The sequence below is a fragment of the Mauremys mutica genome, chromosome 8 (genome assembly GCF_020497125.1).
Source record: "Mauremys mutica isolate MM-2020 ecotype Southern chromosome 8, ASM2049712v1, whole genome shotgun sequence".
NCBI classification, from domain to species: Eukaryota; Metazoa; Chordata; order Testudines; family Geoemydidae; genus Mauremys; species Mauremys mutica.
The window spans coordinates 29886406-30455548 of NC_059079.1; the positions used below are offsets into that span (position 1 = coordinate 29886406).

General features: G+C 44.8%; 6 protein-coding genes and 1 long non-coding RNA gene across 13 annotated transcripts; 6 read left to right on the top strand and 1 right to left on the bottom strand.

Annotated features, from left to right (window-relative positions):
* Positions 1–3233: 3233 nt before the first annotated feature.
* Positions 3234–57798, top strand: LOC123376059 (calcium-activated chloride channel regulator 1-like). Its single transcript, XM_045027713.1, has 14 exons — positions 3234–3539; positions 5552–5692; positions 6154–6304; positions 7932–8049; positions 10769–10949; positions 15178–15405; positions 24065–24289; positions 25193–25370; positions 27850–27956; positions 32041–32271; positions 32845–33115; positions 34358–34522; positions 53590–53826; positions 55815–57798. The coding sequence occupies exons 1-14, from the start codon at positions 3390–3392 to the stop codon at positions 56228–56230; spliced, it is 2799 nt and encodes a 932-aa protein (XP_044883648.1). The 5' UTR covers positions 3234–3389; the 3' UTR covers positions 56231–57798.
* Positions 57799–152660: 94862 nt separating this feature from the next.
* Positions 152661–193551, top strand: LOC123376057 (calcium-activated chloride channel regulator 1-like). The gene is made up of 14 exons (XM_045027710.1): positions 152661–152972; positions 155042–155182; positions 155621–155771; positions 157600–157717; positions 160886–161063; positions 165246–165473; positions 170448–170672; positions 171584–171761; positions 178326–178432; positions 182629–182859; positions 183420–183690; positions 183958–184122; positions 188134–188370; positions 192692–193551. Exons 1-14 carry the CDS (start codon positions 152823–152825, stop codon positions 193228–193230), a joined length of 2919 nt encoding a protein of 972 aa, XP_044883645.1. The 5' UTR covers positions 152661–152822; the 3' UTR covers positions 193231–193551.
* A 20388-nt stretch (positions 193552–213939) lies between these two features.
* LOC123376061 lies at positions 213940–403078 on the bottom strand. Of its 3 annotated transcripts, none has more exons than XR_006581669.1 (5): positions 403015–403078; positions 392457–392535; positions 391065–391164; positions 266093–266168; positions 213940–214004 (listed from the first exon to the last, which is right to left on the bottom strand). It is a non-coding gene; the product is annotated as an uncharacterized LOC123376061 (long non-coding RNA). The 3 variants fall into 3 exon arrangements; XR_006581667.1 differs by lacking the exon at positions 213940–214004 and adding an exon at positions 254422–254729; XR_006581668.1 differs by lacking the exons at positions 213940–214004; positions 266093–266168 and adding an exon at positions 378741–379082.
* Positions 263802–301275, top strand: LOC123376055 (calcium-activated chloride channel regulator 1-like). Its single transcript, XM_045027709.1, has 14 exons — positions 263802–263955; positions 266066–266206; positions 266670–266820; positions 268465–268582; positions 271358–271535; positions 275835–276062; positions 280721–280945; positions 281842–282019; positions 283977–284083; positions 288261–288491; positions 289052–289322; positions 289590–289754; positions 294768–295004; positions 299177–301275. Exons 1-14 carry the CDS (start codon positions 263806–263808, stop codon positions 299716–299718), a joined length of 2922 nt encoding a protein of 973 aa, XP_044883644.1. The 5' UTR covers positions 263802–263805; the 3' UTR covers positions 299719–301275.
* LOC123376058 (calcium-activated chloride channel regulator 1-like) lies at positions 385439–418528 on the top strand. Of its 2 annotated transcripts, XM_045027711.1 has the most exons (14): positions 385439–385588; positions 387632–387772; positions 388239–388389; positions 390013–390130; positions 392467–392644; positions 396788–397015; positions 400866–401090; positions 402007–402184; positions 404139–404245; positions 408687–408917; positions 410662–410932; positions 411200–411364; positions 415076–415312; positions 417313–418528. In XM_045027711.1, exons 1-14 carry the CDS (start codon positions 385439–385441, stop codon positions 417735–417737), a joined length of 2805 nt encoding a protein of 934 aa, XP_044883646.1. In that variant the 3' UTR covers positions 417738–418528. The 2 variants fall into 2 exon arrangements, with proteins under 2 accessions (XP_044883646.1, XP_044883647.1); XM_045027712.1 differs by lacking the exon at positions 400866–401090 and having other exon boundaries at positions 417313–418527.
* A 27338-nt stretch (positions 418529–445866) lies between these two features.
* Positions 445867–480428, top strand: LOC123376060 (calcium-activated chloride channel regulator 1-like). Its single transcript, XM_045027715.1, has 14 exons — positions 445867–446018; positions 447574–447714; positions 448162–448312; positions 449969–450086; positions 452940–453117; positions 456861–457088; positions 459605–459829; positions 460769–460946; positions 461362–461468; positions 465482–465712; positions 466301–466571; positions 467515–467679; positions 472740–472976; positions 478782–480428. The coding sequence occupies exons 1-14, from the start codon at positions 445869–445871 to the stop codon at positions 479204–479206; spliced, it is 2805 nt and encodes a 934-aa protein (XP_044883650.1). The 5' UTR covers positions 445867–445868; the 3' UTR covers positions 479207–480428.
* Positions 480429–490402: 9974 nt separating this feature from the next.
* On the top strand, positions 490403–531078 carry SH3GLB1 (SH3 domain containing GRB2 like, endophilin B1). 4 transcript variants are annotated; one of them, XM_045027717.1, is made up of 10 exons: positions 490407–490755; positions 497952–498093; positions 504535–504663; positions 507566–507699; positions 508117–508209; positions 513434–513457; positions 521614–521703; positions 522251–522351; positions 526868–527099; positions 530599–531078. In XM_045027717.1, exons 1-10 carry the CDS (start codon positions 490684–490686, stop codon positions 530704–530706), a joined length of 1125 nt encoding a protein of 374 aa, XP_044883652.1. In that variant the 5' UTR covers positions 490407–490683; the 3' UTR covers positions 530707–531078. The 4 variants fall into 4 exon arrangements, with proteins under 4 accessions (XP_044883655.1, XP_044883652.1, XP_044883654.1 ...); XM_045027718.1 differs by lacking the exon at positions 490407–490755 and adding an exon at positions 491216–491234; XM_045027720.1 differs by lacking the exon at positions 497952–498093 and having other exon boundaries at positions 490403–490755.
* The last annotated feature ends 38065 nt before the right edge of the window (positions 531079–569143 follow it).

A 569143-nucleotide genomic window follows, 5' to 3' on the forward strand; every position in this document is an offset into this window, starting at 1 on the left:
TCATTTTAGTTCATCAAGGAGAGCTTGAAGAAGTCCAAAACCTGCAATGTCCTCTACTTCTAAAAATGTGATAAATGATTCCTTAACTGTAATCTGTGCTGAATCACTAATGTCGACAAATCTCACTACTAATGACATCTGTTCTTGATGACTTATGTCTGGAGTGCAATCTAGAATTATGGCAAAATATTTTGCCAAAGTAATCAATAAAACAATTTTGTCTTTCACTTTATCACTCTTTAGCATGATCAGTTCATTTTGAATTTTTGGTCCCAAATAGTGGTCATGTATTTCATTTTCAGTTACTCTTCGGAGATGAACAGGAGTACTTGTGGCACCTTAAAGACTAACAAATTTATTTTAGCATGAGCTTTCGTGAGCTACACCTCACTGTCAAAGTTTCTCAGTATTTTTGGGCTGGAATAATTTCTCAACACTTCCTCTAAAAGCAAGATTGTTTGTTGATAGATATTCAACAATAGATAATAGACGTTCAAGAACACGACACCAATGCTGATTCTCTGACTCCAGCAATCTTTGATTCTGGACATCAAGAGTTGTCTGATTTTTTAACCTTACACTCCGCTCACAACATTTGTGCATATTTTCAATGTGGTGTTGTGCCTTTTCATGTTGCGGGAATGTGTGATTAAGATTTTTCCAATCATTAATACCCATGGTTGCTATCTTAAAATTGCAGCTATTGGAAATCTTGCATGGGAAAGAAAATACAGCATCTTGCATTTAGAGTACACAAGCCACCATCTGTTGACAATTTGACCGTTAGAAAGTCTTTTGTAGTAATTGTTTTCTGTGAATTTCCTACCTCTAATGTCTTTAGGATATTCAAGACCTTTTATTCTCACAGGGCCTTTCTGAAGTATAATGGCACGTAATTCATTGTTTAAAGATTGCGGCTGTGCCAATGTCATCTATATCCCATGCTAGTAGTTTCAACTGTTGTAATTTCTTGTTTTGTGTCTGCATCTGTTTCAAATGATTGTTCTGTGTGCTGTTGCATTTCTTGAGCTTCGTCTGCATAAAAATTTTCTTTGGCAGTTACTTGATGATCTTGATCAACTTTGTTGTTTTCATGATATGTAAACTTAAGTATAGAACCCTTCTGTGTTTGTATAGCTAATCCTATTTCATCTTTCTGTTTTCTTTTTTGTGACCCAGAAAGTTGTTTTTGATAGGACATAACTTATAAGGGTGTTTTTTTTAAGAAATAACTGTTAAAATTATTGTCAGATTATCAGAAATATTATTTAAAATAACTAATATAGAATAGCCGTGAGCCTGTGACCTTGAGCTAGTGTGAAGAGACCTCACAAGGCGCTCCACCCTGATTGAGAAACAGAGTTGGAAACCCATGTCATTTTTACAAAACCACTTTTTAGTTTTAAATGTATAGTGGGCATCAGTCTTAATGTTAGTTACAACTCTATATCAACCTTTTACTGCAAATAGGTCAATGGTATTATCCTGTTTAATAAGCTGGGTTTCCAAGCAGTGGGAAAACATAACCCTAGTTTTATTCCTAGGTAAAGCACAAAGTGACCAAAATGAAGTCAGCACAGAATCATCTCAACTAGCATAGAAATGTTAAAGAAATCCTATTGTGCCTTATCTTTGTTTGGAAAGACATTAGCAATAGCAGCACATTTTGGGCACTCCCAGAAATACATGATAAGTCACTGCCTCTAAAGTTCCATCAAAAAACTGACATTTTCACAGCGCTAGCATGATCTGCTGCACAGATTCTTCACAAGGAAGTGTCCCTGGCCTTTTTAACTCATATTAACCATGTATTTACTTTATGGAAGTTGGACAAAACATTGTGAAAACGTAAGACATTGGCTGCCCAACCTCTGGGCCAGCAAATGTTATACTGACTCCCTGGGAAAAAAAGCAAAAGAATCTTAGTACAACATATGGTCACGCTATACTAGGGGTTGGCAACCTTTCAGAAGTGGTGTGCTGAGTCTGCATTTATTCACTCTAATTTAGGGTTTCACATGCCAGTAATACATTTTAACATTTTTGGAGATCTCTTTCTATAAGTCTATAATATATAACTAAACTATTGTTGTATGTAAAATAAATGAGGTTTTTAAAATGTTTAAGAAGCTTCATTTAAAATTAAATTAAAAAGCAGAGCCCCCTGGCCAGGACCCGGGCAGTGTGAGTGTCTTTGAAAATCAGCTCAAGTTCTGCCGTTGGCAAGCATGCCATAGGTTGCCTACCCCTGCTCTATACACTAGTAAGGAGATGAGCATATTACAGTTGTTGGAGGGCTCTATTTAGCAGTAACAGGGCTATAGGAAAGCCAGTCAACATTTTTTGTTCCTCTATTGAAAACTGGCCCACTCCCTGCCCCAAACCAAACTTGTCACAAATAATTGTCAACAACTTAATTTTCTGTTTTTGGCTAAGATATTGATTTTTTTTTAAAAAAAATATTGAAATTGGATTCAGGATTGTTAGCAAGGATTTTTGGCACATAAAGTTGTTAAATATCAATCTAAGTGACAACACACAGTACTGCTTTCATGCTTGGCTCACCCCCAGCCTGCTGGTCCAACAGCTGCAGTAGAGGAGGAGCTAGATGGAAAGCTGCAGGACCCCAAAATCCACCTCCTGGGGTGAGAAGTGGCAACAGCAGCAGCAAATTCTCAGGTCCAATCACACGCTACTGGGTACCACCACCAGCACCACGGACCATGGTGAGGTTAGCACAGCATCTGATCTCAGGGACAGGGCACCCACAGAGCCACAGCAGCTCATCCTGCCCTGCACATCTCCCTCCAGATGAGATGAATCGCTACCATCCCGGGAAAAAGACGCCCTCCCCAGCTAGGGTGACCAGATGTCCTGATTTTATAGGGCCAGTCCCAATATTTGTGGCTTTGTCTTAAATAGGCACCAATTACCCCGCACCTAGGGTGACCAGACAGCAAGTGTGAATAATCAGGATGGGGGCAGGGGGCAATAGGAGCCAATATAAGAAAAAGACCCAAAAATTGGGACTGGCCCTATAAAATCAGGACATCTGGTCACCCTGCCCCAATCCCCTGTCCTGATTTTTCACACATGCTATCTGGTCACCCTATCCCCAGCCCAGCCAGCAGTGTGTGAACATTCCAATCCAGCCCCTGTTGCTTTGACTGGCTGTCCAGGAAGTGAGTCACTTTCAGTTTCACTTCCTCAGCATGCAGCCAGCAAGCCCTCCCAAGCAGCTTTACCCAACCAACCCCTGCTGGAGGGGAGGGTGTAGAGAGGAGTGCTCCCTATGGCTAAGGACGGCCCTGCTTCTGTGTAAATAAGCAATTGTATAAATAGCACAGCTGTGCCATCATTATTATAACAAAATTGTGGGGAACGGGACAATGAGGGTGTTCAAGAGCTTGGTTCTTTTATTTCTGCTACCTGTGGTGAGAGGTTCTATGGTACAGCTGAAAAATGGTGGCTATGAGGATATTGTTATTGCAATTAAGCCTGAGTTACCAGAAGATCACAATATCATTAGAAACATACAGGTAAGAACATTTGTATATTTGTCATTCAGTGATATTCAGACTTCCAAGTTATCTCTACCTCTAGATTAGCAGTAATCTTAAAAGACCAGTTCCAGCCCCCATTAACGTCAAGGGTTGTGATTTTTATTTTATTTTCATGGGAACTAGATCAATTCTATGGTTACTAAATTTGTTCTTAGCTTGAATTTTTACTCAAGTGCTGCTGTTAATGAAATGAGTGTACTCATCTCTTGAAGTTTAACAGGGAATATTATGGCTCAGCATCAGGCTGATTCTATGTATCACCTCCTTCTTAATTACTTCTTTCCAAACCATGAGTACCTTAGACTAGAGAATATCCAGAACATGGATATTAATTGCCAATTACTGCACCTCCATTACAATGTTTGCCATTTGTTTTATCCCTTCTTCTCCCGGTCCTTGCACATATTCACTGTGTTCTTATGTAGGAGCAGGATTTTATAATTGTACTATGAGAATTAATGTATGATTTGATTTCATCCTGCCAGCCACCCTTTTTGAATAGCAGAAAGGAATGACCCTCTGGGACATTGGTAGAAATGCATCTGGCAGACTGCCTTTTCTTGCTCAACATAAAAACTGTTGTATACCTTTGAAGGTCTCTGTAAAAGATTGTTTGTGTGAATGAGGAATGTATGCATGAGGAAAAGATAAGGTATGAAGGCCATTGTTATAGCCAGATGGTCAAGGAAGAAGGAGGGAAGAGATTTAATGACACCAGAGAACCATCAATGCACATCCATAATGAAGGAAGGGCATATTGACGACTCTGAGGTGGAGGCTAGCGCTCCTAAGGACAATTGATTAAATCAATACCGGGACAGGATGACCCTCTTGGAGGTGTATTGGAATGTTTACATCAAAAGATGCTGCTGATTAAGGAGTAACAGGTCATAAACTGACACAGCAAAATCCATAGACTTCAACAGAGAACAAGGACTATAAGAACAGGGTGCTTTGCCAGGGGACTTTGGGTTCATCTTGCCACACTCCAAGAGTATCAGATCCCGACTGACAGAGCCCGGCTCCCCTCTGTGACCAAGCTGGCTGGCCACTACATTGATCCAGACTCTGGACTGGTAACTATGAACATCAACTGGCAGGACTGGGTGCATGGTGTGTGTGTGTGTTGAAAAGCATATGCTAACTGCTGTATTCTCAACAAATGCGGCGTTTTTGCCTTCTCCCCTTTAAAGATCCCATCTGCTTCTTATAACTATAACATTTTAAAAGCCTTGGTGTATGTATACATATATATACAGTGATATTTCTGTTTTTAGTTATTCTTTAAGTTCTCAAAGTCACCATGTAGATCTTTGCTCCATGATTTGGTCATTGAGCATTTGCTGTAAAGAGAACAATAAACTGAGGTGGGCATAGCCATTAACTAGTGGCCCCAAACTACTCAGGAGAGGTGGGGAAGGAGCAAGGAGGAGGGGAACAGGAAAATAGTGTCAAAGTAGTGCCCACTGTAGAGGCAGGAAGAAACTAGAACCTAATAGAAGGATCCCAGGGAGAAGAAAAAGGAAATCATGGGTTATTACTTACTATTTATCATTTTATTTGATTCATCAAGCACCACAGTACTCTTTACAGATTAAGCAAAAGGACTGGTCCAGGACCGAACCATTCTTCACCTCAGGCTCATGTAACTTTTTTGAGGAAATTTCATATTTGGAAGGATCTCTTTCAGGTTTTATTTTAAGGGATAGATTGTGGTTTTTATCATAAGCCCTGAGAAAGGGACAGTGTATGTTTGCACTGTCCTAGGAGCACTCCAGAGTCTCTCAGAGTTACAATTTGGTCTCTCCTTGCTCCATGTGGGAAATAATCTGTCCCAGCCTTTCCCTTGGCCAAGGTTGGTTTCTTTCTAGGTCTTCACATACTGAGTGTTACTTTATGTATTTTTCTTTCCTGGCAAGGCTAAACTACTCATGGCCTCTACCATTCAATTTTTAATTCATAAAACTTTTCTTTTCTTTCCCTACCAGGACATGGTCAAAGAGGCTTCTACTTACTTGTTCAATGCTACAAAACAGAGATTTTTTTTCAAGGCTGTAAAAATTATAATTCCTCGGCACTGGTGCACAAACGCTGAGTGTTTAAGTGTAAAAACAGAGTCATATGATAAGGTAAGACTTAGAGTGCACATTACAAACCAAAAGTATTTGTTGTGTTCATACACTTATGACATAGGGTCTTTCTACAGGGTGGAGTAATGCGCACTGTGAAGGGATGATTTCTAAAACACATTAAATGTTGCTCATTAATTGATCCTTGTAGACCCTGCTGCTGTGTACTAAATGTTCCCTGATGCACTTTAACGTGGTGCTGCACTTTAGAAACCCCCCACCCAGTATTGCGTGTTGCCCCACCAGGTAGACAAGCCCTACGTTTTTCTAACGAGGGAATATAAATTGCTCTTTTTAGAATTTGTATTGCCCCCTAGTGCCCAGTCCTGCAGTCCTTACCCAGGGAAACAATCAATGTGAGTGTTCAGTGAGTAAAAGCTGCAGGATGAGCCCATTCAACAGAATCATCTGCCACCCTCCATTTCCTGCTGCTCTTTAAACAAGGGCTATTTTATTTTCAGGCAGATGTTATTGTGGCTAATCCTTACTTGAAGTACGTAGATGATCCCTACACGCTGCAATATGGAGGATGTGAGGAAAAGGGACGATACATTCACTTCACTCCCAACTTCCTGTTAAATGATAGTTTGCATAACATCTATGGATCACGAGGTAGCACCATCTGTTGGACCTTAATTTTCTTCTTTTGTGGTTATAAATATGCAATGGGCAAGATGTTCCAAAGTTACTAGTAATTTGAGATGCCTCAGTTTTTGGTTGCCCAGCCAGCAAAACTTTAAAAGAACCTGTTTTTTCACACAGTGTGGAACATCAGGCTCCCTGGATGAGTCTTAAGTTGAACACTAAGAAATGGAGGCACCTAAAATTACCAGTCTCTTGAAAATTCTGGTTAATAATTTTACAGTAAATGAAGGTTGTTTTTCCTCATACATCATTGCTTTGACTTGGAAATAATCTATATCCTAACATTACAGTGCAGTAAACTAATTTGAGAGTTGAGGTGGCTGTAACCTGGTGAACAGAGGATTCTAGAATAGACCAAACTCTCATGAGCTGATCCTGCTCTGAGGACACGAAGGTTTTTCTTGGAACTTCTGAAAGTCACATTTGCCCAACTACACTTTTGTAAGTGTACATTCACAAGGAATGAACAATATTCCCATTTTGATTTCATCAGCATATTTTTTGACTGCATGGGCATTGCCGATGCAAGGCCATTATTAAGCAAACAAAAAAGCCCCAATAGAGACCTTTCAGTTTTGTGCAGTGTAACCTGCTGTCATTAACAATGACTTTCTCCTACGCCCATTTAACCAATATAGTGTCCAATTTATTTATCTCTGTACCATACACAGGTTAGAATCAATCATTTATGTGTTTCTTTTATAATAGAGCTAGGTCAAAACCAGTCTCTCAAATCTGAATCCTGGTAAATGTGCAAGGTTATTTGGATTCAAATCCAAGACGAATCTGCATTAGCTTGGATCGAAAATGTAGAGATTTTTTGGCCTAAAATGGTAGAAATCTCACAAGAACAGTCTCTCATCAGATTTCTGGCAGTTTGGGATAAAAATCTCCTTAGAATAATTCATTGGATTCTAGTTAAGTCAAATACAAACCCAAATTCTAGCCGGGTGAAGCATTGAACTCAAATCTTGAATTCTTCCTTAAACTTAATCTGATCTGAGCTCTGCTTCCATGGCCCATCTTTAGTTGAAAGCTTTAGTTAGACAACATTATATACAGTCTCCATGTCAATGGCTTTACCAACACCTGCAAGAAAGGGGGTAGATTGTCTTGGTGAGATAGTTTGGTTTTCTGCAAAAGTATTCTGGTTGTCTAACCTTTTACACTTTATCCGCCTTCAACTATCTACGTAATCCTTAGTTTTACCCTGAACTGAAGTTAAACTAACTTCTCTATGATTTTCTAATATACACTTATTTCTTTGTGTTATATAAGAGCCAAGAATGATGATTTTAAAAGACATGGGTAACATGAGAAACCTTGCTTGATACCTGGAATAGTCAGAAGCTACTGTATGGAAACGGATCTTTACTTTAGGTCTGTTAATGTTCTGGGAGGGTTAATCTGAACACAGTGATCTATTTGGGTTTCAAGCCAGATTCCACAGTGAGTCTTCTGTGGGCACATGGGTAAGTACAAGCAGAGACGGTTGTAGAATTGGGCCTAAATTTGTTTAAATTATGTATGGAAATATAAAGTAAACTTTCAAGTGTTATATTTAGAATTCACATATGCTCCTGCTTTTCCACAGCTAAAGTTTTTGTCCATGAATGGGCCCATCTTCGTTGGGGAGTATTTGATGAATACAATAATGATGCACCTTTCTATTTGTCGGTAAACTCTGGAAAAGAAACTGTTGAAGCAACTAGGTACCAATGTTTTAAATTTTGTCTTCAGCTGATGAAATTTTAAATCTCTCAATGATACTTTTCAAATACTGGTTATCTGTGTTTAGTCTGTACTTTGAGCCCCACACAAAGAGTTTTGGCAAGTTGTTGTTCATAGGATTAAAAAAAAAGCTTATACAATAATGTTTAACAATATTGCTGTCTACAGATCAGTCTCATTGAATCTTCACTATCATTTTGTAATGTGTCACATTTTTACCACTAAATGAGTTTTTAATTTAGATGCTCTTACAGATTTTAGTTCCTATTCTCTACATTCTGATTTACCCTGGCTTTATCAACTAGCAGTTAGCATCTAGTAAATAAGAATGTTTTCTCAAGTTCCTCAGGGGTGGGGGAGAGATCGTGGAATTTCCAAAACATTCTTACTAGTTCATGTTTAGTGTTACTGAAATATTAAAAAGGGACATGGTCAAAGTACACATCTCATTATTGCCCTGTTTTAGCGCTATTGCTATCTTATGATAATGTTCTCTAGATTCTGCATATTTAAGTGCGTTTTTTTTAAATGTTCAACTCTGTCAATGAGAAACAAAAAACAGAGTGAGACTGGATCTCAGTGGGTTTGAAATGAGATACAGAACTTTTCATCTCTCAGGCACTGATCTGAACTGGAACCAGTTTGGTCATGCCTAAAACTCATTACCATCTGCCAGTCACTTGTTAACCACTGTGAAATGAATTGGTGTTTTCAGTCCAATTCCTAATGGACAAGTATCAATATCACCAAACTTCTGTACTGCAATTGGCACTCTAATTGGCAGTCACCACTGAAGGAAACTGTGACAGGGCTCCCTGCTCTGCCCTTTCAAACACCGCAAACCGGCTGGACACGTTCCAGGTTTATAAGCATGAGTGTGTTATTTATTAGGTCCCCTCCACCAGTTCCTCAGTACAGCCTTGGGCAGCAACGTACGAGTGTACATAAACTTCCCCATAGCCCACCCTCTGGGGTGGCAGAGGGAAAGATCTCCTCATGGTGAGCCCCTGTATCTCCTGGCAGCCTCCCTCTTGCACTTCCTTCCTGCCTCTTAACTGCTCCCAGCTGATGGGTTGATTGCTCTCATTAGCACATCAGCCCTGTGTCTAATTAAGCCATTGAGCACCCGTCTCCCAGTTAAGTCCACTCCAGGGGGAATAGCTAGTACCTTGGTGATCAGAGTGTTGGCTGAGCTCTAGCCCTACAACTCTGTCCCAGAGACAGTGATTGAATGGGCATGGAGAAGCTAGTACCAGTTCACCTCAGGAGAGGGTCCTTCATGTCTGGATTGAGGCATATTGATGGAGTAGTGGAGGCACTTGCCTTGTTATTCTTCACATAGATGATGTTTCACACACAACCTATAAATAATTTCTTGAGGATGCCTCTGGAGAGAAAAAAAAAAAGACTACCAGTATATTATTATTGTGACCACTTGTAAATTAGATTGTAAAGTCTTTGGAGCAGAGATGGTGTCTAATATGGGCGGCAGGTATCAAAGGCAGGGGAAACTAAGCTTACCCGAACTGCCTGCGTGGCCCCACCCACACTCCTCCCCTAGATTCCCTCCTGCTTCTGGCCACGCTCTGCTCTGGCTTTTCCTTCTCGTGTGGCCGAGGCCTAAGGCCAGTGGCGCCAGAACCAGGAGGGACCCGGGGGCCATAACCCTCCCACTTTTTGAAAGTGGATGGGCCTAGCCAGATCCCACCCCTTTCCCTCCTCAAGTCCCACCCCCTGGGAAGACCAGCATGAAGTCCAGCTGGGGAGCCCGGGCAGCTGTGGGGAGGCATGGCAGACCCTCCACCTGCCTAGGGTGCGGGTAGGGAATGGGGGGGCCAAGAGCAGCCCCCAAACCATGTTCCCACTGTCCAGCTGCCCAGAGCAAGAGGAAGGTCTGTGACTCCGCACCAGCTCCCTACAGCTGCCCGCACAGCCCTCCCCAACCCGGCTCCAGCCACGGGGGAGGAGGCGTGAGGGACCCAGAGTTGCAGCCTGGCCATGATAAGATAAGCCACGGACCCTCCACCTGCCCACAGCTGCCCACCCGTCCCTTATAATGGCCAGGCCATGGCTCTGAGGCCCCGCACCCTGGCCGGAGCTGGGTCAGGGAGAGCTACACGGGCAGCTGTGGGGAGCCTGGGTCCCTCCACCTGCCCTGGGTGGGGGGCCTGTGACACGAGCAGGGGCTGCGTCTGCCTCCACCTTGGGTGGGAGCCTCCGGACCTCCCACTCTTGGGAGGGCTCCAGGGTCCTTGCCCCAGGCTGGGGCTAGTGGGGGCCGGCCTGCAGCCAGGGACTCCGGGCGGCTTGAGCCGGTGCTCGTGCCACCCACCCGGCGATCCAGTGGGGGTGGGACATGCTGCCCGCCCACTGTGGTGGGGGCCACGCTCAGCTGCCTGCCCGCTCAACTGCCTGCTGCTCTGGGGCTGGGGGCTGGGAGCTGGAAGCTGGGCTGTGCTGCCTGCCAACTCGGTGCTCCAGGAATGGGGGGAGGCCTCTGGGCTCCAGCCAGAAGTGATGTGGCAGCCGGGGATCTAGCCTCCCCAAGTCCATGGTTCACCCACTGCCCATGGTGTCTAACTAATGCCAATTGTGTTTGGAGGTTTTGGGCCTACCACAATTCAAATAATAAATAACAGATTATTATTTGATTATATGTGGCTTGTTAGATAAGCCTCTTCCTATCTCACCTTCCTTCAGATGTTCGGCTGATGTCACGGGTAAATATATATTCCAAAGCTGCACAGGAAACAGCTGCACGACGCCAAGAGAATGTGAATATGATCAACAGACAAAGCTGTATGAAGCTGGATGTAAATTTGTACCAGAAAAAACACAAAATGCCCCAGGATCTATAATGCACATGCAAAGCCTCCCTTCTGTAAGTATTGTTACTTCTTTTTGATGCAATTAGGTATTCGGGGTCTTGTGGGTTGTTTCCATTAGGAGAAACTGATATGGAGTAAAGTATTTCTTTGATGCAATCTTGTTAGTTTACAAAGAATCTACACAAAGTTCTGTTACTCTGAAAACAGTAGGAATCAAACAATAGGAGGTATTTTCGTTGTTCACAGTTCCAAGCCTCTTTCAAGCCATCACTCTGTCCAAAAAACTTCCTCTCTGCTTTCCGAGCAACATTTCCAGTCCCTCCTCCCCATGCCCAACATTTGCTGAAGTTCAGTGAGGTGGTTCCACTCGCTTTCATTTACCTTCTCATTGCCAAGCCTATTTGCCCCATCACCCACCCACCTACAAAGGATATTACTTAGGGCACTGCTTTGCCCTGCAGCTCCCCACTACTGAGAGAAAAAGTCTACATTTCAGTGAGCAACCCAGTCCTATGCCACAGACACAGAAGGAGAAGGTCTGGAGAGAGCGATATCACCATGAGTTGGGGATTGATGTCCTTCATGGCATGGAGTCATCGTAGGGGTGTATGATCCACGACCAGGGTGAATTAATTGCCAAGAAGGTAATGCTGGAGTGCCTCCATGGCCCATTTCACAGTTAAGTCCTCTTTTTCTATAATGGAGTAGGCCTCTCTTGGGAACAATTTGTAACTCAGAATGGGATTTTCCTCACCATCAACCACTTGGGAGAAGACAGCCCCCATCCAGCTTCAGAAGCAGCAGTGTGTAGGAGGAATTTCTTGGTGAAGTCCAGGCTGTATAAAATGGGCTCCCTACAGAGGTGAGCCTTTTGTGGCTGAAAGACGTTCTCACAGGTTTCCATCCAATGGATCTTTCTCAAGCTGCTGTTCTTGAGCAGATTGTTGGGAAAGGCCACAGTAGATGAGAACCCTGCTACAAACTGGTAGTAGTATCCTGCCAGCCACTGCCCATGACCTGCTGTGGACACAGATCATGGGAAGTCCCACCTTCATGGGTCTGACAGATGGCACCCCCATGACTCCTGATTGGCTCCCCACCCTATATAAATCTAAGGGGCATTCCAGGAATGTCCAGGGAACAGCATGAAGTCTCTGTAGCTGCCATGACTTCTTCCTGCCCCAATCTCAGCTTGATTGGGACTTCACCTTCTGACTTGGACCCCAAAATGTGACTTGGACTCTCACTCTTTTACTCACTCTGCCTTGGAACCTGACTCTGCACTCCTCAGCTGCTCTCTACCTCCGATATTGAACCTGGCCCTTGCTGCTGCTAACACCACCAGCAAGAGGTTCACATGAGCTACAGCTAAGCCTTCCCCAGCCTATTGTGGCTTTAAAAGATTGACATTCTGACAGGGCAATGTCCTGCTCCTGTCTTCTCCTGTCTTCAGAGACTCAGCGACCTTAATTGTCAACCACCCCAGTGCAATTTATTTGCATTTGCTCTTCCCACCCCCTTACCGATCCAGGCACCATAATTATCTACAGTTTCAGTTTCTCCTCAGTTCTCTGAGGAAAGGGGAGGGAAGGGATCTCTCTACTCAGAGATCCTTCCTGGTTTTGGCTCTGCTAGCCTGCCATTCTCTCCCCTGCACTGCCTTCCTGTGCCTTTTTCTATCTCCTGTGTCAATAGGCTAATTTGCTCATTAGTCCTCCCCTAGCCCATTCTAATCCACTAATTAGGCCCTGTCAGGTCCACCCTGGGGGAGAATTAATTGGTGTTTAAGTGTACAAAGCACGGGCTCAGCTGTTGGTTCCCCTGGGCCCTCGAAGACTTTTGGGAGATGGATTGTGGCTCCCACTTCTTCTATGCCCAGGAGAAAAAGAAGGGGGCTAAGAAGCATGTCACCTGCCTTTTGGAGGATGGCACCTCTTCATGGATCCGGTGGAGATGCATGTGAGGGCCAAGACCTTCTATTCCAGACACTTCTCCCTGGTCGAACCCACACCGATGCCTGCAGGGTGCCCTGGGACAGAGTCCTGATGGTAAGCGCAGGTGACCAGGACCAAATGGAGCTGCCTCTCACTCTGACCAACTTCTCAGAAGCCCTCCATCAGATGCCCACTAATAAATCTCTGGGCATGGCCAGGCTGACCATGGAGTTGTCCCAGAACACATGGTAGGTCCTCAGTCCAGACCTTGCCATCATCGGGGCTGAGTCCTTAGGAAGTGGGGTGCCTCTCCTGTTATGCAGGCAAGCTGAACTCACCTTGCTACCAAAGAAGGGGGACCTCCATGACCTTCGGAATTGGCGTCCCATCTCACTCCTCAGCATGGACTACAAGGCCCCATCTTCATGAATCTGACTGGTAGCAGGGCCAAGGCCAGGTCCGTGTCCACCAGACCCATGGAGGAAGCCTGGCCATTGTGGGAGGCTGCAGTCAGGTCACGCTCTGTTGCACCAGCCTTTGTCGCTGTTGCTGCTGAGCAGCTAAGTTTCAAATCGGTTGCTGCTGCTGAGTGGCCAGTTGCTGTAGGAGCCACTGTTGCTGCTGGTGTTGGTGGGTGCTCCGCTCCACCATTGATTTCACTAGTTGCTCCACGTGCATATTGCTGGGGAGCATCTTCTGAGAGTGTTGATTTTTAAAAAAAAATGTCCTGACCTCTTCCCTTCCCCTAGTGCTAGATCTGTGCCTGCATTCTCCCCCAAGTTTGTTCTGCATGGGTTGCCTCTGTAGTGCCTCCTTGTGGCCCTTCAGGGTATGATTCATCTAGCTACAAGTCTCTGATGATATGTTGCTATTTCTACGAGGTCCAAAGTAGCATTGCTTTTTCCCTCTGGCCAAGGCTCACTTGAGTCCTACCCCTTCCAAAGGAATCAGGAACAAAACAACAAAAAACACAACTCAAAACAGAGTTGTCCAATGAAACTTATGTAGGACCCAGCCTTTGTATTCAAGGCTTGTCTCCAAACAGTTCTTGCTTCGGCTGATCCCGCAGGAGCTGGTTGTCCCTTCTAGCAGTAGCTTGTCAGGCCAGCAAGCTGGCTCAGACTCTGATCTGCAACCAGGCTTCTCTCTGGAGAAGCAGAGTTCTGCTCTTCTTCCCGGGCAGCCCTGAGTTTAGTTTCCTTTAGCTCCTCTCTCCGTGCCTGACATTTGCTGTTGCTGTAGTGGGATGGGGCCAACTGAGTCCATAGGTTCTCATTAACCCTTTCATTGCCAGTGTGGGTCCTATCTGTCCCATCACAGGTGTACGGAAATACCCTGACATTGTGGAAACTTTTGCTCCTGTTTGGGTCAGATAACAAAGTTACCCAGCTGGGGCATTTTCTGTTACAACATTGAGAAGGTTTATTCCTTTGTGAAAGTCTAATCCTGTGATGTGCTAAACTCCCACTAAAATGTATGGATATTGAATGTGCTCAGCAACCTGCTAGAGGCGCTCTCTGCACCTTACCTCTGAAGCTTTGAAAATATTCTATGGGCTAAATTCTGCCCTGCTGGGAGTAGCAAGGGGGGGACAGACACAGCGAGCTATTTATCCTCTTTAAAAGGATTCCTGCCAGCCAGGAAGATCAGAGGGTTTTTGTTTTGAAAACATTTTTCCCTTGCTGCATGATTTTTCCCTTGCAGAGTGTGTTGTGTCCCAGGTGTGTTAGAGCCTTATGTATCAATTCACTGAGATCCATATTAACTACATAACTGTGAACTTTGCTGATGATGTCTGCATTGCCAGGCTATCCTTACAACACTGATTAAATACAGGTATGTCTACACTGCACACAGAGGTATGACAGAAGTTCAGGCACGCATATTGGTGCTAGCTTTAATCTAGCTAGTGAGGCTAAAAATAGCAGTGAAGACATGGTGCAATGGACAGTGGTGCAGGCTAGCAATGTGGAGTATATATCCAGGGTTTGGGGTGGGTTTTTACAGCCCAGGCTGCCACATCTTTACTTCTCTCTATAGACAAACTAGCTGGGTTAAAGATAGCATGTGTACGCCCACCTGAGTTCCAGTCATACCTCTGATTGCAGTTTGGACATACCTGTGTAACCCCTGAAACTGATTCTTTGGGAACACTCTTCTTTGATGACTTCTTCGAAGGTCCAGGACATAGAAGGATTTTATTCTCTATAGCCTTTAGAGCAGGCAAAGAATTTCTGTATTTGTGGTTGTCATGAGCAATGGAAAAATAGTAGACTGTGATTTGCTACTAAATGTGTTCACTTGCTTTTCAGTAATCATTCTTCTCTTCCAATTGGCTTTTTTTTAGGTGGTTGAGTTCTGTGATCAAAGTACTCATAATGAAAAGGCTACAAATATGCAGAACAAAATGTGCAACTACAAAAGCACCTGGGAAGTAATTATGAACTCTCCTGACTTCAGTAACACCTCTCCAATAAATAGCACAAGTCCTCCATTTGAGACCTCCTTCTCATTGCTGCAGACCAAAGACAGAGTAGTCTGTCTAGTACTTGATGTTTCTTTGAGCATGACTGTGGTAAGAATAAACATACAAGTTTTTTTTTTTTAGCAGAACTGTTTAGAAACAGTTAGGCAGTTATAAAACAATGTGGTGTATATATATTACAGTATTTTCTCTAGCCGATATTTCCGTAATCATCCTTTATTCTTTCATTAAAAATTGAGGCCACTATTTCTCCCATTATACATATTTAGGGATTGCTAAAAGGAAACTCAAATTCCTAAAAATGATATGCCTGACTTGGTCTCTTTTTTCATTACAAAATATAACTTGTGCTCCTCTTTTTAGTTTCAGATCCAGAATGTCAGAACCACTATACTTCCCCAAAACAGAAAATATATCATAGATGCAAGTTTCATGATGTTTTTCATGTGACTCTCAAATTATTTTAAAAATAAATATGTCACTAGGTAAAGCAAAATAAAAATGAAATGCTTTTTCTCATAATCATTCATCCTAATGAATCAAGAATTTGCATTGTCATAAAATGATGCTGGATTAACCAGGGTGAGGCTTTTTTTAAATTTAAGTTTAGCACAATTCTCATCTTGCAGAGGCTGCTACAGGTGATATGAGCCTGAAAGAGACTCTCAATCTGTTTAGGGCCTCAAATTTATCATTCTTAAAGTAAATCCAATATAACCTCCCTGAATAAGGTGTGTTCATATGTATAAATATTACATAGAAGTGAGAGTTAATGTGATAAGTTTGCCACAGTTTTGCAATTTATCCTGTACCTTTTCAAGCTTCACCTGCCTTCTGCCCATAAATCCATCTCCCCAGGTTTTATTCTTACATTCCAAACCATTACCCAGCTTCCAAGAGCTATTTTTTATATGAACCTCTGTTGCATTCTTTCTCTAATATACAGAATTTCCTCATCCCTAATTTATTTGTTTCAAACATCCAATCTGAGCTAGTGACAACGTCTGTTCTCAAATATGTTACAACTTTCAAGTTTGATATCTCACAGACCTTCAGGGCTAGAAATAGGACCTGCCCACAGGTCTATCTCTGGGAAGAGAAGATCCTCAGCTTCCCTGTGGGAGGCACAACATCCTTTTGTGCCCTGGAGAGGCCCCAGATATCTCGCTTTAAAATTGTGGCATCTTTATGTCTGGAAAAAAACATGTAATTTTTAGACATCTTTATGAGCCCTCTATGGGTTGAATAATGATAAGAAAGGCAGCTGGCTTTACAGGTGGGGGATAAAAAGTAGTCCCAATATAAAAAATATTAAAATCTCTCTAAAACATTCCAAGAATGCTTTTTTCTATCATACCGAATATAGTCACTCAAAATTTCATCATCAAGGAATAACTTTAGAATCCCCAGTTCATGCTATATCACACTATCATGTGCTCCATATATATTATTATATAGTATAAATGAGAGTTTTACTATTGCTTTCTTTAAAACACATATTTTAGGTCTTCAGTTCAACAATCAACACAACTCCACTGAGGAGTCAAATGATGAAGTTTTGATAAAAAAACTTAAGCTTATGGTATGGAATTTGTAAAGGATGGTGTATCGTATCCATTTTTTTTCTCAGAAAGATAATTTATGGAGCTTAAACAGGTTGTGAGTGTGAGTGTCTCTTAAAATATCTGACACAAACTCACAATAATGAATTCAGTGAAAACGTACAGGAAGATGCTAAAAATGGTATATGATGTATTTCTGTGGCCTACAGGTTACTATATAATGTTTTATATGCTTTCAGTTTTGTAATTCAGTATTTTTCAATATCAAATCATAACTTCATTTTCTTTGTGACAAAGAAAGATAAGGATCTCAAATAAGTGGTTCATTATGTGATGAGCTAAAGTTGAGCAGAATGGAATTGAGTGCTCTTGAAAGTAAAGTACTAAACACTGTCTGAAAGCAGGTACAGGGCAGTTATACCCTGTGTAAGCTTCCCCTATACTGCTCTGCCAACACCATTTATTCCTGCCATGCCACACCATACAAGTCCATTCCTGGGACTGGTCAACAAAGATTGACAATTTTCCCAAATTATCTAGTGAAGTTTTGATGTGATAAATGTTTGTCATGCATGACACATGCTATGAAATCACCCAACTAGGGACTGAGACTGGCACAGGATGTAACTGCACCAACCTAGAGATAATACTTCAAATTCTAGATCACAAGTAAAAATGAATGTGGTGTTCTCTAATAATTATCCATCCCCATCTCACAAGCAAATGTTTTGAGACATCTGGCATTCCTTCTTCTGGAGAGATTTCAGATGGGAAAAGCTTATGTAGACTAGTACTATGAGCATTTTACTGTCATTAGCATCAAATTCAACCCAAAGCTATTGAGAGGCAAACAAGTACTAGATTTAAAGAGCTAAAAGATATAAATCAGCCCATCCCTTAATCTTAATACAGGAGAGAAAGAGAATAGTTAACTAGATCAAGAACAATGACAGCTAGTTTTATAGAGAAAGGAAAGCTTCCAAGGGTCAATTTTCTCAGCTGGTTTTCAGCAATCTGTTCAAATATTTACATTTAAAATAAACTCTTTGACTCTAATTACCAACTTTTCAAAGTGTCAGGAACCTGTGAAATAGAGGGGCTATCCTAAAGCATAGGTAGGTTGGATACTGTTCCTGAGGCTGCAGCCATTTTACCTAAACAAATTATGTGAAAGAGAAAACCTTATTTTTTGAGGAATATCACCACATTATTAGAATGCTGTTTGGCTGACACTGTTATATATCTACTGGATGTTTCAATATGCAGATACCCTTCCATGATAGCAGAACAAAGTACACATCTCCACTGGTCTGGAAAGAATATGCCTGGTATATGATATGTAAGGTAGTTTGGGTTACCCAGTGTGACAAAGTTCCTCCTCTGCCTTGGTGGGTCCTGTGCTTATTGGCAGATTTGCTCACCTCACAGATTCACCATGTGGGTCAGGAAATAGCCCAGAGACCTTTCCCTCTGGTAGAAGCCACAGTCCAGGTCAATTCCTCCTGTATCTGATCAGGAGTTGGGAGGTTTGGGGGCAACCCAGGCCCACCCTCTACTCTGGGTTCTAGCCCAGGGCCCTGTGGACTGCAGCTGTCTAGAGTGCCTCCTGGTTCAGCTGTGTGACAGCTACAACTCCCTGGGCTACTTCCCCATGGCCTCCTCCCAACACCTTCTTTATCCTCACCACAGGACCTTTCTCCCAGTGTCTGATAATGCTTGTACTCCTCAATCTTCCAGCAATATGTCTTCTCACTCTCAGCTCCTCATGCCTCTTGCTCCCAAACTGAAGTGAGGTACCTTTTAAACGCAGGCGCCCTGATTAGCTAGCCTGTCCTAATTGATTCTAGCAGTTTCTTAATTGGCTCCAGGTGTCTTAATTATCTTGCCTGTCTTAATTGGTTCTAGCAGGTTCCTGATTACTCTAGTGCAGCCCCTGCTCTGGTCACTCAGGGAACAGAAAACTCTTTCTCCAGTGGCCAGAAGACCTCCCTTCTGCTACTCTGCTGTAGAGGGTAGGAGGGAGAGGGCTGCTGCTGCTGCTGCTGCTGCTGCTAGTGCTCCGGCTGCTCCCCTGGCTGGGCTAGACACCACCCCCCCCCACCTCCTTTCTCTGCTACCTGCTTGCTGGCTGGCTAGTAGATTTCCCCCCCACCACCCAGTTGCTGCTGTTACTCCACCTACAGCCCCTTGTGGGGGGGGGGGCTGCTGGCCTGCTCCCCGGAGGAGGGGAGTGAGGGACCCCAGCTCCAGCCCTTGCTGCTGAGGGCTCCACCACCGCCATCTTCTGAGCGGGGTCCCTCCTGCCTGGCCACCAGACCACCGCCTGGAGCTGCTGGAGCTACTGTGTCTGTTACTGGGGAGCTGCTGGAGCCCCGAGGAGGAGGAGGAGGAGAAGGAGAGGACCGCCTGCTGCTGGAGGACCGCGTGGAGACTCTGAAGACCACCGTGGAGGGGGCACTAAAGGACTGAGTATTTTTTGGACTGTGCTCTTGTGGTGGGGGTTTGGACTGTGTCTGTTTGGGACGCCGGGGGTGTGGCGCGGAGCCTGCCCCCGGTCCATCCGTGTCCCCCTTTGCCCCCACCACCATCGTTGCCCCCTCCACCACCCCCGCTGGCTGTTTTCCTTCTGCTTCGGCATCCTGCATCTGGGACTGAGCTGCTCACCTGGCTTGCCACGCCCACTTCCACCATTTGGGCCTGCAACAGCAGCTGCCACCACTGACTTTTTGCACAAGTGCCCGGCCGCAGCGGACGTCTTCCGGGAGATCGTCGAACGCCACTCCCTGGTGGACGTCTGGCGCGACCACCACCCGGACCACGTCTCGACTTTCACCTTCGTCCGGGTGGAGGCCCATCGGTCGCGCCACTCCCGGCTGGACCGCATTTATCTGTCACGTTTCCACCTTTCACGAGCCCACTCCTCCAGCGTTCGGCCGGCCCCCTTTTCTGATCACCACCTTGCCACCGTAACGGCCTCTCTCTGCGCGGAGAGGCCGGGGCCGGCCTACTGGCATTTTAATAATAGTTTGCTGGAGGACGTGGGCTTCGTGGCGTCCTTCCGGGAGTTCTGGCTGGCCTGGCGAGGGCAGAGACGCGCCTTTCCCTCGGCGCGGCGATGGTGGGACCTGGGGAAGGTGCGCGCCCGGCTCTTCTGCCGCGACTACACCCGGGGCGCCAGCCGACGGAGGGATGCGGCGATAGAGCAGTTGGAACGGGAGGTTTTGAAGCTGGAGAGGCGTCTGGCCACCAGCCCCGAGGATCCATCCCTCTGCGGAGCGTGCCGGGAGAAGCGGGAGGAGCTCCGGGCCCTTGAGGATCATCGAGCCCGGGGTGCCTTTGTTCGATCCCGCATCCGCCTCCTTCGGGAGATGGATCGCGGCTCCTGCTTCTTCTACGCCCTGGAGAAAAGGAGGGGGGCCAAAAAGCACGTCACCTGCCTCCTGGCGGAGGACGGCACCCCCCTCACGGATCCGGCGGAGATCTGCGGAAGGGCCAGGGCCTTCTACGCGGCTCTTTTCTCCCCGGATCCGACCGATCCTAACGCTTGCAAAGTGCTCTGGGACGGACTCCCGACGGTCAGCGCGGGCGACCGGGACCGGCTAGAGCTGCCTCTCACTCTGGCCGAGTTCTCGGAAGCCCTCCGTCGCATGCCCACCGATAAATCTCCGGGCATGGACGGGCTGACCGTGGAGTTCTACCGCGTGTTCTGGGACGTCCTCGGCCCAGACCTAGTCACCGTCTGGGCCGAGTCTTTGCGGAGCGGGGTCCTCCCTCTTTCGTGCAGGCGAGCCGTGCTCGCCTTATTGCCGAAGAGGGGGGACCTCCGCGATTTACGGAATTGGCGTCCCATCTCGCTCCTCAGCACGGACTACAAAATCGTTGCGAAGGCCATTTCGATTCGGCTAGGGTCCGTGCTGGCGGACATGGTCCACCCGGACCAGACCTACACCATCCCGGGCCGCACGATCTTTGATAACTTGTATCTGGTCTGGGACCTTCTGGAGTTAGGGTGTAGGGATGGTCTGTCGTTCGCCCTCCTGTCCCTGGATCAGGAGAAGGCGTTCGACAGGGTGGATCACGGGTATCTCCTGGGCACTCTGCAAGCATTAGGCTTCGGACCCCAGTTTGTGGGTTTTCTCCAGGTGCTGTACGCTTCCGCGGAGTGTCTGGTCAGGCTCAACTGGACCCTGACCGAGCCGGTCAGCTTCGGGCGAGGAGTACGGCAGGGGTGTCCCCTCTCGGGTCAGCTGTACGCTCTGGCGATCGAGCCCTTCCTCTGTCTCCTCCGTCGGAGGTTGACGGGGTTGGTGCTCCGGGAGCCGGAGCTGCGGCTGGTCCTGTCGGCGTACGCCGACGATGTGCTCCTCGTGGTCCAGGACCCGGGCGACTTGGCGCGGGTGGAGGCTTGCCAGGCCATTTATTCGGCGGCCTCCTCCGCCCGGGTCAACTGGGTCAAGAGCTCTGGCCTGGTGGTAGGGGACGGGTGGCAGGCAAGCTCCCTCCCACGGACTACAAAATCATTGCGAAGGCCATCTCGATGCGGCTAGGGTCCGTGCTGGCGGACGTGGTCCACCCAGACCAGACCTACACCGTCCCGGGCCGCACCTTCTTTGATAATCTGTATCTGGTCCGGGACCTTCTGGAATTAGGGTGTAGGGATGGTCTGTCGTTCGCCCTCTTGTCCCTGGATCAGGAGAAGGCATTCGACAGGGTGGACCACGGGTATCTCCTGGGCACTCTGCAAGCGTTTGGCTTCGGACCCTAGTTTGTGGGTTTTCTCCAGGTGCTGTACGCTTCCACGGAGTGTCTGGTCAGGCTCAACTGGGCCCTGACCGAGCCAGTCAGCTTCGGGCGAGGAGTACGGCAGGGGTGTCCCCTCTCGGGTCAGCTGTACGCTCTGGCGATTGAGCCCTTCCTCTGTCTCCTCCGTCGGAGGCTGACGGGGTTGGTGCTCCGAGAGCCGGAGCTGCGGCTGGTCCTGTCAGCGTACGCCGACGATGTGCTCCTCGTGGTCCAGGACCCGGGCGACTTGGCGCGGGTGGAGGCTTGCCAGGCCATTTATTCGGCGGCCTCCTCCGCCCGGGTCAACTGGGTCAAGAGCTCTGGCCTGGTGGTAGGGGACGGGTGGCAGGCAAGCTCCCTCCCACCCGCGCTTCAGGCCATCCGGTGGAGCGCGGGTCCGCTGCTCTATCTTGGCATTTACCTTTCTGCCACGCATCCGTCTCCGCCGGAGAACTGGCATGGTTTAGAGGGCGGGGTGAGGGCGCGGCTCCAGAAATGGACAGGACTACTCCGGTGCCTCTCTCTCCGAGGGAGGGCGCTGGTGCTGAATCAACTAGTCCTGTCCATGCTCTGGTACCGGCTCAACACCCTGGTCCCGGGCCCGGATTTCCTGGCCAACCTCCGGACGGCGGTTCTGGAGTTCTTCTGGCCAGGAACGCACTGGGTCTCTGCAGGGGTCCTCCACCTGCCCCTGGAGGAGGGGGGGCAGGGCCTGAAGTGCCTGCGCACTCAGGTCCACGTCTTCTGCCTCCAGGCCCTGCAGAGGCTCCTGTATGGTGTGGGTAGTCCGGCGTGGAGCGTATTGGCACACGCCTTCCTCCGCCGCTTCCGAGGGCTCCGATACGACCAGCACCTCTTTTATCTCCATCCGAGAGGTCTTCCGCGAGACCTCTCCGGGCTGCCGGTCTTCTACCAAGACCTCCTCCGGACCTGGAAGCTCTTTTCAATGACCAGGTCCATGGCGGCCACCGTGGGGGTTGATCTCCTCGCGGAGCCCCTGCTACACAACCCCCAGCTCCGTGTGCAGGTGGCGGAGTCCCCCGCGGTGTGCCAGAGGCTGGTCTTGGCAGGGGTCACCAGGGTCGGAGACCTCCTGGACTACGACCGGGGAGACTGGCTGGATCCCCTGACGCTCGCTCAGCGCATGGGGCTCTCCAGCCCTCGTACTCCCCGGCGCATACTTCAGGAGGTGAAGGCCGCTTTACTGCCCGCTGCTCGGGCCTACCTCGACCGGGTCCTGCGAGAGGGCACGCCCCGCCCACCTTCCACCCTGGGCCCCATGGACCTTTTTATCGGGCCCTTACCCCGTGGACCCAATCGACCCCCTCGCCCTTTCACTGCGAGCCGGCTTCCCGATCTGCAGCCGGTTCTGTTTCAGACCGCACCAAGAAAACATATGTACACGCTCGTGCTCCACACTCTTCACTACCTCACCCTCGCGTCCCGCCCCGATACAAAATGGCGGGACCTCCTGCCACCTCTCAAGGGTGAGGAGCCCCGGTGGGCCAGCCTGTATTCTGCCCTGGTCCCGAGGCCCGCCGGGGATGTCAGCTGGCGGCTCCTTCACGGGGCCGTGAGCACGGGCGTGTACTTGGCGCGGTTTACCCTTGTCCCCGACACCTGCCCCTTTTGCGGCATGAAGGAGACCCTGGCGCATGTTTATTTAGAGTGCACCAGGTTGCAGCCCCTGTTCCGGCTCCTCTTGGCTCTCCTCTTGCGTTTTTGGTTGCACTTTTCCCCTCACCTGTTCATCTATGCACTCCCCATCCGTGGCCCCACAAAGTCGCGGGATCTCCTTGTCAACCTCCTCTTGGCCCTGGACAAACTAGCCATCTACAAAACCAGGGAGAGGAGGTTGGCTGATGGGATTTCCTGTGACTGTGGGGCCTATTTCCGCTCCTCTGTCCGTTCACGCATCCGGGCAGAGTTCCTCTGGGCAGCGTCCACTGGCTCCCTTGACGCCTTCGAGGAGCAGTGGGTGTTGTCCGGGGTTCTCTGCTCGGTGTCCCCATCAGGTTCCCTTCATTTAGTCCTCTGACCTCACTCCTGGTCCTGTTTTTTTCATTTGTTGTCCCCCGTAATTAGTTGGTATCCCAGACCTGTGGATCCTCCCCTTAGGCTGGGGGGAGTCCTTTAGCAGTGGGTGGGCTTCGCCCGCCCACTTCCTGGATGCCAAATAGGACCAGACTCCTGTATCCCACTGGTCTGGGTCTGTCACACCAGATATTGGGTAGTTGTCTAATTTTCCATATTTTCCCCCAAAATCTCTCATCTACTGTATGACAGGTACATTCCCATTTATCAGTACAAACTGAACAACATTAGTAATTGCTGTATTCTTGCTTTTTGCTATCTCTCTTGAAAAGCCTTGATAGTTCTAAGTACGTCCCTTTCTTCACCTGCAGTATGACCGCATTCAACATCTCTACCAAGCTGCAGAGATATTCCTGCTACAGATTATCGAAAAGGGTTCCTGGGTTGGAATTGTCACATTCAATTCTACAGCACAAATTATATGTCATCTACGACAAATAGTCAGTGAGGATGTACGCCAGAATCTTACCAAATACCTGCCTACAACACCTGAGGGAGCAACTAACATCTGCGAAGGAGTGCGCAAAGGATTTGAGGTGAAGGAGAACTTGGGGGGAATGTATCTTGGAATGCAGTGATAATGAAATGGAACTAGGAGGAGAATAGTGAGTAGGAGTAGGAAGGTGATATCGCCTCTATGTACAGCAGTACTGAGATCACTACTGGAATACTGTCTCTGGTTCTGGTGGCCACGTTTCAAAGAGGATGTTAGAGAAACTGGAAGGGGTTCAGAATAGAGCTACAAGAACAATTAAACGTTTGGAAAATTTGTTTTATAGTGAGAGACTTAGGAAGCTCAATCAAGTAAGTTCAATAGGAGCAGGTTCAGGGCCTAAGAAATTAACAAGGCCCTGCTTTGTTTTTACTAGCAACAAAATTAAGATTGCTTTGAAAAAATCTTACAAGAATGCTTTGCTGGAATCTCAAGGCATTGTGCAGAGGATCTAAATCATATAACTTCTCAAATTGAAAATCCAAATTTTGTTTATTTTAACATTGGTTTAAGCATGGTTTTATTCTGAAAAGGGGTTATGTAAAATGGCACCTTCATACTACATGATTTCTCAAGTCACTTTCCAGAATGGACATGGACAGGCTTCCACATGCCCTGTGCAAATGCTGTCATTGGCAGCAGGACCTGGAGTGGGGGCCGGCAGACACCCATTACTACTACTTGGAATGCTGTAAGGAGTGTGCTAGACACCTCTCCCCTGAACATCCTGCCCTGTACAGGCAGTGTAAATTAGACACTTTCAATTCAACTCTTGCCACATGACACAGCCTCCTACACCAGCACAATTCACACGTGTAAGGAAAAGATTTTGCTTTACACTTGCACTTTAAGAATTTCTCTTGATGTAGACACTGCCTGTGATAGAGCAGCTAACATTTACAATAAAGTCCTATTGCTAATACCTGAAATTTTCTTCTCAATTCAGGTGATTAAACAAAAATACTCTGATCTCGATGGTTCTGAAATTGTACTGCTGACAGATGGAGAGGATAGGGGTATGAACAGTTGCCTTACAGAGGTGAAAAACAGTGGATCGACCATTCACACCATTGCCTTGGGGTCAAGTGCTGCTCCAGAACTAGAACAATTTTCAAATATGACAGGTGAGTAACTTTCTAAACTAACTCAGCTTTTGACTTGCATACTTGAAGCATGAAATGTAAAACTAGAGTGGCTTACAGCTTGCAATATGAAAAGAAAGTAAACTTAGCCACCTAATTCCAGTCCTATTTACAGAATGCTTTTTTCACCTAAATAAACACAATAATATTGGGAGCAATTGTTTATCTTTATCTGTTCTTGCTTTAAAAAAACTGTATCCTGATAACACCCTGCTTAATAGTGAGGTTTGATAATTATATTACTGGGGGATGTTCCTCTAAACAAAAAGATAAGCTCGGTGTTTAAATGATTTAACATTTTATTTCTGATGTTTACACAGCAGTGATATGCAAACCTATTAATGTCCTAAATAGTTAAACAATGGCCAACTCACAAACAGTCACAGCTGGGGGGCTCTAGCTGAGGAGTCAGCAACCACAGTCAGCTCTGCTTTGAGTTGGAGCTGCACTGTTACTTTTAACTTCAGCCATTTTAAGGAAAGCCAGGTGGGTTCTGGGTGATGCTGCAGCACAGGACAACTACCAGGGGAATTCCATGCAGGGCCGGCTCCAGGCACCAGCCGAACAAGCTGGTGCCTGGGGCGGCAGATTCCAAGGGGCAGCATCCCGCCAAATCCTTTTTTTTTTTTTTTTTTTTTTTGCGCTTCCTTCCTCCGCCCTTGCAGGATTTTTTCTTTTGGTTTGCTGCTCCTGCCGCCCTGTAGGGGGCGGCAGCACAGAGGAGGGGAGCTGCTGGGAGCAGTGCCAGCTCTGCAGCAAGCCCAGCAAGCAGACCGCGTCCCTCCCTGCCTGCCCACCGGAGCGGCGCGGAGCCCTCCCGGCAGGCGGCACGGCAGGAGGGGCCGCATGGCGAGCGCCCCGCTTAAGGCAGCCCTGGTCACCCCCCTTCTCTCTCTCTCTCTCCCTCGCCCCCCCCTCAGCTGGGGTGCCCATTCCGCTGCCGGGGTCTGCAGGGCTGGGAGTCCCCACACTCCCGCCGCCCCGCAGGTATTTTTTTTGTTTTGTTTTTTCTTCCCTTCGCCGCTCCGGCTGGCCGGGCAGTTTGTTTCGCACCCACCCGCCCTTTGCTGCTCTGGCCGGCAGGTTTGTTTCACTCCCCCGCCCCACGCTTGCTGCTCCGGCCGGCAGGTTTGTTTCACACACCCCCCTGGCCCCTTTGCTGCTCAGGCCGGCAGGTTTGTTTCACACCCCTTCATTGCTCTGGCTGGCAGGTTTGTTTCACGCCCCCCCCCCCCCGCTTTGCTGCTCCGGCTGGCAGGTTTGTTTCAGGTCCTCCCCCCTTTCATTGCTCTGGCCAGTAGGTTTGTTTCACGCTCCCCCCTCCTTCATTGCTCCGACCGGCCAGCAGGTTGGTTTCCTGCGCCACCCTCCCCCGCCATTGCTGTTCAGGCTGGCTGGCAGGTTTGCTCCCCCACGCCCCTTCGCTGCTCCGGCCGAGCGGCAGGTTTGTCCCCCCCCCCCCTCCGCCCTTTGCTGCTCCGGCCCCCGCGCAGGTTTTTTTTTTTTTTTGCTTGGGGCGGCAAAAAAGCCAGAGCCTGCCCTGATTCCATGTGTTGATTTACAATGTAGCTTTACTCTGAATAGTGACTATGAATAAATTGCACCTTCTTAGTCAACAGAGATGCTCCTTTTGTGTATTCAGAGTCACGTCTGCTTGCTTCAGGGGCTTAAATAAGATCGTACTGCTTTTTACTCTTGTTAACACTGTACAGCCAACATGGCTGTGAGAGAACAAGCTGAATTCTGTTCTGGTTTGTGTACTATAACAGAATAGTTCACTAAGTTCTGATCACAGAATCTTTAGTGTTAAGTGACTGATTTGTGAGCCAGAAAGAACCCAGCTGATCTTTCAGAGCCCAGTCTCAGCGGGCAGGACTCACTGTTTGAAATAAATGGCCAGATTTCCAAAGACACTGAGCACCAGAAGTTCCCATTGGCATTATGGGGGCTCAGCACATATGAAAGAGGCCCAACATTATATTTGTAAACTAAGTAGATTTGATCTGAGTCACCGAGAAGCAATAATCTTGGAATTCCACCATGTCATTTTTACAGAGGTCTTTTTCAGAGTGGAATTGCACTTTATAGGTCCATGGCTCAGAGTCCAGACTTACCAAGAACAGCCAATGAGTGAGCATTGTACTTGATGAAGTGCTACAGATGACAATTCTTAGTCAGACCGAGTTAAGTGGAGTTAAAATGTGAACAGATGGGATCATTTCCCAGGTCAGACTTGCTTTCTGCAGGAACTTTCTGGGTGTTTGTATTAATTGATTCTCCACCACCCAGCAGTTCCTCCCTGCACTGCCCCATGAATAAAGGATAATAAATTAAATTTTGTTCCTTTATCAGGTTAACACTGTGCTCTATAGCAACAGCCAAACTAGCATACAGCAAATAACAAAAATCTACTGTTTTACAGTAAATGCCTATTCTGATTATTTTACCAATCACATTTCAGGAGGCTTAAAGTTTTATGCCACAGATAAACTTGATTCCAATGCCCTAATTGATGCATTCTGTGGAATTTCATCCAGAAGTGGAAATATTTGTGAACAGTCTATTCAGGTCTGAGTTTCAAATTTTGTTTGTTTTTTCACATTAATAATCAGTTACTGGTCAATTAAGAGTAATTGTAGTAGTCTGTAATCTTAATTATTGCACTGCCAGTGACTCATCTTAAAATATAAACTGATATTTGGAAATGGCAGTGGGATTTGTGTGTGTGTGTGTGTGTGTGTGTGTGTGCTCTGTTATTAACAATAAAATGAAACAGATAATGAAACAAAGAAAATTAAAATTTCTCACAATAAGCTATGCAAAGGGACTTATATAGCTAGAGGTAGGCAGAAATACCATAGTATGTGTGGTCACTCCTGTGTAGAATGCTGTAAATAAGTGATCTTGTTACTATATTAACATTATCAATAATGAGGAATCTATCTCAACTGCTTCTCTTCTACACAATAGGTAACTCTTTCATTCCCAGCTTTCCTGACACTTCTCATGATCTATTTCAACTCAGCGATGATTTCTTCAAATAACTGAGGCTAGTAGTACTGATTTATCTCCTCCTCCTATTTCTACAACAGCTCTTGGGTTGTGCTATCTATAACTTAACAACTCATCCCTCACTTTGTTAAATCTCTGCTATGGACCCACTTTTGCACTTTATCTGAATCATGCACAGCAACTAATATAGGTTTGGTAATGGACTACTTAGCTTCTCTGCAATTGTATAGTGGTCTTGACAAGAACTTAAGAATGGCTATACTGGGTCAGACCAATGGTCCATCTAGCTCAGTAACCTGTCTTCCAACAGTGGCGGGTGCCAGATGCTTCAGAGGGAATGAATAGAACTGGGCAATTTATCGACTGATTCATTGCCTGTCCTCCAGTCCCAGCTTCTGGCAGTCAGAGGGTTTGGGTTTTTTTGAGATGGGGCTACCAGAACTTCACACAGTGTTCAAGGTGTGGGCATATCATGGATTTATATAGCAGCATTATGATATTTACTTTCTTATTATCTATCCCTTTCCTAGTGATTCCTAACATTCATTTCACTTTTTTGACTGCTGCTGCACATTGAGTGGATGTTTTCGGAGAACTATTCACAATGATTCCAAGATCTTGAGTGGTAACAGCTAATTTAGACCCCATCATTTTGTATGTATAGTTGGGGTTTTCTTTTACAATGTGCATTACTTTGCATTTATCAGCACTGAATTTCATCTGCCATTTTGTTGCTCAATCACTCAATTTTGTGAGATCCCTTTGTAACTCTTTGCAGTCAGCTTTGTATCATCTGTAAACTTTGCCACCTCCCTGTTTTGCCCCCTTTTCCAGATCACTTATGAATAAGTTGAACAGCACTAGTCTAGTACAGATCCCTGGGGAATCCTGCTATTTACCTCTCTCCATTATGAAAACTCACTATTTATTCCTACCCTTTGTTTCCTGTCTTTTAACCAATTTCTGATCCAGGAGAGGAGCTTCCTTCTTATCCCATCACTGCTTACTTTGCTTAGGAGCCTTTAGTGAGGGACCTTGTCTAAGGCTTTCTGAAAGACCTCATACAGTATGGGCACTGGATCACTCTTGTCCACATTTGTTGACCTCCTAAAAGAATATTAATACAGTAGATTGGTGAGATGTGATTCCCCTTTACAGAAGCCATATTGACTCTTGCCCAACATATCACATTCATCTATTAGTCCGATAATTCTGATCTTTACTAGTTTCAACCAATTTGCCTGGTACTGGAGTTAGGCTTACTGCCCTGTAATTGCCAGCATCGCCTCTGGAGCTTTTAAAAAAACTTAGCATTACATTAGCTATCCACCAGTCATATGGTACAGAGGCTGATTTAAGCAATAGGTTACATACCACAGTTAGTAGTTCTGCAATTTCATATTTGAGTTCCTTAAGAACTCTTGGGTAAACACCATCTGGTCCCGGTGACTTATTACTGTTCAGTTTATCTATTTGTTCCAAAAACTCCTACACTGGCACCTCAGTCTGCGATAGTTCCTCAAATTTGTCACCTAAAAAGAATGGCTCAGGTGTGGGAAACTCCCTCACATCCTCTGCAGTGAAGATTGATGCAAATAATTCATTTATCTTCTCCACAAAGGTCTTGTTTTCCTTGAGTGCTCCTTTAGCACTTTGATCGTCCAATGGCTTCATTGATTGTTTGGCAGGCTTCCCGCCTCTGATGTACTCAAACAAAACAGCAAGAAGACCAAACAGAGCCATCATGACTAAACAGCAGAGGAAACAAATGTGGTTAGAAACAAAAAGACATGTTCTAAAAATTGGAAGTCAAATCCTAGTGAGGAAAATAGAACACAGCATACTCTTGCAAATCAAGTGCAGAAGTATAATTAGAGCAGCAAAGAATCCTGTGGAACCTTATAGACTAACAGACGTCTGTTAGTCTATAAGGTGCCACAGGATTCTTTGCTGCTTTAACAGATCCAGACTAACATGGCTACCCCTCTGATACTAAGTATAATTAGGAAAGCAAAAAAAGAGTGTGAAGAGCACCTAGCAAGAGAGACAAAAACTAACAGCATTTTTTTTATTTGAGGTATACACATCTTTTGAGCCTCTGTCTTAGTGTTTTTTAAGTTTGCATGCAATTTGAAGGCATTTCACTCCTCTGACTGTTCCTTTTAATTTCCATTTAACCTCCTCATTTTTGTTTAGTTCCCATTTTCAAAATTAAATGTTCCTGTGGTGGGTATCTTTGGTATTTTCCCCACTACAAGAATGTTAAATTTAATTACAGTGTTGGTGCTATTGCCAGGCGGTTCAGCTATAGTCACCTCTTCGACCAGATCCTGCGAACCACATAGGACTAATTAAAGGCATGTGTCTCCCTTTGTGGGTTCCTGGACTAGCTGCTACATAAAGAAATCATTAATGATATCTAGAAATTTTATATTTGCATCCCATCCTGAGGTGACACATTCACAGTCAATATGGGGATAGCTGAAATCCCCCATTATTATTAGGTTTCCTGTTTTTGTAGCTCCACTATTACATCTATACAGGAGAAAGAAAACAAAATGTTTCTTTATTTTCTGGGCTATTAACAGCTGCTATTAAAAGACAATTGATCTCACTTTCTAAGCACTTATATCAATCTCATCACTAGAGTACCATCTGAACACCTGACTCTCAAATGTCCATCCAGATGCTCTTTGAAATAATGTTTCAGTATCTAGTTTCCCGTTTTTATTCTAAACAGAAAGTACTTTTCTAATTGTAGTTTTTCTAATCCATAAAACAGAAGTGAGCAAATCTACTTGCAGCCTGGTAGTTCAATGGGCCACTATAAAACTCCTATTGGTAGCTTATCTGTACATTCTGGTGGCTCACATGTGCAACACCAATGTTGGTAAAGGAAATCTTGTTCCTCTTCTCTCTCATTGTGCTGTCCTTCTGGAAACAGGCTGAGAGCTGGGGAGGAAATGTAGCACTAATCTCCTGCACAGACGGCATTTGATAGCTAGGTGGATAGACCACAAAGAGCAGTGGAAGGAGACCATTGGTTACTATATTTTCACATTCGTAAGCAATTGTACTCTGCAAATGGGCATTACAGGAAATTTGTCAGGGCTTCATCATTCCACTCCCTGCAATGGCTAGTCCACATGGCCCTCGCCCTCCTGCTAGTTCCCCAGGTGTGGAGGCACAGTGCCTCCTTTGCACAACCCTGAGCTCTGCACAGAACAGCAGAGACCTGCTCAGGGTGGTGCCAGCATTAATCCTCCTCTGTCCCCTCTTCCAGCAGTGGGCCAGTTGTCCACCAGCCAGTCAAGGTGCCTTCTGAAGAAACATGGATTTGTTCTCCCCTTTAAGACAAAAATGAACCACTCTGAAATTACTAAGTATCAGAGGGGTAGCCATGTTAGTCTGGATCTGTAAAAGCAGCAAAGAGTCCTGTGGCACCTTATAGACTAACAGACGTATTGGAGCATGAGCTTTTGTGGGTGAATACCCACTTCGTCAGATGCATGATCATGTTCCAATACGTCTGTTAGTCTATAAGGTGCCACAGGACTCTTTGCTGTTTTTTCTGAAATGACTGGTATTTTAAGTGTTTATCTGCTAACTAGCCATAAATCATATTTTATTTGTCTAATAGCTTGAAAGTACAGCTCGGAGTGTCGCAGTCAAGCAGTGGATGAATGGTACAGTGATTGTAGATTTCACTGTGGGAAAAGACACCTTCTTTGTAGTTACATGGGATCGAAGCACATCTCCACCAGACATTTTACTGCGGGACCCAAAAGGAAAAGAATATAGAACGTCAAACTTCACAGTTAGTAATCTAAACCTCCGAACCGTTCGACTGAGAATAGCAGGCACTGCAGAGGTAAAGACTAAACTTTGTTTTATTATCCAGACATGTTAACATTTCATAGACTAAAATGCACCATCTCTTTTTAGAAATTATAAACACATATTCCTAATGAACGAATTTTATCCTTGGTGTAACTCTACTGACTAGCAATGGAAGTTGGTTGTCTAACTGTCATTTGTGCTGTTCCTAATTTTTTATTATGCTCTTCACACATCCCAAGTATACAGACTGCCAGACAAAACACTGAATTCAGGGGAAGTTAAGGGTGAGAGTACGTATCTATAATATACGGGTTCCAGTCCTTCCAAGAATGTGATATTTCTCAAACATCCACTACTAAAACTGAGCAAATTCAGACATAAGGTTAAATTTAAAAGAAACCAAACATTTGAGAGCACAAAGAATCATAAGTAAGGTACCCAAATTACCTCAGCTCTGGTCCTCTAGCAATACCCTAACTGCCATTTGTGCCTTGGAAAATCTCCCCTGAACTAAGGTGATAATTAACTAAGGGAAACACAAAGCTGCCCTTAGACTAATGAAGTCTTATATTATATTTTTATAGTCCATATATTTGACTTGCAGGTGGGGAATTGGTTATATATGATTCAAAATAACCACACAGAATCTCAAGTCATATCAATGATAGTAACCTCTCGACCAGCATCTTTGACTGACCCACCAGTGATTGTGAAAGCCCACGTGAATAAGGATACAAACAACTTCCCTAATCCAATGGTGATTTATGCAGAAGTTAGTCAAGGATTTTTGCCTGTTCTTTGTGCAACCGTGATGGCCACTGTTGAACAAGATACTGGATCTGCAGTGGAGCTCAAACTCCTTGATGATGGTTCCGGTAATCTGATAATTACTTTCCTTACATTTTTGTCTACCCATTTTGTGATATGTATTTTAGAATGTCTCTGCACTCTGCTTCCAAACTTATCACTAAGGGTTCAGTCATGCCTATGCCATGAGCACAGAACAAGAGGCAGCAAGTGGAGGGAGATGGTAACTCTGGTCTCCTCCACTGCTTCAGGATGAGAGTAAACTGCACTGGGTCTAAATTGGTGCAGCATGTATGCCCTGACATGCTGGTGCACTTACACTGTTGGGTGTATTAGGAAGGAGGAGAGAGAAAAACTGTGCCCAAGAAGAAGGGAGTGTCATGGTTGTACAAAGCCTTCTCCCTCTCCTGTGCTCTTACCTCTGATGCAAATAGCCAGCACAGGGAGAGAAAGGGGTCCATTGCCTTGTAGGTCTGATTCAACCATATTCATTGTTTGAACTTATGTATATTTTACATGGTGGTCTGCCCTGCAGAGGGGATGCAGGTGGCAGAACAGGAGAGCAAGAGTCTGTTTCTATAGTTTGTCACATGCTATATAGGCAGTATAGCTAGGTTAAAAATATCTCCTTCAAAAGTATGAACTACATAGATTATTATTTTCCTTTTCCAATCTACTGTGCCTACAGAGGTGATGTGATTCAAATGCACAGTTCTATTGTTCTCCAACTTCTCCATTATCTGAACCATGTCACGCAAACTGTAGACTCTCTCCTCCCCACATTCCAGCATTGCTTCAGTCTCAAAGTAGTTTAATCTGCAGACCACCAAGAAGGGCTCCACAGATCAGACCACTATGGAGAACTACTAAGAAGCAGTTGAGAACTACTGGCCTATTGGTTACTATTGGAAACAACAGTAAATACACAGTAACATGTTTTAATGCTACATTGATATCTCCAGTTAAATATGTAAAGAGCTCATGTCACCACAATGGGACCGATCCTGTTTTCACCTAAGTCTGTATCAAAGTCTGTATCAAAGCTCTTATTGATTTCAATAGAAGAAGGAGTAGGTGCTTCTTCTTGCATCCGAAGAAGTGAGTATTCACCCACGAAAGCTCATGCTGCAAAACGTCTGTTAGTCTATAAGGTGCCACAGGATTCTTTGCTGCTTTTACAGATCCAGACTAACACGGTTACCCCTCTGATACTAGGTGCTATGTGTTTATGAACTGAACTGCAAAAAAATGCCCTTGCTTAACAAAGGTACTTTGTCTGGATAGTTAATTATTACTATTTGTATGTCTAGGGGCTGATATTATGAAGAATGATGGAATCTATTCAAAGTACTTTACATCTTTCAAGGGAAACGGTAGATACAACTTAAAAGTGCATATCCAGGGGAGAAATCAGACTGTCAGACTTGGCTGCAGGCAGAGCCGAGCCTTGTATGTTCCAGGCTACATAGAAAATGGTAAGAACATTAATGAAGTAGAAAATTTTCTCTCTCTCTCTCTCTCTCTCTCTCTCTCCCTCTCTCTCTGCGTGTGTAAAAATATAGGTGAACGGGAGATCATTTAGCTTCACAAAAAGCTTTTTAACCTTAACATTTGTTACATGTATCTTTCCCACTATCGTTTATACTTTTAGAAAACAGTAGCTTGAACCACAGTATTTTTGCTATATATGAGCGCTGGGTATAGTACCACATTTTTTATATATTATATAGTATAATAATTAAGTGCTCTTTGGAACACGTGGGAGTTGCCAGAGATCCTGGCAGGGCCAGTGCAACCACTAGGCAGACTAGGCAGCCGCCTAGGGTGCCAAGATTTGGGGGCACTGCCGCCAATCAAGACACTGGCTGCAGATTGCAGACTGTAGGGAGGGAAGATGTATATAATCATAGAATATCAGGGTTGGAAGGGACCTCAGGAGGTTCTAGTTCAACCCCCTGCTCAAAGTAGGACCAATTCCTAACTAAATCATCCCAGCCAGGGCTTTGTCAAGCCTGACCTTAAAAACCTCTAAGGAAGGAGATTCCACCATCTCCCTAGGTAACCCATTGCAGGGCTTCATCACTCTCTGAGTGAAAAAGATTTTCCTAATATCCAACCTAAACCTCCCCCACTGCAACTTGAGACCATTACTCCTTGTTCTGTCATCGGGTACCACTGAGAACAGTCTAGATCCCATCCTCTTTGGAACCCCCTTTCAGATAGTTGAAAGCAGCTATCAAATCCCCCCTCATTCTTCTCTTCTGCAGACTAAACAATCCCAGTTCCCTCAGCCTCTCCTCTTAAGTTATGTGCTCCAGCCCCCTAATCATTTTTGTTGCCCTCCACTGGACTCTTTCCAATTTTTCCACATCCTTCTTGTAGTGTAGGGCCCAAAACTGGACACAATACTCCAGATGAGGCCTCACCAATGTCGAATAGAGGGGAATGATCACATCTCTCGATCTGCTGGCAATGCCCCTACTTATACAGCCCAAAATGGCATTAGCCTTCTTGGCAACAAGGGCACACTGTTGATTCATATCCAGCTTCTCGTCCACTGTAACCCCTAGGTCCTTTTCTGCAGAACTGCTTCCTAGCCATTCGGTCCCTAGTCTATAACAGTGAATGGGATTCTTCCGTCCTAAGTGCAGGACTCTGCACTTGTCCTTGTTGAACCTCATCAGGTTTCTTTTGGCCCAGTCCTCTAATTTGTCTAGGTCCCTCTGTATCCTATCCCTACCCTCCAGCATATCTACCACTCCTCCCAATTTAGTGTCATCTGCAAACTTGCTGAGAGTGCAGTCCATGCCATCCTCCAGATCATTAATGAAGATATTGAACAAAACCAGACCCAGGACCGACCTTTGGGGCACTCCACTTGAAACCGGCTGCCAACTAGACATGGAGCCGTTGATCACTACCCGTTGAGCCCGACAATCTAGCCAGCTTTCTATCCACCTTATAGTCCAATCATCCAGCCCATACTTCTTTAACTTGCTGGCAAGAATACTGTGGGAGACCATATCAAAAGCTTTGCTAAAGTCAAGGAATAACACATCCACAGCTTTCTCCTCATCCACAGACCCAGTTATCTCCTCATACAAGGCAATTAGGTTAGTCAGGCATGACTTGCCCTTGGTGAATCCATGCTGACTGTTCCTGATCACTTTCCTCTCCTCTAAGTGCTTCAGAATTGATTCCTTGAGGACCTGCTCCATGATTTTTCCAGGGACTGAGGTGAGGCTGACTGGCCTGTAGTTTCCTGGATCCTCCTTCTTCCCTTTTTTAAAGATGGGCACTACAGTAGCCTTTTTCCAGTCATCCGGGATCTCCCCTGTTCACCATGAGTTTTCAAAGATAATGGCCAATGGCTATGCAATCACATCCACCAACTCCTTTAGCACCCTCGGATGCAGCGCATCCGGCCCCATGGACTTGTGCTTGTCCAGTTTTTCTAAATAGTCCCGAACCACTTCTTTCTGCACAGAGGGCTGGTCACCTTCTCCCCATACTGTGCTGCCCAGTGCAGCAGTCTGGGAGCTGACCTTGTTTGTGAAGACAGAGGCAAAAAAATAATTGAGTACATTAGCTTTTTCCACATCCTCTATCACTAGGTTGCCTCCCTCATTCAGTAAGGGGCCCCCACACTTTCCTTGACTTTCTTCTTGTTGCTAACATACCTGACATACCTGAAGAAACCCTTCTTGTTACTCTTAACATCTCTTGCTAGCTGCAACTCCAAGTGTGATTTGGCCTTCCTGATTTCACTCCTGCATGCCTGAGCAATATTTTTATACTCCTCTCTGGTCATTTGTCCAATCTTCTTCTTGTAAGCTTCTTTTTTCCATTTAAGATCAGCAAGGATTTCACTGTTAAGCCAAGCTGGTCACCTGCCATATTTACTATTCTTCCTACACATCCGGATGTTTTTTTCCTGCAACCTCAATAAAGATTCTTTAAAATACAGCCAGCTCTCCTGGACTCCTTTTCCCCTCATGTTATTTTCCCAGGGTATCCTGCCCATCAACTCCCTGAGGGAGTCAGTCTGCTTTTCTGAAGTCCAGGGTCTGTATTCTGCTGCTCTCCTTTCTTCCTTGTGTCAGGATTCTGAACTCAACCATCTCATGGTCACTGCCTCCCAGGTTCCCATCCACTTTTGCTTTTCCTACTAATTCTTCCCTGTTTGTGAGCAGCAGGTCAAGAAGAGCTCTGCCCCTAGTTGGTTCCTCCAGCACTTGGACCAGGAAATTGTCCCCTACACTTTCCAAAAACTTCCTGGATTGTCTGTGCACCACTGTATTGCTCTCCCAGCAGATATCAGGGTAAAGTCTCCCATGAGAACCAGGGCCTGCGATGTAGCAACTTCTGCTAGTTGCCGGAAGAAAGCCTCGTCCACCTCATCCCCCTTGTCTGGTGGTCTATAGCAGACTCCCACCACAACACCACTCTTGTTGCTCACACTTCTAAATTTAATCCAGAGACGCTCAGGTTTTTCTGCAGTTTCATACCGGAGCTCTGAGCAGTTATACTGCTCTCTTACATACAGTGCAACTCCCCCACCTTTTCTGCCCTGCCTGTCCTTCCTGAACAGTTTATATCCATTCATGACAGTACTCCAGTCATGTGAGTTATCCCACCAAGTCTCTGTTATTCCAATCACATCATAGTTCCTTGACTGTGCCAGGACTTCCAGTTCTCCCTGCTTGTTTCCCAGGCTTCTTGCATTTGTGTATAGGCACTTAAGATAACTCGCTGATTGTCCCGCTTTCTCAGTCTGAGACAGGAGTCCTCCCCTCTTGCACTCTCCTGCTCCTGCTTCCTCCCGGTATCCCATTTCCCCACTTACCTCAGGGCTTTAGTCTCCTGATAAGACCCACACTCCCAATGAATTACTCTCCTGCCTTTAGAAAGTCAGAGAAGTCCTTTGATTTGATTGCTGTGTTGATAGGTACATTTAAACAGTAATAGCTCCTTTTTCTTGTAGATTGCACAGCAGCCATAAGGAGAGTGGAGCAGCTTGCGATGGGAAGTGTAGGACCCCTGCTGGGGCTGAGCTATGCTGTCAGTGCAGTGCAGGCCAGGGTCGGCTTGCATGGCATGCTCGGAGAGCGGGCTGCAGGATTTGCAGGCAGAGGCTCTGCTGCTCCCTGGGGAGAGAAGGGAGGGACGCCGCGGCTGGCAGCTCTGCGGGCTCTCTTGCGTGGAAGGGCAGCTAAGCCGCTTTAACCCACCTTCCTGCACCCCAGCTTTCTACCCTCCCAACCCTGCTTTGGTGTGATGGCAGCGCACTCTCTGCCTCACAGTCCTGCCTGCCCCACACCCCCGTGCCGGAGCGAGAGCCTGGCATTCAACTTCCCAGCCCGGGTGCAGGACGGACTCGTGAAGGCAAAGCAAGCAACACGCTCCCATTGCCCTGTTGCAATTGCACTTGGCCCGCTGCTGCATGCCAGGGACTGGAGAGGAGAGTGCCCAGTACCTTTTAGGTATGTTTCTTTGTGCAGCATCAGCCCTTTCCTTGCCAGCTTCTGCGAGCAGGGCCTGCCTCTGGCTCACAGCTTAGCTTTGCTTTATGTTAGCAAAGTCTTCACCATTACCTTAGTTCAGGCCTTGGGCCTTATACCGGGCCTCTGATACCACGAGTTTATGTTTCAGGGCCTCATTTTACCACACGGGTCAGTGAGAGATTGGGTTTGGCTGGGGAGTGGAAAGGAAGCAAACCAGGTTGGGTCAGTGACGGTGATGGTTCGAGTTTGGCCAGGAATTGGGTTTGATAGGGAAGGGAAGCAGACTGGGTTCGGTCAGTGTGGGATTGGGTTTGGCTGGGGAGTGGAAGGGAAGCAGACCGGGTTGAGTCAGTGGGGTACCGGGTTAGGTGGGGAAGGGAAGCAGACTGGGTTTGGTCAGTGAGGGTTCGGGTTTGGCTGGGGAGTGCAAGGGGAGCAGAACAGTTTCAGTCACTGGGAGGATCGGGTTTGGCTCAGGAGGGGAAGAGAAGGAGACCAGATTCAGTCAGTGATGGTTTGAGTTTGGCTGGGAGGAGAAGGAAGGAGACTGGGTTCGGGTCAGTGAGGGATCAGGTTAGGTGGAGAAGGGAAGCAGACCGGGTTCGGTCAGTGAGGGATTGGGTTTGGCTGGGGCGTGCAAGGGGAGCAGACCGGGTTTGGCTGTGGAGGGGGGGAGAGGGTTTGGCCAGGGAGCGGCAGGCAGGGTAGGATTCAATTTTCAAGCTGAACGTGTATTATAATGAACAATGCCATATTAAGCAGTATTCATTTTTGAACATTTATAATAAGCGATGCTCCAGAGGGAGGGGAGGGGTGGGCAGAAGGTGGAAGTTTCACCTAGGGCGCAAAATATCCTTACACCGGCCATGGATTCTGGAACTGAAAATCATATTAAAAAACAGCTGAAGTTAGAAATTTTAAATTTTTATGTTTCATTGAGACTTAAAAATGAGATTTCAGGGGATCAGTTTCAAAGTTATGAAATTTTAAAGTTATCCATTTAATGCCTCTACATGAGAATTTTTCTGTTCTTCTGTTGGGTTTTCTGGACACATTGTTCAGGACTCTTTCCATTAGCCGGCATCTGTGAGTTAAAGATTCTCAGTTCCAGAAACCACAGGTATGGATACTGCTGTTGCCGGCACAGAGGCCCGAGGCGACAGCAACAGTGGTTCGTTGCCCGGAGTGCCTCGCTCCAATAGACACACCAGGGTGGAGAAGCAAAATAAAAGTTTATTTGAGATCTCAAAGCGATGCTTGGAGACACAGACACGTCTCAAATCAAGCACACTCCATACAAGCAGCTCTTCCTTTTTATACATGATTTTAGCTAAGCATGTCTATTACCCCCACTGCCCAGCTCCCCCTCCTCCCCTTCCCCCCTCCCTCTCTTTCCCTCCCTTCTAGTTCCCATATAGCAGATACATTATAAAGTAGCAATTACTCTAAACAGGTTAAATCATACTTGGCAGAAAATACATCATCTCGTTAGTGCCTACTTTTGAACCTTTATCTTGTCTCACTGTTTGAATTATTACTCTACCTCCTAAACCAGGTGCAAGCAGGGGCCCCCCTTATCTCCCGGTGGTACCAGGGTTGAACTAGCTGTTATACATTCCATTCTTCCCATCTGGCCTGTGGGGTTAATTACAGTTTAAACATGGCAGCGGTTTGGGCAAGCAAGCTTACTTTTGTTCACTCAGGCCTGATGCAGGGATGCTTTGTTAGCACTGTCGTTTTCCATCCTTCTGTTAATACTAGGCCATGCCTGGTGCCACCAACAATTCCCTCCTTTGAGAATACTCAACAAACCTTTGGCTGAGTGTTCTCATATACTGTGGACAAGATGTAGTTGAGTTCCATGGAGCTGGGGCTGTCACTGAGGGGGTACATAGGGATCTTCGGGGCACGGGGGGTACAAAGTTTACGGAGGAGCAGTTTAAAACAAGCAAGCAGGAGGAGGGTGACCAGGCACAGTACCACACCTGTGAGGAGGAGATGCACAAGGCCACTTCCCAGTCCTCCTAGGTTGGGCAACCAGCTCCAAAGGGAATCAAAAATTGTGGGTTCCCTTTCCTGGGCCTTCCACTGCTCGAAAGCCTGTTCGGCTGACAGGATGTGTTTGTTAATGTCCTGTGCGTTTTCTGGGACATAAGTACAACATTCGTTCCCAATAAGGGCACATACCCCGCCTTGAGAGGCTAAAACATAATCTAGGGCCTGTCTGTTTTGCAGGGCCAGCAGCCGGAGCTGATAAAGCTCGGAGTTAAGGCTTTTCTCTATGGCCAGGGTGTCATTGGCAAACTTGGTGAGAAACATAGAGAGCTGACGGTAAAGTTTAGCCAGCCGTCCCACCCCATAAGATGGAAGGAGGATCATGCCAAGTCTGTCTCCCTCGCCAATGGGTTCTGGGATGTCAGACAATGACCTGCGCTGCCTGGGGCGGCCAGGGGCAGCTTAGGGAGCACTCAAAGGGGAGGGGCAAGATATCCTACATAACAGCTTCCATACCACCGATTTGGGAGCCACTTATAGGCAGAGGTACCACAAACATAAAAGGAGTGGCCATTTCCTACCAACCCATTATTCCCACTTCTCCATTGTCTTGCTTTGGCACCACTGAGAGTTCCAAACCGGGCGGTGGAGTTGGATTTGCCATTAACATAGACTGGGAGAGAATCATTATCGTCAGGGGAGAAATAATACTGACAGGTGCTATTTCCAGCGGACCAAGTGTGATTGTCGGACTGGAACTGTCGATAGCACAATAACCCGGGGTCCACTGACCGTAGCCTAATAGGGGTGGGAATATGTGTCGAGTTGGCCTGCGGTTCCCAGGGGTCATCCCTCAATGCATACTGGGATTCAATAGTACAGTTTTGTGACAAGAGGGTACCTGAGGTGTTCTTTCCCCTACTGAACCATCCCCAACAGAGATCTGACCAATTTTGGGGAACCACCCTCCAGGGCAACCCAGCTGCGTGGTGCGGGATTTGGGAGCATATCCAGCAGTTAGAGTAATTAAACTCTTGGGCAAAGCAAATCTTCAGGTTCTCATATGTATTTGACTCTAATTTGTTAGGGATTCCCCTCCATCCCGCATGTGCCTGGGGAGAAACGGGAGTCAACGAGAGGAGTGTTCCCATAGCAAAGAGTAACATTGTGGCAAACCCTAGCCCTGGATCCATACTGGGCAAGTGATCCTAAGACCTAACAATTACAATTCCCCAAATACTCACAAAATTATTACTACTAATAACAAGCAGATTAAAAACAAAAGGGACCAGGCCCACAGGCTATGCTGGCCCTGTGAAAATAAACACAGCCAACGCTCAGAGTGTTCACGGGGAGTGCGCTGTGACTGTCCAAAGGGGCCACAGGGCATTCCCAGCAGGCCTTACTGTCGCCTGAATAACAGTTTAAGTCCCAGATCGTCGTTGGCAGTCTTCTCCGCAGGTTGGACGGTCCACCGTTCAGGAGCTGGCACTGCTTTCAGACGGGAGTAGTGGATCCAGTTCTTGTATCCCTCGACCTTTGCTGCTGTGTGGGTGATCAGCAGGACGGTGTGAGGTCCCTTCCACTTCTCTTGGAGAGGCTCGTCCTTCCAGGTACGAACGAGAACGGAGTCACCAGGCTGCAGGGAGTGGACAGGGGCATCCAGCGGGAGAGGCTGCAAATCTTTGGTATACCGGTGGAGAGAACAGAGAACAGCAGACAGAGAGCACATGTACTGAGATAAGAAACCGCAGCCTACCTCCCACTCCCCTAACAGAACCGGTGTACCATTCATAGGCCATGCCCTCCCAAACATAATCTCAAAGGGACTAAGCCCTAACCTGCCCTTTGGGAGAGCACGAACTCGGAGCAAGACAAGGGGTAAGGCATCAGGCCACCGAAGAGAAGCCTCTTGGCAGACCTTTGAGAGATGCCGCTTGAGTGTCTGATTAGTACGTTCCACTACTCCACTGGCCTGTGGTCGCCATGGAGTGTGGAGCTTCCAGGTGATCTGTAGAACATCCAAAATCCCCTGAATGACTTGCGATGTGAAGTGTGTTCCGTTGTCAGATTCCATCCACTGGGGGAGTCCAAAGCGAGGAATGATCTCCTTGACAAACTTGAGAGCTACCGTTCTGGCAGTGTTGTTACGGCATGGGAAGGCTTCAGGCCATCCGCTGAATCGATCCACCATGACGAGGAGATATCTGAATCCTTGGGTCCGGGGGAATTCAGTGAAGTCTACTTGCCACACCAATCCTGGCCCTGGGGTAGGTTCCAGAGTGGCTGGTGGCACTGACACTCCTGGTCGAGGGTTGTTCTTTTGACAGATTAAACACTCAGCCTGTACCTGAGAAGCCAGGGGTCTCAATCCAGAGGTTAGAAAATACTTATTCATAAGATGAGTGAGAGCCTCCCTTCCAGCGTGAGTGGTCTGATGTAGTTTTTGTAGTACTGGCCGTATTAGGCTTTTAGGTAGGAGGATTTTTCCTTCTGTGGAGTGGAGTCATCCCTCCTTTTCCTGGAGCCCAAGGGAGTCGGCCAGATTCCTTTCTTCACGAGAGTACTGAGGGGCTGGGAGCTCACCCACTGATGGGATGAGGGCATGCACATGGGCCTCCTCAGCTTCCAATGGTTCCAGGGTGGCAGCCCGCTTGGCTTCCCTGTCGGCCCTGGCGTTGCCCTTGGCTACGTCCTGGTCTTCTCTTTGATGGGCTTTGCAGTGCACCACTGCTACCTCTGAGGGGAGCTGTACCGCTTCCAGAAGCCGGAGAATCTGGGTCCCATGCTTGACCGGGGACCCTTGAGCTGTAAGCATTCCTCTTTGCTTCCAGAGACCTGCATGAGCATGTAGCACTCCAAAGGCATATCTGGAATCAGTAAAAATGTTAACTCTTTTTCCTTTTGACAGTTCGAATGCACGGGTTAAAGCTACCAATTCAGCCAGCTGGGCTGATGTTCCGGCAGGCAAACCCTCCGCTTCCACAGTTTCGTGGAGAGTTACAACAGCATAGCCCGCCCTCCTTTGCCCGTCTGTAACAAAGCTGCTGCCGTCAGTGTACCACTCATACTCTGCATTGGGGAGTGGCTGATCTTTTAAGTCTTGCGGCTGGAGTACTGGGCATCTATGATTTCTAAACAGTCATGTTCCTGCTCCTCTGTTTCTGGCAACATAGTGGCTGGGTTGAGGGAGGGGCAGGTCTGCAGGGTAACTTCAGGATTTTCTAGGAGTTTAGCCTGGTACCGAGCTACCCGAGCCTGCGTGAGCCAGAGACCACCCTTAGTGTCCAGCAGGGCTTGAACCATGTGAGGGGTATACACCTGCACAGTCCCCCCCAAAGTCAGTTTCTCCGCTTCACCAAGTACCAGGGCAGTTGCTGCGACCGCTCGCAAGCATGCTGGCCAACCCCTGGCAACTTGATCCAGCTGTTTAGAGAAATATGCCACAGGACGTTTCCAAGTGCCTAATAATTGAGTAAGCACTCCCAGGGCGACTCCTTTTCTTTCATGCACATACAGTTGGAACGGCTTAGAGAGGTCTGGCAGACCGAGTGCCAGGGCTTCCATTAGCTTTCTCTTTAACACTTTAAATGCCTTGTCAGCTTCTGAGGACCAGTGAAAGGGGTCGTGATCCATTCCCTTAACACATTCATACAAGGGCTTAGCCCACAGTCCGAACTCTGGGATACATATTCTGCAAAAGCCTGCCATGCCTAGAAAAGCCCTGAGCCATTTACGATTGCTTGGGACAGGAATTTGACAGATAGCGTCCTTCCTTTCGTTTGAGAGCTGTCTTTCCCCCTGTCTTATGTGAAATCCTAAGTACTGTACTTCTGAGAGGGCAATCTGAGCTTTGCTCCGAGCTACCCGGTATCCTCGGAGCCCAACAAAGTTCAGGAGGTTCACAGTGGCGTGGAGGCAAGAGGTTAATCCCACAGCCGCTATTAACAGTCGTCCACATACTGCAAGAGGAGGATCCCGTCCGGAGTATTCCACTCCTCCAGGTCTTTGGCCAGAGCCTGGCCGAAAAGGGTGGGGGAGTTCTTAAACCCCTGAGCTAAAACAGTCCAGCAAAGCTGCTTTTTAACCCTTTTATCGTCTTCCCACTCGAAGGAGAAAATCTCCTGAGATTGTGTGTCAACAGGAATTGTGAAGAAAGCATCTTTCAGGTCTAGGACTGAAAAGTGGGCGTACTGCCCCCCCACACATGCCAACAGTGTATATGGGTTTGGAACAAGGGGGTGCAGAGTCTTAACCCGTTCATTGACTGCCCTCAGGTCCTGGACCAGCCGATAGGTACCATTGGGCTTTCGAACAGGCAGGATGGGGGTGTTCCAGGCTGACTGGCATTCTCGCAGTACCCCGTACTTCAGAAACTGATTTATAGTTTCCTGCAGCCCTTCTCTGGCCTCCCTCTTTATCGGATACTGCTTGATCCGCACCGGACCTTTTCCTGGCAGGAGCTGAACCTTAATGGGGGTGTGATGTGCTGCCTTTCCTGGGACCCCCGATGCCCATACTAGAGGAAAAACCTGGTCCTCCCACTGGCTCCACTCTGGGGCTTGCATGGCTGAGGGCTCAACTGTAAGGGTCATTATCCAGACATTCTCTGGGGGCAGGGTGAGAGTGATTTCATCTTGGGTGAAGTGCAGGGTGGCACCTAAGCGACAAAGCAGATCCCGTCCCAGTAGAGGCGCTGGGCAGTCGGGGAGGTAAACCAGCTTGTGGGAGAGAGTTCTGTCTCCCAAAGCACATTCTGCTGGGGCATACACTGGACACTTGATTCCTTTTCCTGTAGCACCGACCACAGTGAGGGAATCTGCCACGGGCAGCTGGAGGGGTTGATTTACGGCGGTTCAAGCTGCTTCAGAGTCTATTAAAAAGTCTATTTCCGAATTTCCCACCCGCATTTTTACTCGGGGTTCCGGGGGCAGGATAGTCCGTCTCCCCTGACACCCCTAGTCTCGATTCTCTGCTGCCATCATAGGGGTATCTTCCCTCTCGGGGCACTCATTTTTCCAGTGTCCCTCCTTCCGACATATGGCACACTGATTGCGACCCAAACGCCTTTCCTGTGAGCCAGGGCGCCCACGTCCACGGCCTCTCATTCCCCGGCCCCTTCCACCACCTTCCTGAAACTTCCTCTTGTCACTGGCCTATACTGCTGCAACCATCATCTTCACCTGCCTCTTTTCCTTCTCTCCCTCCCTGAGGCTGTAAACCTTGTTTGCAGTTTCCAAAATCTGTGCCACAGACATGCCCATTAAATCCTCCTTTTTCTGCAATTTCTTTTTAATGTCAGGGGCAGCACGGCTGGTAAAGATACCTTTTATAATCGCCTCAGTTGCTGCATTATCAGGGTCTGCATTAGTGTTCTGCCGAATGGTATCCCGGATGCGCTGCAGAAAAGCGACCGGACTTTCCTTAGGCTCCTGTATGAGCTCATAAGGCTTGGCCCAATTGTTATGGCGAACAGCTGAGCGTCGGAGTCCGAGCAAGAGCAGCTCCTTGTACACAGTGAGGCGGGTCTGACCATTAGGATCATTAGGATTCCACCTAGGATCTGCTAGGGGGACCATATTGGCAGGAGTGGCAACATTAGCCGGATCCCGATCATGCCTTATTTGTGCTTCTTCCCTTGCCTTAGCTATAACCTGATTCCTCTCCACTTCAGATAACAGGGTCCTCATAAGGATATTACAGTCATCCCAGTCAGGCTTGTGGCTGGCAAAACATCCCTCAAAAACCGAAATGAACTTGCTGGGGTTCGTGGAGAATTCCCCTGCCTGTGCCTTAAAGGCTGCTAGGTCCACTGGGTTAAAAGGCACATGTGAGTAAACTAGCATAGTAGTGGCCCGGCGCCCCTCCGCTCCCGGGCGAGCCACCACAGTCTCAGTAATCAATGGATAAAGTCCCACTGAAGGAGCAATCTCTGGAACCTGAGGCACCTGGTCTTTATACGGTGGGGGTGTAGGAGCCGAAGGGGACACCGACTCTGCCATTACAACCGGGGAGGGGTTCGGGGAACTAACAACAGTGACTGCCGAGCCTGTCGGAGTCAAATTACACTCTTGCAACAGATAGGACCTATCTCTCAACAACATAAACAACTGTGCATACATATGTTCATTCCACTTATTCATTCGCTGACAAAACAAAGCTAATTGAAGGATCGTGTTGTAATTAAGTGATCCCTCTGGTGGCCACCTCTCCTGGCCCTCTAGCTGATACTGAGGCCAGTCAACTGTACAGAATCTTTTCAGTTTACTTTTAGTCAATGGATCTTTTTCAAACACTTTCCAATTCATCAGAATGCATTCTAAGGGTGTACACCGTACCCTGCCTGTACTCTGTCCCTGCCCCATACCTATGGGAAGACACTGGGCGTCCCCAGGTCTTAACAGGCAAACAAAAGGTTAACAGCACTGGACTGTTCCTACCTTATCCACGAGACCGGTTCCCCACCGTCGCCCGCAGCTGCTTCTCCACTATCTGAGCGCGTTGCACCGTAGTGCCCTCCGGGGTCGACCACACCGCGTCTCCGCCGAGGCCCCCGATGAAGTCACCGGTGCGCGCTGGGCGTCGGTCGTCGCCGCAATCCGTCGACCTCCAGGAGGGGTCCGGGCAAGGCTAGATTTTAGCCTCGAGCCCACCCAGGGACGCCAAAACTGTTGCCGGCACAGAGGCCCGAGGCGACAGCAACAGTGGTTCATTGCCCGGAGTGCCTCGCTCCAATAGACACACCAGGGTGGAGAAGCAAAATAAAAGTTTATTTGAGATCTCAAAGCGATGCTTGGAGACACAGACACATCTCAAATCAAGCACACTCCATACAAGCAGCTCTTCCTTTTTATACATGATTTTAGCTAAGCATGTCTATTACCCCCACTGCCCAGCTCCCCCCCTCCCCTTCCCCCCCCTCTCTTTCCCTCCCTTCTAGTTCCCATATAGCAGATACATTATAAAGTAGCAATTACTCTAAACAGGTTAAATCATACTTGGCAGAAAATACATCATCTCGTTAGTGCCTACTTTTGAACCTTTATCTTGTCTCACTGTTTGAATTATTACTCTACCTCCTAAACCAGGTGCAAGCAGGGGCCCCCCTTATCTCCCGGTGGTACCAGGGTTGAACTAGCTGTTATACATTCCATTCTTCCCATCTGGCCTGTGGGGTTAATTAAAATTTAAACATGGCAGCGGTTTGGGCAAGCAAGCTTACTTTTGTTCACTCAGGCCTGATGCAGGGATGCTTTGTTAGCACTGTCGTTTTCCATCCTTCTGTTAATACTAGGCCATGCCCGGTGCCACCAACACTGCTATTAAAATCTTACTGCTTCAGCCTTCTCAATCAGTGGAGCTTCAGTTAATGATACTTTTACAATGAGTCTGTTACGAGTGTGTTGTGACTTAGTATATTTTTTCATCTTTCCATTATTTTTGCATTTCTCTTTTGATCTAAAGGTCCAAAGAAATCAAGTGCAATGAAAACAGTTAATTCATCATTAAAATATAGTTTTATTCTGAAAAGTGACTTTATAAAAATAGTATTGTCAAATTCTACACTTGTTTTCTCAAACACTCCGGAACAAATTTGCTCTAGTTACAGGTTAGCAACACGGCTGTTCTAACTCCCAGCCCTTCAGCCTTAGCCTAGGATCTGAAAATCAATTGTGTTCTTTCTGGCTTGTGCATTGTCACCAGGGTCTGCAGGCCAAATGTCATGCTCAGTATAACTATGTAACCCTCTGGCCTTCAGTGGGATTGCACAAATGTAACTGGGGGTGTAATTTGAAGGCACTAATTACTGAGCTTGCTCTGCAAATGGAACTTGGTTAACAACAGTTTGTTTTTGGGGAAAAAAATAACTTACCTTTTGCCATTTAAGCCAGCAGATCTGACTCTGGGTAGACAGAGTGACAGCTCTACTAAGTAAGAACCACACTCTAAGCTTGCAATACTAGGCACCCAAACCCCTCAGGAAGTACAAACAGTTAAGATTTGTACCTCAGTGTTCACTTGACTACATCACACAATGTAGTATTTCCTATTCCTGTTTTCCTTGTTAAATATACACCTTAACGTTATTTTACCAGTACCCTCTCACCCCCCCAACTCCCCCTCCCAGCAAATTGTGCAATATGATGGTAAATATATATATTATTACTCCTAGGGGAATTTTGCACCAAAAAATTGAAAATTCTGCACACAATATTTTAAAATTTGCAAAACTATACATATTTTATTTGTCAAAATAATACAATATAATCACACCAGTTTCAATCACTTTTGGTCATTTATTTCAAAATACCTGTCAGCAAATATGTCTGTAACAATACAGACAACAAAAAAGATTTTCTGTTTCAAAACAGAAAGCCTTTGACAAGGTCCCTCACCAAAGGCTCTTACGTAAATTAAGCTGTCATGGGATAAAAGGAAAGGTCCTTTCATGGATTGAGAACTGGTTAAAGGACAGGGAACAAAGGGTAGGAATTAATGGTAAATTCTCAGAATGGAGAGGGGTAACTAGTGGTGTTCCCCAAGGGTCAGTCCTAGGACCAATCCTATTCAATTTATTCATAAATGATCTGGAGAAAGGGGTAAACAGTGAGGTGGCAAAGTTTGCAGATGACACTAAACTACTCAAGATAGTTAAGACCAAAGCAGATTGTGAAGAACTTCAAAAAGATCTCACAAAACTAAGTGATTGGGCAACAAAATGGCAAATGAAATTTAATGTGGATAAATGTAAAGTAATGCACATTGGAAAAAATAAACCCAACTATACATACAACATGATGGGGGCGAATTTAGCTACAACGAGTCAGGAAAAAGATCTTGGAGTTATCGTGGATAGTTCTCTGAAGATGTCCATGCAGTGTGCAGAGGCGGTCAAAAAAGCAAACAGGATGTTAGGAATAATTAAAAAGGGGATAGAGAATAAGACTGAGAATATATTATTGCCCTTATATAAATCCATGGTACGCCCACATCTCGAATACTGTGTACAGATGTGGTCTCCTCACCTCAAAAAAGATATTCTAGCACTAGAAAAGATTCAGAAAAGAGCAACTAAAATGATTAGGGGTTTAGAGAGGGTCCCATATGAGGAAAGATTAAAGAGGCTAGGACTCTTCAGTTTGGAAAAGAGGAGACTAAGGGGGGACATGATAGAGGTATATAAAATCATGAGTGATGTTGAGAAAGTGGATAAGGAAAAGTTATTTACTTATTCCCACAATACAAGAACTAGGGGTCACCAAATGAAATTAATAGGCAGCAGGTTTAAAACAAATAAAAGGAAGTTCTTCTTCACGCAGCGCACAGTCAACTTGTGGAACTCCTTACCTGAGGAGGTTGTGAAGGCTAGGACTATAACAATGTTTAAAAGGGGACTGGATAAATTCATGGTGGCTAAGTCCATAAATGGCTATTAGCCAGGATGGGTAAGAATGGTGTCCCTAGCCTCTGTTCGTCAGAGGATGGAGATGGATGGCAGGAGAGAGATCACTTGATCATTGCCTGTTAGGTTCACTCCCTCAGGGGCACCTGGCATTGGCCACTGTCGGTAGACAGATACTGGGCTAGATGGACCTTTGGTCTGACCCGGTACGGCCGTTCTTATGTTCTTATTCAGGAAATGTTTTTGGACAAGTAGATTCCTTACTAGGCATATCAATACAGAACTCTGAGTAAAAATTAATTTAAACTACAATAAAGAACTGTATTTCCCGCAGCCCTCAGAAGCAGTGCAAAGGCTTGGGGGAGTCAGGGATAATGGATAATCACACTTCGAGTTGCAACTAGCCAGAGATGTTAGGAGTAACAAGAAGGGTTTCTTTAGGTATGTTAGCAACAGGAAGAAAGTCAAGGAAAGTGTGGGCCCCTTGCTGAATGAGGGAGGGAACCTAGTGACAGAGGATGTGGAGAAAGCTAGTGTACTCAATGCTTTTTTTTTTTGCCTCTGTCTTCACAGACAAGGTCAGCTCCCAGACAGCTGCACTCTGCAGCACGGTATGGGGAGGAGGTGACCAGCTCTCTGTGGAGAAAGAAGTAGTTCGGGGCTATTTAGGAAAGCTGGACGAGCACAAGTCCATGGGGCCGGATGCGCTGCATCCGAGGGTGCTAAAGGAGTTGGCCGATGAGATTGCAGAGCCATTGGCCATTATCTTTGAAAAATCATGGCGATCGGGGGAGGTCCCGGATGACTGGAAAAAAGCTAATGTAGTGCCCATCTTTAAAAAAGGGAAGAAGGAAGATCCAGGGAACTACAGGCCAGTCAGTCTCACCTCAGTCCCTGGAAAAATCATGGAACAGGTCCTCAAGGAATCAATCCTGAACCACTTAAAGGAGGGGAAAGTGATCAGGAACAGTCAGCATGGATTCACCAAGGGCAAGTCATGCCTGACTAACCTAATTGCCTTCTATGACGAGATAACCGGCTCTGTGGATGAGGGGAAAGCAGTGGATGTACTATTTCTGGATTTTAGCAAAGCTTTTGATACAGTCTCCCACAGTATTCTTGCCAGCAAGTTAAAGAAGTCTGGGCTGGATGAATGGACGGTAAGGTGGATAGAAAACTGGCTAGATGGTCGGGTTCAACGGGTAGTGATCAATGGTTCCATGTCTAGATGGCAGCCGGTATCAAGTGGAGTGCCCCAAGGGTCGGTGCTGGGGCCGGTTTTGTTCAATATCTTCATTAACGATCTGGAGGATGGTGTGGACTGCACCCTTAGCAAGTTTGCAGATGACACTAAACTGGGAGGAGTGGTTGATACGCTGGAGGGTAGGGATAGGATACAGAGGGACCTAGACAAATTAGAGGATTGGGCCAAAAGAAATATGATGAGGTTCAACAAGGACAAGTGCAGAGTCCTGCACTTAGGACGGAAGAATCCCATGCACTGCTACAGACTAGGGACCGAATGGCTGGGTAGCAGTTCTGCAGAAAAGGACCCAGGGGTTACGGTGGATGAAAAGCTGAATATGAGTCAACAGTGTCCCCTTGTTGCCAAGAAGGCTAATGGCATTTTGGGTTGTATAAGTAGGGGCATTTCCAGCAGATCAAGGGATGTGATCATCCCCCTCTACTCAGCACTGGTGAGGCCTCATTTGGAGTACTGTGTCCAGTTTTGGGCCCCACACTACAAGAAGGATGTGGATAAATTGGAGGGAGTCCAGCGGAGGGCAACAAAAATGATTAGGGGGCTGGAGCACATGACTTATGAGGAGAGGCTGAGGGAACTGGGATTGTTTAGCCTGCAGAAGAGAAGAATGAGGGGGGATTTGATAGCTGCTTTCAACTACCTGAAAGGGGGTTCCAAAGAGGATGGATCTAGACTGTTCTCAGTGGTAGAAGATGACAGAACAAGGAGTAATGGTCTCAAGTTGCAGAGGGGGAGGTTTAGGTTGGATATTAGGAAAAACTTTTTCACTAGTAGGGTGGTGAAGAACTGGAATGGGTTACCTAGGGAGGTAGTGGAATCTCCTTCCTTAGAGGTTTTTAAGGTCAGGCTTGACAAAGCCCTGGCTGGGATGATTTAGTTGGGTTTGGTCCTGCTATGAGCAGGGGGTTGGACTAGATGACCTCCTGAGGTCCCTTCCAACCCTGAGATTCTATGATTCTATGATTCTATGAGGAGCTGAGAGACAGGGAAGTAAATTGCTGGGAAGGAGCCTGGGTGTGAACCTGGAGGGTTGTTGGATATGGGTGGGAAAAGTATGGAACAAGGTTTTTATGGGGGTGGGGGGTGGGATTTATGGAGCTTCCCCCATGCAGACCCTGGCTGACCCCAGCCTCTCCTATGCAGTCAGGCACACCCTGTCCATGTGTTCCTCCACCCCCACTCAGACACCTACTCCCCCATCCCCATGTGGCCCTGCACCCCCTCTCCCTGTCCCTATGTGGCTCTGTGCCCCCACCCAGCCACTCCCCTGTCCTTATATGTCCCTGTACACCCTCCCCCAACCCTATGTGTCTGTGCCCCCACCCAGCCACCCCCTGTCCCTATGTAGCTCTGCACCCCCTCCCCCATCACCATGTGGCCCTGCACCTCCTTCCCCCCTCCCTCCTGTGGCCCTGTGGCTCCGCTCCCATTCAGCCCCTGCCCCAGTCTGTCCTCCCCCACTAGCCATTATAAGCCCCTGACTGACACCCACGACACATCCCCCAGGCTGGCTGTCTCCCCATAGCCCCCATCTCCTGACCTGGCTTGACAGGTGCTGTGAAGAAGGCAGGCTCTCTCTTCTGTAGCTGGCTGTGAGCGGCTGCCTTGCTCTGTCGCCACAGCGCCCTCTGGTGGGCAAAAGGCAGAACTGCAGCAACATTGCAGCAGAAGCTTTTTCTGCATAAAAAAATAAAAATCTGCGGGGCTCATTAATTATGCATGCATGCAGTCATGCAGAACTCCCACAGGAGTGTGTGTATATATATATAATGGTGGTAGAATACTTAGGTTTTGGAATTTCTTGACTTTTGAGTGACTGATTTCTCAACCTTAATTTTAGATTAATGTTAGCTTTTGCATTTCATATGCTCCTTCTTGCACACGTGTGTGTGCACACACAGAAACAATTTTCTGTATTCCTAGAAAATTAGACTATACTGAATGAAAAAAGTCTACATAAAAACGTGTCCAAGTTAAACCCAGAAACGTAAGGAAATTCCTACAAGGTTGTAATTCTGCTGCTGCCTGCAATGCCTAACAAGAGATGGGTGCAAGCTACCTTATCACAACCATGTCCCACTGACACCTGCTTAAAACCTTAAATACCCTAACGGGTAATAGGCACTGTTGCTACTTTCAACTGCACTTGAAATCTGGTTTGCTTTTGGGGTCTGCCTTAGTTTTGTGCAAGGATGCAGGATCCTGAAGTTCACTTTGTTTTTTAGCCTTGCTGATTTTTGCACTAAACTTGAATAAGCCAAAGAAAAAAAGTAGATTAAAGAGAGAGGGAATGCTAGATAAAAAGAAAGTGTGTTATGATTTGGAGTTTTGTAATGTTCAAATAGCATGAGCAATTTTTTTTCTTTTTGGGGGCAGGTGAAATCAAAATGAATGCACCGAGACCTGAACCTAGTGATGAGGAAATTCAAACAAAGCTGGGAAGTTTCAACAGAGTTGCATCAGGAGGTTCTTTTGTAGTGAAGAATGTTCCGTCAGGAGGATTTACTGATGTGTTCCCACCCTGTAAAATTACTGACCTTGAGGCTCAGTTTGAAGAAGAGAAAATTCACTTGTCATGGACAGCTCCCGGGAATGACTTGGATGAGGGACAAGGTAAGTTGGAAGTTTTGTTTTAGTCAGCTGGAAGTGATGCAGTATTGTCAGTTATCTGAAATTACATACGATGAGCCAGCCAAGGAGAGGCAAGGAAAAAAGCTCTGTCTGTTCCATCTGCAAAAAATATGACCATCACTGTGGCTTGACCTTCTCTAGATTTTTTCTGTAAAATTTCCTAGTGTAGATCAAGACTTAGTGTAACCAATGAATTCCCTGTTCGATAGGATATTCACATTAGTCCCACTTAATGCTTTAAAAATGTTTAAAGAAACATGGAACACTCCCAAACATAGGCACCAACTCCCTGGGTGCTCCAAGACTCAAGCACCCCTGGAAAAAATAGGGGGAGCTCAGCACCCACTAGTCACTTCAGCAGGGTCCTGAGGCTGGCTGCAGATCAGCTGTTCGTCAGGGCCCCAAGGCTAGCCACCGATCAGCTGTTTGGTGGCCAGGAGTAGGGGGAGGGGGTGGTGGGAAGAGAAGGGGATGGGGCAGGGGACAGTGGGAAAAGGAAGGGGAAGAAGTGGGAATTTGGAGGAGAGGGCAGAGTGGGGGTGGCAAGAGATGGGGCGAGGGTGGGATCTCAGGGGAAGAGGCGGATTGAGGGTGGGACCTCGGGTAGGAGCGGTAGTGGAGAAACACAAAAGTCAGTGCCTGGTACAACAGAAAATGCAAAGCTTGCATACCAACCAGCCTTAAGCTAGTTTACAAAAGCAAACAAATTAAAGCAAACACACACTCACCAGTGACTCTTCCAAGGCTTAGCCCCTGTCTTCACTGCAACTGTAAATAAGTCAGGGGACCCAGTTACAACATGGGCAGTCCAAGTCTTTAGTCCATTTATGGGGACACAGTTAGGCCTTGTTCATAATGTATATTTTAAGTATGTTGTAACCAGACTATGTTACAGTGCGCACATCAGCACGAGCCAGAGTGGTTAAGAGAGACAGTCTGCAGTCACACAGAGAGCAGCTTCAGATTAAAATCTTTACATACCCCTACAGCTCTTGCCAGCCAGCTCACCAGGGAACAAAGCAACGACTCCATTAAATCCCCAAAACACTGGCCTAGGTTCTTCTGTGTGGCTACTTACAAAACAGCCTCACAGCTAGAGTAGCCAGCAATGGAAGAATAACTTCAGTTAGGAAGATCTTCTGATCACTCTTATGCTACCCCTTACCCCCATTTCTGAAGGAATAGAAAAGATGAGGAGGAGCAGGAAGTAGATCTCAAATCAAGCAAAGAACTAGAAAACCCATGAGCAGAACAGAACCATACAGCCTTGAAATGACAACTGTGGACAGTGGGAAGCCAGGCACATTTGCAGCAAGATCCCTGACACACTAATTATGCTGGCAAATGGAGCAGGCATTTTGCTGTCTCTCAGCCTATGCTTTAGAACCTGCTCACATTAAGAGAGGGGATGCTGACCAGGATGCAGGGATCTCTCCCTGCACTGTTTGATCTTATACTTGACCTGGATACTCACCAGAGACAAATGAAAGAAATCCTATTTTCATTTCTCATCCAAAAGTTGTTTCTATTTTAGTACTACAGAGACTTGTGTGAAGTGTGGGGGAGGGAGGCATAGAGGGGGGCAGTTTAATGGCAGTTATTTGCACTGCCATGTGGAAGACTCATCTGCCCAGCAGGAGCTAAGAGTGCTGGTAATATAATGTGGTTAGTGCTCATGAAGGGAGGGAATGCCCCACATCAGTTAACAGCAGACTATTGACCCAAATAAATGTGGAACTGATAAGTTCTAACAGGAATCCTGTCCAGAGCTCTACAGAGAACAGATGTTAGTCAATTAAGCAGGCCCACCAATAATGAGGGTGGGTAAAATGGTAGGGATGGTAATGGAGTAACATTGGAGTTCTTATATAAAGATACAAAACTGTTCTACAAATCCTGTACTGGGCTTGTATTTACAGATAGTATAATAGGCATACTAACACACTCTTATTTGTATTCCTCTTTTTCAGCTGACAGATACATAATAAAAATGAGTGAAAGTCTTCTGGACCTAAGAAACACCTTTGAGGATGCTACTTCAGTGAATACCTCTAGTCTGGTACCTAAACCTGCTGGCACCAAAGAATCATTTCAGTTTAAACGAGAAAATGTCACAATAGAAAATGGCATCATAATCTACTTTGCAATACGTGCCGTTGATAATGCCTCCCTGACCTCAGAGGTGTCTAATGTAGTCCAGGCAGCTCTCTTTGTTCCTCCAAAGGAATCCTTGCCTGATTCGCATCCTACTGATGTTATCAATGATGGTGTCAATGTTTCAATAATAGTAATTGGGGCTGTAATACCTGTATTAATAGCTGTAAGTATAACTATCTGTACTTTATATAAGAAAAATAGAAAGGGAGGCTTTGAGCTCAGACTGTAATAAAACTAATTGTAAGATGAAAGCTCAGTACGTATTTATCCTAATTTGTTCTATTTGTGATTTTCAAAATACATAAGGAAAGAAATTTGTAATAGATTTGAAAGTTAAGAGCATTGACTTTAAAATAGAGGTGGATTTATATGTACTTTGATCTGCTTTCAATGAATGTATAGTATGTTAGAGTACATGTATGTAGACTGAACAGTGAATTTAAAAGTATATACTGAGTAAACTAAGACACATCTGTATAATATGTAGCATATAAATGACAATCTAATTGTATACTTTAATTCTAATCTTGCTAGAGTTCTGCAACATTAGGTATTCTGTGCTTTATTTTTTTAAAAAAATCTTTCTAATTTGTTTTCCAGTTGCTTAGCAGTCAGGGACGGGAGATAGAATAAGAAATTAGATCTGTAATCTTTGGTTTTCATACATTCCTTTCAGTTATATTCAATGAGTAGAAAACATAAATGTATACAGCTGTTGGTTCTGAGCCTGCAACTGCTTAGGTACAGGCATAACTCACTCTCATCCTATGACTAGTTCAGGTTTTAAATATTCACAGGATCAGGGCCATATGTTATCCACAAATGAGCATATGGAAAACACTTTTTACCTGACATAATCATCAAACACATATGCAACATTCCAACTCTAAATGACAGAACAAAAGCAAAATAGTAGAAGAGAAAACACTAAATTCCTAGGTAGCAGAAATGCCACCTACCACAGCATGTGACAGAAGCAAAGGCATGTAGCACCCAGGAGGAAAAGCTATTCAGCAAGTGACTTTTCATTGGTTTTTCCCATGTCCTGCAAGCCCAACTTGCAACATCATGATCTGTGATGTGACGCTCCGGAAATGGGAAAGGATCACCCATTCTTTGGATAATGAAAACATCCATCGTTACATTAGATGGGATCAAATTATTTTATAAGGTATATAAACCCTCATGCTTCAGGTCTTCAGCTAATCACTAGCAGGGGCTAGGGAGGAACTTTTCCATGTGCAAATTATTCCATAACTGTCCATTATGGGATTTCTTGCTGCTTCCACTGACATATACTTAGAAATATTGGCCAGCATGGATACGCCTACACTCAGATTTTTTACAACTGTAATTAACTGACAGTTAGCTCAAGGTAGTTACCACATTTGGACTATGCCTGGACCAAACATTGGGGAATGTCCATGTTAGCTTTTACAAACATATTAAGTGAAAATCACTAGTGAAGACAAGCCCTTTCGGAGATGGGTATCTGGGTTCATGTGGACCATGGATCTGATTGGGTAATGCAATTCCTATGTTTCTCAGATGGTTTTTTTATGGCATGAAGTGAAAGTAAGAAATTGAATTGAACTCTTAGTTGCTCTTCCAAATGTAAAGGCAATATAAGTCCCCGTTTTTGTTTTGGCTGGTGCATGTTGGTGGTTTTCTTCACTTCTCTTGGGGATAGGTGAATGGGACAGAAGAGAGTGATTAGTAGAATATCTGTGTAATAAACAGAAGGCTTGGATGCTTTATGCACATGTGTTATGCATAATGACAATAAAACAAAACAGACCATGGGAATTGGGGATTGTGTTTTACTTTTTTTTATTTAATTAATCTCTAGTCTTGGTGAGAAATATTCTAAGACTAGGGGATTTCTCACCTGATGATCTGCCCAATCCTATATACCTGAGCTGTTTCCTGTTAGAAAAATTGAGCTGGGAGTCTAGGAGCATTTGACTTAGAGATGACAGTTTGATTATCATCTGGAGATCTGTGTTTGGGGCTGGTCCTTCATTCCTGACATGGACAAAGCTAGGAGCACTGTAAAGAGACAATGCCCTCAACCTAGGGAGGAAGCACCTTGTAGCACTTTGCAACAATCTCACTGGCTGATTTGAGAACAACCCTGATAATCTCTGGAGGGAGCCAGAACCACTCCTCGATGTCTGGAAGAATAGTCATCACATTCTGTAGAAAAGCTGGAAAGACCCTTTTCGGGGAGGAATAAAGAGAAAAATTACAACCACAAAGCAACATTGACAGGTATCAACCCCTTCAAGTGCCCCGAGTTTTACCTGCATTCCACCTGTTCAGGAGCCCTTCATTTTGCCTGCTCATCCTACCTCTAAACTGGAGGGTACTACCAGCTCCTCATTCTCAGAAGTATTTACATTTCTACTCCACAGAAGTTGTATGGGCAGGAAGTACATCACAGAGTCAGAGTAATCCGTTGTGAGATTGTTCCTGGAAATATTTCCTCGAGTAGCATAAAAATGTAGCAGTCCCCACATGTATTGTGTCCATGGAGCAAGATAGAGCATAACTATGGTTCCACAGACATCCCTGTCCTGGTTCTCCGTTTAATAGAGTTGTTGTCTGTCAGCTTAATGCTTTGGTTACACTGACATCTAGTGGAGTGTCAAAATACACACACACACACACAAAATTTTCAGTTATGTTTCCAAAATCTCACATTTACCCAACAGACCAAAACTGCTCCTTCAAGGATGCACTGATCTCTCATATAAATACTTATTTAGTGGGACAGTTAAAAATGATAGAGCCGAGTTTTCATCCATCAGTTGTGATTGGCTCTTCTTCTTCTTCTTCTTCTTTATATTACACAAGTACCTAGATCGGGGTGGACAAACTTTTTGGCCTGAGGGCCACATCGGGTTTCCGAAATTGTATGGAGGGCCACTTAGGGGAGGCTGTGCCTCCCTATACAGCCAGGTGTGGCCCGACCCCTATCTGACCCCCCCCGTTTCTCACCCCCGACGGCCTCCCCGGGACTCCTACCTCATCCAACCCCCCCCTTCCCTATCCCAACACACCCCCAAGACCCCTGCCTCATCCACACTCCTGTCCCCCTACCCCCGACTGCCCCACCACCACCACAGCCAACCCCCCCTCCTTCCTGACTGCCCTCCCGGGACCCCTGCCCCATCCAACCACCCCTCCCTGACCGCCCCTGAAACCCCTGCCCCAACTGCCCCCCCACCATCCCATCCACCACCACCACCACCCCTCCTTTCTGACTGCCCTCCCAGAACCCTGCCCCCACCAGTGGCTGGCAGCACTACAGCCGCGCCACCCAGAACACCAGGAGATTCAACTGTGCTGCCCGGCTGGAGCCAGCCACGCCACCACACAGCACAGAGCACTGGGTCAGGCCACAGCTCTGCAGCTGCACTGCCTGGCAAGAGTTTGCAGCCCCGCCGCCCAGAGCATTGCACCAGTGGCAGAGCGAGCTGAGGCTGCAGGGGAGGGGGAACAGCAGGGGAGGGGCTGGGGGCCAGCCTCCCAGGCCAGCAGCTCAGGGACCAGCCAGGAGGGGCCCATGGGCCATAGTTTGCCCACCTCTGACTTACAGGACCCAACTACAACTGGGGCTTCATTGCTTTGGCTGCTTTTCCCACACAGTGTAAATGACAATCTTGCCCCAAAGAGCTCACAGCCTATGTAATGCAGTGAATCACGTCACCTCCAACACATCTGTAAAGGAGGCAGCCATAATTTGGTGCTTATGCTTCCTGAGTGCAAGAGGAGAGATTGTTAACAGTGGGCCTGATCCACTGACTTCAATGAGCTTTGATTCAGACTCATGCTGGCAGTGCTGTGTGTTCCAAAGGAAATGTGGAGTGAGACCATGACTACCCACCACTACTTACTGCCACACAAGGGTTAGCAGTGATTAGCTACAAGGGCAGCACGGGGTGGAGTGAAAGCTACACATTTTGTATAGTAGACAGTGCTACTAAACATGGGCTCCACACACCCTTGTAATAATAATAAGTTAATACCTAGATTTTATACGATTCTTTTAATCGGTAGCTCTCAAAGTACTTTACAAGGGAAGTCAGTATCAGTATCCCCATTTTACAGATTGGGAAACTGAGGAACAGAGAGATGAAGTGATTTCCCCCGTTACCCAGGGTTCTTTCAACCCAAAGCTCTTGGTAACTTTTACTCTGCAAGGAGGTGTCAAGAAATAAATCAGGGTTCTCCGATCGATAGATGGCTGGCACAAACAGGACAACACAAGAGTGCTTTCACTTAAAGCTAACCTTTACTTAGTCTCAAGCACTTACACACGTCTGCAACAGGTTAGTAAAACATTCCCAACCCCTGATAATGACCAAAGCTGAGTGTGTCTCTCGAGTGGCACAGTGGCAGCCCATCTGCCGGTGGGGAACACAAGATGCATCCAGAGGGAGAGACCAGTCCTGAAGAGTCCCCCCATCTCAAGCTTTTTCCCCTTATTTATACATTAGTAATAGAATGACATGTCCCTTAAAGAAATCTTGTTAAGTAAGCAGTTGCAATGATCCAGCAAGAGGTTCCTTCTGATTATTGATTAACCAGGTGTGGGTTTTTCCCAGAGTTTGCAGCCTTGAGACTCCAATAGACATTCCTGGGGCATATCCTACTCCTTTAAAATGCATGTATCAGCAATTTCAACACAATTCTTATCAGGAAGGACGTGGGGTCAAGCTGCCCTTTCTGTGTCAGCCAAAACTCCCTCCCCTCCTGCCTTGGTCAAGCTGAGATTGCTGAAAGGCCAATTTACAGCCACCTTTAACAATAAGCCATAGTGGTTTCAAGCACTTTACTGGTTTGCCAAAGTCTCCTTGTACAGGCCCAGTAGGCCAGTGGCAGAACCAGGAATAGAACGCAGGTCTCCTGAGGCCCCAGGCCAATGCTCTAACCATTAGAACACACACCAAGTATTATGCACAAACCTTACACCTAAATGCATGTCCTTTGGTGCACTACTGGCACTTGACCCCTATGCACACATGTTTATCAGTGCTCCACTGGCTGTCAAACACCCAAATGTAGCCCTTCAAGTAAGTAACATTTTCAGTCTGCAACCATGACACTAGGGCTGCCAACCCTTCAGGATTGTCCTGGAGTCTCCAGGACTTTACGATTAATCTTTAGTTAAATGTTATGTCATGTGATGAAACTTCCAGGAATACATCCAACCAAAATTGGCAACTCTACATGACCCTGGTCCTTTAAATGCAAGTCTGATATTGAGCCAGCAAGGGTTAGACAACAAGCAGGCTAAGTAACTCAAAATCAACCTTTAAGGACATATTGAGGAAGTATTGAAGTGGTAAACAGGGCCATTCCTTGTAGATGGTTATCAAACCCATGTTAAATGGACTAGATTTCTGTACTGTTAGAGAATTAGAGGTAAATACTAATTGTATTTGTCTGTGTTTATCTGTATCTTATTAGATGTTAACAATGTAACCAGATTAGCATATGGTTGCTAATTCCCTTGCATGTCTTAATTACAATATATTATGTGTGCAGATGGTTCAGTTAACCTTAAGATCAAAGATATAAGATATTGCAGGAAATAATATTACTTACATTGTCTTAGTCTTAAATCATCTGTTCCATGATGGAATGCCTCGATAGTTTGAATGGTTAATTGCCTTATGTTAACTAATACTACTAGTTTACCTATGTATACATAGGAAATAGGAGGTTTACTTCAAAGCAACAATGTATATTACCTAGTCTTCAACCAAGGAATGCCTGCTGTATTATCAGCTGTCAAGAGGCTGTTGTAGCCTGCCAGAGATCTATAAAAGAACTCTAGGGTCTGATCTGCTTGAACTTTGTCAGGGGAAGTTTAAGTCTCCAGCTCCAGTCTGGATTACCCTGCTATTTTTCAAGGAAGAATTTAAACAGACTCTGCACATGGATTGCCTGTTTGGACTATAACCTAACAAACTGATTCTGGAAGGATTTTATACAACTCAGCAGTTCACCATCTCTGCTATGACCTAAGAACTTTATTTATACATATGTGTATATATAATGATCTTTAATCACAATACTCTCTCTCTCTTAGATAGTTAATAGGAATTGGCTGTAAGTGTGTATTTACGTAAGATCAGAAATATACATTGACTTGGTGGGTAATGTGTCCAATATTTTAGGATTGATAGAACTTTATATATATAATCCTCACCATATTTGACTTGGCTGTTTGGGTGGGATCCCAGGACTGGATTGCTTAAGGGAAATTGTATTTTGGGGCTTCTTGGTAACCAGTAAGATATTGCTGTCTTGATGAATCTAAGTATTAGAATAAACTACCAGTTTGGGGGATTGTCCACCCCATTCTTTGCAGTTTGCCCTCATTGAGCATTCTCAGTGTGGCCCCTCTAGCAACCATGGTCACAGCAAGTAAATCTGTTTCTAGAAGTGTCAGATTTTTAATCTAGTCCTTTATGTTTTTCAGACAAACTTTAAACAAATGTCATTACTTTAATTTTGTAAAAGTCTCAGAAGGTTCCCCCTAATACTGTCCAGTTATGCTGGGAATCATTTTACTTTATACTAATATGCATAATAATCTTATGTCATTTATTCTTGTCTGAATCTTTGTATTGCATATGAGCCTGAGCCGGTAATGAGCTCTATGCAGGTGGAACCCAGGCTCATTCAGAGCACCATTGATTTCAACAGGGCTTCATACATGTGCAGAGGTCCACTTACATGGAGATCATTGCAGAATCAAGGCCTATACTAATATATTAAGTTAAGATGGAGTTTGATTTTGCGTGTATCAACTGATCTCTTCTCTTTACTGTTTCATGGATCAGTTTTCATCTGCATGCTGTATTATAATATAATAGAAATGTGAGATGGAAAAGACCTATTAGATCATTGCCATCATCATCACTATTGTGCCCCAGACACACAGGTATAGTCCTGCCCCAGAGTGCTTACAGCCTAAATTTGACATGCCAGCAAGTGACTGTCATAGAAGGACAAAAAAGGAAGATGGAGAGTGGAAGGACAGAAGTTATAATAACAACAACGCGTGTTCATCCAGTCCATGCCTGCAAAGTCAAGATTGCTGCTACAGTACATCTCTCTATCCTGTAAGGATAAGGCCTTTTCCTGCAGCCATATTGTAAGGTCTGAGGCCTTTGTCTGCAGCCATCTTAGGAAAGCAGAACGTCACATCCTCACATTCCATGTAAATTACATTAAAACAATGTAATATCAGGCTGTTAAGAAGGCGATCCTGTCCTTACAGTACCCACCATCACCGGATAAAGATATAAATCTTAAGCTGTTTAAAGAAAACTCTGTCTGCTAGCATTCTGTCTGACAAGAAATCACTTATCAACAGTTATGACTGTAAAATCTGTACTTCTATTGTTTTGCCTTTATGGTCCCCACTTCTCTGTTGTTTATCTGTGTGGTCTCTGTCTGGTTCTTTGATTGTTTCTGTCTGTTGCATAACTAATTTTGCTAGGTGTAAATCAATGAAGGTGGTGGGGTATGATTGGTTAAATAATAGTTTTACAATATGTTAGGATTGGTTAGAAAATTGATTGGTAAAATTTAGTAAAATGATTGGTTAAGGTATAGCTGAGCAGGACTCAAGTTTCACCATATAAACTGGAGTCCAAAAGGAAGTTCTTGGGAACCAACTCCAGGACACAGCCCCAAGATCAGAGCTGCCAGACCTCAACACCCTGCCAATCACACTGTGCAGAGCAGAAGCAGAAGTCCCCCAGATGACCTGATCCTGACTGGCCATCAAGAAAAGTCCATCTGCCTTATTGGGAGTGGTGAGCATTGTATGCTTAGCTTGTGCATTCGGTTTTGGTGATTGTTAAAATAGAGGTTAAGTAGGATATTACTATGTACGAGTTTTTCACTGGTAAAAGACTCCACAAATGCGCAGAGCGTAAGGTTATGCCCTGAGCCCATGGAAGGGTAAGGGTGGGTGCCTAAATTAATAGGGTTATGCTTTGAGCCCACACAAGGGTAAAGATGGTTGCCCTAGAGCATAAGGTTATGCCATGAGCCCTAGGAATGGGGTAAAGGTGGATGCCCATAGAGTGTGCAAGTAAAAGACAATTTTGTGTGGGTAACAATCCCGCCACACAGCTCTCATGTTCCTCTTCCCTCTACCAGTAGAACTCCTATTGGAGAACAGTAGCTGGAACACTTGCAACTACAGTGGGGGCCAGTAGAAATGTATGCTGTGAGAAGTAACATTAAGTCCTACTCAGATATCCATGGTGTAACATTCTATACTTCAGGGGAGCACCCTATAACCCCCATATTCCTCATTTATATATAGTTGTGATCTGGCATATAAAGCATGCCATGTAATGTATCAGGGGAAAGGTCATGATCTACTGAAAGTCATTGTTCTATCTAAATATGTATATCATTAGTGCATATGAAGTTATGAGATTGTGTTTTATGGTTGTGAGTAAAACATGCTGTAAGCTGGGGAATCAGGCAGATATTAGCTCCCCAGAGACAACAACAAGGAAAGTAACCAACATCCGGGAGGGTGTCAAACAACCATCAACAGCCATTGTCCAGCAAGGGAGTTACAATTCAATGACTCACCTGCATAAGGCCACACCAAGGGAATTTCTCAACCTTGACTGGGGACTTAACAATACCCCCCCAGACATGCCTGGACTTGTGTTCTCCAAGCACATGGACTAAGGGTATAAAACAGAACACAGTGACCCCATGCTTGGCCTTTTCTCCTCCCCCCACCTATGCTGCGATCAATGAGGACATTCAGAAGACTGAAGACTCCAACAGAGGAGACTGGCCCAAGTTTCAAGGTTGAAACCTGTGTACTATGAACTGCAATATTCAGTGGGCTGAAAAAAACTGCTTAATTTCTATATTGCCCAGTCTAATAGGGTTGAGAGTTTAGAGTGGTGCTTATACTTTATTTGATTTTTGGTAACCACTCTGACATTTTGCCTATCACTTATAATCACTTAAAATCTATCTTTTGTAGTCAATAAACTTGTTTTACTGTTTATCTTTAGCAGTGAGTTTGCCTGAAGTGTTTGGTAAATCTGCTCAGGTTAACAAAGGCTGGTGTATATCCACTTTCCATTGATGAAGTGGTGAACCAATTAACAAATTTGCACTGCTTGTCTTGAGCAGTGCAAGATGGTGTATTCCTGAGGTACAAGGCTGGGAGCTGTGGGGATTCAGCTGGTGCCTTTCTCTGTGTGATTTATGAGTGGCTCGGGGAGCATTCATGCGATCCAGCTGGGTGTGGGGCTCCACATGCGGTTGTGCTGAGTGATAACAGCGCCTGGAGGGGTTTGCTGCTTGTCTCTAGCAAAGCATTGTGAGAGACAGCTCAGGCTGGAGAGATAAGGGGGCACAGCGGTACCACAGTCCCAGGCCACACCCTGGGGATCCCATCACACATGGTTTCTGGATGGAAGCACATTGTAGGGATCAGCTGCTGCCTATCTCTGTCCTCTCCTGTCCCCAAATTTCCAAGGAGCCTTAACTGCACAAAGCTCATAGAATGGAGAATGGGAAGGGGGGAGTATGTAATGGAGCTGGCCCTACATCTTTTATCACCTCTCACCTTGTTACCCCCAGGTTAGAGCCCCATCTCTTCATTTTGACAGAAGGGAAAATATAGCCCCGTGCATTTTTATATATCTACAGAAACAAATGACTTGACCTGCATGACTAATAACTTTGATCATTAAAAAACAAAGAATTTTAAATGTCTGTTTTATTTTTTATTTCTGCTCATGCTGCTTGTTCAGTTTTTGTATTTCTCTCAGTGATGACAGTGAAAATAAATTAGTCCATTTTTTACCAAATTTACCTTCAGATTTTCATGCACAGCAATTCTCAAACCCTGGTCCATGGTCAACTTCTATTCTGCAGAATGTTGGATGGCAGATTGTGAACGTCTAGCTGGTCACAAGGGGCAGGCTCTTCCTCTCATCTCCAGCTGCTAAACTACCCTTAAAAAATACTAATACTTTCTCAATATGGCTTTTTCATGTAAGCAATTGTGCCACAGGGATGTTATGTGATCATGGACGGGGAGAGGAGGCACAAATGGCAGGAGCTGTGGTCCACACTATTAAGAACGTGAGAACCCCTGCACTAGTACAATGTTGGGGTTACAAACGCTGCAGAAAGTTTTGTTTTTTAAATCGGTTTCCATTGAAATTAAACTGAATCTAACGGTCTTAGCTGTTGAAAAAGCCTTAAGTCTCCCAGTGTCCTGCTCTTCAGGTCATGCCCCCACTTCTAACACACATCAGAAGAAGGGCTGCTTATATTTATAAACATTTAAATTATGAAATACTTATAGTACAAATGTTTCTTTTTATGTGCCAGATTCAACATGCACTGAGTTTAAGGGAAGGACTCTGGACACACTCCCATAGATTTTAATGGATGGTGACCTATACACTTAAAAACAACGCTTTCTATATCTTTACATCCCTCATGCTCCTCCCAAAACTAAAAGGCACCTCTCCTGACCAAGGCCAACAAAACAATTTTTGAGTTTATCAGCCAAGCCATTTTGCATGTGGACAAAAAAGTTTTGAAAAGTGAGTGTAAAGGAAGGTTTCAAAATACCATAGCTTTAAAACTCTTTGTTTTTTTTTTATCAAACTTCCCAGAAAAACTCTATTCTGGGATGAGACAAGGAATGCAAAATTTTAGGAAGATCAGTTTCTTCTTGGTTAAATGCAGGGAGTGGGGAGAAGGAGGACTTGAATACTGTGCTGATAACATGGGACTAGCTTTAATCTGTACTGATTTCCACTCATAGATCTCAGTTACTTTCAACCCCCATTCTTCTGAGCATTTAAAGCCGCTCAGTCTTTCAAATAGGGTTGCCATGTGTCCGGTTTTCAACCAGAATGTCCAACTGAAAGGGGAAGCTGAAAGACACTAAAAGTCTGGTTACCTGCAGTAACTGGCCTGCGCCACAGGGTGGGAGTGTGTGAAGAACAGTCGCTGCTGCTGGAGCCTGGAGGAGCAGCCCTGCTTAGCACCTGCCGCTCTTCCCATCCCCCAGCCTGATGGACAGAACTGGCTGGCTCCCAGAGTCATCAAAGTAGGTACTGGCAGGGATGCTGGAACAATTTGTATAGTGGGGGTGCTGAGAGCCATTGAACCAAACTGTAAACCCTGGATATGATGGAAATCACTTCAAGCCAGGGGTGCTGCAACACCTTCCTGCACCCCTGGTTCCAGCATCTATGGGTACCAGTGCCATCCGGGGGAGGGGGAGTAACCTGTCTGCCTCCCCCTACCCCATTGTGCCCTGATTTCCCCACCCCAGGCCCTCGTTCCAGGGATGGGCCTCCCCCCCCGCCCTGCTGTGCCCTAATTTCCCCACCCCCTCGCTCCAGGGACTGACCCCTGCCATACCCTGCTGTACTCTGACGGGGCAGGCGGGCAGGCTCCTCCCAGCCCAGTTCTGCAGGCGGCAGGTGAGTCCCTGGGGATGGGGGAGCAAGTACTGGGGTGGGGGGGAAGGATGGATAGGTGGGGCAGGGGCAGGACCTCAGAGGAAGAGGCAGGGCCTTGGGGGAAGGGGTGGGTCGGGGTGTTCAGGTTTCAGGGATTAGAAAGATGGCAACCCTACTTTTAAACACTGGCTCTTACTTAAAATTAGCTATTAAATCCATATGTAGAGACATAAGTGGCCTGATCTGTGGAGGCAATGAGCAACCAGAACTCCCATTTGATCAATGGCAGCTATAGGGACTCAACCCCTGAAAGTAGGACCACTTTTATCTAGGTGCTCAAGTTTGAGAACTTTGGCCTCACTGACTTTCAGAAAGTCTCAGGGTGACAGCACTAGGTACAGAACCCTGCTCCTCTCACTCTCACTATACTATAGTCTCTACAGGAACTTGCTGTCTCCTCTGAGGTTTGAAAAACAATGACACGTTATATTACAAAAAATAGTTGCAAAATGGAGATAAATCAACAGTAGAAAAAGGGTTTGAAAGCAGCGTTCAATCAGCCAAGATACATATATTTGCTAAAGTGAAAGGTGATGGTAAAATGCCCTCAAGCAGAGCACGTGCATACATACTCAGCAGCTTTCAGGCTCTGTCTTTATCAAGAACTATTTTGCACAATGGCAACTTTGCTGAAAGTTTGGGGGGGAGGGTTGGGTTTTTTTCTCCACCCCTTCCTAGAATCCCACTGTAGAAGAATGTAAACAAGACTGAGTTGATTGTTTTGGTTACTTCCTCTTCCTGGAATTTGCTGCCTATCCTAGTACCCTAGAATCTCCCTGTCCATTGGCAAAACAGTTTTACTAAGTTTAGCCAGTAATTACTGCTGCTGTGGTGTGGCTTACGTGAAACATATTTACCAAATTATTCTCCAGCTAAAAATAACAATTTGTTATTTATGCAACATGTCACATCCTATAATGGTCAACACCAAACTAATCTATATGAGCAAATCTCATATTTGTTTCCCCAGCATTTATAAATTGTCAGAAGGTGTGGGGGGGAAGAGATTTTAATAGTGAGAAATGATTTAAATGGGAGAGTAATTTGAGCTTCTAATTTTTTGGTTTGTTGTTAGTGAGTTATATTTAGATTATATTAATGCCTGCACTTTAGTTATATTTGGATATTAATGTATTTTAAGTTACATTGAAGACACCTAGAGCGTATGGAGATTTATAGGTATGTAAATAAATAAATTACACTATGTATACACATGGGGCTGTTCTCTGTAGTCTTTTTCTTGGCCTTTCCCAATCTACCTTGTCATGAATTATCCTGACACTACTCTCTTGGAAGACAGACAACTGGATTTGACCAATATAAAACAGTGGATTTTGCAAAGTGAGGAGTTAATTGCTCCCATTCAGAGAGGATATGCTTCTGTGGAGCTCAAAAGCTTGTCTCTTTCATCAACAGAAGTTGATCCAATAAACAATATTAACTCACCTACTTTGCCTCTCACCTCAGCTATAGCACATTTTAGCGCACCGCAAGCCAAATGAATGCGTGAAATCTGGATGATCTCCAAGAGGTGATGCAGATGAAACTGAAACAAAGTCCACCGTGACCCTCCAAACAACCAGATTCTCCCATCAGATTTGCGTATAACCACTTGCAACTATTGTAGGGACCAGTAGAATCTTATCCTGTGAAAAGAATCATTAATTCCTACTCAGATATCCATGGTTTCGGGATGGAAGCACGCTGTGGGGAACTGCTGCTGCCTGGCTCTGTCCTCTCCCATCCTCAAATATCCACAGAGCTCTAACTGCACAAAGCTATACAATGGAGCATGGGAAGGGGGAGTATGTAATGGAGCTGGCCTACACCTTTTAGGGCCTCTTACCTTGTTATCACCAGGTCAGAGCCACATCTGTTCATTTTGGCAGAGAGGAGAATATAGCCCTGTGCATTTTTATATATCTACAGAAACAAATGGCCTGACCTGTGTGACTAATAGCTTTGATCATTATAACACAATTTTAAAGATCCGTTTTTATTTTCCACTGCTCAAGCTGCTTGTTTAGTTTTTGTATTTCTCTCAGTGGAGATAATGAAAACAGTCTAGTCACTTTTTAATTTCATGCACAGCAATTCTCAAACTCTGGTCCCTTGACCACTGCAATTCTGCAGAGTGCCGGCTGGCAGTCTGTGAATGGGCGGCTGGTCACGGGGATGGCTCTTCCTCTCATCTCCAGCTGTTATACTACATTAAAAGAAAATACTACTACTGTACACAACTACTTTCTTAGTGTGACTCTTTCATGTAAGCAATTGCTGTAGTTGCCACCGGGATGTTATGTGATCATGAATGGGGAGAGGAGGCACAAATGGCAGGAGCTGTGGTCCACACGATAAAGAATGTGAGAACCACTGCGCTAGTGCAATGCTGGGGTTACAAATGCTGCAGAAAGTTTTGTTTTTTAAATCAGTTTCCATTGAAATTAAGCTGAATTTAATGGTTTTAGCTTTTGTAAGAGCCTTGAGTCTCTTGGTCTCCTGCTCTTCAGGTCATGCCCCCACTTCTCACACAATCAGGAGCTGGAGTCAGAAGAAGGGCCGCTTATGTTTAAAAACAATTAAGTTATAAAATAAACTATTATTGAATGAATGTTGCTTTTTATGTGCCAGATCCAACATGCACTGACATTAATGGAAGGAATCTAGAAGCACTCCCGTTGACTTTAATGGGTATTGGATGGTAACCTGTTCACTTAAAAACAACTCTACATATCTTTACTTCCATCATGTGCCTCCCAAAACTAAAGGCACCTCTCCTCAGCAAGGCACACAAAAGAAATCCAAGCCATTTTGGATGTGGAAAAGAATGTTGGTCGTTTTCAAAATACCATAGCTTTAAAAAGCTTTGACTGATTTTTTTTTTAATCAAACTTCCCAGAAAAACTCTGTCCGGGAATGAGCAAAGAAACGCAAAATTTCAGGGAGATCAGTTACTTCCCAGAGAAGTTAGGTGTTGGGGCAGGATGAGGTAACTTGAATACTGAGCTGATAACGAGGGGCTAGCTTCAATCTACAGCGATTGCTATCCAGAGATCTCAGTTACTTTCAACCCCCATTTTAACTGAGTGTTTAAAGATCAGTCTTTCAAACACTGGTACACAAAATTAGCTATTAAATCCAGAGGTAGAGATATAAGTGGTCTGGTCTGTGGAGGCAATGAGCAACCACAACTCCCATTTGATCAATGGCAGCTATAGGGACTCAACCCCTGAAAGTAGGACCACTTTTATCTAGGTGCTCAAGTTTGAGAACTTTGGCCTCATTGACTTTCAGAAAGTCTCAGGGTGACAGCACTAGGTACAGAACCCTGATCCTCTCACTCTCCGTACACTATAGTCTCTACAGGAGCATGCTGCCTCCTCTGAGGTTTGAAAGACAATCGTGAACTAATGACACATTATGTTACTAAAAATACTTTCAGCAAACTGGAGCTAAATCAGCTGTTGAAAAAGAATTTGAAAGCAGCGTTCAAATAGCAAAGATGTAAACTTGCTAAAATTAAAGGTAAAAAATGGTAAATTGCAATCAAGCAGAGCAAGTACTTACATAGACAGTAGCATTCAGGTCCTGTCTTGATCAATAACTGTTTTGTACAATAGCAACATCGTAAAAAAAAAAGTTTTTTGTTCATTTGTTTTCCCCTCCCCTTCCTAGAATCACACTATAGAAAGGATATAAATGTAAGCAGATACAGAATGAGCTCTACCCTGACATCTGGTGGCAAGCTGTGGAAAAGGACTTCAGGGGCCGATCTCGTTTGCATGGGCACACCCACCTCACCTAGCATGATGGGACTGCTTGCCCAAATGGTCACATTGGCTGCTGTGGGATCCCCAGTCTCTTTGCTATTGGGGCAAGAGTAATAAAGTGTTGTTATCCTGGTTATGTGAATCAAGGACAGTAGAACTCTACTTGGCATTGTATGACAGAGGGACTTGCCCTCAACTGAGTAGCACTTGCTAGGCAGGGGACATGGGTTCCAAAGCCCAGTGAAATGAGGGAAGGGGAATTATGGCTGAAATATACCTAGAGTAAGAAGGGGAAGAAAGGGCTATACATTATTATGAAGACAAATATCTTATTATGTATTTTGTTCTTTTTAGGAATCAGATTTTATTTTTAAGGGGAAAATGGAAGGTCTCATGTGGGGCAAAATATGCTTTTAGGACTGACAGATATCTAGTAATTCTATTTTTTTCTGATAGATTGAAAGGACTGATTGAGAGCTATAACCAGTTCCAGTGCAGCTAATAATTAACAAGGATTCCCATAAATATTTTTCACTGCAACCCTATTACTGGGTGTATATGTGTTTAGAGGAAGGAAGTGTGTGGGAATTAGGAATCTATTTTTTCTCATAACCAGTCAAGAAGGAGAAACTACAAATTGGCTAACATACTTTGATTACCTGTGCTTTAATGGAAGTGGGTATACTTAGTTAATGAAAAATGTGTTAGGTATAACTGATAGCGTAGCACAGGAGTTTTTTGAAGCGTTGGTTGTGGATGAAGATTTAAATGGGAGTAATCTGGGAAATTTCTTGAAAAATATCAATTGTGTGGTGCATTCCAAGGCAAAATGTATGTTCTTTGTGAGGCCCAGGGAAAAGTTATCTCTGAAAGTGATTGGTTACCCGTATACAAAAAGGGAGTAAAGCCATCATGTATAGAATTATCATCCCACCCAGCCACCCCCTTCAGTTTTTGGCAGAATTTTAATAAAGGCCTCTCAGGAGCTCTCTCCAGTTGCACAACCGTGCCTGCCTGTTGAAAGCGTAGCACTTGCATCATTGCCTTTTAACTGAGCATTGTGGTTTGACTCTGTGGCCTTTTTCTTAAGGTGGTCTGACTTTGGCTCACTTGGCTTTAATGATATAGTTGTATGATCATCCATGCTGGGAAGCAATAGGCCCAGGAAATAAAAATCCCTTAACTCTCCCGTGCTGAGAAATCAGCTGCTCCCTCAGTCAGTATCCCGCAGGGTGATAAGCAAGCGTTCTAGTTTCCGATTTCATTCTCTTAGGCCTGGTTTACACTAGGACTTTAATTCGAATTTAGCAGCGTTAATTCGAATTAACCGTGCACCCGTCCACACCAGGAAGCCATTTAATTCGACCTAGAGGGCTCTTTAGTTCGAATTTGGTACTCCACCCCGACGAGGGGAGTAGCGCTAAATTCGACATGGCTATCTCGAATTAGGCTAGGTGTGGATGCAAATCGAACTTACTAGCTCCGGGAGCTATCCCACACTGCACCACTCTGTTGACGCTCTGGACAGCAGTCTGAGCTTGGATGCTCTGACCAGCCACACAGGAAAAGTCCCGGGAAAATTTGAATTCCTTTTCCTGTCTGGACAGTTAGAATCTCATTTCGTGGTTGGACATCGGGGCGAGCTTAGCAGCACCGGCAGCGATGAAGAGCTCTCCAGCAGAGGAGTTCATGTAATCTCTGAATAGAAAGAGGGACCCAGCATACACTGACCGGGAACTCTTGGATCTGATCGGTGTGTGGGGCGAGGAGTCTGTGCTTTCGGAGCTGCGCTCCAAAAAACGGAATGCAAAGACCTATGAGAAGGTCTCCAAAGCCATGAGAGACAGAGGATACAGGCGGGATGCAACGCAGCGCCGCATGAAAATCAAGGACCCCAGACAAGGCTACCAAAAAATCAAAGCGGCAAACGGACGCTACGGAGCCTGCCACCACTGCCCCACCAGTGACCGTGGACTCTGACGATGGGACAGTGTCGACGGACAGTTCCTCGGCGATGTTCGCCGACGGGGAAGATGAGGAAGCGTTTGTGGAGGACGAGGCAGGCGACAGCGCTTACAACGCTGGTTTCCCCGACAGCCAGGATGTCTTCATCACCGTCACGGAGATCCCCCACCAACCGTCCCCGGCCGTTAACCCGGACCCTGAATCAGGGGAAGGAGCAGTCGGTAAGTGCTTTAACCATGTAAACTTTTATTCTTAATATAACAGGAATCTGAAGTATGTGAAAAGGAGGTCTCTCTATATATGGGGATAGAACAGAAATCCTCCTGGGAGATCTCCACGAAGCTCTCCTGGAGGTAATCGAAAAGCCTCCACAGGAGGTTCCTGGGGAGAGCTGCCTTATTGGGTGCTCCGTGGTAGCACACTTTTCCGCGCCAGGCTTTCATGAGGTACTCAGGGAGCATTGCCTCCCCGAGCACGGCTGCATAGGGCCCTGGTTTGTGCTGGCTTTCACGCAGCATGCGCTCTCTATCTCCTTCAGTGACCATCCTCAGGGTGATCTCGCTCGGAGACTCCTGCATCTAATTAGGGGAAGTACTGTAATGTTACGCCTGGTCTAAAGTATTTTTCAAAAAACTCCGGACAGACGGCATAGCACAGACTCAGCACGCTGCTGCGTGACGAGCGTAACGGAAAGCCAAAGAATCAAATGGACACTCATGGAGGGAGGGGGGACTGAGGACGCAAAGTATCCCACAGTTCCTGCTGTCTCCGAAAAGCATTTGCATTCTTGGCTGAGCTCCAAATGCTTCTAGGGTAAAACACAGTGTCCGCGGTGGGTCAGGGCATAGCTCGGCAATTTACGCACCCCCCCCCGAAGTGAAAGGGAAAACAATCCTCTGTTGACGCTTTTACATGTCACCGTATCTTTACTGAATGCTGAAGATAGACGGGATGCTGCAGCACTGAACACCGACATTCTCACTCCCCCCCCGCCATGGGTGGCTGATGGTGCAATATGACTGATATCCATCGTCATCATCAGCCTATTGGCACATGGGGCAGTGCAAAAGGACTGGTAACCATGCGTACTAGCATCCGTCAGGTCGATCAAGGGCGCCTGGCCCTAATTTTTCCTGGTAGATGGTACAGTATGGCTGATAACCATCGTCGTCATAGCAACAGGGGGCTGAGCTTCATCAGCCCCCACCCTTCATGTGTAAAGAAAAGATTCAATTGCCCCTGGACTAGCAGAGGGATGCTGGGCTCCTCTCCTCCACACTCCTTAATGTCCTATCTGGACTATCATAGCAACTGGAGGCTGCTTTCCACTCATTTCTCACTAACAAGTCACTGTGTCTTATTCCTGCATTCTTTATTACTTCATCACACAAGTGGGGGGACAATGCTATGGTAGCCCAGGAAGGCTGGGGAAGAATGCAATGAACAGGTGGGGTTGTTGCAGGAGCACCCCCTGTGAATAGCATACAGCTCATAATCTATGCAGGATCTGACACAGAGCAGCTGTGCTCTCTGGTTCTCTGATACACTGGTTCTCTAGTACACTTGCCCATATTCTAGGCAGGACTGATTCTATTTTTAGATACCAAAAAGGAGGGATTGACTCTGGGAGTCATTCCCAATTTTGGCTTTTGCGCCCCTGGCTAAGAGCAGCCAGGGGCACTTATGACGGCAGCAAATGGTGCAGTGCAAAAGGACTGGTAGCCATGCCCATCTTATTACCAATTTATGGTATGGTAGATGGTACAGTATGGCTGGTAACCATCTCTGCTGTCATGCAAAAGCAAGAGCATGCTGCTGTGTAGCGCTGCTGGACCGCCTCTGTCAGCGGCATCTAGTACACATACAGTGACAGGCACAAAAGGCAAAACAGGCTCCATGGTCTGCCAGGGCAATCCAGGGAAAACGGGCTTGAAATGATTGTCTGCTGTAGCTTTCCCGGAGGAAGGGATGACTGACAACATTTACCCAGAACCACCCGCGGAAATGGTTTTTGCCCCATCAGGCACTGGGATCTCAACCCAGAATTCACAGAGACAGACTACACTGTGTTCATTGTTCGCAAAAATTTATCTTTGAAAGGAATTCACTCCCTTTTTCCCATCACACAGCTTTGACTGTCTCCAGACCTGCCACAGCATCCCCCTCACAGAGGCTGGCAAAGATTAGGCGGCGAAAGAAAAAGACACGGGACGAGATGTTTGCTGAACTTATGGGGAGGAGAGGTGGCGTGAGGAAGACAAGCAGGCAACTCAAACGCTGCTTGGACTAATGAGGGAGCAAACGGACATGCTCCTGCGCCTTGTGCATGTTCTGCAGGACCTCAGGCAGGAGGACAGAGCTCCCCTGCAGTGTATCTGCAACCGCCCTCCCCCGCCACAAAGTCCCATACCCCCCTCACCCAAAATAACCAGAAGGAGGGGCGCCAGAGGCCCTGTAAACTGTCACTGCACCCCAGCAGAGTGCTCAAGTACCCAAAAGCTCTCATGCCCTAAGTTTTGAGAATTCCTTCCCTTCCTGACTCACCCAAGCCCCCATCCCAGTTTCATCCCCTAACTGTCTAGTTGATAATAAAAAATACTTTTCTGTTAATTACTGTTTCTGTCATGTTCTTTTAGAGGAGACTGTGTTTGAAGGGGGGGAAGGGGGTTGGTAATTTGACAGGACAATCACCTTTACCAGGGTGCGTACTGGTACAGTACGCACCCTGGTACAGACATGGGGGCAGGATCAGCAGCACGTCACACACACACTGCAGTCAGTACGCACCCTGGTCGGTATGGGAGGTGGTTTGCAGGTTCTGTGTGGGTGGGGTAGTACGTGACTTTGTAGCGGGGGAAGGGGGTTACAGATCTCATGCAACGGTCCCTGTCCTGGACCACAGAGCCACACACTGCAGTCAGTACGCACCCTGGTCGGTATGGGAGGTGGTTTGCAGGTTCTGTGTGGGTGGGGTGGTACGTGACTTTGTAGCGGGGGAAGGGGGTTACAGATCTCATGCAACGGTCCCTGTCCTGGACCACAGAGCCACGCAGGAGAGGAATCTGTATCCGTCCTCCCCCGCCAAAAGGCCACATAGCCCCCGCACACAGAGTCCCAAAAAGGAGGGATGGCAGGCTCCGTTGAAACATCCAGTCCGGCACTGCAGACCGCTCTGGGAGCAGGAGCCTGTCATTCCTCGAGTTTACAGGCGGTCTTTACATCACTGCACACCCTACCCAGCACAGTCCGTGTCCCAGTTTCAACCCTGTAACGCAAAGTCATCAATAAAGAAACCTTTGTAAAGTTACAGTGGAACATGTATTTTATTTTTAAACGTGTGTTGGAAGTTGGGGAAGCGGGGTGGGCGGGGTATGTAACTGCAGATGCTAGTCAACAGTCACTTGGTAAAGAAACAGGGGCAGGTTCAGCTTCTCTGTAAAGAAACTGAACAGTTACAGGTCACGCTGCTCACTGCTCGCTGGTACTTGAAGAGTTCCTTGTCGCTGTGCAAGGCGCCTGCACAGAGTTTCACGAGCCAGGGCATTAGCGGGTAGGCTGGGTCCCCGACGATCACTATAGGCATCTGCACATCCCCAAGAGTTATTTTGTGGTCCGGGAAGAAACTACCTTCCTGCAGGCGTCTAAACAGACCAGAGTTCCTGAAAACACACACGTCATTAACTTTGCCTGGCCACCCGACGTTGATGTTGGTAAAACGTCCCCCAGGGTCCAGCAGTGCTCGCAGCACCATTGAAAAGTAGCCCTATTTCTCAGCAGCTGACTGTGGAAGAGATGGACGATAAGGTGCGAGGAGTTCACAACGGCCATAACTGCAGCGGGATCCATGCTCAAAGTGCTGTGGCGCCCGCGCTGTCACTGAGCAGAAAAGCGCACGAACAGATTGCCCGCAGGCACTTTCAGGGAGGGAGGGAGGGAGGGCGTGATTGACGGTTCAATGATGACAGTTACCCAAAACCACCCTCGACACATTTTCCCCCCCAGCATGCATTGGGGGGAAATCCCAGAATTCAAATGGGCAGCGGGGAGTGCGGGAACTGTGGGATAGCTTCCCACAGTGCACCGCTTCCAAAGTCGACGCTGGCCCTGTTACTGTGGACTCACAAAGTCGAATTAGTGTCCTTAGTGTGGATACACAAATTCGACTTCATAAGGTCGATTCCACAAATTCGAATTAAGTTAATTCGAAATAGTCTTGTAGTGTAGACGTACCCTTAGTCACTTTATAAACAGCCTGGACAAAATTACTCTGTGATTTTGTACAGCGCCAAAGTCTATGGAGTTGCACGGGCTATAAATCGGAGCAGAATTTTCCCTTGTCGTTGCCTTTGAGTTTCCTTCTAACAATGAAGAACTAACTAATGCAGTAATTTCTTTGTGCTAATTCTGTTCTGTTTTATGTCTCGGGTCAGACATTGTCAAGAATGATGGTGACTATTCCAGGTACAGCTATTCTTTCTCTGAAAATGGCAGATACAACTTGAAAGTACGTGTTCAACGAGCTAACAAGACTGTCAGACCACACCCCACAGTGCCATGGAGTCATTCTATCTATATACCCGGTGACATAGAAAATGGTAAGATGGAGTAATGCGGGGTGAGGCACGTAAAACAAACTCCATTGTGGATACACTGGAATAAATAACAGCATCACATTCTCTCAAACACTGTTAAAGGGCATTAGAGCATTGCTGTCCTTGCTAAGAGAGCTTCATAAGTATAAGGATCTGCCCAGCTGGATGATATTAGTTTTGGATGCTTTTCAGCAATTGTTTTAACTAAATTTTGCCCTTTCTACACAGGAGCAAAAAAGGGGTAGTTAAATCGGTGTTTACATTTAAAACCATTATTTCCTAGAACACTATTTTTGTGATGTGGATGGGACTTTAGAGGGAATAAATCCACACGGATTTATGTTTTGCCTGTGAAAAAAGCAGATATGGAAAGGTTCTCCTGCCTCTACTTCTGTAAAGTGCCATGTACCCCAATGGCACTGCAGTATCATAAGCAATCATCTTACATTCAGAATTGTTACAAAGGTTTAGCAAATGTCAAACACTTACCATTTTATGCTGAGTCCCAAGTACTTCACTTAGATATTATTTTCATTCTCATTAATTCAGTATTCTTGAAGATACAGAGCACATACTATGGAGTGATTCTGGTCTCTCAACTCCACTGAGTTCAGTGGAGTTATTCCTGATTTACAGCAGTATAAGTGAGATCAGAATTGGGATCTCAGTATCTGCAGAACTCCTTCATGTGAAAATGTTCAGACAAATCCAAGAGTGTGTGTGTGTCTGTAGCTAAGATCCAGATGAACCCATCAAGACCCTCAGTTATCAGTAATTAAGATATTCAAACCAGAGTAGGTGGCTTCAGCAGAAGTCTCAGGAGGCTCCTTCATATTGTCTGCAGTTCCTACTGGACCCCATACTGATGTGTTTCCCCCATGTAAAATTATTGCTCTTCATGCCAGAACAGCCAACGATGTGATTATTTTATCATGGACAGTATCAGGGGATGATCGTGAACAGGGGCAAGGTATGTTTGATGGTTTGTCGCTTGTCATCTGATTGCAATGAAATTGCACAATGACTGAGGCAAATTTTCACTGGTCCTCCTTAACTGTGCTCACAAAAACTTGCAACCACAACCATTTTGTAGAGAGAAACCGTACCTTTTTTTAAGCGTCACTACAGGTTTTGCCTGTGCAAACCAGCACGCTTCTGAAGTATGAGAGTAAGTGAAGTCAATAAGAGTTTTACCATTAACTTCAATGGGGCCAGGATTTCACTCCTGGTTTTGGGGTGATTTTGGACTGACTTAGCCAATGGGTTTTGAAAGAATTGCAGAAGTGGTACATGCAATTGTGATGGGAGGCCTTACCTTCACTATAGTGTCGTATTGCTTTCTGAGCAGCCACAGAACAGATCCATGTGGTCTCCAAATGTGAATGGAGAGAGTGGAGTGAAAGCTTTTGACTCAATAATTTTACTTCATTCTAAGCTGAATTCAGTGAAGTTGGTAGGGCTGCGAGGCTTTGGGTGAGGACAGAATTAGCCCATTCTGGCTATTAATTTCAATATCATGAATATCATGAATCTTTGTCTTCAGTGAGATTTCAGGTTCACAAGTGCTTCCTCAACAGAAATGTCTTATTACAGGGCGTTGGAGCAACAGGCAAAAACAAGCACACAAGAGCATGCAAGAGTCCACAAGTGAATTCTATGCAGAGCCATACTTCCTTCTTCCACTGTAATGGAAAACTGCATTCCCCGGGTTTTGTACAGTTGGCTTTATGTGCTGTGAAATAAGATTACTTTCTACATAGCACTGGATGACATTCTTAAATTTAAATAGGGTGGTGCTTTGATCTGTTTTAGGAGGGGGATGGCCTTTGCATGGCTGGAATGGTACTTGGTGAACTGTATTACTGCAGTGGAGAGGGAAGTAAGACTGTGGAAATTGGTAGGTGAGGCTGTGCAGCAGGTCAAAGGGGGCTACATGGCAATATCTCCCCATGACATCGCTACGTCTTCAGATAGGTCCATGGCTCAGAAGCAGTGATGGTCTCTGTTACAAGACTGACCATCCCAGAACACCCCTTCAAGACCCAGCACTGCAGCACTCTTCATCACTTTCCCCACAGTGATCTTCAGCCTGCTCCAGCCATAGAGGTAACTTGGGCCTCTGGCTGAGTCACTTCAAAGCATTCATCCCCTTCCAGGGTAACAGAGTCTCTAAGTCCAGCCCAATACACCATCAACACAAAAGTGCCCTCAGTCCCACTTGGTTCAGCCTTCAACCATCTTCCTAAAAGGCAGGTTTCCAGCAGCAACAGCTCTCTCCTGGGCTCTGGTCAACGCATGTACCCTGGTCAGGTCTGCCCTCCTACCAACGGCCTCTGGTAGGCTGCAGTCCTCAGTCAATTTCTAGCTCAAGGCTAGTTTCTTCCCTCACATCAGGAACAGCCTGTCCACTCTCCTCCCATCCAGCCCTTAGCTGCTGGGCTTTCCTCCTTAGTCACTAAGTTCTGATCCAGCCCATGAGCTTCTGTCATTTCAGTAAAGATATCTGCATTACAATGTGTGTGATTTTTAACCTCTGCAGTGCCACCAGCCTCAACCATGGGGATTAGGGGAGTGGTGGTCAATGAGGAGAGAGCAGGTGCATGGGAAAGGGATTATGGTTTGGCTGATGGCTGTGGAATTTGATATATCAGAGAAATAAATGCTGAAGATCTTAAATTCTCCAGGTGCCAGTGAAGTCCCCTCCCCAACACTGCCAGGCTAGGTTTTCCACTGAGTTCCAGGAGCCACTCCAATTCTGTCTCTGCCTTGGGGTCTTGTATGGGGAAGACATCCTGACTTTTGAGGGAAATCTCCTCCTCAGAGTCCTGGTCAGGGCTTGGTTCCTTGGCCTCTTGGCTGCCTTTGGTACTGTCTGCAAAATGTCTGGTTTTGGTGGTGGCCTCCTTGGCAAAAATCCAGGTCCACTCAGTATAGATAGGTGGGGCAGGTGCTGGGAGCATTGCTGGAGGTCCTGGTGTTGTCCGTGCCTTTTCTGCAACACTGCCAGAGCTCCTTTCCTTGTTGCGGTACTGGAACTTGTCCCAGGAGTGACCCCATTCTGTCATTTGCTTCAATAAATCCTTGTATACCTTGGCTGCTGTTATGGCAGAACTGCACTTTCTCATCTATGCAGATCTCAAGGCAATCTATGATCTCTGCATGGGTCCATGTGGAAATAGGAGGCATAACTGCTATGATGCTGAGAAGGGTATATGACTCTGGTAGTGTGTACTCACATGGGGGGTGCATCTGGCTGTGTGTCAGCATTAAATAGGGAAGTGACATCTGGTCAGCCTGACCCCAGAGCAGCAGAGGACACAGGTAAACAGATGGGTCAATCCAGGTATTAAGTAATGCAGTGTGGGATAGCAGAGGGAGGGCTGCCAGAGGTGGAAAAGTTAATCCAAAATACAGATGCATCCCAACCAGAAATATATATACTTGGTGCTTTAAAAGGTCTAGTTTCCCCCATTTTAGGAAAATTCTGAATGAAATTGCTTGGGAGTAAAAATTAGGACAGAAGTGAATGAAAATTGGGAGCTATTTAAGAAGAGTTTACTAGATGGGCAAAAAGCTCCAATTCTGCAATTACAATAGAGGACAACTTTGATTAAAAGGCCGAGCTGCTTGTGAGGGGAAGTGAAGGCAGCAGTTAGAAATTAAAGAACAATATATAACAAAGGGCAGGGGAGGAAGTAGAGAGCAATCAGTATAAATTAGAACTCGTGAAGTGTAGAAAATTGATAAGAGTTGGCTGAGGAATTGCAGGAGACTGGAAGTGTGCTAATGTCAGACTAATATTCAAAAATGGCAAGTACGACAACCTGGATGTTATAGCCCTGGATGAGCTCACCCTTGTGGGTGATCACCAGGCTGTATTAGATCCCAAACCTTGGGTCCCATGTGCTTTTAGGCTTACTGAGCTAGTCTTCCCCAATAGCTCTTGCATTCCCTCTCTCCAGATTCACCCCTGTGGGTATTCAGAATGAGTGTTTCACCCTGCAGGGATTTCCTGACAGTTAAACAAGGGACACACAGACTTTACAGAAGACTTTTAAACAATCACAAGCGATATACAGATCTATGGAAAAATATTAAACAGCTGCACGCAAGACTCTGCTCAGTTTCCTCATCCCTCCTGTAAGTCCTTTGGATCATCTTCATTGTCTTCCAGGGAGCACAAGATTCTTTTACACTTCCTCTCCTCCAGCCCAGTCTTGTCTCGTTGGGTGGCCAATGAAAGAGTACCACCTCAGAACAGAACTTATCCTTTCACAACATTCCCATTCTGTCTGTCAGGGGACTCCTCTTAGCAGCTTCAATTCCCTCATCAAGTTATTTGTTGTTTAGTTCCAGTCCACCTGAAGTCCAGATTGAGAAACTGCAGCCAGCAGATTGTTCTAGGATGCTTCAGTTGAAATAGAAAAATATTCAGGTTGATGAGTCTTGTTTGTTCTCCATTATTAGCCCACTGCCAGAGGCAAGGATTTTTCCTGACACCTTAAGTATGTTTTCAGCCCAAGATGAAGGCTGCAGTGCCAAAGTGAAGGCACAGCATAATTTTATAACCAGAATGGTGTTCACAAAACAGAATAGGGTTTGCAGATTGAATAGACACATACTAATCCATCACAGAAGGTAATTATAAACTGGTTAGCCTGACATCAGTCCTGGGCAAATTAATGGAAAAGCTGATATGAGATTCAACCCATAAAGAATTAAATGATGGGAATATAATGAATGTAAATGATGTGATTTTATGGAAAGTAGGTCTTGTCAAATAAACCTGGTTTGATTTTTTGAGAAGATTCCAAGTTTGGTTGATTATGACCTCTACACAGTCATCTTTTACTTATATTGAATAAGGTGTTTGACTTAGCACTGCATGACATTCTGATTAAAAATCAGCACTATATATTATCAATAGAGCACACATTAAATGGATTAAGAACTAGTTTACTGATAGCTCTCAAAAAGTAGTTGTTGGGGAATCATCATCAAATGAGGGTGTTTCTAGTGGTCTGGATAGCTAGATAAGCTGGTCTGAGTCAAACAAAAATACATTTGAATACAGCCAAATGTAAAATCATACATCTAGGAACAAAGAATGCAGGTCATGGAGAATGGGGAACTGCATCTCAGAAAGCAATGACTGTGAAAAGGATTTAGGGGGTCAGTGTGGACAAACAACTCAACATGAGCTCCCAGTGCTGTGCTGTGGCCAAAAGGTCCAATTCCATCTTAGAGTGTATAAAGGGGGAGTTGTGAGTAGCAGCAGGGAGAAGATTGCCTGTGTATGCGACACTGGTGAGACCCATACCAGAACACTGTGTACAGTTCTGGTGTCTGCAATTTAAAAAGGATGTTGGAAAATTGGAAAGAGTTCAGAAAGTAGCTACAAGAATGATTCAAAGTTTGGTAAATATATCTCAGTGTGAGAGACTTCAGAAGTTCAATTTATTTAGTTGATTTTAAAAAAAAATCAAGAGATGACTTATTATGGCGTATAAATACCTTTCTGGGAAGAATATACTAGGCATTAATCTCTTTAATATACCAGGCTCTTTAATCTCATGGAGAAAGTCATTACAAGAACCAAGGTCTGGAAGTTAAAACCAGACAAATTCAAATTAGAACTAAGTCTCACATTTTTAACAGTATGAGTGATAAATCATTGAAACAAACTGCCAAGGGAAGTGGTGGATTCTCCATCAGTTGAAGTCTTCAGATCGGGACTGGGCCTTTCTGGAAGACATGCTTTAGTTATCATAAAATTCCATCGCCTGAATTATACAGAAGATCAGACTAGATGATTTGATAGTCCTTGGTGGCCTTAAAATCGATGCATCTGTGAATTGTGACTGCAGTTATATGCATTGTTGAAGTAACACAGCTAAGCCGAGTGGAAGTGTTCTCTCTACAAAAAGGAAAACAATTTAAATTACATAGAATATAAAGTTACATATAGTACATAACAATTGTCCCTATTTTATTTTATTTATTTAGTAGATTTCAGATATTGGCACGTGTGAAAAATTTAAACTAAAGCATCTAATGAAAACTAATAGGTCCTCTGATACATTCCATATGGAATTTCTCTCTCAAATCTCATAGATTAGCACTGATCTCCCTTTGCCACTCAATCTGCATTTGTCACATTCAGTAGTACATACAGGGACAATTGGGGGCGGGGGCATTTGGCCTGGGCCTCAAGCTCAAAGGGGGTCTAAATTTAGACACTTGTTAATTTTTTGTTATTTGATAAGTTTTGCAACTTGTTTTTATGCGCATCCCTATCGGACCAAAATGGGACACATTTCCTCATCTTAGAGCTGCAAATTTAAGCAAATAAGAGATGTGATTTGGTAAAAGACTTTTTTTTTGTTAACTGATAGAGATCTTATCATATTAAAAAGTTTAAAATGTTCATAAATATTAATAAAAATATATCGGTTCTGATGGCACAAGATTAGACCGTGATGAATGTGTCCTCTCAGATCAGCTGATTATATAAACAAACCACTACTAGTGGCTGGTGCCGGATCAAGTGCATGTTGAAAGGTAGAGTATTGTTACATTTTAGTGTCTTTATAGTTTTATGTCTAGCTGACTAAGGAATTATTTATGTGTGAGAATTCCTCATTATTATCTTCATATGGTGGCTAAAAGAGGTGACTGGTTGGTTGGTTCAGCCCTAGCTTGGTAGCTTGGCCATCTTCATAGGCTTTTGTAGTCTATAGGCCCAGATTCAAGGTGAAAATTTGTGAGGACAATCTTGTACAGTGAGTTTCATGAGGACACACTTTTAAAACTTTTGGACATTATCCCTCTGTCTGTATCAGTATCTGTGTTTACTATAGATATGTCATCCCTTTGTCTTCAGCTCAGCCTGTTATATTACACCTTGCATGCTTGAGTTTTGATTCAGTGATAAGGATAATAACCTGACTGTTTCATCTTGTGTTCTTAATTAGTATTCCTTCATTTTAAGTCATATCAGCATTTCTATACCATTCAGCATATGTGTACGTATACAGTAGAAGATTTCAAGTGTTGATAAGCTACCTATTTACAGCAGAATATTTCAAGTGTGGATAGGCTACATAGGATCAATGTCTTCCTTGTCATCACTGACTCCATTCTGTCAGGTCTTACATGTGAATTTGAGTCACTGTGACTAATTTGTCCTCTTTTTGGGTGTCTTTGGCAGTACAAGAGACTGAGTAATGAAGATCTACTTTCTGCAGCTGAACAATTTCAGCAACAGTACAACAAAGAAATCTCAAAAGATCTCAGTGACGAGGTCATCTTCCTCAAATGAATATATTCCACAAACTTTAAATTGGATTGCAAGCCAAAGGAATTGCTTCAAGAAATACTCGAACTTGGACTCTCGGGGGGTGTTTCCTAATGTCCCAATTGCATTGCATATTTTTGTCAGTTTGCCTGCATCAGTGGCTTCAGGTGAACTCAGCCTCAAAGTGTTGAAGCAGGTAAAGAGCTATCACCGTTCAACTATAAAAACAACGAGGAGTTTGGTGGCACCGTAAAGACTAACCTCAAATTTCTTTTCTGGATCTTCTATGGGCTCATCTGCTCCTTCATATTCTGCTTGCCATTTTTTCCTTGAAACTCGTGTCACGCTCAGACATGGAAATTTTGGTTCTACACCAAGTGCCTGTGCAAGCTCTTTCGCTGTGCTTCTTTGAATCCATTTTCTCTGTATTTCACTAAAAAGACTTGTGTGTTGTTTAGTAAGGTAAGTGTTAAGTATCAGAAGGGTAGCTGTGTTAGTCTGGATCTGTAAAAGCAGCAAAGAGTCCTGTGGCACCTTATAGACTAACAGACGTATTGGAGCATGAGCTTTTGTGGGTGAATACCCACTTCGTCGGATGCATGTAGTGGAAATTTCCAGGGGCAGGTATATATATGCAAGCAAGAAGCAGGCTAGAGATAACAAGGTTAGTTCAATCAGGGAGGATGAGGCCCTCCTCTAGCAGTAGAAGTGTGAAAACCAAGGGAGGAGAAACTGCTTTTGTAGTTGGCAAGCCATTCATAGTCTTTGTTTAATCCTGAGCTGATGGTGTCAAATTTGCAGATGAACTGGAGCTCCTACAGGTTTTTGTATATTGCCATTCCTAATATCTGATTTGTGTCCATTTATCCTTTTCCGTAGGGACTGTCCAGTTTGGCCGATATACATAGCAGGGGGGCATTGCTGGCATATGATGGCGTATATTATATTGGTGACGTGCAGGTGAATGAACCGGTGATGGTGTGGCTGATCTGGTTAGGTCCTGTGATGGTGTCGCTGGTGTAGATATGTGGGCAGAGTTGGCATCGAGATTTGTTGCATGGATTGGTTCCTGAGTTAGAGTTACTATGGTGCGGTGTGCAGTTACTGGTGAGAATATGCTTCAGGTTGGCAGGTTGTCTGTGGGCGAGGACTGGCCTGCCACCCAAGGCCTGTGAAAGTGAGGGATCATTGTCCAGGATGGGTTGTAGATCCCTGATGATGCGTTGGAGGGGTTTTAGCTGGGGACTGTATGTGATGGCCAGTGGAGTCCTGTTGGTTTCTTTCTTGGGTTTGTCTTGCAGTAGGAGGCTTCTGGGTACACGTCTGGCTCTGTTGATCTGTTTCCTTATTTCCTCGTGCAGGTACTGTAGTTTTGAGAATGCTTGGTTAAGATTTTATAGGTGTCGGAGAACACTTCAATCTCCCTGGACACACAATAGCAGATCTAAAGGAAGCCATCCTGCAGCAAAAAAACTTCAGGACCAGACTTCAAAGAGAAACTGCTGAGCTTCAGTTCATCTGCAAATTTGACACCATCAGCTCAGGATTAAACAAAGACTGTGAATGGCTTGCCAACTACAAAACCAGTTTCTCTTCTCTTGGTTTTCACACCTCAACTGCTAGAAGAGAGGTCCTCATCCTCCCTGATTGAACTAACCTTGTTATCTCTAGCCTGCTTCCTGCTTGCATATATATACCTGCCACTGGAAATTTCCACTACATGCATCTAACGAAGTTGGTATTCACCCACGAAAGGTAAGTGTTGAATCAAGCTGCATCATTGGATTCTGCATTATTTTGCTTACACTTGAGATTTTAACAAGAATGTCATACCAGATTACGACAGATGTTAGAAACTTGAAGCTTGATATTTCAGAGGCCAATGACTGTGCTTCACTTTTACCTTTTGGATCTCTGGCTTCTTCCGAAATAGCAACCAGTGCTTCTTAAACTTCCTCAGATTGATATCTCAATGTTTTTGCACTTTCTACTCTGCTTTTCCAGCGTGTCTCAGATGAAGGCTTAACGGTAATACCATTGACATGTGCTTTGAATATTTGCCATCGTTGAGTGGAAGCTGAAAAGAGCATGTAAATGCGTTGCAGCAAACCAAAAAAAGAAATAGCTTCTACAGAAGACTTGGCCATATCACACAAAATCAAATTAAGGCTGTGGCATGCACATGGAACAAAAAAGGCTCGTGGATTTTCTGCCATCAATCTAGCTTGAACGCCAGAAATGCGTCCTCTCATATTGGCACCATTATCATAGCCTTGTCCTCTAATATTCATTACGGACAATCCCATTTATTTTAGTTCATCAAGGAGAGCTTGAAGAAGTCCAAAACCTGTAGTGTCCTCTACTTCTAAAATGTGATAAACAATTCTATGTACTAGATACTGCGTGCCTACCCTTGGTGGCTGCCCCCTGCAGCTCCACGCTGAGCTCTGCTGATGGATACAAGGGAGCGGCACAGGGGGCAGGCTGAGGTGGCTACTGCACCTGTGGGGGGAAGAGGCACAGTGCAGCCCACCCTGCCTAGTAGGCGATTCCGAGTCAGCTCCGAGGGCAGAGCTTATCCTGGCTAGACCTCTTGAGCAGCAGCCTGGGGGGGCTTGGGTGAGTGTTGTGCTGGGGAGGGGGTCCTCCTTCTCCTCTCCTCCCCGAGAGCTCACTGCTGCCGGTGGGGAGAGGGCTGGAGGGAGTCCTCCTCTCTAGCCCCCTGCTGCAGCCCCAGGGCAGCCTGGCTGCTGCACCTCAAATTCCTCATCCGTGGCCCATCCCCCACTCCCCTCCTGCACCCAAACTCCGTCCCAGAGCCTGCACCCCAAACTCCTTCCCAGAGCCTTTGGCAGAACCCGTTCAGGGCACCACCAAAAATTATACAAACCTGCCGCCCCTGCCCAGAAGGGATGGAACTGAACTGTAAAGAGGAATTCAGTGGAGAGCTGGGGCAACTGGTGGAGAATCTGCAGGGAAGAAGCCCTGGGGGCACTGGTCCATATCTGAGCAGGGACAATACTTGAGCGCACAAGCAGCATAACACAGCGGGAGTGCAGGCACAGACACAGCCAACTGGCAAGGGCACTCACAAGAGGCGAGTGAGCCCCATTGTAGGAGTCATTATCAGTTTCCCCTTTTTACAGGGGAGAAACTGAGGAACAGAGAGGTGAAGTGACTTCCCCAAGGTCAACCAAGAGGCCAGGAGCAGAGCCAGGAATAGATCCCAGGTCTCCTGAGTCCCAGTCCAATGTTCTAACCACTGGAACACATGCCAAGCATTATGCACAAAGCCTTACGCCTCAGTGCAGGGACTTTCACCCTTTTCTTTCTGAGGCCCCCTGTCAACATGCTATAAAAACTCCATGGACTGGGGGTGCCACCACAACTGTTCTTCTGCATATAAAAGCTAGGGTCCGTGTTAGGGGGTAGCAAGGAGGGCAGTTGCCTGGCACCCCACATCATAGGGGGCAACACGAAGCTAAGTTGCTTAGGCTTCAGCCCCAGGTGGTGGGGCTCAGGGCCCCTGGCGGCAGTCCTGCCTGGTGGAACTTCAGCTTTCTGCACTGAGCCCTAGTGACTAATGCCAGCCATGCTTGATGGAGCCCCTGAAACCTGCTTGTGGCCCCCCAGGGCGCCCCAGGCCCCTGCTTGAGAACCGCTGCCTTAATGCACATCCCTTGGTGCTCTACCAGCACTCAACCATCCATGCATGTTACTCCTGGGGGCAGGGGCGGCTCCAGGCACCAGCACGCCAAGTGCGTGCCTGGGGCGGCCAGCCACAGGGGGTGCTCTGCCGGTCGCCCCAAGGGCAGCAGGCAGGTTGCCTTCGGCAGCATGCTTGTGGAGGGTCCACTGATCCCGTGGCTTCGTCGGACCTCCCACAGGTGTGCCTCCAAATCCGTGGGACCGGGGACCTCCCACAGGCAAGCTGCCGAAGACAGGCTGCCTGCAGTGCTTGGCAGGGCCGGCTCCAGGCACCAGCATTCCAAGCTGGTGCTTGGGGCAGCATTCTGCAAGGGGCAGCAGTACCCCTTGTTTTGCCCCCAATCAGTGCGCCGAATTGCCACCGCAGGTGGGCGGAGGGGGGCAGTCTGTGTGCCCTTAGGGCGGCAGGCGCGTTTCCGCGGCGGCAGCAATTCGGCGGCAGCTTCTGTGTTTAGCTGTCCGGGCGGCTTCAGCTGGCCCTGGTGCTTGGGGCAGCAAAATACCTAGAGCCGCCCCTGCCTGGGGGAATTCTGCGCATCTGCAGCCATGCAGGATTCCTCTGACTTGTGTAATTCTGTATTTTCCCACGTAAAAAACACTTCGCCTAAGAAGTGCTGCAGTTCTCCCTTTTTTCCCACCAGAGGCCGCTGTGGCACCAGGATGACCGGCTGCGTTCACGCCGGCTATTCTGGCACCACAGCGCCCTCTGGTGGGCACAAGGAAGAACTGAGGCACTTAGGCAAAATGTATTTTATGCGGGAAAATACAAAATTCTATGCTCATAGCTGCAGAATTCCCCCAGGAGTAGAAATTAATCACAGCACCCTGCCCAGGGAGCCAGGTTAGGATAGAGGGGGGCACACAGGGCTGCTGGGGGTCACAGACGGGTTCAGAATGGCTGGGAGGGGGGCAGACTGGGGCATGGACTCAGGAACTAGTGGGGTGACAGTGTTGGGACTGGGGAGGGGGGAAGAGGGCTGCAGAGATCCCTGGGGGTGGGGGGCTGGCAACAGAGGCAGATGAGCCTGACCAAATGGGAGAGGTTTGGGGATAGCCAGGGTCTGCATCGGGGAGGCTTCCCAACTCACTAGCAATCCCATTCCCCCTTCCCTCCCCCGGCCCCCCAAAAAAACCCTTCTCCCACACACACTTCAGGTTCACTCCTAGGATCCTTCCCTCTCCCTCAGTCCTCCATTACCCTTGACTCCCCTAAGCCGTTACACTGCTGCTGACAGGTGCAGGAAATACAGTTCTGTATTGTAATTTAAATGAATTAGACAAAGTTCTGTATATGCCTAGTAAGAAATTTATTTGTCAAAAGAAAATTACCAGAATCTTTTGTTTGGTCTGTATTGTTACAGACATATTTGCTGACATATTTTGAAATAAATTACCAACATAATTTCAAACTGGCATGATTATCTTGTGTTATTTTGACAAATAAAATATGCAGAATGTTTCAGAATTTTCAAATATGGTGCGCAGAATTTTTAAATGTTTGGTTCAGAATTCCACCAGGAGTAGCATATACACTTCCCCGCTGGCTTTCAAACACCAAAATGTAGCCTTTAAAGTAGGTAACACTTTCAGTTTGCCAACCATGACACTTCCTTTAAATCCACTAAATCTGTATCTAAAAGTGTCAAATTTTTAATCTAGTCCTTTGTGTTTTTCAGACAAACTTTAAACAAATGTCAACACTTTAAGATTATAAAAGTCTCAGAAGGTTTCCCCTAATACTGTCCAGTTATGCTGGGAATCATTTTACTTTATACTAATATGCATAATAATCTTATGTAATTTGTTCTTCTCTGAATCTTTGTATTGCTGATGAGCCTGCTCCTACAATGAGCTCTATGCCGGTGGACCCCATTCAGAGCACCGCTGATTTCAACAGGGCTTCATACATGTGCAGAGGTTCACTTGTATGGAGCTCCTTGTAGAATCAAGGCCTATACTAACATACTATGTTAACATAGGGTTTGATTTTGTGTCTATCAATTGATCTCTTCTCTTTACTGTATCATGGATGAGTTTTCATTTGCATGCTGTATTATAATATAATAGAAATGTGAGATGGAAAAGACCTATTTGATCATTGCCGTCATCACTATTATTTTCAAGTGCCCTGCACAGCGCTAGATGCCCCAGACACAAAGGCATAGTCCTGCCCCAGAGTGATTACAGCCTAAATTTGCCATGCCAGCAAGTGACTGTCATAGAAGGACATAAAAGGAAGATGGGGAGTGGAAGGACAGGAGTTCTAACAACAACAGTGCGTGTTCATCCAGTCCATCTTTCTGTGAAGTCAGGATTGCTGCCTACGGTACATTTCTCAATCCCTCCATACAGCTCCCCTGTTCCTCCTCCCTTTACCAGTACAACTCCTGTTGGAGTACCGTAGGTAGCACATTTGCAACTACTGTAGGGTCCAGTGGAAACTTATCCTGCGAGAAGTATCATTAGTTCCTACTCAGATATCCATGGTTTCGGGATGGAAGCACGCTGTGGGGAACTGCTGCTGCCTGGCTCTCTCCTCTCCCATCCTCAAATATCCATGGAGCCCTGTAGCGAGTCGGTGTGGTTCCCCTCCGGTCCAGCAGAGGGAGCTCCTTGCCAGACGCCCAAGTGGGCTGAGACACCACTTCCTGTCCCCGCCCCCCGGAAGTCAAGGGGCGGGACAGGAAGTATAAAAGGAAGACGCCAGAGCTCAGTCAGGAGCCAGCAGCTGCCGGGAGCAGACGTGCCGGCGGGAGCTCCTGCCCGGGAGCCTTCTAGGAACCAAGGCAGCTGCCCAGACTGGCCTCCGCTTCCCCGCGCCCACTACGAGGAGGAGGAGCCGCCAGAGCCGCCCCGTGACAGGTACTGGGACCACCCGCCGGACCGCCCCTGCGCCCCCCCCGAAGAGGAGCCGCCGGGGCTTCCCCGGCCCTGCTTCCCGGAGGAACCGCCGGAGCAGGCCTGGCCGGACTTTCCGGAGGCACTACCCGACCTCCCCCCAAGCCCGGACCCGGAGGAGCCGAGGACCTTTGACTGGCCCGAACCTGGTACAAGTGTGCAGGTAGGCCCCGAGGGGGATATGGAGTGTAGCCCGGGGATAGCCGACCCCTGTCAGGCTACGGACACTGAGGTCCCCATGTCAGTGTGTTGCGGTCAGGACCCCACTGACCAGCGGCCGTGAGAGCCGCTAATAGGGCCCCGGGCTGGAACACAGTGGAGTGGGTGGGCCTGTGTTCCCCCTGCCACCCCACTCGCGGGTGGCAGTTTCCCCCTCACCTCAGCGCTCAGGCACGGAAGCCTGCAATTACCTTTGCTGTTGCTCAGCCCCTGCTCCAGAGGTCTGAGCCTATATTGACTTTGCTGTTGCTCAGCCCCTGCTCCAGAGGCCTGAGCCTATATTGACTTTGCTGTTGCTCAGCCCCTGCTCCAGAGGCCTGAGCCTATATTGACTTTGCTGTTGCTCAGCCCCCGCTCCAGAGGCCTGAGCCTATATTGACTTTGCTGTTGCTCAGCCCCTGCTCCAGAGGCCTGAGCCTATATTGACTTTGCTGTTGCTCAGCCCCTGCTCCAGAGGCCTGAGCCTATATTGACTTTGCTGTTGCTCAGCCCCTGCTCCAGAGGCCTGAGCTTATATTGACTTTGCTGTTGCTCAGCCCCTGCTCCAGAGGCCTGAGCCTATATTGACTTTGCTGTTGCTCAGCCCCTGCTCCAGAGGCCTGAGCCTATATTGACTTTGCTGTTGCTCAGCCCCTGCTCCAGAGGCCTGAGCCTATATTGACTTTGCTGTTGCTCAGCCCCTGCTCCAGAGGCCTGAGCCTATATTGACTTTGCTGTTGCTCAGCCCCTGCTCCAGAGGTCTGAGCCTATATTGACTTTGCTGTTGCTCAGCCCCTGCTCCAGAGGCCTGAGCCTATATTGACTTTGCGGTTGCTCAGCCCCTGCTCCAGAGGCCTGAGCCTATATTGACTTTGCTGTTGCTCAGCCCCTGCTCCAGAGGTCTGAGCCCAAGGACTGCTGTCCGGCTGCCCGCCCTAACTGAGGGCCGGGTCGTATACTTAGTGACCGTGTGCCTCGTGCGGCCCCTGCCTGAGGGTCTGGACCTGGACCTACATCGAGACTGATTGCTGTTATCCAGCCCCCCTGCTCCAGAGGGACTGGACTCATATTGAGACTGATTGCTGTTATCCAGCCCCCCCCTGCTCCAGAGGGACTGGACTTATATTGAGACTGATTGCCGTTATCCAGCCCCCCGGTTCCAGAGGGACTGGACTCATATTGAGACTGATTGCTGTTATCCAGCCCCCCCCTGCTCCAGAGGGACTGGACTTATATTGAGACTGATTGCTGTTATCCAGCCCCCCCCTGCTCCAGAGGGTCTGGACTTCCCACGTAGAGGGGACAAGGAGCGAGTCGGTGTGGCTCCCCTCCGGCCCAGCAGGAGGGTTGAGCCCCGACGCGCCAGCTTACATTGGTGCCTTCTCTGAGGACCACTGACGAACTCCTACCCTGTGAGTAAAGGTAACAAAGCAGAGGGGAGAGGGTTACCTCCCCCCCCCCCCGAGGACCAAGCATGGATATGGAACGCCTAATTCAGCGCCTTGTGGAAGGCCAAGAGCGGCAGCAGGCTGCTCAGATGCAGCAGCAACAGCACCAGCAGGCCGCACAGCTTGAGCAACAACAGCAGCGGGATGCCGCCCACCTCCGGCTCACCCAGGAGCTACACGCGGCCCAGATGGAGCAGGAGCAGCAGCTGCTACAACAGCTGGGGACCCAGCTCCAACAGCTCCTGGTTAACCCCCCTCGCCCCACGGGAGGACCGGTTGGCGAGGGGGCAGGGAACCCCCGGATGGCGGCTCCCCTCCGCTTGACTAAGATGGGCCCGGATGATGACCCCGAAGCCTTTCTGGTCACTTTTGAGCGCGTGGCCCTAGTCGCAGGGTGGGCCCGGGAGCATTGGGCCACACTGTTGGCCCCGTACCTGACCGGGGCGGCCCAGACGGCATACCGGGACTTAGCGACGGAGGACGCGCGCGACTATGACCAGGTAAAAGCGGCTATCCTAGACGCACTGGACATCAGCCCCGAGACGTTCCAGCAACGATTCCGAGGCCAGACGTACCCATCCGGCGCCCGGCCGCGGGCGGTGGCACAGATGTTAAAAGAGGCCGGCCGCCGCTGGCTCCTCCCCGAACACCGGACCGCGGAACAAGTAACCGAACAAGTCATTTTAGAGCAGTTTGTTAGCATCCTGCCCTCCCGAGGAAGGGCCTGGGTGCTCCGCCATCGCCCGGCGACGCTCGCGGTGGCGGTGTCACTTATGAAAGACTTCCTTGCCGCCGAGACGGCGACGGGGCCAACCCTTCCGCGGCCCAGCACTAAGCCCGAGGCCACCCGCCCAGAGAAAAGGGGGAGCCCCGCGAGTGCCGTGCGACCTCCTGGCCGCACGCTCGCCTCGCTCCCGGAGTCTCGAACCCGGTGGCAGGAAGCCGGACCCCGAACAAGACCGGCCGGCCCCAGTCCCGGAGCCCCGGGGGCCCGGCGAAGCCCGCCCCGGAGTCCAAGCCAAAGGGCCGTTCGGAGTCACCGGCCTGTGCTCGGTCCGTGCTTTGGTTGCGGGAAGTTGGGGCACCTCCAGAGGGATTGCCCCAACATGGACTGTAGCTACGGACAGGTTTGGGCGGGACACAACCGGGCCCGGCCGGCCCTGCATCCCAAACTCACCGTCAACGCGGTTGTTGGGGGCCGGAGCGTCGAGGCCCTGATCGACTCCGGCTGTGGCCAGACACTAGTCCGCCAGGGCTTGGGACCCCGAGCAGACCCCAGTCTGCAACCGATACACTTGCAGTGTATTCACGGCGATGTCCGACCGTATCCCAGCGCCCGAGTCTCCCTGACGGTCGCGGGGGTCACCCGGAGCTTAACCGTCGGCCTTGCTCCCCACTTGGCGTATCCCGTTGTCCTCGGTCGAGACTGGCCCGCCTTCGAGGAAGTGCTTCGAGCTACACCGACCCTAGAAGCGGAACCCCGGGAGCCCCTCCCCGAGTCCACCAGGGTCGCCATTGAGGGAGAGCCCGCAGCTACAGACGACGCGGAGAGGCCATCGGGACCCACCCGGGACCCCCACCTCTACACCGATTTCTGCCGCGACCAGCGAGCCGACCCCACGCTCGGCCACTGTTACGAGCAGCTCGCGGCGGTGGATGGGGCCATCCTGGACCCCCAACGGGCAGCCCAATGGCCACACTTCGAGCTGCGCCGCGACCGACTCTATCGAATAGACCGAGATTCCCGCACTCGCGAACCACAGGTTCAGCTATTAGTCCCCCAGTGTCACCGGCGGGCCGTACTGAAGTTGGCCCACGATGTGCCGGCCGCCGGGCATCTGGGGCAGGAAAAGACTTTGGCAAGGATCCTGGGGCGGTTCTTCTGGCCAGGGATCTATCCCGACGTCCAGAAGTACTGTAGCTCATGCCCACAATGCCAACTCGCCGCTCCACCAGGGGTGCCTCGAGCATCCCTGGTCCCTATGCCACTCATGGAGACACCCTTTGAGCGGGTTGCCATGGACCTTGTGGGGCCCCTGCCGAAAAGCACGGCCGGGTTCCGGTACGTTTTGGTCCTTGTCGACTACGCCACCCAGTTCCCGGAGGCCGTCCCGCTACGAAGTACGACCGCCCGGGCTATTTCCAAGGAGCTGGTAAAAATATTCGCACGAGTTGGACTCCCCCGGGAGATTTTGACGGACCAGGGAACCAATTTCACCTCTAGACTGTTGAGACAAGTGTGCGCCATCTTGGGGGTAAAACAGCTCCGCACGTCAGTATACCATCCGCAAACGGACGGACTGGTGGAGCGTTTCAATCGCACCCTCAAGGGGATGATGCGGAAGTTCCCACCAGAGGAGCTCCGCTACTGGGACCAGTTCCTACCAGCCCTGCTGTTGGCCATCCGGGAAGTCCCCCAGTCTTCGACGAGGTTCTCCCCATTTGAACTCCTGTATGGACGCCGGCCGCGGGGCCTCCTAGACCTGATGCGGGAAACCTGGGAGCAGTCGGCCTCCCCGGCCCAGGGCCTCCTGGAATATGTCCTACAGTTACAGGGGTACTTGTCCCAAGCCGGGACCCTCGCACGGGAGAACTTAAAGAAGGCCCAGGAGCAACAAGAGCGAGCCTATAACCAAGGGGCTCGAGACCGGGAGTTTAAGCCGGGGGACCGAGTCCTACTCCTCCTCCCGTCCAGCGAGTCCAAGTTATTGGCTCGCTGGCAGGGACCATATGAGGTCGTCCGAAAGGTGGGAGCGGTCAATTACGAGGTACGCCGGCCCGATAGCCGCAAAGGGACTCAGCGGTACCACATAAATCTGCTAAAACCCTGGCACGACCGGGAGGGCCTCTTAATCAACCCGTACCCGCCTGAGCCAGAATTGGGCCCCCGAGTGCCCGAAACAGACGACCCCCCGACCCCCCTGCTTGGCGAGTCACTCTCCGAGGACCAGCACAAACAAGCCAAGTGTCTCCTACGGGCCTTCCAAAAGACCTTTACCGCCGTCCCGGGGTACACTACGTTGGTCTGCCACTCAATTCAAACGGAGCCCGGAAAGGTGGTCCGAGAGACAACCCGTCCGCTGCCCTACAGGATGCGGAAGGCCGTGGAGGAAGAGGTACAAGCGATGCTGGCTCTGGGGGTCATTGAGCCCTCCCTAAGCGAGTGGCGTAGTCCCATAGTCCTGGTGCCCAAGCCCGATGGCACCCGTCGGTTCTGCATCGACTTCCGGGGGGTGAATGCCATCTCCCGTTTCGATGCCTACCCGATGCCCCGAGTGGACGAGCTATTGGACCGACTGGGAGAGGCCCGATTTATTACCACCCTGGACCTCAGCAAGGGATACTGGCAAATCCCCCTTGAGGAGACCTCTAAAGAGAAGACAGCCTTTGCCACCCCAACGGGACTGTACCAGTTCACCAGGATGCCCTTCGGTCTCCACGGGGCCCCCGCGACCTTCCAGAGGCTGATGGATCGCCTGCTTCAAACCCATCACGACTATGCTGCCGCGTATCTGGACGATGTGGTCATCTATAGTCGTCGGTGGGAAGACCATCTGCCCCGGGTCGCGGCCGTCCTGAGGTCCCTAAGACAGGCGGGGTTGACGGCTAACCCCAAGAAGAGCCGGATCGCCTGGCAGGAGACTACATACCTAGGGTACACTGTTGGCAGGGGGCAGGTAAAACCCCTGGTGGGAAAGGTCCAGGCCTTAATGGAATGCCCGACCCCAACCACCAAACGGCATGTCCGGCAGTTCTTAGGCCTGGTCGGGTATTACCGGAGGTTTGTTCCCCAGTTTGCCTCCATAGCGGCACCCCTCACCGGCCTACTAACAAAGGACAGCCCCCGGCAACTGAAGTGGACCCCAGAATGCGAGTCAGCCTTCCGGCGCCTCCAGGAATGCCTCTGTCGGGAACCGGTCCTGTATAGCCCGGACTTCGATCGAGGGTTCGTCCTACAGACCGACGCCTCCGAGGTAGGACTGGGGGCCGTCCTGTCCCAGGAGGTGGAGGGGCAGGACCACCCCGTGCTGTACTTAAGCCGTAAGCTGTTCCCCCGTGAGCGGAATTACGCGGTGGTGGAAAAGGAGGCGCTGGCCATAAAGTGGGCCTGCGAAGCCCTCCGTTTCTACCTCTTGGGGGCGCCGTTTACTCTGGTCACGGACCATGCCCCCCTCACCTGGCTAACGCGGATGAAAGACAAGAATGCCCGCATCATGAGGTGGTACTTGGCCTTGCAGCCATATGCGTTCACTATTCTGCACCGGGCTGGCAAGGACCATGCGAACGCCGACTTCATGTCCCGTATTGGGGGAATGGAAGGGTCTGGCCCCGATCGGCGGGAGCCAGACTTGAGGGGGGGTGTGTGTAGCGAGTCGGTGTGGTTCCCCTCCGGTCCAGCAGAGGGAGCTCCTTGCCAGACGCCCAAGTGGGCTGAGACACCACTTCCTGTCCCCGCCCCCCGGAAGTCAAGGGGCGGGACAGGAAGTATAAAAGGAAGACGCCAGAGCTCAGTCAGGAGCCAGCAGCCGCCGGGAGCAGACGTGCCGGCGGGAGCTCCTGCCCGGGAGCCTTCTAGGAACCAAGGCAGCTGCCCAGACTGGCCTCCGCTTCCCCGCGCCCACTACGAGGAGGAGGAGCCGCCAGAGCCGCCCCGTGACAGGTACTGGGACCACCCGCCGGACCGCCCCTGCGCCCCCCCCGAAGAGGAGCCGCCGGGGCTTCCCCGGCCCTGCTTCCCGGAGGAACCGCCGGAGCAGGCCTGGCCGGACTTTCCGGAGGCACTACCCGACCTCCCCCCAAGCCCGGACCCGGAGGAGCCGAGGACCTTTGACTGGCCCGAACCTGGTACAAGTGTGCAGGTAGGCCCCGAGGGGGATATGGAGTGTAGCCCGGGGATAGCCGACCCCTGTCAGGCTACGGACACTGAGGTCCCCATGTCAGTGTGTTGCGGTCAGGACCCCACTGACCAGCGGCCGTGAGAGCCGCTAATAGGGCCCCGGGCTGGAACACAGTGGAGTGGGTGGGCCTGTGTTCCCCCTGCCACCCCACTCGCGGGTGGCAGTTTCCCCCTCACCTCAGCGCTCAGGCACGGAAGCCTGCAATTACCTTTGCTGTTGCTCAGCCCCTGCTCCAGAGGTCTGAGCCTATATTGACTTTGCTGTTGCTCAGCCCCTGCTCCAGAGGCCTGAGCCTATATTGACTTTGCTGTTGCTCAGCCCCTGCTCCAGAGGCCTGAGCCTATATTGACTTTGCTGTTGCTCAGCCCCCGCTCCAGAGGCCTGAGCCTATATTGACTTTGCTGTTGCTCAGCCCCTGCTCCAGAGGCCTGAGCCTATATTGACTTTGCTGTTGCTCAGCCCCTGCTCCAGAGGCCTGAGCCTATATTGACTTTGCTGTTGCTCAGCCCCTGCTCCAGAGGCCTGAGCCTATATTGACTTTGCTGTTGCTCAGCCCCTGCTCCAGAGGCCTGAGCCTATATTGACTTTGCTGTTGCTCAGCCCCTGCTCCAGAGGCCTGAGCCTATATTGACTTTGCTGTTGCTCAGCCCCTGCTCCAGAGGCCTGAGCCTATATTGACTTTGCTGTTGCTCAGCCCCTGCTCCAGAGGCCTGAGCCTATATTGACTTTGCTGTTGCTCAGCCCCTGCTCCAGAGGCCTGAGCCTATATTGACTTTGCTGTTGCTCAGCCCCTGCTCCAGAGGCCTGAGCCTATATTGACTTTGCTGTTGCTCAGCCCCTGCTCCAGAGGTCTGAGCCTATATTGACTTTGCTGTTGCTCAGCCCCTGCTCCAGAGGCCTGAGCCTATATTGACTTTGCGGTTGCTCAGCCCCTGCTCCAGAGGCCTGAGCCTATATTGACTTTGCTGTTGCTCAGCCCCTGCTCCAGAGGTCTGAGCCCAAGGACTGCTGTCCGGCTGCCCGCCCTAACTGAGGGCCGGGGCGTATACTTAGTGACCGTGTGCCTCGTGCGGCCCCTGCCTGAGGGTCTGTACCTGGACCTACATCGAGACTGATTGCTGTTATCCAGCCCTCCTGCTCCAGAGGGACTGGACTCATATTGAGACTGATTGCTGTTATCCAGCCCCCCCCCTGCTCCAGAGGGACTGGACTTATATTGAGACTGATTGCCGTTATCCAGCCCCCCGGTTCCAGAGGGACTGGACTCATATTGAGACTGATTGCTGTTATCCAGCCCCCCCCTGCTCCAGAGGGTCTGGACTTCCCACGTAGAGGGGACAAGGAGCGAGTCGGTGTGGCTCCCCTCCGGCCCAGCAGGAGGGTTGAGCCCCGACGTGCCAGCTTACAAGCCCTAACTGCACAAAGTTCATACAATGGAGCATGGGAAGGGGGAGTATGTAATGGAGCTGGCCCTACACGTTTTATGGCCCTCACATTGTTACCCCCAGGTCAGAGCCACATGTGTTCACTTTGGCAGAGGGGAGAATATAACCCTGTGCATTTTTATATATCTACAGGAAAAAAATGGCCTGACCTGTGTGACTAATAACTTTGATCATTATAACACAAAGAATTAAATATCCATTCTAATTTTCCACTGTTTAATTTTTGTATTTCTCTCAGTGGAGAAAAGCCCATAACAAGGAAACAAGAGAGGAAGCTATCTGGAACAGTCGGGTAGATAACATAGCCTGGCAACCCAGTATAACAGTTGTAACTAGAAGCCAAACTAAAGGCATCCCTACTGAGGCCCCTGAACCAACAGATGATGCTGTAAGTCCCCGAACTCCAGGAAGGGAGGAGAGGCAGGAACTGATTACTGTAGCCCATCAGTTCATGCATGAGGGAGTAAAAGGAACCTTGAATAGGGTGAAAAGTTGCAGAATGGAAAACCATGGAGGATGATGTTAGAACATGGGTAAGGAATTGCATTCGATGTGCACAGGATAAGGCCTGGCCTCCTCACTGACAAACCATAATGCACCAATGGAGGCTCGGGCCCTGGCATAGGGTCCAGATTGATTTTATTGACAAGTTGCCTAGAAGTAAAGAAGGATTTCAATACCTGTTGGTAATAATTGATTCTTTTTCAGGATGGCATTTCCTACCAAAACCAACAGCACCAAGGTGGTGACTAAAAAGTTTTTTAATGAGGTGGTGTGTAGATATGGCACCCCTGAGATAATAGATTCCGATAATGGGGGGCCCTTTATGGAAGATATTTTTACATTAAGGTTTCAAGCATTAGGAATCAAACAGAAGTTTCATATCTCATACCGGCCCCAATCTTCAGGTCAGGTAGAATGTATGAACTGTACCATTAAGGAAGCGCTGTGGAAGGTAGTAAACCACACCAGAAAAGATTGACCAGACAAGTTGCCTCTAATTCTAGCAGCTATCCGCAGCAGAAACAGATTAAAAATCAAAATCCAGCCATTCCAAATTATGTTTGGACACTCTATGCACCTAATGATTGACCCTAGCCACCTGACACAAAATGGGGGGGACCCCTAATGTGACACAGTCTGAACATTTGTAGTGGCTTAAGCAGCTGCAAGAAGACAAGACCACTCTTCAATATAGGGTCAATCAAGCTATTGAACAAATGAATAAGAAAATTCATGCACAGAAATGTACTGAAGCAGCCCTATGGGAAACAGGGGATCAAGTTATGTACCTTAAATTGGGAAAAAGGGGCCACTCCCTGGAATCGAAATGGACAGGCCCCAATTCCGTAGAGGACTGCCTCAGCCCATTGGTATACTGTATTGAAAAGGATGGAAAGTTGAAATGGATACATGCCTCACAAACATTGCTAATGCTGAAAGGCCTCTTCCTGCATATCACTGGTATGGTGTTTTCACAGGCTGGTCTCCCACCTCTAAAGGCATACTGTCAATCATGCTTCATCCATTGCTAATTGTAATGGTATTATCCTGCATTTGCCTAAATGGAATGTTATGTATGTGTTGCTGGATAAAAAGAATGTTTGTTAAATTGTAACCACAAGCTCAAATTGCCTCTCAATATGAGGCTATGAAACAATTATATAAGAGGTGGAGGCTGGCACTCCTAAGGACAACTGATTAAATCGAAACCAGGACAGGATAACCCTCTCGGAGGTGTATTGGAATGTTTACACCAATTAAGTAGTAACCGGTCAGAAACTAACACAGCAAAATCCATAGACAGAGAAAAAAAGACTATAAGAACAGGGTGCTTTGCCATGGGGTTTGGGTTTGTCTTGCCACACTCCAGGAGCATCGGATCGCGACCGACAGAGCCCGGCTCCTTTCTGCAACCAATCTGGCTGGCCACTAGATTGATCCAGACTCTGGACTGATAACTATGAACATCAACTGGCAGGACTTTGTGTGTGCATGTATGTGTGTGCATGTGTATGACTGAAAAGCATATGATAGCTGTATTCTCAAGAAAAATGGTGTTTTTGCCTTCTCCTCTATAAAAGATCCCGGGTGCTTTGTATAGAATAACACCTGTGCAGTCAGGATTGCTGCCTACAGTACATTTCTCCTACCCTCCACACAGATCTCCTGTTCCTCCCCACTCTACCAGTACAACTCCTGTTGGAGTACTGTAGGTGGCACACTTGCAAGTATTGTAGGGGCCAGTAGAAACTTATCCTGTGACAAGTATCATTAGTTCCTACTCAGATATCCATGGTTTCGGGATGGAAGGACGCTGTGGGGAACTGCTGCTACCTGACTCTGTCCTCTCCCATCCTCAAATGTCCATAGACCCCTAACTGCTCAGAGCTCATACAATGGAGCATGGGAAGGGGGAATATGTAATGGAGCTGGCCCTACCTTTTATGGCCTCTTACCCTGTTATCACCAGGTCAGAGCCACATCTGTCATTTTGGCAGAGGGGAGAATATAGCCCTGTGCATTTTTATATATATACAGGCCCCCCCTATTTAACACAGCTCTCAGTGAGCGCAGCTCTTTTGTGACTTCAGCACTCAGTGGTTGGTAGTAGGGGAGGCTTGGTGCTAGTGCACCACTAGCCTAAATCAGATCTAATGCTTAGACCTTGGTATTAGTGATTTTAGCTCTGTAGCATGTAACAACATTCCTAATAGAATCAAAATTATCTCTGTTATTGCACAGTGGAGAGAGAATGGGTAAAAGTGGTGTTTAGGGCCCTCAGCGGGCACCCATACTACCAGATACAAATACCTATCTCCCACCTCTCTCAGTTCACTGGTGTTTGGAACCCATGTCCAGCAAATGCTACTTAGTTGAGGGCGAGTCCCTCTGTCATAAAATGCCAAGTACAGTTCTACTGTCCTTGATTCACATAACCAGGATAACACCACTTTATTACTCCTGCCCCAATAACAAAGAGACTGGTGAGCCCACAGTAGCCAAAGTGACCATTTGGGCAAGCAGTCCCATCATGCTAGGCAGGGTGAGTGTGCCCATGCAAACGAGATTGGCCCCTGAAGTCCTTTTCCACAGCTCACCACCAAATATCAGGGGAGACATCATTCTGACTCTGCTTACATCCTCCAGCTGAGAATTTGTCATCCTGACAAATCACAATCCCTACTATACCAACTCATTGGTTCCCTCTAAAGGGCCTCAGGAAGCCCACTATGGCTTCCACAAGCCTGTGTACTAAACGTATTGGCTCCTCACTAATCACCTCAGGTGCATCATAAGTTAACCGTTTTACTGGTCTTATTACCCTGTCCTGTCTATTGAGAATCTCTCTTGCAGGGGTAGGGGGGGACATCGTCTTGTGCGACAGATGGAGAGGTTTCCTTTGAGGGTCCCTCGGCTACTGGCATAGGCCCCTGCATCTCATGTTCTAACAGTGGAAGGTCAAAGGTGCCCAGGACATCCTCTACCTGTATGTCTCCACTGTCCAATAATCTGTGAACGAAATGTCGGGTCCGCCTAGCTGAGAGCCAATGGCAGCCAGACAGGGATAAGGAAAAGTTGCTTTATTCTGCAGAAGAAAGGAGAGTTTTGCACCTTGGTACAAAGACTCTACTCCATACAAAAACCAAGAATCTTTTATACACACTCACACACAGGCGTCAATCGTGTTAGCATTTGATTGGTGGTTAGCAAACCCTGCATTTCTGCAATCTGCTCAGCAAAAACCGGCTTAGGACCAAATTCAACTGCCTCAAGACCGATAAGGGAAGACAGTTCAAAAGTTCAGGCTACTGTGTTCGTGAGGTGTCCAATTTCCCCTAATGGTTGCCAGCTATTATAAGGCTACTAGCTGTTAGAGAGTCACTGCTGACTGTCACCGTCCCCCCTTCAGGCCTGATAATCCAAATTGTCAGGCCCGTTACGCAATTTGCAATCAAGCTGGAGGGAGAGATATTGTGTTCTCCTATGGACAGTAGAGCCCTTAGTAACAGCACTACACAAACATTTTGCACATTGCAACATTACCCAAACAACACACAGAAAGAAAAGAAAGAAAATAATCCATTTGACAATTTTACGTAAAAGGCCAGTAAACCATGACCCAAGGTCTGGGAGGAGGTCCTCAAAATTAAGGGTATGATCAAGAGATACAGTGTGAAAAACAACAGCTGCATCCTTGATGGCCTGCAAATCCTCCTCAATTAAACCAGAGTGATTAATATAAAAACAGCATCTTTCCCCAATGCGAGCACAGGCCCCCGCCCCCACTTCAGCATTCCTGGCATCTAGCACACGCCTATTTTGCAGTGTTACTTCTGCTATGTCATCTATTTCTTGTTGTAACTTTTGGAAAGTGTCCAAGGAGGCATTAGCTGCTTTTTCAAGTTCTGCAGAAATGTTTACCACTGCCCTTTCCATCTCCGCTACCCCCAGTCCAGGAATAAGTCCACGTATAAAGGAATGAAATCCCGTTTGCCTGATTACTAGGGGGTTTTCGGCACGTTTAACCCGAGCCCCTTTGAAGGGTGTGAAGAGCTTGTGAGAATAAGTCCCCAGGTTGAGGATTTGGCATGAGTCCAGTGTGGTGTTTATCTGAACGTCCGGTAATACTCTGGCCACACCACACTGGCCATGCCAACCCAGCGGGAGGGCTTTATAAGCATTATGGCCACAAATAAAATACAGACCGGGGCTCTGTAAATAAAGGGTGAGGGAGCTTCCTGCTACTCAGTAGTGCCAATCTACCCTAACATCTCGATGTTTGGAGTTGCCAAATACCCGGCCCCGGCACCGCCAATGGGATGCATTCAAATGTCCCATGGCGTGGGTGTTGTTTAAGATACCCCAACAGTATGTAACACCAAGCAAGTGTGATGTAAAGCTTACTAGCGCCCCCTGACATTCAGAGATTTTTACAAGGGATGAGTGAGGTGATAAAATGCCAGAGGAGACGTCCATATAATATGCATGGGTCTCATTTATGGGACCCAAGGGAAGGAATGAAGGAAACCACTCCACTTGATAACGTTCGCCTGTCAATTTCACAATATAGGCCTTTTGAAACTGGCAGGGAGGTCTCTGGGTGTCTACACCAATTTTTAAGGGGTAAAAGGTTCCATTTCTAACACTAAACCTAAGGGTTTGATCGCAGGCTTCTAAGGGGATGTAACCCAGTTCCTTCCCGGTCCCGTCAACAGCCTCAAAACATAGGGCCAGCTTATACCCAAACCCAAGGATATCGAAGAGAGGGACCCCTTGGGCCTCCCAACTATGATGCCAAACCTCAGACGTTTTCCCATACTTATCGGACTGGTATTCTCCTTTCCACCACCACTCAGTTTTCCGCACCACTTGTAGGGAGAGAGTTTCAGAGAGGTTTAAAAGCACAGCCCACAGTCCTATTCCTTCCTCAGAACGAATTCGGTGACACAACCAGCAGTCAGACAAGTGTCCTGACGTGGCCAGTCGCTGAAGAGGTTTAGCCGCTGGGTGCGGGTTAGCTTGTACAAGGGGCAGGCTCAGAAATAATAGCCACCGCAGCACCGTCTGAGAACCCATAGTCACAAAGTCTCAGGATTTTGTTTGTCGGAACAAAAGTTTTAGTCCCTCAAGAGGTTCAGCTTTCCAGGTATCATCTGCTTCTGGCTCTTCCGGGTCACGGTGGGAAGATCTGGCGGTGCTCCTTCGAAGTCCGATGTCGTCTGCTTCTGGCCCCGGCCTAGGAGCTAGCTTGATTCGGGTGTGGTGGATCCAGGTATCCAGTTCCCTTACTCGAATTGCAGTGTGGGAGGTAAGAAGGACTTGAAAAGGGCCAGCCCACTGGGGCTGGAGAGGCTCAATTTTCCACTCTTTTACATAGACCTAATCCCCTGGCTGGATCCGGTGAGCAGCTACATCAGCGGGTAAGGACTGAAATTGGGCTGCATACCTGTGAAGAGACATGAGAGTATTTTGGAGGGAAACAACGTATCTGGTCAACTCCTCGTCCCCCCAAGTGGCTAAATCAGTCACAGGTCCTGGGTCAGCAAATCCGGTGTATGGCTTGCCGAATAGAAGTTCAAAAGGTGAGAGACCAAGCCGACCCCTAGGGGCAGTTTGAACTGCCAAGAGGGCCAAAGGCAGAGCCTGAAGCCATTTTAACCCAGTCTGTGCACATATTTTGGAGAGCTTAAGCTTTAAAGTTTGGTTAATTCTTTCCACTTGCCCAGAAGATGGTGGTCTCCAAGGAGTATATAGAAGCCAGGTGATACCTAGGGCCTTTGCAATGTATTGAATAACCTGGGCAGTGAAATGAGTCTCTTGATCAGAGTCAATAAACCTAGGAGGACCAAACCTAGGAATAACATGGTTCAATAAGGTTTTCCCCACTTCCAAGGCAGTTGCTCGTCTAGTCGGGAATGCTTCGGTCCAGCCAGTCAGTTGGCATACAATTACAAGAAGGTACTTGTAGCCTTGACACTTGGGCACCTCTGAGTAGTCGTTTTGGAGCCGTTCAAAGGGCGTATTGCTCCAGGGGGGGCTTTTGGTTCCCGCCTTGGATTGAATTTTGCACAAATGTCACAGGTGGAAAGGACTCTTTTGAATTCCTGGAATACCCCAGGGGCATACCAAAGTCTGTTCACAATAGTTGCCATGGCCTCTGCTCCGCCGTGTGTTTCTTAGTGTAGTTTAAATAGGGCAGGCCGCAGAGCAGCCCAGGGCAAGACTCTTCTCCCATCAGGTAGCTGCCACTCCCCCCTTGGTGTCTTAGTGGCCCCTACGTCCTCTCAGCGACTAACCTCTGATGGGTCAGGGACAAATGGGACCGGTGTTGATGGGGGAGATGGTGCGAGCACCATTTGGTTGGTAATATAAGGTTGTAGGGAGGCCGCTTTTGATGCTGCATCAGCCAATCGGTTCCCACGAACGGTGGGATGATTTCCCTTCTGGTGGGCATGAATATGAATAATGGCAATCTCGGATGGCAGGTGCACGGCCTTTAATAGTTCCAGAATTAAGGGCCCATGTGCTACTTTAGTGCCACCAGAGGTAATAAAACCCCGCTCTGCCCAGAGTTGGCCCGTGGCATGGCAAACGGCAGAAGCATATTTCGAATCAGTATAGATGTTTACAGACTGACCTGCTGCCAGCTCACATGCTTGGGTGAGGGCTACCAATTCTGCCACCTGGGCTGAGGTGGAGGATCCCAGGGGTGCAGACTGTAATACCTCAAACTGGGTAGATACTGCAAATCCAGATATTTGTTGGCCCTCCACGACCCGTGCCGAATCATCTGTATACAATTCCAGGTCAGCATTTGGAATGGGCACATCTGAAAGATCTGGTCGAGGTTTTTCCTGAAAATGCACTACTTGAAGACAATCATGTGAAGGCTTATGATCGTTGTCCGGAAAAGGTAAAAGGGTTGCAGGGTTCAAGGTATGGCATTGCTCAATCTTTAAGTTGGTTCTGGACAATAAAGAAACTATCAAATGGGTTAGTCTCTGAGAGATTAATTGCTGTGTGCCCTTTTGGACTAGCAGTTGTTGGACCGCATGTGGGGTCCGTAGGACCATCGGTTGGCCTAAAGTAACCATCTCTGCTTGGGGTACCAGAAGGCCAGCAGTAACCACCGCCCGAAGGCAACCAGGAAAGCCTTGTGCCACCGGATCCAATTTTTGGGAATATTAGGCCACAGGTCATTCCTTGAGCCCAAAAGTCTGGGTCAGGACACCGGAGGCCACCCCTAGTCGCTCATGCACATAGAGAACGAAGGGCTTCCGATAATCGGGGAGCCCAAGGGCTGGGGCTCAGGCCAAGGCTGTTTTAACCTCCTGAAAGGCTTTGACAGCCCCAGAATTCCAGTGCAGGGGCTCCTCGGCATCATGGGTTATCTGCTCATAAAGGGGCTTTGCCATTTCTCCAAAACCTGGAATCCAAGAATGGCAAAATCCTGCAAGGCCTAAAAATCCCCGCATTTCACGTTTAGTCTCTGGCCGTGGGATGTTAAGGATTGACTGGATACGGGCACTAGATAGAGCTCGATGTCCCGGGGTCAGTACATGACCGAGGTATGTTACCTGGTCCTTGGCAAACTGAAGCTTAGAAGGGGACACTTTATGTCCCTTATCTGCCAAGCAATTTAGCAAGTAAATAGTGTCTGTTTCGCATGTTACCTGATTCATGAGGCTTCCCTTCTTTGGCTTGACAGTGACAGTGGAGAGGGCAGCTCCAGAGTCCAGAAAACAAGAATAAATGGTTCCTCCCAAAGTTAGACGGACCTGGGGGTCATTGGAGGAACAAACATAAGTGGTAAAATCATTTGAATAGGTGACAGAAGAACCCGCTGGTCGCCATCATTCCTCACTGTCGTTAACGTCTGTTCTCCCCACAGTCATCTGGTGCTGCGGTGGGTCTGGGCGGCGGGGCTGCCGCCCAGTGGGTCGGTATGGGCACTCCCTCTTCCAATGACCAAGCTGCTTACAATAGTTACACATATCTTTGACGTGTCCTGGGCCCCCCCCCATCCATTTTAGGTTGCCTCTTGGGGGGTCCCCTTCACCCTCCTTGTTTTTCATTCCCAGCATTTACAAGAGCTGCCAGCATTCTCACCTGCTTCGTCTCTTGTACCTTCTCACCTGCTTCGTCTCTTGTACCTTCTCTCTAAATACACGGGGGGCAACGCTTACCAGTTCCTCCAGGGATTTCCCTTCAGCGCCCTCAAGTCGCTGTAACCACTTTTTGATGTCCGGGGCTGACTGAGAAATAAAGATAAGCCGGACCGTGGACTGTGCGTCCGCGGTCTTGGAGTCTAGGTTAATATAGGTACAAAATGCTTTACAAAGTCTCTCATAAAAATTGGAAGGGTGCTCCTCTTTCCCTTGCACAGTATTATGAACTTTTGACCAATCCAGAGTTCTCTTGCCTGCCTGTTTGATACCTATTATAATGCAGTCCTGGAATCTCTTTAAATTCGCCTGGTGGGCTGGATCATTCGGTTTCCATTGGGCCGGATTAGCAAGGGTTATAAGGTCACGGGAATGGCCGCCGGCTTCCGCGGCAGCCCAGGCACCCCGAAGGACCCGCTTCTTCTCCTCTGCGTAACAAACAATCCAAAAGTTGGCCCACATCTTGCCAATCAGGATTATGAGACTGGAAAATGGTACGGAATCGCCTATGGACGACATCTGGGTCGTCCCTGAGGCGAGGCATAGTGGTTTGCCAATTCATAAGGTCCGCTGTGGTAAACGGAACATGAACGTGATGGTCCACGACATTCCCTTCTGTCGTTGGAACTGGGATGACCTGGAGGGGTGCTTGAATTAAGTTGCCCATGGGTTTCTTCCCATAAACTGACCCCAATCTAGTGTGGGATGGACTACCCAAGAGGCTAAAAGACTCTGACCCACTACTCGTCATCCTGCCAGTAGCCGGTTCGTCTACTCGAGCTGTAGTGTCCTCAATTTTCCCAGGCGGGGGTTTCTGTGGTAGGGCTGCTATCTCTGAACCCACGGCTGCAGTGGAAGGTATCGAGCCCATCCCACTTGGTAGTGCTGCTGCTACCGGTGGCCGAGGTCGAGGACAGTATATGGGGGGATTTTCTTCCCAAAAATCGGCCTCTTTAGGAGCAGAAGGTTTTGGGTATAGAGGGGCTTGAATCTGTATTTTCTTTAAGCGACGATGAGCTTCATCGTCCCACAAGAACCAATAATCCATTTGTCTCGGTGCTTGGTTTTCCAGCACCAGGCGCAAAGGAGTTAAGTGAGTCGGAATGTCAAAAGACCTGAACTCAGGCCAATCGGTACCCAGGGCTGGCCAATCCTGGGTTCAAAGCTGCAATAAGCACCTCTTTGACATTCCTTTCTGAACACCGGGTAAAGGCCATTTATTTAACATGGAATCCAAAGGGCTATCCTTAGAGGGTTTCCGCTGAGACCCATCCATCCCCTTTTCTGGCACTCAAATAGAGAATTAAACAGAAAGAAGGAGGGAATAATGGTCTAATCCAGAATCCAAGCCAGCAATCTCTGCTTACACTGACTGCTACAGGGGACGGAACAGAAGGATCTTAATACGACCTCAGGGCTTCCTCGCACGCTATGGCTTCCACTCTGAGGAATTACGAATGAGAAGCTCAGTACCACCCACACACCTAACACCCAAAGGTATAAGACAGAAATACAGTAACCAGGTAACCAGAATATAGCCAGAACCCGGGAAGTGTTTCCTTATCCTATTAGGGCTCACCTTATACGCGCACGAATCCCAGGGGCCGCGGTGAAGTGAGGAAGAGAAGCTAAGCACCCCGGTGGCGCCGCTCCTAGTTCGCCGCAGCTGTCCGGCATCCGATGTCCGAGCTAGGAGGGTCCCATCTGGGGTCGCCAGAAACTGTTACCAAAATGTCGGGTCCGCCTAGCTGAGAGCCAATGACAGCCAGACAGGGATAAGGAAAAGTTGCTTTATTCTGCAGAAGAAAGGAGAGTTTTGCACCTTGGTACAAAGACTCTACTCCATACAAAAACCAAGAATCTTTTATCCACACTCACACACAATGCTGTTAGCATTCGATTGGTGGTTAGCAAACCCTGCACTTCTGCAATCTGCTCAGCAAAAACCGGCTTAGGACCAGATTCAACTGCCTCAAGACCGATAAGGGAAGACAGTTCAAAAGTTCAGGCTACTGTGTTCATGAGGTGTCCAATTTCCCCTAATGGTTGCCAGCTATTATAAGGCTACTAGCTGTTAGGGCGTCGCCGCTGACTGTCACAAACCTGTGTGTGTCATCAGACGGGGGTCCCACCAGTGGCTCAGGGGTGTCTGGAATGAGCCTAAATACTTCTGCCATGGGTTTTAGGGTGGAAGAGGAGGAGCTCTCTTTTAATTCAGCTAATCGAGACTGAAATCTTGTCTCCATCCCAGGATACTCCATGGTCAGGCCTTCCTCCTCAGGCTCACTCTCAGATGTGCTGAATAGGGATAGGTTAGCTGTAGGGGCCCGCTGTCCATGTTGGATGGCGGCTTTGGTCTAGCACTTTTGTTCTGCCCGATTGCCCTGTTGTGGCCCATCTCATAAGGAGCGCCTACCAATTCCCCCACAGGGAGCAAAAGATTTCTATGCACCGTCTTTATTTGCCCTGGACCCACTTCAGGTTTGATCTTGTAGACTGGCAGATCTCCAAGCTTTTCCATCACCAGGTAAGGTATTGCATTCCATCTGTCAGCCATCTTGTGTTTGCCAGCAATACCCAAATTTCGCAGAAGGACTCTGTCCCCTGGCTGGAGCTACTGCGAACACACCCTAGCAACATATCGATGTTTGTTGCGGTCTGAGTTCTTCCGAGCTGCAGACATAGCTAAGTGATAACCATCTCGCAGCTTTTCTCTTAGTCGTGATATATATTGCTGATGAGTTTCATAGCTATCTCCATCCTCTGATATACCAAAGCACAAGTCATTATAAAACAAAGAATTTTAAATATTTGTTTTAATTTTCCACTGCTCATGCTGCTTCTTTAGTTTTTGTATTTCTCTCAGTGGAGATAACGAAAACAGACTAGTCAGTTTTTAATTTAATGCACAGTAATTCTCAAACTCTGGTCCATGGACCACTGCTATGCTGCAGAGTGCTGGCTGGCAGTCTGTGAATGGGCGGCTGGTCACACAGAGGTCGCTCTTCCTCTCATCTCTAGCTGCTAAACTACATTAAAGGAAAATACTACTGTCCATAACTACTTTCTCAGTGTGACTCTTTCATGTAAGCAATTGCTGTAGTTGCCACCGCGATGTTATGTGATCATGGTTGGGGAGAGGAGGCACAAATGGCAGGAGCTGTGGTCCACACCATAAAGAATGTGAGAACCCCTGCGCTAGTGCAATGCTGGGGTTACAAATGCTGCAGAAAGTTTTGTTTCTTAAATCAGTTTCCATTTAAATTAAACTGAATTTAATGGTCTTAGATTTTGTAAAAGCCTTGAGTCTCCTGGTGTCCTGCTCTTAAGGTTGTGCCTCCATTTCTCGCACAGTCAGGAGCTAGTGTCAGAAGACAGGCTGCTTATGCTTATAGACATTAAAGTTATAAAAAAACCCTTTATACTGTAAATATTTATAACTATTATTCAATGAATGTTGCTTTTTATGTGCCAGATCCAACATGCACTGACGTTAACGGAAGGAATCTGGAAGCTCTCTCGTTGACTTTAATGGGTATTGGATGGTGACCTGTCCAACTCTTTCTACATCTTTTCTTCCATCATGTGCCTCCCAAAACTAAAAGGCATCTCTCCTCAGCAAGGCCCACAAAACAAATTTTGAGTTCATCAGCCAAGCCATTTTGGATCTGGAAAAGAAGTGAATGTTGGGGAAGTTTTCAAAATACCATAGCTTTAAAATGCTTTGACTAATTTTTTTTAATCAAACTTCCCAGAAAAATTCTATCTTCCTTCAACTTCATTCGTATAAGCTTGCAGAGAAGAGAGTACTCAACCTGTCCCTACCATTTCTTTTCATTTTCCTCCTCTTCTCCAATAAAGTCTTTGTATTCTCCGAGATTCTTCTGCTAACTCTTCTTGGTCTTTCACGTTCAGCTGATTTCACACATCGTTTCAATCTCTTACTGAAGTTTTCAGAATCGTCATTGCAGTCGTCCAGGAGGCTCCAATCTTCCCTAGAAATGTTTTCCTTCAGGATTGCCTCATCGAAAGCTACCAGTTGGTGCCTTCTGTTCACCATACACAGTGCCTTTTTCTCCACCTTCACAGTAAACATGAGTCTAGGTCTCAGTAGATGATGATCACTACCGATATTGAATGATGGCATTACTGAGAGATCCTGCACAATGCGTCTATTGATCAGAAAGTAATCAATTTCATTTTTTGTCTTCACATTTGGTGCGATCCAGGTCCATCTTCTGTTGGCCTTCTTTTGGAACCAGGTGTTACCAATGAACATTCTCCTCACCTCTGCCAATATAGCTAGTCCTTTTCCTCCTGCGTTTTGTTCTCTGATACCATACCTTCCTATTAACTTTTTGCCCTCTCTCCCTCTTCCAACCTTGGTGTTAAAATCTCCCATCACATTCTCCCATCAGAAAGAAGGTTTCCTCCAGTTCCTGATAGAATCCTTCCACATCATCATCTTCGCATGCACTTGTGGGAGCATAAATCCAAATGATTTTGAGGGTACTATTTTGGTTCAATCAGAGGCTAAGCACCCCAATACGTGATGACTTCAAATGGCATGAGACAATTTTCGAAGACCATTCCTTGTTTATCCAACTCCTCCAACTATCCTTGTGCCTTCTCCTTTTCCTAAAATGACCATGCTTCTGTCTCCCCAGCTGACCTCCATTTCCTTCTTTCATCATGTTTTGCAAACACCCAGCACATCGCAGGCTCTTTTTGCCTTTTCCTCCATGAGAAGGTTTATCAATTCCTCCCTCATCAGTGTTCTGCAGTTATAAGTTCACACTGAGAGAGTTGTCCGGTTTTCTTTTGGTGACCTGGCACCTGAGATTATTTGCAGCCTCTCTTCGTTCAAATGTCTCACTGCCTCCCTCAGAAAGAGGGACTATATGCCCCTCCACAAAGGAAGCAACCCCTTCGCTGGGCTGAAAAGTCCGACATCTTGATAGCATGGTTAGACCTGCTGGAGAATGCACTCCGCTACCATCGCTGTTGAACAGCCATGGTCACTGCTGCGCCATGTTGAGGTGTCGAGGTAGGATTTGCAGTAGTGGCATTTAGTTTCAGAAAGGGGAACTGTGCAAAAATGAGGAGGTTAGTTAAACAGAAATTAAAAGGTACAGAGACTAGAGTGAAATCCCTGCAAGCTGCATGGACACTTTTCAAAGACACCATAATAGAGGCCCAACTTAAATGTATATCCCAAATTAAAAAACACAGTAAAAGAACTAAAAAATAGCCACCGTGACTTAAGAACCATGTAAAAGAAGCAGTGAGAGGTAAAAAGGCATCTTTTAAAAAGTGGAAGTAAAATGCTAGTGAGGTAAATAGAAAGGAGCATAAACACTGCCAAATTAAGTGTAAAAATGTAATAAGAAATGCCAAAAAGGAGTTTGAAGAACAGCTAGCCAAAAACTCAAAAGGTAATAACAAAATGTTTTTTAAGTACTTTAGAAGCAAGAAGCCTGCTAAACAGTGGGGCCCCTGGATGATCGAGACACAAAAGAAACACTTAAAGACGATGAAGTCATTATAGAGAAACTAAATGAATTCTTTGCTTCAGTCTTCATGGCCTGAGGATGTTAGGGAGATTCCCATACCTGAGCCGTCCTTTGTAGGTGACAAATCTGAGGAATTGTCACAGATTGAAGCGTCATTAGAGGAGGTTTTGGAATTAATTGATAAACTTAACAGTAACAAGTCACCGGGACCAGATGGCATTCGCCCAAGAGTTCTGAAAGAACTCAAATGTGAAATTGCAGAACTGTTAACTATGGTTTGTAACCTGTCCTTTAAATTGGCTTCTGTACTGAATGACTGGAAGATATCCAATGTAATGCCAATATTTAAAAAGGGCTCTAGAGGTGATTTCGGCAATTACAGACCGGTAAGTCTAACGTCAGTACCGGGCAAATTAGTTGAAACAATAGTAAAGAATAAAATTGTCAGACACATAGAAGAAGATAGATCATTGGGCAAAAGTCCAACATGGTTTCTATAAAGGGAAATTATGTTTTACTAATCTATTAGAGTTCTTTGAAGGGGTCAACAAACATGTGGACAAGGGGAATCCAGTATACTTCGATTTCCAGAAAGCCTTTGACAAGGTCCCTCACCAAAGGCTCTTATGTAAATTAAGTTGTGATGGGCTAAGAGAGAAGATCCTTTCATGGTTTGAGAACTGGTTAAAAGACAGGGAACAAAGGGTAGGAATAAATGGTAAATTTTCAGAATGGAGGGGGTAACTAGTGGTGTTCCCCAAGGGTCAGTCCTAGGACCAATCCTATTCAAATTATTCATAAATGATCTGGAGAAAGGGGCAAACAGAGAGGTGTCAAAGTTTGCAGATGATACTAAACTGCTCAAGATAGTTAAGACCAAAGCAGACTATGAAAAACTTCAAAAAAATCTCACAAAACTAAGTGATTGGGCAAGAAAATGGCAAATGAAATTTAATGTGGATAAATGTAAAGTAATGCACATTGGAAAAAATAACCCCAATTATACATACAATATGATGGGGGCTAATTTAGCTACAACTTATCAGGAAAGAGATCTTGGAGGTATCGTGGATAGTTCTCTGAAGACGTCTATGCAGTGTGCAGCAGCAGACAAAAAAGCAAACAGGATGTTAGGAATCATTCAAAAAGGGATAGAGAATAAGATGGAGAATATCTTATTGCCCTTATATAAATCCATGGTACACCCACATCTTGAATACTGTGTACAGATGTGGTCTCCTCATCTCAAAAAAGATATACTGGCATTAGAAAAAGTTCAGAAAAGGGCAACTTAAATGATTAGGGGTTTGGAACCGGTCTCATATGAGGAGAGATTAAAGAGGCTAGGACTTTTCAGCTTGGAAAAGAGGAGACTAAGGGGGTATATGATAGAGGTACATAAAATTATGAGTGGTGTGGAGAAAGTGAATAAGGTAAAGTGCATCCGACGAAGTGGGCATTCACCCACGAAAGCTAATGCTGCAAAATGTCTGTTAGTCTATAAGGTGCCACAGGATTCTTTGCTGCTTTTACAGAACCAGACTAACACGGCTACCTCTCTGATACAAGGTAAAGTTATTTATCTGTTTTCATAATATAAGAACGAGGGGCCACCAAATTAAATTAATAGGCAGCAGGTTTAAAACAATTAAAGGGAAGTTCTTCTTCACACAGCACACAGCCAACCTGTGGAAGTCCTTGCCTCAGGAGGTTGTGAAGGCTAGTACTATAACTGGGTTTAAAAGAGAACTAGATAAATTCATGGTGGTTAAGTCCACTAATGGCTACTAGCCAGGATGGGTAAGGAATGGTGTCCCTAGCCTCTGTTTGTCAGAGTATGGAGATGGATGGCAGGAGAGAGATCACTTGATCATTACCTGTTAGGTTCACTCCCTCTGGAGCACCTGGCATTGGCCACTGTCGGTAGACAGGATACTGGGCTGAATGGACCTTTGGTCTGACCCAGTATGGCTATTTTTATGTTCTTATGTTAAATTCTGAGAGGCGCCCAGGAAGAGTACAGATTTTAATGTGAGTGGTGCTCTTCCTTTGCCATCTGTTATATGCAGTATATTCGACTACAATTACTACTGAATCATACACACATTTGGCTTTCTGACATCTGTGCCAAATTTAATGGTGTATAGCTAGGGGAACAAATGTGCTCTGGGTTGTCTTTTGCTGATGTGCAAGGCCTTCCAGAACAGGTTGTAACTAGGGTTATATTTGGTACATAGTTCACATCAAGTCATCATTTGCCAACAGCGAAGTGCAGCTAACAATTAACAAGGATTCCCATAAATATTTTTCACTGTAACCCTATTACCAGTGTATATGTGCTTAGAGGAAGGAAGTGTGTGGGAAGTAGGAATCTATTCTTTTTCTCATAACCAGTCAAGAAGGAGAAACTACAAACTTTGATTACCTGTGCTTTAATGGAAGGGGGTATACTTAGTTAATGAAAAATGTGTTAGGTATAACTGATAGCATAGCACAGGAGTTTTTTGAAGTGTTGGTTGTGGATGAAGATTTAAATGGGGGTCATCTGGGAAATTTCTTGAAAAATATCTATTCCAAGGCAAAATGTATGTTCTTTGTGAGGCCCAGGGAAAAGTTATCTCCGAAAGTGATGGGTTAGCCATATACAAAAAGGGAGTATGCACCATCATATACAGAAAAATCATCCCAACCTCCCTTCAGTTTTTGGCAGAATTTTAATAAAGATCTCTCAGGAGCTCCCTCCAGTTGCACAGCCATGCCTGCCTATTGAAAGCATAACACTTGCATCCTTGTCTTTTAACTGAGCATTGTGGTTTGATTCTGTGGCCTTTTTCTTATGGTGGTCTGACTTTGGCTAACTTAACTTTAATGATATAGTTGTATAATCATCCATGCTGGGAAGCAATAGGCCCAGGAAATGAAAATCCCTTAACTCTCCCAGGCTAAGAAATCATCTGCTCTCTGAGTCAGTATCCCTCAGGGTGATAAGCAAGGGTTCTAGTTTCTGATTGCATTTATCACACCCCAATGGCCCCCTCCCTCAGGGAGTCCCCATGGAAGGCAGATCAGCATTGTATGCAGCTAACGCTGTTGCAAGCATCACAAAGCATTTTGGGGAGGATCAAAGGTGTGTGAGTGGGGAATGGAAGATTCCTTTGCAGAAATACAAGAGGCCAAGGGAAGCAGGGGGGAGAAAAAAGCAGTGAACGGGTTAACGCGGCACTTTAGCTAGCTCTGTGTGAAGATAAGACACTGGCCCTGGCCCAAGGTCATGGGCCAACGAGAAATCTACAGACGAGAAATCTACAGCTGCCCAGTTGTAAGAAGAGGAGAACTAAGTGGAGCAGAGCTGGAAAGAAAGCAGTGAAAACTAGCGAATGAGGTAGCAATGAAGAAGGCCAACAGAAGGAAAAACAAATTCTCCAGAGCCAGTGTGTTTTGGGCAGCCGAGAAGGCCACAGCAAGCTGATTGGGACAAGTACAAAGAGCACCAGGCACAGAGGGCCCGGGACAACGACACCCGCAAAGAAACCCAGGACTTAAAAACCCTCCCGAGAGCTGGAACAATTAGGAGATTACAGCAGATTCCCCAGATGACCTGGGCCCAGGGCAAAAACTCCCATCCACCCCTCCTCCTCTTTTTACGTTACACCCAGGCCTGGCAAGTCTTGGGTAGTGCATGTGTGAGTGTGAAAGTGGGTTAGGACTTGGGGCTCTAATGTTTTCTTTCTTCCTCTGAGTAACGTGGGAGCATTCCCAGCACTCTCTGCTGTATTTTATTATTTTATTAATAAAGCTTTAAAATTTAAACACTTGGTGTGTTATGTCATCTCCTCCCCAAATGATCCTGTGGCCCAGCCTGATCAACTGTGGCCCAGACATATTGGTGATGAAAATCTGTCACAGTTTTGGTGGAGAATTGTGGAGTGGGGGAGCCCTGCGGAGCGCACCAACTGTTTTGCCCTTGGTATTTCATGTTGGTTCTGTCCGGCACTGTTGGTTTTACATGCTGAGAATTTTATGATAAAGGTGGTGCCCACTCTCAGCCATAGTATGCCTGAGAACCAGAAAGGGGTTTAGCATTCCTCTCTCCACCCCAGTTGCCGGGGGAAGGGTGCAGGTGGGTACACCCCCCAGCTATAGAAGTCCTGGGTGATAGAAGGGAGGAGGATTTAGACATTCTCGCTCCAAGGAAATAATCCTCGGTTCATATGCCCTCAGCCATAGTGTGTCTGAATATAAGAGGAGAATGGAAGGTGTCTTGCTCTGTCCAGGAAGGGTTTTGGTGTATGGACCCTTGGTGATAATGGACGGAATAATACTGAGGGAGGCTTAGCATCTCTCCCTCTGGCCCATGGGGGTTGAGCATTATAAGCCCCGGTGCCGGTTGGTCTGAGCAATGTAAAATCTCAAGTGATTGAAAGATCTTAGGAGTTGTACCAATGGATTGTGTCAGCATATTCAGAAAACAAAAGGGTACATCTGTGGACTCAGGAGTCCCGCAGTTGCGGGCGATGGCATCAGGGATGGGTTCAATGCCAGACGTACAGGCTTTAGGGAGCGCGGACACGGTAGTCCAGCTGCCCGGTCAGCTGGCATCATGGAAGGCAGATGGACCTGATGCCCGGGCCACGGGAGAGGCAGCAAAGAGGGACGGGACCCTGCTGCCTCTTTCAAAGAGGGGTGAAGACCTCTCCCAGCTGGAGAGGGCTCTCGCCGAGGTGGGATACAATCCCTGGGGTTCTGTGATGGAGCTTCAGAAAAGGGTGCATTCTTGGCAGGATTTGTTGGATCTGTATACTGAGTATGAAAAGCAGAAGGGTAAAAACTTAGGGGCAGCTGTGGGATTAATTTGGACTGCAGCTGCTATGTGGTATCAGATGTGGTCGGGACAGAAAGAGGTGTTGAGGAAAAAGGAGGAGGTGTGTACCTGACAGCTGGTGAAAATTAAGCACCTGAAAGCGCAGATCACTAACCAGGCGGCAACCCAAGCCTGTCCCAGGACAAGTTGCAAGCCTTGAGACAGGACTGCCAGGCGGAAGAGACGGAACGCACTCACCTGGAAGCACTGGCTAAGCAGGTACTGGTCATTCAGGGACTTATCAAAGACTTGATATCCATGCTCAATATACACCACAGCAACAGTGTGCTCACCATGAAAAGAAAATTAAACAGTTAAAACATCAATTGGCCGTATATATGGCACCCCCACCTACAAGGAAAGCATCCTATAGGGTAATAATGAAAAGAAAATGGACCAGGAGAGGTGGGGACTAGTTAAGGAGCCCACCCTCCTTGTTAAATTGGTAGTGGAACAAAGCCTGTGCCCATGGAAAGTAACAGTTCAACGAGAAAAACAGGATCGGGCCCAGACAAGCAGGCAAGCAACAGTTAAAGAAATTGGAAAAGAGAGAGTGAGAAGTTAACTCTGAAGAGGCTGGAGGGAATTAAGCAGTGAAACTTGTAAAAATGTTAAAAAGGAAAGGTGTTATAAAAAGAAAATTCTTGGTTTCTTTGCAGCCATTCTGAAGGGAAATGGGCCTTTTTCCAAAGGAGTGTCTGTAAATAATCCAGGCAGAGAGGTTATCTCAGTGAGATCATTTTGGCTAAGAACAAGTTAGTCAAATTTGCTAAAAGAACACTGCTGGTGTGTATAATCTTTGTGTTTTGTAGGTTTAAGATGAATTGGTGTTCTTTTAAATAAGACCACTAAAATCCATTTGAATCTTCCATTTAAAATTGCAAAACCAAGAAACACTTTTGCCAGACACAGGTAACTAGTGCCGTTTAACTTTGGTATTTAGCATTTAACCCTTAAAGTAACTCAATGCTTTACAAAGTTTAAAATGTTTTAAATAAAGACCAAGGTCATGGTTACAGCAGGGCAGCCAAAGCCAGGAGAATGGGGAAAAAAATTAAATCTATTTTTTGGTAACAAAATAGCAGATAAAAGCTGTAGTAAAAGAGAGAAAGACTGTGCCCCACACGGACCCTTAAGGTGACTCTGTGTAATCAAACTCTCACTTTGCCAAAGGGAGCCACAATAGGTTGTGTTTTTCTTTTCAAGTCACTTTGTGTTTTGGAAGCAGGAGTTAAAAGTTAAAAGTAAACAAACTTCTGATGAAAGTTGAGTGTATCCCTTTTAAAACAGAGTCTCTGAGCTGCTGAAGGCTTTGAATCCAAACGCAAGCTAGAAAGCATCTGTGTTAATGCAAATTACCTAACTGATAAAAGTAAAAGCCATTGAAATCTGGCCTGCCTCTAGAACGAACACAGAAAAATATGGGGGTAATTCCTCTGTTTTGACTGCAATCAGCAAGGGTATTTGTAAAAAAAGGGAATATTTTAAGTAATAATCTGTCACCCCCAAAGGGGTAGAAACATGTTCTTTTTGTCTTTCAGAAAATCAGGAAAAGATTATACCAGCAGAAAAGCAACCCAAAATACCATGAATCTACTGTCACAATAGACAGACTAACACGGCTACCCCTCTGATACTTAATAAAAATTGTGTTTTGTGTTCTCTGTTTTGTCTTATGTTGTTTGTTGTGTTACTAGCACTGTTGTGTATCAAATTCTGCAGGGAAATCCTCAGGTAGCAGACAACATATTGGGAGAAATTGGTTTTGGAGTAGGGATTATAAATACTGTAGACTTGGTGATAATTAAGAATAAGCTCTCTGTCCTAGCTACAGGACAGCCTAATATAGAAACAAATGGAAATTAAAAACGTACTGCTATAGCTATGCGATGTACTGAAATGCAGATACTTGCTTTGTCCACCTTGTAACACAAAATGTTATGGGTAATATTAGGAAACACTAAGGTTTTAATACATTTGCTAAAGAAAAGAAAAAGGTCATTGTTTAATACTTATCAGTACGAATGGATGTAGTATGTTTCTAGCATATTAAGGCCAGACCTTTTAATTGGGGGAAATTGTTGTTAAAATTGCACACCAACAGGCTCTGGAAGCAAAGATATGGATAGTTATCCCACTCCCCATATTGCACATGGGATCCTTCTGGCTACCACGGATCTTGAGCCAGTGGGCTGGGGAGGGAGGGAAAGATGCAATTGGACACCAGAGGTGGTACCGAGTGGACTCCTCAAAAGTGGGTATGCTTGTTCTTGCCTGTTGTTCCAAAGCCCTGTAATAAGACATTTCATTAGGATCCCATATATGGGATGAATTAGATAATGAGACGAAATTACTGTATAATGGGCAATGTGTATGGGTTAATTCCTGGGGAAAAGTGTTTTGGGAGGATGGAAATGTTAGCAACCCGCTAGTAGACAAATGTAAATGTAATGTGAGTACTGTGTTTACCAATAATCACATTTATTGTTTGCCACAACCAAAAAGTCTCAGCTTTGCCCAGATGAGGAAGGAGCTATGTGAAACCCGTGAAGCCGTAGAGACTGCTTTAGATAAGGAAAAGGCCAAGGATAAGGGGATTGTCAGCAAAGACGTCTGGGGATGGCAAATTGAAGACATGGTAATGTTGCAAAAGCTGGAGAAGGCAGCCCACGCTTTGGATGCCAAGTGGGTGGGTCTGAACTCCATTGTAAATCGCATCTCCCCGATAGTGTACCAGCTTCAGCTTCCAGGCAAATTGAAATGGGCACATGCCAATCAGCTCAAAACAAATGTTTCTCCCTAGATTTCTGGTCATGGCATTGTGGGCCTCAGTCGTAGACCAGCCACCTGCCTGGACCATCCAGGTTTCTAGCTATCCATGGGATTATCTGGATAATTATAATTTTGAGAAGGGAGAATACCTCCAAAGGCTGTCCCTGGCTTGAGCTGCTGATGGAGCCCGAGCCACAGTGTGGCGCAAGGTTGGAGAGGAGAAGCCTTGGAAACAGTGCATAGTCTGGATAGACACAGCAGGGCCACAGCAAAATACCTGGTGGGTGGCCCCAAGCCTCCCTTAGATCCCATTAGGACAAACTCTGTTCCTCCTGTGGTGGCCTGGAGTGGAAGTGGAATGGGAAGCCCTTTGGCAAGCGATAGCAATTACTGATCTCAGGGCATAATATTATTGTTGTAACCTCCTAAACCAGGCAAACAACATCAGTGACAAAGACCAGGGAGGACTGTAACGGGACAACTAATAATTTAGGGAGTTTTCATCTGTGCCTCAGTTTCCCCAATAGGTGCATTTGTGTTGTTCTTTTTCTTTCCCTCATGCTTTGTTAACAGGGCAAAGCAGTAAAAGCGAGAGCCCAGGGATACCCCAAACAGGAGTGGTGGGACCACTCTTACTGCTTCAGGCCTGCAGAATCCGTTGGTGTAATACAATCTATGTATGGTGGCACATATCTATGGGAATCCTCGGGTGTCCTCCTTTGTTCATTTTACCACTGATCAAAATTGGCCTTGGTGGAAGAAATGATCAATTATCCACTGGCGGGGGCGGAGGAGGGGAATTGTGGCACGTCATCCTGAAAATGTATTAGTTGGGTATCTTCCCCGGGGTGGCCCCTGCCGAGAACCCCAGGTCCACCGGCCCTGCGTATCCTTCCCCAGTTGGATCTCAAATCCTGACATGCTTTCAGGTCTCCATCTTCCTCCCCAATTGTACAGGGGGGGCCAATCTCCAACTTCCCCTCCTTACACAGACGTTGTCCCCCCTGGAAAAAAGAGGACCTTAGCAAGCTCCTTGTGGGATGGTTCTAATTCGGCAGTCAGTATTTGGAATATTCAGTAAGGGGCCATGAGAGACAAGCAGTTGGGACAATTGGAAAAGGCCGTGGGACTGGTCAAAAGTGAAGATTTCACCCACCTGACAGTGGCCACTGCCGCCCTCAAACATACTGCAAAATTGGCCCTCCGCATGCAGGATACCTTGCAGGAATTAACTGAGACCAAAATTGAGGCTGGGGACCAAGTAGCATGGGATTCTGTGTGCTCCCAGCTCCAACAATATTTGACCCAACAAATCTGTAGCATCCAGGAGGATGTGCTCTATGGAGCCCAAATCATCCCCCAAGAAATCCATTCCCACTCAGGGATTCCCTGGGAACAAGGTCTTTTCGCCATTTCTGGAGGCTCACTAATTGAAAGTGCACAGGCATAGCCTGCTCCTTCACGGCCTTTGGTCCCATGAAAGGAGTGTGGGCCCTACTATAAAAATCCAACCAGGCCTTTGGAAAGGCTGCCTCTGGGACTGGGTGGTCCATCGTGACGTGTGGGAGGTGGTGGCTCCCCAAAATGACACGGCTAAGTGATACATGCTGACTGCGTCCCCAAACTATCAGCACATATGGATTGCAGAGGGTAACACCTGGCAACTCTGGCCTATGGAGCCCCCTCAAATAATGCCCTCAAAGGCATCAGAATATGCCCCCACTGCAGCACATCTGTTTACCAATACCTCAGCGTGTGTTTGGAGAGTCACTGACCCTAGGGTGTCTCTCAATTTACTGTTAAGATCACGAACACAAAATTTTTCAATGCATTGGCCCATGGTTATGCAAAGTATGGTTAATATCTCTAACTATGTTGTGTGTAGTAAGAGGAGGCCCTGAGAAATAAACCTTGGTATCAGAGGCCCAGTATGAGATCTAAGGTAATGAACCAAAGTAATGGTCAAGACTTTGCTAACATAAAGTAAAGTTAAGCTGTGAGCCAGAGGCAGGCCCTGCTCACAGAAGCTGGCAAGGAAAGGGCTGATTCTGCACAAAGAGACATACCTAAAAGGTACTGGGCACCAGATATCAGAACATTTGCATACTTGTACATTCCACACAGATAACGAGGAACAGGCTGACCCATCCCAATGACAGGGCCAAAACGGTAATATGATGGATAGAGTTGTTTTGTTCGAACCAACATGTACAAGGTGCGAGGCGGGTTTACCTTGCTACATAGAGGGGGTTGCACCTCAATACATCAGGTGTGATGTGCAACTTGTTTGTACCTGTGTATAAGAATGCATCCCTGGGGCGGTGTCTTTGTCTGGCCTAGGGGGCAGTGGAAAGTCCCACCACTGACTGAGCTGGTCCATTGTCAGGGAGCACATAAGTACTAGATAGCAGCACTTTAGCAGCACCTTGGACTTCTATGCCTGGGAGCTGGAGACTGTGTTTCTCTTTGACAATAAACCTGGCCCGGGTGCCTTTGTACCTTACTAGAGTCTATGGTCATTGGGGGTTCTCTCAAGATTTGCTGGGTCAGCGATCTGTGCAGAGCTGGGGCAGCACACAGAGGGAGTGCGGCCCTGTGAGCACAGGTCAGAGAACTCAGGAGGAGCAGGGGCAGCCGCGCAGCCAGCAGCTGGAAAGAAGTGGTGCTTTCCCCTTCAAAGAGCCACTTCTCTAAGGCCAGCTTTGAAGGGGAAAGCGCCGCTTCTCTCTGGCTGCTGGCTGCATGGCTGCCCTGCTCCTCCACGGGCCGGAGGACTCAGGGCCACATTCTGAAAGGAGCTTTAGAGCTGCAGGACAGGGCTCTGGGACCCCCGTAGCCCAGGGCCCGGCAGCCCCTAAAGCCCTGGGCTAAGGGGGTCCCAGGGCCCTGTCCTGCAGCTCTAAAGTTCTGGGTGGCCCTGCCTTGCCGGGGGAGGGGAGGGCAGCTTCCCCACTCGCTCTCTCGCTCGCTCCCTACCTCCCTCTCTCCCTCCCAGGAAGTCCTATGCACTGCCAAACAGGGGGAAGCCCTGGAGGGAGGGAGGAAGGGAGGGGGAGGAGGCGGAGAAGAGGAACTTGTACAATCCCCCCTTGTAAAGTCAGCCAAACAACATTATAAGGGAGCATTGCACAACTTTAAACGAGGACGTTAAGTGAGCAGTTACTGTACCTTGCAGGGCCGGCTCCACGCACCAGGGTAGGAAGCACCTGCCTGGGACGGCACACTTGTAAGAGGCGGCATTTCAGCCAATCTTAGGGCGGCGCTCCTCCGACCACCTTTCCCCCCTCCCCCCTCTGGCAGCGCTCCTTGTGCCGCGCCGCCCTTTCGCTCCAGCGGCGCTCCACCCACCGCACCCCCAATGGATCATCTTGCACACCCCCTGGGGTGCGCGCACCCCACTTTGGAGACCACTGACATAGAAAATGGTAAGATGCAGTAATGTGGAGTGAGGCATGTAAAACAGACTCCATTGTGGATACACTGGAATAAATAACGGCATCACATTCTTTCAAACACTGTTAAAGGGCATTAGAGCATTGCTGTCCTTGCTAAGAGAGCTTCATAAGTATAAGGATCTGCCCAGCTGGATGATATTAGTTTTGGATGCTTTTCAGAAATTGTTTTAACTAAATTCTTCCAAGTTAGATTAAAACTCTTCCAGGTTAGATTAAAACTACATTATATGTACTGCATATATACACCCTGAACTCATGCCACTTAAAGCTTTATGCCACTTGATTACATATTCTATGTATACAGTATGATGAAAAAGCTGTAATTAAATTGAATAAATTAAATCTATATGCCAAAGAAGTAGTACAGTGAGGTTTCCTGCAGCAGCCTATATGGTGAACATCTTTATAATTCATCTCACATGTATGTCATGGCATCCGGAGGAAGCAGCCAGCTAACAGTTGGTTTAGAAGTGCACCCATTTGGAGAATGTGTTTAGGCAGGAAAAAGCTTCACGCTGGTCCTCACCTGATTGCTGACAGCCAAGTAGTGTGTGTTTAGTGGAGACTAAAAAGCACCAGTGAAAGAAGTTTCCCAGGAATGTTGCAACCCAAGGAGCTTCTTCACAAAGAAAATGCAGCTGCAAATCTGTTTTCAGCCATTTGGAGTCAAATGCTCACAAAAATACTTTCATGATTTAGGAACCATTGAACGTGAAAGTAACAAATGATTCTGTTTCAACTCAAACGGTAATTTAAACCTAGTCCACACACCACCTCTTTTTGCCTGTTTCTACTATTAATCTAGGTTTATAATGCAAATGATGAGCTGTTAACTGTATCACTATATAACTGTAACACCTGTGGTGGAGGGCTGTAGCCATTGTGTGCATGATTTAAAGGGACAGGCCCCATTAAACACCATAAGAATTATATTTAATAACTTTTGTTATTTTTAATCATGTGGGCCTCCGACTTGATTTTGTGCTATCACTGTGAGCCAGTCTGATTCTGTTGGGTAGGGAAGAGATGGGGGAAATACGAGAGACACAGGAAGATGGGATCCAGTGGAAAGAAGAGAAAGACAAAAGGGGACAGAACTGACATAAGGGAGGAGGTCAAACAATTAAGGGGGAGGTGGAGTGAGAGAATGGAAGATGAAAAGTGGGGAATGGAAGCAATAACTGGAAAATGAAAGCCACCCCATTTTATGCTTAGCAAACATTTTTTTTGTCTTCTGTATTTCTTCTGTATTTCTTCTGGGCATGGTGTGCGTTCACGTGATCAAGGTACCAAGAATTTCTTGCTAAAGCCACTAGTTTACTTACGGTTGACGCTGCATGTCTTTCGATCTTAAAATGGCTTTGTCAAAGCATTTTCAGTCTTTCCAAAGTGCAATTAGATTACTGATGAGATATAGCTACATCTGCTATAATAGCAATATAAGAACTTTGCACATGCAAGAGTCCACAAGTGAATTCTATGCAGAGCCATACTTCCTTCTTCCACTGTAATGGAAAATAGCATTCCCCGGGTTTTGTACAGTTGACTTTATGTGCTGTGAAATAAGATTACTTTCTAAATAGCACTGGATGACATTCTTAAATTTAAATAGGGTGGTGCTTTGATCTGTTTTAGGAGGGGGATGGCACTCGCAAGGCTGGAATGGTACTTGGTGAACTGTGTTACTGCAGTGGAGAGGGAAGTAAGACTGTGGAAATTGGTCAGTGAGGCTGTGCAGCAGGTCAAAGAGGGCTACATGGCAATCTCCCCATGACATTGCCGCTTCTTCAGATAGGTCCGTGGCTCAGAAGCAGTGATCCCAGAACACCCCTTCAAGACCCAGCACTGCAGCACTCTTCCTCACTTTCCCCATAGTGATCTTCAGCCTGCTCCAGCCATAGAGGTAACTTGGCCCTCTGGCTAAGCCATTTCAAAGCATTCAGCCCCTTCCAGGGTAACAGAGTCTCTAAGTCCCGTCCAATACACCATCAACACAAAATTGCCTTCAGTCCCACTTGGTTCAGCCTTCAACCATCTTCCTAACAGGCAGGTTCCCAGCAGCAACAGCCCTCTCACCATCTAACAGCCAGCTGCTGGGCTCTGGTCAACGCATGTACCCAGGTCAGGTCTGCCCTCCTACCAACGGCCTCTGGTAGGCTGCAGTCCTCAGTCAATTTCTAGCTCAAGGCTAGTTTCTTCCCTCACATCAGGAACAGCCTGTCCACTCTCCTCCCATCCAGCCCTTAGCTGCTGGGCTTTCCTCCTTAGTCACCGATCCAGCCCATGAGCTTCTGCCATTTCAGTAAACATGCCTGCATTACAATGTGCGTGATTTTTAACCTGACGTGACACCAGCCTCAACCATGGGGATTAGAGAAGTGGTGGTCAATGAGGAGAGAGCGGGTGCATGGGAAGGGGATTATGGTTTGGCTGATGGCTGTGGAATTTGATATATCAGAGAAATAAATGCTGAAGATCTTAAATTCTCCAGGTACCAGTGCAGTCCCCTCCCCAACACTGTTGGCTGGTTCCAGGAGCCACTCCAATGCTGTCTCTGCCTTGGGGTTTTGACTGGTGAAGACATCCTGACTTTTGAGGGAAATTTCCTCCTCAGAGTCCTGGTCAGGGCTGGGTTCCTTGGTCTGTTAGCTGCCTTTGGTACTGTCTGCAAAATATCTGGTTTTGGTGGTGGACTCCTTGGCAAAAATCCAGATCCGCTCAGGATAGGTAGGTGGGACAGGTGCTGGGAGCATTGCTGGAGCTCCTGGTGTTGTCCGTGCCATTTCTGCAACACTGCTGGAGCTCCTTTCCTTGTTACAGTACTGGAACTTGTCCCAGGAGTGACCCCACTCTGTCATTTGCTTCAATAAATCCTTGTATACAAGTGGCTGCTGTTATGGCAGAACTGTGCTGTCTCATCTATGAGATCTCAAGCCAATCCATGATCTCTGCATGGATCCATGTGGAAATAGGAGGCATGGCTGCTATAATGCTGAGAAGGGTATGCGACTCTGAAAATGTGCACTCACATGAGGGGTGCACCTAGCTGTGTGTCAGCATTAAACAGGGAGGTAACATCTGGTCAGCCTGACCCCAGAGCAGCAGAGAACACAGCTAAACCGATGGGTCAATACAGGTATGAAGCAATGCAGTGTGGGATAGCACAGGGAGGGCTGCCAGAGGCAGAAAAGTTAATCCAAAATACAGATGCGTCCCAACCAAAAATATATACACGTGGTGCTTTAAAAGGTCTAGTTTCCCTCAGCTGAGGAAAATTCTGAATGAAATTGCTTGGGAGTAAAAATTAGGATAGAAGTGAATGAAAATTGGGAGCTATTTAAGAAGAGTTTACTAGATGGCCAAAAAGCCCCAATTCTACAATTACAACAGAGGACAAATTTGATTAAAAGGCAGAGCTGCTTGTGAGGAGAAGTGAAGGCAACAGAAGCACTTTTAAACAATCACAAGCTATATACAGATCTATGGAAAAATATTAAACAGCTGCACTCAAGACTCTGCTCAGTTTCCTCATCCCTCTTGTGAGTCCTTTGGATCATCTTCATTGTCTTCCAGGGATGACAAGATTCTTTTACACCTCCTCTCCTCCAGCCCAATCTTGTCTCGTTGGGTGGCCAATGAAAGAGTACCACCTCAGAACAGAACTTATCCTTTCACAACATTCCCATTCTGTCTGTCAGGGGACTCCTCTGAGCAGCTTCAATTCCCTCATCAAGTGATTTGGTGTTTAGTTCCAGTCCACCTGAAGTCCAGATTGGGAAACTGCAGTCAGCAAATTGTTCTAGGATGCTTCCATTGAAATAGAAGACTGCCCAGGTTGATGACTCTTCTTTTCTCTCCATTATTAGCCCGCTGCCAGAGGCAAGGATTTTTCCTGACACCTTAGGTGTGTTTTCAGCCCAAGATGAAGGCTGCAGTGCCAAAGTGAAGGCACAGCATAATTTTATAACCAGAATGGTGTTCACAAAACAGAATAGGGTTTGCAGATTGAAATAGACACCTACTAATCCATCACACAGGGTAATTATAGGCTGGTTAGCCTGACATCAGTCCTGGGCAAATTAATGGAAAAGCTGATATGAGATTCAACCCATAAAGAATTAAATGATGGGAATATAATGAATGTAAATGATGTGATTTTATGGAAAATAGGTCTTGTCAAACAAACCTGGTTTGATTTTTTGATAAGATTCCAAGTTTGGTTGAGTATGACCTCTACACAGTTATCTTTTACTTATATTTTGTAAGGTGTTTGACTTAGCACTGCTTGACATTCTGATGAAAAATCAGCACTATACATTATCAATAGAGCACACATTAAATGGATTAAGAACTAGTTTACTGACAGCTCTCAAAAAATAGTTGTTGTTGGGGAATCATCATCAAATGAGGGTGTAGTTAGTGGGGTTACCAAGGCATTGGTTCTCTGCCCAAGAATATTCAATATTTTTATCGATGATTTGAAAGTAAATAAAATCACTGCAGATAAAATTTAGGGATGACACAAAGATTGGGAGAGTGGTACATAATGATGAGGCCATGACAGTCATACTGAGTGATCTGGATAGCTAGGTAAGCTGTGCTGAGTCAAACAAAAATATATTTGAATACAGCCAAATGTAAAATTATACATCTAGGAACAAAGAATGCAGGTCATGGAGAATGGGGAACTGTATTTCTGAAAGCAATGACTGTGAAAAGGATTTAGGGGTCAGAGTGGACAAACAACTCAACATGAGCTCCCAGTGCTGTGCTGTGGCCAAAAGGTCCAATTCAATCTTAGGATGTATAAAGGGGGAGTTGTGAGTAGCAGCAGGGAGAAGATTGCCTCTGTATGCGACACTGGTGAGACCAATACCGGAACATTGTTGGAAAGGATGTTGAAAAATTGGAAAGAGTTCAGAGAATAGCTACAAGAATGATTCAAAGTTCGGTAAACGTATCTCAGTGTAAGAGATTTCAGAAGCTCAATTCATTTAGTTGATTTAAAAACAATCAAGCAATGACTTGGGTGTGTAAATACCTTCCTTGGAAGAATATACTAGGCATTAATCTCTTTAATATACCAGGCTCTTTAATCTCATGGAGAAGGTCATTACAAGAACCAAGGACTGAAAGTTAAAAGCAGACAAATTCAAATTAGAACTAAGTCACACACTGTTAACAGTATCACTGATAAATCATTGAAACAAACTGCCAAGAGAAGTGGTGGATTCTCCATCAGTTGAAGTCTTCAGATTGGGACCTTTCTGGAAGACATGCTTTAGTCATCATAAAATTCAATTGCCTGTATTATACAGATGGTCAGATTAGATCATCCCATGGTTCCCTGGTGGCCTTAAAATCGATGCATCTGTGAATTGTGACTGTAGTTATATGCATTGTTGAAGTAACACAGCTAAGCCGAGTGGAAGTGTTCTCTCTACAAAAAGGAAAACAATTTAAATTATGCAGAATATAAAATTACATACAGTACATAACAATTCTCCCTATTTTATTTTCTTTATTTAGTAGATTTCAGATATTGGCAGGTATGACAAATTTCTATAGTACTATTTAAACTAAAGCATCTAATGAAAACAAATAGGTCCTCTGATACATTCCATATGGAATTTCTCGCTCAAATCACATAGATTAGCACTGATCTCCCCTTGCCACTTAATCTGCATTTGTCCCATTCAGTAGTACATACAGGGCCAATCGGGGAATGCTGCAGGAGGAGGGCCATTTGGCCTGGGCCTCAAGCTCAAAGGGGTCTCAAATGTAGGCACTTGTTAATTTTTTAGTATTTGATAAGTTTTGCAATTTGTTTTTATGCGCATCCCTATTGGACCAAAATGCGACACACTCTCTCATCTTAGAGCTGCAAATTTAAGCAAATAAGAGATGTGATTTGGTAAAAGACTCTTTTTTTGTTAACTGATAGAGATTTTATCATAGTAAAGAGTTTAAAATGTTCATAAATATTAATAAAAATATATTGGTTCTGATGGCACAAGATTAGACCGTGATGAACGTGTCCTCTCAGATCAGCTGATTATATAAACAAACCACTACTAGTGGCTGGTGCTGGATCAAGTGCACGTTGAAAGGTAGAGCATTGTTACATTTTAGTGTCTTTATAGTTTTATGTCTAGCTGACTAAGGAATTATTTTTGTGTGAGAATTCCTCATTATTATCTTCATATGGTGGCTAAAAGAGGTGACTGGTTGGTTGGTCCAGCCCTAGCTTGGTAGCTTGGTCATCTTCATAGGCTTTCGTAGTCTATAGGCCCAGATTCAAGGTGAAAATTTATTAAGATAATCTTGTACAGAGAGTTTTGTGAAGACACACATTTGAAACTTTTGGACATTATCCCTCTGTTGCATCCGTGTCTGTGTTTACCATAGATATGTCATCCCTTTGTCTTCACCTCAGCCTGTTATATTACACCTTGCATGCTTGAGTTTTGATTCAGTGATAAGGATAATAACCTGACTGTTTCATTTTGTGTTCTTAATTAGTATTCCTTCTTTTTAAGTCTTATCAGCATTTCTATACTATTCAGCATTTGTGTACATTTACAGTAGAGGATTTCAAGTGTTGATAAGCTACCTATTTCCAGCAGAATATTTCAAGTGTGGATAGGCTACATAGGGTCAATGTCTTCCTTGTCATCATTGATTCTATTCAGTCAGGTCTTACACGTCGATTTGAGTCACTGTGACTAATTTGTCCTCTTTTTGGGTGTCTTTGGCAGTACAACAGACTGAGTAATGAAGATCTACTTTCTGCAGCTGAACGATTTCAGCAACAGTACAACAAAGAAATCTCAAAAGATCTCAGTGACGAGGTCATCTTCCTCAAATGAATATATTCCCCGAACTTTAAATTGGATTGCAAGCCAAAGGAATTGCTTCAACAAATATTTGAACTTGGACATGTCTTTGTTGGTTTGCCTGCATCAGTGGCTTTAGATGAATGCAGCCTCAATGTGTTGAAGCAGGTAAAGAGCTATCATCATTCAACTATAAAAATAACGAGGAGTCCTGTGGCACCGTAAAGACTAACAGATGCAAGAAGTGGGTTTTTCACACACGAAAGCTTATGCCCGATGCCCGACTTATTCTTAGCAACACAACCATAAACTTACAGTACTGGAAAACCTGCCACATGCACTTTATTAAAAACAGTTTAACTTAATTAAGCACACTGTAATGCTGATGGACTATACTTTCACTGAAGAAGTAGCGCTAAAAATTCTGATGTATTGACAGAATGATGCAAATAATATAATTGTTTTAATTTGTCAACATTTTATTGGCGAACGGAGATAGTTTTTAATGAGCTTCAGTTTTGAGAAATTCTGTTCTCCTGATGCTACTGTTACAGGAATTGTCAGTAGAATACGAGTGGCAATGTACACATTAGGATATATGTCAACAAGTTTGCTGGTATGAATAAACTATACAATGTCCATCACCGACTTTGCATGTGGCAACATTGATGACAATGTAGTCAATTCTTTGTACAGTTCAAGTCCATTTAAATCAAAACTATCACGGTGCTTCAGAAGGCTCTCTAGGTTCTTGCACTTTGTAATTTGCTGCTCTTGTTTTCCTATTTCATTGAATTTAGTTATGTCAAACAAAAATCCAAACTGCTCATGGTGTACTCGTAAGGTATTAAACCTTTCATCAACTGCACATATTGCTTTTCACAACATTATAAAATTCAACCTCAAATTTCTTTTCTGGATCCTCTATGGGCTCATCTGCTCCTTCATAGTCCGCTTGCCGTTTTTTCCTTGAAACTCGTGTCACATTCAGACATGGAAATTTTGGTTCTACACTGAGTGCCTGTGCAAGCTCTCTCGCTGTAACCTGTGCATCTTTGAATCCATTTTCTCTGTATTTCACTAAAAAGTCTTGTGTGTTGTTTAGTAAGGTAAGTGTTGAATCAAGCTGCATCATTGGATTCTGCGTTATTTTGCTTACACTTGAGATTTTAACAAGAAAGTCATATCAGATTACTACAGATGTTAGAAACTTGAAGCTGGATATTTCAGAGGCCAATGACTGTGCTTCACTTTTAGCTTTTAGATATCTGGCTTCTTCCGAAATAGCAACCAGTGCTTCTTAAACTTCCTCAGATTGATATTTCAATGTTTTTGCACTTTCTACTCTGCTTTCCCAGTGTGTCTCAGATAGAGGCTTAATGGTGATATCATTGACATGTGCTTTGAATATTTGCCATCATTGAGTGGAAGCTGAAAACAGAACATTAATGCGTTGCAGCAAACCAAAAAAAGAAATAGCTTCTACAGAAGACTTGGCCATATCGCACAAAATCAAATTAAGGCTGTGGCATGCATACGGAACAAAAAAGGCTCGTGGATTTTCTGCCAGCAATCTAGCTTGCATACCAGAAATGCATCCTCTTGTATTGGCATCATTATCATAGCCTTGTTCTCTAATATTCATTATGGATAATCCCATTCATTTTAGTTCATCAAGGAGAGCTTGAAGAAGTCCAAAACCTGTAATGTCCACTACTTCTAAAAATGTGATAAATGATTCCTTAACTGTAATCTGTGCTGAATCATTAATGTCGACAAATATCACTACTAATGACATCTGTTCTTGATGACTTATGTCCGGAGTGCAATCTGGAATTACGGCAAAATATTTTGCCAAAGTAACCAATGAAACAATTTTGTCTTTCACTTTATCACTCTTTAGCATGATCAATTCATTTTGAATTTTTGGTCCCAAATAGTGGTCATGTATTTCATTTTCAGTTGCTCTTCGGAGATGTTCACTCATCACTGTGTCAAATTTTCCCAGCATTTTTGGGCTGGAATAATTTCTCAACACTTCCTCTAAAAGCAAGATTGTTTGTTGATAGATATTCAACAATAGATAATAGATGGTCAAGAACACTACACCAATGCTGATTCTCTGACTCCATCAATCTTTGATTTTGGACATTGTCAAAGTTAGACTCAGGACTCACAGTTTGTCAGACCACTCTGTTTTATTAGCACAGCGCTCTGCTAATAACACTCAGATAATCTGAGCGGCCATGCAAGACCGAAACAGTCTTATTTATACAGATAAAAGAGCTGGAATTAAACAAAGGGACAAAGAGAGCAAAACAGTAAAATTCACCTGGGGCACAGCATGCATATCCTACTTCCTTAATAACTTTTATCGATATAAGGCTAATGCTTCACCAATTGAACTTAAATGGTGCAATTGCTCTATGTTAATGTCTGTATTCCTGACACCTGGATTGCAGCATTCCAGCAATTTTGACAGCATTTCTTGAATCCTTTCTATTTTTACAATATAATTCATTCTACTTTTACAATCTCTCCTTTTGGTCACGCTTCGCCATGACCAACATTGGACTGGGTTTTACATATTAACCGTTCTTTATTTTTTTGTTCATTAGCGATATTCAAAATCATTATATTAGCACTCTGTTTTTGGGCAATCACCTGGGTGGCATATTTTACACAATTCTGGATACAACAGGCATATTTTACACAAGACGTACAAAAATTACTAGGATTCCAAACAGGATAGTCAGGGCTCCCTGAAACAACCAGTTTCCTATGCCAGAGAAATTGAACAGGTTACTTAGCCACTTTAATAAAGAACTCGGCTCTTTTTGGGGAAGATATGTGATTTGTTCTAAGTGGCTAGCGCGATCTGTTACCTCATTGGTGGTGTTTTCCAATGAGAGCACAGTACCCTCCTTTGGCCGCCAGCACTATGTTCAATGCCTGACGGTTTTGGAGGGCCATCTGTCAGATCACCCCTGTTTCTTTGGCCAGGGCTCTTAAACTTTCTCCAGTTTTATTTGCCATTATTTTAACTATTTTTGTAACCTCAGGAGCCTTTTTGCCTGGTGTATTACTCCTCCAAGTGGGATAAAGGAACTGCCAATAGCCTCTTCCCAGGTGTCATTGCTGTTCCATATTGTGTTAAACGGAGAAGGTCCTCCAGTGAGGTCTGGGGAATTGAGTGGGATAGCCAGGACAGGAACATCAGTTTGAGAGTGGGCTGGGATATGGCTGCAGACCCAGCATTTAGAAATATTAAGGGTATGAGCTATACACACTTGCTGCTGGATAAAAGAATTGTCATTGTGGACTCCCCAGACCTTAAGACACCAACTGCCGAGGAACAGGCACCACCAGAGGCGCATGTTGGAGGAAGGGCCCTTCTATTTCTGATAACCTCAACTGAGGGAACTGGAGTCACAGTTTTATGTCCACCAGGCAGCAGGCACTAGGCTCACTACTGCTTTTTTTTGGGCCTTGCTTTAGGTAGTCGTCTGCTTCTGGCAACCCTTACAAGAATGTAGATTGTAAGGTATTTCAGGCTGTTCCTTTACTCACCTTTTGGAGTCAAAATTGACTCTGCGTGGTCCTGAGGTGACAATTGGTTCGCTGAGGGTGGTGCATTCTTACACTGTGAAGCATGTATCCACTCTGCGATGCCAGACAGTTTAACAGCCGTCTGGCTAGTAAGCAGTGCCTGATGATTCTTTGATGTTCTTTAAGTCTCTTTACTACTTCTTACTTGACTCTGGCTATAACAATGGCCTTTACACCTTATCTTTTCCTGATGCATACATTTCTCATTTACACAAACAGATTGAGAATACAAACAGCAGTATTTTATATCGAGCAAAATGGCATTGCAAATTAAACCTTGCTAAGTTTTACAATCAATAACCAAGACAATTTACATTGAGACCCAGGCCTTCAATGTTTCTCTAATTTACTTAACATAGACACAATAGAGAATCCTGTCTTTTACTAACTAAATCTTAAAACAAAGAGTTAAGAGAGGTCCCAATTTGTAATGCATATGGGAAAACAAAATTTTATAGTCCCAGAGGGTCATTTTGTTGGGGACTCTGGTACCCCAAACAGCAAAGTTCAAATATAATGCTCTTTATTGAAGAGTGCACACGACAATAGAGAGCGAGCTTGTCTCCAAAAAGAACCAGCTAACCTCTTTACAAAATTACCTAGGTTTATATAGACAGTTCCGTCGCATCATCATAATTGCAATTACCTAGTTAAGTAGCCACACCCCTTCTTTTGAAACTAGAAACTTTTACCATACATACATTTTTTATGTTCTACAAGATTAAATGTTTTACATGATTTATGATCACTAATCAATCTAAAATGTAATTGTTAGGAATAGACATAAAACAGAAACAGGGAGTACTGCACAGGGAGTCTGGAAGTTTGGAATCTTGGCTTCTTATGAGTTCTTTAAATGAATTGTTTCTACATCAGTACGTTTGGTACCATGCTAGGAATGCAGTCCCTTTCTTATCTCATGGTTGCTTAACTTTGTGAGAGACAGACCTGCAACTCCCTGGGATTTTCCACTTATGAATTACCCATAAACCTCTGTTAGGCTGTTAGCCTGACTTTGTTCAGGTTGACACAACTGGCTTTGGGTTACATTTTATTTAGGCCTAACAATCCCCCCTTTGTCCCTAGAGGACCGTAACGGGACTCTTGGGACAACAAAACTACTGCTTAGGGCAGAGTCGAGTGCCCATCCAGCAGCCACCTTGGATCATAACATATAGGATCAGCAGGCCACAAATTATTACGGCTGCACTGCGGAGTAAGTTGTGGAGCCATCCCCCTATGTTTGGGAACCAATTAAACAGGTTACTCCACCAAGACTCACTTCGCTCCCCTCCATGGTCCTTTGCCACTTGCACGATGTGATCCGCTCTCTCCCATGTGGCATTGTACATATCAGGGACATAAACACAACACTCTTGTCCAATTAAAGCACATGTTCCTCCTTGTGAGGCCAGCAAGATGTCCAGTGCCAAGCGATTTTGGAGAACCATTTGTCTTAGTTTCTTTTGTTCAGTTGCCAAACCTACCAAGGCAGTGGCAGTGTCATTGGCCATTATTTCCAAGACCCCTTGGAGTCTCATGACTCCCTCCCCGATTCGCCAAGTGGTTCCTCCACAAGCAAATACAAAACCTGTGCAGGCACCTGTCCAGTCAGTTAGGGCCCGCCAAGTAAGGGGACGAGATTCTTTAATGTCCTTCTCCGCCCCCCTTACATTTCGGATATTTCCCATGGGTAAATGCACGCGATAAACCATAGGGGGTTCTAACCAAGCCAAGTAACAGGATCTACTCCATGATGGAGGGAGGGCTAGATATGCCTTGTTACCGCATACCCAGTATACTCCGAAAAGAGTGGGGAGAGTTTTTGCTAACCTCCTGTATCTTCCAGTCCAGGCTGGGAGAAGGGAAAATCCAGTTGAAGAAGAATGAGTGATATCTGTAGAAGAATTTGTAGTACACAAACATAAAGTATGATTTGAGAAATTATACTGGAGTGTGCAGGAAGAAACAATAGTTTCTATTACCTTTTGTCCTTCATACAAAAAATGGTGCTAACCATGCATACTACAATTATTTCCAGAAAAATTATACCATGCAGAGGAGCAAGACCTTACCCCGTCCACAAGGGATATGTCAGGACCTCGCTTGGACCCATAATGAGTGCCATTATAGTAAGCTTTGCACTCACTATTTCCTAGTGCTACCTTTCCATTTCTTAAAATACACCACTGGCCAACTCTTTTCCAAACTATCAGGTACCTATCTTTGGAAATACCAGTGTCAGCCCAGGTAATGTTTAAATTTCCTGAGACATCCTTCCATGATGGAGTCCAGGTCATATTCATAGCACTAAGGGGAATAGGAACCATGGGGAGACTCTTTTGACTATCTGCAGGCATGAGTGAACACACCCAGCACGAGGTATTCCGCAAAGCTGGCATTCGAGCCTTCATTTCATGGGCAAGGTGAATAAAGGTATTAGAACTATAAGATACTAAAGTTTCAACTCGCCAAAACCCCCCAAAAGAAGAATAACAAATAATAAACAAAATAAAAACAGAAAAACCCAAGCTAGTAGGTTGGGCTGTCCTTTTGGGAAAAGACACAACCAAGTTAAGGTTTCTTCAGTTGCAGTCGAAGCTTCAGGTCGTCCACTGGGGTAACAGTCCATTTGTCTGGGGCATTGCTGTCATCTGCTTCTGGTTCACCCGGTTTGCAGTGGGGTGAACGTGCGTGGCACCCACGAAGTCCAACGTCGTCTACTTCAGGGGAACCTTTTTCCAGGTCAGGTTCCCAAGTGGTGCTCCTCTTGACTCTGGTGTGATGGATTCAAGTAGGTAGCTCCTTTACTTGGATGGCAGTAGGGCTCACCAGAAAGCTCTCGAAGGGTCCCAGCCACTGTGGATGGAGTGGGGTCTTCTTATATGCTTTTACCCACACAGAATCACCTGGCAAAAAAGAATGAACAGCTTCCCACAGTGGTAAGGATTGGGAATGTGCAGAGTACTGTTGCAATGTTACTAGATGGCGCTGTAATCCCTGTATATAGTTCTCTGTTTCAGCTGTCATGTCAGAGTCACTAGAGCCTGGTCTACACTACGTGTTTAAACCGGTTTTAGGAGCGTAAAACCGATTTAACGCCACACCCGTCCACACTAAGAGGCCCTTTATATCGGTATAAAGGGCTCTTTAAACCGGTTTCTGTACTCCTCCCTAACGAGAGGAGTAGCGCTAATATCGGTATTACCATATCGGATTGGGGTTAGTGTGGCCGCAGATCGACGGTATTGGCCTCCGGGCGGTATCCCACAGTGCACCACTGACCGCTCTGGACAGCAATCTGAACTCGGATGCAGTGGCCAGGTAGACAGGAAAAGCCCCGCGAACTTTTGAATATTTCCTGTTTGCCCAGCGTGGAGCTCCGATCAGCACGGGTGGTGATGCAGTTAAAAATCAAAATAAAGAAAGAGCTCCCGCATGGACGATGCGGGCGTGATCGCTGTAAGGGCAGGCAAATCTGTTCTATCAGCACTCCGTTACAGAAGACGAAATTCAAAATCATTTTTTAAATATCTCCAGACAGATGCCATAGCAGGGACTCAGCGCACTGCTGCGTGACAAGCGTAACGGAAAGCCAAAGAATCAAATGGACGCTCATGGACTGGAGGACTCAAGCTATCCCACAGTTCCTGCAGTCTCTGAAAAGCATTTGCATTCTTGGCTGAGCTCCAAATGCTTCTAGGGTCAAAAACAGTGTCCGCGGTGGGTCAGGGCATAGCTAGGCAATTTACGCACCCCCCCACCCACCCCCAGAAGTGAAAGGGAAAACAATCCTCTCTTGACTCTTTTACATGTCACCCTATCTTTACTGAATGCTGCAGATAGACGCGATGGTGCAGCACTCAACACCAGCATCCTTGCTCCCCCCACGCTATGGATGGCTGATGGTACAAAATGACTGGTACCCGTACTCATCATCAGCCTATTGGCACATGGGGCAGTGCAAAAGGACTGGTAACCATGCTGACTAGCATCTGTTAGGTCGATCAAGGGCGCCTGGTCCTAATTTTTCCTGGTAGATGGTACAGTATGGCTGATAACCATCGTCATCATAGCAACAGGGGGCTGAGCTCCATCAGCCCCCACCCTTCCTGTGTAAAGAAAAGATTCAATTGCCCCTGAACTAGCAGAGGGATGCTGGGCTCCTCTCCTACACACTCCTTACTGTCCTGTCTGGACTATCATAGCAGCTGGAGGCTGCCTTCCACTCATATCTCACTAACAAGTCACTGTGTCTTATTCCTGCATTCTTTATTACTTCATCACACAAGTGGGGGGACAATGCTACGGTAGCCCAGGAAGGCTGAGGGAAGAACGGAATCAACAGGTGGGGTTGTTGCAGGAGCACCCCCTGTGAATAGAATACAGCTCATAATTTCTGCAGGATCTGACACAGAGCAGCTGTGCTCTCTGGTTCTCTGATACAGTGGTTCTCTAGTACACTTGCCCATATTCTAGGCAGGACTGATTCTATTTTTAGATACCAAAAAGGAGGGATTGACTCAGGGAGTCATTCCCAATTTTGGCTTTTGCGCCCCTGGCTAAGAGCAGCCAGGGGCACTTATGACAGCAGCAAATGGAACAGTGCAAAAGGACTGGTAGCCACGATCATCTTATTACCAATTTATGGTATGGTAGATGGTACAATATGGCTGATAACCATCTCTGCTATCATGCAAAAGCAAAAGCATGCTGCTGTGTAGCGCTGCTGAATCGCCTCTGTGAGCGGCATCTAGTACACATACGGTGACAGTCACAAAAGGCGAAACAGGCTCCATGATTGCCATGCTATGGCATCTTCTAGGGCAATCCAGGGAAAAAAGGCATGAAATGCTTGTCTGCCGTTGCTTTCCCAGCGGAAGGAGTGACTGACGACATTTATCCAGAACCACCCACGACAATGATTTTTGCCGCATCAGGCACTGGGATCTCAACCCGGAAATTCAAAGGAGCGGGGGAGGCTGCGGGAACTATGGGATAGCTACAGAATAGCTACCCACAGTGCAATGCTCCAGAAATCGACGCTAGCCTCGGACCGTGGACGCACACCACCGATTTAATGTGTTTAGTGTGGCCGCGCACACTTGATTTTATACAATCTGTTTTGTTAAACCGGTTTATGTAAATTCGGAATAATCCCGTAGTGTAGACGTACCCTAGGAATTGATATCAAAGGGGCAAATTTGGAGGCACATGTCCAAACAAAAGTTCATAGGGAGCAAATTTGGTTCTAGCATTAGGAGATGTTCGGAAAGCGTAGAGTGCAAGAGGCAGAACCTTTGTCCATTTCAGCTGGAGCTCTTGGCACAATTTTGTTAAAATATTTTTCAAAGTTCCATTCATACGCTCCACCTGGCCCGAACTCTGGGGGTGCCATGGAGCATGAAAAGCCCATTTTGTTCCCACGGCTTCAGTAAGTTCTTTACAAATCTTTGCCGTGAAATGAGTGCCTTGATCAGAATCTATTACTTCAGGAGGGCCAAATCGTGGGATCACTTCATTAAGCAATATTTTACATACTGTGGTTGCAGTAGTTCGGGCCGTAGGATAGGCTTCCACCCATCCCGTAAGCTGGTTGACTATAACTAACAAATGCTGTTTCCCTTCAGAGGGAGGTAAATCAGTGAAATCAATCTGTAGGTGCTGCATAGGTCTGTGTGCCCACTTGCACCCCTCCCCCCCCCCCAGTGGTGCCTGTTTACTTACACCCTTTGGATTACATTGTTGACACAGGGCACACCTCTCCACTATTCTTCTAGCTACCTCATAAAGTCCAGGAGAAACAAATTGTCTCAGAACAATTAGGGTCATCTTATTTGCCCCCAAATGTGTGTTACTATGAATTTGTCGCACTACTTCACCCTGATGACTTTTAGGCAACACATAACGACCATTTTATTCCCAAAGTCCGGTTGAGTTAGGCTTAGCTCCCCATTTTTCCCAAAGTCTCTTTTCACTCTCCGGGGCTTGCTGTTGCCAGGTTAAAAGCGGAGAACTCACAGTCAACTGTGTATTTTGTAGGGCAAGCCGATTTCCTGCTGATACAGGATCAGTTTGGTGTGAGCCCGGAAGTGAATAACTGCAATCTCTTTACAGGCTTGAATAGCTTGCAACAATTCAGCTATTTCTTTTCCATGAGCAATTTGTGAGCCTGAGGAAGTAATGAATCCTCTCTCCTTCCAAATAGCTCCGGTAGCATGACACACCCCAAAAGCATATTTAGAGTCAGTATAAATGTTAACCCTTTTTCCTCTGGCGTATAAACAGGCGGCAGTTAAAGCCTGTAATTCAGCTGACTGAGCGCTTGTCCCTGGTGACAAAGGTCTTCCTATCAATACTGTACGACCATCTGTAACCGCATATTCAGAGCGTCGAACACCATTTCTTACAAAGGCAGAGCCATCTACAAACAACACTAACTCCGGATCAATTAAAGGAACATCAGTCAAATCAGGTCGCAGAGTAGAGACCTGATCCAAAACCTGCAAACAATCATGCACCATTCCCTGTCCATTTTCATGAGGTAGCAGGGAAGCCGGATTTAAAGTTGCACACCTCCTTAGAGTAACGCTGTGGGTCATTAGTAGAGTCACTTCATACCTTGACAATCTTAGATTAGTTAAATGTTTATGCTGCTGTGAATTCAACAAACTAGCTACTGCATGGGGAGTGTGCACTGTTAAAGGATGTCCCAAAACAATCTCTTGAGCCTTCTCCACTAATAATGCAGCTGCTGCCACATTCCTAAGGCAGTCAGGGTGTCCCTTAGCCACTGGATCCAACTGTCCTGAAAGGTATGCCACTGGCCTATGAGCATTTCCAAATGACTGTGTTAGTACTCCCGAGGCCACCCCCTTTACTTCATGCACATACAAATCAAAAGACATATTGTAATTGGGTAGCCCTAACGCGGGAGCTCGAATGAGAGATTCTTTTAGTGCTTTAAAAGCATTTAGCTGCTCAGGGTTTGGGTGTAGGGGCTCTTCGGCCTCTTCCTTAGTTAGTTCATGTAAAGGCTTCAGCCATTCACCAGCCAAAATAATCCAAGGACGACAAAATCCAATCATGCCAATAAAACCCCGCATGCCTCGCTTAGTGGTAGGAAAAGGAATGTTAACAATAGCTTTGATTCGTTTTGTGTCCAGACTACGGATTCCGGGGCCCAGAGTGTACCCAAGGTACTTTACCTCCTGTCGGGCCCATTGTAACTTTGTGGGACTGACATTATGTCCTTTCACTGCCAACTGATTGAGTAAATAGACAGAGTCAACTTCATTGTCTTCTTGAGTTTTTGAAGCCACCAAAATATCATCAGCATAAGTCACTAGGATAGAGGCAGCTGACAGCTGAGCATCTTTTAGATCCTCTGCTAAAACTCTAGCAAATACACCCAGGGCTTCCACGTAACCTTGAGGCATTCTAGTCTAAGTGAGTTGTCCCAGGGAAAACCTCTCATCCCCTTTTCCTGCTATACCCAGAACCCCCGAAGTAAATGCAAAAAGATACTGTTTTTCTGGGGCCACCGGCACAGAGAAAAAGGCGTTTGTCAGGTCCATGCAAGTAAACCACTCTGCTTCAGGCGGTACCATTGCTAAAATAGTACTTGGGTTTGTCACCACAGGATGTTCTGGAATCACATACTGGTTAATAAGTCTCAAATCCTGCACCATTCTATATACAGGTTTTCCATCAGAGCCAAGCTGTGGTTTTTTTACAGCCAGAATGGGGGTGTTACATGGAGAAATACACGGCACCAAAATTCCTTTGTTCTTAAAATTCTGCACAAGGGGCTCAAGTCCATGTATAACCTCGAGTTTAAGGGGATATTGTCTTTGAGCCGGAGGAGGCATGTCAGCCTTTATCACTGGATTTAGAGGTAAAGCAGATTTCACCAACCCCACATCATGCTTTCCTCCCCACACTATAGGGTTAACTTCATTCTGGACTCGGAGGGGAAGCATTTCACAATTACGGTCAGTTAACTGCATTAACAGATAAGCTTTCTCCACCGGGAATCGGAGGGAGATGCTTTTGGGTGTACAAAAGATTTGAGCATGCAGTTTACACAATAAATCCCTTCCTAATAAATTCACCGGACCATTCATTAGCAGAAAGGAATGCTGAACTGAGATAGGACCCAGCGTAGCCATACAATCATTAGTCATGAAATGTTGTTCAGGTTTTCCAGTAACTCCTATTACACATTTTTCAATTCTGCTTTTTGGTGCCACTCCCTTAGGTATAGCTGAATGAGTGGCCCCCGGCCATATCTACTAGTAATTCAAAAGCCTTTTGCCCTAATTTCAGGGGAACCACTGGAAATCGTGCGTCACACTTAAACTGTACCATTCCGGCTTCATAAACTTCAGGACCCCAGGGAAGCAGCGCCTCCCTTCATTCATGATCCACAGAGAACTGACCCACTATAGGTTTACAGTCAGCTTTTAGTCTGATGGGACATTCTCTCTGCCAATGTCCTTCTTCACCACACTGATAGCATCCAGTATTACTGGAACTCACATTTCCACCTTGTCCATGCCCCCTACCGAATCCACCCCCTCATCCACCTCTGAAGCCGCGATTCCAGCCTCGGCCCCTTCCTCTGCCTCCCAACATAACCACCGCTAACAGTGACACCTGATCCTTTAGATCCTTTTTTTTCCCTTCTTTCTTTCCTTTTCTTTTAATTCTTTTCTCCCATTGTAAACATGGGTAGCAATACTAACTACTTCAGATAAGCTTTTGCCTTGCATTCCATCTGGATGTTCCCTAAACCTTTTTGCAATGTCCTCTGCACACTGTGCCATATATACCAGCTTAATCATTTCTTGTCCAGATTCTGATTCTATATCCAAATTACTGTGTTTTCTAACCTCCTTCGTTAATCGAGTGCAGAACTCAGAGGGGTGCTCATTAGAGAACTGCACACATGCAGTAACCTTACTCCAATTTGGGGTAGCCTCTCCCGCTGCTTTTAACCCATGTAACACAGCCTGTCGATATTGACTCAGTTTTTCCTTATCCCCGTCCTTATTCGGATCCCAATTAGGATCAGCTGTTGGCAGTGCTTCATTGCTAGTCATCCCATAAAATGCAACAGCTTTTTCCTTAACTCTTTGACGCTCATCTTCAGTTAGAAGGGTATCTAGTAATTGGTTCACATCTGCCCAGGTTGGTACGTGAATAGAAAAAATGGTTTTAAACATTCTTCCCACCTCTTCAGGATTATCCCGAAGGCGGGGCATAGATCGTTGCCAATTTAATAAATCTGCCGTTGTAAATGGCGTATGTGTGAGCACCATCGTAGGCGATCCGCTAGTCTGAGGTACAGGATAAGCTCGCAAAGGAGCTTGAAATTCTGGTTTATCCTCAGAAGTTTCCCCTTCCAAAACATCTGTCCCTCCTCTAGGACTTCGCCGCAAAGGAACATTAAAGGGAATATACCTATCCTCCTCTCCTTCCGATTGAACTATCGGAGCATAAGGTAGGGGTTTTTTAACGGAATCTTCTAAACAAACTGCTTCAAAAGCGGTACGTCCTTCTTTTGGCTTATAATTATACCACACAAATAGATAATTCATTTGTCCCGGTCTAAGATCAACTAGAATATCCCGCAGGGAATTCATCCTGTCTGCGGAAAAGGTTCCGCAGCTTGGCCAATCCTTAGTCGGGGACAAATGAGCAGAAAAGGAAGGCCATTGAATTTGACACAAATTTTTCATCTTGGATTTAGCTAAACCAGTAGTCCCAGAAATTTCCTTCCAATCTCTAAGTATCACAGACAACGGGGCGTTCCCTGGGCATTTACTGCCAAATTGTCCCATCTTGACGAAAGGACTCTAACCCTTCTATCTTGCGTTGAGGAAAAGGGACTCTAACCTCCACCTCCCTGTGTCGAGCACTTGCTTACCTTTCCAGGGATTCGAACACCTGGAATCCAGAAAAGGATCCTGCGCAAACCCGGACTGGGACTCAAACCCAGGCAACCTGGATCCTACTCAACGGGTAGGTGGACATTGCTGGATTTCTACGAGCTTCAGCTGGTTCACAGAACTCACCTTATCGCCAACACAGAGATCAGATCACTAGGCAAGGCTCTTCTAAACCAGAAAATGCGCACTGCATTGCCTCAGTGTCCAATCCCCCGCTGGAGAGTCAGACGAGTCCCGGCGGAGTCGCCAAAAGTTGTTGGGGACTCTGGTACCCCAAACGGCAAAGTTCGTTGTCTGACCGCGAGAGACAGGCAACACCAGCAAAGTTCAAATATAATGCTCTTTATTGAAGAGTGCACACGACAATAGAGAGCGAGCTCGTCTCCAAAGAGAACCAGCTAACCTCTTTACAAAATTACCTAGGTTTATATAGACAGTTCCATCGCATCATCACAATTGCAATTACCTAGTTAAGTAGCCACCCCCTTCTTTTGAAACTAGAAACTTGTACCATACATACATTTTTTATGTTCTACAAGATTAAATGTTTTACATGATTTATGATACCTTAACAATCACTAATCAATCTAAAATGTAATTGTTAGGAATAGACATAAAACAGAAACAGGGAGTACTGCACAGGGAGTCTGGAAGTTTGGAATCTTGGCTTCTTATGAGTTCTTTAAACTAATTGTTTCTACATCAGTACGTTTGGTACCATGCTAGGAATGCAGTCCCTTTCTTATCTCATGGTTGCTTAACTTTGTGAGAGACAGACCTGCAACTCCCTGGGACTTTCCACTTATGAATTACCCATAAACCTCTGTTAGGCTGTTAGCCTGACTTTGTTCAGGTTGACACAACTGGCTTTGGGTTACATTTTATTTAGGCCTAACAATTTCTTTCTGCTATTCAAAAAGGGTGGCTAGCAGGATGAAATCAAATCATACATTAATTCTTATGGGACATTATAAAATCCTGCTCCTATATATCCCCCTTTTGACACTAAGATTATTAATTGCCAGTGTCACTTCTTATTTAGTCCACGTAATAGAAAATACTGGGAGGTGATTTGGGCCTGTGGCTTTAGCTTTGCTTACATTTGTTTTATTCAACAGCACATTTTAAATATTTTAATTAAACACAAACAATTTAAAACTAAAAACAATTAGGGGAGTAACATTAGTATGCTAGTAGTTGTGGGAAACCCTCCAGAAAATATGTTATACCAATGGTAAGCTGTTATGTTTTTCTGCAGTGGCAATTCTTAACATGTCACGGTTGCACGTATAATAAGAATGGTCCCGTTTTCCACATTGTTTTTTTTTGTTGTTGTTTGTTTGTTTTGTAGGCAGGCCAGGTTTTAAAGGCTTTTACTTTTTAAGGGATATGCGGAAATTATTCCACTGTTTAGCTATTAAATTTATGAGGTGGTGTACCTTAAGCTTTTTCTCTTATATAGCAGACCAAGTTTGTAATGTTTTTCCTGCTGTGTTAAGCTTTAAGTTTATTTACAGGTAATAGCTGAGAAGCATCATTAGCATATTACCTTAAAGGATTTTTCCAAAAATCATACACACTATACGTTGTTACAGGGATACTTACTAACATTAAATTTATTTCAATGTTTAATATTAACAATAACATTAGCATTAAATCTATTAAAGCTATTTTGTTATACCATGCCTTTCATGCAGGCAATTTGTTTGCTGACCAGGTATGTTCTTTATTTGCAGCTTCTTTTGTGCTGGCAGTCCTCACCTTTCTTTATCAGTTAGGTAATTTGCATCAACACAGGCTTGGTTTTTGGATTCAAAGCCATCAGCAGAGCTCAGAGACTCTGTCTTAACACACAGGGATCTGAAAAAGAAAACACAGCCTATTGCGGCTCTTTTTGGAGCCCTAATAGGATTTTAATTTAGCAGCATGTTTCATTTGCATTTCTTTTACCCCTTTCTACAATATACTCTGCACATGTTCTAGGGAAAATGCACATTCCTTCTATACTATAACTTTTTAAAAACGTTAGCCATATCAATTTTTACATAAGGTGTAACTGTTTTTGTTCTTACCGAGTTTTCATGTACCCTTATCAAAGTGACAGTCTGATTACACAGAGTCATTTTAAGGCTCAGTGTTTTTAACATTGCTTCTTTTTGTTTTGTGCACCTCACCTCTGCTGTTGCTTCAGAGGGTCACTGTTAATTTTTTATTCTTTTACTACAGCTCTTATCTGCTATTGTTACAAAAAAACAACCAAACAAACAAACAAAAAGACTCCAGAATCTCTCCCTATTCTCCTGATTTTGACTGCCCTATTGAAGCCATGACTTGGTCTTTATTTAAAAACATTTTAAATTTTGTAAAGAATCAAGTTACCCCTTAAGGGTTAAATGCTAAATTCCAAACCAAACAACACTAATTACCCGTGTCTTGCAAAAAGGTCTGTCAGTTTTGCAACTTTGAATTAAAGAGACAAATGAATTTTTAGTCGCATTAAAAACAAAAACAAAACCAACTTATCTTCCACCTACAAAACAGGAGTTTTACAAACCAGCTGTGCTGGTTTAGATTCTTAGAACTTTACATATTTTCACAGACAAATAGATACATACACATTTTCTTTTTCTTAACATTTCTTTACACTACTTTGTTTTTACATAGCTGTACATATATTTGGATTATTTACAGGCATTCTTTTGGAAAAGGGCCCATTTTTCCTTCAGAATGGCTGCAAAGAAACCAAGAATTCTCTCTTTAACACGGTCCTTTTTAACATTTTCACAAAGTTTAACTGCTTAATTCTCTCCAGCCTCCGTAGAGTTAACTTTTCACTCTCTTTCCTTAAATCACTTGTTTATCTCCCAAAATGATGCCTTCATGAATCAAATTTAACTATTTTAAGTATTGTTCCAGGGATTCATGCCTGCATTACTGCTTTTCTTTCTCCTGACACTATGCTCTTAGGGCTTCCAACTTGTTTTTCAGTTTATCTGTTGCTTGCCTGCTTGTCTGGGCCCGATCCTGCTTTTTCCAACGAACCGTTTGTGAGTGATATTGTGGTCATTTCACAATTTTGAAAGAAATGTTTAAGGAAAGGGACCAGGAAGGGTGGGGGCTAGTTGAGGAGCCCACCCCCTTGCAGAATTGGTAGTGGAACACTAAAGAATCAGTTTCTGAGGCAGACAACAAAGGGGAACAGAACAAGGGGCTTTTTGTCCTTTTTACAATGAGATGGGAATATGAAGGGGTTGGATCTATCCGGGGCGGGGTTTTTTTGAGAACGGGATATAGGGGAGCGCTCGGTCTGGTGGTGGGAAAGGAGGTTTTTAATAAAGCTTTTAACTTATTATCTGAATTTTTGAGAGAGGTGAGTTTTGATTCTGTCCATCTATGATTTGCCTCTTCCCACCACTGCATGAAACAATTAACCTCTCCTTTAGCCAATTTAGTTTAAGGTTGGCCGAGTTTGTCCTTTAAGATGTCCACTTGGTCTTTGTTCCAAGATTTTAACAGTGGCCACTGAGTTTTGGGATCCCCCCTGAGTTAGCCTAGACTATTTTTCCAGAAATTTACAGGAGTCCAGACCCATCCTAAAATACATAAATGAGCCGGCGTTCGTTTAGGGAACTGTCCCGACTTAGACGTCTGGTTACCCATACAGGAGGACTTCACACACCAATCTCACAAGAAGGAAATTCGGGTTCGTCAGAGCGATGCCCGGTGCAACACACAAAAGGAGCCCACAGGCTACTGCCTCAATCGCCCTTGCTTTCACACCAGGGGTTTTACCCAAAGTGCGGTGCGGCTGCGATTGTGCAAATTCCACTCACTCAGACCGCGGGGACAGGAACCCCTTGGTCGGCCGATCCCCAGACGGAGACGGCACCCAGACTCAAACACTCCACAGGAGGATGGATAGACACAGAGTCAGGACAGTCCTCAGTCCGGACAAAACACAGAAATAATTACCTGACCAGATTCCTGATGTCAGATCCCGGGACCCCTACCAGAACAGAGTGGGAACCAACAGGTTCGATGGCATAGACTTCACTGTGGTCGTGCACCCTTCCATTTAGAAGGAGGACCGCTCAGGCCAAATGCCCAGGTGCCAGCTGCCACGGTCATCCTACAAAATGCTCAGGAATCACGCAGCCCCAGTGAAGACGGTTGCCATCATGCTGGAACCTCCAAATTGTCAAAGTTAGACTCAGGACTCACAGTTTGTCAGACCACTCTGTTTTATTAGCACAGCGCTCTGCTAATAACACCCAGATAATGTAAGCAGCCATGCAAGACCCAAACAGTCTTATTTATACAGACAAAAGAATTAAACAAAGGGACAAAGAGAGTAAAACAGTAAAATTCACCTGGGGCACAGCATTCATATCCTACTTCCTTACTAACTCTTATCGATATAAGGCTAATGCTTCACCAATTGCCCTTAAACGGTGCAACTGCTCTGTGTTAATGTCTGTATTCCTGACGCCTGGATTGCAGCATTCCAGCAATTTTGCTTAAAGGTACAGACAGCATTTCTTTAATCCTTTCTATTTTTACAATATAATTCATTCTACTTTTACAACATCAAGAGTTGTCTGATTTTTTAACCTTGCACTCCGCTCACAACATTTGTGCATATTTTCAATGTGGTGTTGTGCCTTTTCATGTTGCGGGAATGTGTGACTAAGATTTCCAATCATTAATACCGATGGTTGCTATCTTAAAATTGCAGCTATTAAAAATCTTGCAAGGGAAACAAAATACTGCATCTTGCATTTAGAGTACACAAGCCACCGTCTGTTGATAATTTCACCGTTAGAAAGACTTTTGTAGTAATTGTTTTCTGTGAATTTCCTACCTCTAATGTCTTTAGGATATTCAAGACCGGCCTTTCTCAAGTATAATGGGACATAATTATTTATTATAGTTGTTTAAAGATTGCAGCCATGTGCCAATGTCATCTATATTCCATGCTAGTAGTTTCAACTGTTGTAATTTCTTGTTTTGTGTCTGCATCTGTTTCAAATGATTGTTCCATGTGTTGTTGCGTTTCTTGAGCTTTGTCTGCATAAAAATTTTCTTCAGCAGTTACTTGATGATCTTGATCAACTTGGTTATTTTCATGATGTGCAAACATAAGTATAGAACCGTTCTGTGTTTGTATAGCTAATCCTATTTCATCTTTCTGTTTTCTTTTTTGTGACCCAGAAAGTTGTTTTCGATATGACATAACTTATAAGAGTGTTTTTTAAAGAAATAACTGTTAAAATTGTTGTCAGATTATCAGAAATATTATTTAAAATAACTAATATACGATAGCCATGAGCCCGTGACCTTGAGCTAGTGTGAAGAGACCTCACAAGGCGCTCCACCCTGATTGAGAAACAGTAGAGTTGGAAACCCATGTCATTTTTACAAAACCACTTTTTAATTTTAACTGTATAGTGGGCATCAGTCTTAATGTTAGTTACAACTCTATAGCAACCTTATACTGTAAATAGATCAATGGCATTATCCAGTTTAATAAGCAGGGTTTTCAAGTAGTGGGAAGACATAACCGTAGTTTTATTCCTAGGTAAAGCACAAAGTGACCAAAATGAAGTCAGCACAGAATCATCTCATATATCATAGAAAAGTTACACAAGTCCTATTGTGCTTTCTCTTTGTTTGGAAAGACGTTAGCAATAGCAGCACATTTTGGGCACTCCCAGAAATACATGATAATGCCATCAAAAACTGACATTTTCACAGCTCTAGCATGATCTGCTGCACAGATTTTCACAAGGAAGTGTCCCTGGCCTTTTAAACTCATATTAACCATGTATTTACTTTATGGAAGTTGGACAAAACATTGTGAAAACGTAAGACAATGGCTGCCCAACCTCTGGGCCGGCAAAAGTTACACTGACTCACTGGGAAAAAAAGCAAAAGAATCTTAGTACAACATATGGTCACTCTATACTAGGGGTTGGCAACCTTTCAGAAGTGGTGTGCTGAGTCTGCATTTATTCACTCTAATTTAGGGTTTCACGTGCCAGTAATACATTTTTGGAGATCTCTTTCTATAAGTCTATAATATATAACTAAACTATTGTTGTATGTAAAATAAATGAGGTTTTTAAAATGTTTAAGAAGCTTCATTTAAAATTAAATTAAAAAGCAGAGCCCCCCAGGACTGGTGACCAGGATCCGGGCAGTGTGAGTGTCTTTGAAAATCAGCTCAAGTTCCGCCGTTGGCAAGCATGCCATAGGTTGCCTACCCCTGCTCTATACACTAGTAAGGAGATGAACATATTACAGTTGTTGGAGGGCTCTATTTAGCAGTAATAGGCCTATAGGAAAGCCAGTCAACATTTTTTGTTCCTCTATTGAAAACTGGCCCACTCCCTGCCCCAAACCAAACTTGTCACAAATAATTGTCAAAATTGTTAATTTTCTGTTTTTGGCTAAGATATTGATTTTTAAATATATATATATATAAATTGGATTCAGGATTGTTAGCAAGCATTTTTGGCAAACAAAGTTGTTAAATGACAATCTAAATGGCAACACAGTACTGCTTTCATGCTTGGCTCACCCCCAGCCTGCTGGTCCAACAGCTACAGTAGAGGAGGAGATAGGTGGAAAGCTGTAGGACCCCAAAATCCACCTCTTGGGGTGCAGAGTGGCAACAGCAGCAGCAAACCCTCAGGTCCAATCACATGCTACTGGGTACCGCCACCAGCACCACGGACCATGGTGAAGTTAGCACAGCATCTGATCTCAGGGACGGGGCACCCACAGAGCCACAGCAGCTCATCCTGCCGGATGAGATGAATCGCTGCCAGCCTGGGGGAAAGATGCCCTCCCAGCTAGGGTGACCAGATGTCCTGATTTTATAGGGCCAGTCCCAATATTTGTGGCTTTGTCTTATATAGGCACCAATTACCCCCGACCTAGGGTGACCAGACAGCAAGTGTGAAGAATCAGGACAGGGGTAGGGGGTAATAGGAGCCTATATAAGAAAAAGACCCAAAAATTGGGATTGGCCCTATAAAAGTGGGACATCCGGTCACCCTGCCCCAATCCCCTGTCCTGATTTTTCACACATGCTATCTGGTCACCCTATCCCCAGCCCAGCCAGCAGTGTGTGAGCATTCCAATCCAGCCCCTGCTGCTTGGACTGGCTGTCCAGTGAGTCTCTTTCAGTTTCACTTCCTCAGCATGCAGCCAGCAAGCCCTCCCAAGCAGCTTTACCCAACCAAGCCCTGCCGGAGGGGAGGGGGGAGAGAGGGGTCCCTATGGCTAAGGACGGCCCTGCTTCTGTGTAAATAAGCAATTGTATAAATAGTGCTGCTGTGCATCATTTTTATAACAAAATTGTGGAGAATGGGACAATGAGGGTGTTCAAGAGCTTGGTTCTTTTATTTCTGCTATCTGTAGTGAGAGGTTCTATGGTACAGCTGAAAAATGGTGGCTATGAGGATATTGTTATCGCAATTAACCCTGAGTTACCAGAAGATCACAATATCATTAGAAACATACAGGTAAGTACATTTGTATATTTGTCATTCAGTGATATTCAGACTTCCAGGTTATTTCTACCTCTAGATTAGCAGTAATCTTAAAAGCCCAGTTCCAGCTCCCATTAATGTCAAGGGTTGTTAGGGTTTTTTTTCTTTTTTTCTTTTCTTTCCATTTTCATGGGAACTAGATCAATTCTATGGCTACTAAATTTGTTCATAGCTTCACTTTTTATTCAAGTGTTGCTGTTAATAAAATGAGTGTACTCATCTCTTGAAGTTTAACAGGAATATCATGGCTCAGGGTCAGGCTGATTCTATATATCATCTCCTTCTTAATTACTTCCTTTCAAACCATGAGTACCTTAGACTAGAGAATCTCCAGAAAATGGATATTTAATTGCCAATTACTGAACCTCCATTACAATGTTTGCCATTTGTTTTATCTCTCCTTTCCCCCCATCCTTGAAGATATTCACTGTGTTCTTATGTATGAGCAGGATTTTATAATTGTACTATGAGAATTAATGTATGATTTGATTTCATCCTGCCAGCCACCCTTTTTGAATAGCAGAAAGGAATAACCCTCTGGGACATTGGTAGAAATGCATCTGACAGACTGCCTTTTCTTGCTCAACATAAAAACTGTTGTATACCTTTGAAGGTCTCTGTAAAAGATTGTTTGTGTGAATGAGGAATGTATGCATGAGGAAAAGATAAGGTATGAAGGCCATTGTTATAGCCAGATGGTCAAGGAAGAAGGAGGAAAGAGATTTAATGACACCAGAGAACCATCAATGCACATCCATAATTAAGGAAGGGCAGATTGATGACTCTGAGGTGGAGGCTGGCACCCCTAAGGACAGGACAATTGATTAAATCGAAATCAGGACAGGATGACCCTCTTGGGGGTGTATTGGAATGTTTACATCAAAAGATACCACCAATTAAGGAGTAACAGGTCATAAACTGACACAGCAAAATCCATAGACTTCAACAGAGAACAAGGACTATAAGAACAGGGTGGTTTGCCAGGAGACTTTGGGTTCATCTTGTCATACTCCAGGATCATCAGATCGTGACCGACAGAGCCCAGCTCCCCTCTGTGACCAAGCTGGCTGGCCACTAGATTGATCCAGATCTGGACTGGTAACTATGAACATCAACTGGCAGGACTGGGTGCATGGTGTGTGTGTATGTGTGTTGAAACGCATGGTGTGTGTGTATGTGTGTTGAAAAGCATATGCTAACTGCTGTATTCTCAATAAATGCGGGATTTTTGCCTTCTCCCCTTTAAAGATCCCATGTGCTCCTTATACGTATAACGTTTTAAAACCCTTGGTGTGTGTGTACATATATATATATATAGTGATATTTCTGTTTTTAGTTATTCTTTAAGTTCTCAAAGTCACCATGCAGATCTTTGCTCCATGATCTGGTCATTCAGCATTTGCTGTAAAGAGAACAGTAAACTGAAGCGGGCATAGCCATTAACTAGTGGCCCCAAACTACTCAGGAGAGGTGGGGAAGGAGCAAGGAGGAGGGGAACAGGAAAATAGTGACAAAGTAGTGCCCACTGTAGAGGCAGGAAGAAAGTAGACTCTAATAGAAGGATCCCAGGGAGAAGAAAAAGGAAACCATGGGTTATTACTTACTATTTATCATTTTATTTGATTCCTCACGCCCCACAGTACACTTTACAGATTAATGAAAAGTACCGGTCCAGGACTGAACCATTCTTCACCTCAGGCTCATGTAACTGAGGAAATTTCATGTTTGGAAGGATCTCTTTCAGGTTTTATTTTCAGGGATAGGTTGTGGTTTTTATCATAAGCCCTGAGAAAGGGACAGTGTATGTTTGCACTGTCCTAGGAGCACTCCAGACTCTTTCAGAGTTACAATTTGGTCTCTCCTTGCCCCATGAGGGAAATAATCTGTCCCAGCCCTTCCCTTGGCCAAGGTTGGTTTCTTTCTATGTCTTCACATACTTAGTGTTACTTTATGTATTTTTCTTTCCTGGCAAGGCTAAACTACTCATTGCCTCGACCGTTCAATTGTTAATTCATAAAACTTTTCTTTTCTTTCCCTACCAGGACATGGTCAAAGAGGCTTCTACTTACTTGTTCACTGCTACAAAACAGAGATTTTTTTTCAAGGCTGTAAAAATTATAATTCCTCTGCATTGGCCGCCAAAACCTGAGTATTTAAGTGCAAAAACAGAGTCATACGATAAGGTAAGACTTAGAATGCTCATTACAAACCAAAAGTATTTGTTGTGTTCATACCCTTATGACATAGGGTCTTGTCTACAGGGTGGAGTAATGCGCACTGTGGAGGTATGATTTCTAAAACACATTAAAGTATTGCTCATTAATTGATCCTTGTAGACCCTGCTGCTGTGTACTAAATGTTCCCTGATGCACTTTAACGTAGTGCTGCACTTTAGAAATCCCCCACCCAGTATTGCGTGTTACCCCGACGTTTTTCTAACGAGGGAATATAAATTGCTCTTTTTAGAATTTGTATTGCCCCCTAGTGCCCAGTCCTTACCCAGGGAAACAATCCATGGGAGTGTTCGGTGAGTAAAAGCTGCAGGATGAGCCCACTCAACAGAATCATCTGCCACCCTCCATTTCCTGCTGCTCTTTAAACAAGGGCTATTTTATTTTTAGGCAGATGTTATCGTGGCTAATCCTTCCTTGAAGTACGGAGATGATCCCTACACGCTGCAATATGGAGGATGTGGGGAAAAGGGACAATACATTCATTTCACTCCCAACTTCCTGTTAAATGACAGTTTGCATAACATCTATGGATCACGAGGTAGCACCATCTATCCTTAATTTTCTGCTTTTGTTATAAATATGCAATGGGCAAGATTTTCCAAAGTGACTAGTAATTTGAGATGCCTCAGTTTTTGGTTGCCCAGCCTGCGAAACTTTAAAAGAGCCTGTTTTTTCAGACAGTGTTGAACATCAGGCTCCCTGGATGAGTCTTAAGTTGAACACCCAGAAATGGGGGCACCTAAAATTACCAGTCTCTTGAAAATTCTGGTTAATAATTTTACAGTAAATGAGGGTTGTTTTTCCTCATAAACCATTGCTTTGACTTGTAAATAATCTATATCTTAACATTACAGTGCAGTAAACTAATCTGAGAGTTGAGGTGGGTGTAACCTGGTAAACATGAAGGTAAAACCAGTCCCAGAGAATTCTAGAATAGACCAAACTCTCATGAGCGGATCCCGCTCTGAGGACGTGAAGGTTTTTCTTGGAACTTCTGAAAGTCACATTTGCCCAACTACCCTTCTTGTAAGTGTACATTCACAAGGAATTAACAATATTCCCATTTTGATTTCATCAGCCAGTTTTTTGACTGCATGGGCATTGCCTATGCGAGGCCATTATTAAGCAAATAAAAAAGCCCCAATAGAGACCTCTCAGTTTTGTGCAGTGTAACCTGCTATCATTAACAATGACTTTCTCCTATGCCCATTTAACCAATATACTGTCCAATTTATTTATCTCTGTTCCATACACAAGTTAGAATCAATCATTTATGTGTTTCTTTTATAATAGAGCTACGTCAAAACCAGTCTCTCAAATCTGAACCCTGGTAAAGGTGCAAGGTTATTTGGATTCAAATCCAAGACAAACCTGCATTAGCTTGGATCAAAATGTTAGAGGTTTTTTGGCCTAAAATGGTGGAAATCTCACCAGAACAGTCTTTCTCATCAGATTTCTGGCAATTTGGGATAAAAATCTCCTTAGAATAATTCACTGGATTCTAGTTAAGTCAAATACAGACCCAAATTCTAGCTGGGTAAAGCATTGAACTCAAATATTGAATTCTGCCTTAAACTTAATCTGATGTGAGCTCTGCTTCCTTGGCCCATCTTTAGTTAGACAACATTATATACATTCTATATGTCAATGGCTTTACCAACACCTGCAAGAAAGGGGTAAATTATCTTAAGGTAATAATTGGAGATATACCCTTCTCCTAGAACTGGAAGGGACCTTGAAAGGTCATCAAGTCCAGCCCCCTGCCTTCACTAGCAGGACCAGTTTTTGCCACAGATCCTTAAGTGGCCCCCTCAAGGATTGAACTCACAACCCTGGGTTTAGCAGGCCAATGCTCAAACCACTGATCTATCCCTCCCCCTTGGTCTTGGTGAGATAGTTTGGTTTTCTGTGAAAGTGTTCTGATTGTCTAACCTTTTACACTTTTTCCGCCTTCAACTATCTATGTAATCCTTAGTTTTACCATAAACTGAAGTTAAACTAACTTCTGTATGGTTTTCTAATATACACCTTTTCCTTTGTGTTATATAAGAGCTAAGAATGATGATTTTAAAAGACATGGGTAACATGAGAAACCTTGCTTGATACCTGGAATAGTCAGAAGCTACTGTATGGAAACAGATCTTTACTTTAGGTCTGTTAATGTTCTGGGAGGGTTAATCTGAACACAGTGAGCTATTTGGGTTTCAAGCCGGATCCCACAGTGAGTCCTGTGTGGGCACAAGGGTATGTACAAGCAGAGGCGGTTGTAGAATTGGGCCTAAATTAGTTTAAATTATGTATGGAAATATAAAGTAAACTTGAAAGTATTATATTTAGAATTCACATATGCTCCTGCTCTTCCACAGCTAAAGTTTTTGTCCATGAATGGGCCCATCTTCGTTGGGGAGTATTTGATGAATATAATTACGATGCACCTTTCTATTTGTCTGTAAACTCTGGAAAAGAAACTATTGAAGCAACTAGGTACCAATGTTTTAAATTTTGTCTTCAGCTGATGAAATTTTAAATATCTCAGTGATACTTGTCACATACTGGTTATCTGTGTTCAGTCTGTACTTTGAGCCCCACGCAAAGAGTTTTGGCAAGTTGTTGTTCATAGGATTAAAAAAAAGCTTATACAATAATGTTTAACTAACAATATTGCTGTCTACAGATCAGTCTCATTGAATCTTCACTATCATTTTGTAATGTGTCACATTTTTACCACTAAATGAGCTTTTAATTTAGATGCTCTTACAGATTTTAGTTCCTATTCTCTACATTCTGATTTACCCTGGCTTACAACTAGCAGTTAGCATGTAGTAAATAAGAATGTTTTCTCAAGTTCCTCGGGGGTTGGGGGGAAGATCCTGGAAGTTACAAAACATTCTTACTAGTTCATGTTTAGTGTTATTGAAATATTAAAAAGGGACATGGTCAAAGTACACACCCCATTATTGCCCTGTTTTAGCGCTATTACTATCTTATGATAATGTTCTCTAGATTCTTCATATTTAAGTGCGTTATTTTTAAATGTTCAACTCTGTCAATGAGAAACAAAAAATAGAGTGAGACTGGATATCTCAGAGGGTTTTAAATGGGATACAGAACTTTTCACCTCTCAGGCACTGATCTGAACTGGAACCAGTTTGATCATGCCTAAAACTCATTACCATCTGCCAGTCACTTGTTGACTGCTGTAAAATGAATTGGTGTTTTCAGTCCAATTCCTAATGGATAAGTATCAATATCACCAAACTTCTGTACTGCAATTGGCACTCTAATTGGCAGTCACCACCGAAGGAAACTGACAGGGCTCCCTGCTCCGCCCTTTCAAACACCGCAAACTGGCTGGACACTTTCCAGGTTTATAAGCATCAGTGTGTTATTTATTAGGTTCCCTCCACCAGTTCCTCAGTACAGCCTTGGGCAGCAACGTACGAGTGTACATAAACTTCCCCATAGCCCACTCTCTGGGGTGGCAGAGGGAAAGATCTCCTCATGGTGAGCCCCTGTATCTCCTGGCCAGGGGCGGCTCTACAAATTTGGCCGCCCCAAGCAATCATACCCGGGAGGCGCCCCCGAGCCGCGGGAGCAGCGGACCTCCCGCAGGCATGACTGCGGAGGGTCCGCTGGTCGCGCGGCTCGGCTGGACCTCCCGCAGCTGCGGGCGGTTCGCTGGTCCAGCGGCTCCGGTTGAGCTGCCGCAGGCATGCCTGCGGGAGGTCCAGCTGAGCCGCAGGGCCAGCGAACCGTCCGCAGTCATGCCTGCGGGAGGTCCACTGGAGCCGCCGGCCGAGCGCCCCCTCCGCAGTCATGCCTGCGGCAGGTCCACTGCTCCCAGGGCTCCGGTGGACCTCCCGCAGGCATGACTGCGGCAGGTCCGCCGGCCCAGCCTGCCGCCCCCCCGGGAAAGGGCCGCCCCAGGCGGGTGCTTGCCCCGCTGGGCTCTGGAGCCGGCCCTGCTCCTGGCAGCCTCCCTCTTGCACTTCCTTCCTGCCTCTTTACTGCTCCCAGCTGATGGGTTGATTGCTCTCATTAGCACATCAGCCCTGTGTCTAATTAAGCCATTGAACACCCGTCTCCCAGTTAAGTTCACTCCAGGGGGAATAGCTAGTACCTTGGTGATCAGAGTGTTGGCTGAGCTCTAGCCCTAGAACTCTGTCCCAGAGACAGTGATTGAATGGGAATGGAAAAGGTAGTACCAGTTCACCTCAGGAGAGGGTCCTTCAAGTCTGGATTGAGGCATATTGATGGAGTAGTGGAGGCACTTGCACTGTTATTCTTCACATAGATGGTGTTTCACACACAACCTATAAATAATTTCTAGAGGATGCCTCTGGAGAGGAAAAAAAAAGGCTACCAGTATTTTATTATTGTGACCACTTGTAAATTAGATTGTAAAGTCTTTGGAGCAGAGATGGTGTCTAACATGGGTGGCGGGTATCAAAGGCAGGGGAAGCTAAGCTTACCCAGACTGCCTGCGTGGCCCCACCCACACTCCTCCCCTATCCCCTCCTGCTTCCGGCCTCGCTCTGCTGTGGCTCTTCCTTCTTGTGTGGCCAGAGCCTCGGGCCAGTGGCACTGGAACCAGGCACCCGGGGGCATTGCCCTCCCACTTTCTGAAAGTGGACGGGCCTAGCCGGACCCCACCCCTTCCCCTCCTCTTCCCCCCTCAAGCCCCACCCCCTGGAAAGACCAGCATGGAGTCCAGCTGGGGAGCCCGGGCAGCTGTGGGCAGGCATGGCAGACCCTCCACCTGCCTGGGGTGCAGGTAGGGGATGGGGGGGCCGAGAGCAGCCCCCGAACCATGTCTCCACTGTCCGGCTGCCCAGGGCCGCAGCCTACAGCTGCCCGCAAAGCTCTCCCCGACCCGGCTCCAGCCGGGGGGGAGGAGAGGGGAGGGACCCAGAGTTGCAGCCTTGCCATGATAAGATAAGCCACGGACCCTCCACCTGCCCACAGCTGCCCACGTGTCCCTTATAATGGCCAGGCCATGGCTCCGAGGCCCCGCACCCTGGCCGGAGCTGGGTTGGGGAGAGCTGCGCGGGCAGCGGTGGGGAGCCTGGGTCCCTCCACCTGCCCTGGGTGGGGGGCCTGTGACACAAGCAAGGGCTGCTTCTGCCTCCACCTTGGGTGGGAGCCTCCAGACCTACCACTCTTGGGAGGGCTCCAGGGCCCTTGCCGCAGGCTTGGGCTAGTGGGGGCCGGCCTGCAGCCAGGGATTCTGGGTGGCTGGAGCCAGTGCTCGTGCCACCCACCCACCTGGCGATCCAGGGTGGGTGGGGCATGCTGTCCGCCCACGGTGGTGGGGGCCGCGCTCAGCTGCCTGCCCGCTCAACTGCCTGCTGCTCTGGGGCTGGGGGCTGGGGGCTGGGCTGCCTGCCAACTCGGTGCTCCAGGAATGGGGAGAGGCCTCTGGGCTCCAGCAGGGGAAGGTGGGCAGGAGGGGCAGGGCCCCAGGCAGAAGGGATGGGGCGGCCGGGGGCTAGCCTCCCCAAGTCCATGGTTCACCCACTGCCCATGGTGTCTAACTAATGCCAATCGTGTTTGGAGGTTTTGGGCCTACCACGATTCAAATAAACAACAGATTATTATTTGTTGATTATATGTGGCTTGTTAGATAAGCCTCTTTCTAACACCTTCCTTCAGATGTTCGGCTGATGTCATGGGTAAATATATATTCCAAAGCTGCACAGGAAACAGCTGCACGATAAGAGACTGTGAATATGATCAACAGACAAAGCTGTATGAAGCTGGATGTACATTTGTACCAGAAAAAACACAAAATGCCCCAGCATCTATAATGTACATGCAAAGCCTCCCTTCTGTAAGTATTGTTACTGCTTTTTGACGCAATTAGGTATTCAGGGTCTTGTGGGTTGTTTCCATTAGGAGAAACTGATATGGAGTAAAGTATTTCTTTGATGCAATCTTGTTAGTTTACAAAGTATATACACAAAGTCCTGTTACTCTGAATACAGTAGGAATCAAACAATAGGAGATATTTTCTTTGTTCACAGTTCCAAGCCTCTTTCAAGCCATCACTCTGCCCAAAAAACTTCCCCTCTGCTTTCCAAACAACATTTCCAGTCCTCCCTCCCCATGCCCAACATTTGCTGAAGTATAGTGAGGTGGATCCACTGGCTTTCATTTACCTTCTCATTGCCAGGCCTATTTGCCTCATCACCCACCCATTCCACGTGTGCACCCATCCCCCCTCCCTCCCCCACACACACACAGAATAAAAGATCTTACTTAGGGCACTGCTTTGCACTGCAGCTTCCCTCTACTGAGAGAAAAAGTCTACATTTCAGTGAGCAACCCAGTCCTATACAAGACACAGAAGGAGAAGGTCTGGAGAAAGCAGTATCACCGTGAGTTAGAGGTTGATGTCCTTCATGGCATAGAGTCATCGTAGAGATGCATGATCCAGGACCAGGGTGAATTAGTTGCCAAGAAGGTAATATTGGAGTGCCTCCATGGCCCATTTCACAGCTAAGTCCTTTTTTTCTATAATGGAGTAGGCCTCTCTTGGGAACAATTTGTAACTCAGAATGGGATTTTCCTCACCATCAACCACTTGGGAGAAGACAGCCTCCATCCAGCTTCAGAAGCATCAGTGTGTAGGAGGAATTCCTTGAAGTCCAGGTTGTATAAAATGGGCTCCCTACAGAGGTGAGGCTTTTGTGGCTGAAAGACCTTCTCACGGGTTTCCATCCAATGGATCTTTCTCAAGCTGCTGTTCTTGAGCAGATTGTTGAGAAAGGCCACAGTAGACGAGAACCCTGCTACAAACTGGTAGTAGTATCCTGCCAGCCACTGCCCATGACCTGCTGTGGACACAGATCATGGGAAGTCCCACCTTCATGGGTCTGACAGACAGCACCCCCATGACTCCTGATTGGCTCCCCACCCTATATAAATCTAAGGGGCATTCCAGGAATGTCCAGGGAACAGCATGAAGTCTCTGTAGCTGCCATGACTTCTTCCTGCCCCAATCTCAGCTTGATTGGGACTTCACCTTCTGACTTGGACCCCAAAATGTGACTTGGACTCTCACTCTTTTACTGACTCTGCCTTGGAACCTGACTATGCACTCCTCAGCTGCTCTCTACCTCAGATATTGAACCTGGTCCTTGCTGCTGCTAACACCACCTAACAAGAGGTTCACATGAGCTACAGATAGGCCTTCCCCAGCCTGCTGTGGCTTTAAAAGATTGACATTCTGACAGGGCAATGTCCTGCTCCTGTCTTCTCCTGTCTTCAGAGACTCAGCGACCTTAATTGTCAACCACCCCAATGCAATTTATTTGCATTTGCTCTTCCCACCCCCTTACTGATCCAGGCACCATAATTATCTACAGTTTCAGTTTCTCCTCAGTTCTCTGAGGAGAGGAGAGAGAAGGGATCTCTCTACTAAGAGATCATTCCTGGTTTTGGCTCTGCTAGTCTGCCTTTATCTCCCCTGCATTGTCTTCCTGTGCTAATGGGCCAATTTGCTCATTAGTCCTCCTCCTTTAAAGAAAGCACTGGCTCAGCTGTTGGTTCCCCTGGGCCCTTGAAGACCACTGGGCTTGGGGTGCCTTTCTTCGATCCCGCATTCATTTCCTTTGAGAGATGGATTGCGGCTCCCACTTCTTCTATGCCCGGCAGAAAAAGAAGGGGGCTAAGAAGCATGTCACCTGCCTTTTGGCAGAGGATGTCACCTCTTCATGGATCTGGTGGAGATGCATGTGAGGGCCAAGACCTTCTATTCCAGACTCTTCTCCCTGGTCCAATCCACACCGATGCCTGCAGGGTGCTCTGGGACGGAGTCCTGACGGTCAGCGCAGGTGACCAGGACTGGCTGGAGCTGCGTCTCACTCTTACCGAGTTCTCAGAAACCCTCCATCAGATGCCCACTAATACATCTCTGGATATGGGCGGGCTGACTGTGGAGTTCTACTGCGTGTTTTGGGACGTCCTCAGTCCGGACCTTGCCATCATCGGGGCTGAGTCCTTAGGAAGTGGGGTGCCTCTCCTGTTATGCAGGCAAGCTGAACTCACCTTGCTACCAAAGAAGGGGGACCTCCATGACCTTCGGAATTGGCGTCCCATCTCGCTCCTCAGCATGGACTACAAGGCCCCATCTTCATGAATATGACTGGTACCAGGGCCAAGGCCAGGTCCGTGTCCACCAGACCCATGGAGGAAGCCTGGCCATTGTGGGATGCTGCAGTCAGGTCACGCTCTGAGCAGCTAAGTTTCAAATCAGTTGCTGCTGCTGAGTGGCCAGTTGCTGTAGGAGCCACTGTTGCTGCTGGTGTTGGTGGGTGCTCTGCTCCACCACTGATTTCAGTAGTTGCTCCATGTGCATATTGCTGGGGAGTATCTTCCGAGAGTGTTAATTTTTAAAAAAATGTCCTGACCTCTTCCCTTCCCCTAGTGCTAGATCTGTGCCTGCATTCTCCCCCAAGTTTGTTCTGCATGGGCTGCCTCTGGAGTGCCCCTTTGTGGCCCTTCAGGGTATGATTCATCTAGCTGCAGGTCTCTGCTGATATGTTGCTATGTCTACGGGGTCCAAAGTAGTATTGCTTTTGCCCTCTGGCCAAGGGTCAATTGAGTCCTACCCCTTCCAAAGGAATCAGGAACAACAAACAACAACAAAAAACACAACTCAAAACAGAGTTGTCCAATGAAACTTATGTGGGACGCAGCCTTTCAATTCAAGGCTTGTCTCCAAACAGTTCTTGCTTCTGCTGATCCCCCAGGATCTGATTGTCCCTTCTAGCAGGAGCTTGTCAGGCCAGCAAGCTGGCTCAGACTCTGATCTGCAACCAGGCTTCTCTCTGGAGAAGCAGAGTTCTGCTCTTCTTCCTGGGCAGCCCTGAGCTTAGCTAAGTTTCCTTTAGCTCCTCTCTCCGTGCCTGACATTTGCTGTTGGTGTAGTGGGATGGGGCCAACTGGGTCCATAAGTTCTCATTAACCCTTTTATTGCCAGTGTGGGGCCTATCTGTCCCATTAGAGGTGTATGGAAATACCCTGACATTGTGGTAACTTTTGCTCCCGTTTGGGTCAGATAACAAAGTTACCCAGCTGGGACATTTTCTGTTACAACATTGAGAAGGTTTATTCCTTTGTGATAGTCTAATCCTGTGATGTGCTAAACTCCCACTAAAATGTATGGATATTGAGTGTGCTCAGCAATCTGACAGAGGTACTCCACACCTTACTTCTGGAGCTTTGAAAATATTCTATGGGCTAAATTCTGCCCTGCTGGGAGTAGCAAGGGGGCACAGACACAGTGAGCTATTTATCCTCTGCCAGCTAGGACGATCAGAGGGTTTTTGTTTTGAAAACTTTTCCCCCTTCTGCATGATTTTCCCCTGGCAGAGTATGTTGTGTCCCAGATGAGTTAGAGCCTTATGTGTCAATTCACTGAGACTCCATAGTAACTACATAACTGTGAACTTTACTGATGATATCTGCATTGCCAGGGCATCCTTACAACACTGATTAAATACAGGTATGTCTACACTGCACTCAGAGGTATGACGGAAGTTCAGGTACACATATTGGTGCTAGCTTTAATCTAGCTAGCGAGGCTAAAAATAGCAACAAAGACATGGTGACATGGACACTGGTGCAGGCTAGCAATGTGGAGTATATATCCAGGGTTTGGGGTGGGTTTGTACAGCCCAGGCTGCCACATCTTTACTTCTATATATAGACAAACTAGCTGGATTAAAGACAGCATGTGTATGCCCGCCTGAGCTCCAGTCATACCTCTCATTGCAGTGTGGACATACCTGTTTAACCCTTGAGACAGATTCTTTGGGAACACTCTTCTTTGATGACTTCTTCCAAGGTCCAGGACATAGAAGGATTTTATTCTCTATAGCCTTTAGAGCAGGCAAAGAATTTCTGTATTTGTGGTGAGCAATGGAAATACAGTAGACTGTGATTTGCTACTACATGTGTTCACTTGCTTTTCAGTAATCATTCTTCTCTTCCAATTGGCTTCTTTTAGGTGGTTGAGTTCTGTGATCAAAGTACTCATAATGAAAAGGCTACAAATATGCAGAACAAAATGTGCAACTACAAAAGCACCTGGGAAGTAATTATGAACTCTCCTGACTTCAGTAACACCTCTCCAATAAATAGCACAAGTCCTCCATTTGAGACCTCCTTCTCATTGCTGCAGACCAAAGACAGAGTAGTCTGTCTAGTACTTGATGTTTCTGGGAGCATGTCTGGGGTAAGAATAAACATATAAGTTCTTTTTTTTAGCAGTTATAAAACAATGTGGTGTATACAGTGGCGTAGCCAGGTTCTAACATCAGGGGGAGCGAACACATAAAAAAAGGCGCCACCCGACATATCAAATAACACCTCTACCTCGATATAACGTGACCCAATATAACAGGAATTCGGATATAACGGGACAAAGCAGTGCTCCGGGGGGCTGCACACGCACCCGGTGGGACAGCCCCTCTCATCTCTCCTGAGGGGGCTGCTCTGCAATCTGTGGCCCCTGGAAGCAGGCAGCACACAGGAGCTGGGGGGGGGCACAGTCCTCCGCATAAGAGAGACAATCGGACAGAGGTGGGCAGGGTCTGTTGGGGGGTTGCATGGGGGAGAGGGAGTGGGGGGCTGCACTGGGAGACTCCAATGCAGCACCTAGCCACGCTGGCTCTGTGCATCATGAGGCACTCGGGAAAAGGAGGCAGCAAGAGAGAGGCCGAGGAGGAGTGACCTTCCCCTCCCAGCTGGGTCTGTGAGACCCTGATCTCACAGAGTCTCAGCGCTACAGGCACCCAGCCCCCAGGTACTGGGCTGCAGTGCAAGCTAGAGGGACTGATACAGAGAAGTCAGGACCAGTCAGAGCACTTCCCATGTCATCATGAAAACTCACTCCTGGAAAGCTGGGTGAGGGGGGAATATATATCAAGGTGGGTGAGGTAATATATTTTATTGGACCAGCTTCTGTTGGTGAGAGAGACAAGCTTTTGAACTTTCACAGAACTCTTCTTCAGGAAGAAGAAAGATCTCCATGAAAGCTCCAAAGCTTGTCTCTCTCTCTCTCACCGACAAAAGTTGCTCCAATAAAAGATATTACCTCACCCACCTTGTGACTCTAATTTCCTGGGAACAACAGGGCTACACTAACCCAGCATACAAAAATGCAAGAGTCACATGAACAGCACAGAGTGACCACCATCCCCTGACAGGAGAGGGAAAATCAGGCTACTTCTCCCTGCCCCCCAACATGGTGCCTGGACTTGTGTTTGCCAAAGCACATGGGCTAAACTAAACATACTACAACAGCAGATAGTTCGTTCCAGCCTTCCCTTGGGAGACAATTCCATCCACACCCCCAAGGCAGAGATTGTACTGCTATGAAGATTTCCCCTGATAGTCTCAGTTTTCCTTTCCTCCCCCCCACCCCATCCCTTCCCCACTGCCTCTTCCCTTCCACCCCTCACCCCCTAAGAGGCAGTCACCCAGATGCCAGGGAGGGGGAACCAAGCACACTACATGGCCACTGTCTCTGAGAGGCAGGTGTCTCTGCCTGGGCAAGCAGGGACACCACACCCCACAGGAGACCAGGAGATGTGCCTCCCTCCCTACCAATGTCTGTCCTGGTCCAGTTGCCCGGGTGCAGGGGATGTTTTTGGAGATGCCTCTGGCTGAGCCCCCTGCCCCGCACCATGCATACGGCCATCCCACCAGCAGCCAGGTGGCTCTCACAGTCACCTGGAGGGTTTCCAGTCTCCCCCCCAGCCACCCTCACCACAAGAAAGACCCCCTTTGATATACACTTACCAGCTGCTGTTACTGGCTGCCTTTAGTTGGGTGAGAGGTTAGGAGCTGCTGCTGCAGAGCCAGAGAAAGCACACCTGCCACAGTGCCACAAGAGGCAGGTAGGAGAAGGAGGTGGGGTCTCTCAGCTGCTCAGCCCCTTGCTCCAGGAGCAGTTTGCCTCACTGATTGGCTGGTGGCCAAAAACCAGCTAAACAGCGAGCACTCGCACTGCCCTAGCTAGCTACCCTATTGCCCCCGCTGAACAGCTGATGGCTCATGGGCCCACACGGGCCCCATAAACAGTTGACAGGTGGGTGGGTGCCCGTGCCCCCTATAGGGGCATGCCCCAACCGACCCCCTTCTTCCCCAAGGCCCCAGCCTCTCCTCCTCCCCAGGAGCCCAGCTTTTGGAGCTCAGTTCTTTCCCCCTTCCTTCACTGATTAGCTGTCTGCCTCCCTCCTGCCAGGAGACAGCTAATTGGCGAGGCAGGGATGGGGCAGGGTTTATGCAGCACACTAGGGGAAGCCAGCAAAGCCTGCCTGCAGGAGTCCAGCTTGCTAGAGCTCAGTTCTTCCCCTCTCCTCCCTGTCACGGAATCAGCTGTCTCCCTCCTGCTGGAAGACACAGCTGATCAGCAGCGGCTGAGTATGCAGCAAGCTGGGGGAAGCAGGGCAGGCCAAGCTTCAGAGTGGAGTGTGGGCCCCGCCCCTGGCGCCATGGTAACCCCGCCTAAGGTGCAGCTTTTTTGAAAATGTGCTGAGGGGAAGCAGCTGCTTCCCCTGCACCCCACTAGCTACGCTACTGGGTGTATATATATTACAGTATTTTCTTTAGTCAATATTTCCGTAATTATCCTTTATTCTTTAAGAAAAAATTGAGGCCACTATTTCTCCCATTATACCTATTTAGGGATTGCTAAAAGGAAACTCATCAAATTCCTAAAAATGATATGCCAGACTTGGTCTCTTTTTCTTTACAAAATATAACTTGTGCTCCTCTTTTTAGTTTCAGATCCAGAATGTCAGAACCACTGTACTTCCCCAAAACAGAAAATATATCATAGATGCAAGTTTCATGATCTTGCAGAGGCTGCTATAGGTGATATGAGCCTTTAAAATTGTGGCATCTTAATGTCTGGAAAAAACCATACATAATTTTTAGACACCTTTATGAGCCCTCTGTGAGTTGAATAACGATAGCAAAGGCAGCTGGCTTTACAAGTGGATGGATAAAAAGTAGTCCCAATATAAAAAATATTAAAACCTCTCTAAAACATTCCAAGAATGCTTTTTTCTATCATACCGAATATAGTCACTCAAAATTTCATCATCAAGGAATAACATTAGAATCCCTAGTTCATGCTATATCACACTATCATGTGCTCCATATATATTATTATATAGTATAAATAAGGGTTTTACTATCGCTTTCTTTAAAATACAAATATTGTAGGTCTTCAGTTCAACAATCAACACAACTCCACTGAGGAGACAAATGATGAAGTTTTGATCTTAGGCTTATGGTATGGAATTTGTAAAGGATGGTGTATGGTATCCATCTTCTTTCTCAGAAAGATAATTTATGGGGCTTAAACAGGTTGTGAGTGTCTCTTAATATATTTGACACAAACGCACAATATTGAATTCAGTGAAAACATACAGGAAGATGCTTAAAATGGTATATGATGTATTTCTGTGGCCTACAGGTTACTATATAATGTTTTATATGCTTTCAGTTTTGTAACTGAGTATTTCTCAATACCAAATCATAATTTCATTTTCTTTGTGACAAAGAAAGATATGGATCTCAAATACGTGGTGCATTTTGTGATGAGCTACAGTTGAGCAGAATGGAATTCAGTGGTCTTGAAAGTAAAGTACTAAACACTGTCTGAAAGCAGGTCCAGGGCAGTTATACCCTGTGTAAGCTTCCCCGATACTGCTCTGCCAACACAATTTATTCCTGCCATGCTACACCATACAAGTTCATTCCTGGAACTGATCTTCAGCAAAGATTGACAATTTTCCCAAATTATCTAGTGAAGTTATGATGTGATAAATGTTTGTCATGCATGACACATGTTATGAAATCACCCAGCTAGGGACTGAGACTGGCACAGGATGTAACTACACCAATACTTCAAATTCTAGATCACAAGTGAAAATGAAAGTGGTGTTCTCTAATAATTATCCATCCCCATCTTACAACCAAATGTTTTGATACAGCTGGCATTCCTTCTTCTGGAGAGATTTCAGATTGGAAAAGCTTATGTAGACTAGTACTATGAGCATTTTACTGTCATTAGCATCAAATTCAACCCAAAGCTATTGAGAGACAAACAAGTGCTAGATTTCCAGAGGTAAAAGATATAAATCAACCCATCCCTTAATCTTAATATAGGAGAGAAAGAGAATCCTTAACTAGATCAAGAATAATGACAGCTAGTTTTGTAGAGAAAGGAAAGCTTCCAACGGTAAACTTTATCAGCTGGTTTTCAGAAATCTGTTCAAATATTTACATTTAAAATAAACTCTTTCACTCTAATTACCAACTTTTCAAAGTGCCAGGAACCTGTGAAATAGACGGGCTATCCTAAAGCATAGGTAGGTTGAATACTGTTCTCTGAGGCTGCAACCATTTTACCTAAACAAATTATGTGAAAGAGAAAACCTTATTTGTGAGGAATATCAGCACATTATTAGAAAGCTGTTTGGTTGACACTGCTATATATCTCCTTGATGTTTCAATATGCAGATACCCTTCCATGATAGCAGAACAAAGTACACATCTCCACTGGTCTGGAAAGAATATGTCTGGGGATGATATGTAAGGTAGTTTGGGGTTACCCAGATATTGGGTATTTGTCTAATTTTCCATATTTTCCCTTCAAATCTCTCATCTACTCTATGCAGGGGCGGCTCTAGGAATCTGGCCGCCCCAAGCAGTCATGCCTGCGGGAGGTGCTGGTCCCGCGGCTCGGGTAGACCTCCCGCAGGCATGACTGCGGAGGGTCCGCTGGTCCCGCGGCTCCAGTGGACCTTCCGCAGCTGCGGTGGGTTCGCTGGTCCCGCGGCTACGGTGGAGCATCCGCAGTCATGCCTGCGGGAGGTCCACCCGAGCCGCGAGACCAGCGAACCGTCCGCAGTCATGCCTGCGGGAGGTCCACTGGACCCGCGGCTCTGTTGGACCTCCTGCAGGCATGACTGCGGAAGGTCCGCCAGACCCGCCTGCCGCCCTGCCGGCAAAATGCCGCCCCACGCGCGCGCTTGGCACGCTGGGGTCTGGAGCCGGCCCTGACTCTATGGCAGGTACATTCCCATTTATCAGTACAAACTGAACAACATTAGTAATTGCTGTATTCTTGCTTTTTGCTCTCTCTCTTGAAAAGCCTTGATAGTTCTAAGTACGTCCCTTTCTTCACCTGCAGAATAATCGCATTAAACGTCTGTCCCAAGCTGCAGAGTTATTCCTGCTACAGATTATCGAAATGGATTCGTGGGTTGGAATTGTCACATTCCATTCTATAGCACAAATTACATGTCATCTACGACAAATAGTCAGTGTGGATGTACGCCAGAATCTTACCAAATACCTGCCTACAACACCTGACGGAGGAACTAACATCTGCGAAGGAGTGTGCAAAGGATTTGAGGTGAAGGAGAACTTGGGGGGAATGTATCCTGGAATCCAGTGATAATCAGATGGAACTAGGAGGAGAATAGTGAGTAGGAGTAGGGATGTGATATCACCTCTGTGTATAGCAGTACTGAGATCATTACTGGAATACTGTCTCTGGTTCTGGTGTCCACATTTCAGAGAAGATGTTGGGGAAACTGGAAGGGGTTCAGAGAGACAACTACAAGAACAATTAAATGTTTGGAAAATATGTTTTATAGTGAGAGATTTAGGAAGCTCAATCAAGTTAGTTCAATAGGAGCAGGTTCAGCGCCTAAGAAATTAACAAGGCCCTGCTATGTTTATACTAGCAAAAAAATTAAGATTGCGTTGAGAAAATCTTACACGAATGCTTTGCCGGAATCTCAAGGCATTGTGCAGAAGATCTAAATCATATAACTTCTCATATAGAAAATCCAAATTTTGTTTACTTTAACATTGGTTTAAGCATGGTTTTATTCTGAAAAGGCCTTATGTAAAATAGCACCTTCATGTTCCATGATTTCTCAAGTTACTTTCCAGAACGGGCATGGACAGGCTTCCACATGCCCTGTGCATATGCTGTCATTGGCAGCAGGACCTGGAGTGGGGGCCGGCGGACACCCATTACTACTACTTGGAATGCTGTAAGGAGTGTGCTAGACACCTGAACCATCCTGCCCTGTACAGGCAGTGTAATTCAGACACTTTCAATTCAACTCTTGCCACATGACACAGCCCCATACACCAGCACAATTCACACTTGTGAGGAAAGGATTTTGCCTTACACTTGCACTTTAAGAATTTTTCTTGATGGAGACACTGCCCGTGTTAGAGCAGCTAACATTTAGCTAATAGTCATATTGCAAAGTCCTATTGCTAATACCTGAAATTTTCTTCTCAATTCAGGTGATTAAACAAAAATACTCTCATCTCGATGGTTCTGAAATTGTACTGCTGACAGATGGAGAGGATACAACTATGAGCAGTTGCCTTACGGATGTGAAAAACAGTGGATCGATCATTCACACCATTGCCTTGGGGCCAAGTGCTGCTCCAGAACTTGAACAATTTTCAGACATGACAGGTGAGTAACTTTCTAAACTAATCCTATTTTTGGCTTGAACACCTTAAGCATGAAATGTAAAACTGGAGTGGTTTACAGCTTGTAATATGAAAAGAAAATAAGATCAACTAATTCCAGTCTTATTTACAGAATGTTTATTTTCAGCTGAATAAACACAACAATATTGGGAGCTATTGTTTATCTTTATCTGTTCTTGCTTTAAAAAAAAACCTGTATCCTGATAACACCCTGCTTAATAGCGAGGTTTGATAATTATATTAGTGGAGTGTTGTGTATTTGGTTGTCATGGGTTTTGTTACTATGGCAACTGAGTTAGACTATTAAGGGATAGCTCAGCCGGTTTCAACTGGCTGAATGAGCTCTCTGTTTCTGTAAATAAAATGGAGGTTTTGGTTAGCTGTCTGCTCTCTGGCCTCAAGTGATTGTTTCCTACACCGGCTGCCCCAAGGACTTAACACTGGCGACGAGGGTGGGATCCTGGTGCTGCTCCAGTAACAGAAGGAAGTAGAAGTCAAGGTAAAGACCAAACAAAGAAAAAAAGCTGCTTGGTTGCACTGACTGTGAAAGTGAAACTAAAAATCATGGCTACTCTGACCAGGCCCCTGGAGCCTTTTGATGAGAATACAGAGCAGTGGCATGTGTATACTGAGCGTTTTGAGCTTTTTGGTATTGCAAATGACATTACAGAAGCGAAGAAGGTGCCAATATTCTTAACTGTTGTAGGGGCTAAAACCTACTCTCTGCTACACAGCTTACTGCACCCTGTTAAGCCTGAGACTAAATCTTACAGTGACATTGTGGAAACCCTGGGGTCTCATTTCTCCCCAAAACCACTGGTAATTGCTGAAAGATATAGGTTCCACAAAAGAGACCAAAAGGAAGATGAAACAGTTGTACAATTTGTAGCCATTTTAAAAAAGCTAGCAGAACACTGTGAATTTAAAGAGATGTTAAATGATGCCCTGCGTGACAGGTTAGTGTGTGGCCTCTGCAGTGAAGCTATACGGAAGCGCCTACTGACAGAGGCTCAGCTTACATTACAGAAGGCTGTTGATATTGCTGTCTCCATGGAACTGGCTACAAGGGAGGCACAATACATCGGTGCATCCCCTAGGGTGCAAAAAGTGTCACAAGAACTGACCCACAAAACGGTGCAGAGTCAAGAATGTTACCGCTGTGGTAAGCTGGGTCACCAGGCATCAGAATGCTGGTGTAAGGACCTGGTGTGTCGACGCTGTGGCAAAAAGGGACACATTGAGTATGCCTGTAAACAAAAGAAAAAGAGGCCTGTGGTCTGGCCGACAAAAAGAGGAACCTTGCATACCCTAGAGCAGACCCAGGATGATCAAGGTGACACCTCCTCACAAGAGGAAGTGCCACTGCATGTTTTGTCTTTGGCAGCGGGCTCACATGAATACTGGGTAACCCCCTTATTGGAGGGCAAACCTATACGCATGGAACTAGACACCAGTGCAGCTGTCTCGCTGGTTCCTGAGACTGTGTATAAGGAAAAGCTACAGCATCTTCCGCTTAAGGCAACAAAAACTGTTCTGAAGACGTATACAGGTGAAGCTGTGCCCATGTTGGGCACTATTGATGTTAAGGTGGAGCTCAATGGAAAGGCGGCTAAATTGCCACTGTTTGTGGTGAGAGGTAACTACCCAGCCTTAATGGGTAGGTCTTGGCTTGGGAAGATTCAGCTGAACTGGGCAGAAGTGCACCGGATGACTAAAGAAGAAACCAGTCTAACCCCTATACTAAGGAAACATGCTGCTGTTTTTGGAGATGATTTGGGAAGTATGAAGGGAATCACTGTGACATTGAACATTAAACCTGGCAGTCCACCAAAATATCTGAAAGCCCGAACTGTGCCATATGCCATCAGGCCAAAAGTTGAAGCAGACCTGGAGCGCCTGGTCACCAATGGAGTCCTAATACCAGTTACCCATAGCTCATGGGCCACTCCTATCGTTCCAATAGTGAAGAAAGATGGCTCTCTCCGGATTTGCGGTGATTTTAAAGTCACTGTCAACCCAGTGTTGTGTGCAGAGCAATACCCGCTTCCCCGCATCGATGACCTCTTCGCAGGCCTGGCTGGGGGACAAAAGTTCAGTAAGATTGATCTGAGTCAAGCATATTTACAGATGCACGTCGATGAAAAGTCCCAAGAGCTGTTGACTATTGTGACTCATAAGGGGCTTTATCGATACTGTCGCCTACCCTTCGGAATCACATCGGCTCCCGCCCTGTTCCAGAGGGCTATGGACCAGATCTTGTGTGGCTTGTCAGGAGTTCAGTGCTATCTGGATGATATCCTGGTCACTGGAAGAAATGAAGAGGATCACTTAAAGAATTTAGAAGCTACCCTACAAAGACTGGAAGAGTATGGCCTACGAGTTCGCAAAGACAAGTGTGAATTCTTCAAGCCCTCTGTTGAATATTTGGGACACATCATCGATTCTGCAGGTCTTCATAAGGCCCCTGCAAAAGTTAAAGCTATTGTGGAGGCTCCCCCACCTCGAAATGTAAGCCAGCTATGCTCATTTCTAGGACTACTGAACTATTATGGAAAGTTCATCTCACAGTTAGCCACACTGCTAAAACCACTTCATGAGCTCCTTGGGCAGAACAAGGCCTGGAAGTGGACTGAAGCCTGTGATGTTGCATTTAACAAAGCTAAGGATGCATTGTTAAATTCTGAAGTTCTAACGCACTTTGATCCATCCTTACCCCTGCAATTGGCCTGCGATGCTTCCCCTTATGGAGTGGGAGCGGTCGTGTCACACATTATGCCTTCGGGAGAAGAAAGACCTATTGCTTTTGCTTCACGCACTCTAAGCAAAGCAGAAACTAACTACGCCCAAATCGAACGTGAGGCATTAGGAATTGTTTTTGGAATTAGGAAGTTTCATCAGTACCTGTTTGGGCGAAATTTTACTCTTCTTACAGACCATCGACCTCTGACATCAATTTTTGGACCCTACACAGGCATTCCCCCATTAGCTGCTAGTCGTATGCAACGTTGGGCATTGATACTTTCTGCACACACATATGAAATCAAATATCAGAAATCCACTCTGCACGGCAATGCAGATGGCCTCTCAAGGTTGCCTTTACCGGTCAAACATCAAGATAGTGCCCAAAAGGAAATCTTCTACTTTGAACAGGTAGAGAATACACCCATCACTGCTACTCAGATAAAGAAGGCAACCCGCGTTGACCCAGTATTATCCCAAGTTATGGACCTGGTGATGCATGGAAAATCTCGACAAACCTCTCCGGTCTCACCCGACCTTGTTCCCTACATGTCCAGGCGGACGGAGTTATCGGTCCAATCTGGTTGTTTGTTGTGGGGGAGGCGTGTCATTATTCCACCACCCCTGAGATCACAGATGTTAGAACAGCTACATTCCGGTCACTGTGGAATAGTGCGCATGAAGGAAATTGCACGAAGCTATTTTTGGTGGCCTAGATTGGACAGTGCTATTGAAGAGAAGGCAAAAGCTTGTATGTCATGTCAGAGTGTAAGAAATGCACCCCAGTGGGCACCCCTACACCCATGGGACTGGCCTGAAAACCCGTGGCAACGTATTCACGTTGACTTTGCTGGCCCCCTTGAAGGAAGCATGTTCTTGGTGGCAGTAGATGCCCATTCTAAATGGCCAGAAGTCTCTATAATGCAGTCCACTACTGCAGAGAGTACTATCCAAAAACTACGAGGACTCTTTAGTCGTTTTGGTCTGCCAGAACAACTTGTGAGCGACAACGGACCGCAGTTCGTCTCTCAGGAGTTTCAAAATTTTATGAAGGCAAATGGGATACACCACATCACGTCAGCACCATATCATCTGTCCACCAACGGATTAGCTGAAAGATTTGTGCAGACAATGAAAAATGCTTTGAAATCAGCAAAGGGACAACACTCCATTCAAAAGCGTCTGGATACCTTCTTACTTTCCTATAGAAACACACCTCATGCTACGACCCAGGCTTCCCCAGCCTTTCTAATGATGGGACGACAGCTGCGCACTTGCTTTGATCTGCTGAAACCTTCTGAACCCAGACAAACTGTGCAACATCAGCAGCAATATCAAGTCATCAGACGGGCACCCAGAGCAAAAGACCGAACCTTTAGCCCAGGACAGCCAGTTTTGGCTCGAAATTATACTTCCAGAGCTAAATGGGTCCCGGCCACAGTCATCACTCAAACAGGACCTGTTTCCTATACAGATTCTGCAGAGAATCTTACCTGGCGGCGACATGTAGATCAGCTGTTGCCAGGTCATGCCAGTCTTCAGGACCCATCTGCAGTTGAGGGGTCTGACTTCACCCCTCCTGGTGAGACACCGAATCATGAGTCACCTGTTCCTGACTGTTCTCCTCCATTACTGCCGGCAGCTGAGATACCCCTTTGCCCAGCACGAGCTGATACCACCTCCTCACCTATTCGTGCTGCGGACCCTGAGCCCCTAGTACTTTCGGGTGCAACAACACCAGAAGTTCGCCGTAATCCACCTAGAGACAGAAGGCCTCCTCATCGGCTGGATCTTTAGTTAGGGCGAACCCACGGTTATGGGGCAAAATAATCCCCAGGGTTTAGCCGGGAATGGAGGCAGTCTACCCTCCTTCTCTAGTTTAGTGTGTGTTTTATTTAGGGGATGTTCTTATTAGGGGGGGAGGAATATGTTGTGTATTTGGTTGTCATGGGTTTTGTTACTATGGCAACTGAGTTAGACTATTAAGGGATAGCTCAGCCGGTTTCAACCGGCTGAGTGAGCTCTCTGTTTCTGTAAATAAAATGGAGGTTTTGGTTAGCTGTCTGCTCTCTGGCCTCAAGTGATTGTTTCCTACACCGGCTGCCCCAAGGACTTAACATGGAGGATGTTCTTCTAAACAAAAAGATAAGCTCGGTGTTGAAATGATTAACATTTTATTTCTGATGTTTACACAGCAGTGATATGCAAACCTATTAATGTCCGAAATAGTTAAATAATGACCAACTCACAAACAGTCACAGCTGGAGGGCTCTAGCTGAGGAGTCAGCAACCACAGACTCTATATTTACAAGTAGGAGGCTCAGTCAGCTCTGCTTTGAGTTGGAGCTGCACTGTTACTTTTAACTTCAGCCATTTTAAGGAAAGCCAGATGGGTGCTGGGTGATGCTGCAGTACAGGGCAACTACCATGGGAATTCCATGCGTTGATTTACAATGTAGCTTTACTCTGAATAGTGACTAGGTATAAATTGCACCTTCTTAGTCAACAGAGATGCTCCTTTTGTGTATTCAGAGTCACATCTGCTTGCTTCAGGGACTTAAATAAGATCATACTGCTTTTTACTCGTTAGCATTGTACAGCCAACATGGCTGTGAGAGAACAACCTGAATTCTGTTCTGGTTTGTGTATTATAACCCGGGGTGAAAATAACTTAAAGGGCTTACCGGTACGCCAGACTCCTGAGCGGGAGCATGACCTCCACCAGGAGAGGCGTGGCCCCAACTGGAAGAGGCGGGGCCTTTCAAGATTCAAAGTCCCTGGGGTTCCGGCTGTGGCTGGGTGCCCATGGGGCTTTAAATCACCCTGGAACTACCAGCTGCAGAGGTACCTGGGAGCCCCAGGGCTCAAGGGCAAATTAAAGGGTCTGGGGCTCCCCGCAGCCGGAGCTCCGAGCCCTGTAAATCCCCGCCCAAGCCCGGCTGCCAGAGCTCCAGGGGTGATTTAAAGGCCCCGGGGCTCCCCGCAGGGGCTGGAGCCTTGGGCCCTTTAAATCACTGCTGGAGAAGCCAGTCCGGTCCAGCACGGCATACCGGCTCTTGGCGGTATGCCGTACTGGACCAGACCGGCTTACTTTCACCTCCGATTATAACAGAATAGTTCACTAAGTTTTGATCACAGAATCTTTAGTGTTAAGTGGTTGATGTGTGAGCCAGGAAGAACCCAGCTGGTCTTTCAGAGCCCAGTCTCAGCGGGCAGGGCTCACTGTTTGAAATAAATGGCCAGATTTTCAAAGACACTGAGCACCAGACGTTCCCATTGGCATTATGGGTGCTCAGAACAAATGAAAAAGAGGCCCAAAAGTTATATTTGTAAACTAAGCAGATTTGATCTGAGCCAATGAGAAGCAATAATCTTGGAATTCCACCAGGTCATTTTTACAGAGGTATTTTTCAGAGTGGAATTGCACTTTACAGGTCCATGGCTCAGAGTCCAGACTTACCAAGAACAGCCAATGAGTGACCACTGTACTTGATGAAGTGCTACAGGTGACAATTCTTAGTCAGACCAAGCTAGGTGGAGTTAAAATGTGAACAGAAAGGATCATTTCCCAGGTCAGACTTGCTTTCTGCAGGAACTCTCTGGGTGTTTGTATTAATTGATTCCCCACCACCCAGCGGGTCCTCCCTGCACTGCCCCATAAATAAAGGACAATAAGGGACCAACATTTAATTTATCAGATTAACACTGTGCTCTATAGCAACAGCCAAACTAGCATAAGGCACATAACGAAGACCTATTTTTTTTACAGTAAATGACTATTCTGATTATTTTAACAATCATATTTCAGGAGGCTTAAAGTTGTATGCCACCGATACAGTTGATTCCAATGGCCTAACTGATGCATTCAGTGGAATTTCATCCAGAAGTGGAAACATTTTTGGACAGTCTATTCAGGTCTGAGTTTCAAATTTTGTTTGTTTTTTCACATTATTAATCAGTTACTGGTCAATTAAGAGTAATTATAGTAGTCTGTAATCTTAACTATTGCACTGCCAGTGACTGATCTTAAAATATAAACTGATATTTGGAAATGGCAGTGGGATTTGTGTGTGTGTGTGTGTGTGTGTGTGCTCTGTTATTAACAATAAAATGAAACAGATAATGAAACAAAGAAAATTAAAATTTCTTTCAATTAGCTAATGGAAAGGGACTTATACAGATAGAGGTAGGCAGAAATACCATAGTATGTGTGGTCACTGCTGTGTAGAATGTTGTAAATAAGCGATCTTGTTATTATACTAACGTTATCAATAATGAGGAATCTTAACAGCTTCTCTTCTAAGCATTAGATAAGTTTTTCGTTCCCAGCTTTCCTGACACTTTTCATGATCTACTTCAACTGAGCAATGATTTCTTCAAAATAATTGAGACTAGTAGTACTCCTATTTCTACAACAGCTCTTGGGTTGTGCTATCTATAACTTAACTCATCCTTCACTTTGTTAAATCTCTGCTACAGACCCAGTTTTGCACTTTATCGGAATCATGCACAGCAACTAATATAGGTTTGGTCACGGACTCCTTAGCTTCTCTGCAATTGTATACTTGTCTTGACAAGAACTTAAGAATGGCCATACTGGGTCAGACCAATGGTCCATCTAGCCCAGTAACCTGTCTTCCAACAGTGGCCCGTGCCAGATGCTTCAGAGGGAATGAATAGAACAGGGCAATTTATCAACTGATCCATCGCCTGTCCTCCAGTCCCAGCTTCTGGCAGTCAGAGGTTTAGGGACACTCAGAGCATGAAGCTGCATCCCTGACTGTCTTGGCAAGTAGCCATTGATGGCCCTATCCTCCATTAACTTATCTAATTCTTTCTAGATCCCAGTTATATTTTGGTCTTTGCAACATCCCCTGGCAAAGAGTTCCACAGGTTGACTGTATGTTGTGTGAAGAAGTACTTCCTTATGTTTGTATTAAACCTGATGATTATTCATTTCATTGGGTGACCTCTGGTTCTTGTTTTATGTGAAGAGGTAACTAACACTTCCTTATTCACTTTCTCCACAACATTCGTGATTTTATATACTTCTATCATATCACCTCATAGTCATTTCTTTTCTAAACTGAACAGTAAACATCTTTTTATTCTCGTCTCATATGGAAGCTGTTCCATACACCTAATCATTTTTCCCCTTTCTCTGTACTTTTTCCAAATCTAATGTCTCATTTTTTGAGATGGGACTACTAGAACTTCACACAGTAGCCAAGGTGTGGGCATGTCATGGGTTTATATAGCAGCATTATGATATTTACTTTCTTATTATCTATCCCTTTCCTAGTGGTTCCTAACATTCTGTTCGTTTTTTTACTGCTGCTGCACGTTGAGTGGATGTTTTCAGAGAACTATTCACAATGATTCCAAGATCTCTTTCTTGAGTGGTAACAGCTAATTTAGACCCCCATCATTTTGTATGTATAATCGGGGTTATGTTTTCCAATGTGCATTACTTTGCATTTATCAGCACTGAATTTCATCTGCCATTTTATTGCCCAATCACTCAATTTTGTGAGATCCCTTTGTAACTCTTTGCAGTCAGCTTTATAACTTTTGCAGTCAAGTATTTTGTATCATCTGCAAATTTTGCCACCTCCCTGTTTTTGCCCCCTTTTCCAGATCACTTATGAATAAGTTGAACAGCACTAGTCTAGTACAGATCCCTGGGGAATCCTGCTATTTACCTCTCTCCATTCTGAAAACTCACTATTTATTCCTACCCTTTGTTTCCTGTCTTTTAACTGATTTCTGATCCAGGAGAGGAGCTTCCTTCTTATCCCATCACTTCTTACTTTGCTTAAGAGCCTTTGGTGAGGGACCTTGTCTAAGGCTTTCTGAAAGTCCTCATACAGTATGGGCACTGGATCACTCTTGTCCATATTTGTTGACCTCCTAAAAGAATACTAATGCAGTAGATTGGTGAGACGTGATTCCCCTTTACAGAAGCCATATTGACTCTTGCCCAACATATCACATTAATCTATTAGTCCAATAATTCTGATCTTTACTAGTTTCAACCAATTTGCCTGGTACTGGAGTTAGGCTTACTGCCCTGTAATTGCCAGGATCGCCTCTGAAGCTTTTTAAAAAACTTAGCATTACATTAGCTATCCACCAGTCATATGGTACAGAGGCTGATTTAAGCAATAGGTTACATACCACAGTTAGTAGTTCTGCAATTTCATTTTTGAGTTCCTTAAGAACTCTTGGGTGAATACGATCTGGTCCTGGTGACTTATTACTGTTTAATGTATCTATTTGTTCCAAAAACTCCTACACTGGCACCTCAGTCTGGGATAGAATGGCTCGGGTGTGGGAACCTCCCTTACATCCTCTGCAGTGAAGATTGATGCAAATAATTCATTTATCTTCTCCACAAAGGTCTTGTTTTCCTTGAGCGCTCCTTTAGCACTTTGATCATCCAATGGCCTCACTGATTGTTTGGCAGGCTTCCTGCTTCTGATATACTCAAACAAAACAGGAAGAGGACCTAAACAGTGCCATCATGACTAAACAGCAGAGGAAACAGATGTGGTTAGAAACAAAAAGACATGTTTTAAAAATTTGAAGTCAAATCCTACAGAGGAAAATAGAACGCAACAAACTCTTGCAAATGAAGTGAAGTAGTATAATTAGGAAGGCCAAAAACGAGTGTGAAGAGCAGCTAGCAAGAGAGACAAAAACTAACAGCATTTTTTCTATTTGAGGTATACACATCTTTTGAGCCTCTATCTTAGTGGTTTTAAAAGTTTGCATGCAATTTGAAGGCATTTCACTCCTCTGACTGTTCCTTTTAATTTCCATTTAACCTCCTCATTTTTGTTTAGTTCCCATATTTGAAGTTAAATGCTGCTGTGGGGGGTATCTTTGGTATTTTCTCCCCTACAAGAATGTTAAATTTAATTACAGTATTGGTGCTACTGCCAGGCAGTTCAGCTATATTCACCTCTTGGACCAGATCCTGAGAACCACGTAGGACTAATTAAAGACATGTGTCTCCGTTTGTGGGTTCCTGGACTAGCTGCTACAAAAAGAAATCATTAATGATATCTAGAAATTTTATATTTCCATCCCATCCTGAGGTGACACATTCCCAGTCAATATGGGGATAGCTGAAATCTCCCATTATTATTAGGTTTCCTGTTATGTAGCCCCACTATCACATCTCTTCAGGAGAAAGAAAACAAAACATTTCTTTATTTGCTGGGCTATTGACAGCTGCTATTAAAAACCAATTGATCTTACTTTCTAAGCACTTATATCAATCTCAGCACTAGAGTACCATCTGAACACCTGACTTTCAAATGTCTATCCAGATGCTCTTTGCAATAGTGTTTCAGTATCTAGTTTCCCATTTTTATTCTAAACAGAAAGTTATTTTATTAAAATATACTTTTCTAATTGTAGTTTTTCTAATCCATAAAAGAGAAGTGAGCACTATAAAACGTATATTGGTAGCTTATCCGTAAATTCTGGTAGCTCACATGTGCAACACCAATGTTGGTAAAGGAAATCTTGTTTATCTTCTTGCTGTGTTTTATAATTTCTGTCTGTCTCTCTCATTGATTTTCTGTTGTCCCTACCTGTGGTTGTATGGCTCTCTCATTGTGCGGTCTTTCTGGAAACAGGCTGACAGCTGCAGAGGAAATGTAGCACTAGTCTCCTGCACAGACGTCATTTGATAGCTAGGTGGATAGACCACAAAGAGCAGTGGAAGGAGACCCTTGGTTACTATATTTGCTCAGGGCTTCATCATTCCACTCCCTTCAACGGCTAGTCCACATGGCCCTCGCCCTCCGGCTAGTTCCCCATATGTGGAGACACAGTGGCAGGAGGCTCCTGCCTCCTTTGCACAACCCTGAGCTCTGCCCAGAACAGCAGAGGCCTGCTCAGGGTGGTGCCTGCATTAATCCTCCTCTGTCCCCTCTTCCAGACGTGGGCCAGTTGTCCACCAGCCAGTCAAGGTGCCCTCTGAATAGGCAAAATATTGATTTGTTCTCCCCTTTAAGAGGAAAATGAACCACTCTGAAATGACTGGTATTTTAAGTGTTTATCTGCTAACTAGCCATGAAACATATTTTATTGTCTAATAGCTTGAAAGTACAGCTCAGAGTGTCGCAGTCAACCAGAGGATGCATGGTACAGTGACTGTAGATAGCACTGTGGGAAAGGACACCTTCTTTGTAGTTACATGGGATCGAAGCACATCTCCACCAGACATTTCACTGTGGGACCCCAAAGAAAAAGAATATAGAACGTCAAACTTCACAGTTAGTAATATAAACCTCCGAACAGCTCGACTGAATATAGCAGGCACTGCAGAGGTAAGGACTAAACTTTGTTTTATTATCCAAACATTAATATTTTCATAAACTAAAATGCACCCTCCTTTTTTAGAAGTTATAAACACATATTCCTAATGAACCAATTTTCTCCTTGGTGTAACTCCACTGACTTGGGTATCTAACTGTCATTTGTGCTCTTCCTAATTTTTTATTATGCTCTATACACATCTCAAGTATACAGACTGCCAGACAAAACACTGAATTCAGGGGAAGTTAAGGTTGAGAGTACATATCTATAATATACGGGTTCCACTCCTTCCAAGAATGTGATAATTCTCAAACATCCACCAATGAAACTGAGCAAATTCAGACATAAGGTTAAATTTAAAAGAAACCAAACATTTGAGAGCACGAAGAATCATAAGTAAGGTACCCAAATTACCTCAGCTCTCGTCCTCTAGCAATACCCTAACTGCCCTTTGTGCCTTGGAAAATCTCCCCTGAACTAAGATAATAATTAACTAAGGGAAACACGAAGCTGCCCTTAGACTAATGAAGTCTTATATTATATTTTTATAGTCCATATATTTGATTTGCAGGTGGGGGATTGGTTATATATGATTCAAAATAACCACACAGAATCTCAAGTCATATCAATGATAGTAACCTCTCGACCAGCATCTTTGACTGACCCACCAGTGATTGTGAAAGCCCACATGAATAAGGATACAAATGACTTCCCTAATCCAATGGTGATTTATGCAGAAGTTAGTCAGGGATTTTCGCCCGTTCTTGGTGCAACCGTGATGGCCACTGTTGAACAAGAGACTGGATCTGCAGTGGAGCTCAGACTTCTTGATGATGGTTCCGGTAATCTGATTATTACTTTCGTTACATTTTTGTCTAGAAATGTATACGCTCCCCATTTTGTGGTATGTATTTTAGAATGTCTCTAGACGCTGCTTCCAAACTTATCACTAAGGATTCGGTCATGCCTATGCCATAAGCACAGAACAAGAGGTAGCAAGTGGAGGGAGATGGTAACTCTGGTCTCCCCCACTGCTTTTGTCAAGCAATACCCTTGCTTAACAAAGGTACCTTGTTTGGATAGTTAATTATTACTATTTGTATGTCTAGGTGCTGATATTACCAAGAATGATGGAATCTATTCAAAGTACTTTACATCTTTCAAGGGAAACAGTAGATACAACTTAAAATTGCGTGTCCAGGGGAGAAATCAGACTGTCAGACTTAGCCACAGGCAGAGCCGAGCCTTATATGTTCCAGGCTACATAGAAAATGGTAAGGAACATTCATGAAACAGAAAATACTCTCTCTCTCTCTCTCTGTGTGTGCATGTATAAAAATATGGGTGAAGGGGAGATCATTTAGCTTCACAAAAAGCTTTTTGACCTTAACATTTGTTACATGTATCTTTTCCACTATTAGTTATACTTTTAGAAAACAATAGCTGGAACCACAGTATTTTTGCTATATATGAGCACTGGGTATAGTACCATATTTTATAAAAATATATATATTATAATAACTCAGTGCTCTTTGGAACACATGGGAGTTGCCAGAGATCCTGGAACTGAAAATCATATTAAAAAACAGCTGAAGTTAGAAATTTTAAATGTGTATGTTTCACTGAGACTTAAAAATGAGGTTTCAGGGAATCAGTTTCAAAGTTATGAAATTTTAAAGTTATCCGTTTAATGCCTCCACATGAGAATTTTTCTGTTCTTCTGTTGGGCTTTCTGGACATATTTTTCAGGACTCTTTCCATTAGGCCTGTGTGAGTTAAAGATTCTCAGTTCCAGAAACCACAAGTATGGATATTGCTATTAAGATCTTGCTGCTTAAGCCTTCTCAATCAATGGAGCTTCAGTTAATGCTTCTTTTAAAATGAGTCTGTTACGAGTGTGTTGTAATTTAGTATATTTTTTCATCTTTCATTTTTTCATTATTTTTGCATTTCTCTTTTGATCTAAAGGCCCAAAATCATCAAGTGCAATGAAAACAGTTATTTCATCATTAAAATATAGTTTTATTCTGAAAAGTGACTTTATAAAAATAGTATTGTCAAATTCTACACTTGTTTTCTCAAACACTCCAGAACAAATTTGCTCTAGTTACAGATTAGCAACAGACTCAGCCTAAGATCTGACAATCAAGTTGTGTTCTTTCTGGCTTGTGCATTGTCACTGGGGTCTGCAGGCCAAATGCCATGCTCAGTATATCTATGCAACCCTCTGGCCTTTAGTGGGATTGCACAAATGTAACTGGGGGCATAATTTGAAGGCATTAGTTACCGAGTTTGCTCTGCAAATGGAACTTGGTTAACAACAGTTTGTTTGCAGGGGGAAAATAGTAACTTACTTTTTGCCATTTGAGCCAGCAGATCTGACTCTGGGTTGGCAGCTCTACTGAGTAAGAACCACACTCCAAATTTGAGATATTAGACACCCAAAACCCTCAGGAGGTTCAAACAGTTAAGATTTGTACCTCAGTGTTCACTTGGCTACATCGTTCCTGTTCCTGTTTTCCTTGTTAAATATACACCTTAATGTTATTTTATCAGTAAACATCCCCTCGCGGAGCCAAACGCTGCACGTGCGGTGGCAGGGGAGCATCTTTCCCTCCCTGCGGAGCCAAACACTGCCCTGTGGGAGCGCGCAGCTCCGGCCCCCAGAGCTCTGCGCGCGCGGCAGCAAGGCTCTAGGGGAGGGGAGAAGGCGGGGGAGGGGCCAGTGCCTTGGTGCACTCAGCCCGGTGCTCCAGCCCGGGACCGCGGACCCCGCGGCTTGCCGCACTGGGCAGGATTTTTGGCTCTGTGGATAGGGAAAGATGCTCCTCGCTCACCCAGAGCCCTGTCGCTCTGGGGGCCAGGGCTACGTGCTCCCGCGGGGCAATGTTTGGTTCCGGTGGGAGGGAAAGACTCTCCCCACTCACCCGGAGCCCTGCTGCCGCGCGTGCAGCACTCTGAGGGGCAGGGCTGTGCGCTCCCCTGGGGTAGTGTATCTGGCTCTGCTTGGAGCCTCAAGCTAAGGGGTCCGGGTCTGTGGAGGGGTGGGGGCAGTCAGGGGCAGGGAGCAGGATGGGTTGGATCGGGGGGTGGAATCCTGGGAGGGTTGGGGCGGGAGGGTCTCTGGAGGGGGGAAGTCAGGGAGCGGGGCGGGGTGGATGAGGCATGGGAGTTCCGGGGTCTGTTAGGGGGCAGGGGTGGATAGGGGTCAGGATAGTCAGGGGACAGGAAGCAAGGAAGGTTCTGGGGGGGCTGTTAGGGTGGGGGGTCTTTGGAGGGGTGATCGGGGGCAAGGACCTGGGGGGGTTGGATGAGTCGGAAGTTTGGGGTGGGGGGGCTGTCAGGAGGCAGGGGTGGGGGGGAGTTGCAGCAGGCAGGGAGCACAGGGAGGGTTGGATGGGTCGGGAGTTCTGGGGGTCCTGTCAGGGAACGGAGAGCGGTTGGATGGGGCATGGGAGTCCTGGGAGTCTGTCTGGGGGTGGGGGTGTGGATAAGGGTTGGGGCAGTCAGGGGACAGGTAGGGGGTAGGGTCCTAGGGGGGGCAGTCAAGGGACAAGGAACAGGGAGGCTTAGATAGGGGATAGGGGGTTGGGGGGCAGTTAGGGGCAGGGGTCCCAGGAGGGAGTAGTCAGGGGACAAGGAGTGAGTGGGTTGGGGGTTCTGAGCGGGACAGTCACCCAGCCCTCTGCCCTGAGCCCCACACCCCCCCACACACACCCCAGACCCCTGCCCTGGGCCCTGTACCTCCCTCAGACACACCCAGACCTCTGTTTGACTTCTTCACACACATACACACACACACACACACACACGACCCCAGCCCTGACTCTGGCACCCCCACACATACACAGCCCCCCCTCTGCCCTGACACCTGCACCCCCTCACATGCCCCCAGCCCTCTGCCCTGACTCTTGCACCGCCCCCCACATCTCCAGCCCCCACACCTCATGCACCCCCCACATCCCCACCCTCACCCTGAGCATCAAACGGGAGCTCCTGCACACACACACCCACATTCCCACTGGCACTCCTCGCATCATATGGGAGCTGCCCAGGTAAGTGCCCCACACCCAAACCTTCTGCCCCAACCCTGAGCCCTCTCCCTCATTCTGGATCCTGGCCCGACCCTTCACCCCCAGCCCTGTGCTCAGTGCACTCCCACCCTTATCTCAGGGCAGAGAGAGGAAAAGAATGGGCCAGAACCAGGGAGAAGATAGGTACCCACTGTATGTGGGCAAGGCCCCAGACTGGCAGTGAGCTGAGTGGATCTGGCAATCAGGATCCCAGCTGGCAGGAGCCGGTGGATGGAACCCCTGAGCAGCAGACCCCTACTGCCGGTCTGGGGTTCTGGCTGACGGACCCTTGCCAGCTGGGGTCCCGGCCACAGGCCCCGCTCAGCCCGCTGCCGGCCTAGGTGAATAGAACCCCAGACCAGCAGTGGGCTGAGCGGACCGGGGGCGTAAGATCAACATTTTAATTTAATTTTAAATTAAGCTTCTTAAACATTTTGAAAACCTTGTTTATTTTACAATACAGCACTAGTTTAGTTATATAATATATAGACTTATAGAGACCTTCTAAAAATATTAAAATGTATTACTGCCACACAAAACCTTAAATTAGAGTGAATAAATGAAGACTCAGCACACCACTTGTGAAAGGTTGCCGACCCCTGATATATAATATGGTGGTAGAAAACTTAGGGTTTGCAATTTCTTGACTTTTGAGTGCCTGATTTCTCAACCTTAATTTTAGATTGTTAGCTTTTGCATTCCATATCCTCCTTGCACACGTGTGCACGTACACACAGAAACAATTTTCTGTATTCCAAGAAAATTAGATTATACTGAATAAAAAAAGTCTACATAAAAATGTGTCCAACTTAAACCCAGAAAAGTAAGGAAATTCCTACAAGGTTGTAATTCTTATAATGCCTGCAGTACCTAGGAAGAGATGGGTGGAAGCTACCTTATCACAACCACGTCCCACTGACACCTGCTTAATACCTTAAATACCCTAATGGGTAATAGACACTGTTGCTACTTTCAACTGCACTTGAAATCTGGTTTGCTTTTGGGGTCTCCCTTAGTTTTGTGCAAGGATGCAGGATCCTGAAGTTCACTTTGGTTTTTAGCCTTGCTAATTTTTGCACTAAACTTGAATAAGCCAGAGAAAAAAAGTAGACTAAAGAGACAGGGAATGCTAGATAAAAAGAAAGTGTGTTATGATTTGGAGTTTTGTAATGTTCAAATAGCATGAGCAATTTTTTTTCTTTTTGGGGGCAGGTGAAATCAAAATGAATGCACCAAGACCTGAACCTAGTGATGAGGAAATTCACGCAAAGCTGGGAAGTTTCAACAGAGTTGCAACAGGAGGTTCTTTTGTAGTGAAGAATGTTCCATCAGGAGGATTTACTGATGTGTTCCCACCCTGTAAAATTACTGACCTTGAGGCTCAGTTTGAAGAAGATAAAATTCACTTGTCTTGGACAGCTCCCGGGAATGACTTGGATGAGGGACAAGGTAAGTTGGAAGTTTTGTTTTAGTCAGCTGGAAGTGATGCAGTATTGTCAGTTATCTGAAATTACATACGATGAGCCAGCCAAGGAGAGGTGAGGAAAAAAGCTCTGTCTGTCCCATCTGCAAAATATATGACCATCACTGTGGCTTGACCTACTCTAGATTTTTTCTGTAAAATTTCCTAGTGTAGATCAGGACTCAGTGTAACCAATGAATTCCCTGTTCAATAGGATATTCATGTTAGACCCACTTAATGCTTAAAAAAATGTTTAAAGAAACATGGAACACTCCCAAACATAGGCACCAACTCCATCAGTGCTCCAGGGCTCAAACACCCATGGAAAAATAGGGGGAGCTCAGCACCCACTAGTCACTTCGGAGGGGTCCCGGGGCTGGCTGCAGATCAGCTGTTTGGCAGGGCCCCAAGGCTAGCCACCGATCAGCTGTTTGGTGGCCAGGGGTAGGGGGATGGGGTGGTGGGAAGAGAAGGGGATGGGGCAGGGGACAGTGGGAAGAGGAAGGGGAAGAGGATGGGAAGAAGTGGGCATGTGGGGGAGATGGCAGAGTCGGGGTGGCAATAGATGGGGTGAGGGTGGGGCCTCAGGAGAAGAGGTGGGGTGAGGGTGGGGCCTCTGGTCAGAGCGGTAGTGGAGAAACACAAAAGTCAGTGCCTGTTTTCCCAAACCTGGTACGACAGAAAATGCAAAGCTTCCATACCAACCGGCCTTATGGTAGTTTACAAAGGCAAACCAATTACATCACAAACATTCACCAGTGACTCTTCCAAGGCTTAGCCCCTGTCTTCACTGCAACTTTAAATAAGTCAGGGGACCCAGTTACAACATGGGCAGACCAAGTCTTTAGTCCATTTATGGGGACACAGTTAGGTCTTGTTCATAATGTATATTTTAAGTATGTTGTAACCAGACTATGTTACGGTGCGCACATCAGCAGGAGCCAGAGAGGTTAAGAGAGACAGTCTGCAGTCACACAGAGAGCAGCTTCAGATTAAAATCTTTACATACCCCTACAGCTCTTGCCAACCAGCTCACCAGGGAACAAACCAACAACTCCATTAAATCCCCAAAACACTGGCCTAGGTTCTTCTGTGTGGCTACTTTGTGCTACTCGTCCAGCTCAAAACAGCCTCACAGCTAGAGTAGCCAGCAATGGAAGAATAACTTCAGTTAGGAAGATCTTCTGATCACTCTTATGCTACCCCTTACCCCATCTCTGAAGGGATAGAAAAGAAGATGAGGAGCAGGAAGTAGATCTCAAATCAAGCAAAGAACTAGAAAACCCACGAGCAGAACAGAACCATACAGCCTTGAAATGATAACCGTGGACAGTGGGAAGCCAGGCACATTTGCAGCAAGATGCCTGACACACTAACTATGCTGGCAAATGGAGCAGGCATTTTGCTGTCTCTCAGCCTATGCTTTAGAACAGGGGTCGGCAACTTTCAGAAGTGGTGTGCCGAGTCTTCATTTATTCACTCTAATTTAAGGTTTTGTGTGCCGGTAATACATTTTAATGTTTTTTAGAAGGTCTCTATAAGTCTATATATTATATAACTAAACTAGTGTTGTATTGTAAAATAAACAAGGTTTTCAAAATGTTTAAGAAGCTTCATTTAAAATTAAATTAAAATGTTGATCTTACGCCGCTGGCCCGCTCAGCCCACTGCTGGTCTGGGGTTCTGTTCACCTAGGCCGACAGCGGGCTGAGCAGGGCCTGCGGCCGGGACCCCAGCTGGGAAGGATCCGGCAGCCAGAACCCCAGACCGGCAGCAGGCTGTGCAGGGCCAGCAGCCAGGGCTCCAGACTGGCAGTGGACTGAGTGGCTCAGCCCACTGCCGCTCATGGGCTCCATCTGCCAGCTCCTGCCAGCTGGGATCCTGATTGCCAGATCCACTCAGCTCAGTCTGGGGCCTTGCCCACATACAGTGGGTACCTACCTTCTCCCTGGTTCTGTCCCATTCTCTTCCTCTCTCTGCACTGAGCTGAGGGTGGGAGTGCACTGAGCACAGGGCTGGGGGTGAAGGGTCTGGCCAGGAGCTAGAATGAGGGAGGGGACTCAGGGTTGGGGCAGAAGGTTTGGGTGTGGGGCACTTACCTGGGCAGCTCCCATATGATGCGAGGAGTGCCAGTGGGAATGTGGGTGTGTGTGTGCAGGAGCTCCCGTATGATGCTCAGGGTGAGGGTGGGGATGTGGGAGGTGCATGAGGTGTGGGGGGGGCTGGGGATGTGGGGAGGTGCAAGAGTCAGGGCAGAGGGCTGGGGGCATGTGAGGGGGTGCAGGTATCAGGGCAGAGGGGGGGCTGTGTATGTGTGGGGGTGCCAGAGTCAGGGCTGGGGTCGTTGAGGGGGGGTGAAGAAGTCAAACAGAGGTCTGGGTGTGTATGAAGGAGGTACAGGGCCCAGGGCAGGGGCCTGGGCGGGGAGTGCGGGGCTCAGGGCAGAGGGCTGGGTGACTGTCCCGCTCAGAACCCCCAACCCACTCGTTCCTGGTCCCCTGACTACTCCCTCCTGGGACCCCTGCCCCTAATTGCCCCCCAGGACTCCAACCCCTATCTAAGCCTCCCTGTTCCTTGTCCTCTGACTGCCCCCCTAGGACCCTACCCTCTACCTGTCCCCTGACTGCCCCAACCCTTATCCACACCCCCACCCGCAGACAGACTCCCAGGGCTCCCATGCCCCATCAAACTGCTCCCCGCCCCCTGACAGGACCCCCAGAACTCCCGACCCATCCAACCCTCCCCGTGCTCCCTGCCTGCCGCAACCCCCACCCCACCCCTGCGTCCTGACAGGCCCCCCCACCCCGAACTTCCGACTCACCCAACCCCCCCAGGTCCTTGCCCCCTGACCACCCCCTCCAGAGACCCCCCCCCACCCTAACTGCCCCCCCCGGGACCCTCCTTGATCCATGTTCCCTGACTGCCCTGACCCCTATCCACTCCCTGCCCCCTAACAGACCCTGGAACTCCCAAGCCTCATCCACCCCCCCAACCCCCTGACTTCCCCTCTCCAGAAACCCCCCACCCCTAACCACCACCCCCGGGATTCCACCCCCCCATCCAACCCACCCTGCTCCCTGTCCCCTGACTGCCCCCACACCTTATCCACACCCCCGCCCCCGTTCCCTGACTTCCTCCCTCCAGAGACCCTCCCGCCCCAACCCTCCCAGGATTCCACCCCCTGATCCAACCCATCCTGCTCCCTGCCCCTGACTGCCCCCACCCCTCCACAGACCCGGACCCCTTAGCTTGAGGCTCCAAGCAGAGCCAGATACACTACCCATGGGAGCGCACAGCCCTGCCCCTCAGAGTGCTGCACGCGCAGTGGCAGGACTCCAGGTCAGCGGGGAGCGTCTTTCCCGCCCCCCGGAACCAAACATTGCCCTGCGGGAGCGCATAGCCCTGGCCCCCAGAGCGCCGCGCGTACGGTGGCAGGGCTCCGGGTGAGCGTGAAGCATCTTTCCCTCCCCGCAGAGCCAAACACTGCCCCGTGGGAGCGTGCAGCCCTGGCCCCCAGAGCTCTGCATGCGCAGCAGCAGGGCTCCAGGGGATGGGGCCAGCGGCTTGGTGCACTCGGCCCGGTGCTGCAGCCCCAGAGTGCAGGGCAGGATTTTTAATGGCAAACGGAGTCCCAGCAGGCAGCCGCGTGCCATTAAAAATCGGCTCGCATGCCGTCTTTGGCACGCATGCCATAGGTTGCCAACCCCTGCTTTAGAACCTGCTCACATTAAGAGGGGATGCTGACCAGGATGCAGGGATCTCTCCCTTTATTGATTGATCTTATACTTGACCTGGATACTCACCAGAGACAAGTGAAAGAAATCCTTTCTCATCCAAGATCATTTCTCCAAAAGTTATGTTTCTATTTTAGTACTATAGAGACTTGTGTGAAGTGTGGGGGAGGGAGGCATAGAGGGGGGCAGTTTAATGGCAGTTATCTGCACTGCCATGTGGAAGACTCATCTGCCCAGCAGGAGCTAAGAGTGCTGGTAATATAATGTGGTTAGTGCTCATGAAGGGAGGGAATGCCCCACATCAGTTAACAGCAGACTACTGACCCAAATAAATGTGGAACTGATAAGTGCAAACAGGAATCTTATCCAGCGCTCTACAGAGAACAGATGTTAGTCAATTAAGCAGGCCCACCAATAATGAGGGTGGGTAAAATGGTAGGGATGGTAATGGAGTAACATTGGAGTTCTTATAAAGATACAAAACTGTTCTACAAATCATGTATTATGCTTGCATTTACAGATAGTATAATAGGCATACTAACACATTCTTACTTGTATTCCTCTCTTTTTCCAGCTGACAGATACATAATAAAAATGAGTGAAAGTTTTCTGGTCCTAAGAAACACCTTTGAGGATGCTACTTCAGTGAATACCTCCAGTCTGGTACCTAAACCTGCTGGCACCAAAGAATCATTTCAGTTTAAACCAGAAAATGTCACAATAGAAAATGGCACCATAATCTACTTTGCAATATGTGCTGTTGATAATGCCTCCCTGACCTCAGAGGTGTCTAATGTAGTACAGGTAGCTCTGTTTGTCCCTCTAAAGGAATCCTTGCCTGATACGCTTCCTACTGAAGTTATCACTAACAGTGTTCCTACACAGGGATCCTTGCCTGTTACACTTCCTACTGAAGTAATCACTAACAGTGTTCCTAAACAGGGATCCTTGCTTGATATGCTTCCTAATCATGTTATCAATGATGGTGTCAATGTTTCAATAATAGTAATTGGGTCTGTAATAGCTGTAATAGTTATACTTACAGCTATTAATACAGCTATCTATATTTTATATAAGAAAAATAGAAAGGGAAGCTTTGAGCTCAGAATGTAATAAAACTAATTGTAAGATGAAAGCTCAGTAGGTATTTATCCTAATTTGTTCTATTTGTGATTTTCAAATTACATAAGGAAAGACAAATTTGTAATGGATTTGAAAATTAAGTGCATTGACTTTAAAATAGAGGTGGATTTATATGTATTTTGATCTGCTTTCAATGAGTGTATAGTATGTTACAGTACATTATGTAGACTGAACAGTGAATTTAAAAGTATATACTGAGTAAACTAAGACATCAGTATAATGTGCAGCATATAAATGACAATCTAATTGTATACTTTCATTTTAATCTTGCAAGAGTTCTGCAGCATTAAGTATTCTGTGTTTTTGGTTTTTTTTTTTTAAATAGAAAAAAATCTTTCTAATTTTGTTTTCCAGTTGCTTAGCAGTCAGGGAGGGGAGATTTAAGAAAAAAAATAGATCTGTAATCTTTGGTTTTCATACATTCGTTTCAGTGATATTCAATGAGTAGGAAACATAAATGTATACATGTGTTGTTCTTGAGCTTGCAACTGCTTAGGTACATGCATAACTCAACTCTCATCCTATGACTAATGCAGGTGTTTAAATATTCACAGGATCAGGGCCATATGTTATCCACAAATGAGCATATGGAAAACACTTTTTTACCTGATATTATCATCAAACACACATGCAACATTCCAACTCTAAATGACAGAACAAAAGCCAAATAGTAGAAGAGAAAACACTAAATTCCTGGGTAGCAGAAATGCCACCTACCACAGCACATGACCGAAACGAAGGCATGTAGCACCCAGGAGGAAAGCTATTCAGCAGGTGACTTTTCATTGGTTTTCCCCATCTCCTGCAAGCCCAACTTGCAACATCATGATCTGTGATGACGCTCCAGAAATGGGAAAGGATCGCCCATTCTTTGGATAATGAAAACATCCATCGTTACATTAGATGGGATCAAATTATTTTATAAGGTATATAAACCCTCATGCTTCAGGTCTTCAGCTAATCACTAGCAGGGGCTAGGGAGGAACTTTTCCATGTGCAAATTATTCCATAACTGTCCATTATGGGATTTCTTGCTGCTTCCACTGACATATACTTAGAAATATTGGCCAACATGGATACGCCTACACTCAGATTTTTTACAACTGTAATTAACTGACAGTTAGCTCAAGGTAGTTACCACATTTGGACTACGCCTGGACCAAACATTGGGGAATGTCCATGTTAGCTTTTACAAACATATTAAGTGAAAATCACTAGTGAAGACAAGCCCTTTCGGAGATGGGTATCTGGGTTCATGTGGACCATGGATCTGATTGGGTAACGCAATTCCTATGTTTCTGAGATGGTGTTTTTATGGCATGAAGTGAAAGTAAGAAATTGAATTGAACTCTTAGTTGCTCTTCCAAATGTAAAGGCAATATAAGTCCCCGTTTTTGTTTTGGCTGGTGCATGTTGGTGGTTTTCTTCACTTCTCTTGGGAATAGGTGAATGGGACAGAAGAGAGTGATTAGTAGAATATCTGTGTAATAAACAGAAGGCTTGGGTGCTTTATACACATTGTTATTCATAACAACAATAAAACAAAACAGACCATGGGAATTGGGGATTGCGTTTTACTTCTTATTTTTTAATTAATCTCTAGTCTTGGTGAGAAATATTCTAAGAATAGAGGATTTCTCACCTGATGATCTGCCCAATCCTATATACCTGAGCTGTTTCCTGTTAGAAAAATTGAGCTGGGAGCCTAGAAGCATTTGACTTAGTGATGACAGTTTGATTACCATCTGGAGATCTGTGTTTGGGGCTGGTCCTTCATTCCTGACATGGCAAAAGCTAGGAGCACTGTAAAGAGACAATGCCCTCAACCTAAGGAGGAAGCACCTTGTAGCACTTTGCAACAATCTCACTGGCTGATTTGAGAACAGCCCTGATAATCTCTGGAGGGAGCCAGGACCACTCCTCGATGTTTGGAAGAATAGTCAGCACATTCTGAAGAAAAGCTGGAAAGACCCTTTTTGGGGAGGAATAAAGAGAAAAATTACAACCACAAAGCAACATTGACAGGTATCAACCTCTTCAAGTGCCCCAAGTTTTACCTGCATTCCACCTACTCAGTAGCACTTCATTTTGCCTGCTCATCCTACCTCTAAACTGGAGGGTACTACCGGCTCCTCATTCTCAGAAGTATTTACATTTCTACTCCACAGAAGTTGTATGGGCAGGAAGTACATCACAGAGTCAGAGTAATCTATTGTGAGATTGTTCCTGGAAATATTTCCTCCAGTAGCATAAAAATGTAGCAGTCCCCACATGTATTGTGTCCATGGAGCAAGATAGAGCATAACTATGGTTCCACAGACATCCCTGTCCTGGTTCTCCATTTAATAGAGTTGTTGTCTGTCAGCTTAACGCTTTGGTTACACTGACATCTAGTGGAGCGTCAAAATACACACACACACACACAAAATTTTCAATTATGTTTCCAAAATCTCACATTTACCCAAGAGACCAAAACTGCTCCTTCAAGGATGCACTGATCTCTCATATAAATACTTATTTAGTGGGACAGTTAAAAATGATAGATCTGAGTTTTCATCCATCAGTTGTGATTGGCTCTTCTTTATATTACACAAGTACCTAGAGCAGGAGTGGGCAAACTTTTTGGCCTGAGGGCCACATCGGGTTTCCGAAATTGTATGGAGGGCCACTTAGGGGAGGCTGTGCCTCCCTATACAGCCAGTTGTGGCCCGACCCCTACCCGACCCCCCGTGCTTCTCACCCCCGATGGCCTCCCCGGGACTCCTACCCCATCCAACCCCTCCTTCCCTATCCCAACGCACCCCCAAGACCCCTGCCCCATCCACACTCCTGTCCCCCTACCCCCGACTGCCCCACCACCACCACATCCAACCCCCCCTCCTTCCTGACTGCCTTCCCGGGACCCCTGCCCCATCCAACCACCCCTCCCTGACCGCCCCTGAAACCCCTGCCCCAACTGCCCCCCACCATCCCATCCACCACCACCACCACCCCTCCTTTCTTACTGCCCTCCCAGAACCCTGCCCCCACCAGTGGCTGGCGGCACTACAGCTGTGCCACCCAGAACACCAGGAGATTCAACTGTGCCGCCCGGCTGGAGCCAGCCACGCCACCACACAGCACAGAGCACTGGGTCAGGCCACGGCTCTGCAGCTGCACTGCCTGGCAAGAGTTTGCAGCCCCGCCACCCAGAGCATTGCGCCAGTGGTGCAGTGAGCTGAGGCTGCAGGGGAGGGGGAACAGCAGGGGAGGGGATGGGGGCTAGCCTCCCAGGCCAGCAGCTCAGGGACCTGGCAGGAGGGGCCCACGGGCCATAGTTTGCCCACCTCTGACCTACAGGACCCAACTACAACTGGGGCTTCATTGCTTTGGCTGCTTTTCCCACACAGTGTAAATGACAATCTTGCCCCAAAGAGCTCACAGCCTATGTAATGTAGCGAATCACGTCACCTCCAACACATCTGTAAAGGAGGCAGCCATAATTTGGTGCTTATGCTGCCTGAGTGCAAGAGGAGAGATTGTTAACAGTGGGCCTGATCCACTGACTTCAATGAGCTTTGATTCAGACTCATGCTGGCAGTGCTGTACGTTCCAAAGGAAATGTGGAGTGAGACCATGACTACCCACCACTACTTACTGCCACACAAGGGTTAGCAGTGGTTAGCTACAAGGGCAGCATGGGGTGGAGTGAAAGCTACACGTTTTGTATAGTAGACAGTGCTACTAAACATGGTCTCCACACACCCTTGTAATAATAATAAATTAATACCTAGCTTTTATACAATTCTTTTAATCGGTAGCTCTCAATGTACTTTACAAGGGAAGTCAGTATCAGTAACCCCTTTTTACAGATTGGGAAACTGAGGAACAGAGAGATGAAGTGATTTCCCAGGGTTCTTTCAACCCAAAGCTCTTGGTAACTTTTACTCTGTGCGAGGAGGTGTCAAGAAATAAATCATGGCTGTCCAATCGATAGATGGCTGGCACAAACAGGACAACACAAGAGTGCTTTCACTTAAAGCTAACCTTTACTTAGTCTCAAGCACTTACACACGTCTGCAACAGGTTAATAAAACACTCCCAACCCCTGATAATTACTGAAGCTGACTGTGTCTCACGAGTGGCACAGTGGCAGCCCATCAGCCGGAGGGGAACACCAGATGCATCCAGAGGGAGAGACCAGTCCTGAAGAGTCCTCCCATCTCAAACTTTTTCCCCTTATTTATACATTAGTAATAGAATGACATGTCCCTTAAAGAAATCTTGTTAAGTAGGCAGTTGCAATGATCCAGCAAGAGGTTCCTTCTGATTATTGATTAACCAGGTGTGGGTTTTTCCCAGAGTTTGCAGCTTTGAGACCCCAATAGACATTCCTGGGGCATATCCTACTCTTTTAAAATGCATGTATCAGCAATTTCAACACAATTCTTATCAGGAAGGACGTGGGGTCAAGCTGCCCTTTCTGTGTCAGCCAAAACTCCCTCCCCTCCTGCCTTGGTCAAGCTGAGATTGCTGAAAGGCCAATTTACAGCCACCTTTAACAATAAGCCATAGTGGTTTCAAGCACTTTAGTGGTTTGCCAAAGTCTCCTCGTACACCCCCATTAGGCCAGTGGCAGAACCAGGAATAGAACGCAGGTCTCCTGAGGCCCCAGGCCAATGCTCTAACCATTAGAACACACACCAAGCATTATGCACAAACCTTACACCTCAATGCACATCCTTTGGTGCACTACTGGCACTTGACCCCTCATGCACACACATTTATCAGTGCTCCACTGGCTTTCAAATACCCAAATGTAGGCCTTAAAGTAAGTAACATTTTCAGTCTGCAACCATGACACTAGGGTTGCTAACCCTTCAGGATTGTCCTGGAGTCTCCAGCACTTTACGATTAATCTTTAGTTAAATGTTATGTCATGTGATGAAACTTTCAGGAATACATCCAACCAAAATTGGCAACTCTACATGACACTGGTCCTTTAAATGCAAGTCTGATATTGAGCCAGCAAGGGTTAGACAACAAGCAGGCTAAGTAACTCAAAATCAACCTTTAAGGACATATTAAGGAAGTATTGAAGTGGTAAACAGGGCCATTCCTGGTAGGCGGTTATCCAACCCATGTTAAATGGACGAGATTTCTGTCCTGTTAGAGAATTAGAGGTAAATACTAATTGTATTTGTCTGTGTTTATCTGTATCTTATTACATGTTAACATTGTAAACAGATTAGCGTATGGATGCTAATTCCCTTGCATGTCTTAATTACAATATATTATGTGTGCAGATGGTTCAGTTAACCTTAAGATCAAAGATATAAGATATTGCAGGAAATAATATTACTTACGTTGTCTTCATCTTAAATCGTCTGTTCCATAATGGAATGCCTTGATAGTTTGAATGGTTAATTGCCTTATTTTAACTAATACTACTAGTTTACCTATGTATACATAGGAAATAGGAGGTTTACTTAAAAGCAACAATGTGTATTACCTAGTCTTCAACCAAGGAATGCCTGCTGTATTATCAACTGTCAAGAGGCTGTCGTAGCCTACCAGAGATCTATAAAAGAACTCTAGGGCCTGATCTGCTTGAACTTCATCAGGGGAAGTTTAAGTCACAAGACTGAGGTCTCCAGCTCCAGTCTGGATTACCCTGCTATTTTTCAAGGAAGAATTTAAACAGACTCTGCACATGGATTGCCTGGTTGGACTATAACCTAATGAACTGATTCTGGAAGGATTTTATACAACTCAGCAGTTCACCATCTCTGCTATGACCTAAGAACTTTATTTATACATATCTATATATATAATGATCTTTAATCCCAATACTCTCTCTCTCTTAGATAGTTAATAAGTATTGGCTGTAAGTGTGTATTTAGGTAAGATCTGAAATATACATTGCCCTGGTGGGTAATGTGTCCAATATTTTAGGATTGATAGAACTTTATATATATAATCCTCACCATATTTGACTTGGCTGTTTGGGTGGGATCCCAGGACTGGATTGTTTAAGGGAAACTGTATTTTGGGGCTTCTTGGTAACCAGTAAGATATTGCTGTCTTGATGAATCTAAGTATTAGAATAATCCCAGTTTTGGGGATCATCCACCCCATTCTTTGCAGTTTGCCCTCATTGAGCAGTCTCAGTGTGGCCCCTCTAGCAACCATGGTCACAGAAAGTAAATCGGTTTCTAGACGTATCAGATTTTTAATCTAGTCCTTTGTGTTTTTCAGACAAACTTTAAACAAATGTCATTATTTTAATTTTGTAAAAGTCTCAAAAGGTTTCCCCTAATACTCTCCAGTTATGCTGGGAATCATTTTACTTTATACTAATATGCATAATAATCTTATGTCATTTATTCTTGTCTGAATCTTTGTATTGCATATGAGCCTGATCCTGCAATGAGCTCTGTGCAGGTGGACCCCAGGCTCATTCAGAGCACCACTGATTTCAACAGGGCTTCATACATGTGCAGAGGTCCACTTACATGGAGATCATTGCAGAATCAAGGCCTATACTAATATACTACGTTAAGATGGAGTTTGATTTTGCGTGTATCAACTGATGTCTTCTCTTTACTGTTTCATGGATCAGTTTTCATCTGCATGCTGTATTATAATATAATAGAAATGTGAGATGGAAAAGACCTATTAGATCATTGCCATCATCATCATCACTATTATTTTCAAGTGCCCTGCACAGTGTTAGGTGCCCCAGACACACAGGTATAGTCCTGCCCCAGAGTGCTTACAGCCTAAATTTGACATGCCAGCAAGTGACTGTCATAGAAGGACAAAAAAGGAAGATGGAGAGTGGAAGGACAGAAGTTATAATAACAACAATGCATGTTCATCCAGTCCATGCCCGCAAAGTCAAGATTGCTGCTACAGTACATCTCTCAATCCTGTAAGTATAAGGCCTTTTCCTGCAGCCATATTGTAAGGTCTGAGGCCTTTGTCTGCAGCCATATTAGGAAAGCAGAACGTCACATCCTCACATTCCATGTAGATTACATTAAAACAATGTAATATCAGGCTGTTAAGAAGGCGATCCTGTCCTTACAGTACCCACCATCACCGGATAAAGATATAAATCTTAAGCTGTTTAAAGAAAACTCTGTCTGCTAGCATTCTGTCTGACAAGAAATCACTTATCAATAGTTGTGACTGTAAAATCTGTACTTCTATTGTTTTGCCTTTATGGTCCCCACTTCTCTGTTGTTTATCTGTGTGGTCTCTGTCTGGTTCTTTGATTGTTTCTGTCTGTTGCATAACTAATTTTGCTAGGTGTAAACCAATGAAGGTGGTGGGGTATGATTGGTTAAATAATAGTTTTACAATATGTTAGGATTGGTTAGAAAATTGTTTGGTAAAATTTAGTAAAATGATTGGTTAAGGTATAGCTAAGCAGGACTCAAGTTTCACCATATAAACTGGAGTCCAAAAGGAAGTTCTTGGGAACCAACTCCAGGACACAGCCCCAAGATCAGAGCTGCCAGACCTCAACACCCTGCCAATCACACCATGCAGAGCAGAAGCAGAAGTCCCCCAGATGACCTGATCCTGACTGGCCATCAAGAAAAGTCCATGTGCCTTATTGGGAGTGGTGAGCATTGTATGCTTAGCTTGTGCATTCGGTTTTGTTGATTGTTAAAATAGAGGTTAAGTAGGATATTACTATGTACGAGTTTTTCACTGGTAAAAGACCCCACAAATGCACAGAGTGTAAGGTTATGCCCTGAGCCTATGGAAGGGTAAGGGTGAGTGCCTAAATTAATAGGGTTATGCTTTGAGCCCACACAAGGGTAAAGCTGGTTGCCCTAGAGCATAAATTATGCCATGAGCCCTAGGAATGGGGTAAAGGTGGATGTGCAAGTAAAAGACAATTTTGTGTGGGTAACAATCCCGCCACACAGCTCTCATGTTCCTCTTATCTCTACCAGTAGAACTCCTATTGGAGAACAGTAGCTGGAACACTTGCAACTACAGTGGGGGCCAGTAGAAATTTATGCTGTGAGAAGTAACATTAATTCCTATTCAGATATCCATGGTGTAACATTCTATACTTCAGGGGAGCGCCCTATAACCCCAATATTCCTCATTTATATATAGTTGTGATCTTGCATATAAAGCATGCCATGTAATGTATCAGGGGAAAGGTTATGATCTGCTGAAAGTCATTGTTCTATCTAAATATGTATATCATTAGTGCATATGAAGGTATGAGATTGTGTTTTATGGTTGTGAGTAAAACATGCTGTAAGCTGGGGAATCAGGCAGATATTAGCTCCCCAGAGACAACAACAAGGAAAGTAACCAACATCCGGGAGGGTGTCAAACAACCATCAACAGCCATTGTCCAGCAAGGGAGTTACAATTCAATGACTCACCAAGGGAATTTCTCATCCTTCCCTGGGGACTTAACAATAGCCCCCAGACATGCCTGGATTTGTGTTCTCTAAGCACATGGACTAAGGGTATAAAACAGAACACAGTGACCCCATGCTTGGCCTTTTCTCCTCCCCCCACCTATGCTGCGATCAATGAGGACATTCAGAAGACTGAAGACTACAACAGAGGAGACTGGCCCAAGTTTCAAGGGTGAAACCTGTGTACTATGAACGGCAATATTCAGTGGGGTAAAAAAACTGCTTAATTTCTATGTTGCCCAGTCTAATAGGGTTGAGAGTTTAGAGTGCGTGCTTATACTTTATTTGATTTTTGGTGACCACTCTGACATTTTGCCTATCACTTATAATCACTTAAAATCTATCTTTTGTAGTCAATAAACTTGTTTTACTGTTTATCTTTAGCAGTGAGTTTGCCTGAAGTGTTTGGTAAATCTGCTCAGGTTAACAAAGGCTGGTGTATATCCACTTTCCATTGATGAAGTGGTGAACCAATTAATAAACTTGCACTGCTTGTCTTGAGCAGTGCAAGATGGTGTATTCCTGAGGTACAAGGCTAGGAGCTGTGGGGATTCAGTTGGTGCCTTTCTTTGTGTGATTTATGAGTGGCTTGGGGAGCATTCATGCAATCTAGCTAGGTGTGGGGCTCCACGTGCGGTTGTGCTGAGTGATAACAGCTCCTGGAGGGGTTTGCTGCTTGTCTCTAGCAAAGCATTGTAAGAGACAGCCCAGGCTGGAGAGATAAGGGGGCACAGCGGTCCCACAGTCCCAGGCCACACCCTGGGGATCCCATCACACATGGTTTCTGGATGGAAGCACATTGTAGGGATCAGTTGCTGCCTATCTCTGTCCTCTCCTGTCCCCAAATTTCCAAGGATCCTTAACTGCACAAAGCTCATAGAATCGAGTATGGGAAGGGGAAGTATGTAATGGAGCTGGCCCTACACCTTTTATCACCTCTCACCTTGTTACCCCCAGGTTAGAGCCCCATCTCTTCATTTTGACAGAGGGGAGAATATAGCCCCGTGCATTTTTATATATCTACCGAAACAAATGGCTTGACTTGCATGACTAATAACTTTGATCATTAAAACACAAAGAATTTTAAATATCTGTTTTATTTTTCCACTGCTCATGCTGCTTGTTCAGTTTTTGTATTTCTCTCAGTGAGGACAATGAAAATAAATTAGTCCATTTTTTACCAAATTTACCTTCAGATTTTCATGCACAGCAATTCTCAAACCCTGGTCCATGGTCAACTTCTATTCTGCAGAGTGCTGGATGGCAGATTCTGAACGTCTAGCTGGTCACAAGGGGCAGGCTCTTCCTCTCATCTCCAGCTGCTAAACTACCTTTAAAAAATACTAATACATTAATACTTTCTCAATATGGCTTTTTCATGTAAGCAATTGTAGTTGCCACAGGGATGTTATGTGATCATGGACGGGGAGAGGAGGCACAAATAGCAGGAGCTGTGGTCCACACTATTAAGAATGTGAGAACCCCTGCACTAGTACGATGTTGGGGTTACAAACACTGCAGAAAGTTTTGTTTTTTAAATCGGTTTCCATTGAAATTAAACTGAATCTAATGGTCTTAGCTGTTGAAAAAGCCTTAAGTCTCCTGGTGTCCTGCTCTTCAGGTCATGCCCCCACTCCTAACACACATCAGAAGAAGGGCTGCTTATATTTATAAACATTTAAATTATGAAATACTTATAGTACAAATGTTGCTTTTTATGTGCTAGATTCAACATGCACTGAGGTTAAGGGAAGGACTCTGGACACACTCCTGTAGACTTTAATGGATGGTGACCTATACACTTAAAAACAACTCTTTCTATATCTTTACATCCCTCATGCGCCTCCCAAAACTAAAAGGCACCTCTGCTGACCAAGGGCAACAAAACAATTTTTGAGTTTATCAGCCAAGCCATTTTGCATGTGGCAAAAAAGTTTTGAAAAGTGAGTGTAAAGGAAGGTTTCAAATTCCATAGCTTTAAAACTCTTTGTCTGTTTTTTTTTTAATCAAACTTCCCAGAAAAACTCTGTTCTGGGATGAGACAAGGAATGCAAAATTTCAGGAAGATCAGTTTCTTCTTGGTTAAATGCAGGGAGTGGGGAGAAGGAGGACTTGAATATTGTGCTGATAACATGGGACTAGCTTTAATCTGTACTGATTCCCACTCATAGATCTCAGTTACTTTAAACCCCCATGCTTCTGAGCATTTAAAGCCCAGTCTTTCAAATAGGGTTGCCAGGTGTCTGGTTTTCAACCAGAATGTCCGATTGAAAGGGGAAGCTGAAAGACACTAAAAGTCTGGTTACCTGCAGTAACTGGCCTGCGCCACGGGGTGGGAGTGTGGGAAGAACAGTCGCTGCTGTCGGAGCCTGGAGGAGCAGCCTTGCTTAGCACCTGCCGCTCTTCCCATCCCCCAGCCTGATGGACAGAACTGGCTTGCTCCCGGAGTCATCAAAGTAGGTACTGGCAGGGATGCTGGAACAATTTGTATAGTGGGGGTGCTGAGAGCCATTGAACCAAACTGTAAACCCTGGATATGATGGAAATCACTTCAAGCCAGGGGGTGCTGCAGCACCTCCCTGCACTCCTGGTTCCAGCATCTATGGGTCCCAGTGCCATCCGGGGGGGGCGAGTAACCTGTCTGCCTCCCCCTACCCCATTGTGCCCTGATTTCCCCACCCCAGCCCCTCGTTCCAGGGATGGGCCTCCCCCCCCGCCCTGCTGTGCCCCAATTTCCCCATCCCCTCGCTCCAGGGACTGACCCCTGCCATGCCCTGCTGTACTCTGATGGGGCAGGCAGGCAGGCTCCTCCCAGCCCAGTTCTGCAGGTGGCAATTGAGTCCCAGGGGATGAGGGAGTGAGTACCGGGTGGGGGGGGGGGGGATGGACAGGTGGGGCAGGGGTGGGACCTCAGAGGAAGAGGCAGGGCCTTGGGGAAAGGGGTGGGGCAGGGGTGTTCAGGTTTCAGGGATTAGAAAGATGGAAACCCTACTTTTAAACACTCACTGTTACTTAAAATTAGCTATTAAATCCATATTTAGAGACATAAGTGGCCTGATCTGTAGAGGCAATGAGCAAACACAACTCCCAATGGCAGCTATAGGGACTCAACCCCTGAAAGTAGGACCACTTTTATCTAGGTGCTCAAGTTTGAGAACTTTGGCCTCACTGACTTTCAAAAAGTCTCAGGGTGACAGCACTAGGTACAGAACCCTGCTCCTCTCACTCTCACTACACTATAGTCTCTACAGGAACTTGCTGTCTCCTCTGAGGTTTGAAAAACAATGACATGTTATATTACAAAAAATAGTTTAAGCAAAATGGAGATAAATCAACAGTAGAAAAAGGGTTTGGAAGCAGCGTTCAATCAGCCAAGATACATATATTTGCTAAAGTGAAAGGTGATGGTAAAATGCCCTCAAGCAGAGCACATGCATACATACTCAGCAGCTTTCAGGCTCTGTCTTTATCAAGAACTATTTTGCACAATGGCAACTTTGCTGAAAGTTTGGAGGGGGGTTGATTTTGGGTTTTTTTCTCCACCCCTTCCTAGAATCCCACTGTAGAAGAATGTAAACAAGACTGAGTTGATTGTTTTGGTTACTTCGTCTTCCTGGAATTTGCTGCCTATCCTAGTACCCTAGAATCTCCCTGTCCATTGGCAAAACAGTTTTACTAAGTTTAGCCAGTAATTACTGCTGCTGTGGTGTGGCTTACGTGAAACATATTTACCAAATTATTCTCCAGCTAAAAATAACAATTTATTATTTATGCAACATGTCACATCCTATAATGGTCAACACCAAACTATTCTATATGAGCAAATCTCATATTTGTTTCCCCAGCATTTATAAATTGTCAGAAGGTGGGGGGGGGAAGGGATTTTAATAGTGAGAAATGATTTAAATGGGAGAGTAATCTGAGCTTCTAATTTTTTGGTTTGTTGTTAGTGAGTTATATTTAGATTATATTAATGCCTGAACTTTAGTTATATTTGGATATTAATGTATTTTAAGTTACATTGAAGACACCTAGAGCGTATGGAGATTTATATGTATGTATGTAAATAAATAAATTACACTATGTATACACATGGGGCTGTTCTCTGTAGTCTTTTTCTTGGCCTTTCCCAATCTACCTTGTCATGAATTATCCTGACAGTACTCTCTTGGAAGACAAACAACAGGATTTGACCAATATAAAACAGTGGATTTTGCAAAATGAGGAGTTAATTGCTCCCATTCAGAGAGGATATGGCTCTGTGGAGCTCAAAAGCTTGTCTCTTTCATCAACAGAAGTTGATCCAATAAACAATATTAACTCACCTACTTTGCCTCTCACCTTAGCTATAGCACATTTTAGTGCACCGCAAGTCAAATGAATGCGTGAAATCTGGATGATCTCTGAGAGGTGATGCGGATGAAACTGAAACAAAGTCCACCGTGACCCTCCAAACAACCAGATTCTCCCACCAGATTTGCGTATAACCACTTGCAACTATTGTAGGGACCAGTAGAATCTTATGCTGTGAGAAGAATCATTAATTCCTACTCAGATATCCATGGTTTCGGGATGGAAGCACGGTGTGGGGAACTGCTGCTGCCTGGCTCTCTCCTCTCCCATCCTCAAATATCCACAGAGCTCTAACAGCACAAAGCTATACAATGGAGCATGGGAAGGGGGAGTATGTAAGGGAGCTGGCCCTACACCTTTTATGGCCTCTCACCTTGTTATCACCAGGTCAGAGCCACATCTGTTCATTTTGGCAGAGAGGAGAATATAGCTCTGTGCATTTTTATATATCTACAGAAACAAATGGCCTGACCTGTGTGACTAATAACTTTGATCATTATAATACAAAGAATTTTAACTATCCGTTTTTATTTTCCACTGCTCAAGCTGCTTGTTTAGTTTTTGTATTTCTCTAAGTGGAGATAATGAAAACAGTCTAGTCACTTTTTAATTTTGTGCACAGCAATTCTCAAACTCTGGTCCCTGGACCACTGCAATTCTGCAGAGTGCTGGCTGGCAGTCTGTGAATGGGCGGCTGGTCACAGGGGGATGGCTCTTCCTCTCATCCCCAGCTGTTAAACTACATTAAAAGAAAATACTACTACTGTACACAACTACTTTCTCAGTGTGACTCTTTCATGTAAGCAATTGCTGTAGTTGCCACCGGGATGTTATGTGATCATGGATGGGGAGAGGAGGCACAAATGGCAGGAGCTGTGGTCCACACCATAAAGAATGTGAGAACCACTGCGCTAGTGCAATGCTGGGGTTACAAACGCTGCAGAAAGTTTTGTTTTTTAAATCAGTTTCCATTTAAATTAAGCTGAATTTAATGGTTTTAGCTTTTGTAAGAGCCTTGAGTCTCTTGGTCTCCTGCTCTTCAGGTCATGCCCCCACTTCTCACACAGTCAGGAGCTGGAGTAAGAAGAAGGGCTGCTTATGTTTAAAAACAATTAAATTACAAAAAAAACCTATTATTCAATGAATGTTGCTTTTTATGTGCCAGATCCAACATGCGCTGACATTAACAGAAGGAATCTAGAAGCACTCCCGTTGACTTTAATGGGTATTGGATGGTGACCTGTTCACTTAAAAACAAGTCTACATATCTTTTCTTCCATCATGTGCCTCCCAAAACTAAAAGGCACCTCTCCTCAGCAAGGCCCACAAAACAAATCCAAGCCATTTTGGATGTGGAAAAGAATGTTGGTCGTTTTTAAAATACCATAGCTTTAAAATGCTTTGACTGATTTTTTTTTTAATCAAACTTCCCAGAAAAACTCTGGCCTAGAATGAGCGAAGAAACGCAAAAATTCTGGAAGATCAGTTACTTCCCAGAGAAGTTAGGTGTTGGGGCAGGATGAGGTAACTTGAATACTGAGCTGATAACGAGGGGCTAGCTTCAATCTACAGCGATTGCTATCCAGAGATCTCAGTTACTTTCAACCCCCATTTTAACTGAGTGTTTAAAGATCAGTCTTTCAAACACTGGCACACAAAATTAGCTATTAAATCCATAGGTAGAGATATAAGTGGCCTGGTCTATGGAGGCACAAACAACCACAACTCCCATTTGATCAATGGCAGCTATAGGGACTCAACCCCTGAAAGTAGGACCACTTTTATCTAGGTGCTCAAGTTTGAGAACTTTGGCCTCACTGACTTTCAGAAAGTCTCAGGGTGACAGCACTAGGTACAGAACCCTGCTCCTCTCACTCTCCATACACTATAGTCTCTACAGGAGCATGCTGCCTCCTCTGAGGTTTGAAAGACAATCATGAACCAATGACACATTATGTTACTAAAAATACTTTCAGAGAACTGGAGCTAAATCAACAGTTGAAAAAGGGTTTGAAAGCAGAATTCAATTAGCAAAGATGTAAACTTGCTAAAATGAAAGGTAAAGAATGGTAAATTGCATTCAAGCAGAATAAGTACTTACATACACAGTAGCATTCAGGTCCTGTCTTGATCAATAACTGTTTTGTACAATAGCAACATGGTAAAAAAAAAAGTTTTTTTTCATTTGTTTTCCCCTCCCCTTCCTAGAATCACACTATAGAAAGGATATAAATGTAAGCAGATACAGAATGAGCTCTACCCTGACATCTGGTGGCAAGCTGTGGAAAAGGACTTCAGGGGCTGATCTCGTTTGCATGGACACACCCACCCCACCTAGCATGATGGGACTGCTTGCCCAAATGGTCACCTTGACTGCTGTGGGATCCCCAGTCTCTTTGCTATTGGGGCAGGAGTAATAAAGTGTTGTTTTCCTGGTTATGTGAATCAAGGACAGTAGAACTCTACTTGGCATTGTATGACAGAGGGACTTGCCCTCAACTGAGTAGCACTTGCTAGGCAGGGGACATGGGTTCCAAAGCCCAGTGAAATGAGGGAAGGGGAATTATGGCTGAAATATACCTAGAGTAAGAAGGGGGAGAAAGGGCTATACATTATTATGAAGACAAATATCTTATGTATTTTGTTCTTTTTAGGAATCAGATTTTATTTTTAAGGGGAAAATGGATGGTCTCATGTGGGGCAAAATATGCTTTTAGAACTGAAAGATATCTAGTAATTCTATTTTTTTCTGATAGATTGAAAGGACTGATTGAGAGCTATAACCAGTTCCAGTGTAGCTAATAATTAACAAGGATTCCCATAAATATTTTTCACTGCAACCCTATTACTGGGTGTATATGTGCTTAGAGGAAGGAAGTGTGTGGGAATTAGGAATCTATTTTTTTTCATAACCAGTCAAGAAGGAGAAACTACAAATTGGCTAACATACTTTGATTACCTGTGCTTTAATGGAAGTGGGTATACTTAGTTAATGAAAAATGTGTTAGGTATAACTGATAGTGTAGCATAGGAGTTTTTAGAAGTGTTGGTTGTGGATGAAGATTTAAATGGGAGTAATCTAGGAAATTTCTTGAAAAATATCAATTGTGTGGTGCATTCCAAGGCAAAATGTATGTTCTTTGTGAGGCCCAAGGAAAAGTTATCTCTGAAAGTGATTGGTTAGCCGTATACAAAGAGGGAGTAAAGCCATCATGTACAGAATTATCATCCCACCCACCCACCCCCTTCAGTTTTTGTCAGAATTTTAATAAAGGCCTCTCAGGAGCTCCCTCCAGTTGCACAACTGTGCCTGCCTGTTGAAAGTGTAGCACTTGCATCATTGTCTTTTAACTGAGCATTGTGGTTTGACTCTGTGGCCTTTTTCTTAAGGTGGTCTGACTTTGGCTTACTTGGCTTTAATGATATAGTTGTATGATCATCCATGCTGGGAAGCAATAGGCCCAGGAAATAAAAATCCCTTAACTCTCCCATGCTGAGAAATCAGCTGCTCCCTCAGTCAGTATCCCGCAGGGTGATAAGCAAGCGTTCTAGTTTCCGATTTCATTCTCTTGGTCACTTTCTAAACAGCCTGGGCAAAATTACTCTGTGATTTTGTACAGCGCCAAAGTCAATGGAGTTGCATGGGCTATAAATCGGAGCAGAAATTTCCCTTGTCGTTGCCTTTGAGTTTCCTTCTAACAATGAAGAACTAACTAATGCAGTAATTTCTTTGTGCTAATTCTGTTCTTTTTTATGTCTCGGGTCAGACATTGTCAAGAATGATGGTGACTATTCCAGGTACAGATATTCTTTCTGTGAAAATGGCAGATACAACTTGAAAGTACATGTTCAATGAGCTAACAAGACTGTCAGACCACACCCCACAGTGCCATTCTATCTATATACCTGGTGACACAGAAAATGGTAAGATGGAGTAATGCGGGGTGAGGCACGTAAAACAAACTCCATTGTGGATACACTGAAATAAATAACAGCATCACATTCTCTCAAACACTGTTAAAGAGCATTAGAGCATTGCTGTCCTTGCTAAGAGAGCTTCATAAGTATAAGGATCTGCCCAGCTGGATGATATTAGTTTTGGATGCTTTTCAGCAATTGTTTTAACTAAATTCTGCTCTTTCTACACAGGAGCAAAAAAGGGGTAGTTAAATTGGTGTTTACAGTACATTTAAAACCATTATTTCCTAGAACACTATTTTTGTGATGTGGATGGGGCTTTAGAGGGAATAAATCCACACGGATTTATGTTTTGCCTGTGAAAAAGGCAGATATGGGAAGTTCTCCTGCCTCTACTTCTGTAAAGTGCCATGTACCCCAATGGCACTGCAGTATCATAATCAATCATCTTACATTCAGAATTGTTACAAAGGTTTAGCAAATGTCAAACACTTACCATTTTATGCTGAGTCCCAAGTACTTCACTTAGATATTATTTTCATTCTCATCAATTCAGTACTCTTGAAGATACAGAGCACATACTATGGAGTGATTCTGGTCTCTCAACTCCACTGAGTTCAGTGGAGTTATTCCTGATTTACGGCAGTATAAGTGAGATCAGAATTGGGGGTCTCAGTATCTGCAGAACTCCTTAATGTGAAAATGTTCAGACAAATCCAAGAGTGTGTGTGTGTCTGTAGCTAAGATCCAGATGAACCCATCAAGACCCTCAGTTATCAGTAATGAAGATATTCAAACCAGAGTAGGTGGCTTCAGCAGAAGTCTCAGGAAGCTACTTCATATTGTCTGCAGTTCTACTGGACCCCATACTGATGTGTTTCCCCCATGTAAAATTATTGCTCTTCATGCCAGAACAGCCAACGATGTGATTATTTTATCATGGACAGTATCAGGGGATGATCATGAACAGGGGCAAGGTATGTTTCATGGTTTGTCGCTTGTCATCTGATTGCAATGAAATTGCACAATGACTGAGGCAAATTTTCACTGGTCCTCCTTAACTGTGCTCACAAAAACTTGCAACCACAACCATTTTGTACAGAGAAAATGCACCTTTTTTTAAGCGTCACTACAGGTTTTGCCTGTGCAAACCAACACACTTCTGAAGTATGAGTGTAAGTGAAGTCAATAGGAGTTTTACCATTAACTTCAGTGAGGCCAGGATTTCACTCCTGGTTTTGGGGTGATTTTGGACTGACTCGGCCAATGGGTTTTGAAAGAATTGCAGAAGTGGTACATGCAATTGTGATGGGAGGCCTTACCTTCACTATAGTGTCGTACTGCTTTCTGAGTAGCCACAGAACAGATCCATGTGGTCTCCAAATGTGAATGGAGAGAGTGGAGTGAAAGCTTTTGACTCAATAATTTTACTTAATTCTAAGCTGAATTCAGTGAAGTTGGTAGGGCTGCGAGGCTTTGGGTGAGGACAGAATTAGCCCATTCTGGCTATTAATTTCAATATCATGAATATCATGAATCTTTGTCTTCAGTGAGATTTCAGGTTCACAAGTGCTTCCTCAACAGGGCGTTGGAGCAACAGGCAAGAACAAGCACACAAGAGCATGCAAGAGTCCACAAGTGAATTCTATGCAGAGCCATACTTCCTTCTTCCACTGTAATAGAAAATTGCATTCCCCGGATTTTGTACAGTTGGCTTTATGTGCTGTGAAATAAGATTACTTTCTACATAGCACTGGATGGTATTCTTAAATTTAAATAGGGTGGTGCTTTGATCTGTTTTAGGAGGGGAATGGCATTTGCATGGCTGGAATGGTACTTGGTGAACTGAATTATTGCAGTGGAGAGGGAAGTAAGACTGTGGAAATTGGTAGGTGAGGCTGTGCAGTAAGGTCAAAGGGGGCTACATGGCAATCTCCCCAACCAAAAATATATACACGTAGTGCTTTAAAAGGTCTAGTTTCCCCCAGCTGAGGAAAATTCTGAATGAAATTGATTGGGAGTAAAAATTAGGACAGAAGTAAATGAAAATTGGGAGCTATTTAAGAAGAGTTTACTAGATGGCCAAAAAGCTCCAATTCTACAATTACAACAGAGGACAACTTTGATTAAAAGGCCGAGCTGCTTGGGAGGGGAAGTGAAGGCAACAGAAGCACTTTTAAACAATCACAAGCTATATACAGATCTATGGAAAAATATTAAACAGCTGCATGCAAGACTCTGCTCAGTTTCCTCATCCCTCCTGTGAGTCCTTTGGATCATATTCATTGTCTTCCAGGGATCCCAAGATTCTTTTACACCTCCTCTCCTCCAGCCCAATCTTGTCTCGTTGGGTGGCCAATGAAAGAGTACCACCTCAGAACAGCACTTATCCTTTCACAACATTCCCATTCTGTCTGTCAGGGAACTCCTCTGAGTAGCTTCAATTCCCTCATCAAGTGATTTGTTGTTTAGTTCCAGTCCACCTGAAGTCCAGATTGGGAAACTGCAGCCAGCAGATTGTTCTAGGATGCTTCCATTGAAATAGAAGACTGCCCAGGTTGATGACTCTTCTTTTCTCTCCATTATTAGCCCGCTGCCAGAGGCAAGGATTTTTCTTGACACCTTAGGTGTGTTTTCAGCCCAAGATGAAGGCTGCAGTGCCAAAGTGAAGGCACAGAATAATTTTATAACCAGAATGGTGTTCACAAAACAGAATAGGGTTTGCAGATTGAAATAGACACATACTAATCCATCACACAAGGTAATTATAAGCTGGTTAGCCTGACTTCTGTCCTGGGCAAATTAATGGAAAAGCTGATATGAGATTCAACCCATAAATAATTAAATGATGGGAATATAATGAATGTAAATGATGTAAATGGAAAATAGGTCTTGTCAAATAAACCTGGTTTGATTTTTTTGAGAAGATTCCAAGTTTGGTTGATTATGACCTCTACACAGTTGTCTTTTACTTATATTTTGTAAGGTATTTGACTTAGCACTGCATGACATTCTGATTAAAAATCAGCACTATACAGTATCAATAGAGCACACATTAAATGGATTAAGAACTAGTTTACTGATAGCTCTCAAAAAGTAGATGTTGTTGGCGAATCATCATCAAATGAGGGTGTTTCTAGTGGTCTGGATAGCTAGGTAAGCTGGTCTGAGTCAAACAAAAATACATTTGAATACAGCCAAATGTAAAATCATACATCTAGGAACAAAGAAAGCAGGTCATGGAGAATGGGGAACTGCATCTCCGAAAGCAATGACTGTGAAAAGGATTTAGGGGTCAGAGTGGACAAACAACTCAACATGAGCTCCCAGTGCTGTGCTGTGGCCAAAAGGTCCAATTCAATCTTAGGGTGTATAAAGGGGGAGTTGTGAGTAGCAGCAGGGAGAAGATTGCCTCTGTATGCGACACTGGTGAGACCCATACCGGAACACTGTGTACAGTTTTGGTTTCTGCAATTTAAAAAGGATGTTGGAAAATTGGAAAGAGTTCAGAAAATAGCTACAAGAATGATTCAAAGTTTGGTAAATATATCTCAGTGTGAGAGACTTCAGAAGTTCAATTTATTTAGTTGATTTAAAAAAAAATCAAGAGATTACTTATTATGGCGTATAAATACCTTTCTGGGAAGAATATACTAGACATTAATCTCTTTAATATACCAGGCTCTTTAATCTCATGGAGAAAGTCATTACAAGAACCAAGGTCTGGAAGTTAAAACCAGACAAATTCAAATTAGAACTAAGTCTCACATTTTTAACAGTATGAGTGATAAATCATTGAAACAAACTGCCAAGGGAAGTGGTGGATTCTCCATCAGTTGAAGTCTTCAGATCGGGACTGGGCCTTTCTGGAAGACATGCTTTAGTTATCATAAAATTCCATCGCCTGAATTATACAGAAGGTCAGACTAGATGATTTGATAGTCCCTGGTGGCCTTAAAAACGATGCATCAGTGAATTGTGACTGCAGTTATATGCATTGTTGAAGTAACACAGCTAAGCCGAGTGGAAGTGTTCTCTCTACAAAAAGGAAAACAATTTAAATTACATAGAATATAAAGTTACATACAGTACATAACAATTGTCCCTATTTTATTTTATTTATTTAGTAGATTTCAGATATTGGCACTTATGAAAAATTTAAACTAAAGCATCTAATGAAAACTAATAGGTCCTCTGATACATTCCATATGGAATTTCTCTCTCAAATCTCATAGATTAGCACTGATCTCCCTTTGCCACTCAATCTGCATTTGTTACATTCAGTAGTACATACAGGGCCAATGGGGGGGGGGGCATTTGGCCTGGGCCTCAAGCTCAAAGGGGGCCTCAAATTTAGACACTTGCGAAACTTATCAAATAACAAAAAATTAACGACTTGTTTTTATGCGCATCCCTATCGGAGCAAAATGGGACACATTCCCTCGGCTTAGAGCTGCAAATTTAAGCAAATAAGAGATGTGATTTGGTAAAAGACTTTTTTTTGTTAACTGATAGAGATTTTATCATATTAAAAAGTTTTAAATGTTCATAAATATTAATAAAAATATATCGGTTCTGATGGCACAAGATTAGACCGTGATGAATGTGTCCTCTCAGATCAGCTGATTATATAAACAAACCACTACTAGTGGCTGGTGCCGGATCAAGTGCACATTGAATGGTAGAGCATTGTTACATTTTAGTGTCTTTATAGTTTTATGTTTAGCTGACTAAGGAATTATTTATATGTGAGAATTCCTCATTATTATCTTCATATGGTGGCTAAAAGAGGTGACTGGTTGGTTGGTTCAGCCCTTGCTTGGTAGCTTGGCCATCTTCATTGGCTTTCGTAGTCTATAGGCCCAGATTCAAGGTGAAAATTTGTGAGGACAATCTTGTACAGTGAGTTTCATGAGGACACACTTTTAAAACTTTTGGACATTATCCCTCTGTCTGTATCAGTATATGTGTTTACTATAGATATGTCATCCCTTTGTCTTCAGCTCAGCCTGTTATATTACACCTTGCATGCTTGAGTTTTGATTCAGTGATAAGGATAATAACCTGACTGTTTCATTTTGTGTTCTTAATTAGTATTCCTTCATTTTAAGTCTTATCAGCATTTCTATAGCATTCAGCATTTGTGTACGTTTACAGTAGAAGATTTCAAGTGTGGATAGGCTACATAGGATCAATGTCTTCCTTGTCATCACTGACTCTATTCTGTCAGGTTTTACACGTCGATTTGAGTCACTGTGACTAATTTGTCCTCTTTTTGGGTGTCTTTGGCAGTACAACAGACTGAGTAATGAAGATCTACTTTCTGCAGCTGAACAATTTCAGCAACAGTACAACAAAGAAATCTCAAAAGATCTCAGTGACGAGGTCATCTTCCTCAAATGAATATATTCCACAAACTTTAAATTGGATTGCAAGCCAAAGGAATTGCTTCAAGAAATACTCGAACTTGGACTCTCGGGGGGTGTTTCCTAATGTCCCAATTGCATTGCATATTTTTGTCAGTTTGCCTGCATCAGTGGCTTCAGGTGAACTCAGCCTCAAAGTGTTGAAGCAGGTAAAGAGCTATCACCGTTCAACTATAAAAACAACGAGGAGTTTGGTGGCACCGTAAAGACTAACCTCAAATTTCTTTTCTGGATCTTCTATGGGCTCATCTGCTCCTTCATATTCCGCTTGCCATTTTTTCCTTGAAACTCGTGTCACGTTCGGACATGGAAATTTTGGTTCTACACCAAGTGCCTGTGCAAGCTCTCTTGCTGTAACCTGTGCTTCTTTGAATCCATTTTCTCTGTATTTCACTAAAAAGTCTTGTGTGTTGTTTAGTAAGGTAAGTGTTAAGTATCAGAGGGGTAGCCGTGTTAGTCTGGATCTGTAAAAGCAGCAAAGAGTCCTGTGGCACCTTATAGACTAAAAAACGTATTGGAGCATGAGCTTTCGTGGGTGAATACAGACTTCGTCAGATGCATGTAGTGGAAATTTCCAAGGGCAGGTATATATATGCAAGCAAGAAGCAGGCTAGAGATAACAAAGTTAGTTCAATCAGGGAGGATGAGGCCCTCTTCTAGCAGTTGAAGTGTGAAAACCAAGGGAGGAGAAACTGCTTTTGTAGTTGGCAAGCCATTCACAGTCTTTGTTTAATCCTGAGCTGATGGTCTCAAATTTGCAGATGAACTGGAGCTCCTACAGGTTTTTGTATATTGCCATTCCTAATATCTGATTTGTGTCCATTTATCCTTTTCTGTAGGGACTGTCCAGTTTGGCCAATGTACATAACAGAGGGCATTGCTGGCTTACGATGGCGTATATTATATTGGTGGACATGCAGGTGAATGAACGGGTGATGGTGTGGCTGATCTGGTTAGGTCCTGTGATGGTGTCGCTGGTGTAGATATGTGGGCAGAGTTGGCATCGAGATTTGTTGCATGGATTGGTTCCTGAGTTAGAGTTACTATGGTGCGGTGTGCAGTTACTGGTGAGAATATGCTTCAGGTTGGCCGGTTGTCTGTGGGCGAGGACTGACCTGCCAACCCAGGCCTGTGAAAGTGAGGGATCATTGTCCAGGACGGGTTGTAGATCCCTGATGATGCGTTGGAGGGGTTTTAGCTGGGGACTGTATGTGATGGCCAGTGGAGTCCTGTTGGTTTCTTTCTTGGGTTTGTCTTGCAGTAGGAGGCTTCTGGGTACACGTCTGGCTCTGTTGATCTGTTTCCTTATTTCCTCGTGCGGGTATTGTAGTTTTGAGAATGCTTGGTGAAGATTTTGTAGGTGTCGGAGAACACTTCAATCTCCCTGGACACACAATAGCAGATCTAAAGGTAGCCATCCTGCAGCAAAAAAACTTCAGGACCAGACTTCAAAGAGAAACTGCGGAGCTTCAGTTCATCTGCAAATTTGACACCATCAGCTCAAGATTAAACAAAGACTGTGAATGGCTTGCCAACTACAAAAGCAGTTTCTCTTCCCTTGGTTTTCACACCTCAACTGCTAGAAGAGAGCCTCATCCTCCCTGATTGAACTAACCTTGTTATCTCTAGCCTGCTTCCTGCTTGCATATATATACCTGCCCCTGGAAATTTCCACTACATGCATCCGACGAAGTGGGTATTCACCCACGAAAGGTAAGTGTTGAATCAAGCTGCATCATTGGACTCTGCATTATTTTGCTTACACTTGAGATTTTAACAAGAATGTCATACCAAATTACGACAGATGTTAGAAACTTCAAGCTGGATATTTCAGAGGCCAATGACTGTGCTTCACTTTTAGCTTTTGGATCTCTGGCTTCTTCTGAAATAGCAACCAGTGCTTCTTAAACGTCCTCAGATTGATATCTCAATGTTTTTGCACTTTCTACTCTGCTTTTCCAGCGTGTCTCAGATGGAGGCTTAACGGTAATACCATTGACATGTGCTTTGAATATTTGCCATCGTTGAGTGGAAGCTGAAAAGAGCATGTAAATGCATTGCAGCAAACCAAAAACCCTTCTACAGAAGACTTGGCTATATCACACAAAATCAAATTAAGGCTGTGGCATGCACATGGAACAAAAAAGGCTCGTGGATTTTCTGCCAGCAATCTAGCTTGAACACCAGAAATGCGTCCTCTCATATTGGCACCATTATCATAGCCTTGTCCTCTAATATTCATTACGGACAATCCCATTTATTTTAGTTCATCAAGGAGAGCTTGAAGAAGTCCAAAACCTGTAGTGTCCTTGTAATCGGTTGCGCCGGGGCTCGACCCTCCTGTCGGCAGGAGGGGAGCCACACCGACTCGCTCCTTGTCTCCTCTAGCTGGCTGAGCGACAGGAAACAGTATTAGAACGCTCAGGCCCTTCGGTACAGGGGCTGAGCGGCAGTGCAGCACAATAAGCTCAGGCCCTTGGCTCCAGGGGCCGGGCAGTAAACAGTACAGTGAGCTCAGGCCCTTTGGAGCAGGGGTTGAGCAGCAAATAGTCACTAAGCTCAGGCCCTGTGAAGCAAGGGTGAGCAGCAATTAGTCAATGATCTCAGGTCCTCTGAAGCAGGGGTGAGCAGCAATTAGTCAATGAGCTCAGGCCCTGTGAAGCAGGGGTGAGCAGCAATTAGTCAATGAGCTCAGGCCCTGTGAAGCAGGGGTTGAGCAGCAAATAGTCACTAAGCTCAGGCCCTCTGAAGCAGGGGTAAGCAGCAAATAGTACAGTAGGCGTATCGGCCCAGGTCCTTACCTGGGTGAGGGGGAAAATTGCCACCCGTGAGTGGGGTGGCAGAGGGGACACAGGCCCGCCCACTCCACTGTGTCCCAGCCCGGGGCCCTAGCAGCGGCTATCACTGCCGCTGGCCAGTGGGGTCCTGACTGCAACACACTGACATCGGGACCTCTGCTTCTGTAGCCTGACAGGGGTTGGCTACCCCCGGGCTACTGTCCATATCCCCCTCAGGGCCTACCTCGTCGGTCGCACCGGATCCAGGCCAGTCTAACTGCATAGGCTCCTCGGGACCAGGGCTTGGTGGCAGGTCCGGCAGCTCCTCCAGGAAGTCCGGCCCGGCGTGGTCAGGCGGCTCCTCCGGGTAACAGCAGGGACGGGGAAGCTCCAGCGGCTCCTCTTCGTACCGGGCGTGGGGGAGTTCCAGCGGCCCCTCTGGGTACCGGTCACGGGGAAGCTCCGGGGATTCCTCATCGTACCGGGCGCGAGGAAGCTCTGGCCAGTCAGGGCAGCTGCCTCGGGTCCTGGAGGGTTCCCAGTCAGGAGCTCCCGCCGGCACGTCTGCTCTCGGCAGTGGCTGGGCTCTGACTGAGCTCTGGCTGCCAGCTTTTCTACGTCCTGTCCCGCCCCTTGACTTCCGGGGGGCGGGGACAGGTGGTGGTAGCTCCGCCCACTTGGGTGTCTGGGAGGGAGCTCCCTCTGCTGGGCAGGAGGGGAGCCACAACGACTCACTACAGTCCTCTACTTCTAAAATGTGATAAATGGTTCTATGTACTAGATACTGTGTGCCTCCCCTTGGTGGCTTCCCCCTGCAGCTCCACGCTGAGCTCTGCTGCTGGATACAAGGGAGCGGCACAGGGGGCAGGCTGAGGTGGCTACTGCACCTGTGCGGGGAAGAGGCACAGGGCAGACCACCCTGCCTAGTAGGCGACTCAGAGTCAGCTCCGAGGGCAGAGCTTATCCTGGCTAGACCTCCTGAGCAGCAGCCTGGGGGGGCTTGGGTGAGTGTTGTGCTGGGGAGGGGGTCCTCCTCCTCCTCCTCCTCCCCTCCCCCAGAGCTCGCTGCTGCTGGTGGGGAGAGGGCTGGAGGGAGTCCTCCTCTCTAGCCCCCTGCTGCAGCCCCAGGGCAGCCTGGCTGCTGCATCCCAAATTCCTCATCCGTGGCCCATCCCCCACTCCCCTCCTGCACCCAAACTCCATCCCAGAGCCTGCACCCCAAACTCCTTCCCAGAGCCTTAGGCAGAACCCGTTATGGGCACCACCAAAAATTATACAAACCTGCCGCCCCTGCCCAGAAGGGGTGGAACTGAACTGTAAAGAGGAATTCAGTGGAGAGCTGGGGCAACTGGTGGAGAATCTGCAGGGAAGAAGCCCTGGGGGCACTGCTCCATATCAGAGCAGGGACAATACTTGAGCGCACAAGCAGCATAACACAGCGGGAGTGCAGGCACAGACACAGCCAACTGGCAAGGGCACTCACAAGAGGCGAGTGAGCCCCATTGTAGGAGTCATTATCAGTTTCCCCTTTTTACAGGGGAGAAGCTGAGGAACAGAGAGGTGAAGTGACTTCCCCAAGGTCAACCAAGAGGCCAGGAGCAGAGCCAGGAATAGATCCCAGGTCTCCTGAGGCCCAGTCCAATGTTCTAACCACTGGAACACATGCCAAGCATTATGCACAAAGCCTTACGCCTCAGTGCAGGGACTTTCACCCTTTTCTTTCTGAGGCCCACTGTCAACATGCTATAAAAACTCCATGGACTGGGGGTGCCACCACAACTGTTCTTCTGCATATAAAAGCTAGGGTCCGTGTTAGGGGGTAGCAAGGAGGGCAATTGCCTGGCACCCCACACCATAGGGAGCAAAAAGAAGCTAAGTTGCTGAGGCTTCGGCTTCAGCCCCAGGTGATGGGGCTCAGGGCCCACAGGGGCAGTCCTGCTTGGTGGAACTTCAGCTTTCTGCACTGAACCCTAGTGACTAATGCCAGCCATGCTTGATGGAGCCCCTAAAACCTGCTTGTGGCCCTCCAGGGGGCCTCAGGCCCCCGGTTGAGAACCACTGCCTTAATGCACATCCCTTGGTGCACTACCAGCACTCAACCCTACATGCACGTTACACCTGGGGGAATTCTGCGCAGCTGCAGCCATGCGGAATTCCTCTGACTTGCGTAATTCTGTATTTTACCGCTTAAAAAACACTTCGCCTAAGAAGCGCTGCAGTTCTCCCTTTTCCCCAGAAGAGGCCGCTGTGGCACCAGAGTGACCGGCTGCGTTCATGCCGGCTATTCTGGCACCACAGCGCCCTCTGGTGGGCACAAGGAAGAACTGAGGCACTTATTAGGCAAATGTATTTTATGCGGGAAAATACAAAATTCTATGCTCAGGGCTGCAGAATTCCCCCAGGAGTAGAAGTTCATTACAGCACCCTGCCCAGGGAGCCAGGTTAGGAGAGAGGGGGGCACACAGGGCTGCTGGGGGTCACAGACAGGTTCAGAGTGGCTGGGAGGGGGGAAGACTGGGGCATGGGCTCAGGAACTAGTGGGGTGACAGTGTTGGGACTGGGGAAGGGGGAAGAGGGCTGCAGAGATCCCTGGGGGTGGGGTGGGGGTGCGGCAGATGATCCTGGCCAAATGGGAGAGGCTTGGGGTCAGCCAGTGTCTGCATTGGGGAGGCGTCCCAACTTACTAGCAATCCCACTCCCCCTTCCCTCCCACCCCCCAATAAAACCTTCTCCCACACACACCCAACACTCTTCAGGTTCACTCCTAGATCCTTCCTTCTCCCTCAGTCCTCCGTTACCCCTGACTCCCCTATGCCTTTACACTGCTGCTGACAGGTGCAGGAAATACAGTTCTGTATTGTAATTTAAATTAATTAGACAAAAGTCTGTATTAATATGCCTAGTGAGGAATCTATTTGTCAAAAGAAAATTACCAGAATCTTTTGTTTGGTCTGTATTGTTACAGACATATTTGCTGACAGATATTTTGAAATAAATTACCAACATAATTTCAAATTGGCATGATTATCTTGTGTTATTTTGAAAAATAAAATATGCAGAATGTTGCGGAATTTTCAAATGTTTGGTTGCAGAATTTTCAAATGTTTGGTTGCAGAATTTTTAAATGTTTGGTTCAGAATTCCACCAGGAGTAGCATATACACTTCTCCGCTGGCTTTCAAACACCAAAATGTAGCCCTTAAAGTAGGTAACACTTTCAGTTTGCCAACCATGACACTTTAAATCCACTAAATCTGTTTCTAGAAGTGTCAGATTTTTAATCTAGTCCTTTGTGTTTTTCAGACAAACTTTAAACAAATGTCAACACTTTAAGATTATAAAAGTCTCAGAAGGTTCCCCCAAATACTGTACAGTTATGCTGGGAATCATTTTACTTTATACTAATATGCATAATAATCTTATGTCATTTATTCTTGTCTGAATCTTTGTATTGCTGATAAGCCTGCTCCTGCAATGAGCTCTGTGCAGATGGACCCCATTCAGAGCACAACTGATTTCAACAGGGCTTCATACATGTGCAGAGGTCCATTTATATGGAGCTCCTTGTAGAATCAAGGCCTATACTAACATACTATGTTAACATAGAGGTTGATTTTGTGTCTATCAATTGATCTCTTCTCTTTACTGTATCATGGATGAGTTTTCATTTGCATGCTGTATTATAATATAACAGAAATGTGAGATGGAAAAGACCTATTTGATCATTGCCATCATCACTGTTATTTTCAAGTATCCTGCACAGCGCTAGGTGCCCCAGACACACAGGTATAGTCCTGCCCCAGAGTGCTTACAGCCTAAATTTGACATGCCAACAAGTGACTGTCATAGAAGGATATAAAAGGAAGATGGGGAGTGGAAGGATAGGAGTTCTAACAACAACAGTGCATGTTCATCCAGTCCATCTGTCTGTGAAGTCAGGATTGCTGCCTACGGTACATTTCTCAATCCCTCCACACAGCTCCCCTGTTCCTCCTCCCTCTACCAGTACAACTCCTGTTGGAGTACCGTCGGTGGCACACTTGCAACTATTGTAGGGTCCAGTAGAAGCTTATCCTGCAAGAAGTATCATTAGTTCCTACTCAGATATCCATGGTTTCGGGATGGAAGGACGCTGTGGGGAACTGCTGCTGCCTGGCTCTGTCCTCTCCCGTCCTCAAATATCCATGGAGCCCTAACTGCACAAAGCTCATACAATGGAGCATAGGAAGGGGTAATATGTAATGGAGCTGGCCCTACACCTTTTATGGCCTCTCACCTTGTTATCTCCAGGTTAAAGCCACATCTGTTCATTTTGGCAGAGGGGAGAATATAGCCCTGTGCGTTTTTATATATCTACAGAAACAAATGGCCTGACCTGTGTGACTAATAACTTTTATCATTATAACACAAAGAATTTTAAATATCCATTTTTATTTTCCACTGTTTAGTTTTTGTATTTCTCTCAGTGGAGAAAAGCCCATAACAAGGAAACAAGAGAGGAAGCTATCTGGAACAGTCGGGTAGATAACATAGCCTGGCAACCCAGTATAACAGTTGTAACTAGAAGCCAAACTGAGGCATCCCTACTGAGGCCCCTGAATCAACAGATGATGCTGTAAATCCCCGAATTCCAGGAAAGGAGGAGAGGCAAGAACTGATTACTGTAGCCCATCAGTTCATGCATGAGGGAGTAAAAGGAATCTTAAATAGGGTGAAAAGTTGCAGAATGGAAAACCATGGAGGATGATGTTAGAACATGTGTAAGGAATTACATTTGGTGTGCACAGGATAAAGCACGGCCTCCTCATTGGCAACCCATGATGCACCAACGGAGGCTTGGGCCCTGGCATAGGGTCCAGATTGATTTTATTGACAAGTTGCCTAGAAGTAAAGAAGGATTTCAATACCTGTTGGTAATAATTGATTCTTTTTCAGGATGGCATTTCCTACCAAAACCAATAGCACCAAGGTGGTGACTAAAAAGTTTTTAAATGAGGTGGTGTGTAGATATGGCACCCCTGAGATAATAGATTCCGATAATGGGAGGCCCTTTGTGGGAGATATTTTTACATTAATGTTGAAAGCTTTAGGAATCAAACAGAAGTTTCATATCTCATACCAGCCCCAATCTTCAGGTCAGGTAGAACGTATGAAACGTACCATTAAGGAAGCGCTGCAGAAGGTGGTAAACCACACCAGAAAAGATTTGCCAGACAAGCTGCCTCTAATTCTAGCAGCTATCCGCAGCAGAAACAGATTAAAAACCAAAATCCAGCCATTCCAAATTATGTTTGGGCACTCTATGCACCTAATAATTGACCCTAGCCACCTGACACAAGACGGGGGGGGTGGACCCCTAATTTGACACAGTCTGAACATTTGTAGTGGCTTAAGCAGCTGCAAGAAGCCAAGACCACTCTTCAATGTAGGGGTCAATCAAGCTATTGAACAAATGAATAAGAAAATTCATGTACTGAAGCAGCCCTGTGGGAAATAGGGGATCAAGTTATGTACCTTAAATTGGGAAAAAGGGGCCACTCCCTGAAATCAAAATGGACGGGACCCTATTTCATAGTGGACTGCCTCAGCCCACTGGTATACCAGATGGAAAGTTGAAATGGGTACATGCCTCACAAATTAAACCTTTTGCATGAGTAATAATGTTTTGGACTTTTTACAGAAAAGGACTTCTGGGACTTGGAACATAAGCTGCTGCTCTCAACACTGCTATCTCCATATCCATGAAACCCCAGTATAAGGTTTGTCAGTCCCTGTTCTTGAGGGCATGTATGTCCCAGATATTTAAAGATGTCTTGGGAAAGCCCACTGCTCTCTCCCCCCTGATAACAAATACCTCCACTTTAGCCAATCAATCGTGGATCCCCATCCAGGAACAAGGAATTCTCTTAGAATGGTATGATAAAAAAACTAATTGAATTCTGAGGCTGATAGGGAATACTGATATCTATGCCTGGGAAGGGGAAGTGGGACTCAAGGTTCACCTTACAAACATCACAGGAATACCAAACCACTGGGAAATAGGGGTTAAAATAGAGGGTCCCTATGGGGACACCACCTGGAGTGCCAGTTATCCAGGATTACCATATCAATGGGATGAGCCTGTTAAGACAGGAACAATACTAACTGTCATAGTAGGATATTGTCTAATACTTAACAGAGATTCAAACCTTTGGTTCCCAGACACGTGTACTAAGATTTGGACCAAAGATATCACGTTTAAAAGAAGCACTCCGATCAGGATGAAGAAGCGAAAGTTGTTTATAACTCAAAGTGGACCTTACAAGGGTCCTTCTGAATCCTTTGCTAGTAGAGATTAAATTTGGTATGGATTGGACCCAGTTAAATGTGTCAAGAGTGGGGCCAAAATGTTTGCCCTACGCCCTTCCTATTTTGAAGGCATGGATAAAGACATACCCAAGCCCCTATGGCTGAAGCAGGCGAGATGTAGAAGATACTATATTAGGAAGAGGTTGGGTTTGGAACCGGGATTATGAATATGGTAGATTTAGAAGTAATTAGAAATAAATTGAGTGCCTTATCACAATTACAGGAGAGTCTTATAAACGAACAGGCAGATGCTAATGTGGATTTGGTGCAAATTGGCCTAGGCAATCTGAAAGCAATATGGAATTTGTGGAAATGGTTAAATACCACTACTTGGCTGTTATACAAAGAACAGCTGGAAATGGGAAATAAAACTGCCTTGGCTATGGGATGTCCTGAAATGCAAATTCTTAGTTTAGCGTCACTTGAACATGAAATGTTCTGGGTAATAACAGTGTAAGCATGCGGGACTCACTGCTGCAGCGCCTTCTGCTGGTCGTCTCGGGAATTAGCTTGTCCAGCCTCTGGAGCACTCCCTGCAGGCCGGTATCCCACTGCCGCTGGCCCCTGCATCCCTCCCTGGACTCCGGTACCCTGTTATCTGGGGTGCTGCCCCCCGGCAGTAACCCCTCACTCTCAGGGTCTCCCCTCCCCAGGGAACCCCAACCCTCATCCCCACCTCACCTCAGTCATAAGGCTACTGCCAGTCATTGTCTAGTCCCCGCACCCTGGGGCAGACTGCAGTATCATCCTACTCTTCACCGGCAAGGTTAGGTTTGGACCTGCTGCCTTTGCCTACCCCTGGGCTGCCCTCTGCAACCCCCAGTACCAATTGGCCCTCTGCTAGGCCGCAGCCTGGGGCTTTCCAGACTGGATGCTCCCCAGCTCTTCTGCCTTTCCCCAGCCCTGCTCCACTCAAGCACCCTGTCTCTAGCTCCCTGCAGCCAGATCCATCTCCCTCTATAGCTAGAGAGAGATTGTCTCTGGCTTCTGGCCCCAGCCCTCTTATAAGGGCCAGATGGGCCCTGATTAAGCCAGACTTGGCCTGATTGAGGCATGCCCCGCCCCAGCTGAAGCTGCTTTCTCCATTCAGCCCCGCTTTTCCTTCCCTGCCACAGCCCTCTCCCCAGGCTGTTTTAAGCCTTTTAAGGCAGGAGCGGGTGACCACCCCGCTACAATCAGGAAATGTTAAAGTACTGGAGCACCTGTTAAACCAATGAAAAAGATCTTTGTTTGATACATATACACATGAATGGATACAGTATGTCTCCAGTAAAGTTAAGGCTGAATTGTTACTAGGAGAAATTATTGTTAAAATTGCCCATCAACAATCTGTGGAGGCAGAGCTATGGAAAGTCAGTCCACTACCAAAATTGGCCATGGGATCTTTCAGGTTACCACGTATTACGGGTCAATGAAAGGGAAAGAGAAAAGATTATTGGGCACATGACAGTGTAAAGCGTAGGACCCTCGCAAATAGGTATGCCTATCCCCGCCTGCCACCACAGAACCATGCAGTAGGGACTAGGCACATGCATCTGGGATGAGCTAGAGAATATAACTCGTGTGGTATATAGTGGACAATGTGTATGTGTTGTGTCCGGGGAAGCAATATTTTGGGAGGATTATAGCATTAGCCAGCCACCAGCGGATGAGTGTAGATGTAAGGCAAGCATTTTATACACTAAGAATCACACTTATTATCTTCCTAAGTTGGAAAAAGCCCAAAGTACTATGATTGCCCCCTTAGTGAACTTCTCCATATCTCTTGGTTTGGATTGGCAAGAGTTAGCTGATTAACTGCTTTTAGAAGCCAAAACAACGCAGTTTTTACGGGAAACTCAAAAGGGTACAGGAAAGCAAGTTCTCCAAATAACACATACAAATGGAGATATGATTAACATTGCTAATGCTGGAAGGGTGCTTACTGCATATCACTGGTATGGCGTTTTCACAGGCTGGTCTCCCACCTCTAAAGGCATACTGTCACTCATGCCTCATCCATTCCTAATTGTATTGGTATTATCCTGCATTTGCCTAAATGGAATGTTATGTATATTAATAATAATAGGAGATATACCAATCTCCTAGAACTGGAAGGGACCTTGAAAGGTCATTGAGTCCAGCCCCCTGCCTTCACAAGCAGGACCAATTTTTGCCCCAGATCCCTAAGTGGCCTCCGCAAGGATTGAACTCACAACCCTGGATTCAGCAGGCCAATGCTCAAACCACTGAGCTATCCCTCCTCATGTTGCTAGGTAAAAAGAATGTTTGTTAAATTGCAACCACAAGCTCAAATTGCCACTCAATATGTGGCTATGAAACAATTATATAAGATATGACCCACTCAAGAATTGTTCTTGAAGGGTCAAAAGGAGCAGGATTTTATAATTGTACTATGAGAATTAATGCATGGTTTGATTTCATCCTGCCAGACACCCTTGTTGAATAGCAAAAGGAATGACAGACCAGAACAATCCTTATGACTGATTATGGTCACTCTTTTGTTTTAGGATAAGTTATAATGTGTACGATGGTTTCCTATATGTATTACAAATTAGGCATTGTAGTTAAATATCCATTTCTTTGTTTTAAGGTTTAGAAAATAAGAGACAGGATCCTGTATTGTATCTATGTTAAGGAGATTAGAGGAACATTGAAGGCATGGGCCCCAGTGTAACTTGTTTTGATTATAAGATTTAGGAAAACTTAATTCACAATGCTTTTTCTTGCTAAACATAAAAACTGCTGTATACCTTTAACTGTCAAAGACTGTTTGTGTGAATGAGGAATGTATGCATCAGGAAAAGATAAGGTGTGAAGGCCATTGCTATAGCCAGATGGTCAAGGAAGAACGAGTGAAGAGACTTAAGGACACCATCAATGCACATCCATAATGAAGGAAGGGCAGATTGACGACCCTGAGGTGGAGGCTGGCACTCCTAAAGATAACTGATTAAATCGAAACCAGGACAGGATAACCCTCTCGGAGGTGTATTGGAATGTTTACACCAATTAAGAAGTAACCGGTCAGAAACTAACACAGCAAAATCCATAGACAGAGAAAAAAGACTATAAGAACAGGGTGTTTTGCCATGGGGTTTGGGTTCGTGTTGCCACATTCCAGGAGCATCGGATCACGACCGACAGAGCCCGGCTCCTCTCTGCAACCAATCTGGCTGGCCACTAGATTGATCCAGACTCTGGACTGGTAAGTATGAACATCAGTTGGCAGGACTTTGTATGTGTATGACTGAAAGGCATGTGATAACAGCTGTATTCTCAAGAAATGTGGTGTTTTTGCCTTCTCCTCTATAAAAGATCCCGGGTGCTTTGTATAGCATAACACCTGTGCAGTCAGGATTGCTGCCTACAGTACATTTCTCAATCCCTCCACCCAGCTCTCCTGTTCCTCCCCCCTCTACCAGTACAACTCCTGTTGGAGTACCGTAGGTGGCACACTTGCAAGTATTGTAGGGGCCAGTAGAAACTTATCCTGTGAGAAGTATCATTAGTTCCTACTCAGATATCCATGGTTTCGGGTTGGAAGCACGCTGTGGGGAACTGCTGCTACCTGGCTCTGTCCTCTCCCATCCTCAAATGTCCATAGACCCCTAACTGCACAAAGCTCATACAATGGAGCATGGGAAGGGGGAATATGTAATGGAGCTGGCCCTACCTTTTATGGCCTCTTACCCTGTTATCACCAGGTCAGAGCCACATCTGTTCCTTTTGGCAGAGGGGAGAATATAGCCCTGTGCATTTTTATATATCTACAGGAAACAAATGGCATGACCTGTGTAACTAATGTAACCCTTCCTCCCGTCAGAGTTGGCAGCAACAAGGTCCGGGATCAGTATCTACGGGTTCTGTGTCAATAACACAGCACAAAACCAGCTCGAGCCCACACCAAGTGACCTGGACTTCCCCTCTCGCAAGCCTTTTAATAAAGGAAGGAAACAATGCATCATTATGTTCAGGAAACACCACAAACAGGATTCCTAACACAAACCATGAGTAAAAGGCCCACCCCCAAATAAGTTTGGCAGTGTCCTTCTCCCCTCAGGGTCTTAAGTCCAGCAACCCAACAGTCACCCCACTCACAGTTTCTGACCTTGGTCAGTGTAGCCCCCTGAGTTCAGAAGTTCCTCTGAAGAGTTTACCTCCCAGCCTGGGTAGAAGTGGGGAGAGGTATGGGGGCATCTTACATGCTCCGCTGCTTGAGTTGACGGCCGATTGCCACGCCTCTCCGTGGGGTTCTGCTGCAGTCTTCACCGCCAGCTGCTTCTCTCCGGCAGCCGCCCAGCTATCCACTCTGCTCGCCATGCCTCTCAGCCAGCCGCCCAGCTATCCACTCTGCTCGCCATGCCTCTCCGCTAGACATCCTGCTATCCGCTCTGCTCACCATACCGCTCCACTAGCCATCCTGCTATCCACTCTGCTCGCCATACCGCTCCACTAGCCATCCTGCTATCTGCTCTGCTCGCCATACCACTCCACTAGCCATCCTGCTAGCCACTCACCAACTTGTCTTCAGGCCCCCCCTATTTAACACAGCTCTCAGTGAGCGCAGCTCTTTTGTGACTTGAGCGCTCAGTGGTTGGTAGTAGGGGAGGCTTGGTGCTAGTGCACCACTAGCCTAAATCAGATCTAATGCTTAGACCTTGGTATTAGTGATTTTAGCTCTGTAGCATGTAACAACATTCCTAATAGAATCAAAATTATCTCTGTTGTTGCACAGTGGAGAAAGAATGGGTAAAAGTGGTGGTTAGGGCCCTCAGCGGGCACCCATACTATCAGATACAAATACCTGTCTCCCACCTCTCTCAGTTCACTGGTGTTTGGAACCCATGTCCCTTGCCCAGCAAATGCTACTTAGTTGAGGGCGAGTCTCTCTGTCATATAATGCCAAGTACAGTTCTATTGTCCTTGATTCACATAACCAGGATAACACCTCTTTTATTACTCCTGCCCCAATAACAAAGAGACTAGGGAGCCCACAGTAGCCAAAGTGACCATTTGGGCAAGCAGTCCCATCATGCTAGGCAGGGTGAGTGTCCCATGCAAACGAGATCGGCCCCTGAAGTCCTTTTCCACAGCTCACCACCAAATATCAGGGGAGACATTGTTCTGACTCTGCTTACATCCTCCAGCTGAGAATTTGTCATCCTGACAAATCACACTCTCTACTATACCAACTCATTGGTTCCCTCTAAAGGGCCTCAGGAAGCCCACTATGGCTTCCACAAGCCTGTGTGCGAAACGTATTGGCTCCTCACTAATCACCTCAGGTGCATCATAAGTTAACCGTTTTACTGGTCTTATTACCCTGTCCTGTCTATTGAGAATCTCTCTTGCAGGGGTAGGGGGGACATCGTCTTCTGCGACGGATGGAGAGGTTTCCTTTGAGGGTCCCTCGGCTACTGGCATAGGCCCCTGCATCTCTTGTTCTAACAGTGGAAGGTCAAAGGTGCCCAGGACATCCTCCACCTGTAAGTCTCCACAGTCCAATAACCTGTGAACGAAATGTCGGGTCTGCCTAGCTGAGAGCCAATGGCAGCCAGACAGGGATAAGGAAAAGTTGCTTTATTCTGCAGAAGAAAGGAGAGTTTTGCACCTTGGTACAAAGACTCTACTCCATACAAAAACCAAGAATCTTTTATACACACTCACACACGGGCTTCGATCGTGCTAGCATTTGATTGGTGGTTAGCAAACCCTGCATTTCTGCAATCTGCTCAGCAAAAACCGGCTTAGGACCAGATTCAACTGCCTCAAGACCCATAAGGGAAGACAGTTCAAAAGTTCAGGCTACTGTGTTCGTGAGGTGTCCAATTTCCCCTAATGGCTGCCAGCTATTATAAGGCTACTAGCTGTTAGAGAGTCACTGCTGACTGTCACAGTCCCCACTTCAGGCCTGATAATCCAAATTGTCAGGCCCGTTACGCAATTTGCAATCAAGCTGGAGGGAGAGATATTGTGTTCTCCTACGGACAGTAGAGCCCTTAGTAACAGCACTACACAAACATTTTGCACATTGCAACATTACCCAAACAACACATAGAAAGAAAAGGGAGAAAATAATCCATTTGACAATTTTACAGAAAAGGCCAGTAAACCATGACCCAAGGTCGGGGAGGAGGTCCTCAAAATTAAGGGTATGATCAAGAGATACAGTGTGAAAAACAACAGCTGCATCCTTGATGTCCTGCAAATCCTCCTCAATTAAACCAGAGCGATTAATATAAAAACAGCATCTTTCCCCAATGCGAGCACAGCGCCCCCCCCCCCACTTCAGCATTCATGGTATCTAGCACACGCCTGTTTTGCAGTGTTACTTCTGCTATGTCATCGATTTCTTGTTGTAACTTTTGGAAATCATCCAAGGAGGCATTAGCTGCTTTTTCAAGTTCTGCAGAAATGTTTACCACTGCCCTTTCCAGCTCCGCTACCCCCAGTCCAGGAATAAGTCCACGTATAAATGAATGAAATCCCGTTTGCCTGATTACTAGGGGGTTTTCGGCACGTTTAACCCGAGCCCCTTTCAAGGGTGTGAAGAGCTTGTGAGAATAAGTTCCCAGGTTGAGGATTAGGCGTGAGTCCAGTGTGGTGTTTACTTGAACGTCCGGTAATACTCTGGCCACACCACACCGGCCATGCCAACCCGGTGGGAGGGCTTTATAAGCATTATGGCCACAAATAAAATACAGACCGGGGCTCTGTAAATAAAGTGTGAGGGAGCTTCCTGCTACTCAGTGGCACCAATCTACCCTAACATCTCGATGTTTGGAGTTGCCAAATACCCGTCCCCGGCACAGCCAATGGGATGCATTCAAATGTCCCATGGCATGGGTGTTGTTTATGATACCCCAACAGTATGTAACAATAAACAAGTGTGATGTAAAGCTTACTAGCACCCCCTGGCATGCAGAGATTTTTACAAGGGATGAGTGAGGTGATAAAATGCCAGAGGAGACGTCCATATAATATGCATGGGTCTCATTTATGGGACCCAAGGGAAGGAATGAAGGAAACCACTCCACTTGATAACGTTCGCCTGTCAATTTCACAATATAGGGCTTTTGAAACTGGCAGGGAGGTCTCTGGGTGTCTACACCAATTTTTAAGGGGTAAAAGATTCTATTTCTAACACTAAACCTAAGGGTTTGATCACAGGCTTCTAAGGGGATGTAATCCAGTTCCTTCCCGGTCCCGTCAACAGCCTCAAAACATAGAGCCAGCTTATACCCAAACCCAAGGATATCGAAGAGAGGGACCCCTTGGGCCTCCCAACTATGATGCCAAACCTCAGATGTTTTCCCATACTTATCGGACTGGTATTCTCCTTTCCACCACCACTCAGCTTTCCGCACCACTTGTAGGGAGAGAGTTTCAGAGAGGTTTAAAGGTACAGCCCACAGTCTTATTCCTTCCTCTGAACAAGTTCGGTGACACAACCAGCAGTCAGACAAGTGTCCCAACATGGCCAGTCGCTGAAGAGGTTTAGCTGCTGGGTGCGGGTTAGCTTGTACAAGGGGCAGGCTCAGAAATAATAGCCACCGCAGCACCGTCTGAGAACTCATAGTCACAAAGTCTCAGGATTTTTTTTGTCGGAACAAAAGCTTTAGTCCCTCAAGAGGTTCAGCTTTCCAGGTATCGACTGCTTCTGGCTCTTCCGGTGCAGGGGCTCCTCGGCATCATGGGTTATCTGCTCATAAAGGGGCTTTGCCATTTCTCCAAAACCTGGAATCCAAGAATGGCAAAATCCTGCAAGGTCTAAAAATCCCCGCATTTCACGTTTAGTCTCTGGCCGTGGGATGTTAAGGATTGACTGGATACGGGCACTAGATAGAGCTCGATGTCCCGGGGTCAGTACATGACCGAGGTAGGTTACCTGGTCCTTGGCAAACTGAAGCTTAGAAGGGGACACTTTATGTCCCTTATCTGCCAAGCAATTTAGCAAGTTAATAGTGTCTGTTTCGCATGTTACCTGATTCATGAGGCTTCCCTTCTTTGGCTTGACAGTGACAGTGGAGAGGGCAGCCCCAGAGTCCAGAAGACAAGAATAAACGGTTCCTCCCAAAATTAGACGGACCTGGGGGTCATTGGAGGAACAAACATAAGTGGTAAAATCATTTGAATAGGTGACAGAAGAACCCGCTGGTCGCCATCATTCCTCACTGTCGTTAACGTCTGTTCTCCCCACAGTCATCTGGTGTTGCGGTGGGTCTGGGCGGCGGGGCTGCCGCCCAGTGGGTCCCTCTTCCAATGACCAAGCTGCTTACAATAGTTACACATATCTTTGGCGTGTCCTGGGCCCCCCCACCCCGTCCATTTTAGGTTGCTTCTTGGGGGGTCCCCTTCACCCTCCTTGTTTTTCATTCCCAGCATTTACAAGAGCTGCCAGCATTCTCACCTGCTTCGTCTCTTGTACCTTCTCTCTTGTGTTATATACACGGGTGGCAACGCTTACCAGTTCCTCCAGGGATTTCCCTTCAGCGCCCTCAAGTCGCTGTAACTGCTTTTTGATGTCCGGGGCTGACTGAGAAATAAAGATAAGCCGGACCGTGGACTGTTCATCTGCGGTCTTGGGGTCTAGGTTAGTATAAGTACAAAATGCTTTACAAAGTCTCTCATAAAAATCGGAAGAGTGCTCCTCTTTTTCTTGCACAGTATTATGAACTTTTGACCAATCCAGAGTTCTCTCGCCTGCCTGTTTGATACCTATTAAAATGCAGTCCCAGAATCTCTTTAAATTCGCCTGGTGGGCTGGATCATTCGGGTTCCATTGGGCTGGATTAGCAAGGGTTATAAGGTCACGGGAATGGCCGCCGGCTTCCGCGGCAGCCCGGGCACCCCAAAGGACCCGCTCCTCCTCCTCTTTGCGTAACAAACAATCCAAAAGTTGGCCCACATCTTGCCAATCGGGATTATGAGACTGGAAAATGGTACGGAATCGCCTATGGACAACATCTGGGGCAAGGTGTAGTGGTTTGCCAATTCATAAGATCCGCTGTGGTAAACAGAACATGAACGTGATGGTCCATGACATTCCCTTCTGTCGTTGGAACTGGGATGACCCGGAGGGGTGCTTGAATTATGTTGCCCATGGGTTTCTTCCCATAAACTGACCCCAATCTAGTGTGGGATGGACTACCCAAGAGGCTAAAAGACTCTGACCCACTACTCGTCATCCCGCCAGTAGCCGGTTCGTCTACTCGAGCTGTAGTGTCCTCAATTTTCCCGGGCGGGGGTTTCTGTGGTAGGGCTGCTATCTCTGAACCCACGGCTGCAGAGGAAGGTATCGAGCCCATCCCACTTGGTAGTGCTGCTGCTACCAGTGGCCGAGGTCAAGGACAGTATATGGGGAGATTTTCTTCCCAAAAATCAGCCTCTTTAGGGGCAGAAGATTTTGGGTATAGAGGAGCTTGAATCTGTATTTTCTTTAAGCGACGATGAGCTTCATCGTCCCACAAGAACCAATAATCCATTTGTCCCAGTGCCTGGTTTTCCAGCACCAGGAGCAGAGGAGTTAAGTGAGCTCGGGCCAATCGGTACCCAGGGCTGGCCAATCGGTACCCAGGGCTGGCCAATCCTGGGTACAAAGCTGCAATAAGTGCCTCTTTGACATTCCTTTCTGAACACCGGGTAAAGGCCATTCATTTCACACGTAATCCAAAGGGCTATCCTTAGAGGGTTTCCGCTGAGACCCACCCATCCCCTTTTCTGGCACTCAAATAGAGAATTAAACAGAAAGAAGGAGGGAATAATGGTCTAATCCAGAATCCAAGCCAGCAATCTCTGCTTACACTGACTGCTACAGGGGACGGAACAGAAGGATATTAATACGACCTCAGGGCTTCCTCGCATGCTATGGCTTCCACTCTGAGGAATTACATACGAGAAGCTCAGTACCACCCACACACCTAACACCCAAAGGTATAAGACAGAAATACAGTAACCAGGTAACCAGAATATAGCCAGAACCCGGGAAGTGTTTCCTTATCCTATTAGGGCTCACCTTATCGGAGCACAAACCCCAGGGGCCGCGGTGAAGTGAGGAAGAGGGGCTAAGCACTCCGGTGGCGCCGCTCCTAGTTTGCCGTAGCCGTCCGGCGTCTGATGTCTGAGCTAGGAGGGTCCCATCTGGGGTCGCCAGAAACTGTTACCGAAATGTCGGGTCCGCCTAGCTGAGAGCCAATGACAGCCAGACAGGGATAAGGAAAAGTTGCTTTATTCTGCGGAAGAAAGGAGAGTTTTGCACCTTGGTACAAAGACTCTACTCCATACAAAAACCAAGAATCTTTTATACACACTCACACACAATGCTGTTAGCATTCGATTGGTGGTTAGCAAACCCTGCACTTCTGCAATCTGCTCAGCAAAAACCAGCTTAGGACCAGCTTCAACTGCCTCAAGACTGATAAGGGAAGACAGTTCAAAAGTTCAGGCTACTGTGTTCGTGAGGTGTCCAATTTCCACTAATGGTTGCCAGCTATTATAAGGCTACTAGCTGTTAAGGGGTCGCCGCTGACTGTCACAAACCTGTGTGTGTCATCAGACTGGGGTCCCACCAGTGGCTCAGGGGTGTCAGAAATGAGCCTAAATACTTCTGCCGTGGGGTTTAGGGTGGAAGAGGAGGAGCTCTCTTTTAATTCAGCTGATCGAGACTGAAATCTTGTCTCCATCCCAGGATACACCATGGTCAGGCCTTCCTTCTCAGGCTCACTCTCAGATGTGCTGAATAGGGATAGGTTAGCTGTAGGGGGCCCGCTGTCCATGTTGGATGGCGGCTTTGGTCTAGCACTTTTGTTCTGCCCAGTTGCCCTGTTGTGGCCCATCTCATAAGGAGTGCCTACCAATTCTCCCACAGGGAGCAAAAGATTTCTATGCACCGTCTTTATTTGCCCTGGACCCACTTCAGGTTTGATCTTGTAGACTGGCAGATCTCCAAGCTTTTCCATCACCAGGTAAGGTATTGCATTCCATCTGTCAGCCATCTTGTGTTTGCCAGCAATACCCAAATTTCGCAGCAGGACTCTGTCCCCTAGCTGGAGCTCCTGTGAATGCACCCTAGCAACATATCGATGTTTGTTGCGGTCTGAGTTCTTCCGAGCTGCAGACATAGCTAAGTGATAAGCATCTCGCAGCTTTTCTCTTAGTCGGGATATATATTGCTGATGAGTTTAATAGCTATCTCCATCCTCTGATATACCAAAGCACAAGTCATTATAAAACAAAGAATTTTAAATATTTGTTTTAATTTTCCACTGCTCATGCTGCTTCTTTAGTTTTTGTATTTCTCTCAGTGGAGATAACGAAAACAGACTAGTCAGTTTTTAATTTAATGCACAGTAATTCTCAAACTCTGGTCCATGGACCACTGCTATTCTGCAGAGTGCTGGCTGGCAGTCTGTGAATGGGCGGCTGGTCACAAGGAGGTCGCTCTTCCTCTCATCTCTAGCTGCTAAACTACATTAAATGAAAATACTACTACTGTACATAACTACTTTCTCAGTGTGACTCTTTCATGTAAGCAATTGCTGTAGTTGCCACCGCGATGTTATGTGATCATGGTTGGGGAGAGGAGGCACAAATGGCAGGAGCAGTGGTCCACACCATAAAGAATGTGAGAACCCCTGCGCTAGTGCAATGCTGGGGTTACAAACGCTGCAGAAAGTTTTGTTTCTTAAATCAGTTTCCATTTAAATTAAACTGAATTTAATGGTCTTAGATTCTGTAAAAGCCTTGAATCTCCTGATGTCCTGCTCTTAAGGTCGTGCCTCCACTTCTCGCACAGTCAGGAGCTAGTGTCAGAAGACAGGCTGCTTATGCTTATAGACATTAAAGTTATAAAAAAAACCTTTATACAAATAATATTTGTAACTATTATTCAATGAATGTTGCTTTTTATGTGCCAGATCCAACATGCACTGACCTTAACAGAAGGAATCTGGAAGCACTCTCGTTGACTTTAATGGGTATTGGATGGTGACCTGTACACTTAAAAACAACTTTTTATACATCTTTTCTTCCATCATGTGCCTCCTAAAACTAAAAGGCATCTCTCCTCAGCAAGGCCCACAAAACAAATTTTGAGTTCATCAGCCAAGCCATTTTGGATGTGGAAAAGAAGTGAATGTTGGGGAAGTTTTCAAAATACCATAACTTTAAAATGCTTTGACTAATTTTTTTTAATCAAACTTCCCAGAAAAATTCTATCTTCCTTCAACTTCATTCGTATAAGCTTGCAGAGAAGAGAGTACTCAACCTGTCCCTACCATTTCTTTTCATTTTCCTCCTGTTCTCCAATAAAGTCTTTGTATTCTCCGAGATTCTTCTGCTAGCTCTTCTTGGTCTTTCACGTTCAGCTGATTTCACACACCGTTTCAATCTCCTACTGAAGTTTTCAGAATCGTCATTGCAGTCGTCCAGGAGGCTCCAATCTTCCCTAGAAATGTTTTCCTTCAGGATTGCCTCATCGAAAGCTACCAGTTGGTGCCTTCTGGTCACCATACGCAGTGCCTTTTTCTCCAATTTCACAGTAAACATGAGTCTAGGTCTCAGTAGATGATGATCACTACCGATATTGAATGATGGCATTACTGAGAGATCCTGCACAATGCGTCTATTGATCAGAAAGTAATCAATTTCATTTTTTGTCTTCACATTTGGTGCGATCCAGGTCCATCTTCTGTTGACCTTCTTTTGGATCCAGGTGTTACCAATGAACATTCTCCTCATCTCTGCCAATATAGCTAGTCCTTTTCCTCCTGCGTTTTGTTCTCCGATACCATACCTTCCTATTAACTTTTTGCCCTCTCTCCCTCTTCCAACCTTGGTGTTAAAATCTCCCATCACATTCTCCCACCAGAAAGAAGGTTTCCTCCAGTTCCTGATAGAATCCTTCCACATCATCATCTTCGCATGCACTTGTGGGAGCATAAATCTGAATGATTTTGAGGGTACTATTTCAGTTCAATCAGAGGCTAAGCACCCCAATATGTGATGACTTCAAATGGCATGAGACAATTTTCGAAGACCATTCCTTGTTTATGATGAATCCAACTCCTCCAACTATCCTTGTGCCTTCTCCTTTTCCTAAAATGACCGTGCTTCTGTCCCTCCATTTCCTTCTTTCATCATGTTTTGCAAACACCCAGCACATCGCAGGCTGTTTTTGCCTTTTCCTCCATGAGAAGGTTTATCAATTCCTCCCTCATCAGTGTTCTGCAGTTATAAGTTCACACTGAGAGAGTTGACCGGTTTTCTTTTGGTGACCTGGCACCTGAGATTACTTGCAGCCTCTCTTCATTCAAATGTCTCACTGCCTCCCTCAGAAAGAGGGACTATATGCCCCTCCACAAAGGAAGCAATCCCTTCACTGGGCTGAAAAGTCTGACACCTTGATAGCATGGTTAGTCCTGCTGGAGAATGCACTCCGCTACCATCGCTGTTGAACAGCCAGGGTCACTGCTGCGCCAAATTGAGGCGTTGAGGTAGGATTTGCAGCAGTGGCATTTTAATTTCAGAAAGGGGAACTGTGCAAAAATGAGGAAGTTAGTTAAACAGAAATTAAAAGGTACAGTGACTAGAGTGAAATCCCTGCAAGCTGCATGGACACTTTTCAAAGACACCATAATAGAGGCCCAACTTAAATGTATACCCCAAATTAAAAAACACAGTAAAAGAACTAAAAAATAGCCACCATGACTTAACAACCATGTAAAAGAAGCAGTGAGAGGTAAAAAGGCATCTTTTAAAAAGTGGAAGTCATATCCTAGTGAGGTAAATAGAAAGGAGCATAAACACTGCCAAATTAAGTGTAAAAATGTAATAAGAAATGCCAAAAAGGAGTTTGAAGAACAGCTAGCCAAAAACTCAAAAGGTAATAACAAAATGTTTTTTAAGTACTTTAGAAACAGGAAGCCTGCTAAACAACCAGCGGGGCCCCTGGACGATCGAGACACAAAAGAAACACTTAAAGATGATAAAGTCATTATAGAGAAACTAAATAAATTCTTTGCTTCAGTCTTCATGGCCTGAGGATGTTAGAGAGTTTCCCATACCTGAGCTGTTCTTTGTAGGTGACAAATCTGAGGAATTGTCACAGATTGAAGCGTCATTAGAGGAGGTTTTGGAATTAATTGATAAACTTAACAGTAACAAGTCACCGGGACCAGATGGCATTCGCCCAAGAGTTCTGAAAGAACTCAAATGTGAAATTGCAGAACTCTTAACTATGGTTTGTAACCTGTCCTTTAAATTGGCTTCTGTACTGAATGACTGGAAGATAGCCAATGTAATGCCAATATTTAAAAAGGGCTCTAGAGGTGATTTCGGCAATTACAGACCGGTAAGTCTAACGTCAGTGCCGGGCAAATTAGTTGAAACAATAGTAAAGAATAAAATTGTCAGACACATAGAAGAACATAGATCATTGGGCAAAAGTCAACATGGTTTCTGTAAAGGGAAATCATGTCTTACTAAGCTATTAGATTTCTTTGAAGGGGTCAATAAACATGTGGACAAGGGGAATCCAGTGTACTTCGATTTCCAGAAAGCCTTTGACAAGGTCCCTCACCAAAGGCTCTTATGTAAATTAAGTTGTGATGGGATAAGAGAGAAGATCCTTTCATAGGGCTTGGCTACACTTACAAATTTGCAGCGCTGCAGCAGGGTGTGAAAACACACCCTCTGCAGCGCTGCAAATTGCGGCGCTACAAAGCGCCAGTGTAGTCAAAGCCCCAGCGCTGGGAGCCGCGCTCCCAGCGCTGTCCGTTATTCCCCACAGGGAAGTGGAGTACGGACAGCGCTGGGAGAGTTTTCTCCCAGCGCTGGCGCTTTGATTACACTTAGCGCTTCAAAGCGCTGCCGCGGCAGCGCTTTGAAATGCAAGTGTAGCCAAAGCCATAGATTGAGAACTGGTTAAAAGACAGGGAACAAAGGATAGGAATAAATGGTAAATTTTCAGAATGGAGGGGGTAACTAATGGTGTTCCCCAAGGGTCAGTCCTAGGACCAATCCTATTCAAATTATTCATAAATGATCTGGAGAAAGGGGTAAACAGAGAGGTGTCAAAGTTTGCAAATGATACTAAACTGCTCAAGATAGTTAAGACCAAAGCAGACTGTGAAAAACTTCAAAAAAATCTCACAAAACTAACTGATTGGGCAAGAAAATGGCAAATGAAATTTAATGTGGATAAATGTAAAGTAATGCACATTGGAAAAAATAACCCCAACTATACATACAATATGATGGGGGCTAATTTAGCTACAACTTATCAGGAAAGAGATCTTGGAGGTATCGTGGATAGTTCTCTGAAGACATCTATGCAGTATGCAGCAGCAGACAAAAAAGCAAACAAAAAGGGATAGAGAATAAGATGGAGAATATCTTATTGCCCTTATATAAATCCATGGTACACCCACATCTTGAATACTGTGTACAGATGTGGTCTCCTCATCTCAAAAAAGATATACTGGCATTAGAAATAGTTCAGAAAAGGGCAACTTAAATGATTAGGGGTTTGGAACGGGTCCCATATGAGGAGAGATTAAAGAGGCTAGGACTTTTCAGCTTGGAAAAGAGGAGACTAAGGGGGGATATGATAGAGGTACATAAAATCATGAGTGGTGTGGAGAAAGTGAATAAGGAAAAGTTATTTATCTGTTTTCATAATATAAGAACGAGGGGCCACCAAATTAAATTAATAGGCAGCAGGTTTAAAACAATTAAAAGGAAGTTCCTCTTCACACAGTGCACAGTCAACCTGTGGAAGTCCTTGCCTGAGGAGGTTGTGAAGGCTAGGACTATAACTGGGTTTAAAAGAGAACTAGATAAATTCATGGAGGTTAAGTCCATTAATGGCTACTAAGCAGGATAGGTAAGGAATGGTGTCCCTAGCGTCTGTTTGTCAGAGGATGAAGATGGATGGCAGGAGAGAGATCACTTGATCATTACCTGTTAGGTTCACTCCCTCTGGAGCACCTGGCATTGGCCACTATCGGTAGACAGGATACTGGGCTGAATGGACCTTTGGTCTGACCCAATATGGCCATTTTTATGTTCTTATGTTAAATTCTGAGAGGCGCCTAGGAAGAGTACAGATTTTAATGTGAGTGGTGCTCTTGCTTTGCCATCTGTTATATGCAGTATATTCGACTACAATTACTACTGAATCATACACACATTTGGCTTTCTGACATCTGCGCCAAATGTAATGGTGTATAGCTAGGGGAACAAATGTGCTGTGGGCTGTCTTTTGCTGATGGGCAAGGCCTTCCAGAGCAGGTTGTAACTAGGGTTATATTTGGTTCATAGTTCACATCAAGTCATCAGCTGCCAACAGCGAAGGGCAGCTAACAATTAACAAGGATTCCCATAAATATTTTTCACTGTAACCCTATTACCAGTGTATATGTGCTTAGAGGAAGGAAGTGTGTGGGAAGTAGGAATCTATTTTTTTTCTCATAACCAGTCAAGAAGGAGAAACTACAAACTTTGATTACCTGTGCTTTAATGGAAGTGGATATACTTAGTTAATGAAAAATGTGTTAGGTATAACTGATAGTGTAGCACAGGAGTTTTTTGAAGTGTTGGTTGTGGATGAAGATTTAAATGGGGGTCATCTGGGAAATTTCTTGAAAAATATCTATTCCAAGGCAAAGTGTATGTTCTTTGTGAGGCCCAGGGAAAAGTTATCTCCGAAAGTGATGGGTTAGCCGTATACAAAAAGGGAGTATGCACCATCATATACAGAAAAATCATCCCAACCTCTCATCAGTTTTTGGCAGAATTTTAATAAAGATCTCTCAGGAGCTCCCTCCAGTTGCACAGCCATGCCTGCCTATTGAAAGCATAACACTTGCATCATTGTCTTTTAACTGAGCATTGTGGTTTGATTCTGTGGACTTTTTCTTACGGTGGTCTGACTTTGGCTAACTTAGCTTTCATGATATAGTTGTATAATCATCCATGCTGGGAAGCAATAGGCCCAGGAAATGAAAATCCCTTAACTCTCCTAGGCTAAGAAATCATCTGCTCTCTGAGTCAGTATCCCTCAGGGTGATAAGCAAGGGTTCTAGTTTCTGATTGCATTTATCACACCCCAATGGCCCCCTCCCTCAGGGAGTCCCCGTGGAAGGCAGATCAGCATTGTATGCAGCTAACGCTGTTGCAAGCATCACAAAGCATTTTGGGGAGGGTCAAAGGTGTGTGAGTGGGGAATGGAAGATTCCTTTGCAGAAGTACAAGAGGCCAAGGGAAGGGGTGGGGAGAAAAAAGCAGAGAACGGGTTAACTCGGCACTTTAGCTAGCTCTGTGTGAAGATAAGACGCTGGCCCTGGCCCAAGGTCATGGGCTCAATGAGAAATCTACAGACGAGAAATCTACAGCTGCCCAGTCGTAAGAAGAGGAGAACTAAGTGGAGCAGAGCTGGAAAGATAGCAGCGAAAACTAGTGAATGAGGCGGCAATGGTGAAGGCCAACAGAAGGAAAAACAAATTCTCCAGAGCCAGTGTGTTTTGGGCAGCCGAGAAGGCCACAGCAAGCTGATTGGGACAGGTACAAAGAGCACCAGGCACAGAGGGCCTGGGACAACGACACCCGCAAAGAAACCCAGGACTTAAAAACCCTCCCGAGAGCTGGAACAATTAGGAGATTACAGCAGATTCCCCAGATGACCTGGGCCCAGGGCAAAAACTCCCAGCCACCCCTCCTCCTCTTTTTACGTTATACCCAGGCCTGGCAAGTCTTGGGTAGTGCATGTGTGAGTGTGAAAGTGGGTTAGGGCTTGGGGCTCTAATGTTTTCTTTCTTCCTCTGAGTAACATGGGAACATTCCCAGCACTCTCTGCTGTATTTTATTATTTTATTAATAAAGTTTTACAATTTAAACACTTGGTGTGTTATGTCATCTCCTCCCCAAATGATCCTGTGGCCCAGCCTGATCAACTGTGGCCCAAACATATTGGTGATGAAAATCTGTCACAGTTTTGGTGGAGAATTGTGGAGTGGGGGAGCCCTGCGGAGTGCACCAACTATTTTGCCCTTGGTATTTCATGTTTGTTCTGTCCGGCACTGTTGGTTTTACATGCTGAGAATTTTATGATAAAGGTGGTGCCCACTCTCAGCCATAGTATGCCTGAGAACCAGAAAGGGGTTTAGCATTCCTCTCTCCACCCCAGTTGCCGGGGGAAGGGTGCAGGTGGGTACACCCCCAGCTATAGAAGTCCTGGGTGATAGAAGGGAGGAGGATTTAGACATTCTCGCTCCAAGGAAATAATCCTCGGTTCATATGCCCTCAGCCATAGTCTGTCTGAGTATAAGAGGAGAATGGAAGTTGTCTCGCTCTGCCCAGGAAGGGTTTTGGTGTATGGACCCTTGCTGATAATGGACGGAATAATACTGAGGGAGGCTTAGCATCTCTCCCTCTGGCCCACGGGGGGTGAGCATTATAAGCCCCGGTGCCGGTCGGTCTGAGCAATGTAAAATCTCAAGTGATTGAAAGATCTTAGGAGTTGTACCAATGGATTGTGTCAGCATATTCAGAAAACAAAAGGGTACATCTGTGGACTTAGGAGTCCCGCAGTTGCGGGCGATGGCATCAGCGATGGGTTCAATGCCAGACATACAGGCTTTAGGGAGCGCGGACACGGTAGTCCAGCTGCCTGGTCAGCTGGTGTCATGGGAGGCAGGTGGACCTGATGCCCAGGCCACGGGAGAGGCAGCAAAGAGGGACAGGACCCTGCTGCCTCTTTCAAAGAGGGGTGAAGACCTCTCCCAGCTGGAGAGGGCTCTCGCCGAGGTGGGATACAATCCCTGGGGTTCTGTGATGGAGCTTCAGAAAAGGGTGCATTCGTGGCAGGATTTGTTGGATCTGTATACTGAGTATGAAAAGCAGAAGGGTAAAAACCTAGGGGCAGCTGTGGGATTAATTTGGACTGCAGCTGCTATGTGGTATCAGATGTGGTCGGGACAGAAAGAGGTGTTGAGGAAAAAGGAGAAGGTGTGTACCTGACAGCTGGTGAAAATTAAGCACCTGAAAGCGCAGATCACTAACCAGGCGGCAACCCAAGCCTATGCCCAGGACAAGTTGCAAGCCTTGAGACAGGACTTCCAGGCGGAAGAGACGGAACGCACTCACCTGGAAGCACTGGCTAAGCAGGTACTGGTCATTCAGGGACTTATCAGACTTGATATCCGTGCTCAATATACACCACCGCAACAGTGTGCTCTCCATGAAAAGAAAATTAAACAGTTAAAACATCAATTGGCCATACATATGGAACCCCCAACCACAGGGAAAGCATCCTATGGGGTAATTATGAAAAGAAAATGGACCAGGAGAGGTGGGGACTAGTTAAGGAGCCCACCCTCCTTGCTAAATTGGTAGTGGAACAAAGCCTGTGCCCATGGAAAGAAACAGTTCAACGAGAAAAACAGGATCGGGCCCAGACAAGCAGGCAAGCAACAGTTAAAGAAATTGGGAAAGAGAGAGTGAGAGTGAGAAGTTAACTCTGAAGAGGCTGGAGGGAATTAAGCAGTGAAACTTGTAAAAATGTTAAAAAGGAAAGGTGTTATGAAACCAAGGTCGTGGTTACAGCAGGGCAGTCAAAGCCAGGAGAATGGGAAAAAAAATTAAATCTATTTTTTGGTAACAAAATAGCAGATAAAAGCTGTAGTAAAAGAGAGAAAGACCGTGCCCCACACGGACCTTAAGGTGACTCTGTGTAATCAAACTCTCACTTTGCCAAAAGGAGCCACAATAGGTTGTGTTTTTCTTTTCAAGTCACTTTGTGTTTTGGAAGCAGGAGTTAAAAGTTAAAAGTAAACAAACCTCTGATGAAAGTTGAGTGTATCCCTTTTAAAACAGAGTCTCTGAGCTGCTGAAGGCTTTGAATCCAAACGCAAGCTAGAAAGCATCTGTGTTAATGCAAATTACCTAACTGATAAAAGTAAAAGCCATTGAAATCTGGCCTGCCTATAGAACGAACACAGAAAAATATGGGGGTAATTCCTCTGTTTTGCCTGCAATCAGCAAGGGTATTTGTAAAAAAAGGGAATATTTTAAGTAATAATCTGTCACCCCCAAAGGGGTAGAAACATGTTCTTTTTGTCTTTCAGAAAATCAGGAAAAGATTATACCAGCTGAAAAGCAACCCGAAATATCATGAATCTTCTGTCACAATAAAAATTGTGTTTTGTGTTCTCTGTTTTGTCTTATGTTGTTTGTCGTGTTACTAGCTCTGTTGTGTATCAAATTCTGCAGGGAAATCCTCAGGTAGCAGACAACATATTGGGAGAAATTGGTTTTGGAGTAGGGATTATAAATACTGTAGACTTGGTGATAATTAAGAATAAGCTCTCTGTCCTAGCTACAGGACAGCCTAATATAGAAATAAATGGAAATTAAAAACGTACTGCTATAGCTATGGGATGTACTGAAATGCAGATACTTGCTTTGTCCACCTTGTAACACAAAATGTTTTGGGTAATATTAGGAAACACTAAGGTTTTGATACATTTGCTAAAGAAAAGAAAAAGGTCACTGTTTAATACTTATCAGTACGAATGGATGTAGTATGTTTCTAGCATATTAAGGCCAGACCTTTTAATTGGGGGAAATTGTTGTTAAAATTGCACACCAACAGGCTCTGGAAGCAAAGATATGGATAGTTATCCCACTCCCCATATTGCACATGGGATCCTTCTGGCTACCACGGATCTCGAGCCAGTGGGCTGGGGATGGAGGGAAAGATGCAATTGGACACCAGAGGTGGTACCGAGTGGACTCCTCAAAAGTGGGTATGCTTGTTCTTGCCTGTTGTTCCAAAGCCCTGTAATAAGACATTTCTATAGGATCCTATATATGGGATGAATTAGATAATGAGACGAAATTACTGTATAATGGGCAATGTGTATGGGTTAATTCCTGGGGAAAAGTGTTTTGGGAGGATGGAAATGTTAGCAATCCGCTAGTAGACACAGGCCTTGGCTACACTTGCAAATTTGCAGCGCTGCAGCAGGGTGTGAAAACACACCCTCTCCAGCGCTGCAAATTGCAGCGCTGCAAAGCGCCAGTGTGGTCAAAGCCCCAGCGCTGGGAGCGCAGCTCCCAGCACTGTACGTTATTCCCCACAGGGAGGTGGAGTACGGACAGCGCTGGGAGAGCTCTCTCCCAGCTCTGGCGCTTTGACTACACTTAGTGCTTCAAAGTGCTGCCGCGGCAGCGCTTTGAAGTGCAAGTGTAGCCATAGCCAAATGTAAATGTAATGTGAGTACTGTGTTTACCAATAATCACATTTATTGTTTGCCACAACCAAAAAGTCTCAGCTTTGCCCAGATGAGGAAGGAGCTATGTGAAACCCGAGAAGCCGTAGAGACTGCTTTAGATAAGGAAAAGGCCAAGCATAAGGGAATTGTCAGCAAAGACGTCTGGGGATGGCAAATTGAAGACATGGTAATGTTGCAAAAGCTGGAGAAGGCAGCCCACGCTTTGGATGCCAAGTGGGTGGGTCTGTGCTCCATTGTAAATCGCATCTCCCCGGTAGTGTACCAGCTTCAGCTACCAGGCAAATTAAAATGGGCACATGCCAATCAGCTCAAAACAAATGTTTCTCCCTAGATTTCTGGTCATGGCATTGTGGGCCTCAGTCGTAGACCAGCCACCTGCCTGGACCATCCAGGTTTCTAACTATCCATGGGATTATCTGGATAATTATAATTTTGAGAAGGGAGCATACCTCCAAAAGCTGTCCCTGGCTTGAGCTGCTGATGGGGCCCGAGCCACAGTGCGGCGCAAGGCTGGAGAGGAGGAGCCTTGGAAGCAGTGCATAGTCTGGATAGACACAGCAGGGCCAGAGCAAAATACCTGGTGCGTGGCCCCAAGTCTTCCTTAGATCCCATTAGGACAAACCCTGTTCCTCCTGTGGTGGCCTGGAGTGGAAGTGGAATGGGAAGCCCTTTGGCAAGCGATAGCAATTACTGATCTCAGGGCATAATATTATTGTTGTAACCTCCTAAAGCAGGCAAACAACATCAGTGACAAAAGCCAGGGAGGACTGTAACGGGACAACTAATAATTTAGGGAGTTTTCATCTGTGCCTCAGTTTCCCCAATAGGTGCATTTGTGTTGTTCTTTTTCTTTCCCTCATGCTTTGTTAACAGGGCAAAGCAGTAAAAGTGAGAGCCCAGGGATACCCCAAACAGGAGTGGTGGGACCGCTCTTACTGCTTCAGGCCTGCAGAATCCGTTGGTGTAATACAATCTATGTATGGTGGCACAGATCTATGGGAATCCTCGGGTGTCCTCCTTTGTTCATTTTACCACTGACCAAAATTGGCCTTGGTGGAAGAAATGATCAATTATCCACTGGCGGGGGCGGAGGAGGGGAATTGTGGCACGTCATCCTGAAAATGTATTAGTTGGGTATCTTCCCCAGGGCAGCCCCTGCCGAGAACCCCAGGTCCACCGGCCCTGCGTATCCTTCCCCAGTTGGATCTCAAACCCTGACATGCTTTCAGGTCTCCATCTTCCTCCCCAATTGTACAGGGGGGGCCAACCTCCAACTTCCCTTCTTTACACAGACATTGTCCCCCCTGGAAAAAAGAGGACCTTTGCAAGCTCCTTGTGGGATGATTCTAATTCGGCAGTCAGTATTTGGAATATTCAGTAAGGGGCCATGAGAGACGAGCAGTTGGGACAATTGGAAAAGGCCGTGGGACTGGTCACAAGTGAAGATTTCAGCCACCTGACAGTGGCCACTGCCGCCCTCAAACATACTGCAAAATTGGCCCTCCGCATGCGGGATACTTTGCAGGAATTGACTGAGACCAAAATTGAGGCTGGGGACCAAGTAGCATGGGATTCTGTGTGCTCCCAGCTCCAACAATATTTAACCCAACAAATCTGTAGCATCCAGGAGGACGTGCTCTATGGAGCCCAAATCATCCCCCAAGAAATCCATTCCCACTCAGGGATTCCCAGGGATTCGTCATTTCTGGAGGCTCACTAATTGAAAGTGCACAGGCATAGCCTGCTCCTTCACGGCCTTTGGTCCCATGAAAGGAGTGTGGGCCCTACTATAAAAATCCAACCAGGCCTTTGGAAAGGCTGCCTCTGGGACTGGGTGGTCCCTTGTGACGTGTGGGAGGTGGTGGCTCCCCCAAATGACACGGCTAAGTGATACGTGCTGACTGCATCCCTGAACTATCAGCACATATGGATTGCAGAGGGTAACACCTGGCAACTCTGGCCTATGGAGCTCCCTCAAATAATGCCCTCAAAGGCATCAGAATATGCCTCCACTGCAGCACATCTGTTTACCAATACCTGGTAAATGTGTTTAGAGAGTCACTGACCCTAGGGTGTCTCTCAATTTACTGTTAAGATCACGAACACAAAATTTTTCAATGCATTGGCCCATGGTTATGCAAAGTATGGTTAATATCTCTAACTATGTTGTGTGTAGTAAGAGGAGGCCCTGAGATATAAACCTTGGTATCACAGGCCCAGTATGAGGTCTAAGGTAATGAACTAAAGTAATGGTCAAGACTTTGCTAACATAAAGCAAAGTTAAGCTGAGAGCCAGAGGCAGGCCCTGCTCACAGAAGCTGGCAAGGAAAGGGCTTATTCTGCACAAAGAAACATACCTAAAAGGTACTGGGCACCAGCTATCAGCCCAATTGCATACTTGTACACTCCACACAGATAACAAGGAACAGGCTGACCCATCCCAATGACAGGGCCAAAAGGGTAATATGATGGATAGAGTTGTTTTGTTCGAAGCAACATGTACAAGGTGCGAGGCGGCACCTTACTACATAGAGGGGTTTACCTTGCTACGTAGAAGGGTTGCACCTCAGGAGTGATGTGTAACTTGTTTGTACCTGTGGATAAGAATGCATCCCTGGGGCAGTGTCTTTGTCTGGCCTAGGGGGTAGTGGAAAGTCCCGCCACTGACTGAGCTGGTCCATTGTCAGGAAGCACATAAGTACTAGCTAACAGCACTTTAGCAGCACCTTGGACTTCTATGCCTGGGACCTGGAGACTGTGTTTCTCTTTGACAATAAACCTGGCCCAGGTGCCTTCGTACCTTACTAGAGTCTATAGTCATTGGGGGTTCTCTCGAGGTTTGCTGGGTCAGCGATCTGTGCAGAGCTGGGGCAGCACACAGAGGGAATGCGGCCCTGTGAGCACAGGTCAGAGAACTCAGGAGGAGCAGGGGCAGCCGCGCAGCCAGCAGCTGGAAAGAAGTGGCGCTTTCCCCTTCAAAGAGCCGCTTCTCTCAGGCCAGCTTTGAAGGGGAAAGCGCCGCTTCTCTCCGGCCGCTGGCTGCATGGGTGCCCTGCTCCTCCACGGGCCAGAGGACTCAGGGCCACATTCCAAAAGGAACTTTAGAGCTGCAGGACAAGGCCCCGGGACCCCCTTAGCCCAGGGCCCGGCAGCCCCTAACAGCCCTGCGTTCCGGGTGGCCCTGCCTGGCTGGGGGAGGGGAGGGCAGCTTCCCCACTCGCTCGCTCACTCGCTCCCTACCTCCCTCTCTCCCTCCCAGGAAGTCCTGTGCACTGCCAAACAGGGGGAAGGCCTGGAGGGTGGGAGGAAAGGAGGGGGAGGAGGCGGAGAAGAGGAACATGTACAAACCTCCCTTGTAAAGTCAGCCAAACGACATTATAAGGGAGCATTGCACAACTTTAAACGAGGACGTTAAGTGAGCAGTTACTGTACCTTGCAGGGCCGGCTCCACGCACCAGGGTAGGAAGCACCTGCCTGGGACGGCACACTGTAAGAGGCGGCATTCCAGCCAATCTTAGGGCGGCGCTCCTCCGACCACCTTTCCCCCCTCCCCCCTCTGGGAGCGCTCCTTGTGCTGCGCCGCCCTTTTGCTCCAGCGGCGCTCCACCCACCGCGCCCCCAATGGATCATCTTGCGCACCCCACTTTGGAGGCCACTGACATAAAAAATGGTAAGATGGAGTAATGCGGGGTGAGGCATGTAAAACAGACTCCATTGTGGATACACTGGAATAAATAACGGCATCACATTCTTTCAAACACTGTTAAAGGGCATTAGAGCATTGTTGTCCTTGCTAAGAGAGCTTCATAAGTATAAGGATCTGCCCAGCTGGATGATATTAGTTTTGGATGCTTTTCAGAAATTGTTTTAACTAAATTCTTCCAAGTTAGATTAAAACTACATTATATGTACTGCATATATACACCCTGAACTCATGCCACTTAAAGCTTTATGCCACTTGATTACATATTCTATGTATACAGTATGATGAAAAAGCTGTAATTAAATTGAATAAATTCAATCTATATGCCAAAGAAGATGTACAGTGAGGTTTCCTGCAGCAGCCTATATGGTGAACATCTTTATAATTCATCTCACATGTATGTCATGGCATCCGGAGGAAGCAGGCAGCTAACAGTTGGTTTAGAAGTGCACCCATTTGGAGAATGTGTTGAGGCAGGAAAAAGCTTCATGCTGGTCCTCACCTGATTGCTGACAGCCAAGTACTGTGTGTTTAGTGGAGACTAAAAAGAACCAGTGAAAGAAGTTTCCCAGGAATGCTGCAACCCAAGGAGCTTCTTCACTCAGAAAATGCAGCTGCAAATCTGTTTTCAGCCATTTGGAGTCAAACGCTCATAAAAATACGTCCATGATTTAGGAACCTTTGTACGTGAAAGTAAGAAATGATTCTGTTTCAACTCAAACGGTAACTTAAACCTAGTCCACACACCACCTCTTTTTGCGGGTTTCTACTATTAATCTAGGTTTATAATGCAAATGATGAGCTGTTAACTGTATCACTGTATAACTGTAACACCTGTGGTGGAGGGCTGTAGCCATTGTGTGCATGATTTAAAGGGAGAGGCCCCATTAAACACCATGAGGAGAATTATATTTAATAACTTTTTTTATTTTTAATCATGTGGGCCTCCGACTTGATTTTGTGCTATCACTGTGAGCCAGTCTGATTCTGTTGGGTAGGGAAGAGATGGGGGAAATACGAGAGACACAGGAAGATTGGATCCAGAGGAAAGACGAGAAAGACAAAAGGGGACAGAACTGACATAAGGGAGGAGGTCAAACAATTAAGGGGGAGGTGGAGTGAGTGAATGGAAGATGAAAAGTGGGGAGTGGAAGCAATAACTGGAAAATGAAAGCCACCCCATTTTATGCTTAGCAAACATTTTTTTTGTCTTCTGTATTTCTTCTGTATTTCTTGCGGGCATGGTGTGTGTTCACGTGATCAAGGTACCAAGAATTTCTTGCTAAAGCCACTAGTATACTTATGGTTGACTCTGCATGTCTTTCTATCTTAAAATGGCTTTGTCAAAGCATTTTCAGTCTTTCCAAAGTGCAGTTAGATTACTGATGAGATATAGCTACATCTGCTATAATAGCAATATAAGAACTTTGCGCATGCAAGAGTCCACAAGTGAATTCTATGCAGAGCCATACTTCCTTCTTCCACTGTAATGGAAAATAGCATTCCCCGGGTTTTGTACAGTTGACTTTATGTGCTGTGAAATAAGATTACTTTCTACATAGCACTGGATGACATTCTTAAATTTAAATAGGGTGGTGCTTTGATCTGTTTTAGGAGGGGGATGGCACTCGCATGGCTGGAATGCTACTTGGTGAACTGTGTTACTGCAGTGGAGAGGGAAGTAAGACTGTGGAAATTGGTCAGTGAGGCTGTGCAGCAGGTCAAAGAGGGCTACATGGCAATCTCCCGATGACATTGCCGCTTCTTCAGATAGGCCCATGGCTCAGAAGCAGTGATCCCAGAACACCCCTTCAAGACCCAGCACTGCAGCACTCTTCCTCACTTTCCCCATAGTGATCTTCAGCCTGCTCCAGCCATAGAGGTAACTTGGCCCTCTGGCTAAGCCACTTCAAAGCATTCAACCTCTTCCTGGGTAACAGAGTCTCTAAGTCCAGCCCAATACACCATCAATACAAAATTGCCTTCAGTCCCACTTGGTTCAGCCTTCAACCATCTTCCTAACAGGCAGGTTCCCAGCAGCAATAGCTCTCTCACCATCTAACAGCCAGCTGCTGGGCTCTGGTCAACGCATGTACCCAGGTCAGGTCTGCCCTCCTACCAACGGCCTCTGGTAGGCTGCAGTCCTCAGTCAATTTCTAGCTCAAGGCTAGTTTCTTCCCTCACATCAGGAACAGCCTTTCCACTCCCCTCCCATCCAGCCCTTAGCTGCTGGGCTTTCCTCCTTAGTCACTGATCCAGCCCATGAGCTTCTGCCATTTCAGTAAACATTCCTGCATTACAATGTGCGTGATTTTTAACCTGACGTGACACCAGCCTCAACCATGGGGATTAGGGAAGTGGTGGTCAATGAGGAGAGAGCGGGTGCATGGGAAGGGGATTATGGTTTGGCTGATGGCTGTGGAATTTGATATATCAGAGAAAAAAATGCTGAAGATCTTAAATTCTCCAGGTACCAGTGCAGTCCCCTCCCCAACACTGTTGGCTGGTTCCAGGAGCCACTCCAATGCTGTCTCTGCCTTGGAGTTTTGTATGGTGAAGACATCCTGACTTTTGAGGGAAATTTCCTCCTCAGAGTCCTGGTCAGGGCTGGATTCCTCGGCCTCTTAGCTGCCTTTGGTACTGTCTGCAAAATATCTGGTTTTGGTGGTGGCCTCCTTGGCAAAAATCCAGGTCCACTCAGCATAGGTAGGTGGGGCAGGTGCTGGGAGCATTGCTGGAGCTCCTGGTGTTGTCCGTGCCATTTCTGGAGCTCCTTTCCTTGTTACGGTACTGGAACTTGTCCCAGGAGTGACCCCACTCTGTCATTTGCTTCAATAAATCCTTGTATACGAGTGGCTGCTGTTATGGCAGAACTGTGCTGTCTCATCTATGAGATCACAAGGCAATCCATGATCTCTGCATGGATCCATGTGGAAATAGGAGGCATGGCTGCTATAATGCTGAGAAGGGTATGCGACTCTGAAAATTTGCACTCACATGAGGGGTGCACCTAGCTGTGTGTCAGCATTAAACAGGGAGGTAACATCTGGTCAGCCTGACCCCAGAGCAGCAGAGAACACAGGTAAACCGATGGGTCAATACAGGTATGAAGCAATGCAGTGTGGGATAGCACAAGGAGGGCTGCAAGAGGCAGAAAAGTTAATCCAAAATAAAGATGCGTCCCAACCAAAAATATATACACTTGGTGCTTTAAAAGGTCTAGTTTCCCTCAGCTGAGGAAAATTCTGAATGAAATTGCTTGGGAGTAAAAATTAGGACAGAAGTGAATGAAAATTGGGAGCTATTTAAGAAGAGTTTACTAGTTGGCCAAAAAGCCCCAATTCTACAATTACAACAGAGGACAACTTTGATTAAAAGGCCGAGCTGCTTGTGAGAAGTGAAGGCAACAGAAGCACTTTTAAACAATCACAAGCTATATACAGATCTATGGAAAAATATTAAACAGCTGCACTCAAGACTCTGCTCAGTTTCCTCATCCCTCTTGTGAGTCCTTTGGATCATCTTCATTGTCTTCCAGGGATCCCAAGATTCTTTTACACCTCCTCTCCTCCAGCCCAATCTTGTCTCGTTGGGTGGCCAATGAAAGAGTACCACTTCAGAACAGAACTTATCCTTTCACAACATTCCCATTCTGTCTGTCAGGAGACTCCTCTCAGCAGCTTCAATTCCCCCATCAAGTGATTTGGTGTTTAGTTCCAGTCCACCTGAAGTCCAGATTGGGAAACTGCAGCCAGCAGATTGTTCAAGGATGCTTCCATTGAAATAGAAGACTGCCCAGGTTGATGACTCTTCTTTTCTCTCCATTATTAGCCCACTGCCAGAGGCAAGGATTTTTCCTAACACCTTAGGTGTGTTTTCAGCCCAAGATGAAGGCTGCAGTGCCAAAGTGAAGGCACAGCATAATTTTATAACCAGAATGGTGTTCACAAAACAGAATAGGGTTTGCAGATTGAAATAGACACCTACTAATCCATCACACAGGGTAATTATAGGCTGGTTAGCCTGACATCAGTCCTGGGCAAATTAATGGAAAAGCTGATATGAGATTCAACCCATAAAGAATTAAATGATGGGAATATAATGAATGTAAATGATGTGATTTTATGGAAAATAGGTCTTGTCAAACACAGCTGGTTTGATTTTTTGAGAAGATTCCAAGTTTGGTTGATTATGACCTCTACACAGTCGTCTTTTACTTATATTTTGTAAGGTGTTTGACAGTATCAATAGAGCACACATTAAATGGATTAAGAACTAGTTTACTGATAGCTCTCAAAAAGTAGATGTTGTTGGGGAATCATCATCAAATGAGGGTGTTTCTAGTGGTCTGGTTAGCTAGGTAAGCTGGTCTGAGTCAAACAAAAATACATTTGAATACAGCCAAATGTAAAATCATACATCTAGGAACAAAGAATGCAGGTCATGGAGAATGGGGAACTGCATCTCCGAAAGCAATGACTGTGAAAAGGATTTAGGGGTCAGAGTGGACAAACAACTCAACATGAGCTCCCAGTGCTGTGCTGTGGCCAAAAGGTCCAATTCAATCTTTGGATGCATAAAGGGGGAATTGTGAGTAGCAGCAGGGATAAGATTGCCTCTGTATGCGACACTGGTGAGACCAATACCGGAACATTGTTGGAAAGGATGTTGGAAAATTGGAAAGAGTTCAGAAAATAGCTACAAGAATGATTCAAAGTTTGGGAAACGTATCTCAGTGTGAGGGATTTCAGAAGCTCAATTCATTTAGTTGATTTAAAAACAATCAAGCAATGACTTATTATGGTGCGTAAATACCTTCCTTGGAAGAATATACTAGGCATTAATCTCTTTAATATACCAGGATCTTTAATCTCATGGAGAAGGTCATTACAAGAACCAAGGACTGGAAGTTAAAAGCAGACAAATTCAAATTAGAACTAAGTCACACACTGTTAACAGTATCACTGATAAATCATTGAAACAAACTGCCAAGAGAAGTGGTAGATTCTCCATCAGTTGAAGTCTTCAGATTGGGACCTTTCTGGAAGACATGCTTTAGTCATCATAAAATTCAATTGCCTGTATTATACACATGGTCAGATTAGATCATCCCATGGTTCCCTGGTGGCCTTAAAATCGATGCATCTGTGAATTGTGACTGCAGTTATATGCATTGTTGAAGTAAAAGAGCTAAGCCGAGTGGAAGTGTTCTCTCTACAAAAAGAAAACAATTTAAATTACACAGAATATAAAGTTACATACAGTACATAACAATAGTCCCTATTTTATTTTATTTAGTAGATTTCAGATATTGGCAGGTATGACAAATTTCTATAGTACTATTTAAACTAAAGCATCTAATGAAAACTAATAGGTCCTCTGATACATTCCATACAGAATTTCTCTCTCAAATCACATAGATTAGCACTGATCTCCCCTTGCCATTTAATCTGCATTTGTCCCATTCAGTAGTACATACAGGGCCAATCGGAGAAGGCGGGGGGAGGAGGGCCATTTGGCCTGGGCCTCAAGCTCAAAGGGGTCTCAAATGTAGACACTTGTTAATTTTTTAGTATTTGATAAGTTACGCAATTTGTTTTTATGCGCATCCCTATTGGACCAAAATGCGACACACTTTCTCAGCTTAGAGCTGCAAATTTAAGCAAATAAGAGATGTGATTTGGTAAAAGACATTTTTTTTCTTAACTGATAGAGATTTTATCAGTTATTTATTTTATTTATTTAGTTAGTTATTTATTAAAGAGTTTAAAATGTTCATAAATATTAATAAAAATATATTGGTCTGATGGCACAAGATTAGACCGTGATGAACGTGTCCTCTCAGATCAGCTGATTATATAAACAAACCACTACTAGTGGCTGGTGCCGGATCAAGTGCACGTTGAAAGGCAGAGCATTGTTACATTTTAGTGTCTTTATAGTTTTATGTCTAGCTGACTAATTAGGAATTATTTGTATGTGAGAATTCCTCATTATTATCTTCATATGGTGGCTAAAAAGGTGACTGGTTGGTTGGTTCATCCCTAGCTTGGTAGCTTGGCCATCTTCATAGGCTTTCGTAGTCTATAGGCCCAGATTCAAGGTGAAAATTTGTGAGGACAATCTTGTACAGTGAGTTTCATGAGGACACACTTTTAAAACTTTTGGACATTATCCCTCTGTCTGTATCAGTATCTGTGTTTACTATAGATATGTCATCCCTTTGTCTTCAGCTCAGCCTGTTATATTACACCTTGCATGCTTGAGTTTTGATTCAGTGATAAGGATAATAACCTGATTGTTTCATTTTGTGTTCTTAATTAGTATTCCTTCATTTTAAGTCTTATCAGCATTTCTATACCATTCAGCATTTGTGTACATGTTTACAGTAGAGGATTTCAAGTGTTGATAAGCTACCTATTTACATTGACCTATACATTGAATGCTTCCGCCGACGTGCACAGGCAGAAATTGTGGAAAAACAACATCGCTTGCCTCACAACCTAAGTCGTGCAGAACGCAATGCCATCCACAGCCTCAGAAACCATCCTGACATTATAATCAAAGAGGCTGATAAAGGAGGTGCTGTAGTCATGAACAGATCTGACTACCAAAAGGAGGCCGCCAGACAACTCTCCAATACTAAATTTTACAGGCTACTTCCCTCAGATCCCACTGAGGAATACACTAAGAAACTGCACCATCTACTCAGGACACTCCCTACACTAACACCAGAACTAATTAACATACCCTTAGAGCCCCGACCAGGGTTATTCTATCTACTACCCAAGATCCACAAACCCAGAAATCCTGGACGCCCCATCATCTCGGGCATTGGAACTCTCACTGAAGGACTGTCTGGATATGTAGACTCTCTACTCAGACCCTATGCTACCAGCACTCCCAGCTATCTCCGTGACACCACTGATTTCCTGAGGAAACTACAATGCATTGATGACCTTCCAGAAAACACCATCCTGGCCACCATGGATGTAGAGGCTCTCTACACAAACATCCCACATACTGATGGAATACAAGCTGTCAGGAACAGTATCCCTGATGATGCCACAGCACACCTGGTTGCTGAGCTCTGTGGCTTTATCCTCACACACAACTATTTCAAATTTGCTGACAATATATATATCCAGATCAGTGGCACCGCTATGGGCACCCGTATGGCCCCACAATATGCCAATATTTTTATGGCCAACCTGGAACAACGCTTCCTCAGCTCCCGTCCACTCACGCCCCTTCTCTACCTACGCTACGTCGATGACATCTTCATCATCTGGACCCATGGGAAGGAGACTCTGGAAAAATTCCACCATGATTTCAACAGCTTCCACCCCTCCATCAACCTCAGCCTGGACCAATCTACACGGGAGGTCCACTTCCTAGACACCACGGTGCAAATAAGTGATGGTCACATCAACACCACCCTATACCGAAAACCTACCGACCGCTATGCCTACCTTCATGCCTCCAGCTTCCATCCCGGACACACCACAAGATCCATTGTCTACAGCCAAGCACTGAGGTACAACCGTATCTGCTCTAACCCCGCAGACAGAGACCAACACCTAGAAAATCTCCACCAAGCATTCTCAAGACTACAGTACCCACACGAGGAAATAAGGAAACAGATCAACAGAGCCAGACGTGTACCCAGAAGCCTCCTACTGGAAGACAAACCCAAGAAAGAAACCAATAGGACTCCACTGGCCATCACATACAGTCCCCAGCTAAAACCCCTACAACGCATCATCAGGGATCTACAACCCATCCTGGACAATGATCCCACACTTTCACAGGCCTTGGGTGGCAGACCAGTTCTCGCCCACAGACAACCTGCCAACCTGAAGCATATTCTCACCAGCAACTGCACACCGCACCATAGTAACTCTAGCTCAGGAACCAATCCATGCAACAAACCTCGATGCCAACTCTGCCCACATATCTACACCAGCAACACCATCACAGGACCAAACCAGATCAGCCACAACATCACCGGTTCATTCACCTGCACTTCCACCAATGTAATATATGCCATCATATGCCAGCAATGCCCCTCTGCTATGTACATCGGCCAAACTGGACAGTCTCTAAGGAAAAGGATAAATGGACACAAATCAGACATTAGGAATGGCAATATACAAAAACCTGTAGGAGAACACTTCAACCTCCCTGGCCACACAATAGCAGATCTTAAGGTGGCCATCCTACAGCAAAAAAACTTTAGGACCAGACTTCAAAGAGAAACTGCTGAGCTCCAGTTCATCTGCAAATTTGACACCATCAGCTCAGGACTAAACAAAGACTGTGAATGGCTTGCCAATTACAGAACCAGTTTCTCCTCCCTTGGTTTTCACACCTCAACTGCTAGAACAGGGCCTCATCCACCCTGATTGATCTAACCTCGTTATCTCTAGCTTGCTTCTTGCTTGCTTATATATACCTGCCCCAGGAAATTTCCACCACTTGCATCCGAAGAAGTGGGTATTCACCCACGAAAGCTCATGCTGCAAAACGTCTGTTAGTCTATAAGGTGCCACAGGATTCTTTGCTGCTTCTACCTATTTACAGCGGAATATTTCAAGTGTGGATAGGCTACATAGGATCAATATCTTCCTTGTCATCACTGACTCTATTCAGTCAGGTCTTACGTGTCAATTTGAGTCACTGTGACTAATTTGTCCTCTTTTTGGGTGTCTTTGGCAGTACAACAGACTGAGTAATGAAGATCTACTTTCTGCAGCTGAACAATTTCAGCAACAGTACAACTAAGAAATCTCAAAAGATCTCAGTGACGAGGTCATCTTCCTCAAATGAATATATTCCCCGAACTTTAAATTGGATTGCAAGCCAAAGGAATTGCTTCAAGAAATATTTGAACGTGGACATGTTTTTGTCAGTTTGCCTGCATCAGTGGCTTCAGATGAATGCAGCCTCAATGTGTTGAAGCAGGTAAAGAGCTATCACCATTCAGCTATAAAAATAACGAGGAGTCCTGTGGCACCGTAAAGACTAACAGATGCAAGAAGTGGGTTTTTTACCCACGAAAGCTTATGCCCGATGCCCGACTTATTCTTAGCAACACAACCATAAGCTTACAGTACTGGAAAACCTGCCACATGCACTTTATTAAAAACAGTTTAACTTAATTAAGCACACTGTAATGCTGATAGACTATACTTGCACTGAAAAAGTAGCGCTATGGAAAAATTCTGATGTATTGACAGAATGATGCAAATAATATAATTTTTTTAATTTGTCAATGTAGCAGTCTAGGGAACCTTTGAAGATTTTGTTATGGCTTAGCTCAGGCAATTCCGCTGTTGTGGTACCGGAGCGCTGAGAAGGCGAGGGGGGGAATGTAGCAGTCTAGGGAACCTTGGAAGATTTTGTTATGGCTTAGCTCAGGCAATTCCGCTTTCTCAGCCTCCGGTTATTGTAGAACACAGCATGCTAGCTTTAACCTGCTGTAGCCGGCTGGGACTGCTGTATGGTAAGTCCCTGGCTGTTGGCCAGGGGGGGCAGCCCCGGAGGGCGGAAAGTATCTATTGCATTATATATAAGCTAATATGCTGCTGTTTGTATAAAATAAGCATGCTTTGTGTTTGTTTTAGGACTTCACCCCAGGCCGAGCTACAGGGCGCTGGGTCCCCGTCTCAGTGACAGCAACGTTTGGGGTCCCCGTTGCAGATGTGTCACTTTACCTTCATTAAAGCCAATTACTCTCAGTGTGGAGTCGGTCTCGTTCTTGCAGAGTACCTCGGACCCTTTTGGGCAATAACAGTCAACATTTTATTGGAGAACGGAGATAGTTTTTAATGAGCTTCAGTTTTGAGAAATTCTGTTCTCCTGATGCTGTTACAGGAATTGTCAGTAGAATACGAGTGGCAATGTACACATTAGGATATATGTCAACAAGTTTGCTGGTATGAATAAACTATACAATGTCCATCACCGATTTTGCATGTGGCAACATTGATGACAATGTAGTCAATTCTTCGTACAGTTCAAGTCCATTTAAATAAAAACTATCACGGTGCTTCAGAAGGCTCTCTAGGTTCTTGCACTTTGTAATGTGCTGCTCTTGTTTTCCTATTTCATTGAATTTAGTTATGTCAAACAAAAATCCAAACTGTTCATGGTGTACTCGTAAGGTATTAAACCTTTTATCAACTGCACATATTGCTTTATCCATTACAACTTTATAAAATTCAACCTCAAATTTCTTTTCTGGATCCTCTATGGGCTCATATGCTCCTTCATAGTCCACTTGCCGTTTTTCCCTTGAAACTCGTGTCACATTCAAACATGGAAATTTTGGTTCTACACCGAGTGCCTGTGCAAGCTCTCTCGCTGTAACCTGTGCATCTTTGAATCCATTTTCTCTGTATTTCACTAAAAAGTCTTGTGTGTTGTTTAGTAAGGTAAGTGTTGAATCAAGCTGCATCATTGGATTCTGCATTATTTTGCTTACACCTGAGATTTTAACAAGAAAGTCATATCAGATTACGACAGATGTTAGAAACTTGAAGCTAGATATTTCAGAGGTCAATGACTGTGCTTCACTTTTAGCTTTTAGATATCTGGCTTCTTCTGAAATAGCAACCAGTGCTTCTTAAACTTCCTCAGATTGATATTTCAATGTTTTTTTCATTTTCGACTCTGCTTTCCCAGTGTGTTTCAGATAGAGGCTTAATGGTGATATCATTGACATGTGCTTTGAATATTTGCCATCATTGAGTGGAAGCTGAAAAGAGCATGTAAATGCGTTGCAGCAAACCAAAAAAAGAAATAGCTTCTACAGAAGACTTGGCCATATCGCACAAACTCAAATTAAGGCTGTGGCATGCATACGGAACAAAAAAGGCTCGTGGATTTTCTGCCAGCAATCTAGCTTGCATACCAGAAATGCATCCTCTCATATTGGCATCATTATCATAGCCTTGTTCTCTAATATTCATTACGGACAATCCCATTCATTTTAATTCATCAAGGAGAGCTTGAAGAAGTCCCAAACTTGTAATGTCCACTACTTCTAAAAATGTGATAAATGATTCCTTAACTGTAATCTGTGCTGAATCACTAATGTCGACAAATCTCACTACTAATGACATCTGTTCTTGATGACTTATGTCCGGAGTACAATCTAGAATTACGGCAAAATATTTTGCCAAAGTAACCAATGAAACAATTTTGTCTTTCACTTTATCACTCTTTAGCATGATCAATTCATTTTTAATTTTTGGTCCCAAATAGTGGTCATGTATTTCATTTTCAGTTACTCTTCGGAGATGTTCACTCATCACTGTGTCAAATTTTCCCAGCATTTTTGGGCTGGAATAATTTCTCAACACTTCCTCTAAAAGCAAGATTGTTTGTTGATAGATATTCAACAATAGATAATAGATGTTCAAGAACACGACACCAATGCTGATTCTCTGACTTCAGCAATCTTTGATTTTGGACATCAAGAGTTGTCTGATTTTTTAACCTTACACTCCGCTCACAACATTTGTGTATATTTTCAATGTGGTGTTGTGCCTTTTCATGTTGCGGGAATGTGTGACTAAGATTTTTCCAATCATTAATACCCATGGTTCCTATCTTAAAATTGCAGCTATTGAAAATCTTGCAAGGGAAACAAAATACAGCATCTTGCATTTAGAGTATACAAGCCACCGTCTGTTGATATTTCACCGTTAGAAAGTCTTTTGTAGTAATTGTTTTCTGTGAATTTCCTACCTCTAATGGCTTTAGGATATTCAAGACCGGCCTTTCTCAAGTATAATGGCACATAATTCGTAGTTTAAAGATTGCAGCCATGCACCAATGTCGTCTATATCCCATGCTAGTAGTTTCAACTGTTGTAATTTCGTGTCTGCATCTGTTTCAAATGATTGTTCCATGTGTTGTTGCATTTCTTGAGCTTTGTCTGCAGAAACATTTTCTTCAGCAGTTACTTGATGATCTTGATCAACTTGGTTGTTTTTATGATGTGCAAACTTAAGTATAGAACCCTTCTGTGTTTGTATAGCTAATCCTATTTCATCTTTCTGTTTTCTTTTTTGTGACCCTGAAAGTTGTTTTCGATACGACATAACTTATAAGAGTGTTTTTTAAAGAAATAACTGTTAAAATTATTGTCAGAAATATTATTTAAAATAACTAATATAGGAGAGCCGTGAGCCTGTGACCTTGAGCTAGTGTGAAGAGACCTCACAAGGCGCTCCACCCTGACTGAGAAACAGTAGAGTTGGAAACCCATGCCATTTTTACAAAACCACTTTTTAATTTTAACTGTATAGTGGGCATCAGTCTTAATGTTAGTTACAACTCTATATCAACCTTATACTGAAATTGATCAATGGCATTATCCAGTTTAATAAGCAGGGTTTCCAAGCAGTGGGAAGACATAACCGTAGTTTTATTCCTAGGTAAAGCACAAAGTGACCAAAATGAAGTCAGCACAGAATCATCTCATCTAGCATAGAAATGTTACATAAGTCCTATTATGCCTTCTCTTTGTTTGGAAAGACGTTAGCAATAGCAGCACATTTTGGGCACTCCCAGAAGTACATGATAATTCCATCAAAAACTGACATTTTCACAGCTCTAGCATGATCTGCTGCACAGATTCTTCACAAGGAATTGTCCCTGGCCTTTTAAACTCATATTAACCATGTATTTACTTTATGGAAGTTGGACAAAACATTGTGAAAACGTAAGACATTGGCTGCCCAACCTCTGGGCCGGCAAAAGCTATATTGACTCACTGGAGAAAAAAAAACAAGAGAATCATACTACAACATACGGTCACTCTACACTAGGAGTCGGCAAACTTTCAGAAGTGGTGTGCCAAGTCTTCATTTATTCACTCTAATTTAGGGTTTCACATGCCAGTAATACATTTTAACATTTTAGAAGGTCTCTTTCTATAAGTCTGTAATATATAACTAAACTATTGTTGTATGTTAAGTAAATAAGGTTTTTAAAATGTTTAAGAAGCTTCATTTAAAATTAAATTAAAATGCAGAGCCCCCTGGAACAGTGGCCAGGACCCAGGCAGTGTGAGTGCCACTGAAAATCATCTCAGGTTCCGCCTTTGGCAGGTGTGCTATAGGTTGCCTACCCCTGCTCTATACACTAGTAAGGAGATGAGCATATTACAGTTGTTGGAGGGCTCTATTTAGCAGTAACAGGGCTATAGGAAAGCCAGTCAACATTTTTTGTTCCTCTAATGAAAACTGGCCACTTTCTACCCCAAACCAAACTTGTCACAAATAATTGTCAAAATTGTTAATTTTCTGTTTTTGGCTAAGATATTGATTTATATATATATATATATATATATATATATAATATATATATATATATATATATATATATAAATTGGATTCAGGATTGTTAGCAAGCATTTTTGGCAAACAAAGTTGTTAATTGACAATCTAAATGGCAACACAGTACTGCTTTCATGCTTGGCTCACCCCCAGCCTGCTGGTCCAACAGCTACAGTAGAGGAGGAAATAGGTGGAAAGCTGTAGGACCCCAAAATCCACTTCTTGGAGTGCAAAGTGGCAACAGCAGCAGCAAACCCTCAGGTCCAATCACATGCTACTGGGTACCACCACCAGCACCACGGACCATGGGGAAGTTAGCACAGCATCTGATCTCAGGGACGGGGCACCCACGGAGCCACAGCAGCTCATCCTGCCGGATGAGATGAATCGCTGCCAGCCTGGGAAAAAGACGCCATCGCCAGCTAAGGTGACCAGATGTCCTGATTTTATAGGGCCAGTCCCAATATTTGTGGCTTTGTCTTATATAGGCACCAATTACCCCCGACCTAGGGTGACCAGATAGCAAGTGTGAAGAATCAGGACAGGGGTAGGGGGTAATAGGAGCCTATATAAGAAAAAGACCCAAAAATTGGGATTGGCCCTATAAAAGTGGGACATCCGGTCACCCTGCCCCAATCCCCTGTCCTGATTTTTCACACATGCTATCTGGTCACCCTATCCCCAGCCCAGCCAGCAGTGTGTGAGCATTCCAATCCAGCCCCTGCTGCTTGGACTGGCTGTCCAGTGAGTCTCTTTCAGTTTCACTTCCTCAGCATGCAGCCAGCAACCCCTCCCAAGCAGCTTTACCCAACCAAGCCCTGCCGGAGGGGAGGGGTGGTCCCTATGGCTAAGGACGGCCCTGCTTCTGTGTAAATAAGCAATTGTATAAATAGTGCTGCTGTGCATCATTTTTATAACAAAAAATTGTGGGGAATGAGACAATGAGGGTGTTTAAGACCTTGGTTCTTTTATTTCTAATACTTGTGGTGAGAGGTTCTATGGTACAGCTGAAAAATGGTGGCTATGAGGATATTGTTATTGCAATTAACCCTGAGTTACCAGAAGATCACAATATCATTAGAAACATACAGGTAAGAACATTTGTATATTTGTCATTCAGTGATATTCAGACTTCCAGGTTATTTCTACCTCTAGATTAGCAGTAATCTTAAAAGACCAGTTCCAGCTCCCATTAATGTCAAGGGTTGTTGGGGTTTTTTTTCTTTTTTTCTTTTCTTTCCATTTTCATGGGAACTAGATCAATTCTATGGCTACCAAATTTGTTCATAGCTTCACTTTTTATTCAAGTGCTGCTGTTAATAAAATGAGTGTACTCATCTCTTGAAGTTTAACAGGAATATTATGGCTCAGGGTAAGGCTGATTCTATGTATCATCTCCTTCTTAATTACTTCCTTTCAAACCATGAGTACCTTAGACTAGAGAATCTCCAGAAAATTGATATTTAATTGCCAATTACTGAACCTCCATTACAATGTTTGCCATTTGTTTTATCTCTCCTTTCCCCCAATCCTTGAAGATATTCACTGTGTTCTTATGTACGAGCAGGATTTTATAATTGTACTATGAGAATTAATGTATGATTTGATTTCATCCTGCCAGCCACCCTTTTTGAATAGCAGAAAGAAAAGACCCTCTGGGACATTGGTAGAAATGCATCTGGCAGACTGCCTTTTCTTGCTCAACATAAAAACTGTTGTATACCTTTGAAGGTCTCTGTAAAAGATTGTTTGTGTGAATGAGGAATGTATGCATCAGGAAAAGATAAGGTATGAAGGCCATTGTTATAGCCAGATGGTCAAGGAAGAAGGAGTGAAGAGACTTAACTACACCAGAGAACCATCAATGAGCATGCATAATTAAGGAAGGGCAGATTGATGACTCTGAGGTGGAGGCTGGCACCCCTAAGGACAGGACAATTGATTAAATCGAAATCAGGACAGGATGACCCTCTTGGAGGTGTATTGGAATGTTTACCTCAAAAGATACCACCAATTAAGAAGTAACAGGTCATAAAGTGACACAGCAAAATCCATAGACTTCAACAGAGAACAAGGACTATAAGAACAGGGTGCTTTGCCAGGGGACTTTGGGTTCATCTTGTCATACTCCAGGATCATCAGATCGTGACCGACAGAGCCCGGCTCCCCTCTGTGACCAAGCTGGCTGGCCACTAGATTGACCCAGATCTGGACTGGTAACTATGAACATCAACTGGCAGGACTGGGTGCATGGTGTGTGTTGTATGTGTGTTGAAAAGCATATGCTAACTGCTGTATTCTCAATAAATGCGGGATTTTTGCCTTCTCCCCTTTAAAGATCCCATGTGCTCCTTATACGTATAACTTTTTAAAACCCTTGGTGTGTGTATACGTATGGGTGTGTGTACATATATATATATATATATATATATATATATATATATATATATATATATATATATATATATATATATAGTGATATTTCTGTTTTTAGTTATTCTTTAAGTTCTCAAAGTCAACATGTAGATCTTTGCTCCATGATCTGGTCATTGAGCATTTGCTGTAAAGAGAACAATAAACTGAGGTGGGCATAGCCATTAACTAGTGGCCCCCAAACTACTCAGGAGAGGTGGGAAAGGAGCAAGGAGGAGGGGAACAGGAAAATAGTGACAAAGTAGTGCCCACTGTAGAGGCAGGAAGAAAGTAGACTCTAATAGAAGGATCCCAGGGAGAAGAAAAAGGAAATCATGGGTTATTACTTACTATTTATCATTTTATTTGATTCCTCAAGCCCCACAGTACACTTTACAGATTAATGAAAAGTACCGGTCCAGGACTGAACCATTCTTCACCACAGGCTCATGTAACTGAGGAAATTTCATGTTTGGAAGGATCTCTTTCAGGTTTTATTTTCAGGGATAGGTTGTGGTTTTTATCATAAGCCCTGAGAAAGGGACAGTGTATGTTTGCACTGTCCTAGGAGCACTCCAGACTCTTTCAGAGTTACAATTTGGTCTCTCCTTGCCCCATGAGGGAAATAATCTGTCCCAGCCCTTCCCTTGGCCAAGGTTGGTTTCTTTCTAGGTCTTCACATACTGAGTGTTACTTTATGTATTTTTCTTTCCTGGCAAGGCTAAACTACTCATTGCCTCGACTGTTCAATTGTTAATTCATAAAACTTTTCTTTTCTTTCCCTAACAGGACATGGTCAAAGAGGCTTCTACTTACTTGTTCACTGCTACAAAACAGAGATTTTTTTTCAAGGCTGTAAAAATTATAATTCCTCTGCATTGGCTGCCAAAACCTGAGTATTTAAGTGCAAAAAGAGAGTCATATGATAAGGTAAGACTTAGAGTGCTCATTACAAACCAAAAGTATTTGTTGTGTTCATACACTTATGACATAGGGTCTTGTCTACAGGGTGGAGTAATGCACATTATGGAGGTATGATTTCTAAAACACATTAAAGTGTTGCTCATTAATTGATCCTTGTAGACCCTGCTGCTGTGTACTAAATGTTCCCTGATGCACTTTAATGTAGTGCTGCACTTTAGAAATCCCCCACCCAGTATTGCGTGTTACCCCACCATGTAGACAAGCCCTACGTTTTTCTAACGAGGGAATATAAATTGCTCTTTTTAGAATTTGTATTGCCCCCTAGTGCCCAGTCCTGCAGTCCTTACCCAGGGAAACAATCCATGGGAGTGTTCGGTGAGTAAAAGCTGCAGGATGAGCCCACTCAACAGAATCATCTGCCACTCTCCATTTCCTGCTGCTCTTTAAACAAGGGCTATTTTATTTTCAGGCAGATGTTATCGTGGCTAATCCTTCCTTGAAGTACGGAGATGATCCCTACACGCTGCAATATGGAGGATGTGGGGAAAAGGGACAATACATTCATTTCACTCCCAACTTCCTGTTAAATGACAGTTTGCATAACATCTATGGATCACGAGGTAGCACCATCTATCCTTAATTTTCTGCTTTTGTTGTTATAAATATGCAATGGGCAAGATTTTCCAAAGTGACTAGTAATTTGAGATGCCTCAGTTTTTGGTTGCCCAGCCTGCGAAACTTTAAAAGAGCCTGTTTTTTCAGACAGTGTTGAACATCAGGCACCCTGGATGAGTCTTAAGTTGAACACCCAGAAATGGGGGCACCTAAAATTACCAGTCTCTTGAAAATTCTGGTTAATAATTTTACAGTAAATGAGGGTTGTTTTTCCTCATAAACCATTGCTTTGACTTGTAAATAATCTATATCTTAACATTACAGTGCAGTAAACTAATCTGAGAGTTGAGGTGGGTGTAACCTGGTAAACATGAAGGTAAAACCAGTCCCAGAGGATTCTAGAATAGACCAAACTCTCATGAGCGGATCCCGCTCTGAGGACGTGAAGGTTTTTCTTGGAACTTCTGAAAGTCACATTTGCCAACTACCCTTCTTGTAAATGTACATTCACAAGGAATTAACAATATTCCCATTTTGATTTCATCAGACAGTTTTTTGACTGCATGGGCATTGCCTGTGCGAGGCCATTATTAAGCAAATAAAAAAGCCCCAATAGAGACCTCTCAGTTTTGTGCAGTGTAACCTGCTATCATTAACAATGACTTTCTCCTACGCCCATTTAGCCAATATACTGTCCAATTTATTTCTCTCTGTTCCATACACAAGTTAGAATCAATCATTTATGTGTTTCTTTTTTAATAGAGCTAGGTCAAAACCAGTCTCTCGAATCTGATCCCTGGTAAAGGTGCAAGGTTATTTGGATTCAAATCCAAGACAAACCTGCATTAGCTTGGATCAAAATGTTAGAGGTTTTTTGGCCTAAAATGGTGGAAATCTCACCAGAACAGTCTTTCTCATCAGATTTCTGGCAATTTGGGATAAAAATCTCCTTAGAATAATTCACTGGATTCTAGTTAAGTCAAATACAGACCCAAATTCTAGCCGGGTGAAGCATTGAACTCAAATATTGAATTCTGCCTTAAACTTAATCTGATCTGAGCTCTGCTTCCTTGGCCCATCTTTAGTTGAAAGCTTTAGTTAGACAACATTATGTACATTCTATATGTCAATGGCTTTACCAACACCTGCAAGAAAGGCGTAAATTGTCTTGGTGAGATAGTTTGGTTTTCTGCTAAAGTATTCTGGTTGTCTAACCTTTTACACTTTTTCCGCCTTCAACTATCTACGTAATCCTTAGTTTTACCATAAACTGAAGTTAAACTAACTTTTCTATGGTTTTCTAATATACACCTTTTCCTTTGTGTTATATAAGAGCTAAGAATGATGATTTTAAAAGACATGGGTAACATGAGAAATCTTGCTTGATACCTGGAATAGTCAGAAGCTATTGTATGGAAACGGATCTTTACTTTAGGTCTGTTAATGTTCTGGGAGGGTTAATCTGAACACAGTGAGCTATTTGGGTTTCAAGCCGGATCCCACAGTGAGTCCTGTGTGGGCACATGGGTATGTACAAGCAGAGGCAGTTGTAGAATTGGGCCTAAATTTGTTTAAATTATGTATGGAAATATAAAGTAAACTTTAAAGTATTATATTTAGAATTCACATATGCTCCTGCTCTTCCACAGCTAAAGTTTTTGTCCATGAATGGGCCCATCTTCGTTGGGGAGTATTTGATGAATATAATTACGATGCACCTTTCTATTTGTCTGTAAACTCTGGAAAAGAAACTATTGAAGCAACTAGGTACCAATGTTTTAAATTTTGTCTTCACCTGATGAAATTTTAAATATCTCAGTGATACTTGTCACATACTGGTTATCTGTGTTCAGTCTGTACTTTGAGCCCCACACAAAGAGTTTTGGCAAGTTGTTGTTCATAGGATTAAAAAAAAGCTTATACAATAATGTTTAACTAACAATATTGCTGTCTACAGTTCAGTCTCATTGAATCTTCACTATCATTTTGTAATGTGTCACATTTTTACCACTAAATGAGCTTTTAATTTAGATGCTCTTACAGATTTTAGTTCCTATTCTCTACATTCTGATTTACCCTGGCTTTATCAACTAGCAGTTAGCAAATAAATAATTATTTACTATTTATAAATTAGTAAATAAAAATGTTTTCTCAAGTTCCTCGGGGGTTGGGGGGAAGATCCTGGAAGTTACAAAACATTCTTACTAGTTCATGTTTAGTGTTATTGAAATATTAAAAAGGAACATGGTCAAAGTACACACCCCATTATTGCCCTGTTTTAGCACTATTACTATCTTATGATAATGTTCTCTAGATTCTTCATATTTAAGTGTGTTATTTTTAAATGTTCAACTTTGTCAATGAGAAACAAAAAATAGAGTGAGACTGGATATCTCAGAGGGTTTGAAATGGGATACAGAACTTTTCACCTCTCAGGCACTGATCTGAACTGGAACCAGTTTGATCATGCCTAAAACTCATTACCATCTGCCAGTCACTTGTTGACTGCTGTAAAATGAATTGGTGCTTTCAGTCCAATTCCTAATGGATAAGTATTAATATCACCAAACTTCTGTACTGCAATTGGCACTCTAATTGGCAGTCACCACCGAAGGAAACTGACAGGGCTTTCTGCTCCGCCCTTTCAAACACCGCAAACTGGCTGGACACTTTCCAGGTTTATAAGCATGAGTGTGTTATTTATTAGGTCCCCTCCACCAGTTCCTCAGTACAGCCTTGGGCAGCAACATACGAGTGTACATAAACTTCCCCATAGCCCACTCTCTGGGGAGACAGAGGGAAAGATCTCTTCATGGTGAGCCCCTGTACCTCCTGGCAGCCTCCTTTGTGCACTTCCTTCCTGCCTCTTAACTGCTCCCAGCTGATGGGTTGATTGCTCTTATTAGCACATCAGCCCTGTGTCTAATTAAGCCATTGAACACCCGTCTCCCAGTTAAGTTCACTCCAGGGGGAATATCTAGTACCTTGGTGATCAGAGTGTTGGCTGAGCTCTAGCCCTAGAACTCTGTCCCAGAGACAGTGATTGAATGGGAATGGAAAAGGTAGTACCAGTTCACCTCAGGAGAGGGTCCTTCATGTCTGGATTGAGGCATATTGATGGAGTAGTGGAGGCATTTGCACTGTTATTCTTCACATAGATGGTGTTTCACACACAACCTATAAATAATTTCTTGGGAATGCCTCTGGAGAGGAAAAAAAAAAGGCTACCAGTATTTTATTATTGTGACCACTTGTAAATTAGATTGTAAAGTCTTTGGAGCAGAGATGGTGTCTAACATGGGCGGCAGGTATCAAAGGCAGGGGAAGCTAAGCTTACCCAGACTGCCTGCATGGCCCCACCCACACTCCTCCCCTATCCCCTCCTGCTTCCGGCTGCGCTCTGCTGTGGCTCTTCCTTCTTGTGTGGCCAGGGCCTCGGGCCAGTGGCACTGGAACCAGGCACCCAGAGGCCTTAGCCCTCCCACTTTTTGAAAGTGGACGGGCCTAGCCGGACCCCACCCCTTCCCCTCCTCTTCCCCCCTCAAGCCCCACCCCCTGGAAAGACCAGCATGGAGTCCAGCTGGGGAGCCCAGGCAGCTGTGGGGAGGCATGGCAGACCCTCCACCTGCCTGGGGTGCAGGTAGGGGATGGGGGGGCCGAGAGCAGCCCCCGAACCACGTCTCCACTGTCCGGCTGCCCGGGGCCGCAGCCTACAGCTGCCCGCAAAGCTCTCCCCGGCCCGGCTCCAGCCGGGGCGGGAGGAGGGGTGAGGGACCCAGAGTTGCAGCCTTGCCATGATAAGATAAGCCACGGACCCTCCACCTGCCCACAGCTGCCCACGTGTCCCTTATAATGGCCAGGCCCTGGCTCTGAGGCCTGGCACCCTGGCCGGAGCTGGGTTGGGGATAGCTGCGCGGGCAGCTGTGGGGAGCCTGGGTCCCTCCACCAGCCCTGGGTGGGGGGCCTGTGACACAAGCAAGGGCTGCTTCTGCCTCCACCTTGGGTGGGAGCCTCCAGACCTCCCACTCTTTGGAGGGCTCCAGGGCCCTTGCCGCAGGCTTGGGCTAGGGGGGCTGGCCTGCAGCCAGGGATTCTGGGTGGCTGGAGCCAGTGCTCATGCCACCCACCCACCTGGCGATCCAGGGTGGGTGGGGCATGCTGCCCGCCCACGGTGGTGGGGGCCGCGCTCAGCTGCCTGCCCGCTCAACTGCCTGCTGCTCTGGGGCTGGGGGCTGGGGGCTGGGAGCTGGGAGCTGGGCTGTGCTGCCTGCCAACTCGGTGCTCCAGTAATGGGGAGAGGCCTCTGGGCTCCAGCTGGGGAAGGTGGGCAGGAGGGGCAGGGCCCCAGGCAGAAGGGATGGGGCGGCCGGGGGCTAGCCTCCCCAAGTCCGTGGTTCACCCACTGCCCATGGTGCCCAACTAATGCCAATTGTGTTTGGAGGTTTTGGGTCTACCACAATTCAAATAATAAATAACAGATTATTATTTGTTGATTATATGTGGCTTGTTAGATAAGCCTCTTTCTAACTCACCTTCCTTCAGATGTTCAGCTGATATCACTGGTAAATATATATTCCAAAGCTGCACAGGAAACAGCTGCACGATAAGAGAATGTGAATATGATCAACAGACAAAGCTGTATGAAGCTGGATGTACATTTGTACCAGAAAAAACACAAAATGCCACAGCATCTATAATGTACATGCAAAGCCTCCCTTCTGTAAGTATTGTTACTGCTTTTTGACGCAATTAGGTATTCAGGGTCTTATGGGTTGTTTCCATTAGGAGAAACTGATATGGAGTAAAGTATTTCTTTGATGCAATCTTGTTAGTTTACAAAGAATATACACAAAGTCCTGTTACTCTGAATAAAGTAGGAATCAAACAATAGGAGATATTTTCTTTGTTCACAGTTCCAAGCCTCTTTCAAGCCATCACTCTGCCCAAAAAACTTCCCCTCTGCTTTCCGAGCAACATTTCCAGTCCTCCCTCCCCATGCCCAACATTTGCTGAAGTACAGTGAGGTGGATCCACTGGCTTTCATTTACCTTCTCATTGCCAGGCCTATTTGCCTCATCACCCACCCATTCCACGTGTGCACCCATCCCACACACACACACACACACACACACACAGAAAAAAGATCTTACTTAGGGCACTGCTTTGCACTGCAGCTTCCCTCTACTGAGAGAAAAAGTCTACATTTCAGTGAGCAACCCAGTCCTATACAAGACACAGAAGGAGAAGGTCTGGAGAGAGCAGTATCACCGTGAGTTAGAGGTTGATGTCCTTCATGGCATAGAGTCATCGTAGAGATGCATGATCCAGGACCAGGGTGAATTAGTTGCCAAGAAGGTAATATTGGAGTGCCTCCATGGCCCATTTCACAGCTAAGTCCTTTTTTTCTATAATGGAGTAGGCCTCTCTTGGGAACAATTTGTAACTCAGAATGGGATTTTCCTCACCGTCAACCACTTGGGAAAAGACAGCCTCCATCCAGCTTCAGAAGCATCAGTGTGTAGGAGGAATTCCTTGAAGTCCAGGCTGTATAAAATGGGCTCCCTACAGAGGTGAGCCTTTTGTGGCTGAAAGACCTTCTCACGGGTTTCCATCCAATGGATCTTTCTCAAGCTGCTGTTCTTGAGCAGATTGTTGAGAAAGGCCACAGGAGACAAGAACCCTGCTACAAACTGGTAGTAGTATCCTGCCAGCCACTGCCCATGACCTGCTGTGGACACAGATCATGGGAAGTCCCACCTTCATGGGTCTGACAGACAGCACCCCCATGACTCCTGATTGGCTCCCCACCCTATATAAATCTAAGGGGCATTCCAGGAATGTCCAGGGAACAGCATGAAGTCTCTGTAGCTGCCATGACTTCTTCCTGCCCCAATCTCAGCTTGATTGGGACTTCACCTTCTGACTTGGACCCCAAAATGTGACTTGGACTTTCACTCTTTTACTGACTCTGCCTTGGAACCTGACTATGCACTCCTCAGCTGCTCTCTACCTCAGATATTGAACCTGGCCCTTGCTGCTGCTAACACCACCTAACAAGAGGTTCACATGAGCTACAGATAGGCCTTCCGCACCCTGCTGTGGCTTTAAAAGATTGACATTCTGACAGGGCAATGTCCTGCTCCTGTCTTCTCCTGTCTTCAGAGACTCAGCGACCTTAATTGTCAACCACCCCAATGCAATTTATTTGCATTTGCTCTTCCCACCCCCTTACCGATCCAGGCACCATAATTATCTACAGTTTCAGTTTCTCCTCAGTTCTCTGAGGAGAGGAGAGAGAAGGGATCTCTCTGCTAAGAGATCATTCCTGGTTTTGGCTCTGCTAGTCTGCCTTTATCTCCCCTGCATTGCCTTCCTGTGCTAATGGGCCAATTTGCTCATTAGTCCTCCTCCAGCCTATTCTAATCCACTAATTAGGCCCTGTCAGGTCCACCCTGGGTGGGAGCAGGGGGGAAATTAATTGGTGTTTAAGTGTACAAAGCACTGGCTCAGCTGTTGGTTCCCCTGGGCCCTTGAAGACCACTGGGCTTGAGGTGCCTTTCTTCGATCCCGCATTCATTTCCTTTGAGTGATGGATTGCGGCTCCCACTTCTTCTATGCCCGGCAGAAAAAGAAGGGGGCTAAGAAGCATGTCACCTGCCTTTTGGCAGAGGATGTCACCTCTTCATGGATCTGGTGGAGATGCATGTGAGGGCCAAGACCTTCTATTCCAGACTCTTCTCCCTGGTCCAATCCACACCGATGCCTGCAGGGTGCTCTGGGACGGAGTCCTGACGGTCAGTGCAGGTGACCAGGACTGGCTGGAGCTGCGTCTCACTCTGACCGAGTTCTCAGAAACCCTCCATCAGATGCCCACTAATACATCTCTGGGTATGGGCGGGCTGACTGTGGAGTTCTACTGCGTGTTTTGGGACATCCTCAGTCCGGACCTTGCCATCATCGGGGCTGAGTCCTTAGGAAGTGGAGTGCCTCTCCTGTTATGCAGGCAAGCTGAACTCACCTTGCTACCAAAGAAGGGGGACCTCCGTGACCTTCAGAATTGGAGTCCCATCTCACTCCTCAGCATGGACTACAAGGCCCCATCTTCATGAATATGACTGGTACCAGGGCCAAGGCCAGGTCCGTGTCCACCAGACCCATGGAGGAAGTTTGGCCATTGTGGGAAGCTGCAGTCAGGTCACGCTCTGTTGCACCAGCCTTTGTCACTGTTGCTGCTGAGCAGCTAAGTTTCAAATCAGTTGCTGCTGCTGAGTGGCCAGTTGCTGTAGGAGCCACTGTTGCTGCTGGTGTTGTTGGGTGCTCTGCTCCACCACTGATTTCAGTAGTTGCTCTATGTGCATATTGCTGGGGAGTATCTTCCAAGAGTGTTGATTTTTTTAAAAAAATGTCCTGACCTCTTCCCTTCCCTTAGTGCTAGATCTGTGCCTGCATTTGCCCCCAAGTTTGTTCTGCATGGGCTGCCTCTGGAGTGCCCCTTTGTGGCCCTTCAGGGTATGATTCATCTAGCTGCAGGTCTCTGCTGATATGTTGCTATGTCTACGGGGTCCAAAGTAGCATTGCTTTTGCCCTCTGGCCAAGGGTCAATTGAGTCCTACCCCTTCCAAAGGAATCAGGAAAAACAAACAACAACAAAAAACACAACTCAAAACAGAGTTGTCCAATGAAACTTATGTGGGACGCAGCCTTTCAGTTCAAGGCTTGTCTCCAAACAGTTCTTGCTTCTGCTGATCCCCCAGGAGCTGGTTGTCCCTTCTAGCAGGAGCTTGTCAGGCCAGCAAGCTGGCTCAGACTCTGATCTGCAACCAGGCTTCTCTCTGGAGAAGCAGAGTTCTGCTCTTCTTCCTGGGCAGCCCTGAGTTTAACTAAGTTTCCTTTAGCTCCTCTCTCCATGCCTGACATTTGCTGTTGGTGTAGTGGGATGGGGCCAACTGGGTCCATAAGTTCTCATTAACCCTTTTATTGCCAGTGTGGGGCCTATCTGTCCCATCAGAGGTGTATGGAAATACCCTGACGTTGTGGTAACTTTTGCTCCCGTTTGGGTCAGATAACAAAGTTACCCAGCTGGGACATTTTCTGTTACAACATTGAGAAGGTTTATTCCTTTGTGATAGTCTAATCCTGTGATGTGCTAAACTCCCACTAAAATGTATGGATATTGAGTGTGCTCAGCAATCTGACAGAGGTACTCCACACCTTACTTCTGGAGCTTTGAAAATATTCTATGGGCTAAATTCTGCCCTGCTGGGAGTAGCAAGGGGGCACAGACACAGTGAGCTATTTATCCTCTGCCAGCTAGGACGATCAGAGGGTTTTTGTTTTGAAAACTTTTCCCCCTTCTGCATGATTTTCCCCTGGCAGAGTATGTTGTGTCCCAGATGAGTTAGAGCCTTATGTGTCAATTCACTGAGACTCCATAGTAACTACATAACTGTGAACTTTACTGATGATATCTGCATTGCCAGGGCATCCTTACAACACTGATTAAATACAGGTATGTCTACACTGCACTCAGAGGTATGACGGAAGTTCAGGTACACATATTGGTGCTAGCTTTAATCTAGCTAGCGAGGCTAAAAATAGCAACAAAGACATGGTGACATGGACACTGGTGCAGGCTAGCAATGTGGAGTATATATCCAGGGTTTGGGGTGGGTTTGTACAGCCCAGGCTGCCACATCTTTACTTCTATCTATAGACAAACTAGCTGGATTAAAGATAGCATGTGTACGCCCGCCTGAGCTCCAGTCATACCTCTCATTGCAGTGTGGACATACCTGTGTAACCCTTGAGACAGATTCTTTGGGAACACTCTTCTTTGATGACTTCTTCCAAGGTCCAGGACATAGAAGGATTTTATTCTCTATAGCCTTTAGAGCAGGCAAAGAATTTCTGTATTTGTGGTTGTGGTGAGCAATGGAAATATAGTAGACTGTGATTTGCTACTACATGTGTTCACTTGCTTTTCAGTAATCATTCTTCTCTTCCAATTGGCTTCTTTTAGGTGGTTGAGTTCTGTGATCAAAGTACTCATAATGAAAAGGCTACAAATATGCAGAACAAAATGTGCAACTACAAAAGCACCTGGGAAGTAATTATGAATTCTCCTGACTTCAGTAACTCCTCTCCAATAAATAGCGCAAGTCCTCCATTTGAGACCTCCTTCTCATTGCTGCAGACCAAAGACAGAGTAGTCTGTCTAGTACTTGATGTTTCTGGGAGCATGGATTGGGTAAGAATAAACATATAAGTTCTTTTTTTTTAGCAGTTATAAAACAATGTGGTGTATACAGTGGCGTAGCCAGGTTCTAACATCAGGGGGAGCGAACACATAAAAAAGGCGCCACCCGACATATCAAATAACACCTCTACCTCGATATAACGTGACCCACGTGACCCAATATAACACGAATTCGGATATAACGGGACAAAGCAGTGCTCCAGGGGCTGCACACGCACCCGGTGGGACAGCCCCTCTCATCTCTCCTGAGGGGGCTGCTCTGCAATCTGTGGCCCCTGGACGCAGGCAGCACACAGGAGCCGGGGAGGGGGCGGGGGGCACAGTCCTCCTCATAAGAGACACAATCGGACAGAGGTGGGCGGGGTCTGTTGGGGGGTTGCATGGAGGAGAGGGGGTGAGGGGCTGCACTGGGAGACTCTCCAATGCAGCACCTAGCCACGCTGGCTCTGTGCATCATGAGGCACTTGGGAAAAGGAGGCAGCAAGAGAGAGGCCGAGGAGGAGTGCCCTTCCCCTCCCAGCTGGGTCTGTGAGTCCCTGATCTCACAGAGTCACAGCGCTGCAGGCACCCAGCCCCCAGGTACTGGGCTGCAGTGCAAGCTAGAGGGGCTGATACAGAGAAGTCAGGACCAGTCAGAGCACTTCCCATGTCATCACTCCTGGAAAGCTGGGTGAGGGGGGAATATATATCAAGGTGGATGAGGTAATATATTTTATTGGGCCAGCTTCTGTTGGTGAGAGAGACAAGCTTTTGAGCTTTCACAGAACTCTTGTTCAGGAAGAAGAAAGATCTCCATGAAAGCTCCAAAGCTTGTCTCTCTCTCTCTCACCAACAAAAGTTGCTCCAATAAAAGATATTACCTCACCCACCTTGTGGCTCTAATTTCCTGGGAACAACAGGGCTACACCAACCCAGCAAGAATGCAAGAGTCACATGAACAGCACAGTGTGACCACCATCCCGACAGGAGAGGGAAAATCAGGCTACTTCTCCCTGCCCCCCAACATGGTGCCTGGACTTGTGTTTGCCAAAGCACATGGGCTAAACTAAACATACTACAACAGCAGATAGTTTGTTCCAGCCTTCCCTTGGGAGACAATTCCATCCACACCCCCAAGGCAGAGATTGTACTGCTATGAAGATTTCCCCTGATAGTCTCAGTTTTCCTCTCCTCCCCCCCACCCCATCCCTTCCCCATTGCCTCTTCCCTTCCACCCCTCACCCCCTAAGAGGCAGTCACCCAGATGCCAGGGAGGGGGAACCAAGCACATTACATGGCCACTGTCTCTGAGAGGCAGGTGTCTCTGCCTGGGCAAGCAGGGACACCACACCCCACAGGAGACCAGGAGATGCGCCTCCCTCCCCAACAATGTCTGTCCTGGTCCAGCTGCCCAGGTGCAGGGGATGTTTTTGGAGATGCCTCTGGCTGAGCTTCCTGCCCCGCACCATGCAGACGGTCATCCCACCAGCAGCCAGGCGCTGGCTCTCACAGTCACCTGGAGGGTTTCCAGTCTCCCCCCCAGCCACCCTCACCACAAGAAAGACCCCCTTTGAAATACACTTACCAGCTGCTGTTACTGGCTGCCTTTAGTTGGGTGAGAGGTTAGGAGCTGCTGCTGCAGAGCCAGAGAAAGCACACCTGCCACAGTGCCACAAGAGGCAGGTAGGAGAAGGAGGTGGGGTCTCTCAGCTGCTCAGCCCCTTGCTCCAGGAGCAGTTTGCCTCACTGATTGGCTGGTGGCCAAAAACCAGCTACCCTACTGCCCCCGCCGAACAGCTGATGGCTCATGGGCCCACACGGGCCCCATAAACAGTTGACAGGTGGGTGGGTGCCCTGCCCCCTATAGGGGCATGCCCCAACCGACCCCCTTCTTCCCCAAGGCCCCAGCCTCTCCTCCTCCCCAGGAGCCCAGCTTTTGGAGCTCAGTTCTTTCCCCCTTCCCTCACTTATTAGCTGTCTGCCTCCCTCCTGCCAGGAGACAGCTAATTGGCGAGGCAGGGATGGGGCACGGTTTATGCAGCACACTAGGGGAAGCCAGCAAAGCCTGCCTGCAGGAGTCCAACTGGCTAGAGCTCAGTTCTTCCCCTCTCCTCCCTGTCACGGAATCAGCTGTCTCCCTCCTGCTGGGAGACACAGCTGATCAGCAGGGGCCAAGTATGCAGCAAGCTGGGGGAAGCAGGGAAGGCCAAGCTTCAGAGTGGAGTGTGGGCCCCGCCCCTGGCGCCATGGTAACCCCGCCTACGGCGCGGCTTTTTTGAAAATGTGCTGAGAGGAAGCAGCTGCTTCCCCTGCACCCCACTAGCTATGCTACTGGGTGTATATATATTACAGTATTTTCTTTAGCCAATATTTCCGTAATCATCCTTTATTCTTTAAGAAAAAATTGAGGCCACTATTTCTCCCATTATACCTATTTAGGGATTGCTAAAAGGAAACTCATCAAATTCCTAAAAATGATATGCCAGACTTGGTCTCTTTTTCTTTACAAAATATAACTTGTGCTCCTCTTTTAGGTTTCAGATCCAGAATGTCAGAACCACTGTACTTCCCCAAAACAGAAAATATATCATAGATGCAAGTTTAATGATCTTGCAGAGGCTGCAGTAGGTGATATGAGCCTTTAAAATTGTGGCATCTTAATGTCTGGAAAAAAACATACATAATTTTTAGACACCTTTATGAGCCCTCTGTGAGTTGAATAACGACAGCAAAGGCAGCTGGCTTTACAAGTGGATGGATAAAAAGGAGTCCCAATATAAAAAATATTAAAACCTCTCTAAAACATTCCAAGAATGCTTTTTTCTATCATACCGAATATAGTTACTCAAAATTTCATCATCAAGGAATAACATTAGAATCCCTAGTTCATGCTATATCACACTATCATGTGCTCCATATATATAATTATATAGTATAAATAAGGGTTTTACTATCGCTTTCTTTAAAATATTGTAGGTCTTCAGTTCAACAGTCAACACAACTCCACTGAGGAGACAAATGATGAAGTTTTGATCTTAGGCTTATGGTACGGAATTGGTAAAGGATGGTGTATGGTATCCATCTTCTTTCTCAGAAAGATAATTTATGGAGCTTAAACAGGTTGTGAGTGTCTCTTAAAATATTTGACACAAACGCACAATAATGAATTCAGTGAAAACGTACAGGAAGATGCTTAAAATGGTATATGATGTATTTCTGTGGCCTACAGGTTACTATATAATGTTTTATATGCTTTCAGTTTTGTAATTCAGTATTTCTCAATACCAAATCATAATTTCATTTTCTTTGTGACAAAGAAAGATATGGATCTCAAATACGTGGTGCATTTTGTGATGAGCTAAAGTTGAGCAGAATGGAATTCAGTGCTCTTGAAAGTAAAGTACTAAACACTGTCTGAAAGCAGGTCCAGGGCAGTTATATCCTGCGTAAGCTTCCCCTATACTGCTCTGCCAACACAATTTATTCCTGCCATGCCACACCATACAAGTCCATTCCTGGGACTGATCAACAAAGATTGACAATTTTCCCAAATTATCTAGTGAAGTTATGATGTGATAAATGTTTGTCATGCATGACACATGCTATGAAATCACCCAGCTAGGGACTGAGACTGGCACAGGATGTAACTACACCAATACTTCAAGTTCTAGATCACAAGTGAAAATGAATGTGGTGTTCTCTAATAATTATCCATCCCCATCTTACAACCAAATGTTTTGATACAGCTGGCATTCCTTCTTCTGGAGAGATTTCAGATTGGAAAAGCTTATGTAGACTAGTACTATGAGCATTTTACTGTCATTAGCATCAAATTCAACCCAAAGCTATTGAGAGACAAACAAGTACTAGATTTCCAGAGGTAAAAGATATAAATCAACCCATCCCTTAATCTTAATATAGGAAAGAAAGAGAATCCTTAACTAGATCAAGAATAATGACAGCTAGTTTTGTAGAGAAAGGAAAGCTTCCAACGGTAAACTTTATCAGCTGGTTTTCAGAAATCTGTTCAAATATTTACATTTAAAATAAACTCTTTCACTCTAATTACCAACTTTTCAAAGTGCCAGGAACCTGTGAAATAGAGGGGCTATCCTAAAGCATAGGTAGGTTGAATACTGTTCTCTGAAGCTGCAGCCATTTACCTAAACAAATTATGTGAAAGAGAAAACCTTATTTGTGAGGAATATCATCACATTATTAGAAAGCTGTTTGGTTGACACTGCTATATATCTCCATGATGTTTCAATATGCAGATACCCTTCCATGATAGCAGAACAAAGTACACATCTCCACTGCTCTGGAAAGAATATGCCTGGGGATGATATGTAAGGTAGTTTGGGGTTACCCAGATATTGGGTATTTGTCTAATTTTCCATATTTTCCCTTCAAATCTCTCATCTACTCTATGCAGGGGTGGCTCTAGGAATCTGGCCGCCCCAAGCAGTCATGCCTGTGGGAGGTGCTGGTCCCGCGGCTCCGTTGGACCTCCCGCAGGCATGGGGTCTGGAGCTGGCCCTGACTCTATGGCAGGTACATTCCCATTTATCAGTACAAACTGAACAACATTAGTAATTGCTGTATTCTTGCTTTTTGCTATCTCTCTTGAAAAGCCTTGATAGTTCTAAGTACGTCCCTTTCTTCACCTGCAGAATAATCGCATTAAACGTCTGTCCCAAGCTGCAGAGTTATTCCTGCTACAGATTATCGAAATGGATTCCTGGGTTGGAATTGTCACATTCCATTCTATAGCACAAATTACATGTCATCTACAACAAATAGTCAGTGTGGATGTACGCCAGAATCTTACCAAATACCTGCCTACAACACCTGACGGAGGAACTAACATCTGCGAAGGAGTCCTCAAAGGATTTGAGGTGAAGGAGAATTTGGGGGGAATGTATCTTGGAATGCAGTGATAATGAAATGGAACTAGGAGGAGAATAGTGAGTAGGAGTAGGAAGGTGATATCACCTCTATGTACAGCAGTACTGAGATCACTACTGGAATACTGTTTCTGGTTCTGGTGTCCACATTTCAAAGAGGATATTAGGGAAACTGGAAGGGGTTCAAAATAGAGCTACAAGAACAATTAAATGTTTGGAAAATTTGTTTTACAGTGAGAGACTTAGGAAGCTCAATCAAGTAAGTTCAATAGGAGCAGGTTCAGGGCCTAAGAAATTAACAAGGCCCTGCTATGTTTCTACTAGCAAAAAAATTAAGATTGCTTTGAAAAAATCTTACAAGAATGCTTTGCCGGAATCTCAAGGCATTGTGCAGAGGATCTAAATCATATAACTTCTCATATAGAAAATCCAATTTTGTTTATTTTAACATTGGTTTAAGCATGGTTTTATTCTGATAAGGGTTTATGTAAAATGGCACCTTCATACTACATGATTTCTCAAGTCACTCTCCAGAATGGGCATGGACAGGCTTCCACATGCCCTGTGCATATGCTGTCATTGGCAGCAGGACCTGGAGTGGGGGCCGGCAGACACCCATTACTACTACTTGGAATGCTGTAAGGAGTGTGCTAGACACCTGAACCATCCTGCCCAGTACAGGCAGTGTAATTCAGACACTTTCAATTCAACTCTTGCCACATGACACAGCCCCATACACCAGCACAATTCACACTTGTGAGGAAAGGATTTTGCCTTACACTTGCACTTTAGGAATTTTTCTTGATGGAGACACTGCCTGTGTTAGAGCAGCTAACATTTACAATAAAGTCCTATTGCTAATACCTGAAATTTTCTTCTCAATTCAGGTGATTAAACAAAAATACTCTAATCTCGATGGTTCTGAAATTGTACTGCTGACAGATGGAGAGGATAGGGGTATGAGCAGTTGCCTTACGGAGGTGAAAAACAGTGGATCGATCATTCACACCATTGCCTTGGGGCCAAGTGCTGCTCCAGAACTAGAACAATTTTCAGACATGACAGGTGAGTAACTTTCTAAACTAATCCTATTTTTGGCTTGCACACCTTAAGCATTAAATGTAAAACTGGAGTGGTTTACAACTTGTAATATGAAAAGAAAATAATGTCAACTAATTTCAGTCGTATTTACAGAATGTTTATTTTCAGCTGAATAAACACAACAATATTGGGAGCAATTGTTTATCTTTATCTGTTCTTTGCTTTAAAAAAACAAAAAACTGTATCCTGATAACACCCTGCTTAATAGCGAGGTTTGATAATTATATTAGTGGAGGATGTTCCTCTAAACAAAAAGATAAGCTCGGTGTTTAAATTATTAACATTTTATTTCTGATGTTTACACAGCAGTGATATGCAAACCTATTAGTGTCCTAAATAGTTAAATAAAGACCAACTCACAAACAGTCACAGCTGGAGGGCTCTAGCTGAGGAGTCAGCAACCACAGTCTCTATACTTGCAAGTAGGAGGCTCAGTCACCTCTGCTTTGAGTTGGAGCTGCACTGTTACTTTTAACTTCAGCCATTTTAAGGAAAGCCAGATGGGTGCTGGGTGATGCTGCAGTACAGGACAACTACCATGGGAATTCCATGCATTGATTTATAATGTAGCTTTACTCTGAATAGTGACTAGGTATAAATTGCACCTTCTTAGTCAACAGAGATGCTCTTTTGTGTATTCAGAGTCACATCTGCTTGCTTCAGGGACTTAAATAAGATCATACTGCTTTTTACTCTTGTTAGCATTGTACAGCCAACATGGCTGTGAGAGAACAACCTGAATTCTGTTCTGGTTTGTGTATTATAACCCGGGGTGAAAATAACTTAAAGGCCTTACCGGTACGCCAGACTCCTGAGCGGGAACATGGCCTCAACCAGGAGAGGTGTGGCCCCAACTGAAAGAGGTGGGGCCTTTCAAGATTCAAAGTCCCTGGGGTTCCGGCTGTGGCTGGGTGCCCATGGGGCTTTAAATCACCCTGGAACTACCAGCTGCAGAGGCACCTAGGAGCCCCAGGGCTCAGGGGCAAATTAAAGGGTCTGGGGCTCTCCACAGCAGCCGGAGCTCCGAGCCCTTTAAATCCCCGCCCAAGCCCGGCTGCCAGAGCTCCGGGGGTGATTTAAAGGCCCCGGGGCTCCCCGCAGTGGCTGGAGCCTTGGGCCCTTTAAATCACTGCTGGAGAAGCCAGTCCAGTCCAGCACGGCATACCGGCACTTGGCGGTATGCCGTACTGGACCAGACCGGCTTACTTTCACCTCTGATTATAACAGAATAGTTCACTAAGTTTTGATCACAGAATCTTTAGAGTTAAGTGGTTGATGTGTGAGCCAGGAAGAACCCAGCTGGTCTTTCAGAGCCCAGTCTCAGCGGGCAGGGCTCACTGTTTGAAATAAATGGCCAGATATTCAAAGACACTGAGCACCAGACGTTCCCATTGGCATTATGGGTGCTCAGAACAAATGAAAAAGAGGCCCAAAAGTTATATTTGTAAACTAAGCAGATTTGATCTGAGCCACTGAGAAGGAATAATCTTGGAATTCCACCAGGTCATTTTTACAGAGGTTTTTTCAGAGTGGAATTGCACTTTACAGGTCCATGGCTCAGAGTCCAGACTTACCAAGAACAGCCAATGAGTGACCACTGTACTTGATGAAGTGCTACAGGTGACAATTCTTAGTCAGACCAAGCTAGGTGGAGTTAAAATGTGAACAGAAGGGATCATTTCCCAGGTCAGACTTGCTTTCTGCAGGAACTTTCTGGGTGTTTGTATTAATTGATTCCCCACCACCCAGCAGGTCCTCCCTGCACTGCCCCATGAATAAAGGACAATAAGGGACCAACATTTAATTTATCACATTAACACTGTGCTCTATAGCAGCAGCCAAACTAGCATAAGGCACATAACGAAGACCTATTTTTTTACAGTAAATGACTATTCTGATTATTTTAACAATCATATTTCAGGAGGCTTAAAGTTGTATGCCACCGATATAGTTGATTCCAATGGCCTAACTGATGCATTCAGTGGAATTTCATCCAGAAGTGGAAATATTTTTGGACAGTCTATTCAGGTCTGAGTTTCAAATTTTGTTTGTTTTTTCACATTATTAATCAGTTACTGGTCAATTAAGAGTAATTTTAGTAGTCTGTAATCTTAACTATTGCACTGCCAGTGACTGATCTTAAAATATAAACTGATATTTGGAAATGGCAGTGGGATTTGTGTGTGTGTGCGTGCTCACTTATTAACAATAAAATGAAACAGATAATGAAACAAAGAAAATTAAAATTTCTCTCAATTAGCTAATGGAAAGGGACTTATACAGATAGAGGTAGGCAGAAATACCATAGTATGTGTGGTCACTGCTGTGTAGAATGTTGTAAGTAAGTGATCTTGTTATTATACTAACATTATCAATAATGAGGAATCTTAACAGCTTCTCTTCTACGCATTAGATAAGTTTTTCATTCCCAGCTTTCCTGACACTTTTCATGATCTACTTCAACTGAGCAATGATTTCTTCAAAATAATTGAGACTAGTAGTACTCCTATTTCTACAACAGCTCTTGGGTTGTGCTATCTATAACTTAACTCATCCCTCACTTTGTTAAATCTCTGCTACAGACCCAGTTTTGCACTTTATCTGAATCAAGCACAGTAACTAATATAGGTTTGGTCATGGACTCCTTAGCTTCTCTGCAATTGTATACTTGTCTTGACAAGAACTTAAGAAAGACCATTAGTCTGACCCAGTATGGCCAATCTAGCCCAATAACCTGTCTTCCAACAGTGGCCCGTGCCAGATGCTTCAGAGGGAATGAATAGAACAGGGCAATTTATCAACTGATCCATCGCCTGTCCTCCAGTCCCAGCTTCTGGCAGTCAGAGGTTTAGGGACACTCAGAGCATGAAGCTGCATCCCTGACTGTCTTGGCAAGTAGCCATTGATGGCCCTATCCTCCATGAACTTATCTAATTCTTTCTAGATCCCAGTTATATTTTGGTCTTCGCAACATCCCCTGGCAAAGAGTTCCACAGGTTGACTGTATGTTGTGTGAAGAAGTACTTCCTTATGTTTGCATTAAACCTGATGATTATTCATTTCATTGGGTGACCTCTGGTTCTTGTTTTATGTGAAGAGGTAACTAACACTTCCTTATTCACTTTCTCCACAACATTCGTGATTTTATTTACTTCTATCGTATCACCTCATAGTCATTTCTTTTCTAAACTGAACAGTCAACATCTTTTTATTCTCGTCTCATATGGAAGCTGTTCCATACACCTAATCATTTTTTCCCCTTTCTCTGTACTTTTTCCAATTCTAATGTCTCATTTTTTGAGATGGGACTACTAGAACTTCACACAGTACCCAAGGTGTGGGCATGTCATGGGTTTATATAGCAGCATTATGATATTTACTTTCTTATTATCTATCCCTTTCCTAGTGGTTCCTAACATTCTGTTTGTTTTTTGACTGCTGCTGCACGTTGAGTGGATGTTTTCAGAGAACTATTCACAATGATTCCAAGATCTCTTTCTTGAGTGGTAACAGCTAATTTAGACCCCCATCATTTTGTATGTATAGTCGGGGTTATGTTTTCCAATGTGCATTACTTTGCATTTATCAGCACTGAATTTCATCTGCCATTTTATTGCCCAATCACTCAGTTTTGTGAGATCCCTTTGTAACTCTTTGCAGTCAGCTTTATAACTTTTGCAGTCAAGTATTTTGTAGCATCTGCAAATTTTGCCACCTCCCTGTTTTGCCCCCTTTTCCAGATCACTTATGAATAAGTTGAATAGCACTAGTCTAGTACAGATCCCTGGGGAATCCTGCTATTTACCTCTCTCCATTCTGAAAACTCACTATTTATTCCTACCCTTTGTTTCCTGTCCTTTAACCAATTTCTGATCCAGGAGAGGAGCTTCCTTCTTATCCCATCACTGCTTACTTTGCTTAAGAGTCTTTGGTGAAGGACCTTGTCTAAGGCTTTCTGAAAGTCCTCATACAGTATGGGCACTGGATCACTCTTGTCCACATTTGTTGACCTCCTAAAAGAATACTAATACAGTAGATTGGTAAGACATGATTCCCCTTTACAGAAGCCATATTGACTCTTGCCCAACATATCACATTCATCTATTAGTCCAATAATTCTGATCTTTACTAGTTTCAACCAATTTGCCTGGTACTGGAGTTAGGCTTACTGCCCTGTAATTGCCAGGATCGCCTCTGAAGCTTTTTAAAAAACTTAGCATTACATTAGCTATCCACCAGTCATATGGTACAGAGGCTGATTTAAGCAATAGGTTACATACCACAGTTAGTAGTTCTGCAATTTCATTTTTGAGTTCCTTAAGAACTCTTGGGTGAATACGATCTGGTCCTGGTGACTTATTACTGTTTAATATATCTATTTGTTCCAAAAACTCCTACACTAGCACCTCAGTCTGGGATAGAATGGCTCGGGTGTGGGAACCTCCCTTACATCCTCTGCAGTGAAGATTGATGCAAATAATTCATTTATCTTCTCCACAAAGGTCTTGTTTTCCTTGAGTGCTCCTTTAGCACTTTGATCATCCAATGGCCTCACTGATTGTTTGGCAGGCTTCCTGCTTCTGATGTACTCAAACAAAACAGGAAGAGGACCTAAACAGTGCCATCATGACTAAACAGCAGAGGAAACAGATGTGGTTAGAAACAAAAAGACATGTTTTAAAAATTTGAAGTCAAATCCTACAGAGGAAAATAGAACGCAACAAACTCTTGCAAATGAAGTGAAGTAGTATAATTAGGAAGGCCAAAAACGAGTGTGAAGAGCAGCTAGCAAGAGAGACAAAAACTAACAGCATTTTTTCTATTTGAGGTATACACATCTTTTGAGCCTCTATCTTAGTGGTTTTAAAAGTTTGCATGCAATTTGAAGGCATTTCACTCCTCTGACTGTTCCTTTTAATTTCCATTTAACCTCCTCATTTTTGTTTAGTTCCCATATTTGAAGTTAAATGCTGCTGTGGTGGGTATCTTTGGTATTTTCTCCCCTACAAGAATGTTAAATTTAATTACAGTATTGGTGCTACTGCCAGGCAGTTCAGCTATATTCACCTCTTGGACCAGATCCTGAGAACCATGTAGGACTAATTAAAGACATGTCTCTCCCTTTGTGGGTTCCTGGACTAGCTGCTACATAAAGAAATCATTAATGATATCTAGAAATTTTATATTTCCATCCCATCCTGAGGTGACACATTCCCAGTGAATATGGGGTTAGCTGAAATCTCCCATTATTATTAGGTTTCCTGTTATGTAGCCCCACTATCACATCTCTTCAGGAGAAAGAAAACAAAACGTTTCTTTATTTTCTGGGCTATTGACAGCTGCTGTTAAAAAACAATTGATCTTACTTTCTAAGCACTTATATCAATCTCAGCACTAGAGTACCATCTGAACACCTGACTTTCAAATGTCCATCCGGATGCTCTTTGCAATAGTGTTTCAGTATCTAGTTTCCCATTTTTATTCTAAACAGAAAGTTATTTTATTAAAATATACTTTTCTAATTGTAGATTTTCTAATCCATAAAAGAGAAGTGAGCACTATAAAACGTATATTGGTAGCTTATCCGTAAATTCTGGTAGCTCACATGTGCAACACCAATGTTGGTAAAGGAAATCTTCTTGCTGTGTTTTATACTTTCTGTCTGTCTCTCTCATTGATTTTCTGTTGTCCCTACCTGTGGTTGTATGGCTCTCTCATTGTGCGGTCTTTCTGGAAACAGGCTGACAGCTGCAGAGGAAATGTAGCACTAGTCTCCTGCACAGACGTCATTTCATAGCTAGGTGGATAGACCAAAAAGAGCAGTGGAAGGAGACCCTTAGTTACTATATTTGCTCAGGGCTTCATCATTCCACTCCCTTCAATGGCTAGTCCACATGGCCCTCGCCCTCCGGCTAGTTCCCCATATGTGGAGACACAGTGGCAGGAGGCTCCTGCCTCCTTTGCACAACCCTGAGCTCTGCCCAGAACAGCAGAGGCCTGCTCAGGGTGGTGCCAGCATTAATCCTCCTCTGTCCCCTCTTCCAGACGTGGGCCAGTTGTCCACCAGCCAGTCAAGGTGCCCTCTGAATAGGCAAAATATTGATTTGTTCTCCCCTTTAAGAGGAAAATGAACCACTCTGAAATGACTGGTATTTTAAGTGTTTATTTGCTAACTAGCCATAAAACATATTTTATTGTCTAATAGCTTGAAAGTACAGCTCAGAGTGTCACAGTCAACCAGAGGATGCATGGTACAGTGACTGTAGATAGCACTGTGGGAAAGGACACCTTCTTTGTAGTTACATGGGATCGAAGCACATCTCCACCAGACATTTTACTGTGGGACCCCAAAGAAAAAGAATATAGAACGTCAAGCTTCACAGTTAGTAATATAAACCTCCGAACAGCTCGATTGAATATAGCAGGCACTGCAGAGGTAAAGACTAAACTTTGTTTTATTATCCAAACGTTAATATTTTCATAAACTAAAATGCACCCTCCTTTTTTAGAAGTTATAAACACATATTCCTAATGAACCAATTTTCTCCTTGGTGTAACTCCACTGACTTGGGTATCTAACTGTCATTTGTGCTCTTCCTAATTTTTTATTATGCTCTATACACATCTCAAGTATACAGACTGCCAGACAAAACACTGAATTCAGGGGAAGTTAAGGTTGAGAGTACATATCTATAATATACGGGTTCCAGTCCTTCCAAGAATGTGATAATTCTCAAACATCCACCACTGAAACTGAGCAAATTCAGATATAAGGTTAAATTTAAAAGAAACCAAACATTTGAGAGCACGAAGAATCATAAGTAAGGTACCCAAATTACCTTAGCTGTGGTCCTGTAGCAATACCCTAATTGCCCTTTGTGCCTTGGAAAATCTCCCCTGAACTAAGATGATAATTAACTAAGGGAAACACAAAGCTGCCCTTAGACTAATGAAGTCTTATATTATATTTTTATAGTCCATATATTTGATTTGCAGGTGGGGAATTGGTTATATATGATTCAAAATAACCACACAGAATCTCAAGTCATATCAATGATAGTAACCTCTCGACCAGCATCTTTGACTGACCCACCAGTGATTGTGAAAGCCCACATGAATAAGGATACAAGCGCCTTCCCTAATCCAATGGTGATTTATGCAGAAGTTAGTCAGGGATTTTCGCCTGTTCTTGGTGCAACCGTGATGGCCACTGTTGAACAAGAGACTGGATCTGCAGTGGAGCTCAGACTCCTTGATGATGGTTCCGGTAATCTGATTATTACTTTCGTTACATTTTTTTCTAGAAATGTATACACTCCCCATTTTGTGGTATGTATTTTAGAATGTCTCTACACGCTGCTTCCAAACTTATCACTAAGGGTTCGGTCATGCCTATGCCATAAGCACAGAACAAGAGGTAGCAAGTGGAGGGAGATGGTAACTCTGGTCTCCCCCACTGCTTTTGTCAAGCAATACCCTTGCTTAACAAAGGTACCTTGTTTGGATAGTTAATTATTACTATTTGTATGTCTAGGTGCTGATATTACCAAGAATGATGGAATCTATTCAAAGTACTTTACATCTTTCAAGGGAAACAGTAGATACAACTTAAAATTGCGTGTCCAGGGGAGAAATCAGACTGTCAGACTTAGCCACAGGCGGAGCCGAGCCTTATATGTTCCAGGCTACATAGAAAATGGTAAGGAACATTCATGAAATAGAAAATACTCTCTCTCTCTCTCTGTGTGCATGTGTAAAAATATGGGTGAAGGGGAGATCATTTAGCTTCACAAAAAGCTTTTTAACCTTAACATTTGTTACATGTAACTTTTCCACTATTAGTTATAATTTTAGAAAACAGTAGCTGGAACCACAGTATTTTTGCTATATATGAGCACTGGGTATAGTACCATATTTTATAAAAATATATATATTATAATAATTCAGTGCTCTTTGGAACACATGGGAGTTGCCAAAGATCCTGGAACTGAAAATCATATTAAAAAACAGCTGAAGGTGGAAATTTTAAATTTGTATGTTTCACTGAGACTTAAAAATGAGGTTTCAGGGAATCAGTTTCAAAGTTATGAAATTTTAAAGTTATCCATTTAATGCCTCCACATGAGAATTTTTCTGTTCTTCTGTTGGGCTTTCTGGACATATTTTTCAGGACTCTTTCCATTAGGCCTGTGTGAGTTAAAGATTCTCAGTTCCAGACACCACAAGTATGGATATTGCTATTAAGATCTTGCTGCTTAAGCCTTCTCAATCAATGGAGCTTCAGTTAATGCTTCTTTTAAAATGAGTCTGTTACGAGTGTGTTGTAATTTAGTATATTTTTTCATCTTTCATTTTTTCATTATTTTTGCATTTCTCTTTTGATCTAAAGGCCCAAAATCATCAAGTGCAATGAAAACAGTTATTTCATCATTAAAATATAGTTTTATTCTGAAAAGTGACTTTATAAAAATAGTATTGTCAAATTCTACACTTGTTTTCTCAAACACTCCAGAACAAATTTGCTCTAGTTACAGATTAGCAACAGACTCAGCCTAAGATCTGACAATCAAGTTGTGTTCTTTCTGGCTTCTGCATTGTCACCCGGGTCTGCAGGCCAAATGCCATGCTCAGTATATCTATGCAACCCTCTGGCCTTTAGTGGGATTGCACAAATGTAACTGGGGGCATAATTTGAAGGCATTAGTTACCGAGTTTGCTCTGCAAATGGAACTTGGTTAACAACGGTTTGTTTGCAGGGGGAAAATAGTAACTTATTTTTTGCCATTTGAGCCAGCAGATCTGACTCTGGGTTGGCAGCTCTACTGAGTAAGAACCACACTCCAAATTTGAGATATTAGACACCCAAAACCCTCAGGAGGTTCAAACAGTTAAGATTTGTACCTCAGTGTTCACTTGGCTACATCGTTCCTGTTCCTGTTTTCCTTGTTAAATATACACCTTAATGTTATTTTACCAGTAAACATCCCCTCGCGGAGCCAAACGCTGCACGTGCGGTGGCAGGGGAGCATCTTTCCCTCCCTGCGGAGCCAAACACTGCCCTGTGGGAGCGCGCAGCTCCGGCCCCCAGAGCTCTGCGCGCGCGGCAGCAGGGCTCCAGGGGAGGGGAGAAGGCGGGGGAGGGGCCGGTGGCTTGGTGCACTCAGCCCGGTGCTCCAGCCCGGGACCGCGGACCCCGCGGCTTGCCGCGCTGGGCAGGATTTTTAATGGCACACGGAGTCGCAGCAGGCAGCCGCTTGCCATTAAATACGTGTGCCATAGGTTGCCGACCCCTGCCATAGCCTCTCCTATGCAGTTAGGCACATTTGCCTCTGTCCACCTGTCCCTCCACCCCCACTCAGACACCCACTCCTCCATCCCCATGTGGCCCTGCACCCCCTCCCCCTGTCCCTGTGTGTCTCTGTGACCCCACTCAACCACTCCCCTGTCCTTATGTGTCTCTGTACCCCCTCTCCCTGTCCCTATGTGTCTTTGTACCCCCACCCAGCCACCCCCTGTCCCTATGTAGCCCTGCACCCGCTCCCCATCACCATCTGGCCCTACACCTCCTTCCCCCTCCCTCCTGTGGCCCTGTGCCTCCGCTCCCATTCAGTCCCTGCCCCAGTCTGTCCTCGCCCACTAACCCTTATAACCCCTGTCTGACGCCCACACACACACAACCCCCAGGCTGGTTGTCTCCCCATAGCTCCCATCTCCTGACCTGGCTTGACAGGTGCTGTGAAGAAGGCAGGCTCTCTCTTCTTTAGCTGGCTGTGAGCGGCTGCTTTGTTCTAGTGCCACAGCGCCCTCTGGTGGTCAAAACATTTCAGCAACATTTCAGCCGAAGTTTTTTCTCCATAAAAAATTAAAAATCTGCAAGGCTCATTAATTATGCATGCATGCAGTCATGCAGAACTCCCGCAGGAGTAAAGATAGATCTATAACAGGGGTCGGCAACCTATGGCACGTGTGGCAAAGACGGCACACAAGCCGATTTTTAATGGCACGCAGCTGCCTGCTGGGACTCCGTCTGCCATAAAAAATCCTGCCCGGTGCGGCAAACCGCAGGGTCCGCAGTCCCGGGCTGGAGCACCGGGCCAGGTGCACCAAGGCACTGGCCCCTCCCCGCCTTCTCCCCTCCCCTAGAGCCTTTCTGCCGTGTGCTCAGCGCTATGGGGGCCGGAGCTGCGCGCTCCCACGGAGCAGTGTTTGGCTCTGCGGATAGGGAAAGACGCTCCTCGCTCACCCAGAGCCCTGTCGCTGTGCGCTCAGCGCTCTGGGGGCCAGGGCTACGTGCTCCCGCGGGGCAATGTTTGGTTCCGGGGGGGAGGGAAAGACGCTCCCCACTCACCCGGAGCCCTGCCACCGCGCGTGCAGCACTCTGAGGGGCAGGGCTGTGCGCTCCCCTGGGGTAGTGTATCTGGCTCTGCTTGGAGCCTCAAGCTAAGGGGTCTGGGTCTGTGGAGGGGTGGGGGTAGTCAGGGGCAGGGAGCAGGATGGGTTGGATCAGGGGGTGGAATCCTGGGAGGGTTGGGGCGGGAGGGTCTCTGGAGGGGGGAAGTCAGGGAGCGGGGCGGGGTGGATGAGGCATGGGAGTTCCGGGGTCTGTTAGGGGGCAGGGGTGGATAGGGGTCAGGACAGTCAGGGGACAGGAAGCAAGGAAGGTTCTGGGGGGGCTGTTAGGGTGGGGGGTCTTTGGAGGGGTGATCGGGGGCAAGGACCTGGGGGGGGTTGGATGAGTAGGAAGTTCGGGGTGGGGGGCTGTCAGGGGGCAGGGGTGTGAAGAGGGGTTGTGGCAGGCAGGGAGCACAGGGAGGGTTGGATGGGTCGGGAGTTCTGTGGGTCCTGTCAGGGAACGGAGAGCGGTTGGATGGGGCATGGGAGTCCCGGGAGTCTGTCTGGGGGTGGGGGTGTGGATAAGGGTTGGGGCAGTCAGGGGACAGGTAGGGGGTAGGGTCCTAGGGGGGCAGTCAGAGGACAAGGAACAGGGAGGCTTAGATAAGGGATAGGAGTCTGGGGGGCAGTTAGGGGCAGGGGTCCCAGGAGGGAGTAGTCATGGGACAAGGAGTGAGTGGGTTCGGGGTTCTGAGCGGGACAGTCACCCAGCCCTCTGCCCTGAGCCCCACACCCCCCACACACACCCCAGACCCCTGCCCTGGGCCCTGTATCCCCCTCAGACACACCCAGACCTCTGTTTGACTTCTTCACACACACACACACACACACACACACACACACACGACCCCAGCCCTGACTCTGGCACCCCCACACATACACAGCCCCCTCTCTGCCCTGACACCTGCACCCCCTCACATGCCCCCAGCCCTCTGCCCTGACTCTTGCACTGCCCCCCACATCCCCAGCCCCCCCCCACATATCTCATGCACCCCCCACATCCCCACCCTCACCCTGAGCATCAAACGGGAGCTCCTGCACACACACACACACACACACATTCCCACTGGCACTCCTCGCATCATATGGGAGCTGCCCAGGTAAGTGCCCCACACCCAAACCTTCTGCCCCAACCCTGAGCCCTCTCCCTCATTCTGGATCCTGGCCAGACCCTTCACCCCCAGCCCTGTGCTCAGTGCACTCCCACCCTTATCTCAGGGCAGAGAGAGGAAAAGAATGGGCCAGAACCAGGGAGAAGATAGGTACCCACTGTATGTGGGCAAGGCCCCAGACTGGCAGTGAGCTGAGTGGATCTGGCAATCAGGATCCCAGCTGGCAGGAGCCGGTGGATGGAACCCCTGAGCAGCAGACCCCTACTGCCGGTCTGGGGTTCTGGCTGACGGACCCTTGCCAGCTGGGGTCCCGGCCACAGGCCCCGCTCAGCCCGCTGCCGGCCTAGGTGAAAAGAACCCCAGACCAGCAGTGGGCGGCGGCGTAAGATCAACATTTTAATTTAATTTTAAATGAAGCTTCTTAAACATTTTGAAAACCTTGTTTATTTTACAATACAGCACTAGTTTAGTTATATAATATATAGACTTATAGAGACCTTCTAAAAATATTAAAATGTATTACTGCCACACAAAACCTTAAATTAAAGTGAATAAATGAAGACTCGTCACACCACTTGTGAAAGGTTGCCGACCCCTGATATATAATATGGTGGTAGAAAACTTAGGGTTTGCAATTTCTTGACTTTTGAGTGCCTGATTTCTCAACCTTAATTTTAGATTGTTAGCTTTTGCATTCCATATCCTCCTTGCACACGCGTGCACGTACACACAGAAACAATTTTCTGTATTCCAAGAAAATTAGATTATACTGAATAAAAAAAGTCTACATAAAAATGTGTCCAACTTAAACCCAGAAAAGTAAGGAAATTCCTACAAGGTTGTAATTCTTATGCTGCCTGCAGTACCTAGGAAGAGATGGGTGGAAGCTACCTTATCACAACCACTTCCCACTGACACCTGCTTAATACCTTAAATACCCTAATGGGTAATAGGCACTGTTGCTACTTTCAACTGCACTTGAAATCTGGTTTGCTTTTGGGGTCTGCCTTAGTTTTGTGCAAGGATGCAGGATCCTGAAGTTCACTTTGGTTTTTAGCCTTGCTAATTTTTGCACTAAACTTGAATAAGCCAGAGAAAAAAAGTAGACTAAAGAGAGAGGGAATGCTAGATAAAAAGAAAGTGTGTTATGATTTGGAGTTTTGTAATGTTCAAATAGCATGAGCAATTTTTTTTCTTTTTGGGGGCAGGTGAAATCAAAATGAATGCACCGAGACCTGAACCTAGTGATGAGGAAATTCAACCAAAGCTGGGAAGTTTCAACAGAGTTGCAACAGGAGGTTCTTTTGTAGTGAAGAATGTTCCATCAGGAGGAATTACTGATGTGTTCCCACCCTGTAAAATTACTGACCTTGAGGCTCAGTTTGAAGAAGACAAAATTCACTTGTCTTGGACAGCTCCCGGGAATGACTTAGATGAGGGACAAGGTAAGTTGGAAGTTTTGTTTTAGTCAGCTGGAAGTGATGCAGTATTGTCAGTTATCTGAAATTACATACGATGAGCCAGCCAAGGAGAGGTGAGGAAAAAAGCTCTGTCTGTCCCATCTGCAAAATATATGACCATCACTGTGGCTTGACCTACTCTAGATTTTTTCTGTAAAATTTCCTAGTGTAAATCAGGACTCAGTGTAACCAATGAATTCCCTGTTCAATAGGATATTCACGTTAGTCCCACTTAATGCTTAAAAAAATGTTTAAAGAAACATGGAACACTCCCAAACGTAGGCACCAACTCCGTCAGTGCTCCAGGGCTCAAACACCCATGGAAAAATAGGGGGAGCTCAGCACCCACTAGTCACTTTGGAGGGGTCCTGGGGCTGGCTGCAAATCAGCTGTTTGGCAGGGCCCCAAGGCTAGCAACCGATCAGCTGTTTGGTGGCCAGGGCTAGGGGGAGGGGGTGGTGGGAAGAGAAGGGGATGGGGCAGGGGACAGTGGGAAGAGGAAGGGGAAGAGGATGGGAAGAAGTGGGCATGTGGGGGAGATGGCAGAGTCGGGGTGGCAATAGATGGGGCAAGGGTGGGGCCTCAGGAGAAGAGGCGTATTGAGGGTGGGGTCTCGGGTCGGAGCGGTAGTGGAGAAACACAAAAGTCAGTGCCTGTTCTCCCAAACCTGGTAAGACAGAAAATGCAAAGCTTCCATACCAACTGGCCTTATGGTAGTTTACAAAGGCAAACCAATTACATCACAAACATTCACCAGTGACTCTTCCAAGGCTTAGCCCCTGTCTTCACTGCAACTTTAAATAAGTCAGGGGACCCAGTTACAACATGGACAGTCCAAGTCTTTAGTCCATTTATGGAGACACAGTTAGGTCTTGTTTATAATATATATTTTAAGTATGTTGTAACCAGACTATGTTACGGTGCACACATCAGCAGGAGCCAGAGAGGTTAAGAAAGACAGTCTGCAGTCACACGGAGAGCAGCTTCAGATTAAAATCTTTACATACGCCTACAGCTCTTGCCAGCCAGCTCACCAGAGAACAAAGCAACAACTCCATTAAATCCCCAAAACACTGGCCTAGGTTCTTCTGTGTGGCTACTTTGTGCTACTTGTCCAGCTCAAAACAGCCTTACAGCTAGAGTAGCCAGCAATGGAAGAATAACTTCAGTTAGGAAGATCTTCTGATCACTCTTATGCTACCCCTTTCCCCCATTTCTGAAGGGATAGAAAAGAAGATGAGGAGCAGGAAGTAGAACTCAAATCAAGCAAAGAACTAGAAAACCCACGAGCAGAACAGAACCATACAGCCTTGAAATGATAACCGTGGACAGTGGGAAGCCAGGCACATTTGCAGCAAGATGCCTGACACACTAACTATGCTAGCAAATGGAGCAGGCATTTTGCTGTCTCTCAGCCTATGCTTTAGAACAGGGGTCGGCAACCTTTCAGAAGTGGTGTGCCGAGTCTTCATTTATTCACTCTAATTTAAGGTTTTGTGTGCCAGTAATACATTTTAATGTTTTTTAGAAGGTCTCTATAAGTCTATATGTTATATAACTAAACTAGTGCTGTATTGTAAAATAAACAAGGTTTTCAAAATGTTTAAGAAGCTTCATTTAAAATTAAATTAAAATGTTGATCTTACGCCGCTGGCCCGCTCAGCCCACTGCTGGTCTGGGGTTCTGTTCACCTAGGCCGGCAGCGGGCTGAGCAGGGCCTGCGGCCGGGACCCCAGCTGGGAAGGTTCCAGCAGCCAGGACTCCAGACCAGCAGTGGACTGAGTGGCTCAGCCCACTGCCGCTCATGGGTTCCATCTGCCAGCTCCTGCCAGCTGGGATCCTGACTGCCAGATCCACTCAGCTCACTGCCAGTCTGGGGTCCCAGCCCTGCCCACATAAAGTGGGTACCTACCTTCTCTCTGGTTCTGGCCCATTCTCATCCTCTCTCTGCCCTGAGATAAGGGTGGGAGTGCACTGAGCACAGGGCTGGGAGTGAAGGGTCTGGCCAGGAGCTAGAATGAGGGAGGGGACTCAGGGTTGGGGCAGAAGGTTTGGGTGTGGGGCACTTACCTGGGCAGCGAGGGGTGCTGGTAGGAATGTGGGAGGGGGGGGTGAAGGAGCTCCCGTTTGATGCTCAGGGTGAGGGTGGGGATGTGGGGGGCGGTGCAAGAGTCAGGGCAGAGGGCTGGGGGCATGTGAGGGGGTGCAGGTGTCAGGGCAGAGAGGGGGCTGTGTATGTGTGGGGGTGCCAGAGTCAGGGCTGGGGTCGTTGAGGGGGGGTGAAGAAGTCAAGCAGAGGTCTGGATGTGTATGAAGGAGGTACAGGGCCCAGGGCAGGGGCCTGGGCGGGGAGTGCGGGGCTCAGGGCAGAGGGCTGGGTGACTGTCCTGCTCAGAACCCCCAACCCACTCGTTCCTTGTCCCCTGACTACTCCCTCCTGGGACCCCTGCCCCTAATTGCCCCCCAGGACCCCATCCCCTATCTAAGCCTCCCTGTTCCTTGTCCTCTGACTGCCCCCCTAGGACCCTACCCCCTACCTGTCCCCTGACTGCCCCAACCCTTATCCACACCCCCACCCGCAGACAGACTCCCAGGACTCCCATGCCCCATCCAACTGCTCCCCATTCCCTGACAGGACCCCCAGAACTCCCGACCCATACAACCCTCCTTGTGCTCCCTGCCTGCCGCAACCCTTCTCCACACCCCTGCGTCCTGACAGCCCCCCCACCCCGAACTTCCGACTCATCCAACCCCCCCAGGTCCTTGCCCCCTGACCACCCCCTCCAGAGACCTCCCCACCCTAACTGCCCCCCAGGACCCTCCTTGATCCATATTCCCTGACTGCCCTGACCCCTATCTACCCCCTGCCCCCTAACAGACCCCGGAACTCCCATGCCTTATCCACCCCCACCTCCAACCTCCTGACTTCCCCTCTCCAGAAACCACCCACCCCTAACCACCACCCCCGGGATTCCACCCCCACATCCAACCCACCCTGGTCCCTGTCCCCTGACTGCCCCCACACCTTATCCACCCCTCCACAGCCCCGGGCCCCTTAGCTCGAGGCTCCAAGCAGAGCCAGATACACTACCCATGGGAGCCCACAGCCCTGCCCCTCAGAGTGCTGCACACGTGGTGGCAGGACTCCAGGTCAGCGGGGAGCGTCTTTCCCTCCCCCCGGAACCAAACATTGCCCCGCGGGAGCGCATAGCCCTGGCCCCCAGAACGTTGTGCGTACGGCGGCAGGGCTCCGGGTGAGCGTGGAGCGTCTTTCCCTCCCCGCAGAGCCAAACATTGCCCCGCGGGAGCGCGCAGCTCTGGCCCCCAGAGCTCTGCGTGCACGGCAGCAGGGCTCCAGGGGATGGGAGAAGGCAGGGAAGGGGCCAGCGGCTTGGTGCACTCGGCCCGGTGCTGCAGCCCCAGAGTGCAGATCCTGCGGTTTGCCGCGCCGGCAAGATTTTTAATGGCAGACGGAGTCCCAGCAGGCAGCCGCGTGCCATTAAAATTCGGCTCGCGTGCCGTCTTTGGCACGCGTGCCACAGGTTGCCAACCCCTGCTTTAGAACCTGCTCACATTAAGAGAGGGGATGCTGACCAGGATGCAGGGATCTCTCCCTTTACTGATTGATCTTATACTTGACCTGGATACTCACCAGAGACAAGTGAAAGAAATCCTCTCTCATCCAAGACCATTTCTCATCCAAAAGTTATGTTTCTATTTTAGTACTATAGAGACTTGTGTGAAGTGTGGGGGAGGGAAGCATAGAGGGGGGCAGTTTAATGGCAGTTATCTGCACTGCCATGTGGAAGACTCATCTGCCCAGCAGGAGCTAAGAGTGCTGGTAATATAATGTGGTTAGTGCTCATGAAGGGAGGGAATGCCCCACATCAGTTAACAGCAGACTATTGATCCAAATAAATGTGGAACTGATAAGTGCTAACAGGAATCTTATCCAGCGCTCTACAGAGAACAGTTGTTAGTCAATTAAGTAGGCCCACCAATAATGAGGGTGGGCAAAATGGTAGGGATGGTAATGGAGTAACATTGGAGTTTTTATAAAGATACAAAACTGTTCTACAAATCATGTACTATGCTTGCATTTACAGATAGTATAATAGGCATACTAACACACTCTTACTTGTATTCCTCTTTTCCAGCTGACAGATACATAATAAAAATGAGTGAAAGTTTTCTGGTCCTAAGAAACACCTTTGAGGATGCTACTTCAGTAAATACCTCCAGTCTGGTACCTAAACCTGCTAGCACCAAAGAATCATTTCAGTTTAAACCAGAAAATGTCACAATAGAAAATGGCACCATAATCTACTTTGCAATATGTGCCGTTGATAATGCCTCCCTAACCTCAGAGGTGTCTAATATAGTACAGGCAGCTCTGTTTGTCCCTCTAAAGGAATCCTTGCCTGATACGCTTCCTACTGAATTTATCACTAACAGTGTTCCTACACAGGGATCCGTGCCTGTTACACTTCCTACTGAAGTAATCACTAACAGTGTTCCTAAACAGGAATTCTTGCTTGATATGCTTCCTAATCATGTTATCAATGATGGTGTCAATGTTTCAATAATAGTAATTGGGTCTGTAATAGCTGTAATAGTTATACTTACAGCTATTAATACAGCTATCTATATTTTATATAAGAAAAATAGAAAGGGAAGCTTTGAGCTCAGAATGTCATAAAACTAATTGTAAGATGAAAGCTCAGTAGGTATTTATCCTAATTTGTTCTATTTGTGATTTTCAAATTACATAAGGAAAGACAAATTTGTAATGGATTTGAAAATTAAGTGCATTGACTTTAAAATAGAGGTGGATTTATATGTATTTTGATCTGCTTTCAATGAGTGTATAGTATGTTACAGTTCATGTATGTAGACTGAACAGTGAATTTAAAAGTATGTACTGAGTAAACTAAGACACATCAGTATAATGTGTAGCATATAAATAACAATCTAATTGTATACTTTCATTCTAATCTTGCAAGAGTTCTGCAGTATTAAGTATTCTGTGGTTTTGGTTTTATTTTTTAAATAGAAAAAAATCTTTCTAATTTTGTTTTCCAGTTGCTTAGCAGTCAGGGAGGGGAGATTTAAGAAAAAAAATAGATCTGTAATCTTTGGTTTTCATACATTCGTTTCAGTGATATTCAATGAGTAGGAAACATAAATGTATACATCTGTTGTTCTTGAGCTTGCAACTGCTTAGGTACATGCATAACAACTCTCATCCTATGACTAATGCAGATGTTTAAATATTCACAGGATCAGGGCCATATGTTATCCACAAATGAGCATATGGAAAACACTTTTTACCTGACAATCATCAAACACACATGCAACATTCCAACTCTAAATGACAGAACAAAAGCAAAATAGTAGAAGAGAAAACACTAAATTCCTAGGTAGCAGAAATGTGCACGTGACCAAAGCGAAGGCATGTAGCATCCAGGAGGAAAATCTATTTAGCAAGTGACTTTTCATTGGTTTTCCCCATCTCCTGCAAGCCCAACTTGCAACTTCATGATCTGTGATGTGACGCTCCAGAAATGGGAAAGGATCGCCCATTCTTTGGATAATGAAAACATCCATCGTTACATTAGATGGAATCAAATTATTTTATAAGGTATATAAACCCTCATGCTTCAGGTCATCAGCTAATCACTAGCAGGGGCTAGGGAGGAACTTTTTCATGTGCAAATTATTCCATAATTGTCCACTATGGGATTTCTTGCTGCTTCCACTGACATATACTTAGAAATATTGGCCAGCATGGATACGCCTACACTCAGATTTTTTACAACTGTAATTAACTGACAGTTAGCTCAAGGTAGTTACCACATTTGGACTACGCCTGGACCAAACATTGGGGAATGTCCATGTTAGCTTTTACAAACATATTAAGTGAAAATCACTAGTGAAGACAAGCCCTTTTGGAGATGGGTATCTGGGTTCATGTGGACCATGGATCTGATTGGGTAATGTAATTCCTATGTTTCTGAGATGGTTTTTTTATGGCATGAAGTGAAAGTAAGAAATTGAATTGAACTCTTAATTGCTCTTCCCAATATAAGTCTCCGTTTTTGTTTTGGCTGGTGCATGTTGGTGGCTTTCTTCACTTCTCTTGGGAATAGGTGAATGGGACAGAAGAGAGTGATTAGTAGAATATCTGTGTAATAAACAGAAGGCTTGGGTGCTTTATGCACATGTGTTATGCATAACAACAATAAAACAAAACAGACCATGGGAATTGGGAATTGCGTTTTACTTCTTATTTTTTAATTAATCTCTAGTCTTGGTGAGAAATATTCTAAGAATAGAGGATTTCTCACCTGATGATCTGCCCAATCCTATATACCTGAGCTGTTTCCTGTTAGAAAAATTGAGCTGGGAGTCTAGGAGCATTTGACTTAGTGATGACAGTTTGATTACCATCCGGAGATCTGTGTTTGGGGCTGGTCCTTCATTCCTGACATGGCAAAAGCTAGGAGCACTGTAAAGAGACAATGCCCTCAACCTAGGGAGAAAGCACCTTGTAGCACTTTGCAACAATCTCTCTGGCTGATTTGAGAACAGCCCTGATAATCTCTGGAGGGAGCCAGGACCACTCCTCGATGTCTGGAAGAATAGTCAGCACATTCTGTAGAAAAGCTGGAAAGACCCCTTTTGGGGAGGAATAAAGAGAAAAATTACAACCACAAACAACATTGACAGGTATTAACCCCTTCAAGTGCCCTGAGTTTTACCTGCATTCCACCTCCTCAGTAGCCCTTCATTTTGCCTGCTCATCCTACCTCTAAACTGGAGGGTACTACCAGCTCCTCATTCTCAGAAGTATTTACATTTCTACTCCACAGAAGTTGTATGGGCAGGAAGTACATCACAGAGTCAGAGTAATCTATTGTGAGATTGTTCCTGGAAATATTTCCTCGAGTAGCATAAAAATGTAGCAGTCCCCACATGTATTGTGTCCATGGAGCAAGATAGAGCATAACTATGGTTCCACATGAGCTTTCGTGAGCTAAAGCTCACTTCTTCGGATGCATAGAATGGAACACACAGACAGGAGATATTTATACATACAGAGAACATGAAAAGGTGGAAGTATGCATACCAACAGGCTCTGCCTGTTGGTATGCATACTTCCACCTTTTCATGTTCTCTGTATGTATAAATATGTATAAATATGTATAAATATCTCCTGTCTGTGTGTTCCATTCTATGCATACTTCCACCTTTTCATGTTCTCTGTATGTATAAATATGTATAAATATGTCCTGTCTGTGTGTTCCATTCTATGCATCCGAAGAAGTGAGCTTTAGCTCACGAAAGCTCATGCTAAAATAAATTTGTTAGTCTTTAAGGTGCCACAAGTACTCCTGTTTTTTTTTTTGCGGATACAGACTAACACGGCTGCTACTCTGAAACCTATGGTTCCACAGACATCCCTGTCCTGGTTCTCCATTTAATAGAGTTGTTGTCTGTCAGCTTAATGCTTTGGTTACACTGACATCTAGTGGAGTGTCAGAATACACACACACACACACACAAAATTTTCAATTATGTTTCCAAAATCTCACATTTACCCAACAGACCAAAACTGCTCCTTCAAGGATGCACTGATCTCTCATATAAATACTTATTTAGTGGGACAGTTAAAAATGATAGATCTGAGTTTTCATCCATCAGTTGTGATTGGCTCTTCTTCTTCTTCATATTACACAAGTACCTAGAGCAGGGGTGGGCAAACTTTTTGGCCTGAGGGCCACATCGGGTTTCCGAAATTGTATGGAGGGCCACTTAGAGGAGGTTGTGCCTCCCTATACAGCCAGGTGTGGCCTGACCCCTATCTGACCCCCCCTGCTTCTCACCCCCGACGGCCTCCCCGGGACTCCTACCCCATCCAACCCCCCCTTCCCTATCCCAACGCACCCCAAGACCCCTGCCCTGCCCCATCCACATCCCTGTCCCCCTACCACCACATCCAACTCCCCCTCCTTCCTGACTGCCTCCCGGGACCCCGCCCCATCCAACCACCCCTTCTCCCTGACCGCCCCTGAAACCCCTGCCCCAACTGCTCCCCGACCATCCCATCCACCACCACCACCACCCCTCCTTTCTGACTGCCCTCCCGGAACCCTGCCCCCACCAGTGACTGGCGGCACTACAGCTGCGCCACCCAGAACACCAGGACATTCAACTGTGCCGCCCGGCTGGAGCCAGCCACGCCACCACACAGCACAGAGCACTGGGTCAGGCCACGGCTCTGCAGCTGCACTGCCTGGCAAGAGTTTGCAGCCCAGCCGCCCAGAGCATTGCACCAGTGGCGCAGATGAGGCTGCAGGGGAGGGGGAACAGCAGGGGAGGGGCTGGGGGCTAGCCTCGCAGGCCAGCAGCTCAGGGACCAGGCAGGGGGGGCCCACAGGCCATAGTTTGCCCACCTCTGACTTACAGAACCCAACTACAACTGGGACTTCATTGTGTCAAAGTTAGACTCAGGACTCAGTTTGTCAGACCACTCTGCTGTTCCATATTGTGTTAAACGGACGAGGTCCTCCAGTGAGGTCTGAGGAATTGAGTGGGATAGACAGGACAGGAACGTCAGTTTGAGAGTGGGCTGGGATGTGGCTGCAGACCCAGCATTTAGAAATATTAAGGGTCTGAGCTATCCACACTTGCTGCTGGATAAAAGAATTGTCATTGTAGACTCCCCAGACCTTCAGACACCAACAGCCAAGGAACAGGCACCACCAGAGGCGCATGTTGGAGGCAGGGCCCTTCTGGTTCTGACAACCTCAACTGAGGGAACTGCAGTCACAGTTTTATGTCCACCAGGCAGCAGGCGCTAGGCTCACTACTGCTTTTTCTTGGGCCTTGCTTTAGGTAGCCGTCTGCTTCTGGCAACCCTTACGAGAACGTAGATTGTAAGGTATTGCAGGCTATTCCTCTACGTCGTCTTCTGGAGTCAAAATTGACTCTGCGTGGTCCTGAGGTGATGATTGGTTCGCTGGGGGTGGTGCATTCTTACACGGCAAAGCATGTATCCATGCTGCGGATGCCAGACAATTTAACAGCCGTCTGGGTAGTAAGCAGTGCCTGATGATTCTTTGATGCTCTTTAAGTCTTTTTGCTTCTTTCCTTGACTCTGGCTATAACAATGGCCTTCACACCTTATCTTTTCCTGATGCATTCATTCCTCATTCACACAAACAGATTAAGAATACAAACAGTAGTATTTTATATCAAGCAAAAAGGCACTGCAAATTAAACCTTGCTAAATTTTACAATCAATAACCAAGACAATTTACATTGAGACCCAGGCCTTCAATGTTTCTCTAATTTACTTAACATAGACACAATAGAGAATCCTGTCTCTTACTAACTAAATCTTAAAACAAAGAGTTAAGAGAGGGCCCAACTTCTAATGCATATGGGAAAACAGAATCCTATAGTCCCAGAGGGTCATTTCTTTCTGCTATTCAAAAAGGGTGGCTAGCAGGATGAAATCAAGTTATACATTAATTCTCATAGTACATTATAAAGTCCAGCTCCTACATATCCCCCTTTTGACACTAAGATTATTAATCGCCAGTGACACTTCTTATTTAGTCCACATAATAGAAAATACTGGAAGGTGATTTGGGCCTGTGGCTCTAGCTTTGCATATATTTGTTTTATCCAACAGCACATTCCAAATATTTCAATTAAACACATACAATTTAAAACCAAACAGTTAGGGATAGTATCATTAGTATGCCAGTAGTTGTGAGAGACTATTCAGAAAATATGTTATACCAATGGTAAGCTGTTATGTCTTTCTGCAGTGGCAATTCTTAACATGTCCCCATTTCCGTGTATAATATGAATGGTTCTGTTTCCCACATTGTTTTGTTTGTTTGTTTTTGTTTTTAGGAACTATGTTACCTTTTTACCTTTTTAAACAGATGATTGGTAACTGTTTGCCATTCAATGCCAAGATTGATAGAGAACTCAGCTAAATCAGTGCTTACAGAAAGCTGAGACTTTTTGGTTGTGGCAAATAGTAAATGTGATTATTGGTAAACACAGTACTTACATTACATGTACATTTGTCTACTGGTGGGTTGCTAACACTTTTATCCCTTTAAAACACTTTTTTCCAAGAATTAACACACACATTTCCCATTATACAATACTTTGGTCTAATTATTAATTTTCTCACATACAGGATCCTAGTGAGATGTCTTTACTACAGGGCTTTGGAGCAACAGGCATGGATAAGCATATCCACTTTTGAGGAGTCCACTTGGTACAACCTCTAGTGTCCAATAGTTTCCCTTCCTCCCCAGCCTACTGGCTTGAGGTCTGGGGTAGCCAGAAGGATCCCAGGTGCAATCTGTGGAGTGGGCTAACTTTCCATATCCTTGCTTCCAGAGCCTGTTGGTGTGCAATTTTAACAACAATTTCTTCACTTAACAAATTTTGTCTTACTGTACTGGAGACATACTGCATCCAGTTATATTGATAGGTATTAAACAATTATCTTTTTCTTTGCTTTAACAGATGTATCAAAACCTTAATATTTTCTGATATTACCCAAAACATCTTATGTTCTAAATATTTGCATTTCAGTAGATTCCATAGCTATTGCAGTATGTTTTTTTAACTTTCATTTGTTTTTGTAATAGGTTGTTCTGTAGCTGGTATTAGCTTTTTCTGATTTTCTGAAAGACAAAAATAACATTTTTCTACCCCTTTTGGGGTGGCATTGATTATTGGTTAAAAATTCCGTTCTTTTACAAATACCCTTGCTTATTGCAGGCAAAACAGAGGAATTACTCCCATATTTTCCTGTGTGTTTTGTTTTATAGGCAGGCCAGGTTTTAATGGGTTCTACTCTTCAAGGGTTATGGGGAAATTATTCCACTGTTTAGTTATTAAATTCATGAGGTGGGGTACCTCAAGTTTTTCTTCTTATATAGCAGACCAAGTTTGTAATGTTTTTCCTGCTGTGTTAAGCTTTAAGTTTATTCACAGGTAATAGCTGAGAAGCATCATTACCATATAACCTTAAAGGATTTTTCCAAAAAGCATACACACTATACGTTGTTACAGGGGTAGTTACTAACATTAAATTTATTTCAATGTTTAATATTAACAGTAATATTAGCGTCAAATCTATTAAAGATATCTTGTTATACCATGTCTTTTATTTAGGCAATTTGTTTGCTGACCAGGTATGTTCTTTATTTGCAGCTTCTTTTGTGCTGGCAGTTTTCACCTTTCTTTATCAGTTAGGTAATTTGCATCAACACAGGCTTGGCTTTTGGATTCAAAGACATCAGCAGAGCTCAGAGACTCTGTCTTAACACACAGAGATCTGAAAAAGAAAACACAGCCTACTGCTGCTCTTTTTGGAGCCCTAATAGGTTTTTAATTTAGCAGCACGTTTCATTTGCATTTCTTTTACCCCTTTATACAATATACACTGCACATGTCCTTGAGAAAATGCACATTTTTATACTATAACTTTAAAAAAAAACATTAGGCATATCAATTTTTACATAAGGTGTAACTGTTTCTTTTGTTCTTACAGAGTTTTCATGTACCCTTATTAAAGTGACAGTCTGATTACACAGAGCCATTTTAAGGCTCAGTGTTTTTAACATTGCTTCTTTTTTGTTTTGTGCACCTCATCGCTGCTGTTGCTTCAGAGGGGCACTGTTAATATTTTTTTTTATTCTTTCACTACAGCTCTTATCTACTATTGTTACAAAAAACCCAACCAAACAAACAAAAAGACTCCAGAATCTCTCCCTATTCTCCTGATTTTGACTGCCCTATTGCAGCCATGACTTGGTCTTTATTTAAAAACATTTTAAATTTTATAAAGAATCAAGTTACCCCTTAAGGGTTAAATACTAAATCCCAAAGCCAAACAATACTAATTACCTGTGTCTTGCAAAAAGGTTTATCAGTTTTGAAACTTTGAATTAAAGAGTCAAATGAATTTTTAGTGGCATTAAAAACAAAAACAAAACCAATTTATCTTACACCTACAAAACAGGAGTTTTACAAACCAGATGTGCTGGTTTAGATTCTTAGAACTTTACATATTTTCACAGACAAATAGATAAATACACATTTTCTTTTCCTTAACATTCCTTTATACTGCTTTGTTTTTACATAGCTGTATATATATTTGGATTATTTACAAGCATTCTTTTGGAAAAGGGCCCATTTTCCCTTCAGAATGGCTGCAAAGAAACCAAGAATTCTCTCTCTTGAACATGGTCCTTTTTAACATTTTCACAAAGTTTAACTGCTTAATTCTCTCCAGCCTCTGTAGAGTTAACTTTTCACTCTCTTTCCTTAAATCACTTGTTTATCTCCCAAAATAACACCTTTATCCCCTCAGATTTCACCATTTTAAGTATTGTTCCAGGGGTTCATGCCTGCACTTACTGCTTTTCTTACTCCTTACACTATGCCCTCAGGGCTTCCAACCTGTTTTTCAGTTTCTTTATCTGTTGCTTGCCTGCTTTTCTGGGCCCGATCCTGCTTTTTTTCCAATGAACCCTTTGTGAGTGATATTGTGGTCACTTCACAATTTTGAAAGAAATGTTTAAGGAAAGGGACCAGGAAGGGTGGGGGCTAGTTGAGGAGCCCACCCTCTTTGCTGAATTGGTAGTGGAACTCTAAAGAATCAGTTTTTGAGGCAGACAACAAAGGGGAACAGAACAAGGGGCTTTTTGTCCTTTTTACAATGAGATGGGAGTATTAAGGGGGTTGGATGGATCCTGGGTTGAGGTTTTTTGAGAACGGGGTACAGGAGAGCACTCGGTCTGGTGGTGGGAGAGGAGGCTTTTAATAAAGCTTTTAACTTATTATTTGAATATTTGAGAACGGCGAGTTTTGATTTTGTACAGCTACGATTTGCCTCTTCCCACCACTGAATGAAACAATTAACCTCTTCTTTAGCCAATTTAGTTTTAGGTTGGCCGAGTTTGTCCTTTAAGACGTCCACTCGGTTTTTGTTCCAAGATTTTAACAGTGGCCACTGAGTTTTGGGATCCCCCTGAGTTAGCCTAGACCATTTTTCCAGAAATGTACAGGAGTCTGGACCCTTCTTACAGGAGTCTGGACCCATCCTAAATACATAAAATGAGCCGGTGTTCATTTAGGGAACTGTCCCAACTTAGACGTCTGGTTACCCATACAGGAGGACTTCACACACCAATCGCACAAGAAGGAAATTCGGGTTCGTCAGAGCGATGCCCGGTGCAACACACAAAAGGAGCCCACAGGCTACTGCCTCAATCGCCCTTGCTTTCACACCCAGGGTTTTACCCAAAGTGCGGTGCGGCTGTGCACCCAATAAGGCAGCTCTCCCCAGGAACCTCCTGCTGATGTTTATCGATTAACGGAAGGAGAGCTTCGTGGAGATCTCCCAGGAGGATTTCTGTTCTATCACCATATATAGAGAGACCTCCTTCTCACACACTTCAGATTCCTGTTATATTAAGAATAAAAGTTAACATGGTTAAAGCACTTACTGACTGCTCCTTCCCCTGATTCAGGATCCGGGTTCATGGCCGGGGAGGGTTGGTAGGGGATCTCCGTGACGGTGATGAATAGATCCTGGCTGTCGGGGAAACCAGCGTTGTAAGCGCTCTCGCCTGCCTCGTCCTCCACAAACACTTCCTCATCTTCCCCGTCCGTGAACATCGTCGAGGAACTGTCCGTCGACACTGTCCCATCATCAGAGTCCATGGTCACTGGTGGGGCAGTGGTGGCAGGCTCCGTAGCGTCCGTTTGCCGCTTTGATTTTTTGGTAGCCTTGTCTGGGGTCCTTGGTTTTCACGCGGCGATGCGTTGCATGACGGCTGTATCCTCTGTCTGGATCATGGCTTTGGAGACCTTCTCGTAGGTCTTTGCATTCCGTTTGTTGGAGTGCAGCTCCAAAAGCACAGACTCCTCGCCCCATACACCGATCAGATCCAAGAGTTCCCGGTCAGTCTATGCCGGGTCCCTCTTTCTATTCAGAGATTACATGAACTCCTCTGCTGGAGAGCTCTGCATTGCTGCCGGTGCTGCTGAGCTCGCCCCGATGTCCAACCACGAAATGAGATTCTAACTGTCCAGAAAGGAAAAGGAATTCAAATTTTCCCGGGTCGTTTCCTGTGTGGCTGCTCAGAGCATCGAAGCTCGGACTGCTGTCCAGAGCATCAACAGAGTGGTGCACTGTGGGATAGCTCCCGGAGCTACTAAGTTCGATTTGCATCCACACCTAGCCTAATTCGAGCTAGCCATGTCGAATTTAGCGTTACTCCACCTGTCGGGGTGGAGTACCAAATTCGAACTAAAGAGCCCTCTAGTTCGAATTAAATGGCTTCCTGGTGTGGACGGTTGAGCGGTTAGTTCGAATTAACGCTGCTAAATTCGAATTAAAGTCCTAGTGTAGACCAGGCCTTAGTATTAGAATAAACCACCAGTTTTGGGGATTGTCCACCTCATTCTTTGCAGTTTGCCCTCATTGAGCTTTCTCAGTGTGGCCCCTCTAGCAACCATGGTCACAGCAAGTAAATCTGTTTCTAGAAGTGTCAGATTTTTAATCTAGTCCTTTGTGTTTTTCAGACAAACTTTAAACAAATGTCATTACTTTAATTTTGTAAAAGTCTCAGAAGGTTTCCCCTAATACTGTCCAGTTATGCTGGGAATCATTTTACTTTATACTAATATGCATGATAATCTTATGTCATTTATTCTTGTCTGAATCTTTGTATTGCATATGAGCCTAATCCTGCAATGAGCTCTATGCAGGTGGAACCCAGGCTCATTCAGAGCACCACTGATTTCAACAGGGCTTCATACATGTGCAGAGGTCCACTTACATGGAGATCATTGCAGAATCAAGGCCTATACTAATATATTAAGTTAAGATGGAGTTTGATTTTGCGTGTATCAACTGATCTCTTCTCTTTACTGTTTCATGGATCAGTTTTCATCTGCATGCTGTATTATAATATAATAGAAATGTGAGATGGAAAAGACCTATTAGATCATTGCCATCATCATCATCACTATTATTTTCAAGTGCCCTGCACAGTGTTAGGTGCCCCAGACACACAGGTATAGTCCTGCCCCAGAGTGCTTACAGCCTAAATTTGACATGCCAGCAAGTGACTGTCATAGAAGGACAAAAAAGGAAGATGGAGAGTGGAAGGACAGAAGTTATAATAACAACAATGCATGTTCATCCAGTCCATGCCTGTGTGAAAGTAGAATGAATTATATTGTAAAAATAAGAATGGATTAAAGAAATGTTGTATGTACCTTTAAGCAGAAATAAGAAATGTTGAAATACAGGTGCCAGGAAAAGAAACATTAGGCATAAACAATGGTGCTAATGGCGAAACATTAACAGAAGATGGGTAATAGTTAATAAGGAAATAAGATATGCATGCCTAGCCCAGGTAAACTTATCTGATTCTGCTTCCTTTGTTATCTTGTTAAGTTCTCACCCTTTTATCTGTATAAATAAGATAGTTTGTGTCTTGCATGGTGCTCACATTATCTGGGTGTTATTAGCAGAGCGCTGTGCTAATAAAACAGAGTGGTCTGACAAACTGTGAGTCCTGAGTCTAACTTTGACACCTGCAAAGTCAAGATTGCTGCTACAGTACATCTCTCAATCCTGTAAGTATAAGGCCTTTTCCTGCAGCCATATTGTAAGGTCTGAGGCCTTTGTCTGCAGCCATATTAGGAAAGCAGAATGTCACATCCTCACATTCCATGTAAATTACATTAAAACAATGTAATATCAGGCTGTTAAGAAGGCGATCCTGACCTTACAGTACCCACCATCACCGGATAAAGATATAAATCTTAAGCTGTTTAAAGAAAACTCTGTCTGATAGCATTCTGTCTGACAAGAAATCACTAATCAACAATTGTGACTGTAAAATCTGTACTTCTATTGTTTTGCCTTTATGGTCCCCACTTCTCTGTTGTTTATCTGTGTGGTCTCTGTCTGGTTCTTTGATTGTTTCTGTCTGTTGCATAACTAATTTTGCTAGGTGTAAATCAATGAAGGTGGTGGGGTATGTTTGGTTAAATAATAGTTTTACAATATGTTAGGATTGGTTAGAAAATTGTTTGGTAAAATTTAGTAAAATGATTGGTTAAGGTATAGCTAAGCAGGACTCAAGTTTCACCATATAAACTGGAGTCCAAAAGGAAGTTCTTGGGAACTAACTCCAGGACACAGCCCCAAGATCAGAGCTGCCAGACCTCAACGCCCTGCCAATCGCACTGTGCAGAGCAGAAGCAGAAGTCCCCCAGATGACCTGATCCTGACTGGCCATCAAGAAAAGTCCATCTGCCTTATTGGGAGTGGTGAGCATTGTATGCTTAGCTTGTGCATTCGGTTTTGGTGATTGTTAAAATAGAGGTTAAGTAGGATATTACTATGTACGAGTTTTTCACTGGTAAAAGACTCCACAAATGCGCAGAGTGTAAGGTTATGCCCTGAGCCCAGGGAAGGGTAAGGGTGGGTGCCTAAATTAATAGGGTTATGCTTTGAGCCCACACAAGGGTAAAGCTGGTTGCCTTAGAGCATAAGGTTATGCCATGAGCCCTAGGAATGGGGTAAAGGTGGATGCCCCTAGAGTGTGCAAGTAAAAGACAATTGTGTGTGGGTAACAATCCCGCCACACAGCTCTCATGTTCCTCTTCCCTCTACCAGTAGAACTCCTTTTGGAGAACAGTAGCTGGAACACTTGCAACTACAGTGGGGGCCAGTAGAAATTTATGCTGTGAGAAGTAACATTAATTCCTATTCAGATATCCATGGTGTAACATTCTATACTTCAAGGGAGCGCCCTATAACCCCCATAGTCCTCATTTATATATAGTTGTGATCTGGCATTTAAAGCATGCCATGTAATGTATCAGGGGAAAGGTTATGATCTGCTGAAAGTTATTGTTCTAGCTAAATATGTATATCATTAGTGCATATGAAGTTATGAGATTATGTTTTATGGTTGTGAGTAAAACATGCTGTAAGCTGGGGAATCAGGCAGATATTAGCTCCCCAGAGACAACAACAAGGAAAGTAACCAACATCCGGGAGGGTGTCAAACAACCATCAACAGCCATTGTCCAGCAAAGGAGTTACAATTCAATGACTCACCTGAATGAGGCCACACCAAGGGAATTTCTCATCCTTCCCTGGGGACTTAACAATACCACCCCAGACATGCCTGGACTTGTGTTCTCTAAGCACATGGACTAAGGGTATAAAACAGAACACAGTGACCCCATGCTTGGCCTTTTCTCCTCCCACCACCTATGCTGCGATCAATGAGGACATTCAGAAGACTGAAGACTCCAACAGAGGAGACTGGCCCAAGTTTCAAGGGTGAAACCTGTGTACTATGAACAGCAATATTCAGTGGGCTGAAAAAAAGTGCTTAATTTCTATATTGCCCAGTCTAATAGGGTTGAGAGTTTAGAGTGGTGCTTATACTTTATTTGATTTTTGGTAACCACTCTAACATTTTGCCTATCACTTATAATCACTTAAAATCTATCTTTTGTAGTCAATAAACTTGTTTTACTGTTTATCTTTAGCAGTGAGTTCGCCTGAAGTGTTTGGTAAATCTGCTCAGGTTAACAAAGGCTGGTGTATATCCACTTTCCATTGATGAAGTGGTGAGCCAATTAATAAACTTGCACTGCTTGTCTTGAGCAGTGCAAGATGGTGTGTTCCTGAGGTACAAGGCTGGGAGCTGTGGGGATTCAGCTGGTGCCTTTCTCTCTGTGTGATTTATGAGTGGCTCGGGGAGCATTCATGCATCTAGCCAGGTGTGGGGCTCCACGTGCGGTTGTGCTGAGTGATAACAGCGCCTGAAGGGGTTTGCTGCTTGTCTCTAGCAAAGCATTGTGAGAGACAGCCCAGGCTGGAGAGATAAGGGGGCACAGCGGTCCCACAGTCCCAGGCCACACCCTGGGGATCCCATCACACATGGTTTCTGGATGGAAGCACGTTGTAGGGATCAGCTGCTGCCTATCTCTGTCCTCTCCTGTCCCCAAATTTTCATGGAGCCTTAACTGCACAAAGCTCATAGAATGGAGTATGGGAAGGGGGAGTATGTAATGGAGCTGGCCCTACATCTTTTATCACCTCTCACCTTGTTACCCCCAGGTTAGAGCCCCATCTCTTCATTTTGACAGAGGGGAAAATATAGCCCCGTGCATTTTTATATATCTACAGAAACAAATGGCTTGACCTGCATGACTAATAACTTTGATCATTAAAACACAAAGAATTTTAAATGTCTGTTTTATTTTTTATTTCTGCTCATTCTGCTTGTTCAGTTTTTGTATTTCTCTCAGGAAATCACCTTTCACTTTAGCAAATATAGTGAAAATAAATTAGTCCATTTTTTACCAAATTTACCTTCAGATTTTCATGCACAGCAATTCTCAAACCCTGGTCCATGGTCAACTTCTATTCTGCAGAGTGCTGGATGGCAGATTGTGAACGTCTAGCTGGTCACAAGGCGCTGGCTCTTCCTCTCATCTCCAGCTGCTAAACTACCCTTAAAAATACTAATACATAAATACTTTCTCAATATGGCTTTTTCATGTAAGCAATTGTAGTTGCCACAGGGATGTTATGTGATCATGGACGTGGAGAGGAGGCACAAATGGCAGGAGCTGTGGTCCACACTATTAAGAATGTGAGAACCCCTGCACTAGTACGATGTTGGGGTTACAAACGCTGCAGAAAGTTTTGTTTTTTAAATCGGTTTCCATTGAAATTAAACTGAATCTAACAGTCTTAGCTGTTGAAAAAGCCTTAAGTCTCCTAGTGTCCTGCTCTTCAGGTCATGCCCCCACTTCTAACACACATCAGAAGAAGGGCTGCTTATATTTATAAACATTTACATTATGAAATACTTACAGTACAAATGTTTCTTTTTATGTGCCAGATTCAACATGCACTGAGGTTAAGGGAAGGACTCTGGACACACTCCCGTAGACTTTAATGGATGGTGACCTATACACTTAAAAACAACTCTTTCTATATCTTTACATCCCTCATGCTCCTCCCAAAACTAAAAGGCACCTCTCCTGACCAAGGCCAACAAAACAATTTTTGAGTTTATCAGCCAAGCCATTTTGCATGTGTACAAAAAAGATTTGAAAAGTGAGTGTAAAGGAAGGTTTCAAAATACCGTAGCTTTAAAACTCTTTGTTTTTTTTTATCAAACTTCCCATAAAAGCTCTATTCTGGGATGAGACAAGGAATGCAAAATTTCAGGAAGATCAGTTTCTTCTTGGTTAAATGCAGGGAGTGGGGAGAAGGAGGACTTGAATACTGTGCTGATAACATGGGACTAGCTTTAATCTGTACTGATTTCCACTCATAGATCTCAGTTACTTTCAACCCCCATTCTTCTGAGCATTTAAAGCCCAGTCTTTCAAATAGGGTTGCCAGGTGTCCGGTTTTCAACCAGAATGTCCGATTGAAAGGGGAAGTTGAAAGACACTAAAAGTCTGGTTACCTGCAGTAACTGGCCTGCACCACGGGGTGGGAGTGTGTGAAGAACAGTCGCTGCTGCTGGAGCCTGGAGGAGCAGCCTTGCTTAGCACCTGCCGCTCTTCCCATCCCCCAGCCTGATGGACAGAACTGGCTGGCTCCCGGAGTCATCAAAGTAGGTTCTGGCAGGGATGCTGGAACAATTTGTATAGTGGGGATGCTGAGAGCCATTGAACCAAACTGTAAACCCTGGATATGATGGAAATCACTTCAAGCCAGGGGGCGCTGCAGCACCTCCCTGCACTCCTGGTTCCAGCATCTATGGGTACCAGTGCCATCCGGGGGAGGGCGAGTAACCTGTCTGCCTCCCCCTACCCCATTGTGCCCTGATTTCCCCACCCCAGCCCCTCGTTCCAGGGATGGGCCTCCTCCCCCGCCCTGCTGTGCCCCAATTTCCCCATCCCCTCACTCCAGGGATTGACCCCTGCCATGCCCTGCTGTACTCTGATGGGGCAGGCGGGCAGGCTCCTCCCAGCCCAGTTCTGCAGGCGGCAGGTGAGTCCCTGGGGATGGGGGAGCGAGTACCGGGTGTGGGGGAGGAATGGACAGGTGGGGCAGGGGCGGGACCTCAGAGGAAGAGGTGGGGCCTTGCGGGAAGGGGTGGGTCAGGGGTGTTCAGGTTTCAGGGATTAGAAAGATGGCAACCCTACTTTTAAACACTGACTGTTACTTAAAATTAGCTATTAAATCCATATTTAGAGACATAAGTGGCCTGATCTGTGGAGGCAATGAGCAACCAGAACTCCCATTTGATCAATGGCAGCTATAGGGACTCAACCCCTGAAAGTAGGACCACTTTTATCTAGGTGCTCAAGTTGGAGAACTTTGGCCTCACTGACTTTCAGAAAGTCTCAGGGTGACAGCACTAGGTACAGAACCCTGCTCCTCTCACTCTCACTACACTATAGTCTCTACAGAAACTTGCTGTCTCCTCTGAGGTTTGAAAAACAATGACACTTTATATTACAAAAAATAGTTTAAGCAAAATGGAGATAAATCAACAGTAGAAAAAGGGTTTGGAAGCAGCGTTCAATCAGCCAAGATACATATATTTGCTAAAGTGAAAGGTGATGGTAAAATGCCCTCAAGCAGAGCACGTGCATACATACTCAGCAGCTTTCAGGCTCTGTCTTTATCAAGTATTATTTTGCACGGCAACTTTGCTGAAAGTTTGGGCGGGGGGTTGGGTTTTTTTCTCCACCCCTTCCTAGAATCCCACTGTAGAAGAATGTAAACAAGATTGAGTTGATTGTTTTGGTTACTTCCTCTTCCTGGAATTTGCTGCCTATCCTAGTACCCTAGAATCTCCCTGTCCATTGGCAAAACAGTTTTACTAAGTTTAGCCAGTAATTACTGCTGCTGTCGTGTGGCTTACGTGAAACATATTTACCAAATTATTCTCAAGCTAAAAATAACAATTTGTTATTTATGCAACATGTCACATCCTATAATGGTCAACACCAAACTAATCTATATGAGCAAATCTCATATTTGTTTCCCCAGCATTTATAAATTGTCAGAAGGTGGGGGGGAGGGATTTTAATAGTGAGAAATTATTTAAATGGGAGAGTAATTTGAGCTTCTAATTTTTTGGTTTGTTGTTAGTGAGTTATATTTAGATTATATTAATGCCTGAACTTTAGTTATATTTGGATATTAATGTATTTTAAGTTACATTGAAGACACCTAGAGCGTATGGAGATTTATAGGTATGTAAATAAATAAATTACACTATGTATACACATGGGGCTGTTCTCTGTAGTCTTTTTCTTGGCCTTTCCCAATCTACCTTGTCATGAATTATCCTGACACTACTCTCTTGGAAGACAAACAACAGGATTTGACCAATATAAAACAGTGGATTTTGCAAAGTGAGGAGTTAATTGCTCCCATTCAGAGAGGATATGCTTCTGTGGAGCTCAAAAGCTTGTCTCTTTCATCAACAGAAGTTGATTCAATAAACAATATTAACTCACCTACTTTGCCTCTCACCTCAGCTATAGAACATTTTAGCGCACCGCAAGCCAAATGAATGTGTGAAATCTGGATGATCTCTGAGAGGTGATGCGGATGAAACTGAAACAAAGTCCACCGTGACCCTCCAAACAACCAGATTCTCCCATCAGATTTGCGTATAACCACTTGCAACTATTGTAGGGACCAGTAGAATCTTATCCTGTGAAAAGAATAATTAATTCCTACTCAGATATCCATGGTTTCGGGATGGAAGCACGGTGTGGGGAACTGCTGCTGCCTGGCTCTGTCCTCTCCCATCCTCAAATATCCACAGAGCTCTAACTGCACAAAGCTATACAATGGAGCATGGGAAGGGGGAGTATGTAAGGGAGCTGGCCTACACCTTTTAGGGCCTCTCACCTTGTTATCACCAGGTCAGAGCCACAGCTGTTCATTTTGGCAGAGAGGAGAATATAGCCCTGTGCATTTTTATATATCTACAGAAACAAATGGCCTGACCTGTGTGACTAATAACTTTGATCATTATAACACAATTTTAAAGATCTGTTTTTATTTTCCACTGCTCAAGCTGCTTGTTTAGTTTTTGTATTTCTCTCAGTGGAGATGATGAAAACAGTCTAGTCACTTTTTAATTTCATGCACAGCAATTCTCAAACTCTGGTCCCTGGACCACTGCAATTCTGCAGAGTGCTGGCTGGCAGTCTGTGAATGGGCGGCTGGTCACAGGGGGATGGCTCTTCCTCTCATCTCCAGCTGTTATACTACATTAAAAGAAAATACTACTACTGTACACAACTACTTTCTCAGTGTGACTCTTTCATGTAAGCAATTGCTGTAGTTGCCACCGGGATGTTATGTGATCATGGATGGGGAGAGGAGGCACAAATGGCAGGAGCTGTGGTCCACACCATAAAGAATGTGAGAACCACTGCGCTAGTGCAATGTTGGGGTTACAAACGCTGCAGAAAGTTTTGTTTTTTAAATCAGTTTCCATTTAAATTAAGCTGAATTTAATGGTTTTAGCTTTTGTAAGAGCCTTGAGTCTCTTGGTCTCCTGCTCTTCAGGTCATGCCCCCACTTCTCACACAGTCAGGAGCTGGAGTCAGAAGAAGGGCTGCTTATGTTTAAAAACAATTAAGTTATAAAAAAAACTATTATTGAATGAATGTTGCTTTTTATGTGCCAGATCTAACATGCACTGACATTAACGAAAGGAATCTAAAAGCACTCCCGTTGACTTTAATGGGTATTGGATGGTGACCTGTTCACTTAAAAACAACTCTACATATCTTTACTTCCATCATGTGCCTCCCAAAACTAAAAGGCACCTCTCCTCAGCAAGGCACACAAAAGAAATCCAAGCCATTTTGGATGTGGAAAAGAATGTTGGTCGTTTTCAAAATACCATAGCTTTAAAAAGCTTTGACTGATTTTTTTTTAAATCAAACTTCCCAGAAAAACTCTGTCCGAGAATGAGCAAAGAAAGGCAAAATTTCAGGAAGATCAGTTACTTCCCAGAGAAGTTAGGTGTTGGGGCAGGATGAGGTAACTTGAATACTGAGCTGATAACGAGGGGCTAGCTTCAATCTACAGCGATTGCTATCCAGAGATCTCAGTTACTTTCAACCCCCATTTTAACTGAGTGTTTAAAGATCAGTCTTTCAAACACTGGTACACAAAATTAGCTATTAAATCCAGAGGTAGAGATATAAGTGGTCTGGTCTGTGGAGGCAATGAGCAACCACAACTCCCATGACTCAACCCCTGAAAGTAGGACCACTTTTATCTAGGTGCTCAAGTTTGAGAACTTTGGCCTCACTGACTTTCAGAAAGTCTCAGGGTGACAGCACTAGGTACAGAACCCTGCTCCTCTCACTCTCCGAACACTATAGTCTCTACAGGAGCATGCTGCCTCCTCTGAGGTTTGAAAGACAATCGTGAACTAATGACACATTATGTTACTAAAAATACTTTCAGCAAACTGGAGCTAAATCAACTGTTGAAAAAGAGTTTGAAAGCAGCGTTCAAATAGCAAAGATGTAAACTTGCTAAAATTAAAGGTAAAGAATAGTAAATTGCAATCAAGCAGAGCAAGTACTTACATACACAGTAGCATTCAGGTCCTGTCTTGATCAATAACTGTTTTGTACAATAGCAACATCGTAAAAAAAATTTTTTTGTTCATTTGTTTTCCCCTCCCCTTCCTAGAATCACACTATAGAAAGGATATAAATGTAAGCAGATACAGAATGAGCTCTACCCTGACATCTGGTGGCAAGCTGTGGAAAAGGACTTCAGGGGCCGATCTCGTTTGCATGGGCACACCCACCCCACCTAGCATGATGGGACTGCTTGCCCAAATGGTCACATTGGCTGCTGTGGGATCCCCAGTCTCTTTGCTATTGGGGCAGGAGTAATAAAGTGGTGTTATCCTGGTTATGTGAATCAAGGACAGTAGAACTCTACTTGGCATTGTATTACAGAGGAACTTGCCCTCAACTGAGTAGCACTTGCTAGGCAGGGGACATGGGTTCCAAAGCCCAGTGAAATGAGGGAAGGGGAATTATGGCTGAAATATACCTAGAGTAAGAAGGGGAAGAAAGGGCTATACATTATTATGAAGACAAATATCTTATTATGTATTTTGTTCTTTTTAGGAATCAGATTTTATTTTTAAGGGGAAAATGGAAGGTCTCATGTGGGGCAAAATATGCTTTTAGAACTGACAGATATCTAGTAATTCTATTTTTTTCTGATAGATTGAAAGGACTGATTGAGAGCTATAACCAGTTCCAGTGCAGCTAATAATTAACAAGGATTCCCATCAGTATTTTTCACTGCAACCCTATTACTGGGTGTATATGTGTTTAGAGGAAGGAAGTGTGTGGGAATTAGGAATCTAGTTTTTCTCATAACCAGTCAAGAAGGAGAAACTACAAATTGGCTAACATACTTTGATTACCTGTGCTTTAATGGAAGTGGGTATACTTAGTTAATGACAAATGTGTTAGGTATAACTGATAGCGTAGCACAGGAGTTTTTAGAAGTGTTGGTTGTGGATGAAGATTTAAATGGGAGTAATCTAGGAAATTTCTTGAAAAATATCAATTGTGTGGTGCATTCCAAGGCAAAATGTATGTTCTTTGTGAGGCCCAGGGAAAAGTTATCTCTGAAAGTGATTGGTTAGCCGTATACAAAGAGGGAGTAAAGCCATCATGTACAGAATTATCATCCCACCCAGCCACCCCCTTCAGTTTTTGGCAGAATTTTAATAAAGGCCTCTCAGGAGCTCCCTCCAGTTGCACAACTGTGCCTGCCTGTTGAAAGCGTAGCACTTGAATCATCTTTTAACTGAGCATTGCCGTTTGACTCTGTGGCCCTTTTCTTACACTGGTCTGACTTTGGCTCACTTGGCTTTAATGATATAGTTGTATGATCATCCATGCTGGGAAGCAATAGGCCCAGGAAATAAAAATCCCTTAACTCTCCCGTGCTGAGAAATCAGCTGCTCCCTCAGTCAGTATCCCGCAGGGTGATAAGCAAGCGTTCTAGTTTCCGATTTCATTCTCTTAGTCATTTTATAAACAGCCTGGACAAAATTACTCTGTGATTTTGTACAGCGCCAAAGTCAATGGAGTTGCATGGGCTATAAATCGGAGCAGAATTTTCCCTTGTCGTTGCCTTTGAGTTTCCTTCTAACAATGAAGAACTAACTAATGCAGTAATTTCTTTGTGCTAATTCTGTTCTTTTTTATGTCTCGGGTCAGACATTGTCAAGAATGATGGTGACTATTCCAGGTACAGCTATTCTTTCTCTGAAAATGGCAGATACAACTTGAAAGTACGTGTTCAACGAGCTAACAAGACTGTCAGACTACACCCCACAGTGCCATGGAGTCATTCTATTTATATACCCGGTGACATAGAAAATGGTAAGATGGAGTAATGCGGAGTGAGGCACGTAAAACAAGCTCCATTGTGGATACACTGGAATAAATAACAGCATCACATTCTCTCAAACACTGTTAAAGGGCATTAGAGCATTGCTGTCCTTGCTAAGAGAGCTTCATAAGTATAAGGATCTGCCCAGCTGGATGATATTAGTTTTGGATGCTTTTCAGCAATTGTTTTAACTAAATTCTGCCCTTTCTACACAGGAGCAAAAAAGGGGTAGTTAAATCAGTGTTTACAGTACATTTAAAACCATTATTTCCTAGAACACTATTTTTGTGATGTGGATGGGACTTTAGAGGGAATAAATCCACACGGATTTATGTTTTGCCTGTGAAAAAAAGCAGATATGGGAAGGTTCGCCTGCCTCTACTTCTGTAAAGTGCCATGTACCCCAATGGCACTGCAGTATCATAATCAATCATCTTACATTCAGAATTGTTACAAAGGTTTAGCAAATGTCAAACACTTACCATTTTATGCTGAGTCCCAAGTACTTCACTTAGATATATTTTTTCATTCTCATTCATTCAGTATTCTTGAAGATACAGAGCACATACTATGGAGTGATTCTGGTCTCTCAACTCCACTGAGTTCAGTGGAGTTATTCCTGATTTACGGCAGTATAAGTGAGATCAGAATTGGGATCTCAGTATCTGCAGAACTCCTTCATGTGAAAATGTTCAGACAAATCCAAGAGTGTGTGCGTGTCTGTAGCTAAGATCCAGATGAACCCATCAAGACCCTCAATTATCAGTAACTAAGATATTCAAACCAGAGTAGGTGGCTTCAGCAGAAGTCTCAGGAGGCTCCTTCATATTGTCTGCAGTTCCTACTGGACTCCATACTGATGTGTTTCCCCCGTGTAAAATTATTGCTCTTCATACCAGAACAGCCAACGATGTGATTATTTTATCATGGACAGTATCAGGGGATGATTTTGAACAGGGGCAAGGTATGTTTCATGGTTTGTCACATGTCATCTGATTGCAATTAAATTGCACAATGACTGAGGCAAATTTTCACTGGTCCTCCTTAACTGTGCTCACAAAAAACTTGCAACCACAACCATTTTGGACTGAGAAAACGCACCTTTTTTTAAGCGTCATTACAGGTTTTGTCTGTGCAAACCAACACGCTTCTGAAGTATGAGAGTAAGTGAAGTCAATAGGAGTTTTACCATTAACTTCAATGGGGCCAGGATTTCACTCCTGGTTTTGGATTGATTTTGGACTGACTCGGTCAATGGGTTTTGAAAGAATTGCAGAAGTGGTACATGCAATTGTGATGGGAGGTCTTACCTTCACTATAGTGTCGTATTGCTTTCTGAGCAGCCACAGAACAGATCCATGTGGTCTCCAAATGTGAATGGAGAGAGTGGAGTGAAAGCTTTTGACTCAATAATTTTTCTTCATTCTAAGCTGAATTCAGTGAAGTTGGTAGGGCTGCAAGGCTTTGGGTGAGGAAAGAATTAGTCCATTCTGGCTATTAATTTCAATATCATGAATATCATGAATCTTTGTCTTCAGTGAGATTTCAGGTTCACAAGTGCTTCCTCAACAGAAATGTCTTATTACAGGGCGTTGGAGCAACAGGCAAGAACAAGCACACAAGAGCATGCAAGAGTCCACAAGTGAATTCTATGCAGAGCCATACTTCCTTCTTCCACTGTAATGGAAAATTGCATTCCCCGGGTTTTGTACAGTTGGCTTTATGTGCTGTGAAATAAGATTACTTTCTACATAGCACTGGATGACATTCTTAAATTTAAATAGGGTGGTGCTTTGATCTGTTTTAGGAGGGGGATGGCATTTGCATGGCTGGAATGGTACTTGGTGAAGTGTATTTCTGCAGTGGAGAGGGAAGTAAGACTGTGGAAATTGGTAGGTGAGGCTGTGCAGCAGGTCAAAGGGGGCTACATGGCAATCTCCCCATGACATTGCCGCTTCTTCAGATAGGTCCATGGCTCAGAAGCAGTGATGGTCTCTGTTACAAGACTGACCATCCCAGAACACCCCTTCAAGACCCAGCACTGCAGCACTCTTCTTCACTTTCCCCACAGTGATCTTCAGCCTGCTCCAACCATGGAGGTAACTTGTCCCTCTGGCTAAGCCATTTCAAAGCATTCATCCCCTTCCAGGGTAACAGAGTCCCTAAGTCCAGCCCAATACACCATCAACACAAAACTGCCTTCAGTCCCACTCGGTTCAGCCTTCAACCATCTTCCTAACAGGCAGGTTCCCAGCAGCAACAGCACTCTCACCATCTAACAGCCAGCTGCTGGGCTCTGGTCAACGCATGTACCCAGGTCCAGTCTGCCCTTCTACCAACGGCCTCTGGTAGGCTGCAGTCCTCAGTCAATTTCTAGCTCAAGGCTAGTTTCTTCCCTCACATCAGGAACAGCCTGTCCACTCTCCTCCCATCCAGCCCTTAGCTGCTGGGCTTTCCTCCTTAGTCAGTAAGTTCTGATCCAGCCCATGAGCTTCTGTCATTTCAGTCAAGATATCTGCATTACAATGTGTGATTTTTAACCTCTGCAGTGCCACCAGCCTCAACCATGGGGATTAGGGGAGTGGTGGTCAATGAGGAGAGAGCAGGTGCATGGGAAAGGAATTATGGTTTGGCTGATGGCTGTGAAATTTGATATATCAGAGAAATAAATGCTGAAGATCTTAAATTCTCCAGGTGCCAGTGAAGTCCCCTCCCCAACACTGCCAGGCTAGGTTTTCCACTGTGTTCCGGGAGCCACTCCAATTCTGTCTCTGCCTTGGGGTCTTGTGTAACCCTTCTGCCGGGCCGAAACGATAGCAGCAAGGGCTGAGTTCAATACAAGGGGTCCCTTCCCCACAACATAATGCAAAACCAGCTCGAGCCCCCACACAGTGACCTGGGAAAATCTTACACTCACCCCTGGGCGCCTCGAGGAGGCAATACTTCCCCTCTCGCAAGCACAGAGTCTTGGTGTAGCAGAAAAGGTTTAATACATGATAAACAACAAGCATTAAACTGGGAAAATACCTCAGCCAAAGTTCATAGGTCAAACAGTGAGCAAAGACCCACTCCAGCAAATTGTCCTTCTCTCGGGGCCCCTTGAGTCCAGCAACCCCCAAATCACCCACAGTCCCAAAAGTCCCACAATCCAAAAGTCTCTGTCCCGGGTCAGTGCAGCCCCAGAGCTCAAGAGTCTCTCTGCAGAGGTCCCCCTCCCCAGCCTGGGTAGAAAGGGGCACCTTACGTGGTTTCGGGGCCAACTGCCCTGCCTCTTCGTGGGGTTCTGCTTCCACTAGTCATCCCCGCAAACAGCTCAGCTCCGCTTGCTCTGTGGGCTGCTCCGCTCTGCCAGCTGCTCTGGTCCACCAGCTGTCCTGTGAGCCACTCCAGCCATCCTCGCGAGCTGCTTGGCTCCGCACACCCAGTGGCTGCACAAACTGCTCCACTCTGCTCTGCCAGCGGCTCTGCTCCACAGTATGGCTTCAGGCTCCCCCACTCATTAGCACAGTACTCAGTGCTCTCAGCTCAGCAAGTCCCCCTCTTCAGTGATTTCAGCTCTTAGTGATTCCAGCTCTTAGTAGGGGAGCCCCAGTACCAGTGAATTCAGCTCAGTAACCTGTATTTAGATTCTTAAGGGAATCAAAAATTAACTCTGACATTCCACAGTAGAGAGAAGCACAGGTGGAACTGGTGCTTCTGACTCACACAAAGAACCTGCACCACCCAGTACAGATCTCTGTCCCCAGCCTCTCTCTTTTCAATGGGTTTTGGAACCCATGTGCCCCATCTAGCAAGCGCTATCCAGCTGACAATGAAACCCCCCATCACAAGACAATTTTGTAGTTCCCCATTTACCCAATCAGGGTGACAACTTTTCATTCCTCCTGCCCCAATAACAACGAAATTGGGGCTCCCACAGCTGTGAAAATAACCATCCCATGCTGCTTTGCGGTATGCTAAGTGGGGTGGGAGTGCCCATGCAAATAACCAAAATACCAATGCAACACTTTCCACACTCCCCATAATTTACCACCAGATGTCAGGGTGGGGCTCATCCTGACTCTGCTTACACTTGTATGGGGAAGACATCCTGACTTTTGAGGGAAATCTCCTCCTCAGAGTCCTGGTCAGGGCTTGGTTCCTTGGCCTCTTGGCTGCCTTTGGTACTGTCTGCAAAATATCTGGTTTTGGTGGTGGCCTCCTTGGCAAAAATCCAGGTCCACTCAGTATAGATAGGTGGGGCAGGTGCTGGGAGCATTGCTGGAGGTCCTGGTGTTGTCCGTGCCTTTTCTGCAACACTGCCAGAGCTCCTTTCCTTGTTGCGGTACTGGAACTTGTCCCAGGAGTGACCCCATTCTGTCATTTGCTTCAATAAATCCTTATATACCTTGGCTGCTGTTATGGCAGAACTGCACTTTCTCATCTATGCAGATCTCAAGGCAATCTATGATCTCTGCATGGGTCCATGTGGAAATAGGAGGCATAACTGCTATGATGCTGAGCAGGGTATATGACTCTGGTAGTGTGTACTCACATGGGGAGTGCATCTGGCTGTGTGTCAGCATTAAATAGGGAAGTGACATCTGGTCAGCCTGACCCCAGAGCAGCAGAGGACACAGGTAAACAGATGGGTCAATCCAGGTATTAAGTAATGCAGTGTGGGATAGCAGAGGGAGGGCTGCCAGAGGTGGAAAAGTTAATCCAAAATACCGATGCATCCCAACCAGAAATATATATACTTGGTGCTTTAAAAGGTCTAGTTTCCCCCAATTTAGGAAAATTCTGAATGAAATTGCTTGGGAGTAAAAATTAGGACAGAAGTGAATGAGAATTGGGAGCTATTTAAGAAAAGTTTACTAGATGGGCAAAAAGCTCCAATTCTGCAATTACAATAGAGGACAACTTTGATTAAAAGGCCGAGCTCCTTGTGAGGGGAAGTGAAGGCAGCAGTTAGAAATTAGAGAACAATATATAACAAAGGGCAGGGAGGAAGTAGAGAGCAATCAGTATAAATTAGAACTCATGAAGTGTAGAAAATTGATAAGAGTTGGCTGAGGAATTGCAGGAGACTGGAAGTGTGCTAATGTCAGACTAATATTCAAAAATGGCAAGTACGACAACCTGGATGTTATAGCCCCGGATGAGCTCACCTTTGTGGGTGATCACTAGGCTGTATTAGATCCCAAACCTTGGTTCCCATGTGCTTTTAGGCTTACTGAGCTAGTCTTCCCCAATAGCTCTTGCATTCCCTCTCTCCAGATTCACCCTTGTGGGTACTCAGAATGAGTGTTTCACCCTGCAGGGATTTCGTGACAGTTAAACAAGGGACACATAGACTTTACAGAAGACTTTTAAACAATCACAAGCGATATACAGATCTATGGAAAAATATTAAACAGCTGCACACAAGACTCTGCTCAGTTTCCTCATCCCTCCTGTAAGTCCTTTGGATCATCTTCATTGTCTTCCAGGGAGCACAAGATTCTTTTACACCTCCTCTCCTCCAGCCCAGTCTTGTCTCGTTGGGTGGCCAATGAAAGAGTACCACCTCAGAACAGAACTTATCCTTTCACAGCATTCCCATTCTGTCTGTCAGGGGACTATGCAGATCTCCTCTCAGCAGCTTCAATTCCCTCATCAAGTGATTTGTTGTTTAGTTCCAGTTCACCTGAAGTCCAGATTGAGAAACTGCAGCCAGCAGATTGTTCTAGGATGCTTCAGTTGAAATAGAAAAATATTCAGGTTGATGAGTCTTGTTTGTTCTCCATTATTAGCCCACTGCCAGAGGCAAGGATTTTTCCTGACACCTTAAGTGTGTTTTCAGCCCAAGATGAAGGCTGCAGTGCCAAAGTGAAGGCACAGCATAATTTTATAACCAGAATGGTGTTCACAAAACAGAATAGGGTTTGCAGATTGAAATAGACACATACTAATCCATCACAGAAGGTAATTATAAGCTGGTTAGCCTGATATCAGTCCTGGGCAAATTAATGGAAAAGCTGATATGAGATTCAACCCATAAAGAATTAAATGATGGGAATATAATGAGTGTAAATGATGTGATTTTATGGAAAATAGGTCTTGTCAAATAAACCTGGTTTGATTTTTTGAGAAGATTCCAAGTTTGGTTGATTATGACCTCTACACAGTCGTCTTTTACTTATATTGAATAAGGTGTTTGACTTAGCACTGCATGACATTCTGATTAAAAATCAGCACTATACATTATCAATAGAGCACACATTAAATGGATTAAGAACTAGTTTACTGATAGCTCTCAAAAAGTAGATGTTGTTGGGGAATCATCATCAAATGAGGGTGTTTCTAGTGGTCTGGATAGCTAGGTAAGCTGGTCTGAGTCAAACAAAAATACATTTGAATACAGCCAAATGTAAAATCATACATCTAGGAACAAAGAATGCAGGGTCATGGAGAATGGGGAACTGCATCTCAGAAAGCAATGACTGTGAAAAGAATTTAATCCCTAAATTTTATACCCTTTTAAAAATATATATGACATGTGGTACCACACTATTTTAAGATCATGGTTGGGGTGTAATCATAGTATTGTTAACACCAATTTTTTGTGCAAAGTTCAAAAAGGTTTCAGTTACAAATATATGTACATATATTTCTGCCTCAACAAATAACACTTACTCACCAGATCAGCAGTCGGGGTCACCAGTGTTGTCAGAGTGCTACCGGTGTGGTGCTCTGCTTTCTCCTTGTTTATATCACTCGGCTGCGTGCGTGAGTTTCCTCTGTGTGCTGCCCCAGCTCTGCAGATAGCTGACACAGCAGACCTGACGAGAACCCCCAATAACCACAGAGTCCAGTAAGATGCAAAGCCACGTCGGCTAGGTTTATTGCGACCTCAGACACCCTGGCAGGGTCCCCGTAGATTACTTAGTCTACCGGGCATACTGCAACAAAATGCCTCTTGGCAATGGACTCAGCTCAGTCAGTGGCGGGACTTTCCACTGCCCCCTCCGCTGGACAAAGACACCGCCCCAGGGGTACATTCTTATACACAGGTACAAACAAGTTACATATCACTCCTGACATATTGAGGTGCCACCCCTCCACGTAGCAAGGTACAACCCCTCTACATATTAAGGTGCCGCCTTGTTCAATCAAAACAACTCTATCCATCATATTACCCTTTTGCCCCTGTCATTGGGATGGGCCAGCCTGTTCTTTGTTATCTGTGTGGAATGTACAAGTATGTGAATGTTCTGATATCTAGTATTCAGTACCTTTTAGGTACGTATCTTCTTGCAGCATCAGCCCTTTCCTTGCCAGCTTCTGTGAGCAGGGCCTGCCTCTGGCTCACAGCTTAACTTTGCTTTATGTTAGCAAAGTCTGGACCATTACTTTAGTTTAGGCCTCAGGCCTCATACTGGGCCTTTATCAGGGCTTGCACTTACTACAGGGATCAGAGTGAACAAACAACTCAACATGAGCTCCCAGTGCTGTGCTGTGGCCAAAAGGTCCAATTCCATCTTAGAGTGTATAACGGGGGAGTTGTGAGTAGCAGCAGAGAGAAGATTGCCTGTGTATGCGACACTGGTGAGACCCATACCGGAACACTGTGTACAGTTCTGGTGTCTGCAATTTAAAAAGGATGTTGGAAAATTGGAGAGTTCAGAAAGTAGCTACAAGAATGATTGAAAGTTTGGTAAATATATCTCAGTGTGAGAGACTTCAGAAGTTCAATTTATTTAGTTGATTTTAAAAAAAATCAAGAGATGACTTATTATGGCGTATAAATACCGTACCTTTCTGGGAAGAATATACTAGGCATTAATCTCTTTAATATACCAGGCTCTTTAATCTCATGGAGAAAGTCATTACAAGAACCAAGGTATGGAAGTTAAAACCAGACAAATTCAAATTAGAACTAAGTCTCACATTTTTAACAGTATGAGTGATAAATCATTGAAACAAACTGCCAAGGGAAGTGGTGGATTCTCCATCAGTTGAAGTCTTCAGATTGGGCCTTTCTGGAAGACATGCTTTAGTTATCATAAAATTCCATCGCCTGAATTATACAGAAGATCAGACTAGATGATTTGATAGTCCCTGGTGGCCTTAAAATCGATGCATCTGTGAATTGTGACTGCAGTTATATGCATTGTTGAAGTAACACAGCTAAGCCGAGTGGAAGTGTTCTCTCTACAAAAAGGAAAACAATTTAAATTACATAGAATATAAAGTTACATATAGTACATAACAATTGTCCCTATTTTATTTTATTTATTTAGTAGATTTCAGATATTGGCACGTGTGAAAAATTTAAACTAAAGCATCTAATGAAAACTATTAGGTCCTCTGATACATTCCATATGGAATTTCTCTCTCAAATCTCATAGATTAGCACTGATCTCCCTTTGCCACTCAATCTGCATTTGTCACATTCAGTAGTACATACAGGGCCAATTGGGGGCGGGGGCATTTGGCCTCGGCCTCAAGCTCAAAGGGGGTCTCAAATTTAGACACTTGTTAATTTTTTGTTATTTGATAAGTTTTGCAACTTGTTTTTATGCGCATCCCTATCGGACCAAAATGGGACACATTCCCTCATCTTAGAGCTGCAAATTTAAGCAAATAAGAGATGTGATTTGGTAAAAGACTTTTTTTGTTAACTGATAGAGATTTTATCATATTAAAAAGTTTAAAATGTTCATAAATATTAATAAAAATATATCGGTTCTGATGGCACAAGATTAGACCGTGATGAATGTGGTCCTCTCAGATCAGCTGATTATATAAACAAACCACTACTAGTGGCTGGTGCCGGATCAAGTGCACGTTGAAAGGTAGAGCATTGTTACATTTTAGTGTCTTTATAGTTTTATGTCTAGCTGACTAAGGAATTATTTATGTGTGATAATTCCTCATTATTATCTTCATATGGTGGCTAAAAGAGGTGACTGGTTGGTTGGTTCAGCCCTAGCTTGGTAGCTTGGCCATCTTCATAGGCTTTCGTACTCTATAGGCCCAGATTCAAGGTGAAAATTTGTGAGGACAATCTTGTACAGTGAGTTTCATGAGGACACACTTTTAAAACTTTTGGACATTATCCCTCTGTCTGTATCAGTATCTGTGTTTACTATAGATATGTCATCCCTTTGTCTTCAGCTCAGCCTGTTATATTACACCTTGCATGCTTGAGTTTTGATTCAGTGATAAGGATAATAACCTGACTGTTTCATCTTGTGTTCTTAATTAGTATTCCTTCATTTTAAGTCTTATCAGCATTTCTATACCATTCAGCATATGTGTACGTATACAGTAGAAGATTTCAAGTGTTGATAAGCTACCTATTTACAGCAGAATATTTCAAGTGTGGATAGGCTACATAGGATCAATGTCTTCCTTGTCATCACTGACTCCATTCTGTCAGGTCTTACATGTCAATTTGAGTCACTGTGACTAATTTGTCCTCTTTTTGGGTGTCTTTGGCAGTACAACAGACTGAGTAATGAAGATCTACTTTCTGCAGCTGAACAATTTCAGCAACAGTACAACAAAGAAATCTCAAAAGATCTCAGTGATGAGGTCATCTTCCTCAAATGAATATATTCCACAAACTTTAAATTGGATTGCAAGCCAAAGGAATTGCTTCAAGAAATACTCGAACTTGGACTCTCGAGGGGTGTTTCCTAATGTCCCAATTGCATTGCATATTTTTGTCAGTTTGCCTGCATCAGTGCCTTCAGGTGAACTCAGCCTCAAAGTGTTGAAGCAGGTAAAGAGCTATCACCATTCAACTATAAAAACAACAAGGAGTTTGGTGGCACCGTAAAGACTAACCTCAAATTTTTTTCTGGATCTTCTATGGGCTCATCTGCTCCTTCATATTCTGCTTGCCATTTTTTCCTTGAAACTCGTGTCACGCTCGGACATGGAAATTTTGGTTCTACACCAAGTGCCTGTGCAAGCTCTCTTGCTGTAACCTGTGCTTCTTTGAATCCATTTTCTCTGTATTTCACTAAAAAGTCTTGTGTGTTGTTTAGTAAGGTAAGTGTTAAGTATCAGAAAGGTAGCTGTGTTAGTCTGGATCTGTAAAAGCAGCAAAGAGTCCTGTGGCACCTTATAGACTAACAGACGAATTGGAGCATGAGCTTTCGTGGGTGAATACCCACTTCATCGGATGCATGTAGTGGAAATTTCCAGGGGCAGGTATATATATGCAAGCAAGAAGCAGGCTAGAGATAACAAGGTTAGTTCAATCAGGGAGGATGAGGCCCTCTTCTAGCAGTCGAAGTGTGAAAACCAAGGGAGGAGAAACTGCTTCTGTAGTTGGCAAGCCATTCACAGTCTTTGTTTAATCCTGAGCTGATGGTCTCAAATTTGCAGATGAACTGGAGCTCCTACAGGTTTTTGTATATTGCCATTCCTAATATCTGATTTGTGTCCATTTATCCTTTTCTGTAGGGACTGTCCAGTTTGGCCGATGTACATAGCAGAGGGGCATTGCTGGCATATGATGGCGTATATTATATTGGTGACGTGCAGGTGAATGAACGGGTGATGGTGTGGCTGATCTGATTAGGTCCTGTGATGGTGTCGCTGGTGTAGATATGTGGGCAGAGTTGGCATCGAGATTTGTTGCATGGATTGGTCCCTGAGTTAGAGTTACTATGGTGCGGTGTGCAGTTACTGATGAGAATATGCTTCAGGTTGGCAGGTTGTCTGTGGGCGAGGACTGGCCTGCCACCCAAGGCCTGTGAAAGTGAGGGATCATTGTCCAGGACGGGTTGTAGATCCCTGATGATGCGTTGGAGGGGTTTTAGCTGGGGACTGTATGTGATGGCCAGTGGAGTCCTGTTGGTTTCTTTCTTGGGTTTGTCTTGCAGTAGGAGGCTTCTGGGTACACGTCTGGCTCTGTTGATCTGTTTCCTTATTTCCTCGTGCGGGTACTGTAGTTTTGAGAATGCTTGGTGAAGATTTTATAGGTGTCGGAGAACACTTCAATCTCCCTGGACACACAATAGCAGATCTAAAGGAAGCCATCCTGCAGCAAAAAAACTTCAGGACCAGACTTCAAAGAGAAACTGCTGAGCTTCAGTTCATCTGCAAATTTGACACCATCAGCTCAGGATTAAACAAAAGACTGTGAATGGCTTGCCAACTACAAAAGCAGTTTCTCTTCCCTTGGTTTTCACACCTCAACTGCTAGAAGAGAGGTCCTCATCCTCCCTGATTGAACTAACCTTGTTATCTCTAGCCTGCTTCCTGCTTGCATATATATACCTGCCCCTGGAAATTTCCACTACATGCATCCGACGAAGTTGGTATTCACCCACGAAAGGTAAGTGTTGAATCAAGCTGCATCATTGGACTCTGCATTATTTTGCTTACAATTGAGATTTTAACAAGAATGTCATACCAGATTACGACAGATGTTAGAAACTTGAAGCTGGATATTTCAGAGGCCAATGACTGTGCTTCACTTTTAGCTTTTGGATCTCTGGCTTCTTCCGAAATAGCAACCAGTGCTTCTTAAACGTCCTCAGATTGATATCTCAATGTTTTTGCACTTTCTACTCTGCTTTTCCAGCGTGTCTCAGATGGAGGCTTAACGGTAATACCATTGATATGTGCTTTGAATATTTGCCATCGTTGAGTGGAAGCTGAAAAGAGCATGTAAATGCGTTGCAGCAAACCAAAAAAAGAAATAGCTTCTACAGAAGACTTGGCCATATCACACAAAATCAAATTAAAGCTGTGGCATGCACATGGAACAAAAAAGGCTCGTGGATTTTCTGCCAGCAATCTAGCTTGAACGCCAGAAATGCGTCCTCTCATATTGGCACCATTATCGTAGCCTTGTCCTCTAATATTCATTACGGACAATCCCGTTTATTTTAGTTCATCAAGGAGAGCTTGAAGAAGTTCAAAACCTGTAGTGTCCTCTACTTCTAAAATGTGATAAACAATTCTATGTACTAGATACTGCGTGCCTACCCTTGGTGGCTGCCCCCTGCAGCTCCACGCTGAGCTCTGCTGCTGGATACAAGGGAGCGGCACGGGGCAGGCTGAGGTGGCTACTGCACCTGTGGGGGGAAGAGGCACAGGGCAGACCACCCTGCCTAGTAGGCGACTCCGAGTCAGTTCCGAGGGCAGAGCTTATCCTGGCTAGACCTCCTGAGCAGGAGACTGGGGGGGCTTGGGTGAGTGTTGTGCTGGGGAGGGGGTCCTCCTCCTCCTCCTCCCCTCCCCCAGAGCTCGCTGCTGCCGGTGGGGAGAGGGCTGGAGGGAGTCCTCCTCTCTAGCCCCCTGCTGCAGCCCCAGGGCAGCCTGGCTGCTGCATCCCAAATTCCTCATCCGTGGCCCATCCCCCACTCCCCTCCTGCACCCAAACTCCGTCCCAGAGCCTGCACCCCAAACTCCTTCCCAGAGCCTTTGGCAGAACCCGTTCTGGGCACCACCAAAAATTATACAAACCTGCCGCCCCTGCCCAGAAGGGGTGGAACTGAACTGTAAAGAGGAATTCAGTGGAGAGCTGGGGCAACTGGTGGAGAATCTGCAGGGAAGAAGCCCTGGGGGCACTGCTCCATATCTGAGCAGGGACAATACTTGAGCGCACAAGCAGCGTAACACAGCAGGAGTGCAGGCACAGACGCAGCCAACTGGCAAGGGCACTCACAAGAGGCGAGTGAGCCCCATTGTAGGAGTCATTATCAGTTTCCCCTTTTTACAGGGGAGAAGCTGAGGAACAGAGAGGTGAAGTGACTTCCCCAAGGTCAACCAAGAGGCCAGGAGCAGAGCCAGGAATAGATCCCAGGTCTCCTGAGTCCCAGTCAAAATGTTCTAAGCACTGGAACACATGCCAAGCATTATGCACAAAGCCTTACGCCTCAGCGCAGGGGTTCTCACCCTTTTCTTTCTGAGGCCCCCTGTCAACATGCTATAAAAACTCCATGGACTGGGGGTGCCACCACAACTGTTCTTCTGCATATAAAAGCCAGGGCCCATGTTAGGGGGTAGCAAGGAGGGCAGTTGCCTGGCACCCCACACCATAGCAGGCAACACGAATCTAAGTTGCTTAGGCTTCAGCCCCAGGTGGTGGCGCTCAGGGCCCCCGGCGGCAGTCCTGCCTGGTGTAACTTCAGCTTTCTGCACTGAGCCCTAGTGACTAATGCCAGCCATGCTTGATGGAGCCCCTGAAACCTGCTTGTGGCCCCCCAGGGCGCCCCAGGCCCCTGGTTGAGAACCGCTGCCTTAATGCACATCCCTTGGTGCACTACCAGCACTCAACTGTCCATGCACGTTACTCCTGGGGGCAGGGGCGGCTCCAGGCACCAGCACGCCAAGTGCGTGCCTGGGGCAGCCAGCCACGGGGGGTGCTCTGCCGGTCGCCCCAAGGGCAGCAGGCAGGTTGCCTTCGGCAGCATGCCTGTGGAGGGTCCACTGATCCCGTGGCTTCGTCGGACCTCCCGCAGGTGTGCCTCCGAATCCGTGGGACCGGGGACCTCCCACAGGCAAGCCGCCGAAGACAGGCTGCCTGCAGTGCTTGGCAGGGCCAAGGCACCAGCATTCCAAGCTGGTGCTTGGGGCGGCATTCTGCAAGGGGCGGCAGTCCCCCTTGTTTTGCCCCCAATCAGTGCGCCGAATTGCCGCCGCAGGCGGGTGGGGGGGCAGTCTGTGTGCCCTTAGGGCGGCAGGCGCGTTTCCGCGGCGGCGGCAATTCGGCGGCAGCTTCTATGTTTAGCTGTCCGGGGCGGCTTCAGCTAAACATAGAATCTGCCACCGAATTGCCGCCGCCGCGGAAACGCGCCTGCCGCCCTAAGGGCACACAGACTGCCCCCCACCTTCCCGCCCAGGGCGGCAATTCGGCTCGCTGCTTGGGGCGGCAAAAACTATAGAGCCGGCCCTGGAGCTTGGGGCAGCAAAATACCTAGAGCCGCCCCTGCCTGGGGGAATTCTGCGCATCTGCAGCCATGCAGGATTCCTCTGACTTGCGTAATTCTGTATTTTCCCGCGTAAAAAACACTTCGCCTAAGAAGTGCTGCAGTTCTCCCTTTTTCCCCACCAGAGGCCGCTGTGGCACCAGGATGACCGGCTGCGTTCATGCCGGCTATTCTGGCACCACAGCGCCCTCTGGTGGGCACAAGGAAGAACTGAGGCACTTATTAGGCAAAATGTATTTTATGCGGGAAAATACAAAATTCTATGCTCAGGGCTGCAGAATTCCCCCAGGAGTAGAAGTTAATCACAGCACCCTGCCCAGGGAGCCAGGTTAGGAGAGAGGGGGGCACACAGGGCTGCTGGGGGTCACAGACGGGTTCAGAATGGCTGGGAGGGGGGCAGACTGGGGCATGGACTCAGGAACTAGTGGGGTGACAGCGTTGGGACTGGGGAGGGGGGAAGAGGGCTGCAGAGATCCCTGGGGGTGGGGGGTGGCAACAGGGGCAGATGAGCCTGACCAAATGGGAGAGGCTTGGGGATAGCCAGGGTCTGCATGGGGGAGGCTTCCCAACTCACTAGCAATCCCATTCCCCCTTCCCTCCCCCCCCCCAAAAAAACTCTTCTCCCCCACACACTTCAGGTTCACTCCTAGGGTCCTTCCCTCTCCCTCAGTCCTCCATTACCCTTAACTCCCCTAAGCCGTTACACTGCTGCTGACAGGTGCAGGAAATACAGTTCTGTATTGTAATTTAAATGAATTAGACAACGTTCTGTATATGCCTAGTAAGAAATTTATTTGTCAAAAGAAAATTACCAGAATCTTTTGTTTGGTCTGTATTGTTACAGACATATTTGCTGACATATTTTGAAATAAATTACCAACATAATTTCAAACTGGCATGATTATCTTGTGTTATTTTGACAAATAAAATATGCAGAATGTTTCAGAATTTTCAAACATGGTGTGCAGAATTTTTAAATGTTTGGTTCAGAATTCCACCAGGAGTAGCATATACACTTCTCCGCTGGCTTTCAAACACCAAAATGTAGCCTTTAAAGTAGGTAACACTTTCAGTTTGCCAACCATGACACTTCCTTTAAATCCACTAAATCTCTATCTAAAAGTGTCAAATTTTTAATCTAGTCCTTTGTGTTTTTCAGACAAACTTTAAACAAATGTCAACACTTTAAGATTATAAAAGTCTCAGAAGGTTTCCCCTAATACTGTCCAGTTATGCTGGGAATCATTTTACTTTATACTAATATGCATAATAATCTTATGTAATTTGTTCTTCTCTGAATCTTTGTATTGCTGATGAGCCTGCTCCTGCAATGAGCTCTATGCCGGTGGACCTCATTCAGAGCACCGCTGATTTCAACAGGGCTTCATACATGTGCAGAGGTCCACTTGTATGGAGCTCCTTGTAGAATCAAGGCCTATACTAACATACTATGTTAACATAGGGTTTGATTTTGTGTCTATCAATTGATCTCTTCTCTTTACCGTATCATGGATGAGTTTTCATTTGCATACTGTATTATAATATAATAGAAATGTGAGATGGAAAAGACCTATTTGATCATTGCCATCATCACTATTATTTTCAAGTGCCCTGCACAGCGCTAGGTGCCCCAGACACAAAGGCCTGCCCCAAAAGTGCTTACAGCCTAAATTTGACATGCCAGCAAGTGACTGTCATAGAAGGACATAAAAGGAAGATGGGGAGTGGAAGGACAGGAGTTCTAACAACAACAGTGCGTGTTCATCCAGTCCATCTGTCTGTGAAGTCAGGATTGCTGCCTACGGTACATTTCTCAATCCCTCCATACAGCTCCCCTGTTCCTTCTCCCTCTATCAGTACAACTCCTGTTGGAGTACCATAGGTAGCACATTTGCAACTATTGTAGAGTCCAGTGGAAACTTATCCTGCGAAAAGTATCATTAGTTCCTACTCAGATATCCATGGTTTCAGGATGGAAGCACGCTGTGGGGAACTGCTGCTGCCTGGCTCTCTCCTCTCCCATCCTCAAATATCCATGGAGCCCTAACTGCACAAAGTTCATACAATGGAGCATGGGAAGGGGGAGTATGTAATGGAGCTGGCCCTACACCTTTTATGGCCTCTCACATTGTTACCCCCAGATCAGAGCCACATGTGTTCACTTTGGCAGAGGGGAGAATATAACCCTGTGCATTTTTATATATCTACAGGAAACAAATGGCCTGACCTGTGTGACTAATAACTTTTATCATTATAACACAAAGAATTAAATATCCATTCTAATTTGCCACTGTTTAGTTTTTGTATTTCTCTCAGTGGAGAAAAGCCCATAACAAGGAAACAAGAGAGGAAGCTATCTGGAACAGTCGGGTAGATAACATAGCCTGGCAACCCAGTATAACAGTTGTAACTAGAAGCCAAACTAAAGGCATCCCTACTGAGGCCACTGAACCAACAGATGATGCTGTAAGTCCCTGAACTCCAGGAAGGGAGGAGAGGCAAGAACTGATTACTGTAGCCCATCAGTTCATGCATGAGGAAGTAAAAGGAACCTTGAATAGGGTGAAAAGTTGCAGAATGGAAAACCATGGAGGATGATGTTAGAACATGGGTAAGGAATTGCATTCGATGTGCACAGGATAAGGCATGGCCTCCTCACTGACAACCCATAATGCACCTGTAACCCTTCTGCCGGGCCGAAACAATAGCAGCAAGGGCCGGGTTCAATACATAGGGGTCCCTTCCCCACAACATAATGCAAAACCAGCTCGAGCCCCCACCCAGTGACCTGGGAAAATCTTACACACACCCCTGGGTGCCTCGAGGAGGCAATACTTCCCCTCTCGCAAGCATAGAGTCTTGGTGTAGCAGAAAAGGTTTAATTACATGATAAACAACAAGCATTAAATTGGGAAAATACCTCAGCTAGAGTTCATAGGTCAAACCGTGAGCAAAGACCCACCCCAGCAAATTGGGCCATGTCCTTCTCTCGGGGCCCTTGAGTCCAGCAACCCCCAAATCACCCACAGTCCCAAAAGTCCCACAATCCAAAAGTCTCTGTCCCGGGTCAGTGCAGCCCCAGAGTTCAAGAGTCTCTCTACAGAGGTCCCCCTCCCCAGCCTGGGTAGAAAAGGGCACCTTACATGGGTTTGGGGCCAACTGCCCTGCCTCTTCGTGGGGTTCTGCCTCCACTAGTCGTCCCCGCAAACAGCTCAGCTCCGCTTGCTCTGTGGGCTGCTCCGCTCTGCCAGCTGCTCTGGTCCACCAGCTGTCCTGTGAGCCACTCCAGCCGTCCTCACGAGCTGCTTGGCTCCACTCACCCAGTGGCTGCACAAACTGCTCCACTCCGCTCTGCCAGCTGCTCTGCTCCACGGTATTGCTTCAGGCTCCCCCACTCATTAGCACAGTACTCAGTGCTCTCAGCTCAGCAAGTCCAGCTCTTCAGTGATTTCAGCTCATAGTAGGGGAAGCCTCAGTGCCAGTGAGTTCAGCTCAGTAACCTGTATCTAGACTCTTAAGGGAATCAAAAAATTAACTCTGACATTCCACAGTGGAGAGAGGCATAGGTGGAACTGGTGCATCTGGCTCACACAAGAGGCCTGCACCACCAACTACAGCTATCTGTCCCCAGCCTCTCTCTCTTGACTGGGTTTTGGAACCCATGTCCCTTGTCTAGCAAGTGCTATTTAGTTGACAATGAAACCCTCTATCATAAGACAGTTTTGTAGTTCCTCATTTACTTAATCGGGATGACAACATTTTATTGCTCCTGCCCCAATAACAACGAAATTGGGGCTCCCATAGCTGTGAAAATAACCATCCCAGGCTGTTGTGTGGTATGCTAAGTGGGGTGGGAGTGCCAATGCAAATAACTGAAATGCTAATGCGAATACTTGAAACTTCTTTCTACACTCCCCATAATCTACCACCAGATGTCAGGGTAGAGCTCATCCTGACTCTGCTTACACACCAATGGAGGCTCGGGCCCTGGCATAGGGTCCAGATTTATTTTATTGACAAGTTGCCTAGAAGTAAAGAAGGATTTCAATACATGTTGGTAATAATTGATTCTTTTTCAGGATGGCATTTCCTACCAAAACTAATAGCACCAAGGTGGTGACTAAAAAGTTTTTTAATGAGGTGGTGTGTAGATATGGCACCCCTGAGATAATAGATTCCGATAATGGGGGGCCCTTTGTGAGAGATATTTTGACATTAATGTTTCAAGCATTAGGAATCAAACAGAAGTTTCATATCATACCGGCCCCAATCTTCAGGTCAGGTAGAGCGTATGAACCGTACCATTAAGGAAGCGCTGTGGAAGGTAGTAAACCACACCAGAAAAGATTGACCAGACAAGTTGCCTCTAATTCTAGCAGCTATCCACAGCAGAAACAGATTAAAAATCAAAATCCAGCCATTCCAAATTATGTTTGGACACTCTATGCACCTAATGATTGACCCTAGCCACCTGACACAAGATGGGGGGGACCCCTAATGTGACACAGTCTGAACATTTGTAGTGGCTTAAGCAGCTGCAAGAAGACAAGACCATTCTTCAATATAGGGTCAATCAAGCTATTGAACAAATGAATAAGAAAATTAATGCACAGAAATGTACTGAAGCAGCCCTATGGGAAACAGGGGATCAAGTTATGTACCTTAAATTGGGAAAAAGGGGCCACTCCCTGGAATCGAAATGGACAGGACCCTATTCCATAGAGGACTGCCTCAGCCCATTGGTATACTGTATTGAAAAGGATGGAAAGTTGAAATGGGTACATGCCTCACAAACATTGCTAATGCTGAAAGGCCTCTTCCTGCATATCACTGGTATGGTGTTTTCACAGGCTGGTCTCCCACCTCTAAAGGCATACAGTCAATCATGCTTCATCCATTGCTAATTGTATTGGTATTATCCTGCATTTGCCTAAATTGAATGTTATGTATGTGTTGATGGATAAAAAGAATGTTTGTTAAATTGTAACCACAAGCTCAAATTGCCTCTCAATATGAGGCTATGAAACAATTATATAAGATATGACCCACTCAAGAATTGTTCTTGATGGGTCAAAAGAGGGATATGCAGGAGCAGGACTTTATAATTGTACTATGAGAATTAATGTATGATTTGATTTCATCCTGCCAGACACCCTTTTTGAATAGCGAAAGGAATGACAGACCAGAACAATCCTTATGACTGATTATGGTCACCCTTTTGTTTTAGGATGTGTTATAATGTCTACGATGGTTTCCTATATGTATTACAAATTGGGCACTGTAGTTAAATATACATTTCTTTGTTTTAAGGTTTAGAAAGTAAGAGACAGGATCTTGTATTGTATCTATGGGCTTGGCTACACTTGCAAGTTGCAGCGCTGGTAGAGGCATCCAGCGCTGCAATTAGTAACCGTCCACACCTGCAAGGAACATCCAGCGCTGCAACTCCCTGGCTGCAGCGCTGGCTGTACACCTGGCCAGGTTGGGGTGTAGCGATTGCAGCACTGGTGATCCAGCGCTGCTCATCAAGTGTGGACACACACCAGCGCTTTTATTGGCCTCCAGGGAATAAGGAGATATCCCAGAATGCTTTTAACTAAATTACTCTCTTTGTTTTGTTATGCAGCCTCTCTTTGTTTTGTTTTGTTGTGAACTCCGATCGGAGCTCCGTTGAACTGCTTATCTAAAAAACAAACACTGATCACAGCAAACAGGAGCTATCTGTACCTGGCTGTGAATGATCAAATGAGAGGCAAGCAATTTGCTTGACAGAGAAACAGAGTTGGATGCAGGCTGTTTGCAATTAAGACTAAGGGTTCGCGAACATTTTGTGATTTTTCAATCCAGGGAAGCTAACACACAGTGTTGGCTCCAAAAATCCACTCTCTCTATCTTTCCCGCTCCCTGTCACAGTACACCACAGGGAGTGAGTAAAACAGCGGGGAGTCCGTGTTGGAGGCAGGCTGTTTGCAATTAAGAGTTAAGACTAAGGGCTCACGAACATTTTGTGATTTTTAAATCCAGGAAGCTAACACACAGTGTTGGCTCCAAAAATCCACTCTCTCTATCTTCCCCGCTCCCTGTCACAGTACACCACCCTCCACCCCCCTCTTTTGAAAAGCACGTTGTTGCCACTTGAATGCTGGGATAGCTGCCCATAATGCAGCACTCCCAACAGTGCTGTAAATGCTGCAAATGTGGCCACACACCAGCGCTGGTAGCTGTGAGTGTGGCCACACACCAGCGCTGGCCCTGCACAGCTGCATGACCAGCGCTGTAACTCCCAGTGCTGCAACTTTCAAGTGTAGCCAAGCCCTATGTTAAGGAGATAGAGGAACATTGAAGGCCTGGGCCCCACTGTAACTTGTTTTGATTATAAGATTTAGAAAAACTTAATTCACAATGCCTTTTCTTGCTCAACATAAAAACTGCTGTATACCTTTAACTGTCAAAGACTGTTTGTGTGAATGAGGAATGTATGCATCAGGAAAAGATAAGGTGTGAAGGCCATTGTTATAGCCAGATGGTCAAGGAAGAACGAGTGAAGAGACTTAACGACACCATCAATGCACATCCATAATGAGGGAAGGGCAGATTGACGATCCTGAGGTGGAGGCTGGCACCCCTAAGGACAATTGATTAAATCGAAACCAGGACAGGATAACCAGGACCCTCTCGGAGGTGTATTGGAATGTTTACACCAATTAAGAAGTAACTGGTCAGAAACTAACACAGCAAAATCCATAGACTTCAATAGAGAAAAAAGACTATAAGAACAGGGTGCTTTGCCATGGGGTTTGGGTTCGTCTTGCCACACTCTAGGAGCATCGGATCTTGACCGACAGACCCGGCTCCTCTCTGCGACCAGTCTGGCTGGCCACTAGATTAATCCAGCCTCTGGACTGGTAACTATGAACATCAACTGGAGGTACTCTGTGTTTGTATGTATGTGTGTGTGCGTGTGTATGACTGAAAAGCTTATCCTAACAGCTGTATTCTCAATAAATGTGGTGTTTTTGCCTTCTCCTCTATATAAGATCCTGTGTGCTTTGTATAGTATAACACCTGGTTGTTATATAAAGAACAGCTGGAATTGGGAAATAAAACTGCCTTGGCTATGGCTATGGGATGTACTGAAATGCAAATTCTTAGTTTAGAATCACTTGAACATGAAATGTTCTGGGTAATATCAGTGTAAGCTGTGGCGCCTCCTGCTGGTTGTCTCGGGAATTAGCTTGTCCAGCCTCCGGAGCGCCCCCTGCAGGCCGGTATCCCACTGCCGCTGGGCCCCAGCGTCCCTCCCTGGACTCCAGTGCCCCGTTATCTGGGGGGCTGCCCCCTGGCAGTAACCCCTCACTCTCAGGGTCTCCCCTCCCCGGAGAACCCCCACTGCCTATTCCCACCTCGCCTCAGTCATAAGGCTACTGCCAGTCATTGTTTATCCCCTGTACCCTGGGGCAGACTGCAGTATCAACCTACTCATCACCGGCAAAGTTTGGGTCCCTCTCCTACTACAGGTTTTCTATCAAGAGGAGCCACCTGCTTCCTTCTTCTTCAGTCTGGGTCCCCACCGTAGCTGGTCCCGTTCCTGCATGGATTCCCCTGTCCGTCTGAGCCCCCGCCGTAGGTCATCTAGCTCCCGTGTGGGGCCTTTCTGCCCCAGACAATCCCCTTTCTAGGGCCCTGGTCCTAACCACCTCCTCCTTCAGGGCAATTCCAGACCCAGCCCAATCCTCCGGCCTCCCCGTCCTTCTGTGGGGGCAAGGCCGTCTTTCACAGCTGCCTTTGTGGCACAGGAAGCACAGCCAGTGCCTTCCTTTGGCCACCCCCTGGGCTAGGCCTGGCCCTGTGAGGGCACTCCCTCTTCTTGTGCCCCAGCTCCTCACAGGCCCAACAAGTTGGGAGCCCCCTTGTTAACTTCACAGGGGGCACTCAAGCCTCTCCACCATGTCCCAGGTGGAGCCTTTGCTCCATCCCAATAGGGGCACTCCCTTTTCAAGTGTTCCTGTTGCCTACAGGTGAAACAGTCTTTAGGCCCCAGCACTGGCCTCCAGGCCAAGGTGCCTGGCCCCCATTAAGGTCCATGTGCCCTCTGCTGAAGCAGCCCCACTTGCTGCTCGGCGAGCCGGTCCACACAGGCTCTCCCATAATAGTCCCTCATTCCGTCCTGCGTCTTCACCTTCAGTTCTTTCACTCAGATTTGGGCAATAGTCCCACAGTCCTTGCCCTTGCCCCTTGTATCGGGGTGGACCACACATACCTGCATTCTCAACCACATGTAAATGGGTGGGACTCACCGGCACGGTGCCTCCTGCTGGTCATCTCAAGGAATTAGCATTTCCAGCCTCCGGAGCGCCCTCTGCAGGCTGGTGTCCCACTGCCGCTGGCCCCCGTGTCCCTTCCTGGACTCCAGTGCCCCATTATCTGGGGGGCTGCCCCTGGCAGTAACCCCTCACTCTCAGGGTCTCCCCTCCCCGGGGAACCCCACTCCTTATCCCCACCTCTCCTCAGTCATAAGGCTACTGCCAGTCATTGTCTAGCCCCCGTACCCCAGGGCAGACTGCAGTATCAACCTACTCATCACCAGCAAGATTGGGTTTGGACCTGCTGCCTTGGCCTACCCCTGGGCTGCCTACTGCAACCCCCAGTACCCATTGGCCTTCTGCTAGGCCGCAGCCTGGGGCTTTCCAGGCTGGACCCCAGTAGTGTAGCTAGTGGGGTGCAGATGAAGCAGTTGCTTCCCCTTAGCACATTTTCAAAAAAGCTGTGCCTTAGGCAGGGTTACCATGGCGCCAGGGGCGGGGCTCATGCTCTGCTTTGAAGCTTGGCCTACCCTGCTTCCCTCAGCTTGCTGCATACCCCGCCCCCGCCAATCAGCTGTGTCTCCCAGCAAGAGGGAGACAGCTGATTGCGTGGCAGAGAGGGGAAGAACTGAGCTCCAGCAAGCTGGGCTCCTGCAGGCAGGCTTTGCCAGCTTCCCCTAGTGTGCTGCATAAACCCTGCCCCCTCCCTGCTTCACCGATTAGCTGTCTCCAGGCACCAGCATTCCAAGCTGGTGCTTCGGATGGCAATCTGCAAGGGGCGGCAGTCCCTGTTGTTTTGCCCCCAAGCAGCGCGCCGAATTGCCGCCGCGGACAGCAGGGGCAGTCCGTGTGCCCTTAGGGCGGCAGGATTCTAAACATAGAAGCTGCCGCCGAATTGCCACCTCCGCAGAAACGCGCCTGCCGCCCTAAGGGCACATGGACTACCCCCGCCGTGGCGGCAATTCGGTGCGCTGCTTGGGGCGGCAAAAACTGTAGAGCCGGCCCTGGCTGTCTCCCAGCACAGGGAGACAGACAGCTAATCAGTGAGGTAGTGAGAGGAGGGAGAAAGAACTGAGCTCCAGCAAGCTGGGCTCCTGGGGAGGAGGAGAGGCTGGGGCCTTGGGGAAGAAGGGGGTCGGTTGGGACATGCCCCTATAGGGGGCAGGGCACCCACCCACCAGTCAACTGTTTATGGGGCCCACGAGCCATCAGCTGTTGGGCCAGGGCGGGGGCAGTAGGGTAGCTAGCTAGCTAGGGCAGTGCGAGTGCTCGCTGTTTAGCTGGTTTTTGGCCACCAGCCAATCAGTGAGGGGAATTGCTCCTGGAGCAAGGGGCTGAGCAGCTGAGAGACCCCACCTCCTTCTCCTACCTGCCTCTTGTGGCACTGTGGCAGGTGTGCTTTCTCTGGCTCTGCAGCAGCAGCTCCTAACCTCTCACCCAACTAAACGCAGCTAGTAGCAGCAGCTGGTAAGTGTATTTCAAAGGGGGTCTTTCTTGTGGTGAGGGTGGCTGGGGGGGAGACTGGAAACCCTCCAGGTGACTGTGAGAGCCAGCGCCTGGCTGCTGGTGGGATGGCCGTCTGCATGGTGCGGGGCAGGGGGCTCAGCCAGAGGCATCTCCAAAAACATCCCCTGCACCCAGGCAGCAGGACCAGGACAGACATAGGGGGGAGGGAGGTGTGTCTCCTGTGGGGCGTGGTGTCCCTGCTTGCCCAGGCAGAGATGCCTGCCTCTTAGAGACAATGGCTATGTAGTGTGCTTGGTTCCCCTCCCAGGCATCTGGGTGACTGCCTCTTAGGGGGTGAGGGGTGGAAGGGAAGAGGCAGTGGGGAAGGGATGGGGTGGGGGGGAGGAAAGGAAAACTGAGACTATCAGGGGAAATCTTCATAGCAGTACAAGCTCTGCCTTGGGGGTGTGGATGGAATTGTCTCCCAAGGGAAGGCTGGAACAAACTATCTGCTGTTGTAGTATGTTTAGTTTAGCCCATGTGCTTTGGCAAACACAAGTCCAGGCACCATGTTGGGGGGCAGGAAGAAGTTGCCTGATTTTCCCTCTCCTGTCAGGGGAAACCTGAATTGTCTCCTAAGGGAAGGGCTTGTGATCATGTTGGGAGGAGGGGGAGGCATTGCTGAGTCCCAGGGTTGAGTAATTCTCCAGTGATGGTGGTCATTAAGTTACTTATTGTCATTCACTTGCTGCACACAATGGCTAGTGATGGTTGTTTAACATCCACCTAGCCATTTGGTCAATGCCTTGTTTCTTGGGAGTTGCCTTCTGTAACTTCCCTAATTTCATCCCATTCTCCTGTGAGTACAAATTCTGGTTCTAAGGACCTGGTGCCTGGATCCCATATTGCCTTGCACTGGGCTTGGGAATTAGTGCCCTGACATGCAACTCCTCCTATTGTGCCAGTAGAGATCCTGCTGTTAGTACAGCTATTTGCAGGTGCCCTTGTGTTTAGCTGAAACTTTGGACTTAGTTTAGTGGGGATGGACTCAGAGACTGAGAGCTACACTGACACTACTATCCTGCTGTGTGGATCCCAGTGCGCTTGTACTGTGAATTTTTGGCATGCACATGTGGCTATATTTCTCATTGTGCTGATAGTGCTACTTCCTTGGTGTGATGATGACATTATGCTAAGATGAATCGTGAAAATAGTGCCTGGTGTGATGGTGGTCACTGTGCTGTTCATGTGACTCTTGCATTTTTGTATGCTGTGTTGGTGTAGCCCTGTTGTTCCCAGGAAATTAAAGCCACAAGGTGGGTGAGGGAATATCTTTTATTGGAGCAACTTTTGTTGGTGAGAGAAAGCGACAAGCTTTGGAGCTTTCACGGAGATCTTTCTTCTTCCTGAAGAAGAGTTCTGTGAAAGCTCCAAAGCTTGTCTCTCTCACCAACAGAAGCTGGTCCAATAAAAAATATTTTACCTCACCCACCTTGATATATATCTCCTCCCCCCGATTACCTCACCCAGCTTACCAGGAGTGAGTTTTCATGATGACATGGGAAGTGCTCTGACTGGTCCTGACTTCTCTGTATCAGCCCCTCTAGCTTGCACTGCAGCCCAGTACCTGGGGGCTGGGTGCTTGCAGCACTGAGACTCTGTGAGATCAGGGACTCACAGACCCAGCTGGGAGGGGAAGGTCACTCCTCCTCGGCCTCTCTCTTGCTGCCTCCTTTTCCTGAGTGCCTCATGATGCACAGAGCCAGCGTGGCTAGGTGCTGCATTGGAGAGTCTCCCAGTGCAGCCCCCACCCCCTCTCCCCCATGCGAACCCCCAACAGACCCTGCCCACCTCTGTCCGATTGTCTCTCATATGTGGGGGACTGTCCCCCCCCCCCGCTCCTGTGTGCTGCCTGCTTCCAGGGGCCACACAAGAATGATATTGTTTTATAAGTACGTGTGTTATTTTGCATTTAAAATATAAAAAAAGGTTTACAGTATGAAATATATGAAATTTTTATGTTTTGATTTTATATACAATACTGTAAACCTTTTTTTATATTTTAAATGCAAAATAACACACGTACTTATAAAACAATATCATTCTTGTTTTTTATTTTAACTACAAAATAAATATGTATAACAAATTTAAAAGTATGTAACTAGTAACTTGATATGGCGGTGGGTGGCGCCTTTTTTTATGTGTTCGCTCCCCCCTGATGTTAGAACCTGGCTACACCACTGCTGGACCCTCCCCAGCTTCTCTGCCTTTCCCCAGCCCTGCTCCACTCAGGTACTCTGCTCAGGTCCCTGCAGCCAAGTCCATCTCCCTCTATAGCTAGAGAGAGACTGTCTGTGGCTTCTGGCCCCAGCCCTCTTATAAGGGCCAGCTGGGTCCTCATTAAGCCAGCCTCGACCTGACTGGGGCGTGGCCCCCTAGCTGAGGCTGCTTTCCCCAATCAGCCCCACTTTTCCTTCCCTGCCACAGCCCTCTCCCCAGGCTGTTTTAAGCCTTTTAGGGCAGAAGCGGGTGACCACCCAGCTACAATCAGGAAATGGTAAAGTACTGGGGCACCTGTTAAAACAACAAAAAAGATCTTTGTTCGATACCTATAAACATGAATGGATATAGTATGTCTCCAGTAAAGGTAAGCCTGAATTGTCACTAGGAGAAATTATTGTTAAAATTGCCCATCAACAATCTGTGGAGGCAGAGCTATGGGAAGTCAATCCACTAACAAAATTGGCCATGGGATCTTTCAGGTTACCTCGCATTACGGGTCAGTGAAAGGGAAAGAGAAAAGATTATTGAACACACAACAGTGTACAGAGTGGGACTGTCACAAATGCCTATTCCCGCATGCCACCACAGAACCATGCAGTAGGGACACGTCGCTAGGCACATGCATCTGGGATGAGCTAGAGAATATAACTCATGTGGTATATAATGGACAATGTGTATGTGTTGTGTCCTGGGAAGCAATATTTTGGGAGGATTATAGCATTAGCCCAGGGCTGCCCAGAGGATTCAGGGGGTCTGGGGCAAAGCAATTTCGGGGGCCCCTTCCATAAAAAAAATTGCAATACTATACAATACTATATTCTCGTGGGAGCCTCTGCGGGGCCCAGCACAAATTGCCCCACTTGCTCCGCACCCATGGGTGGCCCTGGGAAAAATAAACCTTCTGCATCTTGGCACAAACCCAGTTTAGAGAAAACTTCTTTACAAGGTATCACTGATTCTCAGCATCAGCTAGTGCTAAAGGCACTAAAGCTCATTAAAAGGGTTGGACAAATATTTTCCGTCAAAACTTTTTCTGGATCGAAAACTAGGGGTTTTTAAAAAGCAGGAAAAATATCACAGATAATGTCTGCTTTCCTTCAAAATTTTTTGTGTTTTTTTTAATTGAAAAGCTGAAATTAGTCTGCCAAAACCTGAATATAGTTTGAGGTTTCAGAAGTGTGTGGCCAAATATTTGCTGCTTGCTGTATTTGATTGTTTAAAGAAGCAATAAAAAAATTCTGCTTAAAAAAAATCCAAAACTTTTGAACTACCTCAGCTTGTGACCAAACGCCTGAACCCATCCAGTCAGAGATTTTTCCAGGTTTATGATACTCTGCTGGCTTCCTTGACTCGTATCTGTCTCCATAACTTTGGTTTCATTTAAGTTAGAACATAGGAACAGCCATACTGGGTCAAATCAAAGGTCCATCCAGCCCAGTATCCTGTCTACCGACAATGGCCAATGCCAAGTGCCCCAGAGGGAGTGAACCTAACAGGTAATGATCAAGTGATCTCTCTCCTGCCATCCATCTCCACCCTCTGACAAAAAGAGGCTAGGGACACCATTCCTTACCCATCCTGGCTAATAGTCATTAATGGACTTAACCTCCATGCATTTATCTGTTTCCTAGAGACTGGCTCCATAAGGTCCCTCACAAACTGGAGACGGTTACTGTGGGTTTGTCTTTAGTATAGCTTATGTACATACTCCACGAACTGAGCATTTGAGCTTGTTCCAGAATCTGGGATGAGCCAATGTTGTGAAAATTGAAATGCTCAAAATAGCACATGCATGTGAATGGACACAGGGTGCTAAAATTAAATTAATCCAGGGGTTCTCAAACTGGGGGTCAGGACCCCTCAGGGTGTCACAAGGTTATTACTGGGGGTCACGAGCTGTCAGCCTCCACCTCAAACCCCGTTTTGCCTCCAGCATTTATCATAGTGTTAAATATATAAAAGTGTTTTTAATTTATAAGGTGGGGGATCGAACTCAGAGGTTTGCTATGTGAAGGGAGTCACCAGTATAAAAGTTTGAGTACTACTGAATTAACCCCTCTGAAGCCTCAGGGGATGGGGGTCTCCCTTGGTAGGGTTGGGCAGGATATTGCTCTTCTCATGTGATCCCTCCCCCAGTGGCTAATTTTAAATGAAGCTACCCTCCCCTGACATGAATCTCCCTATGGCACTGAAATTAAATATAGACTACAATTTGGCATTTGAGAAGTGAAAGGGATGGTAGCCCTAATGGAAAAGCGAACAGCTTGGCTCTTCTGCAAGCCTCAAATTGCTGAATGAGCTTTAGGGTAGGGAAGGCTGTGCCTTTCAAACAGCCTGGCCCCGCCCCCTATCTGACCCCCACCCACTTCCTGCCCACCGAATGCCCGCCCCCCTCAGAATCCCCGACCCATCCTGCTCCTTGTCCCCTCACCGTCCCCCAGAGACTACCACCACCACCCCGGGACCCCACCCCTGTTCCCTGTCCCCTGACTGCCCCGACCCCTATCCACTCCCCCCACACTGAGTCCTGACAGACCCCTGGAACGCCCACAATCCAACCCCTCCATTCCCTGTCCCCCAACTTCTGCCCCCTCCCTGTGCCTTGACTGTCCCTGGGACTTCCTGCCCCTTATCCAACCCTCCCAGCCCCGGCACCTTACCCACAGCTCCCCTCTCACCTGGAGCCTCAGCACATCCAGGAACTTCCCTCGACAGTGGCAGCACGGCGCCAGCGGGGCCCCTGATCTCCGCCCCGCTCAGAGCTGTGTGGTGAGGGGGCGGGGCTGCAAGCTCCAGGCTGAGCTCAGCTCCCTCTGCTCAACCTGGAGCTCACAGCCCCGCCCCCTCACCACACAGCTCTGAGCAGGGCGGAGCTCAGGCCCCAACGGAGTCATGCTGCTGCTGTTCAGGGATGCTCCTGGATGCACTGAGGCTCCAGGAGAGGGGCGGAGGCGGGGTCCGACCGGGGCTGGGGCCAGGAAGGGAGCCTCAGTCGTTCTAGTGGGGGCCCCTGCAGAGCCTGGGGCAAATTGCCCCACTTGCCCCCGCCTCTGGGCGGCCCTGCATTGGCCAGCCACCAGTGGATGAGTGTAGATCAGAGGTCAGCAACCTTTCAGAACTGATGTGCCGAGTCTTCATTTATTCACTCTAATTTAAAGTTTCACGTGCCGGTAATACATTTTAATGTTTTTAGATGGTCTCTTTCTCTAATTCTATAATATATAACTAAACTATTGTTGTATGTAAAGTAAATAAGGAAAATATTTGAAATGCAGACCCCCCAGACCAGTGGCCAGGACCCAGGCAGTGTGAGTGCCACTGAAAATCAGCTCGCCTGCTATAGGTTGCCTACCCCTGGTGTAGATGTAAGACAAGCATTTTATACACTAAGAATCACACTTATTATTTTCCTAAGTTAGAAAAAGCCCAAAGTACTATGATTGCCCCCTTAGTGAACTTCTCCATATCTATTAGTTTGGATTGGCAAGAGTTAGCTAATCAACTGCTTTTATAAGCCAAAGTAACACAGTTTTTACGGGAAACTCAAAAGGGTACCGGAAAGCGAGTTCTCCAAATAAATGGAGATATGATTAACATTGCTAATGCTGAAAGGGCACTTACTGCATATCACTGGTATGGTGTTTTCACAGGCTGGTCTCCCACCTCTAAAGGCATACTGTCAATCATGCTTCATCCATTGTTAATTGTATTGGTATTATCCTGCATTTGCCTAAATAGAATGTTATGTATGTGTTGCTGGATAAAAAGAATGTTTGTTAAATTGCAACCGCAAACTCAAATTACCTCTCAATTATATAAGATATGACCCACTCAAGAATTGTTCTTGAAGGGTCAAAAGGGGGAAATGTAGGAGCAGGTTTTATAATTGTACTATGAGAATTAATGTATGATTTGATTTCATCCTGCCAGACACCCTTTTTGAATAGCAGAAAGGAATGACAGGCCAGAACAATCCTTATGACTGATTATGGTCACCCTTTTGTTTTAGGATAAGTTATAATGTCTATGATGGTTTCCTATATGTATTACAAATTAGGCACTGTAGTTAAATATACATTTCTTTGTTTTACGGTTTAGAAAATAAGAGACAGGATCTTGTATTGCATCTATGTTAAGGAGATTAGAGGAACATTGAAGGCCTGGACCCCAATGTAACTTCTTTGATTATAAGATTTAGGAAAGCTTAATTCACAATGCCTTTTCTTGCTCAACATAAAAACTGCTGTATACCTTTAACTGTCAAAGACTGTTTGTGTGAATGAGGAACGTATGCATCAGGAAAAGATAAGGTGTGAAGGCCATTGTTATAGCCAGATGGTCAAGGAAGAACGAGTGAGGAGACTTAAGGACATCATCAATGCATATCCATAATGAAGGAAGGGCAGACTGATGACCCTGAGGTGGAGGCTGGCACCCCTAAGGACAACTGATTAAATCGAAACCAGGACAGGATAACCCTCTCGGAGGTGTATTGGAATGTTTACACCAATTAAGAAGTAACCGGTCAGAAACTAACACAGCAAAATCCATAGACAGAGAAAAAAAGACTATAAGAACAAGGTGCTTTGCCATGGGGTTTGGGTTCGTCTTGCCACACTCCAGGAGCATCGGATCGCGACCGACAGAGCCCGGCTCCTCTCTGCAACCAATCTGGCTGGCCACTAGATTGATCCAGACTCTGGACTGGTAACTATGAACATCAACTGGCAGGATTTTGTGTGTGTATGTGTGTGTGTGCATGTGTATGACTGAAAAGCATATGATAACAGCTGTATTCTCAAGAAATGTGGTGTTTTTGCCTTCTCCTCTATAAAAGATCCTGGGTGCTTTGTATAGCATAACACCTGTGCAGTCAGGATTGCTGCCTACAGTACATTTCTCAATCCCTCCACACAGCTCTCCTGTTCCTCCTCCCTCACCAGTACAACTCCTGTTGGAGTACCGTAGGTGGCACACTTGCAAGTATTGTAGGGGCCAGTAGAAACTTATCCTGTGAGAAGTATCATTAGTTCCTACTCAGATATCCATGGTTTCGGGATGGAAGCACGCTGTGGGGAACTGCTGCTGCCTGGCTCTGTCCTCTCCCATCCTCAAATGTCCATAGCCCCCTAACTGCACAAAGCTCATACAATGGAGCATGGGAAGGGGGAATATGTAATGGAGGTGGCCCTACCTTTTATGGCCTCTTACCCTGTTATCACCAGGTCAGAGCCACATCTGTTCCTTTTGGCAGAGGGGAGAATATAGCCCTGTGCATTTTTATATATCTACAGGAAACAAATGGCATGACCTGTGTAACTAATGTAACCCTTCCTCCCGTCAGAGTTGGCAGCAACAAGGTCCGGGATCAGTATCTACGGGTTCTGTGTCAATAACACAGCACAAAACCAGCTCGAGCCCACATCCAGTGACCTGGACTTCCCCTCTCGCAAGCCTTTTAATAAAGGAAGGAAACAATGCATCATTATGTTCAGGAAACACCACAAACAGGATTCATAACACAAACCATGAGTAAAAGGCCCACCCCCAAGTAAGTTTGGCAGTGTCCTTCTCCCCTCAGGGTCTTAAGTCCAGCAACCCAACAGTCACCCCACCCACAGTTTCTGACCTTGGTCAGTGTAGCCTCCAGAGTTCAGAAGTTCCTCTGAAGAGTTTACCTCCCAGCCTGGGTAGAAGTGGGGAGAGGTATGGGGGCATCTTACATGCTCCGCTGCTTGAGTTGACGGCCGATTGCCACGCCTCTCCTTGAGGTTCTGCTGCAGTCTTCACCGCCAGCTGCTTCTCTCCGCCAGCCGCCCAGCTATCCACTCTGCTCGCCATGCCGCTCCGCTAGCCATCCTGCTATCCGCTCTGCTCGCCATACCGCTCCACTAGCCATCCTGCTATCCGCTCTGCTCGCCATACCGCTCCACTAGCCATCCTGCTAGCCACTCACCAACTTGTCTTCAGGCCCCCCCTATTTAACACAGCTCTCAGTGAGCGCAGCTCTTTTGTGACTTCAGCGCTCAGTGGTTGGTAGTAGGGGAGGCTTGGTGCTAGTGCACCACTAGCCTAAATCAGATCTAATGCTTAGACCTTGGTATTAGTGATTTTAGCTCTGTAGCATGTAACAACATTCCTAATGGAATCAAAATTATTTCTGTTGTTGCACAGTGAAGAGAGAATGGGTAAAAGTGGTGGTTAGGGCCCTCAGCGGGCACCCATACTACCAGATACAAATACCTGTCTCCCACCTCTCTCAGTTCACTGGTGTTTGGAACCCATGTCCCTTGCCCAGCAAATGCTACTTAGTTGAGGGCGAGTCCCTCTGTCATAAAATGCCAAGTACAGTTCTACTGTCCTTGATTCACATAACCAGGATAACACCACTTTTATTACTCCTGCCCCAATAACAAAGAGACTGGGGAGCCCACAGTAGCCAAAGTGACCATTTGGGCAGGCAGTCCCATCATGCTAGGCAGGGTGAGTCTGCCCATGCAAACGAGATCGGCCCCTGAAGTCCTTTTCCACAGCTCACCACCAAATATCAGGGGAGACATCATTCTGACTCTGCTTACATCCTCCAGCTGAGAATTTGTCATCCTGACAAATCACACTCTCTACTATACCAACTCATTGGTTCCCTCTAAAGGGCCTCAGGAAGCCCACTATGGCTTCCACAAGCCTGTGTGCTAAACGTATTGGCTCCTCACTAATCACCTCAGGTGCATCATAAGTTAACCGTTTTACTGGTCTTATTACCCTGTCCTGTCTATTGAGAATCTCTCTTGCAGGGATAGGGGGGACATCGACTTCTGCGACGGATGGAGAGGTTTCCTTTGAGGGTCCCTCGGCTACTGACACAGGCCCCTGCATCTCTTGTTCTAACAGTAGAAGGTCAAAGGTGCCCAGGACATCCTCCACCTGTATGTCTCCACAGTCCAATAACCTGTTACCGAAATGTCGGGTCCGCCTAGCTGAGAGCCAATGACAGCCAGACAGGGATAAGGAAAAGTTGCTTTATTTTGCAGAAGAAAGGAGAGTTTTGCACCTTGGTACAAAGACTCTACTCCATACAAAAACCAAGAATCTTTTATACACACTCACACACAGGCTTCGATCATGTTAGCATTTGATTGGTGGTTAGCAAACCCTGCATTTCTGCAATCTGCTCAGCAAAAACCGGCTTAGGACCAGCTTCAACTGCCTCAAGACCCATAAGGGAAGACAGTTCAAAAGTTCAGGCTACTGTGTTCGTGAGGTGTCCAATTTCCCCTAATGGCTGCCAGCTATTATAAGGCTACTAGCTGTTAGAGAGTCGCTGCTGACTGTCACAGTCCCCCCTTCAGGCCTGATAATCCAAATTGTCAAGCCCGTTACGCAATTTGCGATCAAGCTGGAGGGAGAGATATTGTTTTCTCCTACGGACAGTAGAGCCCTTAGTAACAGCACTACACAAACATTTTGCACATTGCAACATTACCCAAACGACACATAGAAAGAAAAGGGAGAAAATAATCCATTTGACAATTTTACAGAAAAGGCCAGTAAACCATGACCCAAGGTCGGGGAGGAGGTCCTCAAAATTAAGGGTATGATCAAGAGATACAGTGTGAAAAACAACAGCTGCATCCTTGATGGCCTGCAAATCCTCCTCAATTAAACCAGAGTGATTAATATAAAAACAGCATCTTTCCCCAATGCGAGCACAGCCCCCCCCCCCACTTCAGCATTCATGGCATCTAGCACACGCCTGTTTTGCAGTGTTACTTCTGCTATGTCATCAATTTCTTGTTGTAACTTTTGGAAAGCGTCCAAGGAGGCATTAGCTGCTTTTTCAAGTTCTGCAGAAATGTTTACCACTGCCCTTTCCATCTCCGCTACCCCCAGTCCAGGAATAAGTCCACGTATAAAGGAATGAAATCCTGTTTGCCTGATTACTAGGGGGGTTTCAGCACGTTTAACCCGAGCCCCTTTCAAGGGTGTGAAGAGCTTGTGAGAATAAGTCCCCAGGTTGAGGATTTGGCGTGAGTCCAGTGTGGTGTTTACTTAAACGTCCAGTAATACTCTGGCCACACCACACCGGCCATGCCAACCCTGCGGGAGGGCTTTATAAGCATTATGGCCACAAATAAAAGACAGACCGGGGCTCTGTAAATAAAGGGTGAGGGAGCTTCCTGCTACTCAGTGGCACCAATCTACCCTAACATCTCCATGTTTGGAGTTGCCAAATACCCGTCCCCGGCACCGCCAATGGGATGCATTCAAATGTCCCATGGCATGGGTATTGTTTAAGATACCCCAACAGTATGTAACAGCAAAGAAGTGTGATGTAAAGCTTACTAGCACCCCCTGGCATTCAGAGATTTTTACAAGGGATGAGTGAGGTGATAAAATGCCAGAGGAGACGTCCATATAATATGCATGGGTCTCATTTATGGGACCCAAGGGAAGGAATGAAGGAAACCACTCCACTTGATAACGTTCGCCTGTCAATTTCACAATATGGGCCTTTTGAAATTGGCAGGGAGGTCTCTGGGCATCTACACCAATTTTTAAGGGGTAAAAGGTTCAATTTCTAACACTAAATCTAAGGGTTTGATTGCAGGCTTCTAAGGGGATGTAACCCAGTTCCTTCCCGGTCCCATCAACAGCCTCAAAACATAGGGCCAGCTTATACCCAAACCCAAGGATATCGAAGAGAGGGACCCCTTGGGCCTCCCAACTATGATGCCAAACCTCAGACGTTTTCCTATACTTATCGGACTGGTATTCTCCTTTCCACCACCACTCAGCTTTCCTCACCACTTGTAGGGAGAGAGTTTCAGAGAGGTTTAAAGGTACAGCCCACAGTCCTATTCCTTCCTCAGAACGAGTTCGGTGACACAACCAGCAGTCAGACAAGTGTCCCAACGTGGCCAGTCGCTGAAGAGGTTTAGCCGCTGCGTGTGGGTTAGCTTGTACAAGGGGCAGGTTCAGAAATAATAGCCACCGCAGCACCGTCTGAGAACCCATAGTCACAAAGTCTCAGGATTTTGTTTGTTGGAACAAAAGCTTTAGTCCCTCAAGAGGTTCAGCTTTCCAGGTATCGTCTGCTTCTGGCTCTTCCGGGTCGCGGTGGGAAGATCTGGCGGTGCTCCCTCGAAGTCCGATGTCGTCTGCTTCTGGCCGCGGCCTAGGGGCTAGCTTGATTTGGGTATGGTGGATCCAGGTATCCAGTTCCCTTACTCGAATTGCAGTGTGGGAGGTAAGAAGGACTTGAAAAGGGCCAGCCCACTGGGGCTGGAGATGCTCGATTTTCCACTCTTTACATAGACCCAATCCCCTGGCTGGATCCGGTGAGCAGGTACATCAGTGGGTAAGGACTGAAACTGGGCTGCATACCTGTGAAGAGACATGAGAGTATTTTGGAGGGAAACAACGTATCTGGTCAACTCCTCGTCCCCCCAAGTGGCTAAATCAGTCACAGGTCCTGGGTCAGCAAATCCGGTGTATGGCCTGCCGAATAAAAGTTCAAAAGGTGAGAGACCAAGCCAACCCCTACGGGCAGTTCGAACTGCCAAGAGGGCCAAAGGCAGAGCCTGAAGCCATTTTAACCCAGTCTGTGCACATATTTTGGAGAGCTTAAGCTTTAAAGTTTGGTTCATTCTTTCCACTTGCCCAGAAGATGGTGGTCTCCAAGGAGTATGTAGAAGCCAGGTGATACCTAGGGCCTTTGCAATGTATTGAATAACCTGGGCAGTGAAATGAGTCTCTTGATCAGAGTCAATAAACCTAGGAGGACCAAACCTAGGAATAACATGGTTCAATAAGGTTTTCCCCACTTCCAAGGCAGTTGCTCGTCTAGTCGGGAATGCTTCGGTCCAGCCAGTCAGTTGGCATACAATTACAAGAAGGTACTTGTTGCCTTGAAACTCGGGCACCTCTGAGTAGTCGTTTTGGAGCCGTTCAAAGGGCGTATTGCTCCAGGGGGGCTTTTGGTTCCCCCCTTGGACTGAATTTTGCACAAATGTCACAGGTGGAAAGGACGCTTTTGGCTTCCTGGAATACCCCAGGGGCATACCAAAGTCTGATCACAATAGCTGCCATGGCCTCTGCTCCGCCGTGTGTTTCTTGGTGTAGTTTAAATAGGGCAGGCCACAGAGCAGCCCGGGGCAAGACTCTTCTCCCATCAGGTAGCTGCCACTCCCCCCTTGGTGTCTTAGTGGCCCCTACGTCCTCTCAGCGACTAACCTCTGATGGGTCAGGGACAAATGGGACCGGTGTTGATGGGGGAGAGGGTGTGAGCACCATTTGGTTGGTAATATAAGGTTGTAGGGAGGCCGCTTTTGATGCTGCATCAGCCAATCGGTTCCCACGGATGGTGGGATCATTTCCCTTCTGGTGGGTATGAATATGAATAATGGCAATCTCGGATGGCAGGTGCACGGCCTTTAATAGTTCCAGAATTAAGGGCCCATGTGCTACTTTAGTGCCATTGGAGGTAATAAAACCCCGCTCTGCCCAGAGTTGGCCCGTGGCATGGCAAACGCCAAAAGCATATTTCGAATCAGTATAGATGTTTACAGACTGACCTGCTGCCAGCTCACATGCTCGGGTGAGGGCTACCAATTCTGCTGCCTGGGCTGAGGTGGAGGATCCCAGGGGTGCAGACTGTAATACCTCAAACTGGGTAGATACTGCAAATCCAGATATTCGTTGGCCCTCCACGACCCGTGCCGAATCATCTGTATACAATTCCAGGTCAGCATTTGGAATGGGCACACCTGAAAGATCTGGTCGAGGTTTTTCCTGAAAATGCACTACTTGAAGACAATCATGTGAAGGCTTATGATCGTTGTCCGGAAAAGGTAAAAGGGTCGCAGGATTCGAGGTATGGCATTGCTCAATCTTTAAGTTGGTTCTGGACAATAAAGAAACTTCCAAATGGGTTAGTCTCTGAGAGGTTAATTGCTGTGTGCCCTTTTGGACTAGCAGTTGTTGGACCGCATGTGGGGTCCGTAGGACCATTGGTTGGCCTAAAGTAACCTTCTCTGCTTGGGGTACCAGAAGGCCAGCAGCAACCACCGCCCGAAGGCAACCAGGAAAGCCTTGTGCCACCGGATCCAATTTTTGGGAATAGTAGGCCACAGGTCATTCCTTGGGCCCAAAAGTCTGGGTCAGGACACCCGAGGCCACCCCTAGTCGCTCATGCACATAGAGAACGAAGGGCTTCCGATAATCGGGGAGCCCAAGGGCTGGGGCTGAGGCCAAGGCTGTTTTGACCTCCTGAAAGGCTTTGACAGCCCCAGAATTCCAGTGCAGGGGCTCCTCGGCATCATGGGTTATCTGCTCATAAAGGGGCTTTGCCATTTCTCCAAAACCTGGAATTCAAGAATGGCAAAATCCTGCAAGGCCTAAAAATCCCCGCATTTCACGTTTAGTCTCTGGCCGTGGGATGTTAAGGATTGACTGGATACAGGCACTAGATAGAGCTCGATGTCCCGGGGTCAGTACATGACCGAGGTAGGTTACCTGGTCCTTAGCAAACTGAAGCTTAGAAGGGGACACTTTATGTCCCTTATCTGCCAAGCAATTTAGCAAGTAAATAGTGTCTGTTTCGCATGTTACCTGATTCATGAGGCTTCCCTTCTTTGGCTTGACAGTGACAGTGGAGAGGGCAGCCCCAGAGTCCAGAAGACAAGAATAAACGGTTCCTCCCAAAATTAGACGGACCTGGGGGTCATTGGAGGAACAAACATAAGTGGTAAAATCATTTGAATAGGTGACAGAAGAACCTGCTGGTCGCCATCATTCCTCACTGTCGTTAACGTCTGTTCTCCCCACAGTCATCTGGTGCTGCGGTGGGTCTGGGCAGCGGGGCTGCCGCCCACTGGGTCCCTCTTCCGATGACCAAGCTGCTTACAATAGTTACACATATCTTTGGCGTGTCCTGGGCTCCCCCCCCAGGTCCATTTTAGGTTGCCTCTTGGGGGGTCCCCTTCACCCTCCTTGTTTTTCATTCCCAGCATTTACAAGAGCTGCCAGCATTCTCATCTGCTTCGTTTCTTGTACTTTCTCTCTTGTGTTATATACATGGGGGGCAACGCTTACCAGTTCCTCCAGGGATTTCACTTCAGCGCCCTCAAGTCGCTGTAACTGCTTTTTGATGTCCAGGGCTGACTGAGAAATAAAGATAAGCCGGACCGTGGACTGTGCGTCCGCGGTCTTGGGGTCTAGGTTAGTATAGGTACAAAATGCTTTACAAAGTCTCTCATGAAAATCGGAAGGGTGCTCCTCTTTCCCTTGCACAGTATTATGAACTTTTGACCAATCCAGAGTTCTCTCACCTGCCTATTTGATACCTATTAAAATGCAGTCCCGGAATTTCTTTAAATTCGCCTGGTGGGCTGGATCATTCGGGTTCCATTGGGCCGGATTAGCAAGGGTTATAAGGTCACGGGAATGGCCGCCGGCTTCCGCGGCAGCCCGGGCACCCCGAAGGACCCGCTCCTTCTCCTCTGTGCGTAACAAACAATCGAAAAGTTGGCCCACAGCTTGCCAATCGGGATTATGAGACTGGAAAATGGTACGGAATCACCTATGGACGACATCTGGGTCGTCCCTGAGGCGAGGCGTAGTGGTTTGCCAATTCATAAGGCCTGCTGTGGTAAACGGAACATGAACGTGATGGTCCACGACATTCCCTTCTGTCGTTGGAACTGGGATGACCTGGAGGGGTGCTTGAATTAAGTTGCCCATGGGTTTCTTCCCATAAACTGACCCCAATCTAGTGTGGGATGGACTACCCAAGAGGCTAAAAGACTCTGACCCACTACTCGTCATCCCGCCAGTAGCCGGTTCGTCTACTCGAGCTGTAGTGTCCTCAATTTTCCCGGGCGGGGGTTTCTGTGGTAGGGCTGCTATCTCTGAACCCACGGCTGCAAAGGAAGGTATCGAACCCATCCCACTTGGTAGTGCTGCTGCTACCGGTGGCCGAAGTCGAGGACAGTATATGGGGGGATTTTCTTCCCAAAAATCGGCCTCTTTAGGGGCAGAAGGTTTTGGGTATAGAGGGGCTTGAATCTGTATTTTCTTTAAGCGATGATGAGCTTCATCGTCCCACAAGAACCAATAATCTATTTGTCCCGGTGCCTGGTTTTCCAGCACTAGGCGCAGAGGAGTTAAGTGAGTCGGAATGTCAAAAGATCTGAACTCGGGCCAATCGGTACCCAGGGCTGGCCAACCCAGGGTACAAAGCTGCAATAAGCGCCTCTTTGACATTCCTTTCTGAACACCGGGTAAAGGCCATTTATTTAACATGTAATCCAAAGGGCTATCCTTAGAGGGTTTCCACTGAGACCCACCCATCCCCTTTTCTGGCACTCAAATAGAGAATTAAACAGAAAGAAGGAGGGAATAATGGTCTAATCCAGAATCCAAGCTAGCAATCTCTGCTTACACTGACTGCTACAGGGGACGGAACAGAAGGATCTTAATACGACCTCAGGGCTTCCTCACACGCTATGGCTTCCACTCTGAGGAATTACAAATGAGAAGCTCAGTACCACCCACACACCTAACACCCAAAGGTATAAGACAGAAATACAGTAACCAGGTAACCAGAATATAGCCAGAACCCGGGAAGTGTTTCCTTATCCTATTAGGGTTCACCTTATCGGAGCACGAACCCCAGGGGCTGCGGTGAAGTGAGGAAGAGGGGCTAAGCACCCCGGTGACGCCGCTCCTAGTTCGCCGCAGCCGTCCGGCGTCCGATGTCCGAGCTAGGAGGGTCCCATCTGGGGTCACCAGAAACTGTTACCGAAATGTCGGGTCTGCCTAGCTGAGAGCCAATGACAGCCAGACAGGGATAAGGAAAAGTTGCTTTATTCTGCGGAAGAAAGGAGAGTTTTGCACCTTGGTACAAAGACTCTACTCCATACAAAAACCAAGAATCTTTTATCCACACTCACACACAATGCTGTTAGCATTCGATTGGTGGTTAGCAAACCCTGCACTTCTGCAATCTGCTCAGCAAAAACCGGCTTAGGACCAGCTTCAACTACCTCAAGACCGATAAGGCAAGACAGTTCAAAAGTTCAGGCTACTGTGTTCATGAGGTGTCCAATTTCCCCTAATGGTTGCCAGCTATTATAAGGCAACTAGCTGTTAGGGGGTCGCCGCTGACTGTCACAAACCTGTGTGTGTCATCAGACAGGGCTCCAACCAGTATCTCAGGGGTGTCAGGAATGAGCCTAAATACTTCTGCCATGGGGTTTAGGGTGGAAGAGGAGGAGCTCTCGTTTAATTCAGCTGATCGAGACTGAAATCTTGTCTCCATCCCAGGATACACCATGGTCAGGCCTTCCTCCTCAGGCTCACTCTCAGATGTGCTGAATAGGGATAGGTTAGCTGTAGGGGGCCTGCTGTCCATGTTGGATGGCGGCTTTGGTCTAGCACTTTTGTTCTGCCCGGTTGCCCTGTTGTGGCCCATCTCATAAGGAGCACCTACCAATTCCCCCACAGGGAGCAAAAGATTTCTATGCACCGTCTTTATTTGCCCTGGACCCACTTCAGGTTTGATCTTGTAGACTGGCAGATCTCCAAGCTTTTCCATCACCAGGTAAGGTATTGCATTCCATCTGTCAGCCATCTTGTGTTTGCCAGCAATACCCAAATTTCGCAGAAGGACTCTGTCTCCTAGCTGGAGCTCCTGCGAACACACCCTAGCAACATATCGATGTTTGTTGCGGTCTGAGTTCTTCCGAGCTGCAGACATAGCTAAGTGATAAGCATCTCGCAGCTTTTCTCTTAGTCGGGATATATATTGCTGATGAGTTTCATAGCTATCTCCATCCTCTGATATACCAAAGCACAAGTCATTATAACACAAAGAATTTTAAATATTTGTTTTAATTTTCCACTGCTCATGCTGCTTGTTTAGTTTTTGTATTTCTCTCAGTGGAGATAATGAAAACAGACTAGTCAGTTTTAATTTCATGCACAGTAATTCTCAAACTCTGGTCCCTGGACCACTGCTATTCTGCAGAGTGCTGGCTGGCAGTCTGTGAATGGGCGGCTGGTCACAAGGAGGTCGCTCTTCCTCTCATCTCTAGATGCTAAACTACATTAAAGGAAAATACTACTGTACATAACTACTTTCTCAGTGTGACTCTTTCATGTAAGCAATTGCTGTAGTTGCCACCGTGATGTTATGTGATCATGGTTGGGGAGAGGAGGCACAAATGGCAGGAGCTGAGGTCCACACCATAAAGAATGTGAGAACCCCTGTGCTAGTGCAATGCTGGGGTTACAAACGCTGCAGAAAGTTTTGTTTCTTAAATCAGTTTCCATTTAAATTAAACTGAATTTAATGGTCTTAGATTTTGTAAAAGCCTTGAATCTCCTGGTGTCCTGCTCTTAAGGTCGTGCCTCCACTTCTCGCACAGTCAGGAGCTAGTGTCAGAAGACAGGCTGCTTATGCTTATAGCCATTAAAGTTATAAAAAACCCTTTATATGGTAAATATTTATAACTATTATTCAATGAATGTTGCTTTTTATGTGCCAGATCCAATATGCACTGACATTAACAGAAGGAATTTGGAAGCACTCTCGTTGACCTTAATGGGTATTGGATGGTGACCTGTACACTTAAAAACAACTGTTTATACATCTTTTCTTCCATCATGTGCCTCCCAAAACTAAAAGGCATCTCTCCTCAGCAAGGCCCACAAAACAAATTTTGAGTTCATTAGCCAAGCCATTTTGGATGTGGAAAAGAAGTGAATGTTGAGGAAGTTTTCAAAATACCATAGCTTTAAAATGCTTTGACTAATTTTTTTTTAATTAAACTTCCCAGAAAAAGTCTTCCTTCAACTTCATTCGTATAAGCTTGCAGAGAAGAGAGTACTTTTCATTTTCCTCCTCTTCTCCAATAAAGTCTTTGTATTCTCCAAGATTCTTCTGCTAGCTCTTCTTGGTCTTTCACGTTCAGCTGATTTCACACACCGTTTCAATCTCTTACTGAAGTTTTCAGAATCTTCATTGCAGTCGTCCAGGAGGCTCCAATCTTCCCTAGAAATGTTTTCTTTCAGGATTGCCTCATCGAAAGCTACCAGTTGGTGCCTTCTGTTCACCATACACAGTGCCTTTTTCTCCACCTTCACAGTAAACATGAGTCTAGCTCTCAGTAGATGATGATCACTACTGATATTGAATGATGGCATTACTGAGATATCCAGCACAATGCGTCTATTGATCAGAAAGTAATCAATTTCATTTTTTGTCACCACGTTTGGTGCAATCCAGGTCCATCTTCTGTTGGCCTTCTTTTGGAACCAGGTGTTACCAATGAACATTCTCCTCATCTCTGCCAATATAGCTAGTCCTTTTCCTCCTGCGTTTTGTTCTCCGATACCATACCTTCCTATGAACTTTTTGCCCTCTCTCCTTCTTCCAACCTTGGTGTTAAAATCTCCCATCACATTATCCCATCAGAAAGAAGGTTTCCTCCAGTTCCTGATAGAATCCTTCCACATCATCATCTTCACAAGCACTTGTGGGAGCATAAATCCGAATGATTTTGAGGGTACTATTTCGGTTCAATCAGAGGCTAAGCACCCCAATGCGCGATGACTTCAAATGGCATGAGACAATTTTCGAAGACCATTCCTTGTTTATGATGAATCTGACTCCTCCAACTATCCTTGTGCCTTCTCCTTTTCCTAAAATGACCATGCTTCTGTCCCTCCAGCTGACCTCCATTTCCTTCTTTCATCATGTTTTGCAAACACCCAGCACATCGCAGGCTGTTTTTGCCTTTTCCTCCATGAGAAGGTTTATCAATTCCTCCCTCATCAGTGTTCTGTAGTTATAAGTTCACACTGAGAGAGTTGTCCGGTTTTCTTTTGGTGACCTGCCACCTGAGATTATTTGCAGCCTCTCTTCATTCAAATGTCTCACTGACTCCCTCAGAAAGAGGGTCTATATGCCCCTCCACAAAGGAAGCAACCCCTTCGCTGGGCTGACAGTCCGACACCTTGATAGCATGGTTAGACCTGCTGGAGAATGCACTCCGCTACCATCGCTGTTGAACAGCCAGGGTCACTGCTGCGCCACGTTGAGGTGTCGAGGTAGGATTTGCAGCAATGGCATTTTAATTTTAGAAAGGGGAACTGTGCAAAAATGCGGCGGTTAGTTAAACAGAAATTAAAAGGTACAGAGACTAGAGTGAAATCCCTGCAAGCTGCATGGACACTTTTCAAAGACTCCATAATAGAGGCCCAACTTAAATGTATATCCCAAATTAAAAAACACAGTAAAAGAACTAAAAAATAGCCACCATGACTTAACAACCATGTAAAAGAAGCAGTAAGAGGTAAAAAGACATCTTTTAAAAGGTGGAAGTCATATCCTAGTGAGGTAAATAGAAAGGAGCATAAACACTGCCAAATTAAGTGTAAAAATGTAATAAGAAATGCCAAAAAGGAGTTTGAAGAACAGATAGCCAAAAACTCAAAAGGTAATAACAAAATGTTTTTTAAGTACTTTAGAAGCATGAAGCCTGCTAAACAGTGGGGCCCCTGGACGATCGAGACACAAAAGAAACACTTAAAGATGATAAAGTCATTATAGAGAAACTAAATGAATTCTTTGCTTCAGTCTTCATGGCCTGAGGATGTTAGGGAGATTCCCATACCTGAGCCGTCCTTTGTAGGTGACAAATCTGAGGAATTGTCACAGATTGAAGCGTCATTAGAGGAGGTTTTGGAATTAATTGATAAACTTAACAGTAACAAATCACTGGGACCAGATGGCATTCGCCCAAGAGTTCTGAAAGAACTCAAATGTGAAATTGCAGAACTATTAACTATGGTTTGTAACCTGTCCTTTAAATTGGCTTCTGTACTGAATGACTGGAAGATAGCCAATGTAATGCCAATATTTAAAAAGGGCTCTAGAGGTGATTTTGGCAATTACAGACCGGTAAGTCTAACGTCAGTACCAGGCAAATTAGTTGAAACAATAGTAAAGAATAAAATTGTCAGACACATAGAAGAACATAGATCACTGGGCAAAAGTCAACATGGTTTCTATAAAGGGAAATTATGTCTTACTAATCTATTAGAGTTCTTTGAAGAGGTCAACAAACATGTGGAGCTATCGTGGATAGTTCTCTGAAGACATCTATGCAGTGTGCAGCAGCAGCCAAAAAAGCAAACAGGATGTTAGGAATCATTCAAAAAGGGATAGAGAATAAGATGGAGAATATCTTATTGCCCTTATATAAATCCATGGTACACCCACATCTTGAATACTGTGTACAGATGTGGTCTCCTCATCTCAAAAAAGATATACTGGCATTAGAAAAAGTTCAGAAAAGGGCAACTTAAATGATTAGGGGTTTGGAACCGGTCTCATATGAGGAGAGATTAAAGAGGCTAGGACTTTTCAGCTTGGAAAAGAGGAGACTAAGGGGGGATATGATAGAGGTACATAAAATCATGAGTGGTGTGGAGAAAGTGAATAAGGTAAAGTTATTTATCTGTTTTCATAATATAAGAACAAGGGGCCACCAAATTAAATTAATAGGGTATACTTAGTTAATGAAAAATGTGTTAGGTATAACTGATAGCATAGCACAGGAGTTTTTTGAAGTGTTGGTTGTGGATGAAGATTTAAATGGGGGTCATCTGGGAAATTTCTTGAAAAATATCTATTCCAAGGCAAAATGTATATTCTTTGTGAGGCCCAGGAAAAGTTATCTCCGAAAGTGATGGGTTAGCTGTATACAAAAAGGGAGTATGCACCATTATATACAGAAAAATCATCCCAACCTCCCTTCAGTTTTTGGCAGAATTTTAATAAAGATCTCTCAGGAGCTCCCTCAGTTGCACAGCCATGCCTGCCTATTGAAAGCATAATACTTGCATCATTTTCTTTTAACTGAGCATTGTGGTTTGATTCTGTGGCCTTTTTCTTATGGTGGTCTGACTTTGGCTAACTTAGCTTTAATGATATAGTTGTATAATCATCCATGCTGGGAAGCAATAGGCCCAGGAAATGAAAATCGCTTAACTCTCCCAGGCTAAGAAATCATCTGCTCTCTGAGTCAGTATCCCTCAGGGTGATAAGCAAGGGTTCTAGTTTCTGATTGCATTTATCACACCCCAATGGCCCCCTCCCTCAGGGTGTCCCCGTGGAAGGCAGATCAGCACTGTATGCAGCTAACGCTGTTGCAAGCATCACAAAGCATTTTGGGGAGGGTCAAAGGTGTGTGAGTGGGGAATGGAAGATTCCTTTGCAGAAGTATAAGAGGCCAAGGGAAGGGTGGAGGAGAAAAAAGCAGAGAACGGGTTAACTCGGCACTTTAGCTAGGTCTGTGTGAAGATAAGACGCTGGCCCTGGCCCAAGGTCATGGGCTCAACGAGAAATCTACAGACGAGAAATCTACAGCTGCCCAGTCGTAAGAAGAGGAGAACTAAGTGGAGTAGAGCTGGAAAGATAGCAGCGAAAACTAGTGAATGAGGCGGCAATGGTGAAGGCCAACAGAAGGAAAAACAAATTCTCCAGAGCCAGTGTGTTTTGGGCAGCCGAGAAAGCCACAGCAAGCTGATTGGGACAGGTACAAAGAGCACCAGGCACAGAGGGCCTGGGACAACGACACCCGCAAAGAAACCCAGGACTTAAAAACCCTCCCGAGAGCTGGAACAATTAGGAGATTACAGCAGATTCCCCAGATGACCTGGCCCAGGGCAAAAACTCCCATCCACCCCTCCCCCTCTTTTTACGTTACACCCAGGCCTGGCAAGTCTTGGGTAGTGCATGCGTGAGTGTGAAAGTGGGTTAGGACTTGGGGCTCTAATGTTTTCCTTCTTCCTCTGAGTAACGTGGGAGCATTCCCAGCACACTCTGCTGTATTTTATTATTTTATTAATAAAGCTTTAAAATTTAAACACTTGGTGTGTTATGTCATCTCCTCCCCAAATGATCCTGTGGCCCAGCCTGATCAACTGTGGCCCAGACATATTGGTAACGAACATCTGTCACAGTTTTGGTGGAGAATTGTGGAGTAGGGGAGCCCTGCGGAGTGCACCAACTGTTTTGCCCTTGGTATTTCATGTTTGTTCTGTTCGGCACTATTGGTTTTACTTGCTGAGAATTTTATGATAAAGGTGGTGCCCACTCTCAGCCATAGTATGCCTGAGAACCAGAAAGGGGTTTAGCATTCCTGTCTCCACCCCAGTTGCCGGGGGAAGGGTGCAGGTGGGTACACCCCCAGCTATAGAAGTCCTGGGTGATAGAAGGGAGGAGGATTTAGACATTCTAGCTCCAAGGAAATAATCCTCGGTTCATATGCCCTCAGCCATAGTGTGTCTGAGTATAAAAGGAGAACAGAAGGTGTCTCGCTCTGCCCAGGAAGGGTTTTGGTGTATGGACCCTCGGTGATAATGGACCAAATAATACTGAAGGAGGCTTAGCATCTCTCCCTCTGGCCCATGGGGGTTGAGCATTATAAGCCCCGGTGCCGGTCAGTCTGAGCAATGTAAAATCTCAAGTGATTGAAAGAACTTAGGAGTTGTACCAATGGATTGTGTCAGCATATTCAGAAAACAAAAGGGTACATCTGTGGACTCAGGAGTCCCGCAGTTGCGGGCGATGGCATCAGCGATGGGTTCAATGCCAGACATACAGGTTTTAGGGAGCGCGGACACGGTAGTCCAGGTGCCCGGTCAGCTGGCGTCATGGGAGGCAGGTGGACCTGATGCCCAGGCCATGGGAGAGGCAGCAAAGAGGAACGGGACCCTGCTGCCTCTTTCAAAGAGGGGTGAAGACCTCTCCCAGCTGGAGAGGGCTCTCGCCGAGGCGGGATACAATCCCTGGGGTTCTGTGATGGAGCTTCAGAAAAGGGTGCATTCGTGGCAGATTTTGTTGGATCTGTATACTGAGTATGAAAAGCAGAAGGGTAAAAACCTAGGGGCAACTGTGGGATTAATTTGGACTGCAGCTGCTATGTGGTATCAGATGTGGTCGGGACAGAAAGAGGTGTTGAGGAAAAAGGAGGAGGTGTGTACCTGACAGCTGGTGAAAATTAAGCACCTGAAAGCGCAGATCACTAACCAGGCGGCAACCCAAGCCTATGCCCAGGACAAGTTGCAAGCCTTGAGACAGGACTTCCAGGTGGAAGAGATGGAACACACTCACCTGGAAGCACTGGCTAAGCAGGTACTGGTCATTCAGGGACTTATCAAAGACTTGATATCCGTGCTCAATATACACCACAGCAACAGTGTGCTCTCCATGAAAAGAAAATTAAATAGTTAAAACATCAATTGGCCGTACATATGGCACCCCCAACTACAAGGAAAGCATCCTATGGGGTAATTATGAAAAGAAAATGGACCAGGAGAGGAGGGGACTAGTTAAGGAGCCCACCCTCCTTGCTAAATTGGTAGTGGAAAAAGCCTGTGCCCATGGAAAGAAACGGTTCAACGAGAAAAACAGGATCGGGCCCAGACAAGCGGGCAAGCAACAGTTAAAGAAATTGGAAAAGAGAGAGTGAGAAGTTAACTCTGAAGAGGCTGGAGGGAATTAAGCAGTGAAACTTGTAAAAATGTTAAAAAGGAAAGGTGTTATGAAAAGGAAATTCTTGGTTTCTTTGCAGCCATTGTGAAGGGAAATGGGCCTTTTTCCAAAGGAGTGTCTGTAAATAATCCAGGCAGAGAGGTTATCTCAGTGAGATCATTTGGCTAAGAACAAGTTAGTCAAATTTGCTAAAAGAACACTCCTGGTGTGTATAATCTTTGTGTTTTGTAGGTTTAAGATGAATTGGTGTTGTTTTAAGTAAGACCACTACAATCCATTTGACTCTTCCATTTAAAATTGCAAAAGCAAGAAACACTTTTGCCAGACACAGGTAACTAGTGCCGTTTAACTTTGGTATTTAGCATTTAACACTTAAAGTAACTCAATGCTTTACAAAGTTTAAAATGTTTTAAATAAAGACCAAGGTCATGGTTACAGCAGGGCAGTCAAAGCCAGGAGAATGGGAAAAAAATTAAATCTATTTTTTGGTAACAAAATAGCAAATAAAAGCTGTAGTAAAAGAGAGAAAGACCGTGCCCCACATGGAGCCTTAAGGTGGCTCTGTGTAATCAAACTCTCACTTTGCCAAAGGGAGCCACAATAGGTTGTGTTTTTCTTTTCAAGTCACTTTGTGTTTTGGAAGCAGGAGTTAAAAGTTAAAAGTAATCAAACCTCTGGTGAAAGTCGAGTGTATCCCTTTTAAAACAGAGTCTCTGAGCTGCTGAAGGCTTTGAATCCAAATGCAAGCTAGAAAGCATCTGTGTTAATGCAAATTACCTAACTGATAAAAGTAAAAGCCATTGAAATCTGGCCTGCCTATAGAACGAACACAGAAAAATATGGGGGTAATTCCTCTGTTTTGCCTGCAATCAGCAAGGGAATTTGTAAAAACAGGGAATATTTTAAGTAATAATATGTCACCTCCAAAGGGGTAGAAACATGTTCTTTTTGTCTTTCGGAAAATCAGGAAAAGATTATACCAGCTGAAAAGCAACCCAAAATACCATGAATCTATTGTCACAATACACATTGTGTTTTGTGTTCTCTGTTTTGTCTTATGTTGTTTGTCATGTTACTAGCACTGTTGTGTATCAAATTCTGCAGGGAAATCCTCAGGTAGCAGACAACATATTGGGAGAAATTGGTTTTGGAGTAGGGATTATAAATACTGTAGACTTGGTGATAATTAAGAATAAGCTCTCTGTCCTAGCTACAGGACAGCCTAATATAGAAACAAATGGAAATTAAAAACGTACTGCTATAGCTATGGGATGTACTGAAATGCAGATACTTGCTTTGTCCACCTTGGAACACAAAATGTTTTGGGTAATATTAGGAAACACTAAGGTTTTAATACCGGTACATTTGCTAAAGCAAAGAAAAAGGTCACTGCTTAATACTTATCAGTATGAATGGATGTAGTATGTTTCTAGCATATTAAGGCCAGACCTTTTAATTGGGGGCAATTGTTGTTAAAATTGCACACCAACAGGCTCTGGAAGCAAAGATATGGATAGTTATCCCACTCCCCATATTGCACATGGGATCCTTCTGGCTACCACGGATCTCGAGCCAGTGGGCTGCGGAGGGAGGGAAAGATGCAATTTGACACCAGAGGTGGTACCGAGTGGACTCCTCAGAAGTGGGTATGCTTGTTCTTGCCTGTTGTTCCAAAGCCCTGTAATAAGACATTTCACTAGGATCCTATATATGGGATGAATTAGATAATGAAACGAAATTACTGTATAATGGGCAATGTGTATGGGTTAATTCCTGGGGAAAAGTGTTTTGGGAGGATGGGAATGTTAGCAACCTGCTAGTAGACAAATGTAAATGTAATGTGAGTACTGTGTTTACCAATAATCACATTTATTGTTTGCCACAACCAAAAAGTCTCAGCTTTGCCCAGATGAGGAAGGAGCTATGTGAAACCCGTGAAGCCGTAGAGACTGCTTTAGATAAGGAAAAGGCCAAGTATAAGGGGATTGTCAGTAAAGACGTCTGGGGATGGCAAATTGAAGACATGGTAATGTTGCAAAAGCTGGAGAAGGCAGCCCACGCTTTGGATGCCAAGTGGGTGGGTCTGTGCTCCATTGTAAATCGCATCTCCCCGGTAGTGTACCAGCTTCAGCTACCAGGCAAATTGAAATGGGCACATGCCAATCAGCTCAAAACAAATGTTTCTCCCTAGATTTCTGGTCATGGCATTGTGGGCCTCAGTCGTAGACCAGCCACCTGCCTGGACCATCCAGATTTCTAGCTATCCATGGGATTATCTGGATAATTATAATTTTGAGAAGGGAGAATACCTCCAAAGGCTCTCCCTGGCTTGAGCTGATGATGGGGCCCGAGCCACAGTGTGGTGCAAGGCTGGAGAGGAGGAGCCTTGGAAACAGTGCATAGTCTGGATAGACACAGCAGGGCCACAGCAAAATACCTGGTGGGTGGCCCCAAGCCTCCCTTAGATCCCATTAGGCCAAACCCTGTTCCTCCTGTGGTGGCCTGGAGTGGAAGTGGAATGGGAAGCCCTTTGGCAAGCAATAGCAATTACTGATCTCAGGGCATAATATTATTGTTGTAACCTCCTAAAGCAGGCAAACAACATCAATGACAAAAGCCAGGGAGGACTGTAACGGGACAACTAATAATTTAGGGAGTTTTCATCTGTGCCTCAGTTTCCCCAATAGGTGCATTTGTGTTGTTCTTTTTCTTTCCCTCATGCTTTGTTAACAGGGCAAAGCAGTAAAAGTGAGAGCCCAGGGAGACCCCAAAGAGGAGTGGTGGGACCACTCTTACTGCTTCAGGCCTGCAGAATCCGTTGGTGTAATACAATCTATGTATGGTGGCACATATCTCTGGGAATCCTCGGGTGTCCTCCTTTGTTCATTTTACCACTGACCAAAATTGGCCTTGGTGGAAGAAATGATCAATTATCCACTGGCGGGGACGGAGGAGGGGAATTGTGGCACGTCATCCTGAAAATGTATTAGTTGGGTATCTTCCCCGGGGCAGCCCCTGCCGAGAACCCCAGGTCCACCGGCCCTGCATATCCTTCCCCAGTTGGATCTCAAACCCTGACATGCTTTCAGGTCTCCATCTTCCTCCCCAATTGTACAGGGGGGGCCAACCTCCAACTTCCCTTCTTTACACAGACGTTGTCCCCCCTGGAAAAAAGAGGACCGTTGCAAGCTCCTTGTGGGATGGGTCTAATTCGGCAGTCAGTATTTGGAATATTCAGTAAGGGGCCATGAGAGACGAGCAGTTGGGACAATTGGAAAAGGCTGTGGGACTGGTCACAAGTGAAGATTTCACCCACCCGACAGTGGCCACTGCCGCCCTCAAACATACTGCAAAATTGGCCCTCCACATGCAGGATACTTTGCAGGAATTGACTGAGACCAAAATTGAGGCTGGGGACCAAGTAGCATGGGATTCTGTGTGCTCCCAGCTCCAACAATATTTGACCCAACAAATCTGTAGCATCCAGGAGGACGTGCTCTATGGAGCCCAAATCATCCCCCAAGAAATCCATTCCCACTCAGGGATTCCCTGGGAACAAGGCCTTTTCGCCATTTCTGGAGGCTCATTAATTGAAAGTGCACAGGCATAGCCTGCTCCTTCACGGCCTTTGGTCCCATGAAAGGAGTGTGGGCCCTACTATAAAAATCCAACCAGGCCTTTGGAAAGGCTGCCTCTGGGACTGGGTGGTCCCTTGTGACGTGTGGGAGGAGGTGGCTCCCCCAAATGACACGGCTAAGTGATACGTGCTGACTGCGTCCCCGAACTATCAGCACATATGGATTGCAGAGGGTAACACCTGGCAACTCTGGCCTATGGAGCCTCCTCAAATAATGCCCTCAAAGCCATCAGAATATGCCTCCACTGCAGCACATCTGTTTACCAATACCTGGTAAATGTGTTTGGAGAGTCACTGACCCTAGGGTGTCTTTCAATTTACTGTTAAGATCACGAACACAAAATTTTTCAATGCATTGGCCCATGGTTATGCAAAGTATGGTTAATATCTCTAACTATGTTGTGTGTAGTAAGAGGAGGTCCTGAGATATAAACCTTGGTATCACAGGCCCAGTATGAGGTCTAAGGTAATGAACTAAAGTAATGGTCAAGACTTTGCTAACATAAAGCAAAGTTAAGCTGAGAGCCAGAGGCAGGCCCTGCTCACAGAAGGTGGCAAGGAAAGGGCTGATTCTGCACAAAGAAACATACCTAAAAGGTACTGGGCACCAGCTATCAGCCCATTTGCATACTTGTACACTCCACACAGATAACAAGGAACAGGCTGACCCATCCCAATGACACAGCCAAAAGGGTAATATGATGGATAGAGTTGTTTTGTTCGAAGCAACATGTACAAGGTGTGAGGCGGCACCTTACTACATAGAGGGGTTTACCTTGCTACGTAGAGGGGTTGCACCTCAGGAGTGATGTGTAACTTGTTTGTACCTGTGGATAAGAATGCATCCCTGGGGCGGTGTCTTTGTCTGGCCTAGGGGGCAGTGGAAAGTCCCGCCACTGACTGAGCTGGTCCATTGTCAGGGAGCACATAAGTACTAGCTAACAGCACTTTAGCAGCACCTTGGACTTCTATGCCTGGGAGCTGGAGACTGTGTTTCTCTTTGACAATAAACCTGGCCCAGGTGCCTTCGTACCTTACTAGAGTCTATAGTCATTGGGGGTTCTCTCAAGATTTGCTGGGTCAGCGATCTGTGCAGAGCTGGGGCAGCACACAGAGGGAATGCAGCCCTGTGAGCACAGGTCAGAGAACTCAGGAGGAGCAGGGGCAGCCGCGCAGCCAGCAGCTGGAAAGAAGCGGCGCATTCCCCTTCAAAGAGCCGCTTCTCTGAGGCTGGCTTTGAAGGGGAAAGCGCCGCTTCTCTCCGGCCGCTGGCTGCATGGCTGCCCTGCTCCTCCATGGGCCGGAGGACTCAGGGCCACATTCCAAAAGGAGCTTTAGAGCTGCAAGACAGGGCCCCGGGACCCCCTGAGCCCAGGGCCCGGCAGCCCCTAACTCCCCTGCGTTCCGGGTGGCCCTGCCTGGCTGGGGGAGGGGAGGGCAGCTTCCCCACTCGCTCGCTCACTCGCTCCCTACCTTCCTCTCTCCCTCCCAGGAAGTCCTGTGCACTGCCAAACAGGGGGAAGCCCTGGAGGGTGGGAGGAAGGGAGGGGGAGGAGGCAGAGAAGAGGAACTTCTACAATCCCCCCTTGTAAAGTCAGCCAAACAACATTATAAGGGAGCATTGCACAACTTTAAACGAGGACGTTAAGTGAGCAGTTACTGTACCTTGCAGGGCCGGCTCCACGCACCAGGGTAGGAAGCACCTGCCTGGGACGGCACACTGTAAGAGGCAGCATTCCAGCCAATCTTAGGGCGGCGCTCCTCCGACTACCTTTCCCCCTGCCCCCCTCTGGCAGCGCTCCTTGTGCTGCGCCGCCCTTTCGCTCCAGCGGCGCTCCACCCACCGCACCCCCAATGGATCATCTTGCACACCCCCTGGGGTGCGCGCACCCCACTTTGGAGACCACTGACATAGAAAATGGTAAGATGGAGTAATGTGGAGTGAGGCATGTAAAACAGACTCCATTGTGGATACACTGGAATAAATAATGGCATCACATTCTTTCAAACACTGTTAAAGGGCATTAGAGCATTGCTGTCCTTGCTAAGAGAGCTTCATAAGTATAAGGATCTGCCCAGCAGGATATTATTAGTTTTGGATGCTTTTCAGAAATTGTTTTAACTAAATTCTTCCAAGTTAGATTAAAACTACATTATATGTACTGCATATATACACCCTGAACTCATGCCACTTAAAGCTTTATGCCACTTGATTACATATTCTATGTATACAGTATGATGAAAAAGCTGTAATTAAATTGAATAAATTCAATCTATATGACAAAGAAGAAGTACAGTGAGGTTTCCTGCAGCAGCCTATATGGTGAACATCTTTATAATTCATCTCACATGTATGTCATGGCATCCGGAGGAAGCAGCCAGCTAACAGTTGGTTTAGAAGTGCAACCATTTGGAGAATGTGTTGAGGCAGGAAAAAGCTTCATGCTGGTCCTCACCTGATTGCTGACAGCCAAGTACTGTGTGTTTATTGGAGACTAAAAAGCACCAGTGAAAGAAGTTTCCCAGGAATGCTGCAACCCAAGGAGCTTCTTCACTCAGAAAATGCAGCTGCAAATCTGTTTTCAGCCATTTGGAGTCAAACGCTCATAAAAATACTTCCATGATTTAGGAACCTTTGTACGTGAAAGTAAGAAATGATTCTGTTTCAACTCAAACGGTAACTCAAACCTAGTCCACACACCACCTCTTTTTGCCCGTTTCTACTATTAATCTAGGTTTATAATGCAAATGATGAGCTGTTAACTGTATCACTGTATAACTGTAACACCTGTGGTGGAGGGCTGTAGCCACTGTGTGCATGATTTAAAGGGAGAGGCCCCATTAAACACCATGAGGAGAATTATATTTAATAACTTTTGTTATTTTTAATCATGTGGGCCTCCGACTTGATTTTGCGCTATCACTGTGAGCCAGTTTGATTCTGTTGGGTAGGGAAGAGATGGGGGAAATACGAGAGACACAGGAAGATGGGATCCAGAAGAAAGATGAGAAAGACAAAAGGGGACAGAACTGACATAAGGGAGGAGGTCAAACAATTAATGGGGAGGTGGAGTGAGAGAATGGAAGATGAAAAGTGGGGAGTGGAAGCAATAACTGGAAAATGAAAGCCACCCCATTTTATGCTTAGCAAACATTTTTTTGTCTTGTGTATTTCTTCTGTATTTCTTGCGGGCATGGTGTGTGTTCACGTGATCAAGGTACCAAGAATTTCTTGCTAAAGCCACTAGTATACTTACGGTTGACTCTGCATGTCTTTCTATCTTAAAATGGCTTTGTCAAAGCATTTTCAGACTTTCCAAAGTGCAGTTAGATTACTGATGAGATATAGCTACATCTGCTATAATAGCAATATAAGAACTTTGCGCATGCAAGAGTCCACAAGTGAATTCTATGCAGAGCCATCCTTCCTTCTTCCACTGTAATGGAAAATAGCATTCCACGGGTTTTGTACAGTTGACTTTATGTGCTGTGAAATAAGATTACTTTCTACATAGCACTGGATGACATTCTTAAATTTAAATAGGGTGGTGCTTTGATCTGTTTTAGGAGGGGGATGGCACTCGCATGGCTGGAATGCTACTTGGTGAACTGTGTTACTGCAGTGGAGAGGGAAGTAAGACTGTGGAAATTGGTCAGTGAGGCTGTGCAGCAGGTCAAATAGGGCTACATGGCAATCTCCCCATGACATTGCCGCTTCTTCAGATAGGTCCATGGCTCAGAAGCAGTGATCCCAGAACACCCCTTCAAGACCCAGCACTGCAGCACTCTTCCTCACTTTCCCCATAGTGATCTTCAGCCTGCTCCAGCCATAGAGGTAACTTGGCCCTCTGGCTAAGCCACTTCAAAGCATTCATCCCCTTCCAGGGTAACAGAGTCCCTAAGTCCAGCCCAATACACCATCAACACAAAATTGCCTTCAGTCCCACTTGGTTCAGCCTTCAACCATCTTCCTAACAGGCAGGTGCCCAGCAGCAACAGCTCTCTCACCATCTAACAGCCAGCTGCTGGGCTCTGGTCAATGCATGTACCCAGGTCAGGTCTGCCCTCCTACCAACGGCCTCTGGTAGGCTGCAGTCCTCAGTCAATTTCTAGGTCAAGGCTAGTTTCTTGCCTCACATCAGGAACAGCCTGTCCACTCTCCTCCCATCCAGCCCTTAGCTGCTGGGCTTCCCTCCTTAGTCACTGATCCAGCCCATGAGCTGCCATTTCAGTAAACATGCCTGCATTACAATGTGTGTGATTTTTAACCTCTGACATGACACCATCCTCAACCATGGGGATTAGGGAAGTGGTGGTCAATGAGGAGAGAGCGGGTGCATGGGAAGGGGATTATGGTTTGGCTGATGGCTGTGGAATTTGATATATCAGAGAAATAAATGCTGAAGATCTTAAATTCTCCAGGTGCCAGTGCAGTCCCCTCCCCAACACTGCAGGCTAGGTGTTGGCTGGGTTCCAGGAGCCACTCCAATGCTGTCTCTGCCTTGGGGTTTTGTATGGTGAAGACATCCTGACTTTTGAGGGAAATTTCCTCCTCAGAGTCCTGGTCAGGGCTCGGTTCCTCGGCCTCTTAGGTGCCTTTGGTACTGTCTGCAAAATGTCTGGTTTTGGTGGTGGCCTCCTTGGCAAAAATCCAGGTCTGCTCAGCATAGGTAGGTGGGGCAGGTGCTGGGAGCATTGCTGGAGGTCCTGGTGTTGTCCGTGCCTTTTCTGCAACACTGCTGGAGCTCCTTTCCTTGTTACGGTACTGGAACTTGTCCCAGGAGTGACCCCACTCTATCATTTCCTTCAATAAATCCTTGTATATAAGTGGCTGCTGTTATGGCAGAACTGCGCTGTCTCATCTATGAGATCTCAAGGCAATCCATGATCTCTGCATGGATCCATGTGGAAATAGGAGGCATGGCTGCTATAATGCTGAGAAGGGTATGTGACTCTGAAAATGTGCACTCACATGAGGGGTGTACCTGGCTGTGTGTCAGCATTAAAAAGGGAGGTAACATCTGGTCAGCCTGACCCCAGAGCAGCAGAGGACACAGGTAAACCGATGGGTCAATCCAGGTATGAAGCAATGCAGTATGGGATAGCACAAGGAGGGCTGCCAGAGGCAGAAAAGTTAATCCAAAATACAGATGCGTCCCAACCAAAAATATATACACGTGGTGCTTTAAAAGGTCTAGTTTCCCTCAGCTGAGGAAAATTCTGAATGAAATTGCTTGGGAGTAAAAATTAGGACAGAAGTGAATGAAAATTGGGAGCTATTTAAGAAGAGTTTACTAGATGGCCAAAAAGCCCCAATTCTACAATTACAACAGAGGACAACTTTGATTAAAAGGCAGAGCTGCTTGTGAGGAGAAGTGAAGGCAACAGAAGAACTTTTAAACAATCACAAGCTATATACAGATCTATGGAAAAATATTAAACAGCTGCACGCAAGACTCTGCTCAGTTTCCTCATCCTTCCTGTGAGTCCTTTGGATCATCTTCATTGTCTTCCAGGGATCACAAGATTCTTTTACACCTCCTCTCCTCCAGCCCAATCTTGTCTCGTTGGGTGACCAATGAAAGAGTACCACGTCAGAACAGAACTTATCCTTTCACAACGTTCCCATTCTGTCTGTCAGGGGACTCCTCTTAGCAGCTTCAATTCCCTCATCAAGTGATTTGGTGTTTAGTTCCAGTCCACCTGAAGTCCAGATTGAGAAACTGCAGCCAGCAGATTGTTCTAGGATGCTTCCATTGAAATAGAAGACTGCCCAGGTTGATGACTCTTCTTTTCTCTCCATTATTAGCCCGCTGCCAGAGGCAAGGATTTTTCCTGACACCTTAAGTGTGTTTTCAGCCCAAGATGAAGGCTGCAGTGCCAAAGTGAAGGCACAGCATAATTTTATAACCAGAATGGTGTTCACAAAACAGAATAGGGTTTGCAGATTGAAATAGGCACATAGTAATCCATCACACAGGGTAATTATAGTCTGGTTAGCCTGACATCAGTCCTGGGCAAATTAATAGAAAAGCTGATATGAGATTCAACCCATAAAGAATTAAATGATGGGAATATAATGAATGTAAATAATATGATTTTATGGAAAATAGGTCTTGTCAAACAAACCTGGTTTGATTTTTTGATAAGATTCCAAGTTTGGTTGAGTATGACCTCTACACAGTTATCTTTTACTTATATTTTGTAAGGTGTTTGACTTAGCACTGCATGACATTCTGATTAAAAATCAGCACTATACAGTATCAATAGAGCACACATTACATGGATTAAGAACTACTTTACTGACAGCTCTCAAAAAGTAGTTGTTGTTGGGGAATCATCATCAAATGAGGGTGTAGTTAGTGGGGTTACCAAGGCATTGGTTCTCTGCCCAAGACTATTCAATATTTTTATCAATGATTTGAAAGTAAATAAAAATCACTGAAGATAAAATTTAGGGATGACACAAAGATTGGGAGAGTGGTACATAATGATGAGGCCATGCCAGTCATACTGAGTGATCTGGATAGCTAGGTAAGCTGGGCTGAGTCAAACAAAAATATATTTGAATACAGCCAAATGTAAAATTATACATCTAGGAACAAAGAATGCAGGTCATGAAGAATGGGGAACTGTATCTCCAAAAGCAATGACTGTGAAAAGGATTTAGGGGTCAGAGTGGACAAACAACTCAACATGAGCTCCCAGTGCTATGCTGTGGTGAAAAGGTCCAATTCAATCTTTGGGTGCATAAAAGGGGAGTTGTGAGTAGCAGCAGGGAGAAGATTGCCTCTGTATGCGACACTGGTGAGACCAATACCGGAACATTGTTGGAAAGGATGTTGGAAAATTGGAAAGAGTTCAGAAAATAGCTACAAGAATGATTCAAAGTTTGGTAAATGTATCTCAGTGTGAGAGATTTCAGAAGCTCAATTCATTTAGTTGATTTAAAAACAATCAAGCAATGACTTATTATGGTGTGTAAATACCTTCCTTGGAAGAATATACTAGGCATTAATCTCTTTAATATACCAGGCTCTTTAATCTCATGGAGAAGGTCATTACAAGAACCAAAGACTGGAAGTTAAAAACAGACAAATTCAAATTAGAACTAAGTCACACACTGTTAACAGTATCACTGATAGATCATTGAAACAAACTGCCAAGAGAAGTGGTGGATTCTCCATCAGTTGAAGTCTTCAGATTGGGACCTTTCTGGAAGACATGCTTAAGTCATCATAAAATTCAATTGCCTGTATTATACAGATGGTCAGATTAGATCATCCCATGGTTCCCTGGTGGCCTTAAAATCGATGCATCTGTGAATTGTGACTGCAGTTATATGCATTGTTGAAGTAACACAGCTAAGCCGAGTGGAAGTGTTCTCTCTACAAAAAGGAAAACAATTTAAATTACACAGAATATAAAGTTACATACAGTACACAACGATTGTCCCTATTTTATTTTATTTATTTAGTAGATTTCAGATATTGGCAGGTATGACAAATTTCTATAGTACTATTTAAACTAAAGCATCTAATGAAAACTAATAGGTCCTCTGATACATTCCATATGGAATTTCTCTCTCAAATCACATAGATTAGCACTGATCTCCCCTTGCCACTTAATCTGCATTTGTCCCATTCAGTAGTACATACAGGGCCAATCGGGGAAGGCAGGGGGAGGAGGGCCATTTGGCCTGGGCCTCAAGCTCAAAGGGGTCTCAAATGTAGACACTTGTTAATTTTTTAGTATTTGATAAGTTTCGCAATTTGTTTTTATGCGCATCCCTATTGGACCAAAATGCGACACACTCTCTCAGTTTAGAGCTGCAAATTTAAGCAAATAAGAGATGTGATTTGGTAAAAGACATTTTTTTTGTTAACTGATAGAGATTTTATCATATTAAAGAGTTTAAAATGTTCATAAATATTAATAAAAATATATTGGCTCTGATGGCACAAGATTACACCGTGATGAATGTGTCCTCTCAGATCAGCTGATTATATAAACAAACCACTACTAGTGGCAGTGCCGGATCAAGTGCACGTTGAAAGGTAGAGCATTGTTACATTTTAGTGTCTTTATAGTTTTATGTCTAGCTGACTAACGAATTATTTATGTGTGAGAATTCCTCATTATTATCTTCGTATGGTGGCTAAAAGAGGTGACTGATTGGTTGGTTCAGCCCTTGCTTGGTAGCTTGGTCATCTTCATAGGCTTTCGTAGTCTATAGGCCCAGATTCAAGGTGAAAATTTATTAAGATAATCTTGTACAGAGAGTTTTGTGAGGGCACACATTTGAAACTTTTAGACATTATCCTTCTGTCTGCATCCGTGTCTGTGTTTACCATAGATATGTCATCCCTTTGTCTTCAGCTCAGCCTGTTATATTACACCTTCCATGCTTGAGTTTTGATTCAGTGATAAGGATAATAACCTGACTGTTTCATTTTGTGTTCTTAATTAGTATTCCTTCTTTTTAAGTCTTATCAGCATTTCTATACCATTCAGCATTTGTGTACGTTTACAGTAGAAGATTTCAAGTGTTGATAGGCTACATAGGATCAATGTCTTCCTTGTCATCACTGACTCTATTCTGTCAGGTCTTACACGTCGATTTCAGTCACTGTGACTAATTTGTCCTCTTTTTGGGTGTCTTTGGCAGTACAACAGACTGAGTAATGAAGATCTACTTTCTGCAGTTGAACAATTTCAGCAATAGTACAACAAAGAAATCTCAAAAGATCTCAGTGACGAGGTCATCTTCCTCAAATGAATATATTCCCCGAACTTTAAATTGGATTGCAAGCCAAAGGAATTGCTTCAAGAAATATTTGAACTTGGACATGTTTTTGTCAGTTTGCCTGCATCAGTGGCTTTAGATGAATGCAGCCTCAATGTGTTGAAGCAGGTAAAGAGCTATCACCATTCAACTATAAAAATAACGAGGAGTCCTGTGGCACCGTAAAGACTAACAGATGCAAGAAGTGGGTTTTTTACCCACAAAAGCTTATGCTCAATGCCCGACTTATTCTTAGCAACACAACCATAAGCTTACAATACTGGAAAACCTGCCACATGCACTTTATTAAAAACAGTTTAACTTAATTAAGCACACTATAATGCTGATGAACTATACTTGCACTGAAGAAGTAGCGCTATGGAAAAATTCTGATGTATTGACAGATTGATGCAAAGAATATAATTTTTTTAATTTGTCAACATTTTATTGGAGAATGGAGAGCTTTTAATGAGCTTCAGTTTTGAGAAATTCTGTTCTCCTGATGCTGCTGTTACAGGAATTGTCAGTAGAATACGAGTGGCAATGTACACATTAGGATATATGTCAACAAGTTTGCTAGTATGAATAAACTATACAATGTCCATCACCGATTTTGCATGTGGCAACATTGATGACAATGTAGTCAATTCTTCGTACAGTTCAAGTCCATTTAAATCAAAACTATCATGGTGCTTCAGAAGGCTCTCTAGGTTCTTGCACTTTGTAATGTGCTGCTCTTGTTTTCCTATTTCATTGAATTTAGTTATGTCAAACAAAAATCCAAACTGTTCACGGTGTACTCGTAAGGTATTAAACCTTTAATCAACTGCACATATTGCTTTATCCATTACAACATTATAAAATTCAACCTCAAATGTCTTTTCTGGATCCTCTATGGGCTCATATGCTCCTTCATAGTCCGCTTGCCGTTTTTTCCTTGAAACTCATGTCACATTCAGAAATTTTGGTTCTACACCAAGTGCCTGTGCATGCTCTTTCGCTGTAACCTGTGCGTCTTTGAATTCTCTGTATTTCACTAAAAAGTCTTGTGTGTTGTTTAGTAAGGTAAGTGTTGAATCAAGCTGCATCATTAGATTCTGCATTATTTTGCTTACACTTGAGATTTTAACAAGAAAGTCATATCAGATTACGACAGATGTTAGAAACTTGAAGCTGGATATTTCGAGAGGCCAATGACTGTGCTTCACTTTTAGCTTTTAGATATCTGGCTTCTTCTGAAATAGCAACCAGTGCTTCTTAAACTTCCTCAGATTGATATTTCAATGTTTTTTTATTTTCTACTCTGCTTTCCCAGTGTGTCTCAGATAGAGGCTTAATGGTGGTATCATTGACATGTGCTTTGAATATTTGCCATCATTGAGTGGAAGCTGAAAAGAGCATGTAAATGCATTGCAGCAAACCAAAAAAAGAAATAGCTTCTACAGAAGACTTGGCCATATCACACAAAATCAAATTAAGGCTGTGGCATGCATACAGAACAAAAAAAGCTCGTGGATTTTCTGCCAGCAATCTAGCTTGCATACCAGAAATGCATCCTTTCGTATTGGCACCATTATCATAGCCTTGTTCTCTAATATTCATTACGGACAATCCCATTCATTTTAGTTCACAAAGGAGAGCTTGAAGAAGTCCAAAACCTGTAATGTCCTCTACTTTTAAAAATGTGATAAATGATTCCTTAACTGTAATCTGTGCTGAATCACTAATGTCGACAAATCTCACTACTAATGACATCTGTTCTTGATGACTTATGTCCAGAGTGCAATCTAGAATTACGGCAAAATATTTTGCCAAAGTAACCAATAAAACAATTTTGTCTTTCACTTTATCATTCTTTAGCATGATCAGTTCATTTTGAATTTTTGGTCCCAAATAGTGGTCATGTATTTCATTTTCAGTTGCTCTTCAGAGATGTTCACTCATCACTGTGTCAAATTTTCCCAGCATTTTTGGGCTGGAATAATTTCTCAACACTTCCTCTAAAAGCAAGATTGTTTGTTGATAGATATTCAACAATAGATAATAGACGTTCAAGAACACGACACCAATGCTGATTCTCTGACTCCAGCAATCTTTGATTTTGGACATCAAGAGTTGTCTGATTTTTTAACCTTACACTCCGCTCACAACATTTGTGCATATTTTCAATGTGGTGTTGTGCCTTTTCATGTTGTGGGAATGTGCGATTAAGATTTTTCAATCATTAATTCCCATGGTTGCTATCTTAAAATTGCAGCTATTGAAAATCTTGCATGGGAAACAAAATACAGCATCTTGCATTTAGAGTACACACGCCACCGTCTGTTGACAATTTGACCGTTAGAAAGTCTTTTGTAGTAATTGTTTTCTGTGAATTTCCTACCTCTAATGTCTTTAGGATATTCAAGATCTTTTATTCTCACAGGGCCTTTCTGAACTATAATGGCACGTAATTCGTTGTTTAAAGATTGCGGCCATGTGCCAATGTCATCTATATCCCATGCTAGTAGTTTCAACTGTTGTAATTTCTTGTTTTGTGTCTGCATCTGTTTCAAATGATTGTTCTGTGTGTTGTTGTGTTTCTTGAGCTTCATCTGCATAAAAATTTTCTTTGGCAGTTACTTGATGATCTTGATCAACTTTGTTGTTTTCATGATATGCAAACTTAAGTATAGAACCCTTCTGTTTTTGTATAGCTAATCCTATTTCATCTTTCTGTTTTCTTTTTTGTGACCCAGAAAGTTGTTTTTGATATGACATAACTTATAAAGGTGTTTTTTAAAAGAAATAACTGTTAAAATTATTGTCAGATTATCAGAAATATTATTTAAAATAACGAATATAGAATAGCCGTGAGCCTGTGACCTTGAGCTAGTGAGAAAAGACCTCACAAGGGGCTCCACCCTGACTGAGAAACAGAGTTGGAAACCCATGTCATTTTTACAAAACTACTTTTTAGTTTTATATGTATAGTGGGCATCAGTCTTAATGTTAGTTACAACTCTATATCAACCTTTTACTGAAATAGATCAATGGCATTATCCAGTTTAATAAGCTGGGTTTCCAAGCAGTGGGAAAACATAACCCTAGTTTTATTCCTAGGTAAAGCACAAAGTGACCAAAATGAAGTCAGCACAGAATCATCTCAACTAGCATAGAAACGTTAAAGAAATCCTATTGTGCCTTATCTTTGTTTGGAAAGACATTAGCAATAGCAGCACATTTTGGGCACTCCCAGAAATACATGATAAATCACTGCCTCTAAAGTTCCATCAAAAAACTAACATTTTTCACAGCTCTAGCATGATCGGCTGCACAGATTCTTCACAAGGAAGTGTCCCAGGCCTTTTAAACTCATATTAACCATGTATTTACTTTATGGAAGTTGGACAAAACATTGTGAAAACGTAAGACAATGGCTGCCCAACCTCTGGGCCGGCAAAAGTTATACTGACTCACTGGGAAAAAAAGCAAAAGAATCTTAGTACAACATATGGTCACTCTATACTAGGGGTTGGCAACCTTTCAGAAGTGGTGTGCTGAGTCTGCATTTATTCACTCTAATTTAGGGTTTCACGTGCCAGTAATACATTTTAACATTTTTGGAGATCTCTTTCTATAAGTCTATAATATATAACTAAACTATTGTTGTATGTAAAATAAATGAGGTTTTTAAAATGTTTAAGAAGCTTCATTTAAAATTAAATTAAAAAGCAAAGCCCCCCGGACTGGTGACCATGATCCGGGCAGTGTGAGTGTCTTTGAAAATCAGCTCAAGTTCCGCCGTTGGCAAGCATGCCATAGGTTGCCTACCCCTGCTCTATACACTAGTAAGGAGATGAGCATATTACAGTTGTTGGAGGGCTCTATTTAGCAGTAACAGGGCTATAGGAAAGCCAGTCAACATTTTTGTTCCTCTATTGAAAACTGGCCCACTCCCTGCCCCAAACCAAACTTGTCACAAATAATTGTCAACAACATAATTTTCTGGTTTTGGCTAAGATATTGATTTTTTTTTTAAATATTGAAATTGGATTCAGGATTGTTAGCAAGGATTTTTGGCACATAAAGTTGTTAAATATCAATCTAAGTGACAACACACAGTACTTGGCTCACCCCCAGCCTGCTTGGCTCACCCCCAGCCTGCTGGTCCAACAGCTGCAGTAGAGGAGGAGATAGATGGAAAGCTGCAGGACCCCAAAATCCACCTCTTGGGGTGCAGAGTGGCAACAGCAGCAGCAAATCCTCAGGTCCAATCACACGCTACTGGGTACCACCACCAGCACCATGGATCATGGTGAAGTTAGCACAGCACCTGATCTCAGGGATGGGGCACCCACAGAACCACAGCAGCTCATCCTGCCCTGCACAGCTCCCTCCGGATGAGATGAATCGCTACCATCCCGGGAAAAAGACGCCCTCCCCAGTTAGGGAGACCAGATGTCCTGATTTTATAGGGCCAGTCCCAATACTTGTGGCTTTGTCTTATACAGGCACCAATTACCCCCCACCTAGGGTGACCATACAGCCAGTGTGAAGAATAAGGATGGGGGCAGGGGGTAATAGGAGCCAATATAAGAAAAAGACCCAAAAATTGGGACGGTCCCTATAAAAGTGGGACATCTGGTCACCCTGCCCCAATCCCCTGTCCTGATTTTTCACACATGCTATCTGGTCACCCTATCCCAAGCCCAGCCAGCAGTGTGTGAGCATTCCAATCCAGCCCCTGCTGCTTGGACTGGCTGTCCAGGAAGTGAGTACTTTCAGTTTCACTTCCTCCGCATGCAGCCAGCAAGCCCTCCCAAGCAGCTTTACCCAACCAAGCCCTGCCAGAGGGGAGGGTTTAGAGAGGCGTGCTCCCTTTGGCTAAGGACGGCCCTGCTTCTGCATAAATAAGCAATTGTATAAATAGCACAACTGTGCCATCATTATTATAACAAAATTGTGGGGAACGGGACAATGAGGGTGTTTAAGAGCTTGGTTCTTTTATTCCTAGTACCTGTGGTGAGAGGTTCTATGGTACAGCTGAAAAATGGTGGCTATGAGGATATTGTTATCGCAATTAACCCTGAGTTACCAGAAAATCACAATATCATTAGAAACATACAGGTAAGAACATTTGTATATTTGTCATTCAGTGATATTCAGACTTCCAGGTTCTCTCTACCTCTAGATTAGCAGTAATCTTAAAAGATCAATTCCAGCTCCCATTAACGTCAAGGGTTGTGATTTTTATTTTTATTTTCATGGGAACTAGATCAATTCTATGGTTACTAAAATTGTTCTTAGCTTGAATTTTTACTCAAGTGCTGCTGTTAATGAAATGAGTGTACTCATCTCTTGAAGTTTAACAGGGAATATTATGGCTCAGCATCAGGCTGATTCTATGTATCACCTCCTTCTTAATTACTTCTTTCCAAACCATGAGTACCTTAGACTAGAGAATCTCCAGAACATGGATATTAATTATTAATTGCCAATTATTGCACCTCCATTACAATGTTTGCCACTTGTTTTATCCCTCCTTCTCCCGGTCCTTGCAGGTATTCACTGTGTTCTTATGTAGGAGCAGGATTTTATAATTGTACTTTGAGAATTAATGTAAGATTTGATTTCATCCTGCCAGCCACCCTTTTTGAATAGCAGAAAGGAATGACCCTCTGGGACATTGGTAGAAATGCATCTGGCAGACTGCCTTTTCTTGCTCAACATAAAAATTGCTGTATACTTTTGAAGGTCTCTGTAAAAGATTGTTTGTGTGAATGAGGAATGTATGCATGAGGAAAAGATAAGGTATGAAGGCCATTGTTATAGACAGATGGTCAAGGAAGAGGGAGGGAAGAGATTTAATGACACCAGAGAACCATCAATGCACATCCATAATGAAGGAAGGGCAGATTGACGACGCTGAGGTGGAGGCTGGCGCTCCTAAGGACAATTGATTAAATCAAAACCAGGGCAGGATGACCCTCTTGGAGGTGTATTGGAATGTTTACATCCAAAGATGCCACCAATTAAGGAGTAACAGGTCATAAACTGACATAGCAAAATCCATAGACTTCAACAGAGAACAAGGACTATAAGAACAGGGTGCTTTGCCAGGGGACTTTGGGTTCATCTTGCCACACTCCAAGAGCATCAGATCCTGACCGACAGAGCCTGGCTCCCCTCTGTGACCAAGCTGGCTGGCCACTAGATTGATCCAGACTCTGGACTGGTAACTATAAATATCAACTAGCAGGACTGGGTGCATGGTGTGTGTGTGTTGAAAAGCATATGCTAACTGCTGTATTCTCAATAAATGCGGCGTTTTTGCCTTCTCCCCTTTAAAGATCCCATCTGCTTCTTATAACTATAACATTTTAAAAGCCTTGGTGTGTGTATACATATGTGTGTGTGTGTATATACATATACATATATAGTGATATTTCTGTTTTTAGTTATTCTTTAAGTTCTCAAAGTCACCATGTAGATCTTTGCTCCATGATCTGGTCATTGAGCATTTGCTGTAAAGAGAACAATAAACTGAGGTGGGCATAGCCATTAACTAGTGGCCCCCAAACTACTCAGGAGAGGTGGGGAAGGAGCAAGGAGGAGGGGAACAGGAAAATAGTGACAAAGTAGTGCCCACTGTAGAGGCAGGAAGAAAGTAGACTCTAATAGAAGGATCCCAGGGAGAAGAAAAAGGAAATCATGGGTTATTACTTAAAATTATAAATAGTATTTGATTCATCAAGCACCACAGTACACTTTACAGATTAAGCAAAAGGACTGGTCCAGGACTGAACCATTCTTCACCTCAGGCTCATGTAACTTTTTTGAGGAAATTTCATATTTGGAAGGATCTCTTTCAGGTTTTATTTTAAGGGATAGGTTGTGGTTTTTATCATAAGCCCTGAGAAAGGGACAGTGTATGTTTGCACTGTCCTAGGAGCACTCCAGAGTCTCTCAGAGTTACACTTTGGTCTCTCCTTGCTCCATGAGGGAAATAATCTGTCCCAGCCCTTCCTTTGGCCAAGGTTGGTTTCTTTCTAGGTCTTCACATACTGAGTGTTACTTTATGTATTTTTCTTTCCTGGCAAGGCTAAACTACTCATGGCCTCTACCGTTCAATTTTTAATTCATAAAACTTTTCTTTTCTTTCCCTACCAGGACATGGTCAAAGAGGCTTCTACTTACTTGTTCACTGCTACAAAACAGAGATTTTTTTTCAAGGCTGTAAAAATTATAATTCCTCTGCACTGGTTGACAAAACCTGAGTATTTAAGTGTAAAAACAGAGTCGTATGATAAGGTAAGACTTAGAGCGCTCATTACAAACCAAAAGTATTTGTTGTGTTCATACACTTATGACATAGGGTCTTGTCTACAGGGTGGAGTAATGCACACTATGGAGGTATGATTTCTAAAACACATTAACGTGTTGCTCATTAATTGATCCTTGTAGACCCTGCTGGTGTGCACTAAGTGTTCCCTGGTGCACTTTAACGTAGTGCTGCACTTTAGAAATCCCCCACCCAGTATTGCGTGTTACCCCACCGTGTAGACAAGCCCTAAGTTTTTCTAATAACGAGGGAATATAAATTGCTCTTTTTAGAATTTGTATTGCCCCCTCGTGCCCAGTCCTGCAGTCCTTACCCAGGGAAACAATCAATGGGAGTGTTCCGTGAGTAAAAGCTGCAGGATGAGCCCATTCAGCAGAATCATCTGTCACCCTCCATTTCCTGCTGCTCTTTAAACAAGGACCATTTTATTTTCAGGCAGATGTTATCGTGGCTAATCCTTCCTTGAAGTACGTAGATGAACCCTACACGCAGCAATATAAAGGATGTGGGGAAAAGGGACGATACATTCATTTCACTCCCAACTTCCTGTTAAATGATAGTTTGCATAACATCTATGGATCACGAGGTAGCACCATCTATTGGACCTTAATTTTCTTCTTTTGTGGTTATAAATATGCAATGGGCAAGATGTTCCAAAGTGACTAGTAATTTGAGATGCCTCAGTTTTTGGTTGCCTAACCTGCAACGTTTTAAAAGAGCCTGTTTTTTCACACAGTGTGGAACATCAGGCTCCCTGGATGAGTCTTAAGCTGAACACTGAGAAATGGAGGCACCTAAAATTACCAGTCTCTTGAAAATTCTGGTTAATAATTTTACAGTAAATGAAGGTTGTTTTTCCTCATGAATCATTGCTTTGACTTGGAAATAATCTATATCCTAACATTACAGTGCAGTAAACTAATCTGAGAGTTGAGGTGGCTGTAACCTGGTGAACAGAGGATTCTAGAATAGACCAAACTCTCATGAGCAGATCCTGCTCTGAGGACACTAAGGTTTTTCTTGGAACTTCTGAAAGTCACATTTGCTCAACTACTCTTCTGTAAGTGTACATTCACAAGGAATGAACAATATTCCATTTTGATTTCATCAGCATGTTTGACTGCATGGGCATTGCCTATGCGAGGCCATTATTAAGCAAATAAAAAAGCCCCAATAGAGACCTCTCAGTTTTGTGCAGTGTAACCTGCTGTCATTAACAATGACTTTCTCCTATGCCCATTTAACCAATATAGTGTCCAATTTATTTATCTCTGTTCCATACACAAGTTAGAATCAATCATTTATGTGTTTCTTTTATAATAGAGCTAGGTCAAAACCAGTCTCTCAAATCTGAATCCCGGTAAATGTGCAAGGTTATTTGGATTCAAATCCAAGATGAACCTGCATTAGCTTGGATCAAAAATGTAGAGGTTTGTTGGCCTAAAATGGTGGAAATCTCACAAGAACAGTCTTTCTCATCAGATTTCTGGCAGTTTGGGATAAAAATCTCCTTAGAAGTTCATTGGATTCTAGTTAAGTCAAATACAAACCCAAATTCTAGCCGGGTGAAGCATTGAACTCAAACCTTGAATTCTGCCTTAAACTTAATCTGATCTGAGCTCTGCTTCCATGGCCCATCTTTAGTTGAAAGCTTTAGTTAGACAACATTATATACAGTCTCCATGTCAATGGCTTTACCAACACCTGCAAGAAAGGGGGTAGATTGTCTTGGTGAGATAGTTTGGTTTTCTGCAAAAGTATTCTAGTTGTCTAACCTTTTACACTTTTTCCGCCTTCAACTTTCTATGTAATCCTTAGTTTTACCATAAACTGAAGTTAAACTAACTTCTCTATGGTTTTCTAATATACACCTTTTCCTTTGTGTTATATAAGAGCCAAGAATGATGATTTTAAAAGACATGGGTAACATGAGAAACCTTGCTTGATACCTGGAATAGTCAGAAGCTACTGTATGGAAACAGATCTTTACTTTAGGTCTGTTAATCTTCTGGGAGGGTTAATCTGAACACAGTGATCTATTTGGGTTTCAAGCCGGATCCCACAGCGAGTCCTCTGTGGGCACATGGGTAAGTACAAGCAGAGGCGATTGTAGAATTGGGCCTAAATTTGTTTAAATTATGTATGGAAATATAAAGTAAACTTTGAAGTGTTATATTTAGAATTCACATATGCTCCTGCTCTTCCACAGCTAAAGTTTTTGTCCATGAATGGGCCCATCTTCGTTGGGGAGTATTTGATGAATACAGTTACGATGCACCTTTCTATTTGTCTGTAAACTCTGGAAAAGAAACTGTTGAAGCAACTAGGTACCAATGTTTTAAATTTTATCTTCAGCTGATGAAATTTTAAATATCTCAGTGATACTTGTCAAATACTGGTTATCTGTGTTCAGTATGTACTTTGAGCCCCACACAAAGAGTTTTGGCAAGTTGTTGTTCATAGGATTAAAAAAAAAAGTGTATACAATAATGTTTAACTAACAATATTGCTGTCTACAGATCAGTCTCATTGAATCTTCACTATCATTTTGTAATGTGTCACATTTTTACCGCTAAATGAGCTTACAGATTTTAGTTCCCATTCTCTACATTCTGATTTACCCTGGCTTTATCAACTAGCAGTTAGCATCTAGTAAATAAGAATGTTTTCTCAAGTTCCTCAGGGGTGGGGGAGAGATCGTGGATGTTCCAAAACATTCTTACTAGTTCATGTTTAGTGTTATTGAAATATTAAAAAGGGACATGGTCAAAGTACACATCTCATTATTGCCCTGTTTTAGCGCTATTACTATCTTATGATAATGTTCTCTAGATTCTGCATATTTAAGTGCGTTTTTTTTAAATGTTCAACTCTGTCAATGAGAAACAAAAAACAGAGTGAGACTGGATATCTCAGTGGGTTTGAAATTAACTTTTCACCTCTCAGGAACTGATCTGAACTGGAACCAGTTTGGTCATGCCTAAAACTCATTACCATCTGCCAGTCACTTCTTAACCACTGTGAAATGGCAGCCTCCCTCTTGCACTTCCTTCCTGCCTCTTAACTGCTCCCAGCTGATGGGTTGATTAGCACTTCAGCCCTGTGTCTAATTAAGCCATTGAACACCCGTCTCCCAGTTAAGTCCACTCCAGGGGGAATAGCTAGTACCTTGGTGATCAGAGTGTTGGGTGAGCTCTAGCCCTAGAACTCTGTCCCAGAGACTGTGATTGAATAGGCATGGAGAAGCTAGTACCAGTTCACCTCAGGAGAGGGTCCTTCATGTCTGGATTGAGGCATATTGATGGAGTAATGGAGGAACTTGCATTGTTATTCTTCACATAGATGGTGTTTCACACACAACCTATAAATAATTTCTTGAGGATGCCTCTGGAGAGAGAAAAAAAAAGACTACCAGTATATTATTATTGTGACCACTTGTAAATTAGATTGTAAAGTCTTTGGAGCAGAGATGGTGTGTAATATGGGCGGCAGGTATCAAAGGCAGGGGAAGCTACGCTTACCCAAACTGCCTGCGTGCCCCACCCACACTCCTCCCCTAGGTCCCCTCCTGCTTCCGGCCTCGCTCTGCTCTGGCTTTTCCTTCTCGTGTGGCCGGGGCCTCAAGCCAGTGGCGCCAGAACCAGGAGGGACCCGGGGGCCATAGCCCTCCCACTTTTTGAAAGTGGATGGGCCTAAATGGACCCCACCCCTTTCCCTCCTCTTCCCCCCTCAAGTCCCACCCCCTGGGAAGACCAGCACGGAGTCCAGCTGGGGAGCCCGGGTAGCTGTGGGGAGGCATGGCAGACCCTCCACCTGCCTAGGGTGCGGGTAGGGGATGGGGGCTGCCCAGAGCAAGAGGAAGGTCTGTGACTCCGCGCCAGCTCCCTACAGTTGCCCGCACAGCTCTCCCCAACCTGGCTTCAGCCGGGGGGAAGGAGGCGTGAGGGACCCAGAGTTGCAGTCTGGCCATGATAAGATAAGCCACGGACCCTCCACCTGCCCACAGCTGCCCACCCGTCCCTTATAATGGCCAGGCCATGGCTCTGAGGCCCCACACCCTGGCCGGAGCTGGGTCGGGGAGAGCTGCACGGGCAGCTGTGGGGAGCCTGGGTCCCTCCACCTGCCCTGGGTGGGGGGCCTGTGACACGAGCAGGGGCTGCGTCTGCCTCCACCTTGGGTGGGAGCCTCCAGACCTCCCACTCTTGGGAGGGCTCCAGGGTCCTTGCCCCAGGCTGGGGCTAGTGGGGGCCGGCCTGCAGCCAGGGACTCCGGGTGGCTTGAGCCGGTGCTCGTGCCACCCACCCACTTGGCGATCCAGTGGGGGTGGGACATGCTGCCCGCCCACTGTGGTGGGGGCCACGCTCAGCTGCCTGCCCGCTCAACTGCCTGCTGCTCTGGGGCTGGGAGCTGGGCTGGGCTGCCTGCCCACTCAGCACTCCAGGAATGGGAGGAGGCCTCTGGGCTCCAGCCAGAAGGGATGGGGCAGCCAGGGGGCTAGCCTCCCCAAGTCCATGGTTCACCCACTGCCCATGGTGTCTAACTAATGCCAATGGTGTTTGCAGGTTTTGGGCCTACCACGATTCAAATAATAAATAACAGATTATTATTTGTTGATTATATGTGGCTTGTTAGATAAGCCTCTTCCTGTCTCACCTTCCTTCAGATGTTCGGCTGATGTCACGGGTAAATATATATTCCAAAGCTGCACAGGAAACAGCTGCATGACAAGAGACTGTGAATATGATCAACAGACAAAGCTGTATGAAGCTGGATGTAAATTTGTACCAGAAAAAACACAAAATGCCCCAGCATCTATAATGTACATGCAAAGTCTCCCTTCTGTAAGTATTGTTACTGCTTTTTGCCCAGTTGGATATTCGGGGTCTTGTGGGTTGTTTCCATTAGGAGAAACTGATATGGAGTAAAGTATTTCTTTGATGCAATCTTGTTAGTTTACAGAGAATATACACAAAGTCCTGTTACTCTGAATACAGTAGGAATCTAACAATAGGAGGTATTTTCGTTGTTCACAGTTCCAAGCCTCTTTCAAGCCATCACGCTGTTCAAAAAACTTCCCTTCTACTTTCCGAGCAACATTTCCAGTCCTCCATCCCCATGCCCAACATTTGCTGAAGTACAGTGAGGTGGATCCACTGGCTTTCATTTACCTTCTCATTGCCAGGCCTATTTGCCTCATCACCCACCCACCCACGAAGGATATTACTTAGGGTACTGATTTGCCCTGTAGCTCCCTACTACTGAAAGAAAAAGTCTACATTTCAGTGAGCAACCCAGTCCTATGCCACAGACACAGAAGGAGAAGGTCTGGAGACATCGATATCACCATGAGTTGAGGATTGATGTCCTTCATGGCATGGAGTCATCGTAGGGGTGCATGATCCACGACCAGGGTGAATTAATTGCCAAGAAGGTAATGTTGGAGTGCCTCCATGGCCCATTTCACAGTTAAGTCCTCTTTTTCTATAATGGAGTAGGCCTCTCTTGGGAACAATTTGTAACTCAGAATGGGATTTTCCTCACCATCAACCAATTGGGAGAAGACAGCCTCCATCCAACTTCAGAAGCAGCAGTGTGTAGGAGGAATTTCTTGGTGAAGTCCAGGCTGTATAAAATGGGCTCCCTACAGAGGTGAGCCTTTTGTGGCTGAAAGACCTTCGCACAGGTTTCCATCCAACGGATCTTTGTCAAGCTGCTGTTCTTGAGCAGATTGTTGGGAAAGGCCACAGTAAATAAGGACCCTGCTACAAACTGGTAGTAGTATCCTGCCAGGCACTGCCCATGACCTGCTGTGGACACAGATCATGGGAAGTCCCACCTTCATGGGTCTGACAGATGGCACCCCCATGACTCCTGATTGGCTCCCCACCCTATATAAATCTAGGGGGCATGTGACTTGGACTCTCACCCTTGTACTCACTCTGCCTTGGAACCTGACTCTGCACTCCTCAGTTGCTCTCTACCTCAGATATTGAACCTGGCCCTTGCTGCTGCTAACACCACCTATCAAGAGGTTCACATGAGGTACAGCTAGGCCTTCCCCAGCCAATTGTGGCTTTAAAAGATTGACATTCTGACAGGGCAATGTCCTGCTCCTGTCTTCTCCTGTCTTCAGAGACTCAGCGACCTTAATTGTCAACCACCATTTGCATTTGCTCTTCCCACCCCCTTACCGATCCAGGCACCATAATTATCTACAGTTTCAGTTTCTCCTCAGTTCTCTGAGGAGAGGAGAGGGAAGGGATCTCTCTACTCAGAGATCCTTCCTGGTTTTGGCTCTGCTAGTCTGCCTTTCTCTCCCCTGCACTGCCTTCTTGTGCCTTTTTCTATCTCCTGTGTCAATAGGCTAATTTGCTCATTAGTCCTCCCCCAGCCCATTCTAATCCACTAATTAGGCCCTGTCAGGTCCACCCTGGGGGAGAATTAATTGGTTTTTAAGTGTACAAAGCACTAGCTCAGCTGTTGGTTCCCCTGGGCCCTCGAAGACCATTGGGCTCGCGGTGCCTTTCTTTGATCCGGCATCCATTTCCTTTGGAAGATGAATTGCAGCTCCCACTTCTTCTATGCCCGGGAGAAAAAGAAGGAGGCTCAGAAGCATGTCACCTGTCTTTTGGAAGAGGATGTCACCTCTTCATGGATCCGGTGGAGATGCATGTGAGGGCCAAGACCTTCTATTCCAGACACTTCTCCCTGGTCGAACCCACACCGATGCCTGCAGGGCGCTCTGGGACAGAGTCCTGATGGTCAGCGCAGGTGACCAGGACCAGCTGGAGCTGCCTCTCACTCTGACCAAGTTCTCAGAAGCCCTCCATCAGATGCCCACTAATAAATCTCTGGGTATGGACAGGCTGACCGTGGAGTTCTACCATGTGTTCCGGGATGTCCTCATTCCGGACCTTGCCATCATCTGGGCTGAGTCCTTAGGAAGTGCGGTGCCTCTCCTGTTATGCAGGCAAGCTGAACTCACCTTGCTACCAAAGAAGGGGGACCTCCGTGAGCTTTGGAACTGGCGTCCCATCTCGCTCCTCAGCATGGACTACAAGGCCCCATCTTCATGAATCTGACTGGTACCAGGGCCAAGGCCAGGTCCGTGTCCACCAGACCCATAGAGGAAGCTTGGCCATTGTGGGAGGCTGCAGTCAGGTCATGCCCTGTTGCACCAGCCTTTGTCGCTGTTGCTGCTGAGCAGCTAAGTTTCAAATCAGTTGCTGCTGCTGAGTGGCCAGTTGCTGTAGGAGCCACTGTTTCTGGTGTTGGTGGGTGTTCTGCTCCACCATTGATTTCAGTAGTTGCTCCACGTGCATATTGCTAGGGAGTATCTTCCGAGAGTGTTGATTTTTTTTAAAAATGTCCTGACCTCTTCCCTTCCCCCCGTGCTAGATCTGTGCCTGCATTATCCCCCAAGTTTGTTCTGCATGGGCTGCCTCTGTAGTGCCTCCTTGTGGCCCTTCAGGGTATGATTCATCTAGCTACAAGTCTCTGATGCTATGTTGCTATGTCTATGAGGTCCAAAGTAGCATTGCTTTTGCCCTCTGGCCAAGGCTCACTTGAGTCCTACCCCTTCCAAAGGGATCAGGAACAACAAAAAACACAACTCAAAACAGAGTTGTCCAATGAAACTTATGTGGGACCCAACCTTTCTGTTCAAGGCTTGTCTCCAAACAATTCTTGCTTCGGCTGATCCCCCAGGAGCTGGTTGTCCCTTCTAACAGGAGCTTGTCAGGCCAGCAAGCTGGCTCAGACTCTGATCTGCAACCAGGCTTCTCTCTGGAGAAGCAGAGTTCTGCTCTTCTTCCTGGGCAGCCCTGAGTTTAGCTAAGTTTCCTTTAGCTCCTCTCTCCGTGCCTGACATTTTCTGTTGCTGTAGTGGGGTGGGGCCAACTGAGTCCATAGGTTCTCATTAACCCTTTTATTGCCAGTGTGGGGCTTCATCTGTCCCATCACAGGTGTACGGAAATAGCCTGACATTGTGGTAACTTTTGCTCCCGTTTGGGTCAGATAACAAAGTTACCCAGCTGGGGCATTTTCTGTTACAACATTGAGAAGGTTTATTCCTTTGCGACAGTCTAATCCTGTGATGTACTAAGCTCCCACTAAAATGTATGGATATTGAGTGTGCTCAGCAACCTGCCAGAGGTGCTCCAGACCTTACTTCTGGAGCTTTGAAAATATTCTATGGGCTAAATTCTGCCCTGCTGGGAGTAGCAAAGGGGCACAGATACAGTGAGCTATTTATCCTCTTTAAAAGGATTCCTGCCAGCCAGGAAAATCAGAGGGTTTTTGTTTTGAAAACTTTTCATCTTCTGCATGATTTTCCCTTGCATAGTGTGTTGTGTCCCAGGTGTATTAGAGCCTTATGTATCAATTCACTGAGACTCCATAGTAACTACATAACTGTGAACTTTGCTGATGATGTCTGTATTCCCAGGACATCCTTACAACACTGATTAAATAAGGTATGTCTACACTGCACTCAGATGTATGACGGAAGTTCAGGTACACATATTGCTGCTAGCTTTAATCTAGCTAGCGAGGCTAAAAATAGCAGCGAAGACGTGGTGCAATGGACACTGGTATAGACTAGCAATGTGGAGTATATATCCAGGGTTCTGGGTGGGTTTGTACAGCCCAGGCTGCCACATCTTTACTTTGATCAATAGACAAACTAGCTGGGTTAAAGATGGCATGTGTTTGCCCCCCTGAGCTCCAGTCATACCTCTCATTGCAGTTTGGACATACCTGTGTAACCCTTGAGACAGATTCTTTGGGAACACTCTTCTTTGATGACTTCTTCCAAGGTCCAGGACATAGAAGGATTTTATTCTCTATAGCCTTTAGAGCAGGCAAAGAATTTCTGTATTTGTGGTTGTGGTGAGTGATGGAAAAATAGTAGACTGGGATTTGCTACTATATGTGTTCTCTTGCTTTTCAGTAATCATTCTTCTCTTCCAATTGGCTTTTTTTAGGTGGTTGAGTTCTGTGATCAAAGTACTCATAATGAAAAGGCTATAAATATGCAGAACAAAATGTGCAACTACAAAAGCACCTGGGAAGTAATCATGAACTCTACTGACTTCAGTAACACCTCTCCAATAAATAGCACAAGTCCTCCATTTGAGACCTCCTTCTCATTGCTGCAGGCCAAAGACAGAGTAGTCTGTCTAGTACTTGATGTTTCTGGGAGCATGTCTGAGGTAAGAATAAACACAGAAGTTCTTCTTCTTTTTTTTTTGGCAGAACTGCTTAGAAACAGTTAGAATACAATGTGGTGTATACAGTGGCGTAAAAGGTTCTAACATCAGGGGGCGCGAACACATAAAAAAAGGCGCCACCCGACATATCAAATTACACCTTTACCTCGATATAACGCGACCTGATATAACACGAATTCAGATATAACGGGACAAAGCAGTGCTCCAGGGGGCTACGCACGCACCCAGTGGGACAGCCCCTCTCATCTCTCCTGAGGGGGCTGCTCTGCAATCTGTGGCCCCTGGAAGCAGGCAGCACACAGGAGCGGTGGGGGGTGGTGCACAGTCCCCCGCATAAGAGACACAATCGGACAGAGGTGGGCAGGGTCTGTTGGGGGTTCGCATGGGGGTGAGGGGCTGCACTGGGAGACTCTCCAATGCAGCACCTAGCCACGCTGCTCTGTGCATCATGAGGCACTCGGGAAAAGGAGGCAGCAAGAGAGAGGCCGAGGAGGAGTGCCCTTCCCCTCCCAGCTGTGTCTGTGAGTCCCTGATCTCACAGAGTCTCAGTGCTGCAAGCACCCAGCCCCCAGGTACTGGGCTGCAGTGCAAGCTAGAGGGGCTGATACAGAGAAGTCAGGACCAGTCAGAGCACTTCCCATGTCATCATGAAAACTCACTCCTGGAAAGCTGGGTGAGGTAATATGGGGGGGCGGGTAATATATATCAAGGTGGGTGAGGTAATATATTTTATTGGACCAGCTTCTGTTGGTGAGAGAGACAAGCTTTGGAGCTTTCACGGAGATCTTTCTTCTTCCTGAAGAAGAGTTCTGTGAAAGCTCAAAAGCTTGTCTCTCTCTCTCACACCAACAAAAGTTGCTCCAATAAAAGATATTACCTCATCCACCTTGTGGCTCTAATTTCCTGGGAACAACAGGGCTACACCAACACAGCATACAAAAATGCAAGATTCACATGAACAGCAGAGTGACCACCATCACACCAGGACACTATTTTCACGATTCATCTTAGCATAATGTCATCATCACACCAAGGAAGTAGCACTATCAGCACAATGAGATAAATATAGCCACATGTGCATGCCAAAAATTCACAGTAAAAGCGCACTGGGATCCACACACAGCAGGACAATAGTGTCAGTGTAGCTCTCAGTCTCTAAGTCCATCCCCACTAAACTAAGTCCAAAGTTTCAGATAAACACAAGGGCACCTGCAAATAGTTGTACTAACAGCAGGATCTACACTGGTACAATAGGAAGAGTTGCATGTCAGGGCACTAATTCCCAATCCCAGTGCAAGGCAATATGGGATCCAGGCACCAGGTCCTTAGAACCAGAATTTGTACTCACAGGAGAGTGGGATGAAATTAAAGAAGTTACAGAAGGCAACTCTCAAGAGACAAGGCATTGGCCAAATGGCTGGATGGATGTTAAACAACCATCACCAGCCATTGTGTGCAGCAAGTGAATGACAATTAGTAACTTAATAACCACCATCACTCAAGCCCGGGACTCAACAATGCCTCCCCCTCCTCCCAACATGATCACAAGCCCTTCCCTTAGGAGACAATTCAGGTTTCTCCCTGACAGGAGAGGGAAAATCAGGTTACCTCTCCCTGCCCCCCAACATGGTGCCTGGACTTGTGTTTGCCAAAGCACATGGGCTAAACTAAACATACTACAACAGCAGATAGTTCGTTCCAGCCTTCCCTTGGGAGACAATTCCATCCACACTCCCAAGGCAGAGATTGTCCTGCTATGAAGATTTCCCCTGATAGTCTCAGTTTTCCTCTCCTACTCCCCCACCCCTATCCCTTCCCCACTGCCTCTTCCCTTCCACCCCTCACCCCCTAAGAGGCAGTCACCCAGATGCCAGGGAGGGGGAACCAAGTGCATTACATGACCACTGTTTGAGAGGCAGGCGTCTCTGCCTGGGCAGGGAGGGCAAGCAGGGACACCACACCCCACAGGAGACCAGGAGATGCAGCTCCCTCCCCCCTATGTCTGTCCTGGTCCAGCTGCCTGGGTGCAGGGGATGTTTTTGGAGATGCCTCTGGCTGAGCCCCCTGCCCCGCACCATGCAGACGGCCATCCCACCAGCAGCCAGGTGCTGGCTCTCACAGCCACCTGGAGGGTTTCCATTCCCCCCTCAAGCCACCCTCACCACAAGAAAGACCCCCTTTGAAATACACTTACCAGCTGCTGCTACTGGCTGCCTTTAGTTGGGTGAGAGGTTAGGAGCTGCTGCTGCAGAGCCAGAGAAAGCACACCTGCCACAGTGCCACAAGAAGCTGGTAGGAGAAGGCGGTGGGGTCTCTCAGCTGCTCAGCCCCTTGCTCCAGGAGCAATTCCCCTCACTGATTGGCTGGTGGCCAAAAACCAGCTAAACAGCGAACACTCACACTCCCCTAGCTAGCTACCCTACTGCCCCCGCCGAACAGCTGATGGCTCATGGGCCCACACGGGCCCCATAAACAGTTGACTGGTGGGTGGGTGCCCCTGCTCCCTATAGGGGCATGCCCCAACCGTCCCCCTTCTTCCCCAAGGCCCCAGCCTCTCCTCCTCCCCAGGAGCCCAGCTTTTGGAGCTCAGTTCTTTCCCCCTTCCCTCACTGATTAGCTGTCTGCCTCCCTCCTGCTGGGAGACAGCTAATTGGCGAGGCAGGGAGGGGGCAGGGTTTATGCAGCACACTAGGGGAAGCCAGCAAAGCCTGCCTGCAGGAGTCCAGCTTGGTGGAGCTCAGTTCTTCCCCTCCCCTCCCTGTCGCGGGATCAGCTGTCTCCCTCCTGCTGGGAGACACAGCTGATTGGCGGGGGCGGGGTATGCAGCACGCTGAGGGAAGCATGGAAGAGTGGAGCATGGGAAGAGTGGAGCATGGGCCCCGCCGCTGGCACCATGGGACTGGCACAGGATGTAACTGCACCAACCTAGATATAATACTTCAAATTCTAGATCACAAGTGAAAATGAATGTGGTGTTCTCTAATAATTATCCATCCCCATCTTACAACCAAATGTTTTGACACAGTTGGCATTCCTTCTTCTGGAGAGATTTCAGATTGGAAAAGCTTATGTAGACTAGTACTGTGAGCATTTTACTGTCATTAGCATCAAATTCAACCCAAAGCTATTGAGAGACAAACAAGTACTAGATTTCCAGAGGTAAAAGATATAAATCAGCCCATCCCTTAATCTTAATATAGGAGAGAAAGAGAATCCTTAACTAGATCAAGAATAATGACAGCTAGTTTTATAGAGAAAGGAAAGCTTCCAACGGTAAACTTTATCAGCTGGTTTTCAGAAATCTGTTCAAATATTTACATTTAAAATAAACTCTTTCACTCTAATTACCAACTTTTCAAAGTGCCAGGAACCTGTGAAATAGAGGGGCTATCCTAAAGCATAGGTAGGTTGAATACTGTTCTCTGAGGCTGCAGCCATTTTACCTAAACAAATTATGTGAAAGAGAAAACCTTATTTGTGAGGAATATCAGCACATTATTAGAAAGCTGTTTGATTGACACTGCTATATATCTCCTTGATGTTTCAATATGCAGATACCCTTCCATGATAGCAGAACAAAGTACACATCTCCACTGGTCTGGAAAGAATATGCCTGGGGATGATATGTAAGGTTGTTTGGGGTTACCCAGATATTGGGTATTTGTCTAATTTTCCATATTTTCCCTTCAAATCTCTCATCTACTCTATGGCAGGAACATTCCCATTTATCAGTACAAACTGAAGAACATTAGTAATTGCTGTATTCTTGCTTTTTGCTATCTCTCCTGAAAAGCCTTGATAGTTCTAAGTACGTCCTTTTCTTCACCTGCAGAATAATCGCATTAAACGTCTATCCCAAGCTGCAGAGATATTCCTGCTACAGATTATCGAAATGGATTCCTGGGTTGGAATTGTCACATTCCATTTTATAGCACAAATTACAAGTAATCTACGACAAATAGTCAGTGAGGATGTACGCCAGAATCTTACCAAATACCTGCCAACATTAGTTGGTGGAGGAACTAACATCTGTGAAGGAGTGCACAAAGGATTTGAGGTGAAGGAAAACTTGGGGGGAATGTATCCTGGAATGCAGTGATAATTAGATGGAACTAGGAGGAGAATAGTGAGTAGGAGTAGGGAGGTGATATCACCTGTGTACAGCAGTACTGAGATCATTACTGGAATACTGTCTCTGGTTCTGGTGTCCACATTTCAGAGAAGATGTTGGGGAAACTGGAAGGGGTTCAGAGAGACAACTACAAGAACAATTAAATGTTTGGAAAATATGTTTTATAGTGAGAGATTTAGGAAGCTCGATCAAGTTAGTTCAATAGGAACAGGTTCAGCGCCTAAGAAATTAACAAGGCCCTGCTATGTTTATACTAGCAAAAAAATTAAGATTGCGTTGAGAAAATCTTACACGAATGCTTTGCCAGAATCTCAAGGCATTGTGCAGAAGATCTAAATCATATAACTTCTCATATAGAAAATCCAAATTTTGTTTACTTTAACATTGGTTTAAGCATGGTTTTATTCTGAAAAGGCCTTATGTAAAATAGCACCTTCATGTTCCATGATTTCTCAAGTAACTTTCCAGAATGGGCATGGACAGGCTTCCACATGCCCTGTGCATATGCTGTCACTGGTAGCAGGATCTGGAGTGGGGACCGGCGGACACCCATTACTACTACTTGGAATGCTGTTAGGAGTGTGCTAGACACCTCTCCCCTGAACCATCCTGCCCTGTACAGGCAGTGTAATTCAGACACTTTCAATTCAACTCTTGCCACATGACACATCCCCATACACCAGCACAATTCACACTTGTGAGGAAAAGATTTTGCCTTACACTTGCACTTTAAGAATTTCTCTTGATGGAGACACTGCCTGTGTTAGAGCAGCTAACATTTACAATAAAGTCCTATTGCAAAGTCCTATTGCTAATATCTGAAATTTTCTTCTCAATTCAGGTGATTAAACAAAAATACTCTCATCTCGATGGTTCTGAAATTGTACTGCTGACAGATGGAGAGGATAGGGGTATGAACAGTTGCCTTACGGAGGTGAAAAACAGTGGATCGATCATTCACACCATTGCCTTGGGGCCAAGTGCTGCTCCAGAACTTGAACAATTTTCAGACATGACAGGTGAGTAACTTTCTAAACTAATCCTATTTTTGGCTTGAACACCTTAAGCATGAAATGTAAAACTGGAGTGGTTTACAGCTTGTAATATGAAAAGAAAATAAGGTCAACTAATTCCAGTCCTATTTACAGAATGTTTATTTTCAGCTGAATAAACACAACAATATTGGGAGCTATAGTTTATCTTTATCTGTTCTTGCTTTAAAAAAAACTACCTCTATCCTGATAACACCCTGCTTAATAGCGAGGTTTGATAATTATATTAGTGGAGGATGTTCCTCTAAACAAAAAGATAAGCTCGGTGTTTAAATGATTAACATTTTATTTCTGATGTTTACACAGCAGTGATATGCAAACCTATTAGTGTCCTAAATAGTTAAATAATTACCAACTCACAAACAGTCACAGCTGGAGGGCTCTAGCTGAGGAGTCAGCAACCACAGTCTCTATACTTGCAAGTAGGAGGCTCAGTCAGCTCTGCTTTGAGTTGGAGCTGCACTGTTACTTTTAACTTCAGCCATTTTAAGGAAAGCCAGATGTGTGCTGGGTGATGCTGCAGTACAGGACAACTACCATGGGAATTCCATGCGTTGATTTACAATGTAGCTTTACTCTGAATAGTGACTAGGTATAAATTGCACCTTCTTAGTCAACAGAGATGCTCCTTTTGTGTATTCAGAGTCACATCTGCTTGCTTCAGGGACTTAAATAAGATCATACTGCTTTTTACTCTTGTTAGCATTGTACAGCCAACATGTCTGTGAGAGAACAACCTGAATTCTGTTCTGGTTTGTGTATTATAACCCGGGGTGAAAATAACTTAAAGGCCTTACCGGTACGCCAGACTCCTGAGCAGGAACATGGCCTCAACCAGGAGAGGTGTGGCCTCAACTGAAAAAGGCGGGGCCTTTCAAGATTCAAAGTCCCTGGGGTTCCGGCTGTGGCTGGGTGCCCATGGGGCTTTAAATCACCCTGGAACTACCAGCTGCAGAGGTACCTGGGAGCCCCAGGGCTCAAGGGCAAATTAAAGGGTCTGGGGCTCCCCGCAGCCGGAGCTCCGAGCCCTGTAAATCCCCGCCAAAGCCCGGCTGCCAGAGCTCCGGGGGTGATTTAAAGGCCCCGGGGCTCCCCGCAGTGGCTGGAGCCTTGGGCCCTTTAAATCACTGCTGGAGAAGCCAGTCCGGTCCAGCACGGCATACCGGCTCTTGGCGGTATGCCGTACTGGACCAGACCGGCTTACTTTGACCTCTAATTATAACAGAATAGTTCACTAAGTTTTGATCACAGAATCTTTAGAGTTAAGTGGTTGATGTGTGAGCCAGAAAGAACCCAGCTGATCTTTCAGAACCCAGTCTCAGCAGGCAGGGCTCACTGTTTGAAATAAATGGCCAGATTTTCCAAAGACACTGAGCACCAGACGTTCCCATTGGCATTATGGGTGCTCAGAACAAATGAAAAAGAGGCCCAAAAGTTATATTTGTAAACTAAGCAGATTTGATCTGAGCCACTGAGAAGGAATAATTTTGGAATCCACCAGGTCATTTTTACAGAGGTGTTTTTCAGTGTGGAATTGCACTTTACAGGTCCATGGCTCAGAGTGCAGACTTACCAAAAACAGCCAATGAGTGACCACTGTACTTGATGAAGTGCTACAGGTGACAATTCTTAGTCAGACCAAGCTAGGTGGAGTTAAAATGTGAACAGATGGGATCATTTCCCAGGTCAGACTTGCTTTCTGCAGGAGCTCTCTGAGTGTTTGTATTAATTGATTCCCCACCACCCAGCAGGTCCTCCCTGCACTGCCCCATAAATAAAGGACAATAAGGGACCAACATTTAATTTATCACATTAACACTGTGCTCTATAGCAACAGCCAAACTAGCATAAGGCACATAACAAAGACCTATTTTTTTTACAGTAAATGACTATTCTGATTATTTTAACAATCATATTTCAGGAGGCTTAAAGTTGTATGCCACCGATACAGTTAATTCCAATGGCCTAACTGATGCATTCAGTGGAATTTCATCCAGAAGTGGAAATATTTTTGGACAGTCTATTCAGGTCGGAGTTTCAAATTTTGTTTGTTTTTTCACATTATTAATCAGTTACTGGTCAATTAAGAGTAATTGTAGTAGTCCGTAATCTTAACTATTGCACTGCCAGTGACTGATCTTAAAATATAAACTGATATTTGGAAATGGCAGTGGGATTTGTGTGTGTGTGCTCTGTTATTAACAATAAAATGAAACAGATAATGAAACAAAGAAAATTAAAATGTCTTTCAATTAGCTAATGGAAAGGGACTTATACAGATAGAGGTAGGTAGAAATACCATAGTATGTGTGGTCACTGCTGTGTAGAATGTTGTAAATAAGTGATCTTGTTATTATACTAATGTTATCAATAATGAGGAATCTTAACAGCTTCTCTTCTAAGCATTAGATAAGTTTTTCGTTCCCAGCTTTCCTGACACTTTTCATGATCTACTTCAACTGAGCAATGATTTATTCAAAATAATTGAGACTAGTAGTACTCCTATTTCTACAACAGCTCTTGGGTTGTGCTATCTATAACTTAACTCATCCCTCACGTTGTTAAATCTCTGCTCCAGACCCAGTTTTGCACTTTATCTGAATCATGCACAGCAACTAATATAGGTTTGGTCATGGACTCCTTAGCTTCTCTGCAATTGTATACTTGTCTTGACAAGAACTTAAGAAAGACCATTGGTCTGACCCAGTATGGCCAATCTAGCCCAATAACCTGTCTTCTGACAGTGGCCCGTGCCAGATGCTTCAGAGGGAATGAATAGAACAGGGCAATTTATCAACTGATCCATCGCCTGTCCTCCAGTCCCAGCTTCTGGCAGTCAGAGGTTTAGGGACACTCAGAGCATGAAGCTGCATCCCTGACTGTCTTGGCAAGTAGCCATTGATGACCCTATCCTCCATGAACTTATCTAATTCTTTCTAGATCCCAGTTATATTTTGGTCTTCGCAACATCCCCTGGCAAAGAGTTCCACAGGTTGACTGTATGTTGTGTGAAGAAGTACTTCCTTATGTTTGTATTAAACCTGATGATTATTCATTTCATTGGGTGACCTCTGGTTCTTGTTTTATGTGAAGAGGTAACTAACACTTCCTTATTCACTTTCTCCACAACATTCGTGATTTTATTTACTTCTATCATATCACCTCATAGTCATTTCTTTTCTAAACTGAACAGTCAACGTCTTTTTATTCTCGTCTCATATGGAAGCTGTTCCATACACCTAATCATTTTTTCCCCTTTCTCTGTACTTTTTCCAATTCTAAAGTCTCGTTTTTTGAGATGGGACTACTAGAACTTCACACAGTAGCCAAGGTGTGGGCATGTCATGGGTTTATATAGCAGCATTATGATATTTACTTTCTTATTATCTATACCTTTCCTAGTGGTTCCTAACATTCTGTTCGTTTTTTGACTGCTGCTGCACGTTGAGTGGATGTTTTCAGAGAACTATTCACAATGATTCCAAGATCTCTTTCTTGAGTGGTAACAGCTAATTTAGACCCCCATCATTTTGTATGTATAGTCGGAGTTATGTTTTCCAATATGCATTACTTTGCATTTATCAGCACTGCATTTCATCTGCCATTTTGTTGCCCAATCACTCAATTTTGTGAGATCCCTTTGTAACTCTTTGCAGTCAGCTTTATAACTTTTGCAGTCAAGTATTTTGTATCATCTGCAAATTTTGCCACCTCCCTGTTTTGCCCCTTTTTCCAGATCACTTATGAATAAGTTGAACAGCACTAGTCTAGTACAGATCCCTGGGGAATCCTGCTATTTACCTCTCTCCATTCTGAAAACTGACTATTTATTCCTACCCTTTGTTTCCTGTCTTTTAACCAATTACTGATCCAGGAGAGGAGCTTCCTTCTTATCCCATCACTGCTTACTTTGCTTAAGAGCTTTTGGTGAGGGACCTTGTCTAAGGCTTTCTGAAAGTCCTCATACAGTATGGGCACTGGATCACTCTTGTCCACATTTGTTGACCTCCTAAAAGAATACTAATACAGTAGATTGGTGAGACGTGATTCCCCTTTACAGAAGCCGTATTGACTCTTGCCCAGCATATCACATTCATCTGTTAGTCCGATAATTCTGATCTTTACTAGTTTCAACCAATTTGCCTGGTACTGGAGTTAGGCTTACTGCCTTGTAATTGCCAGGATCGCCTCTGGAGCTTTTTAAAAAAATTAGCATTACATTAGCTATCCACCAGTCATGTGGTACAGAGGATGATTTAAGCAATAGGTTACATACCACAGTTAGTAGTTCTGCAATTTCATTTTTGAGTTCCTTAAGAACTCTTGGGTGAATACGATCTGGTCCTGGTGACTTATTACTGTTTAATATATCTATTTGTTCCAAAAATTCCTACACTGGCACCTCAGTCTGGGATAGAATGGCTCAGGTGTGGGAACCTCCCTTACATCCTCTGCAGTGAAGATTGATGCAAATAATTCATTTATCTTCTCCACAAAGGTCTTGTTTTCCTTGAGTGCTCCTTTAGCACTTTGATCATCCAATGGCCTCACTGATTGTTTGGCAGGCTTCCTGCTTCTGATGTACTCAACAGGAAGAGGACCTAAACAGAGCCATCATGACTAAACAGCAGAGGAAACAGATGTGTTAGAAACAAAAAGACATGTTTTAAAAATGTGAAGTCAAATCCTGCAGAGGAAAATAGAACACAACAAACTCTTGCAAATGAAGTGAAGTAGTATAATTAGGAAGGCCAAAAACGAGTGTGAAGAGCAGCTAGCAAGAGAGACAAAAACTAACAGCATTTTTTCTATTTGAGGTATACACATCTTTTGAGCCTCTATCTTAGGCCTGGTCTACACTAAGGGGGGGGCGGAGGTCGAACTAAGGTACGCGACTTCAGCTGAAGTCGAAGTACCTTAGTTCGGGCTACTCACCTGTCCAGACGCCGCGGGATCGAAGTCCGCGGCTCCAAGGTTGACTCCGCCACCGCCATTCGTGGTGGTGGAGTTCCGGAGTCGACCGGAGCGCGCGGGGAATTCGAACTATCGCGTCTTGATTAGACACGATAGTTCGAACTCTGAGAAGTCGAACTCTCCGCGTCGACCTGCGCGGTAAGTATAGACCTACCCTTAGTGGTTTTAAAAGTTTGCATGCAATTTGAAGGCATTTCATTCCTCTGACTGTTCCATTTAATTTCCATTTAACCTCCTCATTTTTGTTTAGTTCCCATATTTGAAGTTAAATGCTGCTGTGGTGGGTATCTTTGGTATTTTCCCCCCTACAAGAATGTTAAATTTAATTACAGTATTGGTGCTACTGCCAGGCAGTTCAGCTATATTCACCTCTTGGACCAGATCCTGAGAAGCACGTAGGACTAATTAAAGACATGTCTCTCCCTTTGTGGGTTCCTGGACTAGCTGCTACATAAAGAAATCATTAATGATATCTAGAAATTTTATATTTCCATCCCATCCTGAGGTGACACATTCCCAGTCAATATGGGGTTAGCTGAAATCTCCCATTATTATTAGGTTTCCTGTTATGTAGCCCCACTATCACATCTCTTCAGGAGAAAGAAAACAAAACGTTTCTTTATTTTCTGGGCTATTGACAGCTGCTGTTAAAAACCAATTGATCTTACTTTCTAAGCACTTATATCAATCTCAGCACTAGAGTACCATCTGAACACCTGACTTTCAAATGTCCATCCGGATGATCTTTGCAATAGTGTTTCAGTATCTAGTTTCCCATTTTTATTCTAAACAGAAAGTTATTTTATTAAAATATACTTTTCTAATTGTAGTTTTTCTAATCCATAAAAGAGAAGTGAGCACTATAAAACGTATATTGGTAGCTTATCCGTAAATTCTGGTAGCTCACATGTGCAACACCAATGTTGGTAAAGGAAATCTTGTTTATCTTCTTGCTGTGTTTTATAATTTCTGTCTCTCTCATTGATTTTCTGTTGTATGGCTCTCTCATTGTGCGGTCTTTCTGGAAACAGGCTGACAGCTGCAGAGGAAATGTAGCACTAGTCTCCTGCACAGACGTCATTTGATAGCTAGGTGGATAGACCACAAAGAGCAGTGGAAGGAGACCCTTGGTTACTATATTTGCTCAGGGCTTCATCGTTCCACTCCCTTCAATGGCTAGTCCACATGGCCCTCGCCCTCCGGCTAGTTCCCCATATGTGGAGACACAGTGGCAGAAGGCTCCTGCCTCCTTTGCACAACCCTGAGCTCTGCCCAGAACAGCAGAGGCCTGCTCAGGGTGGTGCCAGCATTAATCCTCTCTGTCCCCTCTTCCAGACGTGGGCCAGTTGTCCACCAGCCAGTCAAGGTGCCCTCTGAATAGGCAAAATATTGATTTGTTCTCCCCTTTAAGAGGAAAATGAACCACTCTGAAATGACTGGTATTTTAAGTGTTTATTTGCTAACTAGCCATAAAACATATTTCATTGTCTAATAGCTTGAAAGTACAGCTCAGAGTGTCGCAGTCAACCAGAGGATGCATGGTACAGTGACTGTAGATAGCACTGTGGGAAATGACACCTTCTTTGTAGTTACATGGGATGGAAGCACATCTCCACCAGACATTTTACTGTGGGACCCCAAAGAAAAAGAATATAGAACCTCAAACTTCACAGTTAGTAATCTAAACCTCCGAACAGCTCGACTGAATATAGCCGGCACTGCAGAGGTAAAGACTAAACTTTGTTTTATTATCCAAACGTTAATATTTTCATAAACTAAAATGCACCCTCCTTTTTTAGAAGTTATAAACACATATTCCTAATGAACCAATTTTCTCCTTGGTGTAACTCCACTGACTTGGGTATCTAACTGTCATTTGTACTCTTCCTAATTTTTTATTATGCTCTATACACATCTCAAGTATACAGACTGCCAGACAAAACACTGAATTCAGGGGAAGTTAAGGTTGAGAGTACATGGCCTGGACTACACTACGCGTTTAAACCGATTTTAGGAGCATTAAACCGATTTAACGCCGCACCTGTCCACACTAAGAGGCCCTTTATATTGATATAAAGGGCTCTTTAAACCGGTTTCTGTACTCCTCCCCAACGAGAGGAGTAGCACTAATATCGGTGTTACCATATCGGATATGGGTTAGTGTGGCCGCAAATCGACGGTATTGGCCTCTGGGCGGTATCCCACAGTGCACCACTGTGACCGCTCTGGACAGCAATCAGAACTTGGATGCAGTGGCCAGGTAGACAGGAAAAGCCCCGCGAACTTTTAAATATCATTTCCTGCTTGCCCAGCGTGAAGCTCCGATCAGCACAGGTGGCGAAGCAGTCCCAAATCCTAAAAAGAGCTCCAGCATGGACCGTACGGATGTGATCGCTGTATGGGCAGACAAATCTGTTCTATCAGAGCTCCGTTACAGAAGATGAAATTCCAAAGCATTTTTTAAAAAATCTCCAGACAGAGGCCACAGCAGGGACTCAGCACACTGCTGCGTGACAAGCGTAACGGAAAGCCAAAGAATCAAATGGACGCTCATGGAGGGAGGGAGGGAGGGGGGACTGAGGATTCAAGCTATCCCACAGTTCCTGCAGTCTCCGAAAAGCATTTGCATTGTTAGCTGAGCTCCCAATGCCTATAGGGTCAAACACATTGTCCAGGGTGGTTCAGGGCATAGCTCGTCAATTTACACCCTCCACCCACCCCCAGAAGGAAAAAGGGGAAAAATCGTCTCTTGACTCTTTTAAATGTCACCCTATGTCTACTGAATGCTGCTGGTAGACGCGATGCTGCGGCAGTGAACTGCTATGGCGTCTGCCAGGGCAATCCAGGGAAAAAGGGCGCGAAATGATTGTCTGCCGTTGCTTTCCCAGATGAAGGAGTGACTGACGACATTTACCCAGTACCACCCGCGACAATGATTTTTGCCCCATCAGGCACGGGGGAGACTGCGGGAACTATGGGATAGCTACGGAATAGCTACCCACAGTGCAACGCTCCAGAAATCGATGCTAGCCTTGTACCGTGGACACACATCACCGAATTAATGTGCTTAGTATGGCCGTGTGCACTCGACTTTATACAATCTGTTTTACTAAACCGGTTTATGTAAAATCGGAATAATCCCGTAGTGTAGACGTACCCCATATCTATAATATAAAGGTTCGAGTCCTTTCAAGAATGTGATAATTCTCAAACATCCACCACTGAAACTGAGCAAATTCAGATATAAGGTTAAATTTAAAAGAAACCAAACATTTGAGAGCACGAAGAATCATAAGTAAGTTACCCAAATTACCTTAGCTGTGGTCCTGTAGCAATACCTTAACTGCCCTTTGTGCCTTGGAAAATCTCCCCTGAACTAAGATGATAATTAACTAAGGGAAACACAAAGCTGCCCTTAGACTAATGAAGTCTTATATTATATTTTTATAGTCCATATATTTGATTTGCAGGTGGGGAATTGGTTATATATGATTGAAAATAACCACACAGAATCTCAAGTCATATCAATGATAGTAACCTCTCGACCAGCATCTTTGACTGACCCACCAGTGATTGTGAAAGCCCACATGAATAAGGATACAAGCGACTTCCCTATTCCAATGGTGATTTATGCAGAAGTTAGTCAGGGATTTTTGCCTGTTCTTGGTGCAACCGTGATGGCCACTGTTGAACAAGAGACTGGATCTGCAGTGGAGCTCAGACTCCTTGATGATGGTTCCGGTAATCTGATTATTACTTTCATTACATTTTTTTCTAGAAATGTATACACTCCCCATTTTGTGGTATGTATTTTAGAATGTCTCTACACGCTGCTTCCAAACTTATCACTAAGGGTTCGGTCATGCCTATGCCATAAGCACAGAACAAGAGGTAGCAAGTGGAGGGAGATGGTAACTCTGGTCTCCCCCACTGCTTTTGTCAAGCAATACCCTTGCTTAACAAAGGTACCTTGTTTGGATAGTTAATTATTACTATTTGTATGTCTAGGTGCTGATATTACCAAGAATGATGGAATCTATTCAAAGTACTTTACATCTTTCAAGGGAAACAGTAGATACAACTTAAAGTTGCGTGTCCAGGGGAGAAATCAGACTGTCAGACTTAGCCACAGGCAGAGCCGAGCCTTATATGTTCCAGGCTACATAGAAAATGGTAAGGAACACTCATGAAATAGAAAATACTCTCTCTCTCTCTCTGTGTGCATGTGTAAAAATATGGGTGAAGGGGAGATCATTTAGCTTCACAAAAAGCTTTTTAACCTTAACATTTGTTACATGTATCTTTTCCACTATTAGTTATACTTTTAGAAAACAGTTGCTGGAACCACAGTATTTTTGCTATATATGAGCACTGGGTATAGTACCATATTTTATAAAAACATATATATTATAATAATTCAGTGCTCTTTGGAACACATGGGAGTTGCCAGAGATCCTGGAACTGAAAATCGTATTAAAAAACAGCTGAAGTTAGAAATTTTAAATGTGTATGTTTCACTGAGACTTAAAAATGAGGTTTCAGGGAATCAGTTTCAAAGTTATGAAATTTTAAAGTTATCCTTTTAATGCCTCCACATGAGAATTTTTCTGTTCTTCTGTTGGGTTTTCTGGACATATTTTTCAGGACTCTTTCCATTAGGCCTGTCTGAGTTAAAGATTCTCAGTTCCAGAAACCACAAGTATGGATATTGCTATTAAGATCTTGATGCTTAAGCCTTCTCAATCAATGGAGCTTCAGTTAATGATACTTTTAAAATGAGTCTGTTACAAGTGTGTTGTAATTTAGTATATTTTTTCATCTTTCATTTTTTCATTATTTTTGCATTTCTCTTTTGATCTAAAGGCCCAAAAACATCAAGTGTAATGAAAACAGTTATTTCATCATTAAAATATAGTTTTATTCTGAAAAGTGACTTTATAAAAATAGTATTGTCAAATTCTACACTTGTTTTCTCAAACACTCCAGAACAAATTTGCTCTAGTTACAGATTAGCAACAGACTCAGCCTAAGATCTGACAAACAAGTTGTGTTCTTTCTGGCTTCTGCATTGTCACCGGGGTCTGCAGGCCAAATGCCATGCTCAGTATATCTATGCAACCCTCTGGCCTTTAGTGGGATTGCACAAATGTAACTGGGGGCATAATTTGAAGGCATTAGTTACCGAGTTTGCTCTGCAAATGGAACTTGGTTAACAATGGTTTGTTTGCAGGGGGAAAATAGTAACTTACTTTTTGCCATTTAAGCCAGCAGATCTGACTCTGGGTTGGCAGCTCTACTGAGTAAGAACCACACTCCAAATTTGAGATATTAGACACCCAAAACCCTCAGGAGGTTCAAACAGTTAAGATTTGTACCTCAGTGTTCACTTGGCTACATCGTTCATATTCCTGTTTTCCTTGTTAAATATACACCTTAATGTTATTTTACCAGTAAACATCCCCTCGCGGAGCCAAACGCTGCGCGTGTGGTGGCAGGGGAGCATCTTTCCCTCCCCGCGGAGCCAAACACTGCCCTGTGGGAGCACGCAGCTCCAGCTCTCAGAGCTCTGCGCGCGCGGCAGCAAGGCTCCAGGGGAGGGGAGAAGGCGGGGGAGGGGCCGGTGGCTTGGTGCACTCAGCCCGGTGCTCCAGCCCGGGACCGCGGACCCCGCGGCTTGCCGCGCTGGGTAGGATTTTTAATGGCACACGGAGTCGCAGCAGGCAGCCGCTTGCCATTAAATACGTGTGCCATAGGTTGCCGACCCCTGCCATAGCCTCTCCTATGCAGTTAGGCACATTTGCCCCTGTCCACCTGTCCCTCCACTCCCACTCAGACACCCACTCCTCCATCCCCATGTGGCCCTGCACCCCCTCCCCCTGTCCCTGTGTGTCTCTGTGACCCCACTCAACCACTCCCCTGTCCTTATGTGTCTCTGTACCCCCATCCAGCCACCCCCTGTCCCTATGTAGCCCTGTACCCCCTCCCCATCACCATCTGGCCCTACACCTCCTTCCCCCTCCCTCCTGTGGCCCTGTGCCTCCGCTCCCATTCAGCCCCTGCCCCAGTCTGTCCTCCCCCACTAACCCTTATAATCCCTATCTGATGCCCACACACACACAACCCCCAGGCTGGTTGTCTCCCCATAGCTCCCATCTCCTGACCTGGCTTAACAGGTGCTGTGAAGAAGGGCAGGCTCTCTCTTCTTTAGCTGGCTGTGAGCTGCTGCTTTGTTCTAGCACCACAGCTCCCCCTGGTGGACAAAACATTTCAGCAACATTTCAGCCGAAGTTTTTTCTGCACAAAAAATTAAAAATCTGCAAGGCTCATTAATTATGCATGCATGCAGTCATGCAGAACTCCCGCAGGAGTAAAGATAGATCTATAACAGGGGTCGGCAACCTATGGCACGTGTGGCAAAGACGGCATGCGAGCCGATTTTTAATGGCACGCAGCTGCCTGCTGGGACTCCGTCTGCCATTAAAAATCCATTAAAATTCCGCAGTCCCGGGCTGGAGCGCGCGCGCACACACACACACACACACACACGACCCCAGCCCTGACACTGGCAACCCCACACATACACAGCCCCCCCTCTGCCCTGACACCTGCACCCCCTCACATGCCCCCAGCCCTCTGCCCTGACTCTTGCACCGCCCCCCACATCCCCAGCCCCCCCCCACACCTCATGCACCCCCCACGTCCCCACCCTCACCCTGAGCACCAAATGGGAGCTCCTGCACACACACACACCCACATTCCCACTGGCACTCCTCGCATCATATGGGAGCTGCCCAGGTAAGTGCCCCACACCCAAACCTTCTGCCCCAACCCTGAGCCCTCTCCCTCATTCTGGCTCCTGCCCTGTGCTCACCCCCAGCCCTGTGCTCAGTGCACTCCCACCCTTAGCTCAGGGCAGAGAGAGGATGAGAATGGGCCAGAACCAGGGAGAAGGTAGGTACCCACTGTATGTGGGCAAGGCCCCAGACTGGCAGTGAGCTGAGTGGATCTGGCAATCAGGACCCCGGCTGGCAGGAGCCGGCAGATGGAACCCATGAGCGGCAGACCCCTACTGCCGGTCTGGGGTTCTGGCTGCCGGACCCTTCCCAGCTGGGGTCCCGGCCACAGGCCCCGCTCAGCCCGCTGCCGGCCTAGGTGAAAAGAACCCCAGAACAGCAGTGGGCTGAGCGGGCCAGCGGCGTAAGATCAACATTTTAATTTAATTTTAAATGAAGCTTCTTAAACATTTTGAAAACCTTATTTCTTTTACAATACAACATTAGTTTAGTTATATAATATATAGACTTAGAGACCTTCTACAAATATTAAAATGTATTTCTGCCACACAAAATCTTAAATTAGAGTGAAAAAATGAAGACTCGTCACACCACTTGTGAAAGGTTCCTGACCCCTGATATATAATATGGTGGTAGAAAACTTAGGGTTTGCAATTTCTAGACTTTTGAGTGCCTGATTTCTCAACCTTAATTTTAGATTGTTAGCTTTTGCATTTCATATCCTCCTTCTTGCACAAGTGTGCACGTACACACAGAAACAATTTTAGGTATTCCAAGAAAATTAGATTATACTGAATAAAAAGTCTACATAAAAATGTGTCCAACTTAAACCCAGAAAAGTAAGGAAATTCCTACAAGGTTGTAATTCTTATGCTGCCTGCAGTACCTAGGAAGAGATGGGTGGAAGCTACCTTATCACAACCACTTCCCACTGACACCTGCTTAATGCCTTAAATACCCTAACGGGTAAGCCAAAGAAAAAAAGTAGACTAAAGAGAGAGGGAATGCTAGATAAAAAGAAAGTGTGTTATGATTTGGAGTTTTGTAATGTTCAAATAGCATGAGCAATTTTTTTTCTTTTTGGGGGCAGGTGAAATCAAAATGAATGCACCGAGACCTAAACCTAGTGATGAGGACATTCAAGCAAAGCTGGGAAGTTTCAACAGAGTTGCAACAGGAGGTTCTTTTGTAGTGAAGAATGTTCCATTAGGAGGATTTACTGATATGTTCCCACCCTGTAAAATTACTGACCTTGAGGCTCAGTTTGAAGAAGAGAAAATTCACTTGTCTTGGACAGCTCCTGGGAATGACTTTGATGAGGGACAAGGTAAGTTGCAAGTTTTGTTTTAGTCAGCTGGAAGTGATGCAGTATTGTCAGTTATCTGAAATTACATATGATGAGCCAGCCAAGGAGATGCAAGGAAAAAAGCTCTGTCTGTCCCATCTGCAAAAAATATGACCATCACTGTGGCTTGACCTTCTCTAGACTTTTTCTGTAAAATTTCCTAGTGTAGATCAGGACTCAGTGTATCCAATGAATTCCCTGTTCAATAGGATATTCACGTTAGTCCCACTTAATGCTTTAAAAATGTTTAAAGAAACATGGAACACTCCCAAACATAGGCACCAACTCCCTGGGTGCTCCAAGACTCAAGCACCCCTGGAAAAAACAGGGGGAGCTCAGCACCCACTAGTCACTTCAGCGGGGTCCTGGGGCTGGCTGCAGATCAGCTGTTCGGCAGGGCCCCAAGGCTAGCAACCGATCAGCTGTTTGGTGGCCAGGAGTAGGGGGATGGGGTGGTGGGAAGAGAAGGGGATGGGGCAGGGGACAATGGGAAGAGGAAGGGGAAGAAGTGGGAATTTGGAGGAGAGGGCAGAGTGGGGGTGGCAAGAGATGGGGCGAGGATGGGATCTCAGGGGAAGAAGCGGATTGAAGGTGGGGCCTCGGGTTGGAGCAGTAGTGGAGAAATACAAAAGTCAGTGCCTGTTCTCCCAAACCTGGTACAACAGAAAATGCAAAGCTTCCATACCAACCGGCCTTAAGCTAGTTTACAAGGGCAAACAAATTAAAGCAAAAACACACTCACCAGTGACTCTTCCAAGGCTTAGCCCCTGTCTTCACTGCAACTGTAAATAAGTCAGGAGACCCAGTTACAACATGGACAGTCCAAGTCTTTAGTCCATTTATGGGGACACAGTTAGGTCTTGTTCATAATGTATATTTTAAGTATGTTGTAACCAGACGATGTTACAGTGCGCACATCAGCACGAGCCAGAGAGGTTAAGAGAGACAGTCTGCAGTCACACAGAGAGCAGCTTCAGAGTAAAATCTTTACATACACCTACAGCTCTTGCCAGCCAGCTCACCAGGGAACAAACCAACAACTCCATTAAATCCTCAAAACACTGGCCTAGGTTCTTCTGTGTGGCTACTTACAAAACAGCCTCACAGCTAGAGTAGCAAGCAATGGAAGAATAACTTCAGTTAGGAAGAACTTCTGATCACTCTTATGCTACCCCTTACTCCCATCTCTGAAGGGATAGAAAAGAAGATGAGGAGCAGGAAGTAGATCTCAAATCAAGCAAAGAACTAGAAAACCCACGAGCAGAACAGAACCATGCAGCCTTGAAATGACAACTGTGGACAGTGGGAAGCCAGGCACATTTGCAGCAAGATCCCTGACACACTAATTATGCTGGCAAATGAAGCAGGCATTTTGCTGTCTCTCAGCCTATGCTTTAGAACCTGCTCACATTAAGAGAGGGGATGCTGACCAGGATGCAGGGATCTCTCCCTGCACTATTTGATCTTATACTTGACTTGGATACTCACCAGAGACAAGTGAAAGAAATCCTATTTTCATTTCTCATCCAAAAGTTGTTTCTATTTTAGTACTACAGAGACTTGTGTGAAGTGTAGGGGAGGGAGGCATAGAGGGGGGCAGTTTAATGGCAGTTATCTGCACTGCCATGTGGAAGACTCATCTGCCCAGCAGGAGCTAAGAGTGCTGGTAATATAATGTGGTTAGTGCTCATGAAGGGAGGGAATGCCCCACATCAGTTAACAGTAGACTATTGACCCATATAATGTGGAACTGATAAGTTCTAACAGGAATCCTGTCCAGAGCTCTTCAGAGAAGGGATGTTAGTCAATTAAGCAGGCCCACCAATAATGAGGGTGGGTAAAATGGTAGGGATGGTAATGGAGTAACATTGGAGTTCTTGTAAAGATACAAAACTGTTCTACAAATCCTGTACTGGGCTTGTATTTACAGATAGTATAATAGGCATACTAACACACTCTTACTTGTATTCCTCTTTTTCCAGTTGACAGATACATAATAAAAATGAGTGAAAGTCTTCTGGACCTAAGAAACACCTTTGAGGATGCTACTTCAGTGAATACCTCTAGTCTGGTACCTAAACCTGCTGGCACCAAAGAATCATTTCAGTTTAAACCAGAATATGTCACAATAGAAAATGGCACCATAATCTACTTTGCAATATGTGCCATTGATAATGCCTCCCTGACCTCAGAGGTGTCTAATGTAGTACAGGTAGCTCTGTTTGTTTCTCCAAAGGAATCCTTGCCTGATTCGCTTCCTAAGGATGTTATCAATGATGATGTCAATGTTTCAGTAATAGTAATTGGGGCTTTAATAGCTGTATTAGCTGTATTAATATCTGTAAGTATAACTGTCTGTATTTTATATAAGAAAAATAGAAAGGGAAGCTTTGAGCTCAGAATGTAATAAAACCAATTGTAAGATGAAAGCTCAGTAGGTATTTATCCTAATTTGTTCTATTTGTGATTTTCAAAATACATAAGGAAAGACAAATTTGTAATAGATTTGAAAATTAAGTGCATCGACTTTAAAATAGAGCTGGATTTGTATGTATTTTGATCTGCTTTCAATGAGTGTATAGTATGTTACAGTTCATGTATGTAGACTGAGTAGTGAATTTAAAAGTATGTACTGAGTAAACTAAGACACATTATTATAATGTGTAGCATATAAATGACAATCTAATTGCAGAACTCTTGCAAGATTAGAATTAAAGTATACAACATTAGGTATTCTGTGGGGTTTTTTTTCCAAATAGAAAAAAATCTTTCTAATTTTGTTTTCCAGTTGCTTAGCAGTCAGGGAGGGAAGATTTAAGAAAAACATAGATCTGTAATCTTTAGTTTTCATACATTCCTTTCAGTTATATTCATATTATATGAGAAGGAAACATAAATGTTTATATCTGTTGGTCCTGAGCTTGCAACTGGTTAACTCACTTATCCTATGACTAGTGCAGGTGTTTAAATATTCACAGGATCAGGGCCATATGTTATCCACAAATGAGCATATGGAAAACACTTTTTACCTGGCATAATCATCAAACACACATGCAACATTCCAACTCTAAATGACAGAACAAAAGCAAAATAGTAGAAGAGAAAACACTAAATTCTTAGGTAGCAGAAATGCCACCTATCACAGCACATAACCGAAGCGAAGGCATGTCGCACCCAGGGGGGAAAGCTATTCAGCAAGTGACTTTTCATTGATTTTTCCCAACTCCTGCAAGCTGAACTTGCAACATCATGTTCTGTGATGTGATGCTCCAGAAATGGGAAAGGATCGCCCATTCTTTGGATAATGAAAACATCCATCGTTACATTAGATGGGATCAAATTATTTTATAAGGTATATAAACCCTCATGCTTCAGGTCTTCAGCTAATCACTAGCAGGGGCTAGGGAGGAATTTTTCCATGTGCAAATTATTCCATAACTGTCCGTTATGGGGTTTCTTGCTGCTTCCACTGACATACACTTAGAAATATTGGCCAGCATGGATACACCTACACTCAGATTTTTTACAACTGTAATTAACTGACAGTTAGCTCAAGGTAGTTACCACATTTGGACTACACCTGGACCAAACATTGGGGAATGTCCCATGTTAGCTTTTACAAACATATTACGTGAAAATCACTAGTGACAACAAGCCCTTTTGGAGATGGGTATCTGGGTTCATGTGGACCACGGATCTGATTGGGTAATGCAATTCCTGTGTTTCTCAGATGATTTTTTTTATGGCATGAAGTGAAAGTAAGAAATTTGAATTGAACTCTTAGTTGCTCTTCCAAACGTAAAGGCAATATAAGTCCCCGTTTTTGTTTTGGCTGGTGCATGTTGGTGGTTTTCTTCACTTCTCTTGGGAATAGGTGAATGGGACAGAAGAGAGTGATTAGTAGAATATCTGTGTAATAAACAGAAGGCTTGGATGCTTTATGCACATGTGTTATGCATAACAACAATAAAACAAAACAGACCATGGGAGTTGGGGATTGTGTTTTACTTTTTCTTTTTTAATTAATCTCTAGTCTTGGTGAGAAATATTCTAAGAATAGGGGATTTCTCACCTGATGATCTGCCCAATCATATGTATCTGAGCTGTTTCCTGTTAGAAAAATTGAGCTGGGAGTCTAGGAGCATTTGACTTAGTGATGACAGTTTGATTACCATCCGGAGATCTGTGTTTGGGGCTGGTCCTTCATTCCTGACATGGCAAAAGCTAGGAGCACTGTAAAGAGACAATGCCCTCAACCTAGGGAGGAAGCACCTTGTAGCACTTTGCAACAATGGTTCTGGTTGATTCAAGAACAGCCCTGATAATCTCTGGAGAGAGCCAGGACCACTCCTCGATGTCTGGAAGAATAGTCATCACATCCTGGGGAAAAGCTGGAAAGACCCCTTTTGGGGAGGAATAAAGAGAAAAATTACAACCACAAAGCAACATTCACAGGTATCAACCTCCTCAAGTGCCCCTAGTTTTACCTGCATTCCACCTGCTCAGTAGCCCTTCATTTTGCCTGCTCATCCTACCTCTAAACTGGAGGGTACTACCAGCGCCTCATTCTCAGAAGTATTTACATTCCTACTCCACAGAAGTTGTATGGGTAGGAAGTACATCACAGAGTCAGAGTAATCCGTTGTGAGATTGTTCCTGGAAATATTTCCTCGAGTAGCATAATAATATAGCCGTCCCCACATGTATTGTGTCTATGGGGCAAGATAGAGCATAACTATGGTTCCATAGACATCTCTGTCCTGGTTCTCCGTTTAATAGAGTTGTTGTCTGTCAGCTTAATGATTTGGTTACACTGACATCTAGTGGAGTGTCAGAATACACACACACACACACAAAATTTTCAATTATGTTTCCAAAATCTCACATTTACCCAACAGACCAAAACTGCTCTGTCAAGGATGCACTGATCTCTCATATAAATATAAATTTTAGTGGGACAGTTAAAAATGATAGAGCCGAGTTTACATGTATCAGTTGTGATTGGCTCTTCTTCTTCTTCTTTATATTACACAAGTAACTAGAGCAGGGGTGGACAAACTTTGGGTTTCCGAAATTGTATGCAAGGCCATTTAGGGGAGGCGGTGCCTCCCCAGACAACTAGGTGTGGCCCGACCCCTATCCCACCCGCCCTGTTTCTCGCCCCCAACAGCCTCCCCGGGACTCTTGCCCCATCCAACTCCCCCATTCCTTGTTCTGAGGCCTCCCCAGGACCCCTGCCCCATTCACACCCCTGTCCCCCCGCCCCTGACTGCTCCTCCGCCACCCCATCCAACCCCTCCCCTTCCTGACTGCCCTCCCGGGACCTGCTCCCCCACCATACCATCCAACCCCCATCTCCTTCCTGACTGCCCCCCCCCAGAACCCCTGCCCCCATCGGTGACTGGCAGCGCTACAGCCGAACTGCCCAGAGCACCAGGACATGCAGCTGTGCTGCCCAGCTGGAGCCAGCCACACCACCGCGCAGCACAGAGCACCAGGTCAGGCCACAGCTCTGCAGCTGCGCTGCCTGGCAAGAGTTTGCAGCCCCGCTGCCCAGAGCATTGTGCCGGCAGCGCAGTGAGCTGAGGCTGCAGGGGAGGGGGAACAGCAGGGGAGCAGCTGGGGGCTAGCCTCGCGGGCCAGGAGCTCAGGGGTCAGGCAGGAGGGACCCACGGGCCATAGTTTGCCCACCTCTGACCTACAGAACCCAACTACAACTGGGGCTTCATTGCCTTGGCTGCTTTTCACACACAGTGTAAATGACAGTCTTGCTCACAGCCTATGTAATGTAGTGAATCACTTCACCTCCAACACATCTGTAAAGGAGGCAGCCATAATTTGGCACTTATGCTTCCTGAGTGCAAGAGGAGAGGTTGTTAACAGTGGGCCTGATCCACTGACTTCAATGAGCTTTGATTCAGACTCATGCTGGCAGTACTGTATGTTCGAAAGGACATGTGGAGTGAGACCATGACTACCCACCACTACTTACTGCCACACAACAGTCAGCAGTGGTTAGCTACAAGGGCAGCATGGGGTGGAGTGAAAGCTACACATTTTGTATAGTAGACAGTGCTACTAAACATGGTCTCCACACACCTTGTAATAATAATAAATTAATACCTAGATTTTATACAATTCTTTTAATCGGTAGCTCTCAATGTACTTTACAAGGGAAGTCAGTATCTGTATCCCCATTTTACAGATTGGGAAACTGAGAAACAGAGAGATGAAGTGATTTCCCCTGTTACCCAGGGTTCTTTCAACCCAAAGCTCTTGGTAACTTTTACTCTGTGCAAGGAGGTGTCAGGAAATAAATCAGGGGAGACACGGCTGTCTGTCCGATAGATGGCTGGCACAAACTGGACAATGCAAGAATGCTTTCACTTAAAGCTAAACTTTACTTAGTCTCAAGCACTTACACACATCCGCAACAGGTTAGTAAAACACCCCCAATCCTCAATAATTACTGACGCTTAGTGTGTGTCTCTCGAGTGGCACAGTGGCAGCCCATCTGCCGGTGGGGAACACAAGATGCATCCAGAAGGAGAGACCAGTCCTGAAGAGTCCCCCCATCTCAAGCTTTTTCCCCTTATTTATACATTAGTAATGGAATGACATGTCCCTTAGAGAAATCTTGTTAAGTAAGCAGTTGCAATGATCCAGCAAGAGGTTCCTTCTGATTATTCATTAACCAGGTGTGGGTTTTTCCAGAGTTTGCAGCCTTGAGACCCCAGTAGACATTCCTGGGGCATATCCCACTCTTTTAAAATGCATGTATCAGCAATTTCAACACAAGTCTTATCAGGAAGGACGTGGGGTCAAGCTGCCCTTTCTGTGTCAGCCAAAACTCCCTCCCCTCCTGCCTTGGTCAAGCTGAAATTGCTGAATGGCCAATTTACAGCCACCTTTAACAATAAGCCATAGTGGTTTCAAGCACTTTAGTGGTTTACCAAAGTCTCCCCGTACACCCCCAGTAGGCCAGCGGCAGAACCACGAATAGAACGCAGGTCTCCTGAGGCCCCAGGCCAATGCTCTAACCATTAGAACACACACCAAGCATTATGCACAAACCTTACACCTCAATGCACGTCCTTTGGTGCACTACTGGCGCTTGACCCCTCATGCACACACGTTTATCAGTGCTCCACTGGCTGTCAAACACCCAAATGTAGGCCTTAAAGTAAGTAACATTTTCAGTCTGCAACCATGACACTAGGGTTGCCAACCCTTTAGGATTGTCCTGGAGTCTCCAGGACTTTATGATTAATCTTTAGTTAAATGTTATGTCATGTGATGAAACTTTCAGGAATACATCCAACCAAAATTGGCAACTCTACATGACACTGGTCCTTTAAATGCAAGTCTGATATTGAGCCAGCAAGGGTTAGACAACAAGCAGGCTAAGTAACTCAAAATCAACCTTTAAGAACATATTAGGGAAGTATTGAAGTGGTAAACAGGGCCATTCCTTGTAGACGGTTATCAAACCCATGTTAAATGGACGAGATTTCTGTACTGTTAGAGAATTAGAGGTAAATACTAATTGTATTTGTCTGTGTTTATCTGTATCTTATTAGATGTTAACAATGTAACCAGATTAGTGTATGGATGCTAATTCCCTTGCATGTCTTAATTACAATATATTATGTGTGCAGATGGTTCAGTTAACCTTAAGATCAAAGACGTAAGATATTGCAGGAAATAATATTACTTACATTGTCTTCATCTTAAATCATCTGTTCCATAATGGAATTCCTTGATAGTTTGAATGGTTAATTGCCATATGTTAACTAATACTACTAGTTTACCTATGTATACATAGGAAATAGGAGGTTTACTTCAAAGCAACAATGTATATTACCCAGTCTTCAACCAAGGAATGCCTGCTGTATTATCAACTGTCAAGAGGCTGTTGTAGCCTGCCAGAGATCTATAAAAGAACTCTAGGGCCTGATCTGCTTGAACTTTGTCAGGGGAAGTTTAAGTCACAAGACTGAGGTCTCCAGCTCCAGTCTGGATTACCCTGCTATTTTTCAAGGAAGAATTTAAACAGACTCTGCACATGGATTGCCTGTTTGGACTATAACCTAATGAACTGATTCTGGAAGGATTTTATACAACTCAGCAGTTCACCATCTCTGCTATGACCTAAGAACTTTATTTATACATATGTGTATATATAATGATCTTTAATCACTCTCTCTCTCTTGGATAGTTAATAGGAATTGGCTGTAAGTGTGTATTTAGGTAAGATCTGAAATATACATTGACTTGGTGGGTAATGTGTCCAATATTTTAGGATTGATAGTACTTTATATATATAATCCTCACCATATTTGACTTGGCTGTTTGGGTGGGATCCCAGGACTGGATTGCTTAAGGGAAACTGTATTTTGGGGCTTCTTGGTAACCAGTAGGATATTGCTGTCTTGATGAATCTAAGTATTAGAATAAACCACCAGTTTGGGGGATTGTCCACCCCATTCTTTGCAGTTTGCCCTCATTGAGCATTCTCAGTGTGGCCCCTCTAGCAACCATGGTCACAGCAAGTAAATCTGTTTCTAGAAGTGTCGATTTTTAATCTAGTCCTTTGTGTTTTTCAGACAAACTTTAAACAAATGTCATTATTTTAATTTTGTAAAAGTCTCAGAAGGTTCCCCCTAATACTGTCCAGTTATGCTGGGAATCATTTTACTTTATACTAATATGCATAATAATCTTATGTCATTTATTCTTGTCTGAATCTTTGTATTGCATATGAGCCTGATCCTGCAATGAGCTCTATGCAGGTGGAACCCAGGCTCATTCAGAGCACCACTGATTTCAACAGGGCTTCATACATGTGCAGAGGTCCACTTACATGGAGATCATTGCAGAATCAAGGCCTATACTAATATACTACGTTAAGATGGAGTTTGATTTTGCGTGTATCAACTGATCTCTTCTCTTTACTGTTTCATGGATCCGTTTTCATCTGCATGCTGTATTATAATATAATAGAAATATGAGATGGAAAAGACCTATTAGATCATTGCCATCATCATCACTATTATTTTCAAGTGCCCTGCACAGTGCTAGGTGCCCCAGACACACACGTATAGTCCTGCCCCAGAGTGCTTACAGCCTAAATTTGACATGCCAGCAACTGACTGTCATAGAAGGACAAAAAAGGAAGATGGAGAGTGGAAGGACAGAAGTTATAATAACAACAATGCATGTTCATCCAGTCCATGCCTGCAAAGTCAAGATTGCTGCTACAGTACATCTCTCAATCCTGTAAGTATAAGGCCTTTTCCTGCAGCCATATTGTAAGGTCTGAGGCCTTTGTCTGCAGCCATATTAGGAAAGCAGAACGTCACATCCTCACATTCCATGTAAATTACATTAAAACAATGTAATATCAGGCTGTTAAGAAGGCGATCCTGACCTTACAGTACCCACCATCACCGGATAAAGATATAAATCTTAAGCTGTTTAAAGAAAACTCTGTCTGCTAGCATTCTGTCTGACAAGAAATCACTTATCAACAGTTGTGACTGTAAAATCTGTACTTCTATTGTTTTGCCTTTATGGTCCCCACTTCTCTGTTGTTTATCTGTGTGGTCTCTGTCTGGTTCTTTGATTGTTTCTGTCTGTTGCATAACTAATTTTGCTAGGTGTAAATCAATGAAGGTGGTGGGGTATGATTGGTTAAATAATAGTTTTACAATATGTTAGGATTGGTTAGAAAATTGTTTGGTAAAATTTAGTAAAATGATTGGTTAAGGTATAGTTAAGCAGGACTCAAGTTTCACCATATAAACTGGAGTCCAAAAGGAAGTTCTTGGGAACTAACTCCAGGACACAGCCCCAAGATCAGAGCTGCCAGACCTCAACACCCTGCCAATCGCACCGTGCAGAGCAGAAGCAGAAGTCCCCCAGATGACCTGATCCTGACTGGCCATCAAGAAAAGTCCATCTGCCTTATTGGGAGTGGTGAGCATTGTATGCTTAGCTTGTGCATTCGGTTTTGGTGATTGTTAAAATAGAGGTTAAGTAGGATATTACTATGTACGAGTTTTTCACTGGTAAAAGACTCCACAAATGCGCAGAGTGTAAGGTTATGCCCTGAGCCCACGGAAGGGTAAGGGTGGGTGCCTAAATTAATAGGGTTATGCTTTGAGCCCACACAAGGGTAAAGATGGTTGCCCTAGAGCATAAGGTTATGCCATGAGCCCTAGGAATGGGGTAAAGGTGGATGCCCCTAGAGTGTGCAAGTAAAAGACAATTTTGTGTGGGTAACAATCCCGCCACACAGCTCTCATGTTCCTCTTCCCTCTACCAGTAGATCTCCTATTGGAGAACAGTAGCTGGAACACTTGCAACTACAAAGTGGGGGCCAGTAGAAATTTATGCTGTGAGAAGTAACATTAATTCCTATTCAGATATCCATGGTGTAACATTCTATACTTCAGGGGAGCACCCTATAACCCCCATATTCCTCATTTATATATAGTTGTGATCTGGCATTTAAAGCATGCCATGTAATGTATCAGGGGAAAGGTTATGATCTGCTGAAAGTCATTGTTCTATCTAAATATGTATATCATTAGTGCATATGAAGTTATGAGATTGTGTTTTATGGTTGTGAGTAAAACATGCTGTAAGCTGGGGAATCAGGCAGATATTAACTCCCCAGAGACAACAAGGAAAGTAACCAACATCCAGGAGGGTGTCAAACAACCATGAACAGCCATTGTCCAGCAAGGGAGTTACAGTTCAATGACTCACCTGCATGAGGCCACACCAAGGGAATTTCTCATCCTTCCCTGGGGACTTAGCAATACCCCCCCCTGACATGCCTGGACTTGTGTTTTCCAAGCACATGGACTAGAGGTATAAAACAGAACACAGTGACCCATGCTTGGCCTTTTCTCCTCCCCCGATCTATGATGTGATCAACGAGGACATTCAGAAGACTGAGGACTCCAACAGAGGAGACTGGCCCAGGTTTCAAGGGTGGAACCTGTGTACTATGAACTGCAATATTCAGTGGGGTAAAAAAACTGCTTAATTTCTATGTTACCCAGTCTAATAAGGTTGAGAGTTTAGAGTGCTTGCTTATACTTTATTTGATTTTGGTAACCGCTCTGACTTTTTGCCTATCACTTATAATCACTTAAAATCTATCTTTTGTAGTCAATAAACTTGTTTTACTGTTTATCTTTAGCAGTGAGTTTGCCTGGAGTGTTTGGTAAATCTGCTCAGGTTAACAAAGGCTGGTGTATATCCACTTTCCATTGATGAAGTGGTGAACCAATTAATAAACGTGCACTGCTTGTCTTGAGCAGTGCAAGATGGTGTGTTCCTGAGGTACAAGGCTGAGAGCTGTGGGGATTCAGCTGGTGCCTTTCTCTGTGTGATTTATGAGTGGCTCGGGGAGCATTCATGCCATCTAGCTGGGTGTGGGGCTCCACATGCGATCGTGCTGAGTGATAACAGCGCCTGGAGGGGTTTGCTGCTTGTCTCTAGCAAAGCATTGTGAGAGACAGCTCAGGCTGGAGACTTAAGGGGGAACAGTGGTTCCACAGTCCCACACGCTACACCCTGGGGATCCCGTCACACATGGTTTCTAGATGGAAGCACGTTGTAGGGAACAGCTGTTGCCTAGCTCTGTCCTCTCCTGTGCCCAAGTTTCCATGGAGCCATAACGGCACAAAGCTCATACAATGGAGTATGGGAATGGGCCGTATGTAATGGAGCTGGCACTATATTTTTTATGGCCTCTCACCTGGTTACCCCCAGGTCAGAGCCACATCTGTTCATTTTGGCAGAGGGGAGAATATAGCCCTGTGCATTTTTATATATATATAGAAATAAATAGCCTGACCTGTGTGACTAATAACTTTGATCATTAAATACAAAGAATTTTAAATATCTGTTTTATTTTTTCACTGCTCGTGCTGCTAGTTCAGTTTTTGTATTTCTCTCAGCGAGGACAATGAAAATAAACTAGTCCATTTTTTATCAAATTTACCTTCAGATTTTCATGCACAGTGATTCTCAAACCCTGGTCCATGGTCAGCTTCTATTCTGCAGAGTGCTGGCTTGCAGTCTGTGAATGGGCGGCTGGTCACAAGGGGTGGCTCCAGCTGCTAAACTGCCTTTAAAAATATGAATACATAACTACTTTCTCAATATGTCTTTTTCATGTAAACAATTGCTGTAGTTGCCACAGGGATGTTATGTGATCATGGCTGGGGAGAGGAGGCACAAATGGCAGGAGCTGTGGTCCACACTATTAAGAATGTGAGAACCCCTGCACTAGTACAATGTTGGGGTAACAAACACTGCAAAAAGTTTTGTTTTTTAAATCTGTTTCTATTGAAATTAGACTGAATCTAATGGTCTTAGCTGTTGTAAAAGCCTTGAGTCTCATGGCCTCCTGCCCTTCAGGTCACGTCCCCACTTCTAACACACATCAGAAGGGCTGCTTATATTTATTAACATTTAAGTTATGAAATACTTATAGAACAAAGGTTTATAATTATTATTTGATGAATGTTGCTTTTTATGTGTCAGATCCAACATGCACTGAGGTTAATAGGAGGACTCTGGACACACTCCCATAGACTTCAATGGATGGTGACCTATACAGTTAAAAACAACTCTTTATATATCTTTACATCCCTCATGCGCCTCCCAAAACTAAAAGGCACCTCTCCTGACAAAGGCCAAGAAAACAATTTTTGAGTTTATCAGCCAAGCCATTTTGCATGTGGACAAAAAAGTTTTAAAAAGTCAATGTAAAGGAAGGTTTCAAAATACCATAGGTTTAAAACCCTGTGTCTGATTTTTTTTTAATCAAACTTCCCAGAAAAACTCTATTCTGGGATGAGACAAGGAATGAAAATTTCAGGAAGATCAGTTTCTTCTTGGAGAAGTTAAATAAAGGGAGTGTGGGAGAAGGAGGACTTGAATACTGTGCTGATAACATGGAACTAGCTTTAATCTGTATTGATTTCCATCCATAGATCTCAGTTACTTTCAACCTCCATTTTTCTGAGCATTTAAAGCCCAGTCTTTCAAATACAGTTGCCAGATGTCTGGTTTTCAACCAGAATGTCTGATTGAAAAGGGAAACTGACAGACACTAAAAGTCTGGTTACCTGCAGTAAATGGCCTGTGCCATAGGATGGGAGTGTGGGAAGAGCAGCAGCTGCTGCTGGAGCCTGGAGGAGCAGCCTTGCTTAGCACCTGCCGCTCTTCCCATCCCCCAGCCTGATGGAGAGAACTGGCTGGCTCCCAGAGTCATCAAAGTAGGTTCTGGCAGGGATGCTGGAACAATTTGTATAGTGGGGGTGCTGAGAGCCATTGAACCAAACTGTAAACCCTGGATATGATGGAAATCACTTGAAGCCAGGGGGTGCTGCAGCACCTCCCCGCACCCCTGGTTCCAGCATCTATGGGTACCAGTGCCATCTGGGGGAGGGCGAGTAACCTGTCTGCCTCCCCCTACCCCATTGTGCCCTGATTTCCCCACCCCACCCCCTCGCTCCAGGGACTGACCCCTGCCATGCCCTGCTGTACTCTGATGGGGCAGGCGGGCAGGCTCCTCCCAGCCCAGTTCTGCAGGTGGCAGGTGAGTCTCAGGGGATGGGGGAGTGAGTACCGGGTGTGGGGGAGGAATGGACAGGTGGGGCAGGGGTGGGACCTCAAAGGAAGAGGCAGGGCCTTGGGGAAAGGGAAGGGGCCGGGGTGTTCAGGTTTCAGGGATTAGAAAGATGGCAACCCTACTTTTAAACACTGACTGTTACTTAAAATTAGCTATTAAATCCATATTTAGAGACATAAGTGGCCTGATCTGTGGAGGCAATGAGCAACCACAACTCCCATTTGATCAGTGGCAGCTATAGGGGCTCAACCCCTGAAAGTAGGACCACTTTTATCTAGGTGCTCAAGTTTGAGAACTTTAGCCTAATTGACTTTCAGAAAGTCTCAGAGTGACAACACTAGGTACAGAACCCTGCTCCTCTCACTCTCTGTACACTATAGTCTCTATAGGAATGTGCGACCTCCTCTGAGGTTTGAAAAACAATGACACGTTATATTACAAAAAATGTTTTCACAAAATGGAGATAAATCAACAGTAGAAAAAGGTTTGAAAGCAGCGTTCAATCTGCAAAGATACATATATTTGCTAAAGTGAAAGGTGATGGTAAAATGCCCTCAAGCAGAGCACGTGCATACATACTCAGCAGCTTTCAGACTCTGTCTTTATCAAGAACTATTTTGCACAATGGCAACTTTGCTGAAAGTTTGGGGGTGGGGGTTGTTTTTGGGTTTTTTTCTCCACTCCTTCCTAGAATCCCACTGTAGAAGAATGTAAACAAGACTGAGTTGATTGTTTTGCTTACTTCCTCTTCCTGGAATTTGCTGCCTATCCTAGTACCCTAGAATCTCCCTGTCCATTGGCAAAACAGTTTTACTAAGTTTAGCCAGTAATTACTGCTGCTGTGGTGTGGCTTACGTGAAACATATTTACCAAATTATTCTCCAACTAAAAATAACAATTGGTTGTTTATGCAACATGTCACATCCTATAATGGTTAACACCAAACTGATCTATATGAGCAAATCTCATATTTGTTTCCCCAGCATTTATAAATTGTCAGAAGGTGGGGGGGGGGGATTTTAATAGTGAGAAATGATTTAAATGAGAGAGTAATTTGAGCTTCTAATTTTTTGGTTTGTTGTTAGAGAGTTATATTTAGCTTATATTAATGCCTGCACTTTAGTTATATTTGGATATTAATGTATTTTAAGTTATATTAAAGGCACCTAGAGCGTATGGAGATTTATGTATATGTATGTAAATAAATAAATTACACTATGTATACACATGGGGCTGTTCTCTGTAGTCTTTTTCTTGGCCTTTCCCAATCTACCTTGTCATGAATTATCCTGACACTACTCTCTTGGAAGACAGACAACTGGATTTGACCAATATAAAACAGTGGATTTTGCAAAGTGGGGAGTTAATCTCTCCCATTCAGAGAGGATATGCCTCTGTGGAGCTCAAAAGCTTGTCTCTTTCATCAACAGATGTTGGTCCAATTAACAATATTAACTCACCCACTTTGCCTCTCACCTTAGCTATAGCACATTTTAGCGCACCGCAAGCCAAATGAATGCATGAAATCTGGACGATCTCTGAGAGGTGATGGGGACGAAACTGAAACAAAGTCCACTGTGACCCTTCAAACAACCAGATTCTCCCATCAGATTTGCGTATAACCTCTTGCAACTATTGTAGGGACCAGTAGAATCTTATCCTGTGAGAAGTATCATTAGTTCCTACTCAGATATCCATGGTTTTGGGATGGAAGCACGGTGTGGGGAACTGCTGCTGCCTGGCTCTGTCCTCTCCCATCCTCAAATATCCTGGAGCCCTAACTGCACAGAGCTCATACAATGGAGCATGGGAAGGGGGAGTATGTAATGGAGCTGCCCTACACCTTTTATGGCCTTTCACCTTGTTATCACCAGGTCAGAGCCACATCTGTTCATTTTGGCAGAGAGGAGAATATAGCCCTGTGCATTTTTATATATCTACAGAAACAAATGGCCTGACCTGTGTGACTAATAACTTTGATCATTGTAACACAAAGAATTTTAAATATCCGTTTTAATTTTCCACTGCTCATGCTGCTTGTTTAATTTTTGTATTTCTTTCAGTGGAGATAATGAAAACAGACTAGTCAGTTTTTAATTTCATGCACAGCAATTCTCAAACTCTGGTCCCTGGACCACTGCTATTCTGTAGAGTGCTGGTTGGCAGTCTGTGAATGGGCGGCTGGTCATAAGAAGGTGCTCTTCCTCTCATCTCCAGCTGCTAAACTACATTAAAAGAAAATACTACTACTGTACACAACTACTTTCTCAGTGTGACTCTTTCATGTAAGAAATTGTATTTGCCACCGGAATGTTATGGATGGGGAGAGGAGGCACAAATGGCAGGAGCTGTGGTCCACACTATAAAGAATGTGAGAACCCCTGCGCTAGTGCAATGCTGGGGTTACAAACACTGCAGAAAGTTTTGTTTTTTAAATCTGTTTCCATTGAAATTAAACTGAATCTAATGGTCTTAGCTGTTGTAAGAGCCTTGAGTGTCCTGGTCTCCTGCTCTTCAGGTCAGGCCCCCACATCTCACATAGTCAGGAGCTGGAGTCAGAAGTTTTCAAAATACCATAGCTTTAAAATGCTTTGATTTAAAAAAAATCAATCAAACTTCCCAGAAAAAACTCTGTCCTGGAATGAGCGAAGGAATGCAAAATTTCAGGAAGATCAGTTACTTCCCAGAGAAGTTAGGTGTTGAGGCAGGACGAGGTAACTGGAATACTGAGCTGATAACGAGGGGCTAGCTTCAATCTACAGCGATTGCTATCCAGAGATCTCAGTTGCTTAACTCCCATTTTAACTGAGTGTTTAAGGGTCAGTCTTTCAAACACTAGCACACAATATTTGCTATTAAATCCCTAGGTAGAGATAAGTGATTTGGTCTGTGGAGGCAACAAACAACCACAATTCCCATTTAATCAATGGCAGCTCTAGGGACTCAACCCCTGAAAGTAGGACCACTTTTATCTAGGTGCTGAGAACTTTGGCCTCACTGATTTTCAGAAAGTCTCAGGGTGACAGCATGAGGTACAGAACCCTGCTCCTCTCACTTTCCGTACACTATAGTCTGTACAGGAACGTGCGGCCTCCTCTGAGGTTTGAAAGACAATCATGAACCAATGACACATTATGTTACTAAAAATACTTTCAGCAAACTGGAGTTAAATCAACAGTTGAAAAAGGGTTTGAAAGCAGCATTCAATTAGCAACGATGTAAACTTGCTAAAACTAAAGGTAAAGAATGGTAAATTGCATTCAAGCAGAGCAAGTACTTACAAACACAGTAGCTTTCAGGTCCTGTTTGCTCAATAACTGTTTTGTACAATAGCAACATCATAAATAAAATTGTTTTTTGTTGGTTTGTTTTCCCTTCCCCGACTCACACTATAGAAAGGATGTAAATGTAAGCAGATACAGAATGAGCTCTACCCTGGCATCTGGTGGTGAGCTGTGGAAAAGGACTTCAGGGGCTGATCTCATTTGCATGGTGTGGCAAGGTGCCTTCTCAGTCTCCCCAGGCTCTGCTGCTTTTAGCCCTGGTGAGACAGGCTTGGGTAATGTGGTCACCCTAGGGACACAGGGGAAGTCTGCTCCCCGTATCTCCACCAGTCCTGTTTAGAGTATTTTTACTTCCTTGTGGGAGAGAGTACTGCCTTTCTTCCTGGTGAGGCTCACTATCCTGCTGCTCCTACACTCCTGGCAGCAGTGCTTCTTCTCTCTCTGCACTCCTCTCTTCCTTCCTCCCAGGGAAGGCTTTAAAAAGGTCTCAGGCAGCCCCAAGTTGGAATCGGCTGATCCTAATGAACCTCTGGTAGCTCCCCCTCAGCTGATTCTAATTTGCTACCTTGGTAACCCTTTCTCAGCTGAACCTGATTGACCTGTAGTTGCCTCCCAGTTGATAAGGAGGAGGGCCTTTTAACCCTCTGGGACTGACTCCTACCGCTCCCTTGCAGCTGTCTGTCCTGAGTTTATCACAATGGGCATACCCACCTCACCTAGCATGATGGGATTGCTTGCCCAAATGGTGACTTTGCCTGCTGTGGAATCCCCCGACTCTTTGTTATTGGGGCAGGAGTAATAAAGTGTTGTTATCCTGGTTATGTGAATCAAGGACAATAGAACTCTACTTGGCATTGTATGACAGAGGCACTCGCCCTCAACTGAGTAGCACTTGCTAGACAGAGGACATGGGTTCCAAAATCCAGTGAACTGGGGGAGGTGGGATTATTGCTGAAATATGCTGTGTGTGTGTGTGTGTGTGTGTGTGTGTGTGTGTGTGTGTGTGTGTGTGTGTGTGTGTGTGTGTGTGAGTGTGTGTGTGTGTGTGTGTGTGTGTGTGTGTGTGTGTGTGTGTGTGAGAGAGAGAGAGTGTGTGAGAGAGTGTGTGAGAGAGAGAGAGAGGGGGAGGTGGGGTTATTGCTGAAATATGCTGTGTGTGTGTGTGTGTGTGTGTGTGTGTGTGTGTGTGTGTGTGTGTGTGAGAGAGAGAGAGAGAGAGAGAGAAGACCGTGGCAAATATCTTATTATGTATTTTGTTCTTTTTAGGAATCAGATTTTATTTTTAAGGGGAAAAGGGAAGGTCTCATGTGGGGCAAAATATGCTTTTAGAACTGACAGATATCTAGTAATTCTATTTTTTTCTGATAGATTGAAAGACTAACTGAGAGCTATAACCAGTTCTTTAGGATAGTGACTGTTGATAGCATAGTGTGAAAGTACATGACAGACTGCTTAACCACCAAAGATCATTCTCATTCATCCCAGTGGAAAAAAACTACACCAATAAGGATGTTGGGGTTGATACAGTGTTGCAGGTAGCTTGTTCCAGATGCCAGGAATTGCCGAGGTAGAAATTAACTTTCCTCTTTTCTCATGTGATCATAACTGTGCAAAACATGAATTATTTAAACTGTATTCACATATGGAATAATTGAACAGAGTATGATAAGGTGACTCTTCCACCTTGTAATTAATGACCTTTATTTTACCCACTGAGCTGAGGAATAGATCTCTTTAGATTTAAATAGAGTGACCAGACCGCAAATGTGAAAAATTGAGATGGGGTGGGGGGTAATAGGAGTCTATATAAGAAAAAGACCCAAAAATCAGGACTGTCCCAGTAAAATCGGGACATCTGGTCACCCTAGATTTAAAAGAGACACTTTAAAGTTTATATCCATTTTATTTTAAATTTCCTTTACTGTAGAATTCATTTCCATATCTCCCGACCCTCAATGCTCTCCAGAGGGCCCATTTTCTTCCTTTTTATTTCCCTGTCTGATATCTAGCATCAGAAGGATTCAAATGTGATTGCAATTATCAAACCAGAGAAGGGAGATCCAATTATCCTGGAACTTTTAGACAACGGTACAGGTGTGACTGGTTGGATCACAGAACCCCCTGGGGGGGTTGCCACCTGATGTGCCAAAACTACTTCTGCCCCTGCTTTCCCTGCCTACTTGGGACCCCAGCACCATGTCTTGCTGAGCCAGACACCCCCGTCTGCTCCAACACAGACCCAGGGTCTGAATGATTTGCCCCAAAGCTACAGGTTTAACTGAAAGCAGCTTACAGAAGTGTTCTCATCTTTAACACTCAGATGTCCACAGGGGTGAAAGTAAGTCCAGTGACTTACCGGTAGGCTGGGGCCAGCTCTGGCCCCTGGAAGGGGCGGGGACTAGGGCAGAAGGGGCGTGGCTGAGGGAGTTAAAGCCAGCCCCAGTCCACCCTGTAAGGTAAGTGCCCCCCCCCCCCTGGGGTAGCACCAGCAGTCTGGGGCTCCACGGGCTATTTAAAGGGCCCAGAGCTCCCCTGCTTCTACCGCCCCAGCCCTGTAAATAGCCGCGGGAGCCCTAGGGAAGCCACGGGGCTCCGATGGCTATTTAAAGGACCGTAGTGGCAGAGGCAGCTGGAGCCCCAGGCCCTTTAAATAGCCCCAGGAGCCTCCTGATACCCCTGGGCTCCGGGGGCTATTTAAAGGGCCTGGGGCTCCCCTGCTTCTACCGCCCCGGCCCTTTAAATTGCCGCCGGAGCCCTGGAGTAGTGGCGGTGGGGCTCCGGCAGCTATTTAAAGGGCCGGAGAGGTAGAAGCAGCGGGAGCCCCAGACTTTTTAAATAGCCCCAAGAGCCTTTAGCCCTACACCAGGGCTCCAGCAGTGGGGCTCTGGTGGCAATTTAAAGGGCCTGAGGCTCCAGCCCCTGCTGGGAGCCCCAGGCCCTTTAAATTGCCCCCTGGGGAAGCCAGGCCGCCCTGGTATGGCAAACCGTCTCTTGCCAGTATGCCGTACTGGGGCATACCAGCTTACTTTCACCCGGGGCCGGTGCAAGGATGTTTCACGCCCTAGGCAAAACTTCTGCCTTGCGCCCTCTCCTGTCCCCAAGCCCCTGCCCTGAGGTGCCCCCCCCCTGCAGCAACTCCCCCCTCTGCCCTGAGGTGCCCCCCCATGGCACCTCCCCCCGTCCATCCTGAGGTGCCCCCCCGCGGCAGCTCCCCATCCTCCACCCTGAGGCATCCTCTCACCCCTGCTCCGCCTTCACCCCGAGCATGCCATCGCTGCTTCACTTCTCCTGCCTCCCAGGCTTGCAGTGCCTAAGCTGACTGGCGCTGCAAGCCTGGGAGGCAGGAGAAGTGAAGCAGCTCACCCCTGCTCCGCTTCCTCCCAGAGCACGCCGTCGCTGCTTCACTTCTCCCACCTCTCAGGCTTGCGGCACCAATCAGCTTAGGCACCGCAAGCCTGGGAGGCGGGAGAAGTGAAGCAGCCACGGCGTGCTCAGGGAGGATGCAGGGCAGGGGTGAGCTGAAGCGGGGAGTTCCCCTGCATGCCGACCCTGCCCTTACTTGCTGCAGGCAGCCCTCCCAGCGCTCCCCTGCCTAAATGCCAGCGGCGACCAGGGTGGCCGAAGATCTGGCCGCCACGGTCACTGCTGAAGAAAATGCAACCCCCCAAATCCTAGTGCCCTAGGCAACCACCTAGTTTGCCTAAATGGTTGCACCGGCCCTGCTTTTACCACTGGATGCCCAACTCCCAATGGGATCTAAAACCCAAATAAATCCATTTTACCATGTATAAAGCTTATAAATCGTAAACTCATAAATTGTTCGCCCTGTATAACACTGATAGAGAGATATGCACAGCTGTTCCCCCCCTCCCCCCGCCCCAGTATTAACACATAGTCTGAGTTAATTAATAAGTAAAAAGTGATTTTATTAAATACAAAAAGTAGGATTTAAGTGGTTCCGAGTAGTAACAAACAGAACAAAGTGAATTCCCAAGCAAAATAAAATAAAACACGCAAGTCTATGTCTAATACAGTGAGAAACTGAATACAGATAAGATCTCACCAGTTCCAGTAAGCTTCCTTTTACAGACTAGTCTCTTGCAAGTCTGGGTCCAGCAATCACTCACACTCCCTTTACTGTCCTTTGTTCCAGTTTCTTTCAGGTATCCTCGGGGGTGGAGAGACTCTCTCTTTAGCCAGCTGAAGACAAAATGGAGGGGTCTCCCCTGGGCTTAAATAGACTTTCCTTGTGGGTGGAGACCCCCTCCTCTCTCCTTTGCAAAGTCCAGCTACAAAATGGAGTTTTGGAGTCACCTAGGCAAGTCACATGTCCATGCATGACTGAGTTTCTTACCAGCCAAGCCACATTCCTAGGAAAGCCCAGATGTGGATTGGTGTCTCCAAGTTCATTGTTGTCTTAAGTGTTTCTTGATTGGGCACTTACTAAAAATAGTCTTTTCTCAGGGAGCTGACCAACTACTTCACTACAGCCTACTTAGAATCAAACAACTATGCGGCCAATATTCATAACTTGGAATGCAAAAATGATACATGCATAGAAATAGGATTAATAGATTCAGTAGATCATGACCTTTACAGAGATATGTTACATGTCAGATGTAGCATAAAACACATTATAGTTATGTTTTATATATATATATTCATAAGCATATTTCCATAAAGCCTTATGGGGAGCACAGTCACAACAGGTAACAAGGATCTTGTGATACATTTGACAATTTTACAAAGTATAATTAAAGGGCTATCTTAATTGCTAATGCAGTGTATGGTACACCTTAGTGGAGTTACTCCTGGTTTACGTCCCTATTCTGTAAAGCACTTCAGCATGTGCTTAACTTTAAACATGTGAGTACTTCCATTCAAGGCTTAACAGAGTTTTGGTGTATATTGTATCTGAGTGAGGGCCTAGTTCTCAGCTCCTCTTCAAATGGAGGGGCATGAATAGTGGTCTGTGATTGCAGTATCAGGCCCCGAATGGCCCATAACTCCAAAGTCACATTACTTCTCAGTAATAAGTATTTGCAGGATCAGACCCTTAAACTGTAAGCTTCTCAGGGCAAGAAACTTGAGCCTGATTCTCCAGTGCCTTGCACCTGGTGCAATCGTTTGCATCTATGTGACGTGAATGTAAAACATCACCTTTCTGCTTTAGTACCATTCACACCCATTATGCATTTGCTTTGCACTGATTTAAATGATTGTGCAAGGCGCCAGGCAGTGACAAATCAGTCTCTTTGTATTTTGTGAAGTGATGTGTATCGCTGTGCTACACCATATATATTATAAAGAAAAGGTTTTCTATGGACAGTTGGTCACTTCATAATTTTATGACATTTCTATATATTGGAAGGTGATTTATACATTGTGTTCTTTTGTGCAGTTATCTAGCATTTACAGCTATGATGAATCTAACCCCTAGTTACATCACCACTTATTTAATTTACTCACTGCTGCCATCTTCAGAGCTACGGCCTCAGTCAGAATGCAGCTGATGTCAGAGGCACTCCATGTGGGATTAAGGGAATTCCATGTGGGAATTGTCCACGCTTGAGAATTGTTTGCAGACGTGTTTCCTGTTTTCAGCTTCTCCTCTGGACCTTTCTTTACTTATTTCCCTGTCTTCCCCACCCCACCCCCCAGTGTTCCTCAGTGAGGTTAGCTGTTGCTTCAGAAATGACACTAAGCTTCTTGCTTCTGCAGTGTGTGGCAGTTGAATCATTTTCAACAATTTCAAAGCACAATTTCTGAGCGGTGCCCAGGAAGAGTAAAGATTTTAATGTGAGTGGTGCTTTTGACTTGCCATCTATTAAATGCAGTATATTCAACTACACTTACTACTGAATCGCGTACGCACATTTGGCTTTCTGAAATTTGCACCGATTTTAATGTGCCTGGCCTTCCAGAACAGGTTGTAACTAGGGTTATATTTGGTTCATAGTTCACATCAAGTCATCATCTGCCAACAATGAAGTGCGGCTAATAATTAACAAGGATTCCCATAAATATTTTTCACTGTAACCCTATTACCAGAGTATATGTGCTTAGAGGAAGGAAGTGTGTGGGAATTAGGAATCTATTCGTTTTCTTGTAAACAAGTCAAGAAGGAGAAACTACAAATTGGCTAACATACTTTGGTTACCTGTGCTTTAATGGAAGTGGGTATACTTAGTTAATGAAAAATGTGTTAGGTATAACTGATAGCGTAGCACAGGAGTTTTTTGGAGTGTTGTTTGTGGATGAAGATTTAAATGGGAGTAATCTGGGAAATTTCTTGAAAAATATCTATTGTGTGGTGCATTCCAAGGCAAAATGTATGTTCTTTGTGAGGTCCAGGGAAAAGTTATCTCTGAAAGTGATGGGTTAGCCGTATACAAAAAGGGAGTAAGTGCCATCATATACAGAAAAATCATCCCACCCAGCCACCTCCTTCAGTTTTTGGCAGAATTTTAATAAAGGCCTCTCAGGAGCTCCCTCCAGTTGCACAACTGTGCCTGCCTGTTGAAAGCGTAGCACTTGCATCATCTTTTAACTGAGCATTGCGGTTTGACTCTGTTGCCTTTTTCTTACACTGGTCTGACTTTGGCTCACTTGGCTTTAATGATATAGTTGTATGATCATCCATGCTGGGAAGCAATAGGCCCAGGAAATAAAAATCCCTTAACTCTCCCATGCTGAGAAATCAGCCACTCCCTCAGTCAGTATCCCGCAGGGTGATCAGCAAGCGTTCTAGCTTCCGATTCCATTCTCTTGGTCACTTTATAAACAGCCTGGGCAAAATTACTCTGTGATTTTGTACAGCGCCAAAGTCAATGGAGTTGCATGGGCTATAAATTGGAGCAGAATTTTCCCTTGTCGTTGCCTTTGAGTTTCCTTCTAACAATGAAGAACTAACTAATGCAGTAATTTCTTTGTGCTAATTCTGTTCTTTTTTATGTCTAGGGTCAGACATTGTCAAGAATGATGGTGACTATTCCAGGTACATCTATTCTTTCTCTGAAAATGGCAGATACAACTTGAAAGTACGTGTTCAACGAGCTAACAAGACTGTCAGACCACACCTCACAGTGCCATGGAGTCATTCTCTATATACCCAGTTACATAGAAAATGGTAAGATGGAGTAATGCGGGGTGAAGCACGTAAAACAAACTCCATTGTGGATACACTGGAATAAATAACGGCATCACATTCTCTCAAACACTGTTAAAGGGCATTAGAACATTGCTGTCCTTGCTAAGAGATCTTCGTAAGTATAAGGATCTGCCCAGCTGGATGATATTCGTTTTGGATGCTTTTCAGAAATTGTTTTAACTAAATTCTGTCCTTTCTACACAGGAGCAAAAAAGGGGTAGCTAAAACTGTGTTTAAAGTACATTTAAAACCATTATGTCCTAGAACACTATTTTTATGATGTGGATGGGACTTTAGAGGGAATAAATCCACACGGATTTATGTTTTGCCTGTGAAAAAAGCAGATATGGGAAGTTCTCCTGCCTCTACATCTGTAAAGTGCCATGTACCCCAATGCAGAATCATAATCAGTCATCTTACATTCAGAATTGCTACAAAGGTTTAGCAAATGTCAAACACTTACCATTTTATGCTGAGTCCCAAGTACTTCACGTAGATATTATTTTCATTCTCATTAATTCAGTATTCTTGAAGATACAGAGCACATACTATGGAGTGATTCTGGTCTCTCAACTCCACTGAGTTCAGTGGAGTTAATCCTGATTTACAGCAGTATAAGTGAGATCAGAATTGGGGTCGCAGTATCTGCAGAGCTCCTTAATGTGAAGATGTTGAGACAAATCCAAGAGGGGATGTGTGTGTGTGTGTGTCTGTAGCTAAGATCCAGATGAAACCGTCAAGACCCTCCCTGATCAGTAATAAAGATATTCAAACCAGAGCAGGTGGCTTCAGCAGAAGAGCCTCAGGAGGCTCCTTCGTACTGTCTGCAGTTCCTACTAGACCCCATACTGATGTGTTTCCACCATGTAAAATTATTGCTCTTCATGCCAGAACAGCCAACGATGTGATTATTTTATCATGGACAGTCTCAGCGGATGATCGTGAACAGGGGCAAGGTATGTTTGATGGTTTGTCGCTTGTCATCTGATTGCAATGAAATTGCACAATGACTGAGGCAAATTTTCACTGGTCCTTCTTAACTGTGCTCACAAAAACTTGCAACCACAACCATTTTGTACAGAGAAAACGCACCTTTTTTTAAGCATCACTACAGGTTTTGCCTGAGCAAACCACCACTCTTCTGAAGTATGAGAGCAAGTGAAGAAACTGAAAATGTGACCCAATATTTCTGTTGCTTTAGTATGACTAAAATGTGATTACAAACCAGAGTTATACCCATAAATAACCTATATGTACTATTCTCGTCACTCAGCCTGATACACCACACAAGTCCCTGGGGAAATCTGGTTCTATTGAAGTCAATAGGAGTTTTGCCATTAACTTCAATGGGGCCAGGATTTCACTCCTGGTTTTGGGGTGATTTTGGACTGACTCAGCCAATGGGTTTTGAAAGAATTGCAGAAGTGGCACTTGCAATTGTGATGGGAGGTCTTACCTTCACTATATTCATAGTGCTTTCTGAGCAGTCACAGAAGGGAGCCATGTGGTTTCCAAATGTGAATGGAGAGAATGGAGTGAAAGCTTTTGACTCAATAATTTTACTTAATTTTTTACTTCTTCATTCTAAGCTGAATTCAGTGAAGTTGGTAGGGCTGCAAGACTTTGGGTGAGGACAGAATGAACCTATTCTGGCTATTTCAATGTTGTGAATCTTTGTCTTCAGTGAGAATTTAAAGTTCACAAGTGTTTCCTGAAGTCTCCTTCAATTTAGCAGAGCAAGTGTTCTGTTATTTAAACCTAGTCCACACACCACCTCTTTTTGCCCATTTCTACTACGAATCAAGGTTTATAATGTAAATGATGAGCTGTGAACAGTATCACTGCATAACTGTAACACCTGTGGTGGAGGGCTGAAATCATTGTGTGCATGATTTAAAGGGACAGGCCCCATTAAACACCATGAGGAGAATTATTTTTAATAACTTTTGCTATTTTTAATCATGCAGGCCAGGTGCCTCCCACTTGATTTTGTGCTATCGCTGTGAGCCAGTCTGATTGTGTTGGGTAGGGAAGAGATGGGGAAAATACTAGAGACACAGGAAGATGGGATCCAGAGGAAAGAAGAGAAAGATACAAGGTCACAGAACTGACATAAGGGAGGAGCTCAAAACAATTAAGGGGGAGGTGGGGTGAGAGAATGGAAGATGAAAAGTGGGGAGTGGAAGCAATAACTGGAAAATGAAAGCCACCCCATTTTATGTTTAAACTTTTTTTTTTCTGTATTTCTATTTTGTGGGCATGGTGTGTCTTCAGGTGATCAAGGTAGCAAGAATTTCTTGCTAAAGCCACTAGTATACTTATGGTTGACCCTGCTATCTGCATGAACTTTGTCTCTTAAAATGGCTTTGTAAAAGCACTTTCAGTCTTTCCAAAGTTCAGTTAGGTTACTGATAAGATATAGCTACATCTGCTATAATAGCAATATAAGAACTTTGCACATGCAAGAGTCCACAAGTGAATTCTGTGCAGAGCCATACTTCCTTCTTCCACTGTAATGGAAAATAGCATTCCCCGGGTTTTGTACAGTTGGCTTTATGTGCTGTGAAATAAGATTACTTTCTACATAGCACTGGATGACATTCTTAAATTTAAATAGGGTGGTGCTTTGATCTGTTTTAGGAGGGGGATGGCATTTGCATGGCTGGAAAGGTACTTGGTGAACTGTATTACTGCAGTGGAGAGGGAAGTAAGACTGTGGAAATTGGTAGGTGAGGCTGTGCAGCAGATCAAAGGGGGCTACATGGCAATCTCCCCATGACATTGCCGCTTCTTCAGATAGGTCCATGGCTCAGGGTATGTCTGCACTACGGGATTCTTCCAATTTTACAGAAACCGGTATTTGGAAACAGATTGTATAAAGTCAAGTGCACGTGGCCACACTATGCACATAAATTCGGCAGTGTGCATCCATGTACCAAGGCTAGCGTCGATTTCCGGAGCGTTGCACTGCGGGTAGCTATCCCATAGTTCCTGCAGTCTCCCCCACCCATTGGAATTCTGGGTTCAGATCCCAATGCATGATGGGGCAAAAACAGTGTCGCAGGTGATTCTGGGTAAATGTCGTCAGTCAATCCTCCCTCCGTGAAAGCAATGGCAGACAATCATTTCGAACCCTTTTCCCTGGATTGCCCTGGCAGACGCCATACCACGGCAACCTTGGAGCCTGTTCAGACTTTTTTCACTGTCACCGTATGTCTACTGGATGCTGCTGACAGATGCAGTACTGCAGTGCTACACAGCAGCATTCACTTGCCTTCGCAAATTAGCAGAGACGGTTACCAGTCATATTGTACTGTCTGCTGCTTTGCAAATTGGCAATGATGGTTACCAGTCATATTGTACCGTCTGCTGCTGTCATGGGTGCTCCTGGCTGGCCTTGGTGAAGTCGGCCGGGGGTGCATGGACAAAAATGGGAATGACTCCCCAGGTCATTCCCTTCTTTAAGTTTTGTCTAAAGGTAGAGTCAGTCCTGCCTAGAATATGGGGCAAGCCTACTAAAGAACCAAAGAGGCAAACGGCCGCTCCGGGTCAGAGCCCCAGACATCCCGCAGAAATGATGAGCTACATGTCATTCTAGGGGGTGCCCCTGCAACAACCCCACCCCTTTCTTCCCTCCTCCCCCACCCCTCCTGGGCTACCGTGGCAGTTATCCCCCCATTTTTGTGATCAAGTAATAAAGAATGCAGGAATAAGAAACTGACTTTATTGCATCTGCAATCAGAGATAAAAGGGGGGAGGCAGCCTCCAGCTGCTATGATATTCCAGGCAACACTGAATCTCCATTAGATAAAGCTTAAAGAAGGGAATGACCAGGAGTCATTCCCATTTTTGCCCAGGCGCCCCCGGCTGACCTCACCGAAGCCAGCCAGGAGCACTCACGGGATGATGATGACAGATACCAGTCATATTGCACCATCTGCCATTGAGGAGGGGAGGGGATGCTGCTGTTTAGCACTGCAGCACCGCGTCTGCCAGCAGCATCCAGTAGACATACGGTGACATTGAAAAAAGGCGAGAAACGATTTTTTTACCTTTTCTTTCATGGGGAGGGGGCTGACGACATATACCCTGAACCACCCGCGACAATGTTTTTGACCCTTCGTGCTTTGGGAGCTCCGCCAAGAATGCAAATGATTTTCAGAAAGTGCAGGAACTGTGGGATAGCTGGAGTTGGCCCCGAACCCATGTAAGGTGCCCCTTTCTACCCAGGCTGGGGAGGGGGACCTCTGCAGAGAGACTCTTGAACTCTGGGGCTGCACTGACCCGGGGCAGAGACTTTTGGATTGTGGGACTTTTGGGACTGTAGGTGATTTGGGGGTTGCTGGACTCAAGGGCCCCGAGAGAAGGACAAGGCCCAATTTGCTGGGGTGGGTCTTTGCTCACGGTTTGACCTATGAACTCTAGTTGAGGTATTTTCCCAGTTTAATGTTGTTTATCTCATGTAATTAAACCTTTTCTGCTACACCAAGAGTCTGTGCTTGCGAGAGGGGAAGTATTGCCTCCTCGAGGCGCCCAGGGGTGTGTGTAAGATTTTCCCAGGTCACTGGGTGGGGGCTCGAGCTAGTTTTGCATTATGTTGTGGGGAAGGGACCCCTATGTATTGAACCCGGCCCTTGCTGCTATCGTTTCGGCCCGGCAGAAGGGTTACACATGCAAGGAGGCAATTACTTACTTTGGAACTGTTCAACAATTGTACAATCTCTTCAGTAGCAGTCCACAAAGGTGGGAAATTCTGAAGCAATATCTTCCTGTTTCACTGCATGGGATGCCCGAAACTAGATGGTCTGTACAGATTGATGATGTTGAACCAGTTGCACAGCATTTGAATTCAATGAGAGGCTTTAAATGAGCTTGAATCTCTCGATCTCACTGCACAGGCTCGAACTGAACTTCAGTCTATTCAGAAGCACATGTCCAAATTTGAATGCATTCTGATATTATCTTTGTGGATGAAGCTACTTACAATGATCCACCAAACTAATCTGGTAGTTGAAGCACGCAAGGCTACACTTGATGTTGAGAGGGATAACACTGAAAGTCTTATCAATGACATTCAACAGATTTGTGAACAATGGGATACGATTCTGAGTCCAAATTACTAGCATGGAATATTGGCATTTCATCTGAGTTCATCTGAGTTCTCCATCAATCACAACTTACTTACTGAATCCAATGCCAAGCAGCATTATAGGATCAGTGTCTTCCTTGTCATTATTGACTCTATTGAATCAGGTCTTACACGTCAGTTTGAGTCACTGTGACTAATTTGTACCCTTTTGGGGTTTCTTTGGCAGTTCAACAGAGCAATGACGATCTACTTCCTGCAGCTGAACAATTTCAGCAACAGTACAACAAAGAAATCTCAAAAGACCTCAGTGACGAGGTCATCTTCCTCAAACGGATATATTCTATGAACTTTCAATTGGATTTCAAGCCAAAGGAATTGCTTCAAGAAATACTCAAACTTGGACTCTGTGGGGTGTTTCCTAATACCACAATTGCATTGTGTATTTTTGTCAGTTTGCCTGCATCAGTGGCTTCAGGTGAACAACACACCCTCAACGTGTTGAAGCAGGTAAAGAGCTATCACAATTCAACTATAAAAACAATGAGGAGTCTGGTGGCTAACTGATAAAGACTAACAGATTTATTTGGGCATAAGTTTTCGTGGGTAAAAAACCCACTTCTTCAGATGCAAGAAGCGTGTTTTTTACCCATGAAAGCTTATGCCCCAATAAATCTGTTTGTCTTTACAGTGACACTGGACTCCTTGTTGTTTTTGTGGATACAGACTAACACGACTACCCCTCTACGTTTAACTATGAGACAAAAGCCTGCTTAATATCAACTGTGACATTGCACAAAAGCTAGAAAAGCATTTGTTAAATAAAAAAAATTCAAATTGTCTCACTCAGATTTTTGGTGTCTTATTTTGTTTTCATGTGTCGTCATTTTTTATTTTTATTGTGGCTAGGGGCCTCAAAAGTTGGAAGTGGCCCAGGCCTCTCTGGACCTCTGAGAGGGCCTAAGTACATAGCTGTTGTATTGATCAGAGTTTTCTCATAGAAATTCAGAACTGCCGTGTTTGCAAGTTGATTCACGATACTGTAAAATGTAAATTCCTTATAAACTATTTACAATATATTCATGACAACACAACATTGGTCACTTCAGGATGCATCAATTGGATGAGGAAATAGTTCAGATTCATATTATTACAGTCTTTGGGAATTTCCCCTAGTGTATTAATATATAACCTGACACCATCAGATTGAACGCAGTTATGCAATCTTGATTTACATCGCACATCCTTATATGCTGGTGCTTGCCATAAAATGTACAAACTCTTCTGTGTAAATAAGCAATTGTATAAATAGCGCTGCTGTGTGATCATTTTCATAATAAAAAATTGTGGGGAACGGGACAATGAGGGTGTTTAAGAGCTTGGTTCTTTTATTTCTAGTACCTGTGGTGAGAGGTTCTATGGTACAGCTGAAAAATGGTGGCTATGAGGATATTGTTATTGCAATTAACCCTGAGTTACCAGAAGATCACAATATCATTAGAAACATACAGGTAAGAACATTTGTATATTTGTCATTCAGTGATATTCAGACTTCCAAATTTCTACCTCTAGATTAGCAGTAATCTTAAAAGACTAGTTCCAGCCCCCATTAATGTCAAGGGTTGGTTTTTTTTATTGTTTTTTATTTTCATGGGAACTAGATCAATTCTATGGCTAGTAAATTTGTTCTTAGCTTGAATTTTTATTCAAGTGCTGCTGTTAATGAAATTACTGTATTCATCTCTTGAAGGAATATTATGGCTCAGGGTCAGGCTGATTCTATGTATCACCTCCTTCTTAATTACTTCTTTCCAAACCATGAGTACCTTAGCTTAGAGCAGGAGTAGGCATGCATGCCAAAGGCAGCACACGAACTCACTTTCAGAGGCACTCACACTGCCCGGGTCCTGGCCACCTGTCTGCGGGGAAGGGGGGCTCTGCATTTTAATTTAATTTTAAACGAAGCTTCTTAAACATTTTAAAACCTTATTTACTTGACATACAACAGTAGTTTAGTTATATATTATAGACTTATAGAAAGAGACCTTCTAAAAATGTTAAAATGTATTACTGGCATGCCAAACCTTAAACTAGAGTGAATAAATGAAGACTTGGCACAGCACTTCTGAAAGGTTGCTGACCCCAGGACTAGAGAATCTCCAGAACATGGATATTTAATTGCCAATTACTGAACCTCCATTACAATGCTTGCCATTTCCTTTTATCCCTCCTTTCCCCCAGTCCTTGCAGGCATTCACTGTGTTCTTAAAAACCCTTGGTGTGTGTGTATATGTGTGGGTGAGTGTGTGTGTATATATATATATATATTTCTGTTTGTAGTTATTATTTTAAGTTCTCAGTGTCACAGTGTAGATCTTTGCTCCATGTTCACATGATTTGGTCAATGAGCATTCACTTGCTGTAAAGAGCACAATAAACTGAGGGAGGCATAGCCATTAACTAGTGACTCCCAAACTACTCAGGAGACATGGGGAAGGAGCAAGGAGGAGGGGAATAGTGACAAAGTAGTGCCCACTGTAGAGGCAGGAAGAAACTAGAACCTAATAGAAGTGGAGCAGAGAAATGAGGACTCCCAGGGAGAAGAAAAAGGAAACCACTGGTTATTACTATTTATTATTTTATTTGATTCATCAAGCACCACAGTACACTTTACAGATTAATGAAAAGGACTGGTCCAGGACTGAACCATCCTTCACCTCAAGCCCATGTAACTTTTTTGAGGAAATTTCATGTTTGGAAGGATCTCTTTCAGGTTTTAGTTTAAGGGCTAGATTGTGTTTTTTATCATAAGCCCTGAGAAAGGGACAGTGTATATTTGCACTGTCTTACGAGAAATCCAGAGTCTTTCAGAGTTACATTTTGGTCTCTCCTTGCTCCACGAGGGAAATAATCTGTCCCAGCCTTTCCCTTGGCCAAGGTTGGTTTCTTTCTATGCTTTCATATATTTAATGTTATTTTATGTACTCTTCTTTCCTGGCAAGGCTAAACTACTCATCGCCTCTACCATTCAATTTGTAATTCATAAATCTTTTCTTTCCCTAACAGGACATGGTCAAAGAGGCTTCTACTTACTTGTTCACTGCTACAAAACAGAGATTTTTTTTCAAGGCTGTAAAAATTATAATTCCTCTGCATTGGCTGCCAAAACCTGAGTATTTACAGGTAAAAACAGAGTCATATGATAAGGTAAGACTTAGAGTATTTGTTGTGTTCATACGCTTAAGACATAGGGTCTTGTCTACAAGGTGGAGTAATGCACACTATGGAGGTATGATTTCTAAACCACACTAACATGTTGCTCATTAATTAATCCCTGTAGGCCCTGCTGGTATGCATTAAGGTTCCCTGATGCACTTTAACGAAGTGCTGCACTTTAGATATTTCCCCCCCCCCGTAGTGCGTGTTACCCCACCTTGTAGACAAGCCCGAAGTTTTTCCAATAATGAGGGAATACAAATTACTACTTTTAGAATTTGCATTGCCCACTAATGTCCAGTCCTGCAGTCCTTACCCAGGGGAACAATCAATGGGAGTGTTCTGTGAGTAAAAGCTGCAGGATGAGCCCATTCAACAGAATCATCTGCCACCCTCCATTTCCTGCTGCTCTTTAAACAAGGGCTATTTTATTTTCAGGCAGATGTTATCGTGGCTAATCCTTTCTTGAAGTACGGAGATGATCCCTACACGCTGCAATATGGAGGATGTGGGGAAAAGGGACGATACATTCATTTCACTCCCAACTTCCTGTTAAATGACAGTTTGTATAACATCTATGGATCACGAGGTAGCACCATCTATTGGACCTTAATTTTCTGCTTTAATTGTCATAAATATGCAATGGCCAAGATTCTCCAAAGTGACTAGTTACTTTGGATGTCTCAGTTTTTGGTTGCCCAACCTGCGAAACTTTAAAAGAACCTGGTTTTTCACACAGTGTTGAACATCAAGCTCCCTGGATGAGTCTTAAGTTGAACACTCAGAAATGAGGGCACCTAAAATGACCAGTTTCTTGAAAATTCTGGCTAATAATTTTACAATAAATGAGGGTTGTTTTTCCTCATAAATCATTGCTTTGACTTGGAAATAATCTATATCCTAACATTACAATGCAGTAAACTAATCTGAGAGTTGCAGTGAGTGTAACCTGGGGGTGAACATGCAGGTAAAACCAGTCTCAGTGGATTCTAGAATAGACCAAACTCTCATGAGCGGATCCTGCTCTGAGGACGTAAAAGTTTTTATTGGAACTTCTGAAAGTTACATTTGCCCAACTACCCTTCTTGTAAGTGCACATTCACAAGGAATTAACAATATTCCCATTTTGATTTCATCAGCACGTTTTTTGACTGCATGGGCATTGTCTATGCAAGGCATTAATAAGCAAATAAAAAAGACCCAATAGAGACCTCTCAGTTTTGTGCAGTGTAACCTGCTGTCATAACAATGACGTTCTCCTATGCCCATTTAACCAATATAGTGTCCAATTTATTTATCTCTGTTCCATACACAAATTAGAATCAATCATTTATGTGTTTCTTTTATAATAGAGCTAGGTCAAAACCAGTCCCTTAAATCTGAACCATGGTAAAGGTGAAAGGTGATTTGGATTCAAATCCAAGACGAACCTGCATTAGCTTGGATCAAAAATGTAGAGGTCTGTTGGCCTAAAATGGTGGAAATCTCACAAGAACAGTCTTTCTCATCAGATTTCTGGCAGTTTGGGACAAAAAGCTCCTTAGAATAATTCATTGGATTCTAGTTAAGTCAAATATAAACCCAAATTCTAGCTGGGTGAAGCATTGAACTCAAACCTTGAATTCTGCCTTAAACTTCATCTGAGCTGAGCTCTGCTTCCATGGCCCATCTTTAGTTCAAAGCTCTTTAGTTAGACAAGATTATATACATTCTCCACATCAATGACTTTACCAACACCTGCAAGAAAGGGGGTAAATTGTCTTGGTGAGACAGTTTGGTTTTCTGCAAAAGTATTCTGGTTGTCTAACCTTTTACGCCTTTTCCGCCTTCAACTATCTACATAATCCTTAGTTTTACCCTAAACTGAAATTAAACTAACTTCTCCATGGTTTTCTAATATACACCTTTTCCTTTGTGTTATATAAGAGCCAAGAATTATGATTTTAAAAGACATGGGTAACATGAGAAACCTTGCTTGATACCTGGAATAGTCAGAAACTACTGTATGGAAACAGATCTTTACTTTAGGTCTGTTAATATTCTGGGAGGGTTAATCTGAACACAGTGAGCTATTTGGGTTTAAAGCCAGATCCCACAGTGAGTCCTGTGTGGGCACATGGGTATGTCCAAGCAGAGGCTATTGTAGGATTGGGCCTAAATTTGTTTAAATGATCTATGGAAATATAAAGTAAACTGTAGAGTGTTGTTGTATTTAGAATTCATGTATGCTCCTACTTTTCCACAGCCAAAGTTTTTGTCCATGAATGGGCCCATCTTCGTTGGGGAGTATTTGATGAATACAATAATGATGCACCTTTCTATGTGTCTGTAAACTCTGGAAAAGCAAGTGTTGAAGCAACTAGGTACCAATGTTTTTATATTTTGTCTTCAGCTGATGAAATTTTAAATAGCTCAGTGATACTTGGCACATACTTGATATCTGTGTTCAATCTGTACTTTGAGCTCTACGTGAAGAGTTTTGTCGAGTTATTGTTCATAGAATTAAAAAAGAAGCTATAGGACAATGTTTAACTAACAATATTGCTGCCCACAGATAAGTCTCATTGAATTATCACTATCATTTTGTAATGCATCACATTCTTACCACTAAATGAGCTTTTAATTTAGGTGCAATTACAGATTTGAGTTCCTGTTCTCTACATTCTGATTTACCCTGGCTTTATCAAATAGCAGTTAGCATGTAGTAAATAAGAATGGTTTTTTCTCAAGTTCCTCAGGGGTGGGGGGGAGATCCTGGAAGTTCCAAACCATTCTCACTTGTTCATGTTTAGTGTTATAAAAAAGGGACATGTTCAAAGTACACACCCCATTATTGCCCTGTTTTAGTGCTATTACTATCTTATGATAATGTTCTCTAGATTCTGCATATTTAAGTGGTTTTTTTAAATGTTCAACTCTGTCAATGAGAAACAAAAAACAGAGTGAGACTGGATATCTCAGTGAGTTTGAAATGGGATACAGAACTTTTCACCTCTCAGGCACTGATCTGAACTGGAACCATACACAAGTCACTTGTTGACCACTGTGAAATGAATTGCTGTTTTCAGTCCAATTCCTAATGGACAAGTATCAATATCACCAAACTTCTGTACTGCAATTGGCACTCTAACTGGCAGTCACCACTGAAGGAGACTGTAACAGGGCTCCCTGCTCCGCCCTTTCAAACACTGCAAACCATCTGGACACTTTCCAGGTTTATAAGAATGAGTATGTTATTTATTAGGTCCCTTCCACCAGTTCCTCAGTACAGCCTTGGGCAGCAACGTACGAGTGTACATAAACTTCCCCATAGCCCACTCTCTGGGGTGGCAGAGGGAAAGATCTCCTCATGGTGAGCCCCTGTATCTCCTGGCATCCTCCCTCTTGCACTTCCTTCCTGCCTCTTAACTGCTCCCAGCTGATGGGTTGATTGCTCACATTAGCACATCAGCCCTGTGTCTAATTAAGCCATTCAGCACCCGTCTCCCAGTTAAGTTCACTCCAGGGGGAATAGCTAGTACCTTGGTGATCAGAGTGTTGGGTGAGCTCTAGCCCTAGAACTCTGTCCCAGAGACAGTGATTGAATGGGCATGGAGAAGCTAGTACCAGTTCACCTCAGGAGAGGGTCCTTCATGTCTGGATTGAGGCATATTGATGGAGTAGTGGAGGCATTTGCACTGTTATTCTTCACATAGATGGTGTTTCACACACAACCTATAAATAATTTCTTGAGGATGCCTCTGGAGAAAACAACAACAAAAAAGGCTACCAGTATTTTATTATTGTGACCACTTGTAAATTAGATTGTAAAGTCTTTGGAGCAGAGATGGTGTCTAACATGGGTGGCGGGTATCAAAGGCAGGGGAAGCTAAGCTTACCCAGACTGCCTGCATGGCCCCACCCACAATCCTCCCCTAGATCCCCTCCTGCTTCCGGCCTCGCTCTGCTGTGGCTCTTCCTTCTCGTGTGGCTGGGGCCTCGGGCCAATGGCACTGGAACCAGGCACCCGGGGGCATTGCCCTCCCACTTTTTGAAAGTGGATGGGCCTGGTCAGACCCCACCTCTTCCCCTACTCTTCCCCCCTCAAGGCCCACCCCCTGGCCAGGCCAGCATTGAGTCCAGCTGGGGAGCCCGGGCAGCTATGGGGAGCCGTGGCAGACCCTCCACTTGCCCGGTGTGCGGGTGGAGGGTGGAGGGGCTGAGAGCAGCCCCTAAGCCATGTCCCCACTGCCCAGAGCAGGAGGAGGGTCTGTGACTCCAGGCCAGCTCCCTACAGCTGCCTGCACAGCTCTCCCTGACCCGGCTCCGGCCACGGGTGGCCCTCAGAGTTGCAGCCTGGCCATGATAAGAGCTGCGCAAGCAGCTAAGAGGTACCATGGACCCTCCACCTGCCCACAGCTGCCCATCCAGCTCTTATAATGGCCTGCACCCTGGCTGGAGCCGGGTCAGGGAGAGCTGCATGGGCAGCTGTGGGGAGCCTGAGTCCCTCCACCTGCCCTGGGCAGGGGGCCTGTGACATGAGCAGGGGCTGCTTCTGCCTCCACCTTGGGTGTGAACCTCCGGACCTCCCCCTCTTGGGAGGGCTCCAGGGCTCTTGTCCAAGGCTGGGGCTAGTGGGGGCCGGCCTGCAGCCAGGGACCCCAGGCGGCTGGAGCCGGTGATTGTGCTGCCCACCCACTGCACTGCAGCCTGCACTCAGCTGCCTACCCGCCTACCTGCCTGCCACTCTGGGGCTGGGGACCGGGCTGTGCTGCCCATCCACCAGGCGCTCCGGGAATGGAGGGGAGGCCTCTGGGCTCCAGGGGGGGAAGGTGGGCAGGAGGGGCAGGGCCCCAGGCAGAAGGGATGGGGCGGCCTGGGGCCTAGCCTCCCCAAGTCCGTGGTTCACCCACCGCCCATGGTGCCCAACTAATGCCAATCGTGTTTGGAGGCTTTCGGCCTATCATGATTCAAATAATAAATAACAGATTTATTTATTATTATTATAGCTCAGTAGTTTGAGCGTTGGCCTGCTAAACCCAGGGTTGTGAGTACAATCCCTAAGGGGCCCATATAGGGATTTGGGGCAAAAATCTGTCTGGGGATTGGTCCTGCTTTGAACAGGGAGTTGGACTAGATGACCTCCTGAGGTCCCTTCCAACCCTGATATTCTATGATTATTTGTTGATTATATGTGGCTTGTTAGCTAAGCCTCTTTCTATCTCACCTTCCTTCAGATGTTCAGCTGATGTCACTGGTAAATATATACTCCAAAGCTGCGTGGGAAACAGCTGCACGACAAGAGAATGCAAATATGATCAACAGACAAAGCTGTATGAAGCTGGATGTAAATTTATACCAGATAAAACACAAATTTCCCCAGCATCTATAATGTACATGCAAAGCCTCCCTTCTGTAAGTATTGTTACTGCTTTTTGACCCAATTGGATAGCCAATATTCTGGGTCTTATAGGTTGTTTCCATTAGGAGAAACTGATATGGAGTAAAGTATTTCTTTGATGCAATCCTGTTTGTTTACAAAGAATATACACAAAGTCCTGTTACTCTGAAGACAGCAGGAATCAAACAGGAGGTATTTTCTTTGTTCACAGTTCCAAGCCTCTTTCAAGCCATCACTCTGCCCCAAAAAGCTTCCCCTCTGCTTTCCGAGCAACATTTCCAGTCCTCCTTCCCCATGCCCAACATTTGCTGAAGTATAGTGAGGTGGATCCATAGGCCATCATTGCCAGGCCTATTTGCCTCATCACCCACCACCCACAAAGGATATTACTTAGGGCACTGCTTTGCCCTGCAGCTCCCCTCTACTGAGATAAAAAGTCTACATTTCAGTGATCAACCCAGTCCTATGCCAGACACAGAAGGAGAAGGTCTGCAGAGAGCGGTATCATCATATGAGTTGTGGGTTGATGTCCTTCATGGCATGGAATCATCATAGAGGTGCATGATCCATGACCAGAGTGAATTAATTGCCAAGAAGGTAATATTGGAGTGCCTCCATGGCCCATTTCACAGCTAAGTCCTCTTTTTCTATAATGGAGTAGGCCCCTCTTGGAAACAATTTGTAACTCAGAATGGGATGTGCATCAACCACTTGGGAGAAGACAGCCCCCATCCAGCTTCAGAAGCATCAGTGTGTAGAAGGAATTTCTTGGTGAAGTCCAGGCTGTATAAAATGGGCTTTCTACAGAGGTGAGCCTTTGTGGCTGAAAGACCTTCGCACAGGTTTCCGTCCAACGGATCTTTCTCGGGCTGCTGTTCTTGAGCAGATTGTTGAGAAAGGCCACAGTAAATGAGAACCCTGCTACAAACTGGTAGTAGTATCCTGCCAGCCACTGCCCATGACCTGCTGTGGACACAGACAATGGGAAGTCTCACCTTCAGGGGTCTGACAGATGGCACCCCCATGACTCCTGATTGGCTCCCCACCCTACATAAATCTAAAGAGCATTCCGGGAAGTATCCAGATAACAGCATGGATTCTCTGTAGCTCCCATGACTTCTCTGACTGTGGAGTTCTACCATGTGTTCTGGGACATCCTCAGTCCGGACCTTGCCATCATCTGGACTGAGTTCTTAGGAAGTGGGGTGACTATTCTGTTGTGCGGGCAAGGTGAACTCACCTTGCTACCAATGAAGGGGGACCTCCGTGACCTTTGGAATTGGCCTCCCATCTCTCAACATGGACTAGAAGTTCCCAGTGAAGGCCATCTTGCTGCAGCTGGGGTCCGTGCTGGTGGATGTGGTCCACCCTGACAAGACCTACACCATCCCGGGCCATCCTATCTTCAACAAACTTTATCTGGTCTGGGACCTCCTCGACCGTGGGTGTAGGGATGGTCTGTCATTCACCCTCCTGTCCGTTGACCAGGAGAAGGCATTTGACAGGGTGGAACATGGTTATCTCCAGGGCACTCTGCGGGCATTCAGCTTCAGGCCCCAGTTTGTGGGTTTTCTCCAGGTCCTGTATGTCTCCGTGGAGTGCTTGGACAGGCTCAACTGGACTCTGACTGAACCTGTCAGCTTCGGGCAAGGGATGTGTCAGAGATGTCTAAGGTCAGGCCAGCTGTACACTCTAACCATAGAGCCCTTCCTCCATCTCTTCTGTAGGAGGTTAACAGGGTGGGTGCTCCATGAGCCACAGTTGGGAGCGGTCCTGTCAGCGTATGCTGATGACATACTCCTCCTGCCACTGCCACCCATTTAAAATTTTTAAGAAAAGTCACTGGATAATCTTCAGGCCCCATCTTCATGAATCTGACCAGCACGAGGGCCAAGGCCAGGCCCGTGTCCACCAGACCCATAGTGGGAGATCAGCCATTGTGGGAAGCTGCAGTCCGGTCACGCCCTGTTGCACCAGCCTTTGTCGCTGCTGCTGCTGAGCAGCTAAGTCTCAAGTCAGTTGCTGCTGCTGAGTGGCCAGTTGCTGTAGGAGCCGCTGTTGCTGCTGGTGTTGGTGGGTGTTCCGCTCTACCATTGATTTCAGTAGTTGCTCCATGTCCATACTGCTGGGGAGTCTCTTCCTTACGTGTGCTGTTTTTTCCCTTTTCCCTTCCCACAGTGCTAGGTCTGCATCCTCCCCCAAGTTTGTTCTGCATGGGCTGCCTCTGTAGTGCCCCCTTGTGGCCCTTCAGGGTATCATTCATCTAGCTGCAGGTCTCTGCTGATATGTTGCTATGTCTAGGGGCTTTTCCCCTCTGGGCAATGCTCACCTGTTGAGTCCTACCCCTTCCAAAGGAATCAGGAACAAAACAACAAAAAACACAACTCAAAACAGAGGTGTCTGATGAAACTTATGTGGGACCCAGCCTTTCTGTTCAAGGCTTGTCTCCAAACAGTTCTTGCTTCTGCTGATCCCCCAGGAGCTGTTTGTCCCTTCTAGCAGGAGCTTGTCAGGCCAGCAAGCTGGCTCAGACTCTGATCTGAAACCAGGCTTCTCTCTGGAGAAGCAGAGTTCTGCTCTTCTTCCTGGGCAGCCCTGAGTTTAGCTAAGTTTCCTTTAGCTCCTCTCTCCGTGCCTGACATTTGCTGTTGCTGTAGTGGGATGGGGCCAACTGGGTCCATAAGTTCTCATTAACCCTTTCATTGCCAGTGTGGGGCCTATCTGTCCCATCACAGGTGTATGGAAATACCCTGACGTTGTGGAAACTTTTGCTCCCGTTTGGGTCAGATAACAAAGTTACCCAGCTGGGGCATTTTCTGTTACAACATTGAGAAGGTTTATTCCTTTGTGACAGTCTAATCCTGTGATGTGCTAAGCTCCCACTAAAATGTACGGATATTGAGTGTGCTCAGCAACTTGCTAGAGGTGCTCTCCGCATCTTACTCTGGAGCTTTGAAAATATTCTGTGGGCTAAATTCTTCCCTGCTGGGAGTAGCAAGGGGGCACAGACACAACAAGATGTTCATCCTCTTTAAAAGTATTCCTGCCAGACAGGAAGATCAGAGGGTTTTTGTTTTGAAAACTTTTTTCCCCTTCTGCATAATTTTCCCCTGGCAGAGTGTGTTGTGTCCCAGGTGTAGAGCCTTATGTATCAATTCACTGAGACTCCATAGTAACTACATAACTGTGAACTTTACTGATGATGTCTGCATTGCCAGGACACCCTTACAACACTGATTAAATACAGGTATGTTTACACTGCACTCAGAGGTATGAAGGAAGTTCAGGCACGCATATTGGTGCTAGCTTTAATCTAGCTAGCGAGGCTAAAAATAGCAGTGAAGATATGGTGCAATGGACAGTGGTGCAGGCTAGCAATGTGGAGTATATATCCAGGGTTCTGGATGGGTTTGTACAGCCCAGGCTGCCACATCTTTACTTCTATCTATAGACAAACTAGCTGGGTTAAAGATAGCATGTGTATGCCCGCCTGAGCTCCGGTCATACCTCTGATTGCAGCGTGGACATACCTGTGTAACCCCTGAGACAGATTCTTTGGGAACACTCTTCTTTGGTGACTTCTTCCAGGGTCCAGGACATAGAAATATTTTATTCTCTATAGCCTTTAGAGCAGGCAAAAAACTTCTGTATTTGTGGTTGTCATGAGCAATGGAAAAATAGTAGACTGTGATTTGCTACTACATGTGTTCACTTGCTTTTCAGTAAGCATTCTTCTTTTCCAATTGGCTTCTTTTAGGTGGTTGAGTTCTGTGATCAAAATACTCATAATGAAAAGGCTACAAATATGCAGAACAAAATGTGCAACTACAAAAGCACCTGGGAAGTAATTATGAACTCTACTGACTTCAGTAACACCTCTCCAATAAATAGCGCAAGTCCTCCATTTGAGACCTCCTTCTCATTGCTGCAGACCAAAGACAGAGTAGTCTGTCTAGTACTTGATGTTTCTGGGAGCATGGCTGAGGTAAGAATAAACATATAAGTTCTTTTTTTAAGCAGAACTGCTTAGAAACATTTAGGCAGTTATAAAACAATGTGGCGTGTATATATATTGCAGTATTTTCTTTAATCAATATTTCCATAATCATCCTTTATTCTTTAAGAAAAAATTGAGGCCACTATTTCTCCCATAATACATATTTAGGGATTGCTAAAAGGAAACTCATCAAATTCCTAAAAATGATATGCCAGACTTGGTCTCTTTTTCATTACAAAATATACCTTGTGCTCCTCTTTTTAGTTTCAGATCCAGAATGTCAGAACCACTATACTTTCCCAAAACAGAAAATATATCATAGATGCAAGTTTCATGATATTTTTCATGTGACTCTCAAATTATTTTAAAAATAAATATGTCACTAGGTAAAGCAAAATAAAAATGAAATGCTTTTTCTCATAATCATTCATCCTAATGAATCAAGAATTTGCATTGTCATAAAGTGATGCTGGATTAACCAGGGTGAGGCTTTTTTTTTAATTTAAATTTAGCACAATTCTCATCTTGCAGAGGCTGCTACAGGTGATATGAGCCTGAAAGAGACTCTCAATCTGTTTAGGGCCTCAAATTTACCATTCTTAAAGTAAATCCAATATAACCTCCCTGAATAAGGTGTGTTCATATGTATAAATATCACTTAGAAGTGAGAGTCATGTGATAAGTTTGCCACAGTTTTTGCAATTTATCCTGTACCTTTTCAAGCTTCACCTGCCTTCTGCCCATAAATCCATCTCCCCAGGTTTTATTCTTACATTCCAAACCCACTGCCCAGCTTCCAAGAGCTATTTTTATATGAACCTCTGTTGTATTATTTCCCTAATATACAGAATTTCCTCATCCCTAATTTATTTGTTTCAAACATTCAGTCCAGAGCTAGTGACAACGTCTGTTCTCAAATATGTTACAACTTTCAAGTTTGATATCTCACAGACCTTCAGGGCTAGAAATAGGACCTACCCACAGGTATATCTCTGGGAAGAGAAGATCCTCAGCTTCCCTGTGGGAGGCACAACATCCTTTTGTGCCCTGGAGAGGCCCCAGATATCTCGCTTTAAAATTGTGGCATCTTAATGTCTGGGGAAAAAAGTATGTAATTTTTAGACATCTTTATGAACCCTCTATGGGTTGAATAATGATAACAAAGGCACCTGGCTTTACAGGTGGGGGATAAAAAGTAGTCCCAATATTAAAAAATTAAAACCTCTCTAAAACATTCCAAGAATGCTTTTTTCTATCATACCGAATATAGTCACTCAAAATTTCATCATCGAAGAATAACATTAGAATCCCCAGTTCATGCTATATCACACTATCATGTGCTCCATATATATTATTATATAGTATAAATAAGTGTTCTACTATAGCTTTCTTTAAAATACAAATATTTCTAGATCACAAGTGAAAATGAATGTGGTGTTCTCTAATAATTATCCATCCCCAGCTCACAACCAAATGTTTTGATACAGCTGGCATTCCTTCTTCTGGAGAGATTTCAGACTGGAAAAGCTTATGTAGACTAGTACTATGAGCGTTTTATTGTCATTAGCATCAAATTCAACCCAAAGCTATTGAGAGGCAAACAAGTACTAGATTTCCAGAGATAAAAGATATAAATCAGCCCATCCCTTAATCTTAACATAGGAGAGGAAGAGAATCCTTAACTAGATCAAGAATAATGACAGCTAGTTTTGTAGAGAAAGGAAAACTTCCAACGGTAAACTTTATCAGCTGGTTTTCAGAAATCTGTTCAAATATTTACATTTAAAATAAACCTTTTCACTGAAATTACCAAATTTTCAAAGTGCCAAGAACCTGTGAAATAGCTTACCTAAAGCATAGGTAGGTTGAATACTGTTCTCTGAGGCTGCAGCCATTTTACCTAAACAAATTATGTGAAAGAGAAAACCTTATTTGTGAGTATCAGAGGGGTAGCCGTGTTAGTCTGGATCTGTAAAAGCAGCAAAGAATCCTGTGGCACCTTATAGACTAACAGACGTTTTGCAGCATGAGCTTTCGTGGGTGAAAAGCTCATGCTGCAATCCGACGAAGTGGGTTTTCACCCACGAAAGCTCATGCTGCAAAACCTCTGTTAGTCTATAAGGTGCCACAGGATTCTTTGCTCCTTATTTGTGAGGAATATCACCACATTATTAGAATGCTGTTTGGCTGACACTGTTTTACATCTCCTGGATGTTTCAATATGTAGATACCTTTCCAAGCTAGCAGAACAAAGTACACACCTCCACTGGTCTGGAAAGAATATGTCTGGGGATGATATGTAGGGTAGTTTGGGTTACCCAGATAGGGGGTATTTGTCTAATTTTCCATATTTTCCCCTCAAATCTCTCATCTACTCTATGGCAGGTACATTCCCATTTATCAGTACAAATTTAACAACATTAGTAATTGCTGTATTCTTGCTTTTTGCTATCTCTCTTGAAAAGCCTTGATAGTTCTAAGTATGTCCCTTTCTTTACCTGCAGTATAACCGCATTAATCGTCTCTACCAAGCTGCAGAGATATTCCTGCTACAGAGTATGGAAATGGGTTCCTGGGTTGGAATTGTCACATTCCATTCTACAGCACAAATTACATGTAATATACAACAAATAGTCAGTGAGAATGTACGCCAGAATCTTATCAAATGCCTGCCTACATCAGCTGGTGGAGGAACTAAGATCTGTGAAGGAGTGCGCAAAGGATTTGAGGTAAAGGAGAATTTGGGGGGAATGTATCCTGGAATGCAGTGATAATCAGATGGAACTAGGAGGAGTATAGTGAGTAGGAGTGGGAAGGTCATATCACCTCTGTGTGCAGTAGTACTGAGATCATTACTGGAATACTGTCTCTGGTTCTGTTGTCCACATTTCAGAAAAGATGTTGGGGAAACTGGAAGGGGTTCAGAATAGAGCTACAAGAATAATTAAAGGTTTGGAAAATGTGTTTTATAGTGAGAGACTTAGGAAGCTCAATCAAGTTAGGCCCTGAAATTGCTCCTATTGAACTAAGAAATTAACAAGGCCTTGCTATGTTTATATTAGCAAAAAAATTAAGATAGCTTTGAGAAAATCTTACAAGAATGCTTTGCCGGAATCTCAAGGCATTGTGCAGAAGATCAAAATCATATAACTTCTCATATAGAAAATCCAAATTTTGTTTATTTTAACATTGGTTTAATCATGGTTTTATTCTGAAAAAGGCTTATGTAAAATGGCACCTTCATGCGCCATGATTTCTCAAGTTATTTTCCAGAATAGAACTGCATTAAAGATAATTTTCCATAATTTCAATGGCTATGGACAGGTTTCCTCATGCCCTGTGCATATGCTGTCATTGGCAGCAGGAGCAAGAGTAGAGGCCGTCAGACACACGTTACTACTACTTGGAATGCTGGAGGGAGTGTGCTACCCTTGGACACCTCTCCCCTGAACCATCCTGTCATGTACAGGCAATGTAATTCAGACACCTTCAATTTAGTTGTTGCCACATAACAGTCTCCACTTGCAGCAGAATTCACACTTGTAAGGAAAGGATTTTGTCTTATACTTATAACAATTTTCTTTGACATAGACACTACCTGCGCTAGGGCATCTAACATTTACAATGAAGTCCTATTGCTAACACCTGAAATTCTCTTTTCAATTCAGGTGATTAAACAAAAATACTCTAATCTCTATGGTTCTGAAATTGTACTGCTGACAGATGGACAGGATGGGAGTATGAGCAGTTGCCTTACGGAGGTGAAAAACAGTGGATCGATCATTCACACCATTGCCTTGGGGCCAAGTGCTGCTCCACAACTAGAACAATTTTCAGACATGACAGGTAAATAAGTTTCTAAACTAATCCTACTTTTGGCTTGCATACTTGAAGAATGAAATGTAAAACTGGAGTGGTTTACAACTTGTAATACGAAAATAAAGTAAGGTCAACTAATTCCAGTCCTATTTACAGAATGTTTATTTTCAGCTGAATAAACACAACAATATTGGGAGCTATTGTTTATCTTTATCTGTTCTTGCTTTAAAAAAAACCTGTATCCTGATAATACCCTGCTTAATAGCGAGGTTTGATAATTATATTAGTGGAGGATGTTCCTCTAAACAAAAAGATAAGCTCGGTGTTTAAATGATTAACATTTTATTTCTGATGTTTACATAGCATAACATACGGCACATAACAAAAACCGATTGTTTTACAGTAAATGACTATTCTGAATATTTTAACAATCACATTTCAGGAGGCTTAAAGTTGTATGCCACAGATACAGTGGATTCCAATGGCCTAATTGATGCATTCAGTGGAATTTCATCAGGAAGTGGAACTATTTCTGAACAGTCTATACAGGTCTGAGTTTCAAATCTTTGTTTGTTTTCCACATTATTAATCAGTTATGGTCAATTACGAGTAATTTTAGTAGTCTATAACAGGGGTCGGCTACCTTTCAGAAGTGCTGTGCTGAGTCTTCATTTAGTCACTCTAATTTAAGGTTTTGCGTGCCAGTCATACATTTTAACATTTTTAGAAGGTCTCTTTCTATAAGTCTATAATATATAACTAAACTATTGTTGTATGTAAAGTAAATAAGGTTTTAAAAATGTTTAAGAAGCTTAATTTAAAATGTAATTAAATGGCCAGGAGCCAGACAGTGTGAGTGCCACTGAAAATCAGTTTGCATGCCGCCTTTGGCACGCATGCCATAAATTGCCTACACCTGATCTATAATCTTAACTATTGCAGTGACTGATCTTAAAATATAAACTGATATTTGGGTGGTCTGTTATATTAACAGTAAAATGAAACAGATAATGAAACAAAGAAAATTAAAATTTCTCACAATTAGCTAATGCAAAGGGATTTATATAGAGGAAGGCAGAAATACCATAGTATGTGTGGTCACTCCTGTGTAGAATGCTGTAAATAAGTGATCTTGTTACTATACTAACGTTATCAATAATGAGGAATCTATCTCAACTGCTTCTCTTCTAAACAATAGGTAACATTTTGATTCCCAGCTTTCCTGACACTTCTCATGATCTATTTCAACTCAGCAATGATTTCTTCAAAATAATTAAGGCTAGTAGCGTCTTCTATTTCTACAACAGCTCTTGGGTTGTGCTATCTATAACTTAACAACTCATCCCTCACTTTGTTAAATCTCTGCTACAGACCCAGTTTTGCATTTTGTCTGAATCAAGCATAGCAACTAATATAGGTTTGGTCATAGACTCCTTAGTTTTCTGCAATTGTATACTTGTCTTGACAAGAACTTAAGAATGGCCATACTGGGTCCATCTAGCCCAGTAACCTGTATTCCCACAGTGGTGGGTGCCAGATGCTTCAGCAAGAATGAATAGAACAGGGCAATTTATCGACTGATCCATCGTCCTCCAGTCCCAGCTTCTGGCAGTCAGAGGTTTAGGGACACTCAGAGTATGAGGCTGCATCCCTGCCTGTCTTGGCGAGTAACCATTGATGGACCTATCCTCCATGAATTTATCTAATTCTTTCTAGAACCCAGTTATATTTTGGTCTTCACAACATCCCCTGGCAACAAGTTCCACAGGTTAACTGTATGTTGTGTGAAGAAATACTTCCTTATGTTTGTATTAAACTTGCTGATTATTCATTTCATTGGGTGACCTCTGGTTCTTGTTTTATGTGAAGGGGGAACTAACACTTCCTTATTCACTTTCTCTACACCATTCATGATTTTATATACCTTTATCATATCTCCTCTTAGTCATTTCTTTTCTAAACTGAACAGTCAACGTCTTTTTATTCTCTTCCCATATGGAACCTGTTCCATACCCTTAACTATTCTTTTGGTTTGGTTTGGTTTTGTCCTTCTCTGTACTTTTTCCAATTCTAATATCTCTTTTTGTTTTTGAGATGGGGCTACCAGAACTGCACACAGTATTCAAGGTGTGGGCATATCATGGGTTTATATAGCAGCATTATGATATTTACTTTCTTATTATCTATCCCTTTCCTAGTGGTTCCTAACATTCTGTTTGTTTTTTGACTGCTGCTGCACATTGAGTGGATGTTTTCAGAGAACTATTCACAATGATTCCAAGATCTCTTTCTTGAGTGGTAACAGCTAATTTAGACCCCTTCATTTTATATGTATAGTTGGGGTTATGTTTTCCAATGTGTATTACTTTGCATTTATCAACACTGAATTTCATCTGCCATTTTGTTGCCCAATCACTCAATTTTGTGAGATCCCTTTGTAACTCGTTGCAGTCAGTTTTATAACTTTTGCAGTCAAATATTTTGTATCATCTGCAAACTTTGCCACCTCAATGTTTTGCCCTTTTTTCCAGATCACTTATGAATATGTTGAACAGCACTAGTCCAATACAGATCCCTGGGGAACCCCGCTATTTACCTCTCTCCATTCTGAAAACTGACTATTTATTCCTACCCTTTTTTTCCTGTCTTTTAACCAGTTACTGATCCAGGACAGGACCTTCCCTCTTATCCCATCACTGCTTACTTTGCTTACGAGCTTTCAGTGAGGGACCTTGTCTAAGGCTTTCTGAAAGTCCTCGTACACTATGGGCACTGGATCACTCTTGTCCACATTTGTTGACCACCTCAAAGAATACTAATACAGTAGATTGGGGAGATGTGATTCTCCTTTACAGAAGCCATATTGACTCTTGCCCAGCATATCACATTCATCTATTAGTCCGATAATTCTGTTCTTTTCTAGTTTCAACCAATTTGCCAGGTACTGGAGTTAGGCTTGCAGCTCTGTAATTGCCAGGATTGCCTCTGGAGCTTTTTAAAAAATTCAGCATTTCATTAGCTGTCCACCAGTCCTATGGTACAGAGGCTGATCAAGCAATAGGTTACATACCACAGTTAGTAGTTCTGCAATTTCATATTTGAGTTCCTTAAGAACTCTTGGGTGAATACCATCTGGTCCTGGTGACTTATTACTGTTTAATTTATCTATTTATTCCAAAAACTCCTACACTGGCACCTCAGTCTGGGACAGTTCCTCAAATTTGTCACCTAAAAAGAGTGGCTCAGGTGTGGGAACCTCCCTCACATCCTCTGCAGTGAAGATTGAATTATTTGCATCATTTATCTTCTCCACAAAGGTCTTGTTTTCCTTGAATGCTCCTTTAGCACTTTGATCGCCCAATGGCCTCATTGATTGTTTGGCAGGCTTCCTGCTTCTGATGTACTCAAACAAAACAGGAAGAGGACCAAAACAGTGGCATCATGACTAAACAGCAGAGGAAACAGATGTGCTTAGAAACAAAAAGACATGTTTTAAAAATTGGAAGTCAAATCCTACTGAGGAAAATAGAACAGAACAAACTCTTGCAAATCAAGTGCAGAAGTATAATTAGGAAGGCCAAAAAAGAGTGTGAACAGCAGCTAGCAAGAGAGACAAAAACTAACAGATTTTTTTTATTTGAGGTATACACATCTTTTGAGCCTGTCTTAGTGTTTTTTTAAAGTTTGCATGCAATTTGAAGGCATTTCACTCCTCTGACTGTTCCTTTTAATTTCCATTTAACCTCCTCATTTTTGTTTAGTTCCCATTTTCAAAATGCTGCTGTGGTGGGTATCTTTGGTATTTTCCCCCCTACAAGAATGTTAAATTTAATTATAGTATTGGTGCTATTGCCAGGCGGTTCAGCTATAGTCACCTCTTGGACCAGAAGCCGCGGCCAGATCATCCCTCGGCTCGCGCCGCTTCCTGCCTCCTGCATTGGCCTGGGACCGCGAACCGCGGCCAGTGGGAGCCGCGATCGGCCAAACTTGCCGACGCAGCAGATAAACAAACCGGGCCGGCCCGCCAGGGTGCTTACCCTGGCGAGCCGCGAGCCACCGGTTGCCGACCCCTGGTCTATACAGTGCCACAGACTCTTTGTTGCTTTTTACAGATCCAGACTAACACGGCTACTCCTCTGATACTTGGTTACTATATTTTCACATTCTTAAGCAATTGTACTCTGCAAATGGGCATTACACAAAATTTGCTCAGGGCTTCACTGTTCCACTCCCTGCAATGGCTAGTCCACGTGGCCCTCACCCTCCTGCTAGTTCCCCAGGTGTGGAGGCACGGTGCCTCCTTTGCACAACCCTGAGCTCTGCACAGAACAGCAGAGACCTGCTCATCGTGGTGCCAACAGGCCTGTTACCGCATTAATGCTCCTCTGTCCCCTCTTCCAGCAGTGGGCCAGTTGTCCACCAGCCAGTCAAGGTGCCCTCTGAATAAACAAAATATTGATTTGTTCTCCTCTGTAAGAGGAAAATGAACCACTCTCAAATTACTGGTATTTTAAGTGTTTATCTGCTAACTAGCCATAAAGCATATTTTATTTGTCTCCTAGCTTGAAAGCACAGCTCAGAGTGTCGCCGTCAAGCAGTGGATGAATGGTACAGTGACTGTGGATAGCACTGTGGGAAAGGACACCTTCTTTGTAGTTACATGGGATGGAAGCACATCTCCACCAGACATTTTACTGCGGGACCCCAAAGGGAAAGAATATAGAACGTCTAACTTCACAGTTAGTAATATAAACCTCCGAACAGCTCGACTGAGTATAGCCGGCACTGCAGAGGTAAAGACTAAACTTTGTTTTATTATCCAGACATGTTAACATTTCATAGACTAAAATGCACCATCTCTTTTTAGAAGTTATAAACACATATTCCTAATGAACCAATTTTATCCTTGGTGTAACTCGACTGACTAGCAATGGAAGTTGGGTATCTAACTGTCATTTGTGCTGTTCCTAATTTTTTATTATGCTCTACACACATCCCAAGTATACAAGACTGCTGGACAAAATATTGAATTGAGGGGAAGTTAAGGTAGAGAGTACATATCTCCTTCCAAGAATGTGATAATTCTCAAACATCCACCACTAAAACTGAGTAAATTCAGACATAAGGTTAAATTTAAAAGAAACCAAATATTTGACAGCACGAAGAATAAGTAAGGTACCCAAATTACCTTAGCTGTGGTCCTGTAGCAATACCCTAACTGCCCTTTGTGCCTTGGAAAATAAGATAATTAACTAAGGGAAATACAAAGCTGCCTTTAGAATAATGAAGTCTTATAATAATAAATAATAATAATTTATTATTAATTATTATTATTATAAGTCTTACATTATATTTTTATATTCAATCTATTTGATTTACAGGTGGGAGATTGGTTATATTGGATTCAAAATAATCACACAGTCTCTCAAGTCATATCAATGATAGTAACATCTCGAGCAGCATCTTTGGCTGTGCCTCCAGTGACTGTGAAAGCCCACATGAATAAGGATACAAACAACTTCCCTAATCCAATGGTTATTTATGCAGAAGTTAGTCAAGGATTTTTGCCTGTTCTGGGTGCAACTGTGATGGCCACTGTTGAACCACAGACTGGATCTGCAGTAGAGCTCAAACTCCTTGATGATGGTTCAGGTAATCTGATTATTACTTTCCTTACATTTTGTCTAGAAATGTGTACACTCCCCATTTTGTGGTATGTATTTTAGAATGTCTCTGTATGCTACTTCCAAACTTATCAGTAAGGGTTACACTTACACTGTTGGGTGTGTTAGGAAGGTGGAGAGAGAAAAACTGCGCCCAAGAAGAAGGGAGCGTCGTGGTTGTGCAAAGCCTTCTCCCTCTCCTGTGCTCTTACCTCTGATGCAAATAGCCAGCACAGGGAGAGAAGGGGGTCCATTGCCTTGTGGGTCTGTTTTAGCCACATTCACTGTTTGAACTTGTGTATATTTCACATACTGGTCAGCCCTGCAGAGGGGATGCAGGTGGCAGAACAGGAGAGCGAGAGTCTGTTTCTATAGTTTGTCACAGGCTATATAGGCAGTATAGCTAGGTTAAAAATATCTCCTTCAAAAGTATGAATTACATAGATTATCATTCTCCTTATCAAATCTATTGTGCCTACAGAGGTGATGTGATTCAAATGCACAGTTCTATTGTTCTCCAACTTCTCCATTATCTAAACCATGTCACACAAACTGTAGACTCTCTCCTCCCCACATTCCAGCATTGCTTCAATCTCAATGTAGTTTAGTCTGCCGACCGCCAAGAAGGGCTCCACAGATCAGACCACTATGGAGAACTACTAAGAAATAGCTGAGAACTACTGGCCTATTGGTTACTATTGGAAACAACAGTAAATACACAGTAACATGTTTTAATGCTACATTATCTCCAGTTAAATATGTAATGAGCTCATGTCACCACATCCTGTTTTCACCTAAGTCCTTATCAAAGCTCTTATTGATTTCAATAGAAGAAGGAGTAGGCCCTATGTGTTTACGAACTGAACAGCAAATAATGCCCTTAACAAAGGTACCTTGTTTTGATGGTTAATTATTACTATTTGTGTATCTAGGTGCTGATATTACCAAGAATGATGGAATCTATTCAAAGTACTTTACATCTTTCAAGGGAAATGGTAGATACAACTTAAAAGTGCATATCCAAGGGAAAGATAAGACTGTCAGACTTGGTCGCAGGCACAGCCGAGCCTTGTATGTTCCAGGCTACATAGAAAATGGTAAGGAACATTTATGAAGTAGGAAATACACACACACACACACACACACACACACACACACACAGAATAAAAATATGGGTGAATGGGAGATCATTTAGCTTCACAAAAAGCTTTTTAACCTTAACATTTGTTACATGTATTTTTTCCACTATTGTTTATACTTTTAGAAAACAGTAGCTGGAACCACAGTATTTTTGCTATATATGAGCACTGGATATAGTACCACATTTTTATTATATCTATATCTATCTATCTATATATATAATTAAGTGCTCTTTGGAACATGTGGGAATTGCCAAAGATCCTGGAACTGAAAATCATATTAAAAAACAGCTGAAGTTGGAAATTTTAAATTTGTATGTTTCACTGAGACTTAAAAATCAGGGAATCAGTTTCAAAGTTATGAAATTTTAAATGTATCAGTTTAATGCTTCCACATGAGAATGTTTCTGTTCTTCTGTTGGGTTTTCTGGACACATTGTTCAGGACTCTTTCCATTAGGCATGTGTGAGTTAAAGATTCTCAGTTCCAGAAACCACAGGGATGGATACTGCTATTAAGATCTTACTGCTTAAACCTTCTCAATCAATGGAGCTTCAGTTCAGGGCCGGCTTTAGACCAATTCAACCAATTCCCCTGAATCGGGCCCCACCCCTAAGAGGGCCCCGCGCCCAAGCCCTGGTACTGCGTACTGGCAAGAGCTGGTGTACTGTACCAGGGTGGCCCGGCTTCTCCAGGGGGCAATTTAAAGGGCCTGGGGCTCCCAGCAGGGGTTTGGAGCCCCAGGCCTTTTAAATTGCCACCAGAGCCCCACTGCTGGAGCCCTGGGTAGGGCTGCAGGGCACTGGGGGCTATTTAAAAAGTCCAGGGCTCCCGTTGCTTCTACTGACCCAGCCCTTTAAATAGCCCCTGGAGCCCCACTGCTTCCCCAGGGTTCCCGCAGCTATTTACAGGGCTGGGGCAGTGGACGCAGGGGACCCCGGGCCCTTTCCATAGCCCCTGAGCCCCGGGCTGCTGCTGCTACCCCGGTGCGGGAGGAAGAAAGAGGGGGCACTCACTGTACAGGGTGGGCTGTACCCACACCCCCTGCCTCCAACCAGCCTCGCACCCCTGCCCTGCCTGCGCCAGCCCTGCACCCCCTGCCCTGTCTCCAGCCAACCCCTGCCGCACCCCCCTGCCTGAAGCCAGCCAGTCCCGCACTCCTCTGTCTCCAGCCCTGCCAACCCCTGCCGCACCCCCCTGTGACCCTGCCTGAAGCCAGCCAGCCCACCCCACACACCCCTGTCTCCAGAGCCCCGCACCCATTGCCCTGCCTGCAGCCAGACCCTCCCTCCACTCAGCCCCTGCCCTGCCTCCAGCCAGCCCCATGTCCACTGGTGCCCTGCAGTTCCCAGGGCAGTAACCCTGCACACCTGCTTCAATGGGGGGGGGGGGCAGAGAGCAACTGGGACCCACACATGTGCACACCCCAGGGTGACCAGACAGCAAGTGTGAAAAATTGGAACAGGAGGTGGGGGTTATTAGGATCCTATATAAGAAAAAGACCCAAAAATTGGGACTGTCCCTATAAAATCGAGACATCTGGTCACCCTAGCACACCCCCAGGGAGTGGCGGGGACCCACACATGTAAAACAGAGCTCATTTCTGGTTCAGGCCCATCTTTTTAAAAAATAACTTTAGGTGGGGTTAACATACAGCCGTATTTTCCCAGACATGTCAGGCTTTTTGGTTCTTAAATCGCCATCTGGATGTATGGTAACCCTATTGGTACAAAAAATCCATACTGTGGCACATCCCTTAAATCAGAACTTTTTATAGGGAACTGGTTGCTAAGAAATGAAAGGCATTTTTTACGTTTTTTTTTTTTAGTCATCCCTGCCGGGGCCCCGCCGAAAATGTTTGAATTGGGCCCCGCACTTCCTAAAGCCGGCCCTGCTTCAGTTAATGATACTTTTACAGTGAGTCTTTATGAGTGTGTTGTGATTTAGTATATTTTTTTCATCTTTCCATTATTTTTGCATTTCTCTTTTGATCTAAAGGCCCCAGAGAAATCAAGTGCAAAGAAAACAGTTAATTCATTATTAAAATATAATTTTATTCTGAAAAGTGACTTTATAAAAATAGTATTGTCAAATTCTACACTTGTTTTCTCAATCACTCCAGAAGAAATTTACAAGTTAACAGCACAGCTGTTCTAACTCCCAGCCCTGAAGACTCAGCTTAGGATCCGAAAATCAAGTTGTGTTCTTTCTGGCTTGTGCATTGTCACCAGGGTCTGCAGGCCTAATGCCATGCTCAGTATATCTATGCAACCCTCTGGCCTTCAGTGGGATTTCACAAGTGTAACTGGGGGCATAATTTGAAGGCGCTAGTTACCGAGTTTGCTCTGCAAATGGAACTTGGTTAACAACGGTTTGTTTGGGGGAAAAAATAGTAACTTACTTTTTGCCATTTAAGCCAGCAGATCTGACTCTAGGTAGACAGAGTGGCAGCTCTACTGAGTAAGAACCATAGTCTAAGCTTGAAATATTAGGCACCAAAAACCTCAGGAACTTCCAACAGTTAAGATTTGTACCTCAGTGTTCACTTGGCTACATCGCACAATGTAGTATTTTCTATTCCTGTTCTCCTTGTTCAATATATACCTTCACATTATTTTACCAATATCCCCCCCTGCAAAGAAACCACCCCAACAAATTGTGCAATATGATGGTATATGTATATATTATTATTATTATTATTACTACTGCTGGGGGAATTCTGTGTCAAAAAAATAAAAGTTTTGCAACAAAATATTAAAATTTCAGCACACATTTTAAAATTCTGCATATTTTATGTCAAAATAACACCATATAATCACACCAGTTTCAATTATTTTTAGTCATTTATTTCAAAATACCTGTCAGTAAATATGTCTGTAACAATACAAACAACAAAAAAGATTCAGTAAATGTTTTTGGACAAGTAGATTCCTTACTAGGCATATTAATACAAAACGCTAGTAATAATTCATTTAAACTACAATACAGAACCATATTTCCTGCACCCCTTGAAAGCAGTGCAAAGGGGTACAGGGCCGGCTCCAGACCCCAGCGCGCCAAGCGCGCGCTTGGGGCGGCGTGCCGGCGGGAGGCGGCTCCGGTGGACCTCCCGCAGGCATGCCTGCGGAAGGTCCGCTGGTCCCGCGGCTTCGGTGGAGCATCCGCAGGCATGCCTGCGGGAGGTCCACCGGAGCCGCGGGACCAGCGGACCCTCCGCAGGCACGTCTGCAGGAGGTCCACCGGATCCGCAGGGCCGGCAACCACCAGAGCGCCCCCCCTCCCCCCGCGGCGTGCCGCCCTCCTTGGGGCGGCGCAAATCCTAGAGCCGCCCCTGCAGGGGTAATGGAGGATCTGAGAGACAGGGAAACAAATTGCTAGGAAGGAGCCTGGGTGTGACCTTAAAGGGTTGTTGGGTATGGGTGGGAAAAGTATGGAACAAGGGTTGGGCGGGGGAGCGGGGAGAGATTGTTTAGGGAGCTTCCCCCATGCAGACTGACTGACCCCTAACCTCTCCCATGCAGTCAGGCACATATGCCCCTATTCCCATGTGTTCCTGCACCCCCACGTGTCCTTGCACCACCTGTCCACGTGTCCCTCCACCCCCAATCAGACACCCACTCCCCTTATTTCCCATGTGGTCCTACAGCCCCTCCCCCATCCCCATGTGGCCCTGCACCCCCTCCACCTGTCTCTATGTGCTCTATCCCCCCGCCCCATGTGTCTGTGTCCCTACCCAGCCACTCCCCTGTCCGTGTCCTTGTACCCCTCCCCCTGTTCCCAGGTGTCTTTGTATCCCCACCCAGCCACCCCCATCCGTATGTAGCTCTGCACCCCTCCCCCATCACCCTGTGGCCCTGCACCTCCTTCCCGCCCCCCCCACCTCCCGTGGCCCTGTGCATCTATTCCCATTCAGGCCCTGCCCCAATCTGTCCTCCCACACTAGCCCTTATAAGTCCCTGTCTGATCCCCCCCACACAACATCCCAGGGCCACATGGGGATGGGCGAGTGGGTGTCTGATTGGGAGTGGAGGGACACGTGGTGCAAGGACACATGGGGGTGCAGGAACACATGGAAACAGGGGCAGATGTGCCTGACTGCATGGGAGAGACTAGGGGTCAGTCAGGGTCTGCATGGGGGAAGCTCCCTAACAATCCTTCCCTGCTCCCCCCTTGTCTCCCCATAGCCCCCTCTCCTGACCTGCCTTGAAAGGCGCTGTGAAGAAGGCAGGCTCTCTCTTCTTTAGCTGGCTGTGAGCTGCTGCTTTGTTCTAGCGCCACAGCTCCCTCTGGTGGACAAAACATTTCAGCAACATTTCAGCCAAAGTTTTTTCTGCACAAAAAATTAAAAATCTGCAAGGCTCATTAATTATGCATGCATGCAGTCATGCAGAACTCCCGCAGGAGTAAAGATATATATAATATGGTAATAGAAAACTTAGCTTTTTTAATTTCTTGACTTTTGAGTGCCTGATTTCTCAACCTTAATTGTGATTGTTAGCGTTTGCATTTCATATCCTCCTTCTTGCATGTGCACACACACACAAAAACAATTTTCTGTATTCCTAGACAATTAGAATATACTGAATTAAAGAAGTCTACATAAAAATGTCTCCAATTTAAACCAAAAAAGTAAGGAAATTCCTACAAGGTTGTAATTCTTATGCTGCCTGCAATAGCTAGGAAGAGATGGGTGGAAGTTACCTTATCACAACCACATCCCACTGACACCTGCTCAATACCTTCATAACCCTACCTGATGATAGGCACTGTTGTTACTTTCAACTGCACTTGAAATCTGGTTTGCTTTTGAGGTCTGCCTTAGTTTTGTGCAAGGATGCAGGATCCTGAAGTTCCCTTTGGTTTTTAGCCTTGCTAATTTTTGCACTAAACTTGAATAAGCCAGAGAAAAAAAGATTAAAGAGAGAGGGAATGCTAGATAAAAAGAAGGTGTGTTATGATTTGGAGTTTTGTAATATTCAAATACCATGAGCAATTGTTTTTTTCTTTTTTGGGGGCAGGTGAAATAAAAATGAATGCACCGAGACCTGAAGTTAGTGATGAGGAAATTCAAGCAAAGCTGGGAAGTTTCAACAGAGTTGCAACAGGAGGTTCTTTTGTAGTGGAGAATGTTCCATCAGGAGGAACTACTGACGTGTTCCCACCCTGTAAAATTACTGACCTTGAGGCTCAGTTTGAAGAAGATAAAATTCACTTGTCCTGGACAGCTCCCGGGAATGACTTGGATGAGGGACAAGGTAAGTTGGAAGTTTTGTTTTAGTCAGCTGGAAGTGATGCAGTATTGTCAGTTATCTGAAATTACACATGATGAGCCAGCCAAGGAGAGATGAGGAAAAAAGCTCTGTCTGTCCCATCTGCAAAAAATATGACCATCACTATGGCTTGACTTACTCTAGATTTTCTCTGTAAAATTTCCTAGTGTAGATCAGGACTCAGTGTAACCAATGAATTCCCTGTTCAATATGATCTTTACATTAGTCCCACTTAATGCTTTAAAAATGTTTAAAGAAACATGGAACACTCCCAAACATAGGCACCAACTCCCTGGGTGCTCCAAGACTCAAGCACCCTTGGGAAAAAATAGGGGGAGCTCAGCACCCACTAGTCACAGTGGGTCGGTGGGTCCCAGGGTTGGCTGCAGATCAGCTGTTCGGCAGGGCCCCAAGGCTAGCCACCAATCAGCTGTTTGGCGGCCTGAGGAAGGGGGTAGAGAGAAGAGAAGGGGATGGGGCAGGGAACAGTGGGAATAGGAAGGGGAAGAGAGTGGGAAGAAGTGGGGACTCTGGGGAAGGGGAAGAATGGGGGTGGCAAGAGATGGGACGAGAGTGGGGCCTCAGGAGAAGAGGCGGATTGAGGGTGGGGCCTCGGGGTGGAGCGGCAGTGATCATTCCCCTCTATTCAGCACTGGTGAGGCCTCATTTGGAGTACTGTGTCCAGTTTTGGGCCCCACACTACAAGAAGGATGTGGAAAAATTGGAAAGAGTCCAGCAGAGGGCAACAAAAATGATTAGGGGGCTGGAGCACATGACTTATGAGGAGAGGCTGAGGGAACTGGGATTGTTTAGTCTGCAGAAGAGAAGAATGAGGGGGGATTTGATAGCTGCTTTCAACTACCTGAAAGGGGGTTCCGAAGAGGATGGATCTAGACTGTTCTCAGTGGTATCTGATGACAGAACAAGGAGTAATGGTCTCAAGTTGCAGTGGGGGAGGTTTAGGTTGGATATTAGGAAAAACTTTTTCACTAGGAGGGTGGTGAAGCCCTGGAATGGGTTACCTAGGTAGGTAACCCTAAGGTAACCCTTCCTTAGAGGTTTTTAAGGTCAGGCTTGACAAAGCCCTGGCTGGGATGATTTAGTTAGGAATTGGTCCTGCTTTGAGCAGGGGGTTGGACTAGAGGACCTCCTGAGGTCCCTTCCTCCCCTGATATTCTATGGAGCATCCCCTGGGAAAACAAAAGTCAGTGCCTGTTCTCCCAAACCTGGTACAACAGAATATGCAAAACTTGTATACCAACCAGCCTTATGCTAGTTTACAAAGGCAAACAAATTAAATAAAAAACACATGCACCAGTGACTCTTCCAAGGCTTAGCCTCCTTTTTCACTGCAACTGTAAATAAGTCAGGAGACCCAGTTACAACATGGACAATCCAAGGCTTTAGTCCATTTATGGGGACACAACAAGGTCTCGTTTATAATATATATTTTAAGTATGTTTTATCCAGGTTATGTTACAGTGTGCACATCAGCACGAGCCGGAGAGGTTAAGAGAGACAGTCTGCAGTCACACAGAGAGCAGCTTCAGATTAAAATCTTTACATACACCTACAGCTCTTGCCAGCCAGCTCACCAGGGAACAAACCAACAACTCCATTAAATCCCCAAAACACTGGCCTAGGTTCTTCTGTGTGGCTACTTACAAAACAGCCTTACAGCTAGAGAGGCCAGCAATGGAAGAATAACCTCAGTTAGGAGCATCCTCTGATGGTGTAAAGTTGGAATAGCACTCTTATGCTACCCCTTGCCCCATTTCTGAAGGGGTAGAAAAGAAGATGAGGAGCAGGAAGTAGAACTCAAATCAAGCAAAGAACTAGAAAACCCACGAGCAGAACAGAACCATACAGCCTTGAAATGATAACTGTGGACAGTGGGAAGCCAGGCACATTTGCAGCAAGATGCCTGACACACTAACTATGCTGGCAAATGGAGCAGGCATTTTGCTGCCTCTCTGTCTATGCTTTAGAACCTGCTCACATTAAGAGAGGGGATGCTGACCAGGATGCAGGGATCTCTCCCTGCACTGTTTGATCTTATACTTGACCTGGATACTCACCAGAGACAAGTGAAAGAAATCCTATTTTCATTTCTCATCCAAAAGTTATGTTTCTATTTTAGTACTACAGAGACTTGTGTGAAGTGTGGGGGAGGGAGGCATAGAGGGGGGCAGTTTAATGGCAGTTATCTGCACTGCCATGTGGAAGACTCATCTGCCCAGCAGGAGCTAAGAGTGCTGGTAATATAATGTGGTTAGTGCTCATGAAGGGAGGGAATGCCCCACATCAGTTAACAGTAGACTATTGACCCAAATAATGTAGAACTGATAAGTTCTAACACAAATCCTGTCCAGAGCTCTTCAGAGAACAGATGTTAGTCAATTAAGCAGGCCCATCAATAATGAGGGTGGGTAAAATGGTAGGGATGGTAATGGAGTATCATTGGAGTTCATAAGAACATAAGAACAGCCGTACTGGGTCAGACCAAAGGTCCATCTAGCCCAGTATCTATCTACCGACAGAGGCCAATGCCAGGTGCCCCAGAGGGAGTGAACCTAACAGGCAATGATCAAGTGATCTCTCTCCTGCCATCCATCTCCATCCTCTGACAAACAGAGGCTAGGGACACCATTCCTTACCCATCCTGGCTAATAGCCATTTATGGACTTAACCACCATGAATTTATACAGTTCTCTTTTAAATGCTGTTATAGTCCTAGCCTTCACAACCTCCTTAGGTAAGGAGTTCCACAAGTTGACTGATTTGTTTTAAAACCCATTAATTTAATTTGGTGACCCCTAGTTCTTGTATTATGGGAATAAATAAAAAACTTGTCTTTATCCACTTTCTCCACATCACTCATGATTTTATATACCTCTATCATATCCCCCTTAGTCTCCTCTTTTCCAAGCTGAAGAGTCCTAGCCTCTTTAATCTTTCCTCATATGGGACCCCCTCCAAACCCCTAATCATTTTAATTGCCCTTTTCTGAACCTTTTCTAGTGCCAGTATATCTTTTTTTGAGATGAGGAGACCACATCTGTACACAGTATTCAAGATGTGGGCGTACCATGGATTTATATAAGGGCAATAAGATATTCTCTGTCTTATTCTCTATCTCCTTTTTAATGATTCCTAACATCCTGTTTGCTTTTTTGACCGCCTCTGCACACTGCGTGGACATCTTCAGAGAAATATCCACGATGACTCCAAGATCTCTTTCCTGATAAGTTGTAGCTAAATTAGCCCCCATCATATTGTATGTATAGTTGAAGTTATTTTTTCCAATGTGCATTACTTTACATTTATCCACATTAAATTTCATTTGCCATTTTGTTGCCTTAGTTTTGTGAGATCTTTTTGAAGTTCTTCACAGTCTGCTTTGGTCTTAACTATCTTGAGCAGTTTAGTATCATCTGCAAACTTTGCCACCTCACTTTTTACCCCTTTCTCCAGATCATTTATGAATAAATTGAATAGGACTGGTCCTAGGACTGACCCTGGGGAACACCACTTGTTACCCCTCTCCATTCTGAGAATTTACCATTAATTCCTACCCTTTGTTCCCTGTCTTTTAACCAGTTCTCAACCCATGAAGGGACCTTCCCTTTGATCCCATGCCAGCTTAATTTACGTAAGAGCTTTTGGTGAGGGACCTTGTCAAAGGCTTTCTAGAAATCTAAGTACACTATGTCCACCGGATCCCCCTTGTCCACATGTTTGTTGACCCCTTCAAAGAACTCTAATAGATTAGTAAAACACGATTTCCCTTTACAGAAACCATGTTGACTATTGCTCAACAGTTTATGTTTTTCTATGTGTCTGATAATTTTATTCTTAACTATTGTTTCGACTAATTTGCCCAGTACCGACGTTAGACTTACCGGTCTGTAATTGCCAGGATCACCTCTAGTGCCCTTTTTAAATATTAGTGTTACATTAGCTAACTTCCAGTCATTGGGTACAGAAGCAGATTTAAAGGACAGGTTACAAACCTTAGTTAATAGTTCCGCAACTTCACATTTGAGTTCTTTCAGAACTCTTGAGTGAATGCCATCTGGTCCCGGTGACTTGTTAATGTTGAGTTTATCAATTAATTCCAAAACCTCCTCTAGTGACACTTCAATCTGTGACAGTTCCTCAGATTTGTCACCTACAAAAGCCAGCTCAGGTTTGGGAATCTCCCTAACATCCTCAGCCGTGAAGACTGAAGCAAAGAATCCATTTAGTTTCTCCGCAATGACTTTATTGTCTTTAAGCGCTCCTTTTGTATCTTGATCATCAAGTGGCCCCACTGGTTGTTTAGCAGGCTTCCTGCTTCTGATGTACTTAAAAAACATTTTGTTATTACCTTTTGAGTTTTTGGCTAGCCGTTCTTCAAACTCCTCTTTGGCTTTTCTTATTAAACTCTTGCACTTAATTTGGCAGTGTTTATACTCCTTTCTATTTGCCTCACTAGGATTTGACTTCCACTTTTTAAAGGAAGTCTTTTTATCTCTCACTGCTTCTTTTAGATGGTTGTTAAGCCACGATGGCTCTTTTTTAGTTCTTTTACTGTGTTTCTTAATTTGGGGTGTACATTGAAGTTGGGCCTCTATTATGGTGTCTTTAAAAAGCGCCCATGCAGTTTGCAGGGATTTCACCTGAGGGCTTGGCTACACTGGAGAGTTGCAGCGCTGATGGTGGGTTTACAGTGCTGCAACTTAGTAACTGTCCACACCTGCAAAGCACATCCAGCGCTGCATCTCCCTGGCTGCAGCGCTGGCCATACACCTGATCTGCCTCAGATATAACGAGTGCAGCGCTGGTGATGCAGCGCTGGGGAGCAAGTGTAAACAGTGATTAATCTTACTACGTTGTAACTGACCTCCGGAACCTTCCCAAAATGCTTTAAGTACCAGATAACATTCTTTGTTTTGTTGTGATGCCTCTCTTTGTTTTGTTGTGAACTCTGGGCTCCCGGAGCTGCTTATCTAAAAAACAAACACAGCTCCTGTTTGCTGGAGCAGAGGCAGGCAAGGGAATTCCTTTGGAATGTGCACAGCTAGTGTTTGCTAGTGTTTGCTTGAGGAGAGAGATAATTTGCTTGAGGAGAGAAGCAGGGGGAGAGGGGGTTCGTTTTGAAACAGCTGCTTATGTGGTCTGAAGGCTATTTGCATTTAGTGAATAAGAGAGGGGTGGGGGAAGGGGTCAAAAGTTTTAAAATGATTGAAGGTTGGTGCTGTGTATCTTCCAGTCCTTAGAACTTGCAAGGCAGGGAGCTCACAAAAATCGGCTCCAAAAATCCACTCTCTCTGTCTCCCCCATGCTCCCTGTCACACTCCACCCCACCCCCCTCTTTTGAAAAGCACGTTGCAGATACTTGAACGCTGGGATAGCTGCCCATAATGCACCACTCCCAGCAGCGCTGCAAATGCTGCAAATGTGGCCACGCTGCAGCGCTGGTAGCTGTCAGTGTGGCCACACTGCAGCGCTTTCCCTACACAGCTGTACGAAGACAGCTGTAACTCCCAGCGCTGTACAGCTGCAAGTGTAGCCATGGCCTTACACTGTACCTTTTAACTTCTGTTTAACTAACCGCCTCATTTTTGCATAGTTCCTCCTTTTGAAATTAAATGCCACAGTGTTGGGCTGTTGAGATGTTATTCCCACCACAGGGATGTTCTTATAAAGATACAAAACTGTTCTACAAATCCTGTGCTATCCTGGCATTTACAGATAGTATAATAGGCATACTAACACACTTTTACTTGTATTCCACTCTTTTTCCAGCTGACAGATACATAATAAAAATGAGTGAAAGTTTTCTGGACCTAAGAAACACCTTTGAGAATGCTACTTCAGTGAATACCTCCAGTCTGGTACCTAAACCTGCCGGCACCAAAGAAACATTTCAGTTTAAACCAGAAAATGTCACAATAGAAAATGGCACCATAATCTACTTTGCAATACGTGCCGTTGATAATGCCTCCCTGATCTCAGAGGTGTCTAATGTAGTACAGGCAGCTCTCTTTGTTCCTCCAAAGGAATCCTTGCCTGATACGCTTCCTACTGATGTTATCAATGATGGTGTCAATGTTTCAATAATAGTATTAATAGTTACTGGGTCTGTAATAGGTGTATTAATAGCTGTAAGTATAACTGTCTGTATTTTACATAAGAAAAATAGAAAGGGAGGCCCTGGGCTCAGAATGTAATAAAACTAATTGTAAGATGAAAGCTCAGTAGGTATCCTAATTTGTTCTATTTGTGATTTTCAAAATACATAAGGAAAGACAAATTTGTAATAGATTTGAAAATTAAGTGCATTGACTTTAAAACAGAGGTGGATTTATATGTATTTTGATCTGCTTTCAATGAGTGTATAGTATGTCATAGTACATGTATGTAGACTGAACAGTGAATATAAAAGTATGTACTGAGTAAACTAAGACACATCAGTATAATGTGTAGCATATAAATGACAATCTAGATGTATACTTTCATTCTAATCTTGCAAGAGTTCTGCAACATTAGGTATTCTGTGCTTTATTTTTTAAAAAATATGAAAAAAATCTTTCTAATTTTCTTTTCCAGTTGCTTAGCAGTCAAGGAGGGGAGATTTAAGAAGAAATTAGATCTGTAATCTTTGGTTTTCATACATTCCTTTCAGTTATATTAAATGAGTAGGAAACATAAATGTATACATCTGTTGGTCCTGAGCCTGCAACTGCTTAGGTACATGCATAACTCAACTCTCAGCCTATGACTAATGCACGATATTCACAGGATCAGGGCCATATGTTATCCACAAATGAGTAATCGGTTGTGAGATTGTTCCTGGAAATATTTCCTAGAGTAGCGTAAAAATGTAGCAGTCCCCACATGTATTGTGTCCGTGGGGCAAGACAGAGCATAACTATGGTTCCACAGACATCGCTGTCCTGGTTCCCCAGTTAATAGAGATGTTGTCTGTCAGCTTAATGCTTTGGTTACACTGACATCTAGTGGATCGTCAAAATACACACACACACACACACACACACACACACTTACCCAACAGACCAAAAGGATGCACTGATCTCGCATATAAATACTTATTTAGTGGTACAGTCAAAAATAATAGATCCGAGTTTTCATCTATCAGTTGTGACTGGCTCTTCTTTTTCTTCTTCTTCTTTAAGTTCCTAGAGCAGGGGCAGGCAAACTTTTTGGACTGAGGGCCACATTGGGTTTCCGAAATTGTATGGAGGGCCACTTAGGGGATGCTGTGCCTCCCCAGACAGCCAAGCATAGCCCGACCCCTATCCGACCCCCCTGCTTCTCACCCCCTGACGGCCACCCCATGACTCCTGCGCCATCCACCCCTCCTTGTCCCCTGACCATCCCACACTGCCCCATCTATCCCTTCCTCTCATTCCTGACTGCCCCCCAAGAACACCTGCCCCTATTCAACCCCCCTGTTCCCCACCCTCTGACTTCCCTGACTCCTATCCACCCCCCCGCACCCTGAACACCATCCCAAACTCCCCTGCCCTCTATCCAACCGTCCCTGCCCCTTAGCACGCTGCCTGGAGCACTGGTGCCTGGCGGCACTACAGCTGTGCTGCCCAGAGCACCAGGACATGGAGCTGTGCCTCACGGCTGGAGCCAGCCACACCAACACGCAGCACAGAGCACCGGGCCAGGCCACGGCTCTGCAGCTGCACTGCCCGGCAAGAGTTTGCAGCCCCGCTGCCCAGAGCATTGCGCCAGTGGCGCGGTGAGATGAGGCTGTGGGGGAAGGGGGAACGGCAGGAGAGGGGCTGGGGGCTAGCCTCCTGAGTCAGGAGCTCAGGGGCCAGGCAGGAGGGGCCTGTGAGCCGTAGTTTTCCCACCTCTGACCTAGAGGACCCAACTATAACTGGGGCTTCATTGCTTTGGCTGCTTTTCACACACAGTATAAATGACAATCTTGCCCCAAAGAGCTCACAGCCTATATAATGTAGCGAATCACTTCACCTCCAACACATCTGTAAAGGAGGCAGCCATAATTTGGCGCTTATGCTTCCTGAGTGCAAGAGGAGAGATTGTTAACAGTGGGCCTGATCCCCACTGACTTCAGTGAGCTTTGGTTCAGGCTCATGCTGGCAGTGCTGTGCGTTCCAAAGGAAATGTGTAGTGAGACCATGACTACCCACCACTACTGCCACACAACAGTTAGCACAGGTTAGCTACAAGGGCAGCATGGGGTGGAGTGAAAGCTACACATTTTGTATAGTAGACAGTGCTACTAAATATGATCCCCACACACTCCTGTAATAATAATAAATTAATACCTAGATTTTATACAATTCTTTTCATCAGTAGCTCTCAATGTACTTTACAAGGGACGTCAGTATCAGTATCCCCATTTTACAGATGGGGAAACTGAGGAACAGAGAGATGAAGTGATTTCCCCTAATAGACCAGTGGCAGAACCAGGAATAGAACGCAGGTCTCCTGAGGCCCAAGTCCAATGCTCTAACCACTAGAACACACACCAAGCATTATGCACAAAACCTTACACCTCATTATACACTTCAATGCACATCCTTTGGTGCACTACTGGTGCTTGACCCCTCATGCACACAAGTTTATCAGTGCTCCACTGGCTTTCAAACACCCAAATGTAGTCCTTCAAGTAAGTAATATTTTCAGTCTGCAACCATGACAATAGGGCTGCTAACCCTTAAGGATTGTCCTGGAGTCTCCAGGACTTTAAGATTAATCTTTAGTTAAATGTTATGTCATGTGATGAAACCTCCAGGAATACGTCCAACCAAAATTGGCAACTCTACATGACACTGTTCCTTTAAATACAAGTGTGATACTAAGACAGCAATTATTAGACAACCAGCAGGCTAAGTACCCCAAAATCAATCTTTAAGGACGTATTAGGGAAGTATTGAAGTGGTAAACAGGACCATTCCTTGTAGACAGTTATCCAACCCATGTTAAATGGACAAGATTTCTGCACTGTTAGAGAATTAGCAGTAAATACTAATTGTATTTGTCTGTGTTTATCTGTATCTTATTAGATATTAACAATGTAAGCAGATTAGCTTATGGATGCTAATTCCCTTGCATGTCTTAATTACAATAGATGCATGCGGATGGTTCAGATAACCTTAATATCAACGATATAAGATATTGCAGGAAATAATATTACTTACATTGTCTTCATCTTAAATTGTCTGTTCGATAATGGACTGCCTTGATAATTTGAATGTATAATTGCCTTATGTTAACTAATACTACTAGTTTACCTATGTATACATAGGAAATAGGAGGTTTACTTCAAAGCAACAATGTATATTACCCAGTCTTCATCCAAGGAATGCCTGCTGTATTATCAGCTGTCAAGAGGCTATCGTAGCCTGCCAGAGATCTATAAAAGAACTCTAGGGCCTGATCTGCTTGAACTTCGTCACGGGAAGTTTAAGTCACAAGACTGAGGTCTCCAGCTCCAGTCTGGATTACTCTGCTATTTTTCATGGACAAATTTAAACAGACTCTGCACATGGATTGCCTGTTTAGACTATAACCTAATGAACTGACTCTGGAAGGATTTTATACAACTCAGCAGCTCACCATCTCTGCTATGAAACTGACCTAAGAACTTTATTTATAGATATCTGTATATATAATTATCTTTAATCACAATACTCTCTCTCTTAGATAGTTGTTAAGAATTGGCTGCAAGTGTGTATTTAGGTAAGATCTGAAATATACATTGACCCGATGGGTAATATGTCCAATATTTTAGGATTGATAGTACTTTATATATGTAATCCTCACCATATTTGACTTGGCTGTTTGGGTGGGAGGCCAGGGCTGGATTGCTTAAGAGAAACTGTATTTTGGGGCTTCTTGGTAACCAGTAAGATATTGCTGTCTTGGTGAATCTAAGTATTAGAATAAACCACCAGTTTTGGGGATCGTCCACCCCATTCTTTGCAGTTTGCCCTCATTGAGCATTCTCAGTGTGGCCCCTCTAGCAACCATGGTCACAGCAAGTAAATCTGTTTCTAGAAGTGTCAGATTTTTAATCTAGTCCTTTGTGTTTTTTAGACAAACTTTAAACAAATGTCATTACTTTAATTTTGTAAAAGTCTCAAAAGGTTCCCCCTAATACTCTCCAGTTGTGCTGGGAATCATTTTACTTTACACTAATATGCAAAAGAGTCTTATGTAATTTGTTCTTGCCTGAATCTTTGGCCTGGCCTACACTGTGGGGGGAATCGACCTAAGATACGCAACTTCAGCTACGAGAATAGCGTAGCTGAAGTCAATGCATCTTAGGTTGACTTACCTCGCATCCTCATGCCGCCGCTCCCTCGTCGACTCTGCTTCTGCCTCTCATCACAGTGGAGTTCAGGAGTCAACAGCAGAGCAATTGGGGATTGATTTATTGTGTCTACACTAGACACAATAAATCAATCCCTGATAGATAGATCACTACCTGCTGATCCAGCGGGAAGTGTAGACATAGCCTTTGTATTGCATATGAGCCTGAGCCTGCAATGAGCTCTATGCAGGTGGACTCCAGGCCCATTCGGAGCACCACTGATTTCAACAGGGCTTCATACATGTGCAGAGGTCCACTTATATGGAGATCATTGCAGAATCAAGGCCTATACTAATATACTAAGTTAACACAGAGTTTGATTTTGCGTAAATCAATTGATCTCTTCTCTGTACTGTTTCATGGATCAGTTTTCATTTTCATGCTGTATTATAATATAATAGAAATGTGAGATGGAAAAGACCTATTAGATCATTGCCATCATCATCACTATTATATTCAAGTGCCCTGCACAGCGCTAGGTGCCCCAGAAACAAAGGCATAGTCCTGCCCCAGAGTGCTTACAGCCTAAATTTGACATGCCAACAAGTGACGGTCTTAGAAGGACAAAAAAGGAAGATTGGGAGTGGAAGGACAGGAGTTATAACAACAGTGCGTGTTCATCCAGTCCATCTGCCTGCGAAGTCAGGATTGCTGCCTACAGTACATTTCTCAATCCTGTAAGTATAAGGCCTTTTCCTGTAGCTATATTGTAAGGTCTGAGGCCTTTGTCTGCAGCCATATTAGGAGAACAGCAGCCATGAGCTAAAAAGCAGAACTTCACATCCTCACATTCCATGTAAATTCCATTAAAACAATGTAATATAGGCTATTAAGAAGGCGATCCTGTCCTAACAGTACTCAGCATCACCAGATAAACATATAGATCTTAAGATGTTTATAGCAAACTTTGATACCATTCTGTCTGACAAAAAAACACTTATCAACAGTTGTGACTGTAAAATCTGTACTTCTATTGTTTTCCTTTGTGGTCCCCACTTCTCTATTGTTTATCTGTGTGGCTTCTGTCTGGTTCTTTGATTGTTTCTGTCTGTTGCATAACTAATTTTGCTAGGTGTAAATCAATGAAGGTGGTGGGGTATGATTGGTTAAATAATGGTTTTACAATATGTTAGGATTAGTTAGAAAATTGTTTGGTAAAAGTTAGTGAAATTATTGGTTAAGGTATGGCTAAGCAGGACTCAAGTTTTACTATATAAACTGGAGTCCAAAAGGAAATTCTTGGGAATCAACTCCAGGACACAGCCCCAACATCAGAGCTGCCAGACCTCAACACCCTGCCAATCGCACTGTGCAGAGCAGAAGCTGGAGTCCCCCAGATGATCTGATCCTGACTGGCCATCAAGAAAAATTCATCTGCCTTATTGGGAGTGGTGAGCATTGTATGCTTAGCTTGTACATTTGGTTTTGGTGATTGTTAAAATAGAAGTTAAGTAGGATATTCCTGTGTAAGACTTTTTCACTGGTAAAAGACCCCGCAAACGCGCAGAGTGTAAGGTTACGCCCTGAGCCCGCGGAAGGGTAAGAGTGGGTGCCTAAATTAATAAGGTTATGCTTTGAGCCCACAGAAGGGTAAAGGTGGGTGCCCTAGAGCATAAGGTTATGCCATGAGCCCTAGGAACAGGATAAAGGTGGGTCCCCCTAGAGTGTGCAAGTAACAGAAAATTTTGTGCAGAGAACAATCTTGCCACACAGCTCTTGTGTTCCTTTTCCCTCTACCAGTACAACTCCTATTGGAGAACAGTAGATGGAACACTTGCAACCAGGGCTGGCTTTAGGCCGATTTCCCAGAACTGGGCCCCGCACCCAAGAGGACCCAGCACCCACGGCTAAGGGAGCCCCTCTCCGGGGGTCTTCGGTGACATTTTGGTGGCGGGTGATCTGCTCCAGGGGTCTTTAGCGGCAGGTGGTCCTTCAGTGCCATGGAAGACCCAGAGCAGACCCCTGCCGCCGAAGTGCTGCCAAAACCCCGGACTGCCACCAAGTATTCCAATCAGGCCCCACGGGTCATAAAGCCAGCCCTGCTTGCAACTACAGTGGGAGCCAGTAGAAGTTTATGCTGCGAGAAGTAACATTAATTCCTACTCAGATATCCATGGTGTAACATTCTGTACTTCAGGGGAGCACCCTATAACCCCCATAGTCCTCATTTATATATATAATTGTGATCTTGAATATAAAGCATGCCATGTAAGGTATCAGGGGAAAGGTTATGATCTGCTGAAAGTCATTGTTCTATCTAAATATGTATATCATTAGTGCATATGAAGTTATGAGATTGTGTTTTATGGTTGTGAGACAACAGCAAGGAAAGTAACCAGTGCCCGGGAGGGTGTCAAACAACCATCAACAGCCATTGTCCAGCAAGGGAGTTACAATTCAATGACTCGCCTGCATAAGGCCACACCAGGGGAATTGCTCAGCTTTGCCTGGGGACTTAGCAATTCCCCCCAGACATGCTTGGACTTGTGTTCTCCAAGCACGTGTACTAAGGGTATAAAACAGAACACAGTGACCCCATGCTTGGCCTTTTCTCCTCACCCCACCTATGCTGCGATCAACAAGGACATTCAGAAGACTAAAGACTCCAAAGGGGAGACTGGCCCAGGTTTCAAGGGTGAAACCTGTGTAATATGAACTGCAATATTCAGTGGGCTGAAAAAAACTGCTTAATTTCTATGTTGCCCAGTCTAATAGGATTGAGAGTTTAGACTGCGTGCTTATGTTTTGTTTTATTTTGGTAAACCCTCTGACATTTTGCCTATCACTTATAATCACTTAAAATCTATCATTTGCAGTCAATAAACTTATTTTACTGTTTATCTTTACCAGTGAGTTTGCCCGAAGTGATTGGTAAATCTGCTCAGGTTAACAAAGGCTGGTGTATATCCACTTTCCATTGATGAAGTGGTGAACCAATAAATAAACTTGCACTGCTTGTCTTGAGCAGTGCAAGATGGTGTATTCCTGAGGTACAAGGCTGGGAGCTGCGAGGATTCAGTTGGTGCCTTTCTCTGTGTGATTTATGAGTGGCTCTGGGAGCATTCATGCAATCTAGCTAGGTGTGGGGCTCCACATGCGGTTGTGCTGAGTGATAACAACGCCTGGAGGGGTTTGCTGCTTGTCTCTAGCAAAGCATTGTAAGAGACAGCTCAGGCTGGAGAGATAAGGGGGCACAGCGGTACCACAATCCCAGGCCACAGTCTGGGGATCCCATCACACATGGTTTCTGGATGGAAGCATGTTGAATGGAACAGCTGTTGCCTGGCTCTGTCCTCAAATTTCCATGGAGCCTTCACTGCACAAAGCTCATAGAATGGAGTATGGGAAGGAGGAGTATGTAATGGAGCTGGCCTTACATCTTTTATGGCCTCTCATCTTGTTACCCCCAGGTTAGAGCCCCATCTCTTCATTTTGGCAAAGGGGAAAATATAGCCCCGTGCTTTTTTATATATCTACAGAAACAAATGACCTGACCTGCATGACGAATAACTTTGATAATTAAAACACAAAGAATTTTAAATATCTGTTTTATTTTTACACTGCTCATGCTGCTTGTTCAGTTTTTGTATTTCTCTCAGCGAGGACAATGAAAATAAACTAATTCATTTTTTATTAAATTTACCTTCAGATTTTCATGCACAGCAATTCTCAAACCTTGGTCCATGGTCAACTTCTATTCTGCAGGGTCCCGGCTGGAAGTCTGTGAGCAGCTAGCTGGTCACAAGAGGCTGGCTCTTCCTCTCATTTCCAGCTGCTAAACTACGTTAAAAAAATACTAATACATAAATACTTTCTCAATATGTCTTTTTCATGTAAGCAATTGTTGTAGTTGTCACAAGGATGTTATGTGATCATGGATGGGAAGGAGATTCACAAATGGCAGGAGCTGTGGTCCACAACATTAAGAATGTGAGAACCCCTGCACTAGTACAATGTTGGGGTAACAAACACTGCAGAAAGTTTTGTTTTTTTAAATCTGTTTCCATTGAAATTAAACTGAATCTAATGGTCTTAGCTGTTGTAAAAGCTTTGAGTCTCATGGCCTCCTGCTTTTCAGGTCATGCCCCCACTTCTCACACAGTCAGGGGCTTGAGTCAGAAAAAGGGCTGCTTATATTTTTAAACATTTAAGTTATGAAATATTTATAGTACAAATGTTTATAATTATTACATGAATGTTGCTTTTTATGTGCCAGATCATAGAATATCAATGTTGGAAGGGACCTCAAGAGGTCCATCTAGTCCAACCCCCTGCTCAAAGCAGGTCTAATCTCCAGACAGATTTTTACCCCAGATCCCTAAATGGCCCCCTTAACGGCTGAACTTACAACCCTAGGTTTAACAGGCCAATACTCAAACCACTGAACTATCCCTCCCACCAAACATGCACTGAGGTTAACAGAAGGACTCTAGACACACTGCCATAGACTTTAATGGATGATGACCTATACACTTAAAAACAACTCTTTATATATCTTTACACCCCTCATGCGCCTCCCAAAACTAAAAGGCACCTCTCCTGACCAAGGCCAACAAAACAAATTTTGAGTTTATCAGCCAAGCCATTTTGCATGTGGACAACAAAGTTTTGAAAAGTGAATGTTAGGGAAATTTTCAAATTACCATAGCTTTAAAACTCTTTGTCTGATTTTGTTTTAATCAAACTTCCCAGAAAAACTCTATTCTGGGAAGAGACAAGGAATGCAAAATTTCAGGAAGGTCAGTTTCTTCTTGGAGAAGTTAAGTGCAGGGAGTGGAGAAGAAGTTACTCAGTTACTTTCAACCCCCATTTGTCTGAGCATTTAAAGCCCAGTCTTTCAAATAGGGTTGCCAGGTGTCCGGTTTTCAACCAGAATGTCTGATTGAAAAGGGAAACTGGCAGACACTAAAAGTCTGCAGTAACTGGCCTGCACCACGGGGTGGGAGTGTGGGAAGAACAGTCGCTGCTGCTGGAGCCTGGAGGAGCAGCCCTGCTTAGCAGTGGCCGCTCTTCCCATCCCCCAGCCTGATGGACAGAACTGGCTGGCTCCCAGAGTCATCAAAGGAGGTACTGGCAGGGATGCTGGAACAATTTGAATAGTGGGGGTGCTGAGAGCCATTGAACCAAACTGTAAACCCTGGATATGATGGAAATCACTTCAAGCCCCCACACCCCTAGTTCCAGCACCTAAGGGTACCAGTGCTATCTGGGGGAGGGGGATGTAACCTGTTTGCCTCCCCCCACCCCATTGTGCCCTGATTTCCCCAGCCCCTCACTGCAGGGATGGACCCTTCCCCCCCCTTCACTCCAGGGACTGACCCCTGCCATGCCCCGATGTGCCATGATGGGGCAGGCGGGCAGGCTCCTCCCAGCCCAGTTCTGCAGCAGCAGGTGAGTCCCTACAGATAGGGGAGCAAGTAACAGAGGGGAGGGGGGATGAAGGACAGGTGGGGCAGGAGCAGGACCTCAGAGGAAGAGGCAGGGCCTTGGGGAAAGGGGTGAGTCAGGGGTGTTCAGGTTTCAGGGATTAGAAAGATGGCAACCCTACTTTTAAACACTGGCTGTTACTTAAAATTAGCTATTAAATCCATATTTAGAGACATAAGTGGCCTGATCTGTGGAGGCAATGAGCAACCACAACTCCCATTTGATCAATGGCAGCCATAGGGACTCAACCCCTGAAAGTAGGTCCACTTTTATCTATGTACTCAAGTTTGAGAACTTTAGCCTAATTGACTTTCAGAAAGTCTCAGGGTGACAGAACTAGGTACAGAACCCTGCTCCTCTCACTTTCCGTACACTATAGTCTCTACAGGAATGTGCGGCCTCCTCTGAGGTTTGAAAAACAATGACACGTTATATTACATAAAATAGTTTCAGCCAAATGGAGATAAATCAACAGTAGAAAAAGGGTTTGAAAGCAGCGTTCAATCAGCAAAGATACATATATATTTGCTAAAGTGAAAGGTGATGGTAAAATGCCCTCAAGCAGAGCACGTGCATGCATACTCAGCAGCTTTCAGGCTCTGTCTTTATCAAGAACGATTTTGCACAATGGCGACTTTGCTGAAAGTTTGTTTGGTTTTTTTGTTTTGTTTTGTTTTCTCCACCCTTTCCTAGAATCCCACTGTAGAAGAATGTAAGCAAAACTGAGCTGATTGTTTTGGTTACTTCCTTTTCCTGGAATTTACTTTTGTCCATAGGCAAAACAGTTTAGCCAGTAATTACTGCTGCTGTGGTGTGGCTTAAGTGAAACATATTTACCAAATTATTCTCCAACTAAAAATAACAATTTGTTGTTTATGCAACATGTCACATCCTATAATGGCTAACACCAAACTAATCCATATGAGCAAATCTCAAATTTGTTTCCCCAGCATGTATAAATTGTCAGAAAGTGGTGGGGGAAGGGATTTTAATAGTGGGAAATTATATAAATGAGAGAGTAATTTGAGTTTGTAATTTTTTTGGTTTGTTGTTAGTGAGTTATATTGCCTGCAATTTAATTATATTTGGATATTAATGTATTTTAAGTTACATGAGTGTATGGAAATGTATATGTATGTAAATAAATAAAATGCATTATGTATACAAATGGGACTGTTCTCTGTAGTCTTTTTCTTGGCCTTTCCCAGTTTACCTTGTCATGAATTATCCTGACACTACTCTCTTGGAAGACAGACAACAGCATTTTACCAATATAAAACAGTGGATTTTGCAAAGTGGGGAGAGTTAATCTCTCCCATTCAGAGAGGATATGGCTCTGTGGAGCTCAAAAGCTTGTCTCTTTCATCAACAGAAGTTGGTCCAATAAACAATATTAACTCACCCACTTTGCCTCCCACCTTAGCTATAGCACATTTTAGCGCACCATCTGAACGGGTGAAATCTCGATGATCTCTGAGAGGTGATGGGGGTGAAACTGAAACAAAGTCCACCTGTGACCCTCCAAACAACCAGATTCTCCAATCAGGATTGCGTATAACCCTTATTCTCCGCGACTGCATCTCCCTGGCCCCAGTCCTGCTGAGGAGGATCCCAGGGCGGATCCCCCATCACCCTCTGCCCCGATCGCCCGCGGTGGATCCCAGGACAGATCCCGGAGAGGCGGGGCGGGCTGTGCGGGCCCCTTTAAGGCCCGTGTGTCCCAGCGCCTCAGGGCAGGAGGCGGTAACGCGGGCGGTGCCCAAGCCCTGACGCCGCGCGCTCCGCCCAATCGGCTGCCGGGTTCCTCACAGCCGGGCCGCGGCAGGCGGCGCCCGACGCCTCCCCCAGGAAAGGCCGCGGCAGCTGGTGTCGGGGCTGACTCGCCCCCCCCCCCCGGGGATGAACATCATGGACTTCAATGTGAAGAAGTTCGCTGCCGATGCGGGCACCTTCCTGAGCCGCGCCGTGCAGGTACCGGCGGGAGCCAGCCGAGTCCAGCGGCCGCGGGTCGGGCCCGGGCAGCGCCTGTGGCGGCGGCGCTGGAGGCTGCGGCCTGGTGCCGGGTGGCCGCCGTGGGGCCCGGCGGCTGGGGCGTTGGTCCGCGCTTGGTCGGAGCCGGGCCCTAGGCCCGTCCCCGCCTGCCGGGCGGCCGTTGGCGGCGGGGTGTGTCACAGGCCGGCCTGGGCCGCTGTAACCCGGGCTGGGCGCCCCGTGCCTGCTGGGGGGCGGGCATGGCCCCGGGGCGGGGGCGAGGGCGCTGGCGGCGTCTGAGCCGGGCTGGGAGCTCGGACCGGGGCGCCCCGAGCTGGGGGAGGGGGGTGTGTGAGGCGACGGCGCCTCTTGTCTCGCCTGCCCGGTAGTACAACAAGCCGCGGCGGATGCCAGTTCTCCAGCAGAGCCGGTGCAGTCCGCTCCGCTTACAGCTCGAGGCGCCAGCTCCTCCGCCTCAGGTGTGAGCCCCTTCTCCTCCCCTGTGTTCACACGGCGCCCTTCGGGCTACCGGGGCTTGGGAAGGGGAGACGGGAAACGCAGCCCCCAGGCATGGGAGGGGAGGCGAGGAGGAGTTCGGATGCTATGGGCATGGGGCAGGGCATGCACAGTAAATACTCTGCCTAGACAGAGCAGCTGGGGCTCACAGTGTGTGGTACAATGTATCGACACAGGATCTGTTAACCGTGTGGGGGTCTGAAATGTGAAGCTAGATTCCCATCAGTGAGTGAGGAAAAAAAATGGTCAGCTGAAGCAAATGAACATGGGTGATGTACCTTAAGCAGCTGGCCTGGCACATGAACCTGTCTATACATCCTTTTTTTAACCATTCAGTCTCTCGCTAAGGAGATGCTGCTGGATTTTGATATTAAGTCAAAAAAACCTGTCTCTTAGCAGTCTTTTGTCTCCAAACTACTCTTACACAGTGTCCTTAGCATTAAAAAAGTGAAACTGGCTCCTGTTCCTTAGTCTGGGGAAGGGTGGGGGAGGTATATGCCTCTGATCTTGACTCCCAAGGAGAATGTAGCAACTCATTTTGGTGGTGTCAGAATATTTTTAGTGAGTCACAATCAGGTTTTGGACTTACTTAAAATGTTATGATGCAAAAAAGGACACTAATATCTGGTCAGAATCTAGCCATGAGCCTGAGAAAATAGTACTGTTCTAATCTTCACATTATAGAAGGAACCATGTGGATCAGTGGGATGGTTTGTAGAGGTGAGAGAGAAACATAACAGAAGACCCAGCTTAGAGAACAATCAGTGCCATTAAAACAATCTTAAAGCTGGAACAGCTGCTTTGTGGGCTGAATCTTTGTGGGCTTTCTAGCACATTTTTCTCTTTTTTTCTATCCTCTTCCAGGTCTTTGGGGTGTCTCCATACTTCACAGACTCTTTTTTATATCCCCTTGATGATTATGTAGTGATTTACTCTCTTTCCTCAGTGGATTGGGGGGGGGGGGGAAGAGCCACAGTTTTCCTTGCATTGTAAGATCTTGTGATGTAAATCTTGTGACCTTTTACTATCTTGATTCCTTTTTTGCATGTAAATCAATTTAACGCTTAAGCCTACTGTAGTTCTTTTGTCATCTACCCTGGGTTAAAGTAGGGGTAAGCTGCACTGCTGAGAGTCATGGCTTACAACCAGTGCACTGCCATCTACATTGTTGGTTTTCATCAGTGTAGCTACATCAAAGGTTAAAACATTAATGTAGACAAAGCCTCAGCGGAAATGTGCAAGTGTGTGTTGCTACATCAACTGCTGCCCAAAGAATACAATAAGCTCACTACAAAAAAGCAGATTCTTGTTGCCTATGTCACACTGCTTGTATGTTACCACTACTTCCCCCCACCCTATCTGTTCTCTCTAGATTTTAAATTCTATAAGCCACTATCTATGTAGGGACTGCAAATACAGTGTTATATTCCTTCTCTGTGTGGCAGCAAATAACTAGCACTGATTTGTGTTTAAACTCTTCCTGTGCTCTAACATTCAGATGGCTTGGTAGTATGGAGTATAAGCAGCCATAGAAATTGTCTCTAAATGTAAAACATCTTTATCTCAAAACAAGGTTTACAAACACAATGTGAAGCAATATAATATAGCTGTAGGAAAATAACTTCTAAGTGCTTGCTCTAGCTTTGTGTTCCTGAGGAAGTTGCTGGAGGTGCATAACGAGGGTGCATAACATTTTCAAGAGTACCCAAGGCCTATTCAGTTGGGTGCTTTTGAAAATTGTACCTTGCATTTATATTCAGTGGAGGCTGTTTCATCTTAAGCAGATGTAGTTGCCCAGTGCTCATCTTCCCTGTCACTGCCCACTCCACTCCCAAGCTGTTGTTCTGTGGATTGACTTAGCGGTAAGCTGTTGCCTCCATAGATGCTTAGAAGGAGGTTGTCTCTCTTTGGGTGGGGAGGATCCTTAAAGGGACAACTTCATAGAAGTGAAGCTTCCTAATTGTCATCACCCTTGTAAAAACAGGTTCTGCTTGCTGGGAACAAAAGGAAGTTTTTGTGGGGTGAAAGAGTTCTTTCTCATTCTCATCTTGATTGTCATTTATGGAGCAAGAAAGAAGGTGTCTAGCTGTCCCTGGTCTTTGGGGAAAATGGAATCTCAAACTAACCTGAGCAACAACGGTGGGGAAGATTCCAGATATCCTTCTCCTAACCAGCTCCCACAACTAATATGCTCTCTATCAAAAGCCAGGCAAGAATGGGTCCGTCTTCCCCTCCTGCTGCGGCCATAGAGCAGAAGCTGTACCTCTTGTGTGGCCTCTGTTGGAGTTGGGGGAGCTGGTAGTGGCTGTGTTTCAGGAACTCACTAATATGGCCTTTTGCCTCTGAACAGCTCTAACACCAAGATATGCAGAAGGGTAGATTGAGTTTTTCCCATTTGGAAAAAGCCAATTTTTCCCTTAAATAAATTGTCCATATTAAAAACAAGCTTTTTTTTGTTATTTGGTTTAATAGAAGGCTACTGGACTAGATCCCACACTGATATGATCCAATATGGTAATGCCTATGTTACTGTGTCCTAGAAAGCAGTCTAATTTTCTACTCTGAACAGAGCTGTACAAAAATCTAATCTTATCTTTTATTAAAATGTAACAGCATCTGCCTTTTTTGGAGCAGCCATGTGCTAGCTATCCCTTAAAAGTTAAAGGCAAATCTTCAGGGTGCAGGACACTGCCTCCTTTACCTTTTCAGTTTTGAATATTAAATACATATTTCATGAAGAGGATATGAAACAAAGCCATTTCCAATTTAGAGTTTTTAAGGTAGCTTTCACCACTTTGGGGAGAACTAGAGTGGCAGCAGTATGGCATTGACTTTGGGGAACATCAATACGACAATCATTTCTGTCTAAAAATGTTACTACAGTGCAAATAACATTCAAAATTAATGTACTTAAGTCTTTTCTCTCAGTTGAAACTGTACTTGATACCACTTTGTGTATATGCAAGGTTAATAGTAAAATTGTCCAATCAGCTTCTCTGTTACTTGGAAGGCTGATACAGACATCATTAGGACAATAGAAAAGCTCTTCATTTGTAAGAGGAATGCCTTAGAGGATGCTGTATCAAAAATGACAGTGTAACTTATTGAAATTAGTTAACCCTAAAAAGTAAACTGTGGTGAATATCACTTAGCACCATAACTTGTGTGATGACTTATAAATGCACTTTCCCTACCTCAGGAGCTTCCAGTCTAACACAACAGAACTAGAAATGTCTTAATGTCTATAAAACTTCAGTTTCTGTACCCTAAACTTCTTTACACTAAAGGTTATGAACTAGAAAGAGAAACTAACCAATCTTATTCCAGTTTGAGTGTGATGAAAAAGTAAACACAAATGATGAAAAAGAAACTGAGTTTAATTATTTAAAACATGGCAGTATTGCATTTGTTTAATACACTAATATATCCATATGTTCTATGCACCCTTGACCATAATTAAAAATACAGCAAAATGGGTAGCGAAACATAATTAATGTACAGCACCCACCATGCAGCAATTAGAAACTCAAATATCCTTTCTCCAGCAATTCCCCACTTTAAGTTCCCCTCTCTCAGATGCTGCTGTGGTGGTGGCAGGTTGACTTTGCAGGATGCCCTTCAGATATTTGGGTTCTTACAGATCAGGGAGAGGGAACTTCTATGTTGGGAAGTCTCCCTCATGGAGAATGCCTAGCCATCAATGTCTTCTTTCTTATGCTAGTGGGTGCTTAATCTTGAGCGGTTTTGATGCTCTGTGGTATGGCAGTCTCTCCCATTGGTTCTCTGCCATTCTGGACTTTATTGGTCAAAACCAATATTGTAAACTGGAAACCCACAGACAGCCACTGAGAATTGTGGCAAGATATCCCAACTACCAAGCGGACAGCTGCATTCTTCACTAGCCTCAGTTTCTGGAAACTTTTAAAATGTTGCCCCACAGAATGCATTGGAGTAGTTTTATCTTGAGGTGACAAAGGCATGGATGACAGTTGTGAGGTTTGCATACAAAATGAATGGTTGCAGCCTCCTAGCTTTATGTAAATAATAAAAGCTGAGCAAGCCTCATCTTCTGGTATCAGCTGGGAGTCTAAACGGACCCCTGTATTGTGAATCTGACAAACAAATGGTGGAGATGCACACTCCCTTAAACAAGCCAAGATTCTTGCAGTCTCTTTGGGTTGCTTCTTCCAGCCAGGTAATTTCACCTCAACCTTACTTGGATTAGTTTTAGCCAGTTAGCTCTGCACCAGTCTCACCCAGATACTAAGGTCAGTATAAACTGTACTTTTGATGGCATAGCTAATCTAGGCTAATAAACTCTATCAGCAAAAGCCTAGTTTCCATACTAGGGCTGCTTTGCCAGCACAGGTATGTTGGTCACAAATCACACCCAGATCTACATAGCTATGCTGGCAACAGTTTGTAGTGTAGACTTGGCCTTGGTTATGAACTAAGAGCTACATGTTTTATAAGCAAACCTTAATATTTTTATAAACTTCTGTCTGCTTGATGGATGAGGATCTGTTTTTGAACTGATTCAATAAGGAACTGTCTTGATTGGCAAATTTGGGGTCTCCCTCTATATTCCAATTTTCACCATTAAAAGGAACAGTGCATGCTGTTACTCTTCCTATTAACTCCTTATTCTTTTGCTATCTGCCTTGTTATTTCTGTTGTGGAAAACATGGTTTAATCAAACATTCATTTTAGCAAACATAAAGCAACGTAACAGTTTTGAAATTTTGTATAAACATTAGAAAACGGAACAATATTAATATGCCTATAAAATAAGACCACAGACGATGTTTGTGCAGTTCCTTGCATTGATGTGGAGCCCCAGTGAAGCAGAACATATGTCCAGTCTTGAAAAGGAGGCACTACCAAGTTACCTTTTTTCACTCTGCATAATGGAAACAGAAACGAGATTGTCCAAGCCGATTCCTTTTCCAGTTAGTTTCACTTTTGGTTATCGGGTGCGGTTTACTGCAGAGAATGTTGAGGTTACTACAAATGAAGCTTTGCAGTCAGAATACTGTAACTCCTCGCTTAATGTTGTCGTTATGTTCCTGAAAAGTGTGACTTTAAGCAAAACAATGTTAAGTGAATCCAATTTCCCCATAAGAATGAATGTAAATAGTGGGGGTTAGGTTCCAGGGAAATTTTTTTCACCAGACAAAAAACTATATATGATATAGATATACACCCAGTATATGTTTTAAACAATTTAATACTGTTCACAGCTATGATGATTGTGAAGCTTGGTTGAGGTGGTGAAGTTAGAGGGTGGAAGAGGGAGGGATATTTCCCAGGGAATGCCTTGCTGCTAAATGATGAACTAACTCTGGGCTGAGCCCTCGAGGGTTAACACGTTGTTAATGTAGCTTCTGATCAAGGCAGCACGAACAGGAGGGAGAGGAGACAGCATAGCAGACAGACACACACATACCTTGTGTGTGGGGGAGAGAGATGCACACTGCCCCTTTAAGTAAGATGACCCACTCAGGAAGTTGAGACAGCAGCTGCTGCCCCAAGCTCTCTGTATCCCTCAGTGTCCTCTCCCTGCTCTATGTGAAGAAGGGGTAAGAGGGGGGAGGGGGACACCCTGACATTATCCCTTCCTCCCCCCGCACAGCAAGCAGGAGTCTCTGGGAGCAGCTCCAAGGCAGAGAGCAGGAGCAGCACATGGCAGTGGGGGGAGGGACAGCTGAACTGCCGATTGATAGCCTGCTGGATGGCTGCAGCACAGGGAATTTAGGAGAACGGGGCGCTGATAGGGGGGCTTCTGGTCCACCTTGGTTCTAAGTTCCCACCAGCTAGCTGCAATGGGCTGCTTTTCCTGCAAGCAGTGGACAAAGCAGGTGGCTGCCAAACCATGACGTTGGAAGGGAGTATTGCACAATTTTAAACGAGCATGTTTCCTAATTGATCAGCAACAAAACAACGTTAACCGGGACAACTTTAAGTGAGGAGTTACTGTACTTTTAGTCTGCTTATGTTACATTGTAAACTTGCTAGGGATTTAATTGTCTAGCCAGGTTTCCTTCCCCGAAAATGCCCAACCTGAACGGGGTTGTCAGATGAGTACATAATCTAACGTTGGAGACGGAGGTGAAAAACGCTAAATTTGTTCAGGGGTTAGAACAAGACCCAGACCCACTAGTGTGCAACTTTCTTTAACTGGAAGACTAAAACTCAACTTAAAATGGCTGCTGGGACTTAAATATCTGCTTGTGATGGGGACCAGGTTTGCAAGTGAGGACAGAGGTGTAATAATAAAGCTGTTTGGGAAAGCATACCTGTCTCTGGATCCAGACAAAGATTCTGTGTGCTCTTTTATGAGCACGAAATTTCCCCATGTTAAAACTAAAATCTTACTATGGTGACTTAAACACCAATTGAAACAAATAGTATGTTTTAATTTATTTCAGTAAGAATTTGAAATCTCAGACTATGAACTTGCAAACTCAAATGCACATTTGCTAGCTTTCAAAGGCATCTTCATTTCATTTCAAACTATTTTTTGTGATATTATTAGGGCTTAGTTGCTGAAGACTGAGTAAAGTCAGTTTTCAAAAAGCTTATACATAAAATAAAACATAATTAGATCAAGGCTAACATTACACGCGGCTGTTTGTGCTGACCAGACTAGTATTGCTAATCTAGCTTTCTTTAACCAATAGTTTACCGAAGAAAAACTTGGTCAAGCAGAGAAGACTGAACTGGATGCTCATTTGGAAAACCTCCTCAGCAAAGCAGAATGTACTAAACTGTGGACAGAAAAAATTATGAAACAGACAGAGGTTTTATTGCAGCCAAACCCAAGTAAGAAACATGTTGGGTTTTTCATCGATACTTTAGTGCTAACTGTCTTGTCTATTTGCATGTGTGTGTATATTTGGCAGAGTCACTGCTGTATGTTTATACACACTGCAGTTCACTGTTCCTATTTAAAACTTCTCTTACATGTACAAGATGTACAATGCTTTTTTGATCTGTAACAAATTAGCTCTTAATTCCAATTCAAAGACTTGACTACATAAAACAGCAACTGGAATCTATAGCAGAACAATGACTGCGTGTGGGTTGTCTCAAAACATCTTGAGATCTGACAGGATCAGGGCCTATGAGAGAATTCCTCCTAGCCCAAAGGAAAACAAAATGCTAGGGAAGATAGGTTGATTATTTAATAGGTGTCACTCTTCCCTCAGTCTGTATTGTGTTGCTTCTCCACCATTGTATTAGGGGCATGATACTGCTTGATATTTTCCTTTGAGAATAGGAACTGGGGTTCTGATCACTTGTCATATTACCTTTAGTGACTCTTTACAAAAAAAGAGTTTTGATTAGACTTTGGCGAATTATGCCAGCATAATTCTGAGTTGTGTAACAAATCTGAGCTGGCCATGCAAATTGCCCTTCTGATTTGTTTTTCACAAATATTTGAGTGGTGGTTTACTGGGGAAAGGTTCACAAAACGTCAACGTATTTGTGGAAACGAAAACTGCTTGTATTCTTATTCAGTTGGAAAATAAACAAGATCATGATCCTTAGCTGATAGGTCGCACACAAGCAACAGAGCTCAAATGGCAAATATTGGCAGTAAATCCTTAAAGTGAATAAATTCAAATAATCTGCTCACAGAATAAGGCTAAATTCATCAACTAAGCTTCTCATTGTAAACTGTTGGCTTAACTCCAAGTTGTAAACCTAATATCCTGGCCAATTTCTAGCTTAGAATATAATTCAAGAAAATAATTCATCTCAATTCTCGCTACAGATTCAGTTGGTTATAATCTTCAGTTCCTCTTCTAGGTTTTTTATTAGTGGGTCATATGATTCTCATTTAATATGTATTAAAATGTATAAACTGTTTTTAATGTCTTTTGGGTGGGCTGATGTAAATCACAGGGTTGTCTTTTTATTAAATCCTCATTTAATCATCAAGCAGGAAACCTTGATTTAAATACTTAAGAATACAAATGTAAAGTAAGATAAAGATTTAGTTATTTTCCTAAAGACATTTACGTTCTCATTGGTTGGTAACCATTAAAAGATTGATTTTTTTTTTAAATCAATTAAATATAGCCTTTACACTAAATTTGGTTTTTTCCTAACCAGAGGAAATATTTTCTCTAGATATTTAAGCAACTATATATCTTCGCATATATTTATTCATCATCTTAATATTTTACATTTAAGTTAAAATATTGACTAGTGCCTTAATTTGCTAGACTAATTTTTACTCATTTACGTTGAGCTATATTTGGATAGAAAATGTGCATTTTTAATTGAATTCCAAACCAATTTTAAAACTGTTTTTTATCTAACAAAAAAAAATCTTAAATGTGCTGGACGAAGTTTATCAAACCTGTTTTCATTTGACACTGGCCTAACAAACTAAGTGTTATCTGTAGTTATTGAATTGAATTGATTGTGTATGGTCACTGTTCTTCAAAACTTCAGTACTACTAGATCTCATCTGCACACACCTCATTTTTATTTAGAGATTGGAGAGAAAACAAACTCTCCTTCCCCTCCACCACCCCACAATTTTCAGTTGGCTTCTCAACTCTGAATTAACTAGTCATTGAATTGAACTAATTGAATAAATTGAAAAGAAAATATTCTGTCTGCACCTACCAAAGTGGCTACTGCCATCAAAAGCTGGCTTAGCACTTTAACAGACTCTGGTTCCAGGTGCTCAGCCAGTGACTTCCACCAGTTCAGTGACTCTAAAAATTTCACAGCAGAAGTGCTATACTGCTTCAATATTTTTACTTACAATTATTTAAATTAATAGATTATACTGAGTTTAGGCCTTAATATATTTGAAATTACGGCAACCTACACGGTTTCTGTCCTTTTTTTTTTTTTTTAAAAAGAGTGCATTAAATAAACCAAACTTTCTTTTTTATTTAAAAAGTTGATTTTTATCCACCCTGCTTAGGGTTCTGTCTTAATGCACAGTACCATGTACAATTATAGCAAGAACCCCGCAACTTTGATTCAGTCTGCAACTGCTGATGTTAAAGTACTAGAAAAGCTGTGTCAAAGTCTCTGTTCATCTGGAAGCTGTTCTACACGCTTGGGTTAACTCTTCAATGTGATAGGCATAACATAGACTTTACTCTCTTTAATTGCATGAGAAATACCCCGATCTGAACAAAAATACAGCTTGAATGCATTTCCCTGCCTCGCCACTCCAGAGCATTCTTTGGGCTAGGGTCAGAGTTCTCTGTGGGTTTCCATGTTCCTCCTGCAGTGCATGGCTTGTTTTCCTAACCGTGGAGCACTTTAACCTTGATTGGTCCTGCAGCTGTACCTGCTACAAAAACATCCCAATCTTTTTCCTTCTCCTGCCGAAAACTTCCTGTGTGGCTGAGAGTCTTCCCTGATCCCCACAGCCTCAGAGGTTTCAAAGGTTAGCGTCACTATGTTGGTTTCTGTTCAGCTGTTCCAAATCCCAGCTCACTTCTGAGGAGTTAGGAGAACCAGTTTTCCCCAACTTCAGCCCACCTCCTTAACATACCAGCTGTGTGGTCAGAGTACAGTCACTAAGGGTAACTGCTTTCCATTTTCCCTAGCTTGGTGGGTACACAAGCACTGTCAGCCCATGGGGGATTCCATTTTTACACAGAGGTATTCAGTGATACAGCAATTTTCACAACTTCATAGTACCTACTAGAAATCATAAATTGTAGGCTGTTCACATCTTCACAGTATTCCATGGGAAGCTGGACCTAAACTCTGTTGCAAGATACTTGGATTCTGTGACATTCTGCTGTGGCAAAACTGGAAATCCTGTAAGATTCTCTTCAGTTAAAAGATGGGTGTTTTTGATTAATTCAGCATGAAATTGAGTGTTACAACTGGTACTGTTCAGATTAAAAAAAAAATCAATTTTATGGTGTTCCACGCTTAGTTTGATATGCCAGTTAGGTTCTAGAAAGCAACTATGCTTTAATACAAATCAGAGTTAAAGCTGAGTGTTTTGGCAGCTGCATAAAGAGGTGAGTGGGGCTCATGGTATCCAGGAGGTAGTAAGGCAGTTTAGGATTGTGGAACAAGCACATTAGCTGCATACGTCTACTAAACTGAGCAGCAGTGAAATAGTTGACAATATTGATGCAAACTATCCTCTTTGGGTTTCAGTCTTTACCTGTTGAGGTGAGTGATCAGTTCCTGCCTCTCAGAGCTGTTTCACACTGTTTATATACTTAGACCTCCAACTTGCTTCACATCTTCAAAGTTTTCCTGACATCCCAAAAAATAGAAACAATTCTCTTAAGCGACTGGTGTTGAAATCATGGAGCACACTTGTTGCAAGATGTGGATTCCAGAGTAAATTCTGCAGCAGCTGGATACACAGGCCTTGAATAAAAATATAATTAAAAGCCAAATTCTATGAAACCTGCATATTATAGTTCCATTACATGAATAGAATGGCCTATAACAAAAATGCTAGCTCCATTCTCTTCTTTGGGGAAGAGGAGGAGTAGATGCTGCAGAGAGTTAAGTTCTTTGCTTCCTACAGCTAGAGGATGGTTGCAGGGAATTTGACCTCTGTAGATGAACGGCTGATAAACTAATGGCATTGGAAAAGATGTGACTGCCCAAGCTGAGTAACTTTCCCTCCCCTTTTGCCCTCTTTCCCCCCCCCTCCTCCTTGAAATAGTAGGGAGTCAGATATGTAGGGGAGGGTTTGAGTGTATTTGGCAACAAGTCACATTAATCACAGTTGGTAGCTGGAACTAATGTTCCCCTACTCTAAAAGTAAGCAACGCTTCCTTACTTTCCCTTCCATTGAGTTGCTGGAGGAGCTGTGCGGTCACAATGCTTGGAAATGAGACAGGTCTCACATAACTCCTTCACCAGTGGTTAACCTCACTCTGATGCGGATGGACGGAATGTGGGGCCCTTACTCCACAGGCTGGTCTCTTTCCCCTTGTCCTTGGTATGGAACTGCTGCTAGGAGCAGAGAACCAGTAATGCTGGAGGAAACCGCTTCAGGTTCCCCTTCTGAGCTCAGTTGGGCCATCTAGTTGCAGGGGTGCTATGGGAAGTTGAAGCTGAGTGGTCACCCTGGCTTCACTTTAAGTCTAGGAATCAAGTCTAGTTTCCAATGCAGTATCTGATCTCTCTTCATCAGCAAACTTAAGGGCCTGAAACACGTGTCTAACCACTTAAAATCTGAACTCTGAGGTTCACTCGGACTGTAAATAATAAAATTACAGTGCTTTGAGCCTCTGTCCTGAAATAATACAGGAAATAAAGTTAAACACTTACATAATTTGGGTTTCTGGTTTTAAAAGGGAAAATAAACAGCTTATAAAATGTCTCACTAAACGTTTAAAGAGAAATCTGAGTCATTAACTACAGGCTGGGTGTAAATAATGAATGGATGGCAATATCTCAATTATGCTGGCAAAACCTTATTTTCAGCTCTCTGAATTGTGTTCAGTTTTGATCTAATCTGAAAATACTCAGTTCAGATCAGCTATCCCTCTTCAGCTTTGAGTGTCACACCTTAATCTGCCTTCTCTAAAACAGAAGATTAAGCTCCTTTAATGCTTTCTGCTTAAATGCTTTATTTGATACCTTTAAGACATTTATATCTTCTCTCCACAATCCAAGCACAGCCATTTTTTCCTATGAGTAATGGAACTAAAAGCTCTGCTATAGGAGAATGCTGGATTCTAAGTAGTATTAATGGATTTGTTATGTTACAGTTAAAGGGTACAAGTAATCACTAATTGGTGCTATACAATAGTCCTTACCCCAAAATGCTAATCTAGCTCACCAGAAACTTGTGGCAGATGTATATGACAAGTGCACAGGGGCGGCTCTAGGAATTTGGCCGCCCCAAGCACGCCGGTCCCGCGGCTCCAGGGGACCTCTTGCAGACGTGCCTGCGGATGGTCCGCTGCTCCCGCAGCTCCGATGGAGCATCTGCAGGCATGACTGCGGGAGGTCCACTGGAGCCGTGGGACCAGCGGACCCTCCGCAGTCATGCCTGCGGGAGGTCCGCTGGTCCCGCGGCTCCGGTGGACCTCCTGCAGGCATGACTGCGGAAGGTCCGCCGGAGCCGCCTGCTGCCCTCCCGGCAAAATGCCGCCCCAAGCGTACGCTTGGCGCGCTGGGGTCTAGAGCCGGCCCTGCAAGTGCATGACCGTTTCAGTGGTAAGCATAAGTGCTCTTTTATGAAATAAGAGATGGGCCAAAGTTACAAAACTCAGATCGTGACTCTAGTCAAGTCAAAGTTTGAGGTGTATTCACATCCCAGGCTCTGTGTCAAACCGATCTCTAGCACGTTAAAGAGATTGAAATATTAAAGAAGTGAAAGCTGAAGAGAGCATAACTTGTGTGGCTTCTAGACTTCAAGTGTCTTTTTAAAAAAAATAAAATAAAATAAATCCTTCATACTCAACAGATTTACTCCATACATGTAGTCATATCTACTGCTGACAAGAGAGGCAGAGTTTTTACTAAGTGTTCATGGAAACAGACATCAGTGTGGCTATAGGGAAGAAGGCTGTGTTCTGTTCCTGGTGAATTCAGAACTGCTTACTGAGGCCATCTCTACCTTAGAGAGCCAACAGTGGCACAGCTGTACTTAAACAGATGTGCCGCTGTAAGATCTCCTATGTAGTAGCTCTATGCTGATGGAAGAGCTCTCCCATCGATATAATTAAACCACCCCCATCAAGCAGTAATAGCTAGGTCTGCAGGAGAGCATCTCCCACCAACATAATGCTGTCGACACCAGTGCTTCTGTTGGTGTAATTTGTCATTCAGGGGTGCTGGGTTTTTGTTTTTGTTTTTTTCACACCCCTCAGCAACATAGCCTAGCACTTGTGTCAGTGTAACTTATGTCTACACTAGCTTACCGATGAAATCAGTCGAAACTGCAACTGCATTTAATGACCATGGTTGTGGCTCGAGTGTTACTGGGGGATAATATGGCCTGCACAACATCTAATACCGGTGATGTGTAAGAAGGTATGAATTTGCTTTATTACAAGAGCCTATATTGAATTTTCATGGCTAATATTAGAAATACTTGTAAACAGAGCAGATGGAGATTTAGACTAACATATCACTATTGGTGACAATTACTTTATCCAATTTCCTCAATTACCTAATACTTTGATATTCTGTGAATGAATTAGTAAGTTGCTTTTCTATGAGTGAACATTTTTTAAAATACTGCTTTGATTTACAGTAATTGCACTTCAAATTAGCAAATAACACTTTTTTTTTTAGATGCTAGAATAGAAGAATTTGTCTACGAGAAGCTGGACCGCAAAGCACCAAGTCGTATGAATAACCCAGAACTACTAGGCCAGTATATGATTGATGCAGGGAATGAGTTTGGCCCAGGAACAGCATACGGTAAGTTTTGAGCCAAGGAGATGACTCAAATTTTAAAAAAAGACTGCACAAACTTATGTATTCAATGTACATCTTTGAGAATATTAAATCTCTGAAGCCTTAATCCAAAATGAAGATGAGGGTAGCATTAGTTATACCTGCTGTTGGAACCCTAACTCTACCTCCCTAGGGGGTGTGTAACTTTACTACCTGAACTGATAGCCCACATTTTGTTGCCCTATGAATGTCTAGTCCAGGGGTCGGCAGCCTGCGGCTCCCGGCTCGCCAGGGTAAGCACCCTGGCGGGCCGGCCCGGTTTGTTTATCCACCGCGTCGGCAACTTCGGCCGATCGCGGCTCCCGCTGGCCGCGGTTCGTGGTCCCAGACCAATGCGGGAGGCAGGAAGTGGCGCGAGCCGAGGGATGTTCTGGCCGCGGCTTCCTGCCTCCCGCATTGGTCTGGGACCGCGAACCGCGGCCAGTGGGAGCCGCGATCGGCCGAAGTTGCTGACGCGGTGGATAAACAAACCGGGCCGGCCCGCCAGGGTGCTTACCCTCGCGAGCCGGGAGCCGCAGGTTGCCGACCCCTGGTCTAGTCACAAGGGAAAAATGCAGTTCCTTTCTTTTGAATATGGTGACTTATTTGAAAAAAATGAAACGTGTACTGTGTGCAGAGTAGAAATTGCTGTTGGAAACAACTAAATTCTTGTTTAAAATCTGAGTGCAGTTTCATAGTTCTGAGTCTTTTTTTAAACTACAGTATATACTCGTTCATAAGCCACTTTTTAGTAAAAAAGGGAAGCACCAGAGAAGGGGGTTGGCTTATGAATGGGTATAGAGAGGGAGAGGTGGGACACAGCCCCTTCCCCCACCCCCCCCAACAGAGGGAGCAAGGAGGGGCAGCACAGCCAGCAGAGACAGAAGGGAAGAGGTGGGACCAGAGTGTCTCCGCTTCTGGTCACATTGCTCTCCCCCTAGCCTCTGAAACAGCTGCAGCTCTGGGGCTGGCAGGCTGCAGCCGTGCCGCTCAACCCCACCCCCCAGAGTAGGCTGTGGCCGTGCCGCCCAGCCCAGTCCGCTAGAACGTGCTGTGGCCACGACGCCTGGTCTGGCCCGCGGGAGCAGGCTGTGACCGCGCTGCCCAGCCTGCCGGAGTAGCTCCAGCCAGGTCAGAGATCCTCCCCCCACCCTCCCCAGATAAGGTGGGAAGGGATGGGATTGGAGGAGAGTGGGGGTCCCAGGCTAGGGGTGGTCACAGGGGTTACTCCCCTGACTCTCAGCTTCTCTCCACCCCCCAAAATTTCCCCACCAGTTGCTGTCCCGGCCCGTCAGGGTTAGCAGCTGGTGCACTGGGATGCTTTGTTTATTTAGGTTTACCTCCGTGCCTGCGGATGCTCGAGGTAAACAAACCATCTCAGCCCACCAGCAACTTATCCTGCTGGCCCAGGAGCCAAAGTTTGCTGACCCCTGATAGGGTCATCTTATGAACAGATTATAAAAAATTTCCATTTTTACTTATCTGTCTTGTGGGGAGGGCGGGGGGGCTTATAAATGAACTGGCTTATTATCGAGTATATACGGTACTTCCTACAAGGGATTATTAGAGTTAGAGTAGACTTGGTCATGGATACTCTTACTCCCTCAAAAAACCTACTCCTCTATAATGGCATCTCTGGCATTTTCCAGGAGAATTTTAGAGACTGGGGTCTTAACATGACGTCCAGTTCTCATATTCGCTTAAACTTACCCATCAGTTTAATATAGGTAACAGTTAAAATTAATCAACTGTTAATGTATAGGTATATTGTTGCCAAAATACATATATTACAAAGCCTGATAGCTTTCATTTCAGAACTCAAGGCAGCTCAGCAAGTAAATAAAAAAAACCTTGTTTTGTGAGATGAATTTCCATGAGGAATTTAATCAAAGATCTTTGCATCTGGAAGTAATAGGATTTTCTGTTAAAGCAGAAGATAACCTACTCTTTTTGTTGGAAGCATCCAAGTATAGATTTTCACACAAAGTGTATGGGTATAACTTCAGTAATGGCAACCTTTACTATCAGAGAAGCTACAAGACAGTTGGACAGCCAGCCACTGATGTTTTCAAGTATTAACCAGGCCTGAAGCTTGCTAGTCTTTATTTAAAACAAACTAAATGAAACTCAACTTATTCAGACCAATGTGTGTGTAACTTCTTATAAGTATGCAGCCATTGCAACTTCTTTAATTCATTCTAGGATGCAAAAATAAATAAGCTACACTATTAGTTTGCAATGACACCATTTAAATGATGCTTAATATGTTGAACAAGAATGAATTTTGGTAGGAAATTGGTATCGATCAGTACTTGCACTGAAAAGAGAGAGAACAGTAAAATGTGTGATCATTGGAAGCATCTGATCATGGTGTCTGTCTGAAGTTGTTTTCCTAACACTGTTCTTCAGAATCAAATTTACTAACATTTTGTATTAAAGTACAAATCCTATCTGTGTCTTCAAAAGTAGACCTTTTAGAGTTTACATTAAATGCAAAAAGCATTCTCAACAGTTAATGTTTTTCTATTTAGCAAAAACCTCAGATGGTTGAATCAAACTGTCAAAAGTGGGAAATTGCTTCTGGATTAATGCTAACAATTGGAACTTTGATTAGCAAATGCGAAATGGAATTGCCATAGGTACTACCACTACCACAATGCTGTAACTATTCAGATAGATTAAGATCTAACACTGAATGTTTGTTCCTTCAGAACTTCCAGTTAGTGACTCTCATTAAAACAGCCTTGATTTTGACTTTTCCTTTAAAAGCTATCTGTTTAGCATTTGGTAATTCTTCAAAATGTTGGCCTAAATTCTTGTGCTTGTAGAAATTTGCATAACCACTTACAGGGATCACTGTTTAACAACCATCTCTTTTCCTTTGCAGGAAATGCACTAATTAAATGCGGAGAAACACAAAAGCGAATTGGAACAGCAGATAGAGAACTAATTCAAACATCTGCTATAAACTTCCTCACTCCTCTAAGAAATTTTATAGAAGGAGATTATAAAACAATTACTGTAAGTTGACAAACGTATTTTAAACACTTGTAAATAGTTCTAAAGATAAACATTTAAGTAAAGGGATAGATAAGTCACATGAAGTTTTTCTTTAAAACTCCTAATAAGGAAAAAGCAGTTGAGACTTGACTTTTCTATTAAGTAATGCCTGCTGTGTTTTTAGAGAAGAGAAGGGGGGGGGAGGAGGGGGGGAGAACATGCCACTTTTAACTCCTATCCAAGATAGGACACTTACTAAATAATCTGGATCTAATTCTGCATCTAATTACGCCTGCAGTTTCAGTTTTAGGAGGCAGCCTATATGCAGTATGTTACAAATATCACTCACTTATTACTGTAGATTATCTTTAGTAGTAGTACAAGCCCACAACTTATTTCATGATCCTCTTAAACTAACTGATTTTCCTAAACTTCCAGAAAGAACGCAAACTATTGCAAAATAAAAGACTAGATTTGGATGCAGCAAAAACCAGACTGAAGAAGGCAAAAGTTGCAGAAGCTAAAGCTGCAGTAAGTAGAATAATCTTTTGTTTAATAATAATTAGTGAAATTCTTGTGGTTTTGTTTTTTTTAAGTCTCCCCATTTGGGTCTCAAATGTAGACAATTCTGGCCCTATGCAAATTATAATTACTTATACTAGAACCCAGACATTAATGTTACTACTTCAGCAAATATTTCTATGTCAAACCGAATAAGAAATGCCTAGGTGGAACCTAAGAGAAAATGGCACATTGCTGACTTTGTGTTCGGTTTCTTGACTTCTTTAAATTTAATACTATTTTTAAATGTAGGCATAGCAAATTTTTATGCTGCTCCTCTTCTGTCCTACATGAACTTTTGTCATAACGACAAGTCTTATGAACACAAACCATGTGACTTCTTAGTGCCCAACTTCTAATCACTAATACTTCAAAATGTGGAGGAACTCTTCACATTAATTTTTAAGGTGGGGTTTGTCAAACATTAAGAATTGCTCTTTTTTTGTTTACTAGAAGTGTGGGAGCATAAGTAGAACAGTTGGGGTAGTTGAGTTTCTGAAGGCTTAACCTTGCCCTATACTAAATTACTTTTGCTTCAATATTCTTGTCTTTTTTTCTTTGGAATGGCTTGTCACACTTTACATAATTTCAGGGAATTTTATCACCTCTTTTTACATATCAACAGCTCCAAGTCCTGTTACCTTAGATATTAGCTTGCAAGGTTCAGTATAGCAGATAACCATTTTACCCAACATAAAAATCCCAGGAACAACCATTTCCAAAAGATTTAAGTGGGCTCATTAATCTTAGTTTTACCTCAAGTTATGTTGTGATTTGCTTTTGTGCATTATTAAATTTTTGTTAATTGGGGGAGGGAAATAATCTGCTGACCTCATTCAGGGGCACAAATTACTTGCTGATCATTACTACAGGACTAGTAATAGAAAAATACTTGTTCTGTAAAGATTTATCTGTCGATGTTTCAGTGGTGGTAGATCATGAGACTTCCTACGTCTCAGGCTACATCCACATTGCAAATTAAGATATAATATCTGTATTAGCTTTAATTTAGCTAGCATGGGTAACAATAGCAGTGAAGATGTGGTGCACAGACCCTGGTGTGGGCTAGCAACCAGAATACATACCCACTCCCACTGAGAGGTGCACTTAAACTGAGGCAGCTAGCCTGCACTGAAGCTCATGCCATCACGTCTTCTGTGCTAAAGCTACCAGCGTTTTATAAAGTACACCTCAATTTGTGACGTAATTAAAAGTATATCTACATTACCATCTTGCTTGCCTATATTTCAATTCCAAACCCGTTTAGTTGTTAACTCAAACTAACAACATTTTAATGCTTTTCTGCATCTTGAACACTGGGTTTCAAGTTTCCAGAGGGTATACAGAAAAGAGCCTATAAAGCCTTACCTTGCAGTTGGTAGTGAATGTTCAGAGTAGAAGCCAGAAGATCAAGAGGGGATGAAGTGTGGAGGGATTGGTTCAGGTTCCCATGGATCATTCTTGATTTCTAAAAGAGGTTTGCCTGGATTGCTAGCTGTAGTGAGTGTCTGAGTCAGTAGCGCACACTTTCATTGACGGTTTCAGTGCTCCTCTTTGTGATAGCCTCAGGTCTTGTTTTAAATGTTTTCTCTGTTCTATAAAAGAAAATGAAACAAATGCAGGTGGAGTAACATGTAACTTTAATCTTGTCATAAGTCATGCACTGTTGTGTTCAATAGCTAAATGAAGTAGCCCAGAGCAATATTTAAAATGGCTGAATAAAACTACTTGAACTAAACCAGCAACTGTTTGGATTTCTAGGTATGCTTCACCACTTGCTCAGTTCAATCTTGCAGTGTTTAACTATTCTGTGTTCTGTAACGTATTGTTCACCTGCAGTAATAACAGTGTAACCTGGTTTTGTCTCTATCTGTGCACTAAAGCAACTAAACACGTCTCAGCCTGAAGAAAATAACATTATGGTAAATGTCTCTTACATGCTCAACTTGCTGCATGTAAAATGGCTAAAGGTTTGTTGGCCTCCTGTGTTCATACATTCTTTTACAAAGTGTTTCCTCTTGCTATCCATCTCTAGTGGCCTTAATTGTCATATCAAATATTTGGAATGGAGAACTGAATCAATATTCCAATTTCTTGGAGTCCTTGCTTGAATAATACAAAAAAGTACTAGATAAATGACTCATGGCTCTATATTTGTTAAATTGTCCCTGTCAGACTGCGTGCAATACTATAGCCTTGTTTCCACAACTTTATTGATGTCAGAAAGCTTAATGTACCAACTTAATTTTTCAATAGTAAAAAAAATTAAGTGCAGTTGTGGGAAAACAACTGAAATGCATTAGTTAACTTTCCCCATAGTATTTTGTACAGGACCATTTCAGGGGGACTGCACCTCACACTGCTTTGCAGTGTCCTTGAGGGCACCCCAAACCAGTCAAAAGCATTACAGAGGACATGTCATAAAATAGTGTCATAAACACAAGTTAAATTTACCAGAGATTACCCATCATCTGGTGGGGCTGTACATGCTTTGGTTCAGTTTCATCTGCAGTCATAGAATCATAGAATCTCAGGGTTGGAAGGGACCTCAGGAGGTCATCTAGTCCAACCCCCTGCTCAAAGCAGGACCAAACCCAACTAAATCATCCCAGCCAGGGCTTTGTCAAGCCTGACCTTAAAAACCTCTAAGGAAGGAGATTCCACTACCTCCCTAGGTAACCCATTCCAGTTCTTCACCACCCTACTAGTGAAAAAGTTTTTCCTAATATCCAACCTAAACCTCCCCCTCTGCAACTTGAGACCATTACTCCTTGTTCTGTCATCAGATACCACTGAGAACAGTCTAGATCCATCCTCTTTGGAACCCCCTTTCAGGTAGTTGAAAGCAGCTATCAAATCCCCCCTCATTCTTCTCTTCTGCAGACTAAACAATCCCAGTTCCCTCAGCCTCTCCTCATAAGTCATGTGCTCCAGCCCCCTAATCATTTTTGTTGCCCTCCGCTGGACTCTCTCCAATTTATCCACATCCTTCTTGTAGTGTGGGGCCCAAAACTGGACACAGTACTCCAAATGAGGCCTCACCAGTGCTGAGTAGAGGGGAATGATCACATCCCTTGATCTGCTGGAAATGCCCCTACTTATACAACCCAAAATGCCATTAGCCTTCTTGGCAACAAGGGCACACTGTTGACTCATATTCAGCTTTTCGTCCACCGTAACCCCTAGGTCCTTTTCTGCAGAACCACAGTCAGTGCAGGTTGACCTTTCATGCAGGTTGTTTTTTTTTTTTGTTTGTTTTTGTTTTTTTGAGGGGGGGACAGAGGGATGTTTGTTTGCTCACCTCTTAAATCCGGTCCAAGCCAGTATATACAAGTGTCGTATTTCTATGGATTTGCATTAATTACCTTTAATGATTCTAGATTTCACAGTAAACCCGCCCAATGAGCCAGGAAAACAAACAAAGACATAACAGTTTTTATGAGCAACTTAATAGCATAGCATTTGATTAGACTCTAGATGTTATTAGGATGTTGAGATTATTTAATCCAATAATTCAAATATTTGTAGTTTCCATGCTATCATGATCTCCTATTTATCACAGTTGGAATAAACTTTGAATCTAAATATTTCAGGGACTCTTTCTTGTCTTTGATATCAAACTAATTATACGAACAATTGAAACTCTGAATATGACAATGAAATTATTGGGCTAATTTAGAAATAACAATTGTAAGATGCTTGTTGCAAAGATTTGCTGATTCTTTCTCAGTCTAGAAAATATTTAAATACTGTTATTAGACCAGAGTGTTAGCACACTAGTCAAAACTACTTCTGTAGAACGTGCACAATATTTTATGATGGTTCCTCCTTCAGGTGGTGTCCTCAGTCTGTACAGCATCTGGTACAATACGGCATTGATTTTCAGTGTGGCCTGTAACGTAAATAAACACTGAAGTGTTAAAGGTTCCATCATTGATGGAACGTGAATTGTTAAACCAAAGAATCTTACCTCTCATTATAAAACTAATGAAGTCTTGAGTCATAATTGCATGTTTTAACCACAACTTTGACAGTGTCAGAGTAGCTTTCCAAAAAACTTCTAATTTCAATGTAATAAACTAAGGGAAAGCTGCATTGTGAGGAAGACTCCTGTTGTAGCTGTATTCAGTTTAATATTAAACTTATTGTGATGTCACAATAGCATTTTTAATCAATTGTCCAGTTTCCTGAAATTATCCAATTTATTGCAAGTCCTTGTGAAGGCAGCAACCAATAATGGAATTAAGATGGCAAGAGAAATCACTTGTCTCAATTTCACTGTTTTATATTTAACATAGTTTTTTCTAGTAGGCTCTTGTGAAGGGTGAGCATATCTTTCAGTTGATCAATATTTCAACCTTAATAAACCTTAAAGTATCCATAACTAAATTAAAAATCATTAATTTATAACTTGCAATAAGTAATTTTAGGCTGTCTAGTTTGTATCCATTTTCCAAATAGTTACATATTTTACATTGTAAGAGCTTCATGTTTTACAGACAGGTATTCCATTTTTACAGAATTTGGATTTCTATCACTTTTGCTCTGTAGAGTATCCACTTAAGGTTTTTTTTATAATAGCTCCATAATATCACATAATGCATGTAATATAGTGCTATAGCAGGGGTAGACAACCTATGGCACGTTTGCCGAAGGCGGCACGCGAGCTGATTTTTAGTGGCATTCACACTGCCTGTGTCCTGGCCACTGGTCGGGCAGGCTCTGCATTTCAATTTAATTTTAAATGAAGCTCCTTAAACATTTTAAAAATGTTGTTTACTTTATAACTAAACCATTGTTGTATGTATATGATAGACTTCTAGAAACAGACCTTCTAAAAACATTAAAATGTATTACTGGCATGCGAAACCTTAACTTAGAGTGAATAAATGAAGACTCGGCAAACCACTTCTGAAAGGTTGCCGACCCCTGTGCTATATGTATGCAGTTTAAGCTGGAATTCTTTATTGTGTTTAAAGAATGCATTACATTTTCTTGACTGAACATAGTTCATAGCAAAGGCCTTCATAGGGGTGCAATGAGTCACAGTTATCCACTCTTTACATCTTTTTTTTTTTTTTTGCGGGGGGATGGGGGGGGAGGAATTATTAAAGAATACACAAGTATGGCTTTACTGTGTTAAAACCATTCTCTGCTGTTCTAAATGTCTGTCTTAACTCTTAATGCTGACCAGATTTGGGCAGAGGAAGTGACAAAAGTAAGTAAACCATTCAGAAACTGCAGCATTATGAAACAGTTACTTGTTTGGTACAGTGTAATAAAGGGTGTTCCATGTTCTTGTAGTTAAGACATTGCTGGCAGTCATTCTGCTGTATTGCATCAGCTATTTAGCCCCTTACAGAGAATTTCAGATACCAATAGTGAAGTGAGGTACATCATCAGGGTAGTGCTTAGGAATAAACTTGGAATTTGAAGAAATACTGTTTCTGGGTAACTACTGCCACCATGTGACATTCTTGTGGCAAGATATAATATGAAAAGACTGTAAGCCTGCAAGTAACAAGACAGTAGGGCTTCTCTTACAAAAGTTAATTTAGTAGGACAGTATCTTATTGCAAACAAATCAGAGTAACAAATTTCTTTGTAGATTGATTTTTATTTTTTTTTTTCCGGAAGGATTGTATGGTAGTTCTCTGAGCTGCCAATTAAGAGACCGACATTGAACTGTTGGCCTCCTAGTACTCAAATGGGGAACTGATACTGTGGAAGTAGCAAGCTCATCTAAAGGAGGGTGGAAAAAGGAGAAGCAGTGCTAGCCTTAGCACTCTTGGGTGGACCTGCAAAACAACTAATTGCCTGCAAATTAATGGAATGCAAGACAAAAAACCATAGATTGGCAAGATGATATTTTGAGACTTCACTTGACTGACTAGAGGCTTCTGTATGCCTTCTGTTGGATTTTTAGTACACATACAGTGCTTTCATAAACACTATCAAACTGGTTCCCCTTTCTTACCCCTAGTTTTGCCATACGGAATGTCTACACTGCCTGCCGATCCAGTGGGGATTGATTTATCGCATCTAGTCTAGATGCCCTCTCCTGTCGACTCCTGTATTCCAGCACCGCAAGAGGCGCAGGCAGAGTCGACGGGTGAGTGGCAGCAGTCGATTCACCACGGTGAAGACGCCACAGTAAGTCGATCTAAGTACGTCGACTTCAGCTACATTATTGACATAACTGAAGTTGCGTAACTTAGATCGATTCTTTCTCTCCCCCACCCCCCAAGTGTAGACCAGGGCTAAGAAGAAAAGTCTTAAGGCATCTGAGAGCTGGGAGTAGTACATCAGAGGTCATTGCCAAATCATGCTGTTCTGTACTATTGAGCTACCATTCTGTGACGAGGTTATACAGGCTGCTACAAGCAGCTCTCTGGGGGAATCTGGAGACTAGTCATGGTGCAGTTGGCAGCAGCCTGAATGGCATTCCATCACCCAACTAGCAGAGAAGTGGTCTAGAGAGCTGTGTTTGGAGTATCTAAAGAAAAATCCAGTGCCAACTTTTCAAGCTATTGGCTTATTTGTTTTCAAATCTTAACAAAGAGAGGCTAGACGCTCTCTGAATTTATTACTTTTATAAAGTACCTATCTGTTGCTGCAAGTGCTGTAGAACTTAAAAAATGAAAAAGTAATAAAACCAGAGACCACTCAGTCAAATCCTCCAACCTAAAGCTCACGCCTCCTTCTGAAGGCCCAGTAACTGATCTAAATGCATATAGGTTGATCTAGCTTCCCCTTTATTGAAAGCCCGGGGAGGGAGGGGAGTCTGATTTATAAACTAATCTCTGAATCAAACCATAACTTTGAAAAAGCGTATCACTAGAAATATATCTCCAGTGTTGCTTTTAAGACTCTAGTTGATGAAGAATCACTTAACCACTTGAACAACTAATCTTATGGATGTAATTGCCTTCACTGTTGAAATAAAGCACAGAATTATTTTTTTTTTAGTTCAAATTGGTCTAGCTTCAGTTTCTAACCATTGGATCGTTATGCCTGCTTCTGCTAGCTTAGTTTATCAAATCTTTCCCATATAGTTAGGCACGCGTAGATGATCGTTGCCCCTTAACTTTCTCTTGAGTGAACTTAAATAGACTGAACTGCTTTAGTCTCTTAATGTAAGGCATGACTTCCAGACCTTGAATTAGTCTTATAGCTCTTCTGCACCCTTTCCAATTAACTTTCTTTTTTGAAGTGTTGCATGCACTGGACGCACTATACTGTGGAAGAAACAAACTCCACTCTCAGGTTGGAAACAACATCAGAGACCGCTTTATTCAGGACATGCAATATTGAGGAAGAAACTGAGGCAGAGATGCTCTGTCAGCTGTGTTCTTCCCCTGGTTATCTATCAATAAGCTTTTCAGCCCGGAAGGCTTACAAATCCGTATTCTGAACTGAGGTGGAGAGCAGGTATCATGTCAAGGGCCCTTCATGGCAAGACAGTGACAGTCATCTGCTATTTCCTATTCAGCTGGGAGGTTTCACTGACTGGTTGCATAAGGTGGCAGTGAAATTCTGATAAATTAGGTCAGTGGTTCTCAACCAGGGGAACATATACCCTGAGGGGTACACAGGGGTCTTTCAAGGCTCTTTCCTTAACCCTTCTCAGAGGTGATAAGGTTAAAAGTTGCATGCGCTCAGAATGTCCGTTGTGCATGTGTACCAGTTTTACCCCAGCGATATAAATCGGTATGCCATAATGCTACACTTCAATCAGTGGCCGTGAAAAAGGGGATGAGGCAATGCATGGGAAGATGAAGAAACTAGAGATCTTGGAGCATGCCATCGCAACCTCCAGTTCAAGTAACGCTCTGCATATAGCAAGTAAGCTTGATTTTAAAAGCAGTGATGCTTCCAAAGGCCCTTCTGTCTGGTGAACTAATTCAGTGTGCACCTGTTTAACACACAGTTGTATAACTTCTTATTTTGTCATTATGAAATTGATAAGAGAAGGAATCTGCTTTATTTTCTCTATCATTAAAGTGGATAATTTGCCCTCTGCACTGTTTCATTAAAGTATCAGCCTTGTTACAATTTCATATCTACATGTTTTAAAAACAATCCCCTGAAATTTACTGCAAGTTGAAGTACCAAAAAAGAGTTACTTTTGTAAAACTGAACAGTTAACTAGTTTTCCCATCCATTGGGAAGCTGTGTAGAGTGCAAAAGCAGGAAAGTCAACTCTTCTTCCTCCCCCCACCAACCTTCCCACCTCTCTCCTGCAAAACAACAAACACCAAAACAAAACATACACAAACCCTCCTATTTTCCTTGCTGTTCTTACACAGCTCTTTCCGAATGGCCAGCCATGAGTTCATTGTGCTGGTGAAGTCCTAACTTCTGACGCAATATGCGTCAACACTTCAGGCATACGAATTTATAGTAAATGTCTCTACTATTTTTCTCTGAAAGTAAGACTTTGTTTTTCTGGGGGGGGGGAGAGGGAGAAGTAAGCTAGCTTGTCCTGAAAGACTTCTAACAGAACAAGTTCTAATGGACCCAGGCTGTCCATTTGGGACACTTTGCATAAAATTTGGAAAGTTGATATGAACTAGCTTGTTTGCTAAATTATAGATCATCTCATTACTAAATACCAACTGTATACTTAGTTCTCCACAGCTTCTTCACTGTCTTTTAAGCAATTTCAAAAGTGGCTGTAAGAACTTAACCCAGAAATATTTTAGTTCCATAATTCTTCTGTGCATATTCCTTTTGAATGAGTCACTTCTGTGTTCCCATGGAACTATTCATAGTAGGATGAGCAGAAATATAGTTTCAGGTAAAATGACATGCAAGAAAAAAAGTTGTGCCACTTCAATAGGTCTTGTAAATTCATTTCCCTTATTGTAAGAGTAGTTAACTGCTGCACCTCAGGCAAAGACAGACTTCTGCCTGCTGAATTATCCCATACAGAGACCAGATACTAAATGGTCAAATTTAAAAGCACTGAGAAAGGAATCTAGATACCAGGACTGCATACTTCCCACTAGAAACCTCAGAACAATGAATTTTGGATACTGCAACTCTGATTATATAGTCATGTGCAATTTGGGTGGCATTGGTTGCTCAGAACAGTGTGGAATTCAGAATGACTTGTTCTTATGTTAATGTTACTAGATCATTTTAGACTTGTTCTAAAATTGCTAATAACTGTAGGCTAACTAGGAGCATTAGAGTAATCCATGAACTTGAAAGAGTTGTAAAAATATTAGTTCTATACGAAGTCTTGAAGTTTTGCTGTTGGCCTAATTCATTTTCTAGTGTATCAGAGAAGTTAAAACCTCAGACTGGGATTAAATCTAAATTTCATTTGCTCCTTATCAGAGGGGTAGCCGTGTTAGTCTGGATCAGTAAAAGCAGCAAAAAATCCTGTGGCACCTTATAGACTAACAGACGTTTTGCAGCATGAGCTTTCGTGGGTGAACAGACAGAGACCAACACCTACAAAATCTCCACCAAGCATTCTCAAAACTACAGTACCTGCACGAGGAAATAAGGAAACAGATCAACAGAGCCAGACGTGTACCCAGAAGCCTCCTACTGCAAGACAAACCCAAGAAAGAAACCAACAGGACTCCACTGGCCATCACATGGAGGGGTTTTAGCTGGGGACTGTATGTGATGGCCAGTGGAGTCCTGTTGGTTTCTTTCTTGGGTTTGTCTTGCAGTAGGAGGCTTCTGGGTACACGTCTGGCTCTGTTGATCTGTTTCCTTATTTCCTCGTGCAGGTACTGTAGTTTTGAGAATGCTTGGTGGAGATTTTGTAGGTGTTGGTCTCTGTCATAGGGGTTAGAGCAGATGCGATTGTACCTCAGTACTTGGCTGTAGACAATGGATCTTGTGGTGTGCCCGGGATGGAAGCTGGAGGCATGAAGGTAGGCATAGCGGTCGGTAGGTTTTCGGTATAGGGTGGTGTTGATGTGACTATCACTTATTTGCACCGTGGTGTCTAGAAAATGGACCTCCCGTGTAGATTGGTCCAGGCTGAGGTTGATGGTGGGGTGGAAGCTGTTGAAATCTTGGTGGAATTTTTCCAGAGTCTCCTTCCCATGGGTCCAGATGATGATGTCATCAATGTAGCATAGGTAGAGAAGGGGCATGAGTGGACAGGAGCTAAGAAGGCGTTGTTCCAGGTTGGCCATAAAAATATTGGCATATTGTGGGGCCATGCGGGTGCCCATAGCGGTGCCACTGATCTGGAGATGTATATTGTCATCAAATTTGAAATAGTTGTGTGTGAGGATAAAGGCACAGAGCTCAGCAACCAGTTGTGCTGAGGCATCAGGGATACTGTTCCTGACAGCTTGTATTCCATCTGTGTGTGGGATGTTTGTAGAGAGCCTCTACATCCATGGTGGCTAGGATGGTGTTTTCTGGAAGGTCACCAATGCATTGTAGTTTCCTCAGGAAATCAGTGGTGTCACGGAGATAGCTGGGAGTGCTGGTGGCATAGGGTCTGAGTAGAGAGTCCACATATCCAGACAGTCCTTCAGTGAGAGTGCCAATGCCCGAGATGATGGGGCGTCCAGGATTTCCGGGTTTGTGGATCTTGGGTAGTAGATAGAATAACCCTGGTCAGGGCTCTAAGGGTATGTTGATTTGTTCCGGTGTTAGTGTAGGGAGTGTCCTGAGTAGATGATGCAGTTTCTTAGTGTATTCCTTAGTGGGATCTGAGGGAAGTGGCCTGTAGAATTTGGTATTGGAGAGTTGTCTGGCGGCCTCCTTTTGGTAGTCAGACCTGTTCATGACTACAGCACCTCCTTTATCAGCCTCTTTGATTATAATGTCAGGATGGTTTCTGAGGCTGTGGATGGCATTGCGTTCTGCACGACTTAGGTTATGAGGCAAGCGATGTTGGTTTTTCCACAATTTCTGCCTGTGCACGTCGGCGGAAGCATTCAATGTATAGGTCCAGACTGTCCTTTTGACCCTCAGGAGGAGTCCATGTGGAGTTCTTCTTCTTGTGCTGTTGGTGGGAGGGTAACTGTGTATCAGTGCACTGTTCAGTGTTGTCCTGAAAGTATTCTTTGAGTCGGAGGCGGCGAAAGTAGGCTTACAGTTCTGCGGCGATCTGGATCATGTTGGTGGGGGTGGCAGGGCAGAAAGAGTCCCCGAGATAGGACAGACTTTTCTTCTGGGCTGAGTGTTGGGTTGGATAGATTGACGATATTGCTGGGTGGGTTAGGGGTACCACAGTTGTGGCCCCACGTAGCAGGTAGGAGTTTAGACAGCTTACAGTCCTTTTTTCCTTTGTAGAGCGGTGAAGTGAGTCATGTAGATCTCCTGTCTTATTTTAGTGACTTCCGTTTGTATGGAAGTTTAGTTATTAATGAGTCTCCAGGTTGGAGAGCTCTTTTTTGATGTTTTCCTGTTTGTTGTATAGGATGCTGATCAGGTGGTTCCTCAGTTTCTTTGATAGAGTATGGCGGCATCTCACTGTGGTCTGTGTAGTATGTGGATAGCAGTGGATTTTTTTACTTTTAGTTCATTTGGTATGATGTCCAGCCGTTTGCATTTGGAAAGGAAGATATCTGTCTGTATTTGTGCAAGTTTCTTCATGAGGTTGATGGCTTTCCACTCCATACGGCTAAATGCAGTGCCTTGCATGGTGTCAAGTATCAGAGGGGTAGCCGTGTTAGTCTGGATCTGTAAAAGCAGCAAAAAATCCTGTGGCACCTTATAGACTAACAGACGTTTTGCAGCATGAGCTTTCGTGGGTGAATACCCACTTCTTCGGATGCAAGTAGTGGAAATTTCCAGGGGCAGGACTCCACTGGCCATCACATACAGTCCCCAGCTAAAACGCCTCCAATGCATCATCAGGGATCTACAACCCATCCTGGACAATGATCCCACACTTTCACAGGCCTTGGGTGGCAGGCCAGTCCTCGCCCACAGACAACCTGCCAACCTGAAGCATATTCTCACCAGTAACTGCACACCGCACCATAGTAACTCTAGCTCAGGAACCAATCCATGCAACAAACCTCGATGCCAACTCTGCCCACATATCTACACCAGCGACACCATCACAGGACCTAACCAGATCAGCCACACCATCACCCGTTCATTCACCTGCATATATTACATTGGTGGATGTGCCAGCAATGCCCCTCTGCTATGTACATCGGCCAAACTGGACAGTCTCTAAGGAAAAGGATAAATGGACACAAATCAGATATTAGGAATAGCAATATACAAAAACCTGTAGGCGAACACTTCAACCTCCCTGGCCACACAATAGCAGATCTTAAGGTGGCCATCCTACAGCAAAAAAACTTCAGGACCAGACTTCAAAGAGAAACTGCTGAGCTTCAGTTCATCTGCAAATTTGACACCATCAGCTCAGGATTAAACAAAGACTGTGAATGGCTTGCCAACTACAGAACCAGTTTCTCCTCCCTTGGTTTTCTCACCACTACTGCTAGAACAGGGCCTCATCCTCCCTGATTGAACTAACCTAGTTATCTCTAGCTTGCTTCTTGCTTGCATATATATACCTGCTCCTGGAAATTTCCACTACTTGCATCTGAAGAAGTGGGTATTCACCCACGAAAACTCATGCTGCAAAACGTCTGTTAGTCTATAAGGTGCCACAGGATTTTTTGCTGCATTTGCTCCTTAGAGATCTTAATTTTGGGGCACCCATAGATATGCATCCACTTAGATGCATAAAGTTTATCTGGATAGGCAGATCAATCGGACATAAAGCTTGGTGACTAATAAAACGTTCTGTTAAAATTTTGGCAAAAAGGCTCATATATGGCTATTTGAAATTGTCTGAAAGCACTAAGGCCTGGTCTACACTGGGGGGGCGGGGGTCGATCTAAGGTACGCAACTTCAGCTACGTGAATAGCGTAGCTGAAGTTGAAGTACCTTAGCTCGAATTACTTATCTGTCCTCACGGCGCGGGATCGACGTCCGTGGCTCCCCCGTCGACTCCGCTACCGCCACTCGCTCCGGTGGAGTTCCGGAGTCGACGGGAGCGCACTCGGGGTTTGATATATCGTGTCTAGATGAGACGCGATATATCGAACTCCAAGAAATCGCTTGCTACCCGCCGATCTGGCGGGTAGTGAAGACGTACCCAAAGTAGCTGTAATCTATTCAGTATTGTAGCGCATGAAAGCAAAATTGGGCTCTAATCCTGCAAACACCTAAACATATGCTTTACTGCATGCACGTGAATGATCCCATTGAAGTCCATGGAACCGCTTAGATGCATAAAGTTAAGCACCTGTCTGTGTTTGTATGATCAAGGCCTTCACATAGAAATTGTAATGGTGTTAGTAAGCAGTGTTTTTAAGCTGTTTTTTTTTTCCAACCTTCTAATAAGTTTTTATACTCTTCAGTCTGAACAGGAAGTACGAATAACTCAGAGTGAATTTGACCGTCAAGCAGAGATTACTAGACTGCTGCTGGAAGGCATCAACAGCACACATGTGAGTATCTAAATGGAAGAAAATGAAAAAACTACAGGAAGTTGCTTGGAAATACTTTTAAAATGCTAATTTTTCCTTAACACCTTAAAATGTGTTACACAATACATACCCATTTGAATCTCAACTTCTAAGCTGTAGTTACTGTCCAGCTACCTTAATTCTGGTCTCCCCAGGGCCCTAGTAAGAAGACCCTTTGGGCACCTTTCTTCTAAGCTTCTGAGATCCCCACCAGACCCACCCTGTGTTGAGGCTACAAATTACAAAATTACTGTGTACTACAGTAACTCTTCAGTTGGGCAGAGAATTAAAAATGGTGGGCATCATGCAAACATATGTCTGAGGCCTGAAAATATTGTTTCTATAGTGCTAACATCCCAATTACCTTGTAAGTCTGGGTCATGAATTTGTTGTTCCCTATCCGTCTCCTCTTCTCTCCCCCCCTCAATTCAGGGTTGCCACTGATGCTAAGCTACCAAGCCAGCCCTTTTAATGCAGGTATAGTATTCTTCTTGTGCACTAAAAACTTGAACTCTTCACTATATTTTAGGCACATCATCTTCGCTGTCTGACAGATTTTGTTGACGCTCAGATGACCTATTATGCACAATGTTACCAATATATGTTGGACCTCCAGAAACAACTTGGAAGGTAATAAAACTGCAAAAGCTTTTTTTATAGTTTCAGCTTTGTGTAAGGGCTTGTTTAGAGGTGGTAGAACTTGCACTGTTGTAACTAAATTGGTATAGTGTTAGTTCTGCAAACCTCTAATGCACATGTGGAGCAAAAATCCCAAACCTATAGATAGAGCCAATGCTGTGAAGCATTAAGTGAGACGGAGACTTTGCGGAGTCTATAATGAGGCATGGGGAGCACATGTGACCACTTATGGTAGATTTAGAGGATTCCTAGCAAAATCCTTCTAATTATTCTACTGTGTTGTTGATGCTCCATGCTAGCAAACAGCTGTCAAATGCTGTGGAGGCCATTGTACTACTTGTAGATCCATTAGCAAGTTAAATGTTGACATGCAAGACCTTTAAATTGATTTGTGAACCAGGTGTGTTCTCCAAAGTTACAGCAGGTTATTGGTAAAGCAAATTACTATCGGGAGAAATACATTTCATAATACGAGAAGCTTGGTGGGGAAATTAATGGTAGCAACTGAGTAGGTAAACTACTTGCTAGTGTCTGGATAACGTAAGTGTTTTTTGTTTTTTTGTTTTTTTTTAAAGCAAGTGAAAGAAACCATCTATTGCCTAAATTCTAAAATGCTTTAAAGAATTGTATGGTGATAGATTCTGTACATTTCATACAGCTCCCTATTTCAAACCCTTTGTCCCAATCAGAATTTTTCTGAAACTATGGTGTATGCCAGACCACTTTATTCAACGGAGAGCAAGCTTTCTGGATTCAGTGTTCACATGGGGGTTTATTCCAAAACAGCTATTCCCAAATAATTATCTGGGAATAGCTATTTTGGTATCTTTCAAGGTGTAGACAAGCCCAAATTGAATAATTTCTGTTAACAATCTTCTTTACTAGAAGAAAAGGTTCTCTTTTGCAGCCACTTGTAAATGGCAAGCTGCTTTAACTAGAACTCTTAACAGACCTGCTGAAACACATTCTAACACATACTCAGTGAGTGGAATCTTTTTTTTTATTTTTTTATTTTTTTTTGTGATGGTGGTAACTGAATTTTACCATTAACTTGACTTCTCAAAACAAACTTAAAAATAACTGGCATTTGAAACTAGTATCTTTAAAATTTGATGCAGTATTATAATTTGCACTAACTCATTTACAAGTTTTGTTATGTAGTATGGGGGCTGCTAAAACAACAAGCCCAAAACATACATACATTAGAATCTCAGTTACAAACTGACTGGTCAACCACACATCTCATTTGGAACTGGAAGTATGCAATCAGGCAGCAGCAGAGACACAAAAAAGCAAATACAGTACAGTACTGTGTTAAATGTTGAAAAAAAGTTAGATTTGACAAGGTAAGGAAACTTTCTGTGCTTGTTTCATTTAAATTAAGATGGTTAAAAGCAGCATTTTTCTTCTGCATAGTAAAGTTTCAAAACTGTATTAAGTCAATGTACAGTTGTAAACTTTTGAAAGAACCATAATGTTTTGTTCAGAGTTATGAACAGCCTACATTCCCGAGGTATTCATAACTCTGAGGTTCTACTATATGAGGCTTTCTATTTCTCTATATAGATAAGGAATGCATAAATTTTGCCTTAATGAGAGGGAGAGTATAGTAGCTATAGCAGGAAAAAGCTGCTACTCCTGAGTCTTTTCTTGTCACTTAAGCCCTGTGCCTCATTTCTTCCACCTATAAAGTGCTTGTGCTAGCTATGAACAAGTTAAGAGGTTTAATATCTGTAAAATACATTGAGAGCCTCCATGAAAGATGGTACACTAGTATAAATTAAGTAACTTGTATACAACACATACTGCAGAATCAAAAGTTGAAGAGAAGCTACATGAGAAGGGCACAGATTTTTGGATAGCTTAAATTTTTATGATGAGTCAAATGAAGTGTTTTTGAAACTGTTCTGAGTAACAACAAATGGCAAGAGTACAGACTTCAAGAACTAGGTTGATCTATAGAAAGCAAATAGGACTGACTTTAAAACATAAGTTTTAACCTAAAGAAGATTGCTCCTCGTAACTAATTTCTTTGCCTAGGCATGTACAGTGCTTTTATTTTAGCATGCTTTTACAAACTGCCATTGTTCATGGAAATATGTCAATGCGGTCTTGAAACTTGGCTTTAACCCTGTCTCCATAATCCTGCTGATGCTCAGTCTATGGGCTGGAAAGTCTCTCAAACTGCCATATGAAACTTGAATCTACTACTCCTGGGGGGTGATTCTACAGGACTGCACACCCACAGAAAACAGCCACCCCTGCAGAATTCCTGTGCTTCCCTGCAGAAAATGGCTGCATTGAGGTGAGAGATCACCCTGAAGCCCCCACCTCCCCCGGACTACCATGGGTGCAGTTTTTTGGGGTTGAATGCTGTTTCCTGGGTCCTAGTGCCAGTTGTGATCCACTTCTGTGTGCTAGGAGCTTTCCTGTTTTCTGTGCAAAAATGAATGCCCATGGTGGAGCTGGGTAAGGGGAGGGTGGGGGAAATGAGGGAACGGGGGCTGAGGTTAAGAAGCAGTGGGGAAGGAAGAGGGGATGGAATAGGGCAGGGGGAGGAGAATATGGGAGTGAGGGGAAGGGGATGGAGAAGAAAAGGGGATAGGGGAATTGCAGGGGGAAGCAGGAGCCTGGCATGTGGAATCCCCTCAGTAGCAGCTGGGGCTCCCCCATTAAGCAGGCCCATTGAACCCTCACCCTGGTAAGCCCTTCCCCCTACACCCAGACCCCTCTGATGAACCCCCTACACCTGGACTCTCACCCCACTGAGCCCCAACTAGCTGCACCTGGACAGCAAGCCCCACTGCCCCAGCACCCAGACCCTCCCACTGAGCCCTCCACACTCAGACCCCACCCCTGTTGAGCCCCATTTTCCCCCAGCCAAACCACCCTGCTGATCCCCGATCACCTTCACCTGGATCCCCCTGCAGAGTCCCCTTGCTCCTTTACCCAGAACCCTTCCCCCCACCTGAGCCCCTGTATATCCAGATCTCCCGCTGAGCCCAGATTGCCCCACATAGAAACCTCTCACCGCACACCTGGATCCCTCCGCACTAAGCTCCTCTGCACTTGGATGCTGCTGGGCTAAACCTGCCCACCCACGCCTGGTGCAGGGGGCAGGGCCCTGGGGTGTTTCTGAGGCTGGCCTGGCCTTTGCACTGTCGAGGTCAGGTACAGCCTCACTACCAAGTCCCAGTACCGGGGGAGGTGAGGGCTTCAGGGTGATCTCTCACCTCAATGCAGCCACTGGCCTGTGCTCCTCACTACTGTGCTGGAGCCACATTTATTTATTGACAAATAAAATTTGCAGGATTTTTAACTTTTTGGCACAGAATTCCCTCGGGAGTAATCTACTTAGCTTAAAACTATAGTGGTGGTTAAACCAATTCCTGTCCTTCCTGCCATATATCTTGGAAAAGGAAGTCTCCACTGTACTAGTCCTGGAGCGTGACAGGACAGTTTTTTGAGTCCCACTTTTCACACTGGATAGGGCCCTTAATTTGTAAATAGATGGGGCATAGCTGCTGATTGCTCAGAGTAGGAGGATGAAGAGGATATGTAGACCACTGGGCTTGTGTACTAGCTGACTGACCACTGGTGCTGTCAGATATAGGCAACAGCCAGACTTTCTGCAGAAGCAGGCTGCCAAGCAAGGAGGGCAGACGTCCTAGCTTAGTTTTCTGTCTTGATTTGAGGAGATTAAATTATGTTCTTATTCAGGTATGTAGTTACTCTGGGGTTTGCAGCCAGTATATACAAGTTCCAACTTGGATTGTGAGATGCTCAGGGTAAGACTCCAGCGCTTAATTTTAATTGAAATCCCATGAATACTATTCTGAGATGAAATAAAATAGGCAGGGTAAGGGTGAAATCTCTTCCCCACATCAGGAGTGTGAAAGGGGTAGCACCAGTGAGGTTTCCAGCCTGTGTAGGACTGATGGGAGAAAGTGGAGATCTGCAGCAAGATGATGTCTGAGCTAGAGTGGCCAGAACACTTGGTAGAGGATGGTGGTTTGATGGAGGGTACGTGAGGGTGTGGGGCAGAGTGAAATGGAGTTTGCACAACAATAGCTTCCATGGGTGGTGGGGGGGGGGCGGTGTTTTAATGGGCAATATGTTCTCTTGTCAGGGGAATTGTCTGAGTTGTAAGTAGCATATTCCTATTCATGTCCAATAGCTGGTTTTATTTGTGAAACTGATAAAACCTATCATTCATGAATAATGTTTAGTAGCTAGCTCTATCAGCTATAATGGTTCTGCTTGTGAAATCCATGAATCAAAGGTGATTCCCATTTGGGGTGTTGACAGATGCAACTGGCATGAAGAGAACTAGACTTCAGACTTCAAGGAAGGTAATAAGCTTTGCTGTCACAACGTGTTGTGCCTGTTACACTGTTGGTAGGAAAGGTCACAGAGTCATATAATTGAAACTCTTACGATAGTGATGAAGGCTTGCTTCCATATGTGTTGAAATAATTCAGTCAGTGGTCATCTTGTTTTTCCACAGCTTTCCATCTACCTTCCGCTCTAACAATAATCAGTCTTCCTCAACCCCAGTGCCAAGTGTTTCTGCTCCCTCAGTCTTGGCTTCTGCCTCTGCTTCATTGCCTTCAGTAAGCAATTCAGTAGTTACTTCAGGCTTCAATGAACTGAAAGCATCAAGTGGCAGCAGGAAAGCTAGAGTTCTCTATGATTATGATGCTGCAAACAGCAGTGAACTATCACTTCTTGCAGATGAGGTAAGAGGCTTTTTCTAAATAGCATCGTAATTTAAAACCAGTATTCTCATGACTAACAAAGTTTAAATGTCTTAAATACTATTTTAAGAAACTTGTGTTCAACATAGAAATAGTGACTTAAGTATTCTGGAGTGGAGGCTAGAAACCTCTCTGTGAAACCTAATGCAGTAGCTCTCAACCTTTCCAGACTACTGTACCCTTTCAGGAGTCCGATTTGTCTTGCATAACCCAGGTTTCACCTCACTTAAAATCTACTTGCTCACAAAATCAGACCCACAAATACGAAGGTATCACAGTACACTATTACTGAAAAATTGCTCACTATTTCATTTTTACCATATAATTATAAAATAAATCAGTTGAAATGAAAGTACAATATTTATATTCCAGTGTATAGTATATAGAGCAGTATAAACAAGTCATTGTGTGTATGAAATTTTAGTTTACTGACTTCACTACTGCTTTTTCTGTAGCCTGTTGTAAAACTAGGCAAATACCTAGATGAGTTGATGTACCCCCTGGAAGACCTCAATGTACCCCTCGGGGTATATGTACCCCTGATTGAGAACCACTGACCTAATGTATCAGAATTTCACTGCCACCTCTTGCAAGTCACTGAAATGCCTGGTACTTGCTTATCCTAATATCATAAAATGGGGATAACTTCTGTGAGGCAGGCACAGTAAGTGTTATCTTATGGGTTAAGCAGTTGGGGTTCAATTCTGCCACCCCTTTTCATGTTTTATATAGTCTTTTTTTTTTTCTTTTCTTTTCTTTCCCACCAAAAAAGGTAACACTCCTCTGACAAACATAAAGAGCATGCCAATGGGATAAGATCTCAGGTAAAATAGGAAATGAACAAATTAAGAATTACTTCGGTCTGGTCTACAGTATGGACCTATATCAGCATAACTAGATCACTCGGGTGTGAAATATCCACACCCCTGATCAATGTTGTTATACTGATGTAACCTCCCTTGTAGACAGCACTGTGTTGGCAGGAGAGCTTCTCTTGGGGAAGTGGACTAACTATGCTGATGAGAGAGCTCTCTCCCATTGGCTTAGTGACTTCATTAAAGTGCTAGAGCTGGGTTGATGCAGCTGCACTGATGCAGCATTTTAAGTGTAGACGTGTGCCATTAGACAAGTTAGAAGTCTAGGATGTATTTCATCAGGCCCTGTTGACTCGAATACTTAAGGAGCTAGCTGAAGAGATCTCTGAGCCGTTAGTTATTATCTTTGAGAACTTGTGAAGGATGAGAGAGATCCAGAGGACTGGATAAGGGCAAATATAGTACCTATGTATTAAAAGGGGAATAAGGACAACCCAGGGAATTACAGACCAGTCAGTTTAACTTCAGTACACAGAAAGATAATGGAGCAAATCAAACAATTTGCAAGCGCCTATAATAAACTAAGGTAATTAACAGTCAACATGGATTTGTCAAGAACAAATCATGTCCAATCAACCTAATAGCCTCCTTTGACAGGGTAATAAGCCTTGTGGATGGGAGATGGTAGATGTCATATCTACTTTAGTAAAGCTTTTGATACTGTCTCACATAATCATCTCATAAGCTAGAGAAGTATACCCTACATGAAATTGCTATAACAGGGGTGGGCAAACTTTTTGGCCTGAGGGTCACAGCTGGGTGGGGAAATTGTATGCAGGGCCATGAATATAGGGCTGGAGGTTGGGGTGTTGGAGGAGATGTGGTATGCAGGAAGGGGCTCAGGGCAAGGGGTTGGGGTGCAGGAGGGGGCTCAGGGCACTGCCTGCCCTGCCCCTGCGCTGCTCCTGGAAGTGGCCAGCATCTCCAGCAGTGGCTCCGTGGGGTGGGGTGGGGCAGGCAGCTCTGCTGTGCACTGCCCTCGCCTGTGGACACCACCCCCAAAGCTCCCATCGGCCGTGGTTTCCAGGCACAAAGCTCTCTGTTCTCTCCTCCTTCCCCCCCCCGCCAGGGGCCACAGGGACATGGTGCCGGCTGCTTCTGGGAGTGGGGCCAGGGTAGGCAGGGAGTCTGCCTTATCCCCACTGCACCATGGGGCTGGCAATCCTGCAGGCCAGATTGAAAGCCCTGACAGGCCAGATCCAAACCACAGGCTGTAGTTTGCCCTCCCCTGTGCTATAAGTAGGTACACAACTGGCTGGAAAACCATACTCAGAGTAGTTATCAATGGCTCACAGTCGAACTAGAAGGGCATATCTAGAGGGGTCCCTCAGGGATCTGTTCTGGGTCCAGTTCTGTTGAATATCTTCATAAATTATTTGTCTAATGACAGAGAGAGTACACTTATACATTTGAAGCTGAGAAGGGTTGCAAGCACCTTGGATGACCGGATTAGAATTCAAAACGATCTGGAGAAATGGTCTGAAGTAAATAGGATGAAATTCAGTAAGGACTAATTCAAAGTACTACACTTAAGAAGGAATAAGCAGTTGCACAAATATAAAATGGGAAATGACTGCCTAGAAAGAAGGAATGTAGAAGGTTCTGCGGTTTTTCTTTGGTCAACAAAACACTGTAGCAAAAAAGCAAATATCATTCTGGGATGTATTAGCAGAAGTGTTGTAAGCATGCATGATAAATAACTCTACCACTCTACTTAGCACTGATAAAGCCTCAACTGGAGTATTGTCCAGTTCTGGGCGCCACATTTAAGGAAGGATATGGACAAATTGTAGAAAGTCCTGAGAATAACAAAAATGATTAAAGGTTTAGAAACATGAGGAAAGATTGGAGGAAAAAAAATTGGGTTGGTTTAGTCTGGAAAAGAGAAGACTGAGATGGGACATACCTTTTCAAGTGCATAAAAGGTTACAAGGAGGAGGGAGAGAGATTGTTCTCCTTAACCTCTGAGGATAGGACAAGAAGCAATGGTCTTAAATTGCAGCAAGGAAGATTTAAGCTAGACATTAGGAAAGCTTTCTAACTGTAAACGTAGTTAAACATTGGAACAAATTACTAGGGAGGTTGTGGCATCTCTGTCATTAGAGGGTTTTAAGATCACCTGTCAGGGATGGGCTAGGTAATCTTTAGTCCTACTTCCAATGTAGGGGACTGGACTAGATAACTTATCGAGGACCCTTTCAGTCCTACATTTCTATGATTGAAGGAACTTTAAATTGCAGAGGAACTTTAAGTTGCCAAGGAACTATCAGTATTAAGAGAAACTGCTGTTTAGAGGATTTATATATAAAGTCAACATGTATAAAAGCAATAACAAGGCAAGGTTTCATTTAAATATCAAAAGGGACTCTTTCTAACTCAGGCCTTTTTAAATACTTTCTACTTTGTCAAACTCTCTCCTACTGATCATGAGTAATGGCTTCTGCAAACATTTGCTTACTGCTCTATGGAAGCTCATGTCAATTATGCCCTTTTAAAAATATGCATGTAGCTAATATCAGAAATCTGAGCCTTTGGAAATAGTTTGTTCTTTATTGCCAAGAATATTTATTCTAGGTCAAATGTTAATGGCGTGTTTTTGTTTTTAGGTGATCAGAGTGTACAGTGTCCCTGGAATGGATTCAGACTGGCTGATGGGTGAAAGGGGAAATCAGAAGGGCAAAGTGCCTATTACTTACTTAGAACTGCTAAACTAAATGGCTGGCCTGACTAAAGACTGCCAGTTACGGTGACACCATATTTATATACAATTAACTTTATATAAAGCAGGTTTAAGTGTCTTCCATGTTATTGTCTTAAGAGAGAAGAATACCAGTCATCAGAAACCGGCTCTTCTGCCACTATTGTTGCATGGTAAATACTCTGTTCAGATTTAATTTGTGTTTAAAGCTTTTATTTCATGTGCCAAGAATGTTTCCTACAGAATTGTTTCTACTGAAGTTTTCACTAATACCAAGCTTCTACTTTTGAGTAATCTAGACCGAAAGCAGGAGGGCACTGTTTTCTACTGAATTTTTCATTAATGGCAAGCTTCTTTCCTCACATAAAATAAATTTATTGTGAATTGATATCAGTCTGACTCCAGTTATTTGCTCAGCATAGTGAATAGCCAAAAAACTGGTATTAACACTTTAAAAATTAAACTATATTTGTCTGTGGTTCTCCAACATGGTATATTGAATATGAACTTGTTGACATTTTGTGGTTAACAATTGAACGATGCATACATTTTAATCCTTTTAAAATAAATTGAGTTCCTAGTTGAAAACTCAATTTTTGATTTTTATATATTTGTGTTTGGGTTTTGTGTGTTTGGTTTTTTTTTGTTTTTATTTAAAGTAACACTTCCAGAGAACCTTGCTTGGTGTTTTTTCTTCCTCGTGCCAAAGCTTTAATAAAGCAAAAACACATGAATCAACCCAAAATTTCAAACTGGCGTACTGCAGTCTACTCAAAGAAACAGCCAGAAAAATTCTAGATATTCATTCCATCCAATATAAATGTCACAGGAAGCATCATAAAGGTTTGCATTCACTATATGTAAGAAAGAATAGTGCTAAAGTCTTGGGAGCAGAAAATGACCCAATGACTTAACCAGAACTTCCACTGATGACACAAGTCAGTGTCAATTTATGCTATTTTTAATTGTCCCTTTCATATAACAAACACACATTTTGCATCAGATATGCTTTTATGTTCAAGGTCACATGTAGGTGAAGGTGTGCAGTTCACTAATTTACTCTTACACTTAGTGTTTATTCATACTAACTTCAAACTAATCAAAGGGCTTAATTGAATTTTCAGTAAGTTCTCAATTACATCTTTATTGAGATGCACCAACCTATTGCTGCCACAGAGCAGCCTGGCTCTTGAAAAGGATAATGGGGATCTAATGAAACGTCATTTATTAAATAGTGAAAGCAGATAAAGTGTCTGGAGATGATCAAAAGTAACTCTTAATAATGTCTATGTCAGGAAAACCCAGTACTTGTGTCGGAACATGCAAGAGATCTTCGGAGAGCCGAACATGATTGTGATAAGAATAAATAGCCAAACAGTTTTTAAAAAAAAAAAATGGAGTTCAAGAGCAGAGGTAAAAAGGGAGATGCATCTGTTTAGGTTTTTTTTTTTTTTTCCTAGGTGATAACTCTTCCTTACTACTACTCTACCAAGCTGTTACCATTGTGGTGACCTAGTGTATCACTAAAAGTGACTTGGTGCACTTGGAACAGGAGCTTGAGAGGAATACACAGACACTAACACTTGTTCAGAAGCAGAACACAACTTCATTGCAATTAAACTAAGAAGTCACTTGCAGAAACAGCCCCTGGCGCCCCCTTAATTTTCTTGAGCAGTGATTTCCTTTCTGTGCAGAGTTCTTAAAACCTGGATTTTTATGCTGAACTCCTTGGGCGTGGGATTGTGCCTGACAGTTGACCAACTAAGGTGAAAAGTGCCTCAGTCATGTTAAAGGGCTCAACCTTCTTGCATCTCACCACCCCCATGTCTTATACATATACCTTCTGGTGGCATCAGCTTTTCCTTCTCCTGCCCACCCTTACTTTCTAGAATGTTATTACTGTGTCAGAGGGGAGCCATAATGAACAGCTCTAGCAGTGTTACAGTTTGGAACTAGAGTTACCGTTTAGACCAGGGTTTGGCAACCTTTCAGAAGTGGTGGACAGAGTCTTCATTTATTCATTCTAATTTAAGGTTTTGTGTGCCAGTAATACATTTTAACATTTTTAGAAGGTCTCCAAGTCTATAAATATATAACTAAACTATTGTATGTAAAGCAAATAAGGTTTTAAAAATGTTTTTAAGAAGCTTCATTTAAAATGTAATTAAAATGCAGGCACCCCCACCTCCTGGACCAATGGCCAGGACCCGGGCAGTGTGAGGGCCACTGAAAATCAGCTCGCGTGATGCCTTTGGCATATGTGCCTACCCCTGATTTAGACCTTCCTTTGAATAAAATACTCAATATGGTGTTGAATGTTTTTCTTGGACATACCTATAATTATGTCTATACTGGCTTCTGGACACATGTCCACTCATATTTGTGCTAGAAACCCCCCCCCCCATCTAAACCCCAGAAACACAGGCTTCCAGGCATGTATGAGGCAAGAACTCTACCAGTCCTGAAGGTATCACGCCTTGGGCTGTGGTGTGGCATAGCCCCCTACCCATGCCACTCTGTAGTGTGGATGAGTGTAAGGTGCATGTACTGAATTAATTAGTCCTCTGGCCCCTTTCCCACAATGCATTGCACTTTCTTGCCTGACTCTCTTTAACCAAATCTACAAAGGTTCCTCTCTCTCTTTCACACACCCACAAGAGCAGCTGCCTGGTCAGCTGAGCATGTTCAGGTCCTGCTAAATCTGATTGGAGTTCACTATCCTCCATGGTCTCTCCCACAACACCAGGAACTTACACCTGTACCAGTAGGTTTTGGAGAGTTTGGTGCAGGCGGGCATTCACTGCACCGTGGCCCAGGGCTGGGAATGGATAAAGCACTTGAGGCTCCAGTAATAGAGGTCAAAAGATTCTGGTAGTTGCTCTGGAAGGGGTCCTGCAACATATCCCTTCAAGGAGTGGAACCAGGTGTTCTCCAGTGCTCCAAGTACTGAGTCGGAGGTGACACGTGACCTCCTCCTCAAGCCTGCTGGCTTTGTCATCTGGTGGGATGCTAATGGAGGCAAGGTTGTGGAGGCAGCAGCGACCATGGAGAAGGAGAGGAGCACATCATTCTGCACTTCTGCCTGGAGGAGCCAGTTCACCAAGCCCCTCCTGAGGAGTCAGAGGAGGAGGACCCTGAGACTCAGTAGGATCCATGCATGATTGGAAACTCCCCCACCCCATATGTGTCTTGAAGTCTGTATTTCTGGGGTTTAGATGCAGATGGTAGGGGATCTCTGGCATAAACATGTGAGTGGACCTGTGTATAGAAGCCAGTGGTGATATATATTATGTCCAAGAGGCATGTTCCCCCACCCCACAAATCCCAGTGGTCACCAACCAAGACCCAACTGCTGTTCTCTGGACAAACGGGATGCATTTCCTGATATTGCAGGGGCTGGTTTGGGGACAGGTGAGCACTTGAAGTGGTTCACTCTCACCTCTATACAAGTTCTGCCTGCTAGCTTAGACTATAGTCTCTTTCCATTGGAATTCTCTCTCAGTCCCATGAGCATATGTTGGCAAATGTTTGGTGCGGCAGAAATCTCAGCTAATTAAGATTCAACAGCAGTGTAATTCTGCTTGGTCCACCTTCATGGCTCCCCAAGCCTCTCAGTTCAGCAATTATGTAAAGAGTTGACAAGTTATACAAACTTCTCTTTTGCATAGATTGCTGGATCCCCATCACGGGACAGTAAAGCCACCTTCTTTCCCCCCACCCCCAAACCCTCCAGTCTGGTACTTCCAAAACTATGTTCTGCAACAGATGGCCAGTCTGAAGAGAAAAAATTGAGAACTCTTAATATTGCCCCTGAACTAAATGCCCCCACCAGCCCAATCACACAATTTCAAGGCATTACAGTTTTTAAAACCGTTAGTTCATGCTACCTACCATTTTCAGAAAGTGCTCTTTTCTCGGTCTGTAAAAGGTATCCGAATGAAAGTGGCATTCTTCAGATGCTGTAAAGTGCCTACATCTTGGCCTTCCACAGCAAAGTTGTGGGAGGGTTTCTTACCTGCTTTCAAAGGACAGATAAAACATAGCACTGCTCTTGAGATTGTAGTTGCAGGACATCTGGCTGAGGAGACTGCCCCCGTTCTGCATGGGGACAGTAGGGCCAGATAGAGAAGATTACTTGAGGACCAGCTCACTGGGCTCGACAGGAGAAGCTAAGAGCAGTTTGACTTTCTGAGGGAATGGGAGCAAAGAGCTGTGGGGTGGAAGCAACAGACTGTTGAGGGGGGGAATGTTTTCTCAAAGGCAGGAGGGATTAGTGGTCCAATTCCTAGAGCAGGATTCATGGTTCAGGGAATGGGAGCTTGCTCCGAAGGACCCAGGAGTATGTCCTGTTGTAGTCCCTGTTACAAGTGGTGATGGAACAGATTTGGGTCCCACCTGCTACAATAGCTGCTGCCAGTATCTGAGAGCTGGCACCTCCTCCTGCATCCTCAGCCCACTTCGCTGCTAAGGTGGAGGACCCCCCCACTCTCCATGATGGAGGGGAGGCCTCAGGACTCCAGGCATAACACCCTGCACAAGTACCCAAAACCCCTCCTGGGGGAGATCTGTGACAGTGCAGCAGGGGGATAAGCCTGAGACTGTGCCTGACACATGTCTCCCCACTCAATGCCATGCTGGAGATGCCCCTCTTTGTGTCCCCTCCCCCAAATGTTTTCCACAGCTGTTTCCCACCCCTCCTTGTCCAGGGGAGAGGAAGGTCAAGGTCAAGGAGACTGGGTCATAGGCAATGAAGTTTTAATGTACTTCAGGGAGTCTGATTTGTTTTTCTTTTTTAATGTTCAGAGTTCCATTATATGCACTAGTTTCAACAAATGTTCATTTCCTTTACTTGTGTGCAGACCCACCGTTTGGGCTATGATAAGAGGGTACTTTTTTTGTCTCCCCCCATCTTTGGTTTTGGGCCCCACCAGTTTGTGCCTTGAGTTGTGTAATTGCTCAGGACAGAGAACTGCAAGGTCCTATCTGTCCCTCCCAGAACTTCCAGCCAGTCCAACCACACCTCTGTCCAGGTATGTGAATATAAATAAGCTGGAGATGTGTTGAAAGTACAATGTGCATGGAAATAAATTAACTTTAACAGGAGTCTGGGAGAAGAAAGGGTGGATAAACTTCCCTATGCATTTGACAAAACAGAACAGGAAAAACAATGATGTAACTGTGCCATCATACACATGTCCTGTTCTGTGCCCGCTCTGTCCCAAAGTATTCACCTTCAGTCTCACATGTTATGAAATGTACAGCATGCCACAATAATGGGGATGGCATTGGCCACACTGGCATCCAACCAGGTGTGTAGGGATCGCCAATGAGCCTTTAGCCATCCTAAGATGTGTTCCACTCCTGTCCTGAAGCTGCTTAGTGTGGAGTTGAATTCCCATTTTTGCCAGGTTTTTGATATTGGGGTAGTTTTGTTAGCCAGGGTAGGAGTGGTTAGACGGAGTCCCCCAGAATGATCCTGGGCACAGAGACACTACACAGAAACAATCGTTTCTGGGGAAATAAAGTCCTTTCCTTCCACTTCAAGTACAGTCCCAATCTCCTCAGCACTCTGGTGTTATGAACCCTTCCTGTGTGTCTGCCACTAGTGTTCATGAGCCTGCCTTTGTGGTCTACTAGACCTTGAATGAGGACCCTTTCTGATTGACGTACTCACTTTTGATGGACAAAGTATAGGGGGGTGAGTGCCATTGATGGCCTCCATCTAGCCCAATATCCTGTCTTCTGACAGTGGCCAATGCCAGGTGTCCCAAAGGGAATGAACAGAACAGGTAATCATCAAGTGATCCATCCCCTGTCGCCCATTCCCAGCTTCTGGCAAACAGTGGTTAGGGGCACCATCCCTGCCCATCCTGGCTAATGGCCATTGATGGACCTATCTTCCATGAATTTATCTAGTAGTTCTTTTTTGAACCGTGTTATAGTCTTGGCCTTCACAACATCCTCTGGCAAGGAGTTCCACAGGTTGACTATGCATTGTGTGAAGAAATAATTCCTTTTGTTTGTTTTAAACCTGCTGCTTATTAATTTCATTTGATGGCCCCTAGTTCTTGTGTCATGAGAAGGAGTAAATAACACTTCCTTATTTACTTTCTCCACACCAGTCATGACTTTATAGACCTCTACTGTATCCCCCCCTTAGTCATCTCTTTTCCACGCTGAAAAGTTCCAGTCTTATTAATCTCTCCTCATATGGAAGCCATTCCATATTCCTAATCATTTTTGTTGCCCTTTTCTCAACCTTTTCCAATTCTAATATATATTTTTTGAGATGGGGGAACCATATCTGCACGCAGTACTCAATATGTGGGTGTACCATGGATTTATAGAGGCAATATGATATTTTCTGTTTTATCTATCCCTTTCTTAATGATTCCCAATACTGTTAGCTTTTTTGAGTGCCGCTGCACATTGAGTGGATTTTTTGGAGAAACACCATTGTCTGGAAACCAGCAATAATTTCTATAACTTTGGCAGCCACCCATGGGTAGATGAGTGTTGATAATTTCGCAAGTGGACTTCCCCATCCCAAAGTGGTTTGTCACTGACTGGTAGCTGTCTGGCATTGCCAGCTTCCAGAGGGCAATAATCACCTGCTGCTGCACCAGTATGCATCTCTGGAACCACGTGTTCTGCTGCTCTAGGGTTGGGACTGGCTCCTCACAAAGGTCCAAGAACATCTGCTTCATTCTGAAGTTCCGGACTATGTAGACTATGTTACCCCACCATACTCCATTGGTTTTTGTGGTCCAGAAGCAGCAGTCCACCATGGACATACAGTCACAACACTGGCACTCTCATGCATCTCTGTGTCATAGGATGTTGGTGGATCAGTCACTGTCCCAGTCACCTGTCTCTGGCTTGTGAAAGAGATTTGAGTTCATTCACCCAAGATTTTCAATTGTCGCATACTGCAATATACATATGTTTGTCCAGCAAGAAGGAGCAGGAGCAGAATCACATCATCGATTACTTGCTCCATGTCTTCCACCAAGTTGACAGGAGAGAGGGCTGAGCAGGAGTTGCCATTGCCAGATTTGTGAAGGCGCCTGCAATACACAGCAAGGCAGATCCTAGGACGTCTCCTGTGACTCACTGAACTCTGGGATACCACCCCTGAAATGCTAACGCTAACCTTGTGTACCAAAGAAGCGTGTACCAGCGTGGATGTGGATCTATCCAGGTAGAAAGTGTATAGCCGTGGCTAGCACAGAATATTTGGACACTTGTCAGAGGAGAGCACACAGATGTGTGGACATGTATCCGGATGCCATGTATCCAGTGTAGACATAGCTTTATGCTGCATAAACACCAGTTCTGAAAAGATTGCTACTTTCTTGTTCTCTAGAAGTCTTGCTGAATTCTATAGCTTCATTTCACAATGGGCCATTTTCTTTGACCTTCTGACCATTTGATCATCCTGAGAAAAATGGATCATTTGTTCAATCAAAAGTAGCCTCAGTATGAACATTCCCATGAAATGCAGGGGTGGGGTGTCCGAAAGTAAAGCCTGGTTGGTTGAGGTTAGTAGAGGGAGAGCCAGAGATCTATCAGCTTTCTAAATTTAGTTGTGTGTTTCCATCTTCCTTCACGTTCTTGGTTTGATGCGTTTGATAAAATAAAGGCATAATAAATGAATTGTCAAACTAAGGTATGATTAGCAATGACCCAAATGAATAATGCAAAACAGAAATGAACCATGAGGACCATATATATTTCTATAGTTATGTATAAGCAGTATTTAACGCCACACTGATATGTGAGGAAGCTGAACTCATTTTGTAGTTCTTGCAGTTTATTTTCACATGAATTATAGAACACGCATAAACTTGTACTACTCAGGTATTTTATGAAGCATTATTAATCTCTCAGCCAATTATATTAGTTTTTTATGCTATGCATTCTAATTAGGATGCAGATACAATAGCACTGTGTGCGTGCTGCAGGAAACTACTGTCTAAACACTTCAGCTGTACATTAGTCCTAAGTAAATGCACCCTGCCAGGCTTTCTGAGCAGAAGCTCTATGTGGGATGTGCTTCTGAGATGCTTCAGTAAATTGAGGCCATATACTGGGCCATAACCAGACAAAAATCAAACTCACTGAAAATTTCCAAACATTTGGGACCAGTATTGTAATGTGGAAACACATCACCTATTTTTAAATAAACTGGCATCTTCTTTTGGAAGCCTGTCACTAAACAGTGGCTTACCCTATGTCCGAGACAAGCTGGTCCTTAAACAAAAATTATCTTAGACCAGGGGTCTCAAACATGCGGCCCGCGGAGCTCTTCCCTGCGGCCCGCGGAGCTCCCCAGGGGAGCTCCGCAGAGGCCCCCAAGAGAAAAGCAGAGGCTCCCGCCTCCGCCCCTCTCCTGGAGCCTCGGCGCATAGAGCGCCGAGTCTCCGTCCGAGCGCCTGAGCCCCGCCCCGATCCGAGCCGCGTGGGGAGGGGGCGGGGCTGGGAGCTCTGGGCTGAGCGCTGCGCTCGGCGTGGAGCTCCCAGCCCCGCCCCCTCACCACGCGGCTCTGAGCGGGACCGCCGGAGACGCGCTCGGGTAAGGGGGGGGGAAAGCGGGACCCGCCGGGGCCGGGCCGGGCCGGGGGAAGGGAAGCGGGACCCGCCGGGGCCGGGCTGGGGGGGAAGGGAAGCGCTCAGGGCTGGGGCAGAGGATTAGGGTGCGGGGGGATGAGGGGTTCATGATGTGGGGGCGCTCAGGGCTGGGGCAGAGGATTAGGGTGTGGGGGGATGAGGGCTCTGGCTGGGGCTGAGGATTAGGGTGCAGGGTCCTAGTGCCTGCCCTCCGCCAGTACTGGCAAGGCAGGCTTCCCTTACCCTGAGCCTCTCCAACCCCAAACCCTCAGCCCCAGCCAGAGCCCTCATTCCCCCCGCACCCTAATCCTCAGCCCCAGCCCTGAGCAACCCCACATCATGAACCCCTCATCCCCCTGCACCCTAATCCTCAGCCCCAGCCAGAGCCCTCATCCCCCCACACCCTAATCCTCAGCCCCAGCCAGAGCCCTCATCCCCCCGCACCCTAATCCTCTGCCCCAGCCCTGAGCGCCCCCACATCATGAACCCCTCATCCCCCCGCACCCTAATCCTCTGCCCTAGCCCTGAGCACCCCCACATCATGAACCCCTCATCCACAGCCCTCACCCCACAGCCCAACCCTCTTCCCTAGCCCTGAGCCCCCTCGCATCATGAACCCCTCATCCACAGCCCTCACCCCACAGCCCAACCCTCTTCCCTAGCCCTGAGCCCCCTCCTGCATCATGTACCCCTCGCCCTCAGCCCCACAGCCCTCACCCCTGCACTCCCTCCTATCCCCAAACTCCGTCCCAAAGCCTGCACCCCCACCCCCTGCCGCAGCCTGGAGCCTGCATCGAGCACAGAGCCTGCATCCAGACCCCCTCCCCCACCCAAACTCCCTCCCAGAGCCTTAGGCAGTAAATCTAAGTGCATGTTTTGTCCTTTGAGTGAGGTGCATTACTGAGTGTATATATTTATTAAAACTGCGTGCGCTTAGGGGAGGAGGTGGAGAAGAGACAGGGCAGGGGCGGGGCCTCATGGAAGGGGTGGATTGGGGGTGGGGCCAGGGGCAGCAAGGGGGCGTGTCAGTGATGCGGCCCTCGGGCCAATGCACTAGTCCTCATGCGGCCCTCGGGGTCATTTGAGTTTGAGACCCCTGTCTTAGACTATGTACCTATGGGTACAAAACCTTGTTTTCCATTGCAACTTCCATTTTGTTTCCCTGACACTTCTACGCAGCTCTCATTGTTCACTTTTCCTCCTTCCGAAGTACGCCTTGTTCGCACTATCCTTTACATTAGAAATCTGTTGGTCCTCCATTAATGTTCTACTTCATAGTGATTTTCAACCTTTTTTCATTTGCAGACCCTTAAATAATTTAAAATGGAGGTGTGGACCCCTTGGAAAATCAACCTGTGGTCTGCAGACCCCTACCACAGAAGTCTTAGACTGAAAACTGTCTAAACAGAATTCAGCTATAAATGTTGCACATGCTCAGCATGGCATTTGACACAGCATGAGACAGAGTGCTAAACAGTGGGCTTCTATGGTAATGACAACACTTTTGGGTTTTGACCGGTAGATGAGGGTATTCACATACTTTTTAATGCATTTTCTGGAATCTGGAACTATTTTCATAGTCACCTTTCTCAGTCAGACCCCTTAGATATAGTCTGCGGACCCCAAGTTGAAAACCACCATCATAGAACAAAGGATACTACTTTACTGGTAGGATCCAGTAGTAGCATTATGACTGCCTTGTACAGCTCTGTCTCGAAACAGTAATAACTTGGTATTTTGGATTCTAGTTAAGTTCTAGTAACCAAACTTGAGAACACTATTGGGAATGGGGAGGGAGAAACTCTGACTGAAGCTGTATTTCTGACTTGATAGAGCAATTTTGTTTTACTACTTTTGTTAATTCTCTCTGATTGGTTTTGTTTAATTTTGGTGGTAATGCAGAATACATTCTGAGTTTACTCTGTAAAAGGGGTACAGGTATTTAGGGATCAATACTTTGTGTGCTGGCTTGTGTGGGTGTACATTCTTCCACCACTGAATAATCCTTCCTTTTGGCCTGTTCAATAGTTGCATTTGGATTAATACTATCAGGTGGCTTGTATCATATCAAACAACATAGTCATAGTGCTGTGTACTCTGCAGCAAGCCAAACCCAAATTCTGAAGCAGACTGGAAAATATGAAGCTTCATTTATATTTGAGAAAACAAAGGTTAAACAAAACACCAATTTGAATGTCTGCTAAAATATCGCTGAAGTAATAACTATTTTTAATGCTTCAGTTGTTGCATTTAGGTTTCAACCCCCTCATTTGATTCTGACCTGAGGTATTGTTTCAGGTTCTCTGCAGACTCAGGAACATGATACTGTGTTCATTTGCATTCAATTAGTGTCTTTAGATTTTTATAACCAGTCAGCTGAACTCCTCCTCCACCCCCTCCCTTGTTTTTCTTTTTAATTTAAGTGTTTTGATTCTGGAACTCAAATATTTGGCAAATTCTTCACAGCCACAGAATCATGGAATATATAGAGCCCTGACTACAGTCACGCAGGGGGAGAGAACAGAGGATGTAGAGTTGGGATCATATGTCCTGGTTATCATCCTGGCTCATATGATGATATACCACATCTTTCAGAGTAAGAGGATCAGAATGGGCATTTCCTTTCTTATGGTACAAAGGCTGTAGGCACATGCTGTGTCTGTCACAATATTCAGCTACTGCCTACACTGCAATAAACCAGGATTTTTGAAGAGGGTTGCATGATTTATTTCAGAGGGGAAAAATTCCCTTCTTCCCCAAGCTCTTGTTCTTCCATGATGGTTTTGGCCTGAAGCTATCTTTCAAACTGTTAAAATAACTAATTTAAAAACCTGATCCTAAAATTTTAATATAAGTGATATCCTGCCTTGGAGGAAATGTACAATCCTATTGAAGTGATCAGGCCCAACCTTGGCTTCTCCAGGAAACACATAACTAGCTAAAATAATAGTTCATGCATCCGTGTGTTTGCCAAACCTACACTTCTTTGGAGTGGGTCACTGAAGCAGACTTCTCCATTGTGAGAGGGATGTGGTTTCCATAATGATGCTTCTGGCAAACATGGCCATTGTTTAAGCTGGGCTACTGCATTCAGTAGTTTTCTATACTGTTCTCTTCTAGCTGTCCAATTCAGAAGACTATTTAACTGTTTCTCTGCTGAATGCAATACTAACAAAGCAATTATGATCACACTTCTGATTTCCCCAACACAGGTATGACCAAGAAATAAAAAATATTGGTTAATTTGCTCATCTTTCTGCTCTTACAGGAAAAATAGCTCCCTCTGCCTCAGCAGTGCACTGCACTGGCCTGTAGGGAACCTAGGAGGGTTGTAGCTTTTGGTGGCCTTGCAGCCCCAAGTCACAATTTGTATTTAGTCTAATTTTTGTTCTTATTCGTGAGGCCTTCTGAAACAGTTAATACAAATGAATGCTACCGAATTGTATGATGATGGATTAATTAAAAGAGAATATCATTTAAATCTGTCACATATTAAAAATCTATGTATAGGGTTGAGTGCATCCATGTACTGGTTTAGGGATATAACATTTCAGGGCAAGTCTTATATCCACATGATGTCTCCACACTGGGTTTTGCAGTGGGAGTTTTGAGTTAGTTGACCTAAGAAGCTTGTGTGCATTATACCTTAAGAAAGCTCTGAAATTGCATGTAAGGAATTTGTTTTTGAGGGGCCTTATTCGGGATAGGCTGTGTATGAACAATTGGTGCATACTGCTATCTGCTGGTCTCTTGGGAGGTGGGACGATTCCAGAGTTCAGGCTACAGGACGAACACGAACATCTACATTGCAATTAAACAGTCCCTTAGCCTGAGCCCCACAAGCCCAAGTCAGCTGGCACAGACTGGCCATGAGTGTCTAATTGCAGTATAGACATTTCCTTAATTAACTAATAGGCAGCAGATTTAAAATAAAAGGAAGTATTTCTTCACACAACGCACAGTCAACCGGTGGAACTCTTTGCCAGAGGATGTTGTGAAGGCCAAGATTATAATAGGGTTCAAAAAAGAATTAGGTTCATGGAGGATAGGTCCATCAATGACTATTAGCCAAGATGGGCAGGGATGCAAAACCATGCTCTGAAGTGTCTCTAGCCTTTGTTTGCCAGAAGCTGGGAATGGACGACAGGGGATGGGTAACTTGATGATATCTATTCTGTTCATTCCTTCTGAAGCACCTGGCATTAGCCACTGGTTACTGGGCTAGATGAACCGTTGGTCTGACCCAGTTTGGCTGTTCTTATGTGCTTGAGGACTGCTACTGTAATGCAGGTACAGCAACCACAATCACCTACCACCTGGTGGGGCAGGTATAGAAGAAGCCTGCTCTACTAGACCCCCTTAAAATAACCTTGTGACCCCCCCGCCCACAACTCCCTTTTTGTCAGGACCCCCAATTTGACAAACACTCGTCTCCCCCATGAAATCTGTATCGTATAGGGTAAAAGCACACAATGAAAAAAAATTTCATGGAGGGAGACCACATTTCACAGTCTGTGATGCGTTTTTTGTGGTGTGAATTTGATAGGACCCTACTTATGATTAACTGCTCATCTGCTCTCCAGGCTCTCACGTGGGTTCTAACTCAATTCTGTCTTGTCACCTGTCCTGTTCAGTGGTGCATTGAGCTGCTGCAGACAGATTCTGAGCTGCAGAGTCATTAGGTTGCTGATACTTAGCTCTTCCCCAGCTTTTCAGAGAATTCAGATTCTGTGGCGATGTCTGTTTCTCATTGCCTAGCTGAGATAAGGTGTGTGGTGAGACTCATTCCAGATCAGGCTGAAGTGATGCCTGTACAGGAAAACATTTGGAGATGTGGGGAAAGGCTGTGTTAGCTCCCTTTTGGGGCGGGAGTTGTCCTCCATTTGCAAAGAGAGGTCCTTGCATCAGGGTTATATTGGATCCATTGCTGCTCTTGGTTTCTCAGTTACAGGGGACATTTTCAAAAAAGCCCCTAAAGGATTTAGGATCACAAGTCCCACAGAGAGTCAGTTGGTACTTGTGCTCCTAAATCTATTAAGGAAATTTTCAAAAGAAGCTAAGTGCCTTTTTCATCTACAGCTTGTCATTACACTTTGAGCTTTCCACTTTATTGGAGCTGTTCTGGAAGCTGCAGAGTTCAGCTCCCCTTCTCCTAAATGTGCAGAGACACTGAGTTCTCCACCTAACACTAGTGCTCTGTGTTCAGCAGTGGTTAGCAGTTCAGGGAGTAATTCCATCCTCTGGTTATAGAAAGGCCTAGATCATGTGTGTCACGGAGTCCCCTGGCGATGCTCTGGAACTGCTCTCCACAAAGCCAGGCAGGACTTTGGGGAGCCTCCTCTCCCTTGGAGCAGACTGTCTTCAGGGCAAGAAGCTCACACGGCTTCACCTCCTGGGTCTCTCCTAGGAGCATTCAGCATCCTCTGCCCCTCTGTGCACTTCCCACAGTGAGCCTGCTCCAGCGGGGTCCTGGGGAAGCCAGAGGGTCCTGCACCCCCACTTCACAGTCAGACGTGACTATTAGCCAGCCAGTAAAACAGAGGTTTATTAGATGACAGAACACCATCTAAAACAGAGCTTGTAGGTACAGACAACAGGACACCCTTTAGTTGGATCCATCTGGGGCCCCCAGGGAGGCCACAGCCCCGTTGGGAAGCCCAAGCCCTGTCGGGGCACCCCTCTCCATTTCCCAGCCAGCTTCAAAACTGAAAACACCCCCAGCCTCTCACTCAGCCTCCCCCCGGCTCCTCCCCCAGCCTTTGTGTCCTTTGGTTAATTTTACTTCCTGCTTTACCAGTACACCCCTCCGTTCCCTCCTCATGAAACTAAGTCCAGGGCTTTCTCGAATGTACTCATTTCTTTTGCTTCAGTTGTCTTTCCCTTGTTAGCTTATTCCATCTGTTTGGCTCTTGGCATGAAATAGACCAATAATGCTCTAAAAAAGAATCTGGGAGTAAATAAGGAACTCGAGCAGAATAAATTTGCTAATTCCTTGAGGTTTCCCATAATTGGATGAAAGCCCAACCAACTTCTGTCATGAATGTAACAGAGCCGCAAGGAACAAGACCATGCATCATTCATGCCAATACACAAGTCATAGATTTCCTTCCAGGAGTTAGGGCCCACGGAGGCAAGCTTTCCATTGAAGGCAGAAATTTGGCTGAGTCAGAAATCCAGTGTGTAAAGTTATGACTGTGGCTAGGAGTGTACAACAGACATGCTGTAGCTCTTCTCAAGTTAGCAGTGTAGATGTAGCGGCCTGGGCAATGGCACACACCAGCCACCCAAGTACAAGCCCACCCAGTCCCCTGGGTCCAAGCTTGGATGGCTAGCCTGTGCCACCACAATGCCCACACGATTTTTAGTACGCTAGCTCAAGGGGAGCTAGTGTCTATCTTACTACACAGACTGGGAGGCATGCTCCCAGTTCAGTGTCGCCACATGCTAAGGCATTAGATGTAGTAACCAGAGCCAGGGGAGGAGGAGGAGGAGGGGCAGACGTAGAGCTAGATCCAGCTGTCAGTAAGATAAAGGAGAAAACTCCCATTGACCTCACTGGGAGTTGGATTGGGGCTCTTAGTTCATTGACAAACTGATGACAGTGGGCCTTATCCTGTAAACCTTTACCCATGCAAGTAATGGTCCTTTCTCACACAAGTTGCCCTGTTGACCTGTTTAGGACTACTCATGAAAGTAAGCGTTGCAAGATGTGGGGCCGTTCTGCATACATTGCGGGAGACCTATGTATTCTGCTAAGCAACTGAAAGTGGAATTTCTGAAAGCCTGAACTTATTGAGAACTTATTGAAGCTGACAAAACATAAGAACCAGAAATAAATCATGATAGAATTCATCTTTAGTGTGTCCATGTTATGGCCATGCAGACTGTTTAGAATTTACGCTGTGAAACCGTTATCCAGGATAGAGCATGTTGGGACAGTTGACCTCTTAATATATATTAGAACTGATCAAACAGCACAATTGTTTCATATTTCAAACAACCCAGCTCTTGGGGATGTTCCAGGCTGGGGCTGTGGTTTAGCTCATCATGTAGGAACTCTATGAGAACAATAGATCGGAGCCTGAGTTCTAAACGGCCATGTGTACCAACACTTTGAGGTTGTTTGTATGTGGGGTCTAGGCATCTGGCCTATCTCTAGTATTTGTCTGAAAAACAAAGGAAGAATCCATGATCATAAGGCCGAGGCATAGTAAAGAACTGTTGGCTTACCTGCCAGGAAGAAAGAAATGTTTATGAGGCAAGTTAAACTTTGTGGTCACTCATTCAAAAGATGCCAGGGTATCTCCTTGAATCAAATTGCTAGCAAAAATCTGGTCAGTTACATCATTTCCTTTCACCTGAAAAGAGAGCAAGGACTTTAAGGGTTATTAAAGGTGACCTGCCAGGGATTTTTAAAAACTGGGCTGTTTCAGCTTTGTCTTCGTTATCATGATAAGCATAGAAATTATCCTGATCGCTTTTTAATAACAGTAGGGATGATTAGTGAGATGACTTGTAAAGCTGCAGCGTGACTGACTACATCATCCAATGATCTTTTCTGGCTCTACTGTCTATGATCCTGTGACTCCTATTATGTATAGAGAGTACATTCCTGAGAGTAAACCAGCTGACTATGTTTAATCAAATATGGGAACAGCATCTTTAGTTTAGTAGTTAACATTTTTGCCAGTATCATGAGGTTGCTGGAGGTGCAGTTCTCTGAAATTCTATTTTTGGGAGACCCCTGAAATCTGCCATTTTCCTTGCCATTAAAGAAACAGAGCACCTAGTCATGAGTCAGTCCAAAGGAAATTGAATATTTCCAGAATTTTCATTTAAGTCACTCGGACCCAAACTTTCCTGTTTTTAGGGCAATGTGGAATTTTAAATGAAAGGACCAATATCCTAACTGCTAAATCATTTGGATAGTGGTGTTCTTCACTGTTGCACAATCTTGCATCCCTGAGAGTGGTCCCAAAAGTGAAGGAGGACTTCAGAATTGTGCTCCTTAGTGTCCAATTGCTGATTAGCAATGAGGAATTTTATTACCTTCATTGGGGAGTGGTGCTCAAAGTTGCTAGGCCCCCAGTGCAGCGAAGTATTAAAAAATATGCTGAACTTTGAACATGAGGGTTTTCTCATCCCTGTTCAAGGTACAACATTTAGGCTCAGGTGTAACTTTAAGCCCATGCTTAAGTGCTTTTCTGAAAAGGGGTTCAAAATAGAATAGCAGTAGAAAATTTGAAATTGTGCAGTGCAACTAGATGACCCTTTAATCCCCATTTCAATATGCCTAGAATGTCTCCATCTGTCAGGGAATTAAACCAATATTAAATATTAAATATTAAACAAATATTAATTGAACAGAAAGGAGTTCATTTGTGACTGAAGCATTTTAATTAAAAAGAAACGCTGGTGCAGATCATTTGGCTTGTGGCTTCTCTTGCCTTGGTCAGCTGGAGACTTTTGGAGGAGCAAGAGATCATTCAGCTTGGAAGAAGCCTTAATGGGGGAGAGAAGCAAGAGCACCTAAACCAAAGGCCCTGCAATCCCATATAAAACCAGGCTCAATCCTTTAGACCTTCTTCAAAAGAGCCACCCACTAGAGATAAAAGAGATGAAATCTTGTCCCCATTGAAGCCAAAGGGAGTTTTACCATTAACTTCAGTGGGATCCGCATTTCACCTGAGGAGTTTTGTCCAGAGAAGGACTGCAGGATTAGATCATTTGATCTCTGTGAAGTGGCAAGAGTATCTATGAATTTGGAGCTAGGATGTCTGTTGTAGCCAGTGAGACTATAGTGGATCTTCCTGGCTCAGCCTCACTGGGAACACATCCTTTTCACATACAAATCCTCTTTTAGTTTGTGCTTCATCTTTTTTACCCTAGGAAATAGCAGAGAGCCAGACTCCTTTACTAAACCAGATTTACAGCCTAGTCTAGATCCACTTCCTACTTTAAGTTGAATCAACAATGAGGATGTTCTAATACAATGGTTGTAACCTAATTTATTACTCTGGGCACATGGAATTGTACACCACAAGCCTGTTAGTTTCACTTAGCCGTGAATATTTGTGCCAGCTGGAACTGCAAATACATTGGTCCTCGTGACCCTCTACAACGTGTCCTGTTCTGTATTACCAACAAAACAGCTGTTCAATGATGTGGAGCAATGGGTAAGGCATCTGGCAGGAGGAAAACCTCCAAACAAATAAGACAATTTGATGCATAGTATAATTCAGCTGTGGACAGAGTGAGAAAATTTCTAGTAAGTGAAAATACAGAATTACTTTATGAATATTAAATCTTTTACAAATAGTTTCCTGACACCAGTGGTTGATAGGAAAACACATTAGCATGGGGAACATGCATCAAGTTATTAATCTGAATGTTAAAGAGGTTTTTTTTTCTGACAGCTCAGAATTGTTTTATACATTTTTTAAAAATGTGAAATAGGAATCAGACATGAACAATTAAGGGAAGCTATTTAGAATCGCAAAATGAATTAAAGCTTTAAAATATCTTTACACAGTTATGGGCAGAAGCAAAACTACTGATATTGGAATAATGAGCTAGGAAATTGCTGTTTCAAAAGGAAAATCAGCTGAAAACTACCTTTCCAGAAATAAACTCCTTCCAGTACTGGTCCTATGAGTGCAATTGATTTTAATTCTTGAGACTCAATAGCAGTGTGGAAATGGAGCAGGAGTCTAGAAACATGCCAAATGTTTTCTGTACATTTAGAAGTTAAAAGTATTTTGGTTAGAAATCTGGAAAATACCCCCACGGATATTTGATGGACTGGTCTGTGTACATACATGCAGGAAAAGGAGAGATCACCCCATTGTGTGTTTAATCTAATTTTTCCTCAAATTTCTCTCTTTTACACGCTATGCGATTGGGAGTGGGATTTGTGCCACTTCACTGAAAATGTGAAAACCCAGATTCAGCAAAGTACTTTAAGCATGTGAGTAATTCCCTTGAAGTAAAGATTAGTTAGGTACATGTTTAAAGAGCACTGCCAAATCTTTGCCTTAGCATTTTCAACTGAGTGGCATCAATTCCATTTCCAAGAATATAATGTGTAAAAGGTGGTAATTTGAGGAAAAAGTAGGAACTTGCCCTAACTTGTTAGCCCGCTAATATCATTAAAAACTTTCATTTTATGATGAATAATGGGATTTTTTTTTAACCCAAAGAATGTTGTGATCCCAGACCATTATTATGGAGAGGTACTAGCGTCTTCATGGTTAAGGTTGTCTTCAATGTCCATAATAATGGTTTATTTTAGCCCCTATGTAATTTTAGCTTGGAAAATTCATTTGTTTAGAAAATTGTCAGATTTACTGTATGGGGAAAGAAAAGATTTCTGCAAAATTTGAAGAAAATTAATCAAAATGTGTTTTGAATTACAGCTTAATAAAAATGTCACCCTAATTGAAAGGTTGAATTTTTTCTAATGTTTCTTTGTCTTATTTAGCTCAAAAATGCCACACAACTATCCCTTCAAACTTTCCATTATCTTCCATATCATTGAAAGCTCATGCACTGACTATGTTTGAAGAAAAGAGACTGTAATTAAGCAAAGTTATTCACAATATGTGTGGAGTCTTTAGGCCAATGCTGCTGCTATGGAAGTCAATGGAAGAAGTTTTTTGCCATTGACTTCAGTGGAAGCAGGATGTGTGTTGTGAGCAAGTTTGTTTTTTATTGGTTGCTGCTTAGAAGGAACAATGTGTTTTTCTACAGTTAACAGAGATGTTTCTCTAGCTCAGGGGTTAGAGACTTATGGTTCTGAACCCCTTGAGCAGGGATTGGCAACCTTTGGCACGCGGCTCGCCAGGGTAAGCACCCTGGCGGGCCGGGCCAGTTTGTTTACCTGCCGCGTCTGTAGGTTCGGCCAATCGCGGCTTCCTCTGGCGGCGGGAAGCGGCAGCGAGCACATCCCTTGGCCCGCACCACTTCCCACAACCCCCATTGGCCTGGAGCAGCGAACTGCGGCTAGACACGGCAGGTAAACAAATTGGCCCAGCCCACCAGGGTGCTTACCCTGGTGAGCCATGTGCCAAAGATTGCTGACCCCTGCCCTAGAGGCAGGATTCTAGTTCTCATTCTGCAAATATGTGTATTTTTATTATGGAGAGGTAACAAACTCTCCAAAGTTATGGTTGCAACGAAAGTCCCCATTTGAAGACCGCTTTTTGCAATTTTTGCAGCGTCCCATAATGCTGTGTGTCTCTGGCCAGTGCAATCACATTATACAATTACTTTCTTTAAACATAGTAGGTGTGTGCAGGAGACACATTTAAAGGAATGAACTAGACATATGTTTAAGAAAATTAATTTATTGTAAAATCTAGACCAACAGAGAATAAAAACATGGCAGTGGAAAAAGTCGTCTTCAGACGCAGACTTCTCCAGCGTGAAAGGAAATGCCTCTAGGGGCTTTCCTCACCAAAACGGGCCCTGGGCTAGGAGAATTATTTCCCATCTAGCCTTTGAAAGTTACAACTCCCTCTTCCTCAATTGCCCCCTCTGGAAAATGAACCTCTTTACATTCTCCTAGGCCATGTTCCAGAGTGGGTAATTAAGGAAGAGAGAGCAATTTTCAAAGGCTACATAGGAAATTGGTGGCAGAGCTGGTACCAAAACCCACTCTCTGAAATGGCAAGCTCATATCTTATCCATTAGATGCCAGTGGTTCTCATACAGATTTTTCAAATCTCTGTTTTCATGACACTATAAAATTAGGCAATTAATATTACCTTTGTCATATTCTTCTAGAGCTACAGATCTAAATGCAAAGCATTGTTGCTAACCCAATTTTTCAGATGGTATAACTAAGATTAAAAAAACCCAATAACTTGGTTCAATTCAGCAAGTCATTTAAACGCATGTCCAGGTCCATCCCTATTCAGCAAAACTCTCACAATGGCACTTAAGCACTTGCCTAAATTAACTTAAGCATGTGCTGAATCAGGGCTGTAGCTGGAAGGCACTATGGCCTAGTGGTTTGGGTATTGATCATAGAACCCAGCAATGTGAAAATCTGCCTTTACAGTGAAGGCAGGCTGGGCACTAAATGCATATATAGCTAACTTGGCTATGCAGTGAGATGAGTATATCAGGACCACACTGAGCCTGGGCTCTAAAAGAGCTGTCATTAGCTCTACCCTTGCTACTTATTCCCTTAATTTCATAATCTGATGGCCAATCCATTCCCCAATTTTTTTCATGTATTTACACAACAGAAAAAAGTAAAGATTTACAAAAACAAAAAACACCATCATACCCTACCTGGAACATGCCAATAATGTAAAACGTAGTTTCAGCAGCCAGTTAAAGTTGCTATATTGGCCTTGCTGACACATCATTTATAAAACCCAAGTGAGGACATTTAAAAGTGAGGAAATTACTAGGTAAAGACATCATAAATCTTTTACTGGTCACCATTGTGTCCTGATTCCAGTCTCTCCTGAGGCTCAGCTGCTGTAAAGGACTAGGAAGCCCTCTCACTGTCTCTGGTAGTTTGGATGCTAACACAAAGAGCACACCAAATAAGGAATTATGGTGGGAGAGGAAACAGATGCATAGGAAGGTTTATTGGGAATTTCATCAGGTTGGTACAGACTCCTGCTTCACGCTTCTATTTCCTACAAAGACACTGTAGGTGCTTTCCAGTCTGTTAACTGCATCCAGAGTTAAAATAATAATAGTTATTAGCACTATGCAGTCAAAAATCTCCAAGCACATCACAAAGGTGGGTAAGTATCATTATCCCTATTTACCAATGGGGAAAGTGAGGCCTAGAGTGATGTGGTACCTTGTCCAAGGGAACTGGCAGTAGAGTTGGGATAGAGCTAAGGCCTCCTGACTCCCCATGCGGTGCCCTATCCATGAGACCTCATTACCTCCCCTAAAAAGGGAAGTTTTGGAAATGGGAGTTGAAGGGGAAACTTTGGAGGCCTTTTGCCTCAATATCAAAGGGAAAGGGGGCCTGAGATTGGAAAGCCACTTTTTTGGTGCCCTAAGTATGGAAACTCTAATGGATGGGAAGTTCTGGCTCTTTACTCCTCTCCCCACACCCTCCCTGTTGCTTTCTCTGGTTGCAATTCTTGGAGAGCCCATTAGTACCCCACCTGCACTGGCTAACCAAGTGTGGGTTTAAAAAGCACTTAAGCATGATTTAAACTTGATTCTGACCCAACAAGGTTCTAACATGGCCTGGCCAGCCAGTCCAGATGCCCAAATGAATCGATGATACAAACACAAAACCCAAACCGTATAAGACCAGCCACATTTTAGCCTAACATAAGTAGAAACATAGGCTAGAAAGCAGCTTTTGAACAAACATTTGTTTTGTCCCAACCAAGTCTCAGGTATGAGCATGGTTTTTAAGCCCTGTGCAGACAGACCCTTAATTGGCAAGGGCTGGGGGGAAGTGGTGACACAGGAACCATACCTGGTGCCAATGTAACCTGAATGGGTTTTCTTCTTATTGCAGTAATAAATACCATCTTGCACCTATAGCCCTTTACATCTACAGGCTGATTGTTCTTGGTTCTTTCTGAAGTCATGTAGATAATAATTCTAGCAGATCAAATCATGGCTCCCTCAGCAATCAAGGCACTATTCCCAATGGTGTGTGGCTCACCTGACATCACTTGAATTTGATGTTATGAGAGACAGGAAACTAATGGGAGAGTTCAGCCTCTCTAGAGATTTGTTGCTTTCCTATCCTGCCTGTCTCTGCAATGGTTTCTTCTGCCTCCAGGTTTGCTGCAGTCTAGTGGGAAACTGCTTCAGGGAAGGCTTAGTTCTTTTCCAGCTTCTAGCCTCCTCTTCAAGTCTGGAAGCCAGCCTGGAGACAAGGTAAGAGTTTGGAGGGTAGAAAAAGGAGAAGCTATGAAAAATCTGTGAGGAGAGCAAGGGGAAATTCTCACAGTAGGGAGCTGGGATGAAAGAATGGGAGCCCTTTGCCTTGCTGTGTTTAGCAATTACCAATCTCTCCCAGGGCTCTAATTCCTATTCAGGTCTGGATCTGCTCTTTGTCACGGGGTTGCTAATGCTCTGAAAGGCTTGGGGGCTGTTATATGGGGTAGTATCCTGGGTGGAGACACATTCAGCTTTCCATTAACTGATTGTTCTGTATCCTGGGGGGAAAAAAAGGGAGGTGGGGGAATCTAACTTATTTTCAATAATTAAGACAAGGTTGTCTTGTCTCTCTCTCACCAACAGAAGTTGGTCCAATAAAAGAGACTTAGCTCATCCCTCTTAGCTCTCTAAAGTTGATCGCTGCATTTCTAGGGCCTGGTCTACACTAGGCGTTTAAATCGGTTTTAGGAGCGTAAAACCGATTTAACGCCACAACCGTCCACACTAGGAGGCACCTTATATCAATTTTAATGGCTCTTTAAACCGGTTTCTGTACTCCTCCCTAACGAGAGGAGTAACGCTAGTATCGGTATTAACATATCGGATTAGGGTTAGTGTGGACGCTGATCGACGGCATTGGCCTCCGGGAGCTATCCCACAGTGCACCAGTGACCGCTCTGGACATCATTCTGAACTCGGATGCACTGGCCAGGTAGACAGGAAAAGCCCCACGAACTTTTGAAATTCATTTCCTGCTTCCCCAGCGTGGAGATCTCATCTCATCAGCACAGGTGACCACGCACAGCTCATCAGCGTTAACAATGCAGTCTCCTGAGAATCGTAAAAGAGCCCCAGCATGGACTACACGGGAGGTACTGGATCTGATCGCTATCTGGGGAGAGGATTCAGTACTAACAGAACTGCGTTCCAAAGGACGAAATGAAAAAGTATTTGAAAGAATTTCTAAGGCTATGACGGATAAAGGCCACAGCAGGGACTCAGTGCAGTGCAGAGTGAAAGTTAAGGAGCTCAGACAAGGCTACCAGAAAACCAAAGAAGCAAACGGAAGGTCCGGGGCAGGTCGAAAAACATGCCGCTTCTATGCTGAGCTGCATGCAATTTTAGGGGGCTGCGCCACAAGTACCCCACCCCTGATCGTGGATTCCGAGGTGGGGGTTGTAATCTCTGCCATGGCTGAGGATTATGCAGACGGGGAAGAGGAAGATGAAGAAGAGGAGGAAGACCTAGCAGAGAGCACACAGCACTCCGTGAGCCCCAGCAGCCAGGAGCTTTTTATCACCCTGACGGAATTACCATCCTCCCAGCCCTCACAAGCCACTATCCCAGACAATGACGCCATGGAAGGGACCTCTGGTGAGTGTACCTTTGCAAATATCAAACATTTTTTTTTAAGCAAGCCTTTTTTAATGATTGATTTGCCCTGAGGTCTTGGGATGCATTCGCAGACAGTATAGTTACTTAGAAAAGTTTGTTAACATGTCCAGGGATTGAGAGGAATTCCTCCAGGGACATCTCGATGAAGCGCTCCTGTAGGTACTCCAGAAGCCTTTGCAGAAGGTTTCTGGGCAAGGCAGCCTTGTTCCGCCCACCATGGTAGGACACTTTACCACGCCATGCATGTAGCAAGTAATCAGGTATCATTGCGTGGCAAAGCATAGCAGCGTATGGTCCTGGTGACTGCTGGCATTCAAGAAGCATCCGTTCTTTATCTTGTTCTGTTATCCTCAGCAAAGTGATATCGTTCAGGATAACCTGGTTAAAAATCAGGAATTTAAGTAAGGGGGGGTGGCCATTTTTCTACTGGGTTCGTGGACTGCATCAGCTTAAAAAAAAACTTTCCTGCACGTAGCGAAGCGGGGGGAGGGGAGGAGTGAAATGCCGATGATCTTTTCTGTGTTTGGTCACCGGCGATCTTCCCCAAGGCACCAGACACGCAGTGGTGGGGGGGGAAGGTTGTTGATTAGCAGGGAGCTAGCGTGGTATTAGCCATGCGTTGTTGGGGGGGGAAGGGTTAAATCACTACAGAAGCCGAAAGACAGTGGCTTACCATGGCCGCATGCAAGCTGAATTATGATGCCTGGACCTGCGTCTGTGAGATCTGTAACTCCAGAGCTGCAGGCACTCACTATTAAGATGAAAAAATGCGACCTTGTAGGGAAATCACATGTGCTAGGTGGTGAATACTGCTGTTCACTGTGAAATAGTATAACCATTGTTCTGTAAAATGTATCTTTCTAAATATTTATCTCCCTCATGCAGCTGCAAATATTTCAAGCGTCCCTCCTCCATCCCAAAGGCTAGCACAGATAAGGCGGAGGAAAAAGAAGACGTGAGATGAGATGTTCTCGGATATTATGGAAGTTACACGCAATGAAAGAGCTCATCTGAATGAGTGGAAGGACGTGGTTTCAAATTACAGGAAAGAGGCCAGTGAACGTGAGGACAGGAGGGACAACCGAGATGAGAGGTGGCGGCAGGAAGATCAGCGGTGGCGGGATGCAACTCTGGGGCTGCTGCGTGATCAAACTGACATGCTCCGGCGTCTTGTGGAGCTTCAGGAACGGCAGCAGGATCACAGAGTGCCGCTGCAGCCCCTGTATAACCACCCTCAACCCTCACCATGTTCCATATCCTCCTCACCCAGACGTGTAAGAACGCATGGGGGGAGGCTCCATGCACCCGCCCACTCCACCCCCGTGGACAGCCCAACCAGAAGGATGTCGTTACTGTGAATTTTTTTTAATGGCCTTCTCCATCCCTCCTATCCTCCTCCCAAACCACACCCTTACTTCTCTCCCTCTTTTTATAATGAATCAATAAAGAATTCATGCTTTTTAAATGAGAGTGACTTTATTTGCATAAGTAAGCTGTACTCGAAGGGGGAGGGTGAGTTGCTAACAGGGAATGAGTCAGTCAAGGCGGGGTGGGTGTTCATCAACAAACACAGCAGTCACACTGTACCCTGGCCATTGATGAAGCTCGTTTTCAAAGCTTCTCTGATGCGCACCGCTTCCTGGTGTGCTCTTCTAATCTCCCTGGTGTCTGGCTGCGCGTAATCAGCGGCCAGGTGATTTGCCTCAGCCTCCCACCCCGCCATAAAGGTCTCCCCCTTACTCTCACAGAGGTTGTGGAGAATACAGCAAGCAGTAATAACATAGGGGACATTGGTTTGGCTGAGGTCTGAGCGAGTCAGTAATGTCCGCCAGCGCGCCTTTAAACGGCCAAATGCACATTCCACCACCATTCTGCACTTGCTCAGCCTGTAATTGAACAGATCCTGACCACTGTCCAGGCTGCCTGTGTATGGCTTCATGAGCCATGGCATCAAGGGGTAGGCTGGGTCCCCCAGGATAACGACAGGCATTTCAACATCCCCAACTGTTATTTTCTGGTCTGGGAAGTAATCCCCTTGCTGCAGCCGTTTAAACAGAGTAGTGCTTCTGAAGACGCGAGCGTCATGAACCCTCCCTGGCCATCCCACGTGGATGTTTGTGAAACGTCCCTTGTGATCTACCAGTGCTTGCAGCACCATTGAAAAGTACCCCTTGCGGTTTACGTACTGGGTGCCCTGGCGCTGCGGTGCCAAGATAGGGATATGGGTTCCATCTATCGCCCCCCCACAGTTAGGGAATCCCAGTGCAGCAAAGCCATCCACTATGGCCTGCACATTTCCCAGAGTCACAATCTTTCGTAGCAGCAGCTTAGTGATTGCTTTGGCTACTTGCATCACAGCAGCCCCCACAGTAGATTTTCCAACTCCAAATTGATTCCCGACTGACCGGTAGCTGTCTGGCGTTGCAAGCTTCCACAGGGCTATCGCCACTCGCTTCTCTACTGTGAGGGCTGCTCTCATCTTGGTATTATGGCGTTTCAGGGCAGGGGCAAGCAAGTCACAAAGTTCCATGAAAGTGCCCTTACGCATGCGAAAGTTTCGCAGCCACTGGGAATCGTCCCACACCGGCAACACAATGCGGTCCCACCAGTCAGTGCTTGTTTCCCGGGCCCAAAATCGGCATTCAATGGATAGAATCTGCCCCATTACCATCAGAATCTCCAAAGCGCAGGGGCCCGCGGTTTGAGAGAATTCTGTGTCCATGTCCTCATCACTGTCATTGCCGCGCTGCCGTGTCCGCCTCCTCCTCGCCTCGGATTGAAGGTCCTGGTTCAGCATATACTGCAGGAGAGTGCACGAGGTGTTTAAAACATCCACGATTGCGGTATGGAGCTGAGCAGGGTCCATGCTTGCTGTGTTATGGCGTCTGCACAGTTCACCAAGCAAAAAAAGGCGCGAAACGGTTGTCTGCTGCTCAGGGAGGGAGGGGTGAGGCTGTACCCAGAACCACCCGCGACAATGATTTTTGCCCCATCAGGCACTGGGATCTCAACCCGGAAATGCCAAGGGGCGGGGGAGGCTGCGGGAACTATGGGATAGCTACGGGATAGCTACCCACAGTGCAACGCTCCAGAAATCGACGCTAGCCTCGGACCATGGACGCACACTACCGATTTAATGTGTTTAGTGTGGCCGCGCGCACTCGATTTTATAAAATCTGTTTTACAAAACCGGTTTATGCAAATTCGGAATAGTCCCGTAGTGTAGACGTACCCTAGTGTAAAGTATCTGCCTGTAGAGCTATGTCAGGCTTGAAACAGCTGTGGTGGCTGAGAAGTATTTAAGCTTTCTAGTGCAGCCTGAGTGTCCCTGGAAAACACTGTGGACTAAGACAGGCTGAACAGAAACTAATACTAATAGGGAAATTCTCAGAGAAAAGCTGGAGTTTGCTTAGTGGTGTGTTGGCATTTAGGCCTTGAGGGGATGGTAGTTTTTCCTAGTTTGGGAATTTCTGGAATATTTTCTCCTTTCAAACAAAATTCTGCTCTGGCTAGAGCCTTTCTTGAGACTAATAGACAAAATTCAGAGTGGTTGATTGTTCCACTCCATTGAACTGGTCTTGAACTCATCACTAGGGACCGTCTTCCTTATAACAGTCATAGGCACCAAGCAAGGCCAAGGATGGGAGAACAAACTACCTGTGACAGATGTGTAGTCACATTGATTAATGCATTATTGGAAGGTGTTCAGATACTACAGTGATGTGTGGTATAAAAACCTGTATGGAAGAGATTCTGAATCCACATAGTCCCTAGTTTTAAAACCTAAGTCGACATCACCTAAGTGCGGTGATGCAGACTCTGGGAATTAGGGGCGTGCATGAGATTTAATATTTGTAAGAACTGTTTGAATGATGGTAATACCATGAAGATGAGTTCTTCTGTTACTTCAGTCGCACAAACAGTTTGAGGCACAACAGCAGCCCTTGGTGACTTCCCATGAATAGTAAAAGGGAGCGATTTGGGTTCCTGTAGATCCCCAGCACAGAGCCCTACTTGGAATTGTGTGTGGTAATTAAATCCTGGAGCAGAGCAGCTGGGAGACCTGAAATACCATGGGAGTGCTTGGATACCAGCTCATGATGGGTGTGGTATCATACACAGACTAGGTTAATGGGGGGGGGTGTTACACCGAAATGGCAGCTTTTTAAAGAGTCCGTCTATCAAATGGCTCTATATTGTACATTCTTTATTTTTACTTATATGAGACTTTTTAGTGTTGAGAAGATAGTCACAACCAGACTCCAATGGTTTCAAAGTTTTGGCCAGGACAGGTTCTCATTGACCTTGACACATTCAGGGGCAGGGGCAGGGGCAGGCGAGGAGTCTCTTGATATTGGTTGTCACTTTTAAAATCTACTCATCACATTAAAATGGTTTAAAAAAATTCTGTAATCATGTCCGATAATGATGGTCTCTAATACATTTATGTAGTAATGTTCACTTCAGCACTAGTATGGACATGCTGTTGCTATAGGGACACAATATGAAGCCACAATGTTTGTATTCCTGTTTTGTGCACCTTTTGCACTATAAGAAGATCCATTTCTTAAAATCGGGGTAACTCTGTGCCAACAGAGAGAACATCTTGATAAACAAGGTAGATGAGACTCCAAATAGGGAAGGGCCTTGTGGGAAAAGCTGAGCAAACAACCAGTGACAGTCACAAAGACAACCAGCAGATTAATCTTTCTGGGAAAGAGACTTCTTTCTTCAGATGGTACAGAAGGAGAAATGTTTGTCCTGAGATTGTCCAGCTCAGTTAGTCAAATACTTCTGTGTTTTCATACACATTACTGACTACAAATATCTGCTACGTGTTCTGTCAGAGTGGATCAACTAGGAAAGCTCTGATACTGTTGCAAAGGATGGCTACAGTCAACTTAGAAATACATACATCAGGTAAAATCTAAGTAACTTGCTGTTCACGTTCCAAAGGGACTTGCTTTCATCTCATTGACATTGTTCCTAAACTAGAGTGGGGTACAGACAGCTCTGAAAGAAGGCAAGGAGTCTGAACACTTGAGTTTGCACTGGGTGAATTGGAATGTTAAGCTAAAGTTTATGTTGCCTGCTTTTAATAAGCTTGCCTAGGAATATGTGATGGTTAGGAAATATGCCAGGGAAGTTAGGGTAAAAAGCAGGGGCGGCTCCAGGCACCAGCACACCAAGCGCGTGCCTGGGGCGGCAAGCCACAGGGGGCACTCTGCTCGTCGCTGTGAGGGCGGCAGGCAGGTTGCCTTTGGCGGCATACCTGCGGAGGGTCCACTGGTCCTGCGGCTTCGGCGGACCTCCCGCAGGCTGCCGCCAAATCCACGGGACCGGGGACCTTCCGCAGGCAAGCCGCCGAAGGCAGCCTGCCTGCCGTGCCTGGGGCGGCAAAATACCTAGAGCCGCCCCGGTAAAAAGGGCAAACATATGGAAATGTGGTGAGTGCGATATTTAAAGTCCTTCTAATTGCTCACACAACCTATGTTTTTTCTGTGCTAAGGCAAATAATGGTAAATATCTTCTTTAGGTTTATTTCTGTAAGGTGTTGAGCAGGGCCGCCCAGAGGGGGGGCAAGAGGGGCAATTTGCCCCAGGCCCCGAGCCCCACAGGGGCCCTCACCAGAGTTTTTCGGGGCCCCCGGAGCGGGGTCCTTCACTCCCTCCGGGGGGCCTGGAAAACTCTTGCGGGGCCGGGCGCAGGAGCTTCTTCTGCTCCCGGTCTTCGCCGGCAGGGGGTCCTTCCGCTCCGGGGCGGAAGGACCCCCCGCCGGCGAATTACCACCGAAGACTGAGCAGGACCCGCCGCCGAAGTGCAGCTCGGTCTTCGGCGGTAATTTGGCGGTGGGGGGCCCTTCCCTTCCGAGACCCGCCGCCGAAGTGCCCTAAAGACCCGCAGCGGGGGCCCCCCGCCACTGAATTACCGCTGAAGACCGGGCTGCACTTCAGCGGCGGGTCTGGCTTCAGCGGTAATTCGGCGGCGGGGGGGGGTCCGCTGTGGGTCTTCGGGGCACTTCGGTGGCGGGTCCCGGAACGGAAGGGCCCCCCACCGCCGAAGACCCCGGGCCCCCAGAATCCTCTGGGCGGCCCTGGTGTTGAGTGCTACCAACCCTGATCCAGCAAAGCCTTTAAGCATGTGTGTTAATTTCAACATGTCTATTCATATGCCTAAGGCTTGATTGGGGCCAGACTGCTCAGCACTTTAAGATCCAGAACTTAATAGTTCCTTAACAATTTGAAAAGAGTTATGCTTGTCAACCCAACCTGACTCTCCAGATTGGAGGAGATTTCCCTCCTCCCTCCCCCCACTTTGGAGGTGAAAGCAGGAAGCACCTCTTAGACAACTTCAGGGTCTCCCTGGGGAGCCTGTTCCTTGGTGATCCTGGTTTTCTCCTCTTCACTAGCCTCCTACACAGCCCATTGCTGCTGCTGTGGTTGTCATTAAAAAGTCAACACTTGGCAACGGTAGCCATGCAATTGGAGGCAGATATTTCCTTATGTTTCAAATAGGAAATTTCTGTGGTATTGTAGAGACCACTGTATGTTAACATTGGAAAATGTTGACTTTCTTTAATGGTGACCACTGTATGGAGGGTCTTTGTTAAATGTACTTAGCTGTTTACCATCACATTAATCTGCTCATCTTCTGCAGTACATTTTAGTGTAAAAAGCATTAGGTGGTATCTGTAAGACATCAGGATGGAGAATCAATGGCTCCCAAGTTAAATGACTGTTTTCCGGCCTTGGGTTCAAACACACTCTACAGCCCTCATCTCCCAGGGAGAACAGGGACTGGGAGTAATGGTAACTACACTTGTGATTTTTATTGCATGTTGTGACAAATTGAAGCTCTGAAACGAGATGTCCCGATTTTTGGGTCTTTCACATTTGCTGTCTGGTCTCCCTATCTGGGAGGAACAGTTTTTCTGAGTTCAGATATTCTTACATGGGTTGTGCTAAATACCAGTGCTTATGAGGCACACAGAATAGATTTGATTTAAAGGAAGTGTAATTTAAGATTAAGAAGCTGACATCCTCCCTTAACCCTGACTGAAAAGGCAGAAGCAAATATATCTGGCATAAACATACTGCAAAGATTCTGCTGAAATGCCAAACTTTCCATTGTACTGGCAGAGGGTTGATCTAGGTGACTTGATAGGTGGTTTTCATCTCTAATGGCCACGAGTCTTAACAATAGAAACAACAGCTTGCATCCCTTTGTTCTTTATAAGAACTTGTCACCTTCATGGCAGAGGTGGCTCAGCTAAGGATTCTAGGTTTTTATCTGCACAAGATGTAGCACGTAATGGAAAGCGTGGAATGTGGGAGTTCATGGTCACTTCACTTTAAAGTCAGTCATGTGCATGCATACATGTCTGTACAATATAGAATCTGTATGCCAGACTTACTAGTGAGCTAGACATTCACTGGATTGAGTGTGTTAACAAAAGAGAAATGCTGCTTCTACAAAATCCCTCTCAGAACTAACATAGGAGTAGCATAGGTTTGGAGGCACCTGCATTCATCTTGGAAATTAGAGTACGTACCTAAATATGATCATTGCTTATTATAGCAACACTGCCATAACTGAGGAACCATTGGTGTTTCTGCTGTGAATAACAATGTGACCTTGGATAAACCTGCGTCTCTGCATGCACCGGCCCCCCCTTTTCCCCCCATGTCTTACCTATTAGATTGTAAACTCTTCAGAGCAGTGTGTTTGTACAATTGTCTAGCATAACAGGACCTCAAACTCAGCTGGAGCCTCTTGACACTACTATAATAAATCAGCTAAATCTATCCCTGATGGTACTCAACCGAAGCCGAGTCACCTGGGGATGAAATTGGACCAACATGTTTTAATCTAGTGAATCTAGTTGTTAATTCTAGAGTCTGGAAGAAACGTTAAAGTTTTTTAGACTTTTGTCATATCTGAAGTGTTAAGATAGATATACTTAGTTTAAAAAAAATCCTTTTGCTGGCATTAGGTCTTGGGTGAAGCCTTTCACTGTTCTGTTTTTTTAATAACCAAATTAAGCAGCTGAATTACACTATAGCGCTGGTGGTGTAGTTTGTGATTTGTTTCGCATAGTAACCTTTACGTTCTAACAGCTAACCTGATGATGGGATAAGGGCATGAAGAGGAAGTTCCAACAATGACATTTGTTTCTATGTTATGTATACATGTGATATTATAAATTCATGGACAAGGTGTCCATTTCTTCCTTCCCTGTGCTAGACTATCATAGCACTTTTTTTTTTTCCCCATTTAGGGCAGTGGTCCCCAATGTGGTGCCTGTGGGTGCCATGGCGTCCGCCAGGGCATTTGTGTGCCTGCCTAGTGCCCAGAAGGGGAAAGAAGCCACGGCCCTGCGCCTGCTGGGGACAGAGAACTAAGGCTGCAGGTGCAGTGCTCTCTATTCCTGGCAGGTGCGGGGTCTGCCTAGTGCCCAGGAAGGGAGAGAAGCTGCAAGGGACAGAGAACTCCGGGGCTGCAGACTGCGGGCACCGGTGTTCTCGGTCCCCGGCAGGCGTGGGACCCGCCTATTGTCCAGCAGAAGAGACAATCCGGGGCCCCGCGCCTGCTGGGGACAGAATACTCCGGGGCTGCAGACACCATTGTTCTCTTTCCTCGCGGCTTTTCTCTTGATTCATATATTATGTAATATTAAATATGATTTTTTGTATTATTTAATGTACAAATACAAAATAAGTCTTGAAAAATTGTTGGTGCCCACCACGCTCTTCTGAAAACATGAATGTGCTACTGGCCACAAAAAGATTGGGGACCACTGATTTAGGGCAATGATTAAGTAACATTGTCTCTAGAACTGTGTAACTGAAGATCTAATGACCAAATTCTGACCAGCTTTAGGATGCAGCTCATCAACTTTAGTGGGTTTGTGCACAGGTTGTAAGTCAAGGTAGAAAATTGCATTAAATGTCCTCCTGGGGAAGTTTTAAAAGAGTAAAAATCTGACCAAGCTTTTTAAAGGAAAGCAAATGGGTGAGCATCACTTTTTTTAAATCATCAGAGAAGTGCCCAAGACAGTTAATAACAATCTTCTCTTTGTAACATAATGTGATCGGCAGATGGCACCAAACATTTGGCCTGAAGAAGTGTGTGGGAGGGAGGGGCAGGGGGGAAGGGGGAGGGAGTCTTGTGCTACAGTATAATAGGCAATTAGAGAAGAAGCACATTGTTCTGTAGCTGTATCTTCTGGGACTACAAGATTCTGATGAATTGTACTAGTGCCGTGGAACTCTGATTTATTCAGTGTATACCAGCACATTTGACAAATAATTTTGTGTACAGCATCAAGGACTAAGCGCAGCTTTTCAGCACAAGGGCTATATTCTCACCTTCATGGATGGAGATTTAGTAGGCTCACGAGAAAATCCCCATCTATCAGGATGAGAAATGCACATACAAATATTTATCTTGAAGAACCAGCGAAGGAGGGTGCAGTAGAAGGAAAGAGAGGCTGGAGTGGAGTTATGTAGAGCTCTGAAGGTCAGGACAAGGAGACTGAGCATAACATAAAAGACCATCGAAATCCAGTAGAGAAGGACGATATGCTAAGGCAGTAAGCAAGCAAGTCCGTATAGCAGGGGTAACCAACTATTTTTTTTTTTTTTTTGGTCAAGGTTCAGATTTCTTGGTCAAGATATAGTCCAGGTCCAGGAAATTTCCACTACATGCATCCGACGAAGTGGGCCTTCACCCACGAAAGCTCATGCTCCCAAACATCTGTTAGTCTATAAGGTGCCACAAGACACTCTGCTGCTAGTCCAGGTCCAGACTCCAGAGAAAATAATGAAAAAAAAAATGAGGGGAATGGGCAACAGGGGATGGATCACTTGATGATTACCTGTTCATTCCCTCTGGGGCACCTGGCATTGGCCATTGTCGGAAGACAGGATGCTGGGCTAGACGGACCTTTGGTCTGACCCAGTGGGGCCGTTCTTATGTAAGTAAATAAAAAGATATTGAGGATTAATTATCTCTGTTCTCCAAATATCGAAAGCCAGCATCATGTAGGGCCTAAAGCTTCTATCAAAGCCTTGAAAGGAAAAGACTTCTTCTGTTCCTATCGATCTCCACTAGTTCTGCATGTGCTTTAGTATCTAACAAAGGGAATTTGCTTATCACAGATGTATGTAGATCTGTAGAAGGAACTCTTTGTAGACCAGACAACCTGATTAGCTTGATCTTTCCAAACCAGCAATTTGTGGTGCCTCTATCCCTGGCGATATAGGGCCAAAAGACTGCAGAAGTGTTAATGGGCCACTCTACCGTGAATGGTCTCTTAAATATGTCCTAACTAACCAGCCTGGGAGTACCTTTCCCAGACAGGAAGAAGAGCTGTGTGTGGGGCTCAAAAGCTTGTCTCTCTCACCAACAAAAGTTGGTCCAGTAAAAGATATTACCTCACCCAATTTGTCTCAGGAAAAGACAGGCATTCAGTTTTGTATATAAAATGCTTATGTAATTGCATGTCTCAGTGGCATGCAGATATATCAGGAATTTTCCAAATTATTATTCAGCTTCCTCACCCAAAAGAAAACCACAGTCTAGTTTCTTCTGGTATCATTCGTCTCTCTCAAATCACCACAGACCAGTGATTTTTCACTTCAAATCCTAGCCATCTTGCCATGTGACAGCTAGCTTTCTTTTCGGTGGGCCTGGAGGCCCATCAGCCATCTTGGTGTACATCATCACCGGCAAGCTTTTTGTACACCAGCACAGCGGGCATGACTGACAAGCAGCCCTACTGGCTCCAAAATGTTTGCAAGTGAGATTGTCTGTCTGGTCTAAAAAGACATGTGCAATGAGTTCCAAGGCCATATATATGAGGATTCTGTCACTATTAACTCTTCTGTGAAACTATGCTCTGCGTACTGGGACATCCCAGGACACCCTATGTATAGATCTTTGGCCCAGTTTGTAAGGGATGGATGCTCTTCTTTACCTTTCCTGCATGGGTATCTGCTTGGTCTCCATTCCCTCTGTGGGTGGACAATGAATCACTTCTGGTACAGAATAACTTATTCATGTAGTTTTTAGGTATGCAAGTGCTTTAGTTGATGAGCTTCAGCCCAAGGGGGAAGGGTGGTGTGCATCTCAGCTCCAGCATGCACTGCTGTATTGCAATACTGAACACTGGCCAAAAGGCTCCTGGGAAGGGAATTGCTTAGTGAATAATTCTGCAAATGTTCGGTTCTACACTGAGACTCTTTTGTCCATGTACTGCAGTAAGTCAGCTGCCAGGCCCTCCCTCTGTGTGGAATTTCTTCATCTATATTAAAAAAATAAACTAGCGAATTTTTTCTTAAATGAAATTGTGGCTTAGCAATAAGATTGATTCATTCTATCCCTTCCAATAGTGATTTTTATAATGGGATTACATGAATGTAAATCTTCAGAAGTTACAAGATGCATGTACATTGCTCAAACCGGACAGTCTCTACGTAAAAGAATAAATGGACACAAATCAGATGTCAAGAATTATAACATTAAAAAACCAGTTAGAGAACACTTTAATCTCCCTGGCCACTCGATTACAGACCTAAAAGTCGCAATATTACAACAAAAAACTTCAAAAACGGACTTCAATGAGAGACTGCTGAATTGGAATTAATTTGCATATTGGACACCATTAAATTAGGCTTGAATAAAGACTGGGAGTGGATGGGCTATTACACAAAGTAAAAAATTTTCCCATGCTTATTCTCTTCCAGCCCCTCCCCCCCCCCCCCCCCGGTTCCTCACATTATTCCTCTAATTATATTAGTGTAAATAGTAATTAAGCTAAATCTTAACAGATTTTAAACAAAATAGCAAGAGCGTGTCTATTTTATTACTTAAAGAAAGCATTTGTACAGATTCTATACAAAGAAAATTAGCCTGTGCCCTAGCTTTGTAACTACAGTATGATGCTATCAGGCCACCACACCTGCTCCTTATTCAAATCTCTCCTAAAATCTCTGTCTCAGTGCCCATAGTTCATGCTCAGGTTACTACTACATATAAATATACTGTCACTAAATATAAAAATAATATTCTCTGGCTTTCCTAGTGTGTCCCATCTTCTCTGCCAGTCTTAATGGGAAGATCTTTAGAGCAGGGACTGTCTATCTTTGTCTTGGCCAAGCACATAACTAGATGCTGTGGCCTTCATGTCCGTTCAGCCAATCTGACCTCCATTTCTCTAATACCTCACTCCAAAAGCAAAAGTAGCATTCAGTCCTGCCTGGGGCAGAAGAACAAGATAAAGTTCTTCCATCATGCTTCCCTGTTCAACACATGTTCTGTGTAGGCCTAATCTGGTTTGGTGCTCAGTATCTGCAATTCCCATTGAATTATCACTCAATGACTCAGAGTCACATGCATAGCAAGAGACTCTGGTAACAAGTGTTAAACAATACCAGGAAGATTATGACAAAACAAATTCTGTTTCTTTTCAAATCTGTATAGGCTACTGCAGTAAAATACTAATGTGAAACTGTCTGCTGCAGCATTGATTTAATATCTAAATAAATATGCCATCAAAGCTGCTTTGGATGAAGGCCCATTAGTGTGTGTAGATGTATTTGTTCTGCTAAGCTATTTGATCTCTTTGTGTGTGCCTATGTAGCGAGCGTGCAGTTCACACCACCCCCTGCCCCTACAGCAGCCAGACCCTTTCACCATAGCTATACATTAGGGTTCCTGCATAAAGGTATGTTGAAACTTCAGCCTAGCTGGACAGCATCTATAAAATTTGCTTTGACTCGGTAATAAACTCACTTGCTCCCACTGCTGCTGGAAAATGACTGTTCAACTCCTTTTATACTCAAATTGTTGGTGTGGTGGAAAACAAGAAGAGATGCATTTTACTCCACTTCAGTTAGGGCCTCCAAGTACCTCAAATGGTTGGGGATAGACCTAAGCATCACTGAACTTTAGGAGTTTCAATGCACCAAGAAGCATCTAGAATAGTTTTTTTCTCTCCCCCCCCCCCAATTTTCCCTCAGACAGTAGATCAGCCTTATGAAGGACATTGGCTAGTGGGCCTCACTTACTCCCAGGAACATATTTCAAAATCAATAATTGATGCACTTGATCTGTATTTAAATGTAGGTGCCTCGCATCATAGTTCTTAATGCAAGCATAGTTTTACTAAGCCTCCACCCCTCTCTGTAACTGTCCTCTTAATAACTAATTAGCCAAACCTGTTCTCTATCCAGTCTCTAGCGCACTATTTTTACATTTGATTACCATCACTTGCCAATATCTAATTAATGCCCTAGTGACAATATACATAGACTACAGAACTCTAATTAATATAAAAGTGCATTTGGCAGGGAAGACAGCCTACTGATCAATAGCAGATCAATAATGCAGTAAGGCAATATGCTGCACTCTGTCTTTTTTGTCTTCTAGTCACAGCTTCTCTCTCTTTTACAGGCTTTTCTGCTTTTCTCTTTGAAGGAAAAAATCTGTTGGTGCTTTAATAAACAGTCAATAAATGATCTTTCTCAATATGCTGTAATAAACTATAGGCATTTTAAGGTTATGATTTGAGGAGCAGCAGGTCAGCTACAAGAGATGCTGAGCTTCCATGAGTTAAGTCCCTGTTGTTGTTGACAGAGGCAGTTTTATTTTTAGCCTCTGAATTCTCCTCTACAGACATGCCTCCCCTTTTATAGGAGGAAAGAAATATCCTATATTCCCAGGCAGCTAAATAGCTTCCATAACAAGGCAAGTCTCTTCACAGTTGTCTAACTTTTCCCACACAACTTACAAACAGTGCAAATACAGCTACCAGATTTAAGTTCCTATTTGTTGTACACTCTTGAAACTATGTAGGGGTGACAATTTCAGCATTTGAGCTGGCTTGCATTCAGTGTTGTCAATTTCCCCCTTTCCACCAGTCCCGTGTTGTCATGTGTATTGCAGGCACAAGAAGCTGGGTATAGTCATGTCTTGCTTCCACCAAAACGTTGAAGTTTGGACTTTGATTTTCTGCTCCATTAGGGCTATTTTGTACCACTCCAGTGGTGTAAGGCAGCCTTAAATCCCCCTTAGCTGGCTGCAGGACTATGAGGGAAATCCTTGGGTACTGAGCTGCCTTGAGTCTTGGATCATTTCAGGCCAATGAAATGGACCCTTTGGCATCATAGGAGCAGCTAAGGATTGCAGCAGCCTCTCAGATGCTCGGGACTGGCCTGGAACCAGCTTGGCTCCACCCTCAAGGAAGTACCACGGTGACAAAGCTACTTCTGTCTTGTTCATTCCCAACTCCCTAGACCTACCCTGATCTTGCCTTGCCTGAACAGAAGAGTCATAAATAGGCCATCTGCAGGGAGAACACCCACTTCTCAGTAGTCACACGCAATCTGTGGTTTTTGCTCCAGCTTGTACATCTCACTAATGTTACAGCACTAGGCTACTAAACTGTGTATATATAGTTATCTGAATGACAAGGCAGTAAGGACACTTGCTCAGGTGCACTGGGATGAATGATTCTTGTGGCTTGTCACAATTATAATGTTTACTAAATATAGTGTTTTTCTTTAAAACTG

What these genes read in the sequence shown, in the direction of transcription:
- LOC123376055 (XM_045027709.1), top strand. Translation starts at nt 263,806, where the DNA reads ATGAGGGTGTTTAAGACCTTGGTTCTTTTATTTCTAATACTTGTGGTG. An exon ending in TCCAGGCTACATAGAAAATG is followed by an intron (nt 289,755 to 294,767) that starts GTAAGGAACATT and finishes TTTTGGGGGCAG; the next exon opens with GTGAAATCAAAATGAATGCA. An exon ending in TGACTTAGATGAGGGACAAG is followed by an intron (nt 295,005 to 299,176) that starts GTAAGTTGGAAG and finishes CCTCTTTTCCAG; the next exon opens with CTGACAGATACATAATAAAA.
- LOC123376059 (XM_045027713.1), top strand. Translation starts at nt 3,390, where the DNA reads ATGAGGGTGTTCAAGAGCTTGGTTCTTTTATTTCTGCTACCTGTGGTG. An exon ending in ATATCATTAGAAACATACAG is followed by an intron (nt 3,540 to 5,551) that starts GTAAGAACATTT and finishes TTTCCCTACCAG; the next exon opens with GACATGGTCAAAGAGGCTTC. An exon ending in TTTGTGAACAGTCTATTCAG is followed by an intron (nt 27,957 to 32,040) that starts GTCTGAGTTTCA and finishes TTTGTCTAATAG; the next exon opens with CTTGAAAGTACAGCTCGGAG.
- LOC123376057 (XM_045027710.1), top strand. Translation starts at nt 152,823, where the DNA reads ATGAGGGTGTTCAAGAGCTTGGTTCTTTTATTTCTGCTATCTGTAGTG. An exon ending in ACATGCAAAGCCTCCCTTCT is followed by an intron (nt 161,064 to 165,245) that starts GTAAGTATTGTT and finishes GGCTTCTTTTAG; the next exon opens with GTGGTTGAGTTCTGTGATCA. An exon ending in ATATAGCAGGCACTGCAGAG is followed by an intron (nt 182,860 to 183,419) that starts GTAAGGACTAAA and finishes TTTGATTTGCAG; the next exon opens with GTGGGGGATTGGTTATATAT.
- LOC123376060 (XM_045027715.1), top strand. Translation starts at nt 445,869, where the DNA reads ATGAGGGTGTTTAAGAGCTTGGTTCTTTTATTTCTAGTACCTGTGGTG. An exon ending in TAACATCTATGGATCACGAG is followed by an intron (nt 448,313 to 449,968) that starts GTAGCACCATCT and finishes ACTTTTCCACAG; the next exon opens with CCAAAGTTTTTGTCCATGAA. An exon ending in TTTCTGGGAGCATGGCTGAG is followed by an intron (nt 457,089 to 459,604) that starts GTAAGAATAAAC and finishes CTTTACCTGCAG; the next exon opens with TATAACCGCATTAATCGTCT.
- SH3GLB1 (XM_045027717.1), top strand. Translation starts at nt 490,684, where the DNA reads ATGAACATCATGGACTTCAATGTGAAGAAGTTCGCTGCCGATGCGGGC. An exon ending in GGGCAGAGGAAGTGACAAAA is followed by an intron (nt 513,458 to 521,613) that starts GTAAGTAAACCA and finishes TATACTCTTCAG; the next exon opens with TCTGAACAGGAAGTACGAAT. An exon ending in TATCACTTCTTGCAGATGAG is followed by an intron (nt 527,100 to 530,598) that starts GTAAGAGGCTTT and finishes TTTTGTTTTTAG; the next exon opens with GTGATCAGAGTGTACAGTGT.
- LOC123376058 (XM_045027711.1), top strand. Translation starts at nt 385,439, where the DNA reads ATGAGGGTGTTTAAGAGCTTGGTTCTTTTATTCCTAGTACCTGTGGTG. An exon ending in ACAATTTTCAGACATGACAG is followed by an intron (nt 402,185 to 404,138) that starts GTGAGTAACTTT and finishes ATCATATTTCAG; the next exon opens with GAGGCTTAAAGTTGTATGCC. An exon ending in TCCAGGCTACATAGAAAATG is followed by an intron (nt 411,365 to 415,075) that starts GTAAGGAACACT and finishes TTTTGGGGGCAG; the next exon opens with GTGAAATCAAAATGAATGCA.